Source organism: Pseudophryne corroboree, chromosome 6 (genome assembly GCF_028390025.1).
Source record: "Pseudophryne corroboree isolate aPseCor3 chromosome 6, aPseCor3.hap2, whole genome shotgun sequence".
Taxonomy (NCBI): domain Eukaryota; kingdom Metazoa; phylum Chordata; class Amphibia; order Anura; family Myobatrachidae; genus Pseudophryne; species Pseudophryne corroboree.
The window spans coordinates 456,831,742-457,408,457 of NC_086449.1; the positions used below are offsets into that span (position 1 = coordinate 456,831,742).

The 576,716-nt window shown below is 46.8% G+C and overlaps 3 protein-coding genes and 3 pseudogenes across 9 annotated transcripts; 1 reads left to right on the forward strand and 5 right to left on the reverse strand.

The window, feature by feature from the left end:
• Window positions 1–2,822: 2,822 nt before the first annotated feature.
• Window positions 2,823–243,602, reverse strand: TUBGCP6 (tubulin gamma complex component 6). Of its 2 annotated transcripts, none has more exons than XM_063927151.1 (26): window positions 243,445–243,602; window positions 228,457–229,266; window positions 221,216–221,379; window positions 159,460–159,670; window positions 158,566–158,739; window positions 126,496–126,617; window positions 125,908–125,983; window positions 120,761–120,870; window positions 118,796–118,887; window positions 118,084–118,223; window positions 117,812–117,961; window positions 115,385–115,466; window positions 115,222–115,310; window positions 114,709–114,824; window positions 113,511–113,649; window positions 111,647–111,763; window positions 94,768–95,980; window positions 88,880–88,932; window positions 39,732–39,927; window positions 39,365–39,533; window positions 31,547–31,688; window positions 30,739–30,933; window positions 22,797–22,929; window positions 4,092–4,305; window positions 3,135–3,334; window positions 2,823–2,990 (listed from the first exon to the last, which is right to left on the reverse strand). In XM_063927151.1, the coding sequence occupies exons 2-26, from the start codon at window positions 229,201–229,203 to the stop codon at window positions 2,899–2,901; spliced, it is 5,136 nt and encodes a 1,711-aa protein (XP_063783221.1). In that variant the 5' UTR covers window positions 229,204–229,266; window positions 243,445–243,602; the 3' UTR covers window positions 2,823–2,898. The 2 variants fall into 2 exon arrangements, with proteins under 2 accessions (XP_063783221.1, XP_063783222.1); XM_063927152.1 differs by having other exon boundaries at window positions 243,421–243,602.
• LOC134938153 (5S ribosomal RNA) lies at window positions 57,177–57,295 on the reverse strand (annotated as a pseudogene).
• LOC134938512 (5S ribosomal RNA) lies at window positions 64,453–64,571 on the reverse strand (annotated as a pseudogene).
• Window positions 80,334–80,452, forward strand: LOC134938524 (5S ribosomal RNA; annotated as a pseudogene).
• A 338-nt stretch (window positions 243,603–243,940) lies between the features above and the next one.
• HDAC10 (histone deacetylase 10) lies at window positions 243,941–411,233 on the reverse strand. 6 transcript variants are annotated; one of them, XR_010179419.1, is made up of 27 exons: window positions 411,182–411,222; window positions 410,843–410,985; window positions 410,538–410,736; window positions 409,010–409,101; window positions 404,020–404,154; window positions 403,741–403,837; window positions 400,767–400,864; window positions 399,795–399,899; window positions 398,972–399,040; window positions 383,237–383,363; window positions 382,499–382,564; window positions 382,130–382,189; window positions 381,868–381,957; window positions 381,342–381,448; window positions 373,710–373,777; window positions 330,476–330,710; window positions 329,016–329,106; window positions 328,757–328,842; window positions 308,298–308,354; window positions 307,678–307,762; window positions 306,953–307,141; window positions 306,634–306,796; window positions 277,058–277,178; window positions 269,273–269,389; window positions 264,633–264,713; window positions 263,394–263,572; window positions 262,721–263,224 (listed from the first exon to the last, which is right to left on the reverse strand). XR_010179419.1 is itself a non-coding variant. In XM_063927153.1 (22 exons), the coding sequence occupies exons 3-22, from the start codon at window positions 409,072–409,074 to the stop codon at window positions 277,171–277,173; spliced, it is 2,001 nt and encodes a 666-aa protein (XP_063783223.1). In that variant the 5' UTR covers window positions 409,075–409,101; window positions 410,843–410,985; window positions 411,182–411,221; the 3' UTR covers window positions 276,886–277,170. The 6 variants fall into 6 exon arrangements, 1 of the variants encoding a protein (XP_063783223.1); XR_010179418.1 differs by lacking the exon at window positions 410,538–410,736 and having other exon boundaries at window positions 411,186–411,233; XR_010179417.1 differs by lacking the exon at window positions 410,538–410,736 and having other exon boundaries at window positions 411,182–411,221.
• A 78,626-nt stretch (window positions 411,234–489,859) lies between these two features.
• LOC134935362 (secreted frizzled-related protein 2-like) lies at window positions 489,860–494,868 on the reverse strand. The gene is made up of 4 exons (XM_063930469.1): window positions 494,457–494,868; window positions 493,629–493,798; window positions 493,426–493,518; window positions 489,860–490,379 (listed from the first exon to the last, which is right to left on the reverse strand). Exons 1-4 carry the CDS (start codon window positions 494,750–494,752, stop codon window positions 490,072–490,074), a joined length of 867 nt encoding a protein of 288 aa, XP_063786539.1. The 5' UTR covers window positions 494,753–494,868; the 3' UTR covers window positions 489,860–490,071.
• Window positions 494,869–576,716: the final 81,848 nt, after the last annotated feature.

Sequence of the window (576,716 nt, forward strand, 5' to 3'; positions counted from 1 at the left end):
ACATACGATTGTACACAATTTCATACAATGTATCAGACGGGTATATCTGAATTGTATGAAATTGTGTAAAATCGTCCTAGTGTATGGGGCCCTTAAGGGACAATCAATCATGTGCTCCCAAACTCTGTAACATGGTCATTGAGATAAATTGGTTAAATCAGTTTGATTTAACCAATCTGTCTGAATGACCCTTTTTGTTAGTTTCCATTGTTTGGGAGGGAGCAAATGGTCCATTGACATTTGCTTCCAAACATTACCAGATTTTCATTGCAACCAGCCAGATTGGACAGATAATTGTAGTATATACCTAACTAGTCCAGATTTTAAAGATATCCATGGCTCAGCACACATGGTTAAATCAAAGTGACTAAGGTACTAATTAAGTCACCTGTGGCCAAGCATGGATATAATTAAAACCTGGACCATTAGTGGTCCTTAAGGACAGAGTTTGGGAACCACTGAACGAACTGCTGCAAAGTAAGCCTATTCTCTTGTTAATTTGTATTATTAAGATGTTCATGGGTCCACACTGTTTCCAGGCATTCTCTGGCAATTTCACAATAGATTCTAGATAATGTCATCTGAAGTGACCCATATAATCTGACAATGTTGTAAATATCAGAGACCTGGTTTCTCAGTCATTAGGGTCTCTGCTGAAAAGTAAGGAATAAAAAATTAAAATGTACATGTGTAAATATAGAATTAAAAGTACGAAGAAGATCTTTCAGAAATCCTTCTGCCAATAGTAGGGGTAGGGAGTGATTAATGTTCAATTCAAAAACTCACAGTATGTAATCACCTACTCTGAGTAACTGAGCAAAGAACACCCCTTGTGATAGAAGTAGGGTATATGATATGGAAACAATGACAAAATGTTAAAAACAAAAAAAAACTATTTATAATACTTTGGTTTTTAGGCCCATTCTATAATATCCTTCACATAAAACTATTTTAACCTATATAATAAAAGTTATAGCATACAAAATATACATTGAAACAAATAAGTTATTCCTCTTGTAAGCTAAAAATAATGTCTGGTCAATAAAGGCTAAGTTGCCCATAGCAACCAATCGGCTTTAAGGAAGATTGGTCGCTATGGGCAACTTCTCCACTCTTTTCACTGCTTGATCCATCAATATCTAAGTTTGTTTTAGCTGCTGATATTTCTATGGTTTTTACGTACGTAGATCCCAAGGTAATTTAGTTTACTCTTTTATATATGGAGAATTGCATAAGTCTGCACATGTAAGAAATGAATGTTATATACTGTATATTATAGCAATTTAATAAATTTTTCTATGTCCTAATCACTGTTGCTTTTTTCTCCTAAATAATTTTCAGCAATTGTTACTGTAAAAGTGAATACATAACGTGTGTAAAACCACAGTAGGTGGGCCATTTAATAATAGTACTTTTAGATTCCTTACAAATACAGATTTAGATTGTGTGTTTGTAGTACAGTGTAATCTTCATTTAAGATGCATACATGTTATGTACAGGCATCTTAAAGCAGACAAGGTCCAATCCCCTAAAGGGAAGTGTGGTAGCAATGTTTTTTAAGTGTGCTCAACCTTGTGGACAGCTGGATTTAGGGGCTTGGTTCACAGACTATACCAAAAGCTCAGGTACAAGATCAAGGGAGGAGCTATGTCTGCCATGGGCTTTGGGCAGGTCATTTTCTGAGTTGTCAAGCTGGTGACAACTTACAGGGAGGAACGGGCTCAGGGCCCCCTAGCCCCCATTGTTCCTGTATAAGTGCAAGCTATCAGCCTCCGGCAGCATCAGATTCTCCTCTGAATCTGGTTTCTGAATCTGCCTGGGCCCAGTCCAGAGTTTCAGGATTTGCAAGGGTCTCTTTCTACTTGGGGCAGTTCTTTGAGAAACAAACGCTTCAGAAGCATCTGCATTCCTCCTGACTACCTTTCAAAGTTTCGAGGAGGGGGAGCTTCTGGCTAAGCTGCTTCCACAGTATTGCGAAGGCTTTCATTTCTCTTTGCACAGGGTATAAAGGACCTCATTAATGCTGTCAGTCAGTCTTTGAACTGGTTGGTGGTGGACTTCCCGCTCAAGGCTTCGGGGCCTATTAAATGTAGGAAAAAGAGGAGTGTACATTTTTTGGCATCTAATATACTAGAGGCCTGGAAGCTCTGGATAAAAAGTTTACTATGCTTTATCCACTGCAAGCAGAATACAGTTCAGTAGTGGGAACAATACCCCAAGGTGGGGATCCTGTGAAGCGGTTGGCCAAGACAACTACGCTTTTGGTAGCAGAGTCTGCATCCTTTAGGGAGCCAGTTAATGGAAAACTGGAGAGTTGTCTCAGGACAATTTTCATAGGCACGGGGATGGCTATGGCATGACCAACTCCTCATGGAACTTCAGACAGAACCTGGCTCTGATCTTTCAAGGGCTGCATTTTCTTTGAACTGGAGGTTCAATGCAATGTATAGCTTAGATAAGTAGCTTCGACGATGCGCTGTGGATTCCAGGAGTCTAGTGCTCCCCTCACTGAAGCCGACGCGTCCCGTCTGTGCATGCGCAGGACTCTGTGCTCTCGGCAGGACGCAGTGGCTGCTAGGAGGTCGGGGCGCAGAGCCAGTGCTGGGTGCTGAGCAGAGAAGCACTGAACTTCCCTGCTGTCTCTGCACCCAAGTTCAGGTTGCGCCATCCTGAAATGGCAAACCTGAACTTCATGGAGAAGGACTTCTCCGTGAAAACCTGCTCCATGAATAGCAGGAAGCAAAGAAAACCCCACAATGAGGAGGGTGTATACATTCACAAATTAGAGCAAATCTGGCAACATAATAGAGCTTTGGTTTTTATCAAAACAATAACGTTTATTTTATTTTACATACAATTATAATGTACATATTACAGGCATATGTGTTTACACACTGTTTAGTTTTCTTTATAGTAACTATTGAAGTTAATGCGCAATAAGAAATCCTCCAGATGTGGTTGATAGCCGCGACTTACAAGCTTGGTCACTACTAGAAAAACAAAGAAAGCAAACAATGTTTCATTTTGCATGGTTATGGTAATTGCAGAATATATACTGTAGTAATGTATGATGAACTGTACAAATTACTGAGGCTTGGTCTGTTCCATAGGATAGAAAAAGAACTAAATCTTACCTTCAAAAAGAAAGTCTGAATAATACTTGAAGGTATCATAGGACTGCTGCATTAATCCGTAGTTGGGATGGCTAGCCATTTGCTTTTCTTTGTCACAAATCCATGGCTGGGAAATGAGTTGAATCCGGAATTTCAGAATAAGACTAAAGATGCTGTGAATGATGTTCATTAATGGGGCAGCTTTCTCTGTGAGAAGACCCCTGGAGAATATAAACAGCAAATCAGAAGCAGTCATAATTTGAAGAAAACTAAATATACATCAGAATGCTTGATATATAATTAAGTAAATCCTTAAAATCCACAACTTATAATAAATATTTCCAAACATTGGGCCTTATTCAGGTTTGTTAGCAAACCAAAAAAGCACATTAATGGGCAAAACCATGTTGCACTGTAGGTGGGGCAGATGTAACATGCAGGGATAGTTAGATTTGGGTGGGTTATATTGTTTCTGTGCAGGGTAGATACTGGCTGCTTTATTTTTACACTGCAATTTAGATTTCAATTTAAACACACTCCACCCAAACCTAACTCTGCACATGTTACATCTGCCCCACCTGCAACATGGTTTTGCCCATTAGTGTGCTTTTTTGGTTTGCTAACAAACCAGAATAATCCCCATTATTAGTTTTTCTGCTGAAAGCTATTTAAGCATAACACTGGTAGGGTGCAGCCACATGGTTTAAAAAACAAAACCAAACACTAAGAAGCTGATTCAAGTCGGTGTAATGTCCCCACCAAACATCACGCATATTTGCCTATTACGGCAGGCAGAACATCTCACCAGTTTTCCTGTGCACATTCAAGGAGTGCAATATTTATAGTTGCAAAGTTCTGTGGAGTTAGGATTACTAGGTTTTTAAAAGCACTTGATAAATGCTGGCAAATAAAACAAAGTACATAACAATATGACAAACAATTCGGATGAATAAAAAATGTTCCGTTTAAGCTGATTACCTAAAGAGTGCCTTATTGAGGTATTCTGTGTGCGTCTTACGAATCTCCTCAAGGTTGCTGACTGTGCGAAGTTTGTTTCTGAATTCGCTCCAAGTAACATGAAGAATCTGGTTAGCAATATAACCCTGAATAACTTTTACAAAGTGCTGCATTTCATGGCGATAAAGCTGGAGCTGCCGATACTGAACTGAGCTAGATGCCTGATTCACTAAAGCTGTAAAGGATAAAAACACACACAATTAGGTATACTACTAATAACTCCTTACTGTTATAGAAGAATGTACAATCTCACAAACCTGATATATATTTTCCAACTTCAAGCTTTTAGGATATTATGTACAATACATGCAGACTCAAAAGAAACAGAATAAGCAATCTGCCCAAGCCATGATAACTACACATCCATATTCTAGATCAGGCCTGGCCAACCTGTGGCTCTCCAGCTGTTTGGAAACTACAAGTCTCAGCATGCTTTATCAGTGGAACTGTGGGAAGGTCACAACAGCTGGCTCTCCAGGTTGGTCAGGCCTGTCCTAGATGCTGTAACATGTAGGAGAAGGTGCTGCTGCTGCCTGCCATGACAGCGCTTTCCCCTATCCTATACAATCCAGTAACTGTTAGGGCTGAAACACACACGCCGGGTTTTGCCGGCCGGGAAAAAGCCGGATGGCTTTTTCCCGTGCCGGCATTGTAATTAACAGTGTGAGGGGTAGGGTCCTTTCACACAGCATGGCCCCGGCCCGGCTGCCAGGTTGCAGCTGGAAATATCCACTGGAAGGTTCGGCTGCCGTGCCGGGGCCGTGCCGTCTTTGTAGCCAATGAACCGCGTGTGTGAATGAGAGCGTTCACACACAACAGGTTTTTTTCAAGCCGTGTCTGCTGCCGCGCATGCGCACAGCATTACACACGGAACAAAGCCGTTGTGTGTGATAGACTCTGCCGGGTGGTAAAAAGCCGGACAAAGTTTGTCCGGCTTTTTGCCATCCGGTGTACACCGAAGCGTGTGTTACAGCCCTTAAGAGTGTATAAGCAATGGAGAACAACCTCTTTAAAACTCCAACTCCTCCTTTCCCCATCACGGCTTAGGAGATGTATAAGGGTATCACAAAGCAGTTACAAGGAGAGAGAGGAGAGAAAATACACCTCCATGACAAATATAATATTTTCGCAGAGACTTACTTTAGGACCATTATAGAGTGAAATAATTATACTCTGAGTAAAACAGCATTTCATTCGTCAGCCATCCAAAATGTTTTGGCTTCTTTTATAAAATACATATTTGTCATCTGATGCATGTATTAAGTGTTTGCATGACAAATGTATATCAATAAATAGAAATAGCCACAATGTAAACTTAATAAGTTCTTAGCGTGAAGAAAGAATCTGAAACCATTAACCCTAACTTCACATTGCCATGAAAAAAAAAAATTTGTATTTAGGGGTTCTTATCTGTTAAATCCTTTTCTCGGAGTCCATAAAGGGGCAATGGAACCATGGGGGTATGGGGTGAGCTGAGGAATCTGGGCACCAGAAAGTTAAAGATTTGCATCAGCAGCACAGACTCCTCCTCCCCTATGCACCCCATCTGCCTGCAGCAGCCAGTTTATAACAAGTCCAAGACCTGCCATTGTGGAATGGGAGCGAACTAAGGGCCAGAACCAGCTTATTAGCCTCAGTCTAAGCCTGTTCGATCACCAATCGTATCCAACGCACTGGAGTTTACTTGGTAGTCGGCTAACCCCATTTGTTGACATCATAAAGGACAAACAGGGATTCCAACCGCCAAATATCTGTGGTGGTGTCCATGTAGATGCAGAGAGACCTCACTACATCTAAGGTAGCCAAAGAAGGATAAAGTGGAGTCTGGAAGAAAGGGGACCACAAGGTCCTGATTTAGATAAAATCTAGACACCACCGTCGGCAAGTAACCTAGTTTGGTCCAAAGGACAGCACAGTCAGGGTGAAAGATAAGTAAGGGGGATTTATGAGATAAAGTGCTCAAACCCTACACCCTGCAGGCTGAAGCAATAGGCAACCGTAAAAGTTTCCCACATGAGCCAGTGAAGGTCCACTGAGTCCAGAGGTTCGAAAGAATGAGACTGAAGGGCTCGCAGTACCAGCAGCAAGTTCCAATGATCCACTGGTGGAAGGAAAAGTTGTAGAATATGTGAAACCCCTGAAGAAAGGTTTGCACTGCTGGCACTGAAAAAGGACAAAAAGGGCAGACAAGGGAGGAAAGGCGAAGGCCCATATCTAGACTTGCCTGCAAAAATTATTCAACTCAGTAAAGGCAAAACTGTTGGAATAACCTTTATTTATGTTAAACCAATCAAAATAGGCTGCCACACCCGATAATAAATGCTGGCAGAATGCATGGTACAGACCACAGAATTGAAGAAACCCTTAACCCTCAAAAGGGCTGCATCAATATCCACCCTTTCAAAGCTAGCTGAGCAGAGAAACGGTGTGGCTACTAACAGCTGTTTGAGATCAGGGCACCAAGCCCATTGTAGCCAGTCTGGTGCCATGAGGATGACAAAACTGCCCTTCAGTTTGCAGAGAATGTTAAGAAGAATCGCAATCGGGGGGAAGATGTAAATGAGCGGAAACATCCAGGGAACTGAGAGTGCGTTTACCAGCAGAGCCCCCAGATCTGGGTATGGTAGTACTGGGAAAATAAGAATTTACTTACCGATAATTCTATTTCTCGGAGTCCGTAGTGGATGCTGGGGTTCCTGAAAGGACCATGGGGAATAGCGGCTCCGCAGGAGACAGGGCACAAAAAAGTAAAGCTTTTACCAGATCAGGTGGTGTGCACTGGCTCCTCCCCCTATGACCCTCCTCCAGACTCCAGTTAGGTACTGTGCCCGGACGAGCGTACACAATAAGGGAGGCAATTTGAATCCCGGGTAAGACTCATACCAGCCACACCAATCACACCGTACAACTTGTGATCTAAACCCAGTTAACAGTATGATAACAGAAAGAGCCTCTTAAAGATGGCTCCTTAACAATATAACCCGAATTTGTTAACAATAACTATGTACAGTATTGCAGATAATCCGCACTTGGGATGGGCGCCCAGCATCCACTACGGACTCCGAGAAATAGAATTATCGGTAAGTAAATTCTTATTTTCTCTATCGTCCTAAGTGGATGCTGGGGTTCCTGAAAGGACCATGGGGATTATACCAAAGCTCCCAAACGGGCGGGAGAGTGCGGATGACTCTGCAGCACCGAATGAGAGAATTCCAAGTCCTCTTTTGCCAGGGTATCAAATTTGTAGAATTTTACAAACGTGTTTTCCCCCGACCACGTAGCTGCTCGGCAGAATTGTAATGCCGAGACCCCTCGGGCAGCCGCCCAAGATGAGCCCACCTTCCTTGTGGAATGGGCCTTAACAGATTTAGGCTGTGGCAGGCCTGCCACAGAATGAGCAAGTTGAATTGTGTTACAAATCCAACGAGCAATCGTCTGCTTAGAAGCAGGGGCACCCAACTTGTTGGGTGCATATAGTATCAACAGCGAGTCAGATTTTCTGACTTCAGCCGTCCTTGAAATGTATATTTTTAAGGCTCTGACAACGTCCAACAACTTGGAGTCCTCCAAGTCGCCAGTGGCCGCAGGCACCACAATAGGTTGGTTCAGGTGAAACGCTGATACCACCTTAGGGAGAAAATGCGGACGAGTCCTCAGTTCTGCCCTATCCGAATGGAAGATTAGATAAGGGCTTTTATAAGATAAAGCCGCCAATTCAGATACTCTCCTGGCGGAAGCCAGGGCCAGTAACATAGTCACTTTCCATGTGAGATATTTAAAATCCACCTTTTTCAATGGTTCAAACCAATGGGATTTGAGGAAATCTAAAACTACATTTAGATCCCACGGTGCCACCGGAGGCACCACAGGAGGCTGTATATGCAGTACTCCTTTAACAAAAGTCTGTACCTCAGGAACTGAGGCCAATTCTTTTTGGAAGAATATTGACAGGGCCGAAATTTGAACCTTAATAGATCTCAATTTGAGACCCATAGACAATCCTGATTGTAGGAAATGTAGGAAACGACCCAGTTGAAATTCCTCCGTCGGAACACTCCGATCCTCGCACCACGCGACATATTTTCGCCAAATGCGGTGATAATGTTTCGCGGTGACTTCCTTCCTTGCCTTAATCAAGGTAGGAATGACTTCTTCTGGAATGCCTTTCCCTTTTAGGATCTGGCGTTCAACCGCCATGCCGTCAAACGCAGCCGCGGTAAGTCTTGAAAGAGACAGGGACCCTGTTGTAGCAGGTCCCTTCTCAGAAGTAGAGGGCACGGGTCGTCCGTGACCAACTCTTGAAGTTCCGGGTACCAAGTCCTTCTTGGCCAATCCGGAGCCACTAGTATTGTTCTTACTCCTCCTCACCGTATAATCTTCAATACCTTTGGTATGAGAGGCAGAGGAGGAAACACATATACTGATTTGTACACCCAAGGTGTTACCAGTGCGTCCACAGCTATTGCCTGTGGATCTCTTGACCTGGCGCAATACTTGTCCAGTTTCTTGTTGAGGCGAGACGCCATCATGTCTACCATTGGTCTTTCCCAACAGTTTATTAGCATGTGGAAGACTTCTGGATGAAGACCCCCCTCTCCCGGGTGAATATCGTGTCTGCTGAGGAAGTCTGCTTCCCAGTTGTCCACGCCCGGGAAGAACACTGCTGACAGTGCTATTACGTGATTCTCCGCCCAGCGAAGAATGTTGGCAGCTTCTGCCATTGCACTCCTGCTTCTTGTGCCGCCCTGTCTGTTTACATGGGCGACCGCCGTGATGTTGTCCGACTGAATCAACACCGGTTTTCCTTGCAGGAGTGGTTCCGCCTGGCTTAGAGCATTTTAGATTGCTCTTAGTACCAGAATGTTTATGTGAAGAGACTTTTCCAGGTTCGTCCATACCCCCTGGAAGTTTCTTCCTTGTGTGACTGCTCCCCAACCTCTCAGGCTGGCGTCCGTGGTCACCAGGATCAAATCCTGTATGCCGAATCTGCGGCCCTCCAATAGATGAGCCTTTTGCAACCACCACAGAAGATATACCCTTGTCCTTGGCGACAGGGTTATTCGCAGGTGCATCTGAGGATGCGACCCTGACCATTTGTCCAACAGATCCCTTTGGAAAATTCTTGCATGGAATCTGCCGAATGGAATTGCTTCGTAAAAAGCCACCATTTTTCCCAGGACTCTTGTGCATTGATGTACAGACACCTTTCCTGGTTTTAGGAGGTTCCTGACAGGTCGGATAACTCCTTGGCTTTTTCCTCGGGAAGAAAAACCTTTTTCTGAACCGTGTCCAGAATCATCCCTAGGAACAGCAGACGTATCGTCGGAAAACAGCTGCGATTCTTGGAATATTTAGAATCCAGTCGTGCCGTCGAAGAACTACTTTAGATAGTGCTCTTCCGACCTCCAACTGTTCTCTGGAACTTGCCCTTTTTAGGTCGTGCAAGTAAGGGATAATTTAGATGCCTTTTTTCTTTGAAGAAACATCTTTTCGGCCATTACCTTGGTAAAAAGGCCCGGGGTGCCGTGGATAATTCAAACGGCATCGTCTGAAACTGATATTGACAGTTCTGTACCACGAACCAGAGGTACCCTTGATGAGAAGGACAAAATTTGGACATGGAGGTAATCCTTGATGTCCAGGGACACCATATAGTCCCCTTTTTTCCGGTTCGCTATCACTGCTCTGAGTGACTTTATCTCGATTTGAACCTTTTATGTAAGTGTTCAAAACATTTTAGATTTAGACTATGTGTCACCAAGCCGTCTGGCTTCAGTACCACAATATAGTGTGGAAAAATAATACCCTTTTCCTTGTCGTAGGAGGGGTACTTTGATTATCACCTGCTGGATATACAGCTTGTGAATTGTTTCCAATGCTGCCTCCCTGTCGGAGGGAGCCGTTGGTAAAGCAGACTTCAGGAACCTGCGAGGAGAAGATGTCTCGACTCTCCAATCTTTACCCCTGGGATAATACTCGTACGATCTAGGGGTCAACTTGCGAGTGATCCCACTGCGCCCTGAGACTCTTGAGACTACCCCCCCACCTTGAGTCCGCTTGCACGGCCCCAGCGTCATGCTGAGGACTTGGCAGACGCGGTGGAGGGCTTCTTTTCCTGGGAAAGGGCTGCCTGCTGCAGTCTACTTCCCTTACCTCTATGTCTGGGCAGATATGACTGGCCTTTTGCCTGCATGCCCTCATGGGAAAGGAAAGATTGAGGCTGAAAAGACGGTGTCTTTTTTAGCTGAGATGTAACTTGGGGTAAAAAAGGTTGGATTTCCCAGCTGTTGCTGTGGTCCCCAGGTCCGATGGACCGACCCCCAAATAACTCCTTCCCTTTATACAGCAATACTTCCATCTGCCGTATGGGATCTGTATCACCTGACCACTGTCGTGTCCCTGACATCTTCTGGGAGATATGGACAACGCACTTATCTTGATGCCAGAGAGCAAATATCCCTCTGTGCATCTCACATACATATATATAGAATGCATCCTATTAAATGCTCTACATGAATAAAATATTTTCAGTCAGGGAATCCGACCAAGCCAACCCAGCACTGCATCTCCAGGCTGATGGCGATCGCTGGTCGCAGTATAACCACCGTAAGTGTGTATATACTTTTTAGGATATTTTTCCAGCTTCCTATCAGCTGGCTCCTTGAGGGCGGCCGTATCTGGAGACGGTAACGCCACTTGATAAGCGTGTGAGCGCCTTATCACCCTAAGGGGTGTTTCCCAACGTACCCTAATTTCTGGCGGGAAAGGGTATAACGCCAATATTTGCTATCGGGGTAACCCTACGCATCATCACACACTTCATTTTATTTTATCTGATTCAGGAAAAACTACAGGTAGTTTTTTCACTCCCACATAATACCCTTTCTTGTGGTACTTGTAGTATCAGAAACACGTAACACCTCCTTCATTGCCCTTAACGTGTGGCCCTAATGAGAAATACGTTTGTTTATTCACCGTCGACACTGTATTCAGTGTCCGTGTCTGTGTCTGTGTCGACCGACTGAGGTAAATGGGCGTTTTTAAAACCCCTGACGGTGTTTCTGAGACGCCTGGACCGGTCCTAATAGATTGTCGGCCGTCTCATGTCGTCAACCGACCTTGCAGCGTGTTGACATTCTCACGTAATTCTCTAAATAAGCCATCCATTCCGGTGTCGACTCCCTAGAGAGTGACATCACCATTACAGGCAATTTCTCCGCCTCCTCACCAACATCGTCCTCATACATGTCGACACACACGTACCGACACACAGCACACACACCGGGAATGCTCTGACAGAGGACAGGACCCACTAGCCCTTTGGGGAGACAGAGGGAGAGTCTGCCAGCACACACCAAAAACGCTATAATTATATAGGGACAACCTTATATAAGTGTTTCTCCCTTATAGCATCTTTTATATATATACAATATCGCCAAAATCAGTGCCCCCCCTCTCTGTTTTAACCCTGTTTCTGTAGTGCAGTGCAGGGGAGAGCCTGGGAGCCTTCTCTCCAGCTTTTCTGTGAGAGAAAATGGCGCTGTGTGCTGAGGAGATAGGCCCCGCCCCTTTTTCGGCGGGCTCGTCTCCCGCTATTTTTGAAGTTAGGCAGGGGTTAAATATCTCCATATAGCCTCTGTGGGCTATATGTGAGGTATTTTTTGCCTCTAATAAGGTTTTTATTTGCCTCTCAGAGCGCCCCCCCCAGCGCTCTGCACCCTCAGTGACTGTTGTGTGAAGTGTGCTGAGAGGAAAATGGCGCACAGCTGCAGTGCTGTGCGCTACCTTTATGAAGACTCAGGAGTCTTCCGCCGCCGATTTTGGACCTCTTCTCTCTTCAGCGTCTGCAAGGGGGCCGGCGGCGCGGCTCCGGTGACCATCCAGGCTGTACCTGTGATCGTCCCTCTGGAGCTAGTGTCCAGTAGCCAAGCAGCAAATCCACTCTGCACGCAGGTGAGTTCACTACTTCTCCCCTAAGTCCCTCGTTGCAGTGATCCTGTTGCCAGCAGGACTCACTGTAAAGTAAAAAACCTAAGCTAAACTTTCTCTGAGCAGCTCTTTAGGAGAGCCACCTAGATTGCACCCTTCTCGTTCGGGCACAAAATCTAACTGGAGTCTGGAGGAGGGTCATAGGGGGAGGAGCCAGTGCACACCACCTGATCTGGTAAAAGCTTTACTTTTTTGTGCCCTGTCTCCTGCGGAGCCGCTATTCCCCATGGTCCTTTCAGGAACCCCAGCATCCACTTAGGACGATAGAGAAAGCTGGTTATTGTGTAAATAGTAAAAGCTGGAACACGTCTAGGTGGAGAGATCACTTGCCCTTCATGGACGTCTTGGCCGCAGAGGACACTAGCTTTTCTGGACCCAGGGATGTAAATTACAGAAAGAGCTGGGAAAAAACATTCAGCCCACTGATGTGAGTGTGACGTACCTCTTGGGACCAGAACAACTGGAACCAAAGATGGAGAAGAGAGCAGTTCCACCTGAACAGTAGGTAACTCCATCTGACACGGTCTGGAATGAAACTGGGCGTATTTCACCATATTGAAGTTGAGAACCAACTTGCCCAGTACCCACATGCAGAAGTCGATGACACCGGATGCATCCACAGTAGAGACTAAACCATGGACACTATCTAGTCACTGGGCAGGAAGGCACTTTGGGATTCAGAATGCAACAGAGCCCCCACATACTCCCGCATGACATATGCTCTAAGACTGATTTTTTGCCAATTGTGTGATTGCAGAAAGGGCACCGTCAAAAGGATCTGATCCTACAGAACCGTAGGGGACTGAGCTACAAGAAGTTGGTCGCCCAGATACGGAAGGATCTGTATTCACTGTTGTCGGAGGGCGGCTGCTATAACGTACATCACTTTCGTGAACACGAGCTGTTGAAAGTCCAAACGGTAGAGCTCAAAATTGGGTATGATCTAAGAGAACTGCAAATGAAGAACGTATTAGTGGTCCTTCCGAATGGGGATGTGTAAAATAGATTTCCTTGATATCCATGGATGTCATGAAATCCCTCGACTCCAAGGCCTGAATGATAGACCTGTGCTACTCCATCTTGAAACATGGAACCCTGTGTAAGACATTGAGGAATTTTAAATTGAGAATAGGGCGGTATGAGACTGCCAGCTTTTGAACGAGAAAAAAGGCTGGTGTGGAAACCAATCCCTCATTGAGGTAAAGGGATGGGACCGATGACTGCGGAGGCCAGGAGAGATTGGATGGACTCCTTTAAGGCACCTGCTTTTGCTAGTTTGACTTGGCAGGCCCACCGTAAAAAAACTGGTTTGGTGGGCATGGTACGATGGTTCTAACCCAGGAGTTGGAAGTTGTACTGAGCCAGACCTTGGACAAGAATGGAAGCCGGCCTCCCACTCTGGGGACCTCTAGGTGGTGATGGGGTGTTCTTGCTATCATGCTGCAGGTTTGCCAGTGGGATTAGCCTGACTAGAATTTACCACCTCTAGACAAGGGTCCTTGCGACCTGTGTGAAGACTGGCCTCTCGATATGCCATGGGGATGAAAGGCGCAAAAGGAATAGGCCCTAGGTTTTAGGGAAAAAATCTGTCTTTGACGCCACCATTGCTGCAATAATGTTATTCAATTCTGGCCTGAACAGAATATCTCCATTAAAAGCCAGGGATTCTAGAGCCTTATAGAACTCTGCATCAGCAGGCCAGGAATGAAGCCAGTGAGCTCTCTTGGTGGATATAGCCAAAGCTGAAATCTTAGAAGAGAGAACGCCGGAATCAATTGCCACCTCTCCCAGATATGAAGATGATCCCCCTCATGTAATCAACTATGGATAATAATTTGGAGGGTTCCCGGCATGGAAACCTTCCTCCAGGGAATCTACTCACTGTTCCAAAGCCTTAGCAACCCAGGCCACAGCAAGAGCTGGCAGCAAGGCCGGGCCAGCATTGGAAAAGATGGCTTTAACAAAATTTTAAATCTTATGATCCACAGAGTCCTTAAGGATGTCACTTTAAGAATTGGGAGAGCAGTAGACTTTACTAGTATCAAAATGTGAGCATCAACAGGAGGAGGAATTCCCCATTTAGCCCTTTCTTCAGAGGATGCGGATATAAATTTTGAACGTGCTTTGAAACAAGGAAACGTTTCTTAGACTCTCTGCCAGTAGGTCCTGCAGTTGAGCAGTGGAAAGGAAGGAAATAGCTTCTTCCGTTTGAAGAAAGACATCTCCTTAAGTGGGGTACAGTCTGAATCCTTAATAAGTAATGTGGACTTGACTGCCGTGATTAACGCCTCCACATGGGTTAGACTGATTGCCACCTGAAGAAAGGAGGAATTGAGGTCTGTATCTTGTGGAAATTCTATGTCAGGTTATGAGGGCATTTTGGAATCCAACTCATCTGCAGACTGAAATGGAGTGGCATTCCGACGTCTGGATAATCGCCAAGTAGTCTGGAAATCCAAAATCCGTTGAGGGGAATTGGAAACCTTGACAAGGCCTTGAACGGATTGTAAAAATCTGTGAACCCAGGGAGGCTCCACTGGAGTGGAGGTAAACCCCTCAGTGACTGCAGGAAAGGACCTGCACAAGGGGTTGGAATCGGCAACTTTCTTAGAAGCAGCCGTTTTGCCTACTCCAACATGGTGTGAGACAGGTTTGATGCCCACGCTGGTTCCTGTCGGTGGTCCACAACTGGGGAAGGTGTTGAAGACAATGACAGATTCTCCTGACACTTTTTGCAAGCACTGGGCCTTGGCAGTATATATAGTCACAGAGCACATACAAGGGACTGTGTGCATTGGGGAGCACTAAGTAAAAAGATAACCAAGGGAAATATACAAGGCGTACACTGAGCCAGCTCTGACGATGGGGGATGGCAGCTGAGAACTGGATTCCCGTGCCACTGGAAGCTTCTTACCTGGACCACGCTGTTCCTGCCACGGTTGTCCCTGCTGTGTGTCCGGGGACTGGCTGGTATCACTAACTCCGTTGCCAGTGTGCCAGCCACCAGAATGGGGTCTCTTCTGGCGCGGTCGGCGGGAGACATTATAAGCTGCACAGTTGCCCAACCAATACAGTAGTAAAAAATTAATTAGAGCGACAGAAATAGGGGTCCTGAAGGCAGACAAAAAATGTTCCCAGATCCTGGGGCAACAAGAAAAACTGGTTGTTGCAGGCAGAGGCATGGGGATAGGGGAGGGAAAATCTTTGCTACTGATACAAAGCTGTAACTATTTAGTGCCCAGACTCCCCAGATCACTCAATACCCTTGTGGTTCCAGTGTCCTCCATGGATGACAGATGTGACAAATATGATTTAGAAGTACAGTGCATCCGGAAAGTATTCACAGCGCTTCACTTTTTCCACATTTTGTTATATTACTGTCTATTTCCAAAATGGAATAAATTCATGTTTCCCTCCAAATTGTACACACAATATCCCATAATTACGTGAAAAACGTTTTTTCAAATTTTTGTACATTTATTACAAATAAAAAAACTAAGAAATCACATGTACATAAGTATTCACAGCGTTTGCCATGAAGCTCAAAATTGAGCTAAGGTGCATACTGTTTCCACTGATCATCCTTGTGATGTTCCTACAACTGAATTGGAGTCCACCTGTGGTAAATTCAGTTGATTGGACATGATTTGGAAAGGGACATACCTGTCTATATAAGGTCCCACACTTGACAGGGCATGTCTGAGCACAAACCAAGCATGAAGTCAAATGAATGTCTGTAGACCTCTGAGACAGGATTGTCTCGAGGCACAAATCTGGGGAAGGGTACAGAAAAATATCTTCTGCTTTGAAGGTCCCAATGAGCACAGTGGCCTCCATCATCTGAAAATGGAAGAAGCGTGAAACCACCAGGACTCTTCCTAGAGCTGGCCGGCCATCTAAACTGAGCGATCGGGGGAGAAGGGTCCTAGTCAGGAGAACCTGATGGTCACTCTGTCAGAGCTACAGCATTCCTCTGTGGAGAGAGGAGAACCTTCTAGAAGGACAACCATCTCTGCAGCAATACACCAATAGGCCTGTATGGTAGAGTGGCCAGACGGAAGCCACTCCTTAGTAAAAAGCACATGGCAGCCTGCCTGGAGTTTGCCAAATGCACCTGAAGGACTCTCAGACCATGAGAAACAAAATTCTCTGGTCTGATGAGACAAAGATTGAACTCTTTGGCGTGAATGCCAGGTGTCATGTTTGGAGGAAAGGCACCGCTCATTACCAGGCCAATACCATCCCTACAGTCAAGCATGATGGTGGCAGCATCATGCTGTGGGGATGTTTTTCTGCAGCAGGAACTGGGAGACTAGTCAGGATAGAGTTAAAGATGAATGCAGCAATGTACAGAGACATCCTGGATGACAACCTGCTCCAGAGCGTTCTTGACCTCAGACTGGGGCAACTGTTCATCTTTCAGCAGGACAACTACCCTAAGCACACAGCCAATATATCAAAGGAGTGGCTTCAGGACAAGTCTGTGAATGTCCTTGAGTGGTCCAGCCAGAGCTCAGACTTGAATCCGATTGAACATCTCTGGAGAGATCTGAAAATGGCTGTGCACCAACGCTTCCCATCCAACCTAATGGAGTTTGAGAGGTGTGGCAAAGAAGAATGGGTGACACTGCCCAAAGATAGGTGTGCCAAGCTTGTGGCATCATATTCAAAAAGACTTGAGGCTTTAAAAGTATTGGATAAAGGCTGTGAATACTTATGTACTGTGATTTCTTAGTTTATTTTTAATAACATTTGCAAAAGTGTCCAAAAAAAGATTTTCACGTTGTCATTATGGGGTATTGTGTGTAGAATTTGGAGGGAAAAATAGGAATTTAATACCTACCGGTAATTCCTTTTCTCGTAGTCCGTAGTGGATACTGGGGAATACTAGATTACCATGGGGTATAGATCGGGTCCATTGGAGCCTGGCACTTTAAGAAATTAATAGTGTGTGCTGGCTCCTCCCCCCTATGCCCCTCGTAGCAGACTCAGTCTAGGAAACTGTGCCCGAGGAGATGGACATACTTTGAGAGAACGGTATAACACAAAAGCGGTGAGGTAACGAACCAACACACAAACAATAAGATAGCAGAGCTAACCAGAACAGAGGAAAGCAATGCTAACTATAGAAGGATAGCAACGCTAATCAAACATGGAACAGGGAAAGCAACAGCAAACCCAACCATAACACTTACAACCAGGTAAGCAGAAATGAAGCACTGAGGCGGGCGGCCAGTATCCACTACGGACAACGAGAAAAGGAATTACCGGTAGGTATTAAATTCCTATTTTCTCTTACATCCTAATGGATACTGAGGAATACTAGATTGCCATGGAGATGTCCCAAAGCTCCCAGAACGGGTGGGAGGGTGCTGAGACCACTGCAAAACTGCCTGACCAAACTAAAGGTCATCTTTGGCCAAAGTGTCAAACCTGTAGAATTTAACAAAGGTGTTCACAAAAGACCAAGGGGGTCATTCCGAGTTGTTCGCTCACAAGCTGCTTTTAGCAGCTTTGCACATGCTAAGCCGCCGCCTACTGGGAGTGAATCTTAGCTTATCAAAATTGCGAACAAAAGGTTAGCAGAATTGCGAATAGACACTTCTTAGCAGTTTCTGAGTAGCTCCACACTACCTCGGCATCTGCGATCAGTTCAGTCAGTTTCGTTCCTGGCTTGACGTCACAAACACACCCAGCGTTCGCCCAGACACTCCTCCGTTTCTCCAGCCACTCCCGCGTTTTTCCCAGAAACGGTAGCGTTTTTTCGCACACACCCAAAAAACGGCCAGTTTCCGCCCAGAAACACCCATTTCCTGTCAATCACATTACGATCACCAGAACGAAGAAAAAACCTCGTAATGCCGTGAGTAAAATACCTAACTGCATAGCAAATTTACTTGGCGCAGTCGCACTGCGGACATTGCGCATGCGCATTAGCGACTAATCGCTCCGTTGCGAGAAAAAAATAACGAGCGAACAACTCGGAATGACCCCCCCAAGTTGCTGCACGGCACAACTGTAATGCCAAGACGCCCAGGCAGCCGCCCAGGAAAAATCCACCGACCTTGTTGAGTGGGCCTGAACAGAACTCGGCAGCGGCAGAGCCGCCAAAGTATAGGCTTGTCAATTTGAGCCAATGAGCAATGGACTGTTTGGAGGCAGGACGACCAATTTTCTTAGCATCATAAAGTACGAAAAGCGAGTCCGACTTCCTGTGACGAGCCGTCCTTTTGATGTAAATCCTCAAAGCCCGTACTACATCCAGGGACTTTGGAGCAACTGAAGTGTCGGTTAAGACTTGAACCACAATAGGTTGATTCACATGAAAGGCCGATACCACTTTCGACAAAAACTGTGGGCAAGTTCTGAGCTCCGCCCTATCCTCGTGAAACACCAAGTAAGAGCTCTTACAGGACAAGGCCCCCAATTCCGACACACGCCTGGCCGAAGCCAAGGCCAGTAACAAAACAGTCTTCCACATCAGGTATTTCAAGTCAACCCTCTGCAAGGGTTCAAACCAATCCGACTGGAGAAAGGTCAACACCACATTGAGGTCCCACTGAGCAGTGGGAGGAACAAAGGGTGGCTGAATGTGCAACACCCTTTAAGAAAGGTCTGTACTTCAGGAAGTACTGTCAGTTGTTTCTGAAAGATAGAGAAACGAGATCTGAAACTTGATGGAGCCTAATCGTAGGCCCTTATCCACTCCTGCTTGCAGGAACAGTAGAAACCGGCCCGGACGGAATTCCACAGGAGAACAATTTCGACCCTCACACCAAGAAACATAATTCTTCCAGATATGGTGGTAATGTTTGGAGGTAACCATCTTACTGGCCTGAACCATAGTGGAAAGAAACTACCTTGGATGGAAGACCCTTCCTGGTTAAAATATCCCTCTCAACCTCCAGGCCGTCAAATGTAGCCGCTGTAAGTCTGGATAGACAAAGGGTCCTTGTTGAAGAAGGTCCTCGAGAAGAGCAAGAGGCCAGAGTTCCTCCAACGACAGGGTCAGGAGGTCCGCATACCAGACCCGCCGAGGCAATCAGAACTGCCCGAACCCTTTCCTTTTGAAGTCTTTTCAGAACTCTTGGGATTAGAGGAATCAGAGGAAACAAGTAAACGAGGTGGTAATTCCATGGCGTCGTCAGAGCGTCCATCGCAACCGCCTGCGGGTCCCTCGTTCTGGAGTAGTAACGATGGAGCTTCTTATTGAGACGAGAAGCCATCAGATCTATCTGTGAACAACCCCACCGGTGAACGAGTTGTTGAAACACCTGAGGGTGGAGGCCCCATTCCCCCGGATGGAGGTCGTGCCTGCTTAGGAAGTCCGCTTTCCAGTTATCCACTCCTGGAATGTAAACAGCCGAGATGGCTCTTGCGTTGGCTTCCGCCCAGAGGAGTATTCTTGACACCTCTCGCATTGCGGCCCTGCTTCTGGATCCTCCCTGCCGGTTGATGTACGCCGCCACCACCACCTGGATGGTCTGATTCCGAAGGAGGGATGAGGCCTGTATGAGAGCAATATGTAAATCGCCCCGAGTTCCAGGATGTTGATTGGAAGAGCAGATTCCTGAAAGGAACACGTCCCCTGGAACTGCACTCCTTGAATCACAGCCCCCCCAACCCCGGAGGCTGGCATCCGTTGTCAACAGAGTCCATGATAGGGTGTTGAAACTCCAACCCTCCATCAGATGGGAAACTTGTAGCCACCATAGTAGGGATATATGTGCTTTTGGTGACAGGGTTATATGCTGATGCGTGTGCAGGTGAGATATGGACCATTTGTCCAACAAATCCAGTTGCCCAGCAAGCAGATAAAAGGGTGAATCGAGACCAAGCAAAGTTTCAAGCACCATCCGGACCATAGACTGAATAGCCAAGACCTTGTCCCTGGGAAGGTAAACCTTCTGAGACACTGTATCCAGGATCATCCCCAGGAACTGAATTCTCTGAGACGGTTCCAAGTGAGATTTCTGGAAATTGAGTATCCATCCGTGCTCCGTAAGCAAACGAGTAGTCAAGTCGATGCTTTGCAGAAACTGTTCCCTGGACACCGCCTTTATCAGGAGATCGTTCAGGTATGGAATTATTTGTACACCCCTCATGCGCAGTTGAAGCTGGTAAGCCTGACCTGAAGAATCTGAGAGGGGGGAGTTCCTGGAATTCCAACCGGTACCCTTGGGATATGAGGTCCCTCACCCAAGGATCCCGGCAGGACTCCTTGGGTGAAGGCGAGCACCTACCTGAAAGTCGCCTTGCTGCTTGGGCCAACCGTCACGCGGAGGTCTTCGTGGAAGAAAATCCTGAGGCCTGGTCTGCAGGTCCAGCAGAAGCTGGTTTACGGGAATTACCGCGAGATCCTCTAGAAGCATTGGAGGCATCTCTGGCCCTGCCTCTGAATCTGGCCACCCGAAAGGACTGCAGGGAGGGTCCAGTATAGGGACGTTGGGCAGGTGGCAGAGCAGACAGCAGATATGTGGATTTACCTGCAGTTGCCTGAGATATCCACTTGTTCAGTTCTTCTCCTAACAAGGTATCACCTGTAAAAGGAAGGTTTTCAGCTCCTTTTTTGGAATCAGCATCCGCTGACCATTGACGCAGCAACAAAGGTCTACGAGTCGATACTGCCATAGCAGTGGTACGGCCATTAATGATACTAAGTTCATTACCAGCCTCACTCAAAGTTTGCAGTATCCTGGATGTGTTGTAGTAATGTAACTATCTCTTCTTGAGGTAGTGTAAGCAACCCTTTCAAAATTTCATCAGACCATTTTACCATGGCTCTAGAAATCCAGACGCATACTATGGTAGGGCGTTGGGCTACACCTGCTGCAGTATAAATTGATTTAAGAGTGGTTCCAATTTTGCAATCAACTGAGTCTTTAAGGGAAACAACCCCAGGTACAGGTAAAACTATCTTACGTGGCATCCTGGACAGAGAGGTATCCACTGTCGGTGGGGTTTCACAGACTTTCCTATCCTCTGTAGGGAATGGGAATGAATTTAACACCCGTTTAGGGGTAATAAATTTCTTTTTCAGGATTAATCCATGCTGCCCTAGCCAGGGAATCTAGTTCTTTAGAAACCGGGAAGGTTGCAGAGGACTTTGGCTTCACATTAGAATACACTTCCTCTGCCTGCTCTTCCTCCTTATTAGGGGTATTAAGCACCTCTCTAATGGCATAAATGAGGGCTTCAACACCCAGGAACAGGGAATCATCCTCGTCCACCTCAGCCTCTTCCTCATCAAGCTCTGGTAGTTCAGAATCAGAGTCAGATTGTAACAATTGAGGGAGAGTGCATATGTGAGAGACCAACAGGGGGGCTGAAGAGCCTGTCTGTGGTCAGCAGCAGTTACCATAAATGAGTCCATAGTTAGTTTCAGGGTTTGCCTTTCTTGTTTAGCCGTAGCTAACACTGAATTAATATTGGAAACCATAGTTTTAAATGATTCCTTCCACTCTGGTGCTTGCACATTCCTACCTTGTGAAGGAATTGAGCATTGGGTATAAGTGAACCCTGTGAGGAAGCTGTAGACCTAGCCTTGCATAAAGTACACACAGGCTTATTTGCAGACATGCTTGAGTAGAAACACACAGATAAGTATGAAAACACAGTGCAGTATTAGTGAAATATGCACACCAACCCAGACTACTCTGAAAGGAGAGACACAGAGAGAATATAAAACCAGCACACTACACCACAGACCGAGCAGCGCCCCGCTGGGCGATCTTTGAGTGTATTTTTCCACACATCGGTAGAACCGCAGATAATGAGCTCCCCCCTTCTCTATAACCCCCTGGTACCAGTGTACAATGGTGAATCAGTGGGTCCTGGAGAAGCAGTCTCCGCGTGCAGCAGCAGGAAAATGGCGCCGTTTGGCATCTGGTCCCGCTCTCCAGGAAGCCCCTCCCCCACAATGGCGCACGGCCCCTGCATTATTTTTATACTGGCTTTCTCTATAATGTGTGTAAAAGGAGAGTATACAGCCCCGTTTACGATTGCCAGTCTGGGTACTCAGTGTGCACTGCGGCCCGGAGCCGGGTGAACACTGTCCCTCATGCCGCCATCATGCACCAGGGACCTGCTAACCTGGTCCACAGTGTAACACCGCACCGCGTCTGTCTTCGGCATCTGTTAAGGGGTGGCTGCATGCTGCCGGCGTGGGCTCACTCTCTGGGAGTGTGAGAACATCACCTCAGGAGCTCAGTGTCCTGTCAGCTGGAATGACGAACCATTAACCCTAAGGAAGTTGGTTGGGTTCCCCCCTTAAGTCCCATGACGCAGGCAGACTGGTTGCCAACCAGTGTGCCTGAAAATAATAAACTAAAATTAATTTCTGAAAACAACTCTCTGGAGAGCAACAGAATGCACCCGACTCCTTGGGCACATTTTCTAAACTGAGTCTGCTAGGAGGGGCATAGGGGGGAGGAGCCAGCACACATTATTAGTTTCTTAAAGTGGCAGGCTCCAGTGGACCTGACCTATACCCCATGGTAATCTAGTATTCCCCAGTATCCACTAGGACGTAAGAGAAAAATGAATTTATTCCATTGTGAAATAAGGCTGTAACATAACAAAATGTGGAAAAATTGAAGCGCTGTGAATACTTTCCGGTTGCACTGTAAATGTTATCAACAAATCATGTTTTAGCGTATTCACAAGACACAGCTTTACCTGTCCGTTTTAAATGAAACCAAACGTCTCTTAGTGTCCAAACCATGTGCTTCAGTTGCAGCAGAAAAGAGAAAATCTTGTTGTATTTATTTATGCAAGTATCCGTTATGACGATGTTCAAAGGCCAATCAACCTTGAGCAGACCAAAGACATAAGTTAATACATATTTTAAAGATACCTAATACCAATATATAGAACAGTGGTTATCAATTATATATATTTATTATATATCAGAGAAATCAAAGTATTCATTGAGCTTAAAGAAATGGGAGTTACAGATGTACATGCAGTGGCACAGAGCTGCACAGGGAGTAAAAATAGGATTTTAATTACCTACCGGTAAATCCTTTTCTCATAGTCCGTAGAGGATACTGGGGTTCCATTTAGTACCATGGGGTATAGATGGGTCCACTAGGAGCCATGGGCACTTTAAGAACTTGATAGTGTGGGCTGGCTCCTCCCTCTATGCCCCTCCTACCAGACTCAGTCTAGGAAACTGTGCCCGAGGAGACGGACATACTTTGAGAGAAGGATAGATAAAGATAGTGGTGAGATTCCGAACCAGCACACACAAAACAGAGGAAAGCCATGCTAACCCAACATTAAACAGGAACAGCAACAGCTGAACCAACAATACTTAACCAAGTAACAGTGCAGGAGTAACGAAGCACTGGGCGGGCAACCCAGTATCCTCTACGGACTACGAGTAAAGGATTTACCGGTAGGTAATTAAAATCCTATTTTCTCTTACGTCCTAGAGGATACTGGGGTTCCATTTAGTACCATGGGGATGTACCAAAGCTCCCAAACCGGGTGGGAGAGTGCTAAGGCTCCTGCAGAACTGATCGACCAAACCGAAGGTCCCCAGAGGCCAAAGCATCGGACTTGTAGAACTTAGCAAACGTGCTCCAACCTGACCAAGTAGCTGCTCGGCAGAGCTGTAAAGCCGAGACACCCCGGGGCAGCCGCCCAGGAAGAACCCACCAACCTAGTACAGTGGGCCTGTACAGATTTTGGAACTGGCAAGCCTGCTATGGAATAAGCATGCTGGATAGTGAGCCTGATCCAGCGTGCAATTGTCTGCTTTGAAGGAGGACACCCAATTTTATTGGGATCATATAGAATGAACAGCGAGTCGGATTTCCTGTGACGAGCTGTCCTCTTTACATATACCTTCAAAGCCCTTACAACATCCAAAGAGTTTGAAGTAGTGGAAGTGTCGGTGATAACCGGAACCACAATAGGTTGGTTGATGTGAAATGCAGACACCACTTTCAGAAGAAATTGCTGATGAGTTCTGAGTTCAGCTCTCTCCTCATGGAAAATTAAATAGGGGCTCTTGTGAGACAAAGCCCCCAGCTCCGAGACACGTCTTGCTGAAGCCAAGGCCAACAGTGTGACAGTCTTCCACGTAAGATATTTTACATCCACCTCCTGTAATGGTTCAAACCAGTCCGATTGGAGGAACTGCAGCACCAAATTGAGATCCCAAGATGCTGTGGGAGGCACAAAGGGAGGTTGGATGCGCAGAACACCTTTCAAAAACGTCTGGACCTCAGGGAGAGAAGCCAATTGTGTTTGAAAGAAAATGGACAAGGCCGAAATCTGGACTTTTATGGAGCCCAGACTTAGGCCCGCATCCAGAAAAAGCAGGAAATGTCCCAGGTGAAATTCCACCACGGAATAAATTCTGCTCTCACACCAAGAGACGTATTTCTTCCAAATACGGTGGTAATGTTTAGACGTTACCCCCTTCCTGGCTTGGATCATAGTCGGAATAACCTTAGTAGGGACCCCTCTTCTGGTTAGAATCAGCTGTTCAACTTCAATGCTGTCAAACGTAGCCACGGTAAGTCCTGATAGACGAACAGGCCCTGTTGCAAAAGATCCTCGCGAAGAGGTAGAGGCCACGTATCTTTGAGGAGCATCTCCAGAAGGTCCGTGTACCAGGCCCTACTTGGCCAGTCCGGAGCAATGGGTATTGCTTGAACCTTTTCCCTTTTTATTCTTTTGAGAATTCTTGGGATCAGAGGAAGTGGAGGAAACACATACACCATCTGATAGACCCATGGAGTCGTCAGAGCGTCTACCGCCACTGCCTGTGGGTCTCTCAACCTGGAACAATACCGCTTGAGCTTCTTGTTGAGACAAGAGGCCATCATGCCGATTTGTGGATATCCCCACCAACGTGTCAAGCACCTGATCACTTCTGGGTAGAGGCCCCACTCCCCCGGGTCGTGTCTGCTGAGAAAGTCTGCTTCCCAGTTGTCTACTCCTGGAATGAACACCGCTGACAACGCCACAGCGTTTTTTTTCTGCCCACAAAAGAATTCTTGACACCTCTGACATTACTGCTCTGCTTTTCGTTCCGCCCTGTCGGTTTATGTACGTCACTGCCGTCACGTTGTCCGACTGGACTTGAATGGCCTGATTCTGAAGAAGATAAGAGGTCTGCAGAAGGGCGTTGTATATGGCCCTGAGTTCCAGAATGTTGATTGGAAGGAAGACTTCCTGACTTGACCATCTTCCTTGAAACTGCACCCCTGGGGGACTTCTCCCCAACCTCAGAGGCTTGCGTCCGTGGTTAACAGGATCCAGTCCTGAATTCCGAACCTCCGACCCTCGACGAAGTGAGAGGTCTGTAGCCACCACAGAAGAGAGATCCTTGCTTTTGGAGACAGACGAATCCTCTGGTGCATGTGAAGATGCGATCCAGACCATTTGTCCAACAGATCCAGCTGGAAGGGTCTTGCGTGAAACTGTCCGTATTGAAGTGCCTCGTAAGAGGCCACCATTTTCCCCAGAAGGCGAATGCATAGACGTACCGATATCCGGGTTGGCTTCAGGACATCCCGAACCATCGACTGGATTACCAATGCCTTTTCCAACGGAAGGAACACTTTCAGCGACTCCGTGTCCAGTATCATTCCCAGGAATGGGAGCCTCCGTGTTGGCTCTAGGTGAGATTTTGGAAGGTTCAGAATCCAGATTTTGGAGAAGTTTGGTTGAGAAGCCAATGCTGTCCAGCAACCTGTCCCTGGACGGCGCCTTTATCAGAAGGTTGTCCAGGTACGGAATTATGTTCACTCCCTGATTGCGGAGTATAAACATCATCTCCGCCATCACCTTTGTGAACACCATCGGTGCCGTGGAGAGACCATATGGCAGGGACTGGAACTGGTAGTGACAGTCCTGCAGTGCAAACCGTAGATAAGCCTGATGAGGCAGCCAGATCGGAATGTGAAGGTACGTATCCTTGATATCCAGAGACACTAGGAATTCCCCTTCCTCCAGACCTGAGATCACTGCTCTCAAAGACTCCATCTTGAACTTGAACACTCTTAAGAATGGGTTCAAGGACTTGAGGTTCAGAATCGGTTGTTACGAACAGTCTGGTTTCGGTATTACAAACAAGTTGGAATAGTACCCCTTGTTGTGTAGATGATGTGGAACAATGATTTGAGTCTGTAACAGTTTTTGGATGGCTTGCTGCAAAGTTAAACTTGCCTCTTGTGAAGCTGGTAAGCCTGATTTGAAGAATCTGTGAGGTGGGAGCTCTTGGAACTCCAGTCTGTAACCCTGGGAAATAAGATCTATTACCCAGGGATCTCGGCACGAACTTGACCAGATTTGACTGAAGAATTTTAGTCGGGCTCCCACCTGACAGTCCTCCAGGCCTTGCAGACCACCATCATGCTGAAGGCTTTGAGGAAACAGAGCCTGAGCTCTGTTCCTGAGCACCTGCAGTTGCTAATTTGCGTGGTTTACATCTTGAGCCTCCGGAGGCCTTAGAATAGGGGTGGGCAAAATACGGCCCGCGGGCCGGATGCGGCCCGCAAACCGATCCTGTCCGGCCCACTGCCTCCCACCAGCGAGCAATGACAAGCGGCCCGAACGGCTGAGCTGCTTGTCATTGCTCTGAGCTGCAGTACCTCCCAGCGGCGCCTCTCTCCCCTGCTGCTGCGTTGTAGCAGCCTCCTCCCTCCTCCAGAGTCCCCAGTGACAACGGCTGGGTTCAGTCGAAAAGGGGCGGAGCTACGTGCCAAGGAGGGGGCGGGGCTACACGGGACCTCAGGGGGCGGAGCTACACGGGACAAGAGCCAGACTTGTACAGAATAGATCCATCCTTCCTGCCACTGCCAGATCAGTAAAGTTAATGGGAAAAGTGAGTGAGAGAAAGAAAGGGGTGTGTGTGTGTGTGATAGTGTGCGTATATTTGTGTGTGCGGGCAGTGGCGTCAGTTTGTTTTTAGGTTTGGGGGAGAGATCTTTAGCTCTCGCTGTATAAACCCCTCCCGTGTTCTGTCACCATGTCACCCCCGTGTTCTGTCACGTATAACCCCCCCGTATTCTGTCACTGTCACCCCCCGTGTTCTGTCACTGTGTCACACCCCCCGTGTTCCGTCACCGTGTCACCCCCACTGTGTTCTGTCACCGTGTCACACCCACCGTGTTCTGTCACCGTGTCACCCCCCCCCGTGTTCTGTCACTGTGTCACATCCCCCGTGTTCTGTCACCCCCACCGTGTTCTGTCACCGTGTCACACCCACCGTGTTCTGTCACCGTGTCACACCCCCCGTGTTCTGTCACTGTGTCACACCCCCGGGGTTCTGTCACAGTGTCACCCCCCCCCATGTTCTGTCACCATGTCACCCCCCCATGTTCTGTCACCGTGTCACACACCCCGTGTTCTGTCACCCCCACCGTGTTCTGTCACCGTGTCACACACCCCGTGTTCTGTCACTGTCACCCCTCCTCCCCGTGTTCTGTCACTGTGTCACCCCCCCATGTTCTGTCACCGTGTCACATACCCCGTGTTCTGTCACCCCCACCGTGTTCTGTCACCGTGTCACACCCACCGTGTTCTGTCACCGTGTCACACCCCCCGTGTTCTGTCACTGTGTCACACCCCCGGGGTTCTGTCACAGTGTCACCCCCCCCATGTTCTGTCACCGTGTCACCCCCCCATGTTCTGTCACCGTGTCACACACCCCGTGTTCTGTCACCCCCACCGTGTTCTGTCACCGTGTCACACACCCCGTGTTCTGTCACTGTCACCCCTCCTCCCCGTGTTCTGTCACTGTGTCACACCTTTCCCCAGGGGCCATAAGACACTGGATAATTTGCTTGCTGCACAATAATTATCCTAAATAAAATGTTAATGTGTAAAAGGGGGCTCTACCTCCTGTAATGTGTAAAAGGGGCTCTACCTTCCATACTGTGTAAAAGGGGCTCTATCTGGTGTAATGTGTGTAAGTGGCGCTGTGTGGCGCAATTTGAATAATGGAGACTATTGTGCAGCCTAATATGAATCTGTATTATTTTTTGCCCACACCCCTTCCACATGAAGCACGTCCCTATATTTTTGGCAAGTGTGGGGAGCTGCTATTTTGTATGTGGCCCTCGGATACTGACAGGAAATGTCAAGTGGCCCCTCAGCTGAAATAATTGCCCACCCCTGCCTTAGAAGCACCTCTGGATTTTCCCTTAAACTTGACTGTCCGAAAGGACTGTAAATTTGAAGCTGAATAAGCTTTCCTGGCAGGGGGAGCTGCGGAAGGAAGATACGTAGACTTACCCGCAGTAGCTTTGGAGATCCATTTGTCCAATTCGTCTCCAAACAAGGCCCCTCCTGTGAATGGTAGGCCTTCCACAAATTTCCTGGAGTCCGCATCAGCAGTCCACTGCCAGGAAAGCCCCGGTGGGGCGTGCATTAAGCAAACCAATCTCCTTTATGGCTTCCACCATAAAGTTCTGTATATGCTGCAGGAGTACCCCCCCCCCCCCCCCAGACAAGGAATCTAACCCCTCAACTAGGTTACCTGACCATTTTGCAATGGCTTTAGTGATCCACGCACATGCGATAGTGGGTCTCTGGGCCACCCCTGCAGCTGTGTACAATGATTTAAGTGTAGTCTCAATTTTACAATCAGCCGTATCTTTTAGGGAGGCTGCACCAGGGACAGGCAATACAATTTTTCTTGACAGCCTAGAGACTGATGCGTCCACTATCGGTAGATTTTCTGATTTTTTTCCTATCCTCCAGAGGAAAAGATGAGAGCAACCTTTTAGGGATTTAAAATTTCTTATCAGGATTAACCCACGGTACTTCAAACAGGGTATTCAATACCTTTGACGCAGGAAAAGGACTTCTTTACAGTAAAATAAGATTCTTCACACTCCTCTGACACCTTATCAGGAGTTTGCAGAACATCTCTGATAGCCTCTATAAGAGCCTCTATTCCCTGTGACAGAGTGGAACCACCCCCCCTCCAAATCCACCTCACCCTCCTCCATGTCTGACCCGTCAGCGTCAGAGTCAGACTGCAGGATATGGGCCAGAGATCGTTTCTGCTGACAAATGGGAGGGGATTGAGACACTGGTTTGGGGACTGAGTTTCTATTCATCAACTCATCCACAGTCTGTCTTAAGTATTGCGTCTTTCTCATTGCGGAATAGCTTTGTAGAAATCTTTGAGATCATTCCCTTAATGGAATTAACCCATTCCGGTTCAGCCCCACTATTTTGGGAAGGTGCACTGCCCTGAGTACCCAGTTGTGAGTCCCCTGGTGAAGAGGAACACTCCGCTGTACAAGAAACACACTCTTTGCCTGACATAATGTAATGTGACAGCACACACACAGGAGAAGGTTAAGCACAATTAACCCACAAAGAGCCCTTCAGGGAGACACAGAGTAATATGGAGCCAGCCCCCACCACGCCCTAATCGCTAATGCCAAGCTTAGCCGGGTCGCAGACAAAGTACCCTAATAGGGGACTTAGTACACTAACAATCGCTCCCCCCCTGTTATGACCCCCTGGTACCCCTGAGGTAATCTGGAGTCACACTGGAGGAGCTGCGCGTCCCTGTCAGTCAGCGTCTGTGTCCACTGCAGCAGAAAATGGCACTGGTGAGCTGCTGGATCCTCTCATAATGAAGCCCCGCCCCTTCAATGGCGCACGGTCTTCCCGCTTTTTTTTATACTGGCTGAGGTAATCTGTTGCTTAAAATGAAGAGAAAACCGTTTTAGGGCTGTTTTTGCCAGTGTGGTTACTGTGTACAGTGTACTGAGACGCAGCGGTGTCCTGTGTCTGGAGATGCATTCCGCCCCGGTTAGAAGCCGTGCGTCTCCGTATCCTCATGCTGCCATAACGGCCGGCGACCCACTAGTCGGGATGCCGGCTTAGTACTCACCACTCTTCTTTCTTCTGGCTCTGTTAGGGGTGGCGTGGTGCTGCGGGAATGTACGCTCGCTGTGGTGTGGCTTGCGAATAGTTCCCTCAGGAGCTCAGTGTCCTGTCAGCGGGGAACAGGACCATTAACCCTTCAAGAGTTTGGGCCGTTCCACCCCCCCAAGTCCCACAAAGCTGTCTGCTTTGGTGCCAACCAGCCCTGCCGGAAAATAACAAACATGTAAAATAAATACAGAATACTCTTCAGGAGCTTCCATAAGCGTGACCGGCTCCCCTGGGCACATTTTCTAAACTGAGTCTGGTAAGAGGGGCATAGAGGGAGGAGCCAGCCCGCACTACCAAGTTCTTAAAGTGCCCATTTGTGTCTAGTGGACCCGTCTATACCCCATGGTACTAAATGGAACCCCAGTATCCTTTAGGACGTAAGAAAAAAATAAATAAGGGGGCTAGTGTACCATTCACATTTTGTGTGCGTTTATGATATCCATGTAAAAGGAATCTATGTTATATAGATAAAACTGTTTCACTAGGCAGAAGCAATAACTATTTCTGAAGTAAAATATAATTATTAGTTTTGTATTACCATATCAAGGGATCTATAACTGATAACGTATATAGCAGTAGAATGCAGCTCCCCTGCCCCAATGTGGCTTTCCACTAGGGAAAGCTGGTAATGTCACATAGTAACATACTGTACAGGGCAAACTAGAACAGAACTTGTTAATCCCCTTTAGTACTGTTATATTACCTTATATTTTAACTCCAAGCAGCTTAGTGTATCAGGGGCTGTTGGTGGGACCATTTCTGGGATATATTTTAGTGCAAAAGAAAGATTGGAGGCAAGATGAGAGTCACCGTGTAGACTGTACTGCAGCGCTTTGTTCAATATGGAATTCAGAACCAGGGGAGTGAATAACTCACCGGGCGGCTGCCCCGACACAAGCTGTAAAACAAAAACAAAAAAGAAGGTAACTGAGTTGCTTAAAAGGTATGCTGCGTTATACAGGTTTATTTCATCCTCAACAACGTCCCTTTTTACATGTCCTTAATACAATGTCATTTATCTATGTTTGACCTGTCAGGACAGTGATCCATAGATGTAGCTGTTCCAGATGAGTGGTAACCATATGTCTCTATTCATCTTCCCTCTGTACTCATTAAAAGTAAAATAAACCGTTATAAGGATAATAGCTGCAGCACCACACAGCTGGGATCCAAGTACGGCTGCAAAATTACATTTCAAGTGTAGCAATAATGTGCGCTCAACACAAAGGCCTACGTATGTCACGTCCTGGTGTTAACCTTGATCAATAAAACACACAGAAACCAATTTACACTTGGCTAAAGCGGAAAAGATACTTATTGTTTATAAAAGATGTCACAGTTTCCATTATTATTATTATTATATTGTGTGTAGAATTACAGAGATGCAATTCCACATAATGAGATACTGCATGTAGGACAACTTAGCTATCAATTCTGTTGAGTGAATAACAAAAGTAGATCTCCTATCATCATGCTTTCACGCTGAAAACCGAAACAGAAAGATGAAATACCTTTTCAAAGATGAGGTCACTAAGTGATTGTGCAAACTCCCCATCTTCCATCAGAAGGAAATGTCTTATTGCATCAAAATGTTTCTCCATATTCAGCTCCACAAAATAGTAATCCACCACAGCTTTGTTCACAAGAGAGACGCTGCAAAAAGGCTCAAGGTGATATTTCACATAATATTCAGATCCAGGATTATCAAAAAATAGGATTTTGGTTACCTACCGGTAAATCCTTTTCTCGTAGTCCGTAGAGGAAGCTGGGGTCCATATTAGTACCATGGGGTATAGACGGGTCCACCAGGAGCCATTGGCACTTTAAGAGTTTAATAGTGTGGGCTGGCTCCTCCCTCTATGCCCCTCCTACCAGACTCAGTCTAGAAACTGTGCCCGAGGAGACGACAAACTTCGAGAGAAGGAATTACACAGATAGTGACGAGATTCATATCAGCTCACACAACATGCAAATCCGGCCAACATGCCGGAAAAATCATCAACAGCTGAAAACCGTAAATAACGCAGAACTTACCTAGGAACCAGGCAGAACTGAACTATAAAACCAAAACAGGAAAACGCAGCGCTGGGCGGGCGTCCAGTATTCTCTACGGACTGCGAGAAAAGAATTTACCGGTAGGTAACCAAAATCCTATTTTCTCTTACGTCCTAGAGGATGCTGGGGTCCACATTAGTACCATGGGGATGTACCAAAGCTCCCAGAACAGGAGGGAGAGCACGAAGGCTCCTGCAGAACTGATTGACTGAACTTCAGATCCTCAGAGGCCAAAGTATCGAACCTGTAGAACTTTGCAAGCGTGTTCGACCCCGACCAAGTTGCAGCTCAGCAAAGTTGTACTGCCGAGACACCCCGGGCAGCCGCCCAGGAAGAGCCCACTTTACGAGTAGAGTGGGCCTTTACAGATTTTGGACACGGCAATCCTGCCGTGGAATAGGCATGCTGGATAGTGAACCTGATCCAGCGTGTAATCGACTGCTTAGAAGAGGACAAACAGAGAGTCACTTCCTATGACGAGCCGTCCTCTTCACGTAAATCTTCAAAGTCCTCACTACATCCAAGGCCTTTGAAGTAATTGAGGAGTCAGTAGCCACTGGCACCACAATAGGTTGGTTGATATAGAAAGCCGACACAACCTTAGGTAGGAACTGTGGACGAGTCCTAAGTTCCGCCCTGTCCTCATGGAAGATCAGATAGGGGCTTTTACAAGATAAAGCCCCCAAATCCGACACGCGTCGTGCAGAAGCCAAGGCCAACAAGGTGACCGCCTTCCACGTGAGAAACTTGAGATCAGCCTTCTGTAGAGACTCAAACCAAGCAGATTGCAGCAACTGCAACGCCACATCAAGATCCCATGGTGCCGTAGGCACCACAAAGGGAGGCTGGATGTGCAGAACCCCTTTCAAAAAGGTCTGAACCTCAGGAAGAACAGCCAATTGGTTTTGGAAGAAGATGGACAAAGCAGAGATCTGGACCTTGATGGAGCACAATCTCAGTCCCATATCCACCCCTGCTTGCAGGAAAAGGAGAAAACGTCCAAGTTGAAACTCCACCGCCGGAAATTTCTTGGCCTCACACCAAGAAACATATTTCTTCCAAATGCGATGGTAATGTTTAGACGTTACCCCCTTCCTGTCCTGTATGAGGGTAGGAATGACCTCACTCGGGATACCTTTCCGAGCTAAGATCTGGCATTCAACCGCTATGCCGTCAAATGTAGCCGCCGTAAGTCTTGATAAGCAAACGGCCCCTGCAGGAGCAGATCCTCCCGAAAAGGTAAAGGCCGTGGATCTTCCAGCAGAAGATCCAGTAGATCCGCGTACCAAGCCCACCTTGGCCAGTCCGGAGCAATGAGGATTGCCAGAACCTTTGTTCTTCTCACGAGCTGAAGAACCTTTGGTATCAGAGGAAGTGGAGGGAACACATACACTGACTTGAACCCCCACGGTGTTACCAGTGCGTCCACCGCCACTGTCTGTGGGTCTCTTGACCTGGAACTAGGGAGGCCAATCCCGGGATCGGCGGGATCCCGGGATTTGGGCCCAAAAATGCCGGGATTTGAATCCCGGGATTGGAGCCTCCAATCCCGGGATTCAAGGGATTACAGTGCGCATGTGCGGGAGGGTTGGAAGCGGCGCGGGAGGGCGGGTGGGTGTAAGTAATAACACTTACTATCAGGTGGCCGCGGCAGCCATGGACACCCTGAACGCAGCGGCAATTCAAATGAAGCGCCGGCCGCCAGCCAATCAGAGCTGGCGGACCGGCAGCCAATCAGGGAAGCTGCCGCAGCAGCGGCAGCCAATCAGGAGCGACTGCTGCGGCAGCTTCCCTGATTGGCTGCCGGGCCGCCAGCTCTGGTTGGCTGGCGGCCGGCGCTTCATTTGAAATGCCGCCACGATCAGTAAGTGTTATTACTTACAGCCTCCCTCCCTCCCGCGCCGCTACCAACCCTCCCGCACCACTACCTACATCCACCCTCCCGCACCGCTACCTACCCCCATAGGTGTGCGCAGACACTGACAGGCGGGTGCCGCTCCGGACTCCTCCCCCCCTCCACGGCATTATAGTGTTCTATCACCTCCCCTGTCCTGGACATAGACTGCTTACCTGGGCCGCCCAGGTGAGCAGTCTATATCCAGGACAGGGGAGGTGAGAGAACACTATAATGCCATGCCGTGGAGGGGGGGGGGGGGGGGGGGGGGGGGGGGGAGTCCGGAGCGGCACCCGCCTGTTAGTGTCTGCGCACACCTATGCCTACCCCCTCCCTACCTCCCGCACCGCTACCTAAGCCCCTCCCTACCTCCCGCACCGCTACCTACACCCTCCCTCCAGCGCTGCTCCCTACATCTTTCACTGGTCCCTACTGCAATCCCGGGATCCCGGGAATCCCGGGATTGACCGTTTTTCAATCCCGAATCCCGGGATTGAAAAAACGGCCCGGGATTGGCCTCCCTACCTGGAACAGTACCTCCGTAGCCCGAAAGGCGTTGTACACAGCCCTGAGTTCCAGGATGTTTATTGGGAGAAGTGATTCTTGATCCGACCATCGTCCCTGAAAGGTTTCCCCCAGAGCGACTGCTCCCCAACCTCTTAGACTTGCATCTGTGGTTAAAAGGATCCAGTCTTGAATTCCAAACCTTCGCCCTTCCAGAAGGTGCGGAAGTTGCAGCCACCAGAGGAGTGAAATCCTGGCTTTCGGAGACTGGCTTATCCTCTTGTGCATGTGTATGTGAGAGCCCGACCACTGGTCCAAGAGGTCCAGCTGAAAAGGTCAAGCATGAAACCTGCCGTACTGCAGAGCCTCGTAGGCGGCAACCATCTTCCCCAGAAGGCGTATGCATTGATGAACCGATACCAAGGTAGGCTTTAGGACATCCCGGACCATTGTTTGAATAACCAACGCTTTCTCCGACGGGAGAAATACCCTCTGCACTTCCGTGTCGAGGATCATTCCCAGGAAAGACAGCCGCCTTGTCGGCTCCAGATGAGACTTTGGAAGGTTCAGGATCCAACCGTGCTTCCTGAGCAGCTGTGTCGTGAGCACGATGGACCGCAACAACCTCTCCCTGGACGACGCCTTGATCAGGAGGACGTCCAGATATGGAATTATGATCACCCCCTGTTTGCGGAGGAGAACCATCATCTCCGCCATCACCTTGGTGAAGATCCTCGGTGCTGTGGAGAGGCCAAACGGCAGCGCCTAGAACTGATAGTGATCGTCCAACAGCGCAAACCTGAGATATGCTTGATGCGGCGCCCAAATGGGAATGTGGAGGTAAGCATCCTTGATGTCCAGAGACACCAGGAACTCCCCCCTCCGTCCGTCCTGAGATGACAGCTCTCAGAGATTCCATCTTGAATTTGAACTCCCCGAGATAAAGGTTCAAAGACTTTAAGTTTAGAATAGGCCGTACCGAACCATCCGGTTTTGGTACCACAAAAAGGTTCGAATAATAACCCTTGTTCCACTGCTGAAGTGGGACCGGAACAATGACCTCTGACACCACCAATTTTCTGATGGCCTCCAGAAGAATTGTCCTGTCTGCCAGCAGGGCTGGCAAGCCTGACTTGAAGAAACGGTGAGGCGGGGGATCTTGAAACTCCAGTCTGTACCCTCTGGACACTATATCCAGGACCCAGGGGTCCAGTCCCGATGACACCCAGACGTTGCTGAACTGCCGGAGTCTTGCCCCCACCTGACCCTCCTCCAGGCCTAGCTGTCCACCGTCATGCGGAGGACTTAGGGGTATCAGAAGCGGGCTTCTGGGTCTGGGAACCTGCGGGAGCAGGTTTCTTTCCTTTGGCACGACCACCTCTCAAGAAGGTGTTCGAAGGCTTGTTCTTTCTATACCTCGCGGGCCGAAAGGACTGTGACGTGGCTGATGAAAAAGGCTTCTTCGTAGCCGGTGCAGCTGAGGGGAGAAAAGGAGACTTATCCACGGTAGCCGTGGCAATGCACGCATCCAGCGCCTCCCCAAAGAGAGCCTGACCTTTGTATGGTAGGCCCTCCACACACTTCCTGGATTCCGCGTCCACAGACCAGTTGCACAGCCAGAGACCCCTGCGAGCCGAGACGGACATGGAGGAGATCCCCGCAGCCATGGAACCCAGGTCCTTCATGGAATCCACCAGGAACCCTGCAGAATCCTGAATATTACGTAAAAATAAATCAACGTCACCTTTATCCAGCGTAGTCGATTCCTCCTGCAGAGTGATTGACCACCTGGCAATAGCTTTAGCAATCCAAGCACAGGCTATAGTAGGCTGCAATATAGCCCCTGAAGCCGTGTAAATGGATTTCAGAGTAGCATCCACCTTGCGATCTGCCGGGTCCTTTAACGCAGTAGACCCCGGGACCGGTAACATTACCTGTTTGGACAGCCTGGAGACAGAGGCGTCGACTATTGGTGGGGACTGCCATTTCTTCCCATCTTCCTCAGGGAAGGGAAAAGCAACCAAGACTCTCTTGGGAATCTGGAATTTCTTTTCCGGAGTTTCCCATGCCTTTTCAAAGATAGCATTTAATTCTTTGGATGCCGAGAAGGTGAGGGGGGGCTTCTGATTATCTGTAAAGAAGGCCTCCTCCACCTGTTCCGGAGCTGTGTCCGAATTGTGTAAAACATCCCTAACAGCATCAATCATCAACTGCACCCCCTTGGCAAGTGATGCTGACCCCCTCAACACATCCCCGTCACCGTCTGCAGCGTCAGAGTCGGTGTCCGTGTCACCCTGCAGAATTGCAAGTGCACGTTTGTGAGAATGTACTGCAGGGGACCCTGAGGAGGCAGTATCAGACCATACAACCATAGAGGACTGGAGGACCTGAGTGGCATGCTCAGTCCTAGCAACTCTATCAGAAATCTGAGAAATAGTCCCCCTCAGAGAGACTAACCATTCTGGCTAAACCATCTGGCTAAGCTTCTGGCTAACCATCTGTGCTAAAACAGTGCAATCCTGATTACATGGAATGGAGTCTTCCTGGGAAAACAAATCCTCTGCAGCATATGAAACAGTGTCCCTAGATATGTTGTCACACACCCACCAAACACCCCACAAACACATAGGGTACTGGGCAGACAGAGTCCCCCCCCCCAAGAATGGCAGAGAGACACAGAGATTGGAGCCAACACACAGCGCTATTAGAGTATACGGATACCCTAAACCCGCGCTGACTGTGTCCCTTAATAGGTGACACAGTCTTCACACTGCCTCCCCTCTCTTCTACAACCCCCTGGTACCGTACAGATAGCTGGAGTCGCTCTGGAGGGACCTGTGTATCCACTGGCAGTGAGCTGCAGGCAGGAAAATGTCGCTGAACGCTGCTGGGTCCGCTCTGAGGAGAAGCTCCGCCCCCTCAATGGCGCTGTCTTCCCGCTCTTTGAAAGATTATACTGGCCGGAGGATTTTGTGCTGGCCTTGATCCACAGATCCCGACAGGCTTGTTGTGGTCAGTGTAGGGTCCGGAGCTGGCCCAGGGCGCCCCTCCCAGCACCGCACCGCAGTACCGCTGAGCCTTACAGGAGCGCGGTTAAGACCACGCTCCTACCCTCTAGCCGCCCTCTTCACACTGTCCCCCTGCTTGCAAGGAGGGACAGTGACTCACTCGCCCCACTTCAGCTCCCTGAGGGGGTGACGGCTGGCTGCCGGGGCGAGCGTTCCCCTGTAGCGGGGCGTGATCGGACCCCTCTGGAGCTCAATGTCCAGTCAGCGGGGGCAGTGACTCAAGACCCCACAGGGCGGACATTGCTCCCCCCCCCCTTTCAGTCCCTCGCTGCAGGGAGGCTGTCGCCAGCAGCCTCCCTGTAAAATAACAAACTCTGAAAAAAGAAAGAAAAAACTTTTTCTAAGAGAACTCTGTAGGGCTCCCCTAGCTGTGACCGGCTACACTGGGCACATTTTCTAAACTGAGTCTGGTAGGAGGAGCATAGAGGGAGGAGGCAGCCCACACTATTAAACTCTTAAAGTGCCAATGGCTCCTGGTGGACCCGTCTATACCCCATGGTACTAATATGGACCCCAGCATCCTCTAGGACGTAAGAGAAATATATTTTAACAAGCATGAATGTATTGATACTGATAGTACACATTAACCCCATCATACCATAAGTTTATGAGATGTTGTCTACTCGTGGTAATGTAACCGATGATGTTTCTCAGTATTAGTAACAAACTAAGGCAGAATCTGGAATCCCACAACTGCTACTTCATTTAACTGGGACTTAACACAAACGGCGGGATGTAATGCAGTCCAAGGTTGCCGGAGGTGCAGGTTGTAAGCTGATCTGGGAAGTTTTTTTAACCACTTGCCTGGTATGGTTGAATCAGATGCGACCACACCAGCAAATGCTTTACCTGACCTGGTCCCACAGGATGTGAACAGTCAGGTAAATAGTGTTTGCAGCTGCAGGTAAAAGAAAATTCCAGCTACTGCAGCTCTGAGGGACGGAAGGTCCCTCTGCCTCCCCGCACCCTCCCCCAGTGTATGCAATGCTGCAGATCATTGCTGATAGGTCAACACGACAGGACTCCCCCACCCAGCAGCTGCAGACAAGTATTAATTAACTCCCCCAAGCCCATCCTATGTACCTGGTGGCCGTCCCGGATTTTAAAATGAAAGCCGCCATGGTCGAGATGTTCCAATTGTGATGACCCATGTTTGGTGGAAATTTTTTTTTTACCAAATATCAAAACAAAAGGTTAAATATATGTTTTTCAACTAATTCACTCTTTAAAAAAAAAAACATTTCTGAGGGGTTTAAAATTTATTTATTTTAAATTGTGTATTAAGTATTCCTTGTAATACCCCTTTTCCACTGTGTAGCACGGGTCGCAGCCGTGTCGCCTGACACGGCTGCGACCCGTACTAGAGCCCCCTTTCACACAACGCTCACAACCCGGCTAGTGATCTCCCAGCGCCGCCCTCCCATACACTGTGAACGGGAGCCGCTTCGCCTCGGTGTTTACATTTCCCCAGCGGGTGCTATTGTCTGCAGCCGCGAAGGGGGAGGGGTGTCCTGCTGTGCTGACCGATGCAATGATCGGCAACATGGCAAACACTGGGGGATGGTGCTCTGAGAGCTGCAGCAGTGGGAAGTTTCCCTTCCCAGTAACTGCAAACACTGTTTATCTGACTGGTCACATCCTGTGGGACCAGGTCAGATAAAGTACTTGCTGGTGTGGTCACATCTGATGCGACCATACTAGGCAAGTGGTTAAAAAAACATCCGAGATCGGCTGGCAAACCGTTCCTCTGGCGATCTTGGATTGCATTACATTCCGCCAAAAATATGAAAGGTGCATTCAACACTTACTGCGATACAATGGGCGCGGTGACAGAATATTTCAGAAGCACTGGTAGAGAGAGAAGTTCAATGAGCTGCACTGCAGTTTCATCTGTGGACGATTCTATGTCAGGGTCCAGAGGAAGAGAGAACTCCTTTGGTAACACATGGCCAAGCATATGGAGAACTGGTGGCTCTGCTGCATGAAACAAAATAAATGAGGGATTACAGATTGTGTTTACAAATTTTATAACATTAATGCAGCTTTAAAACTAACCTATCAGCAATGCCTAAAGAGTCACAGCAAGTTCAGATGAAACCTGAATTCTAAAAAGAAAAGTTACTGTTTGTAATTGCATTACACATACTAACACTTATTTGTACTGCTGATACTCACACATCATCTCATAGTGGTCTTGATATTTTTCAAGGCAATACTTGTCTGATAATGCCTGCAGATAATCCTGCATCTTTTGCGAGAAGTTGTCATTCACTGTGTTTTCTTTGGGCGCAAGAAATTGCTCATCAGATATACAACCTGCACTGTGTGTGTCGGCACCGGATTCCCCATTTTTACACACAGAATCTCCAATCTGCTGACAAAGAACATTCATTGTTACAGTGCTCAAGTGCTTATGCCAATTTCTCTCTCTCTCTCTCTCTCTCTCTCTCTCTATATATATATATATATATATATATGTGTAGTGTTTTTTGTTATCATCTTATATATATACATACATACATATATATACTGTGTATATATATATATATATATATATATATATATACACACGTACACATTTTATTTATATATACACATATATACAGAAGCACGTGGGTGCGGCACTCCATTTCCAATAGATTACAGCACAGCCATATCATTTCAGTATCATTTTACAGTTTTCAGGTCATACACACACACTTGACAAAGAGGCTGTATTAGCCTCGAAATGTTGGTACTTGTTCTTTTACCGATACACTTCATTATGTGATTAAGACCACTGGAGTGCCGCTATCTTTTGTTTATTGTACTTCCAACTACAGAAGGCACCCGTGGTAGTTGACTTTTCAGTATGGTGTGCCGGGCCATCAAGCGAGACAGACAGACAGACAGACAGACAGACACACACACACACACACACACACACACACACACACACACACACACAATACAGGGAACACTAAAATAACACATCCTAGATCTGAATGAATGAAATATTCTTATTAAATACTTTGTTCTTTACATAGTTGAATGTGCTGACAACAAAATCACACAAAAATTATCAATGGAAATCACATTTATTAACCCATGGAGGTCTGGATTCGGAGTCACACTCAAAATTAAAGTGGAAAAACACACTACAGGCTGATCCAACTTTGATGTAATGTCCTTAAAACAATTCAAAATGAGGCTCAGTAGTGTGTGTGGCCTCCCTACAATGCCTAGGCATGCTCCTGATGAGGTGGCGGATGGTCTCCTGAGGGATCTCCTCCCAGACCTGGACTAAAGCATCCGCCAACTCCTGGACAGTCTGTGGTGCAACGTGGCGTTTGGTGGATGGAGCGAGACATGATGTCCCAGATGTGCTCAATTGGATTCAGGTCTGGGGAACGGGCGGGCCAGTCCATAGCATCAATGCCTTCGTCTTGCAGGAACTGCTGACACACTCCAGCCACATGAGGTCTAGCATTGTCTTGCATTAGGAGGAACCCAGGGCCAACCGCACCAGCATATGGTCTCACAAGGGGTCTGAGGATCTCATCTCGGTACCTAATGGCAGTCAGGCTACCTCTGGCGAGCACATGGAGGGCTGTGCGGCCCCCCCAAAGAAATGCCACCCCACACCATTACTGACCCACTGCCAAACCGGTCATGCTGGAGGATGTTGCAGGCAGCAGAACGTTCTCCTTGGCGTCTCCAGACTCTGTCACGTCTGTCACATGTGCTCAGTGAGAACCTGCTTTCATCTGTGAAGAGCACAGGGCGCCAGTGGCGAATTTGCCAATCTTGGTGTTCTCTGGCAAATGCCAAATGTCCTGCACGGTGTTGGGCTGTAAGCACAACCCCCACCTGTGGACGTTGGGCCCTCATACCACCCTCATGGAGTCTGTTTCTGATCGTTTGAGTAGACACATGCACATTTGTGTCTTGCTGGAGGTCATTTTTGCAGCATCCCGATGGTGTAAACCCTGATAGGGGGGGGATGTAAGACTGACCCCCCCTCTCCCCTAACTCTCCATTTCTGCAGCCTAACTTTATCATTCCCCAGTGGTGCCTAAACCTAACCTTCCCTGCAGCCTAATCCAAGGTATTGCCTAAACTTAAATAACCCCCCCCACCCCCAGCCTATACCGAAGCAGCCAGCTAGACTTATGGTCGGGAAATCGTCTGTCGGTTGCTTGGGAGCTTTAGTTTTGTCCAACAAAGCCCAGAAGGAGACCAGGAGTACAAAAAGAGGGAGACAGCGGGAAAAACAACAATTCTCCAATGGGAACAATTTTAACAAGGATATTAAGAAAAGATAACTTGAACAAAAACGGCACAAAAACAGTGAAACAGGAGAGTGCCCACTGTCCACCCACTGCACTATCACAAAACGAATTAACACAAGTACAAAAATACAAACTTTTCTCGAACACCATTAGGGGTACAATGGAGTAGTATCAAAGCTGCTCCTAAAGGAGGGTACACTGCAAAAATATTAAACTTCTAATATTTAGTAAATGTGTGCACCTTCTGGCACTACTGCTTAGCTTCTAGTACCCTATCTCTTCAGCACATATATCAGGGGGATTCAGTCAAAGGGGAATTCAGTCAGGATTCCCAGAATCTCAATTGATCACCAAGGTAAGTACGGGAGTTGGGGTTAGGGATAGGCACTAAGGGGAGGGTTAAGGGTTAGGCTGCAGGAGACAGTTTGGGTTAGGCTGGGGTGAATTAGGGTTAAGATTAGGGGTAGGGTTGAAATACTTAACACAATCTGTTGGGATTCTGACCATCGAGATGCTGCTGTCAGCATTGTGAACATCAGGATCCTGACTGCCTGGATTTTGTACGCAACCCTTATCAGGAGCTCCTCTGAAGGTCAAAGACCCTGGAAACCTAAACTGAAGACAAACAGCTCCCCAGCCATGAAGGCTAGTGTCTGTTATCACTATCATCAAGTCCCAAATGGAGAACAGGCAAGCGCTTTAACCACTAGTAGAAAGAGATGCACCCATTGGTTCAACCTGCAAAGCTGACTTGGCCACGCTTCAGTGAGATTTGAGGCATTTTAAAATCATTTGGAAAGCTTGCACTGAAACTGTAAATTGCATTGTCTCAAAACGTTGACACCATCTTTCCCAGGACATTCTATGGCCCTGTAGTGAGAGGATCTTGTCCTCCAGTTAGAACATCCAATGAAGATCTAAGAGATGCTCCAGTAAATTATCCACTAGGAAGTGTTGTTAGGACCTCTTAAAATTTGAGGACCCACCCAAAGCCTCCACAGTCTGAAATTTCTACAAGACATGAGTCTGCAACAAAGCCAAAATAATTGCCTTGATCAGCAGATCGTCCAGATCAGAGGTTCTCAAACTCGGTCCTCGGGAGCCCACACAGTGCATGTTTTGCAGGTAACCCAGCAGGTGCACAGGTGTATTAATTACTCACTGACACATTTTAAAAGGTCCACAGGTGGAGCTAATTATTTCACTTGCGATTCTGTGAGGAGACCTGCAAAACATGCACTGTGTGGGCCCCCGAGGACCGAGTTTGAGAACCTCTGGTCCAGATAATGGATGATTGATACCCCCAAGATCTGAGGAGGGCAATCATAACGGTCATGGTCTTTATGAAAACCTTCAGTGCTGTGCCCAGAACTAAGGATATGGCCTGAAATGGAACTGAACAACAAACCTAAGGAGGCATCAATTTCCCTCCCAGATTGGAACATGCAAATATGCTTCTTGGCTGTCCATGAACAATATGAACTTATCCCGTTCCATGCTGTTAATGTCTGTCCAGGATGATTCCTTTATAACTATGATGTTTTAGAAATTAAGGTTCACAACAGGCTGAAGAGAACCAACCAGAGTCTGGACAAGAAACAGATTTGAGCAAAAACATTCTACAGTTCTGATACTGAAGATACCATGCCTCTACAGAGAGAAAAAATCAATGGCTTCCACAGTGGAAAAAATAGGATTTTATATACCTACCGGTAAATCCTTTTCTCGTAGTCCGTAGAGGATGCTGGGGTCCAATTAGTACCATGGGTATAGACGGGTCCCCAGGAGCCTTCGGCACTTTAAGACTTTTTCCACAGTGTGAACTGGCTCCTCCCTCTATGCCCCTCCTCCAGACCTCAGTATAGGAACTGTGCCCGAGGAGACGGACAAACTTCGAGAGAAGGATTTACTTTAAGCTAGTTGTGAGACTCACACCAGCTCACACACCCTCAACCATGCCGCACAACATGGCATACAACTCAAACACATGCCAACAAGCATGAATAACTTTACAGCAACTGCTGAACAACAACTTAACACATGATAACTTGTGCAAGAAGAAAAGATAATATGCAGGAAAAAGGAGCACTGGGAGGGCGCCCAGCATCCTCTACTGACTACGTTAAAAGGATTTACCGGTAGGTATATAAAATCATATTTTCTCTAACGTCCTAGAGGATGCTGGGGTCCAATTAGTACCATGGGGATGTACCAAAGCTCCCAGTATGGGCGGGAGAGTGCGGATGTTCCTGCAAAACTGATTGACCGAATTTAACGTCCTCAGCGGCCAAGGTGTCAAACTTGTAGAACTTAGCAAACGTGTTTGCCCCTGACCAAGTAGCTGCTCGGCAAAGCTGTAGAGCCGAGACATCCCGGGCAGCCGCCCAGGAAGAACCCACTTTCCTAGTGGAGTGGGCCTTAACTGAATTCAGTACCGGCAATCCTGCCGTGGAATAAGCATGCTGAATCGTACATCTGATCAATCGTGCAATTTTCTGCTTAGAAGCAGGACACCCAATCTTGTTGGGATCATACAGGATAAACAATGCTTCTGTTTTCCTAATACAAGCTGTCCTCGTAATGTAAATCTTCAAAGCTCTGACCACGTCTAAGAACTTTGAAGGAGCAGAGGTGTCAGTAGCCACTGACACCACAATAGGTTGGTTAATATGGAATGAAGGCACAACCTTTAGAAGAAAGTGCAGACGAGTTCTCAGTTCAGCCCTATCTTCATGAAAGATCAAATAGGGGCTCTTGTGAGACAAGGCCCCCAACTCAGACACAAGCCTTGCGGATGCCAAGGCCAACAGCATGACCACTTTCCAAGTGAGAAACTTTAACTCAACCTCCTGCAAAGGCTCAAACCAATCCGATTGAAGGAACTGCAACACGTTAAGGTCCCATGGTGCCGTAGGAGGCACGAATGGTGGTTGGATGTGCAGAACCCCCTTCAGGAACGTCTGAACTTCAGGAAGGGAAGCCAATTATTTCTGAAAGAAAATGGACAAGGCCGAAATTTGGACCTTGACAGACCCCAATCTTAAGCCTGCATCCACACCAGCCTGTAGAAATAGGAGAAGACGTCCTAATTGAAACTCCACCGTTGGAGAATTCCTGGATTCACACCAAGATACATATTTTCTCCAAATACGATGGTAATGTCTAGACGTTACTCCTTTCCTGGCCTGAATAAGTGTGGGAATGACATTGTTGGGAATGCCCTTTCGGGCTAGGATCTGGCGCTCAACAGCCATGCCGTCAAACGTAGCCGCGGTAAGTCTTGATAAACAAACGGCCCCTGCAGAAGCAGGTCCTCGCGAAGAGGAAGAGGCCGAGGATCTTCTAATCAGTAACTCCTGAAGATCTGGATACCAAGCCCTCCTTGGCCAGTCTGGGGCAACGAGGATCGCCCGAACCCTTGTTCTCCTTATGATCTTGAGAATCTTTGGTATTAGCGGAAGTGGAGGGAACACATACACTGACTGGAACACCCACTGGGTTACCAGTGCATCCACTGCTATTGCTTGTGGGTCTCTCTACCTGGAACAATATTTCTGAAGCTTCTTGTTGAGACACGATCATGTCTAGTTGAGGAACGCCCCAACGATTTGCTACCTCCGCAAAGACCTCTTTGTGGAGGCCCCATTCCCCTGGGTGGAAATCGTGTCTGCTGAGGAAGTCCGCTTCCCAGTTGTCCACTCCCGGAATGAAGATTGCTGACAGAGCTTGAGCGTGTCTTTCTGCCCAGAGGAGTATTATTGTTACCTCTGCCATTGCCGCTCTGCTTTTCGTTCCGCCCTGACAGTTTATGTAAGCCACTGCTGTTACATTGTCTGACTGGATCTGTATGGGACGATCTTGAAGAAGATGCACCGCTTGTAGAAGACCGTTGTAAATGGCTCTCAACTCCATAATGTTTATGTGAAGAAGTGTTTCTTGACTTGACCATCTTCCTTGGAACCTTTCCCCTTGCGTGACTGCTCCCCAACCTCGGAGACTTGCATCCGTGGTCACTAGGATCCAGGCTTGAATCCCGAACCTGCATCCCTCTAGGAGGGGAGAACTGTGTAGCCACCACAGGAGCGAAATTCTGCCTTTCGTCGACAGGATTATTCTCTGGTGCATGTGTAGATGCGATCCGGACCATTTGTCCAGTAGATCCCACTGGAACACCCTTGCATGGAATCGGCCATACTGTAGAGCCTCGTAAGACGCTACCATCTTCCCCAGCAGGCGGATGCACTGAAGACTCGACACCCGTGCTGGTTTCAAAATTTGTTTGACCATTGTCTGGATTTCCAGAACCTTTTCCACCGGTAGAAATACTTTCTGTACCTCGGTGTCCAGTATCATTCCCAGAAATGACAATCTCATCATCTGTTCCAACTGTGATTTTGGAAAGTTTATGATCCAACCATGTTTCTGAAGTACTGTCAGGGATAGTGCAATGCTCTGCACTAACTTTTCCCTGGATCTCTCTTTTATGAGGAGATCGTCCAGAATTATGTTGACTCCTTTCTTGCGAAGGAGAACCATCATCTCTGCAATCACCTTGGTGAACACTCTCGGTGCTGTGGAGAGCCCGAATGGCAATGTCTGGAACTGATAGCGACAGTCCTGAAACGCAAACCTCAGGTATGCTTGATGTGGAGGGTAAATGGGAACATGCAGATAAGCATCCTTGATGTTCACGGACACCATGAATTCCTTCTCCTCCAAACTGGACATCACTGCTCTTAGAGACTCCATCTTGAATTTTAATCTTTTTAGATAAAGATTCAACGACTGTAGGTTTAAAAACGGTCTGACCGAGCTATCCGGCTTCGGTACTACAAACAGGCTTGAATAAAATCCCTTTTCCCGTTGTAGCAATGGGACTAAGGTGATTACCTCGTCCTGACGTAATTTTTTTATTGCTTCAGTTATATTTTCTGTCTGTCTTTTTTTTTTCCATCAATAGTTTTTATTGAATTTTTTGTGTTGCAAACAGGGGTACAGAAGGAAGAAAAAAGGGGGTAGGGGAAGTAGGTACATAAACACATGAGACAACACTATAACAGACATGTGCAAACAGTTCAAAGTCGATCAAACAGGTACATCATAAGGACAACAAATAAGTAATGGAGATGGAAGGGCGGCAATGGGCTTAATATAAATACACCACAGAGAGAAGGTCATCGCAGTGCTGGGGGGGGGGGGCCTTATCAGCCGATGGGGCTGGGAGGGAGCGTAACATCAGTGTAGCACCCTCACCCTCCGAGGTAAACAGATGCCAAGGCATCCAGCGCACAAAGGGAGATTTAGCAGTGAAGGAGTATGGGATGTGTTCAGTCTCCATCAAGAAGTGCAGCTGTATTTTGTGTATCACCTTCAACAAAGGAGGCGTTGTGGGCTGTTTCCAGTTTTGGCCTAAAGCCGCACGTGCGGCGAGACAGATGTGGCCTAAAACATAGTGTAGATGTACACCCACGCCTCGCGGGTACATATTCAATAAAGCTATAAGAGGGAGGGGGACAAGTCAAGATTCAAAACTTTGTTGATAAGGCCAAATACCTCCATCCAGTACCCTTGAATATGGGAACATGACCAAAAAATATGGAAGAGGTGGCCTACCTCTCCGCATAGACGCCAACAAAACTTCGAACATGCAGGCCAAATCGTATGCAGCCTTTCCGGTGTGAGGTATAATCTATGGAGTAGCTTGACATGCATTTCGGAGTGATTCAGGCATTTAGACATAGTAAAAGATGAATAAAAATGCGTTGCCATTGAGAATCATGGAGAACACATCCCACATCCGCCTCCCACCTGATTTGGGCTCTAGATTTAGAAACGGGGAGTAGTGAGAGTAATGTTTTATACCAGAAGGAGATCTCCCCTCTAGAAGTAGCGCTAGAAAATCGGCCTATGGCTTGTAGAATACCAGGGGGTGGCGGGGAGGGGGAAAGGTGGAGGCTAGTCCACCAGTGCTGTATTTGATAATATCGAAGCCTCTCAGAGTCAGGCAGAGAGAAGCGTCCCTGAATATCGGAAAAGGAGGCGAGCACAGACCCATTAAACAAGTCTCCCAGGACCTCCATCCCCCTGGACCTCCAGCCCGCCAGGTTAAGATTAGGGACTAGGGCGGCCACCGTTCGTAGTGATAACAGAGACAAATTATGATAATAAGGGGATATGGCCGCAGTCAATGTGTCCCAAACCTGGAGCGTGGCTCGGGTAGAGGGGAGGAGGTTTAAGCTCTGTGGGCGAAAGGGTTTAGGGATCCAAAAAAGATCTTTCAGGGGAAAACGGGGGCAGGTCGCCTCCTCCAGACACGTCCACCCTGGACATACATCTTTGTAGAATTCTTTAATCTGGGCCAGAAGGGAGGCCTCTTGGTACAGTGATAAATTGGGCATATCCAGGACTCTCCTCGGTAGAGACATCCTCGCGCGAGCAAGTTTAGGCGGGCGCGAAGACCATATATAATTAGTGAGGATTGTAGTGGCCTTATCTAGATACTTCTTGTGGAAAATAAAAGGGATAGTTCGGAACAGGAACATTAATTTAGGGAGCAGCGACATCTTAAAAGCGGCCAGACGGCCTAACCAAGAAACTTCATAGTTGAGCCATGATTTGGTGAACATCTGAAGGGAGGACAGCAGAGGAGGAAGATTAACATCAAATACAGAAGAGGTAGATGGGGGGATGTAGATACCCAGATATCGTATCGAGGATGTTAGCCAGTTATATGGATACTTAGCGCGTAATGGGGGCAAGGAGTTAGAGAGATCAATGGGCAAAGCATCAGTCTTAGAGGCATTTAATTTAAAATAGGATGCTGCAGAGTACATATCTAAAACATTGTGCAAATGGGGAAGTGTCGTGACTGGATCCGTTACAAATAAAAGAACATCGTCTGCGAACAAACATAGTTTGTGCGACGAGGCGCCTAATCGCAGTCCAGGGTACTGCGGGTCCGCTCGAAGCCTAGCTGCCAGTGGTTCAATGGCCAGTACAAATATGAGAGGGGAGAGAGGGCAGCCCTGGCGGGTGCCATTATAGATTGGAAAAGAGCAAGATAAAAAACCATTACTGAAGACCCGGGCCGTCGGGGAGCTATACAGAGCTAATATCGAAGAGAGGATGCGATCGCGCAGGCCAAATTTTAGTAGGACTTCCCGCATATAAGACCAGTTTAAACGATCAAAGGCCTTCTCTGCATCCAAAGATAGCAGAAGGAGACCTTTGCTTGGGGGTTAGGGAATCGACAAGGTTAAAGACCCTGCGTGTATTATCAGACGCTTGTCTTCCCGGGATAAAGCTAACTTGGTCTGGATGTATCAGGGAGGGGAAGAGGGCGTTCAATCGAGAGGCTATTAATTTAGCGTATATTTTAATATCCCCATTCAGTAACGCAATGGGACGGTAATTTTGACAAAAGGTCACATCCTTCCCCGGTTTAGGGATCGTGACAATACGCGCCTCGAGCATCTCCTCAGGGAGGGTGCCCTGAGAGGTAATATCGGTGTAGACTGCCACCAAAGAGGGAGCTAGAAGGTCTTGGAACGAAACCTAAAAGTCATTAATAAAGCCATCGGGGCCCGGCGCCTTACCCCGAGGGAGGGACTTGATCACTTGAAGGGTTTCCGATAAGGACCATGGGGCATTCAGTAATGCTAATTGATCGTCTGAGATATTTGGGAGGTTTATATTAGCTAAGAAAAAGTTGATAGAGGAAGGGGTAGGCTGGGGGGTGGCAGGATCAGTCGAGAGGTTATAGAGTTGGGAGTAGAAGTTGGCAAACTGGTTCGCTATCTCTCTTGGGTTAGAAATTTTGGTGCCTGTGGGGGATACAATGAGCTTGATTCTATTCCAAGCCTGCTGAGCCCTAAGCTTCCGGGCAAGCATTTTTCCCGGCCTGTTCCCTGCTAGATAAAACTTCTGACGTATCCTATTTAGTGAAGCCTGGGTGCGCGCCATTAGCAATGTCTGGAGTTGGGATCTAATGTCAGCTAACTGCCTCTGTAAGGATTTCGTAGGTTTAGATTGATTTTTGTCCTCTAATTCCTTCAGTTTGAGCTCCAAATCGGCCTGACGTTGTAAGTTAAGTTTCTTAAGCTGTGCTCCTGTCTGGATCGCTGCCCCCCGGATGACAGCTTTAAGGGCGCACCAGAAGTTCAGGGTGGACATGTCCGAGGGGGAATTAAAATAAGAATTTACTTACCGATAATTCTATTTCTCATAGTCCGTAGTGGATGCTGGGGACTCCGAAAGGACCATGGGGAATAGCGGCTCCGCAGGAGACTGGGCACAAAGTAAAAGCTTTAGGACTAGCTGGTGTGCACTGGCTCCTCCCCCTATGACCCTCCTCCAAGCCTCAGTTAGGATACTGTGCCCGGACGAGCGTACACAATAAGGAAGGATTTTGAATCCCGGGTAAGACTCATTACCAGCCACACCAATCACACCGTACAACTTGTGATCTGAACCCAGTTAACAGCATGATAACAGAAGGAGCCTCTGAAAAGATGGCTCACAACAACAATAACCCGATTTTTGTAACAATAACTATGTACAAGTAATGCAGACAATCCGCACTTGGGATGGGCGCCCAGCATCCACTACGGACTATGAGAAATAGAATTATCGGTAAGTAAATTCTTATTTTCTCTAACGTCCTAGTGGATGCTGGGGACTCCGAAAGGACCATGGGGATTATACCAAAGCTCCCAAACGGGCGGGAGAGTGCGGATGACTCTGCAGCACCGAATGAGAGAACTCCAGGTCCTCCTCAGCCAGGGTATCAAATTTGTAGAATTTAGCAAACGTGTTTGCCCCTGACCAAGTAGCTGCTCGGCAAAGTTGTAAAGCCGAGACCCCTCGGGCAGCCGCCCAAGATGAGCCCACTTTCCGTGTGGAATGGGCTTTTACAGATTTTGGCTGTGGCAGGCCTGCCACAGAATGTGCAAGCTGAATTGTACTACAAATCCAACGAGCAATCGTCTGCTTAGAAGCAGGAGCACCCAGCTTGTTGGGTGCATACAGGATAAACAGCGAGTCAGATTTTCTGACTCCAGCCGTCCTGGAAACATATATTTTCAGGGCCCTGACTACGTCCAGCAACTTGGAATCCTCCAAGTCCCTAGTAGCCGCAGGCACCATGATAGGTTGGTTTAAGTGAAATGCTGAAACCCCCTTAGGGAGAAATTGAGGACGAGTCCTCAATTCTGCCCCGTCCGTATGAAAAATTAGGTAAGGGCTTTTATAGGATAAAGCCGCCAATTCTGATACACGCCTGGCTGAAGCCAGGGCTAACAGCATTACCACTTTCCAAGTGAGATATTTCAAGTCCACAGTGGTGAGTGGTTCAAACCAATGTGATTTTAGGAATCCCAACACTACATTGAGATCCCAAGGTGCCACTGGAGGCACAAAAGGAGGCTGTATATGCAGTACTCCCTTGACAAACGTCTGAACTTCAGGTACAGAAGCTAGTTCTTTTTGGAAGAATATCGACAGGGCCGAAATTTGAACCTTAATGGACCCTAATTTGAGGCCCATAGACAGTCCTGTTTGCAGGAAATGCAGGAATCGACCCAGTTGAAATTCCTCCGTAGGGGCCTTCCTGGCCTCGCACCACGCAACATATTTACGCCAAATACGGTGATAATGTTGTACGGTTACATCCTTCCTGGCTTTGACCAGGGTAGGGATGACTTCATCCGGAATGCCTTTTTCCTTCAGGATCCGGAGTTCAACCGCCATGCCGTCAAACGCAGCCGCGGTAAGACTTGGAACAGACATGGTCCCTGCTGGAGCAGGTCCTGTCTTAGAGGTAGAGGCCACGGGTCTTCCGTGAGCATCTCTTGAATTTCCGGGTACCAAGTCCTTCTTGGCCAATCCGGAGCCACGAATATAGTGCTTACTCCTCTCCATCTTATCAATCTCAGTACCTTGGGTATGAGAGGCAGAGGAGGGAACACATACACTGACTGGTACACCCACAGTGTTACCAGAGCGTCTACAGCTATTGCCTGAGGGTCCCTTGACCTGGCGCAATACCTGTCGAGTTTTTTCCCAACGGTTTATAATCATGTGGAAGACTTCTGGGTGAAGTCCCCACTCTCCCGGGTGGAGGTCGTGCTGAGGAAGTCTGCTTCCCAGTTGTCCACTCCCGGAATGAATACTGCTGACAGTGCTATCCCATGATTTTCCGCCCAGCGAAGAATCCTTGCAGCTTCTGTCATTGCCCTTCTGCTTCTTGTGCCACCCTGTCTGTTTACGTGGGTGACTGCCGTGATGTTGTCCGACTGGATCAACACCGGCTGTCCTTGAAGCAGAGGTCTTGCTAAGCTTAGAGCATTGTAAATGTCCCTTAGCTTCAGGATATTTATGTGAAGTGATGTCTCCAGGCTTGACCATAAGTCCTGGATATTCCTTCCCTGTGTGACTGCTCCCCAGCCTCGCAGGCTGGCATCCGTGGTTACCAGGACCCAGTCCTGAATGCCGAATCTGCGGCCCTCTAGAAGATGAGCACTCTGCAACCACCACAGGAGGGACACCCTTGTCCTTGGTGACAGGGTTATCCGCTGATGCATCTGAAGATGCGACCCGGACCATTTGTCCAGCAGGTCCCACTGGAAAGTTCTTGCGTGGACTCTGCCGAATGGGATTGCTTCGTAGGAAGCCACCATTTTACCCAGAACCCTTGTGCATTGATGCACTGAGACTTGGCTCGGTTTGAGGAGGTTCCTGACTAGCTCGGATAACTCCCTGGCTTTCTCCTCCGGGAGAAACACCTTTTTCTGGACTGTGTCCAGGATCATCCCTAGGAACAGAAGACACGTCGTCGGAACCAGCTGCGATTTTGGAATATTGAGAATCCAATCGTGCTGCCGCAACACTACCTGAGATAGTGCTACACCGACCTCCAACTGTTCCCTGGATCTTACCCTTATCAGGGAATCGTCCAAGTAAGGGATAACTAAAATTCCCTTCCTTCGAAGGAATATCATCATTTCGGCCATTACCTTGGTAAAGACCCGGGGTGCCGTGGACCATCCCTACGGCAGCGTCTGAACTGATAGTGACAGTTCTGTACCATAAACCTGAGGTACCCTTGGTGAGAAGGGTAAATTTTGACATGAAGGTAAGCATCCTTGATGTCCCGAGACATCATGTAGTCCCCTTCTTCCAGGTTCGCAATCACTGCTCTGAGTGACTCAATCTTGAATTTGAACCTCTGTATGTAAGTGTTCAAAGATTTTAGATTTTAGAATCGGTCTCACCGAGCCGTCTGGCATCGGTACCACAATAGTGTGGAATAATACCCCGTTCCCTGTTGCAGGAGGGGTACCTTGATTATCACCTGCTGGGAATACAGCTTGTGAATGGCTTCCAAAACTGCCTCCCTGTCAGAGGGAGACGTCGGTAAAGTCGACTTTTGGAAACGGCGAGGGGGAGACGTCTCGAATTCCAATATGTACCCCTGAGATATTACCTGAAGGATCCAGGTGTCTACTTGCGAGTGAGCCCACTGCGCACTGAAATTCATTGAGAACGGGCCCCCACCGTGCCTGAGCTTGTAAAGCCCTAGCGTCATACTGAGGGCTTGGCAGAGGCGGGAAAGGGTTTCTGTTCCTGGGAACTGGCTGATCTCTGCAGCCTTTTTCCTCTCCCTCTGTCACGAGCAGAAAAGAGGAACCTTTTGTCCGCTTGCCAACAAAGGACTGCGCCTGATAATACGGCGTCTTATTTTGAGAGGCGACCTGGGGTACAAACGTGGATTTCCCAGCTGTTGCCGTGGCCGCCAGGTCTAAAAGACCGACCCCAAATGTCCCCTTTCATAGGCAATACTTCCAAATGCCGTTTGGAATCCGCATCACCTGATCATTTTACTGGTAGAATTGGACAACGCACTTATACTTGATGCCAGTCGGCAATTATTCCGCTGTGCATCATGCATATATAGAAATGCATCTTTTAAATGCTCTATAGGCAATAATATACTATCCTTATCTAGGATATCAATATTTCCAGTCAGGGAATCCGACCAAGCCAACCCAGCACTGCACCTCCAGGCTGAGGCGATAGCTGGTCGCAGTATAACACCAGTATGTGTGTAAATACCTTTTTTGGATACCCTCTCCTGCTTTCTATCAGCAGGATCCTTAAGGGCGGCCATCTCATGAGAGGGTAGAGCCCTTGTTCTTACAAGCGTGTGAGCGCCTTATCCCCCCTAGGGGGTGTTTCCAAATGCATCCTAACCTCTGGCGGGAAAGGGTATGCAGCCAATACTTTTTAAGAAATTATTAATTGTTATCGGGGGGAAACCCACGCATCATCACACACCTCATTTTATTTCTCAGATTCAGGAAAACTACAGGTAGTTTTTCCCTCACCGAACATAATACCCCTTTTTTTGGTGGTACTCGTATTATCAGAAATGTATAAAACATTTTCCATTGTCTCAATCATGTAACGTGTGGCCCTACTGGAAATCACGGTTGTCTCTTCACCGTCGACACAGGAGTCAGTATCCGTGTCGGCGTCTGTATCTGCCATCTGCCTGACGGCCTATGAGACGTCTGGACAGGCACAAGCTGAGTAGCCGGCTGTCTCATGTCAACCACTGTTTTTTTATATAGAGCTGACACTGTCACGTAATTTTCAACAGTACATCCACTCAGGTGTCGACCCCCTAGGGGGTGACATCACTGTTACAGACACTCTGCTCCGTCTCCACATCATTTTTCTCCTCATACATGTCGACACAAACGTACCGACACACAGCACACACACAGGGAATGCTCTGATAGAGGACAGGACCCACTTAGCCCCTTGGGGAGACAGAGGGAGAGTTTGCCAGCACACACCAGAGCGCTATATATGTATAGGGACAACCTTACAATAAGTGTCTATCCCTTATAGCTGCTTATATCTGTTATTTTGCCAAATAAGTGCCCCCCTCTCTTTTTTACCCTGTTTCTGTAGTTTGCAGGGGAGATTCTGGGAGCCTTCCTACCAGCGGAGCTGTGTGGGAAAAATGGCGCTGTGTGCTGAGGAGATAGGCCCCGCCCCCTTCACGGCGGGCTCTTCTCCCGCTTTTTTCTGGAAAACTGGCAGGGGTTAAATACATCCATATAGCCCAGGAGCTATATGTGATGTATTTTTCGCCAACTAAGGTAAATTCATTGCTTCCCAGGACGCCCCCCCCCAGCGTCCTGCACCCTCAGTGACCGGAGTGTGAAGTGTACTGAGAGCAATGGCGCACAGCTGCAGTGCTGTGCGCTACCTTATGAAGACAGGAAAGTCTTCTGCCGCCGATTTATGGACCTCTTCTTGCTTCAGCATCTGTAAGGGGGCCGGCGGCGCGGCTCCGGGACCCATCCATGGCTGGGCCTGTGATCGTCCCTCTGGAGCTAATGTCCAGTAGCCTAAGAAACCCAATCCACTCTGCACGCAGGTGAGTTCGTTTCTCTCCCCTAAGTCCCTCGATGCAGTGAGCCCGTTGCCAGCAGGTCTCACTGAAAATAAAAAACCTATTTAAACTTTTACTCTAAGCAGCTCAGGAGAGCCACCTAGATTGCACCCTTCTCGTTCGGGCACAAAATCTTAACTGAGGCTTGGAGGAGGGTCATAGGGGGAGGAGCCAGTGCACACCAGCTAGTCCTAAAGCTTTTACTTTGTGCCCAGTCTCCTGCGGAGACGCTATTCCCCATGGTCCTTTCGGAGTCCCCAGCATCCACTAGGACGTTAGAGAAATTCCATATAGGACGAGATACTGTCAACTATGATTTTTTTTGAGACTGGGTTGGACAGCAAATGAGGAGAGAGTCTCCAAGGGCGGGGGGGGGGGGGGGGGGGGGGGGGAGGGGAGAGTGTTGACTAGCCACATCCCATTTAAGAATCAGCGGGGCATGGTCTGACCAAGTTATAGGGAGATTGTCCAAGGATCTGGCCAACTGGAGGGTCCATTTGTCCGAAAACATAAAATCAATACGGGAGTAAGAGTTGTGGACGGGGGAATAATAGGTGTACTCCCGACCTGTAGGGTTTTGCACTCACCAGATGTCATAGAGGTCGAATTCAGCTAAGAGGTTACGAAAGGCTAAGGAGGGGGCGTTGGGGGGAGCTGAAGAGGGGGGAGAGGTCCTAGGAGACCTGTCCAGTTTAGGGTCAAGGACTAAATTAAAATCCTCCGTGAGCAAAAGGGGGCCCGTACGAATCTTCTGGATAGCTACGCATAACTTTCGGATAAAAGCAACTTGGTTTGAATTCGGGGCATATGCGGAGACCAGAGTGACCGGCTTGTCGTTTAAAAGGCCGCTCAGTATAAGATACCGGCCGTTTTTATCAGCTATCTGGGAGTGCAAATTAAAGGAGGTGGAGTCCCTAAACAATATGGCCACACCGTTACTCTTAAAAGGGCCATTAGCAAAATAACCTAGAGGGAATCTACGATCTTTAAAAATAGGGGGTGCTACAGATGAAGTGTGTCTCCTGCAGCATGACAATATCTGCTTTATGCCTAGCAAAATAACCCAAAGCCAGCCTTCGCTTATTAGGGGAGTTCAACCCCTTGACATTCATAGATAATTTATACTGGGTGGGTTTTTCTTGGAGTCTGCACTGGACCAGATTGTACATTATTTGATAGAAAATTATAATAACAATGAAATTTCAAATTACAATTTAGACCAACATAGAGCTGCCAATTCCGCCTAAAGAGGCTTTTGGGGCAGAACAGAGTTGGTGGTGCTCCCGGACATTATTTCAGAAAGAACTGTTAAAGGTTGTTTTGCAAAGAAGCAAAAGAAAGACTGTTTGATATGTCTCTCTGGGGCACACTTTATTTAAATTAACTAGATGACAAAGTTATGAAACCGTGGAATATATATGAAGCATTAAAACGTAACTTTTAATTTATTCTACAGACGATAAAAATATACTCAAGTATTATAAGGAAAAAATTAGTTAGTTAAATTAATTAGCCATATGAGAAAAAACATTGCTGTATAAAACAGCGAAATAGGTTAAAACAAGTATTAAATAGCATATATAGAAGACGATATAGTGATATGTCACTCGCCTGTTAAAAGTGGGTGACAGAAAGTTTGTCTGTAAACCCGCTGGATTTTAGGCGAGTATTACTGTTAGACATTTGTCCAATGCGAAAATAGAAATTCTTGTTATCTCTATAAATTTATGATTAGATATACACATGTATATTTCATATAAGAGATACAAGAAAGAACCGGCTTTTATATTACCGGACTCCTTTTTGAGTGGTCAGCTATACTGCGTATTCTGCAATGTTAGCTTGCAAATTAGTTTTGCTGGTCAATGAAAGGCATGTACCTTAATGGAACTACAGTACCCAGTATTCCCAGAGGGTCACCCTTTCTGGTACTGACCAGGCCCAGTGCTGCTTGGCTTCCAAGATCAGACGAGATCGGGCAGATCCAGCATGGTATGACTGTAGAAGATATGGTAAATACCTCTCAGCATAGAGAGTGGCTGCTAATCTTAGCAAACTGTGGTTCCGTGATCAGAAATGTTGAGTTAACAATAGCCAATTATTGGCCCTAAAGGAAAACTCCCGTGGTTTTCAGGGGAACCAAAATGTGGAGAGATTGTTCACTGATGAAATCCTCCACGTGAATTATAATTGGAAACACATACAAGAATCACCTCGAACGAATTAAGGTGTGGCAATTAGAATACTGACATGACAAAAATTAATTGATGTGATAGAATTATAATAAACAATCTTGCGAATTACCATATGTTGAATCTTGTATAAGGATTGACATACATTGTTGTGTGAAGCTGTCTAAGTAGCGCCTTATCTCATTGTTAAGAGATGCAGTTATTTTAAATGGTTTCCACGATAAAGAATTACTATGTATAGAGTGACTAATGATTAGTGTAACTATGTAACAATACCCTTAGGATACACCACTAGGGCTGCAAGGCAGCTAACTGTTCAATCACATACACAACTTGACATGGGATGTTGCAAAAAAAAAGAGGGGTCTAGGCAGCACTGTGTCTAAATGAAGACAGATACAATTGTTTTTAAATATACCACATAAGTTGCAAGGAGCAGCTGACTTCTATCACTGCAAGATGCAAATATTTGTATATAGTTGTCACAGTAACTCAATGCAGACAGATACATTTGTTTTTAGATAGATCACATAGGCTGCAAGAAGCAGCTGACTTATATCGCTGAAAGATACAAATATTTGTATATAGTTGTCACAATAACAAATTGCTAAGAATATTGCAGAAATGCTGACTCAAATCTCAACATAAGATTTTTTGAGAAATTCAATATTAGAACCAGCAAAAACACTGCAAATAATCACAGTTAATGAGAACAGAGTATTTGTAAATAGGCACTGCTCTAATAATAAATGGGTGAAAGCTCTCCTATCAAAGGAATGCCTGAGGTCAAAAATAATAATAATAATTGCTGATAATAATAATTGCCTGACTGTATTGGTGGAGTTAGTGATAATGGGATAATTATACACTTAATTGTTGCACCAATAGAGTGACAGCTGACAATGCAGTTCCCTGCATTAGATAGGTGCCATGTATCTGTGCACCGTATCCAAGGGTTTGATATTTGCACTTATTGACAGCTGAAAAAAAATGGTTACCATGCAAAGGGTGAATACCCTGCATGGGTGTAAATTAGTCAGGGAGCGTCAGGCAATTGGTGTTACCGGCTTATGTGTTGCCAGGGAAACGGTCCGTGCTTCATGCACAGAATGGGGGCAGCTTCTCCCTTGTAATTGCACTGGGCACACAGGGAGAGAGCTGACCAGGAGAGCTTAAGTCCGCTGCAGGGAGCGGTGTAATACTTGCGGCGTGTGCTGGCAGGAGTCCGCCCGTCGGAGCCCCGTTGCCGAGGTCCCGGAAGTCGGGTGCCGGACCGGAAGTGACGCGCGTTTCGCTGGGAGGAGCTTGTTCACAGGATCGTCTGATCTGTGAGCCCTCCGTGTGTGTCTCTTAACGGACACTGCAGCCAATCTCCTTGCTGATCGACTTGATTGACTTGTAAATGAACCTATGGATAGCCAGAATCAGAGCCACTATTATGATGGCATGCTGAGGTTCTAATTACTGAAGGTGCAGAGACAATGAAACTAATGGATGTAATTATACTGAACCGCAAGCTGGTTTAAGTTATCTTAAGCATTACAATGGAATGATTCAGTTAGAAAGGTAAACAATAAAGAGAATATAAGAAAGATAAGAGAATTGGTGTTGCAATTGTAATATGATGAAATTACTAATGGACATCAAGCTTATTCTATGTAAGGCATGGTTTAGTGGGACTTCCCTGTGAGGTATACAGAATGATAATGAAGGATGGACAATAATTAATAATAAATAATGAATAATAAATGGTGATAATTAATGAATAATGAAAAAATTAAAAAATGAGAAAAATGATGAAAAAAATGAATGATGAATAAGGAAATGTGAAAATAAAGAATAAAAATATAAAAATATATAAAAAAAATACAAAAATATAAAATATAAAATAAAAATAAGAAAATAAAAAATTAAAATGAAAACTTATAGAAAATTTACACATTGTGAAAACTGTATGAAAAAATAAGTGAGGAGTAAAAAAATTTGTGAAATATTAAGTGAGAAATTGGTGGCTATAGGGAAGAGAAAGGACAAAATTGTTGCTGGGTGCTGTTATTGTGTGATAATAAAGAGAGTTGGTGGGGAGAAAGAAAAAATTATTAAAAATTATTTTATTATATTCTTGTTTAATATACCCGGACCGTGTAAAGGTGGTGCTGCTGTGCAATAGAAAGAGGAGGGGGTAAATAGAGGGGAGAGAGAAGGGGAGGGGGGGGGAGAGCCGGGACAGGGGGGGGTAGGGGGGTGGGCACTAGTGAACGTGGTGTGAAGCATGTGGTGTAGTTAAAGGATGGTGATGAAAAAAGGGGGGGGGGCCTGGGAAAGAGGGGTGGGGAGGGTGAAGGGGAAAAAAGAGGGAGGGGAAAAGGGGAAAGAGGGGGGGAGGGGAAAGGTGAATAGGGGGGAAAAAAGAGATGATGAAAAGTGTTAAAGGAGAAGGTGACTGTTGGGTGGGATTATGAATATATGATAGGTTGGTGCAAGGTGAGTGGAAACGATGTGAGTGAATGAATGACTAATGAAAGGAAAGCAATGTGTAGGGTATTGGCTAAAAATAGGCTTGAGGTAGTGTAAGATAATGGGAATGAGGTGTTGAATTGAGGAAAATAGTGAAATGTTGAAAGTGAAGTGTTGTATTGCCATGGGCCGTGATTTAAAAATTGGATGAAGGAAGTGGGGGGATGGGGGGGGGGAGTGAGTAATGAAAACAGAATGGCAGAGAGAAAGGGGGAAGAGAGGCTGGATTGACAATTGATTGCAAAATTGTTACTCAAGAAAAACACTGTAATTGATATGTTCATTCAGACCATTGGGAGCTACTGTTCCGAGTTTAAATGTCCATTCACTTTCCTTCTTTAACAAGGTTTTTGTTACATTGCCACCTCTGATGCCTAATTTGATCTGTTGTAGACCAAATATTTTAAGGTCCTTGGGTGAGCCTGCATGATGTTGAAGGAAGTGTTTGGCCACTGTAGTCAGTTGTTTAAATTTTTGTGAGTCTGTTTTGGCATTTCTAACTGATCCAATGTGCTCAAGAGCCCTTTGCTTGAGCATGCGGGTAGTCATGCCCACATATTTTTTATCACAGGGACAAGTGAGACAATAGACCACATTGGTGCTTTTACAATTGAAATAATTCATGATTTTTATTCTGTTGTTGAATTTGTCGACTATATCTGGACTTCTGGAAATGTGAGGACAAACCTTGCAATCTCCACAGGGATAGGTCCCCGTGATGGAGGGATTTCTTATCGGTTGTGATGTATAGTGGCTTTGAACCAACTGATCTGACAAGTTGGGCGAGCGTTTCCAGCTCATATCGACTGTGTTGTTTAATCGCGTCGTTAGGTCGCTATCAGAAAGTAGTACTGGCCAATGTCTTTGGATGATCCCTTTGATGTCTCTCCATTCCTCACAAAATGTACCTACAAATCTGAGAGCATTATCCTCTTTGGGGGAAGGCTTCTGATGGAATACCAGGGACTCTCTCTGAGTTTCTTGAAGGGATTTTTTAGATCTTTTGATGAGTCTTGAGCTGTATCCTCGTTCTTTGAGTCTGTTGGTGAGGTCTTTACATTTCTCCTGGTAAACCTCCTTGCTTGAGCAATTTCTTTTGAGTCGAAGAAATTCTCCTTTGGGGATGTTTTGAATGGTGGGTGGAAAATGGGAACTTTGTTGATGTAAAAGGGAATTGGTAGCTGTCTTCTTTCTGTAAAGTTCTGTGGCGAGTATGTTGTCTCTTCCCTTGTAAATTCTAAGATCCAGAAAGGAAATACTCTCCTTGCTCTGTTCGTATGTGAATCTGAGGTTGAGGGTGTTATTGTTCAGAAAAATTAAGAATTGAGAAAGTTCTTCTTGTGACCCCTCCCAAATCATGAGAATATCGTCAATATATCGAGTCCAAAGGACGATGTGCTGAGTGAAAAGATCTTGGTCTTCATGAAAGACAACTTCCTGCTCCCACCAACCCAGGAAGAGGTTAGCATATGTGGGGGCACAAGCAGCCCTCATAGCTGTACCTCTTTCCTGGGTGTAGAAGAGATTGTTGAACGTAAAATAATTTTTACGTAGGGCAAAGTCTAGAAGAATTTAGAGGAATTCATGGAAGTCATCCATTCCTTTGGTCTGTAGGAAGTATCTGACTGCTTTTATACCAAGGTCATGGTCGATGCTTGTGTAAAGAGCTTCAACATCAAGGCTTACCAGGAGATGTGTGTCTTCCAAGGATATGTTATCAATTTTTCTTAGTACATCTGTAGTGTCTCGGGTGTAAGAGGGTAGATTAGTTACAAGTTCTTTCAGATGGATCTCTAAGAATGTACAGGCCTTCTCCAATAGTCCTCCATTGCCTGAAACGATGGGGCGTCCTGGTGGTTTCAGTAGATTTTTATGTATCTTGGGTAACAAGTAGAAAGTTGGTACTCTGGGATTTTGAATTTTAAGAAAATCATATTCTGCTTGCGTTATCGTACCCTGGTGCCTGGCTTCCTCTATGATCCTCATATATTGCACCGTTAGATTTTGCGTTGGATCAAACAGGCTCTTACTGTAGCAGTTGGTATCATTAAGCTGTCTTTTAGCCTCTTTTTCATACAGATCTTTCGGCCATAGGACCACATTGCCCCCTTTATCCGACTGTTTGATTATTGTATCTTGCCAGGATTTTATTTCTTTAAGGGCATGTCTGGCTTGAGGGGACAGATTTCCTGTAGTTCTGAACCTCCTTTTCGCTATGTACAGTTTGTCTAGATCTTTGGATACCAAATTAATAAAGGTTCTTACCTCTGGACAGGTGGTGTCATTAGGGAAAAACGTTGATTTTTTTCTACAGATCTGTCGTTGAGTGTGAGTGCTCTTTGTTGTTGCTGAGTCAAGTAGTTCTTCCAGGTTATTCAGTGCTTCTAATTCCTCAGGCGATTCAATAGTCGGTATGGAGGGGGTAATTTCATTCTCTTTATGATATTCTTGGTTGGCATAGAATTTTGTAACTAAAAGTTTCCGTCCAAAGAGATTGAGGTCTGTCTGCCATTGAAACCTATCAAATTTCTTAGTTGGAGAAAAAGTAAGTCCTTTTCCCAAAACTTCTTTATGTGTGTTTGAGAGGGTGTGAGTTGAGAGGTTTATTATTTGGAGACGATCAGATTTCAGTATTGCTTCCGATTCCTCCGTACGGGGTATCTGTTTGGAGAGGGGGAGCCCCATCTTCCTCGTCCTCTTCTTCTTGCTTCTTCTGGTTTTTCTTTTCCTTGTTTCAAACTGCCCCGAGACCGGCCGGTTTGATCTAAAAAATGAGCTGATGCGGTGTGTTGAATTCTTGCAGATGAGTGATTCCTCCGATCTGTGTTGGGTTCTTCTAGTTCCTCTGTGCTGGATAATTCAACCTCTGAGGAAGAGGGGGTCCCTTGGTAGTTCAAGGGATTATCACGCCTGACGGGTCTTGTCCACTAGAATATCCTCCCTGCGTTGAAGTCTCTTTTGTCCCAGGAAAAATTATTCCTCTTCCGTTCAATGATGGTATTTTCATATATGTCCAATTCTTTTTTCAACTTTTCAAAAGATGTTTGGAAATTGATGTCCTGTTCCTACTTTTCCAATGCCTTACTAGTCTTTTCGATTTCCCTAGTGCAACCTTCCAAGATCAGATTATTGTGTTTGATAAGTATCTGCATTAGTTCCTGTGAGCACTTGAGTAGGCTATTCTCCCATTCTTGCCTGAGAGTATCTGTATGCAATTCAAAGGAGGGGAATAGTTTGGGTCTTAGACCTCGTGGTGTGATTTTCTGTTTACAGTAGTTCTCTAGACTCGTTAAGTCCCAATTGGTTCTAGTTTGTCTCTGTAGCGTGTATTTTAGCTTAATGAGATCCTCCTCCCAGGTTCGTTCTGAGTCATTAGGGGCCACCTCTGTGGGGAAGATACTGTCCAAGTCTTCAGTCCTGCGTTTTGTATTGAGTTCGTTCTTGAGGCTGAAACTCAATGAAAAAACAGACTGATGCTGTTCAAAAAAAAGGGTATGTTTTGATCTATGGAGTATCTCTATAGAGATTGCTGGCTAATTATCCAAGGTATGTTTGAATTAAATGTCTTTATAACCGGTTGGCTAGTTATCCAAAGCTGACTGCACACGTGAGGGTTTGAAGTATGTGAAAAAGACAATCATTCCGTGCTAGATTCCATTAACTGAGAGAGACCTCAGTGACACAAACTATACTGGGTGGGTTTTTCTTGGAGTCTGCACTGGACCAGATTGTACATTATTTGATAGAAAATTATAATAACAATGAAATTTTAAATTACAATTTAGACCAACATAGAGCTGCCAATTCCGCCTAAAGAGGCTTTTGGGGCAGAACAGAGTTGGTGGTGCTCCCGGACATTATTTCAGAAAGAACTGTTAAAGGTTGTTTTGCAAAGAAGCAAAAGAATGACTGTTTGATATGTCTCTCTGGGGCACACTTTATTTAAATTAACTAGATGACAAAGTTATGAAACCGTGGAATATATATGAAGCATTAAAACGTAACTTTTAATTTATTCTACAGACGATAAAAATATACTCAAGTATTATAAGGAAAAAATTAGTTAGTTAAATTAATTAGCCATATGAGAAAAAACATTGCTGTATAAAACAGCGAAATAGGTTAAAACAAGTATTAAATAGCATATATAGAAGACGATATAGTGATATGTCACTCGCCTGTTAAAAGTGGGTGACAGAAAGTTTGTCTGTAAACCCGCTGGATTTTAGGCGAGTATTACTGTTAGACATTTGTCCAATGCGAAAATAGAAATTCTTGTTATCTCTATAAATTTATGATTAGATATACACATGTATATTTCATATAAGAGATACAAGAAAGAACCGGCTTTTATATTACCGGACTCCTTTTTGAGTGGTCAGCTATACTGCGTATTCTGCAATGTTAGCTTGCAAATGAGTTTTGCAGGTCAATGAAAGGCATGTACCTTAATGGAACTACAGTACCCAGTATTCCCAGAGGGTCACCCTTTCTGGTACTGACCGGGCCCAGTGCTGCTTGGCTTCCAAGATCAGACGAGATCGGGCAGATCCAGCATGGTATGACTGTAGAAGATATGGTAAATACCTCTCAGCATAGAGAGTGGCTGCTAATCTTAGCAAACTGTGGTTCCGTGATCAGAAATGTTGAGTTAACAATAGCCAATTATTGGCCCTAAAGGAAAACTCCCGTGGTTTTCAGGGGAACCAAAATGTGGAGAGATTGTTCACTGATGAAATCCTCCACGTGAATTATAATTGGAAACACATACAAGAATCACCTCGAACGAATTAAGGTGTGGCAATTAGAATACTGACATGACAAAAATTAATTGATGTGATAGAATTATAATAAACAATCTTGCGAATTACCATATGCTGAATCTTGTATAAGGATTGACATACATTGTTGTGTGAAGCTGTCTAAGTAGCGCCTTATCTCATTGTTAAGAGATGCAGTTATTTTAAATGGTTTCCACGATAAAGAATTACTATGTATAGAGTGACTAATGATTAGTGTAACTATGTAACAATACCCTTAGGATACACCACTAGGGCTGCAAGGCAGCTAACTGTTCAATCACATACACAACTTGACATGGGATGTTGCAAAAAAAAGAGGGGTCTAGGCAGCACTGTGTCTAAATGAAGACAGATACAATTGTTTTTAAATATACCACATAAGTTGCAAGGAGCAGCTGACTTCTATCACTGCAAGATGCAAATATTTGTATATAGTTGTCACAGTAGCTCAATGCAGACAGATACATTTGTTTTTAGATAGATCACATAGGCTGCAAGAAGCAGCTGACTTATATCGCTGAAAGATACAAATATTTGTATATAGTTGTCACAATAACAAATTGCTAAGAATATTGCAGAAATGCTGACTCAAATCTCAACATAAGATTTTTTGAGAAATTCAATATTAGAACCAGCAAAAACACGGCAAATAATCACAGTTAATGAGAACAGAGTATTTGTAAATAGGCACTGCTCTAATAATAAATGGGTGAAAGCTCTCCTATCAAAGGAATGCCTGAGGTCAAAAATAATAATAATAATTGCTGATAATAATAATTGCCTGACTGTATTGGTGGAGTTAGTGATAATGGGATAATTATACACTTAATTGTTGCACCAATAGAGTGACAGCTGACAATGCAGTTCCCTGCATTAGATAGGTGCCATGTATCTGTGCACCGTATCCAAGGGTTTGATATTTGCACTTATTGACAGCTGAAAAAAAATGGTTACCATGCAAAGGGTGAATACCCTGCATGGGTGTAAATTAGTCAGGGAGCGTCAGGCAATTGGTGTTACCGGCTTATGTGTTGCCAGGGAAACGGTCCGTGCTTCATGCACAGAATGGGGGCAGCTTCTCCCTTGTAATTGCACTGGGCACACAGGGAGAGAGCTGACCAGGAGAGCTTAAGTCCGCTGCAGGGAGCGGTGTAATACTTGCGGCGTGTGCTGGCAGGAGTCCGCCCGTCGGAGCCCCGTTGCCGAGGTCCCGGAAGTTGGGTGCCGGACCGGAAGTGACGCGCGTTTCGCTGGGAGGAGCTTGTTCACAGGATCGTCTGATCTGTGAGCCCTCCGTGTGTGTCTCTTAACGGACACTGCAGCCAATCTCCTTGCTGATCGACTTGATTGACTTGTAAATGAACCTATGGATAGCCAGAATCAGAGCCACTATTATGATGGCATGCTGAGGTTCTAATTACTGAAGGTGCAGAGACAATTAAACTAATGGATGTAATTATACTGAACCGCAAGCTGGTTTAAGTTATCTTAAGCATTACAATGGAATGATTCAGTTAGAAAGGTAAACAATAAAGAGAATATAAGAAAGATAAGAGAATTGGTGTTGCAATTGTAATATGATGAAATTACTAATGGATATCAAGCTTATTCTATATAAGGCATGGTTTAGTGGGACTTCCCTGTGAGCCGGTATACAGGATGATAATGAAGGATGGACAATAATTAATAATAAATAATGAATAATAAATGGTGATAATTAATGAATAATGAAAAAATGATGAAAAAATGAATGATGAATAAGGAAATGTGAAAATAAAATTATTATTCATTATTTATTATTAATTATTGTCCATCCTTCATTATCATCCTGTATACCTCACAGGGAAGTCCCACTAAACCATGCCTTATATAGAATAAGCTTGATATCCATTAGTAATTTCATCATATTACAATTGCAACACCAATTCTCTTATTTTTCTTATATTCTCTTTATTGTTTACCTTTCTAACTGAATCATTCCATTGTAATGCTTAAGATAACTTAAACCAGCTTTGCGGTTCAGTATAATTACATCCATTAGTTTCATTGTCTCTGCACCTTCAGTAATTAGAACCTCAGCATGCCATCATAATAGTGGCTCTGATTCTGGCTTTCCATAGGTTCATTTACAAGTCAATCAAGTCGATCAGCAAGGAGATTGGCTGCAGTGTCCGTTAAGAGACACACACGGAGGGCTCACAGATCAGACGATCCTGTGAACAAGCTCCTCCCAGCGAAACGCGCGTCACTTCCGGTCCGGCACCCGACTTCCGGGACCTCGGCAACGGGGCTCCGACGGGCGGACTCCTTCCAGCCCACGCCGCAAGTATTACACCGCTCCCTGCAGCGGACTTAAGCTCTCCTGGTCAGCTCTCTCCCTGTGTGCCCAGTGCAATTACAAGGGAGAAGCTGCCCCCATTCTGTGCATGAAGCACGGACCGTTTCCCTGGCAACACATAAGCCGGTAACACCAATTGCCTGACGCTCCCTGACTAATTTACACCCATGCAGGGTATTCACCCTTTGCATGGTAACCATTTTTTTTCCAGCTGTCAATAAGTGCAAATATCAAACCCTTGGATACGGTGCACAGATACATGGCACCTATCTAATGCAGGGAACTGCATTGTCAGCTGTCACTCTATTGGTGCAACAATTAAGTGTATAATTATCCCATTATCACTAACTCCACCAATACAGTCAGGCAATTATTATTATTATTATTATTATTATTATCAGCAATTATTATTATTATTTTTGACCTCAGGCATTCCTTTGATAGGAGAGCTTTCACCCATTTATTATTAGAGCAGTGCCTATTTACAAATACTCTGTTCTCATTAACTGTGATTATTTGCCGTGTTTTTGCTGGTTCTAATATTGAATTTCTCAAAAAATCTTATGTTGAGATTTGAGTCAGCATTTCTGCAATATTCTTAGCAATTTGTTATTGTGACAACTATATACAAATATTTGTATCTTTCAGCGATATAAGTCAGCTGCTTCTTGCAGCCTATGTGATCTATCTAAAAACAAATGTATCTGTCTGCATTGAGTTACTGTGACAACTATATACAAATATTTGCATCTTGCAGTGATAGAAGTCAGTTGCTCCTTGCAACTTATGTGGTATATTTAAAAACAATTGTATCTGTCTTCATTTAGACACAGTGCTGCCTAGACCCCTCTTTTTTTTGCAACATCCCATGTCAAGTTGTGTATGTGATTGAACAGTTAGCTGCCTTGCAGCCCTAGTGGTGTATCCTAAGGGTATTGTTACATAGTTACACTAATCATTAGTCACTCTATACTTAGTAATTCTTTTTTTTTTTTTTTAAACATTTTATTGAAGAAATGCACAACATACAAAAAAATAAGATTTTACTTACCGATAAATCTATTTCTCGTAGTCCGTAGTGGATGCTGGGGACTCCGTCAGGACCATGGGGATCAGCGGCTCCGCAGGAGACAGGGCACAAAACTAAAGCTTTAGGATCAGGTGGTGTGTACTGGCTCCTCCCCCTATGACCCTCCTCCAAGCCTCAGTTAGGATACTGTGCCCGGACGAGCGTACACAATAAGGAAGGATATTGAATCCCGGGTAAGACTCATACCAGCCACACCAATCACACCGTATAACTTGTGATCTAAACCCAGTTAACAGTATGACAAACGTAGGAGCCTCTGAACAGACGGCTCACAACAATAACAACCCAATTTTTTTGTAACAATAACTATGTACAAGTATTGCAGACAATCCGCACTTGGGATGGGCGCCCAGCATCCACTACGGACTACGAGAAATAGATTTATCGGTAAGTAAAATCTTATTTTCTCTGACGTCCTAAGTGGATGCTGGGGACTCCGTCAGGACCATAGGGATTATACCAAAGCTCCCAAACGGGCGGGAGAGTGCAGATGACTCTGCAGCACCGAGTGAGAGAACTCCAGGTCCTCCTCAGCCAGGGTGTGCCCCTGACCAAGTAGCAGCTCGGCAAAGTTGTAAAGCCGAGACCCCTCGGGCAGTCGCCCAAGATGAGCCCACCTTCCTTGTGGAATGGGCATTTATATATTTTGGCTGTGGCAGTCCTGCCACAGAATGTGCAAGCTGAATTGTACTACACATTCAACTAGCAATCGTCTGCTTAGAAGCAAGAGCACCCAGTTTTTTGGGTGCATACAGGATAACAGCAAGTCAGTTTTCCTGACTCCAGCCATCCTGGAAATCTATATTTTCAGGGCCCTGACAACATCTAGCAACTTGGAGTCCTCCAAGTCTCTAGTAGCCGCAGGTACCACAATAAGCTGGTTCAGATGAAACGCTGACACCACCTTAGGGAGAAACTGGGGACGAGTCCGCAGCTCTGCCCTGTCCGAATGGACAATCAGATATGGGCTTTTGTGAGACAAAGCCGCCAATTCTGACACTCGCCTGGCCGAGGCCAGGGCCAACATCATGGTCACTTTCCATGTGAGATATTTCAAATCCACAGATTTGAGCGGTTTAAACCAACGTGATTTGAGGAATCCCAGGACTACGTTGAGATCCCACAGTGCCACTGGAGGCACAAAAGGGGTTTGTATATGCAGTACTCCCTTGTCAAATTTCTGGACTTCAGGAACTGAAGCCAATTCTTTCTGGAAGAAAATCGACAGGGCCGAAATTTGAACCTTAATGGACCCCAATTTGAGGCCCATAGACACTCCTGTTTGCAGGAAATGCAGGAATCGACCGAGTTGAAATTTCTTCGTGGGGCCTTCCTGGCCTCACACCACGCAACATATTTTCGCCACATGTGGTGATAATGTTGTGCGGTCACCTCCTTCCTGGCTTTGACCAGGGTAGGAATGACCTCTTCCGGAATGCCTTTTTTCCCTTAGGATCCGGCGTTCAACCGCCATGCCGTCAAACGCACCCGCGGTAAGTCTTGGAACAGACATGGTACTTGATGAAGCAAGTCCCTTCTTATCGGCAGAGGCCCTGAGTCCTCTGTGAGCATCTCATGAAGTTCCGGGTACCAAGTCCTTCTTGGCCCATCCGGAGCCACGAGTATAGTTCTTACTCCTCTACGTCTTATAATTCTCAGTACCTTTGGTATGAGAAGCAGAGGAGGGAACACATACACCGACTGGTACACCCATGGTGTTACCAGAACGTCCACAGCTATTTCCTGAGGGTCTCTTGACCTGGCGCAATACCTGTCCAGTTTTTTGTTCAGGCGGGACGCCATCATGTCCACCTTTGGTCTTTCCCAACGGTGCACAATCATGTGGAAACAACTTCTCGATGAAGTCCCCACTCTCCCGGGTGGAGGTCGTGCTGAGGAAGTCTGCTTCCCAGTTGTCCACTCCCGGAATGAAAACTGCTGACAGTGCTATCACATGATTTTCCGCCCAGCGAAGAATCCTTGCAGTTTCTGCCATTGTCCTCCTGCTTCTTGTGCCGCCCTGTCTGTTTACGTGGGCGACTGCCGTGATGTTGTCCCACTGGATCAATACCGGCTGACCTTGAAGCAGAGGTCTTGCTAAGCTTAGAGCATTGTAAATTGCTCTTAGCTCCAGTATATTTATGCGGAGAGAAGTCCCCAGACTTGATCACACTCCCTGGAAATTTTTTCCCTGTGTGACTGCTCCCCAGCCTTTCAAGCTGGAATCCGTGGTCACCAGGACCTAGTCCTGAATGCATAACTGTGGCACTTTAGTAGATGAGCACTCTGCAGCCACCACAGAAGAGACACCCTTGTCCTTGGAGACAGGGTTATCCGCTGATGCATCTGAAGATGCGATCCGGACCATTTGTCCAGCAGATCCCACTGAAAAGTTCTTGCGTGAAATCTGCCGAATGGAATCGCTTCGTAAGAAGCCACCTTTTTTCCCAGGACCCTTGTGCAATGATGCACTGACACTTTTCCTGGTTTTTGGAGGTTCCTGACTAGCTCGGATAACTCCCTGGCTTTCTCCTCCGGGAGAAACACCTTTTTCTGGACTGTGTCCAGAATCATCCCTAGGGACAGCAGACGTGTCGTCGGAGACAGCTGCGATTTTGGAATATTTAGAATCCACCCGTGCTGTCGTAGAACTACTTGAGATAGTGCTACTCCGACCTCCAACTGTTCTCTGGACCTTGCCCTTATCAGGAGATCGTCCAAGTAAGGGATAATTAAGACGCCTTTTCTTTGAAGAAGAATCATCATTTCGGCCATTACCTTGGTAAAGACCCGGGGTGCCGTGGACAATCCAAACGGCAGCGTCTGAAACTGATAGTGACAGTTTTGTACCACGAACCTGAGGTACCCTTTGTGAGAAGGGCAAATTTGGACATGGAGGAAAGCATCCTTGATGTCCAGGGACACCATATAGTCCCCTTCTTCCTGGTTCGCTATCACTGCTCTGAGTGACTCCATTTAGAATAGGTCTCACCGAGCCGTCTGGCTTCAGTACCACAATATAGTGTGGAATAATACCCCTTTACTTGTTGTAGGAGGGGTACTTTGATTATCACCTGCTGGGAATACAGCTTGTGAATTGTTTCCAATACTGCCTCCCTGTCGGAGGTAGACGTTGGTAAAGCAAACTTCAGGAACCTGCGAGGGGGAGACGTCTCGAATTTCCAATCTGTACCCCCCTGGGATACTACTTGTAGGATCCAGGGGTCCACTTGCGAGTGAGCCCACTGCGTGCTGAAACTCTTGAGACGACCCCCCACCGCACCTGTTTGTACGGCCCCAGCGTCATGCTGAGGACTTGGCAGAAGCGGTGGAAGGCTTCTGTTCCTGGGAATGGGCTGCCTGCTGCAGTCTTCTTCCCTTACCTCTATCCCTGGGCAGATATTATGGGGACGAAAGGACTGAGGCTGAAAAGACTATGTCTTTTTCTGCTGAGATGTGACTTGGGGTAAAAAAGGTGGATTTTCTAGCTGTTGCCGTGGCCACCAGGTCCGATGGACCGACCCCAAATAACTCCTCCCCTTTATACGGCAATACTTCCATGTGCCGTTTGGAATCTGCATCACCTGACCACTGTCGTGTCCAGAAACATCGTCTGGCAGATATGGACATCGCACTTACTCTTGATGCCAGAGTTTCGCATATATAGAAATGCATCTTTTAAATGCTCTATAGTCAATAAAATACTGTCCCTTTCAAGGGTATCAATATTTCCAGTCAGGGAATCCGACCAAGCCACCCCAGCGCTGCCCATCCAGGCTGAGGCGATCGCTGGTCGCAGTATAACACCAGTATGTGTGTATATACTTTTTAGGATATTTTCCAACCTCCTATCAGTTGGCTCCTTGAGGGCGTCCGTATCTGGAGACGGTAACGCCACTTGTTTTTATAAGCGTGTGAGCGCCTTATCCACCCTAAGGTGTGTTTCCCAACGCGCCATAACTTCTGGCGGGAAAAGGTATACCGCCAATAATTTTCTATCGGGGGAAACCCACGCATCATCACACACTTCATTTAATTTATCTGATTCAGGAAAAACCACATGTAGTTTTTTCACACTCCACATAATACCCTTTTTTGTGGTACTTGTAGTATCAGAAATATGTAACATCTCCTTCATTGCCCTTAACAAGTAACGTGTGGCCCTAAAGGAAAATACGTTTGTTTCTTCACCGTCGACACTGGAGTCTGTGTCCGTGTCTGTGTCGACCGACTGAGGTAAAAGGACGTTTTAACGCCCCTGACGGTGTTTTAGACGCCTGGACAGGTACTAATTGGTTTGCCGGCCGTCTCATGTCGTCAACCGACCTTGCAGCGTGTTGACATTATCACGTAATTCCTTAAATAAGCCATCCATTCCGGTGTCGACTCCCTAGAGAGTGACATCACCATTACCGGCAATTGCTCCGCCTCCTCACCAACATCGTCCTCATACATGTCGACACACAAGTACCGACACACAGCACACACACAGGGAATGCTCTGATAGAGGACAGGACCCCACTAGCCCTTTGGGGAGACAGAGGGAGAGTTTGCCAGCACACACCAAAAACGCTATATTATACAGGGACAACCTTTATATAAGTGTTTTTCCCTTATAGCATTTTATTATATATATACATATCGCCAAATAAGTGCCCCCCCTCTCTGTTTTAACCCTGTTTCTGTAGTGCAGTGCAGGGGAGAGCCTGGGAGCCTTCCCACCAGCCTTTCTGTGAGGGAAAATGGCGCTGTGTGCTGAGGAGAATAGGCCCCGCCCCCTTTTCGGCGGGCTTCTTCTCCCGTTTTTCTGAGACCTGGCAGGGGTTAAATACATCCATATAGCCTCCAGGGGCTATATGTGATGTATTTTTAGCCAGAATAAGGTATTATACATTGCTGCCCAGGGCGCCCCCAGCAACGCCCTGCACCCTCCGTGACCGTTGGTGTGAAGTGTGTGACAACAATGGCGCACAGCTGCAGTGCTGTGCGCTACCTTCATGAAGACTGAAAAGCCTTCTGCCGCCGGTTTCTGGACCTTCAATCTTCAGCATCTGCAAGGGGGGTCGGCGGCGCGGCTCCGGGACGAACCCCAGGGTGAGACCTGTGTTCCGACTCCCTCTGGAGCTAATGGTGTCCAGTAGCCTAAGAAGCCAATCCATCCTGCACGCAGGTGAGTTGAACTTCTCTCCCCTAAGTCCCTCGATGCAGTGAGCCTGTTGCCAGCAGGACTCACTGAAAATAAGAAACCTAAAAACTTTTTCTAAGCAGCTCCTTAAGAGAGCCACCTAGATTGCACCCTGCTCGGACGGGCACAAAAACCTAACTGAGGCTTGGAGGAGGGTCATAGGGGGAGGAGCCAGTACACACCACCTGATCCTAAAGCTTTAGTTTTGTGCCCTGTCTCCTGCGGAGCCGCTGATCCCCATGGTCCTGACGGAGTCCCCAGCATCCACTTAGGACGTCAGAGAAATATATGCATATGTAATAAGTAGATCTGCAACATCAAATGAGTTAAAGCAAACATGAAATATATCAGGTAAACAGATAAAAATGAATGTTGAGGGGGTCACACGTCCCGCACATCGCACACAAACACATGTCAAATCAAAAGGCAACAACACAATCAATTTTAAGCAGTGTCAATGAGAGCTCAAAACGGAGGACAGTTCGAGGAGAGCATCTCCAAGTTGTACCAGGAGGTAAGTAATACACCTTTCCACATTATATCTCTTTGGGCCAGAGGCAAAGTTTTTATATAAGGCAACCAGGTTTTAAAAAATTTGTCTGCCCTCGCCTCCTTATTAATGGACATTTCTAACCAATCCATATTGAATAAATGAGTGATTCTAGGCAGTAATAACGTAAGGGTCAAAGTGTCTGAGGATATCCACTGTGAGAGGATGGTCTTCCTCCCTGCGGCAGCAATTTTTGCTATTAAGTTGCGGTGTCCCATGGGCGGCCTCCCACTAGAAGTCGGATATATATCCCAAAGGGCCCATTCAGGAGAAAGGGCGAAAGATATACCCAGGGTGTTTTGAATATAATTCTCTACAAGCGACCAAAACTTGGCCACCTCAGGGCAGCTCCATAAACAATGATAGAGATCTGCATCAGGAGCTTGACACTTAAAACAGGCAGAAGTCGATGATATACCCATGAGACAGCGCAACCTAGGTGTAATATAAGATCTATGTAAGATCTGATACGTCATTTCTGCATAAGATGTTGAAATCAAAAGTTTGTTAAGCCGTACAAAGGCATCAAGTATAGATTTGAAAGGTAAAGATGGAAAATCATTTGTCCACTTAGCCATACCCGTAGACAGAGTATCAACATTCACGGATCGTTTGATATGTACATAAATAACAGATGTGGAGCAACCCCTCCCTGGGCAGCAACGTAGCGCACCATCCAGCACATTCGCCTTATCAGATATAGACAATTTAGACACCACCTTTGTAGCGTAACTGCGTATCTGAAAATAAAGAAAAAGGGGGATATACAAATGAGGGAATTTCTCCACCAAACCATCGTGGGAGAGCACTTTAAGGGAGGTTGGATCTATAATCTGGTGAAGTAAGCGCAAACCTCCAAAATACCAGTCCCTAAGCACAGTAGATGTAGTAGTGTAAGGCATTTGAAAGTCCTTGTTGTGTGATAGTGGAAGAAATAGTGTGGTATAGGTCGAGATGCCCATCCGGGAGCGAGACCGTCTCCATGCCATACAAGTACTAATTAATAATAGGTTACAGGCCACATGTGGAGGATATGTAGTGGGTTTCATATGTAGTAAACTAGGGAGGAGAATGTCTGGACAAAAGGCTTGTTCCAAATCAGTATTTGCAAAATCAGAGGATCCTTGTAACCAATCAACTGCTATTCTGTATTGCGCTGCTAAAACATAACTGCGTATACAAGGCAAGTTAATACCCCCATAGTTTTGACTTTGGCTTAATTTAAAAAGCAAAATTCTAGGCTTTTTCCCCGCCCATATGAATTTACTCATGGCCGTAGACAGTAACCGAATGTCTGAATCCTTAAGCATCAAAGGGAGCATTTGTATAGGATAAAGCAATCTGGGGAACGAGATCATTTTAATTAAATGGCATCTGCCAATTTATGAAAGCAGGAGGTGTTTCCAAGATTGAAAATCTGCCATAATGCGAGAGATTACTGTTGGGAAATTAACCTTATAAAGGTCAGACGGAAGCACCGGGATATTAAGTCCCAAATATTTCAGAGAGGAGTGTGCCCATTTAAAAGGAAATCGGCCATCCCACCCCTCCACAGCTTTTGAATGTAATGCCAAGGCCTCTGATTTAGATTCATTTACCTGGAACCCTGAAATGGACTCAAAGGTATGAAGCAGTCTTAAAAAACTGGGGAAGGCCTCATGAGGGTTAGCAAAATATAATAACAAGTCGTCAGCATAGGCCGAAACCTTAAGCTCATGAGAACCAATTTTTATGCCTAGCCAGTCAGTATTTTTGTAGAATTGCCTAATAAGGGGATCTAGGGCTAAGTCGAAAAGTAGGGGAGATAAGGGGCAACCCTGCCGAGTGCCCCTCTGGAGTGAGAAACTATCAGTGTTCAAGCCGTTTACCGTGAGAAACGCGGTCGGGCTAGAGTATAACATGCGAAAAAGTCGGACAAAAGAGGAACCAAAATTTTGTAGGTGAAAAAGCCTAAGGAGATGGTTCCAGGAAACTCGATCAAAGGCTTTATCGGCGTCACAGCTGACCAATAAAGAACTTCCCCCAGTTACTCTCGTGGATTGTGTAAGAGCAGCGACCACTTGTCTAATATTATGTACAGAGGACCTGCCTTTCACAAAACCAGATTGGGAATGGTGAAGCAACTTTGGAAGCAGTAACTGTAGACGCTGTGCCAGCAAGGTAGTGAATAGTTTTAAATCTTGGTTTAGTAAAGATATGGGGCGGTAGGACTGTATTAAAGTGGGATCCTTCCCAGGATAATGCGGGCTTGAGTAAAGGAGGGAGGTGGGGCTTGGCCAGAAAGAATTGAATTAAAAAGGACAACTAAATGAGGGACGATATGTGGAGCCAATATTTTATAATATTCTGCGGATAGGCCATCGGGGCCTGGAGCCTTACCGTTGGTTAGGCGTTTTATCACAGATAAAATTTCTAAGTCATTGGTAGGGGCAGTAAGAGATTCATGTTCCTCATCTGTCAAAGCAGGTGAACCTGCCAATCTGAGGAAGGACATACCTAAAGAAGGGTGATCTGGTGGAGCAGCATACAATGTCTTAAAATAATTCAAAAAAGAATCTGTTATTTCTGAGGGAGTAGTTAAAACCTGTCCATCTGAGAGAATACGCAAGACAGTAAATGGGGGGCGCTGACTTCTAACCACATTAGCCAGCAATTTGCCTGACCTATTACCCCATCTAAAGTATCGATGTTTTTGAAAATCGAAGACACATTGAGCACGCTCGGTACATAGAGTGTCATAAAGGTGTTTAGTGGTCAAATATGTGTGGCGAGTCTCAGCGGTGTCAGATCTCAACATATTTGCATATGCTGCGGTCAATGTCTGTCCAAGATCCGTATACCTCTGATTAAGTACTCTCCGTTTATGGGCAACATAATTAATTATATGACCACGCAGTACCGGTTTTGATGCGGCCCAGAACAGATTAATGTCGTCCATGTGTTGTAGATTGTCATCCACATAATTTAGAAAATGTCGTTCTAAATCTAATTTGAAGTCGAGGGAGTCAAACAGATACGAGGGAAATCTCCAATTAAATGAAGTCATTGAGGGATTAGAAAGAGATAAAGTGAACCAGGTAGGGGCGTGATCGGAGATGACAATATTTTCCACCTTAGATTGAGAGACCCTGGAAAGTAAATGTGTAGGCAAAAGCCAAAAGTCAATTCTAGTGGAGGTGCGGTGAGGATGAGAATAAAAGGTGTAATCCCTTTCCACAGGATGTTGATGACGCCACGGGTCTGACAGCTGCAAGGAAGAAATAAAAAATCGTAATGCAGATGGCGCGCTACCCCGCCCCCCGGTACCTGATCTGTCTAACATAGGGTCCAAAGTAGCATTAAAATCCCCACCCAAAATGACGGCCCCTTCAGCCCATTCCTGTAATTTAACATAAAGATCGGTAAAAAAGGCACCATTCGGGCCATTGGGTGCATATATAGTAGCTATCGTGTAAATTGAGTTTTTAATGCGCAGTTTAACAAATAGAAATCTGCCTTCAGAGTCACACAGTTTATCAAGGACAATATAACGTAGAGACTTATGAAGAAGCAGCATCACACCCCTTTTTTTAGTCGTAAAGGAGGCAGAGAAGAATTCCCCTATCCAAGTGTCCCGCAATTTATTATTGTCACCCTCCCTCCAATGGGTCTCCTGGAGTACCGCTACGTCCGGTTTAAGACGTTTAAGGTGTTGTAACACCTTTTTCCACTTTATAGGGGTATTTAAGCCCTCCACATTCCAGGATAGGAATTTAATGTGTTTTTCTACTCAGTGATAAAGTAGCAGGGTCTATAGGATTAGCCAATACCACCTTTAGTAAAAGAAGTAAATTTGAATACAGCAAGGAAAGGAGTCCCCCATGTCCCAGCGAGCAAGGGAACTACAAGGTGCGACCGCGTGTGACCCCCCAACCCCAACAACAGCATACAACAAAAGAAGACTAACAAAATAACATATGACATAAGTCCTGCAGTTCTTCCAGTTTGTAACATTATAAGAACCAACGCAATAGACCAGAGCAGTCTATCATGAAACAAATAGAAACCTCTGATATGAATAAGGTGGGAAAGGAGCTGGAGGAAAAAGGAAAGAATAATAAAAGGGAGAGAGGGGTGGAGAGAGGGGTGAAGAGAGCTAGAAAAGGAAGAGAAAAAGGAAAGAACAAAAAAGCAGGCAATGAGATGGAACAAGAATAAGACCCCGGGAACGGCGTCAGTCAGAAACAGCCCGGGACATAAAATAACAGTTAACCACAACATGATGAAATAAACAGCGAGAAACATCATGATGATAATTGCAATAAGAACAATTGCACAATACTAGCTGGCGTGACAGTCAATCACTCCGCGGCATTAGAGATAGCAGGAAGAGAGGCCACGAAAGTCTTGGCTGGTTCCACTGAATCAAAAAAGAATTGTTTGTCGTCATGATGTACTCGAAGTTTGGCAGGGTATAGAAGAGCGAAGCGAACTCCAGCCTCGAACAGTAACTTGCACACCGGCGAAAATTCACGGCGTTTCATCGCCACCTGATAAGAGAAGTCCTGAAACAACATCAAACGATTCCCTTGATAGGACAGATCTTGAGCTTTGCGGTATGCCTCCATGACACAAACTTTATCCGTGTAATTAAGGAACCGGAATATAACAGGCCGGGGTCTGCGCTGGTCAGTCCGACGGTCAGGTCCAACGCGATGAACTCTTTCAATCAGGAAGGAGCCGGAAGCAGGTGCGCAATTAAGTTCCTGCGGCAGCCAGGTGGAGACCATATCCATGAGATCCCTTTGGCAGACCGACTCAGGCAGACCAATCAGACGTAAGTTATTCCGACGATTTTGGTTTTCAAGGTCCTCTAACTTGTCGTGTACTGCTGCGAGGGACGCTTCATGTGTATCAATCAGTGCTTTTGCAGCGGACAAATCATCCTCAAGATCTGAGATCCGTTGTTCTGCCTCATCCAGACGTGTCTCATGTACTTTTATTTGCACCATGGTAGAGTCAATCGCCTCCTTCAAACTTGTCAATTTTTTGTCAAGCAGCGGGGAGATAATATCAGAAATTTCTTGTGCTTTAGCGACAGAGGCAGATGCATATTTGGTCGAATCCGAGACTCCTGCAAGGACGTTATCTCTAGCTGGAGAAGCTGGGGAGCCTTGGGAGACCGGAGTGGAAGCTCTGGTTTCACGACTTTTAGTAGCCTGGTTACCTTTACCACCCTTCTGTTGCTTGGCCATATATTTATCCATGACAAAACAGGTGACGTGGTACCAAAAAATTAATCACTATATAAAAGATGAAAAAAAGTAAAAAAAAAAAAAAAAAAAAAAAGCAGACACTGCAGGTGTCTGACCAGCAGGGGGAGCCAAAGTCAAAGCCAGCAAACAAACAAGAAAAAAATAAAATAAAATCCACCTCGTGTGCAGTGTGTTTAGCAGAGGGCAAAGAGATCAGGCCAGGTAGAGGAGAAGCAGCTGAGAGGTACCTGGGAGTCCCCACAGGACTGATGACTTCAGGAAGATGGTGAGTGTAGTCTCCAGGGGTGACAAACTCAGCCTTCCAGCGGGTCTGAGATGTGGGAGACAGTAGGTGACACACAGCAGGGCAGTAGCTGCAGGTCCACAGTGCCGTTTACAGCCCTCAGTACTCACACTGGCCGCCTCACAGAGTCCCAGGAGCAGGGGAAGACAGAGGGGGGAAAGAGCCCAGCCGATCCAAGATGGCGGCCGCGGGCGGGAGCGCCGACTAAAACCCTCCAGATCCGGCAGTAACAGGGCGGTGGAGAGCCGGGACCAGCGTCCACTTGTCCACCACTATCTCCAGTACCCCAGGTGACAGTATGGGGGTACAGCTCCCTGCGCCAGCAGTGTGTAATAGGCGCCCAGCGTGTGAGGAGCAGAGAGCTCACCTAAAATGCAGCCTGTTGCAGGGGCTGCCCACCGGAAGTCCCTCTTAGTAATTCTTTATCGTGGAAACCATTTAAAATAACTGCATCTCTTAACAATGAGATAAGGCGCTACTTAGACAGCTTCACACAACAATGTATGTCAATCCTTATACAAGATTCAGCATATGGTAATTCGCAAGATTGTTTATTATAATTCTATCACATCAATTAATTTTTGTCATGTCAGTATTCTAATTGCCACACCTTAATTCGTTCGAGGTGATTCTTGTATGTGTTTCCAATTATAATTAACATGGAGGATTTCATCAGTGAAAAATCTCTCCACATTTTGGTTCCCCTGAAAACCACGGGAGTTTTCCTTTAGGGCCAATAATTGGCTATTGTTAACTCAACATTTCTGATCACGGAACCACAGTTTGCTAAGATTAGCAGCCACTCTCTATGCTGAGAGGTATATACCATATCTTCTACAGTCATACCATGCTGGATCTGCCCGATCTCGTCTGATCTTGGAAGCCAAGCAGCACTGGGCCCGGTCAGTACCAGAAAGGGTGACCCTCTGGGAATACTGGGTACTGTAGTTCCATTAAGGTACATGCCTTTCATTGACCAGCAAAACTCATTTGCAAGCTAACATTGCAGAATACGCAGTATAGCTGACCACTCAAAAAGGAGTCCGGTAATATAAAAGCCGGTTCTTTCTTGTATCTCTTATATGAAATATACATGTCTATATCTAATCATAAATTTATAGAGATAACAAGAATTTCTATTTTCGCATTGGACAAATGTCTAACAGTAATACTCGCCTAAAATCCAGCGGGTTTACAGACAAACTTTCTGTCACCCACTTTTAACAGGCGAGTGACATATCACTATATCGTCTTCTATATATGCTATTTAATACTTGTTTTAACCTATTTCGCTGTTTTATACAGCAATGTTTTTTCTCATATGGCTAATTAATTTAACTAACTAATTTTTTCCTTATAATACTTGAGTATATTTTTATCGTCTGTAGAATAAATTAAAAGTTACGTTTTAATGCTTCATATATATTCCACGGTTTCATAACTTTGTCATCTAGTTAATTTAAATAAAGTGTGCCCCAGAGAGACATATCAAACAGTCTTTCTTTTGCTTCTTTGCAAAACAACCTTTAACCATTCATAGATAATACCTGAACCATCGGAGCAAACTAATACACGTTGTGGGAGGTGAAGGACCTTAACACATACAAAAATAGAGTTATCTCGAACATCGAATACCTACATCATAAAATAGGGGGTGGGAGGAGGGAGGGAGGGTACAGGGAGGTGAGAGGGAAGGAAAAAAACAAAACGACCCAGTATATCGGGTCGGCATAACTACTGCAAGGAAGGCAAAAAAATGCAGTAGTATATTACCAGGGGGGAACGTGTGGCCTAGCGCCACCACCCATGAAACTGAACATAAAAAATAAGAGTAAGCAGGAGCAAATATGCCTACCAACAATACACATGAGAACACATGAAAAAACAGATACACATAAACGCAGATATAACATGAAAGGATAGGACACCATTATCACAACAGCACGCAGGGCAACTCACGTGACCCCCACAAGGCTAATGGCTAAGTCCTTTCTGTGATAACGGTACCGGTGACAGTTCAACTTGAAAACCCAAGCTGGATGTATCAGCGTCAGGCGGTGACCCATTCCGAGCGGAGGGTGGACTGTTTCTTGGATCCAGGAGGCAGTGTAACACAGATATCCCACTCCACCAGTAGCTTGACTCAAGTCTCCAATGAAGTCACTGTGTAGGACTTATTTTCATATGAGATGACGAGCTTCACCGGAAAACCCCACCTGTACGAGATGTCTTGGTCGCGAAGTGCCAAAGTGACGGGGAGAAATGCTCGTCGTTTGGCCAAAGTCAGAGCGAAGAAGTCCGGGAACAGTTGTAAACCGCCAAGAACATCCGAGTCGGAGTCGCCCGCCTCTCTGGCCGCTTTCAGGATGCGTTCTTTGGTTGTAAAGAAATGCACCCTCGGGAGTGTATCTCTCGGGAGCGAGGGAGCAACTGAGCGTGGTTTATGCAGTCTATGGATCCTGTCTATAAGCAGCTCTCTAGCGTCGGTTCTAGGTAGAAGCTTCTGGAACAGCACAGTAGCGTAATTTTCTAACTCGGAATTCTGCACGGAGTCGGGGATGCCTCGGATCTTAATATTATTACGCCGGGATCTGTCCTCTATATCCGCAATCTTGAGTTTAAACGCCTCAAGGTCACTTTGCTGCTGGTCGTGGGCCGTTATGAGATCATTATGAGAAGAGACCAATTCCTCTACTTTCCTCTCTAAATGCTCCGTACGGTCTCCTATAGCGTGCTGCTCCGTCTTAACCTCCCGAAGAGCTGCTGTGAGGTCCTGAGTCAACTCAGATTTGAATGCTGAGAGGGCCTGATATAGAGTTTTGACCGTGAGAGGTGCATCAGAATCAGGGTCAAACCCCGGCAAAGAGGCAGGGCTGCAGGGGATATCTTGCGGAGAAGCGGCAACCGGGAACTTCCGTAGGGAAGAGGCGGCAGGGGTCGTCTTCTGAGGTGGAAAAGAAACTCTGGGGGGCAGCACCCCTTTGACCTTTTTAGGAGGCATTCCAATGGAGTGAGGTTCCGCAGACGGAATGAAGATGGTAAAGAAGCTCAGGATCTCGCAGAGTATATAGCGGAAAGTTAGGTAAGCATAAAGAACACGGGTGGTGGCGGACAGGTGGTCTGCGCTACATCAGAAGAGCGATATCACACATGACCAGGCAGAGGGTCATCTCCATTCTGCGGGACCCAGATGAAAGGCTCCCAGCCGGGAGAGAGGGGTGAGCTGTCAGGCACACAGCCAGGGTCCAGCAGCGCTGCACGGTAAATGCTATGAGACAGAGCTGGATAGATGTAGTACACTTCCCTCTAGGCACTTCTCTGTTGCAGGATCCAGGAGTCAGCAGACAGGAGAGGAGTAGGAGAGCAGTAGCTGCCACCCAGGAGAGCAGACTGGCTGGGAAGGCTAAACACAGTAATTTCAGCAGCTTGGAGCAGCTCCCTCTGTGGAATCCAAGATGGCCGCCGCGCCTCCCTGGGCGTCTGTGTCCCGGCTTTCACCCACTGCCAGGCTTCTCCACGGCCTATTGCCCCACAGGGTATCCTCCCTGGGGGTCAGGAGAAGAGTCTTGATGGGTCCTGGGGCTCCGGTGAGGTACGCGTCGCTTTCCGGCGCCGCGACTCCGCTGTGGAGCTCAGAACGCGGGCGCCGGGAGTACGCGAGTCCCCGGCTTCCGGATGGTCTTAGGCCACAACCTGCGGGAGCTGTGAAAACAGCTCCCCGGCGGTCACTGCTGGGCACAGGGGGGGGTACAGGTGGAGAGGGGAGCCCCCGGAGATGGTCTATAACGGACCAGTATAGAAATTAATAGAGTTTTTTAAAGCTGGAGAGGGGAGTGAAGCAGAAGCACGTCTGCTCTCTTCTCCAGCTAGGCCACGCCCCCATTTTCTGTCTGTCTTGTACAGAAGTTGGTAAGGCTGATTTGAAAAATCTGCATGGGGGGAGATCCTGAAACTCCAACTTGTAACCTTGAGATACTATTTGCAATATCCAGGGATCCAGCTCTGATTGGATCCAGATCTGGCTGAAGAGTTTCAGACGCACCCCCACTTGAGCGGACTCCTGCAGGGGAGCCCAGCGTCATGCTGTGGTTTTTGCAGAAGCAACGGCTGACTTCTGCTCCTGAGATCCTGATGCTGCTGAAGGTTTCTTACCTCTTCCCCGCCCTCTCCCTGCAAAGAAGAAGGTACCTAGTGTTCACTCTAGGATTTTTTTAGGGCAGGGTGCTGATCACGGGGAGGGCACATTTTTCATTCGTGAGGGCACATTTTTAAGTTAGAAGGGCAAAATTAGGTACATACTATAATGCTTGGTGCTCCCATTCCTATAGGTGAAAGCATGGACAGTGCGCGCCGGAGGCGTGCAGCAAAAATTTAGGGGAGTTGTTTCGTGGGGAAGGGGCGTGACCACATAATAGTACCAAATCACATTATACCACACAATAGTGCTGCTTATACACATTGCACCAGGTAGAACCTCCTATACACACTGCGCCAGGTGTATACATATTGCGCCAGATAGAGCACGTTCTACACATTGCACCAGGTAGAACCTCCTATACACACTGCGCCAGGTAGAGCACGTTATACATATTGCGCCAGGTAGAGCACGTTATACACATTGCACCAGGTAGAACCTCCTATACACACACTGCGCCAGGTAGAGCACGTTATACATATTGCGCCAGGTAGAGCACGTTATACATATTGCGCCAGGTAGAGCACGTTATACACATTGCACCAGATAGAACCTCCTATACACACTGCGCCAGGTAGAGCACGTTATACATATTGCGCCAGGTAGAGCACGTTATACACATTGCACCAGGTAGAACCTCCTATACACACTGCGCCAGGTAGAGCACGTTATACATATTGCGCCAGATAGAGCACGTTATACACATTGCACCAGGTAGAACCTCCTATACACACTGCGCCAGGTAGAGCACTGAGGCACACTGCACCAGGGAGAGAACACTGAGGCACACTGCACCAGGGGTAGAGCACTGAGGCACACTGCACCATGGAGAGAACACTGAGGCACATTGCACCAGGGAGAGAACACTGAGGCACACTGCACTAGGGAGAGAACACTGAGGCACACTGCACCAGGGCGAGAACACTGAGGCACACTGCACCAGGGAGAGAACACTGAGGCACACTGCACTAGGGAGAGAACACTGAGGCACACTGCACCAGGGAGAGAACACTGAGGCACACTGCACCAGGGAGAGAACACTGAGGCACATTGCACTAGGGAGAGAACACTGAGGCACATTGCACCAGGGAGAGAACACTGAGGCACACTGCACTAGGGAGAGAACACTGAGGCACACTGCACTAGGGAGAGAACACTGAGGCACACTGCACCATGGAGAGAACACTGAGGCACATTGCACCAGGGAGAGAACACTGAGGCACATTGCACCAGGGAGAGAACACTGAGGCACACTGCACTAGGGAGAGAACACTGAGGCACACTGCACCAGGGAGAGAACACTGAGGCACACTGCACCAGGGAGAGAACACTGAGGCACATTGCACTAGGGAGAGAACACTGAGGCACACTGCACCAGGGAGAGAACACTAAGGCACACTGCACCAGGGAGAGAACACTGAGGCACATTGCACTAGGGAGAGAACACTGAGGCACATTGCACCAGGGAGAGAACACTGAGGCACACTGTAACAGGGAGAGAACACTAGGAGGAAGGGGAGGACAGGCACAGGGCAGATGCAGAGCGGCACTCACCGTTGCGGAGGAAAGCGCTGTGCCGGGTCAGCGGGGCCGGTCTCTTGATGCTGACGACGGAGCCCAGGTCAGCGCGCAGCGCCATGGTGAGGGGGAATCAAACCATGCCGGAGGACTGGCGGGAGACACCGCAGGCTCTGATTGGCTGCTCCTCCCCACTGCACGCTGGCCCTGTCTCCGCCTTCAGCTGAGAGCTATCAGCGCGGCGGGGGGGAGAAGTGCCAGCGCGGCGGGGGGGAGAAGTGACAGCGCGGCAGGGGAAAGAAGTGACAGCGCGGCGGGGGGAGAAGAGCAGTCCTTAGCAGGGCGGGCACAAACGGGCAGGGCGGCATTCTGTCACTCAAAAAAGGGGCAGGGCGCAGCGCCCTGCGAAAGAAGCTTAGAGTGAACACTAGTACCCCTGGCCTTTTTGTACTTTTTGGGCCGAAAGGACTGCATCGGAGGAGCAGAGTATGTCTTCTTTGCAGGTGCTGCTGCATGAGGAAGAAAAGCTGACTTACTTGAGGTAACTGTTGAAATCCAGGTAGCCAGCTTGTCCCCAAAAAGCGTCTCACCCGTATAGGGGAGAGCTTCAATATTCTTTTTAGATTCTGCATCTGCATTCCACTGGCGAATCCACAGTGCTCAGCGAGCCGAAACCGCCATAGCTGAGGATTTTGAACAGAATAAAACAATATCCTTCATGGCTTCCACCATGTAACCTGCAGAATCCTTTATGTGACCAAGAGTTAAGACCACATTATCCCTATCAACTGTGTCTAGATTATCTAGCAAGTTTTCTGACCATTTTACTATAGCATTTCCCACCCAGGCGCATGCAATGGTGGGCCTGAGTGCTGCTCCATTAGCCATATAAAGGGATTTTAAAGTTGTCTCCATTTTACGGTCAGCCGGCTCCTTTAAGGAAGCCGACCCAGGGACAGGTAGAATAATTTTCTTAGACAACCTAGACACGGAGGTGTCTACCATGGGGGGGTGATTCCCATCTCTTCCTATCCTCTTCAGGGAAAGGATACGCCAAACGTATTCTTCTGGGAATATGAAATTTCTTTTCTGGGTTAGCCCAGGATTTTTCATAGAATGTATTCAATTCCTTTGAAGGAGGAAAAGATATATATTGAATGCTTTTTGCTAATTTGGCGTCTACCCCTCTCAAATCCCCAGTGTCGACACCTGTGTCGGAATCTGTGTCACCTTGCATAATTTGCACAAGTGACCTCTTCTGGGAACTAGAGGGGGGACGTGTGGATGATGTGGAGGGGTCTGTATACAGCACATCTTCCACAGATTTTCTCCAATATTTAATCTCTTGTTCAGACTCTGAGAACTTTCTAGAAAGCTGGGAAATCATCTGTTGTAGATTTTCCACCCACACTGGGTTCTTCCCTGTGGGAAGGGCCACCACATTACACTCCTGCGTATCTAAAATGGCTTCCTCAGGGGAAGAGCTCTTTGGAATGTCTGGCATGCTTACATTCGACATGACACTATAGTTTCACACCACAGTCACACAGGGAGCTATCGGTGACAGACCCACTAAAATATGTCAGAGAACACGCAGAGGATTTGCCAGCTCACACACCACGCCCTATGAAGTGAATTGTGTATAAAATATAGACAAAACCTTCAGCGCTGTAATATTCGATATTAGGCTCGCTCACCTAATTTACTATACACTCCCTCCCTATCTATAGCACCCTGGTACTTGTTCAGCGGCGTTATGATGAGGAAAACAGCATCTGTCAGTCTTTTCTCTGTGTATCTGCAGGAGAAAATGGCGCTGAGTGAGTGCTGGCAAGCCTGAGGAGAAGCTCCGCCCCCCTGTAATGGCACGATTCTGCCTCAGAAGCAATTAGTTTTATACTGGCTGGGGTTGTGTAAAACCAGTGGCTGTACTTGTGTCACCCTGTGCGTGAAGGGCTTATAGTGTTATGGAGATGCATGTCAGCGCAACCATCCCACCGCTGCGCTGTACCTTTTGCCGCCAATGATGACCGGAGGGCCCCTCTCTGCAGGTCTCCGGTGATATACTCACCACTCTTCTGACTTCTGGCTCTGTTAGGGGGTGGCGGACAGTGCTGTGGGAGTGAGCGTTAGCCAGGCGTGGGCTATGTTCAGTACCCTTCAGGAGCTAATGGTGTCCTGTCTATACCCTTTGTACTAATTGGACCCCAGCATCCACTAGGACGTTAGAGAAATATTTTGCTTTGTCTACATGAAGATCTGTAGCAAAAAAGCACCAGGACAGGGACTTCAGTATATCTAAATTGTATTCCTAGGACCAAAGATTCTGTGGTGCAACAGAACAAGTGGCCACGAAAGAGCAGCAAAAAGCCCTCTCATGATGGTTGTTTATGAAAGGGCTTGAGAACTACCTGACAAAGCCTGTCTACCACGTTTACCACTAGAAGACTGACACCCAACCTTCCAAGAGGAAAGAAAGGAGCAAAACCTTGGTCCCTTCTAGAGTATGGAATGGGCTTCAAAGCCTTCTTAGACTTAGCGTCCTCTTTGCAAGTACAAAGCCGGAGCACACTGGATCAGAGCTCACCACCACCTACCTCTCCTCTTCTGGGAACAATTCAGAATCAAACTAATTCAGTGCCTGTGAACGTGCAAGAAACTGCAACTTCAATACCCCGAGACCCAGTTTTTAGGTGCTGACAAAGTGCTGAAGGAAATTGTTTAGAGACTCCAGAGGGAGCAACAATGCCACTTACCTTGTTCCAGGCTGTGCTCTGGACATAGGGCCTAATTCAGACCTGATCGCAGCAGCAAAATTGTTCTCTAATGTGAAAAACCATATGCACTGTAGGTGGGGCAGATATAACATGTGCAGAGAGAGTTAGATTTGGGTGGGTTATATTGTTTCTGCGCAGGGTAAATACTGGCTGCTTTATTTTTACACTGCAATTTAGATTTCAGTTTGAACTCACCCCACCCAAATCTAACTCTCTCTGCACATTATTTCTGCTCTACCTGCAGTGCACATGGTTTTGCCCATTAGAGAACAATTTTTCTGCAACGATCAGGTCCGAATTAGGCCGATAATCCTTTTCCTGGAATTAGAAAATAAGGGAAGAGAAGGATAGTACAGATGCAGTCTGGATAACATAGGAGGAAGTAGATATGTAAACAACACAGGCCAGATACAAGGAATAGCCTGCAGAAAAACCCAGTACACCAAAATTTGCCCCCTACTCCGCCACCCAGCAACCAACACCTTTTTTCCAAGGACACAGTGCATGTACAAAGCCTCAGCTTCCAAATCGTCTTCCCTGCCACTGAAGTAAAATTCTAAAATAATAAATAATAGGAAAAGAGTTAACAGCCATCCATAAAAAGATTCCTACATCTGGGAGGCAATCACACTAAACCGAAGTTCCCCAACGTTATCAAGATACAGAAGGGAAAAGGTTTTTTGTTTTGTTTATTTATTTATTTATTTTTAAGTAGCAGGATACCTGCTCCACATACTATATACCCATGATACTATTTCAGTGTCGCACAACGGATGCTTGAGAAAAATAAAACCTCTCTTAAAATCTAAGCATGTCTTTTTGATTTAAGATACAGTATAAAGAAATAAATCATATTTTACATAACTAGAGCTATCTGAAGCTGCTTACCTGTACATCTCTAAGGGATCCTGGCCTACAATCTTCTGGTATATTTTCAACCACTGGAATAGAAAACATAACATGTAAAAGCAAAATGAAATCCTGTATTTGTAAATAAACATAAGTGAAGTCTCATGTTCCTACACTACTATATGGGAACATAAAGCGTGGTATCCGATTAGCCCAGATGCCGCTTCAGTTAATCAGAACGGACAGATATCATGATGTATGACCAGAGGCCTTTTTGATAAGCCGAAATTGTACCCGCGATCGCAGGAAAACACATGGGATCGAGGCCACACACCGTACGCCGGTCCTGACCTGATCACATGTGTTATCGCGGTTCTGGCAGCCACTTATCGCGGATTCATCCGTAATAAGTGCGGCATAGAGGCTAATAGGATCGCCCCCGGCGATCCTATTAACATTAGTAAAGCAGTAGAGTACTGCTGCTAATAAGATACTGCCCAAAGTGTAAAACACCTGCATGTGTTTAATTTGTAATCTCAGACAAGCTATTAAATACACCATTGGTAGCCCTTTCATCTTGTGTTAGCTCTGGTAAACATAGCACAAGGCCAACACAGGAAACCAACCATTCACTTATTGCAGCATTAAACCCAAAACCAATTTAAAAAAGATCTTTATGCAGTATGTCATTCTGTATTTAGAGCACACACCTATTGCTGCTACATACTGTATGATGCTAACTATCTCAATGGACCAACATAGCTCACTTTCCATGTTGACATTAGAACTGTGTATATAGGAGCACAACAAATAACTGCACTTATGTATGGCCGGACCACCTGCAGCGCACAATATGGCAAGTGCCCAAGACCAACAGTGCCAGTACAAACAGAGGAAATAGTACCGACAAGTAACACGTCGCTATGTCATTATAAGGTACTAAATACTGACTAGTTCAATTATAACAGAAGGAAGTGAACACAATAAAATGTGTAATATAAGCACTGCCAGCTGTGAAACTACAAAAATGATCTTCTAGACCACAATATTTCAGCTGAACCAGTATTCCATGTAAAAAAGCAAGGAACAGGAAGCAAAGCGGATCCTACTTACTAATACTAAAATGCCTATAGAAATGGAGCTGAAAACTGGAAACAAAAGGACAAATAGGTGCAACTTTCATTTTAGCATATAAATGCATCAGTAGCACTCTTGTGGCCGTCAGCATCATCAACTCACAAACTAGGTAAAGGACTAGAACACAAAGATGTGCATCCTAAAAAGGTGTCTTCTAAATAAATGTCCTAGTCCAGTGGTTCCCAAACTGGGTGCCTCGGGCTATGGCAGGGGTGCCCTGGGTTCATGGGTTCCAATTATTTATGCTAAAAATGTAATAGGTAAAACCAGAGCTTGTGGCATCCAAAAATATGTGGACAAGCACATGCAAATCCTGTCCCTAACCATATAAATGAACCTTAGGTTGACATATAAACACAATTTACTTAATTGAATATTTTTTTCTGAATTTCTCAATAATACCTATTTTCAGACAGAAAGCGGTCGAAGACCCGGCTTTTACCCAGCATTTGAAGCTCGGGTTGGTTTCCGATACCAGCCCTGCACTCCCTTTCAGGCAAGAAACTGCTGGGTCAAGCATTTGGACCTGGTAATTAGCGAAAGGGTCAACCCGGATCACAATTCCCGGGACTTCAACCCTGCCCACAAGTCAGGTCAAAGTCCCAGGAATTTCAACCGGGGCTGACCCTTTCACACAAAAATACCCGGGTTGACTTGGTAAATTACCTGGTCCAAATGCTTGACACAGCAATTTTTTCTGTATGAAAAGGGTATAAGAAAATTTTGGCCTAGGGGTGTTGTGAAAAAATTCTGATGCTGTAGGGTGCAGTGATTGAAAAAAAGTTTGGGAACCACTGTCCTAGTCAAAATCAGCGGCACTACTAAGAGGCAAGGCTGACTTGTGCCTCTATGCCTTTACTATAATGAAATTAACCTGTGAATGCCCAGATATGCTTCTCCAAGCAAAAAGGGCAGCAAGTGCAAGATACAGGCACTCACGGCACAGATGCCAACTGTGCAGGGCCGGCTCGCCCGTTACGCGTAAGAGTAAGGCGCCGCACTGTGGAGGGCGCCGGCAACGTAGACCACGCTCCCAGCCCATGCTGCCTGCTGTATACCGCCAGCTCATTCTAGACTAGAGCTGTCAGTGCCCTAGCCAATCCGCTGTACACAGGAGGTGACTGGCTGCTTCCCAAGCCAGTCACCTCCTGTAGTCTCCAGCGAATCATAGCCTTCCCTGCGGACGGTGTCTCCCTCGGCTCTCATTGACCGCCAGTCTGGCACGCTGCGGCTTTGAGTGAGCGCCGGTAACTGTGTGTGTGTGCGCTGTGCGGGGGGAGAGCTGGTGCTAATTATGTGCTGCGGGGAAGGGGGTAGTGAGCGCCGGTAACTGTGTGTGTGTGCGGGGTCAGAGGGGAGAGCTGGTGCTAATTATCTGCTGCGGGGAAGGGGGGAGTGAGCGCCGGTGACTGTTGTGCGCTGTGCGGGGGGAGAAGGGAGAGCTGTTTGCTTTATATGTGCTGGGTGGGGGGTTTTGTGCGGGCTCCTATATCTGTCACACTGGGCTCAGTGGCCATCACTGCAGCACCAGAGCAGGAAGAGGACCAGAGCTGCTGCAGTACATGTCAGTCATCACTCCTCCCCTCGGCACCCCCACTGACACCAGAGATGACTGTGGGCACCCCCTTCCCTTACTGACACCCGCGATCACCTCCTCCATTTACACATGCGATGACTATGGGCACCCCCTTCCTTCGCAATCACTGTGGACACCACCCTCCCCCGCTGACACCGACAATCACTGTAGACACCCCCTCCACTGACACCCGCGATCACCGTGTCTGGGGACGACAACTGGGGGTCCGAGATGGTGGCTACAATGTGTCTAAATGGTCACCTGGTGCACTGTGTATAATACGCTCTACCGGGTGCAATGTGTATAACGTGCTCTACCTGGCGCAATGTGTGTAACGTGCTCTACCTGGCGCAATGTGTGTAACGTGCTCTACCTGGCGCAATGTGTATAACGGCCTGCTCTACCTGGTGCAATGTGTATAATGTGCTCTGCCTGGCGCAATGTGTGTAACGTGCTCTACCTGGCGCAATGTGTGTAACGTGCTCTACCTGGCGCAATGTGTGTAACGTGCTCTACCTGGCGCAATGTGTGTAACGTGTTCTACCGGGCGCAATGTGTGTAACGTGCTCTACCTGGCGAAATGTGTGTAACGTGCTCTACCTGGTGCAATGTGTGTAACGTGCTCTACCTGGCGCAATGTGTGTAACGTGCTCTACCTGGTGCAATGTGTGTAACGTGCTCTACCTGGTGCAATGTGTTTAACGTGCTCTACCTGGCGCAATGTGTTTAACGTGCTCTACCTGGTGCAATGTGTATAACGTGCTCTACCTGGTGCAATGTGTATAGCGTGCTCTACCTGGTGCAATGTGTGTAACGTGCTCTACCTGGTGCAATGTGTATAACGTGCTCTACCTGGTGCAATGTGTATAGCGTGCTCTACCTGGTGCAGTGTGTGTAACGTGCTCTACCTGTGTAATCTATGTTCGCTTACCAAAAAATTTAGGCTACAATGTGTCTAAATGGTCACCTGGTGCACTGTGTATAACGCGCTCTACCGGGTGCAATGTGTATAACGTGCTCTACCTGGCGCAATGTGTGTAACGTGCTCTACCTGGCGCAATGTGTATAACGGCCTGCTCTACCTGGTGCAATGTGTATAATGTGCTCTGCCTGGCGCAATGTGTGTAACGTGCTCTACCTGGCGCAATGTGTGTAACGTGCTCTACCTGGCGCAATGTGTGTAACGTGCTCTACCTGGCGCAATGTGTGTAACGTGCTCTACCTGGCGCAATGTGTGTAACGTGCTCTACCTGGCGCAATGTGTGTAACGTGCTCTACCTGGCGCAATGTGTGTAACGTGCTCTACCTGGCGCAATGTGTGTAACGTGCTCTGCTTGGCGCAATGTGTATACCGTGCTCTACCTGGTGCAATGTGTTTAACGTGCTCTACCTGGTGCAATGTGTTTAACGTGCTCTACCTGGTGCAATGTGTATAATGTGTTCTACCTGGTGCTTTGTGTATAACGCGCTCTAACTGGCGCATTGTGTATAACGTGCTCTACCTGGTGCAATGTGTGTGACGTGCTCTAACTGGCGCAATGTGTGTAACGTGCTCTAACTGGCGCAATGTGTATAACGTGCTCTACCTGGTGCATTGTGTTTAACGTGCTCTACCTGGTGCAATGTGTTTAACGTGCTCTACCTGGTGCAATGTGTTTAACGTGCTCTACCTGGCGCAATGTGTTTAACGTGCTCTGCCTGGTGCAATGTGTTTAACGTGCTCTACCTGGTGCAATGTGTTTTACGTGCTCTACCTGGTGCAATGTGTATAATGTGTTCTACCTGGTGCTTTTGTATAACGTGCTCTACCTGGTGCATTGTGTATAACGCGCTCTAACTGGCGCATTGTGTATAACGTGCTCTACCTGGTGCAATGTGTGTAACATGCTCTAACTGGCGCAATGTGTGTAACGTGCTCTAACTGGCGCAATGTGTATAACGTGCTCTACCTGGTGCATTGTGTATAACGTGCTCTACCTGGTGCAATGTGTATAATGTGTTCTACCTGGTGCATTGTGTATAACGCGCTCTAACTGGCGCATTGTGTATAACGTGCTCTACCTGGTGCAATGTGTATAGGGTGTTCTAACTGGCGCAATATGTGTAACGTGCTCTACCTGGTGCAATGTGCTCTACCTGGTGCAATGTGTGTATAGCGTGCTCTACCTGGCGCAATGTGTGTAACGTGCTCTACCTGGTGCAATGTGTATAACGTGCTCTACCTGGTGCAATGTGTATAACGTGCTCTACCTGGTGCAATGTGTATAGCGTGCTCTACCTGGTGCAATGTGTGTAACGTGCTCTACCTGGTGCAATGTGTATAACGTGCTCTACCTGGTGCAATGTGTATAGCGTGCTCTACCTGGTGCAGTGTGTGTAACGTGCTCTACCTGTGTAATCTATGTTCGCTTACCAAAAAATTTAGGCTTGGGCCGGCCCTGCAACTGTGCATACGTGGTTCAACAAATTTTATGCAAGTAACAATGTTACATGAAGCAACTGGATTTGTGTCCGACTATTACCTTAACTTAGGTCATATTTATATACATTTCATACTAAACGGAAGACTATTCCCACAGAAAGTTCTGTCAGTATACAGAATATATTATCACTATTTACATTGAATCAACATATAAGTGTGATCGGAAAAGAGATTTCTACATGACTGGCAACTTTGATAAATATATGTATCGATCAAACAACCCTACATTATGACTTGCTATATAATAAGCCCCGGCTAACAACTATAATTATACAGGACTCCCTTCTCTTCTCACAATAGCATGAGGAGACAAAAATGCTTTTGGCATTGTATATGCAGCAATAGTGACCATTAAGTACCGGTGTATTCAGAATTGGAGGTGGGTGAAGAGGTGGGACTGTTCCTATAGTCAGTGATCTGTACATTCTGAATTGTTGCACTGATTATAAGAAACACTGGACAGAATAAGGCTGTGGGGCAGATTTATTAAGCCTGGTGAAGTGATAAAGTGGAAGGTGATAACGCACTAGCCAGTCAGCTCCTAACTGTAATTTTTCAAACCCAGCCTGTAACATGGAAGTTAAGAGCTGATTGGCTGGTGCTTTATCACCTTCCACTTATCACTTCACCAGGCTTAATAAATTTGCCCCATGTTACAGATGACAGAATACTATGTGTGTTCAGTCCTAGCTTTACGCTACACATGTAAGCATTTTATGCCTTAGTACATACCAACTTCAAGACTTTGTACAATATCATTTTCTTTAAAGCTACTGGGTGGCAATTCAGTTACAATATCAGGTGAACTTGTATGTTCTGACTGGAGGTCTTTCATTGCAGAGCTTTCACTAGCCGTACAGGATCCTGTTCTTTCCCCATACAACAAATTCTGAACTGTGGAGTCAGATGGATGGGCAAATCCTGATTTAGGGTCCACTGTCGCACTGCTGTCCACGCTTGGAGACCAGTCTCCAATTTGAATGCTTGACTGTGAGGCATGGCCATATATGCTACAGTGTGGTTTTGATAGCTCTATGTCAGAAACAAGCTCTCCAATCCGTATATGGGACTGTGAAGCATGCCCATGGATGTTCCACCTAGGACGCGAAGACACAACTTCAGAAACATTCTCTCCGACTTTGATATTGGCATCGGATGCATGTCCGTGAACGTTCCAACGTGGTCTTGCTGGTTCTACATTCGATACATTTTCACCAATCTTGATATTCCCCTGGGATACATGCCCATGAATATTCTGACTGGGTTTTGTAGGATCTATATCAGAAATGTACTCCCCTATTCTTATGTGACCTTCAGATATATGGCCATGCACATTCCCCCGAGGATGGGCAGGTTCAAAGTCAGACATGTAGTCACCAATATTTATATGAGAATCAGAACAGTGGCCATGCTGACTAGGTTGTGGTTGCGACATGGTGATGTCAGGAACATATTCTCCTACTTTAATATTGGCATCTGATGAATGTCCATGAATATTCCAACGTGGTCTTCTAGGTTTTTCATCAGACACATATCCCCCAATGTCAATGTGCCCTTGAGACACCTGTGTAAATGCCATTGGCTTCAAGACTGTGTTAAAGTCATAGTCATTTACAGGTCTAACACAGGATAGATCTGTGATTTCTTTAGTCTTTATGACTTTAGCAAGATCTGAACCAATATCTTTTAAAGCATCATCAACATGAGACTCGTCCCCAGTCAGTTCAGTATTATGTTGCTCAGTGGGTGGCGGAGGAAGAAAATCCGAAAAATTCACGTCGGGCGTGCACAAGCTTGGGTCAGTAATATCTAGGTCTTCCCCATCTGCTTGACTCAGGGAAACTGGTTCATTTTTGGATAAATTCACAGTATCATGAAGACTTTCAGTATTCTTTTCTTCTTCATTAGTATTTTCAACTGAAGAAGTGAGTTCAGCAGTGGCTGTCTACAGAAAAAAACATGAACAATCTGTATTAGAGTCCATGGAAACCATCATATTACATTTTTTTTTTCTGGGAGTAGTTTAATTTATAAGTTGCCTCTCTTCTCTCAATACATTGACAAAAAATAACCACAGGACGTCAAAGTATTAAGTGATCTGCTTAATGTGAGTATTAAGATTTCATCTTGGATGACATCTCGCCACCTCAAACTTAATATTTCCAAAACAGAATTAATTATATTTCCACCGGCCAATAGTAATTTCCAACCTGATATCTCTATCACTGTTGAGAACTCGGCAATCATCCCTACCCCACAAGCTCGCTGCCTAGGTGTCATTCTTGACTCTGAACTGTCCTTTGTTCCCGACATTCAATAGGTCTCAAGATCATGTTACATAGATCTAAGAAACATATCCAAAATACGACCATATCTTACACAAGACACAGCAAAAACTCTAATCCATGCTCTCATTATCTCCCGCATTGATTATTGTAATAGTCTCTTTAATACCTACCAGTAAATCCTTTTCTCCTAGTCCGTAGAGGATGCTGGGGTCCACTTCAGTACCATGGGGTATAGACGGTTCCGCAGGAGCCATGGGCACTTTAAGACTTTTCAAGGCTGTGAACTGGCTCCTCCCTCTATGCCCCTCCTCCAGACCTCAGTTATAGGAACTGTACCCAGGGAGACGGACATTTCAAGGAAAGGATTTACTTTTATACTAATGGTGAGACTCATACCAGCTCACACCTCAACCATGCCGCTCAACATGGCATTCAACATGACACACGCCAACAGGCATGAACCATTTACAGCAACATGCTGAAAACAAATGAAACACAACTTGTGTAACTATAAAGAACAAACTGCAGGTAAAGTACGAACTGGGTCGGGTGCCCAGCATCCTCTACGGACTAGGAGAAAAGGATTTACCGGTAGGTATTAAAATCCTATTTTCTCAGACGTCCTAGAGGATGCTGGGGTCCACATCAGTACCATGGGGTTATACCAAAGCTCCAGTACGGGCGGGAGAGTGCGGATGACCCTGCAGTACCGATTGACCGAACTTGAGGTCCTCATCGGCCAAGGTGTCAAACTTATACAATTTAGCAAATGTGTTTGACGCTGACCAAGAAGCTGCTTGTCAAAGTTGTAAAGCCAAGACGCCCCGGGCAGATGCCCAGGATGAGCCCACTTTCCTAGTAGAATGGACCTTCACCGACTTCAGTACCGGCAAGCCTGCCGTAGAATGAGCGTGCTGAATTGTCCCTCTGATCCAGCGCGCAATAGTCTGCTTAGAAGCAGGACACCCAATCTTGCTGGGAGCATACAGGACAAACAGAGCCTCTGTTTTCCATAATTGAGCTGTTCTTGCGACATAAATCTTCAAAGCTCTAACCACATCTAGACACTGTGACTCAGTGAAAGTGTCAGTAGCTACTGGCACCACAATAGGTTGGTTTATGTGGAAGAACGAAACCACCTTTGGAAGAAATTGTTGACGAGTTCTTAACTCTGCCCTATCTTCATGGAAGATTAGGTATGGGCTCTTGTGAGACAAGACCTCCAACTCAGACACCCGCCTTGCGGATGCCAAGGCCAAAAGCATCACCACTTTCCAAGTGAGAAACTTCAATTCTATCTCCTGCAGAGGTTCGAACCAATCTGATTGAAGGAACTGCAACACCACATTAAGGTCCCATGGTGCCACTGGAGGCTGGATGTGCAGAACCCCTTTCACGAACGTCTGAACCTCTGGAAAGGAGGCCAATTGTTTTTGAAAGAAAACTGATAAGGCCGAAATCTGGACCTTGATTGACCCCAATCTAAGGCCCGCATCCACACCAGCCTGCAGAAAATGGAAAAAACGTCCCAACTCAAACTCTTCCGTAGGAGCCTTCTTGGATTCACACCAAGACACATTTTCTCCAAATACGGTGGCAATGTTTAGATGTTACTCCTTTCCTGGCCTGTATAAGAGTGGGGATGACTTCCTTGGGAATACCCTTTCGGGCTAGGATCCGACGCTCAACAGCCATGCCGTCAAACGTAGCCGCGGTAAGTCTTGATACACACACGGCCCCTGCTGTAGTAGGTCCTCTCGAGGAGGAAGAGGCCAAGGATCTTCTATGAGCAACTCCTGAAGATCCGGATACCAAGCCCTCTTGGCCAGTCTGGGGCAATGAAGATTGCTCAAACTCTTGTTCTTATTATTATTTTGAGAACTTTTGGAATCAGTGGTAGTGGAGGGAAAACATATACCGACCGAAACACCCACTGGGTCACCAGTGCATCCACTGCTATTGCTTGAGGGTCTCTCGACCTGGAACAAGGGCCCTCATTCCGAGTTGATCGGTCGCAAGGCGAATTTAGCAGAGTTACACACGCTAAGCCTACGCCTACTGGGAGTGTATCTTAGCATCTTAAAATTGCGACCGATGTATTCGCAATATTGCGATCACAAACTACTTAGCAGTTTTAGAGTAGCTCCACACTTACTCTGCCTGTGCGATCAGTTCAGTGCTTGTCGTTCCTGGTTTGACGTCACAAACACACCCAGCGTTCGCCCAACCACTCCCCCGTTTCTCCGGCCACTCCTGCGTTTTTTCCGGAAACGGTAGCGTTTTCAGCCACACGCCCATAAAACGCCGTGTTTCCGCCCAGTAACACCCATTTCCTGTCAATCACATTACGATCGCCGGAGCGAGGAAAAAGCCGTGAGTAAAAATACTATCTTCATAGCAAAGATACTTGGCGCAGTCGCAGTGCGAATATTGCGCATGCGCACTAAGCGGAATTTCACTGCGATGCGATGAAAAATACCGAGCGAACGACTCGGAATGAGGGCCAATATCTCTGAAGCTTCTTGTTTAGACGAGATGCGATCATGTCTACTTGAGGAACTCCCCAAAGACTTGTCACCTCTGCGAAGACTTCTTGGTGGATGCCCCTCTCTCCTGGATGGAGATCGTGTCTGCTGAGGAAGTCTGCTTCCCAGTTGTCCACTCCCGGAATGAAAATTGCTGACAGAGCTCTAACATGTCTTTCTGCCCAGAGGAGAATCCTTGTCACCTCTGCCATTGCCGCTCTGCTTTTCGTTCCGCCTTGCCTGTTTATGTACACGACTGCTGTTACATTGTCCGACTGGATCTGCACGGGATCTTGAAGAAGATGTACCGCTTGTAGAAGGCCGTTGTAAATTGCTCTCAATTCCAGAACGTTTATGTGAAGGCAGGCTTCCTGACTTGACCTTTTTCTTTGGAAGCTTTCCCCCTGTGTGACAGCTCCCCAGCTTCGGAGACTTGCATCCGTGGTTATTAGGACCCAGTCGTGAATCCCAAACCTGCGTCCCTCTAGTAGGTGAGAACTGTGTAGCCACCACAGGAGCGAAATCCTGGCTTTGGGGGGACAGGATTATTTTCCGGTGCATGTGTAGGTGGGATCCGGACCACTTGTCCAACAGGTCCCACTGAAATACTCTGGCATGAAATCGGCCAAACTGTATGGCCTCGTAGGCCGCTACCATTTTCCCCAACAACCGAATGCATTGATAGATCGACACACATGTTGGTTTCAATATTTGTTTGACCATTTTCTGGATTTCCAGAGCCTTTTCCACTGGAAGAAATACTCTCCGTACTTCTGTGTCCAGAATCATCCCTAAAAAGGACAACCTTGTCGTCGGTTCCAACTGCGACTTTGGAAAATTCATGATCCACCGGTGTTGTTGGAGTATTGACAGGGAGAGTGCGATGTTCTGCACCAACTGTTCCCTGGATCTCGCTTTTATCAGGAGATCGTCCAGATAAGGAATTATATTGACTCCTTTTTAACGAAGGAAGACCATCATCTCCGCCATCACCTTGGTGAATACCCTCGGTGCCGTGGAGAGTCCGAACGGCAACGTCTGAAACTGGTAATGGCAATCCTGTACTGCAAATGTCAGATATACTGACACCATGAAGTCCCCCCTCTTCCAGACTGGAAATCACTACCCTCAGGCATTCCATCTTGAACTTGAACCTTTTCAGGTAGAGATTCATATTTTTCAGGTTTAAAATCGGTCTGACCGAGCCGTCCGGCTTCGGAACTACGAAGAGGCTTGAATAAAAAACCTTCTCCTTACTGTGCCAAGGGTACCAGGACAATGACCTGATCCTGACATAATTTTTGAATTGCCGTTGTTACTGCCTCTTCCCGGAAGAGAAGCTGGCAAGGTCGATTTGAAAAATCGTCACGGGGGGATGTCTTGAAACTCTAGTTTGTACCCATTGGGCACTATTTGAAGACCCATTGGTCCAGGCCAGATTGAATCCAGATTTGGCTAAAAAGTTTCAGACGTGCTCCCACCCGAGCGGACTCCCGCAAGGGAGCCCCAGCATTATGCTGCAGATTTGGCAGAAGCAGGGGTGGACTTCTGCTCCTGCGATCCGGGAGACGCTGCGGATTTCTTTCCTTTTCCCCTTCCCCTACCTGCAAAAAAAGGGGAGACCTTTGGCCTTTTTGTATTTGTTGGGCCGAAAGGACTGTATGTGAGAGTGATGTGTCTTTTTCGCCGGTGTAGGAGCATAAGGCAAGAATGTCGACTTACCTGCGGTAGCCGCCGAGACTAAGGCATCCAGCCCATCACCAATCAAGGCCTCACCTTTATACGGGAGAGCCTCCATATTTCTTTTGGAATCTGCATCAGCATTCCACTGGCGAATCCACAACGCCCTCCGAGCCGATAGGGGGCTTCGTAACTTCCAACACCTCCTTTATAGCTAAAACATGTTTTGAATGCTTTTTTGCTAACTTAGTACCTATTCCCCTGGAATCACTAGTGTTGACACAGGAATCAGAGTCCGTGTCGGTATCAGTTTGTACTAGTTGTGCAAATTTGTATGTGACCCAGTAAGGTCGGTGTAGATGAAAGGCAGAACTATTAAAAATCACATCTTCAACAGATTATTTTAATTTTCTGTATGAGATTCAGTCCAACCTCTTACTGATATGATTCACACTATCATGTAACCTTTCACCCAGTCAGGCTCTTGGTGTCATATTACACCTCTGTGTCCCTAACATGTCTCCACAGAGTTCCCTGCCACAGACATGTCACACACGTGCACAACCACACCACAGACACTCCGGGACTTATGGGGGGGACAGACCCACAGTAAAATCTGTCAGAGGGACACAGATAGGATTTGCCAGTTCACAACCCAGCGCCAGTAACACAATGTCTGTGAACACAATATGTCCACTGACATGTAGCGCTTTTATAATGTTAATCACACAATTATATAGCACCAAATTCACTGTGGCCCCCCGTTTTGCACCCTGATATTTGTTCAGTAGTGGAGGAGGACCAGCGTTGTCTCTGCAGCCTGAGGAGAGAGAGAAAATGACGCTGAGCAGTGTGCTGGCTGACTGAGGAGGAAGCTCCACTCTTCAATGGTGTGTTTCTCCTAAGCTTTTATGAGGTCACTTTTTATACTGGCAGGGGTAGGACTGTGCCTCAGCAACTTATGCCCCTTATTTATGCCAGTTTCCATAGCTTTCATGCTGCCCAGGGCGCCCATCCCCCCCACTCCTGCACCCTGCAGTGCCTGTGTATGTGTGGGCAACATGGCGCGCTGCGCTCCCGCCAGCCGCGCGGGACCTTTAGCCGTCACTTTCTTGATTGAAGATCTGTCTTCTAACACTCACCTGTCTTCTGACTTCTGGCTCTGTGAGGGGGGTGACGGCGTGCTGTGGGAGTGAGTATCTAGGCACGGCTAGCGTTCAGTTCCCTTCAGGAGCTAATGGTGTCCTGTCAGCCAGAAGCAGAGCCGTGAAACTCTTTAGGAAGTTGGTTCCTACTTCTGCCCCCTCAGTCCCATGAAGCAGGGAGACTGTTGCCAGCAGTTCTCCCTGAAAATAAAAAATCTAACATAAGTCTTTTCAGAGAAACTCAGTAGAGCTCCTCTGGAGTGCGTCCAGTCTGCCTGGGCACATTTCTAAAACTGAGGTCTAGAGGAGGGGCATAGAGGGAGGAGCCAGTTCACACCCTTGAAAAGTCTTAAAGTGCCGATGGCTCCTGCGGAACCGTCTATATCCCATGGTACTGAAGTGGACCCCAGCATCCTCTAGGACGTACGAGAAATGTACATAAGTGACACAATTTATTACAGCGGATCACTCAGGAGAACTAGAACCGTAGTGAGGATTCATTGCTATTGTGCTGAAGGCATTCCCTTACCACTACATTTCCTCCAACCAATGCTAGTCAGGACTACTAAGAACATATCATCTGCAGCTGGCATTCATCACGTTTAATCTGACTTGACTCATTAGCAGTGCCATACGCTTTATTTCATAACAGTGCTAGCTTTGCTTTGAATCTACGGTTTGTGTGATTATCACATGCACAATAAAGCAAATTTTCTTCACTACCGCATTTTGGAGAAATGTCAGTGCTTCATGATAGAATCAGACGGGTTGTGTTTAATTAGATCTAATTCTCCTACGCATTTCTGAACTGAGGCCCTTAACTGTAAGGAACAAATAGGTCACCATAGTGAACAATCAAACATATACACAAGTGTGACATTTTAAGTTCCTATCATTAAATATGTTATTGGTAGCATTGTCAACCAGTTTTTAAGATGCTATGTAATTATTTTATGTAAGATGTGTCCACATTCACTTTTACGCAAATCGCGCCAAATTGCTCCTTTTGGTGCTCCTCAGAATTTGCGACCACACCAAATGTCTTATCTCAAGTATGTGTCTTAATTGCATCACTTAAACGCAACAAAAGTACAATTCAAGGGTACACAGATACGAGCGACCGCAATATGACTCCCACCCCGTATTGTTATACTTAATCTGTGACTTTGTACGCACTACATACCAATTCCTATGTAACAAAAGTACTATTCTGGTGTCTCTGGTACACTGTGAGCATCGCATTGTGTGGCAACCATGTCACTAAGATGCAGAATTTCAGAAAAGTACACATCGCTAACCGCGCTGGAGCATCTAAGTCGCGCTATATGGCACAAAAATGCTAGGTGAATGAGGACACAGCTGTAGCAAGTCACAAGATTTATTTACTTAGTCATCTATTTCTACATTATTTGTAAATAACTCATATTACTGATCCCGTATAATGGACAGAACGCTGCTCCAGTATTACACTCCCACTGTGCACTGCTGCTGGTCTCACTGTTGTTAGAATTGAGTTAATTACACATTCACTCTAGAGCCTAAAAGGGGTGATTGATATTACATGAAAAAAAAACAGATAAAAATCCTCTGGTCATGACAAAAAATAGTTTTCCACCCACAATATATTTTATATTGTAAGGTATTAGGGGGAGGTGGCTATACGGTCATCACAGATGCGTAACATCCTGCAGGAACTTTTGTATCTCAGAAATAACTTGCAATTTCTTCAGAAAAAACAGCACGCTGAAAACTGAACCTTCAGATTACTCATTATTAACCCTTTATCAAAACCATACTGCAAAATCCAGAGCAACTGGGTTAAACAAAAAGTTTTGGCTGGATACTTTAGGCAGGATGTAATAGCGTCCGAGTTTGCCATGCCTTGTAAATGACTGGTGCTTTAAAAAAACCAAACATCCGAGTTCGGCTGACACTATTAAATTCTGCCTTGTATTCTTCCAAATCAAGAAACTTTTATGCCCTATGACAGTTCTCTTCTGAACAGAATTTCTAGCTATAAGCATGGTCTGAACCAAATTGGGGTCGGGATACCGGCGGTCAGCATGCCGACGCCGAGATCCCGGCCACCAGAATGCTGGCAGGGGGGCGAGCGCAACGAAGACCCTGGCGGGCTCGCCACGTTGAGCTACAGGGAAACTGGTTGTGACATTTTGTTTCTGGATGGAGCTCTGTTAAGATATATCCCCAACTAAATGCCTCTTACCAAGGAATCTAAAGTGGAAGTGAACCAAATCAGTAGAGAAGCAGGCTTGCTTTGACCATGGTTTGTCTTGTAAGCTTGGTTATCGGTTTCTATGCAGACCAACAGTAAAATGTAATAGCCTGCAACTTGAAGGCATAGGCAAGATACTAGCTCGTCTGGACGATGTTTTAAAGTGGCTACCATTTAAAAAGCAAAACCAATAAAGTTAAATGGTTGCCACTGATGCCTGCAAGTCGAAGGCTATTATATTTACCCCCAAGTGTCCTCTACAAGGAGCAGAGACATGCCATGCTGAAAGCTTTTAGCTTCCTGGGAGGACAAAGGACAGAGAACTCCTTGATTTAGGTACACTCATTTGTAGGAAGAAACTTCCCATCTGTCGCCTGGCTAATGATCTTATCCAATTCCAAAAAGAATGGACTGTAATGTTTTCTTAGGGGTCTATTCAATGCCTGTTGGATCCTCTCCGATGGAGAGTATCTGACAGTTCAGTATTCAATTAGCGGGCATTTGCCCGCTTCTGACAATGCTGATCTGATTTTTTTTTAAAGTCGGAACAGCATTGTCGAAAACAGGCCAAAAACCTGTTGGAATTGGCCTAATTCGCCGATCCACATGTTTTCCGACATGTCGGAAAAACGGCAACTCCATTGAATAGGTCGAATCCTGATTCGACTTAAAAAGTCGGAAACTGACGTCTTTCTGACTTGATGGCAATTCTGACAGGCATTAAATAGACCCATTAGACTTTACACCCACCTTCTAGACCTTAAACAGGAGGGTACAGTGAAGTACTGAGCACACGGACTAGGATCATTCGTTTTGACCTTTATCACTCACATTGCAATAATAAGAATTTACTTACCGATAATTCTATTTCTCGGAGTCCGTAGTGGATGCTGGGGTTCCTGAAAGGACCATGGGGAATAGCGGCTCCGCAGGAGACAGGGCACAAAAAAGTAAAGCTTTTACCAGATCAGGTGGTGTGCACTGGCTCCTCCCCCTATGACCCTCCTCCAGACTCCAGTTAGGTACTGTGCCCGGACGAGCGTACACAATAAGGGAGGCAATTTGAATCCCGGGTAAGACTCATACCAGCCACACCAATCACACCGTACAACTTGTGATCTAAACCCAGTTAACAGTATGATAACAGAAAGAGCCTCTTAAAGATGGCTCCTTAACAATATAACCCGAATTTGTTAACAATAACTATGTACAGTATTGCAGATAATCCGCACTTGGGATGGGCGCCCAGCATCCACTACGGACTCCGAGAAATAGAATTATCGGTAAGTAAATTCTTATTTTCTCTATCGTCCTAAGTGGATGCTGGGGTTCCTGAAAGGACCATGGGGATTATACCAAAGCTCCCAAACGGGCGGGAGAGTGCGGATGACTCTGCAGCACCGAATGAGAGAATTCCAAGTCCTCTTTTGCCAGGGTATCAAATTTGTAGAATTTTACAAACGTGTTTTCCCCCGACCACGTAGCTGCTCGGCAGAATTGTAATGCCGAGACCCCTCGGGCAGCCGCCCAAGATGAGCCCACCTTCCTTGTGGAATGGGCCTTAACAGATTTAGGCTGTGGCAGGCCTGCCACAGAATGAGCAAGTTGAATTGTGTTACAAATCCAACGAGCAATCGTCTGCTTAGAAGCAGGGGCACCCAACTTGTTGGGTGCATATAGTATCAACAGCGAGTCAGATTTTCTGACTTCAGCCGTCCTTGAAATGTATATTTTTAAGGCTCTGACAACGTCCAACAACTTGGAGTCCTCCAAGTCGCCAGTGGCCGCAGGCACCACAATAGGTTGGTTCAGGTGAAACGCTGATACCACCTTAGGGAGAAAATGCGGACGAGTCCTCAGTTCTGCCCTATCCGAATGGAAGATTAGATAAGGGCTTTTATAAGATAAAGCCGCCAATTCAGATACTCTCCTGGCGGAAGCCAGGGCCAGTAACATAGTCACTTTCCATGTGAGATATTTAAAATCCACCTTTTTCAATGGTTCAAACCAATGGGATTTGAGGAAATCTAAAACTACATTTAGATCCCACGGTGCCACCGGAGGCACCACAGGAGGCTGTATATGCAGTACTCCTTTAACAAAAGTCTGTACCTCAGGAACTGAGGCCAATTCTTTTTGGAAGAATATTGTCAGGGCCGAAATTTGAACCTTAATAGATCTCAATTTGAGACCCATAGACAATCCTGATTGTAGGAAATGTAGGAAACGACCCAGTTGAAATTCCTCCGTCGGAACACTCCGATCCTCGCACCACGCGACATATTTTCGCCAAATGCGGTGATAATGTTTCGCGGTGACTTCCTTCCTTGCCTTAATCAAGGTAGGAATGACTTCTTCTGGAATGCCTTTCCCTTTTAGGATCTGGCGTTCAACCGCCATGCCGTCAAACGCAGCCGCGGTAAGTCTTGAAAGAGACAGGGACCCTGTTGTAGCAGGTCCCTTCTCAGAAGTAGAGGGCACGGGTCGTCCGTGACCAACTCTTGAAGTTCCGGGTACCAAGTCCTTCTTGGCCAATCCGGAGCCACTAGTATTGTTCTTACTCCTCCTCACCGTATAATCTTCAATACCTTTGGTATGAGAGGCAGAGGAGGAAACACATATACTGATTTGTACACCCAAGGTGTTACCAGTGCGTCCACAGCTATTGCCTGTGGATCTCTTGACCTGGCGCAATACTTGTCCAGTTTCTTGTTGAGGCGAGACGCCATCATGTCTACCATTGGTCTTTCCCAACAGTTTACTAGCATGTGGAAGACTTCTGGATGAAGACCCCCCTCTCCCGGGTGAATATCGTGTCTGCTGAGGAAGTCTGCTTCCCAGTTGTCCACGCCCGGGAAGAACACTGCTGACAGTGCTATTACGTGATTCTCCGCCCAGCGAAGAATCTTGGTAGCTTCTGCCATTGCACTCCTGCTTCTTGTGCCGCCCTGTCTGTTTACATGGGCGACCGCCGTGATGTTGTCCGACTGAATCAACACCGGTTTTCCTTGCAGGAGTGGTTCCGCCTGGCTTAGAGCATTTTAGATTGCTCTTAGTACCAGAATGTTTATGTGAAGAGACTTTTCCAGGTTCGTCCATACCCCCTGGAAGTTTCTTCCTTGTGTGACTGCTCCCCAACCTCTCAGGCTGGCGTCCGTGGTCACCAGGATCAAATCCTGTATGCCGAATCTGCGGCCCTCCAATAGATGAGCCTTTTGCAACCACCACAGAAGATATACCCTTGTCCTTGGCGACAGGGTTATTCGCAGGTGCATCTGAGGATGCGACCCTGACCATTTGTCCAACAGATCCCTTTGGAAAATTCTTGCATGGAATCTGCCGAATGGAATTGCTTCGTAAAAAGCCACCATTTTTCCCAGGACTCTTGTGCATTGATGTACAGACACCTTTCCTGGTTTTAGGAGGTTCCTGACAGGTCGGATAACTCCTTGGCTTTTTCCTCGGGAAGAAAAACCTTTTTCTGAACCGTGTCCAGAATCATCCCTAGGAACAGCAGACGTATCGTCGGAAAACAGCTGCGATTCTTGGAATATTTAGAATCCAGTCGTGCCGTCGAAGAACTACTTTAGATAGTGCTCTTCCGACCTCCAACTGTTCTCTGGAACTTGCCCTTTTTAGGTCGTGCAAGTAAGGGATAATTTAGATGCCTTTTTTCTTTGAAGAAACATCTTTTCGGCCATTACCTTGGTAAAAAGGCCCGGGGTGCCGTGGATAATTCAAACGGCATCGTCTGAAACTGATATTGACAGTTCTGTACCACGAACCAGAGGTACCCTTGATGAGAAGGACAAAATTTGGACATGGAGGTAATCCTTGATGTCCAGGGACACCATATAGTCCCCTTTTTTCCGGTTCGCTATCACTGCTCTGAGTGACTTTATCTCGATTTGAACCTTTTATGTAAGTGTTCAAAACATTTTAGATTTAGACTATGTGTCACCAAGCCGTCTGGCTTCAGTACCACAATATAGTGTGGAAAAATAATACCCTTTTCCTTGTCGTAGGAGGGGTACTTTGATTATCACCTGCTGGATATACAGCTTGTGAATTGTTTCCAATGCTGCCTCCCTGTCGGAGGGAGCCGTTGGTAAAGCAGACTTCAGGAACCTGCGAGGAGAAGATGTCTCGACTCTCCAATCTTTACCCCTGGGATAATACTCGTACGATCTAGGGGTCAACTTGCGAGTGATCCCACTGCGCCTGAGACTACCCCCCCACCTTGAGTCCGCTTGCACGGCCCCAGCGTCATGCTGAGGACTTGGCAGACGCGGTGGAGGGCTTCTTTTCCTGGGAAAGGGCTGCCTGCTGCAGTCTACTTCCCTTACCTCTATGTCTGGGCAGATATGACTGGCCTTTTGCCTGCATGCCCTCATGGGAAAGGAAAGATTGAGGCTGAAAAGACGGTGTCTTTTTTAGCTGAGATGTAACTTGGGGTAAAAAAGGTTGGATTTCCCAGCTGTTGCTGTGGTCCCCAGGTCCGATGGACCGACCCCCAAATAACTCCTTCCCTTTATACAGCAATACTTCCATCTGCCGTATGGGATCTGTATCACCTGACCACTGTCGTGTCCCTGACATCTTCTGGGAGATATGGACAACGCACTTATCTTGATGCCAGAGAGCAAATATCCCTCTGTGCATCTCACATACATATATATAGAATGCATCCTATTAAATGCTGTACATGAATAAAATATTTTCAGTCAGGGAATCCGACCAAGCCAACCCAGCACTGCATCTCCAGGCTGATGGCGATCGCTGGTCGCAGTATAACCACCGTATGTGTGTATATACTTTTTAGGATATTTTTCCAGCTTCCTATCAGCTGGCTCCTTGAGGGCGGCCGTATCTGGAGACGGTAACGCCACTTGATAAGCGTGTGAGCGCCTTATCACCCTAAGGGGTGTTTCCCAACGTACCCTAATTTCTGGCGGGAAAGGGTATAACGCCAATATTTGCTATCGGGGTAACCCTACGCATCATCACACACTTCATTTTATTTTATCTGATTCAGGAAAAACTACAGGTAGTTTTTTCACTCCCACATAATACCCTTTCTTGTGGTACTTGTAGTATCAGAAACACGTAACACCTCCTTCATTGCCCTTAACGTGTGGCCCTAATGAGAAATACGTTTGTTTATTCACCGTCGACACTGTATTCAGTGTCCGTGTCTGTGTCTGTGTCGACCGACTGAGGTAAATGGGCGTTTTTTAAAAACCCCTGACGGTGTTTCTGAGACGCCTGGACCGGTCCTAATAGATTGTCGGCCGTCTCATGTCGTCAACCGACCTTGCAGCGTGTTGACATTCTCACGTAATTCTCTAAATAAGCCATCCATTCCGGTGTCGACTCCCTAGAGAGTGACATCACCATTACAGGCAATTTCTCCGCCTCCTCACCAACATCGTCCTCATACATGTCGACACACACGTACCGACACACAGCACACACACCGGGAATGCTCTGACAGAGGACAGGACCCACTAGCCCTTTGGGGAGACAGAGGGAGAGTCTGCCAGCACACACCAAAAACGCTATAATTATATAGGGACAACCTTATATAAGTGTTTCTCCCTTATAGCATCTTTTATATATATACAATATCGCCAAAATCAGTGCCCCCCCTCTCTGTTTTAACCCTGTTTCTGTAGTGCAGTGCAGGGGAGAGCCTGGGAGCCTTCTCTCCAGCTTTTCTGTGAGAGAAAATGGCGCTGTGTGCTGAGGAGATAGGCCCCGCCCCTTTTTCGGCGGGCTCGTCTCCCGCTATTTTTGAAGTTAGGCAGGGGTTAAATATCTCCATATAGCCTCTGTGGGCTATATGTGAGGTATTTTTTGCCTCTAATAAGGTTTTTATTTGCCTCTCAGAGCGCCCCCCCCAGCGCTCTGCACCCTCAGTGACTGTTGTGTGAAGTGTGCTGAGAGGAAAATGGCGCACAGCTGCAGTGCTGTGCGCTACCTTTATGAAGACTCAGGAGTCTTCAGCCGCCGATTTTGGACCTCTTCTCTCTTCAGCGTCTGCAAGGGGGCCGGCGGCGCGGCTCCGGTGACCATCCAGGCTGTACCTGTGATCGTCCCTCTGGAGCTAGTGTCCAGTAGCCAAGCAGCAAATCCACTCTGCACGCAGGTGAGTTCACTACTTCTCCCCTAAGTCCCTCGTTGCAGTGATCCTGTTGCCAGCAGGACTCACTGTAAAGTAAAAAACCTAAGCTAAACTTTCTCTAAGCAGCTCTTTAGGAGAGCCACCTAGATTGCACCCTTCTCGTTCGGGCACAAAATCTAACTGGAGTCTGGAGGAGGGTCATAGGGGGAGGAGCCAGTGCACACCACCTGATCTGGTAAAAGCTTTACTTTTTTGTGCCCTGTCTCCTGCGGAGCCGCTATTCCCCATGGTCCTTTCAGGAACCCCAGCATCCACTTAGGACGATAGAGAAATTACATGCGTATGTATATATATATATATATATATCTGAATGAGAGTGAGGACTGTTTACAGTCATTATGTTATCAGCCTCATCTAGTGGTCAGCACACAAGTACTGCAGCTCAATTGTGAACCTGACAGCCCACCATAGCAAGGTTCTCAGGGTATTCTGGATAATTCCCTGAAGGCATCCATTTTCTTACTTCCCTCATGGTCCCAGCCAGACATGACACATGTGCTCACCCTCAGTATAAAATTCGATGGTGAGTTTCTCATCTCTGAATCTGCCATCTGCTGACAGTTATGTATGCTAGCTGTATTGCTGTACACTCTTGCCAATACTTTGCATATGTTATTTCATGTTGTCTGCACAGTAGATAGTTCATGTTTCTGCATCTTACATGTTATGTTAGCATTGCATCCTATCTCTGCATATTGCAATTGCAATCTATCATTTATTTCTACAGTTTTACCTATTTCCTCTATTGCATAATAAACACCATTCTTCAGATCATCACATGTGATTGGAATTATTGAAAAGTAGAGGTGGTTACACTATCTGTCTGAATTTGGTTAAGAAACATCATAGTGAAGGCAGAACGAGGGTGCTTGGGCACCTAAGCGGTGATGGTGTATATGGTATATATAGCGGTGGTGGTATAAATGAATAATTGTGCAAATGTTTCATGCTTTCTGCACTGTGGATACATTGCTACTTTTTGTGTCCCTTTCTTGTGTAAAATACATAGATCACCTAGTTCATCACTGCTGCAGGTACAGCAGCTTTGTGTACCCATCTCCCTCCCTCCAGTTGTGCTAATCAGTGCAATTAAGGATGATGCAAAGGCTCTAGGGGATCTAATTGGAGCGACAAAAGATGCAGCAGGGTCCGGGGAGCCCGGTGTGCATCTGTGGCTGAGGGACGCTGGAGGAGACAGACCCACATGAAGCCTGTGCAGTAGCGCATCTTGCAGGACAGCTGTGAGAGCCTCGTGGGTTCTATATCTAGCCAGCTCTGGATGGAGGCAGTGCAGAGCAGACTGCTGCCTCTCAAATGTTTGGGGGGTTTCTGAGACCCCCCTTGTCCCCCATTCCGACACCTATGCCACCTTGCCATATTATGTTATGGACATGCTACAAGTTGTTGCCTTACCAATTCACAACTGGTATCAAATAATAGCAATAAGTTGACCTTCAAAAAGTACTCGGACCATAATCAAATATGCTTAACAACAAAAGCAGACACATTTATGTTTTATGGAAAAGTACAAAAAAAAAAAAAAAAGAGACACTAACCTTATCGGTTGGATCCTCTAATGGAGTACTTGAACTAGACACTGCATGAGGTATTTCTGAGTGTGGTAGGTTTATTTCATCTATGGACTGACTCGCTTGATACTGCGCCAACAATTCCTAAAATAAAACTTTCAAGAATTACCATCATTCTTAAATGTGGACAAAAATATTTTCTCTTTGGTGCTTAAAAGCAGGGCCTGACATGCATACCCATACATGTACATATATGCTAGTTCTGCAGGCAGTTTTTTTTTACTCTTCTTGTTCCATTGTGGTGCATTGAAAACATGTTCGCTCATTCGGCCGTCTCAATGGAAATGGACTAACTAAATGCCCAATAGTGGCTATAATGAGTTGTTATGCCATCTTTGTACCCCCCCTCCTCCCCACTCCCATTCATGTTAATTATGCATTCATTTGCAATTGGGTTGCAGACAATATGTACATGTAGTCTGCTACGCCACAGCAATATCAATTGGTTTGCTTCCACAGAGATTCAGATGTCTCGATAGCTATATGATCAAAGCAGGGAGCCCCTGAAATGCCCAGATCCCATGTAGTTATCATTCTGAGACACTTGTAATCAGCTTAATGACAATGGAGTATCTATAATGGGCGCAAGATGTTCAGCGCACACAGGTTCCTGGAACTAGGGAGGAAGACAATGCACACTCATTTTATTATACTTAACCCCCCCATCCACCCAATGGCTGGTGCCGAGACAGAAATCACAGGAAAAATGGTGGAGCAGCCATTTTCCCAGTGATTTTGCATGCACAGTAGAGATGTCTGCGGGAATGAGCCGCAGGCGCCATGTTTCCAAAGACCTGCACATGCACAGTAGCCCCTGGCTCAAAGACAGTCTACACAGCGCTGCGGCCGCGGCCAGAGAGGAGGGGGCCGGTAGGAGACTGAACCTGGGCCCTCTCTTAATACACCCCTGCTTCATGATTAATGGAATTCTGGCATAATCCGCTGCTGGTACTTGGGAGAGTGTTTACTTTATCCATTACCATTATAGTGTGGCTGGTAGTATCAGATTAAGCAGCCAACACCAAACCAACATGAAGCTGGTTTCTACGATCATGGGGAGATTGCAGCTCTCTATACTGGTGATAGATTTCAGGATGTAGAATTCCCCACTGCCTTTCCAATAGGTCCTGAGGATTTTTCATATCAATTCTGGCCTTAGTGTACAGTACACAGATGACACCTCTGTCCTGACCATTATACTTTTTAAACCCCTTTTGGTGTTTAGCGGTGTACATAATACATGAGCAGTTACAACATTCTTTAGAGACCTTGCCCCAGTCCCATTCTTTGGAGTCTCTTTTCTCATATCTATTGCATTGCAAATGTTGGTGTACCTAGAAAAAGATAGATAATTGTGCAACAGGATTCTAATATAAAGAAACATACAAAAATGATAAATTATTACTAAAGGGTATCACGTTTGATAAGAACCACCCCAGGGTGATTGTGTTGTTTTTTTTGAGGAATTTGAGGGATGGGAATAAAGTAATCTATCTTTTGATTATGTATTTTAGCATTCACATTCATTTTAATGGAGTTTCTACATGTATGCACATGTTTAAAACCCCATATGCAATGGTGTTTCTGTATGCATTGCACATGCTGAAACCCACGTTGAAAAGACTGTGAAAGCTCTGAACTGCTTGGTTGCATCAATGAATTAGAATGCATAAACTACAGCCCAACAGCATATAAATGGTACATGGAATGCGATCAGATGCACAAAATGCCTGTGATTTATGTGTATTCTCACCTGCAACAATTATTGATAAGGGGTCTAAAACATTCTATATTACCTTGTAATTCAATGAAAGTACAAATAAGAATATACCTGTATGTGCTTTTCATCATCGAAGAAAAACCTCAAGCGAGCAGTTTGCAGTTTATGGCGCTCAAGTTTCCAGAGAGCTCTCTGCTCTTTCCGAGTGGCTTCTTCTGACAATTGGCTGTAGTGCTCTATGAGTTCCTGTCTGTTGGAGAAAGCACAGGTACAAATGGCTGTCTCTTTTTTATGTGCATGAAGAAAATAAAAAAAAGGAATTAAGCAGTTAACTTGGTCTGTACAGATTGCATTTTAAATAAATAAAAATTAACTAATGGTATTGTTTTCTTTTATTGGAAATCGATATGTGTGGCGTGACATTACAGTGGCACAAATTCATTTGATATCAATACTTGAGAAAAAAATAAGGCTAACATAATGATGGGAGTAAAGTTCTCCTTCCTTACTCTCCACAATGGAATACGGTCCTCTCCCCATCCTAACTGGATGTGGCAATTACAGATCCCAGCCAGAGGGTTATGAAACTCTGCTGTTATTCTAGCTAGACCTGCACAGGACTCCACTATGGCAGAATTCCGGCAGTGACAGCAGCAGCACAATTTGCCATATTGTCTACAAGCCCAAATCACAACGTAACCTGTTCTAGATGTTTATGAGTGCAATCCACGATATATATGACAAATTTGTATATCATAAAGACAATTCACCCCTAGGACAGGAAACGGCATAGAATACCTGTAATGAGCATCATAAGGCGTAAAGTGGCTGATGTATTAAGCCTGGAGAAGTGATAAAGCAGTGATAAGCACAAGGTGATAATGCACCAGAAATCATTAGCATTTGAATAATGACAGTTAGGAGCTGACTGGCTGGTGCATTATCACCTCCCACTTATCACTGCTTTATCCCTCCTCTTTTCCTTCTCCAGGCTTAATACATCTGCCCCAATGTTGCATAAGGGCAACTCTGTATATCATGTGCTCAACATGTGAACATTAAGCAGATGATACATAGACAGCTGCATATGAGGATATTAATAGCACAATATTTCTATTAGTCTGAAGAGATTTCTGGTAGGAAAGCATTTCCATCTAGATTATGTAAACTGCACAAAAAAAAACCCATACACTGATCTGTAACCATATGGTTACAGTTAAAATACTGTATTAATGCACAGGACACAAATGTGAATAACCATTGCATAAAAAACAACCCAGCACATACAGTAATAACTGAAAGCGTGTACCTTGCTTTGTACTCCAGTTCCTCCTCTAATGCTTTTAAACGTTTCTCACGGTCACGCAGCTCCCGGGCATAACTGAAATCATCATCAGCTTCCTCCTGTTTGGCCGCAAGTCGCCTCTGTGTCCAAGTTGAGAAAACAGTTTAAGTGGGTGACATTATAGCTCTCTTTTACCTTCCAATCATAGTACAAGTTTCTAGATTCAAAGAGCAGTTTGTAATAAACACCAAAGCAAATGCAGAACTGCCTAACTTTCCCATGCAAGTGTAACAAATATGACAACTAAGAAGTCTGATTATCTGCTATGTTTTTCTTACGTAAAAGACAATTTTAGTGTCAACTAATGACATAAGATGGCTTTTTTTAGTCTTTTAATATGTAATGCTGAGACAATCATGTCTAGTGAAACATGGCGGATTCCTGGAAATACTATATTTCTGCTCCACTCTACTTCAGTACATAATGTATAATCAGCGCATCAAGATAGCGTATTGTATCACCAAATTCACACAATACCGCTTGTTCTTTCTCGTATTGTTCTTTTAGCTTCATAAACTGTTCCCTCTTTTTAGTGTTCATGGAGATTTTCTCTGCCAACTGCTGATCTGTATAAAGAACAGTGAAAAATGAAACATGGAATAACAAGAGCTGTGATGGTGCTTGTGGAAAAGAATCTAACCTTTAAATCTTTCTAGGAGTTTCTCTGTTGTTTCCCGAGCTTCAAGAAATAGGTCCTGTTGAGCAATTTTTGCTTGTAAATCCTAAACACAAAGCGTAAAGCATTATTGTGAAGCCGCAGCTCATCACAAGAGTACAGTTTCTTGCTGCCTCACATATAGCGCGAATTGGTGGGGGTGCATTTCTGTTTTTGTTCAGTGATGACAAAAGTTTGAAACTGTGAGAATTGTTAACTTATTTTTTATAAGACAACGTACAAAATTGTGGCTAATCTTAATGCGAAAACAAAAAGTGGCCATATACATTGTGATAAAGACTGGTTTCTTTCTTTTTCGCAGTTAGCCAGCTCTCGCGACGCCTGGGACAAAAAATGATCAAAATACTCTTTTAGATTGAAGAAAAAAGCAGATCACCATTATCTGTCAGTGTGTATTCATGGTGTACAACAGTGGTTCCCCAAGAGCGGTCCTCAAGGAACACACAGTCCAGGTTTTGAGGATATCCATGCTTAGACACAGATGGCATCGTTAGTACCTCAGTCAGTTTGATTATACCAACTGTGCACATGCAGGTTTATCCCTAACTGCTGCGTTTCCTTAAGGACCGCGTTTGGGAACCACTGGTCTACAGCACTAAGGCTTCAGTCATGCAGCAGAGACCTGGAAGCTTGTCCCATGGTCTGAACAAATCTGTACAATATGGACACTACAGTTGTTGCTGAACTGGACATCTGTCCTGTTGCCTGGTGCTCGCTTCTACAATTTGACGGATAGGCAGGGGCGTAGCCAGAAATGTGTCTACCTTTCATTTTAGAATACATTACAATGAGCAGGTCCAGGGGCATACCTAGAAATATTGCAGGCCCCAAGGCAAACGTTTATAATGGCCTCTATGCATCACCCAATGGTGAAAAATGTATATAACACATGTAACTTTGGCAGGGAAGGTGGGCCCCCCTCAGCTCTGGGCTCCATAGCAGCTGCACTCCCTGCACCTATGGTAGTTACGCCCTTGCGGATAAGATAAAGTGTGTCTAAGATTCACAAGCATGAAATGGCAAATTCTTCTTCTTTATTCACATAAACATTCAAGGCTACCAAGGACAGATTTTTCATATTACGGGGGACTCTGATACGCATATGGGAAAGAAAATCACTATGTAATGCAATCCAAACACAATAGCATAAAGCCGAAAAGCTAATCAAAATGAATCAAATTCCTTATTGAGAATTCTGGTAAATGCGGTTGAAAGGTTACTACAATATACTAAACTGGATAATAAGGAATCACTTCATCAGATTTATCATATGATATACAATAGCGTGTGGGCAGAATTAGCCAGTAAGATACAATATATAGTGCTATCTACATTGCACAAGTTATAGGGTCTTTAAATGTAAAATCAAAAGCTATTTTTTCAGTCCCAACAAAATTGTTACATCTTTTTAGATGGATTCCTATCTTTAGGGGTAAAAGTTTTCACCAGAACCTCATTTAAGGTTTACCTTACATGACAGCTAAACAGTTATGCTTTCTTACACAACATTATTTTCCCAGATCACTGAATGTATTCAGAGCAAAATATAAAATCAATAGTCAACAATTGCAACATAGTAGCAGTCTAAGTAGAAGTTAAACAAGTCAGCCTGAAAACATTGTTTTGCATTTTGAGTACAAGAGATAATGAATAAGTCAGGGGTAGTGATAGATTTTGCGTCTAGACTATTTCACTGGCTGCGGACATTGGCAATGTAATCTATGTCCAACATGCTGAGTATAATGGTGCCCATACACTTGTGAGATATTAGGTGCTATCCTTCGATTTCGACTTAATCTGAGAGAGAAATCAAAGGATTGTATGCAAATTTTAGGTACCTTGAGACGCGATGCACGGGTACGCTGTCTCAAGATAGTATGTACTGCACTTAATATTTCTTGCATCGCAGTGCGATCACTTGTGGTTTTAAAACCACATGCGATATATAGCACAGCGATGTGTGATGGGCACACGCAGGGAGCGGCCAGAGGCCGCTCCCACTCGGCGGTGACGCGCCAATCACGTGATTACCATGCAATCTCTCGCATGATCGCATGGTAATCACTTTGGCAGTTCAGGTAAACTGCCGGTGCGATGCCCCGCGATTTCGTGTTGCGGGGCATCACACAAGTGTATGGGTACCATAAGAGTGTCGTCTTGTTTGTAGTTTATTGATGTTCACATGACTCTTGCATGATATGCACTGGAGCAACACCCTGTTGTATAATTTCCAGCTATTTCATATTGTCACATATTTTATGGGACAAATTTAAACATTTCAAGACATACTAGGACCGTTAATAAGGAAAATATTTTCTATTAAATATTCCAAGTTTCTGTACAAAATGTCAGACGGCTGCAGAACAGGCATATGGACTGAATTTGGGTTACCTTCTCCTGTTTGCTGATGCTGCTATACCGTGCAATTCTATCCATTCGAGCTACATAGATGGCGCAGTCTTTTCTCATTTCTTTCAGTTCTTCTAAGGAAAATGTAACAGATATTCGTGGTACTGGGATATCAGACCAGCAAATGTAATGCTGCATAAAAAAATGAATAGAGAAAATACATAAATAGTCTAAATAATTCAATCTCTATTTGGCCTCTCCACTTGTATAAGTGCAGCTTACAGAGCCTACTGACATTTGGGCTTGGCACCTACCCTAGGGCAGCACAGCTTCATTAGGTTAATGGTCTTCCCACAGATGTATATTTCATTAGCTAAGTGCTTCAAAAACACAGGCACACAATCTTCCACTTCTTTTGAGACCAAAATATATCCATGATTCCAGTAGCGTTTATCTGATAGAAAAATGACTTGTATTATAAATTATACAGTACGACGCACAATATAGGGCCTAATTCAGACCTGATCACTAGCAGGCGATTTTTGCACTGCTGCAATCAGATAGTCGCCGCCTACAGGGGGAGTATTTTAGTTGTGCAAGTGTGCGAACACGTGTAGCAGAGCTGTACAAACAGATTTTGTGCAGTGTCTGCACAGCCCAGGACTTACTCAGCCGCTGCGATCGCTTCAGCCTGCTCAGAACCGGAATTGACGTCAGACACATGCCCTACAAATGCCTGGACATGCCTGCATTTTTCCAAACATTCCCAGAAAACGGTCAGTTGCCACCCACAAACGCCTTCTCCCTGTCAATCTCCTTGCGAACGCCGGTGCCAATGGATCCTTCGCACAAACCCATCGCTGAGCGGCGATCTGCTTTGTACCTGTGCGACGCGCCTGCGCATTGCGGTGCATAAGCATGTGCAGTTTAGACCTGATCAGCCGCTGTATGAAAATGCAGCCTAGTGATCAGGTCTGAATTAGCCCCAATATATTACATACAAAAATAAGAGGCATAGTACTGTACCTCTATACCCCAGGAAGTCTTCATTGGCCTGGATCATGAATTCTCTACAAACATCTCTTAGTACACCGCTGTAGACCCAATCATAGATAACCCTGCACAAACAAGCATGTTTTGATAACTGCAACTACAAATAAACATACAACACATATACACACACAACAAACAGATAATCAAACTGGAAGAGAGTTACTATGCAGCAACATTGTGTTCTCCTAGTTGCAAGACAAGACTTTACTTACCTTACTTTTAAATCTTCCTCTCTAAGGGCCTGATTCTGAGGTGGATGAAATGTCAAAGTATGTCCAAATCAGAGGTGGACGCAAAGCCAAAGTTTGGGGATTTGAGACTTTTTTTTGGGACCTGTGCATGCATCAGACCTAAGCGTCAAGTTTGATTACAGATGGCAGTCGCAGTGAGGATTTGAAGGTCAGTGAGAATTTGTGGAGGGGGGCGAGTCAAATGTAGACGTGTCACTAGTCTGTGACTGCATCTGTGTACGCAGTTACAATGGCTTCGGTGACTTACTTCCCACGGGCATTCTGAGCAATCGGCTGCTTTGTATGCAAGCAGCGGAATACAGACTCCATCGTGAGCACTTCTGTACAAATGTGCGCGGCTATGAGATTAGCATATTTTCACAGAACCGCTGCATATGGAATTGCAGTTATGACAGGATTTACTCTCACCTTTGAATCAGGCCCAGAGACCATTGTAAATAATATCTGTGTAAACGGAGCTTGCGGACATCAGAATACACTAATTATGCAGTAGAGATGCTTCATTGTTCTATTCCTGACAAAATGTATCACTTGAAGTCCCCCTTTGTGCTCCATTTGCAGCCGCAGCACAACCTGAGATCAAGGATGTGTCAGGAATCACATCATCACAGCCTACTCAGTCAGTTATCCTTGCAGCTCTAGCAAGAGTGCAGGTGACAGTGGAAACCACTCCAGACCTGCGTGTCATTGTCATTCTGTGCATCACTATTAGTCCCCATCAGTGTGAGACAATCATTATAAATGTGAGAATGTATGTCTGCGTGCACGTCTGTATTAAGGAATAGATTACGTTTTAAACAATAAAATGTGTATAATAAAGTATAATCTACCCCTTACTTTCAATTATTAAGGAAATAAAAATTTACCTCACAAATCTGTAAGATGTGTAAAAGCACTCTGCCTGAGGCTGTACTATGGCTGTAACTATACCCCATCCCGTTAACAAAAAGACCAGACGACAACACATTTTCTGGCGCAGACGTAACCCCAAGGAGAAAAGGAATATAATCCAGACACATAATAGTCGTGAGATTGAAGCTATTAAATAACACTAGACTTATATAAAGCCTTGTTTCACCTATTTCAGGTGAGCATATTGCCAATTATCTTTCCTTTTTTTCCGTTTTATGTGATATTTCACAGAATTATGTGTTACTCTAAGAAGTGTGCTCCCTAGTCTAAAATCTCCAACTACTTGTAGGCAGTTGTGGATTTGTTTTACTTTACAGGTACACACTACATTCTCCTCAAGACTCCTCCTGCACTGGAGAATTTCCAATCTTTGCCCCATCAGTAAAATATATGCTTCCATGGCTGAGGAAAAAAACTGCATTATTATTATTTCAAAAATATGCTGTTAATAAAACTTTCAAATAAAAACTGTTCATCTGCAATATAAAGGCTGTGCCTGCTTCTCATATGTGCTGTCCGTATCTCAGTGTGATCCATCAACACTTGGAGTAAACTATGTACAACTGTCATAAGTGATACCAGACAGACTGATCAATTGTATATTAATTATCTCCCAACATTCTAGATTGGAGAATTGTGATAAGTTAGTCCCCATAACCCATCTCCCTATATCATGGCCAAACTGCCTTCTGACACACTAATTTTGAGCAAAGCCATCTTCCTTGTCAAAAAGACCACACCCTTGTTGAATTCATACAATTGGAAGCAGCCCTACCTTGTATATGGCTCACAACTTGATTTTAACAATGATAACAAGACTGGGTAGTTTTCATTGCTGCTGTTTTCAAGAGATTCTTTGTATAAATATGATAGTAACTTCACTCCCTGAAAAACAAACAAAAAACCCATACAGGATTACATTTGGGGATGCATAAATAAAATGTACAGATGTGTCCTCTTACAACTTTGCTCCATGCGCTACAATCCGCATTACACATAACGCATGAGTACCGTGTGACTCGGTAGCGCTGAGCGTCTTTTTCCGCAAAAATGCGTCTTAGCCGCAATGCAATGCAATAGGATGCACAAGCAGCTTAAAATTATATGCAGCATGCCTATATTGAGTGTGTGACTGCGACTGTTTTTGCATACAAAATGCTATGCTACAGTGTTTTAGTGGAAAACACTGTAACGTTTCATTTCGGATGCAGATAGAGCAGCTTTTACACAGAATATAGGCATGCCGCATATCATTTTAATCAGAAGTTGTTTGTGCGTCCTATTACATTACATTGTGTCTAAGACGCATTTGCACAGGAACATATGCAAAAAAAGACGTTCGTCTCTACAGAGTCCCACCACGGCACGAAGGGTTGAAGGGCTGTTTAGCGTGACTGCAGCAAGGATGTACGGGGACACATCTGTAGGCTGAAGAGCAGTAGTCCCTTATATGATTAAGAGAAATAGATTTATTTATACCATAGATTGGTTCTCTGGACATCAGCTTGTTAACTAGCCAAGACCAGAGGAGAGTATAGGAAAGAAAAGAACTAAACATTCAAAACCAGTCAAACAAATGTTCCAAGAAAAGCTAAATATAATAGATGCTCTGGAGCAGGGGTGGCCAAAAGGTAGATTGCGATCTACCGGTAGCTCGCAGAGCACCCGCCAGTAGATTGCGACCAACTTTACTAAACGTAACCAGCTCCCAGTAATGCGGCACCCCGGTGATGTCATGATGTCACCCGCAAGCTGTGAGGAGCCCACTGTCGGTGCTTCTCTTCCTTCGACTGCCTGGCCTGCCTGTCATGGCATGCTGTCATAGGGAGCTGCTGTTCCGCCTGGCTTCCTGCTCGGAAGGTAGTGTTTGGCGGAGTTATTGAAGTGTTATATGGGATAGGGGGAGAGAGAAGGAGCGGGGTCTGAGACAATTAAATATAGATTTTTTTGTGAGAGACAATTATTTTTTACTAGTATGGGGCAATTTTACTACTGTGTAGGGGCAATGAATTTTTACTACGGTGCGGGGGCAATTTGTTTTTACTACTGTGTGGGGCCAATGTGTTTTTACTCCTGTGTTGGGACAATGTGTTTTTACTCCTGTGTGGGGGCCAATGTAATTTTACTCCTGTGTGGGGGCCAATGTGTTTTTACTCCTGTGTGGGGGCCAATGTATTTTTACGCCTGTGTGGGGGTCAGTGTGTTTTTACTACTGTGTGGGGGCCAATGTGTTTTTACTACTGTGTGGGGCCAATGTGTTTTTACTACTGTGTGGGGGCCAATGTGACTGAGGTTTTTACTTGTGGGGAGACAATTTGTGATTTCGGGTGAGACAGCCCCTACACCCTGTGCAGTGAGGTCACACATCCTTTTTGTTATGCTTCACCCCCTTTTTGGGCATGCGTATGTGGCGCACACTTTTGTCCCACCTAGGTAGATCACGAAAGCTTTTCAGCTTTCAAAGTAGATTGCCAACTCCAAAAGTCTGGCCACCCCTGCTCTGGAGCATAAGGGAGAACATCCAGCGTTCATTAAGGCATTCACACAAATTGTGACACTGGAGAAATTACGAGGTCGTCTAAAATCTGTCCTCATGGGAGGGAATATTCAAGCAGCATGCAGAAAACAGCAACCCAAAATTTTCATCAATGGATGCAAAGGTATCAAACTGATAGAACTTTGCAAAAGTGTGAACAGAGAACCAGGTAGCTGCCTTGCAGTCCTGTACCGCAGGTGTCCCATGTCTTGCCACCTACAAAGCACCCAGTGACCTAGCAGAGAGGGTACCAATATCTTGCAAAATGGAATACCAGAGTAAGCCCATCGTATTGTAGATGAGATCCATCCTTCAATCGTTTGTCTAGTAGCTAGTCAGCCTCTTAACTCAAAATCAAACAAAAAGATAATTTTGTATGCTTGCTCTCTCTTGTTCTGTGAACAAAAATCTGTAGAACTCTGATTACATCAAGAGTGTGAAGAGCAATTTCTTCAGAATCCTTAGGTAATGCTAGAACAACAATTTCTTGATTCGTGTGGAATCGTAAAACACTTTTAGCTGAAAAGACTGTTCTGTCATAAGAATAGCTATGTCAGAATGAAAAACTAAAGAGGGAGGGTTTGCAGGAAAGAGCTGCAATCTCAGACAGACACTCTCCTGTCTGAAGAAATAGCAAGCAAAAAAATTAACTGCAGTACAAAAACTTAATGTCAACTGAATGCAAAAGGTTCAAATTGAGATATCTATATTCCCTTGAGAACTAACTTTAGGTCCCAGGGAACAAAGGGAGGTTGTATGAGCATCACCCATGAAGAAAGATCTGAAGAGACTGAAGAGAAATACGTTCCTTATTGAAAAAGGCTGACTGACTCAATTCTCTGTTAGTTAAAATGTTGGGTCTGAGTTCAAAACCCTCCTGTAAAAAGGAGAGTAAACAAGAAAGATGAAAAGTGGATGTTGCAAAACTGTTTTTTTTTTTTTTTACACCAAGATATATACACTTTCCATACCCAATGATATATCCTAGCTAAAGATGGTTTCTTGGCTTTTCATCATGGTTTGGAATCTATGGGAACCAGAATGACCACTGCTTTTTATCTTATTTTTTTTTCACACCCTTGGAACTGGAGGGAAAGGATAAATTAGTGGATAGCTCCAAAACACCATCATGCATCTTTTAAGAAAGCGTTTGGCCCCCTGGATCTGGAACAATATTTGTCCACTTTGTGATTCAGCCTGGATGCCATCATATCAACATCCGGCTGACCCCACATGCTCACTAACATGTAAAAGACCTCAGGGTGTAGGGACCATTCTCCAGAATTAATGTCCTGATGACTCAAGTAGTCCGGCTCCCAACTTATCACACCCGATATAAATACTGCTGCAAAGGCCGGAATGTGCTTTTCTACTCATATCAGGATGTGACTGTCTTAGTACATTACCTGTGCACTTTCTGTGCCATCTTGAAGATTTAAGAAGGCCATGTCCGTAGCACTGTTTCATAGGACCTTTAGCAGATGGTCCTTAAGTATGGACTGGGCTGCTGTACGATGGTTCACAATAAATGGGCAATATTAAATAGTTTTTTCACTGGCAACAAGTAGATGGTGCTCAACAGAGCTATTCAATTGTTGCTCCATACAGGCGCGATCAGCTGCCGGTGCCTGCATTTCAGCTCCCACCACCAGGGGTAGCGTGCTAAAATAAGCAAAACATGACCTGTTTGGGCACTGAAATGGGGATTTTCGCATTGTACCCATTAGTTTGGTCGGGTTTAGTTGCTTTACACGGATAAACCCAAACTCTCTAGTTGTGACAACCGCAATAATTAAGCACAATTGAATATCGCCTCCCCCATCTCCTGCCACTATAGACAGGAGATCGGGTGCGATAAACAATTCAATATCGCCCAAAGAGTCCCAGCGCATTATTTGGGAGGTCTTATTCTACTGGAGACCAATGACCCTTACTTCTGGCATGCACAACCCCTACTCCCAAACCCTTGAGACTGACATAGTTGGTGACAATGATCCAATTCCAAATGTTAAATTGTCGGCCCTTGTTGAGGTTGTTGATCTTTAATCACCACAGAAGATGATGTTGTGTTGCTGTGGATGACAGACGAATAATCAGAGACTTAGTTATAAGTGTGATTTGTTCCATTTAGATAGAGGAGTATATTCAATAAGTGTTGGATCCATTCCGACATGCATTTGTCGGAATGGATCCGACAGCCCTATTCAATGAGCGGCCAAATCAGACTGTCGGATTTGGCCATTCCCTCCAATCTGTGCTGCTGCTGTCAGCAGCTACCCGTGTGTGAGATCACAGGGAGCTGCTGGAGACAGCCACACAGCCGCATTAAGTGCCGGCCGGGGAGCGCTGCCAGGAGAGAGGTGCCTGGCCGGGAGGACGTCAGAGAGGAGCCGTGTCTTCCAGCGTCCGCGGCTCCAGCTGCCCCCGCTGTTAAGCAATCTCTCTCCCTCGCCCCGGGAATTCCCGGCTTGTCGGAAAAAAACAGCTAATATTGAATAGGTCGGAACCCCTTCAGACTTAAATATTTAGGAAGCTGCCGTCTTTCCGACAAGACGGCAGCTTCCGACAGCCATTGAATACACCCCAGAATCTCCGTTTGAAAGATTCTGGTAATTGTAAATGTCTATACAATTACTTGGTAATTGTGTAAAATTGCATGACCTTAAAAGTTAATACTAACTTGCTAGCGCTATCATGCACGAGCGGATGGACACACGCACACACCTATATATATATATATATATATATATATATATATATATATAATGGGATTTTAATACCTACAGGTAAATCCTTTTCTCTTAGTCCGTAGAGGATGCTGGGGACACCATAAGAGCCATGGGGTATAGACGGGATCCGCAGGAGACATGGGCACTTTAAGACTTTGAAAGGGGTGTGATCTGGCTCCTCCCTCTATGCCCCTCCTCCAGACTCCAGTTATAGGACCTGTGCCCAGGGAGACGGACATTTCCAGGAAAGGATCACATACCAGCTCACACCTCAAACACGCCGTACAACATGGCATTTAACAGAACTCCAGTCAACGGCATGAACAACGTCAGCAACAGGCTGACTATAACATAACACAATACGTATAGCGGATCTGAGGCTTTCACACTGCCAAATGAACCGGTTCCGAACCGTGTAGGATCCTTCTTTTTACACGGGTTGAAATACCGGGTTGTTTGACACGGTAAATTCATAATGGCGCTTTCACACTGCACCTCAAACCGGGTTGACACGGCTCAAATTCGGCAATATACCGGGTTATTTTTGCGATGTGAAAGGGGTATAAGTAACTTCCAGTTACTTTGGAACAGAGGTAAGAAAAAAAAAAACAGGAAAAACCCTGCACCAGTATTTGAAATATATGAGGTTGTACTCACTGTGGGAAAAGTAGTATTGCTCCCCCTACTGACTCCTGTGGCAAATGTGCCAACACAGCAAAGTTCAGCCAAATACCTTAGGGAATTAAAAAACAAACAAATATAAACACAGATGAAAATAGAAGGAGAAATGATAGATAGATAGATAGATAGATAGATAGATAGATAGATAGATAGATAGATAGATAATTTTTTTCAGAATTAAACTCAATATGCTATGTATTTAAATAAACTGGATAGATTAGGATGAATCAAGAAATATATGAATAGGATACACGAGATAGCAAATAGATTGGATGGGACAGACGACTGCTCAAAACCATGTAAGTTGAGGAAAAAAAACAACCCATAAAACCCCAAACTGTTTCCTACTTATTTATTTATTATTTATTACCAGTTATTTATAGAGCGCACACAAATTCCACAGCGCTTTACAGAGAATATTGCCCATTCACATCAGTCCCTGCCCCAGTGGAGCTTATACTTGAAACAAATGTAGCATTTCTGTAAATTTCACTCATCTGATGTTATCAAGTGAAAATTGTATACAAAAGGTCTAATAAATATTAAAAAGGTCTATTAAATTACCTTAACTGGCGTCCTAGTTTCCTGAATAGGAAGCCGATAGTGAGGAGAGATAGTGTATTTGGAGTTGATAAAACACATGCCCGGTAATACTGCAAGTATTTTCTAAGCCCGCTTTTAAACGCCTGAAAATGGACAGAAACACACTTGTTTGCATGTTACCTGATATGATGCACCAGCTTATCAAGATATCTAAGATATACATACTCCCAGCCTCCTGATCTCTAACTAAGGCTGTGTTATTCGTAAACAGATTCTGGTAAAAATATACTGCCACCAATTGCCCGCTGTATATTCCCATGCATCGTAACTGGGCGGGCATTTAAACTTGCCTGCCCAGTTGTGGTTTTACCAGTGCTGCAAGTATGGCGGTACTGCGTACTGGTAAGAAATTGCCAACCGGTACGCAGTACCGCCAGCCCGACCGCCATACTTGCAGACGCTCCTGAGCCAGGGGAGGAGAGGAGAGCACAGCGCGGAGCTCAGTCCGACTCTGGTCTCCGATGGCGGTGTGCATGTATCGTGTAGCATGTATCGTTAGCTGCTGTTGTTGCTGCTGCGTGAGGGTAGGAGAGCGCCGTGCTCACCTCTCCTGTCTTTCAGTGCTCAATCAGACTCCCGTCTCTGGCGACGGCATGCATCTTCTCAAATAAGGTGATTGGCTAACGAATCGGTGCCTCATTTGAGAAGATACACGCCGCCACCTGAACGGAGTTGGACTGAGCACTGAAGTGCAGGAGAGGCAAGCACTGCGCTCTCCTCCCCTCACGTAGCAGCAACAGCGACAACAGCATTGGTGAGCAGTAGGGTGGGGCGGGATATGCACTGTGGGGCATTTGTGTATCTGGCACTGCTGGGGGCATATATGGCACTGCTGGGGGCATATGTGCATCTGGCACTGTGGTGCATATGTGTATCTGCCAATATTGGGGTCATATGTGTATCTGGCCCACCATATGTGTATCACACCCTCATTTTCATTGGCCACACCCATTTTTTTTGCACGCGCCAAAGGCGCAGGCACACAGTACCGCTAAGAATTTTTTTCTACTTGCACTACTGGGTGTTACTGTCGGCAGCTTCCGAGCCCGCCTATTGGGCCAGTCGGCAGGTCACTTCAGATGCAGATGAAACTAAATATCTGCTTGATATAACATCATCGGCTGTGCAGCTGGGCAGATATGTCTGAAGTCATTCACAGACATCTCTTCTGTATACACACAAATGCACTATGCAGTATATCGTTCGTCTGTGATATATTGCATAGTGTGTACCAAGCATGAGTGTCTACAACAACCTTGCAACATTGGAGATTGCAATGATGTTGATGGGCTAGGCTGTACAAGGTTCTTATAAAATAAATGAAGTCTCTACTTGAGAGGCGCCAGTCAAAGTACTAGGTCAAGGGTAGCAGTGAGGCTGCCATCTACCGTTAATATGGCCAGTGTCAGGCGGAAGATAATACCCTTTCCAGGCTGCTATACTTCCTCCCCGCAGCTCTTCTCTGCCTGCCTCTAGGGCCCTCCGCCCCTCTGCACCCAGCTCCAGCCTCTACATTATGGGTCTTCAACCTGCAGCCCTCCAGCTGTTATGGAACTAAACATCCCAGCATGCCCTGCCTCAGTTTTAGCATGCCTTAATAGCAAAACTGTGGCAGGGCATGCTGGGATGTGTATTTTCACAGCAGCTGGAGAGCCGCAGGTTGAAGACCCATGCTCTACACTGTGAGGCTAGTTACTATGGGCTGACCCCTCCTATGGGACCAGCCCTATGCCGTTCTCACTTTCCACTTCATATGTTCTTCCCCCTCCCACCTTTGTCAGCTCCCCTTGGTCCTTCTACCCCTTTCCTTCACTGCACCACCTGACCTCCCGCCACCCTTCCCCCTTTTAATATATGGTTCAGCCGAAAATGTACCCTGTAGAGTCCGCATACGTGCCAGTGGGTTGAAGTTTTGTGACCGGCGGTCAGGAGACTGCAGTGATTCAGAGGGCTGTAACACAATGGCCGGTTTCTCCCGGATGGCAAAAAGCCGGACAGACTTTGTCCGGCTTTTTGCCATCCGGGAGAAACTGGCAGAGTCTCTCACACAGGACGGCTTTGAGCCGTGTGTGATGCTGTGCACATGCGCAGCATTAGACACGGCTTGAGAAAAAAACCATTGTGTGTGATAGCTCCCCTTCACACACACGGTTTACTGGCTGCAAAGACGGCCCGGCAGCCGGACCTTCCAGTGGATAGTTCCGGCTGCAACCCGGCAGCCGGGCCGGGGCCATGCTGTCACGAACCTCGGGCAGCGGCGACCGCGCTTGTCCCTGCGGGTGGCCTGGTCTGCCCGGCGCCTCTCTTCCCCTGTCAGTCTCCGGCTTCAGCGGCGGGTCGGCGCTGCTCTCCGGCGGCTTCCCGGAAGCAAGGGCGCCGCCATCACAAGCAAGGGCAAGGAGGCGGAGCAGGTCTGACGTCACCTGCCTGCTCCGCCAATCAGGCTAGGGCGGGGAATTTAAAATCAGATACCAGGCAGAGATCCGATGCCTGAGTATCTTCGTTTCTCCTGTGAAAGCTATGATCCAGAGCTCCCTCGTCCCTGCAAGCATCCTGTGCTTCCAAGCATCCTGTCCCTGCAAGCATCCTGTGCTTCCAAGCATCCTGTCCCTGCAAGCATCCTGTGCTTCCAAGCATCCTGTCCCTGCAAGCATCCTGTGCTTCCAAGCATCCTGTCCCTGCAAGCATCCTGTGCTTCCAAGCATCCTGTCCCTGCAAGCATCCTGTGCTTCCAAGCATCCTGTGCCTACAAGCAACCTGTGCTTCCAAGCATCCTGTGCCTACAAGCAACCTGTGCTTCCAAGCATCCTGTGCCTACAAGCACCTCCGTGCCTCCAGTTACCTCCGTGTCTCCAAGCACCTCGTGCCTCCAAGCACCTCCGTGCCTCCAAGCACCTCCGTGCCTCCAAGCACCTCGTGCCTCCAAGCACCTCGTGCCTCCAAGCACCTCCGCGCCTCAAGCACCTCCGTGCCTCCAGTTACCTCCGTGCCTCCAGTTACCTCCGTGCCTCCAGTTACCTCCGTGCCTCCAAGCACCTCCGTGCCTCCAAGCACCTCGTGCCTCCAAGCACCCCGTGCCTCCAAGCACCTCCGCGCCTCAAAGCACCTCCGTGCCTCCAGTTACCTCCGTGTCTCCAAGCACCTCGTGCCTCCAAGCACCTCGTCCCTCCAAACACCTCGGTGTCTCCAAACACCTCCGTGCCTCCAAGCACCTCCGTGCCTCCAAACACCTCCGTGCCTCCAAGGGTCTCCCAGCACTCCCTGTACTCCCAGTACCTCAGTGCCTTCAATACCACAGTGTCTCCAATATCTCAGTACCCCAGCCTTCATTATTTCTACAAGTCTTGTCTTACAGGAGACCTACAAGAATTCCTCTGGGCCTCCCGCCTGCCGTCTTAGTTCTGCATGAGGAAGACCTACATCCGGCCATCTCTACTACGACCCAGTGGCGGTTCCTCTTCCCGGTCATCGGAAGAAGCCCCGAGTCCACAACACTCCCAAACCAGGTCAGTGATAGTATACTCAGGCCTCATGGACTCGGGGGATCGGAACACGGACTCTAGTGCCATCCAGAACCTGGCTTCTCGAGTGCAAAGTCAGGAAGCAGCACAAGGTCAGGTGATGCAGTACCTCCAGCAGTTGTCCGGGCGTCTGGATCAGATTCAGGCGTCTCTGGCCTCAGTAATTCCGGCTCCTGTTCCAGCAGTCGCACCAGTTGCCGTTGCCAGCAATGTTCAACCATCGGCCGGTGTCACTCCACGCCTTCAGTTGCCTACTCCGTCCCGCTATAATGGGAATCCCAAAAATTGTCGTGGTTTCTTGAACCAGTGCGAGGTACATTTCGAGCTACTTGCACACAACTTTCCTACAGACCGGTCCAAGGTAGCATATATTATTTCTCTGTTGGAAGGTTCTGCTTTGGATTGGGTGTCTCCATTATGGGAACGATCTGATCCCATGGTTTCCAACTACACCAACTTCATCTCGTCCTTTCGAAGGATTTTCGACGAGCCCGGCAGAATGACCACTGCTTCTTCCGATTTGCTCCGTGTTCGGCAGGGCGCCCGTTCCGTGGGCCAGTACGTGGTTCATTTCCAGACCATTGCTTCCGAACTACGCTGGAATAATGATGCCCTGAGAGCTGCCTTCTGGAACGGTCTTTCCGACCGGCTGAAAGACGAGCTGGTTACTAGAGATCTGCCGGATCCATTAGAAGATTTGATTTCCCTTTGCGTCAAGGTGGATCTTCGGATGCAGGAGCGTGGAAGAGAACGTAACCGTTCGGATCGTTCCAGGTTCCGGAATCCTACTCCTAGGCCGGTGGCCTCACCTAGCTCAGATGAGCCCATGCAAATTAACCGCTCCCGACTGTCTCCGGAAGAACGACAGCGTCGTCGTGAGGGTAAACTCTGCCTTTACTGTGGAGCCGCAGATCATTTTCTTAAATCTTGTAAAGTCCGTCCGGGAAACGGGCAGACCTAGCTTGTTCCGGAGGAGTCAAGCTGGGAGTTACGACAAAAGCTTCTCCAACTTCGGACTGCTTGCTTCCAGTAACTCTAGTCTCCAATTCAGTCTCCAGGTCTTGTGAAGCCCTATTGGATTCCGGAGCTGCAGGGAACTTCGTTTCTTCCTTCTGTGCCCAAAGTTTGGGTTTAAAGTTACGGCCTATCGAGCGGCCAATTTCACTGACGGCTATCAACGGGACTAGAATTTCCAAAGGTCTCATAATGTGGCGCACGGGGCCAGTTAAGCTGCGGGTCGGGGCTCTACATCAGGAAGATTTGGAACTCTTGGTAATCCCAGAAATGCCCCATGATCTGGTTCTTGGAATGCCTTGGCTGAAAAGTCATAACCCCCACATCGATTGGAAGTCGTCACAAATTCTGTCCTGGAGTTCCTTTTGTCACACTAATTGTCTTACTCCTGTTTGTCCGCTCCGTGTTACCTCCAAAACGGATGAAGAGCACATTCCGGAGGCATATCAAGGGTACAAGGACGTATTTTCGGAACAAGCTGCTGACCTGTTACCACCTCACAGGCCTTGGGACTGCCCTATTGACCTTGTCCCAGGGAAGACGCCACCTCGTGGTCGCACATATCCTCTGTCTCTTCCCGAGACTCAAGCCATGTCGGAGTATATTAAGTCCAATATGCTCAAGGGATTCATTCGCCCCTCTTCCTCCCCTGCTGGTGCAGGCTTCTTTTTCGTGAAGAAAAAGGACGGGGGGTTGAGACCATGCATCGACTACCGCGGCCTAAACGACATTACTATTAAGAATAAATACCCCTTGCCACTAATCACAGAGTTATTTGATAGGGTTCGTGGTGCCCGCATTTTTTCAAAACTCGACTTGAGAGGAGCTTATAATCTTATACGCATCCGAGAGGGGGATGAATGGAAGACTGCCTTTAATACCCGAGATGGGCATTACGAATACTTGGTGATGCCGTTTGGTCTTAGTAATGCTCCCGCGGTTTTCCAGGGATTCGTCAACGAAATCTTTCGTGATATGCTGTATCAGAGCGTTGTGGTATATCTGGACGACATACTGATTTTTTCCAAGAATCTTGTCGAACACAGGACTCAAGTCAAAGAGGTGCTACACCGTTTACAAGAGAATCATCTCTACGCCAAGCTTTCCAAATGTACCTTTGAAGTAACATCTATTCCGTTCCTCGGTTATGTCATCTCGGGGACGGAGCTTCGCATGGATCCGGAAAAGTTGTCGGCCATTCGTGATTGGACTCAGCCTCTTTCCCTGAAAGCAATACAAAGGTTCCTGGGCTTTGCGAACTACTACAGGAAATTCATTAAAGGTTTCTCCACCATTGTTGCACCCATTACTGCCCTGACGAGAAAGGGTTCTAATCCTAGTTTGTGGCCTCCGGAAGCCATTGTAGCTTTTTCTCGCTTAAAGTTAGCTTTCACGACGGCTCCAGTTCTCCAACAACCAAATTTCGAGGAACCCTTCTTCTTAGAAGTTGATGCATCTTCAGTCGGGGTGGGGGCTGTCCTCTCCCAGCATTCCTCTGATAAGAAATTACATCCGTGTGGCTTCCACTCTCGTAAATTCTCTCCAGCCGAACGAAATTACTCTATTGGAGACCAGGAACTCTTGGCAATCAAATCTGCCTTGGAAGAATGGAGATATCTTCTAGAAGGGGCTAAACATGTGTTTACCATCTACACGGATCACAAGAATTTACTGTACATCAAATCCGCACAATGTTTGAATCCTCGCCAGGCGAGATGGGCACTTTTCTTTTCCCGATTCTCGTTCATTATCAAGTACCGTGCCGGGACTCTCAATATTAAAGCAGATGCGCTTTCCCGTTCACAGGTTCCCACAGACGAGGATGAACCTCCGGAGCGGGGTTTAATTCTGAATCCAGTTTCTGTCTCTGCTGCTTTAACTACTCCAGCTCCTCCTCCTGGAAGAATGTCCGTACCAGCTAGATTCCGCCCAGGAATACTACGGTGGGTCCATAACTCCAAGTTTTCCGGTCATCCCGGCGCTCAGAAGATGTACAAGTTTCTGCAAAGGTCTTACTGGTGGAACACCATGAGGAAGGATGTACAAGATTGCGTTAATTCATGTCCCCAATGTACACAACATAAATCTCCTCGTCTGCCTCCTGCAGGGTTACTTCGTCCTCTGCCTATCCCTGTGAGACCCTGGACTCACATTTCCATGGACTTCATCACTGACTTGCCCTGTTCCAAGGGTTGCAACACCGTTTGGGTTATCGTTGACCGTTTTTCGAAGATGGCACACTTTGTGCCCTTGACTGGTCTTCCGACAGCACCGAAACTGGCTCTATTGTTTATCCGAGAACATTTTCGTTTGCATGGGTTGCCACAAGAGATTGTTTCTGACCGTGGAGTACAGTTCACCGCCAGGTTTTGGAAAGCCCTTTGTTCAACTCTACACATTAAACTTAAGTTTTCGTCGGCTTATCATCCCCAAACAAATGGACAAACGGAACGAGTCAATCAAGATCTAGAGACTTTTCTTCGGTTGTATCTCTCTCCTTCACAGGACAACTGGGTGGAGTTGTTGCCTTGGGCGGAGTTTGCCCATAACCATTTGTTTCATTCTTCCACTGGGGAATCACCATTTTTCGTCAACTACGGGTTCCATCCCCGTGTTCCGGAATTTCCAAGCCTTCCGATAATAGAGGTTCCTGCTGTAGCGTCCACTCTACGACACTTTGGACAAATTTGGAGAAAGGTTCATGCTAATCTTAAGCAGGTTTCTGTTCGGTACAAGTTCTTTGCAGATAAGAAACGGCAAGCCGCACCTCAATATAAAGTTGGGGACAGGGTATGGCTGTCCACACGGAATCTCCGGTTGAAGGTGCCCACCATGAAATTCGCTCCAAGGTTCATCGGTCCTTACCCTGTGCTACAAGTCTTAAATCCTGTGGTCTGTAAACTGGGTTTGCCTGCCCATCTTCGCATACCTAACGCCTTCCATGTTTCTCTACTCCGTCCCCTCATACTGAATCGATTCCACTCAGCACTCCCAAGGCCAACGTCCGTAGTGGCAGAAGCTGGAGCGGAGTTTGAAATCAAAGCTATTCTGGACTCTCGTTATCTTCATAAAAAATTACAGTACTTGGTGGACTGGAAGGGTTATGGACCTGAGGAGAGAAGTTGGATTGGGGCTACTGAAGTAACGGCTCCTCGTCTGATTCGGATCTTCCACTCCAGACATCCGACTAAGCCCGGGAAGTGTCCAGGGGCCACTCCTGGAGGAGGGGGTACTGTCACGAACCTCGGGCAGCGGCGACCGCGCTTGTCCCTGCGGGTGGCCTGGTCTGCCCGGCGCCTCTCTTCCCCTGTCAGTCTCCGGCTTCAGCGGCGGGTCGGCGCTGCTCTCCGGCGGCTTCCCGGAAGCAAGGGCGCCGCCATCACAAGCAAGGGCAAGGAGGCGGAGCAGGTCTGACGTCACCTGCCTGCTCCGCCAATCAGGCTAGGGCGGGGAATTTAAAATCAGATACCAGGCAGAGATCCGATGCCTGAGTATCTTCGTTTCTCCTGTGAAAGCTATGATCCAGAGCTCCCTCGTCCCTGCAAGCATCCTGTGCTTCCAAGCATCCTGTCCCTGCAAGCATCCTGTGCTTCCAAGCATCCTGTCCCTGCAAGCATCCTGTGCTTCCAAGCATCCTGTCCCTGCAAGCATCCTGTGCTTCCAAGCATCCTGTCCCTGCAAGCATCCTGTGCTTCCAAGCATCCTGTCCCTGCAAGCATCCTGTGCTTCCAAGCATCCTGTGCCTACAAGCAACCTGTGCTTCCAAGCATCCTGTGCCTACAAGCAACCTGTGCTTCCAAGCATCCTGTGCCTACAAGCACCTCCGTGCCTCCAGTTACCTCCGTGTCTCCAAGCACCTCGTGCCTCCAAGCACCTCCGTGCCTCCAAGCACCTCCGTGCCTCCAAGCACCTCGTGCCTCCAAGCACCTCGTGCCTCCAAGCACCTCCGCGCCTCAAGCACCTCCGTGCCTCCAGTTACCTCCGTGCCTCCAGTTACCTCCGTGCCTCCAGTTACCTCCGTGCCTCCAAGCACCTCCGTGCCTCCAAGCACCTCGTGCCTCCAAGCACCCCGTGCCTCCAAGCACCTCCGCGCCTCAAAGCACCTCCGTGCCTCCAGTTACCTCCGTGTCTCCAAGCACCTCGTGCCTCCAAGCACCTCGTCCCTCCAAACACCTCGGTGTCTCCAAACACCTCCGTGCCTCCAAGCACCTCCGTGCCTCCAAACACCTCCGTGCCTCCAAGGGTCTCCCAGCACTCCCTGTACTCCCAGTACCTCAGTGCCTTCAATACCACAGTGTCTCCAATATCTCAGTACCCCAGCCTTCATTATTTCTACAAGTCTTGTCTTACAGGAGACCTACAAGAATTCCTCTGGGCCTCCCGCCTGCCGTCTTAGTTCTGCATGAGGAAGACCTACATCCGGCCATCTCTACTACGACCCAGTGGCGGTTCCTCTTCCCGGTCATCGGAAGAAGCCCCGAGTCCACAACACTCCCAAACCAGGTCAGTGATACATGCAGTGTGAAAGGACCTGTAGCCTCACACTGTTCATTACAATGCCGGCACGGGAAAAAGCCGTCCGGCTTTTTCCCGGCCGGTAAATGCCGGCTCGTGTGTTTTAGCCCATAGGATTGCATGGTTGTGTACGCTCCCATTAATGCGCGTGCAGCTAGTCATAATTGTGATGTGGAGGCACGTGCGACCCATTCGCGGGTAAGCTGACGGCGGCCACATCCGTAGATAGATCTGTTTGTCATCAGGTAGAAGGTGTGGTGGCTAAGTCCAGGTGCCCCTGAGGGGGCACAAGCAGCTGTTTAGGGGTGCCTAAATTAAATTATATCTTACCCCCATAACAAAAAAGTTTGTGGCACCACTGATTACAGGCAATCACCTATCTGCTGGCTTAACTATAGCTATTGTAAGGGATATATAAAGTCTGGAAACAGAACAGACCCTACACATACAGATAGTCAGGTCCACAAATATTGGGACATCGACACAATTCTCATATTTTGGGCTCTATACACCACCACAATGGATTTGAAATGAAACAAACAACTGCAGACTTTCCGCTTTAATTTGAGGGTATTTACATCCAAATCAGGTGAACGGTGTAGGAATTACAACGGTTTCTATATGTGCCTCCCACTTTTTAAGGGACCAAAAGTAATGGGACAATCGACTCAAAAGCTATTTCATGGCCAGGAGTGGGCTATTCCCTCGTTATCTCATCATCAATTAAGCAGGTAAAAGGTCTGGAGTAGATTTCAGGTGTGACATTTGCATTTGGAATCTGTTGCTGTCGACTCTCAATATGAAATCCAAAGAGCTGCCACTATCAGTGAAGCAAGCCATGATTAGGCTGAAAAATCAAACAAACCCATCAGAGAGATAGCAAAAACATTAGGTGTGGCCAAATCAACTGTTTGGAACATTCTTAAAAAGAAAGAATGCACCCGAGAGCTCAGCAACACCAAAAGACCCGGAAAACAACTGTGGTGGATGACAGAAGAATTATTTCCCTGGTGAAGAAAAACCCCTTCACAACAGTTGCCCAGATCAAGAACACTCTCCAGGAGGAAGGTGTATGTGTGTCCAAGTCAACAATCAAGAGCAATAGTAAAAGAATATATATACTGGCGCCGGCTGTTAACACCAATGATGGACGATACTTATATTAAAAAATTCAGTACTTTTAATACACATATAAATAATACAGTTAAAATATCTCAAGAATCATCATAGTTTCTTTATCTGTTCTTAAATCAAGAACCAGGTATTGATTAAGACCATTTGGATCCCACTTATGGTATATAATAAATGTGCAGTCTCCGGTTAGGACTCACTCCTCATTATATATGGTTCACTTGAAAAGATGGTAATTACCCGGTGCTTATAGATGTTATCCCCAGGGTCTCAGTTTAGCCGATGAGAGTCCAATTAGCAGCAGGGGAATAAGTCCGGGTTCCAATATGATTTTGTTTGTGTCCAATAGAGGTATAAAGTCCAGTTGTTACCAGGAATACCAAGTGGATCCAGAAGCTGGTGGTCAGTGTCCTTTGGCTCAACGCGTTTCGCTGGTGGCTGCCAGCTACCTCAGGAGCATATGTCACACAGGCAGCCTTATAGGGTTTATATACTCCCTTCATTATGTTGGGAGTAGTGGCACCTGATTCACTCATCATACAATAAATAAAACGTCCCAAAATAACATTAAAAATCCTATCTAGAAGGCAATCTTATTGGATAACATAAACTCTAATAGTTCTGTATCCAAAAAACGAGTATTATAAATACCTGTTTAATAGTGTAAACAGCAGAATGCACAGTAACATTTCCTGGTCACATGGCTATCCCCGATCACATGACTCAGGCAGCCTATAGAATTTTGTTTGATGTTCCTTATTTGGTCCGATCACATGATCGCTTCCGGTCACGTGATCGGCACAGTCTTTCATAACAGTAGAGGGATGTTCGTTACTTAGTCCGATCACATGACCGCTCCCAGTTACGTGGTCGGCATGCTCTCTCATATTGTGCCGCATCTCAAAGTGCAATATCATGTGTTCTAATCACATGGTCCAGAACGGACCTATCGTATCTCTGTCTTAGCAATAATGGCGCTGCGTTCCACTGGCAAAGTTTGCGTTCCAAACTGGCCCTGACACCAGGAAATGTCACCCCGCATAGATAAATATCATGTGCATAGAACTCCATAATTATCTCATGGTGTTGAAATTTATATAGATAGAAAAAGGTAGACATAGTTAATAGTTACAATCATGGTCACATAGCGTCATAGATTATATAGTTAATATAACTGATCAGGCAGGGTACATCTGAATAGTATTTAAGATGTAATTACATCATTAAATTACCCGAAGAAAATATGAATATATATATAATGAGATTAAGAGTAAAACCAAGCTATACACAAAAAGTACATAGTCACATACCATAAATGTAGTATTATGCATTCAGCATGTGTCCCATCGTGGAACACATACTTTATATTCACTCCACACATGTATACATATAGCACAGCAAGCGATACTCTGCACATGTACACACGTGTGGGGTAGAATACCTCATTCTAGTTTGTCAGGCAGTACATTTATATATATTTTTATACTAGCTCTTTAACAGGTGGAGGGGCAAGATAGGAGAGAGGACAAGAAGAGGAAATAACGGGGAGGGGGAATCTGATATCCCTTATAAGGTGAGTGGGTCTTAGTCATCTAGAAGGAGGTATACCAAGATATAAGAAAGTTCTCCAAGGGGGCGTGGCCTGGCTTTCAGAGTGAGAGGAAGCAACTCTGTGCTGCTCCAGAGGGCACTTTATAATATAAATCCCTACGGATTCCTATCCCCTTCCTGAGAGCCCAGGAGAGCCTCTGACACCCTCTTACACCCTATTGCAGCCACTGAGGGGGACCTGCGGAATCGGGGAGCGCTTTTTAGCCCTCCTGCGGGTTGCGGCCTTCCCCTCGGTGTGGAACCGGGACCTGGATTTTGAGCCGTGGCCGGATGGGACATCCAGAACCATACATCCGACTCCGCGAGGCCCCCTTGGACCCCTGAAAGGCACCGGACGACTAACCTGACTGCTCCCATAGCCTTCCACCTGCCGTACCGAGTCCCGAGCCACGGGATACGGGGCGGGTGACGTGGCCTGCCGAGACGGGGACGGGGCGGCGGCCATCTTGCCTCCGGCCGCGGAGCTCGGGAAGAGACGGGACTCCGGCCGGGTAAGCTGCTTCCCCCCTCCCCTCGTCCGCTACTCCCCCTACCGCTGTGAGGACCGGGTCCCGCCGCTGCTGGGCGCACCATCGCCGCTGATCTTCGATCGCGGCGCCGGCCGCCAACTACCTCCCGCCTCCGGCCTTGTGATAATGGAGGAGGCCCCTTGAACAAGGACCCCACTGCGGCCCTCACTGCCCACTGCTAGGCAACACAGGTGGCCACAACTATCTGAGCTACGGAGCGCACCTTAGCCACACGGAGCAGCGACTCAGCGCCCCATCCCCCCCCCCTCCCCCCCAAGGCCCAGACGACTGTGACAGAGCTTTATTACACTATATAAATAAACAGTTAAACCGCACAGCTTTGTATCCAGCCCTACTACACTGCGGCCGATCACTGGCTGGTCCGTGGCTGTGCTAACGTGCTACCCCCCCTTCCCCATTGCCTAGCTGCCGTGATAGACACAAGTGGGGGCTACCTACCAACCTACCTATCTTACTATATAACGCAGGTCTTATCTCACACCTCATTGCTACTTATCCTGCCAACTACGTTGTGAGGATCATGTGATACCTGTCTTATGCTAATTCATTCTGCGACCAGATTACGTTAAGGGGCCCAATATCAATAATACTTATAAAGCCGCTGGGAACCGACATCAATCCATCTCGCAACTGTGACATCAGCTTTGCTGAACCGATAATATCAATAGATACCCGTTTACTTTCTCACTCCACTATGTCACAGAGAAACCGTAAAACCCCTGCTCAAGCTAAACCTAGTATTCTCCGGGCATGGGAAAAAGCAGGCGCTATACCGCGCGGCTCCCCCACCGTAGATCCTATGTCGGATGTCGACGATGCTCCTTCTCCGACGACAGGTCTCACGACTCAAGACGTGGTTGCAATCGTCACTAAGACCATTCAAACGGAAATGAGATCAGTCTTAGCTGAATTCAGAACTGAACTCGCTGACCTTGGCACCCGCACAGATTCCCTGGAACGAAAAGTAGACGAGGTCTGTCAATACCAGGCAGTGGTCGAACAGGAATTATTGGAGATTCGCGCGGATATGGCCCAACAGGAGGATCACTTGGAGGATATGGACAACCGGAATCGACGGAATAATGTCCGGATTCGCAATATCCCGGAGGGCGTTTCTATGGAGGGCCTCCCAACCTTCCTGGAGGGCCTACTACAGTCCATGATTCCTGAGGTCTCTAAAGATTTCCTCCTTCTCGACAGAGCACATCGAGCACTGCGCCCACGTTCACCACCCACTCAACCCCCGAGAGATGTCATCCTACGGTTCCACTATTATAAAACAAAAGAGAAATTCATGATGGCGGCCAGAGAACATCAAACGGTCCTCTACTCCGGGACCCAGCTACAGATTTTCCAGGATCTGGCCCCGTCCACACTCCGAAAACGCAAAGACCTTACCGTTATCACCAAAGTCCTTCGTGATAACTCTATCAAGTATAAGTGGGGCTTCCCGTTCCAATTACATGTCACAAAGGATGGCTCTCATCATTCGATAAAAACGCCCACCCAGGGCTACGACCTCCTCAGGTCCCTGGGTATATCAGAGTCTCTTCCGGATGAAATTCGGAATCAACCTCTTATCACCTCCCCTAAAAGGCCAGGGGCTCCTACCCCCGAATGGTCTACTAAATGAGCGAATGGAACTACCCCTTCGGATCAGTAGATATAATGGACATTGCATATTGGTCCCTCCTCATTTTACCAGCATAGCGGCTTAGTGATATATTGTTCTGCATGTTTTATTTTTCAGGTTTTGCGAATTTAGCAAATTAGGATATTTTAGACTGATTCCTACATGTCGTTACATGAAGACCCCATCTTAATGATAGCTGCCTGTGTTGGGGTGGAACGGCTGTTTTACCGCCCCACGTTGGAGAGCGATACAGCCTTCTACAACCAGCTTAACCACTCCAGATTCTAGATTCTTAACATATTGCTACTGGTTTCTTTAGATTTCAATGTATATCCACCCACCTTGACCCTCACTATAGAAGAGATGACCATTGCATATCTAAATGTTCTCTTAATACTTACACTATGTTATGCTAGATTCTCTTTTCCTCATTAATATTGTTTACCACATAGAGGTACGGTGGCTAGATGGATTCTACGCGACCGTCGCTCCCGGCGTGTCGGTTCTGGGTGGTCCCTCTTTCCTGAGTTGATCTTATGCCTTGAATTGGTAAGGCTAAACTATCCCTTGATCATGAGGGGGCCGCTCGGGTGCCGGCTCTGGGTGTGACGATTGTGACTATTTTTGTTGATGTCTACCGCCATTGATTCATCAGAGCAATGTTGCAAGTTATATTTATGTTATATTTAAGATGGCTTGTTTGAACTACATATAAAGCTACTGCTACTGTTACCATAACTACTGATAGCAATGTCTTCCCCTTTCTTCTTACTACTTCTTACTCCCTGATCTGATTTTCCCACTCCCCTTAACCTGGCTCGCAGAATGTACCTCTCTTTTTTTTTCCTTTTACTCTCCTGTATGCTCCTCACTCTCATTGTGATGTGCCACTATTGGCGCGACCCCACACCCCGAAGAGGCGACCCGCTTGGTGTCCGCCCCTTCATTTCTAGACCCAACCCGTCTTTAGGAAAGGGTCTATCCCTTAAGTTCGTATTCACGATCTTCCCTACCTGTTTCTATTATTTCTTCTGTCCCTTCTCAATGACCCATGGTCGGTCAAGTCTGAGGCCACTTTCCCTATTGAGCCGTGCTATCTTTCAACCCCCATGACTTTAAAAGTCTTATCCATTAATGTCAATGGCCTTAATTCCCCGACCAAGCGCTCCATGGCATTTCAGTTTTTTGCCAGACAAAAAGCGGATATCATATTTTTACAGGAGACCCACTTTAGGGCCCCTCACCCTTCGTTAAGCTCCAAACGCTACCCTCATGCCTTTTATTCCACAATGTCAGCCAAACGCAGAGGCACAGCCATCCTAATCCATCGTGACCTACCCCTGGCTGTCCAGGACACAGTTCTCGATGACCATGGCAGATTTGTAATCCTCTCCGGCTCCATTAATCAAACATGCAGCAGGGTTCCTTTTTTAAAACATTCTCCGACCACCTTTCTAAATTTTCAAATTCCTGGGTTATTGTGGCCGGTGATTGTAATGCTACAATGGATCCCCATGTTGACAGATCCCGCCCAGGCGGAGGACCCTCTCCCCACGTGAAACTGTCTAGACTCCTCCAGTCCTGCGTCACCGCACACAATTTATATGATGCGTGGAAAACGCTTTACCCGTCCGCTAAGGGCTATACGCACTATTCCTCACAACACGACATATACACTCGTATCGACTACGTTTTTGTAGATAGGGACTCCACCCAAACCCTTCTGGGCGCCCAGGTGGTTCCAATCACCTGGTCTGACCACTATGCGATATCACTTGATTTTACCTGCTCTCATAAACCTTTCGACTCCCCGCAAATGGCGCCTTAATGAGTCCCTACTCCTTAAAACTGCTAATGTGTCCCAAGTAGAAGCTGCAATTCACCACTTCTTAGCCGACAACGTCTCCCCCGACATATCGTCAGCAATACTATGGGAGGCACATAAGGTTACACTGCGAGGTCTCCTCATAAGCCTCTCGTCTACCCAGAGGAAAATTGAGTCTAAACGGATCGCAGACTTAGAGACTGAATTAGCCTCTTTGACTCTTCGCCATCAGCGGTTCCCCAAACGCAAACTATACAAATGTCCCAAATTCTCACAAAGAAAACAATCCAGTCACTCTTGTGGATCCGTCAAAAGTTCTACGAAAAGTCGAATAAGGCAGATACTTTATTAGCCCGTCGACTGCGCGAGAAACGCACATTCAATCGAATACTGGCTCTGAGATGCCCTGACGGATCCACAACATGCGACCCTAAGGTGATGGCTTCTCTCTTCCAGGATTATTACGCTTCCCTCTATAACCTTCCCACCGAGGCCACTGCTGACCCACACCACATATCAACTATTCAACAATATCTCTCCTCTTGTCATTTACCAAAATTATCCACAGCGGACCTGAAGACCCTTAACGATCCCATTACTCACGAGGAAATTCTTATCACAATTGGCCAGCTTCGCCGTTCTTCCGCACCAGGTCCGGATGGATATACTGCCATATATTACAAAAAATTTTCCCATGCCCTTCTTCCTATGCTACATTCATTATTCAATTCACTGATGGAAGGGAGTTCTCTAGATGCAGCTACCACCAGAGCTAATATTATAGTTATTGCCAAGCCTGATCGGGATCCCCTGGAAATGAAAAATTATAGGCCCATCTCATTATTAAACACAGATCTAAAACTATTCGCTAAAATCCTGGCAAATCGACTCGCCCCTTACCTCCCCATATTAATCCACCCAGACCAAGTGGGCTTTATTCCCAATCGGCAAGCTGCCGATAATACTCGGCGCCTTATAGATCTTATTCACCTCTCCCATCGGGACTCCACCCCAACTCTGGTGGTGGCTCTAGATGCGGAGAAGGCTTTTGATAGGGTAGCCTGGCCTTTCATGCAGCAAGCACTACAGGCTGTGGGAATTCAAGGCCCATTTTATAATGCCATCACCTCGCTTTACTCTAACCCAACAGCGTCTATCCTAGTTAATGGTCTCTCCTCCCCGCCACTATCTATTAGAAATGGCACCCGCCAGGGTTGTCCACTCTCCCCCCTACTTTTTGCCCTAGTAATGGAACCGCTGGCGGCGAAAATCCGGCTGAACCCCAATATCTCAGGTATTTCAGTGGACAACCATGAATACAAAATTGCATTATATGCAGAAGATGTCATCCTGACCCTGACCGACCCATACACTTCCCTACAACACCTTTTTGAGGAGATCCACACCTACAGCTCCATCTCAAACTATAAACTAAATTCTGACAAAACAGAGGTTTTAGATCTACATATCACTCCACGGGAGCTTAGTCTTTTACGCACCTTCTATCCTTTCAAATGGCAAAATTCTAAACTCAAATATTTAGGCATTTATCTGACCAAATCCTATTCATCGTTATATGCTGCTAACTTCCCACGGTTAATATCCTCACTCAAAGCCGATCTCACTGCCTGGAACAAATTATTTATCTCCTGGTTTGGCCGCATCGCGGCAGTCAAAATGAACCTACTACCACGAATATTGTACCTATGGCAAACCCTACCTATTCACATCCCAGTTAAAATATTGAAGAATCTCCAACGAGATATATCTAGCTTCATCTGGGCCGGGGAAAAACCCAGAGTTAAGATTCGACTGCTCCAACAACACAGCTCGGAGGGCGGTCTTGGAGTACCAGATCTCATCCGATACTACCGAGCCACACATCTGGCCTCTTGTGTTCTCTGGCACTCACCTCCAGCGCAGAGAACGTGGACCTCACTCGAGGCGCATTCTCTCCATATGTTCTCATCCTCAACTCTCCTATGGAGCCCACCCCGCTCCCGCCCCACCTCTAATCTCTTCCTACCGACAATACGCTTTTCCTTGTCAATATGGGATTTTTGTACTCGCTTCTATCAACTCCGTTCCCACAACCCCTACCTAACTCCCCTATGGAATAATACGCAATTCCCGCCAGGCAATAACCACCTTGCATTTTACCATTGGACCGCGCATAACATTCTTTTTCTACAGGACGTTGCTCCTCTTTCCTCATTCCCATCTTATGCAAATTTACAATCCCGCTTCTCGTTCCCCCACTCGGTATTCTATCAGTTTCTACAAATCAGACACTTCTACGGAACAATCCCTAAACCCATCCACCCTATCATAGCCACCCCTTTGGAAATATGCTGTCGCGGCTCACACCCAACGAAAGGACTCCTTTCGCGCATTTATCGAGTGTTACTGACACACAATGTCCCACCCAAGGAGAGTCACGAACTGGCCTGGGAAAGAGAGGTGGGAGAGACCTTAACCGTGGAGGAATGGGAGGAGATTAGACAGGAAATCACCAAAAGCTCCATCTCAGTCCGTATAGCTGAAAACTCATGTAAATTATATTACCACTGGTATCTGGTCCCTACTAGACTACATTCTATTTATCCCACGTGCTCGGATGAGTGCTGGAGATTATGTGGATGCCGGGGGACCCTGCTGCATGTTTGGTGGTCTTGTCCGTTGATCCGCCAATATTGGAGACAAGTTCACAGATTGATTCTGGAGGTTACGCACTTAGCCGTCCCTGACTCGCCCCTTTACTCACTGCTCTCCCGCCCCATTCCTAACACCCCACGCTGCCAACGAGCCCTAACTAAACATATACTGAACACGGCTAAGTGCCAAATAGCCTCTAATTGGAAATCCGCGACCCCTCCTACTCTGACCGCTACTATTAACGCAATTTGGTACACGTATAAGCTAGAGCGAATTACTGCTTCCCTCCGAGACTCCTCAGTATCCTTTACAGAGACATGGACACCTTGGACTTTACACTTTAATGCTGAACCGCCATTGACAACCATTTAATATTTATTGTTTAATGTCTAGTATTTAACGTTTAATGTCTAGTATTTAACGTTTGATCCTAAATATCTATCATTCAATCTAGATTTTACTTACACCACAAATTTACTTTATATATGGCTCAGACTAGCCGACCTCCCCCTCTTTCTCCCCCTTCTCCCCGTAACCTACAACCCCCTCCTCCCGCTGTTTTCTCTTCTCTACGTTGTAATCTTTTCTACAACGCACCCTGCTTCTCTTTCTCCCCCCTTTCTTTTATTCTCTTACTCTAATGAATAGTTGTAACAATTTAGGTAACTTGTCTATACGGAGGCATATGTGATAACTACTGACTGAAATGTCTTTTGATCGCCTCCCTTATCTGATTATAAGGCCCTATTGTTAACTGACATACCTTCTATTTGTTACAACGATGTACTTGTCTATATTTATGCTTACAAAATCAATAAAACGTTATTTAAAAAAAAAAAAGAAAGTTCTCCAAACTAATATCTTGTACCTACGTTGAATCTCTACTGGAAAAGAAAATATATCCATATATACATGCATACAAATACATACATTTACATATCCTGCACTATATTGGACCGCATGTTTATATATCGTGTCTTATGGAATGGTATGGAGTTCCATATTTTCATTCAATCCACCATGGTGGAGAGAATCGAATTTCAGCATCCAATGGATCTCTCTCCAGCACAATCTATTAAATCTATCGCCTCCCCTCTGTGTCGATGTAATATGTTCAATGCAAATTATTGATAGACTACTGGGATCACCTGCATGGACCTGACTGAAATGACGGAAAACGCTATGTTGATTATATTGTTTTAGGATGTTCCGGCGATGCTCCATAAACCTAACATGCATTGGTCTTGTAGTCCTTCCCACATAATTGAGGCCACAGCCACATGAGAGAAGATATATCACAAATTTAGTGTCACAGTTCATGAATGATCTGAGGCAGTATTGTTCCTTCGTATCTGATAATGTTAGTGTGGTGGTCTTTCTAGGCATGTGTGTGCAAGTTATACATCGTGGCTTTCCGCACCTGAAGCATCCCACTGGTTTAGTGGGTAACCATTCCAAACCTATAGGTACAGATTTTTTATTATTTTTATTATTTCAATCCCCCAGATGACTGGGCGCTAATATAGATTTTAAAGATCTATTCTTTTTATATATAATCTGTGGTTGTGACGGTAAAATCTCACTTAGAATTCGATCTTGTTTAAGGATTCTATAATTTTTAGAGATTATAGTTTTTATTTCTCTAGCACACTTATTATAATTGCATACAAATGCAAACTGTCTTTCATTATCTTTTCTGTCTTTTTGACTCTCATTGGTCCTACTTTTAGTAGATAATAATTTAGCCCTATCCATACAGCATACATCTTTAAATGCTTCTTTCAGGAGTTTATCAGGGTATTTACGTTGTCTAGGTGAATCCATTAAATCATTCGCCTGTATAGTAAATGTCTCAAAGTCCGAACAATTGCGTCTCAGTCGCATTAATTGACCTTTTGGTATATTGTGCTTCCAGGGTGCATAGTGTGCACTATCATAATGCAGATATGAATTTGTGTTAACTGGTTTAATAAAATTTGAAGCAACAATTTTATCATCATGTATTTCGAGGGTCACATCCAGGAAGTCTATCCGTTCACTGTTATGAGTGTGAGTGAAGGTTAAATTAAATGTGTTAGAATTAAGGTAGGTGACAAAAGAAAGAATAGAAGGAATATCCCCATCCCAAATAATAAATAGATCATCAATATAACGGCCATAGAAGACCAGATTCCCCTCCCAGCCGCCACCCCACACCATTGAGTCCTCAAGATGGCCCATGTATAGGTTAGCATAGCTGGGGGCGAATCTGGTCCCCATGGCCGTTCCCATCACCTGAAGAAAAAACTGCTGAAGAAACAAGAAATAGTTATGTGAAAGTATAAAAGAAATGGAATCTATAATAAAGGCCTGGTGGTCCATGCTGAGATCGCCGTCTCCGGATAATTTTTTAGTGATCACATCAATTCCAGCTGTATGTGGAATATGTGTGTACAACGCCTGTACATCTAATGTTAGAAAATAATATGACTTTTTCCACTGAATTGTCGATATTTTAGTTAAGAAATCCTTATGCGCTAAGAGTAGTAGTATTGAATCCTTTTACAGGATAACTCTGGAAGACTTTAACAATCTAGTCAACTGTCAACAAGGGAGCACTAAATTTTCCTCTAATCTGACCAGACAGGAGAAAAAAGCACTCAGGGATCTCACAAAAGACACCTCCTTTGTCATAAAAGAAGCAGACAAGGGTGGGGGCATAGTGGTGATGAACAGAACAGACTATATTAATGAAGCTAATAGACAGTTATGTGATAAGCAGTTTTATAAAAAATTGGATAAAAACCCAACAGATCGATTACTGACAGAACTCAAAACTCTTTTAGACTCAGCTGTCCAGACGGGGGTCATATCCAGGGAGGAATATAGGTTCCTGTTACCCACTTTTCCCACATCACCTACTTTTTATTTTCTTCCAAAAATACACAAATCCCTCACGTCACCTCCCGGTCGACCAATTATCTCTGGTATATGGTCACTTACTTCCAATCTCTCCTTTTATGTTGATTCTTTTCTACAATCACGTGTTTCCATGCTGAGATCGCACCTCCGGGATACAACGGATTTCTTAACTAAAATATCGACAATTCAGTGGAAAAAGTCATATTATTTTCTAACATTAGATGTACAGGCGTTGTACACACATATTCCACATACAGCTGGAATTGATGTGATCACTAAAAAATTATCCGGAGACGGCGATCTCAGCATGGACCACCAGGCCTTTATTATAGATTCCATTTCTTTTATACTTTCACATAACTATTTCTTGTTTCTTCAGCAGTTTTTTCTTCAGGTGATGGGAACGGCCATGGGGACCAGATTCGCCCCCAGCTATGCTAACCTATACATGGGCCATCTTGAGGACTCAATGGTGTGGGGTGGCGGCTGGGAGGGGAATCTGGTCTTCTATGGCCGTTATATTGATGATCTATTTATTATTTGGGATGGGGATATTCCTTCTATTCTTTCTTTTGTCACCTACCTTAATTCTAACACATTTAATATAACCTTCACTCACACTCATAACAGTGAACGGATAGACTTCCTGGATGTGACCCTCGAAATACATGATGATAAAATTGTTACTTCAAATTTTATTAAACCAGTTAACACAAATTCATATCTGCATTATGATAGTGCACACTATGTACCCTGGAAGCACAATATACCAACAGGTCAATTAATGCGACTGAGACGCAATTGTTCGGACTTTGAGACATTTACTATACAGGCGAATGATTTAATGGATTCACCTAGACAACGTAAATACCCTGATAAACTCCTGAAAGAAGCATTTAAAGATGTATGCTGTATGGATAGGGCTAAATTATTATCTACTAAAAGTAGGACCAATGAGAGTCAAAAAGACAGAAAAGATAATGAAAGACAGTTTGCATTTGTATGCAAGTATAATAAGTGTGCTAGAGAAATAAAAACTATAATCTCTAAAAAATTATAGAATCCTTAAACAAGATCGAATTCTAAGTGAGATCTTTATTTATTTATTAACAGTTTCTTATATAGCGCAGCATATTCCGTTGCGCTTTACAATTAGAACAACAGTAATAGAACAAAACTGGGTAAAAACAGACAGACATAGAGGTAGGAATCTTACCGTCACAACCACAGATTATATATAAAAAGAATAGATCTTTAAAATCTATATTAGCGCCCAGTCATCTGGGGGATGGAAATAATAAAAATAATAAAAAATCTGTACCTATAGGTTTGGAATGGTTACCCACTAAACCAGTGGGATGCTTCAGGTGCGGAAAGCCACGATGTATAACTTGCACACACATGCCTAGAAAGACCACCACACTAACATTATCAGATACGAAGGAACAATACTGCCTCAGATCATTCATGAACTGTGACACTAAATTTGTGATATATCTTCTCTCATGTGGCTGTGGCCTCAATTATGTGGGAAGGACTACAAGACCAATGCATGTTAGGTTTATGGAGCATCGCCGGAACATCCTAAAACAATATAATCAACATAGCGTTTCCCGTCATTTCACTCAGGTCCATACAGGTGATCCCAGTAGTCTATCAATAATTTGCATTGAACATATTACATCGACACAGAGGGGAGGCGATAGATTTAATAGATTGTGCTGTAGAGAGATCCATTGGATGCTGAAATTCGATTCTCTCCACCCTGGTGGATTGAATGAAAATATGGAGCTCAATACCATTCCATAAGACACGATATATAAACATGCGGTCCAATATAGTGCAGGATACATATGTAAATGTATGTATTTGTATGCATGTATATATGGATACATTTTCTTTTCCAGTAGAGATTCAACGTAGGTACAAGATATTAGTTTGGAGAACTTTCTTATATCTTGGTATACCTCCTTCTAGATGACTAAGACCCACTCACCTTATAAGGGATATCAGATTCCCCCTCCCCGTTATTTCCTCTTGTCCTCTCTCCTATCTTGCCCCTCCACCTGTTAAAGAGCTAGTATAAAAAATAAGATTTTACTTACCGATAAATCTATTTCTCATAGTCCGTAGTGGATGCTGGGGACTCCGTCAAGACCATGGGGAATAGCGGCTCCGCAGGAGACAGGGCACAAAAGCAAGCTTTTAGGATCACATGGTGTGTACTGGCTCCTCCCCCTATGACCCTCCTCCAAGCCTCAGTTAGGTACTGTGCCCGGACGAGCGTACACAATAAGGAAGGATCTTGAATCCCGGGTAAGACTCATACCAGCCACACCAATCACACCGTACAACTTGTGATCTGAACCCAGTTAACAGTATGATAACAAAGAAGTAGCCTCTAAAAAAAGATGGCTCACAACAATAATAACCCGATTTTTGTAACAATAACTATGTACAAGTAATGCAGACAATCCGCACTTGGGATGGGCGCCCAGCATCCACTACGGACTATGAGAAATAGATTTATCGGTAAGTAAAATCTTATTTTCTCTAACGTCCTAGTGGATGCTGGGGACTCCGTCAGGACCATGGGGATTATACCAAAGCTCCCAAACGGGCGGGAGAGTGCGGATGACTCTGCAGCACCGAATGAGAGAACTCCAGGTCCTCCTCAGCCAGGGTATCAAATTTGTAGAATTTTACAAACGTGTTCCCCCCTGACCACGTAGCTGCTCGGCAAAGTTGTAAAGCCGAGACCCCTCGGGCAGCCGCCCAAGATGAGCCCACCTTCCTTGTGGAATGGGCATTTACAGATTTTGGCTGTGGCAGGCCTGCCACAGAATGTGCAAGCTGAATTGTACTACAAATCCAACGAGCAATAGTCTGCTTAGAAGCAGGAGCACCCAGCTTTTTGGGTGCATACAATATAAACAGCAAGTCAGACTTTCTGACTCCAGCCGTCCTGGAATTATATATATATATATATATATATATATATATATATATATATATATATTAATATATATATTTTCAGGGCCCTGACAACGTCTAGCAACTTGGAGTCCTCCAAGTCCCTAGTAGCCGCAGGCACCACAATAGGTTGTTTCTGGTGAAACGTTGACACCACCTTAGGAAGAAACTGGGGACGAGTCCGCAGTTCTGCCCTGTCCGAATGGAAAATCAAATATGGGCTTTTTTAAGACAAAGCCGCCAATTCTAACACTCGCCTGGCCGAGGCCAGGGCCAACAGCATGGTCACTTTCCATGTGAGATATTTCAAATCCACAGATTTGAGCGGTTCAAACCAATATGATTTGAGGAATCCCAACACTACGTTGAGATCCCACGGTGCCACTGGAGGCACAAAAGGGGCTGTATATGCAATACTCCCTTGACAAATGTCTGGACTTCAGGAACTGAAGCCAATTCTTTCTGGAAGAAAATCTACAGGGCCGAAACTTGAACCTTAATGGACCCCAATTTGAGGCTCATAGACACTCCTGTTTGCAGGAAGTGCAGAAATCGACCGAGTTGAAATTTCTTCGTGGGGCCTTCCTGGCCTCACCCACGCAACATAATTTCACCACATGTGGTGATAACGTTGTGCGGTCACCTCCTTCCTGGCTTTGACCAGGGTAGGTATGACCTCTTCCGGAATGCCTTTTCCCTTAGGATCCGGCGTTCAACCGCCATGCCGTCAAACGCAGCCGCGGTAAGTCTTGGAACAGACATGGTACTTGCTGAAGCAAGTCCCTTCTTAGCACCCGAGGCCATTAGTCCTCTGTGAGCATCTCTTGAAATTCCGGGTACCAAGTCCCTCTTGGCCAATCCGGAGCCACGAGTATAGTTCTTACTCCTCTACGTCTTATAATTCTCAATACCTTGGTTATGAGAAGCAGAGGAGGGAACACATACACCGACTGTTACACCCGCGGTGTTACCAGGACATCCACAGCTATCGCCTGAAGGTCTCGTGACCTGGCGCAATATCTGTCCCGTTTTTTTGTTCGGGCGGGATGCCATCATGTCCACCTTTGGTCTTTCCCAACGGTTCACAATCATGCGGAAAACTTCCCGATGAAGTTCCCACTCTCCCGGGTGGAGGTCGTGCCTGCTGAGGAAGTCTGCTTCCCAGTCGTCCACTCCCGGAATAAACACTGCTGACAGTGCTATCACATGATTTTACGCCTAGCGAAAAATCCTTGCAGTTTTGCCACTGCCCTCCTGCTTCTTGTGCCGCCCTTTCTGTTTACGTGGGCGACTGCCGTGATGTTATCCCACTGGATCAATACCGGCTGACCTTGAAGCAGAGGTCTTGCTAAGTTTAGAGCATTATAAATTTGCTCTTAGCTCCAGTATATTTATGTGGAGAGAATTCTCCAGACTTGATCACACTCCCTGGAAATTTTTTCCCTGTGTGACTGCTCTCCAGCCTCTCAGGCTGGCCTCCGTGGTCACCAGCACCCAATCCTGAATGCCGAATCTGCGGCCCTCTAGAAGATGAGCACTCTGTAATCACCACAGGAGAGACACCCTTGTCCTTGGATATAGGGTTATCCGCTGATGCATCTGAAGATGCGATCCGGAACCATTGTTCCAGCAGATCCTACTGAAGAGTTCTTGAGTGAAATCTGCCGAATGGAACCGCTTCGTAATAAGCCACCATTTTTACCAGGACTCTTGTGCAATGATGCACTTCCTGGTTTTAGGAGGATCCCGATTAGCTCGGATAACTCCCTGGCTTTCTCCTCTGGGAGAAACACCTTTTTCTGGACTGTGTCCAGAATCATCCCTAGGACCAGCAGACGTGTCGTCGGAACAACTGCGGTTTTGGAATATTTAGAATCCACCCGTGTTGTCGTAGAACTACTTGAGATAGTGCTACTCCGACCTCCAACTGTTCTCTGGACCTTGTTCTTATCAGGAAGTCGTCCATTTTCTTTGAAGACGAATCCTCATTTCGGTCATTACCTTGGTAAGGACCCGGGGTGCCTTGGACAATCCAACGGCATCGTCTGAAACTGATAGTGACAGTTCTGTACCACGAACCTGAGGTACCCTCGGTGAGAAAGGCAAATTTTTGGGACATGGAGGTAAGCATCCCTGATGTCCCGGGACACCATATAGTCCCCTTCTTCCCGGTTCGCTATCACTGCTCTGAGTGACTCCATCTGGATTTGAACTTTTGTAAGTGTTCAAATATTTCAGATTTAGAATAGGTCTCACCTAGCCTTCTGGCTTCAGTACCACCATATAGTGTGGAATAATACCCCTTTCCTTGTTGTAGGAGGGGTACTTTGATTATCACCTGCTGGGAATACAGCTTGTGAATTGTTTTCAATACTGCCTCCCTGTCGGAGGGAGACATTGGTACAGCAGACTACAGGAACCTGCGAGGGGGAAACGTCTCGACATTCCAATCTGTACCCCTTGGATACTACTTGTAGGATCCAGGGGTCCTGTACGGTCCCAGCGTCATGCTGAGAACTTGGTAGAAGCGTTGGAGGGCTTCTGTTCCTGGGAATGGGCTGCCTGCTGCAGTCTTCTTCCCTTTCCTCTATCCCTGGGCAGATATGACTCTTATAGGGACGAAAGGACTGAGGCTGAAAAGACGGTGTCTTTTTCTGCAGAGATGTGACTTAGGGTAAAAAACGGTGGATTTTCCAGCAGTTGCCGTGACCACCAGGTCCCATGGACCGACCCCAAATAACTCCTCCCCTTTATACGGCAATACATCTTTGTGCCGTTTGGAATCTGCATCACCTGACCACTGTCGTGTCCATAAACATCTTCTTGCAGATATGGACATCGCATTTACTCTTGATGCCAGAGTGCAAATATCCCTCTGCGCATCTCGCATATATAGAAATGCATCCTTTAAATGCTCTATAGTCAATAAAATACTGTCCCTGTCAAGGGTATCAATATTTTTAGTCAGGGAATCCGACCAAGCCACCTCAGCTCTGCACATCCAGGCTGAGGCGATCGCTGGTCGCAGTATAACACCAGCATGTGTGTGTATACTTTTTAGGATATTTTCCAGCCTCCTATCAGCTGGCTCCTTAAGTACGGCCCTATCTGTAGATGGTACCGCCACTTGTTCTGATAAGCATGTGAGCGCCTTATCCACCCTAAGGGGTGTTTCCCAACGCGCCCTAACTTCTGGCGGGAAAGGGTATACCGCCAATAATTTTTTATCGGGGGAAACCCACGCATCATCACACACTTCATTTAATTTATCTGATTCAGGAAAAACTACAGGTAGTTTTTTCACATCCCACATAATACCCTTTTTTGTGGTACTTGTAGTATCAGAAATATGTAACACCTCCTTCATTGCCCTTAACGTGTGGCCCTAAAGGAAAATACGTTTGTTTCTTCACCGTCGACACTGAAATCAGTGTCCGTGTCTGGGTCTGTGTCGACCGACTGAGGTAAATGGGCGTTTTACAGCCCCTGACAGTGTTTGAGACGCCTGGGCAGGTACTAATTTGTTCGCCGGCCGTCTCATGTCGTCAACCGGCTTGCAGCGTGTTGACATTATCACGTAATTCCATAAATAAGCCATCCATTCCGGTGTCGACTCCCTAGAGAGTGACATCACCATTACAGGCAATTTGCTCCGCCTCCTCACCAACATTTTCCTCATACATGTCGACACACACGTACCGACATACAGCACACACATAGGGAATGCTCTGATAGAGGACAGGACCCACTAGCCCTTTGGGGAGACAGAGGGAGAGTTTGCCAGCACACACCAAAACGCTATAATTATATAGGGACAACCTTTATATAAGTGTTCCTCCCTTATAGCATTTAATATATATTCATATCGCCAAATCAGTGCCCCCCCTCTCTGTTTTAACCCTGTTTCTGTAGTGCAGTGCAGGGGAGAGCATGGGAGCCTTCCCACCAGCATTTCTGTGAGGGAAAATGGCGCTGTGTGCTGAGGAGAATAGGCCCCGCCCCCTTTTCGGCGGGCTTCTTCTCCGGAGTTTGTGATATCTGGCAGGGGTTAAATACATCCATATAGCCTCAAGGGCTATATGTGATGTATTTTTTGCCATACAGGTATTATACATTGCTGCCCAGGGCGCCCCCCCCCCCGCGCCCTGCACCCTCCGTGACCGCTGTGTGAAGTGTGCTGACAACAATGGCGCACAGCTGCAGTGCTGTGCGCTACCTGATGAAGACTGAAAGTCTTCTGCCGCCTGGTTCCGGACCTCTTCAATCTTCAGCATCTGCAAGGGGGGTCGGCGGCGCGGCTCCGGGACGAACCCCAGGGCGAGACCTGTGTTCCGACTCCCTCTGGAGCTAATGGTGTCCAGTAGCCTAAGAAGCCAATCCATCCTGCACGCAGGTGAGTTCACTTCTCTCCCCTAAGTCCCTCGATGCAGTGAGCCTGTTGCCAGCAGGACTCACTGAAAATGAAGAACCTAAAAACTTTTTCTAAGCAACTCTTTAAGAGAGCCACCTAGATTGCACCCTGCTCGGACGGGCACAAAAACCTAACTGAGGCTTGGAGGAGGGTCATAGGGGGAGGAGCCAGTACACACCATGTGATCCTAAAAGCTTGCTTTTGTGCCCTGTCTCCTGCGGAGCCGCTATTCCCCATGGTCCTGACGGAGTCCCCAGCATCCACTAGGACGTTAGAGAAATATATATAAATGTACTGCCTGACAAACTAGAATGAGGTATTCTACCCCACACGTGTGTACATGTGCACAGTATCGCTTGCTGTGCTATATGTATACATGTGTGGAGTGAATATAAAGTATGTGTTCCACGATGGGACACATGCTGAATGCATAATACTACATTTATGGTATGTGACTATGTACTTTTTGTGTATAGCTTGGTTTTACTCTTAATCTCATTATATATATATTCATATTTTCTCCGGGTAATTTAATGATGTAATTACATCTTAAATACTATTCAGATGTACCCTGCCTGATCAGTTATATTAACTATATAATCTATGACGCTATGTGACCATGATTTTAACTATTAACTATGTCTCTATGTCTACCTTTTTTTATCTATATAAATTTCAACACCATGAGATAATTATGGAGTTCTATGCACTTGATATTTATCTATGCGGGGTGACATTTCCTGGTGTCAGGGCCAGTTTGGAACGCAAACATTGCCAGTGGAACGCAGCGCCATTATTGCTAAGACAGAGATACGATAGGTCCGTTCTGAACCATGTAATTAGAACACATGATATTGCACTTTGAGATGCGGCACAATATGAGAGAGCATGCCAACCATGTGAACGGGAGCGGTCATGTGATCGGACTAAGTAACGAACATCCCTCTCTCTACTGTTATGAAAGACTGTGCCGATCACGTGACCGGAAGCGATCATGTGATCGGACCAAATAAGGAACATCAAACAAAATTCTATAGGCTGCCTGAGTCATGTGATCGGGGATAGCCATGTGACCAGGAAATGTTACTGTGCATTCTGCTGTTTACACTATTAAACAGGTATTTATAATACTCGTTTTTTGGATACAGAACTATTAGAGTTTATGTTATTAAATAAGATTGCCTTCTAGATAGGATTTTTAATGTTATTTTGGGACGTTTTATTTATTGTATGATGAGTGAATCAGGTGCCACTACTCCCAACATAATGAAGGGAGTATATAAACCCTATAAGGCTGCCTGTGTGACATATGCTCCTGAGGAAGCTGGCAGCCACCAGCGAAACGCGTTGAGCCAAAGGACACTGACCACCAGCTTCTGGATCCACTTGGTATTCCCGGTAACAACTGGACTTTATACCTCTATTGGACACAAACAAAATCATATTGGAACCCGGACTTATTCCCCTGCTGCTAATTGGACTCTCATCGGCTAAACTGAGACCCTGGGGATAACATCTATAAGCACCGGGTAATTACCATCTTTTCAAGTGAACCATATATAATGAGGAGTGAGTCCTAACCGGAGACTGCACATTTATTATATACCATAAGTGGGATCCAAGTGGTCTTAATCAATACCTGGTTCTTGATTTAAGAACAGATAAAGAAACTATGATGATTCTTGAGATATTTTACCTGTATTATTTATATGTGTATTAAAAGTACAGAATTTTTTAATATAAGTATCGTCCATCATTGGTGTTAACAGCCGGCGCCAGTATATATATTCTTTTACTATTGTTTATTACCTCTAGGGGCTGACCCCCCCCCTCTCCCCCCTCTACTGGCTGTCGTTGACAGCGCACTCATATCTTTTCTAACAATCAAGAGAAGACTTCACAAGAGTGAATATAGAGAGTTCACCACAAGATGTGAACCATTGTTGATCCACAAAAACAGGAAGTCCAGATTAGAGTTTGCCAAACAACATATAATAAAGACTTTACAGTTCTGGAACAACATGAGACAAAGATCAACTTGTACCAGAGTGATGGGAAGAGAAGAGAAGAGTAGGGAGAAGGAAAGGAACTGCTCATGATCCAAAACATGCCACCTCATCAGTGAAGCATGGTGGTGGTAGTGTCATGGCGTGGGCATGTATGGCTGTCAATGGAACTTCTTCCCTTGTATTTATTGATAATGTGACTGCTGACAAAAGCAGCTGGATGAATTCTGAAGTGTTTTGGGCAATATTATCTGCTCATATTCAGTCAAATGCTTCAGAACTCATTGGACGGCGCTTCACAGTGCAGATGGACAATGAACCGAAGCATACTGCAAAAGCAACCAAAGAGTTTTTTTAAGGCAAATAAGTGGAATGTTATGCAATGGCCAATTCAATCACCTGACCTGAATCCGATTGAGCATGCATTTCACTTGATGAAGACAAATCTGAAGGGAAAATGCCCCAAGAACAAGCAGGAACTGAAGACATTTGCAGTGGAGGCCTGGCAGAGCATCACCAGGGATGAAACCAAGCATCTGGTTATGTCTATGCGTTCCAGACTTCAGACTGTAATTGACTGCAAAGGATTTGCAATAAAGTATTAAAAAGTGAAAGTTTGATTTAGGATTGTTTAATTTGTCCCATTACTTTTGGTCCCTTAAAAAGTGGGAGGCACATATAAAAACCGTTGTAATTCCTACACCGTTCACATGATTTGGATGTAAATACCCTCAAATTAAAGCGGAAAGTCTGCAGTTAAAGCACAGTTTGTTTGTTTCATTTCAAATCCATTGTGGTGGTGTATAGAGCCCAAAATATGAGAATTGTGTCAATGTCCCAATATTTATGGACCTGACTGTATAAATATTTACTGTAGGTTCACCACCATCAAAAATCATACAAGGTCACATACAGGAGAAAAAGGTCACCATCAGATGTGTATGAGTCTGCGGTTAAGGATTAAATTAATTTCCATTTAGTTTCTTCCTGATGACTATTACACAAATAAAGTAGCACAAAACAAGAGGGCTGTGATTAAGGATGTTACATTTAGTAGAGAGGTCAGTGAGCCGGTATAACTCTCCTTCACCCTCACATTAACTCTACAGTTCTCCTTATTTATACGTTTTGTAAATAGTTATTACAATGTTACTAAATAAGAGAAATATAGTTGTGCAAGCTATGTACACACTTGTGCCACCATAACAATGCAGCATAGAAATCCACACATCCTTCTAAGCAGTTAGTTTTCACATATTACATTTAATAATTAATTACCAAGAGACATCTTATGGCTAGAATTACCTGAAATACAAAGCCTCTGCTTTGTGAGGAGTCCAGAATAGTCTGCAGCGAGAAATTGCTCAGTCTGGTGTAGTAAGTACCATATTCCCCCACTTGTGCCAACAAATTGCCTATATTTTCAGGGGAGGTCCCAGAAACATATATGCCCTGTTTAACTACAAAGGTCTGATTGGACTGCAATAGAGAAGACAAAGCGTTAGCAATTAATAGACATCTATCCTACCATCCCTACAAATAGTACTTAATCAAACAAAAAAACAAAAGTAAAATATATCAGGGAGTTCTCCTGGTAAATGCTATGGTCATGCTTGTTGGGAGTTACAGTGTCATGATAAAGTATAATGCCAGTTCCCTTGAACCCTAAGCTGGGTGATATGTCGGTCCGATCCAGCAGATCAGATGACATATCGCTCAAATCTGCATATCTCGGGCTGTGGGTATGCCCAGTATGTGGGTGCCTGCGGTCGCTAGCGACATCGTCAAGTTTGATGTGCTGCACATCAAACCGGACAATGGGGGTCATTCTGAGTTGTTCGCTCGCTAGCTGCTTTTAGCAGCATTGCACACACTAGGCCACGCCCTCTGGGAGTGTATCTTCGCATAGCAGAATTGCGAACGAAAGAGTAGCAGATTTGCTAATAAATAATTCTTTGCAGTTTCTAAGTAGCTCCGGACCTACTCACGAATTGCGATCAGCTCAGTCCGTTTAATGAAGTAAGGAACATGATCTTTCCGTCCTTCATTATAGTTGTCCCAGTGTGTACGGGGCAATTCTGGCTGACGGAATGTATTCCCATCGTTCTAGTGTGTACCCAGCATTAGAATTGTCAGTATAGAAATGCATAATTTACATAAGTTATTTAAAAATAAAAAAGTGACAAAATACTGATATACCTGGTTAAAAGAGAACGTAGTGGATACAACACCAATGAGCACATTGAGAACATCCTTCACCAGTTCGGATTCTTTAACCATCACATATGCTGGACACTGTACAATCGTATTACTGAGGATTTGTAGAGTTCCTTCATAAATTTTATACATCTTGTCAAATGCTTCTCGTCCTGCCTCGGTAAGGTATGGCTCTTCTCTCTTACCTGGGGGACTATATTAGAAAATTATACATTTGCACAGCAGCCAATTTCACCCACTTTCTTTTTACATGAAGGACACGGACTCGGAAACCTTACGAAAAATCAAACATGGAATTTTGCTTTACTGCCATACATATTGTAATGCCTGAAATGTACGCACATATTCATGTAGAAACTTACCACAATTTATCCATTTTAAGGGCGTATCCTAGTAGTTGTGGTGAGTTACCGCAAGGTAATAACGGGCTTTTTGGCCCCATAACGCTATCGCGCTATCCACTTACAGCCCCGTTGTTTACTGTGTGGTAACACACCCATGATAACATCGCAGACTTATGGTTCGGTTCCAATAACGGGTCTCCGGGGGCTGGTTATCGGGGATTCTGTTTCACATAGCAGAATCCCAGATAAGTGCCGGCTTACAGGGCTACTAGGATAGCCCTGAGGGAATCCTTTAGCTATAACTCACCCCAGCTAATAGGATACAGCTTTAAGACTGTCATTTTCCTTAGCTCTACTCCTACAAATAATGTTCAAAATCTCCTTGTAGGGTTGTCCAAAATGGCTGCCAATCACACAAACAGTCTAACATCCCTCAGCCATGTAAAGGCACAAAGAGCAGAAGGAGGTGGAAGATATCACAGTACACAGAGCTCAGAGAGGTGTTCCAAAGCCATTAGATCAGGCTACAGAAATAAATCAAGAAAACATGGTACTTATCAAGATTCTTGTTATAGCCTGCCACGGTGTTTTAGGCTATTTAGAGATTTTTTAGTTTACAGTTTTGTTTATTAAATGTATATGCAGCTGTAATTTCTCTTACGTCCTAGAGGATGCTGGGGACTCCAAAAGGACCATGGGGTATAGACGGGATCCGCAGGAGCTTGAGCACACTGAAAAGACTTTAACTGGGTGTGAACTGGCTCCTCCCTCCATGCCCCTCCTCCAGACCTCAGTAAGACTTTGTGCCCAGGACTGACTGGACACTCACTAGGGGAGCTCTCCTGAGTTTCTCTGGAAAAGACTTTTGTTAGGTTTTTTATTTTCAGGGAGTTCTGCTGGCTACAGGCTCCCTGCAGCGAGGGACTGAGGGGAGAGAAGTCAGACCTACTTCTACTTAGTTTAAGGGCTCTGCTTCTTTGGCTACTGGACACCATTAGCTCCAGAGGGTTCGATCACATGGTGCGCCTAGCTGCTTGTTCCCGGAGCCGCGCCGTCACCCCCCTCACAGAAGCCGGGTGAGTATGCAGAAGGCAGAAGACTTCAGGACGGCAGAAGACTTCAGTAACGAGGTACAGCGCAGTGGTAGCGCTGCGCTCCATGCTCCCACACACTTCTCCATCGGCAATCACAGGGTGCAGGGCGCTGGGGGGGCGCTTTGGGCAGCAGTTACTGAGGTCTGGGAAGCCGGCAGAAGCCTTTTCAGACCCCCGCCGGCATTTTCATTTTTCAAATTTGGCGGACTGAAGCGCGCCGGGAAGGTGGTTATATTATTGTTTTTTCAACAGCGCTTTCACATATATGCTTTGGTGGGATATATGGGCGCTGGGGTGTGAGCTGGCATACTCCCTCTGTGTTCTCCTTCCGGGCTTCCTTGTGGGCCTTTCCCCTAACTGAGACATTGTGTGTGTGTGTGTGTGTGTGTGTGTGTGTGTGTGTGTGTGTGTGTGTGTGTGTGTGTGTGTGTGTCGGTGGCTCGATACTCCGTGTCGACATGTCTGAGGCTGAATGTTATTCACCGAAGGAGGTTCTTGGGGTGCAGATACGGGTTTGGAATTGGCTCTGTCGGCCCAGCCGACACCTGATCTACTTACATTGTTGAATACAATTAATACAAATGTGGCTTCTTTGTCAAAGAGGTTAGATAAATCTGAGTCACAGACACAGGTGTGGAAAAAATCCATGGAGGATGCTTTGACTCAGGTGCAGACCCCATCGGGGTAAAAAAGCGGCCGTTTAATCAAGTGGTAGATACGGATACCGACACGGATTCTGATTCCGAGGTCGATTTCACTGAGGCTGCTTTACATCCAAGATTAGTTAAGAGTATTCAGTACATGATTGTGGCTATAAAGGATGTTTTGCGCATTTCTGATGAACCTGCGGTGCAGGAAACAAGGATTTGCTTGTTCAAAGAGAAAAAACCTGAGGTGCAGTTTCCCCCCTCTCATGAAATGAATACTCTTTGTGAAAAGGCTTGGGAGTCGCCGGACAAGAGGTGGCAGATTCCCAAGAGGATTTACATGGCGTATCCTTTCCCCTCAGTTGACAGGGAAAAATGGGAGGCGTCTCCAAATGTTGACAAAGCTCTATCTCGTTTGTCTAAGAAGGTGGTGCTTCCGTCTCCTGACACGGCAGCTCTCAAGGATCCGGCGGATCGCAAGCTGGAGACATATCTGAGGTCCATTTTCGCTAATACGGGTGCATTGCTCAGACCTGCTGTGGCGTCGGTATGGGTGAGTAGTGCTATTGCTAAATGGGCTGAGAATTTAGCTGCTTATATGGATACCCTTGATAAAGATACTGTTCTTTTGACTCTTGGTTATATCAAGGACGCTGCAGATTACCTGAAGGATGCGGTGAGGGATGTTGGTCTCTTGGGATCAAGAGCCAATGCCATGTCGATTTCGGCCAGGAGGGCGCTGTGGATCCATCAATGGAATGCTGATGCCGATTCCAAAAGAGCTATGGAAGCTTTACCCTTTAAAGGTAATGTCTTGTTTGGGGACGGCTTGGCTGACCTGGTTTCTACCAGGCGGGTAAGTCGTCTTTTCTTCCCTATGTTCCCACACAACAGAAAAAGGCACCACATCAGCAGATGCAGTCCTTTCGTCCAAATAAATACAGGCGGGGAAAAGGATTGTCCTTTCTCGCTTCAAAGGGTAGAGGAAGGGGAAGGAAGTCACCTGCAGTGTCAGGCGTCCAGGACCAGAAGTCCTCCCCCGCCTCTACCAAGTCCACCACATGACGCTGGGGCTTCCTTGGGGGAGTCCGGACCGGCGGGGGGCCGTCTGCAGATCTTCAGTCAGGTCTGGATTCAATCAGGCCTGGATCCTTGGGTCCAAGAGATTGTATCTCAGGGATACAATCTGGAGTTTCAGGAGACACCCCCCATACCGGTTTTTCATGTCGGCCTTGCCAGTGTCTCTTCCGGACAGGGAGGTGGTGCTGGCAGCAATACAAAAGTTGTGTCAACAGAGGGTCATTGTTCCCGTTCCCCCGTCCCAACGGGGGGAGGGGTTCTGCTCGAGCCGAAACCGGACGGTTCGGTCAGACCGATTCTGAACCTAAAGTCCCTCAATCCATACTTGAAGGTTTTCAAGTTCAAGATGGAATCTCTTCGAGCTGTGATTGCCAGCCTAGAAGGGGGGGACTTTATGGCGTCAGTCGACATAAAGGATGCCTACTTACACGTTCCGATATATCCTCCACACCAATCCTTCCTAAGGTTTGCGGTACAGGATTCTCATTACCAATTTCAGACATTGCCGTTTGGTGAAAATCCTCGGGGCCGTGGAAAGCCCAAAGTCATGGCAGAAATGAGGGTTCTCCTTCGCAAGCAAGGGGTTACCATTATCCCGTACTTGGACGATCTCCTGATAAAGGCGAGGTCCAGGGAACGGTTACTAAGAAATGTGGATTTGTCTCTGTCCGTTCTGCGACAACACGGTTGGCTGCTAAATTTGCCAAAGTCGCAGTTGATTCCGACCACTCGGTTGCCCTTTCTGGGCATGATTCTGGACACGGGCTTACGGAAGGTGATTCTTCCGGAAGAAAAAGCTCTGGAACTTCAGACGATGGTCAGGGAACTTCTGAGACCGAAGAGTGTGTCGGTTCATCGGGTTCTGGGGAAGATGGTTGCGGCGTACGAAGCCATTCCGTTTGGCAGGTTTCATGCTCGGGCTTTTCAGTGGGATCTGCTGAGCAAGTGGTCCGGGTCTCACCTGCACATGCACCGGCAGATACGTCTATCTCCCAGGGCCAGGATTTCTCTCCTGTGATGGCTACAAAGTTCTCACCTCCTAGGAGGCCGCCGATTCGGTATCCTGGATTGGGTCCTGTTGACAACAGATGCAAGTCTCCGAGGCTGGGGCGCAGTCACCCAGGGAAGAAATTTCCAGGGGAAATGGTCGCTCCAGGAATCTTGTCTCCACATAAATGTTCTCCAGTTAAGAGCCATTTACAACGGCCTGCTTCAAGTAAGAAACCTTCTTCAGGGTCGGCCTGTCCTGATACAATCAGACAACATAACTGCGGTGGCGCATATAAACCGTCAAGGCGGAATCAGGAGCAGGGCGGCTATGGCGGAGGCCACAAGAATCCTTCGCTGGGCGGAACAGCACGTGAGCGCCCTGTCAGCAGTCTTCCTTCCGGGAGTGGACAAGTGGGAAGCAGACTTCCTCAGCAGACACGATCTCCATCCAGGAGAGTGGGCTCTTCAGCAGGAGGTGTTTGCAGAACTGACGAAGCGTTGGGGAACTCCGATGATCGACATGATGGCGTCTCACCTCAACAAGAAGCTTCCGAGGTAATGTTCCAGGTCAAGGGACCCCCAGGCCAGTGCAGTGGACGCCCTGGTGACTCCGTGGGTCTTTCAGTCAGTGTATGTGTTCCCTACGCTTCCTCTCATTCCAAAGGTGCTGGGAATCATTCGACGGGCAAAAGTGCGAGCACTTCTTGTAGTTCCAGATTGGCCAAGAAGGGCCTGGTATCCAGGTCTTCAGGAATTACTTGTGGAAGATCCTTGGCCACTTCCTCTAAGGGAGGACCTGTTATTGCAGGGTCCATGCGTGTTTCCATACTTACCGCGGCTGCGTTTGACGGCATGGAAGTTGAGCGCCAAATCTTAGCTCGGAAAGGTATTCCCGGGGAGGTCATTCCCACTATCCTTAAGGCGGGGAAGGAAGTTACGGCGAAACATTATCACCGTATTTGGAGAAAGTATGTTTCGTGGTGTGAGACTAAAGCTGCTCCCACGGAAGAATTTCACTTGGGTCGGTTTCTCCATTTTTTGCAGGCAGGCATCGAGGCCGGCCTGAAATTGGGTTCCATCAAGGTGCAGATTTCGGCTTTATCCATCTTCTTTCAGAAGGAATTGGCGGCTCTCCCTGAGGTTCAAACTTTTGTGAAGGGAGTGATGCATATCCATCCTCCGTTTGTGCCCCCCGGTGGCACCATGGGACCTTGACGTGGTCTTACAGTTTCTTATGTCTTCCTGGTTTGAACCTTTACGTAAGGTTGAGTTAAAATTTCTCACTTGGAAGGTGGTCATGCGGTTAGCTCTAGCGTCTGCCAGGCGGGTGTCGGAGTTGGCGGCCTTGTCACACAAGAGTCCGTACTTGATCTTCCATTCTGATAGGGCGGAATTGAGGACTCGTCTACAATTTCTGCCGAAGGTGGTTTCTTCATTTCACATTAACCAACCTATTGTGGTGCCTGTGGCTACAGATGCGGTAGCAGTTCTAAAGTCTCTTGATGTTGTGAGAGCTCTGAAGATCTACGTCGCCAGAACGGCGGTGGCCAGGAAAAATAAGATTTTAAACTTACCGCAGGAGACATGGGCACTTTAAGAAAGACTTTGACTCTGGGTGTGCACTGGCTCCTCCCTCTATGCCCCTCCTCCACACCTCAGTTAGAGAAACTGTGCCCAGAGGAGACGGACAGTACGAGGAAAGGATTTTAGTTAATACAAGGGCAAGATTCACACCAGCAACACCAATCACACCGTATAACTTGTGATATACTATCTAGTTAACAGTATGAAAAAACAACATATCATCGGTCCAAAACCATGAAACTATAACATAACCCTTATGTAAGCAATAACTATATACAAGTCTTGCAGAAGTAGTCCGCACTTTGGACGGGCGCCCAGCATCCTCTACGGACTACGAGAAAAAGATTTACCGGTAGGTTTAAAATCTTATTTTCTCTAACGTCCTAGAGGATGCTGGGGACTCCGTAAGGACCATGGGGATTATACCAAAGCTCCCAAACGGGCGGGAGAGTGCGGATGACTCTGCAGCACCGATTGAGCAAACAGGAGGTCCTGTTTGCTCAATCAAATTTATAGAACTTTGCAAAGGTGTTTGACCCCGACCAAGCAGCAGCTCGGCACAGCTGTAGTGCCGAGACCCCTTGGGCAGCCGCCCAAGACGAGCCCACCTTCCTAGTGGAATGGGCCTTAACCGATTTCGGTAACGGCAATCCTGCCGTAGAATGCGCCTGCTGAATCGTGTTACAGATCCAGCGTGCAATAGTCTGCTTTGAAGCAGGGCCGCCAACCTTGTTGGCTGCATACAGGACAAACAGTGCTTCTGTTTTTCTGATCCTAGCCGTTCTGGCCACGTAAATTTTCAAAGCCCTGACCACATCCAGGGACTCGGAATCCTCCAAGTCACGTGTAGCCACAGGCACGACAATAGGTTGGTTCATATGAAAGGATGAGACCACCTTAGGTAGGAATTGAGGACGGGTCCGCAATTCCGCTCTATCCATATGGAAAACCAGATAGGGGCTTTTATGTGATAAAGCCACCAATTCCGAAACTCGCCTAGCCGAAGCCAAGGCTAACAACATGACCACCTTCCAAGTGAGATATTTCAACTCCACCGTTTTAAGTGGTTAAAACCAATGTGACTTAAGGAAACTTAACACCACGCTAAGGTCCCAAGGCGCCACCGGAGGTACAAAAGGAGGCTGAATATGCAGTACTCCCTTCACAAAAGTCTGTACTTCAGGTAAAGAGGCCAATTCCTTTTGAAAGAAAATGGATAAGGCCGAAATCTGAACTTTAATGGAGCCTAATTTTAAGCCCAAATTCACTCCAGTTTGTAGGAAGTGAAGAAAACGGCCTAGATGGAATTCTTCCGTAGTAGCATTCCTGGCCTCACACCAAGAAACATATTTACGCCATATTCGGTGATAATGTTTAGATGTCACGTCCTTCCTAGCCTTTATTAACGTAGGAATAACCTCATCCGGAATACCTTTTTCCGCTAGGATCCGGCGTTCAACCGCCATGCCGTCAAACGCAGCCGCGGTAAGTCTTGGAACAGACAGGGACCTTGTTGTAACAGGTCCTGCCTTAGAGGAAGAGGCCACGGATCTTCTGTGAGCATTTCCTGCAGATCCGGATACCAGGTCCTTCGTGGCCAATCTGGAACAATGAGTATTGTTCTCACTCCTCTTTTTCTTATTATCCTCAACACCTTGGGTATGAGAGGAAGAGGAGGAAACACATAGACCGACTGGAACACCCACGGTGTCACTAGGGCGTCCACAGCTACTGCCTGAGGGTCTCTTGACCTGGCGCAATACCTTTGTAGCTTTTTGTTGAAACGGGACGCCATCATGTCTATTTGGGGCAGTCCCCACCGACTTGCAATCTGCGCAAAGACTTCTTGATGAAGTCCCCACTCTCCCGGATGCAGGTCGTGTCTGCCGAGGAAGTCTGCTTCCCAGTTGTCCACTCCCGGAATGAACACTGCTGACAGAGCGCTTACATGATTCTCCGCCCAGCGAAGAATTCTGGTGGCTTCCGCCATTGCCACCCTGCTCCTTGTGCCGCCTTGGCGGTTTACATGAGCTACTGCAGTGACGGTGTCTGACTGGATCAGAACTGGTCGATCGCGAAGTAAGATCTCCGCTTGACATAGGGCGTTGTATATGGCCCTTAGTTCCAGGATGTTGATGTGAAGACAAGTCTCTTGACTTGACCAAAGGCCTTGGAAATTTCTTCCCTGTGTGACTGCTCCCCAACCTCGGAGGCTCGCGTCCGTGGTCACCAGTATCCAGTCCTGAATGCCGAACCTGCAGCCCTCTAGAAGGTGAGCACTTTTCAGCCACCACAGGAGAGATACTCTGGCCCTGGGGGACAGGGTGATCCGCTAATGCATTTGCAAATGTGACCCGGACCATTTGTCCAATAGGTCCCATTGGAATGTCCTTGCATGGAATCTGCCGTAGGGAATGGCTTCGTATGTCGCCACCATTTTTCCCAGGACTTAAGTGCAATGACGTATTGACACTTGTTTTGGCTTCAACAGGTTCATGACTAGAGTCATGAGGTCCTACGCTTTTTCTGTCGGAAGAAAAATCCTCTTCTGGTCTGTGTCCAGAATCATGCCCAAGAAGGGCAGACGAGTTGTAGGATTCAGCTGCGACTTTGGAATATTGATAATCCAGCCGTGTCGCTGTAACACAGTCAGTGAAAGTGAGACGCTGTTCAGCAACTTCTCCCGTGATCTCGCTTTTATGAGGAGATCGTCCAAGTACGGGATAATTGTGACACCCTGTTTGCGCAGGAGGAGCACCATAATTTCCGCCATTACCTTCTGAAATTGGTAATGACAATCCTGTACCGCAAATCTCAGGTACGCCTGATGAGGAAGATATATGGGGGCATGCAGGTATGCATCCTTTATGTCCAGAGATACCATAATATCTCCCCCTTCCAGGCTGGCGATGACCGCTCTGAGCAATTCCATCTTGAACTTGAACCGTTTTAAGTAAAGGTTCAGGGATTTTAAATTCAAAATGGGTCTGACCGAACCGTCCGGTTTCGGGACCACAAACAGAGTTGAGTAGTACCCCTTCCCTCTTTGAAGCAGGGGAACCTCTACCACCACTTGTTGAAGACACAATTTGCGAATCGCATGTAACACTATCTCCCTTTCCAGGGGGGAAGTCGGTAGGGCCGATTTGAAAAACCGGCGAGGAGGCACCTCTTCGAATTCCAGCTTGTAACCCTGGGAAACAATTTCTATTGCCCAGGGATCCACCTGTGAGTGAACCCAGATGTGGCTGAACAGTCGAAGACGTGCCCCCACTGGGGCGGACTCCCTCAGGGGAGCCCCAGCGTCATGCGGTGGATTTTGCAGAGGCCGGGGAGGACTTCTGTTCCTGGGAACTAGCTGTGTTATGCAGCTACTTCCCTCTGCCCTTACCTCTGGAAAGAAAGGACGATCCACGTACTCTCTTGCTTTTATTGGAACGAAAGGACTGCATTTGATAATGAGGTGCTTTCTTAGATTGTGAGGGAATATATGGCAAAAAATTCGATTTACCTGCCGTAGCCGTGGAGACGAGGTCCGAGAGGCCCTCTCCAAACAATTCCTCACCCTTGTAAGGCAACAACTCCATATGTTTCTTGGAGTCGGCATCACCTGACCACTGTCGGGTCCATAAGACACGCCTAGCAGAAATAGACATAGCGTTTATCCTGGAACCCAGTAAACTAATGTCTCTTTGAGCATCCCTCATATATAAGACAGCATCTTTTATATGCCCTAGGGTCATTAAATCAAGGGTCATCAAGGGTCTCAATATCCGCTGATAAGGAATCTGTCCATGCTGCTACAGCACTACAAACCCAGGCCGACGCAATAGCCGGTCTGAATAACGTACCAGAATGTGAGTAAATGGACTTCAAGGTAACCTCCTGCTTGCGGTCAGCAGGATCCTTGAGGGTAGCCGTATCTTGGGATGGAAGCGCTATCTTTTTTGATAAGCGCGTCAAAGCTTTGTCTACCCTAGGGGAGGATTCCCACCGGATTCTGTCCTGCGACGGGAAAGGATACGCTATTAGAATCCTTTTGGGAACCTGCGTTTTTTTGTCTGGAGTTTCCCACGCTTTTTCGCATAATTCGTTCAGCTCATGTGATGAGGGAAAGGTGACCTCAGGTTTCTTTCCCTTATACATGTGTACCCTCGTGTCAGGGACAGGGGGTTCCCTCAGTGATATGCAAAACATCTTTTATTGCGATAATCATATATCGAATACATTTAGCCACCTTTGGCTATAATTTTGCATCATCGTAGTCGACACTGGAGTCTGAATCCGTGTCGGTATCTGTGTCAACTATTTGGGATAGTGGGCGCTTCTGAGATCCCGAAGGTCCAGGCGACATTGGGACAGGCATGGGTTGTCCAATCAGGTGTCGGCACTGCCGACGGAGACCTAACATTCATACACTCCCCCTCCTCCTTAGGTGAGCCTTCAATCTCAGACATGTCGACACACGCGTACCGACACACCACACACACACAGGGAAGCTCTTTTCTGAAGACAGGTTCCCCACCAGGCCTTTTGGAGAGACAGAGAGAGAGTATGCCAGCACACACCCCAGCGCTATATGACCCAGGAAAAAACACAGTATGTTTACCCAGTAGCGCTTTTGTTATGTATATGCGCCAATTATGTGCCCCCCCCCCCCCCCCTCTACTTTAAAACCCTTCTTTCACCGTGTGTTAAGCAGGGGAGAGTCCGGGGAGCTTCCCCTCAGCAGTGCTGTGGAGAAAAATGGCGCTGGTGAGTGCTGAGGGAGAAGCCTCGCCCCCTCGGCGGCGGGCTTCTGTCCCGCTCAAATTTCTCAATAACATGGCGGGGGCTCTTTATATACATGTACAGTGCCCAGCTGTACATGTATATATCTATATATGCCACAGGAGAGGTTTATATTGCTGCCCCCCCCCCCCCCCCCTGCGCCCTTACAGTGACCGAGGTGTGTGAGGTGAATGGGAGCAATGGCGCACAGCTGCAGTGCTGTGCGTTACCTCTATGAAGATCAAGGTGTCTTCTGCCGCCTTTGATGTTCTTTTCCTCAATACTCACCCGGCTTCAATCTTCCGGCTCTGCGAGGAGGACGGCGGCGCGGCTCTGGGACGTACGGCTAGGGTGAGACCTGCGTACCGATCCCTCTGGAGCTAATGGTGTCCAGTAGCCTAAGAAACAGAGCCCTGAAACTCAGAGAAGTGGGTCTATTTCTCTCTCCTCAGTCCCTCGATGCAGGGAGTCTGTTGCCAGCAGGCTCCCTGAACATAAAAAACCTAACTAAAATGCTTTCTTTACAGGAAACTCAGGAAGCTCCTGAAATGCACCCAGTCTCCACTGGGCACAGTATCAAACTGAGGTCTTGAGGAGGGGCATAGAGGGAGAAGCCAGTGCACACCCAGAGTCAAAGTCTTTCTTTAAGTGCCCATGTTTCCTGCGGAGCCCGTCTATCCCCATGGTCCTTACGGAGTCCCCAGCATCCTCTAGGACGTTAGAGAAACAGAGGCGCTGTTTGTACTGTATGCTTCCAACAAGATTGGGCATCCTGCTTCGAAGCAGACTATTGCACGCTGGATTTGTAGTACGATTCAGCAAGCTCATTCTTCGGCTGGGTTACCGGTGCCGAAATCAGTAAAGGCCCATTCTTCCAGGAAAGTGGGCCCATCTTGGGCGGCTGCCCGAGGGGTCTCGGCACTTCAGCTTTGCCGAGCAGCTATGTGGTCGGGTTCAAACACCTTTGCTAAGTTTTACAAGTTTGATACCCTAGCTGAGGAGGACCCAATGTTTGCTCAATCGGTGCTGCAGAGTCGTCCGCACTCTCCCGCCCGTGTTGGAGCTTTGGTATAGACCCCATGGTCCTTTTGGAGTCCCCAGCATCCTCTAGGACGTAAGAGAAAATAGGATTTTAGTACCTACCGGTAAATCCTTTTCTCCTAGTCCGTAGAGGATGCTGGGTGCCCATCCCAGTGCGGACTGTTACTTGCAGTGTGTTCGTACTGGTTAAATTAGTTTATACACGGGTTGTGTATTTTTTGTTATCAGCTTGTTGCTGTTGTTATTTCATGCTGTTATCTTGTTTACTATTACTCCGGTGATACGGTATGTTTGTGGTGTGGGCTGGTATACTTGTAGCCCTTAGTTTAAACAAAAATCCTTTCCTCGAAAAGTCCGTCTCTCCTGGGCACAGTTCCTATAACTGAGGTCTGGAGGAGGGGCATAGAGGGAGGAGCCAGTTCACACCCAGTTAAAGTCTTTTCAGTGTGCCCAAGCTCCTGCGGATCCCGTCTATAACCCATGGTCCTTCTGGAGTCCCCAGCATCCTCTACGGACTAGGAGAAAAGGATTTACCGGTAGGTACTAAAATCCTATTTTTAAAGAGCACATTGGGGGTAATTCCAAGTTGATCGCAGCAGGAATTTAGTTAGCAATTGGGCAAAACCATGTGCACTGCAGGGGAGGCAGATTTAACATGTGTAGAGAGAGTTAGATTTGGGTGTGGTGAGTTCAAACTGAAATCTAAATTGCAGTGTAAAAATAAAGCAGCCAGTATTTACCCTGCACAGAAACAAAATAACCCACCCAAATCTAACTCTCTCTGCACATGTTAAATCTGCCTCCCCTGCAGTGCACATGGTTTTGCCCAATTGCTAACTAAATTCCTGCTGCGATCAACTTGGAATTACCCCCATACTGTAGTAATGATACACAAACCCACAGGCAACAATCACATTTCATGATTTAACACAATACAAACAACATTTACCAGACTGCAGGAATTTAAATAAGTGCTAGAAATAGTGTTTAGAGTAGGGGTGGGCAAAATACGGCCCGCGGGCCGGATGCGGCCCGCAAACCGATCCTGACCGGCCCACTGCTTCCCACCAGCATGCAATGACAAGCGGCCCGACTGACTGAGCTGCTTGTCATTGCTCAGCAGTACTCCAAGCTGCCGCCGCCTGTCTCCCCTGCTGCTGCACGGCGCCTGACACACTCATCCTCCTCCTCCCGCCTCCAGAGTCCCCATTGACAAAGGCAGCGATCAGACGAAAAGGGGGGCGGAGCTATGCTGAGACGAGGGGGCGGGGCTACACTGGACTTTAGGGGGTGGAGCTACATGGGACATAAGTCACTGCTACAGATCCATCCTTCCTGCCACTGCCAACCAGACACAGATCAGTAAGTTAATGGAAAAAGTGAGGGAAAGAAAGTGTGTGTGTGTGTGTGTGTGTGTGTGTGTGTGTGTGTGTGTGTGCGTGTGTGTGTGTGTGTATGAGAGAGTGTGTGTGTATATGAGTGTGTGTGTGTGTGTTTGTATATGTTTGTGTGTGCGGGCAGTGGCGTCAGACTGTATTTAGGTTAACGCTTGCTGTACCACCCCCCAACCCCCCCCCCCCTCCCCTGGATTCTTTCACCATGTCACCCCCCATGTTCTGTCACTAAGTCACCCCCCCGTGTTGTTACAGTGTCCTGTCACCCCCGTGTTCTGTCACCGTGACACCCCCCCACGTTCTGTTACTGTGTCACCCCCATCCCCCATGTTCTGCCACTGAGTCAGCCCCCCATGTTCTGTCATGGTGTCACCCCCCCCCCCGTGTTCTGTCACTGTGTCACCCCCGTGTTCTGTCACCGTCACCCCCCCCCCCGTGTTCTGTCACTGTCACCCCCCCGTGTTCTGTCACTGTAACCCCCCCCGTGTTCTGTCACTGTCACCCCCCCCCCTGTGTTCTGTCACTGTGTCACCCCCCCCCCCCGTGTTCTGTCACTGTGTCACCCCCCCAGTGTTCTGTCACAGTGTATCACCCCCCCCCCCCGTGTTCTGTCACCGTGTCACCCCCCCCCCCGTGTTCTGTCACCGTGTCACCCCCCTGTGTTCTGTCACTAAGTCACCCCGCCGTGTTGTTACCGTGTCCCCTCCCGTGTTCTGTCACTGTGTCACTCCCCGTGTTCTGTCACTGTGTCACCCCCCCCCCGCGTTCTGTCACCGTGTCACCCCCCCCTCCGTGTTCTGTCACCGTGTCATACCCTGTGTTCCATCACCGTGTCCCACCCCCGTGTTCTGTCACTGTGTCACACCTTTCCCCAGGGGCCATAAGACACTGGATAATTTGCTTGCTGTGCAATGATTATCCCAAATAAAATGTTAATGTGTAAAAGGGGACTCTACCTGCCATAATGTGTAAAAGGGGGCTCTACCTGCTGTAATGTGTAAAAGAGAGCTCTACCTGGCGTAATGTGTGACAGGGGCTCTACCTGGAGTAATGTGTGTAAGTGGCGCTACTGTGTGGCGTAATTTGAATAATGGAGACTATTGTGCAGCCTAAAATATATATATATATATATATATTATTTTTTTAGCCACACCCCTTCCCCCATGAAGCCACGTCCCTATATTATTGGCACATAGGGGAGCTGCTATTTTGTGTGCGGCCCTCGAAAACTGACAGGAAAGTGTCAAGTGGCCCCTCAGCTGAAATAATTGCCCACCCCTGGTTTAGAGCAACATGTTCACCATTAAAACCATGGCATGACATTTGCAACATTCATTATCGAATGTTTTGTAGCACAATAATATATCCTAAAGCTAGATTCTTTCAATAATCAGTTCATAGAAATAGACAAGCCCGATGACACATACCTCTCTCTACCTTTCCTTAAACTCCAACACCCCTTCCTGTCCCTCTCCCAAAAACTTCTCTCACCTGTTCTGTTTCCAATCCTCCATTATCTTCTGTCCTAAATTTACCTCAAACTCATCATACTGTTCCCATTTCATTGAAATTAGGGCAGTGACAAGAGGTTAAATAATGATACCGATTTAGGTCACAGTTTGGACTGATTGTTTAAAAGCCCACACTACGGTCTATTAGTATGAGCCCCCTGATAATGTTCTACTACTGTGCCAAGGAACAGGACTGGCCAACTCCACAGACTCATATACTAAGAGTCCCACTTGCATGAGCAACTAAGCCAATGGTAAACAGATTTTGTCTATGTTATGGACATAGCAATGTTGTAAAACCACTGCTACAGTACATTAGACTGCAGCTTGGAAGTACAGTATAAACCTATTGCGGGACTACTTCCCATTCACGTATACACCACATGAGGTTACAATTTACAATAGACATGGGTAGTATCAAAATAGATTCTAAATTTGTACAGCCCTTTACAGAATTGTTAATCTCCAACAAAGTTACCTTGAATGTAAATTCAAGTCCACCATTTGTAATCAGTTCCACTGAAGCCTTCTCTCATAATAAGGAATATAGGAGAGCAAGGTAACGTTTTCAGCATAACTCTGCAATATAGTAATACCAGCTCTAGACCTTATGCAAAGTAGTCTTCTTTTCTGGGCAGACAGACAGAATAACAGGCAACGGTAATTGACTAGAGTGAATGACTGCGCTTTTAAAGATAAGGATTCTGAAAACTGTACATTGAACATTACTTTGCTTGGCTTTCATGGAAGCTTTAACAGAAATCACAAAGAGAAAGGTTAAAAGAAATATTTAAGATTTACCGTAATTTTAGATACCTGTACATAATAGCAGCAGGACCCTAAATGATTATTTCTCATGCCATATGGATGACAGGAAATTGTACTGCAGTAGTAACAATACCATTCTTTTATACCGAAGTAGTCTGTTCCAGGTGAGCTTGGGAAGTATTGTGGGATTGCATCCATTGCCATAGCTCCAGTCCAGGAAAAGATAATTACCATCCATATGGCAATGTGGAAAAGAAGGGATGCACCCTAGCATTAAAAAGGTTTACTTGAGGGGGTGTGGCCTAGCTGTTTTCTGGAGCATACGTGTCCCGGCTCAGCCCCTGGAAAACAATTGTTTGAGGGCGTCCTCTGCACTTTTCTGCAGCCCACATCACCCTGCCTAGCTCTTCTCAGACTCATGCTGCATCGGGACATAACATGCAGAGATCCGGTAGCTCAGAGTCTGCAGCCTGTACCCGTGGCCTGCCACTCACCTTGTGACCACAGCCTCGAGTCTGGGGACATCACGGAGCAAACGGCGCGTCGCCCGCTCCGGCCCCATAAGACCTCCTCCCAGTGCTCCCGTCATCCAGCCGAGTTGCTGAGTCGGCACCCGGCTGCCGGACCCACCGCTAACAGCCCAGTGCCTCTACAGCAGCGGTGATCTGTCCATGCCGGAGCGGGGCGCCGCCGTTTTACCATCTGCCAAACGCAGTGTAAAAGTTTCACTTGGCAGTGGCTCTGCTGGTCCCTGGCTGCACAGCCTGAATAACCCCTCCCCCTGTATATATCAAGTACCACATGAAGTGCTGGGTCTGTTCCATGAGGTGTGGGCTGCCTATATCCATACAGTATGTAGCATAGTCTGGCTGGAGCTGGAGCTGATAGCAAGCCGCCCATATAATCACAGGGCTGAGTCTCACAGCTCCTGCTTTTTTTTTTTTTTGTAAATTATTTTTCTAGAGGCTATATATTAAATCACTGGCTGGACCGTGATTAATAGCTGATCGCTACCCGGGGTCACTTTAATAGGGGCCATGTGGGATGCTACGGAGGTGCCTCTTTGCTAATGATTATGGATGCTAAGCTCCTGATTAAACTTTATGCCTCCAGACTCACCACTAATGTACTACATGTCTTCCTAGTGGACGTCTTCTCTTTATACTACTATAGGGACTCCCAGCCAGTATTAGTGGCTAGAGTGCTCTGGAAAGATCTTCCTACAGAAACACATATATCATCATGCTCCCCAAAAAACCTAAAGGGGTGCTCCACCCTCTGGTTTCCTTTCCTACTCAGAAAATGACGAGTGCTTCCTCTCCACCTCCTGGTGTATCAGGTGTCATGCCATCTGGCGTCGCATCTTCAGGTACATCTCAAAACCCGATTTTCGCTGCAGGTCTGGATTGTGAGCCTGATGCGCCTCTCTCTGTTAAGTCACTATGTCAAATCTTGTCAGCTTTTAAAACGGACTTGACTGCTGATCTAACAGCTGCAATTCGCGAGGTTCGAACTGAGCTAGTTGCCATAGGAGATCGTACTGACCATCTAGAAAGTAAAATGGAGGCACTTGTAACCTCACATAATGATTTAATCTCTGTCCACGGTCAACATCAAATTGAGATAGAGGCACTCAAAAACAAAATGGCAGATTTGGAAGATCGCTCCAGGCGGAACAACATTAAAATTAGAGGCATTCCTGATTCGATTCCCAATTCTGAACTAGAGGAATACGTTCTTGCCCTTTTCCGCAAGTTCTTAACAAAAATGGATGAAAGGGATCTATTGATTGATCGCATACACCGACTGCCCAGACGCCGCACGGACCCATCTTAGCTTTCGAGAGTCACGCTCCTGTGAGTTCGCTTCTTTACTACTAAGGAGCGGATTCTTAGGGCGGTGAGATCTGCTGGAGACTCTGATATTATGGGCGGCCTACAGGTTTTTCTAGACTTCTCCGCTTTGACCATCGCCAAGAGAAGAGCGTTGGCTCCCATAACAACTGCCCTCCATGCACATGACATCTCATATGGTTGGGGATTTCCAGGAAAGCTCATTATCTCCTACGAAGATTCCTCATGTACCGTTTCGTGTCTGGATGCTGGGGTCAAACTATTACTGGACTAGGATATCTCAGTGAAACAACCTTCTGGTTCTAAACAGAACCCACCACTTAGCACACAATGGGCTAACACTTGAGATGACTCTCTTTATACTTTATGTTTGCCTCTCAATAGGATTTATGGCTCCTCTCGTGGATAGTCCGTAGAAGCCCACCACTGGGAATGTTAGTTAAGTGTGACAATTTGTTACTATATTTAATTCTCTATCTTGTGTCTTAAGTATTCAGAAACAAAGATATACACTGGGTTCTACAGTTAATGCATATAAGATTAGTTTTGTTTAGGTTGAAATTGTTTAGAGGTAATATACGTCCACTGTCACCTGGGTAGACATATGTTTGCACCTTACTAGTCTGACTCCGTGATATATACATGGGTGTATATATCTTTTCCCTCTCTTTTTAGATATAAATTACAAGAGTTCTTTCACTAAATGTTAGGGGATTAAATTCCCCTAACAAGTGTAGATTGGCTCTTTTCTTCTTTCATAAGCAAAAAGTCGATATAGATGCTATACAAGAGACCAATTTCTCTTCACTGGGCCCTCCAATACTTAAGGATCATAAATACCCCTTCAAACGTAATGGAGTGGCTATATTATTGAGCAGCAACAGTTCTTTTGTTTTACAGTACCAAAATGTAGATAAAAACAGCCGTATTTTAATTATAACGGGCTTGCTAGACGATAGGTTGGTTACTTTGGTTTTTCTATATGAGCTAACTCTAACCAAGTATCCTTCCTCCGCAAACTTTGCCTAACCATACAGAAGTCCAGCAAGGGATCCCATATTGTACTAGGGGATTTTAATTTAGTTCTGGATCCCAAATTAGATAAATCCCCCAAAATTGCTTCTGTATGTACATCTTGTCCCCATAGTTCTTCAACAGCATTTCGCAACCTATTAACGGAGTTTGACTTATATGATATCTGGAGAATTAAAAATCCCTCTGGACGAGAATATACCTACTACTCTCCGGTCCATAAATCTTACTATAGGATAGATTTAATTGTGTGTGATGAGTGGACCCTCCAGAACGTTAAAATCACTGGATGTTCTTCCTATCACCTGGTCAGACCATGCCCCGTTGCTACTACATTGGAATACTTCCAGTTACTTTAGCCCAACTCGTCCTTGGCGCCTATCCCCTCATTTATTGTCTAATCAGATGACAAAGAAAATTATTTTTGATGGCATGTCCTCTTATATGACTACTAATTCCCCTCTAGACACATTCACCCATAACCATTGGTGTGCGTTCAAGGCTGTGGCTAGGGGTTTCGCCACTCAGGCTGGAGCTACACTTAAGAGAAAATGTGTTAAGATTACTAGAATTAGAAACAAAACTCAAAGATCTAGAGGATAAAAATAAGCATCTACCCTCTAAAGTCTTCCGCAAAGAGCTTTCTGAGATTCATAGCCAAACACAAAAATTGTTGCTTGTCAAAACACAAGCGATATTGAATAGACTTTGCCAAAAATTGTATCTTTTAAGTAATAAATCTGGCAGGATGTTAGCTCGTAAACTAATATCACACATCGCGCTGTGTGCCGAGCAGGGGGAGAGATGTGTGCATACCGCTCAGCACACATCTCCCCGGTGTGTACGGGGCTTAAGAGTGCAACAGGCTAGAAACAGGATCAGATATGTTTTTACTCCTACAAACTCTAATGTCCCAAATCCACGAGATATCTCGAATCACTATGCTAATTACTATACTCAACTCTACAATCTTTCTCAAGATGCTTCTATCCCTCAGCCCTCTCTATCTTCTATAACCTCTTTCTTAGAACATTTGGACTTACCCTCCCTATCTGCAGATCAACTTGAGGTGTTAAACGCTCCCTGGTCCTCTCTTGAAATTGAGGAAGCTATAAAGTCTTTGCCTCGTGGTAAGGCCCCGGGGCCAGACGGTTTTATTAATGATTTTTATATATCATTCCGGGAATTGTTGACACCTCATTTGACTGTTCTTTATAATGAGATTACTAAACTGGGGGCTATCCCTAGGGAATTATTGGAAGCACAAAAAGTGACGCTACCTAAAGATGGGAAGGACCCAGCTTACTGTCAAAACTATCGTCCAATAGCCTTGCTGAATGGTTATATTAAACTATATGCTAAAATGATAGCTATTCGTATTAACACTTTCCTTCCCTCACTGATCCATCAAGATCAGGTCGGATTTGTCCCTGGAAGGCAAGCATCAGACAACACCCGTAGGGTATTTAATCTAACTGACTCATTTCCCAACAATCGGGGCCTTCTCTTGTTATCTCTAGATGCGGAGAAGGCGTTTGACCGACAAAGTTGGTCTTATTTGCGGGAAGTAGAAATTCGAATTCCAGGGACATATACTGTCATCTATCCTTGCATTATACAGTTCCCAGTCTGCTAGGGTGCTTAGCAATGGGTTCCTATCAGATGTCTTCCCCATTTTGAATGGCACAAGACAGGGCTGCCCCCTCTCCCCTTTAATTTTTGTTTTGGACATCAAACCTTTGGCAGTCAAGATTCAAAGTGCTACCTCATTCCCAGGAATTTCTATTGGCTCGACTTCCCATAAACGTCTATTTGCTAATGCTGTCCCCCTTTTCGCATCTGTATCCTGTTTCCAACCTCTCACACTTGCACACAATATTGGGTAAATATAGTGAGGCCTCATACTATAAGTTGAATACTGCAAAAACTGATGCCCTCCCTATAAATCTGACTTCTTCTCTAGCCTCTCTCTGCTCAATTTACCAGTATAATTGGCAGAGTGTCTTGATTCGGTATCTGGGCGATAATATTCCTGCAGATCCGTCTTTGGCCTTTGATGTTAAATTTACCATCCCTTATCAAATCCCTCTAAGCTTTCTCTAAATCATGGCTATTATATAATATTTCTTGGCTGGGGTGCTTGGCCACATTTAAAAGGTCTCTCCTGCCCAAACTAATGTACTTGTTCCGCAATATCCCATATTTATTCCAAAGAATTACTTAGCTAAATGTAATGCTATCTTAACTAAATACATTTGGTCCTCTCGACCCCATAAATTAGCTCGTTCTATGATGACACTGCCCAAAGCTAACGGTGGTTTGAATCTCCCAGATCTTACTCTATATCATGATGCTCGCAAATTAGCTCAACTTAAAGCCTATTCCAGTGCAGACTTGAGTTCAGGGTGGGTGTGTCTGGAAAACATAGCATGCTCATCATACTCCCTGGGGGATATCTTGTTAACACCTAAGCACATTAGACCTACCCACATGCCAATGTAACATTTAAAAGAGCATATCTCCTGATATGGGACTGCTTAGCTTCAAAATGATCTTTCCCCTCTCTTACCTTTCTAGCATCTCTTTAAGGGCCTATACCTAATTTAAATATCCCAAACTGATATGCACATGGCATGAAAGTCCTGGGACACATGCTGGAGGGCCTAACACTTGTCCCTCTTTCTACTTTACAGGAAAGATATTCTCTTCCCGATTTGGAATGACTCCATTATTTCCAAATTCAACATTGGTGGAAAAATATTCCTAGACACACAGGTTCTTTTAGACCACTAGTACCCAAGGTAGTGGTCAGACCATCACAAAAAAATTCTAGAGGAGATATATCATTTTGGTATAGAATTCTCATAGAACTAATTCCTGTTACCAAATCTAATGCCCAGAAGAAATGGGAAGAAGATCTGGCCATCACATTATCAGATAAACAATGGAGTAAAATATATCAAACGACATATAACATGTCTAGATGTCTAAATCACTTGGAGATGCACATAAAACTACTTCAAAGGATATATTTAACCCCAGACAGGCTGCATACTTTTTGGCCCTCCTGTCCTAAATTTTGTTGGTGCCAGTGTGGAGAAGTGGGCCATATATTTCATATGTTTTGGTCATGTCCAGTTCTTGCCACCTTTTGGGTAGATGTGTAGATTAATCAACAAAGTCTTTAAGTTGTCTTTAGTTCCACTTCCTACGTTGGCTCTGCAGAATATTACTTCAGACTCTATTTTGCCGTACCATAAATACGTTCTAGGCCATATCCTTATTGCAGCTCATGCTGCACTAGCTCAAGCTTAGAAAAAAAACGGCTCCCCCCACCCTATTAAAAGTTATACATAGGTGGCCTGGATACTGAAGGCAGCAAACGTGCCTTACATGAGCTCCTGCAGTTAGCAGTATATTTATTCTATTATATAGCCCTTTGCTGTCCCTATTTTCAGCAGAGTTGACTCCGGCCCCTCCCGACCACCCGGAGGTGCCCCTGAAGGAGCCGCGGAATCGGGGAGCACCTTTAGGAGCTCCCGCGGATTGCGGCCTGCGGGCGTCCTCCGGACCGGGACCTCAATTTTTCCCCAGACCGGAAGGCCTTCCGGGACCAGTGAAGTGGCGCTGTGGTTCCCCCCCCCCCATTGCCTCTTGGCGACGGAGCAGCAACTACGTGCTCCGCGAGGCAGCCACTGGAGACCGGCAGCCGTGCCCTGGCCAGCCGGAGCCGCCAGGCATGAGTCGGAGAGAAGCGGCGCCCGGCGGTCACGTGTGACGGGAGACCTGATCCGAGCTCGGAGCTTGCTCCCGCACTTGGCGCTCAGCGATACACCGCAGGCGGACCTGCGGGGACGGGTGCAGTGGAGACCTCAGAGCTGCGCTATTGAAAAGGGAGATAGTGTATCACCCCCACTCCCCTCACGAATTTAATCTGACAGGGTACCTTTACCTTTATATCACCTCCACAGTCTGAAGCCCCTGCATAACTGCTGGCCCACGCTATTCCATGCAATACGGGCCCCTCTATACTGAGATCATTCATAAGAGATAAAGTTGGCTCCTTGGACCTCAAAGGCAAACAGAACTGCCTTGCCCCAGCCACCCGGAGGATTGAGCTGTAAACTGTGTCCCCAGCACCTCACACCGACCAGCGGCCATCTTACCTCCACTGCTGCAGTCTGCTCTCAGAAGACCGGAGACGGAGGGAGACGGGAGCTGCACTGTCACTGCTGCGGATCGTCGATGGTGCGGTGAGGAACTCTCCCCTCCTGACTCCCTGTGCCCTGAACACCTTCTCCCGCTGCCTGCGGACCCGCGGGGCCATTGGTTCCCTAGCTATGTGTCTGCTTGCCTAATGTAGCCCCGAGGCCACGTGGGGGTCCTTGCACGGTGACGATCCACATGCTGCATACTGCTGAGGATATGTGAAAGTGTAATTCTATATTGCTCTACTAGAAGACCGATCTCATGGTGAGAGGGATTAAGAAAAATAAGGCCAAGACCAAGCCGGACGCGACCCCATCCCCTGCGATTCGACATTCGTCGGACCTACGTCAGTTCTTATCTACTCCAACCTCAATCCCCACTACTTCCTCAACTGTCCCGACCTCCCCGAATCTACACAGTCCGGCGGACGACATGTCATCCCCCGGGCCTCCACAGGCCCCCTCTCTGTCTGCGGAGATAAGCGAGATATTATCTCATGTGAGATCGCTCCCCACGAAGCAAGATTTCTCAGCCTTGGAGTCTCGCTTACTTTCCACCATCACTCAGGAAGTGACAGCGCTCCGACAAGATATGTCCCAAATTGCGACTCGTGTTGATGTCTTGGAACGCCATGAATCGTCTACTGTGGACTTTCTGACTAAATTTCGGGAGGCGCTATCTCAACAAAGGGACGATATTTCTTTTCTAAAATCACGCATTGAGGATATGGATAATCGCGGCCGGCGAAATAATATCAGAGTCAGGGGCTTACCTGAGAGTGTCCAACAGGCTGACCTGACAACCGCCTTAACTACGATATTTGGAGAACTTATTGACCTGGATCCGAATAAGGACATCATATTTGATAGAGCTCACCGAGCCCTCCGTCCTCGCGGCTTACCCTCCGATAGACCACGAGACGTGATTTGCAGGCTCCATTATTATGTCCAAAAAGAGGAAATAATGAGGTCGGCCCGTCAGCTGGACAGCATTGTCTTTCAAGGAGACAAGATTCAGATATTTCCTGACCTTGCCTGGTCGACCTTACAACAACGTCGAGCCCTGAAACCTCTTACAGACTGTCTCAGGAAACTCGAGCTAAAATACAGATGGGGCTTCCCTTTCTCCCTCCAGGTCTCTCATGGTGGCAAAGTCGCGAGTCTCTCCAGACCTTCGGATTCACAGGCCTTCTTCACGATCTTAGGAATTCCTCCGGTACCGTTACCAGATTGGGACGCTTTTCACCACCTACCGGAACTGCCTGTTGTGCTCCCTCCAGACGACGCGTGGCAACAAGTTCGTTCCCCACGGAGGCGGGGAGCTAATCCTGGTCCACATTCTTCAGAGCCTCCCTGAATGGGAAGTCTCGCTCCGAGTGGACGTAAACTTACTTGCTACCCATGCTACACACTGAGTTTTTGTTGTTGTTGTTTTCTCCTAAATAATGCCATGTGTCGCTCACACGTGAGATCAGTTTTTGTAACTTAGTAATAGTATGCAGTTGCCATGGTTTCAAAGATAAGCGATGTGGTATCGTCGACATGTTATTTCGGTTTAATTTTATACCGAATTCATTATCTTGTTGAAGATACTCACATACACAATTGACCAACCTTCATGAAACCTGGCCTGATAGTCTAAGGATAATATGTACACTTTTATATAAGCTTTTATATTTTTTTTTATTTTTGTGTCACTTAAGCCTCTGTACACACCTCAGTAATACCACACATTTTATTAGATTCTATCTTGTGGTCGGTCGCTGTCCTGGGCCCCCCGTAAGACCCCCACTATGCTGCATCCCCTGTCTCTTTGGACTGGGAGTCGGCAGGATTCCGCTCCTGTCCTTTTTGCAGCAGTCCTTCTTATAGTATTATCATCTCCGTCTATTGTCAAAGTATTTTATGGCGTGGATTCCCACGCTGCATCTTTTTTTTCTTCTTTTCTCTTCTTTCCCTTGCTGCTCTTCCTTTCCCTCCCCAAATGTCTGCCGTAGGAAAGACTATTGTGAAGCAATTAGATCCGACTGATAATGGGGGTGAACGATCTACATGTAACTACCCTTAACGTCAAAGGGTTGAATGTTCCTGAGAAAAGGTCTAAACTTCTTAAATGGCTTAGAGATGAGAAAGCTGACGTTGCTTTTATTCAGGAAACACATTTCAAGATGGGACATGTGCCGTCCCTAAAATGCCACTACTTTCCTCATGTTTTCCTGTCTAATAACTCTACTGGTAAGACATTGGGCGTAGCTATATTATTGGCTCGCCACCTGCCTGTTCTTAATGTGGCCTCCCATAGAATAGCTGAGGGTAGGGGGTTGTTGGTGAAATGCGACATACATGGTCAACGTTTCTCTTTTCTGAACATATACGCTCCTAACGCTAAACAGCCTTCCTTTATATCCTCAGTACTAGATAACGCGGAACCTCTCTTGGAGGGGGTGGTGGTGATGGGAGGTGATCTAAATTGGACCCTAGACCCCCGCCAGGACAATTCTAAAAAGAACTCTTGCAGGCCGGAGAGGGAGCATAGGGGAGTGAGACGCACCCTGCTTGACCACCAGCTGATTGACACATGGAGACTGACACATCCTACTGAGTTAGATTACTCCTTTTTCTCACACCCACATCAGACATACTCTAGAATTGATTACTTGTTTCTGAGCCACCGGCACCTACACCTCCTTTCTGATGCCTCTATAGGACAGATTGTGTGGTCAGATCATGCCCCAGTTAACCTCACATTACGCCTGCCTCCCAGTACACATCGCCAATGGTCCTGGCGCTTTAACGACACTTTTCTGCAGGACGCAGATTGTAGGTCCCGAATCGATAACGCTTTAGATTCTTATATTAGTACTAATGACTTAGATGATATTTCCAAAGTCTCAGTCTGGGAAGCTCACAAATGTGTCATTAGAGGGGTTTGTGTTCAGATAGGTTCCTTCCGCAAAAAGCAGAGGGAGAAACTTAGGGGTGATTTATTGTCTAAAATACAATCTCTCGAGCTCCTACACAAAAAATCCCAGACCCCACAACATTATGCCGATCTTGAAGCTGCTAGGGCAGATCTGAATAAGTTACTCTCTGATAGAATCAAGTTTTCTTATCGGAAGTGCCGTAGCAGATACTATCAATGGGGCAATAAACCTGGGAAATTACTAGCCAAAGCACTTAGGGAACAACGTGCTCTTACTTTTATTCACACGATTAAAAATAGCCACGGACAATCCCAACACCAGACACCCCACATCGCTAGGGCCTTTAGGGCATATTATTCCACCCTGTACAACCTCTCCGGCCCGACCGGAAGAATTGATAAGTTGTCTCATCAAACAGCTATAGCTGATTACTTACGGGCCTTAGACTTCCCCACACTATCCACAAAAGAAGTAGAAGATCTAGACGCCCCGTTTTCTACTGAGGAGGTTCAGAAAGCTATTGAATCCTCCCCCAACGGCAAGAGCCCCGGTCCCGATGGATACACCACTGCCTATTACAAAGCTTTTAAAGAGAAATTAGTCCCTATGCTCACGAGAGCCTTTAACACCATATCAGATCAATCGCCTTTTTCCCCACAATCTCTTGAAGCCCAAATTGCAGTTCTACCCAAAGAGGGTAAAGACCCTAGTCTTTGCTCCAGTTACCGGCCAATCTCACTGTTAAATATAGACATAAAACTTTTTGCTAAACTGATTGCAAACCGCCTCAAACTATGATTACCTGGTCTGATACATAGTGATCAAGCGGGATTTGTTTTAGGCCGAGAAGCTAGGGATAACACCTCTAAAGTGCTCAACATGATTCATTATGCCGGCCAGCTTTCATCCCCATCAATCATACTGTCGACCGATGCCGAAAAAGCATTTGACAGAGTGGACTGGGACTTTCTGGCTGGTATACTGAAGCATCTGGGACTTGGCAACGCCTGTCTTCACAGAATTTTATCTCTCTACACCTCCCCGTCCGCCAAAATTAGGATTAATGGCTCCCTTTCTGATTCCTTTCCAATCTCTAATGGCACGCGACAGGGCTGTCCACTATCCCCATTGCTCTTTGTCCTTTGCATGGAAACATTAGCTCGAAGCATTAGGGCGAACCCGAGTATTTCAGGCCTGTTGGTTAAAGGGACAGAATACAAACTGGCATTATATGCCGACGACCTACTCGCTATAATCACAAAACCGGTCACTTCTTTGCCAAACTTGATGGAAGAATTTGATAAGTTTGGAGCCCTCTCTAACTTCAAAATAAATTATTCTAAATCTATTGCCATGAATTTAACTACTCCTCCTGATACAGTAGAGGGCTTGAAACATGCCTTCCCTTTTACTTGGCATGATCACAAATTAAAATACCTGGGGGTGTTACTGACCAACGATTTATCCAAATTATTCTCCCTGAATTTTATTCCCCTATTGGCTAAGCTTCGCCTGGACTTACAGAAATGGAAGAAATTAAGACTGTCTTGGTTCGGCAGGATTAACGTAGTCAAAATGAATACCCTCCCTAGGATACTATTCTTTCTTCAGACACTTCCGATACACATCCCCCGGCTTTGGCTCCGAGACGTCCAGAATCTTATTCGTGCGTTTGTTAGGGGCTGTAAGACACCCAGGTTTAAACACGACATTTTATTTAGGAGAAAACACCACGGAGGGCAACAACTCCCACATATTCCTAACTACTACCACGCAGTACATTTGAATAGGATTTTGGAATGGACACGTGCTAAAGACCGCAAACAATGGGTCCTACTAGAGGAGGGCTGTTTCCCACACTATACTGAAATTGCACCTTGGCTCCCCACCCTTCCGAAGGCTTCACACCCCACGGTCTCCCCTACGCTCAAATTATGGGCCACGCTGAGATCCCAGAGCCACATATTCTCCAAATGGTCCCCTCTAACCTCCCTTCTCTATAACTCCGAGTTTGCTCCAGGCCTTCACGGGACAGCTTTCGCACCATGGGCGGAAGCCGGGATTTTTAGAGTCGGTCAGCTGGTGAGCTCAGGTAGGGTGCGCTCCTTCTCAGATGTTCAGTCTTCTTGGAACCTACATAGTGCTGAGTTTTGGAGGTTCCTGCAGGTTCATCATTTCATATCATCCTCTAAGAACCTCTCTGATATAACCAGGGACCTCACCGCGTTTGAAAGCCTATGCACCTCTCCCAGCTCTCCCACACATACAATCTCACAAATCTATGTGCTTATCATGGAAAACTTTTTCCCGCAACCCCCTACCTTTCTGGCTTCCTGGGAGAAGGAACTATCAGGGCTACCTTCGCAGATTAACTGGGAATCCGTATTTAAGAACGCCCAGGCGAGTTCTCTATGCTTATCGACACTTGAGACCCTCTATAAACTTATATATAGGTGGTATAGGACTCCTCGTGTTCTTAATAAAATATGTTTCCCTCTCTCTCGAACCTGTGTTGGAGATGCAAAAATGCCCCAGGAAGCTTCATACATATTTGGTGGGACTGCCCTCTCATAACCCCATTTTGGGCAGAGGTATTTAAATGCACCGAACAGATAGTGGGAGATAAGATCCCGAAAGACCCAGGTTTTTGGCTCCTCAATCACACCCCCACGGGAACACACTCCTACAAACATTCACTGTTAAGACACCTTAGCAACGCAGCAAAAGCGGTTGTTCCACTCCTTTGGAGATCCACCTCACCACCCTCGATTAAATTATGGATCTCAAAGGTCGATTACTTTTTAGATATGGAAGACTTTGTCTCCTTCTCATCCGGGAAAACCGTTAACTTTATAGCTATTTGGTTTCCCTGGTACGACTTTAAAGACACACCTCTGTATCGGTCCTATATGACGACATAACCCCCCTCATATTCATATTCATATTTCGATTATGATGTCTCTTTAATATGGCTCAAACCCTCAAATGGTGGAGATCCCCTCCCCTCCGTCCCCCAAACAACCTGTCCCCACTGTGCAGACTCTCACACCTGACTCTACCCGTCTTAATTTACCCTCTCTTTTTCTTTTTTCTTCTTCTCTTCTCTCTCTTTTTCCTCTTTCCCATTTTCCTATACTTTTTTGTTAAAATGTTTCTCATTTGTAAGTTCTGATGTTGTAAGCGAAGCAGACAAAGTATTTTTATACTCTGGGCGCTTTATGTATATTGGACTGACATATATGATATGTGATGTTTTTGTCCCCCCTTTCTTTTTGGAAAAGTATTTCTGTAATGTTTTGTCTGCTGCTTTACTTAATAAAAAACAGTTTACACAAAAAAAAAAGTTATACAGAAAGTTCAATTCCATTTCACCAAGGAAATGGAATATATACAGCTACTTCACCCCTAGTACGCCGCTGTGCACTTTGGCATGACTTTATTACAGACGGTGAGGGAGCACGGTTCTTTTCCAAAGACTCTCAACCTGACCCCCTTCAATTTAGTCTGAATGAGAACGAGAGAGAGCTTGACTATGACTCTGCTACCGACCTGTAAATGGTTTTTCTGTATTGTACTCTTCTTATGGCACCTTCTCTACAACCCAGTGACGGGACTACCAGCGGTGCAACCAGTGCATTGCACCGGGGCCCGCTGGGGTGAAGGGGCCCACAGCCACCCACATTACAATGAGTCACGTTGACTCATTGTATGCCGCGGCCAGCGCTGTGCCCCCGCCGCCAGTGTCCACAGTCACACCTCACTCATTTGTTCTAGCGGCCTGAAGTGACAGGGTCTCGGCCGGAGCAGGAGGAGGGTCCAGTCCACTCTTCTCTCTCCTCTTCTCCTCCCCCAAGTCTTGGCTGCCATCGTTATTGGAACGACCAAGCTCTCCCCTCGGCTCCTCCCCCAAGCTCTTCTAGTGTGACTCATGATGGGGCACATTTTGGTTCTCCGTATCAGCTACTGTACATGATGCTGATATCTTCCGCCCTCTCTCCTAACCGCGCTTCTCACGGCTGCCTGCCTTCTTAGAACAGCTAAAGTGTGATGCTGTAAGCAATGCAGGACGGGCCGGTGACGGGCTGGAGAGGGGTCATCTTCATTTCGCTATACCAACATTCTGCCATTAAAGCACCAGAGCCTGGAGCCCCCTCTGGACTAGGTGCGACTCCACAGGATCTGCAGGCAGCTAAGGGGCTGGGGCACATGATGAAGTGCACGCCCCATCCTCCCATCTCCTCTCCCCCAACCCTCTCTCACACGAGGAGCTGCTTGCTCTGCACTGGAGGAGGACAGAGCTGTGTGTGCAGGGCGGCACTGCACCGGAGGAGCAAACTGCTTCCAGAAAGCCAGGTTTACGTTCAGCAACAACTGGTGAGTTGTGAAGGGAGTGGGAAGTCTGGATTTTGTAAAGTATGAGGGGGGGGGAGGGGTGTTGTCGTGTATGGGAGTGTAATAGTGTATGGGAGAGAGTGTCTGGGTGCTGTAGTGTATGAGGGGGTGTCTGGGTGCTGTAGTGTATGAGGGGGTGTCTGGGTGCTGTAGTGTATGAGGGGGGTGTCTGGGTGCTGTAGTGTATGAGGGGGGTGTCTGGGTGCTGTAGTGTATGAGGGGGGTGTCTGGGTGCTGTAGTGTATGAGGGGGGTGTCTGGGTGCTGTAGTGTATGAGGGGGGTGTCTGGGTGCTGTAGTGTATGAGGGGGGTGTCTGGGTGCTGTAGTGTATGAGGGGGGTGTCTGGGTGCTGTAGTGTATGAGGGGGGTGTCTGGGTGCTGTAGTGTATGAGGGGGGTGTCTGGGTGCTGTAGTGTATGAGGGGGGTGTCTGGGTGCTGTAGTGTATGAGGGTGGTGTCTGGGTGCAGTAGTGTATGGAAGGGGGTGTCTGGGTGCAGTAGTGTATGGAAGGGGGTGTCTGGGTGCTGTAGTGTACCAGAGGGGCTGTCTGGGCGCTGTAGTGTACCAGAGGGGCTGTCTGGGTGCTGTAGTGTACCAGAGGGGCTGTCTGGGTGCTGTAGTGTACCAGAGGGGCTGTCTGGGTGCTGTAGTGTACCAGAGGGGCTGTCTGGGTGCTGTAGTGTACCAGAGGGGCTGTCTGGGTGCTGTAGTGAACCAGAGGGGCTGTCTGGGTGCTGTAGTGTACCGGAGGGGCTGTCTGGGTGCTGTAGTGTACCGGAGGGGCTGTCTGGGTGCTGTAGTATATGGGAGGGGCTGTCTGGGTGCTGTAGTGTATGGGAGGGGTTGTCTGGGTGCTGTAGTGTATGGGAGGGGGTGTCTGGGTGCTGTACTGTATGGGAGGGGCTGTCTGGGTGCAGTAGTGTATGGGAAGGAGTGTCTGGGTGCTGTAGTGTAAGAGGGGGTATCTAGGTGCTGTAGTGTATGAGGGGGGTGTCTGAGCGCTGTAGTGTATGAGGGGGGGGTGTCTGGGCGCTGTAGTGTATGAGGGGGGGGCTGTCTGGGTGCTGTAGTGTATGAGGGGGGGGGGGCTGTCTGGGTGCTGTAGTGTATGAGGAGGGGTGTCTGGGTGCTGTAGTGTATGAGGAGGGGTGTCTGGGTGCTGTAGTGTATGAGGGGTGTATGGGTGTTGTATTGTATGAGGGGTTTGTCTGGGCGTTCTAGTGTATGAGGGGGTGTATGGGTGTTGTAGTGTATGTGGGGGGCGTCTGCGTGTTGAGGAGGTGTTGTTGCTGCAGAGGTATTAGTGCTGGATATGAGAGGGAGTGTCTCGGTGCTGCTGGGGTGTTGGTAATGAATGTGTGCTTGTGTAGGTGGGGGGCACCAACCTCTATTTCTCAGGAAGGGTCCACAGGTTATCCACAGGATAACAATGGGATATGATGACGCGACAGCGGATTGGCACCAAACGATCACAAGCTTTCCGGCCTCCCAGGATGCAACGGGCCCGTCCATATATCCCGCCCACTGGCTCAGGCAAATCAGTTTTTTGTTTGGTGCGGCAGGAGTCGGACCATGGTCAGAGGGCTGCTGTTTTTTTAGCAGCCTCAAGCTTTCTTATTTTATTTTATAGTCTTACTATTTTCTTTGAGTGATCTTTCTAAAAAAGCGTCTTACACGCATATTGGAAAGAGTCGCTCCAACAACTTTCCGCCGGGTCGCGACAACGCTTACCCACGAGTACAGTGCTGTTTCGGCGGGCGTCTGTGTCGGATATACTAGCAGGTCCAGCAGACGTTACCAGGCTGTGGCCAGAGCACGGGGAGAAGGTAAGGCATCGGTTCCGCGTAGCATGCATGGAATACAGACACAGCCGCACTGTTTTGGGAGGAGACTACCAAACAGTAGCTGACGCGCCGCCACCACGGGTGCTCCAGCGCTAGGTCTTAGGGATCATAGGCACCAGGAATAGCATGAGGCCGTTATCCCTAGGGTTGATGTCAGCAGTGGGGAGTCAGACGCTCTCCTGGTCGCCCTCCCCCCGGTTCATGACCAGTTTCTGCCGAGTCTCCCGCCATGAACTGTTTCCTCGCCTCCGTCTCAGACGCTGCCAGAGGGGACTTGGTCGCAGCAGAAGACCTCTGCGTCGGGTGTTCACTGAGCGCTACCACGAGAGATCCGGTCGCAACATAGGCGGCTGTGTGACCACTGTGTCTATGTTCACTGAACGTTACCGTGAGGAGACTCGGTCGCAGCATAGGCGGCTGTGTGACTGGTGCGTCTGTGTCCACTATAGGTTCCTGGAGCGGCAGTGTATACCAGTAGCGTCTGGATCCACTCAGCGTTCGTTAACGTATTGATCGATCACTGGAAGCGGGGTGAGTCTCCCTGTATCCCACTCTACTGAGTACGGGCTATACAGCACTAAATTTCTATCTACTTTGTCAGTATGAATAGTTAAGTGCCTATTGCATATGAGTCTGTGTACATTTACTGTGGTTTTCTTCGCATTGCGTCTGAATACGTTAGATCTGTTTTACAGGATTCAGTAAATGTTCGCTAAGTGTTTGTAGTTGATGATGTGCTCACATGACTACTATATAACATGTGACTGACTGCTAGTGTGATTGCTGACTTTAATAAATGTTTGTCAGTTGTTTCTGCTGATCCTCAATGCTGGTGCATGGGTAGGGTCAGATTGATATCACTTTAGAAGGTTAAAGTGATTACAGGCACAAACTGTGTGGAACACTGAAAGTGCTGATTATTTATCATGTCTCTGAGCGGCAAAGGTGACGAAGGTACACTTAGAGCAACACTCATATCATGTTTGTCTTGCAAAACTGTATTATCCTCTCAGAATCTGGTTCAGGATAATTTATGTGCAAATGGTTTTGCTTTTCAGCAGAACACAAGGCAGATCCCTGTACACCATCAGGTACAGATAGATCCGCCTTGGGCTATGTTTGCACAGACCTTGTCCAGTATAGCTGAACGGATAATTCCTACAGTTTCTGTACCAGGAATGGGGTACCCATACATTCATCTCCCTACCTACGGTATATCATTCCCCGCAGCAGCTTCTCAAATTAAACCAGCTGATAAACCGATGGTAAGTAAATATTCACCTTCACAGGCTACACATGATGATTCATTGGATGATGAAAGCTCTATTTACTCTACTTCAGTATACAAAGAGGAGGAAGAAGGTCTCAGCTCAGTGAATATAGCTGAACTAATTAGAGCAATGAAGGTTATTCTATCCTTAGAAGATTCAGCAGAGCCTGTGTTAAAAACCAAGGCACCTGTGTTTAAACGACCCAAGACAGTTAAGACTGAGTGTCCAGGGTGAGACCAGCTGACGGAAATCATGGAAGAGGCTTGGGTAACACCCAACAAAAAATATTGAATTCCCAAACAATGGGACTCAAATTATACTTTTCCAGCCGGGGACTGTTTAAAAAGGGAGGTAGCTCCTAAAGTAGATATGCATGTGATTCGATTAGTGCGAAAATCTATATTGCCTTTGCCATCAACATCCTTAAATGATGTCACAGATAGGAGAGTGGATGGTTTTCTAAAAACCATATTTTCCCTGTCTGGAGCAGTCATAAGGCAAGCCATGGCTTCAGCCTGGATAGCAAAGGCAGTGGCTGCCTGGGCTGATGCATTGGAAAGTGATTTTTCATCAGCTTCTAGAGAGCAAAAATCTTATATAGCCCATATTAAACAGGCAGCAGTATTCTTGGAAGAAGCTGCATTAGATATGGGTACTATTGCTTCTAGGGCATCAGCCTCAAAAATAGCTGCTCGCAGAGCAGTTTGGTTACGTACGTGGAAAGCTGACTCAGAATCCAAGAAGGTTTTGGAACCTTTGCCTTTTTCTGGAAATATTCTGTTTGGTAAAGAATTGACAGATATTCTGGAGTTAGAAGCAGACTCCAAGAAGGTCATGTTTCCTTCCACATATAACCCCAAACCTAGGGGTCCGGTTTTCCGGGCCTTTCGGTCTCAAGGAAAACAAAAGGGAAAAAGTGATCGTAAGCAGCCCCAATACAATAAGTTTGGTAAATCAAATAAGCATTGGGCTACCAGAGGGACAGCTTCCAAACCAGAAGATATGCCATCAGCCTGATGGTGCGGGCCTCCACCTGGGGGATCCCAGGGTGGGGAGCCGACTTCTTCAGTTTGCACACATCTGGTGACCGTCTACTACAGCTGTCTGGGTGCAAGATGCGGTATCTCTAGGTTATGTTTTTCTCTTCAAGAAGCATCCTCCTCGAAGGTTCTTCTGCACCAGCCTATCTCGGGTAGAGACAAAGGCCAGAGCTTTGCAAGAAGCAGTTCAGAAATTGCTTCAGTCAGGAGTAGTCATTCCAGTACCCCCGGCACAACGGGGGCAGGGGTTTTACTTCTACCTGTTTTTGGTTCAGAAGCCAAATGGGTCATTTCGGCCCATTCTCTAATTCAAAATGCTAAACAAATATATTTGGGTACCGAGGTTCCACATGGAAACGTTACACTCCATAGTTTTGGCCATGGAACCAGGGGATTATATGGTATGTTCCTATAGCACTGTCCCATCAGTGTTATCTCAGGTTCGCTATCCTCCAGCAGCATTTCCAGTTGCAGGCCCTACCCTTTGGGTTAGCCACAGCCCCCAGAGTATTTACCAAGATTATGGTGGTTATGGCAGCTTATCTCCGCAAGCAGGGGATAAGAATTTTTCCATAGCTCGACGACCTTTTAATCCTGGCACAATCACAGGAATTGCTCCTGTGCCATCTCCAACAGACAATAACATGTCTGCAGAGGCACGGGTGGATCATAAATTGAGCAAAATCATCTTTGGTGCCGTCACAACGGATGACTCACTTGGGGGCTGTACTAGATTCAGGTCTGCAGAAAGTATTTTTACCTCGGAACAAGATATCCAAAGTACAGTCAAGAATTCAGGACTTGATACACAGTCAGATGGTATCCATTCACCCAGCCATGCGAGTGATGGGGTTGATGGTGTCAACATTCGACATGGTGGAATATGCACAATTCCACTCGAGGCCTCTGCAGCGTCTGATTCTGGTCAGATGGAATGGAGTACATCAGACAATAAAGAAACAGACGATGGTACTTCCAGTAAAGGTAGGAAAGTCATTAGCCTGGTGGCTACGGACATCCCCATCTAGACAAAGGGAGACCCTTTTGGATAACAGATTGGGAGATCCTGACAACAGATGCCAGTCTTCAGGGCTGGGAAGCAGTGTCCGGAAAATTATGGTTCCAGGGACAATGGACAAGAGAAGAAAGTTGCCTGCCAATAAACCTGTTAGAACTTCGGGCCATATACATAGCACTGGATCAGGCAAAGGACATTCTTCAGGGAAAACCAGTCCAGATCCCCAGATCCGCTCGGACAATGCGATGGCAGTAGCGTACCTCAACCATCAGGGAGGAACTAGCAGCCAAATAGCAATGAAGGAGGTAAGTCACATACTAAAGTGGGCAGAACTCCATCTTCCAGCCTTGTCCGCAATGTTCGTTCCGTGAGTCCTAAACTGTGAAGCGGATTTTCTCAGTCGACACACCATTCAAGCAAGTGAATGGGCTCTACACCCGAAGGTCTTTCAGACTCTAGTAGACAAATGGGGGTTGCCAGAGATAGATATCATGGCATCCCGTCTGAACAACAAGGTGCCCGCATATGGGTCAAGGACAAAGGATCCCGGAGCGATCTCTGTGGACGCCTTGTTTGTGAAATGGGATTTTCATCTGGCTTATCTGTTTCCTCCGATCACCCTGTTACCCAGGGTGGTGAGAAAAATAAAGCAAGCAAAGGGTGCCGTGATTCTAATAGCTCCGGCTTGGCCCAGAAGGCATTGGTACACAGATCTGCAGAGAATGTCGATGGATGCTCCACTTCTGCTCCCTCAACGTCCAGACCTACTGATGAAGGGTCCCTGTTATCACAGACATCTGGATCGACTGTCTTTGACGGCGTGGCTCTTGAAACCTCTATCCTGAAGTCAAGAGGTTTCTCACAACAGGTAATTCAAACAATGCTCAGAGCAAGGAAACCATCCTCAGCTCATATTTATCACCGAATATGGCAAGCCTATATTCATTGGTGCAGTGAAAGAAATGTGGACCCGAAATCTTTCAGAGTTTCCAGGGTCTTAGCATTCCTATAGGCAGGAATGGATAATGGTTTGAAAGTGGCTTCCTTGAGAGTGCAAGTATCGGCATTGACTGTATAGTTCCAAAAGAAAATTGCCAACTTACAGGATGTGCATACTTTTTTCAGGGAATGCTGCGCAATTCAACCTCCTTTTGTTCCGCCTACAGTACTGTAAGACTTATGTTTAGTCCTGAAAGATCTTCAAGTTGCCCCATTTGAACAACTTAATAAAGTGGATCTTAAGTGGTTGGCAGCTAAAGTGCTCTTTATACTGACTATGGCATCAGCTAGAAGAGTGTCAGATTTAGGGGCACTGTCATGTCATTCCCCATTTCTGATACTTTATCCAGATAAAGCAGTTCTCAGAACTAGGTCTGGGTATCTTCCTAAGGTGGTGTCAAAAATTCCACCTTAATGAAGAAATTGTAGTCCCGGCTTTTCAGGTATCGGGACTTTCTGCGGGAGATGCGTCGCTGGCCGTGGTCCGTGCATTAAGGATCTACGTGGATCGTACCAGTGTCATCAGAAAGACAGATTCTCTCTTCATTCTCTATGGATTTCACAAGAGAGGATGGCCTGCTACTAAACAGATGCTGGCAAGATGGCTTCGAATGACTATTTCAGAAGCATATTCTCAAGCTGATCTCCCTGTTCCGGCTAATGTCTCTGCTCACTCTACTCGTAAGGTAGGTCCTTCATGGGCAGCACAACATGGTGCTTCAGCAGAACAGATATGTAAGGCAGCCACATGGTCTTCCATTAACACATTCATTAGACATTATGCCTTGGATACTTTTGCCTCTCATGACGCTGAATTCGGGCCTAAGGTTCTCCTCTCCAATCAGGAGCGTCCCCACCACTAAATTGCTTTGGGAAATCCCACTGTTATCCTGTGGATAACCTGTGGACCCTGCCGGAGAAATATACGTTATGGTAAGAACTTACCGTTGATAACGGTATTTCTCCAAAGTCCACAGATTCCACAGGGATCCCACCCTGACGCAGCTGATTTGAGGATACTTCTACTCATTAAACCACTTCCTTCTTGTATGGAAGGGTGTGCATGTGTGTTCTTCTCGCCTGATTAGGGCTCTACATGATGCTCCTGCCTTGTGCTTTGGAATACAACTGATTTGTCTGAGCCAGTGGGTGGGATATATGGACGGGCCCATTGCATCCTGGGAGGCGGGAAAGCTTTCGATTGTTTGGTGCCAATCCGCTGTCGCTCCATCATATCCCATTGTTATCCTGTGGAACCTGTGGACTTAGGAGAAATACCATTATCAACGGTAAGTTCTTACCATAACGTATATTTTGCCTCCATGTTTGTAGGAGGGCACAAATCTATAGTTTGCTGGGGGCGAAGTCCCTCCACCCACTCCCTGTATCAGTTAGGCTGTGCTGCAGAAGAGGAGCAGCCAGCAAGGTAGACGGCAGACAAGCAGAAGAGTATGGGGCATTGACACCATGGTGGCAGCGGCAGGACTTAAGAGTCGGGAGCAGCAGGAGGATCTAGGCACCCCAGCCCCACTTGCCCCGAGCCAGAAGAAGGATGGAGTTCTGGGAAAGCCAAGGTACTGTGTATCAGCGTGTTGTGTCTTGTAGAATATATTCCTTTGTTGAATGTCTACTGTTTATGTTGTCATGTTTGCCTAATTTATATTATTCCATGATTCCACTGAACTGATTTTGGTTGTTATTCTGAGATATGCGTTTTTTGTTCTTCATTTTTTTTTTCCTGTTCCAGAATCCTTCCATGTTGTTTCTCTCCCCCTTATTCCCCTTTTTTGCCTTCTGTTCCCCTAACAAGCATATTTCAAAATAAATAAAAATATTGATGTGAAAAAAAAGGTTTAATTGATTTAGCAGTAAAAACCTGCAGTTAAAACTTTAAAAGCCAAAGTCAACCCGAGCCTGAAAATCTAATTTTAATCCTTAGTGTTCCTGCTAGGTTGATTTGGCAGGATGACGCCCCCTGTACTTCACACTTTTGGATCCACTACAGAAAATCAATAGAGGGGCAAAGAAAAGGCCCATGCATCCTGCCACAAATCAGCCGACAGGAGATGCACACATAAATCACACAAAAAGGAGGAAGTACCCCAGGGCTACCACACAATGGCGACGCTGGCATTGAAACAGAGGTTATCCTCCGCCTCCTATGTGTGTGGTGCTGCTGCTCTGAGCATGCCAGTAACCCTGGTCCCCTGCTAAAATGAGCACCCTGAGATGGCTGTCAGGGGGTTCCTCCAAGAGACCCCGGTACACCCAAGGGGTTCAGACCAGCTGAAGAAACCAAGATCGGCAGAGGTATGCTATTCCAGGGTGCCAAAGAGGGGCTCAAACTGCTAGTCAGTATGCGACACTGGGGCCGATGGAGCTCATCTGAGAAGGGACTCCTATCTGAAGTCTGGGCAACACTGGCATTAATATGAAGAGTTGTCTTGTCTGCAGTCTGGGGGTCACTGCCTCTAACTGAATGGAATCCTGTCTGATGTCTGGGAATCAATGGCCTTCACCAGAAGTGGGGTCTTGTCTGCAAATCGGATGCCACTGGCTTTAATTGGAGCCTTCACCAGAGATCTTGGGGCCACAGGCTCTGAACAGTGGGAAGCATGGCTAATCTAAAACTGTCTATACACCTTAAGACTATCTGTCCAACCATCCAACTAGTTGGCTATTTGGAATGAAAATCTTTTAATGTACAGTATGGGAGCAAATGACAAGTGACCATTTGCTCCCAAACCCTGGAAAACAGACATAAACCGAAGTTCAGAAAAATCTGCTAAATCAAATGGAGAATATGCTTGCAAAACTGGAGAGGAAGACACTGCAACATCTAGAAACCTGGACCTATGAACAACAATGCCTCCCAGTGAGCCCCAGTTACTAGACATACTGATGGAAAACAGCAACTGCCAAAAGGTCCAAACTGGTAAACCGGTCCAGAGAAGAATATACAGCCATACAATACAAATACAGTATTTCTAAACTTCAGGGCTAAATACTGTAACTGAGGTGGAGGGGATTATAAGATTGGTGGAAGACACTTTTACAATGCTGGTGAAAGAGGCAGCTCCCTTAAACAACACTATTTGCTGTTGCAGTAAAAACTCATGATCTAGAGAACAGAGTGATGCTTAATAACATCTGTATTGGTGAACTCAATGAAAGAGCCATGGTTCTATGCCTAAGCAGCATACCTGGAAACATGGCTTAGAAATGTAAATATCTGTGACACATGCATTTTCCTCCTGCTTTGCTATTAAAAATAAAATTAAAAAAACTTTAAATGGACTTCCCATAAGGAACCTACGACCTGGCAGTGGCACTATCTCAAACCATTTATTGCACTGCTCTGGAATTATGTACTGTACATTGGGACAGAATAATGGCTAGGGCAAGAGTTACTCAAGACTCTAACATTCCACACACCATTTTTCACAGCAGAGAATGTGGTCTCTGAATTGCTGGATGAAGGACCTACAGATGTGTCCTCATACATCTTATCACAATACACCATGCAGCGGGAGATGCCTGGCGTGAGTGAGCTGGCAAGTCCCATGCAACTCCATTAGCGTAGGGCATATTTTTTCCCTGGAAATGCACCTTATTTGCATTGCTATGTGAATGTATGTGCACAAACAGACTCTGTTGATTAGGAAGATATAAAAAAAATCATGTTTTCAATTATTTCTTATTTGTGAATCCTGCTTAATCCTATGTTTTTTTCCAACTATAAGGAAGCTGATCCCAAGGTATCAATAATAAAAACATAATCATCTCTAAACACACAGAGCGAAGATTTTCATACAGAAAAAGGATACTTTGCAAAAAAGCTCAAACAAAAGCAGAGAGGGGAGCCACTTCAGAGGTCATTTCACATGTCAAGAGAAACATACACTACCTCCACAAGTAGATCCAGTCGCAGAATTGGAAACCTCTAATGCACTTTTCACAAAAAGTCATACTTTCACCATATGCAGAACAGTTCACTTAGCCAAACATCAGATTTTCATGCAGATCTTTAAAGCTCATTTACAGCTGAATCCAAAAAGCAATATGAAATTTAGGTACCAATATCTCTGGACTGTATATTAAAAAAAAAAAAAATATGTAGAAAGCATAACAGATGCCAATTCCAAATTTTTAAATTATAAATTGCAAGCATTCGTCATTTAAAGCTATTATTTAACACTGGTGTGGATAATTAGTGTTTCCCCGCCTCTATGTGTGGAATTAATTACATTAATAAAGGTCCCCCCTACAATCAACTCTCTAAAATACCACTTCAGGGTAAAAGGATTGAGCAAACATACATGGAGGGGTATCCAATTTGTGGTGAGAAAAACTGGAATCTTATTTTGTCTCCCCGAAAAAATAAGATTTTACTTACCGGTAAATCTATTTCTCGTAGTCCGTAGTGGATGCTGGGGACTCCGTAAGGACCATGGGGAATAGACGGGCTCCGCAGGAGACATGGGCACTTTAAGAAAGAATTTAGATTCTGGTGTGCTCTGGCTCCTCCCTATATGTCCCTCCTACAGACCTCAGTTAGAGAAACTGTGCCCGGAAGAGCTGACAGTACAAGGAAAGGATTTTGGGAATCCAGGGTAAGACTCATACCAGCCACACCAATCACACCGTATAATTTGTGATAACTTTACCCAGTTAACAGTATGAACAATCACAGAGCATCAAATAATAAGAATTTACTTACCGATAATTCTATTTCTCGTAGTCCGTAGTGGATGCTGGGGACTCCGTCAGGACCATGGGGAATAGCGGCTCCGCAGGAGACAGGGCACAAAAATAAAGCTTTATGGATTAGGTGGTGTGTACTGGCTCCTCCCCCTATGACCCTCCTCCAAGCCTCAGTTAGGATACTGTGCCCGGACGAGCGTACACAATAAGGAAGGATATTGAATCCCGGGTAAGACTCATACCAGCCACACCAATCACACCGTATAACTTGTGATCTGAACCCAGTTAACAGTATGACAAACGTAGGAGCCTCTGAACAGACGGCTCACAACAATAACAACCCAAATTTGTTTGTAACAATAACTATGTACAAGTATTGCAGACAATCCGCACTTGGGATGGGCGCCCAGCATCCACTACGGACTACGAGAAATAGAATTATCGGTAAGTAAATTCTTATTTTCTCTAACGTCCTAAGTGGATGCTGGGGACTCCGTCAGGACCATGGGGATTATACCAAAGCTCCCAAACGGGCGGGAGAGTGCGGATGACTCTGCAGCACCGAATGAGAGAACTCAAGGTCCTCCTCAGCCAGGGTATCAAATTTGTAGAATTTTGCAAATGTGTTTGCCCCTGACCAAGTAGCAGCTCGGCAGAGTTGTAATGCCGAGACCCCCCGGGCAGCCGCCCAGGATGAGCCCACTTTCCTTGTGGAATGGGCCTTGACAGATTTAGGTTGTGGCAAGCCTGCCACAGAATGTGCAAGTTGAATTGTGCTACAAATCCAACGAGCAATCGTCTGCTTAGAAGCAGGAGCACCCATCTTGTTGGGTGCATACAATATAAACAGTGAGTCAGACTTTCTGACTCCCGCCGTTCTTGAAATATATATTTTCAATGCCCGGACCACGTCCAACAACTTGGAATCCTCCAAATCGTTAGTAGCTGCAGGCACCACAATAGGCTGGTTCAGGTGAAACGCTGACACCACCTTAGGCAGAAAATGAGGACGTGTCCGCAGTTCTGCCCTGTCCGTATGGAAAATCAGATATGGGCTCTTATATGATAAAGCCGCCAATTCTGATACTCTCCTGGCTGAAGCCAGGGCCAGTAGCATGGTTACTTTCCATGTAAGATACTTCAACTCCACCGATTTGAGCGGCTCAAACCAATGTGATTTGAGAAAATCCAAGACTACATTAAGATCCCACGGTGCCACTGGGGGCACAACCGGGGGCTGTATATGTAGTACTCCTTTTACAAAAGTCTGGACTTCAGGAACTGAAGCCAATTCTTTCTGGAAGAAAATCGTCAGGGCCGAAATTTGAACCTTAATGGACCCCAATTTGAGGCCCATAGACAATCCTGTTTGCAGGAAATGTAGGAATCGACCCAGTTGAAATTCCTCCGTGGGGGCCTTCCTGGCCTCACACCACGCAACATATTTTCTCCAAATGCGGTGATAATGTTGTGCAGTCACCTCCTTCCTGGCTTTTACCAGTGTAGGAATGACCTCTTCCGGAATGCCTTTTTCCCTTAGAATTCGGCGTTCAACCGCCATGCCGTCAAACGCAGCCGCGGTAAGTCTTGGAATAGACACGGTCCCTGCTGAAGCAGGTCCGGTCTTAGAGGTAGAGGCCACGGATCCTCCGTGAGCATCTCTTGAAGTTCCGGGTACCAAGTTCTTCTTGGCCAATCCGGAGCCACTAGTATCGTTCTTACTCCCTTTTGCCGTATAATTCTCAGTACCTTTGGTATGAGAGGCAGAGGAGGGAACACATACACTGACTGGAACACCCACGGTGTTACCAGAGCGTCCACAGCTATTGCCTGAGGGTCTCTTGACCTGGCGCAATACCTGTCCAGTTTTTTTGTTGAGGCGGGACGCCATCATATCCACCATTGGTTTTTCCCAACGGTTCACAATCATGTGGAAGACTTCTGGATGAAGTCCCCACTCTCCCGGGTGTAGATCATGCCCGGAATGAATACTGCTGACAGTGCTATCACATGATCTTCCGCCCAGCGAAGAATCCTTGCAGCTTCTGCCATTGCTGTCCTGCTTCTTGTGCCGGCCTGTCTGTTTACGTGGGCGACTGCCGTGATGTTGTCCGACTGGATCAACACCGGCTGACCCTGAAGCAGGGGTTTTGCCAGACTTAGAGCATTGTAAATCGCTCTTAGCTCCAGTATATTTATGTGAAGAGACATCTCCAGGCTTGACCATACTCCCTGGAAGTTTCTTCCCTGTGTGACCGCTCCCCAGCCTCTCAGACTGGCATCCGTGGTCACCAGGACCCAGTCCTGTATGCCGAATCTGCGGCCCTCTAACAGATGAGCACTCTGCAACCACCACAGAAGAGACACCCTTGTCCGTGGCGATAAGGTTATCCGCTGATGCATCTGCAGATGCGATCCGGACCATTTGTCCAGCAGATCCCACTGAAAAGTTCGTGCGTGGAATCTGCCGAATGGAATCGCTTCGTAAGAAGCCACCATCTTTCCCAGGACTCTTGTGCATTGATGCACAGACACTTTCCCTGGTTTTAGGAGGTTCCTGACAAGTTCGGATAACTCCCTGGCTTTCTCCTCCGGAAGAAACACCTTTTTCTGAACCGTGTCCAGAATCATTCCCAGGAACAGCAGACGTGTCGTCGGGGTCAACTGAGATTTTGGAAAATTCAGAATCCACCCGTGTTGTTGCAGCACTAGTTGGGTTAGTGCTACTCCGTCCTCCAGCTGTTCTCTGGACCTTGCCCTTATCAGGAGATCGTCCAAGTAAGGGATAATTAATACGCCTCTTCTTCGCAGAAGAATCATCATTTCGGCCATTACCTTGGTAAAGACCCGAGGTGCCGTGGACAATCCAAACGGCAGCATCTGAAACTGATAATGACAGTTTTGCACCACGAACCTGAGGTACCCTTGATGTGAAGGGCAAATTGGGACATGTAGGTAAGCATCCTTTATGTCCAGGGACACCATAAAGTCCCCTTTTTCCAGATTCGCTATCACTGCTCTGAGTGACTCCATCTTGAACTTGAATTTTTGTATGTACAGGTTCAAAGATTTCAGATTTAGAATAGGTCTTACCGAGCCGTCCGGCTTCAGTACCACAAATAGCGTGGAGTAATACCCCTTTCCCTGTTGTAGGAGGGGTACCTTGACTATCACCTGCTGAGAAAACAGCTTGTGAATGGCTTCCAATACCGTCGCCCTGTCTGAGAGAGACGTTGGCAAAGCAGACTTTAGGAACCGGCGAGGGGGAGACTTCTCGAATTCCAACCTGTAACCCTGAGATACTACCTGCAGAATCCAGGGGTCCACCTGTGAGCAAGCCCACTGTGCGCTGAAATTCTTGAGTCGACCCCCCACCGCTCCTGAGTCCGCTTGTAAGGCCCCAGCGTCATGCTGAGGGCTTTGCAGAACCCTGGGAGGGCTTCTGTTCCTGGGCAGGGGCTGCTTGCTGCCCTCTCTTACCCCTTCCTCTGCCCCGAGGCAGATATGACTGTCCTTTTGTCCGCTTGTTCTTATAGGACCGAAAGGACTGCGGCTGAAAAGACGGTGTCTTTTTCTGTTGGGAGGGGGTCTGAGGTAAAAAGGTGGATTTTCCGGCAGTTGCCGTGGCCACCAGATCCGATAGACCGACGCCAAATAATTCCTCCCCTTTATACGGCAATACTTCCATATGTCGTTTGGAATCCGCATCACCTGACCACTGTCACGTCCATAAACTCCTTCTGGCAGATATGGACATCGCATTTACTCTCGATGCCAGAGTGCAAATATCTCTCTGAGCATCTCGCATATAAAGGAAAGCATCCTTTAATTGCTCTATAGTCAATAAAATACTGTCCCTATCCAGGGTATCAATATTTTCAGTCAGGGAATCCAACCAGACGACCCCAGCACTGCACATCCAGGCTGAGGCGATGGCTGGTCGCAGTATAACACCAGTATGTGTGTATATACTTTTTAGGGTAGTTTCCATTCTCCTATCAGCTGGATCCCTGAGGGCGGCCGTATCAGGAGACGGTAACGCCACTTGTTTTGATAAGCGTGTGAGCGCCTTATCCACCCTAGGGGGTGTTTCCCAGCGCGCCCTAACCTCTGGCGGGAAAGGGTATAATGCTAATAACTTTTTTGAAATTAGCATTTTTCTATCTGGGTTAACCCACGCTTCATCACATACATCATTTAATTCCTCTGATTCTGGAAAAACTACAGGTAGTTTTTTCACCCCCCACATAATACCCCTTTTTGTGGTACTTGCAGTATCAGAGATATGCAAAGCCTCCTTCATTGCCGTGATCATATAACGTGTGGCCCTACTTGAAAATACGTTTGTTTCATCACCGTCGACACTAGATTCAGTGTCTGTGTCTGGGTCTGTGTCGACCGACTGAGGTAAAGGGCGCTTTACAGCCCCTGACGGTGTCTGAGACGCCTGGGCAGTTACTAACTGGTTTGCCGGCCGTCTCATGTCGTCAACTGATTTTTGTAATGTGCTGACATTATCACGTAATTCCATAAACAAAGCCATCCATTCCGGTGTCGACTCCCTGGGGGGTGACATCACCATTATCGGCAATTGCTCTGCCTCCACACCAACATCGTCCTCTACATGTCGACACACACGTACCGACACACAGCAGACACACAGGGAATGCTCTTATCGAAGACAGGACCCCACTAGCCCTTTGGGGAGACAGAGGGAGAGTTTGCCAGCACACACCCAAGCGCTATAATATATATGGGAACAACCTTATATAAGTGTTGTTCTTTATAGCAGCTTAAATATATCAAAATATCGCCAAAAAAATGCCCCCCCTCTCTGTTTTACCCTGTTTCTGTAGTGCAGTGCAGGGGAGAGTCCTGGGAGCCTTCCTCACAGCGGAGCTGAGCAGGAAAATGGCGCTGTGTGCTGAGGAGAATAAGCTCCGCCCCCTATTTCGGCGGGCTTTTCTCCCGTAGTTTTAGATAACTGGCATGGGTTAAATACATACATATAGCCTCAATGGCTATATGTGATGTATTCTTTTGCCATAAAGGTATTAAATATTGCTGCCCAGGGCGCCCCCAGCAGCGCCCTGCACCCTCCGTGACCGCTTGGTGTGAAGTGTGTGACAACAATGGCGCACAGCTGCAGTGCTGTGCGCTACCTTCATGAAGACTGAAGAGCCTTCTGCCGCCTGTTTCCGGACCTTCAATCTTCAGCATCTGTAAGGGGGGTCGGCGGCACGGCTCCGGGACGAACCCCAGGGTGAGACCTGTGTTCCGACTCCCTCTGGAGCTAATGGTGTCCAGTAGCCTAAGAATCCAATCCATCCTGCACGCAGGTGAGTTGAAATTCTCTCCCCTAAGTCCCTCGATGCAGTGAGCCTGTTGCCAGCAGGACTCACTGAAAATAAAAAACCTAAAAACTTTTTCTAAGCAGCTCTTTAGGAGAGCCACCTAGATTGCACCCTGCTCGGACGGGCACAAAAACCTAACTGAGGCTTGGAGGAGGGTCATAGGGGGAGGAGCCAGTACACACCACCTAATCCATAAAGCTTTATTTTTGTGCCCTGTCTCCTGCGGAGCCGCTATTCCCCATGGTCCTGACGGAGTCCCCAGCATCCACTACGGACTACGAGAAATAGAATTATCGGTAAGTAAATTCTTATTATTTGATGCTCTGTGATTGTTCATACTGTTAACTGGGTAAAGTTATCACAAATTATACGGTGTGATTGGTGTGGCTGGTATGAGTCTTACCCTGGATTCCCAAAATCCTTTCCTTGTACTGTCAGCTCTTCCGGGCACAGTTTCTCTAACTGAGGTCTGTAGGAGGGACATACAGGGAGGAGCCAGAGCACACCAGAATCTAAATTCTTTCTTAAAGTGCCCATGTCTCCTGCGGAGCCCGTCTATTCCCCATGGTCCTTACGGAGTCCCCAGCATCCACTACGGACTACGAGAAATAGATTTACCGGTAAGTAAATTCTTATTTTCTCTAACGTCCTAAGTGGATGCTGGGGACTCCGTCAGGACCACAGGGTGCAATCTAGGTGGCTCTCCTAAAGAGCTGCTTAGAAAAAGTTTTTAGGTTTTTTATTTTCAGTGAGTCCTGCTGGCAACAGGCTCACTGCATCGAGGGACTTAGGGGAGAGAATTTCAACTCACCTGCGTGCAGGATGGATTGGATTCTTAGGCTACTGGACACCATTAGCTCCAGAGGGAGTCGGAACACAGGTCTCACCCTGGGGTTCGTCCCGGAGCCGCGCCGCTGACCCCCCTTACAGATGCTGAAGATTGAAGGTCCGGAAACAGGCGGCAGAAGGCTCTTCAGTCTTCATGAAGGTAGCGCACAGCACTGCAGCTGTGCGCCATTGTTGTCACACACTTCACACCAAGCGGTCACGGTGTGTGCAGGGCGCTGCTGGGGGCGCCCTGGGCAGCAATATTTAATACCTTTATGGCAAAAGAATACATCACATATAGCCATTGAGGCTATATGTATGTATTTAACCCATGCCAGTTATCTAAAACTACGGGAGAAAAGCCCGCCGAAATAGGGGGCGGAGCTTATTCTCCTCAGCACACAGCGCCATTTTCCTGCTCAGCTCCGCTGTGAGGAAGGCTCCCAGGACTCTCCCCTGCACTGCACTACAGAAACAGGGTAAAACAGAGAGGGGGGGCATTTTTTTGGCGATATTTTGATATATTTAAGCTGCTATAAAGAACAACACTTATATAAGGTTGTTCCCATATATATTATAGCGCTTGGGTGTGTGCTGGCAAACTCTCCCTCTGTCTCCCCAAAGGGCTAGTGGGGTCCTGTCTTCGATAAGAGCATTCCCTGTGTGTCTGCTGTGTGTCGGTACGTGTGTGTCGACATGTATGAGGACGATGTTGGTGTGGAGGCAGAGCAATTGCCGATAATGGTGATGTCACCCCCCAGGGAGTCGACACCGGAATGGATGGCTTTGTTTATGGAATTACGTGATAATGTCAGCACATTACAAAAATCAGTTGACGACATGAGACGGCCGGCAAACCAGTTAGTACCTGCCCAGGCGTCTCAGACACCGTCAGGGGCTGTAAAGCGCCCTTTACCTCAGTCGGTCGACACAGACCCAGACACAGACACTGAATCTAGTGTCGACGGTGATGAAACAAACGTATTTTCAAGTAGGGCCACACGTTATATGATCACGGCAATGAAGGAGGCTTTGCATATCTCTGATACTGCAAGTACCACAAAAAGGGGTATTATGTGGGGGGTGAAAAAACTACTTGTAGTTTTTCCAGAATCAGAGGAATTAAATGATGTATGTGATGAAGCGTGGGTTAACCCAGATAGAAAAATGCTAATTTCAAAAAAGTTATTAGCATTATACCCTTTCCCGCCAGAGGTTAGGGCGCGCTGGGAAACACCCCCTAGGGTGGATAAGGCGCTCACACGCTTATCAAAACAAGTGGCGTTACCGTCTCCTGATACGGCCGCCCTCAGGGATCCAGCTGATAGGAGAATGGAAACTACCCTAAAAAGTATATACACACATACTGGTGTTATACTGCGACCAGCCATCGCCTCAGCCTGGATGTGCAGTGCTGGGGTCGTCTGGTTGGATTCCCTGACTGAAAATATTGATACCCTGGATAGGGACAGTATTTTATTGACTATAGAGCAATTAAAGGATGCTTTCCTTTATATGCGAGATGCTCAGAGAGATATTTGCACTCTGGCATCGAGAGTAAATGCGATGTCCATATCTGCCAGAAGGAGTTTATGGACGCGACAGTGGTCAGGTGATGCGGATTCCAAACGACATATGGAAGTATTGCCGTAGAAAGGGGAGGAATTATTTGGCGTCGGTCTATCGGATCTGGTGGCCACGGCAACTGCCGGAAAATCCACCTTTTTACCTCAGACCCCCTCCCAACAGAAAAAGACACCGTCTTTTCAGCCGCAGTCCTTTCGGTCCTATAAGAACAAGCGGACAAAAGGACAGTCATATCTGCCTCGGGGCAGAGGAAGGGGTAAGAGAGGGCAGCAAGCAGCCCCTGCCCAGGAACAGAAGCCCTCCCAGGGTTCTGCAAAGCCCTCAGCATGACGCTGGGGCCTTACAAGCGGACTCAGGAGCGGTGGGGGGTCGACTCAAGAATTTCAGCGCACAGTGGGCTTGCTCACAGGTGGACCCCTGGATTCTGCAGGTAGTATCTCAGGGTTACAGGTTGGAATTCGAGAAGTCTCCCCCTCGCCGGTTCCTAAAGTCTGCTTTGCCAACGTCTCCCTCAGACAGGGCGACGGTATTGGAAGCCATTCACAAGCTGTTTTCTCAGCAGGTGATAGTCAAGGTACCCCTCCTACAACAGGGAAAGGGGTATTACTCCACGCTATTTGTGGTACCGAAGCCGGACGGCTCGGTAAGACCTATTCTAAATCTGAAATCTTTGAACCTGTACATACAAAAATTCAAGTTCAAGATGGAGTCACTCAGAGCAGTGATAGCGAATCTGGAAGAAGGGGACTTTATGGTGTCCCTGGACATAAAGGATGCTTACCTACATGTCCCAATTTGCCCTTCACATCAAGGGTACCTCAGGTTCGTGGTGCAAAACTGTCATTATCAGTTTCAGACGCTGCCGTTTGGATTGTCCACGGCACCTCGGGTCTTTACTAAGGTAATTGCCGAAATGATGATTCTTCTGCGAAGAAGAGGCGTATTAATTATCCCTTACTTGGACGATCTCCTGATAAGGGCAAGGTCCAGAGAACAGCTGGAGGACGGAGTAGCACTAACCCAACTAGTGCTGCAACAACACGGGTGGATTCTGAATTTTCCAAAATCTCAGTTGACCCCGACGACACGTCTGCTGTTCCTGGGAATGATTCTGGACACGGTTCAGAAAAAGGTGTTTCTTCCGGAGGAGAAAGCCAGGGAGTTATCCGAACTTGTCAGGAACCTCCTAAAACCAGGGAAAGTGTCTGTGCATCAATGCACAAGAGTCCTGGGAAAGATGGTGGCTTCTTACGAAGCGATTCCATTCGGCAGATTCCACGCACGAACTTTTCAGTGGGATCTGCTGGACAAATGGTCCGGATCGCATCTGCAGATGCATCAGCGGATAACCTTATCGCCACGGACAAGGGTGTCTCTTCTGTGGTGGTTGCAGAGTGCTCATCTGTTAGAGGGCCGCAGATTCGGCATACAGGACTGGGTCCTGGTGACCACGGATGCCAGTCTGAGAGGCTGGGGAGCGGTCACACAGGGAAGAAACTTCCAGGGAGTATGGTCAAGCCTGGAGATGTCTCTTCACATAAATATACTGGAGCTAAGAGCGATTTACAATGCTCTAAGTCTGGCAAAACCCCTGCTTCATGGTCAGCCGGTGTTGATCCAGTCGGACAACATCACGGCAGTCGCCCACGTAAACAGACAGGGCGGCACAAGAAGCAGGACAGCAATGGCAGAAGCTGCAAGGATTCTTCGCTGGGCGGAAGATCATGTGATAGCACTGTCAGCAGTATTCATTCCGGGACTGGACAACTGGGAAGCAGACTTCCTCAGCAGACACGATCTACACCCGGGAGAGTGGGGACTTCATCCAGAAGTCTTCCACATGATTGTGAACCGTTGGGAAAAACCAATGGTGGATATGATGGCGTCCCGCCTCAACAAAAAACTGGCCAGGTATTGCGCCAGGTCAAGAGACCCTCAGGCAATAGCTGTGGACGCTCTGGTAACACCGTGGGTGTTCCAGTCAGTGTATGTGTTCCCTCCTCTGCCTCTCATACCAAAGGTACTGAGAATTATACGGCAAAAGGGAGTAAGAACGATACTAGTGGCTCCGGATTGGCCAAGAAGAACTTGGTACCCGGAACTTCAAGAGATGCTCACGGAGGATCCGTGGCCTCTACCTCTAAGACCGGACCTGCTTCAGCAGGGACCGTGTCTATTCCAAGATTTACCGCGGCTGCGTTTGACGGCATGGCGGTTGAACGCCGAATTCTAAGGGAAAAAGGCATTCCGGAAGAGGTCATTCCTACACTGGTAAAAGCCAGGAAGGAGGTGACTGCACAACATTATCACCGCATTTGGAGAAAATATGTTGCGTGGTGTGAGGCCAGGAAGGCCCCCACGGAGGAATTTCAACTGGGTCGATTCCTACATTTCCTGCAAACAGGATCGTCTATGGGCCTCAAATTGGGGTCCATTAAGGTTCAAATTTCGGCCCTGTCGATTTTCTTCCAGAAAGAATTGGCTTCAGTTCCTGAAGTCCAGACTTTTGTAAAAGGAGTACTACATATACAGCCCCGGTTGTGCCCCCAGTGGCACCGTGGGATCTTAATGTAGTCTTGGATTTTCTCAAATCACATTGGTTTGAGCCGCTCAAATCGGTGGAGTTGAAGTATCTTACATGGAAAGTAACCATGCTACTGGCCCTGGCTTCAGCCAGGAGAGTATCAGAATTGGCGGCTTTATCATATAAGAGCCCATATCTGATTTTCCATACGGACAGGGCAGAACTGCGGACACGTCCTCATTTTCTGCCTAAGGTGGTGTCAGCGTTTCACCTGAACCAGCCTATTGTGGTGCCTGCGGCTACTAACGATTTGGAGGATTCCAAGTTGTTGGACGTGGTCCGGGCATTGAAAATATATATTTCAAGAACGGCGGGAGTCAGAAAGTCTGACTCACTGTTTATATTGTATGCACCCAACAAGATGGGTGCTCCTGCTTCTAAGCAGACGATTGCTCGTTGGATTTGTAGCACAATTCAACTTGCACATTCTGTGGCAGGCTTGCCACAACCTAAATCTGTCAAGGCCCATTCCACAAGGAAAGTGGGCTCATCCTGGGCGGCTGCCCGGGGGGTCTCGGCATTACAACTCTGCCGAGCTGCTACTTGGTCAGGGGCAAACACATTTGCAAAATTCTACAAATTTGATACCCTGGCTGAGGAGGACCTTGAGTTCTCTCATTCGGTGCTGCAGAGTCATCCGCACTCTCCCGCCCGTTTGGGAGCTTTGGTATAATCCCCATGGTCCTGACGGAGTCCCCAGCATCCACTTAGGACGTTAGAGAAAATAAGAATTTACTTACCGATAATTCTATTTCTCGTAGTCCGTAGTGGATGCTGGGCGCCCATCTCAAGTGCGGATTGTCTGCAATACTTGTACATAGTTATTGTTACAAACAAATTCGGGTTGTTATTGTTGTGAGCCGTCTGTTCAGAGGCTCCTACGTTTGTCATACTGTTAACTGGGTTCAGATCACAAGTTATACGGTGTGATTGGTGTGGCTGGTATGAGTCTTACCCGGGATTCAATATCCTTCCTTATTGTGTACGCTCATCCGGGCACAGTATCCTAACTGAGGCTTGGAGGAGGGTCATAGGGGGAGGAGCCAGTACACACCACCTAATCCTAAAGCTTTATTTTTGTGCCCTGTCTCCTGCGGAGCCGCTATTCCCCTTTGTTAAGCAATAACTATGTACAAGTATTGCAGACAATCCGCACTTGGGATGGGCGCCCAGCATCCACTACGGACTACGAGAAATAGATTTATCGGTAAGTAAAATCTTATTTTCTCTGACGTCCTAGTGGATGCTGGGGACTCCGTCAGGACCATGGGGATTATACCAAAGCTCCCAAACGGGCGGGAGAGTGCGGATGACTCTGCAGCACCGAATGAGAGAACTCCAGGTCCTCTTTAGCCAGGGTATCAAATTTGTAGAATTTTACAAACGTGTTCTCCCCCGACCACGTAGCTGCTCGGCAGAGTTGTAATGCCGAGACCCCTCGGGCAGCCGCCCAGGATGAGCCCACCTTCCTTGTGGAATGGGCCTTGACAGATTTAGGCTGTGGCAGGCCTGCCACAGAATGTGCAAGTTGAAATGTGCTACAAATCCAACGAGCAATCGTCTGCTTAGAAGCAAGAGCACCCAGTTTGTTGGGTGCATACAGGATAACAGCGAGTCAGTTTTCCTGACTCCAGCCGTCCTGGAAACCTATATTTTCAGGGCCCTGACAACATCTAGCAACTTGGAGTCCTCCAAGTCCCTAGTAGCCGCAGGTACCACAATAAGCTGGTTCAGGTGAAACGCTGACACCACCTTAGGAAGAAACTGGGGACGAGTCCGCAGCTCTGCCCTGTCCGAATGGACAATCAGATATGGCTTTTGTGAGACAAAGCCGCCAATTCTGACACTCGCCTGGCCGAGGCCAGGGCCAACAGCATGGTCACTTTTCATGTGAGATATTTCAAATCCACAGATTTGAGCGGTTTAAAATGTGATTTGAGGAATCCCAGAACTACGTTGAGATCCCACAGTGCCACTGGAGGCACAAAAAGGGGGTTGTATATGCAATACTCCCTTGACAAACTTCTGGACTTCAGGAACTGAAGCCAATTCTTTCTGGAAGAAAATTGACAGGGCCGAAATTTGAACCTTAATGGACCCCAATTTGAGGCCCATAGACACTCCTGTTTGCAGGAAATGCAGGAATCGACCGAGTTGAAATTTCTTCGTGGGGCCTTCCTGGCCTCACACCACGCAACATATTTTCGCCACATGTGGTGATAATGTTTTGCGGTCACCTCCTTCCTGGCTTTGACCAGGGTAGGAATGACCTCTTCCGGAATGCCTTTTTCCCTTAGGATCTGGCGTTCCACCGCCATGCCGTCAAACGCAGCCGCGGTAAGTCTTGGAACAGACCTGGTACTTGCTGAAGCAAGTCCCTTCTTAGCGGCAGAGGCCATGAGTCCTCTGTGAGCATTTCTTGAAGTTCCGGGTGCCACGTCCTTCTTGGCCAATCCGGAGCCACGAGTATAGTTCTTACTCCTCTACGTCTTATAATTCTCAGTACCTTGGTTATGAGAAGCAGAGGAGGGAACACATACACCGACTGGTACACCCACGGTGTTACCAGAACGTCCACAGATATTGCTTGAGGGTCTCTTGACCTGGCGCAATACCTGTCCAGTTTTTTGTTCAGGCGGGACGCCATCATGTCCACCTTTGGTCTTTCCCAACGGTTCACAATCATGTGGAAGACTTCCCGATGAAGTCCCCACTCTCCCGGGTGGAGGTCGTGCTGAGGAAGTCTGCTTCCCAGTTGTCCACTCCCGGAATGAACACTGCTGACAGTGCTAACACATGATTTTCTGCCCAGCGAAGAATCCTTGCAGTTTCTGCCATTGCCCTCCTGCTTCTTGTGCCGCCCTGTCTGTTTACGTGGGCGACTGCCGTGATGTTGTCCCACTGGATCAATACCGGCTGACCTTGAAGCAGAGGTCTTGCTAAGCTTAGAGCATTGTAAATTGCTCTTAGCTCCAGTATATTTATGTGGAGAGAAGTCTCCAGACTTGATCACACTCCCTGGAAATTTTTTCCTTGTGTGACTGCTCCCCAGCCTTTCAGGCTGGCATCCGTGGTCACCATGACCCAGTCCTGAATGCCGAATCTGTGGCCCTTTAGTAGATGAGCACTCTGCAGCCACCACAGAAGAGACACCCTTGTCCTTGGAGACAGGGTTATCCGCTGATGCATCTGAAGATGCGATCCGGACCATTTTTCCAGCAGATCCCACTGAAAAGTTCTTGCGTGAAATCTGCCGAATGGAATCGCTTCGTAAGAAGCCACCATTTTTCCCAGGACCCTTGTGCAATGATGCACTGACACTTTTCCTGGTTTTAGGAGGTTCCTGACTAGCTCGGATAACTCCCTGGCTTTCACCTCCGGGAGAAACACCTTTTTCTGGACTGTGTCCAGAATCATCCCTAGGAACAGCAGACGTGTCGTCGGAGACAGCTGCGATTTTGGAATATTTAGAATCCACCCGTGTTGTCGTAGAACTACTTGAGATAGTGCTACTCCGACCTCCAACTGTTCTCTGGACCTTGCCCTTATCAGGAGATTGTCCAAGTAAGGGATAATTAAGACGCCTTTTCTTTGAAGAAGAATCATCATTTCGGCCATTACCTTGGTAAAGACCCGGGGTGCCGTGGACAATCCAAACGGCAGCGTCTGAAACTGATAGTGACAGTTTTGTACCACGAACCTGAGGTACCCTTGGTGAGAAGGGTAAATTGGGACATGGAGGTAAGCATCCTTGATGTCCAGGGACACCATATAGTCCCCTTCTTCCTGGTTCGCTATCACTGCTCTGAGTGACTCCATCTTGATTTGAACCTTTGTATGTAAGTGTTCAAATATTTCAGATTTAGAATAGGTCTCACCGAGCCGTCTGGCTTCAGTACCACAATATAGTGTGGAATAATACCCCTTTCCTTGTTGTAGGAGGGATACTTTGATTTTCACCTGCTGGGAATACAGCTTGTGAATTGTTTCCAATACTGCCTCCCTGTCGGAGGGAGACGTTGGTAAAGCAGACTTCAGGAACCTGCGAGGGGGAGACGTCTCGAATCTCCAATCTGTACCCCTGGGATACTACTTGTAGGATCCAGGGGTCCACTTGCGAGTGAGACCACTGCGCGCTGAAACTCTTGAGACGACCCCCCACCGCACCTGAGTCCGCTTGTACAGCCCCAGCGTCATGCTGAGGACTTGGCAAAAGCGGCGGAGGGCTTCTGTTCCTGGGAATGGGCTGCCTGCTGCAGTCTTCTTCCCTTTTCCTCTATCCCTGGGCAGATATGACTGGCCTTTTGCCTGCTTGCCCTTATGGGGACGAAAGGACTGAGGCTGAAAAGACGGTGTCTTTTTCTGCTGAGATGTCTTCTGGCAGATATGGACATCGCACTTACTCTTGATGCCAGAGTGCAAATATCCCTCTGTGCATCTCGCATATATAGAAATGCATCCTTTAAATGCTCTATAGTCAATAAAATACTGTCCCTGTCAAGGGTATCAATATTTTCAGTCAGGGAATCCGACCAAGCCACCCCAGCGCTGCACATCCAGGCTGAGGCGATCGCTGGTCGCAGTATAACACCAGTATGTGTGTATATACTTTTTAGGATATTTTCCAGCCTCCTATCAGCTGGCTCCTTGAGGGCGGCCGTATCTGGAGACGGTAACGCCACTTGTTTTGATAAGCGTGTGAGCGCCTTATCCACCCTAAGGGGTGTTTCCCAACGCGCCCTAACTTCTGGCGGGAAAGGGTATAACGCCAATAATTTTCTATCGGGGGAACCCACGCATCATCACACACTTCATTTAATTTATCTGATTCAGGAAAAACTTCAGGTAGTTTTTTCACACCCCACATAATACCCTCTTTTGTGGTACTTGTAGTATCAGAAATATGTAACACCTCCTTCATTGCCCTTAACATGTAACGTGTGGCCCAAATGGAAAATACGTTTGTTTCTTCACCGTCGACACTGGAGTCAGTGTCCGTGTCTGTGTCGACCGACTGAGGTAAATGGGCGTTTTAAAGCCCCTGACGGTGTTTGAGACGCCTGGACAGGTACTAATTGCGTCTCATGTCGTCAACCGACCTTGCAGCGTGTTGACATTATCACGTAATTCCCTAAATAAGCCATCCATTCCGGTGTCGACTCCCTAGAGAGTGACATCACCATTACAGGCAATTGCTCCGCCTCCTCACCAACATCGTCCTCATACATGTCGACACACACGTACCGACACACAGCACACACACAGGGAATGCTCTGATAGAGGACAGGACCCCACTAGCCCTTTGGGGAGACAGAGGGAGAGTTTGCCAGCACACACCAAAACGCTATATTATACAGGGACAACCTTATATAAGTGTTTTCCCTTATAGCATCTTAATATATAATAATATCGCCAAATAAGTGCCCCCCCTCTCTGTTTTAACCCTGTTTCTGTAGTGCAGTGCAGGGGAGAGCCTGGGAGCCTTCCTAGCAGCGGAGCTGTGTAGGAAAATGGCGCTGTGTGCTGAGGAGAATAGGCCCCGCCCCCTTTTCGGCGGGCTTCTTCTCCCGTTTTTCTGACAACCTGGCAGGGGTTAAATACATCCATATAGCCCCAGGGGCTATATGTGATGTATTTTTAGCCAGCATAGGTACTTTCATTGCTACCCAGGGCGCCCCCCCAAGCGCCCTGCACCCTCAGTGACCGTTGGTGTGAAGTGTGCTGAGAGCAATGGCGCACAGCTGCAGTGCTGTGCGCTACCTCATGAAGACTGAGAAGTCTTCAGCCGCCGATTTCTGGACCTCTTCTCTCTTCAGCATCTGCAAGGGGGTCGGCGGCGCGGCTCCGGTGACCCATCCAGGCTGTACCTGTGATCGTCCCTCTGGAGCTAGTGTCCAGTAGCCTAAGAAGCCAATCCATCCTGCACGCAGGTGAGTTCACTTCTTCTCCCCTAAGTCCCTCGTTGCAGTGAGCCTGTTGCCAGCAGGACTCACTGAAAATAAAAAACCTAACAAAACTTTTACTCTAAGCAGCTCTTTAGGAGAGCCACCTAGATTGCACCCTTCTCGGCCGGGCACAAAAACCTAACTGAGGCTTGGAGGAGGGTCATAGGGGGAGGAGCCAGTGCACACCACCTGATCCTAAAGCTTTTACTTTTGTGCCCTGTCTCCTGCGGAGCCGCTATTCCCCATGGTCCTGACGGAGTCCCCAGCATCCACTTAGGACGTCAGAGAAAACATGGCGCTGGTGAGTGCTGAGGAAGAAGCCCCGCCCCCTCGACGGCGGGCTTCTGTCCCGCTTTCATGTACAATTTTTGGCGGGGGCTCATACATATATACAGTGCCCAACTGTCTATATGCAAACTTTTGCCAAAGAGGTCTCTAATTGCTGCCCAGGGTGCCCCCCCTGCGCCCTTACAGTGACCGGAGTATGTGGGTGTAGTGTGGGAGCAATGGCGCACAGCTGCAGTGCTGTGCGCTACCTCAGTGAAGACTGGAGTCTTCTGCCGCCGATTTCGAAGTCTTCTTGCTTCTTTCACCCGGCTTCTGTCTTCCGGCTCTGTGAGGGGGACGGCGGCGCGGCTCCGGGATCGGACGACAAAGGGTGAGATCCTGTGTACGATCCCTCTGAGGCTAATGGTGTCCAGTAGCCTAAGAAGCAGGACCTATCTGCAGAGAGTAGGGCTGCTTCTCTACCCTCAGTCCCACGATGCAGGGAGTCTGTTGCCAGCAGAGCTCCCTGAAAATAAAAAAAACCTAACAAAATACTTTCTTTTAGCAAGCTCAGGAGAGCTCACAAAACAGCACCCAGCTCGTCCGGGCGCAGATTCAAACTGAGGTCTGGAGGAGGGACATAGAGGGAGGAGCCAGAGCACACCAGAATCTAAATTCTTTCTTAAAGTGCCCATGTCTCCTGCGGAGCCAGTCTATTCCCCATGGTCCTTATGGAGTCCCCAGCATCCACTAGGACGTTAGAGAAAAATAATTTTCTTGCGAAAACAGAGCATTTAGGTGAAACGTGTGTTTTCGAGTTTGCGTCCCTGAAAAGCCGGCGCTTATCTGGGATTTTGTTTCGCCTGCCTGAGGCAGCTGACACAAAATCCCTGAAAAGAAGCGGCTCGTGCCAGCTTTTTGAGTACAATAGGATAGCCCCCGGAGATAAAAACTACCCACGGTAAATCACCGTGGGTAATTGGATATGGAGTCTTGGGATAATGAATTGGAAGTGCCCAATATGGTTACACTGCTCAATTGCTGGGATCAGTAGATTGGGTAACATTGTGAATCCTAAACTCCTTATTCTCAAGATCATTTTTCTCACTTTTAAATATGTAAATGCAATGTGTTATTTTTAAAATTTGGAGTTATCTACGTTCTACAGTTTTTATCATGTTAGATCAGAGAAATTGGTATGTGGCCTCTCTCTCTCTCTCTCTCTCTCTCTATATATATATATATATATAGCAGCTAGGAGCATTACTGAATGCAGAGAGGTACAATTACAGTTTTCTGCCTTGTGTAAAATCCACGTTTGGATGTGATTTAGTGAAAAGCTGCTCTATGAGCTATTTTTCAACACAATTGGTTTAAATACAATTGCTCTCAGAAATCTCCAAACATTATTTGGCTCAGTGGATAAGCATAGAATGAATTACATCTAATTATCTGCTGAATTGATATCCCACGAGGTGATCTAGTTCGATATCACTTTTAAGTGTTTTTATTTATCTTTGAAGACACGCTAAGTTGCTTGTCCATACTGTGATCCTTTGATTATAAATATAACCCCTGATGAAGTCCGTAGGACGAAACGCGTTGGGTTAAGACAGCGGTTTTTGTCATTTCCTCAAGGAAGATCAATCATCATGTTGATATGTGACTGAAATGAATTGTTACCAACACAAAAAATTTGTACGAAACTTTGTTGATTGTCACTTTGGACATATTGTGATATAACTTATTTTACTGTATTTTATTAAATAAATAAGTCTATTTCTCATGATTTTTCATTATAAGTGAAAACTCTTGATATACCAAAGAATATCACTAGCTCCCTGGGGAAATTTTATCTTATATATATATATCATCACATGTCCACGCAATCACATAGACAGGACCAGCACACTGTAGTTTTGTCAAGAAATGCTGTATTATAAACGTGAATAAAGTTACAAGGCTCGTCATATACTCATCGTTTGATCAGCACAGGGAAACACAGTAGACCACCCAAACAGCCGTTTTCGGACTTAATCCTTCATCAGGGGAATAGCCTTACAAAGTGCCATAGTGCCATGTGCAAAATAAGCCTGTATAAAGTGCCAAAAAATCTGTTCACTTGTGTGCTCTATTTAAACACACTTAATGGAGCTTACCTGCTACACCTGTGACCGTCATCACTCCCTTCCGTTCAGACCCGTCACACCGCCCGGCCGGGGTGCACCGCAGCCGGAACGCACGCCAGCGAACCACCCGGCCGGAAGTCCGGACACGCGACACGTACGCGTCACCCAACCGGAAGTCCGGACCCGTGAACCGCACCGTGCGTCCCACCAGCGGCGCAGACACCAGCCGTTAAGAGCAGCAAAGTCAAAATCAAAAGTGAGCGTGTCCGGGACACATTGCAGCTGGTCGCATCCACAACAGTATACAAAAGACTTGTCATAAAAACCTAATCATATTCACCAGCAACCAACCCAGTGAATGCTCCTCGATACTGTTCTGTATCGGGTCCATATATTTATGAACCGTCCACTACAATAATTAAAGAGGGACAACGGTGATCATTTGCCCCGATGCAAGACAGTATCGACAGAGTTAACATATACACATAAAAATAAATAAAAAATAAAAAATGGAGAATGATAATGAAACAATCTGCTGATTAGACCCAAAGTACTTGCACTCTCTATACTTAATTCTACAATATTATAGGGATCTTCAATCTATCACCAGTGCCAGCATTACAAGAATGAAGCAAATGAGCATTCTTCATTAAGTCCATTAGGGACCATCGCATCAAGCATGTAGATCCATCGGCACTCTTGCTGTAATAGCAGTCTGTGTCTATCTCCTCCTCTTCTCAAAGGTGGTACATGGTCTATAGGCATAAATTTAAATTCACCTAATTTGTGTCCCATAGTCACAAAATGCCTAGCCACCGGTGGCGTGCTTCCATCCATTTTTTGATACGCCTTTTTTATGGAGGACCTGTGCATCGCTATCCTCTCCTTCAGCATACGTATCGTCTTCCCTATATAAATTTTCCCACAGGGACAGAGTATCAGGTATGTCACAAACTTAGTGTCACATGACATCCGAAATCGTAGCGGGTATGTTGTTCCTTTAGTTGGATGACTGCATGTCTTTCCTGTCATCATAAAGCTGCAGTTCACACAGCCATGGCACTTAAAGGCACCCTTTTGTAGCTGCAGCCATCTATTGCCCCTGCCAACTCTGGGGCTAATGTCAGAAAAAGTCACCTCCTCTTTCAGATTATGGCTACGGCGGTAGCCAAATAAAGGTGTCTCTTCGCAGTAATATTTCATCACCGGGTCGGTCTGCAGAATATGCCAGTGTTTCAAGATAGACTGACGAGCCTTGTTTGAAGAAATGGAGTATGTGCTGGTATATACCATCCTGTTATTCTTTTGCCTCTGTTGGGGTTTCAACAGGTCTTCTCGGGGTATTTGCAAGCAACGAGTTATCGCATCCTTCACTTCCTTCTCGTCATAACCCCTCTCAACAAATTTATCACCCATAGAGTGTAAAGCTTCAGGTAAAGCGGCTCTATCGGAAACTATCCTTGCGACCCGGACCAACTGCGACCAGGACCAACTGCGAATAAGGCAGTCCTTTTTTTTTTTTTTTTTTTTGCCTTATTCGCAGTTGGTCCTGTCTATGTGATTGCGTGGACATGTGATGATATATTTACCTGCTTGACCGGACACCTGGACTATACCTCTGAGAGTGTCAGTGCGGCTTCCCGGATTCTCATTCTGTGATAATCTTTATATATATATATATATATTATATATATATATATATATATATATATATATATATATATATATATATATATATATATAGACAAATTGTAGAATGCGGCACTCAGGAAAAAATACAGCATAGGCAAATTTCGTATCATGATACGAAATTTGCCTATGCTGTGTTTTTTCCTGAGTGCCGCATTCTACAATTTGTCTACATTCACCTTTATGAGGGCACCGGGACCAGTTATCCATTGGAATAGGAGTGTCGGTCACATGATTGCATATATGTATATGTATATATATATATATATATATATAAAAAAAAGTATTTATCTGTAGCCAATTTAATAATATGCACTTAATTACTTCTGCAAAATCTGGTTACAAAATTACATCTCACCACTTCCATGCAACACACAATAGATAAGGACTCTCAGAAAAGTTTTGCGACACTCACATAAAGTAGTCACACTAATTTTATTTTCAGAGACTTATCCTCCAAGCCCTTTCTATATACAGACTAAAAAAACAAGCAAGTTTAGTGTTCCTTTTTGTGTTAATCTGGTCTCTAGGTCTTCATAAGTTTTTGGTTAACATGCAAGGAATAAATCCAATCCTTTACCTCCTCTTGGATAGGATGAAAATGACCATAGCATTTATTCATTAAGGACTGCAATGGACCTCTGATATACAAAATGTATTTAGATTGGGTATGGGTCATTTCCATGTCGACCTAGTACATGTCGACCATTAGTGGTTGACCTAATGACTGTCGACCTAATGACCGTATCCCTTTAGACAAGTACATTTCATTTTTGCTCCTGTTTTTCTTGCTATTAGAAGTAGAGATATAATACACATTCATTTCATATTGCAGTATCACTTACCAGCCTATTCTTTCCCAGCAGCGGCGTTTATAAGGTGAATATGAGAGAACTGCTTCCCACACGTCAATGTCCGACGTGATGCTTGGCTCTGACTGAGAATCGGGTGTCATATTCGAGGATGACTGGAAGCCTTCATCTTCAGACTGATCAATACTCTGCGGAACCTGGAGAGAAGATGAATTCAGTCAAACGCTTCATACAATTCCCATTACTATCCTTAAATAATTTAAGATACAGTACGAGGGTCAAAATGTATACAACATAATGCCAATCTATGCATTTTACACTGCCCCACTAGTTCACAAGAAACTCATTCTAACATAACCTCTTAAGATCAGATGTTTTCTGGTGCAATTGTTAGGGACATGTTTCAGTTGGAAGACTGGAGTTTCTATATAGTGAAAACATTCCTAGTGGCAATTCCCTCAATGTGCGTCTGACCAAGGATTAATTGCCCAGAGCCTCCATTAACCAGTGGTTAAATGGATAACATTTTTCTTAAAGCATTACCAGTGTTTCCAATATACTACACTATGGGGCCCATTTGCCAAGAATTGCATTTGCAATGCGATCTGGGCGTGATATTAGCTACCAGATCCGTAATAGAGGATGCGATTCTTATGGAGGGATATAATATTGTACACTCGCAAGGACAGGGGATCCTGCAGATGCGCAGCGGCCATTGCTGGAGAGGATTCCAGGGGAACAATCTCTAGATGGCAAGAGCTGTGGGGGAACAATTTACCAGGGCTAAATGTGGCAGCATCTAATTCCCCATACAAAGCTACGGAGGGATCGCATCAACCTCAGTCATACATTCAGGGGAATACTTAATAAAATTTGTTTTTGGGGAATAAGACACAAATATTTATTTCTAAATGCACACCTATCAGAGCTTCGCCAGTCTCTTGTGGTTTGTTTTAAATGACTGCTTGAAATAAGCCTACTTCTATTTTAGCAGTCTTTCAACAGTTCTGCCACAAACAGATGATTCCAGTATACAGCATTATATTTTGAACAATGACATGGAGAATAAATAGTCTTGAAAGTTTGCAGGGAAAACAAGCTTCATAAAGTGTATGACCTAAATTTCATTCATAACTAAAGAGAAACATAACCTAAATAAAATGTTATGTTTATGTTGATCACTGTGCCTGGTTGCTCAAACTGTACAATGGCTGATAAAAATATGGAATCATTTATTGGTGCAGGATAAACTTGTCTCAACATACTTCGAGCTATTGATATTTACATTTATACTATATAACTGCTTTAATGACTATAATCATCCCCTAGATGGCTTTTTTTTTTTTTACTAATTTATTAACAAAACTGGTTACTTTCAGCGTTTTTTAAAATAAGAATTTACTTACCGATAATTTTATTTCTCGTAGTCCATAGTGGATACTGGGGACTCCGTCAGGACCATGGGGATTAGCGGCTCCGCAGGAGACAGGGCACAAAAGTAAAAGCTTTAGGATCAGGTGGTGTGCACTGGCTCCTCCCCCTATGACCCTCCTCCAAGCCTCAGTTAGGATACTGTGCCCGGACGAGCGTACACAATAAGGAAGGATTTTGAATCCCGGGTAAGACTCATACCAGCCACACCAATCACACTGTACAACCTGTGATCTGAACCCAGTTAACAGCATGATAACAGCGGAGCCTCTGAAAAGATGGCTCACAACAACAATAACCCGATTTTTGAACAATAACTATGTACAAGTATTGCAGACAATCCGCACTTGGGATGGGCGCCCAGCATCCACTACGGACTACGAGAAATAGAATTATCGGTAAGTAAATTCTTATTTTCTCTGACGTCCTAAGTGGATGCTGGGGACTCCGTCAGGACCATGGGGATTATACCAAAGCTCCCAAACGGGCGGGAGAGTGCGGATGACTCTGCAGCACCGAGTGAGAGAACTCCAGGTCCTCCTCAGCCAGGGTGTGCCCCTGACCAAGTAGCAGCTCGGCAAAGTTGTAAAGCCGAGACCCCTCGGGCAGCCGCCCAAGATGAGCCCACCTTCCTTGTGGAATGGGCATTTACATATTTTGGCTGTGGCAGGCCTGCCACAGAATGTGCAAGCTGAATTGTACTACACATCCAACTAGCAATCGTCTGCTTAGAAGCAAGAGCACCCAGTTTGTTGGGTGCATACAGGATAACAGCAAGTCAGTTTTCCTGACTCCAGCCGTCCTGGAAACCTATATTTTCAGGGCCCTGACAACATCTAGCAACTTGGAGTCCTCCAAGTCCCTAGTAGCCGCAGGTACCACAATAAGCTGGTTCAGGTGAAACGCTGACACCACCTTAGGGAGAAACTGGGGACGAGTCCGCAGCTCTGCCCTGTCCGAATGGACAATCAGATATGGGCTTTTGTGAGACAAAGCCGCCAATTCTGACACTCGCCTGGCCGAGGCCAGGGCCAACATCATGGTCACTTTCCATGTGAGATATTTCAAATCCACAGATTTGAGCGGTTTAAACCAATGTGATTTGAGGAATCCCAGAACTACGTTGAGATCCCACAGTGCCACTGGAGGCACAAAAGGGGGTTGTATATGCAGTACTCCCTTGACAAACTTCTGGACTTCAGGAACTGAAGCCAATTCTTTCTGGAAGAAAATCGACAGGGCCGAAATTTGAACCTTAATGGACCCCAATTTGAGGCCCATAGACACTCCTGTTTACAGGAAATGCAGGAATCGACCGAGTTGAAATTTCTTCGTGGGGCCTTCCTGGCCTCCCACCACGCAACAAATTTTCGCCACATGTGGTGATAATGTTGTGCGGTCACCTCCTTCCTGGCTTTGACCAGGGTAGGAATGACCTCTTCCGGAATGCCTTTTTCCCTTAGGATCCGGCGTTCAACCGCCATGCCGTCAAACGCAGCCGCGGTAAGTCTTGGAACAGACATGGTACTTGCTGAAGCAAGTCCCTTCTTAGCGGCAGAGGCCATGAGTCCTCTGTGAGCATCTCTTGAAGTTCCGGGTACCAAGTCCTTCTTGGCCAATCCGGAGCCACGAGTATAGTTCTTACTCCTCTACGTCTTATAATTCTCAGTACCTTAGGTATGAGAAGCAGAGGAGGGAACACATACACCGACTGGTACACCCACGGTGTTACCAGAACGTCCACAGCTATTGCCTGAGGGTCTCTTGACCTGGCGCAATACCTGTCCAGTTTTTTGTTCAGGCGGGACGCCATCATGTCCACCTTTGGTCTTTCCCAACGGTTCACAATCATGTGGAAGACTTCCCGATGAAGTCCCCACTCTCCCGGGTGGAGGTCGTGCTGAGGAAGTTTGCTTCCCAGTTTTCCACTCCCGGAATGAACACTGCTGACAGTGCTAACACATGATTTTTCGCCCAGCGAAGAATCCTTGCAGTTTCTGCCATTGCCCTCCTGCTTCTTGTGCCGCCCAGTCTGTTTACGTGGGCGACTGCCGTGATGTTGTCCCACTGGATCAATACCGGCTGACCTTGAAGCAGAGGTCTTGCTAAGCTTAGAGCATTGTAATTGCTCTTAGCTCCAGTATATTTATGTGGAGAGAAGTCTCCAGACTTGATCACACTCCCTGGAAATTTTTTCCTTGTGTGACTGCTCCCCAGCCTTTCAGGCTGGCATCCGTGGTCACCAGGACCCAGTCCTGAATGCCGAATCTGTGGCCCTTTAGTAGATGAGCACTCTGCAGCCACCACAGAAGAGACACCCTTGTCCTTGGAGACAGGGTTATCCGCTGATGCATCTGAAGATGCGATCCGGACCATTTTTCCAGCAGATCCCACTGAAAAGTTCTTGCGTGAAATCTGCCGAATGGAATCGCTTCGTAAGAAGCCACCATTTTTCCCAGGACCCTTGTGCAATGATGCACTGACACTTTTCCTGGATTTAGGAGGTTCCTGACTAGCTCGGATAACTCCCTGGCTTTCTCCTCCGGGAGAAACACCTTTTTCTGGACTGTGTCCAGAATCATCCCTAGGAACAGCAGACGTGTCGTCGGAGACAGCTGCGATTTTGGAATATTTAGAATCCACCCGTGTTGTCGTAGAACTACTTGAGATAGTGCTACTCCGACCTCCAACTGTTCTCTGGACCTTGCCCTTATCAGGAGATCGTCCAAGTAAGGGATAATTAAGACGCCTTTTCTTTGAAGAAGAATCATCATTTCGGCCATTACCTTGGTAAAGACCCGGGGTGCCGTGGACAATCCAAACGGCAGCGTCTGAAACTGATAGTGACAGTTTTTTACAACGAACCTGAGGTACCCCTGGTGTGAGGGGTAATTGGAACGTGGAGATACGCATCCTTGATGTCCAAGGATACCATAAAGTCCCCTTCTTCCAGGTTCGCTATCACTGCTCTGAGTGACTCCATCTTGAACTTGAACTTCTTTATGTACAGGTTCAAGGACTTCAGATTTAGAATAGGCCTTACCGAGCCATCCGGCTTCGGTACCACAAAAAGAGTGGAATAATACCCCTTCCCTTGTTGTAGAAGAGGTACCTTGACTATCACCTGCTGAGAATACAGCTTGTGAATGGCTTCCAAAACCGTCTCCCTTTCTGAGGGGGACGTTGGTAAAGCAGACTTCAGGAAACGGCGAGGTGGCTCTGTCTCTAATTTCAACCTGTACCCCTGAGATATTATCTGCAGGATCCAGGGATTTACCTGCGAGTGAGCCCACTGCGCGCTGTAATTCTTGAGACGACCGCCTACCGCCCCCGAGTCCGCTTGCGAAGCCCCAGCGTCATGCTGAGGCTTTTGTAGAAGCCGGGGAGGGCTTCTGTTCCTGGGAAGGAGCTGCCTGTTGCTGTCTCTTCCCTCGTCCTCTGCCTCGTGGCAGATATGAATAGCCCTTTGCTCTCTTATTTTTAAAGGAACGAAAGGGCTGCGGTTGAAAGGTCGGTGCCTTTTTCTGTTGGGGAGTGACTTGAGGTAGAAAGGTGGATTTCCCGGCCGTAGCCGTGGCCACCAAATCCGATAGACCGACCCCAAATAACTCCTCTACGCATCGCCTGTCCACTGTCGTGTCCATAAAGCTCTTCTGGCCGAAATGGACATAGCACTTACCCGTGATGCCAGTGTGCAGATATCTCTCTGTGCATCACGCATATAAAGAAATGCATCCTTTATTTGTTCTAACGACAGTAAAATATTGTCCCTGTCCAGGGTATCAATATTTTCGATCAGGGACTCTGACCAAACTACCCCAGCACTGCACATCCAGGCAGTCGCAATATCTGGTCGTAGTATAACACCTGCATGTGTGTATATACCTTTTTGGATATTTTCCATCCTCCTATCTGATGGATCTTTAAGTGCGGCCGTCTCAGGAGAGGGTAACGCCACTTGTTTTGATAAGCGTGTTAGCGCTTTGTCCACCCTAGGAGGTGTTTCCCAGCGCTCCCTAACCTCTGGCGGGAAAGGGTATAAAGCCAATAACTTCTTTGAAATTAGCAGTTTTTTTATCGGGGCACCCCACGCTTCATCACACACGTCATTTAATTCTTCTGATTCGGTAAAAACTACTGGTAGTTTTTTCACACCCCACATAATACCCTGTTTAGTGGTACCTGTAGTATCAGCTAAATGTAACATCTCCTTTATTGCCAAAATCATATAACGTGTGGCCCTACTGGAAAATACGGTTAATTCGTCACCTTCACCACCGGAATCAGTGCCTGTGTCTGGGTCTGTGTCGACCGACTGAGGCAAGGGGCGTTTTACAGCCCCTGACGGTATTTGAGGCGCCTGGACAGGCACTAATTGAGTGTCCGGCCGCCTCATGTCGGCAAACGACTGCTTAAGCGAGTTGACGCTATCCCGTAATTCCACAAATAAAGGCATCCATTCTGGTGTCGACCCCCTAGGAGGTGACATCCTCATATTTGGCAATTGCTCCGCCTCCACACCAATAACGTCCTCATACATGTCGACACACACGTACCGACACACAGCAGACACACAGGGAATGCTCTATACGAAGACAGGACCCACTAGCCCTTTGGGGAGACAGAGGGAGAGTCTGCCAGCACACACCAAAAAGCGCTATATATGACAGGGATAGCCTTATGATTAAGTGCTCCCTTATAGCTGCTTTTATATTAATATATTGCCATTTATTTTGCCCCCCCTCTCTGTTATACCCTGTTTCTGTAGTGCAGTGCAGGGGAGAGACCTGGGAGCCTTCCTGGCCAGCGGAGCTGTGACAGAAAATGGCGCCGTGTGCTGAGGAGATAGGCCCCGCCCCTTTTTCGGCGGGCTCGTCTCCCGCTATTTAGTACATTTAGGCAGGGGTAAATATCTCCATATAGCCTCTGGGGCTATATGTGAGGTATTTTTAGCCTTTTTAAAGGTTTTCATTTGCCTCCCAGGGCGCCCCCCCCCAGCGCCCTGCACCCTCAGTGACTGCCGTGTGAAGTGTGCTGAGAGGAAAATGGCGCACAGCTGCAGTGCTGTGCGCTACCTTAAGAAGACTGCAGGAGTCTTCAGCCGCCGATTCTGGACCTCTTCTTGCTTCAGCATCTGTGAGGGGGCCGGCGGCGTGGCTCCGGTGACCATCCAGGCTGTACCTGTGATCGTCCCTCTGGAGCTTCATGTCCAGTAGCCAAGAAGCCAATCCATCCTGCACGCAGGTGAGTTCACTTCTTCTCCCCTCTGTCCCTCGTTGCAGTGATCCTGTTGCCAGCAGGAATCACTGTAAAATAAAAAACCTAAGCTAAACTCTCTAAGCAGCTCTTTATGAGAGCCACCTAGAATTGCACCCTTCTCGGCCGGGCACAAAAATCTAACTGGAGTCTGGAGGAGGGTCATAGGGGGAGGAGCCAGTACACACCACCTGACCTGTAAAAGCTTTACTTTTGTGCCCTGTCTCCTGCGGAGCCGCTATTCCCCATGGTCCTTTCAGGAACCCCAGCATCCACTTAGGACGATAGAGAAATCTAACTGAGGCTTGGAGGAGGGTCATAGGGGGAGGAGCCAGTGCACACCACCTGATCCTAAAGCATTTACTTTTGTGCCCTGTCTCCTGCGGAGCCGCTAATCCCCATGGTCCTGACGGAGTCCCCAGCATCCACTTAGGACGTCAGAGAAAATATATTAATTTTGTTATGAAATAAAATTTGCATAACAAATTACTTTACTGAAAAATGCTAACTCTGCACAAATATTTAAATTAGAACATTTACAATAAATTATTCTGTTTCCTATTATACACATAAAATGATATACTTACTTTTATTGCCAAACCGGACAGATCCGCACTATCTGGCACAGGTGGCAGATCCAGTTTAATATCCATGTCATTTGTCCGAGTGTGCACAAGGGCTCCAAAGAGTGATACACGAGTCTCCTTCTCAAACTTGTCACTGGTGGAGAAATTCTGGGAGAAAAGGCCGATAGCTGGAAGCCCAGTGCCAGGTGCAGCCTCCATAATCTGAAGGGTATTGTGGACAGTGTTGCTTATGTCATACTCTTGGTAAGCCAAAAATGTCCCATGGTCAGCTTCAAATACACTAACATCATAATAGTCATACCCCTGGTAGTGTGGCTTCCTGCCTACATACTTGTTGTTCTGAAAGAGGTCCCGTTTTGGTGGAAGAACTTGGGGTGGCCCAGTGCCTGCAAGATCTACTAAAAGCTCAAACACAGCACATAGATTTGTAAACTGTTCACCAATATACTTTTCCACATGTTCCAGTAGCTCCTCTAGCCGTTCTGCTTCCGAAGTCATGCCACCAAGACGCAAATTAAAGGAAAGCATCAGCATTTTATTTTTCACTGGGAGCTTTGTAGCTTTTGGCTGCTGCTTGCGGGCCTCTTCCTGGAACAAGTGGACAAAGAGTGTGTCATAGGCCAAGCGCTTCAGCCTTTGCTTGGTTCTCTTCTTGCTTTGGTGTCTATCCCCCAGACCAATCTTCCATGGGAATCCTCTCATGTGCGATTCACACAGGTCACCAAAGAGCTGAGTGATGCTATCCATCTTAATGTGGAAACAGACTTTATCTAGCCTCTCAAGTGTTGATGGAAGTATGACTAGCTACATCTGAAACATATAATGAAATGAGAAAATATATATATATATTAGTCATTAATCAGGAAGGAGAAGATAATACCACAAAAATAGACTAGATACCTCTGCACTAATATCACAAGTGAAAGCGGGTATAGAAGAAATCACACATTCGTTCAAATGACCTAAATCGGGAAAAAAAACTTAATTTTTTTCTATATTTTAAATATATATTGACCAGTCCTCAAAAATAAATAAGAAAATATAAAATACACATATAATACTTCTATTAATAAACAAAAATGCACATTAAAATGGGAAAAATTTGTAGTAAACTCTCCATCTTAAGTATCATCTAGAGACTTGCTAAAATAATTACTAAAGGAGGTGGATCGATATAATCTCTAGTATCCTGCTGGAAACCAGATACTAGTATTGCTGTGTCCACACCTATATCAAGGTAATACCAGGAACAGTTAAATCCTGTTACTCCAGGGGGTAAATTTACTAAGCTGGGAGTTCTATTTAAAATGGGATGTTGCCCATAGCAACCAATCAGATTCCAGGTATTATCTTCTAGAAGGTGCTAGATAAATGAGAAGTACAATCTGATTGGTTGCTATGGGCAACATCCCATCTTAAATAGAACTCCCATCTTAGTAAATTTACCCCCAGGTGTTACTTCAATAATACAGATGCTTAGCATGTTTACCCCTCCATAGGGCTGAGAGCACGGGGCGTACAGATTTATTGATATGTCTCCACTGCGAGAGAACCCGATGTTCCCCTATGTGTGTGGTTGAGGGTAAAGGAAAGCTCAATCTCCACTGCCGGAGACTTCACATGCCAGGTACCTGTTAAGATGACTCAGTCCTTATCTTATAATAGCCGTGGCTTACTCTGACCCTCAACCTCGCCACTATTTCGTATTCTCATTTGCACTGTTCATTCGTCTCTCTGGAGCTCCACAGTTAAAGCAGACACATCTTATCCAGGGGTCCCAATCTCTCAAGGGCCCAAATCTCTCATGCATTTCTCTCCACTAACTGGGGCTTTATCAAAGAGAATACCACAAAAATGAAATGGTGTTTCCAGGCACACATTATTTCCACCCTTATCCCAGGTGACACATGAGATTCATATAACAAGAAAAGGAAATGGGTCTGTGCTCAATACAATCTAGATCAGAGGTTCTCAAACTCGGTCCTCGGGGGCCCACACGGTGCATGTTTTGCAGGTCTCCTCACAGAATCGCAAGTGAAATAATTAGCTCCACCTGTGGACCTTTTAAAATGTGTCAGTGAGTAATTAATACACCTGTGCACCTGCTGGGTTACCTGCAAAAATAAGAATTTACTTACCGATAATTCTATTTCTCATAGTCCGTAGTGGATGCTGGGGACTCCGTCAGGACCATGGGGAATAGCGGCTCCGCAGGAGACAGGGCACAAAAAGTAAGCTTTTAGGATCACATGGTGTGTACTGGCTCCTCCCCCTATGACCCTCCTCCAAGCCTCAGTTAGGTACTGTGCCCGGACGAGCGTACACAATAAGGAAGGATCTTGAATCCCGGGTAAGACTCATACCAGCCACACCAATCACACCGTACAACTTGTGATTTGAACCCAGTTAACAGTATGATAACAACGAAGAAGCCTCTGAAAAGATGGCTCACAACAATAATAACCCGAATTTTGTAACAATAACTATGTACAAGTATTGCAGACAATCCGCACTTGGGATGGGCGCCCAGCATCCACTACGGACTATGAGAAATAGAATTATCGGTAAGTAAATTCTTATTTTCTCTAACGTCCTAGTGGATGCTGGGGACTCCGTCAGGACCATGGGGATTATACCAAAGCTCCCAAACGGCCGGGAGAGTGCGGATGACTCTGCAGCACCGATTGAGAGAACTCCAGGTCCTCCTTAGCCAGAGTATCAAATTTGTAAAATTTTACAAACGTGTTCTCCCCTGACCACGTAGCTGCTCGGCAAAGTTGTAATGCCGAGACCCCTCGGGCAGCCGCCCAAGATGAGCCCACCTTCCTTGTGGAGTGGGCATTTACAGATTTAGGCTGTGGCAGGCCTGCCACAGAATGTGCAAGTTGGATTGTGCTACAGATCCAACGAGCAATCGTCTGCTTAGACGCAGGAGCACCCATCTTGTTGGGTGCATACAGGATAAACAGCGAGTCAGATTTTCTGACTCCAGCCGTCCTTGAAATATATATTTTCAATGCTCTGACAACGTCCAGCAACTTGGAGTCCTCCACGTCGCTAGTAGCCGCAGGCACCACAATAGGCTGGTTCAAGTGAAAAGCCGAAACCACCTTAGGCAGAAACTGAGGATGCGTCCGCAGTTCTGCCCTGTCCGAATGGAAAATCAGATATGGGCTTTTGTACGATAAAGCCGCCAACTCTGATACTCTCCTGGCTGAAGCCAGGGCCAGTAGCATGGTTACTTTCCATGTAAGATACTTCAAATCTACCGATTTGAGCGGCTCAAACCAATGGGATTTGAGAAAATCCAAAACTACGTTGAGATCCCACGGTGCCACTGGAGGCACAATCGGGGGCTGTATATGTAGTACACCTTTGACAAAGGTTTGTACTTCAGGCACTGAAGCCAATTCTTTCTGGAAGAAAATCGATAAGGCCGAAATTTGAACCTTAATAGACCCCAATTTGAGGCCCATAGACAATCCTGCCTGCAGGAAATGTAGGAATCGACCCAATTGAAATTCCTCCGTTGGGGCCTTCTTGGCCTCACACCACGCAACATATTTTCTCCAAATGCGGTGATAATGTTGTGCGGTCACTTCCTTCCTGGCTTTAATCAAGGTAGGAATAACTTCCTCTGGAATGCCCTTTTCTTTTAGAATCCGGCGTTCAACCGCCATGCCGTCAAACGCAGTCGCGGTAAGTCTTGGAACATACAAGGTCCCTGCTGAAGCAGATCCCTTCTTAACGGTAGAGGCCACGGCTCTTCCGTGAGCATCTCTTGAAGTTCCGGGTACCAAGTCCTTCTCGGCCAATCCGGAGCCACGAGTATTGTTCTTACTCCCCGTAGCCGTATAATTCTCAGTACCTTTGGTATGAGAGGCAGAGGAGGGAACACATACACCGACTGGTACACCCACGGTGTTACCAGAGCGTCCACAGCTATTGCCTGAGGGTCTCTTGACCTGGCGCAATATCTGTCCAGTTTCTTGTTGAGGCGGGACGCCATCATGTCCACCTTTGGTTTTTCCCAACGGTTCACAATCATGTGGAAGACTTCTGGATGAAGTCCCCACTCTCCCGGGTGGAGGTCGTGTCTGCTGAGGAAGTCTGCTTCCCAGTTGTCCACTCCCGGAATGAACACTGCTGACAGTGCTATGACATGATTTTCCGCCCAGCGAAGAATCCTTGCAGCTTCTGTCATTGCTCTTCTGCTTCTCGTGCCGCCCTGTCTGTTTACGTGGGCGACTGCCGTGATGTTGTCCGACTGGATCAACACCGGCTGACCCTGAAGCAGCGGTTTTGCCAGGCTTAGAGCATTGTAAATCGCTCTTAGCTCCAGTATATTTATGTGAAGAGACGTCTCCAGGTTCGACCACACGCCCTGGAAGTTTCTTCCCTGTGTGACTGCTCCCCAGCCTCGTAGGCTGGCATCCGTAGTCACCAGGACCCAGTCCTGTATGCCGAATCTGCGGCCCTCTAACAGATGGGCACTCTGCAACCACCACAGAAGAGACACCCTTGTTCTTGGCGACAGTGTTATCCGCTGATGCATGTGCAGATGCGATCCGGACCATTTGTCCAGCAGATCCCACTGAAATATTCGTGCGTGGAATCTGCCGAATGGAATTGCTTCGTAAGAAGCCACCATCTTTCCCAGGACTCTTGTGCATTGATGTACTGACACATTTCCTGGTTTTAGGAGGTTCCTGACAAGTTCGGATAACTCCCTTGCTTTCTCCTCCGGGAGAAACACCTTTTTCTGAACAGTGTCCAGAATCATTCCCAGGAACAGCAGACGTGTCGTCGGGGTCAATTGAGATTTTGGAAGATTCAGAATCCACCCGTGTTGTTGAAGCACTACTTGGGTTAGTGCTACTCCGACTTCCAGCTGTTCTCTGGACCTTGCCCTTATCAGGAGATCGTCCAAGTAAGGGATAATTAATAAGCCTTTTCTTCGTAGAAGAACCATCATTTCGGCCATTACCTTGGTAAAGATCCGAGGTGCCGTGGACAAACCAAACGGCAGCGTTTGAAACTGATAATGACAGTTTTGTATCACGAACCTGAGATACCCTTGGTGTGAAGGGTAAATTGGGACATGCAGATAAGCATCTTTTATGTCCAGGGACACCATGAAGTCCCCTTGTTCCAGATTCGCTATCACTGCTCTGAGTGACTCCATCTTGAACTTGAATTTCTGTATGTACAGGTTCAAGGATTTCAGATTTAGAATAGGTCTTACCGAACCGTCCGGCTTCGGTACCACAAATAGTGTGGAATAATACCCCTTTCCCTGTTGTAGGAGGGGTACCTTGACTATCACCTGCTGAGAATACAGCTTGTGAATGGCTTCCAATACCGTCGCCCTTTCTGAGGGAGACGTTGGTAAAGCAGACTTTAGGAACCGGCGAGGGGGAGACTTTTCGAATTCCAACTTGTAACCCTGAGATACTACCTGCAGGATCCAAGGGTCCACCTGTGAGCGCGCCCACTGTGTGCTGAAAATCTTTAGTCGACCCCCCACCCCCCCTGAGTCCGCTTGCACAGCCCCAGCGTCATGCTGAGGGCTTTGTAGAAGCCGGGGAGGGCTTCTGTTCGTGGGAAGTAGTTGCTTGCTGCACCCTCTTACCCCTTCCTTTGCCTCTGGGCAAATATGACTGTCCTTTTGCCCGCTTGTTCTTATAGGAACGAAAGGACTGCGGCTGAAAAGACGGTGTCTTTTTCTGTTGGGAGGTGACCTGAGGTAAAAAAGTGGATTTTCCGGCTGTTGCCGTGGCCACCAGATCCGATAGACCGACCCCAAATAATTCCTCTCCTTTATACGGCAATACTTCCATATGCCGTTTGGAATCCGCATCACCTGACCACTGTCGCGTCCATAAACTTCTTCTGGCAGATATGGACATCGCACTTACTCTCGATGCCAGAGTGCAAATATCCCTCTGAGCATCTCGCATATAAAGAAAAGCATCCTTTAATTGCTCTATAGTCAATAAAATACTGTCCCTATCCAGGGTATCAATATTTTCAGTCAGGGAATCCGACCACACCACCCCAGCACTGCACATCCAGGCTGAGGCTATTGCTGGTCGCAGTATAACACCAGTATGTGTGTATATACTCTTCAGGGTAGTTTCCAGCCTCCTATCAGCTGGATCCTTGAGGGCGGCCGTATCAGGAGACGGTAACGCCACTTGTTTTGATAAGCGTGTGAGCGCCTTATCCACCCTAGGGGGTGTTTCCCAGCGCGCCCTAACCTCTGGTGGGAAAGGGTATAATGCCAATAACTTCTTTGAAATTAGCAGTTTTCTATCGGGGTTAACCCACGCTTCATCACACACGTCATTCAATTCCTCTGATTCTGGAAAAGCTACAGGTAGTTTTTTCACACCCCACATAATACCCCCCTTTGAGGTACCTGCAGTATCAGAGATATGCAAAGCCTCCTTCATTGCCGTGATCATATAACGTGTGGCCCTATTGGAAAATACGTTTCTTTCTTCACCGTCGACACTAGATTCATCTGTGTCGGTACCTGTGTCGACTGACTGAGGTAAGGGACGTTTTACAGCCCCTGACGGTGCCTGAGACGCCTGGACAGGTACTAACTGGTTTTCCGGCCGTCTCATGTCGTCAACTGACTTTTGCAGCGTGCTAACATTATCACGTAATTCCATAATTAAAGCCATCCATTCCGGTGTCGACTCCCTAGGGGGTGACATCACCATTACCGGCAATTGCTCCGCCTCCACACCAACATCGTCCTCATACATGTCGACACACACGTACCGACACACAGCAGACACACAGGGAATGCTCTTATCGAAGACAGGACCCCACTAGCCCTTTGGGGAGACAGAGGGAGAGTTTGCCAGCACACACCAAAGCGCTATAAAAATGTATATAAACAACCCTAAAAGGTGTTGTTTCTGTTATATGCGCTTAATATATAAAAATATCGCCAAAATATGCCCCCCTTCTCTGTTTTACCCTGTTTCTGTAGTGCAGTGCAGGGGAGAGTCCTGGGAGCCTTCCTCACAGCGGAGCTGAGCAGGAAAATGGCGCTGTGTGCTGAGGAGAATAGGCCCCGCCCCCTAAAACGGCGGGCTCTTCTCCCGGAGTTTGCGATATATGGCAGGGGTTAAATACATCCATATAGCCTCAAGGGCTATATGTGATGTATTTTAGCCATAGAAAATAAGAATTTACTTACCGATAATTCTATTTCTCGGAGTCCGTAGTGGATGCTGGGGTTCCTGAAAGGACCATGGGGAATAGCGGCTCCGCAGGAGACAGGGCACAAAAGTAAAGCTTTCCGATCAGGTGGTGTGCACTGGCTCCTCCCCCTATGACCCTCCTCCAAGCCAGTTAGGTACTGTGCCCGGACGAGCGTACACAATAAGGGAGGAATTTTGAATCCCGGGTAAGACTCATACCAGCCACACCAATCACACCGTACAACTTGTGATCAAAACCAGTTAACAGTATGATAACAGAGGAGCCTCTGAAAGATGGCTTCTTAACAATAACCCGAATTAGTTAACAATAACTATGTACAATTATTGCAGATAATCCGCACTTGGGATGGGCGCCCAGCATCCACTACGGACTCCGAGAAATAGAATTATCGGTAAGTAAATTCTTATTTTCTCTATCGTCCTAGTGGATGCTGGGGTTCCTGAAAGGACCATGGGGATTATACCAAAGCTCCCAAACGGGCGGGAGAGTGCGGATGACTCTGCAGCACCGAATGAGAGAACTCCAGGTCCTCCTTAGCCAGAGTATCAAATTTGTAAAATTTTACAAACGTGTTCTCCCCTGACCACGTAGCTGCTCGGCAAAGTTGTAATGCCGAGACCCCTCGGGCAGCCGCCCAAGATGAGCCCACCTTCCTTGTGGAGTGGGCCTTTACAGATTTAGGCTGTGGCAGGCCTGCCACAGAATGTGCAAGTTGGATTGTGCTACAGATCCAACGAGCAATCGTCTGCTTAGACGCAGGAGCACCCATCTTGTTGGGTGCATACAATATAAACAACGAGTCAGATTTTCTGACTCCAGCTGTCCTTGCAATATATATTTTTAATGCTCTGACAACGTCCAGTAACTTGGAGTCCTCCAAGTCACTTGTAGCCGCAGGCACTACAATAGGCTGGTTCAGATGAAATGCTGACACCACCTTAGGGAGAAAATGCGGACGAGTCCGCAGTTCTGCCCTGTCCGAATGGAAAATCAGATATGGGCTTTTGTAAGATAAAGCTGCCAGTTCTGACACTCTCCTGGCCGAAGCCAGGGCTAGTAACATGGTCACTTTCCATGTGAGATATTTTAAATCCACCTTTTTTAGTGGTTCAAACCAATGAGATTTTAGAAATTCCAAAACCACATTGAGATCCCACGGTGCCACTGGAGGCACCACAGGAGGCTGTATATGCAGCACTCCCTTAACAAAAGTCTGGACTTCAGGAACTGAAGCCAATTCTTTTTGAAAGAAAATCGACAGGGCCGAAATTTGAACCTTAATAGATCCCAATTTGAGACCCATAGACAATCCTGATTGCAGGAAATGTAGGAATCGACCCAGTTGAAATTCCTCCGTCGGAGCACTCCGATCCTCGCACCACATCTTCGCCAAATGCGGTGATAGTGTTGCACGGTTACTTCCTTCCTTGCTTTAATCAAAGTAGGAATGACTTCTTCCGGCATGCCTTTTTCCTTTAGGATCCGGCGTTCAACCGCCATGCCGTCAAACGCAGCCGCGGTAAGTCTTGAAACAGACAGGGACCCTGCTGAAGCAAGTCCCTCCTTAGAGGTAGAGGCCACGGATCTTCCGTGATCATCTCTTGAAGTTCCGGGTACCAAGTCCTTCTTGGCCAATCCGGAACCACTAGTATCGTTCTTACGCCTCTTTGCCGTATAATTCTCAATACTTTTGGTATGAGAGGCAGAGGAGGAAACACATACACCGACTGGTACACCCAAGGCGTTACCAGCGCGTCCACAGCTATTGCCTGCGGATCTCTTGACCTGGCGCAATACCTGTCCAGTTTTTTGTTGAGGCGAGACGCCATCATGTCCACCATTGGTCTTTCCCAACGGGTTACCAGCATGTGGAAGACTTCCGGATGAAGTCCCCACTCTCCCGGGTGAAGGTCGTGTCTGCTGAGGAAGTCTGCTTCCCAGTTGTCCACTCCCGGGATGAACACTGCTGACAGTGCTATCACATGATTCTCTGCCCAGCGAAGAATCCTTGCAGCTTCTGCCATTGCACTCCTGCTTCTTGTGCCGCCCTGTCTGTTCACATGGGCGACTGCCGTGATGTTGTCCGACTGAATCAACACCGGTTTTCCTTGAAGCAGAGGTTCTGCCTGGCTTAGAGCATTGTAGATTGCTCTTAGTTCCAGAATGTTTATGTGAAGAGACGTTTCCAGGCTCGTCCACACTCCCTGGAAGTTTCTTCCTTGTGTGACTGCTCCCCAGCCTCTCAGGCTGGCGTCCGTGGTCACCAGGATCCAATCCTGTATGCCGAATCTGCGGCCCTCCAATAGATGAGCACTCTGCAACCACCACAGAAGAGATACCCTTGTCCTTGGAGACAGGGTTATCCGCTGGTGCATCTGAAGATGCGACCCTGACCATTTGTCTAACAGATCCCTCTGGAAAATTCGTGCATGGAATCTGCCGAATGGAATTGCTTCGTAAGAAGCCACCATTTTTCCCAGGACTCTTGTGCATTGATGTACAGACACCTTTCCTGGTTTTAGGAGGTTCCTGACAAGCTCGGACAACTCCTTGGCTTTTTCCTCCGGGAGAAAAACCTTTTTCTGAACCGTGTCCAGAATCATCCCTAGGAACAGCAGACGAGTTGTCGGCATTAACTGGGATTTTGGAATATTCAGAATCCAGCCGTGTTGTTTTAGCACTTCTTGAGACAGTGCTAATCCCCTCTCTAGCTGTTCTCTGGACCTTGCCCTTATTAGGAGATCGTCCAAGTATGGGATAATTAATACGCCTTTTCTTCGAAGAAGAATCATCATCTCGGCCATTACCTTTGTAAAGACCCGAGGTGCCGTGGACAATCCGAACGGCAGCGTCTGAAACTGATAGTGACAGTTTTGTACAACGAACCTGAGGTACCCCTGGTGTGAGGGGTAAATTGGAACGTGGAGGTACGCATCCTTGATGTCCAAGGACACCATAAAGTCCCCTTCTTCCAGGTTCGCTATCACTGCTCTGAGTGACTCCATTTTGAACTTGAACTTCTTTATGTACAGGTTCAAGGACTTCAGATTTAGAATAGGTCTTACCGAGCCGTCCGGCTTCGGTACCACAAATAGAGTGGAATAATACCCCTTTCCCTGTTGTAGAAGAGGTACCTTGACTATCACCTGCTGAGAGTACAGCTTGTGAATGGCTTCCAAAACCGTCTCCCTTTCGGAGGGGGACGTTGGTAAAGCAGACTTCAGGAAACGGCGAGGCGGATCTGTCTCTAGTTCCAACCTGTACCCCTGAGATATTATCTGCAGGATCCAGGGATCTACCTGCGAGTGAGCCCACTGCGCGCTGAAATGCTTGAGACGACCGCCCACCGCCCCCGAGTCCGCTTGAGAAGCCCCAGCGTCATGCTGAGGCTTTTGTAGAAGCGGGGGAGGGCTTCTGTTCCTGGGAAGGAGCTGCCTGTTGGTGTCTCTTCCCCCTTCCTCTGCCTCGTGGCAGATATGAATATCCCTTTGCTCTCTTGTTTTTAAAGGAACGAAAGGACTGCGGTTGAAAAGTCGGTGTCTTTTTCTGTTGGGGAGTAGCTTGAGGTAAAAAGGTGGATTTCCCGGCTGTAGCCGTGGCCACCAAATCTGACAGACCGACTCCAAATAACTCCTCCCCTTTATACGGCAAAACTTCCATATGCCGTTTTGAGTCCGCATCGCCTGACCACTGTCGCGTCCATAAACTTCTTCTGGCCGAAATGGACATAGCACTTACCCGTGATGCCAGTGTGCAGATATCCCTCTGTGCATCACGCATATAAAGAAATGCATCCTTTATTTGCTCTAAAGACAGTAAAACATTGTCCCTATCCAGGGTATCAATATTTTCAATCAGGGACTCTGACCAAACTACTCCAGCACTGCACATCCAGGCTGACGCTATAGCTGGTCGTAGTATAACACCTGTATGTGTGTATATACTTTTTTGGATATTTTCCATCCTCCTATCTGTTGGATCTTTAAGTGCGGCCGTCTCAGGAGAGGGTAACGCCACTTGTTTAGATAAGCGTGTGAGCGCCTTATCCACCCTAGGAGGTGTTTCCCAGCGCGCCCTAACCTCTGACGGGAAAGGGTATAAAGCTAATAACTTCTTTGAAATTAGCATCTTTTTATCGGGGGCAACCCACGCTTCATCACATACATCATTTAGTTCTTCTGATTCAGGAAAAACTATAGGTAGTTTTTTCACACCCCACATAATACCCTGTTTAGTGGTACCAGTAGTATCAGCTAAATGTAACGCCTCCTTCATTGCCAAAATCATATAACGTGTGGCCCTACTGGAAAATACGGTTGATTCGTCACCGTCGCCACTGGAATCAGTGCCTGTGTCTGGGTCTGTGTCGACCGACTGAGGCAAAGGGCGTTTTACAGCCCCTGACGGTGTTTGAGGCGCCTGGACAGGCACTAACTGATTGTCCGGCCGTCTCATGTCGACAAACGACTGCTTTAGCGTGTTGACACTATCCCGTAATTCCATAAATAAAGGCATCCATTCTGGTGTCGACCCCCTAGGAGGTGACATCCCCATATTTGGCAATTGCTCCGCCTCCACACCAATATCGTCCTCATACATGTCGACACACACGTACCGACACACAGCAGACACACAGGGAATGCTCTTAACGAAGACAGGACCCCACTAGCCCTTTGGGGAGACAGAGGGAGAGTTTGCCAGCACACACCAAAAGCGCTATATATGACAGGGATAGCCTTATAATAAGTGCTCCCTGTATAGCTGCTTTTATAATATAATTTTTTTGCCACTATTTTGCCCCCCCTCTCTTGTTTTACCCTGTTTCTGTAGTGCAGTGCAGGGGAGAGACCTGGGAGCCGTCCTGACCAGCGGAGCTGTGTAAGGAAAATGGCGCTGTGTGCTGAGGAGATAGGCCCCGCCCCTTTTCCGGCGGGCTCGTCTCCCGCTCTTTAGTGTATTCTGGCAGGGGTTAAATATCTCCATATAGCCCCGGAGGCTATATGTGAGGTATTTTTTAGCCAAATAGGTTTTCATTTGCCTCCCAGGGCGCTCCCCTCCCAGCGCCCTGCACCCTCAGTGACTGCCGTGTGAAGTGTGCTGAGAGGAAAATGGCGCACAGCTGCAGTGCTGTGCGCTACCTTTAGAAGACTGAGGAGTCTTCTGCCGCCGATTCTGGACCTCTTCATGTTTCAGCATCTGCAAGGGGGCCGGCGGCGAGGCTCCGGTGACCATCCAGGCTGTACCTGTGATCGTCCCTCTGGAGCTGATGTCCAGTAGCCAAGAAGCCAATCCATCCTGCACGCAGGTGAGTTCACTTCTTCTCCCCTAAGTCCCTCGTTGCAGTGATCCTGTTGCCAGCAGGACTCACTGTAAAATAAAAAACCTAAGCTAAACTTTCTCTAAGCAGCTCTTTAGGAGAGCCACCTAGATTGCACCCTTCTCGGCCGGGCACAAAAATCTAACTGGCTTGGAGGAGGGTCATAGGGGGAGGAGCCAGTGCACACCACCTGATCGGAAAGCTTTACTTTTGTGCCCTGTCTCCTGCGGAGCCGCTATTCCCCATGGTCCTTTCAGGAACCCCAGCATCCACTAGGACGATAGAGAAAAAGGTATTATACATTGCTGCCCAGGGCGCCCCCCCCAGCGCCCTGCACCCTCAGTGACCGCTGGTGTGAAGTGTGCCGACAACAATGGCGCACAGCTGCAGTGCTGTGCGCTACCTTATGAAGACTGAAAAGTCTTCTGCCGCCTGTTTCCGGACCTCTGGACCTCTTCAACTTCGGCATCTGCAAGGGGGGTCGGCGGCACGGCTCCGGGACCGGACTCCATGGCTGGGCCTGTGTTCGATCCCTCTGGAGCTAATGGTGTCCAGTAGCCTAAGAAGCAAATCCATCCTGCACGCAGGTGAGTTCACTTCTCTCCCCTAAGTCCCTCGTAGCAGTGAGCCTGTTGCCAGCAGGACTCACTGAAAATAAGAAACCTAAAAAACTTTTTCTAAGCAGCTCTTTACGAGAGCCACCTAGATTGCACCCTGCTCGGACGGGCACAAAAACCTAACTGAGGCTTGGAGGAGGGTCATAGGGGGAGGAGCCAGTACACACCATGTGATCCTAAAAGCTTACTTTTTGTGCCCTGTCTCCTGCGGAGCCGCTATTCCCCATGGTCCTGACGGAGTCCCCAGCATCCACTAGGACGTTAGAGAAACATACACTGTGTGGGGTCCTGAGGACCGAGTTTAAGAACCTCTGATCTAGATGTTGGCTGTGAAGAGGTAAGGCTTTGTGCACTCAGTGTGTTAGGAAGGAAAGGCTCTGAAGCAGCTAGGTACTCCTGACTTGCAGCATGGGACAGACATTATTTTATGTGGGATTATGGGGGCTGTTGAGAAAAAATCCTTAGTATATGTAACCACTCGAGAGTGAAAGTGCGAGTGAGACATGAAGAATGTAATCAAACATCAGTTGTTAAAAGGTCACCATCATTACCTTGCTTTCACTTTCTTATATGTCCGATATGTTCACTTACTCCCCTTTGACCTTTCGCTAGTTGGTCAATGCGGTACGAGTTTTTTCTTGTTTTATTATTTGTATCTATTTCATTATTCTTTTGGTACTATGTTTTTATTATTTGTCTTTCTAATAATTTAATAGGGATGCAGTTAATTTGCCGGCTGCCGGAATCTCGGCGGTCAGGATACTGACGTAGGAATACAGACAGCCGACAATGCCGACAGCCGGAATCCCTAGAGTAGAAATAGAACCTGTGGCGAGCGCAGTGAGCCACCGAGCCCGCAGCGTGGCGAGGGGACTCTTTGCTCTCGCCCCGCTGCCGGCATTTTGGCGGGCGAGATGCCGCTGTTGAGGCATCCCGTCCGCCAGGAATATGCATGTATTTAATTTAATGTTATTGTACTATCAATCAATACACAGTACTGGGCATGTGCGGACTTCTTAGCATCTAGGATTATCCTCTCGGATACATTTTGTGCCTAGCGTACAAGCACTCCAATAATGTATAGGTTTTTACAATTCAATGAAGATAATCATTTTATATGTGTAGTACTTTTTTTTTCCTTTAATGTCTCCTTGGGGTAAAGAGTTACATTGGTGGGCACAAAGACATGCCATTTGAAGATTTCTGATATAATGAGATAAACTGTGGGACGCTATACGTTACTAGCCATCTCTGTATCCTTAACTTTTCTGCCCCTTGTAATGTCTTCACCTACAAGGATTGATTCAATCCTTTATTCTTAGTAAAACTATGCTTCCAATACCTATACTAACAGCTCTGATACATGAGATCAGCATACAGCAGGCTATACTGTATGTTCTGCTGTCAAACTAGATACATAAAAGCCAACATGTAAAACCAAATGCCTGGGACATGTCCTTTACTGTGCAGCAGCATTTGCACAACATATGGGCATTATGTGGTGGCACCTCATTACTGTAGGACTATAATATAATAAATACATTTAAAAAAAAATGCAATACACATTAACACGTAACCACCTAAAAAATGCAAAGTACCGCACATAATAAACAGTAAGAAATTATACTGGTGACATTAAATAAACAGAGACATAGTAACGGACAACCATTCACATGAGTGGCAGGGAGCAAGAATGAACGTGTATGGCGTTACAAGTATACGTGCAACACCCCATATATTCCAAGTATAACGGCGCCAACCAGTCAGACCTGACCGTATAATACATACGTGGCACAGACACATATTCCCGACCTTATTCGCATACTGGTCCCGTATTCCGGCTTATAGCTACCGCCACCACCGTGACCCGCATCGTTCATCTACTTCCGGTATCCGTCACCGACAGCCTCACAGCCCAACAACCAGGTACTTCCGGGAGCAGTGTCCGGTTGCCTGGCAACTGAGCGGATGCCGCTCTCAGCCAATGACATATTAGAAAGAATGTAAGACTCAACAAGAAAAACTTTATAGCAGAATGGCCATTTGCTTTGAGGACAGATGCACACTAAAGGAACTTGTACAAATCCACAGAGAGAGGCTACTGATGACCCCTCTAGTGAGCCCCATTATACCGTTACGGTTACCCACTCATCCAGTGGAAAGAGACATTGAAAGAGTGCAAACTCAATTTGTATGCATTGATTTCAGTCATCAGAATAATCCCAAAAGATTAAAAAATAATAAAACCAAATTGAAGATTTTGGGACTATTGATTTTTGTGGGTATTTCATCTTTTGCTCTTTATAATTTTATTGTTTGCTTTGTTCTGATGTGGGTAACTGGGATGTTTACACTTTGAGGAGGTTGATAGTAAAGATGTGCATTGTTTTTTATCTCATAACATTTCTGCTGAAATGTGTGTGTATTTTTTGGTATAAATATGTAACTGTATTTGTTTACAAATACATTTTAAAAAATTGTCTTCTGCAGTGGGGTACACTGTGTTCCACAGGGAATACATCAGGGTGTAGAGTTGGATCTTGATCCGAAGCACCAACAGGCTAAGCTTTGACTGTTCCCAGCAGTGTTGCCAACTCTGAAATGAAAAACAAGCAACCGATGACTGAAAAATAAGCCCAAAACAAGCCCAAACCAATCCTAAAAAGCCCCCAAAAAAAGCCCAACTCAAGTTTTTTTTTTTTTTTTTATATAAAAACAAACATTATTGTTTGTCTTATTAAAATACATATAATTATTTATATAATCTGCCTTTAAGGTTTTTACAATGATATTTATCAGCACAAAACTGGCTTTTAAAGAATACTGGAATTTTTATAAATATTATAGTTAGAGTTGTGAATTTAAGATACTATACTTTCATGTTTCCTCTAAAGAAAAATCTCAAGTGAAAATTGCCAACTGTATATACTGTATCTGTGGTAATTTGTATTCACTGTGAAATATTTATTCGATGGAAAGATAAAACAAATAATCTTACAACATCCAACTTTGTGCTTCTATTAAATAAATAAAGAGGCCAAATCAAGGTAACAAAAACAAAAGATTATTAAGACAATTCAAAATAATAAATGCATATATAAATATTAAATAGTAACTCAATTCAATAAATAACAAAGGAATTACTGAGAGGTAAAGTGCATTGCAGATGGCACACTGTGAGGTAAAGTGCATGGCACACTGTGTGAAGTAAAGTGCATTGCAGATGGCATACTATGTGAGGTAAAGTGCATGGCACACTGTGTGAAGTATAGTGCATTGCAGATAGCACACTGGGGGTCATTCCGAGTTGTTCGCTCGATGCCGATTTTCGCAATGGAGCGATTAAGGCAAAAATGCGCATGCGCATGGTACGGAGTGCGCATGTGCTAAGTAATTTAGCACAAAACTTAGTAGATTTACTCATGTCCGAACGAAGAATTTTCATCGTTGAAGTGATCGGAGTGTGATTGACAGGAACTGGGTGTTTCTGGGCGGAAATTTACAGTTTTCTGGGAGTGTGCGGAAAAACGCAGGAGTGTCTGGAGAAACGGGGGAGTGGCTGGCCGAACGCAGGTCGTGTTTGTGACTTCAAACCAGGAACGAAACGGCCTGAGCTGATCGCAGTGTAGGAGTAAGTCTCGAGCTACTCAGAAACTGCTAAGAATTATTTATTCGCAATTCTGCTAATCTTTCATTCACAATTCTGATAAGCGAAGATACACTCCCAGAGGGCGGCGGCCTAGCGTGTGCAATGCTGCTAAAAGCAGCTAGCGAGCGAACAACTCGGAATGACCCCCACTGTGTGAGGTAAAGTGCATGGCACACTGTGTGAAGTAAAGTGCATTGCAGATGGCATACTGTGAGGTAAAGTACATAGCACACTGAATTACAAAGGTTTTATGTAAAATGGATATAAGCAAATTTATCTGAGCTGTCTCCATCGTCTATAGAAGCTTCCATGTTATACATTCCTGAGTTGAAGCGCTGAAGCATATTGGTAGTTGGTTTAAAATCCTTGCAACAAATACCCAAGCGTCTTAAACCATATCTGACATAAAGAATACCACATAAAGTGGTCCTAAATTGCTTCACTGTTGTGTGTCTGGTCAGTGTCTTTGTTGTTGTCATTGTTAAAAACAAATTAGCCCTACTGAATACACACAACCGGCAGTCGGCAACAATAGACATAATTAATGACTCATCATCATTTCTTTAAGACTCTATTCATCCACAACGTCTCACCTACAGTATGTCTGTGTGAGGATCTGTGTTATATGGATGAATGACTAATTATCTCTGAAAGTCGGTGTCAGTGATACCTAAAAACAAAAGAAGCCCAAAAACAAGCAGCAAAAAAAATTATAAGCCCAAAAACAAGCAACAAGCAACCACCCAAAAAAATAAGCAACCAGAAGAAAAAACAAGCCCAATTCCGCTTGTTATAAGCTGAATTGGCAACTATGGTTCCCAGGATGCATTGCACCACCTTCTCTATAACCCCGCCTCCGTACACTGGAGCTCAGTTGGTAAATTGGTGCCTGCAGAGCAGATCACTTAACAGGTGGGGCTGCGCTAGGCAGCCCTGAAAAGAGCTTTTTTAGAAGACTTCAAGGGCCGCAACACTGTATTTGTCATTGTGACATGCTGTGCTGCGGCTCCATCACCTCCCCAGCGGCGCTGCATACTCCTGCGGCCGGTTCCCGGATACTTGCAGCGGAGGCGCACTGGTCCTCAGGCACACCACGGCTGACGCCCTCTAAGATCACGTGGCTGCACATCAGGGAGGAGGTAAGAGGGTCCCCCAGGTGGGACCCGCCGGTAAATCGCGGTCCGGTCGAGGTCCCAGGAGACGGACCGCGCCGCTGGTGTGGACACTATACTGCACAAGGACCCCACTATATCCACCAGGGCAGGGAGCACAGGTCGGATTTTGAATAATCTGTTTTACATAGGCTCCACAGTACCTGGTGGTGAGGCGCAGCATAGGGGATAAGGCGCTGACCTGTAGCCCCTCCCCCAGTTCCGGGCACCATCTATTGCTGGTGTTCCCGCCCTGGAGCTGCATTTCACTCTCCCTCACTCCCTGACAGAGATTTTGGCGCCATCTTTACAAGTAGCTGATCTCCGGGACTGCAAGGCATCGTCTCCTCTGTAAATCCACCTGCCTCATCAGCGCTGTGATTTTACAGGCACTTAAGTATCCCACGTGACATTTTAGACAGTGTTAGTTAAGAACAAGTGTACTTTGACCTGAATATTTAGTACAAGTATTCTGTGATATACAATATATATATATATATATATATATATATATATATATATATATAGTTTTACTTGTCTAGTGCAGTTTTATTGTTTATCTGTAATAACTTTTGCATTGTACCTGTGACTGTAGCTGCTATGTGGATTTCATTCTAGTGTATCACACTTATTGCTATCACTATATTCTGTACCCTGGGGGGCTAGGTGCGTCAGGGTCTCATATATATAAAAAAAAAAACATGCGGGTCCGGCTCTCCCAATAGTGGGTACAATAGCGCTGGGTGCCTCCACAGATACCAGATACAACCAAAAACGGGTGCGGCACTCCATGCGACGAAATGATCAGAACACTTACAGTTGAAGTAGTGACAACGTTCCAATGCAATTTAATTATGCATTTTCATCAGGTCAAGTGACAGAAAACCAAACAGTGCTTACCTATATACTGTGTGTGCAGAACGCCATGACCGCATATATATATATATATGTTTGGTATTTTTACTGTGTATTTCAGTCACCTCATGCCGCTTTAATTCTCTTTGTGTCCTGTATTAACTGTCACATAAATCAGGGGGTTATTTGCAGGTATTGTGTGTGTCTGGCTAAATTCTACTGTTACGCTCTAAGGCTACATTCCCTATAATGTCTGCGAAACAGGGCGGGAAATCCGTGGACGCTTCTGCATCATGCAGTGCTTGCACCAAGGATTTACCTGAGGGGGAAGTTTTAGCTGATGGTTCAGGCACTGGGTGCCATACATCTCCCAGTCTGCCCGCAACACCTGTGGCCAATCAGGAACCACCTTGGGCAGCGTTCTCAAGTATACGGAATACACTTCTGACACGTCTTTCGCCCCCTGTGGGACTTTCTGTGCCACTGCAGCCACATATTGTCCCTGTAGTTAATCTGCCCTGGGTGGATACTCTGTCTACCCAGATACAACAATTAGATCAATCTTTGGTTAGACAAAAGTCTACCCCACGTCCCTCTGGGGTCAAGGGGTCATCTAAGCGGGCCGCTTCCTCCTCACAATCCACAAAAATTTCAGATAATTCTGATGAGGATGGGAGGCCGACTTCTGCAGTTCGCCCAGGCCTGGTTAAAGACCACTTCGGACGCCTGGGTGCGGGAAGTTGTCTCTCACGGGTACGCATTCTCTTTCAAGAGACGTCCCCCTCGCCAGTTCTGCTCGACTGTTATCACTTTGAATCCGTTGAAAGCGCAAGCTCTACACTTGGTTGTGCGATCCCTCCTGGCCACAGAAGTGGTAGTGCTGGTACCTCTGTCCCAGAGAGGCAGGCGATACTATTCGACCCTGTTTCTAGTTCCGAAACCAAATGGGTCCTTCCGGCCTATACTCAATCTCAAATCATTGAACAAATTTGTGAGTGTCCAAATTCCGTATGGAAACTCTGCGCTCTATTGTACTTACCATGGAAACTGAAGACTATATGGTATCCCTGGACATACAGGATGCTTATCTGCATATACCTATTGCCATATCGCATCAGCCATATCTACGGTTTGCTATTGGCAACCTCTACTATCCATTCCAGGCTCTGCCGTTTGGACTGGTCACGGCTCCTTGGATCTTCACCAAGGTTATGGCCGCGATGACGGCCCATCTCCGTTGCCAGGGAGTCAAAATCCTGCTGTATCTGGATGACTTGCTGATTCTGGCAAACTCCCACGATGTCCTCCTCAGTCATCTGCAACTGACAGTAAACTTCCTACAAGCCCACGGTAGAGCACGCTCAATTTCATTCCCGCCCTCTGCAGGGGTTAATCCTTTCCAAGTGGGACGGCATGCCCCATCAGATCAGATTTCAAATGATCTCCTTGACTCCGGAGGTTCGTCTGTCACTGAGCTGGTGGCTACAGGACCAACAGTTGAGCAGGGGCCGTCCTTTCTGGATCTCCAACTGGGTCCTACTGACAGCGGACGCCAGTATGCGGGGTTGGGGCGCGGTATTGGAGCAACACTCACTCCAGGGTTGGTGGACCAAGGAGGAATCTCTCCTCCCTATAAACACTCTGGAATTGCAAGCAGTGTTCAATGCGTTGACGCTTGCCCTGCCTCTGATACAGAACAGGCCGGTTCAATCAGACAACGCCACCACGGTCGCGTACATAAATAATCAAGGCGGCACTCGAAGCCGCATGGCAATGCTGGAAGTATCAAAAATCCTTTATTGGGCGGAACGCTATCTGCCAGCAATATCGGCAGTGTTCATTCCCGGAGTCCTCAACTAGGAAGCGGATTTCCTCAGTCGTCAGGATGTACACGCCGGAGAGTGGAGTCTTCATCCGGAGGTCTTTCAACTCCTAGTGGACAAGTGGGGTCTACCAGATGTAGATCTGATGGCGTCTCGACACAATGACATGGTTCCGGTCTTCGGATCAAGGACAAGGGATCCTCAAGCAGCGTTGGTGAACGCACTGGCTTTTCTGCAACAAGGCCTAGACTTAGGCCTTTGTCTGGACTCCCACAAGGTTCATATATCTGCCTTGTCGGTGTGGTTTTAGAGGAAAATTGCGTCTATTCCTGACATTCATGCTTTCACTCAGGGTGTTTTATGGATTCAGCCTCCCTATGTCCCTTCTGTGGCTTCATGGGATCTGTCTGTTGTTCTGAATGCCCTGCAAGAGTATCCTTTTGAGCCTCGAGTCTGTGGACCTTAAATGCCTTATGCTTAAGGTTGTGTTTCTGCTGGCTATTGCCTCTGCTAGGAGGGTGTCGGATTTAGGCGCTTTGTCCTGTCGTCCACACTTTTTGATTTTTCATTGTGACTGGGCAGTTCTTAGAACTCGCCTCGGTTATCTACCTAAGGTGGTGTCATCTTTCCATATTAACCAATAGATTGTGGTTCCGGCTTTTATCTCTTCTGATTTGTCCTCCAAAGAACGGTCTTTGGATGTGGTATGGGCTCTCCGTATTTACGTAGAGAGGACTGCTTCTATCAAGTCAGATACCCTTTTTGTACTTTTTGGTTTTCACAAACGTGGCTGGCCTGCGAATAAGCAAACCTTGGCCAGATGGATTAGAATGGTGATTGCACAAGCCTATGCGCACGCTGGACTCCCAGTCCTGCTGCTATCAAAGCCCATTCTACTTGGTCTGTTGGACCTTCTTGGGTGGTCCACCGAGGCGCATCCGCTGAACAATTGTGCAAGGCGGCAACATGGTCCTCAGTAAACACGTTCATTAGGTTCTATGCCTTTGATAGTTCCGCTTTCCAGAATGCTTCCTTTGGACGCTGGGTTCTTGTGCCCGCTACGGTGCGTCCCCTCCCTTAATGAACTGCTTTAGGACATCCCCGATGTATTCCCTGTGGTATACAGTGTACCCCGCTGCAGAAAAGGAGATTTGTGGTAGACTTACCATAGTTAAATCTCTTTCTGCGAGGTACACTGGGTTCCACAGGGCGCCCACCCTGACGCACTTAGCTTCTTTGGGTTTGTATGGCATTAGCCGCTGGTCCCTTCTCCTGTCGTGAGACTGTGGATCTATGTGACGAACATCTGCTATCTCTTTTACCTGCTATTGCAGTGGACTGGTTAACGAAACTGAGCTCCAGTGTCCGGAGGTGGGGTTATAGAGGAGGCGGTAAAATTCATCCTTGGAACAGTCAAAGCTTTAGCCTGTTGGTGCCTCGGATCAAGATCCAACTCTATACCCTGATGTATTCCCTGTCGAACCTGGTGAACAAACTGGCTCTTCATATTTTACATGCTGCTTGGGGAGCCCTGACCTCATGCTGTAAGCAACCCTCTCACCCTCCCATGCATATGGGGTTATCCAAAATACTCCTCCGCCCCCTCTCCTGGGACTTGAGACTAAGGTGCACTTCAGAAATAATTGCCTTTTTCATTGCCCTTCTTCTGATCTTGTTGTGCTTTTTTTTTCTTCACTCTACATATTAGGTTCTGTGTATTTGTTGGACTTTTTGAGCTTGGTGGTCCCTTTCTTCTTCTTTATCTCCCTCTCTTTCATTTTTTATTTCTCTTTCCTCATCTCTCATTCTTGTTCTCACTCCTTTCTCCTTTTACTTCCTCACATGTTTTTTTATTTTTCTAATTTTTCTATTACACATGAAAACTGCATTGCTCTTCATTATGTTTATGTCGTATGTTTTACAATTCCTTTGGATACCTATGTATCATAATTTTAATTTTTTATGGTTTTGTATGAAGCTTTGCAATAAAACTTATTTCTAAAAAAAAAATACATTACAGCACTGCTATCATACACAGTTGTAAATGGGGGTGGAGTGGGGGGATAGAGGAAGAACTTGGGGACAAGGGAGTAATGGAGAGATGGGGGAATGGGAAATAACACTTGGAGATAGAAGAAACAGGGTGAAGGTGCTTAGTGCTCCTACTGGCAGGACTAAGGAGCCTATTTATCATTCGATATTTGTGGCATAACCCTCAAACTCCCATTATCTGCTGACACCTGAAAATATTAAGATTCCCCTGATTTTATGTAGGCGAGGCTGAAACAAATATCACCCATGCCACTATTTCCGCCAGAAGCCTATGTGTAAGAGTACCTTTTTTTCCTCATGTGAAAGGTTCTGGCCACTGCACCCTGTGCTGGCCCTACCCCCCGAGAGCATGATGTCTGTCATAAGAGATGGGGTCACCAGCAAAAGGAAATGCAGCACTGCACAGAGTGTCCCAAGGATGCTCCAAGCAGCTGTGCAGATTGCAGAGTGCCTGTCTGAAGCATCCAATGGACACTGCAGCAGTGTTCCTGACTGCAGAGTACTACACCCTGCTAGCCAGAAGTAAGGGCAGTGGGCAGCAACTGTGCCGCCCACAGAGCCCTGCACTCACCTAGTTACGGCCCTGGTCCTGGCATTTACCTACAATAGGCTGCCAACCTGAGATATTTATACATTGAATACGTATAAACTGGAGCCATTTTTTGTCATCAGCTATGCTTGATGAAGCATTTCTATCCTGGTGATATTGTAATGTTTCAGGCTACCACTGCGCTCAAATCCCTGACAAATATTTTATTTATATATGTGCTATAGGAGCAACGTAATCTAAAAAATTAATATCCATGGGGATTTCTGGATCAGTGCCAGAAATCCTGAGAAAGCCTTTTTACCACCCAGAAGAAAAACCATCAACTGATGTTTTGATAGAATGGAGTATCAGTTTTAGAATCTATGCTGGGGTACATTGAAAATGGTATCTTGTGGTTATTCCAGCACTATTTTTAAGATATTTAATACATATTTATAATATTGTAAATTTGTAGGATGAAACTGTATTACTGAATCGCAACACGATTTAATGGTATATTCAAAAACACCTTCAGCTTACATCGATTCCTCTGCCTATTAAGAAGTGCATCACCTGGCGTGCTATTCAAGTATATTGATCCGCTGCCTATTAACAAGTGCATATCCTGGCGTGCTATTCATGTATACTTATTCTGATGTGATATTATGCACTTCCAAATAGTTATATGATGGAAAATAAATATTTAAAGAGACTTGATCATTTACTTTACAACTCACATAACCCCTCATAAATTAAAGAGAAAGTAAAAGGTTATCACTTCACATTCTCTAAGTGAGAGGTCTGCAAGAAAATACTGCAACAGAAATGTATCTTTAATGTGTTAACATATTGTTCCCAATAAACCTTAAGGATAGCACTTTGTAGCAAAAGAATAGTATTTGTAGCCTATAAAACCATATTGATAGTTTGAGTTTCTCATTTCCGATATCAAAAATATTCAGAAATCCAAAAGATTTTGAGTGTGACTGAGCTGGGGACAGCTTTGCTTTCTGATGGTTCAGTGTACACAAAATGATTAAACACATTGTATAAAATTACCTGACGCCTATTTGTATAAGGTAATAGGTGACTAAAGAACCATCTAAGGTGCCTATAATGATCCTCTACACCAAACTATATTAGTGTGTAATAATTGCACACTGACTTCCTTAACAAAACCTAAAACTACGGTGAAACGCGTGTTGGCAATGGCGGTTATGCTGAGAATGGGGTGTTTGTAAGAGCACACACAGCACCCTGACACCCATGCCAGAGAGAACTATGAATTGGTATCCAGGTATCTGAACTCTTTCTCCCTCAGTGCTCTCTCATTGACTGCAAAGTTAAATAATTAACCATATAAGACAGCCAACCGAAGCACAGTGCACTCTGTTTATGCTCTGTATTCTGAAACTCATTAACCCTCCACTGCCTAATGGTAAGAGGTCTAACAGCAGATTTCATTGTACATTTTGCTAACAGGGTTCTTCCTTCATACACTTTTTATATATACTTTTCTATCTCACAGAATTGTGTATTATTATGTAAAATATACTGTTCATGGTAATAGTGTGACAATGGATTATAATGTGCATTAAGTCATGCTGACAAAAAATTTTTTTTTACAATTGTTCAGTGATTTATTTGTATCGCAGTTTATTTAAACTAACACTGCAAATACACTGTTACACCTTCTCTTATCCCTGCAATTTCCTGTACTCTGACTGACCTAAGGTCAAGTGGCTTCCAATAGGATCTGTGCCAAAAGCAGATACAATAGTCAGGTGATGAGGGCCAAAAGTAGAAACCAGGTTTAGACCATATACACGCTTCCTTTAATTATATATATCCTTTTGCCTATTAGGATTATCTGATACCAATATATATTGTATTAACAATTACATACTTTACCTACTATTGATTTGAAATATAAAAGTATTAGAGTCTAAAGATTACCAAACCGTCAAGTTTTATATGTATAATATAAAAGAGGGTTCCTTGGCAATGTAGAGGATCATTATCTGCAACTTCGATGGGTCTTTATTCACCCATGATATAATATACATTTTCGTTCTTTGTGTTTTGTCCCTGTGTGTCTTAAAAGTCAAGTTTTCATCAAGCCATTATAAGTTACATTTTATTGTTAAGAGTGCCCCAGCCAAGAGTTTTCTTTGTTCTTGTTGCTACTACTTATATAACTCTTGGGAACACCACCGGTATCAGATCTGTCTGTATATTGATCACACTGGGCTACATCTTATTGTCACAAACTGATCTTTTCACACTAACTAGAACACTGGTTCTGTACTACTAAACCCATACCTCCCAACTGTCCCGATTTTGGCGGGACAGTCCTGTTTTTAACGGTCTGTCACGCTGTCCCACTCGCGGCTCACAGTGTCCTGCGGGTGGGGGGGCAGTTGGGAGATCCCCCCGTCACTCGCTGCTCTGAGGACAGCAGCGGTGAACAGATGCTGTGTGCATGCACACAGCGTCTATTCCTGGCAGAGAGGGACAGGGGGCATGGCCAGCAGCTCTCACAGTGCTGTTCATGCCCCCATAATGACAAAAATGGGAGTGTGGCTTACGGTCGTGGCACTTGTCTGGAGGCCACACCCCCTTTTGTAGGCCAGATCTCATAATTTCGGGCACGCACCAATGTCCCTCCTTCGCTAACAGCAAAGTTGGGAGGTATGCTAAACCCTGATCTTTCCTTGGGGTGAAATCAGTGCACCTACCAACAGTCTTTGTGTATAAGGTGTATATGAAACAATGCATTTTCTATTTAGACCTGGGTCCCATACCCAAGATCTCTCATTATAGTATGCAAATATTCCAAAATACAGAAAAATCCAAAATCCAAACTCCTTCTGGTCCCTATGAGGGACTCGACTTGTACATGATGTCAATAGCCAGTACTGTGTCTGCGATCATATACAAAACTGCTTCAGTAGTACGGTATGTTTATTCAAAGCCAGACCTGTATAGAGTGGTGTTACCATCATTACACAGCACACAAATACATAGGATTATTGATCTTCATAATAAAAGGAATGATTCACAAATATTTTCAATTCTTGGCCATGTGAGCACTGAGAATGGAAGATGACTTTTGTGCTAATTATGCTTTTCAAATCTAATTTTTGTACACACAAAAAATAAATAAAATCACTACATAACATGCATTTGTTGTTTTTTTGTGTGGGTGTTTATTGCATGAAACTTATTATTAAATTGTGTTAATTCGTAAGAAGCCACTGTGTTTGATGTACCATGTTCTCTATCTACTGCCCATTCTGGTGTTTTTCATCTGTCTAATTATGAGGGGTGTGTACATTTCCAGATGTGCAGTACATAGGTAGAGCAGACATAATCTGACTATCAGGTTGTAAACTGTAATCTCTGACATAGGAGTCTATTTACTAAGCCTTGGATGCAGATAAAGTCACTGGAGATAAAGTACCAGTCAATCAGCTCCTGTCATTTTTGAAACACAGCCTGTGGCATGACAGTTAGGAGCCGATTGGCTGGCACTTTATCTCCAGCGACTTTATCTCCATCCAAGGCTTAGTAAATAGACCCCTAAAGCTCTTGTGAACTGTCAAGGCACAGAACCATATATAAGCAGCACTGCACACTGAAGACATAAGCATGTTCACTTTCTTGACAAATTCGTTATGCAGCTTAACAGAGACCACTGGAGAGCCATGATCTTCTATGGCTACAAGCGTGGCCTGCAACAAAAACAAGATTTATGGTAAGAACTTACCTTTATAGAGTCAAATCCCCATAGAAAGGGGAAAGGAAAAAGAAACCAGGTAAGTTTTAGGTGCACTCATCCAACTGATACATTTTAATATAATTATTATTGTAAAGCATATATATCCACAGCAACAATGTCAAATAAAGGCTTAAATGCTCAATAATCTAAATCGATGTATAAGTTTCTTTTATATATTATATTTATATGGGACTCAATTGTCCTTTATTAAGAATGGAGCGAAATATTAAAATTCAGAGGGGTATATGCAATAGCGGGCGAATTGGCAAAAAAGGCGAATTCCGGGCCGTTTTCGCCTCCAAAAATCAATTCGCCTATGCAGTGCAGTCATTTTTCGCAAAAAAACGGCCCGTCAAAATTCGCCTTTTCTCAATTCGCCTTTTTCCGAATTCGCCTTTTCTGCAATGGTACAGATGCTGCAATTCGCCTCCAGCATATTCAATTCAAGTTTGGAAATTCGCCTGCAGTGCTTTTAGACAGCAAATTCGCGATTTTCACTCCGCCACACTTTGGAGGGTGAAAACAAATAAAAAAATTTTAAACATGTTTTTATTGGTGTTTTTTTTTTTAGGAATAGCAGATCTATTTATATTAGAAGGGATTAGGTACTTTTTTTTTTTTGGGGGGAGGCACAAATATTATTTATATATTTTTTAAAATAATATTTTTTTTTTATTTTTTATTTTTTATTGCTGGAACGTAAAATCAGAAAAAAAAATGGCGTGGGGTCCCCCCTCCAAAGCATAACCAGCCTCGGGCTCATTGAGCTGGTCCTGGTTCTAAAAATGCGGGGAAAAAATTGACAGGGGATCCCCCGTATTTTTAAAACCAGCACCGGGCTCTGCGCCTGATGCTGGTGCCAAAAATACGGGGGACAAAACGAGTAGGGGTCCCCCGTATTTTTAACACCAGCATCGGGCTCCACTAGCTGGACAGATAATGCCACAGCCGGGGGTCACTTTTATGCCGTGCCCTGCGGCCGTGGCATCAAATATCCAACTAGTCACCCCTGGCCGGGGTACCCTGGGGGAGTGGGGACCCCTTCAATCAAGGGGTCCCCCCCCAGCCACCCAAGGGCCAGGGGTGAAGCCCGAGGCTGTCCCCCCCCCCCATCCAATGGGCTGCGGATGGGGGGGCTGATAGCTTTTGTGTTCAAAAAAAAAGATATTGTTTTTTCCATTAGTACTACAAGTCCCAGCAAGCCTCCCCTGCAAGCTGGTACTTGGAGAACCACAAGTACCAGCATGCGGGAGAAAAACGGGCCCGCTGGTACCTGTAGTTCTAATGGAAAAAAAATACCCAAATAAAAACAGGACACAGACACCGTCGACAGTAAAACTTTATTACACACTGCCGACACACACATACTTACCTATGTTCACACGCCGACATCGGTCCTCTTCTCCATGTAGAATCCCGGGGTACCTGAAAATAAAAGATCAATATACTCACCTCAACAGGCTCCAGAGATAAATCCACGGACTTGGCAAAAAAAGAAAACGAACAACCGGACCTGCGGACCGAAAGGGGTCCCATGCTGACACATGGGACCCCTCTCCCCGAATGCCGGGACATCACGTGACTCCTGTCACTGATGTCCCTTCAGCCAATCAGGAAGCGCTACTGCCGTGGCGCTCACCTGATTGGCTGGACGCCGTCTGTACTCTGACAGCGCCTCGCAAAGCCGCTCCATTACTTTCAATGGTGGGAACTTAGCGGCTAGCGGTGGGGTCACCCGCCGGTCACCGCTGACCGGCGGGTGACCTCACCGCTAGCCGCTAAGTTCCCACCATTGAATATAATGGAGGGAGCTGTGCGATGCGCTGTCACAGCGATCAGCCAATCAGGTGAGCGCAACGAAGTTGCGCTTCCTGATTGGCTTAGAGACCTGTCAGTGACAGCTGTCACTGACAGATCTTAATCGTGGAAAGGTGTCCCATGTGTCAGCATGGGACCCCTTTCAGTCCGTTTTTGGTGCGGGTAAATGCGCTTTCTTTTTTTGCCAAGTACGTGGATTTATCTCTGGACCCTGAGGTGAGTATATTGAACTTTGCTTTTCAGGTATCCGTGGATTCTACATGGAGAAGAGGACCGATGTCGGCGTGTGAACATAGGTAAGTATGTGTGTGTCGGTAGTGTGAAATAAAGTTTTACTGTCGACGGTGTCTGTGTACTGTTTTTATTTGGGTATTTTTTTTCCAGTAGTACTACAGGTACCAGCGGGCCCGTTTTTCTCCCGCATGCTGGTACTTGTGGTTCTCCAAGTACCAGCTTGCGGGAGAGGCTTGCTGGGACTTGTAGTACTAATGGAAAAAACAATATCTTTTTTTTTGAACACAAAGGCTATCAGCCCCCCCATCCGCAGCCCATTGGATGGGGGGGGACAGCCTCGGGCTTCACCCCTGGCCCTTGGGTGGCTGGGGGGGGACCCCTTGATTGAAGGGGTCCCCACTCCCCCAGGGTACCCCGGCCAGGGGTGACTAGTTGGATATTTGATGCCACGGCCGCAGGGCACGGCATAAAAGTGACCCCCGGCTGTGGCATTATCTGTCCAGCTAGTGGAGCCCGATGCTGGTGTTAAAAATACGGGGGACCCCTACTCGTTTTGTCCCCCGTATTTTTGGCACCAGCATCAGGCGCAGAGCCCGGTGCTGGTTTTAAAAATACGGGGGATCCCCTGTCAATTTTTTCCCCGCATTTTTAGAACCAGGACCAGCTCAATGAGCCCGAGGCTGGTTATGCTTTGGAGGGGGGACCCCACGCCATTTTTTTCCCTGATTTTACCGTTCCAGCAATAAAAAATTTTTAAAAAATATATAAATTATATTTGTGCCTCCCCCCCCCCAAAAAAAAAGTACCTAATCCCTTCTATTATAAATAGATCTGCTATTCCCAAAAAAAAAAACACCAATAAAAACATGTTTAAAATTTGTCCCGGCCTTTGGGAGAAAGGGGTATGATGTGAAAACATTGGACCCCTTTCATTAGTCCGCTGGATCGGTGTGCGTTTTTTTGTTTTGCCAAGTACGTGGATTATCTCTCTGGACCTGGATGTACCTCTGGACGCTGGAAGGTGAGTATGATTTTTTGACAGGTACCTTCGGTTCGTCGGAGATCGTTGCAGTCGGCGTGTCAACACAGGTGAGATGGATTGCCCAGAACTCCCTTTGTCCAAAATCACCCTGGCATGTCCAAAATGCATCCCTCCGGCACTTGCGTCACTACACATCCAAACATTCCATGAAACAGCAATGCTGGTCAGGGAATGTTTGGATGTGTAGTGATGCAAGTGCAGGAGGGTTGCATTTGGGCCGCTGCAACCCGCTTGTGTTGTGTGGACTGTATGTACCTCTTCTTTCCATTCCCAGGGTGACACTATTACCCACATCTGGTAGCTCATACTGTTCTCTTCCACAGGTCCTGCGTTGTATCTTCCCAAGTGGCGTGGATGTGAGGAGACACGACATTTCACCCGATGTTCCATGGGCGACCTACTGGTGATGTGGACCTGACCCTCCGCCATGTAGCAGACAACCACCTCAGGTGAGATGCAATTGACCAACAAAACTCACTTGTCCTAAATCACCCTGGCATGTCCAAAGTGCAGCCCTACGGCACTTGCGTCACTACACATCCAAACATTCCCTGAAACAGCAATGCTGGATCAGGGAATGTTTGGATGTGTAGTTATGCAAGTGCAGGAGGTTTGCATTTGGGCTGCTGCAACCCGCTTGTGTTGTGTGGACTGTTGTATGTACCTCCTTTTTCAGCCCCAGAGTGACACTATCACCCATACCTGAAAGCTTAAACGGTTCTCTTCCACAGGTACTGCGGTGTATCTTCCCAAGTGGCGTGGATGTGAGGAGACACGACATTTCACCCAATGTTCCATGGGCGACCTACTGGTGATGTGGACCTGACCCTCCGCCATGTAGCAGACAACCACCTCAGGTGAGATGCAATTGACCAACAAAACTCACTTGTCCTAAATCACCCTGGCATGTCCAAAATGCATCCCTCCGGCACTTGCGTCACTACACATCCAAACATTCCATGAAACAGCAATGCTGGTCAGGGAATGTTTGGATGTGTAGTGATGCAAGTGCAGGAGGGTTGCATTTGGGCCGCTGCAACCCGCTTGTGTTGTGTGGTCTGTATTTACCTCTTCTTTCCTGTCCCAGGGTGACACTATTACCCACATCTGGTAGCTCATACTGTTCTCTTCCACAGATCTTCCGGTGTATCCTTCCTAAGTGGTGTGGACGTGAAGAGACAGATCCCCTGATGTTCCCTGGGCAATCTTACATACAATTCAACTGCATTACAAATTTTAATAAAAACCACAGGAAACTTCTATTTTTAAAAGTTTATTGAAGATAAAAAAATTTTTAATAAAGTTTGAAAGTTAATTAAAAAAAAAAAGTAGTTTGTTCTTCTTTACATTCTTTTCTTGTGTATATAGATATCTGTGGGGAAAAGAAAAAAAAAAGTATATTAAAGTAAAAACACACTTGTTCATTTTTTTCCAATGAAAATTTGTGGAACAACACAGCCCAGCATGAGCCATTGCTGGGCGGTGTTGTTCTACAAAGGCATGCGGTTCAAAGTGAAAGAGTGTCGTCAGTGGTCAGCACTTTGACATGCTAACATTTGTGGAACAACACAGCCCAGCATGAGCCATTGCTGGGCGGTGTTGTTCTACAAAGGCATGCGGTTCAAAGTGAAAGAGTGTCGTCAGTGGTCAGCACTTTGACATGCTAACATTTGTGGAACAACACAGCCCAGCATGAGACATTGCTGGGCGGTGTTGTTCTACAAAGGCATGCGGTTCAAAGTGAAAGAGTGTCGTCAGTGGTCAGCACTTTGACATGCTAACATTTGTGGAACAACACAGCCCAGCATGAGCCATTGCTGGGCGGTGTTGTTCTACAAAGGCATGCGGTTCAAAGTTTCTTGAATTAAATTTGGTTCTACTCACCTTGGTACGCTCAACACAATCTTATTCCGTCCACTTCATTTTTCCTCACAAATCCTATGAAGTCAAAAACACAGACTAGTGAATAGTAAATTCACACAATGAAAGTCTACAGTACATCATTACAAAAAGGATTTTTTGAAGAAAAAGGGGGTATCAGAATAGCTCTTTGGCCCATCATACATGTAGCCGCAAGGAGCTTTCATCCGTTACCACACGCGCCCGCATACATGCCCGCGCATGTATGCCTACACAAAGCTCCTTGGTAGTACCCGGTCACGGGTGGGGAAGCCCAACAAAGAAAAAACAATAGTAAGAAAAACAACAAACTAATGGGAGGGGAAGACAGGGATACATGAAAAACATTTAAAATAAAATAAAATAATACGACCGGGTTTATGGTGGAAGTCTGTCCGGATCCTCTTCTTCCCCCTGATAGGGCGTGGATGTCCTGGGAGGCTGGGGAGTATGTCGACTGGCCCTCGGTGCCCATGCTGCTGAAGAATGTGCGGCTGGTGGTGGAGGCATCTGGGGGGTGGGGTACATCCCTGTATATCCCTGGTACATCTGTGACTGACTGTACTGGGATGGGACTTGAGGAAGGGTACGATGCGTCCTTGTGGCTTGAGACGGCGGATATGGTGGATCACCAGCGTGTTGATGAGCTGGTTCTGGGAGCTTATCATAGATCATCTGCAGTGTGGTTGCGATGAGCTGTTGGCTGGAAGCGGAGTGTCGATGACTATCCGACATGTTCTTATTGCTTTCTGCCAAACATGTGGTTTTTTCCACAAGCTTGACCAAGGAATCGGACATGATGTTAAGTATGTTCCTATTCTCCCTACGATCTTCAATTATGATCTGTAGTATTGTGGCCGTGCTGTCGGAAATAGTCTTCTGCAGTTCATGCAGATTGTTGGACATTTTCTCCATTGTCCTCTCAATGTTGTCCAGTCTGCTTCCCACAACATTTGTGTATGTATCCTGGCGTGTCCCAATCTCTGATGCCAGGGTGTGAACCCTCTGAACAGTTGAGGGATTCTGCCCTTCCTGGATGTCTGCCACCACATTCATTTGGGCAGCTGAAAAGAAAATTAGACAATATTATCCAAATTCAACAAACATTTTTTGGAAGGTTCACAATTCAATTTACTCACGCAGGGATGTAGTAACTGGAGCCTCCTGCACTTCCACCTCGTCATCCTCTGACGACTCCTGTAGGAGATCCGGCCTGAAGTAGGAACCAATCCCCGAAGCTAGTCCGCTGCTGGTTCGTGGCACCACTGTTTGCAAAATAAATTTTGGAAAAGTTGATAAACTTTACACAACTACTGCCCCCCCCCCCCCACAAAAAAACAAACAAACCTTCTCCATCCTGTGATGCCGCTGCTCCAGGAGCTCCACTTGTCCTCGTTTCGGAAGACTTTTCAAGGGTCTGGCTGGATACATCTGCACGGCTGTCCTCAAACCCAAGAAAAGTTTCGTCAGTTAACCCTGTAGACTCAAACAGATCGAGTGATGGGTCCACAAGGGTTGTGTCTTGAGGCTCTTCAGTCACAGTCCCAGAGCTCCTGGAGAGACGACGATCTGGTGATGGCCTGCGCGCAGGAGCTGTAGTTTGGCGCCCATCTTGTGGTGTGGTCGCCGACGGTGTCTGGTGCACAGGTGATAGTCTGTGCACTGATGTCGTCTGGTGCACAGGTGACCAACTGCGCGATGACGAACTGTGGCGCACAGGTGACGATCTGTGTGCTCGCGATGCTTGCGGCGCAGTTGATGGTCCGCGCGCTGCTGCCGATGCCTGCTGCACAGGTAACGGTCCGTGCGCTGGCGATGTCCTGTGCGCAGGTGATGTCCTCTGGGCAGGTCTGTCTGAAAAAAAAAAAAAAAACACATTAGCACATACAAAAATTTTAAAGGGAAGTACAGCTCATGTGAATGTATTCTTACCATCAGACCTCCTTTTGGACGGCTGGTCTCCCGCCTGGGTGGTCTTCTGTTTGCCGGCGGTCGGGCTCCCGGCGCTCAGTATACCGGCGCCGGGAGCCCGACAGCCGGCATACCGACAATTATTTTCCCTCGTGGGGGTCCACGACCCCCATAGAGGGAGAATAAAATAGTGTGGCGCGCGTAGCGCGCCACCGTGCCCGTAGCGTGGCGAGCGCAGCGAGCCCGCAAGGGGCTCATTTGCGCTCGCCAAGCTGTCGGTAAGCCGGCGGTCGGGCTCCCGGCGCCGGGATGCTGGTCGCCGGGAGCCCGACCGCCGGCCACCCGTAGTGAACCCCTCCCGCCTTCCTCCGTCTTCTGGGCGGTTCTTCCTCCTCGAGAAAGCCAGCAGGACGGCTGGAGTCCACACCTCCGCGAACTCCTTCGACCATGACAGGGTTCAAGCGCCTTCTAATAACGTTCTCCCAGGGTAGCCACTTCAAATTGAGAGCCGGGCCACCTCCCGTAGCTGTCTCATGTCGGCGCTGAATCCCCATCTTCTTCTTGGTCTGTCTGCGGCAATCACTGTACCGCTTCAAGCAATTTTGGGTGCTCCGACGGTTTCCAGAAATTGCAGTTACTTGACTGGCGATGGATTCCCAGATGTTCCGCTTTACCTTAAATGCTGTTTTCTGTGCCCTTGATCCATACAAAACGTCGTAGGACCTGTCGACGCAATCCACTAGGACACAGTTTTCCGCCTCAGTGTATCTGGGTCCACGCGGCTTTTTCTGTCCTGCTTCTTCACCAGAGGCTTCCTCCTCCGACTGCTCCTCTGGCTGGCTTCTTGCCTTTAGGGATTAAAAAAAAATAATAAAATTTTTTATTAAGATCGGTATGTACCTGTGAGTGTCAGTATCCCTGGCATTGCGCACCTATTACAGTAGGTGTGCATGGCATTGCACAAACTACAGTGGGTAAAGTTTGATGCTATTTGTGTCTGCAGGTGTGGTTAAGTACCTTTTTACTAGGCTTTTTCTTGGACTTCTCATGGGCCCTTGACGACCGCGGCTGGTCACTAGATGCCTGGTCGGTCGCATCCGCCTCCTGGGTTGGCTCCCACTCCTCATTGCTTTGCAGGGATATATCCGAGGGGGTGGGGGAAGGGGCGGATCGGGTTTGTTTGTCCCTTGACATCTCTGTTATAAAAAAAAACACCATACATGTATAAATGGCTGACCCTCACAAAATGGCTGCCCCTTACAAAATGGCTGCCCCTTACAAAATGTCGACCAGGCTGTCGACTCAACTTGCTCCAAATCACCCCAAAATGGCCAGAAAGCATCCCTGCACACTCAGGAGGCACCCCACAGCAAAATTAGGCGGGAAAACACATGTTTGAAAAACAATCAGCAGCACATGTCAACCTGGCTGTCGACTCAACTTGCTCCAAATCACCCCAAAATGGCCAGAAAGCATCCCTGCACACTCAGGAGTCACCCCACAGCAAAATTAGGCGGGAAAACACATGTTTGCAAAACAGTCAGCAGCACATGTCGACCAGGCTGTCGACTAAACTTGCTCCAAATCACCCCAAAATGGCCAGAAAGCATCCCTGCACACTCAGGAGTCACCCCACAGCAAAATTAGGCGGGAAAACACATGTTTGCAAAACAGTCAGCAGCACATGTCGACCAGGCTGTCGACTAAACTTGCTCCAAATCACCCCAAAATTGCCAGAAAGCATCCCTGCACACTCAGGAGTCACCCCACAGCAAAATTAGGCGGGAAAACACATGTTTGCAAAACAGTCAACAGCACATGTCGACCAGGCTGTCGACTAAACTTGCTCCAAATCACCCCAAAATGGCCAGAAAGCATCCCTGCACACTCAGGAGTCACCCCACAGCAAAATTAGGCGGGAAAACACATGTTTGCAAAACAGTCAACAGCACATGTCGACCAGGCTGTCGACTAAACTTGCTCCAAATCACCCCAAAATGGCCAGAAAGCATCCCTGCACACTCAGGAGGTACACCAATGCTAATAGAAGACCCAAAAAAGTCAATTAAAGAAAAAAAAAACGTGAAAAACTACCCCAAAACCCAAGTCTCCCCCTAAAAATGCAGCAACACAAGCAAGGGGCTATACACATACCTGCACACATGCACACATACACAAACACCCCATGTACACCTCATGGCAACCCCCACTACACAAACACATACATGCAACACCAGACACACATGTGGTACTTACCTACAAATGTAGTAAAAGCTCCTAAAATGGCTCTGCTCCGGGGTAACAGGAATCCTCCTGACTGTCCTGGAATAAAGCCTGCTGGGGTGTCCAAAGATATCCACAGCAAACAACCAAATTGTTATCTCTGCACCTCCTCACACCTCTCTGCAGGTTCACAAAATGGCTGCAGAGCACATGCAACAAACAAGCCCTAATATAGTGCTGCTTTGGGCGGGATGGCGAATTCAGTACGCCCACTGATCGCCGATTGGCCGGAATCCGCCTGCGGGAGGGGCGAATCATTTTTTCATTGCATATTGCGAATCCAGGGTCCCGGCGACAGGGCTGCGGCTGGCGATAGCGGGCGAATCACACAGAGGCGGATCTAATGACGCGATTCGCCCGCTATTGCATATGCCCCATAGAGAGAAAAAAAATGTGAAGTAAGAGAAATTAAACAATATGTGAATAAAGATTTAAAGACAAAGCTATTGTGTTCTTCCCTTAGTCTGTTTTCTTGTATTTATTTCAATAGTGCATTCACATACATGTATTCATGCAGCACTGTATCAGTGCTATGTTCATATGAGACCTGCAATTTTTGTAATAGCTGGAGCCTATGTACTGTGACAGAGAAAAATATATGCTGTCTTCCTTTTGAGTCACAAACTGTTACTTCAAATTGTAACCATGTTTCAAAAATATGCAACAATAAGTCATCACTCCTGCCCTTAAGGCTGTAAATATAATAAACTTGATTCTGATGTTATAGCTAAGTAGTGAGACAATGTTGCTAAGTATGTGACTCAGGCCTGGAATCAAAGACTGTCATACAAAGTAAAAATACTTGTATAATATAGTATAAATAGCCTAGGTATTAGAGAGAACTAGTGGGGATATGCTTTGATAAAAAGTCTCACTGTACTGTGTTCAAAACTGTCTGTTTTATATATCTCAGCAATCTCCGATACCAACTACTGCTATTAATACTGCATGAAGTAGTTTACATATATAGGTTGGTATTGCATATACGTATTAGCAGCAATTGTCACTTGTGCTGCACAATATTAAATTGTGTTCATACAGGACATATTGATAGCACATTCACTGCTAACCGTATTTAACTAAGTTGCAGTTTGTGTCCGTACCGGAGGATCGTGCCCATTTATAAATTAATAGCAGTGTGTATATAATTACACTGAATTTCCGCTACATACAGAAACAGTATTACATATGAGACATTTTAAAGAAGGATCAGTTCATTTTATCCCATATCTGGCACAAACCCCACATTGTCTCTTTTATTTAATATTACTGAGATCCAGCCCGCAGCATTAGAATAAAGCCTCAATAGATATAATAAACGCTCAGAGAATTCCTCTGAAACATAAGTATATTTGGCTCCTTATCACATTCTATAGGTCTCAAATGTATGTTATATGCCATTTGCACATTTAGATATTATTAATACGGGAACACATAGCTACAGCTACAGCCTATGCGCATTTCACTCCTATTGAGCTTCCTCAGGGCACTACAGGCTGTAGCTATGTGTTCCCGTATTAATAATATCTAAATGTGAAAATGACATATAACATACATTGGAGACCTATAGAATGTGATAAGGAGCCAAATATACTTATGTTTCAGAGGAATTCTCTGAGCGTTTATTATATCTATTGAGGCTTTATTCTAATGCTGCGGGCTGGATCTCAGTAATATTAAATAAAAGAGACAATGTGGGGTTTGTGCCAGATATGGGATAAAATGAACTGATCCTTCTTTAAAATGTCTCATATGTAATACTGTTTCTGTATGTAGCGGAAATTCAGTGTAATTATATACACACTGCTATTAATTTATAAATGGGCACGATCCTCCAGTACGGACACAAACTGCAACTTAGTTAAATACGGTTAGCAGTGAATGTGCTATCAATATGTCCTGTATGAACACAATTTAATATTGTGCAGCACAAGTGACAATTGCTGCTAATACGTATATGCAATACCAACCTATATATGTAAACTACTTCATGCAGTATTAATAGCAGTAGTTGGTATCAGAAATTGCTGAGATATATAAAACAGACAGTTTTGAACACAGTACAGTGAGACTTTTTATCAAAGCATATCCCCACTAGTTCTCTCTAATACTGTCATGACTGTGGTTTTGTGAACCCGGTGTTAGTGAAGTCTGTGCGGGCGACTGGAGGATTATATGAATACTACCACTGACCTGGTTTGGGAGTGTTGTGAACTCGGGGTTTCTTCCGGTGACTGGGAAGAGGAACCGCAGCAGAGATGGACGAATCTAGGTTCTCCTCATGCAGGATTAGGTCGGCAGACAGGAGGCACGTGTGGACGCTGAAGGTCTCCTGAAAGACAGAACTGGAAAGGTGCTGATGAATCAGTTAAGATACCAGGTACAACTGTGCTAAAGTGCACTGTTGCTTGGAGACACTGAGATGCTTGGAGAAACTAAGGTGCTAGGAGGCGCGAAGGCGCTTGGAGACACTGAGGTACTAGGAGGCACGGAAGTGCTTGGACGCACTGAGGTGCTTGGAGGTACTGGGGTGCGTACAGACACTGGGGTGCGTAGAGACACGGAGGTGCTGGAGGCACGAGGTGCTGAGGCACGGGATGCTGAAAGCACAGAGGTACTGGAGGCACGGAAGTGCTTGGACGCACTGAGGTGCTTGGAGGTACTGGGGTGCGTAGAGACACTGGGGTGCTTAGAGACACTGGGGTGCGTAGAGACACTGGGGTGCGTAGAGACACAGAGGTGCTGGAGGCACGAAGATGCTGGGGGGAAACCGAGGTGCTGAAAGCACGGAGGTACTGAGTCACGGAGATGCTGGAAGCACGGAGGTGCTGAGGCACGGGATGCCGAAAGCACAGAGGTACTGGAAGCACGAGGTGCTGAGTCACGGAGATGCTGGAAGCACAGAGGTACTGAGGCACGGAGGTACTGAGTCACGGAGATGCTGGAAGCACGGAGGTACTGAGGCACGGAGGTACTGAGTCACGGAGATGCTGGAAGCACGGAGGTACTGAGGCACAGAGGTACTGAGGCACGGAGATGCTGGAAGCACGGAGGTACTGAGGTACTGAGGCACGGAGGTACTGAGTCACGGAGATGCTGGAAGCACGGAGGTACTGAGGTACTGAGTCACGGAGATGCTGGAAGCACTGAGGTACTGAGGCACGGAGGTACTGAGTCACGGAGATGCTGGCAGCACGGAGGTACTGAGGTATTGAGGCACGGAGGTATTGAGTCACGGAGATGCTGGAAGCACGGAGGTACTGAGGTATGGAGGCCACAGGGATACGGGAGCTCTGGAGATCACAACTACAACAGCAGTAAAACTGAAACACGACAGCTGTGGTTTTCAGTGGAGAATACGGAATTCAGTACTGTGCCTTTAAATTGAGACTCAAGGAAATGGTGAAATCAATGGCAACACAAAAGTAAACCAAACGGTAACAAGGGAACAGAGTTTCCACAGGAACTTAGGTACAAAGATTACCTTTAGAGAGCTCAGCTTGAAGACTCACACAAAGCTGTGTGTGACACGAGGAACTGGCCCAGTTTCTAACTCAGCCTCCTGATTTATACTTCCTGGTCCTTGGTGATTGGTGAGCAGGATTAGGTGATGCAGAGAGTCTCAGGCTGGCAGAGGATTGAACAACTCTGGGTCAGATGAACAGTCACTGTCATGTGACTACGAGGCCTAGCAGGCCGAGAGAACACTGAAGCCTGAACTTCTGCAAAACACAGGATGCTTGCTTTTAGACCTAAAGTTCAGATTACTGAATTCAGCCTCACACAGGAGATCACCACAGGTGGAGCTAATTAACTATTACCTCTCAGGCAGAGAACTCAGGAAAACTCATAGTGCTGACAAGCTGTTTAACTCCGTGAGTGAAAAGACACAGGATCCAGGACAGATGGCAGGGGTAAGTCACCAAATATAAAACCTACAGTCAGGATTGTGACAAATACCTAGGCTATTTATACTATATTATACAAGTATTTTTACTTTGTATGATAGTCTTTGATTCCAGGCCTGAGTCACATACTTAGCAACATTGTCTCACTACTTCGCTATAACATCAGAATCAAGTTTATTATATTTACAGCCTTAAGGGCAGGAGTGATGACTTATTGTTGCATATTTTTGAAACATGGTTACAATTTGAAGTAACAGTTTGTGACTCAAAAGGAAGACAGCATATATTTTTCTCTGTCACAGTACATAGGCTCCAGCTATTACAAAAATTGCAGGTCTCATATGAACATAGCACTGATACAGTGCTGCATGAATACATGTATGTGAATGCACTATTGAAATAAATACAAGAAAACAGACTAAGGGAAGAACACAATAGCTTTGTCTTTAAATCTTTATTCACATATTGTTTAATTTCTCTTACTTCACATTTTTTTTTCTCTCTCTATGAATTTTAATATTTCGCTCCATTCTTAATAAAGGACAATTGAGTCCCATATAAATATAATATATAAAAGAAACTTATACATCGATTTAGATTATTGAGCATTTAAGCCTTTATTTGACATTGTTGCTGTGGATATATATGCTTTACAATAATAATTATATTAAATGTATCAGTTGGATGAGTGCACCTAAAACTTACCTGGTTTCTTTTTCCTTTCCCCTTTCTATGGGGATTTGACTCTATATCCTCATTTAAACCAGTTGGTAGCACCTCTGTAAGCCTTCAAATTTTCTTTTCATATATATATGTGAATCCCTAAAATAGGATTAAACTAGACATGATGAAAGACATCCCAACTTTATGATTCATATATAATTTAATTATCTCGGTGCGGGTTACCCTCCAGATCTGGTAGGAGCCTCTTGCTTGACCAGTATTGGAACCTCTAAGAACTTACCTTTGTTAAATCTCTTTCTGCGAGGTACACTGGGCTCCACAAGGATTGGACAATGGGGTGTAGAGTAGGATCTTGATCCGAGGCACCAACAGGCTCAAAGCTTTGACTGTTCCCAGAATGCACAGCGCCGCCTCCTCTATAACCCCGCCTCCCTGCACAGGAGCTCAGTTTTTAGTTAACCAGCCCAATGCAGTAGCAGGAAAAGAGACGACAACGGTTAGTAGCCACATACAGCACACTCTCACGACAAGAGAAGTGTCAGCGGCTAATGCCATACCAACCCAAAGAAGCTAAGTGCGTCAGGGTGGGCGCCTTGTGGAGCCCAGTGTACCTCGCAGAAAGAGATTTAACAAAGGTAAGTTCTTACCATAAAGCTCGTTTTCTGCTGCGGGGCACACTGGACTCCACAAGGATTGGACAATGGGGATGTCCTAAAGCAGTTCCTTATGGGAGGGGACGCACTGTAGCGGGCACAAGAACCCGGCGTCCAAAGGAAGCATCCTGGGAAGCGGCAGTATCGAAGGCATAGAACCTTATGAACGTGTTCCCAGAGGACCACGTAGCTGCCTTGCACAATTGATCTAGGGTCGCACCACGTTGAGCCGCCCAAGAGGGTCCAACAGACCGAGTAGAATGGGCCGTAATGTGAGCAGGAGCTGACAGACCAGCCCTCACATAAGCATGTGCAATCACCATTCTAATCCATCTGGCCAGGGTCTGCTTGTGAGCGGGCCAGCCACGTTTGTGAAATCCAAACAAAACAAAGAGAGAATCAGATTTTCGAATAGAAGCAGTTCTCTTCACATAGATATGGAGAGCCCGTACCACATCCAAAGACCGCTCTTTGGGAGACAAAATCAGGAGAGACAAAGGGCGGAACCACAATCTCCTGGTTAAGGTGGAACGAAGAAACCACCTTAGGCAAATATCCGGGACGAGTCCTAAGAACCGCCCGGTCACGGTGAAAAATCAGATATGGGGAACTACAAGACAAGGCACCCAGGTCCGACACTCTTCTAGCAGAGGCAATAGCCAGCAAGAACACCACCTTAAGGGAAAGCCACTTAAGGTCAGCTGAACCCAGGGGTTCAAACGGAGGCTCCTGTAACGCCTCCAAAACCACCGACAAGTCCCAAGGAGCCACAGGCGGGACATAGGGAGGTTGGATACGCAACACACCCTGAGTGAAAGTATGAACATCAGGTAAAGTCGCAATTTTTCTCTGAAACCACACCGACAAGGCAGAAATATGAACCTTGAGGGAGGCCAGACGCAGGCCTAAATCTAGGCCCTGCTGCAGAAAAGCCAAAAGTTTGGCTGTACTAAACTTGGAAGCGTCATAATTATGAGATGCGCACCAAACAAAGTAGGAATGCCTATGGTAAATCCGAGCAGAAGCCGGTTTCCGGGCCCGCAACATAGTTTTAATGACCTCTTCAGAAAAACCCTTAGCCCGCAAGACGGAAGCTTCAAGAGCCACGCCGTCAAAGACAGCCGGGCTAGGTCCTGGTAGACACAGGGGCCCTGAACGAGGAGGTCTGGGCGTTGTGGAAGTAGAAGTGGACGCTCTGACGATAGGCCTTGCAGGTCTGAGAACCAGTGCCGTCTGGGCCACGCCGGAGCTATGAGAAGCAGATTCCCTTTTTCTTGCTTGAACTTCCGAATTACCCTGGGCAGGAGTGACACCGGAGGGAACACGTATGGCAGCCGAAACCTCCACGGCACCGCCAGCGCATCCACGAATGCTGCTTGATGATCCCTTGTCCTTGCTCCGAAGACCGGAACCTTGTGATTGTGTCGAGACGCCATCAGATCTACATCTGGAAGACCCCACTTTTCCACTAGGAGTTGAAACACTTCTGGATGGAGGCCCCACTTGCCGGCATGCACGTCCTGATGACTGAGAAAGTCCGCTTCCCAATTCAGGACTCCCGGAATGAATATTGCCGATATGGCCGGTAGATGGCGTTCCGCCCAACGTAGAATCCGTGAGACTTCCTTCATTGCCAAACGGCTTCGAGTGCCGCCTTGATGATTTATGTAAGCCACTGTGGTGGCGTTGTCCGACTGTACTTGAACAGGACGGTTATGAATTAAATGCTGGGCCATGTTCAACGCATTGAAGACCGCCCGCAATTCCAGAATGTTGATCGAGAGGAGAGATTCCTCCTTGGTCCACCGACCCTGAAGGGAGTGTTGCTCCAGCACCGCACCCCAACCTCTTAGACTGGCATCTGTTGTCAACAGGACTCAGTTAGGTATCCAGAAGGGGCGGCCCCTGCACAATTGTTGGTCCCGGCGCCACCAAAGTAGCGACAGACGACCTCCGGAGTCAATGAGATCATTTGAGACCTGATCCGGTGAGGCAGGCCATCCCACTTGGCTACAATCAGCCTCTGGAGGGGGCGAGAATGGAATTGAGCATACTCCACCATGTCGAATGCTGATACCATGAGGCCCAACACCTGCATTGCCGAATGTATCAACACTTGCGGACGAGAAAGGAAGCAACGAATCCTGTCCTGAAGCTTCAGGACTTTCTCCTGAGACAAGAACCACCGCTGGTTGTGAGTGTCCAATAGCGCTCCCAGGTGCACCATGCTCTGAGCAGGGACCAGGGAGGATTTCTTCCAGTTGATGAGCCACCCGTGGGCTTGTAGAAACCAGACCGTCATATCCAGATGACGTAGGAGAAGTTCTGGGGAATTTGCCAGGATTAACAAGTCATCCAGGTACGGCAGTATCCTGACCCCTTGACGGCGGAGTACCACCGTCATCACCGCCATTACTTTGGTGAAGACTCGCGGAGCCGTTGTTAAACCAAAAGGTAACGCCCGAAACTGATAATGGAGGTTGCCAATAGCAAACCTCAGGTATTGCTGATGTGACGCTGCTATAGGAATATGCAGGTTTAGCATCCTGTATGTCCAGGGAGACCATGTAGTCCCCAGGTTCCAAGGCCAGAACTATAGAGCGAAGAGTTTCCATATGGAACTTGGAAACCTTCACAAACCTGTTCAATGCCTTGAGGTTGAGAATGGGCCGGGAGGACCCATTCGGTTTCGGGACTAGAAACAGCGGAGAATAGTACCCCCGGCCCCTCTGAGCAAGAGGCACCTGTACTACAACTCCAGTATCCAGGAGAGTCTGTACCACCGAATGCAGAGTGTTTGCCTTTGTCTGGTCCAACGGGACGCCTGTCTGTCAAAATCGATGAGGGGGTCGGTTTTTGAAGGCTATGGCGTAACCTCGAGTGACGACTTCCCGTACCCAGGCATCTGAAGTGGTCTTCAACCATTCCTGGGTATACCCTAGAAGCTGGCCCCCCACCCTGGAATCCCCCAGGGGGAGGCCCGCCCCATCATGCGGCAGGCTTATCGGTCTTGGAAGCTGGCTGACGGGCAGCCCAGGCTCTTTTGGGCTTCGGCTTACCAGGTTTGGAAGTGCGGGCCTGCTTGTGGTACGCCTGACCTTTTGCTTTACCTGAAGGGCGAAAGGGGCGAAAGGACGTACCTTTAGCCTTCAACACAGAAGGAGCGGTACTTGGCAGACAGTGGCTGACTTGGCTGCTGCCAAAACTGCCTATCTTATTTAAGTCCTCCCCAAACAGAATATCTCCCTTGAAAGGGAGTACCTCCAGGGTTTTTCTAGAGTCCAGATCCACAGACCAGGATCTCAGCCACAATATCCGGTGAGCCAGGACTGACGTAGTAGAGGCCTTGGCTGCTAGGATACCGGCATCCGAAGCCGCCTCTTTAATATATCGAGAAGCTGTGACAATATATGACAAGCATTGTCTAGCATGGTCAGAGGAGATTTCAGCTTCTAACTCCAAGGCCCATGCTTCAATAGCCTCGGCAGCCCATGTAGCTGCAATAGTGGGCCTTTGCGCAGCACCCGTGAGGGTGTAAATCGCTTTCAGACAACCCTCCACACGCTTATCCGTAGGCTTTTTTAGAGACGTGACGGTAGTGACAGGCAGAGCTGAGGAAACCACCATCCTAGCCACATGCGAGTCCACTGGAGGAGGCGTTTCCCAATTATTAGACAGCTCAGGCGCGAGGGGATAGCGAGCCAGCATCTTCTTTTGAGGCACAAACTTCGTACCCGGGTTTTCCCAGGGTTCCTGACGTATATCAATTAGGTGGTCAGAGTGAAGTAAAACTTGTTTAATCACCTTCTGACGCTTGAACCTTTCTGGTTTCTTAGGAGGGACGGATGGCTCGGGATCATCCGTAATCTGTAGAATTAATTTAATAGGCTCCAAAAGATCAGGAACATCCACATGTGAACTACCCTCCCCATCAGCCGTATCTGAGTCAGAACCTGTGGGGTCAGTGTACATGCCGTCTTCATCAGACGAGGTGTCAGTGACAGCAGTGGATTGTGAGGAGATAAGAGCTCGTTTAGAGGACACCTTGGACTTAGACGAGCGATGGTCAGACTTTTTAGTAGTCAGGGACTGGTTCAACTTCTTTAATTGAGCAGATAAATCGTCCGCCCACGGCGGGTTAGCTGCAGGGACCACATACGGTTGTACCGGCATTGGGGGTCCCATAGGGGGTGTTAGTTTATGAACTAGCGTATGTAGAAGCGTGGAAAAAGCGGCCCACGGTGGGTCAGTATGTGCCTCCTTTGCCACAGTCCCACAGGGGGGCAAGGAGCCCCCAGAACCAGAGCCCACAGCTGCTATATTCTCCTCATATGGGTCTGTGGCTTCAGCAATACCGGCAGTGTGTTCAGCCCCAGAACCGTTACCCTCAAAAGCAGACATGATAAAACTGGCAGTATGAGGTAACACAGTACAATTATCAGCAGCACTATACCTCTAAACCCAAACCCCTGCGCAGTGTAGTCAGCACTAGCAGAGATAAAGGAGAGATATGGTGACTAAATCACAGAGAAAAATATTAATACAGTATATCTTTGTGAAAATCCTATATCAGATAACACCTGACGCACCAAGCCCCCTCAGGTTATAGAATATAGGGATAGCAAGTTGAGTGAAAGACACGATATGGACAACACTCAGCTATCAAATGCACACACAGAAAGTCACAGTTTGTACAATGCAGAGGTTATTATTGACAATAATACTGCACTGGACTAGCTTACACAGCTATATAGTCAATAGATATAACAGCACACAGTAAGAACTGGATGTATATCACAGGGTAATTGTACTATAAAACCCTGACTAAATGCACTCTCTTAACTATCACTGTCTATAAAGGCAGGTAGAATACTTAAGTGTCATGTAAAGTCACAGCACTGACAACCAGGCGGCTTTACATAGGAGGATTTGCCCAAGCAGTCCCAGGAACAGTGAGCTGAGGGATAATGGCGCCGCAGACACCGACAGGGAGTGAGGAAAAGACAGAGGTGCAGCTCCAGGGCGGGCACACTTGCTAGAAATGGCGCTCTGGGGCTGGGGGAGAGGCTTCAGGTCTAAGCCTTATCCCCCTGCTGGCAAAAAAAATCACCGGGTACTGTGGGCGATATAAAAATCTGACCTGACCTGCGCCCATGCCCTGGTGATCTAGCGGGATCACCTGTACTGCCACAGTCTCCACCGCCAGCGCGCGTGGCCCGCCTCCCACTGACCGCGCCAGATTGCGATAAAGACCGGGTCCCGCTGCTGCCCTTGAAGTCTTCACTTTTTCTTCACAAAAAAGCTATTTATAGGGCTGCCTGGAGCAGCCCCCCTGTTAAGTGCCTGCTTACTGCAGCACCAACTTACAAAACTGAGCTCCTGTGCTGGGAGGCGGGGTGATATAGGAGGCGGCGCTGTGCATTCTGGAAACAGTCAAAGCTTTGAGCCTGTTGGTGCCTCGGATCAAGATCCTACTCTGCACCCCATTGTCCAATCCTTGTGGAGCCTAGTGTACCCCGCAGCAGAAAGGAGAGTTTTGACCGACTGTGAGCTGATTTTGGAGAGGAAGCACTGTCCCAAACCACTGTGTTTTATGGTTTGCAGAATTTCAGAGCGGGAGACAGTCCCTGGAAGACAAGGGACACTGCGGCGGACCTGTGCCTGCCATCACAGAGGACAAGTTGCTGCTGTGCGGACCATAGTTGAGGTGGATGACAGGGTGACAGTGGCCAAGTTATAGTAGGAGTTAGGCATCTCATCGGGATCTATCTACTTCATACTCCACTAACAGCTTGGCCTGAGCAAGGTTTGTGCATGCTGGTTGTCACATGAGATGACTCAAGAGCAGGAGGAGGCTCGGGTTAGCTTGGTGCAGCAACATGCTGAACAGGTTTGATGGCAGTTGCTCAAACTCTGTCTGGGAGATCATCAGTGGCTATGAATCCTGGATCTACAGTTTCTACACTGAGACCTGTGGACCCATTGGAGGTGTGCCGCCACAGAAGTGAGTGCAGAGTGTCAAGCAGATGGTGACTGTTCTTGTGGCAAAGACTGGTCATGTAGCTACTGTACCACTTGTGCAGTGGCGCACAGTCACCTGGGACTGGTACTCCAACCAATGCCTGTCACTAGCGCTGGAAGCCCCTTCCAAGGTATATCCAAGAACTCACGCTCATGTGCCCTTCTCCATCACGACAATGCACCTGCCCACAAGTCGAGGATTTGGTCATGCGCTGTACAGTCCAGACCTGGCCCACTGCGACTTCTTAGTGCATCCACACATCAAGTGCAAGATGTGTGGGATTCAAATTGAATTACCAGAAGCTGCAGTGAAGACCTTCATCCAGAATTTAGAAGACATAACTGCTTTGGACTGGTGCAGCTGCTTCACCAAGTGGTTTGAGTGCATGCAATTTTGCATAGAGTCCTCTGGAGAATACTGGCAAATGTAATGTTCCCTTTGTTTGTATATAGAATACTTTTTGTGCATCTGGAAATTTATTGCACACCCCCTATATGTTGGTCCAACAGATCACTGGCGGTAACACTAGATTGGTATGGGAGACAATCAATTTGCCAGCTGTAGGGATCCCGGGCGGTCAGGATACAGATGCTGGAATCCCTCTAGCCAACAATACCGACAGACAGAATACCGGCTCACAGGAAGTATTCCCACTTGTGGGTGTCCACGGCACCTAAAGAGTGAGAATAGATCCTGTGGCAAGCACAACGAACCCACATCCGATCGTAGCGCTAACCCAGCTGGCGGCATTCTGGCAGGCAGGATGCCACTGTCGGGATACTGACAGCCGGCATCCCATCCGCCGGGAATACATATGTATTCCCCAGTACATGAGTCTGTGCCCCTGCTGTACAGCATGTCCTTACTTCTATACACACTGTATCTTCTCCGTTTCATAAAGCCAAAAAACAAACTGGAAATATTTGCATACATTATTGTAAAAATTATGATCAGCTCTATTATAAGGCAAACTTTTTTTTATTTTTAATAGACCCTTTAGATACAGGAATAATAAAAAAAAAAAATATTATCTGTTGGCATTATATAGTGATATGTGTAAATGTAAATGAATGCAGCATCTGCAGTTTCTTCTCAATTTTCTTACAACTGTAATCAAGTGTGATACACTACCCAGAAACAAGAGGATCACTCAGACCCAGAATGGCTTCACTTTGTTAGACATGTCATGACACATCTTATTTCCTTCCCATATGTTTTCCATCATACGTAAACATTTTGGTCTTCTACTTTGCTAAGAAGAAAAAATAAAACGATTAACAATGTATATGTATTTATTAACAAACACTTCTTAACACATACTTATATAGCGGCACCATATTCCTAAGTGACCGAAGTGCACAATCCATCATGACCCAGCTAGCTGTCTGACTGCGATATCTGAGGGCAGACCGGGAGTCGTGACAACTGGTAACAACTGGGAAACATGACAACTGGTAACATAGGCATATGAATATCCTTACAAAGAACTAAGGATAAAATAGGAATTTAATAACTACTGGTAATTCCTTTTCTCGTAGTCCGTAGTGGATACTGGGGAACTGTACTTCAGTACCATGGGGTATAGATCGTGTCCACTGGAGCCTGGCACTTTAAAACCTTTAGTGTGTGTAGGTGTGTGCTGGCTCCTCCCCTCTATGCCCCTCTTACCAGACTCAGTCTAGGAAAACTGTGCCCGAGGAGCTGTCGCTGGGCAACGACCAGAAGAGAGAAGAAAGTGATCGCTGGCGCGATCGCAAGAAGATTGACAGCGGGGAGGCATTCCAGGGCGGATACTCACCGATTTCCAGACATGAAGATCCGAACGCAGGCGTGTCCAGGCGTTTGGAGGGCGGATGTCTGACAAATTCCAGGACCTTCATCGCTGGATCCATCGCACAGGGTAAGTAACTGCAGGGCTAGTCTGGTTTTACACAAAACTTTTTTTAGCATAGCAGGGCTGCACAAGCGATCGCAGCCTTGCAATTCTAAAATACACTCCCCCATAGGCGGCGTCTAGTTGATCGCACGAGCAGCAAAAAGTTGCTACGTGCGATCAACTCAGAATGACCCCCTCCGTGCTGATTGTACGGTCTCCAAACTCAGACTTTCCAGAGGCTTTTCAGCCTGCAACTTTCAATGAGATTATTGCTGAATCCTTCCAGTAGTAAGCTCTGCTGGAGTGCCACCTTCTTCATCTGAAGGTTGGTGAAACCATATACTTCACCTGCAGTGAGCTCCACATCGTTTTCTCTAGATTGTGTACCTGCATCTTCCAGATCTGCTTGGCGGTCGTCTGGATCCTGCATTTCCGGCCTCCGGTCGCACCTTCAGCAAACAAACTATAATATCGGCTCATCAGCCGCAACATCGGCGCAATCGTCGCACCTTCAGCAACCAAACATCTGCTCACTAGCCACAACAGCAGCGCAATCGCTGCATCGTCTGCAAACAAACAAAAATATTGGCTCACTAGCCACAACATCGGTGTCACGATCTAGGTAATTCCTTATCAGTATTTACCTTCCAAATGCCTCCTGAGACTGTCCCAGTGTTCCAAGCCTGGATTCAATCTGCACTGTCTGTGTGCAGTACGCTGCATCTCATTGTCTCTAATCTCCTTACTGTGATTCTGGCAGCTTCATGGTTAAAGCTCACATTCAAGTTACAAACAATCTTTCCCTCCAAAAGCTACCATGGGCGCAGTCATGTTTTCCTAATCACATGTTACCTTTCAGCCTATCAGCTGCACTCTGCTCTCAGCCTGATTACACAGCAGCTGCACTCTGGTCTCTGGTTAATCAGCCAGCCAATCCCTGCTTCCCAGCAGGTATAAATATCCTGTTCCTGGGGTGGAAAGATGTCAGTGCTTCAATTGTCTTCAGTGATTCCAGTGTGCAGTTCTCCCATGGACTGTCTCTGCAGTACAGCCTGACTCCCTGGTGATTACACTCTGCAGTGTAACCCGACACTCCAGTGATTAACCCTCTACAGTCTACCCTGATTCACCTGTGTCTGAACTCCGGCTTTCCAGCAGCCATTCTCCAGCGATCCCCAGCATCACTTCATGCTTCACCTGTGCTTCTAAGTACAATAGTGCATTTCTATCTGTGAACCCCAGCTTCACTCAAAGCTTACCAATGATCCCAAAGTAACCATCGGTGTTCAGTCATCGATTCCAAGTCACCATCGGTGTTCCGTCATCGATCCCAAGTATTTCTCTGAACTGTGTTTCCTATTACCAGTACCAAGTCATCAGTATTCCTCTGAACTGTGTTTAATAAAACCTTTGAACTTTCCCTTGTTGTCGTGGTCACGCCTTCGGGCATTTGTTCTAAAGGTTCCCTGCATGTCCAAGAACCCTGTACTGCCTCCCAGGTACACATATACCTCAGCCCCTACAACTGAGGCTTCCCCCTGGTCAGCACCAGCCCTCAGTTGTGACAATCGGCACAATCACCACACCTTCAACTAACAGATTACAATATTGGCATTAGCCGCAACATCGGCGCAATCGTCGCGTCTTAAACTAACTACAATACCGGCTCACTAGCCACATCATCAGCACAATCGCGGCACCTTCTAGCCTACAATATCGGCTCATTAGCCGCAACATCGACGCAATCGATGCACCGTCCGTAAACTACTAGATCGGCTCACTAGCCGCAACATCGGCAGAACTGCCACACTGTTTGATTACAAACTATTATACTGGCTCCCTGGCCGTAATATAGACTCACTAACCACTTCCACAGCTTAATAGTCACTCTACGTTTCATTTATCATCACCGGCATTCAGCTGTCTCTCCTGCTTTGAACTCTGAGTGACGATTAGTCGCATCATCAGCGTTCAGCTGTCTCTCCTGCTTTGAACTCTGAGTGACGATTAGTCGCATCATCAGCGTTCAGCTGTCTCTCCTGCTTTGAACTCTGAGTGACGATTAGTCGCATCATCAGCGTTCAGCTGTCTCTCCTGCTTTGAACTCTGAGTGACGATTAGTCGCATCATCAGCGTTCAGCTGTCTCTCCTGCTTTGGACTCTGAGTGATTATTATTTGTGTCCAGGTTCTTTTAAGTCACCATTTCTTATTTTATTATCACTTTGCCCGTGTCTCTCTCCATACAGGTAACTTTGGTCATCTGGGTACTGAAAACCGTAACAGGGTCGCACCGAACCATCTGGTTTTGGAACGACAAAAACACTGGAGTAAAAACCCCTGTTGCGTAACGGAGGCGGCACTGGAACCACCACTCTCCGTCTGCAAACGTTTTTGAATAGCCTCTTGCAAGGTAACTTTGCTGCGGTTAAAACTGGTAAGCCTGTGAGCAGCAAGTGTTTGAAATTCTAGCCGGTATCCCTGGGAAATGAGGTCCCTCACCCAAGAATCCCGGCAGGACGTCGCGTTGAAGGCGAGCACCTACCTAAAAGTCGCCCTGTCATTGGGACCAACTGTCACGCGGAAGGCTTAGTGGCAGGGGATCCGGTGGTCTGGTCCAGGGATGCAGCAGTTGCAGTTTTACGGGACTTACCACGAGATCCTCGGGGAGTAGTGGAGCCCCTCTCAGCCCCTGCCTCTGAACCTTGCCACACGAAAAGACTGCAAGAAGGTTCCTGGGTAAGAATGTCTAGTAGGTGGTGCAGCCGACGGCAGATAGGCAACAGCAGGTAAGTCTACCTAAGAGATCCATTTATTTAACTCGTCTCCAAACAAGGCATCACCTGTAAAGGGAAGATTTTCTACACCTTTCTTGGAAATCAGCGTCCGCTGACCATTGACGTAACCACAGAACTCTGCGTGCCGAAACTGCCACAGCAGTAGTGCGGCCATTTATCTTATACAATTCCTTTATAGCTTCGCTCATAAAATTTGCAGTATCCTGTATGTGTTGCAGCAGAGTAATGACCTCATCCTGGGGCAGAGTATCTAATCCATTAATAATATTATCAGACCACTTGACTACTGCCCTAGAAATCCACCCACAAACTAGTGTGGAGCCCTGTGCTATGCCCGCTGCCATATATATTGCCTTGAGAGTGGTCTCAATTTTTACGGTCAGCAGGGTCTTTTAGAATATAGCCCATGGCACCGGCAGTACCAATCTCTTAAGACAGTCTGGACACAGACGTATCGACTGATAGGGAGTTTTCCCATACCTTCCTGTCATCAGCTGGGAGGGGAAATGTAGATAAAAACCTCTGAGGAGTTTTGAATTTCTTGTCAGGGTTCACCCATGCCTCCCTGGCCAGGGAGTTTAATTCCTTAGACACAGGAAACGTGGCTGAGGTCTTGGGTCTAAACATTAAAGTACAACTCCTCATCTGGTTCTGAGTCCTGATTGGGTATGTGAAGAACCTCTCTTACAGCACAATTGAGGGCCTCCACCCTGGGGGACAGAGAGCTGTCCTCATCCATATCATCATCATCATCTACATCAGGCTGGTCAGAATCAGAATCAGACTGAAGCATCTGTGGCAACCAACGGAGGGGGCTGAGAAGCCTATCTTGTATCTAATGCTTTAGCCATACAATCAAGACTGTTTTAACACCTGTCTCTCCGCCTTAGCTGCAGCTAGTTCTGAATTCACATTGTGAATCATGCTCTTAAAAGTATCTAGCCAGTCAGGTGCCTGTGAACTGTGTCCCTGTGGAGATATGGAGCACTCTTCACACATGAGGGACCCCGCAGAAGGGGTAGAGTTACAAGCAGTACACATAACCATGTCAACAGACATATTGCACACAATGATAATGCAGCGCAAACCCACTGAAAACACCTACACACAGACCCTAGAGAGCCCCTGGAGTGACACAGAGAAACGGAGATCAGCACACAAAACACAGCAGTGCAGTGTGTAAAAGTATGTGTATCACCTTACTAATGTGCAGCGGCGCTACCGCTGATGTGCTCCCTCCCTGGTACCAGTACAGAGTCTAACAACATGGGTCCATGCAGCCTGTGATCCGCAGCAGCAGGAAATGGCGCCTTCCCACCTCTGGTCCCGCTCTCTGGGAAGCACCGCCCCTATAATGGCGCACGGACACACTAAGGGGGTCATTCCGAGTTGTTCGCTCGTTGCCGATTTTCGCTATATTGCGATTAGTCGCTTACTGCGCATGCGCAAGGTTCGCAGAGCGCATGCGCTTAGTTATTTTACACAAAAGTTAGGTATTTTACTCACGGCATAACGAGGATTTTTCATCGTTCTGGTGATCGTACTGTGATTGACAGGAAGTGGGTGTTTCTGGGCGGAAACTGGCCGTTTTCTGGGCGTGTGCGAAAAACAGCTGGCGTTTCTGGGAAAAACGCGGGAGTGTCTGAAGAAACGGGGGAGTGTCTGGGCGAACGCTGGGTGTGTTTGTGACGTCAAACCAGGAACGAAACTGACTGAACTGATCGCAATGGCTGAGTAAGTCTGGAGCTACTCAGAAACTGCTAAGAAATTTCTATTCGCAATTCTGCGAATCTTTCGTTCGCAATTCTGCTATGCTAAGATACACTCCCAGAGGGCGGCGGCTTAGCGTGTGCAATGCTGCTAAAAGCAGCTAGCGAGCAAACCACTCGGAATGAGGGTCTAAGGGGGTCATTCCGAGTTGTTCGCTCGTTGCCGATTTTCGCTATATTGCGATTAGTCGCTTACTGCGCATGCGCAAGGTTCGCAGAGCGCATGCGCTTAGTTATTTTACACAAAAGTTAGGTATTTTACTCACGGCATAACAAGGTTTTTTCATCGTTCTGGTGATCGTACTGTGATTGACAGGAAGAGGGTGTTTCTGGGCGGAAACTGGCCGTTTTCTGGGCGTGGGCGAAAAAACGCTGGCGTTTCTGGGAAAAATGCGGGAGTGTCTGAAGAAACGGGGGAGTGTCTGGGCGAACGCTGGGTGTGTTTGTGACGTCAAACCGGGAACGAAACTGACTGAACTGATCGCAATGGCTGAGTAAGTCTGGAGCTACTCAGAAACTGCTAAGAAATTTCTATTCGCAATTCTGCGAATCTTTCGTTCGCAATTCTGCTATGCTAGGATACACTCCCAGAGGGCGGCGGCTTAGCCTGTGCAATGCTGCTAAAAGCAGCTAGCGAGCGAACAAGTCGGAATGAGGGCCTAAGTTGTTTATACTGGCTGAAGTAATATACACAGTACACACAATGCCTACTGACAAAGAGCACCCTGTGGAGCATAAAGCCCTGCTGAGCCAGTGTAGTCCGCGGTGGGCACCGCAGCTTGTGGCCCGTGACTGCCGCCAAACCGCACCGGGGACCCGCTAATCGGGACCCCAGTGTTAACACTCACCGCACTTGTGACTCTTTGGCATCTGTTAAGAGGGTGTCGGCTAGATGCTGGCGTGGGCACACACAGTATGGTGTGTGAAACAGCACTTCAGGAGCTAATTGTCCTGTCAATTGGGATTACGAACCATTAACCCTCAGGAGGTTGGTTCGGTCCCCCCTCTAAGTCCCACAAAGCAGGTAGACTGGTTGCCAACCAGGACTACCTGAAAATAAATAAAATAAAAAAATAAGAATTTACTTACCGATAATTCTATTTCTCGTAGTCCGTAGTGGATGCTGGGGACTCCGTAAGGACCATGGGGAATAGCGGCTCCGCAGGAGACTGGGCACATCTAAAGAAAGCTTTAGGACTATCTGGTGTGCACTGGCTCCTCCCCCTATGACCCTCCTCCAAGCCTCAGTTAGGATACTGTGCCCGGACGAGCGTACACAATAAGGAAGGATTTTGAATCCCGGGTAAGACTCATACCAACCACACCAATCACACTGTACAACCTGTGATCTGAACCCAGTTAACAGCATGATAACAGCGGAGCCTCTGAAAAGATGGCTCACAACAACAATAACCCGATTTTTGAACAATAACTATGTACAAGTATTGCAGACAATCCGCACTTGGGATGGGCGCCCAGCATCCACTACGGACTACGAGAAATAGAATTATCGGTAAGTAAATTCTTATTTTCTCTAACGTCCTAAGTGGATGCTGGGGACTCCGTAAGGACCATGGGGATTATACCAAAGCTCCCAAACGGGCGGGAGAGTGCGGATGACTCTGCAGCACCAATTGAGAGAACTCCAGGTCCTCCTCAGCCAGGGTATTAATTTTGTAGAATTTTACAAACGTATTTGCTCCTGACCAAGTAGCTGCTCGGCAAAGTTGTAAAGCCGAGATCCCTCGGGCAGCCGCCCAAGATGAGCCCACCTTCCTTGTGGAGTGGGCATTTACAGATTTTTGGCTGTGGCAGGCCTGCCACAGAATGTGCAAGCTGAATTGTACTACAAATCCAACGAGCAATAGTCTGCTTAGAAGCAGGAGCACCCAGCTTGTTGGGTGCATACAGGATAAACAGCGAGTCAGATTTTCTGACTCCAGCCGTCCTGGAAACATATTTTCAGGGCCCTGACAACGTCTAGCAACTTGGAGTCCTCCAAGTCCCTAGTAGCCGCAGGCACCACAATAGGTTGGTTCAGGTGAAACGCTGAAACCACCTTAGGGAGAAACTGAGGACGAGTCCTCAATTCCGCCCTGTCCGAATGGAAAATCAGATAAGGGCTTTTACAGGATAAAGCCGCCAATTCTGACACGCGCCTGGCCCAGGCCAGGGCCAACAGCATGACCACTTTCCATGTGAGATATTTTAACTCCACAGATTTAAGTGGTTCAAACCAATGTGACTTTTGGAACCCAAAAAACTACATTGAGATCCCAAAGTGCCACTGGAGGCACAAAAGGAGGCTGTATATACAATACCCCTTTTACAAACGTCTGAACTTCAGGGACTGAAGCTAGTTCTTTTTGGAAGAAAATTGACAGGGCCGAAATTTGAACCTTAATGGACCCCAATTTCAGGCCCATAGACACTCCTGTTTGCAGGAAATGTAGGAATCGACCCAGTTGAATTTCCTCCGTCGGGCCTTACTGGCCTCGCACCACGCAACATATTTTCGCCAAATGCGGTGATAATGTTTTGCGGTTACATCCTTCCTGGCTTTGATCAGGATAGGGATGACTTCATCCGGAATGCCTTTTTTCCTTCAGGATCCGGCGTTCAACCGCCATGCCGTCAAACGCAGCCGCGGTAAGTCTTGGAACAGACAGGGTCCTTGTTGGAGCAGGTCCCTTCTTAGAGGTAGAGGCCACGGATCCTCCGTGAGCATCTCTTGAAGTTCCGGTTACCAAGTCCTTCTTGGCCAATCCGGAGCCACGAATATAGTGCTTACTCCTCTCCATCTTATCAATCTCAGTACCTTGGGTATGAGAGGCAGAGGAGGGAACACATACACTGACTGGTACACCCACGGTGTTACCAGAGCGTCTACAGCTATTGCCTGAGGGTCCCTTGACCTGGCGCAATACCTGTCGAGTTTTTCCCAACGGTTTATAATCATGTGGAAGTCCCCACTCTCCCGGGTGGAGGTCGTGCTGAGGAAGTCTGCTTCCCAGTTGTCCACTCCCGGAATGAATACTGCTGACAGTGCTATCACATGATTTTCCGCCCAGCGAAGAATCCTTGCAGCTTCTGCCATTGCCCTCCTGCTTCTTGTGCCACCCTGTCTGTTTACGTGGGTGACTGCCGTGATGTTGTCCTACTGGATCAACACCGGCTGACCTTGAAGCAGAGGTCTTGCTAAGCTTAGAGCATTGTAAATGGCCCTTAGCTTCAGGATATTTATGTGAAGTGATGTCTCCAGGCTTGACCATAAGCCCTGGATATTCCTTCCCTGTGTGACTGCTCCCCAGCCTCGCAGGCTGGCATCCGTGGTCACCAGGACCCAGTCCTGAATGCCGAATCTGCGGCCCTCTAGAAGATGAGCACTCTGCAACCACCACAGGAGGGACACCCTTGTCCTTGGTGACAGGGTTATCCGCTGATGCATCTGAAGATGCGACCCGGACCATTTGTCCAGCAGGTCCCACTGGAAAGTTCTTGCGTGGAATCTGCCGAATGGGATTGCTTCGTAGGAAGCCACCATTTTACCCAGAACCCTTGTGCATTGATGCACTGAGACTTGGCTCGGTTTTAGGAGGTTCCTGACTAGCTCGGATAACTCCCTGGCTTTCCCCTCCGGGAGAAACACCTTTTTCTGGACTGTGTCCAGGATCATCCCTAGGAACAGAAGACAAGTCGTCGGAACCAGCTGCGATTTTGGAATATTGAGAATCCAATCGTGCTGCCGCAACACTACCTGAGATAGTGCTACACCGACCTCCAACTGTTCCCTGGATCTTACCCTTATCAGGGAATCGTCCAAGTAAGGGATAACTAAAATTCCCTTCCTTCGAAGGAATATCATCATTTCGGCCATTACCTTGGTAAAGACCCGGGGTGCCGTGGACCATCCATACGGCAGCGTCTGAACTGATAGTGACAGTTCTGTACCATAAACCTGAGGTACCCTTGGTGAGAAGGGTAAATTTTGACATGAAGGTAAGCATCCTTAATGTCCCGAGACATCATGTAGTCCCCTTCTTCCAGGTTCGCAATCACTGCTCTGAGTGACTCAATCTTGAATTTGAACCTCTGTATGTAAGTGTTCAAAGATTTTAGATTTAGAATCGGTCTCACCGAGCCGTCCGGCTTCGGTACCACAACAGTGTGGAATAATACCCCGTTCCCTGTTGCAGGAGGGGTACCTTGATTATCACCTGCTGGGAATACAGCTTGTGAATGGCTTCCAAAACTGTCTCCCTGTCAGAAGGAGACATCGGTAAAGCCGACTTTAGGAAAACGGCGAGGGGGAGACGTCTCGAATTCTAATTTGTACCCCTGAGATATCACCTGAAGGATCCAGGGGTCTACTTGCGAGTGAGCCCACTGCGCGCTGAAATTCATTGAGACGGGCCCCCCACCGTGCCTGATTCTGCTTGTAAAGCCCCAGCGTCATACTGAGGGCTTGGCAGAGGCGGGAGAGGGTTTCTGTTCCTGGGAACTGGCTGATTTCTGCAGCCTTTTTCCTCTCCCTCTGTCACGGGGCAGAAATGAGGAACATTTTGCCCGCTTGTCCACGAAAAGACTGCGCCTGATAATACGGCGTCTTCTCATGTTGAGAGGCGACCTGGGGTACAAACGTGGATTTCCCAGCTGTTGCCGTGGCCACCAGGTCTGAAAGACCGACCCCAAATAACTCCTCCCCTTATTAAGGCAATACTTCCAAATGCCGTTTGGAATACGCATCACCTGACCACTGACGTGTCCATAACCCTCTACTGGTAGAAATGGACAACGCACTTAGACTTGATGCCAGTCGGCAAATATTCCGCTGTGCATCACGCATATATAGAAATGCATCTTTTAAATGCTCTATAGGCAAAAATATACTGTCCCTATCTAGGGTATCAATATTTTCAGTCAGGGAATCCGACCACGCCAACCCAGCACTGCACATCCAGGCTGAGGCGATTGCTGGTCGCAGTATAACACCAGTAAGTGTGTAAATACATTTTAGGATACCCTCCTGCTTTCTATCAGCAGGATCCTTAAGGGCGGCCATCTCAGGAGAGGGTAGAGCCCTTACAAGCGTGTGAGCGCTTTATCCACCCTAGGGGGTGTTTCCCAACGCACCCTAACCTCTGGCGGGAAAGGATATAATGCCAATAACATTTTAGAAATTATCAGTTGTTATCGGGGGAAAACCACGCATCATCACACACCTCATTTAATTTCTCAGATTCAGGAAAACTACAGGTAGTTTTTCCTCACCGAACATAATACCCCTTTTTGGTGGTACTCGTATTATCAGAAATGTGTAAAACATTTTTCATTGCCTCAATCATGTAACGTGTGGCCCTACTGGAAGTCACATTTGTCTCTTCACCGTCGACACTGGAGTCAGTATCCGTGTCGGCGTCTATATCTGCCATCTGAGGTAACGGGCGCTTTAGAGCCCCTGACGGCCTATGAGACGTCTGGACAGGCACAAGCTGAGTAGCCGGCTGTCTCATGTCAACCACTGTCTTTTATACAGAGCTGACACTGTCACGTAATTCCTTCCAACAGTTCATCCACTCAGGTGTCGACCCCCTAGGGGGTGACATCACTATTACAGGCAATCTGCTCCGTCTCCACATCATTTTTCTCCTCATACATGTCGACACAAACGTACCGACATGCAGCACACACACAGGGAATGCTCTGATAGAGGACAGGACCCCACTAGCCCTTTGGGGAGACAGAGGGAGAGTTTGCCAGCACACACCAAAGCGCTATATATATACAGGGATAACCTTATATAAGTGTTTTTCCCCTTATAGCTGCTGTATTGTTAATACTGCGCCTAATTAGTGCCCCCCTCTCTTTTTTAACCCTTTCTGTAGTGTAGTGACTGCAGGGGAAAGCCAGGGGAGCTTCCCTCCAACGGAGCTGTGAGGGAAAATGGCGCCAGTGTGCTGAGGAGATAGGCTCCGCCCCTTTTTCGCGGACTTTTCTCCTGCTTTTTTATGGATTCTGGCAGGGGTTAAAATTCATCCATATAGCCCTGGGGGCTATATGTGATGTATTTTCGCCAGCCAAGGTGTTTTTATTGCTGCTCAGGGCGCCCCCCCCCTAGCGCCCTGCACCCTCAGTGACCGAAGTGTGAAGTGTGCTGAGGAGCAATGGCGCACAGCTGCAGTGCTGTGCGCTACCTTGGTGAAGACAGGATGTCTTCTGCCGCCGATTTTCCGGACCTCTTCTGTCTTCTGGCTCTGTAAGGGGGCCGGCGGCGCGGCTCTGGGACCCATCCATGGCTGGGCCTGTGATCGTCCCTCTGGAGCTAATGTCCAGTAGCCTAAGAAGCCCAATCCACTCTGCACGCAGGTGAGTTCGCTTCTTCTCCCCTTAGTCCCTCGATGCAGTGAGCCTGTTGCCAGCAGGTCTCACTGAAAATAAAAAACCTAAACTAAAACTTTCACTAAGAAGCTCAGGAGAGCCCCTAGTGTGCACCCTTCTCGTTCGGGCACAAAGATCTAACTGAGGCTTGGAGGAGGGTCATAGGGGGAGGAGCCAGTGCACACCAGATAGTCCTAAAGCTTTCTTTAGATGTGCCCAGTCTCCTGCGGAGCCGCTATTCCCCATGGTCCTTACGGAGTCCCCAGCATCCGCTTAGGACGTTAGAGAAATAAAGGAAACTCTCTGGAGCTCCAGAGAAATGCACTTGGCTCCTTGGGCACATTTTTCTAAACTGAGTGTGGTAGGAGGGGCATAGAGGGGAGGAGCCAGCACACACAAATACACACTAAAGGTTTTAAAGTGCCAGGCTACAGTCAGGGCCGGCTCCAGGCATGTTCCAATAGAGCGGCCGCGCAGGGCGCCACCCTTAATAGGCGGCGCGCGCTGTCACCGCCGTATTGGAGCCTGGTCCTGTGTGCCTCCGTCCCCGGGCCGCCTCCTAGTCCCGCTTCCAGCCAGCAGTCAGTGGCTGCCTCTGTGCTGTGGGCGGGACTATGTAAAACTACTCAGTGCGCGTGCGCGCGGCGTCAGGTGCTGGCGCCGCACAGCACGCGCTGCGTTTCGAGTGCTAATCTGTGGGCCCACCCTCTGGAGACAGGGGAAAGAGAGGCGCACGCTGCGCTCTCCTCCCCGTCCTCACACAGCAGGAGCAGCAGCCGCCTCTGCTTCCTCCTCCTCCCCGAACAAGCGAACCATCGGCAGCAGCAGCAGTGCGGTGAGCAGCACTGGGGGGGGCGCATGTGTATCTGGCACTGTGGGGCAGGTGTATCTGGCACTGGGGGCATATCTGGCACTGTGGGGCAGGTGTATCTGGCACTGGGGGCATATCTGGCACTGTGGGGCAGGTGTATCTGGCACTGGGGGCATATCTGGCACTGTGGGGCATGTGTATCTGGCACTGGGGGCATATCTGGCACTGTGGGGCAGGTGCATCTGGCACTGAGGGCATATCTGGCACTGGGAGCATATCTGGCACTGTTGGTGCAGGTGTATCTGGCACTGGGGGCATATCTGGCACTGTGGGGCATGTGTATCTGGCACTGGGGGCATATCTGGCACTGTGGGGCAGGTGTATCTGGCACTGGGGGCATGTGTATCTGGCACTGGGGGCATGTGTATCTGGCACTGTGGGGCATGTGTATCTGGCACTACGGGCATATCTGGTACTGTGGGGCAGGTGCATCTGGCACTGGGGGCATATCTAGCACTGTGGGGCAGGTGTATCTGGCACTGGGGGCATGTCTGGCACTGTGGGGCAGATGTATCTGACACTGGGGGCATGTGTATCTGGCACTGTGGGGCATGTGTATCTGGCACTGTGGGGCATGTGTATCTGGCACTGTGGGGCATGTGTATCTGGCACTGTGGGGCATGTGTATCTGGCACTGTGGGGCATGTGTATCTGGCACTGGGGGCATGTGTATCTGGCACTGGGGGGCATGTGTATCTGGCACTGGGGGGCATGTGTATCTGGCACTGGGGGGCATGTGTATCTGGCACTGGGGGGCATGTGTATCTGGCACTGGGGGGCTTGTGTATCTGGCACTGGGGGGCTTGTGTATCTGGCACTGGGGGGCTTGTGTATCTGGCACTGGGGGGCAGGTGTATCTGGCACTGGGGGCATATCTGGCACTATTGGGCAGGTGTATCTGGCACTGTGGGCATATATGGCACTGTGGGGCATGTGTATCTGGCACTGGGGGCATATCTGGCACTGTGGGGTAGGTGTATCTGGCACTGGGAGCATATCTGAAACTGGGGCATGTGTATCTGGCACTGTGGGGCATGTGTATTTGGCACTGGGGGCATATCTGTCACTGTGGGGCAGGTGCATCTGACACTGGGGCAGGTGTATCTGACACTGGGGCAGGTGTATCTGACACTGTGGGGCAGGTGTATATGGCACTAGTGGCATATCTGACACTGTGGGGCATGTGTATCTGGCACTGGGGGCATATCTGGCACTGTGGGGCATGTGTACCTGGCACTGCTGCGGGGCATGTCGTGTAGCTGGCATTGCTGGGGGGCATGTCATTTGTAACTGGCACTGCTGGGGGGCGTGTCATGTGTCGCTGGCACTGCCTGGGGGGCATGTCATGTGTAACTGGCACTGCTGGGGGGCATGTCATGTGTAGCTGGCACGGCTGGGGGGCATGTCATGTGTAGCTGGCACGGCTAGGGGGCATGTCATGTGTAGCTGGCACTGCTGCGGGGCATGTCATGTCTATCTGGCACTGCTGGGGGGCATGTCATGTCTATCTGGCACTGCACTAGTGTAGACATTATTGGGTATATGCAATTGCGGTCGAATTCCCGAAAATGTCGTAAAACGGGACATTTTCGCAAAAAAAAAACAATTTGACAATGCAATACAGTACTTTTCGTCAAAAAAACGGCCATTCCAAATTCGACTTTTTGAAATTCGACATTTGTCAAATTCAACATTTCTGCAATGGTACAAATGCGGCATTTCGACAAAAGTATATTCAATTGAAGATTGTAAATTCGACAACAGTGCTTTTAGACAGTAAATTCGTCATTTTCAATCCGCCACACTTTGCTGGCGGAATGTAATAAAAAAAAATTAAAACATGTTTTTTTTGTGTTTATTTATTGGTAATAGCATATCTATTTATATTACAAGGGATTAGGTACTTGGTTTGTCTATTTAGGAGGCACAAGTATTATTTATATATTTTTAAAAATATATTTTTTTTTTAATGGAAAAACGGTAAAAAACCCGAAAAAAAATTGCGTGGGGTCCCCCCTCCTAAGCATAACCAGCCTCGGACTCTTTGAGCCGGTCCTGGTTGGCAAAAAACGGGAAAAAAAATAAGAATTTACTCACTGGTAATTCTATTTCTCGTAGTCCGTAGTGGATGCTGGGTACTCCGGTAAGGACCATGGGGAATAGACGGGCTCCGCAGGAGACTGGGCACTCTTAAAAGAAAGATTAGGTACTATATCTGGTGTGCACTGGCTCCTCCCTCTATGCCCCTCCTCCAGACCTCAGTTAGGGAAACTGTGCCCGGAAGAGCTGACATTACTAGGAAAGGATTTGGAATCCAGGGTAAGACTCATACCAGCCACACCAATCACACCGTACAACTTGTGATAACTATACCCAGTTAACAGTATGAACAACAACTGAGCCTCATTCAACAGATGGCTCATAACAATAACCCTATAGTTAAGCAATAACTATATACATGTATTGCAGAAAGTCCGCACTTGGGACGGGCTCCCAGCATCCACTACGGACTACGAGAAATAGAATTACCGGTGAGTAAATTCTTATTTTCTCTGACGTCCTAGTGGATGCTGGGTACTCCGTAAGGACCATGGGGATTATACCAAAGCTCCCAAACGGGCGGGAGAGTGCGGATGACTCTGCAGCACCGAATGAGCAAACTCAAGGTCCTCCTCAGCCAGGGTATCAAACTTGTAGAATTTTGCAAAAGTGTTTGATCCCGACCAAGTAGCAGCTCGGCAAAGTTGTAAAGCCGAGACCCCTCGGGCAGCCGCCCAAGAAGAGCCCACCTTCCTCGTGGAATGGGCTTTTACTGATTTAGGATGCGGCAGTCCAGCCGCAGAATGTGCAAGTTGAATCGTGCTACAGATCCAGCGAGCAATAGTCTGCTTTGAAGCAGGAGCACCCAGCTTGTTGGGTGCATGCAGGATAAACAGCGAGTCAGTTTTTCTGACTCTAGCCGTCCTGGAAACATAAATTTTCAGGGCCCGGACTACGTCCAGCAACTTGGAATCCTCCAAGTCCCGAGTAGCCGCAGGCACCACAATTAGTTGGTTCAAATGAAACGCTGATACCACCTTTGGGAGAAATTGGGGACGAGTCCTCAATTCTGCCCTGTCCATATGGAAAATCAGATATGGGCTTTTACAGGACAAAGCCGCCAATTCTGACACACGCCTAGCTGAGGCCAAGGCCAACAGCATGACTACCTTCCACGTGAGATACTTCAACTCCACGGTCTGAAGTGGCTCAAACCAATGTGATTTTAGGAAATCCAACACAACGTTGAGATCCCAAGGTGCCACTGGAGGCACAAAAGGGGGCTGAATATGTAGCACTCCCTTAACAAACGTCTGAACTTCAGGCAGTGAAGCCAATTCTTTTTGAAAGAAAATAGACAGGGCCGAAATCTGGACTTTAATGGATCCCAATTTTAGGCCCATAGTCACTCCTGACTGTAGGAAGTGCAGAAATCGACCCAGCTGAAATTCCTCTGTTGCGGCCTTCCTGGCCTCACACCAAGCAACATATTTTCGCCATATGCGGTGATAATGTTTTGCTGTCACATCCTTCCTAGCTTTTATCAGCGTAGGAATGACTTCATCTGGAATGCCCTTTTCCATTAGGATCCGGCGTTCAACCGCCATGCCGTCAAACGCAGTCGCGGTAAGTCTTGGAACAGACAGGGCCCCTGCTGTAGCAGGTCCTGTCGGAGCGGCAGAGGCCAAGGGTCCTCTGAGATCATTTTTTGTAGTTCCGGGTACCAAGTTCTTCTTGGCCAATCCGGAACGATGAGTATAGTTCTTACTCCTCTCTTTCTTATTATCCTCAGTACCTTTGGTATGAGAGGAAGAGGAGGGAACACATAAACCGACTGGTACACCCACGGTGTCACTAGAGCGTCCACAGCTATCGCCTGAGGGTCCCTTGACCTGGCGCAATATCTTTTTAGCTTTTTGTTGAGGCGGGACGCCATCATGTCCACCTGTGGCCTTTCCCAACGATTTACAATCAGCTTGAAGAGTTCTGGATGAAGTCCCCACTCTCCCGGGTGGAGGTCGTGCCTGCTGAGGAAGTCTGCTTCCCAGTTGTCCACTCCCGGAATGAACACCGCTGACAGTGCTAGCACGTGATTCTCTGCCCATCGAAGAATCCTTGTGGCTTCTGCCATCGCCATCCTGCTTCTTGTGCCGCCCTGTCGGTTTACATGGGTGACCGCCGTGATGTTGTCTGACTGAATCAGCACCGGTTGGTTTTGAAGCAGGGGTTCTGCTCGACTCAGGGCATTGTAAATGGCCCTTAGTTCCAGAATATTTGTGTGTAGGGAAGTCTCCTGACTCGACCACTGTCCTTGGAAGTTTCTTCCCTGAGTGACTGCCCCCCAACCTCGGAGGCTTCCATCCGTGGTCACCAGGACCCAGTCCTGAAAGCCGAATCTGCGGCCCTCGAGAAGATGAGCACTCTGCAGCCACCACAGCAGAGACACCCTGGCCCTCGGGGACAGGGTGATCAGCCGATGCATCTGAAGATGCGATCCGGACCACTTGTCTAACAGATCCCACTGAAAGATCCTTGCATGGAACCTGCCTAAGGGAATTGCTTCGTAAGAAGCTACCATCTTTCCCAGGACTCGCGTGCAGTGATGCACCGACACCTGTTTTGGTTTCAGGAGGTCCCTGACCAGAGATGACAATTCCTGGGCCTTCTCCTCCGGGAGAAACACCTTCTTCTGTTCTGTGTCCAGAATCATGCCCAAGAACAGCAGACGCGTCGTAGGAATCAGCTGCGACTTTGGGATATTCAGAATCCAGCCGTGCTGTTGTAGCACTTCCCGAGATAGTGCTACTCCGACTAACAACTGCTCCTTGGACCTTGCCTTTATAAGGAGATCGTCCAAGTACGGGATAATTATAACTCCCTTCTTTCGAAGGAGTATCATCATTCGGCCATTACCTTGGTAAATACCCTCGGTGCCGTGGACAGACCAAACGGCAACGTCTGGAATTGGTAATGACAGTCCTGTACCACAAACCTGAGGTACTCCTGGTGAGGTGGGTAAATGGGGACCTGTAGGTAAGCATCCTTGATGTCCAGTGACACCATAAAATCCCCCTCTTCCAGGCTTGCAATAACCGCCCTGAGCGATTCCATTTTGAACTTGAACTTCCTTATATAAGTGTTCAAGGATTTCAAATTTAGAATGGGTCTCACCGAACCGTCTGGTTTCGGTACCACAAACATTGTGGAATAGTAACACCGTCCCTGTTGAAGGAGGGGAACTTTGATTATCACCTGCTGAAGGTACAGCTTGTGAATTGCCGCCAGTACTACCTCCCTTTCCTTGGGAGCAGCTGGCAAGGCTGATTTGAGGTAACGGCGAGGGGGAGACGCCTCTAACTCCAGCTTGTATCCCTGAGATACCACTTGTAGAACTAAGAGATCCACCTGTGAGCGAACCCACTGGTCGCTGAAGTTCCGGAGACGCGCCCCCACCGCACCTGGCTCCACCCGTGGAGCCCCAGCAGCATGCGGTGGACTTAGTGGAAGCAGGGGAGGATTTTTGTTCCTGGGAACTGGCTGTCTGGTGCAGCTTTTTCCCTCTACCCCTGCCTCTGGGCAGAAAGGACGCGCCGCTGACCCGCTTGCCTTTCTGAGGCCGAAAGGACTGTACTTGATAATACGGTGCTTTCTTAGGCTGTGAGGGAACCAGAGGTAAAAAAGTCGACTTCCCAGCTGTTGCTGTGGATACGAGGTCCGAGAGACCGTCCCCAAACAATTCCTCACCCTTATAAGGCAAAACCTCCATGTGCCTTTTAGAATCAGCATCACCTGTCCACTGCCGAGTCCATAATACTCTCCTGGCAGAAATGGACATTGCATTAATTCTAGATGCCAGCCGGCAAATGTCCCTCTGTGCATCCCTCATATATAAGACGACGTCTTTAATATGCTCTATGGTTAGCAAAATAGTATCCCTGTCAAGGGAATCAATGTTATCTGACAGGGTATCAGACAAAGCAGCTGCAGCACTACACATCCATGCTGAAGCAATTGCAGGTCTCAGTATAGTACCTGAGTGTGTATACACAGACTTCAGGATAGCCTCCTGCTTTCTATCTGCAGGCTCCTTTAAGGCGGCCGTATCCTGAGACGGCAGTGCCACCTTTTTTGATAAGCGTGTGAGCGCCTTGTCGACCCTAGGGGAAGTTTCCCAACGTAACCTGTCCGTTGGCGGGAAAGGGTACGCCATTAGTAACCTCTTAGAAATCACTAATTTCTTATCTGGGGAACACCACGCTTCTTCACACAATTCATTTAACTCATCAGATGGGGGAAAAGTCACTGGCTGCTTTTTCTCCCCAAACATAATACCCTTTTTAGTGGTAACCGGGTTAATGTCAGAAATGTGCAACACATTTTTCATTGCCGTAATCATGCATCGGATGGCCCTTGTGGACTGTACATTTGTCTCATCCTCGTCTACACTGGAGTCAGACTCCGTGTCGACATCTGTGTCTGCCATCTGAGGTAGCGGGCGTTTTTGAGCCCCTGATGGCCTCTGAGACGCCTGGGCAGGTGCGGGCTGAGATGCCGGCTGTCCCAAAGCTGTTACGTCATCGAACCTTTTATGCAAGGAGTTGACACTGTCGGTTAATACCTTCCACATATCCATCCACTCTGGTGTCGGCCCCGTAGGGGGCGACATCACACTTATCGGCTCTTGCTCCGCCTCCACGTAATCGTCCTCATCAAACATGTCGACACAGCCGTACCGACACACCGCACACACACAGGGAATGCTCTGAGTATTTTTTGGACCAGCACCGGGCTCCACTAGCTGGACAGATAATGCCACAGCCGGGGGTCACTTTTATACAGCGCCCTGCGGCCGTGGCATTAAATCCCCAACTAGTCACCCCTGGCCGGGGTACCCTGGAGGAGTGAGGACCCCTTCAATCAAGGGGTCCCCCCCCCCCAGCCACCCAAGGGCCAGGGGTGAAGCCCGAGGCTGTCCCCCCCCCCATCCATGGGCTGCGGATGGGGGGCTGATAGCCTTGTTGAAAAAGTAAGAATATTGTTTTTTGCAGAAGAACTACAAGTCCCAGCAAGCCTCCACCGCAAGCTGGTACTTGGAGAACCACAAGTACCAGCATGCAGGGGGGGGGGGGGGCCCGCTGGTACCTGTAGTTCTTCTGCAAAAAAAATACCCAAATAAAAACAGGACACACACACCGTGAAAATACAACTTTATTTCACACATGCCGACACACATACTTACCTATGTTGACACGCCGACTCTGGCCACGTCTCCAATGTCGACGTCCGGGGTACCTGAAAATAAAATTATACTCGCCTGATCCAGTGTCCAGTTCTTTTATTGTAATCCACGTACTTGGCAAAACAAAAAAACGCATTTACCCGAACCAGACGGACTGAAAGGGGTCCCATGTTTACACATGGGACTCCTTTCCCCGAATGCAGAGACCCCCCGTGACTCCTGTCCCAGAAAGGTCCCTTCAGCCAATCAGGAAGCGCCACTTCGTGGCACTCTACTGATTGGCTGTATGCGCGTCGGAGCTGTCAGACGCACATCGCACAGCCCCCTCCATTATCTTCAATGGTGGGAACATTGCGGTCAGCGGTGAGGTCACCCGCGGTCAGCGGCTGACCGCGGGTGACCCCACCGCTGACCGCAAAGCACCCACCATTGAAACTAATGGAGGGAGCTGTGCGATGCGCTGTCTGCCAGCTCAGACGCGCAAAGCCAATCAGGAGAGTGCCACGAAGTGGCGCTTCCTGATTGGCTGAAGGGACCTTTCTGTGACAGGAGTCACGGGGGGTCTCTGCATTCGGGGAAAGGAGTCCCATGTGTAAACATGGGACCCCTTTCAGTCCGTCTGGTTCGGGTAAATGCGTTTTTTTGTTTTGCCAAGTACGTGGATTACAATAAAAGAACTGGACACTGGATCAGGCGAGTATAATTTTATTTTCAGGTACCCCGGACGTCGACATTGGAGACGTGGCCAGAGTCGGCGTGTCAACATAGGTAAGTATGTGTGTCGGCATGTGTGAAATAAAGTTGTATTTTCACGGTGTGTGTGTCTCCTGTTTTTATTTGGGTATTTTTTTTGCAGAAGAACTACAGGTACCAGCGGGCCCGTTTCCCCCCGCATGCTGGTACTTGTGGTTCTCCAAGTACCAGCTTGCGGTGGAGGCTTGCTGGGACTTGTAGTTCTTCTGCAAAAAACAATATTCTTTAATTTTTACACATGGCTATCAGCCCCCCATCCGCAGCCCTTGGATGGGGGGGGGGGCAGCCTCGGGCTTCACCCCTGGCCCTTGGGTGGCTGGGGGGGGGGACCCCTTGATTGAAGGGGTCCCCACTCCTCCAGGGTACCCCGGCCAGGGGTGACTAGTTGGGGATTTAATGCCACGGCCGCAGGGCGCTGTATAAAAGTGACCCCCGGCTGTGGCATTATCTGTCCAGCTAGTGAAGCCCGGTGCTGGTCCAAAAAATACTGGGGACCCTTACTCTTTTTGTCCCCCGTATTTTTTGCACCAGGACCAGGCGCAGAGCCCGGTGCTGGTTATTAAAATACGGGGGATCCCCTGTCATTTTTTTTCCCGTATTTTGCCAACCAGGATCGGCTCAAAGAGCCCGAGGTTGGTTATGCTTAGGAGGGGGGACCCCACGCAAATTTTTTTCGGGATTTTTACCGATTTTTACAGTTTTTTAAACATTTTTACAAATCTAAATCAAAATCCGTCAAATCGGCCGTTTTTCGACAGCGGGACTGTCGAATTCGTTTTTTATTGAATATGTCGAATTCCAGCACCCACCTGCCGGAATTAGACGGTCGAATTTAAAAACGGGCGAAAAAGTGCCGCAATTCGCCCGGAATTGCATATACCCCTATGTGTATCTGACACTATACTGGAGATATTGTGTGTAAGAAACACTACTGTGTTATATGTAAGGCTGCTAATTGTGTGCATAGAGGGGGTGAGAAAATATATTTATTTATAGTGTGATAATATGCAGTTGCGAGGCCACGCCCACTTTCCCATGAGGCCACATCTACTTTCCCAGGCGCACGCATAGGGTGGTAGGGGCGCTTTGACATTTTCTTGCTCAGGGTGCTAGTAGGCCTGGAGCCGGCCCTGGCTCCAGTGGACCCGATCTATACCCCATGGAACTAAAGTACAGATCCCCATTATCCACTAGGATGTTAGAGAAAGTGCCCTTTATTTTGCACCCAGAAAGTTATCTATTTTCATGTGCAAACACATAGAATCTGCGATAAGTTCACAGATCTATGTGTTTTCGTTGCTGCAACTGCGAAAACAGGCTATTTTTTTTCGCAGATTTTTTTTCGGAGCCTGCTGAGGGTCCTGAAAAAAATAAGAATTTACTCACCGGTAATTCTATTTCTCGTAGTCCGTAGTGGATGCTGGGACTCCGTAAGGACCATGGGGAATAGACGGGCTCCGCAGGAGACTGGGCACTCTAAGAAAGAATTAGGACTACTGGTGTGCACTGGCTCCTCCCTCTATGCCCCTCCTCCAGACCTCAGTTAGGGAAACTGTGCCCGGAAGAGCTGACACAATAAGGAAAGGATTTGGAATCCCGGGTAAGACTCATACCAGCCACACCAATCACACCGTACAACTCGTGATACTATACCCAGTTAACAGTATGAACAACAACTGAGCCTCACTAACAGATGGCTCATAACAATAACCCTTTAGTTAGGCAATAACTATATACAAGTATTGCAGACAATCCGCACTTGGGATGGGCGCCCAGCATCCACTACAGACTACGAGAAATAGAATTACCGGTGAGTAAATTCTTATTTTCTCTGACGTCCTAGTGGATGCTGGGACTCCGTAAGGACCATGGGGATTATACCAAAGCTCCCAAACGGGCGGGAGAGTGCGGATGACTCTGCAGCACCGAATGAGCAAACTCAAGGTCCTCCTCAGCCAGGGTATCAAACTTGTAGAATTTTGCAAACGTGTTTGATCCCGACCAGGTAGCAGCTCGGCAAAGTTGTAAAGCCGAGACCCCTCGGGCAGCCGCCCAAGAAGAGCCCACCTTCCTCGTGGAATGGGCTTTGACTGATTTAGGATGCGGCAGTCCAGCCGCAGAATGTGCAAGTTGAATCGTGGAGCAGATCCAGCGAGCAATAGTCTGCTTAGAAGCAGGAGCACCCAGCTTGTTGGGTGCATGCAGGATAAACAGCGAGTCAGTCTTTCTGACTCTAGCCGTCCTGGAAACATAGATTTTCAGGGCCCGGACTACGTCCAGCAACTTGGAGGCCTCCAAGTCCCGAGTAGCCGCAGGCACCACAATAGGTTGGTTCAAATGAAACGCTGATACCACCTTAGGGAGGAATTGGGGACGCGTCCTCAATTCTGCTCTGTCCATATGGAAAATCAGATAGGGGCTTTTACAGGACAAAGCCGCCAATTCTGACACCCGCCTAGCCGAAGCCAAGGCCAACAGCATGACCACCTTCCACGTGAGATATTTTAATTCCACGGTCTGAAGTGGCTCAAACCAATGTGATTTTAGGAAATCAAACACAACGTTGAGATCCCAAGGTGCCACCGGGGGCACAAAAGGGGGCTGAATGTGCGGCACTCCCTTAACAAACGTCTGAACTTCAGGCAGTGAAGCCAGTTCTTTTTGAAAGAAAATAGACAGGGACGAAATCTGGACTTTAATGGACCCCAATTTTAGGCCCATAGTCACTCCTGACTGTAGGAAGTGCAGAAAACGACCCAGCTGAAATTCTTCTGTGGGGGCCTTCATAGCCTCACACCAAGCAACATATTTTCGCCATATGCGGTGATAATGACTTTGCTGTCACATCTTTCCTAGCTTTTATCAGCGTAGGAATGACTTCAACCGGAATGCCCTTTTCCATCAGGATCCGGCGTTCAACCGCCATGCCGTCAAACGCAGCCGCGGTAAGTCTTGGAACAGACAGGGCCCCTGCTGTAGCAGGTCCTGTCTGAGAGGCAGAGGCCAAGGGTCCTCTGAGATCATTTCTTGCAGTTCCGGGTACCAAGTCCGTCTTGGCCATTCCGGAACGATGAGTATAGTTCTTACTCCTCTCTTTCTTATTATCCTCAGCACCTTTGGTATGAGAGGAAGAGGAGGGAACACATAAACCGACTGGTACACCCACGGTGTCACTAGAGCGTCCACAGCTATCGCCTGAGGGTCCCTTGACCTGGCGCAATATCTTTTTAGCTTTTTGTTGAGGCGGGACGCCATCATGTCCACCTGTGGCCTTTCCCAACGGTTTACAATCAGTTGGAAGACTTCTGGATGAAGTCCCCACTCTCCCGGGTGGAGGTCGTGCCTGCTGAGGAAGTCTGCTTCCCAGTTGTCGACTCCCGGAATAAACACTGCTGACAGTGCTATCACGTGATTTTCCGCCCATCGGAGAATCCTTGTGGCTTCTGCCATCGCCATCCTGCTTCTTGTGCCGCCCTGTTGGTTTACATGGGCGACCGCCGTGATGTTGTCTGACTGAATCAGCACCGGCTGGTTTTGAAGCAGGGGTCTTGCCTGACTTAGGGCATTATAAATGGCCCTTAGTTCCAGAATATTTATGTGTAGGGACGACTCCTGACTCGACCATTGTCCTTGGAAGTTTCTTCCCTGAGTGACTGCCCCCCAACCTCGGACGCTTGCATCCGTGGTCACCAGGACCCAGTCCTGTATGCCGAATCTGCGGCCCCCTAGAAGATGAGCACTCTGCAGCGACCACAGCAGAGACACCCTGGCCCTCGGGGACAGGGTGATCAGCCGATGCATCTGAAGATGCGATCCGGACCACTTGTCTAACAGATCCCACTGAAAGATCCTTGCATGGAATCTGCCGAATGGAATTGCCTCGTAAGAAGCTACCATCTTTCCCAGGACTCGCGTGCAGTGATGCACAGACACCTGTTTTGGTTTCAGGAGGTCTCTGACCAGAGATGACAACTCCTTGGCCTTCTCCTCCGGGAGAAACACCTTCTTCTCTTCTGTGTCCAGAATCATACCCAGGAACAGCAGACGCGTCGTAGGAACCAGCTGCGACTTTGGAATATTCAGAATCCAGACGTTCTGTTGTAGCACTTCCTGAGATAGTGCTACTCCGACCAACAACTGCTCCCTGGACCTCGCCTTTATAAGGAGATCGTCCAAGTATGGGATAATTTTAACTCCCTTCTTTCGAAGGAGTATCATCATTTCGGCCATTACTTTGGTAAATACCCGCGGTGCCGTGGACAGACCAAACGGCAACGTCTGGAATTGGTAATGGCAGTCTTGTACCACAAAACGGAGGTACACCTGGTGAGGTGGGTAAATGGGGACATGCAGGTAAGCATCCTTGATGTCCAGTGATACCATGTAATAATAATAATAATAATAATAATTTTATTTATATAGCGCTCTTTCTCCAATAGGACTCAAGGCGCTTAACAGATACATAGCATAATATAGTACAGAAAATAATGAAGTACATTTTCATAAAATACAGAAGCATGAAGATACTAAAAGGGACACTATGGAAATGCTTTAGTAAACAGAAAAGTCTTGAGTCTACTTTTGAAGGATTCTATAGTTGGGGCCTCTCGCACTGTGCGGGGAAGTGAGTTCCATAGAGTCGGAGCCGCATGACTAAAAGCTCGACCCCCAGATGAATTACGGTAGATTCTAGGTACTGCTAAAAGTCCTTCATCTACAGATCGCAGTAATCGAGTGGGGCAGTATGGGGTCAGAAGCTGTTTCAGGTACCTTGGGCCTTGGTCATGTAATGCTTTGAAACTCAGTAAGCCAATCTTGAAGATGATTCGCCATCTTACAGGCAGCCAGTGAAGGGAGTAGAGGATGGGTGTTATGTGGCTAGAACGGGGCTGGTTGGTTAATAGCCTGGCAGCTGTGTTTTGCACCAGCTGTAAGCGTTGCAATTCTTTTGCTGGTAGACCAAGGTAGAGGGCATTACAGTAGTCTAAACGAGATGATACAAATGCATGTATGACTTTTGGCATGTCATCTGAGGGAATTAAGTGCTTGATTCTGGCTATGTTCCTCAGGTGAAAGAATGAGGATTTGATTGTGGCTGATATCTGATGTTTAAGTGTCAAGCCACCATCCAGGACAACACCAAGATTCCGCACACGATCACTGGTCTGTAATTCTGAATCCCCCAGTGTAAGACCAGTTGGTTGGCTATGCTGCAGTCTTGTCCTTTGATGTTGCGGTCGTATCAAAAGGACCTCTGTTTTATCCGGGTTCAGTCGCAGCCAACTGGCGCTCATCCACTCCTGTAGTTCAGCTAGACAGCCATTTAGGGTTGCTATTGGGTTATCAGTGCCCGGAGCAAAGGACAAGTACAGTTGTGTATCATCTGCATAGCAGTGGTAGACCAGGCCATGGCGCCTGATTATTTCGCCCAATGGGAGCATGTATACTGCAAAAAGCATGGGGGATAGTATAGAACCTTGTGGGACACCACATGGCAATGGCACTGGTGGTGATGAGTATAATCCAGATGATACTCTCTGTGACCTGCCTGTGAGAAATGATTTGAACCAGCTTAGGACTGTGCCATCCAGACCACAGAAATGTATCAGTCGCTCAATCAGAAGCCCATGGTCCACGGTATCAAATGCTGCCGAGAGATCCAGAAGGATTAATATTGAACAGTCACCTCTGTCTTTTGCCATCAGAAGATCATTTAACACACACACCAGGGCTGTTTCAGTGCTATGTCTTCTCCTGAATCCTGATTGAAATGGATCATAAATATTATGGGTTGTCAGGCGGGTTTCCAGTTGATTTGCAACGACTTTCTCAATAACCTTTCCTAGGAAAGGAAGGTTCGATACCGGTCTGTAGTTGGTCATGCAGTCGGGATCTAAATTAGGTTTTTTAAGAAGCGGTCTAACAATTGCTTCCTTTAGGGGTCCAGGAAAAATGCCTGTCTGCAAAGAGCATTGAACAATTTTTGTAATCCCCTTCTTCCAGGCTTGCAATAACCGCCCTGAGCGATTCCATTTTGAACTTGAACCTCCTTATATAAGTGTTCAAGGATTTCAAATTTAGAATGGGTCTCACCGAACCGTCTGGTTTCGGTACCACAAACATTGTGGAATAGTAACCCCGTCCCTGTTGAAGGAGGGGAACTTTTATTATCACCTGCTGGAGGTACAGCTTGTGAATTGCCGCCAGCACTACCTCCCTGTCCGGGGGAGTGGCTGGCAAGGCTGATTTGAGGTAACGGCGAGGGGGAGACGTCTCGAATTCCAGCTTGTATCCCTGAGATACCACTTGTAGAACCCAGGGATCCACCTGTGAGCGAACCCACCGGTCGCTGAAGTTCCGGAGACGGGCCCCCACCGCACCTGGCTCCACCAGTGGAGCCCCAGCGTCATTCGGTGGATTTAGTGGAAGCAGGGGAGGATTTTTGTTCTTGGGTACTGGCTGTATGGTGCAGCTTTTTCCCTCTACCCCTGCCTCTGGGCAGAAAGGACGCGCCTTTAACCCGCTTGCCTTTCTGGGGCCGAAAGGACTGTACCTGATAATACGGTGCTTTCTTAGGCTGTGAGGGAACCTGAGGTAAAAATGTCGACTTCCCAGCTGTTGCTGTGGAAACGAGGTCCGAGAGACCATCCCCAAACAATTCCTCACCCTTGTAAGGCAAAACCTCCATGTGCCTTTTAGAATCCGCATCACCTGTCCACTGCCGAGTCCATAATACTCTCCTGGCAGAAATGGACATTGCATTTATTCTAGATGCCAGCCGGCAAATATCCCTCTGTGCATCTCTCATAGATAAGACTACGTCTTTAATATGCTCTATGGTTAGCAATATAGTGTCCCTGTCAAGGGAATCAATGTTATCAGACAGGGAATCAGACCACGCTGCTGCAGCACTGCACATCCATGCTGAAGCAATAGCAGGTCTCAGTATAATACCCGAGTGTGTATATACAGACTTCAGGATAGCCTTCTGCTTTCTATCCGCAGGCTCCTTTAAGGCGGCCGTATCCTGAGACGGCAGTGCCAACTTTTTTGACAAGCGTGTGAGCGCTTTATCCACCCTCGGGGATGTCTCCCAGCGTAACCTGTCCTCTGGCGGGAAAGGGTACGCCATCAGTAACTTTTTAGAAATCACTAGTTTCTTATCGGGGGAAGCCCACGCTTCTTCACACACTTCATTCAACTCATCTGATGGGGGAAAAACCACTGGTTGCTTTTTCTCCCCAAACATAATACCCTTTTTAGTGGTACCTGGGTTAATGTCAGAAATGTGCAACACATTTTTTATTGCCGTAATCATGCAACGGATGCCCCTTGTGGATTGTGTATATGTCTCATCCTCGTCGACACTGGAGTCAGACTCCGTGTCGACATGTGTCTGCCATCTGAGGTAGCGGGCGTTTTTGAGCCCCTGATGGCCTTTGAGACGCCTGGGCAGGTACTGGCTGAGAAGCCGGCTGTCCCACGGCTGTTACGTCATCCAGCCTTTTATGTAAGGAGTTGACACGGTCGGTTAATACCTTCCACATATCCATCCACTCTGGTGTCGACCCCGCAGGGGGTGACATCACATTTATCGGCACCTGCTCCGCCTCCACATAAGCCTCCTCATCAAACATGTCGACACAGCCGTACCGACACACCGCACACACACACAGGGAATGCTCTGACTGAGGACAGGACCCCACAAAGTCCTTTGGGGAGACAGAGAGAGGGAATGCTCTGACTGAGGACAGGACCCCACAAAGTCCTTTGGGGAGACAGAGAGAGAGTATGCCAGCACACACCACAGCGCTATATAAACAGGGATTTACACTACACAAAGTGATTTTCCCTATAGCAGCTATAATACATAGTATTGCGCCTAAATAAAGTGCCCCCCCTCTCTTTTTTACCCTATTGAGCCTGGAAACTGCAGGGGAGAGCCTGGGGAGCGTCCTTCCAGCGGAGCCGTGAAGAGAAAATGGCGCCAGTGTGCTGAGGGAGATAGCCCCGCCCCTTTTTCAGCGGGCTTCTCCCGCTCTTTATATTAATATTATGGCAGGGGATTTTTACACATATATAGTTTATTAGACTATATTATGTGTTTTTTTTTGCCATTTTAAGGTAATCTAATTGCAGCCCAGGGCGCCCGCCCGCCCGCCCCCCCCCCCCCCCTCTAGGACGTCAGAGAAAAATCCTTGATAATAGCTGCGGCTGGGCTGACTTTGGGGCCAATTGGATAGCCCCGGGGCATTAGTCAGCGGTACATTATCATGGCTAATCGAATTCCCCACTAAGAGGCAAGAAGGACTTGCTATTAAGTCTTTAAAGCATTGGGGCATTCTAGATTAGAACCATGGATAACCGCAGTATAAAACTGGCCGAGGAATACATCCCTTAAAATCTTATACCCCAATAAATGAGGTGGGGGGGGGGGGGAGACTTATGGGTGTTCGTTTGGGACCTGAACAGCACACAGTACAAAATATATATGTTGCTTTAATTGACAACTGAGGCCTGTTACTAAAGGGGGGTACTCACGGAGAGATCCATGCTTAAAATCTAAGCAATCTGACTAGATTGCTTAGATTTTAAGAACAGATCACTCGTGTGTACCTCCTCAGCGATAGCGATGCGTGGCCCCGCACATCGCTATCGCCGGTGCTAGATTGAACCTGCATGCAGGCCAATCTAGCACGTCGCTCATTTGACCCGCTGGGTGAATTGAGCGGTCCCCCGTCCTCCCCTGCATCGCTCAGACCACATCGCGCTGTGCTGAGCGGCGGGAGAGATGTGTACTGAGCGGTTCGCTCAGCACACATCTCTCCCGTGTATAGGGCCCTTAAGGCACATTCTAATAAGTGTACATCACAGAGCAGACTTTTTAACACAATATAGATTTTCTTTTTTACAGATTGATGGTAAACTGTGTAATGTTTGACCCCATCTGTGTTCTGTATACATATCCAAAATGCAGTGACCTACCGAAACACTGAAGCATTCTCCATTCAGTCTGCGTGGCAGCGCACGTTTCTTTTAAACTTTGCATACATTCTTCAGATGGAGCTTTGTAAGGACCAAAGTCCATTGCTGAGGGGTAGCTGACCAGAACATTGGACAAAACTTCTATCATTTTCCCTTCGGTTTCCTGTTGTGTTGTAAAATCACAGCAATAAAGTAATAGTTTCTGCATGATTTGCTATTAATCCACATTGCGTGTACATTTAACCATGGTACAGTTATCACAGTTTGTCACAGGACACCCCCTCTCACCCACACACAAACTGACAGTATGTAAGCTTACCTGAACAATAGAAAGAACTGAGCCTTCGGCTAAACCCTGCAGCAGGCTAGTCAGCAGAGCAATATCCTTTGTACCAATGCTTCTGTTTCTCCCTGATGCTATAATAACAAGGTCAGGCTGGAAGCTATAAGCAAGTGGAAGTATAAATCGAAACAGAGCGTAGTAGAAGCTGCTGCCTTCATCTGGATTCTATAAAGGAAAGAAAGCAGTGCAATAGAAAACCTCAGATTACATATGATGGAAACTAGATCTTTTTCTTTACTGTCCAATCTAAATATGCAGATTTGTTTTTATCTGGTTTGTACAGACTACGCTAAATGCAGTTGACCTATATTTTATTTGCCAATATTCTTCTATATCTTCTAGGATTGTATAAAATAGATCATTGGATTTAATTACGAAGCACCCTGATGCTTCTGATCGTTTGTATATGCCTGATATTTAAAAGGGCAATGCTTTTACTAGCCGTGTCTTGCTTGTAAAAGGATTGCCCTTTCAAATATTGAGCATAATCCCCATCAGAAGTAACATGTTTTACAACCCAATACTTTGTAAAGAAACCCTCAGCTGTTTATCATTTTAAAAGATGTTTTAAATATGAATACAGTATGTATTATAAAAATTATTGACATATGTAGTCTAATCTATCATAAAATACCTTCTATACCACTTGAAATGTAAGGTATGGTAGTGTATATAAATAGTTGCTATTAGAAACAACTTACTTCTTCCCACTTAAGAAGAGTTTGATATTGTGATTGAATAGTCTGAGAGGTTTTGTCTCCAGAAATCCTTAGGAACAGAGTTTTCCTGCAAGGCGTAATGCATTTCATCCAATTTAGCAAACAAGTTTCTTCATAATTGTATTTACCTCAAGTTAATTATTTAATGCAGTTGGGAAAAAAAAGTGTTGCTGACATACATATACAGTATAATTAGTGGCAGACTTAGGGGGGAATTCAATAAGCCTCACAAAAACAAACAAAATAATTTTTTGAAATTTTTTTTTTGAAATTTTTTTTTCAGGCAATTCAATTAGAGCTCTTTTTTACACCCAAAAAATTATGTTTTGTGCGAAAACAGGACCTGGGTGTATTTGCTGCCGGCTTCCTGAAAACAGGCTAATTATTGGGGATATTTCTGGAGCTTTCTGAGGTCCCAGAAAAAAATCCCTTATAAGAGCTGCCAACAGCCGTGCTTCACGGCTAATTGCATAGGTCAATGGGTCAATTGTCCGGTCATAAATTACTGCAGATAAATTAATTCCCCCCTTAGGATGCACGATTAAATGAAACTGAAATCTGTTTGTAAGTGCCCAAATTGCTTGTTTTTCAAGTTTACTTACCCGTCATTTGTTAATTTAGGTTTAGTATCCACGTCCCCAATAATGACACAGAACATCCTATGTATAAGAGAAATACATAAATCGTATCAATATTTTAAGACTTCTCTCAGCCCATTTCAGTACAAAACCTAGATTGAAAATTGAGACATGTTTTTTTTTTTTTTTTAAAGTACCCAAAATAGTTTGTGGGTTACTGGCTATAATGGAGAGAGGAATGGCAGGAGAATATGCAGTGCGTTTGATAAACATTCCGTGACATAGGCTGCCTAATGCCAGTACACTGGATCTTAATGAGGGTGCAAGACCAGAGCTACATGCACTGCCCAAACTGCTAATTTACATCATGCCGGAGTCATTTAATGCATGGATATGGAGGGACACAGGCTTATAGGAAACTTCTCCATATTGTAGGTTTCTTAACATCTGTACCTTGCAATTAGACTGTTGAAAACTTACTATTCAGATAGATTAAGGAAATAAATAATAGTAGCTGGAGATATGCTACTATTATTCTCCCTGCAGACTTGCGGTGTACAGTATGTCTATCATGGCCCTAATGTAGATACTATATTGTTTCCCTCTCTCCTTCCTACGGGACCTTGCAGGATGCTCTATTATTGAGACTGGTTGATTTACACATAATGTATGAAACTATAGTTCGTACAATAATCTATACTACCTATGCACCCGCTATTACCCCTTTCACTCATGCAATCCGGGAAATGGCTGGGTCTATCAAGCAGGCAAATTCCCGGTCACTGGTAAAGAGCAGGGTTGGGGACCAGTTTAAGTTCACACATACCAAAGTGCTGATCCACATTCATGTGTGTGTATTTTATATATAGATATATATATATATATATATATATAGATATATATATATATATATATATATATATATATATAGATATATATATATATATATATATATAGATATATAGATATATACAGCAAATAGTATAGAACTGTATATGATTCTCTGTATGATTAATGCCTTTTCGTACTTAATACGTTATATATTTTTATTGTTGTACCAGTAAATGTTAATCATTCCTTTTTATAAGCTTCTTTAGAATATTAATTGGTTATTAATGACCCACTTTTTCACAGTGATAACTAAAGTTAAATGCTATTTACTTAATTTCTATTTTTATAGTTTAACATTTGGCACTGGATGTTACCCATATTGTCTGAATGCTGCGGGTTCATACACTCTGTTATATTTTACAAAATAATAGGTAGTAATAAGAGGATTTTGGTACTTACCGATAAATCCATTTCTCTGAATCCTCTAGGGGACACTGGAGTCCTATACAGTAGGGGTGTGAAGCCTGTAACCGGAGGTGTGGCACAATCTAAAATTAGCATTGTCTGCACAGCCAGCTCCTCCCCCTTCACATCCCTCCTCCCTCAGTTTGGAAAATTTGACTGAGAGAATAGTACACGATACTATAGCACATGGCGAGGAACCGAACCGTAAAACATATCAAACAGCATCCAAGAAACTCGTAACAGAAAAACCAACGCTGTTTGTACGAAACGTTTGAACAAGAACTTTGAACACAGCAGGTTGACAGCACCGAGGCGGGCGTCCAGTGTCCCCTAGAGGATTCAGAGAAATGGATTTATCGGTAAGTAACAAAATCATCTTTTCTCTTTCATCCACTAGTAGGGGACGTCCCAAAGTTATCCCCCAGGGAGGGAGTGCTGTCGGTGGCCTGCAAAACTAAACGTCCGAATTTAGAGTCTCCGGACGCAAAAGTATCAAACTTGTAAAATTTCGCGAACGTGTGGGCTGAGGACCACGTCGCCGCTCTGCCAAGTTAAGTAGTGGAAGCACCTCTGGCAGCCGCCCATGAGGCACCCACAGATCAGGTAGTATGAGCACCCGTCTGAACAGGAACCTGTTTGCCACAGGAAATATAAGTTTGCCGAATGGCAAGCCTAATCCATCTAGCCAAAGACTGTTTAGATGCTGGCCAACCCTTCTTGGGCCCATCATAAAAAACAAACAAATGGTCCGACTTTCTGAAGGATGACGTAACTTGTACGTATATCCGTAAAGCTCTGACAACATCCAAGGACACGTCCCCATCTGCGAGATCCTGGAAAGATGGGACCACAATTGGCTGGTTTACATGAAACCCCGAAACAACCTTAGGAAGGAAATCTGCTCTTATACGGAGTTTTGCCCTATCCTCATGAAAAATTAAAAAAGGACTCTTACACGACAACGCACCCAACTCAGAAACCCGCCTGGCCGAAGCCAAGGCAAGCAATAACGTGACCTTCCAAGAGAGATATTTCAGGCCTGTTCCTGCTAACGACTCAAAAGTTGGTGATCTCAAAAATTCCAACACCAAATTTAAGTCCCATGGTGCAGTGGGAGGACGAAAAGGAGGTTGTATCCTCAGAACCCACTGTAAAAAGGTTTGAACCTCTGGCAAGGATGCTAACCGCTGTTGAAATAGGATGGAAAGAGCCGAAATTTGAACTTTCAGAGAGCCCAGCCGCAGTCCTATATCCAGACCGGCCTGAAGGAAGAGTAGAAGTCTGGATAAGTGGAAGTTCGTCGAATTCCACCCACGTTCTTGACACCAGTCCATGTACCTCTTCCAAATCCTGTAGTAGTGCATGGATGTGACCGGCTTCCTAGCTGCAATCATTGTAGGAATAGCCGCTCTTGGTATCCCTCTGTTCCTTAAGATCTGGGTTTCAATAGCCACGCCGTTAAACGCAGCCTGTTCAGGTCTGGGTGTTGAAACGGTCCCTGAGATAGCAAGTCCTCTCTCTGAGGTAACCGCCAAAGATCTTCCGCTAGTAACCCTTGCAGGTCTGAGGGGCCAATTTGGTGCGATTAGAATCGCCCACACTTGCTCTCGTTTCAACCTTTTCAGAACCCTGGGTATGAGGGGGAAAGGTGGAAAAATGTAAACCCTCCTGTAACACCAAGGAAGTGTTAATGCGTCCACTCTTTCTGCTGCTGGATCTCTTGTTCTGGACACATATCTGGGCAGCTGATGGTTTTGTCGAGATGCCATTAGGTCGACCTGAGGTAGACCCCATCTCCTCACCACCATGTTGAAAATCCGTGGATGTAGGCACCACTCTCCTGGATGCATGTCCTGGCGACTGAGATAATCTGCTTCCCAGTTCTCCACACCTGGAATGAACACCGCCGAGAGGATGATGTTTCGCCTTTCTGCCCACAACAAGATCTTTGTGGCTTCCTGTAACACCATCCTGCTCTTTGTTCCTCCTTAACGGTTTATGTAAGGTTTCCACAGGTGTGGCTTGTGCAAAATGTGTCAAACGCATACTACACAGGTATCAAAAACTGAATACTATTATTCAGCATCTACTGGAATTAAATATGACATCAAGGAATTCATCACTTGCAACACAAAGAATTGTATATATTTGATGGAATGCAAGTGTGGTTTGCAATATATTGGACGTACTTGTAGGTCACTGAAAATAAGATGGGCGGAGCATGTTAGAAATATAGAAAAGGGGCTCATCACCCATTCTGTATCTAACCATTTTAAATCAGTTCATAGTAGTAAGTGTGAGGGATTGACCAATGTGATAGGGATTAAAACTGTGCAAAATCATTGGAGACGGAACAATGGAGAAGAAATATTAGCACAAACAGAAATGAGACTTATTTATGAAATGGGTACTCTTAATCCAAAAGGGCTAAATATGGACTTTGAACTAAAATGGTTTTTATGAGTTTGACACCCTTCCTTTATATATATAATCTCAATTGTTTTACTTGCATTATTGTTTTATTTGCATTAGTATTATATATGAAGTTGAACATTTTATGCTATTCTTTTATATAGTTCTTATATGTTATGTCTTGTTATATAGTATACCCATACCAAGATATGCTTCCGCCTTATAGGTAAATTGGGGACACACTGTGACAGGTAGTTATTTATTCCAGTACACTGAGACCTCTATCACGGACCCGCAGCGCTACACGCGACACTTCCGGTTCTAACAGGAAGCGGCGTGCGTTCCACGGACTGTGGAACGCACGCGCCCGGAAGTGAATGAAGGCGTGCGTTCCACTAGCAGTGGAACGCACGCGGAGTTAAGAAACGAATGAATAACTCGTTTCTTGTGTAAATAATGCCATTAGCCATGGAAGGGAACAGTTTTAAAGCATGCATATAACCAGTTAGTGAAACATAAGCTGTTTATAATATGTTTTTAAGTTAATTTGTACCGGTAAGGTTTCCTCCAATCAGGGCACACTGTGGGGTTTAAATAAACCGACCACACACTAACACCACACACCTTGACAAAGGCCCCCAGAGGGCAGAAACGCGTTGGTGACTGATTGGAGGGACCTGCTGGAGCCAGAGGGAACACGCTGATTGCTGCTATATACCCCGGGGAGCTACATTGCAAGCGCTGTTTGGGTGGGCCACTGTGACATCCTACAACCTCTGGTACGTGGGTCCACTAATCTGTGGTGGATTTTAAATTTGTTATTGTGATCAAGACGTTTTTATATATACTTTTAAAAAAATTATATTTACCTGCACTTTATGAATAAATAATTCCTACACCTGAACACAAGCAATACTTCACTATATTGGTATTTTTTTCCTACTCACGGAAACCTCCCACCTGGATGGAGAGGTAAAGGTGAACTAGGGAAGAACCGATATTGGAATCGACAGGATTAAAGGAAGGGATACTACAAGCGCAATTGGGTGGGCATTGCTGACACCCCACTGAGTCCGGTACGTAGGTCCGCCGCACCCAGGCGGATAAAAATTTCTTTTACGGTACACTGTATATGTGATTGAAATTTCTTTTAATCCATTTGAACCCTACGGGACTTCACTATATACCAATTCTTTCTTTGAGGATACCGTGTCATACCGGAACAAGGAAGTACTGCTGATAAACTGTCCAGTGAGGAGAACTTTGCCTTTCTACATAAAGAAATAATACCCGTAGTGACCCAGGGAGCGCACCCCAGCAAAACTATAGAACTAGGTTTATGTAAGCAGTCGTTGTTACATTGTCCGACTGTATCAGACCCATGACCAGGTGCTCGGCTAAGAGAAGCGCGTTGTAAAACGCTCTCAGCTCGAGAATGTTTATGGGGAGTCTGCTCTCCTGTAGCGTCCATCTGCCCTGAAACTGATGTTCCTCCAGGACAGCACCACAGCCTCTGAGACTGGCATCTGTTGTTAGGATCCTCCAATCCCAAATGCCGAATCTCTTGCCTGCTGTGAGATTCCTGTGCAACGACCACCAAATTAAGGAGGTTCGTATGCGCGGTGGAAGTCGAATTCTTCGATATAGAAGCCAGTGCGAACCTGCTCCCTGAGCGATGAAGTTCATCTGGAATGATCTGGAATGAAGTCTGCCGTACTGGAGAGCTTCGAACGACGCCACCATCTTCCCGAGAAGTTGCACACAGAGGTGTAGAGAAACAGTTTGTGTTCTCAGTACCTGAGCAACTAATCGCTGTAGGTCTTGGACCTTGCTTTCTGGTAGGAATACTCTTAATTGTACCGTGTCCAAGATGAGACCGAGGAATTGAATCCGTTGAGTCGGCATGAGGTTGGATTTCTGGAAATTCACAATCCACCCATGTCGAATGAGAAATTGATGAGATGTCCGAACATCCTTGATCAGTTGTTCCTGAGATGATGCCTTGATCAGCAGATCGTCGAGATAAGGTATAATCGTGACCCCCAATAGTCTCAAACCTGCAACCATGATTGCCATGATCTTCGTGAAGATTCTTGGGGCTGATGATAGACCGAACGGTAAGGCCCTGAATTGGTAGTGATCCGTCACCAGTGCGAACCTTAAATAAGCCTGGTGAGGAGTCCAGATTGGGATATGCAGATATGCATCCTTTATGTCCATGGATACCATGAATTTGCCCTGTTCTAAGCCTGCAATGACCGACTGGATTGATTCCATCTTGAATTTGTAGACCCTTAGAAACTGGTTTAAAACTTTTAAAGTGAGTATTGGTCTGACCGTCCCATCTGGCTTTGGCACGACAAAAAGACTGGAATAGAAACCCGTTCCTCTCTGAGAGGCGGGAACTGGAATAATGATGACCTCTGACTGAAGCAATTTTTGAATTGCTGTCCTTAGTGCTTTTGCTTTCTGAGGGCACCGAGGCAATCCCGTTGTAAAAAACTGACTGTGAGGTTTCTGTTGAAAATCCAGTTTGTACCCCTGTGAAATTATGTAGTTTATCCAAGGTTCTGGTGAGGTTTTGGCCCAGATGTCCTGAAAACCTTCCAGACGTGCGCCCACCAAATGGGACCCCAGGTGAGCCAGGAGGCCGTCATGCCACAGTCTTGTCAGCAGGTTTATCCTGCTTTCTGGCTGTTGCCTGTGAGCGGCCTCTACCTCTGCCCCCACGTACTTGTGTGCCGAAACCTCTTCCTCGGCTCGAAAGGACTGCGATCTAAATGATGTAAACGCTGGTCCCGAATAACCTCTCCTAACCTGTGGAGCGGCTCTCGTATAAGGTGTAGGCATAAAAGTGGATTTCCCTGCCGTAGCCTGCGAAATCCACTTGTCCAATTCTGACCCGAAAAGCATCTCACCCCCAAAGGGGATGGATTCTACCGCCTTCTTGGTGTCAGAGTCTCCTTGCCATTCTCCGAGCCATAAAATCCGTCTTGCCGATATGGCCGATGCGGAGATGCGCGATGCTATTCTGCTAATATCCTTAGAGGCTTGACACAAGTATGAAGCAGATTCTCGAATGTGTTCCGCCAGTTGGGAATCTCTTCTAAGCTATTTTCCTGCTCAATAGCCTGTACAATACGTCCAGACCATGCTCCCATGGCCTTGTTGACCCAAGCACAGACGATCGCCGGTCTCTGTGCTGCACCAGCTGCTACGAAAAATAAGATTTTACTCACCGGTAAATCTATTTCTCGTAGTCCGTAGTGGATGCTGGGAACTCCGAAAGGACCAGGGGGATAGCGGCTCCGCAGGAGACTGGGCACAACTAAAGAAAGCTTTTAGGTCACCTGGTGTGCACTGGCTCCTCCCACTATGACCCTCCTCCAAGCCTCAGTTAGGACACTGTGCCCGGACGAGCTGACATAATAAGGAAGGATTTTGAATCCCGGGTAAGACTCCTACCAGCCACACCAATCACACCGTATAACTCGTGATACTATACCCAGTTTAACAGTATGAAAACAACTGAGCCTCTCAACAGATGGCTCAACAATAACCCTTTAGTTAACAATAACTATGTACAAGTATTGCAGACAATCCGCACTTGGGATGGGCGCCCAGCATCCACTACGGACTACGAGAAATAGATTTACCGGTGAGTAAAATCTTATTTTCTCTGACGTCCTAGTGGATGCTGGGAACTCCGAAAGGACCATGGGGATTATACCAAAGCTCCCAAACGGGCGGGAGAGTGCGGATGACTCTGCAGCACCGAATGAGAGAACTCAAGGTCCTCCTCAGCCAGGGTATCAAATTTGTAGAATTTTGCAAACGTGTTTGCCCCTGACCAAGTAGCAGCTCGGCAAAGTTGTAAAGCCGAGACCCCTCGGGCAGCCGCCCAAGATGAGCCCACCTTCCTTGTGGAATGGGCTTTTACTGATTTAGGATGCGGCAGTCCAGCCGCAGAATGCGCCAGCTGAATTGTGCTACAAATCCAGCGAGCAATAGTCTGCTTAGAAGCAGGAGCACCCAGTTTGTTGGGTGCATACAGGATAAATAGCCAGTCAGTTTTCCTGACTCTAGCCGTCCTGGAAACATAAATTTTCAAGGCCCTGACTACGTCCAGTAACTTGGAATCCTCCAAGTCCCTAGTAGCTGCAGGCACCACAATAGGTTGGTTCAAGTGAAAAGCTGATACCACCTTAGGGAGAAACTGGGGACGAGTCCTCAATTCCGCCCTATCCATATGGAAAATCAGATAAGGGCTTTTACATGACAAAGCTGCCAATTCTGACACACGCCTGGCTGAAGCCAAGGCCAATAACATGACCACTTTCCACGTGAGATATTTTAGATCCACGGTTTCAAGTGGCTCAAACCAATGTGATTTTAAGAAACTCAACACCACGTTGAGATCCCAAGGTGCCACTGGAGGCACAAACGGGGGCTGAATATGCAGCACTCCTTTCACAAACGTCTGAACTTCAGGTAGTGAAGCTAGTTCTTTCTGGAAGAAAATCGACAGAGCCGAGATCTGGACCTTAATGGAGCCTAATTTCAGGCCCATAGTCACTCCTGCTTGTAGGAAATGCAGAAATCGACCTAGTTGAAATTCCTCTGTTGGGGCCTTTTTGGCCTCACACCAAGCAACATATTTCCGCCATATGCGGTGATAATGCTTTGCAGTTACATCTTTCCTGGCTTTAATCAGCGTAGGAATGACTTCCTCCGGAATGCCCTTTTCCTTCAGGATCCGGCGTTCAACCGCCATGCCGTCAAACGCAGCCGCGGTAAGTCTTGGAACAGACAGGGCCCCTGCTGCAGCAGGTCCTGTCTGAGCGGCAGAGGCCATGGGTCCTCTGAGATCATCTCTTGAAGTTCCGGGTACCACGCTCGTCTTGGCCAATCCGGAACCACGAGTATTGTTCTTACTCCTCGTTTTCTTATTATTCTCAGTACCCTTGGTATGAGAGGCAGAGGAGGGAACACATAAACTGACTGGTACACCCACGGTGTCACTAGAGCGTCCACAGCTATCGCCTGAGGGTCCCTTGACCTGGCGCAATATCTCTCTAGTTTTCATGTCCACCTGTGGCCGTTCCCATCGATTTACAACCAGCGTGAAGACTTCTGGATGAAGTCCCCACTCTCCCGGGTGGAGGTCGTGCCTGCTGAGAAAGTCTGCTTCCCAGTTGTCCACTCCCGGAATGAACACTGCTGACAGTGCTAGTACGTGATTTTCCGCCCATCGGAGAATCCTTGTGGCTTCTGCCATTGCCATCCTGCTTCTTGTGCCGCCCTGTCGATTTACATGGGCGACTGCCGTGATGTTGTCTGACTGGATCAGTACCGGCTGGTGTAGAAGCAGGGATTTTGCCTGACTTAGGGCATTGTAAATGGCCCTTAGTTCCAGAATATTTATGTGTAGGGAAGTCTCCTGACTCGACCATAGTCCTTGGAAGTTTCTTCCCTGTGTGACTGCCCCCCAGCCTCGAAGGCTGGCATCCGTGGTCACCAGGACCCAGTCCTGTATGCCGAATCTGCGGCCCTCTAGAAGATGAGCACTCTGCAGCCACCACAGCAGAGACACCCTGGTTCTTGGAGACAGGGTTATTAGGCGATGCATCTGAAGATGCGATCCGGACCATTGGTCCAACAGGTCCCACTGAAAGATTCTGGCATGGAACCTGCCGAAAGGAATTGCTTCGTAAGAAGCCACCATCTTTCCCAGGACCCGCGTGCAGTGATGCACCGATACCTGTTTTGTTTTCAGGAGGTCTCTGACTAGAGATGACAGCTCCTTGGCTTTCTCCTCCGGGAGAAACACTTTTTTCTGGACTGTATCCAGAATCATACCCAGGAACAGTAGACGTGTCGTCGGAACCAGCTGTGATTTCGGAATATTCAGAATCCAACCGTGCTGGTGTAGCACCTCCTGAGATAGTGCTACTCCCACCAACAACTGCTCCTTGGACCTCGCCTTTATTAGGAGATCGTCCAAGTACGGGATAATTAAAACTCCCTTTCTTCGAAGGAGTATCATCATTTCCGCCACTACCTTGGTAAACACCCTCGGTGCCGTGGAGAGTCCAAACGGCAGCGTCTGGAATTGGTAATGGCAATCCTGTACCACAAATCTGAGGTACTCCTGGTGAGGATAGTAAATGGGGACATGCAGGTAAGCATCCTTGATGTCCAGGGATACCATGTAATCCCCCTCGTCCAGGCTTGCAATAACCGCCCTGAGCGATTCCATCTTGAACTTGAATTTTTTTATGTATGTGTTCAAGGATTTCAAATTTAAAATGGGTCTCACCGAACCGTCCGGTTTCGGTACCACAAACAGTGTGGAATAGTAACCCCGTCCTTGTTGAAGTAGGGGCACCTTGATTATCACCTGCTGGGAATACAGCTTGTGAATTGCCGCTAGCACAGCCTCCCTGTCTGAAGGAGTAATCGGCAAGGCAGATTTTAGGAACCGGTGGGGTGGAGACGCCTCGAATTCCAGTTTGTACCCTTGAGATACTATTTGCAGGATCCAGGGATCCACCTGGGAGCAAGCCCACTGATCGCTGAAATTTTTGAGGCGGCCCCCCACCGTACCTGGCTCCGCCTGTGGAGCCCCACCGTCATGCGGCGGACTTGGAAGAAGCGGGGGAGGACTTTTGCTCCTGGGAACCTGCTGTTTGTTGCAGCCTTTTTCCCCTACCTCTGCCTCTGGACAGAAAGGACCCGCCTTTTCCACGCCTGTTTTTCTGAGTCCGAAAGGACTGTACCTGACAAAACGGCGCCTTTTTAGGCTGTGAGGGAACATGGGGTAAAAATGCTGACTTCCCAGCAGTTGCTGTGGAAACTAGGTCCGAGAGACCATCCCCAAATAACTCCTCACCCTTATAAGGCAAAACTTCCATGTGCCTTTTTGAATCTGCATCCTCTGTCCACTGGCGGGTCCATAAGCCTCTCCTAGCAGAAATGGACAATGCACTTATTTTAGATGCCAGCCGGCAGATCTCCCTCTGTGCATCTCTCATGTATAAGACTGAGTCTTTTATATGCTCTATGGTTAGCAGAATAGTGTCCCTGTCTAGGGTGTCAATATTTTCTGACAGGGAATCTGACCACGCAGCGGCAGCACTGCACATCCATGCTGACGCAATAGCTGGTCTAAGTATAATGCCTGAGTGTGTATATACAGACTTCAGGATCGCCTCCTGCTTTCTATCAGCAGGTTCCTTGAGGGCGGCCGTATCCGGAGACGGTAGTGCCACCTTTTTAGACAAACGTGTGAGCGCTTTATCCACCCTAGGGGGTGTCTCCCAACGTGACCTATCCTCTGGCGGGAAAGGGAACGCCATTAGTAACTTCTTAGAGATTACCAATCTTTTATCAGGGAAAGCCCACGCTTCTTCACACACTTCATTTAATTCTTCTGATGGGGGAAAAACTACGGGTAGTTTTTTCTCCCCAAACATAATACCCTTTTTAGTGGTACCTGGGTTTATATCAGAAATTTGTAACACCTCTTTCATTGCTTCAATCATGCAACGAATGGCCTTAGTGGACATTAGACTAGACTCATCGTCGTCGACACTGGTGTCAGTATCCGTGTCGACATCCGCGTCTGCCATCTGAGGTAGCGGGCGTTTTAGAGCCCCCGATGGCCTTTGAGACGCCTGGACAGGCACGAGCGGAGAAGCCGGCTGTCCCGCATTTGGCATGTCGTCAAATTTTTTGTGTAAGGAGTCGACACGTGCACGCAATTCCTTCCATAAGTCCATCCACTCAGGTGTCTGCCCCGCAGGGGGTGACATCTCTTCTATAGGCATCTGCTCCGCCTCCACATCATTATCCTCATCAAACATGTCGACACAGCCGTACCGACACACCGCACACACACAGGGAATGCTCTAACAGAGGACAGGACCCACAAAAGCCCTTTGGGGAGACAGAGTGAGAGTATGCCAGCACACACCAGAGCGCTATATAATGCAGGGACTAATTGAATTATGTCCCCTATAGCTGCTGTTCTATATACTGCGCCTAAATTTAGTGCCCCCCCTCTCTTTTTTACCCTTTTCTGTAGTGTAGACTGCAGGGGAGAGCCAGGGAGCTTCCTTCCAGCGGAGCTGTGAGGGAGAAATGGCGCCAGTGTGCTGAAGGAGATAGCTCCGCCCCTTTTTCGCGGACTATTCTCCCGCTTTTTTATGGATTCTGGCAGGGGTAATTATCACATATATAGCCTCTGGGGCTATATATTGTGGTATTTTTGCCAGCCAAGGTGTTTTTATTGCTGCTCAGGGCGCCCCCCCCTAGCGCCCTGCACCCTCAGTGACCGGAGTGTGAAGTGTGTATGAGGAGCAATGGCGCACAGCTGCAGTGCTGTGCGCTACCTTGGTGAAGGCTGATGTCTTCTGCCGCCGATTTTCCGGACCTCTTCTTGCTTCTGGCTCTGTAAGGGGGACGGCGGCGCGGCTCCGGGACCGAACACCAAGGCCAGTTCCATGCGGTCGATCCCTCTGGAGCTAATGGTGTCCAGTAGCCTAAGAAGCCCAAGCTAGCTGCAAGCAGGTAGGTTCGCTTCTTCTCCCCTTAGTCCCTCGCTGCAGTGAGCCTGTTGCCAGCAGGTCTCACTGTAAAATAAAAAACCTAATTATATACTTTCTTTTTAGAAGCTCAGGAGAGCCCCTAGTGTGCATCCAACCTCGGCCGGGCACAAAATCTAACTGAGGCTTGGAGGGGGGTCATAGTGGGAGGAGCCAGTGCACACCAGGTGACCTAAAAGCTTTCTTTAGTTGTGCCCAGTCTCCTGCGGAGCCGCTATCCCCCTGGTCCTTTCGGAGTTCCCAGCATCCACTAGGACGTCAGAGAAATTGACTTTAAAGCTGTGTCAACCTTACAATCTGAAGCATCCTTTAACGTCGTCACATTAGGTATTGGTAAGATTGTCTTCTTAGACCATCTTCCCAGGGAAGCATCCACTATTGGTGGATTCTCCCACTTATCCATTACACCTTTAGGTAGGGGATAAGTTACTTGAAACCTTCTTGGAAATTGAAAGCGTTTGTCAGGTTGTTTCCAAGCCTCCTCCATTTGAGATTGGAGGGATTTAGGAATGGGAAACACTGCTGAACGCGGCTTTTGGGATTCGAACAATTCGGATTCTTCTGGCTCCTTTGCTTCTTCTACCTTGAAGTTTAGGATCTCCTTTACCGCTTCAATTAAAGACTCAAGACCTGAGATTGCCGTGTCCTCTTCTGGAAAATCGGCATCTAGGTCAGATTCAATCAATTCACCTTCCTCTGTATCAATGAGAAGGCCCTCTTCCTCGGTTTCCGGTATAATAGAGAGAGGTCGTTTAACTGCCTTGCGCACATTTGTTTCTGTATGTGCGGGAGGAGTTAACTTGATGAGAAATTCCTCCATCGTCTTAGAGAATCCTGCAGCCCATTCCGATTGCTGCTTGCATGAATCTGCCATCTCCTTGGAGATTCTATGTGCAAGGTTGTCTTCCCATGACCTAGACGGAGCACTGCTCCCAGGTGTAGCGTCCTTGTCTAAGCAGGAGTCGCACACTCCGGAGCTGCCAACACGCGTGCTTTTCTTGTTACACTTCGTACAAACATAGCAGGTCTTGGAAGTCTTGGCTGCTTTAGACATGCTGTTTAAAATAAGAATTTACTTACCGATAATTCTATTTCTCATAGTCCGTAGTGGATGCTGGGAACTCCGTAAGGACCATGGGGAATAGCGGCTCCGCAGGAGACTGGGCACAAAAGTAAAGCTTTAGGACTACCTGGTGTGCACTGGCTCCTCCCCCTATGACCCTCCTCCAAGCCTCAGTTAGGATACTGTGCCCGGACGAGCGTACACAATAAGGAAGGATTTATGAATCCCGGGTAAGACTCATACCAGCCACACCGATCACACCGTACAACCTGTGATCTGAATCCAGTTAACAGCATGATAACAGAGGAGCCTCTGGAAAGATGGCTCACAACCACAATAACCCGATTTTTGTAACAATAACTATGTACAAGTATTGCAGACAATCCGCACTTGGGATGGGCGCCCAGCATCCACTACGGACTATGAGAAATAGAATTATCGGTAAGTAAATTCTTATTTTCTCTGACGTCCTAGTGGATGCTGGGAACTCCGTAAGGACCATGGGGATTATACCAAAGCTCCCAAACGGGCGGGAGAGTGCGGATGACTCTGCAGCACCGAATCAGAGAACTCCAGGTCCTCCTCAGCCAGGGTATCAAATTTGTAGAATTTGGCAAACGTGTTTGCCCCTGACCAAGTAGCTGCTCGGCAAAGTTGTAAAGCCGAGACCCCTCGGGCAGTCGCCCAAGATGAGCCCACTTTCCGTGTGGAATGGGCTTTTACAGATTTTGGCTGTGGCAGGCCTGCCACAGAATGTGCAAGCTGAATTGTGCTACAAATCCAACGAGCAATAGTCTGCTTAGAAGCAGGAGCACCCAGCTTGTTGGGTGCATACAGGATAAACAGCGAGTCAGATTTTCTGACTCCAGCCGTCCTGGAAACATATTTTCAGGGCCCTGACTACGTCCAGCAACTTGGAGTCCTCCAAGTCCCTAGTAGCCGCAGGTACCACAATAGGCTGGTTCACGTGAAACGCTGAAAACAGCTTAGGGAGAAATTGAGGATGAGTCCTCAATTCCGCCCTGTCTGGAAGATCAGATAAGGGCCTTTACAGGATAAAGCCCCCAATTCTGACACGCGCCTGGCCGAGGCCAGGGCCAACAACATGACCACTTTCCATGTGAGATATTTTAACTCCACAGATTCAAGTGGTTCAAACCAATGTGACTTTAGGAACCCCAAAACTACATTGAGATCCCAAGGTGCCACTGGAGGCACAAAAGGAGGCTGTATATGCAGTACCCCTTTTACAAAACGTCTGAACTTCAGGAACTGAAGTTAGTTCTTTCTGGAAGAAAATTGACAGGGCCGAAATTTGAACCTTAATGGACCCCAATTTTAGGCACATAGACACTCCTGTTTACAGGAAATGCAGGAATCGACCTAGTTGAAAATTCCTCCATCGGGGCCTTACTGGCCTCGCACCCCGCAACATATTTTCGCCAAATGCGGTGATAATGCTTTGCGGTTACATCCTTCCTGGCTTGATCAGGGTAGGGATGACTTCATCCGGAATGCCTTTTTCCTTCAGGATCCGGCGTTCAACCGCCCTGCCGTTAAACGCAGCCGCGGTAAGTCTTGGAATAGACAGGGTCCTTGCTGGAGCAGGTCCCTTCTTAGAGGTAGAGGCCACGGGTCCTCCGTGAGCATCTCTTGAAGTTCCGGGTACCAAGTCCTTCTTGGCCAATCCGGAGCCACGAGTATAGTTCTTACTCCCCTCCGTCTTATAATTCTCAGTACTTTTGGTATGAGAGGAAGAGGAGGGAACACATACACTGACTGGTACACCCACGGTGTTACCAGAGCGTCCACAGCTATTGCCTGAGGTTCCCTTGACCTGGCGCAATACCTGTCCAATTTTTTGTTTAGGCGGGACGCCATCATGTCCACCTTTGGTTTTTCCCAATGGTTTACAATCATGTGGAAGACTTCTGGGTGAAGTCCCCACTCTCCCGGGTGGAGGCCGTGCCTGCTGAGGAAGTCTGCTTCCCAGTTGTCCACTCCCGGAATGAATACTGCTGACAGTGCTATCCCATGATTTTCCGCCCAGCGAAGAATCCTTGCAGCTTCTGCCATTGACTGCTTCTTGTGCCACCCTGTCTGTTTACATGGGTGACTGCCGTGATGTTGTCCGACTGGATCAACACCGGCTGACCTTGAAGCAGAGGTCTTGCTAAGCTGAGAGCATTGTAAATGGCCCTTAGCTCCAGGATATTTATGTGAAATGATGTCTCCAGGCTTGACCATAAGCCCTGGAAATTTCTTCCCTGTGTGACTGCTCCCCAGCCTCGCAGGCTGGCATCCGTGGTCACCAGGACCCAGTCCTGAATGCCGACTCTGCGGCCCTCTAGAAGATGAGCACTCTGCAACCACCACAGGAGGGACACCCTTGTCCTTGGTGACCGGGTTATCCGCTGATGCATCTTAAGATGCGACCCGGACCATTTGTCCAGCAGGTCCCACTGGAAAGTTCTTGCGTGGAATCTGCCGAATGGCTTTTCTTCGTAGGAAGCTACCATTTTTCCCAGAACCCTTGTGCATTGATGCACTGAGACTTGGCTCGGTTTTAGGAGGTTCCTGACTAGCTCGGATAACTCCCTGGCTCTCTCCTCCGGGAGAAACACCTTTTTCTGAACTGTGTCCAGAATCATCCCTAGGAACAGAAGACGAGTCGTCGGAACCAGCTGCGATTTTGGAATATTGAGAATCCAATCGTGCTGTCGCAACACTACCTGAGATAGTGCTACACCGACCTCCAACTGTTCCCAGGATCTTACCCTTATCAGGAGATCGTCCAAGTAAGGGATAACTAAAACTCCCTTCCTTCGAAGGAGTATCATCATTTCGGCCATTACCTTGGTAAAGACCCGGGGTGCCGTGGACCATCCAAACGGCAGCGTCTGAAACTGATAGTGACAGTTCTGTACCACAAACCTGAGGTACCCTTGGTGAGAAGGGTAAATTTGGACATGAAGGTAAGCATCCTTGATGTCCAGAGACACCATGTAGTCCCCTTCTCTTGAATTTGAACCTCTGTATGTAAGTGTTCAAAGATTTTAGATTTAAAATCGGTCTCACCGAGCCGTCCGGCTTCGGTACCACAACAGTGTGGAGTAATACCCCTTTCCCTGTTGCAGGAGGGGTACCTTAATTATCACCTGCTGGGAATACAGCTTGTGAATGGCTTCCAACACTGCCTCCCTGTCTGCTTGTAAAGCCCCAGCGTCATGCTGAGGGCTTGGCAGAGGCGGGGGAGGGCTTCTGTTCCTGGGAACTGGCTGATTTCTGCAGCCGTTTCCCTCTCTGTCACGGGGCAGAAATGAGGAACCTTTTGCCCACGTGCCCTTATGGGAACGAAAGGACTGCGCCTGATAATACGGCGTCTTCTTATGTTGAGAGGCGACCTGGGGTAAAAACGTGGATTTCCCAGCTGTTGCCGTGGCCACCAGGTCTGAAAGACCGACCCCAAATAACTCCTCCCCTTTATAAGGCAATACTTCCATATGCCATTTGGAATCCGCATCACCTGACCACTGTCGTGTCCATAACCCTCTTTTGGCAGAAATGGACAGCGCACTTACTCTTGATGCCAGTCGGCAAATATCCCGCTGTGCATCACACATATATAGAAATGCATCTTTTAAATGCTCTACAGGTAATAATATACTGTCCCTATCTAGGGTATCAATATTTTCAGTCAGGGAATCCGACCACGCCAACCCAGCACTGCACATCCAGGCTGAGGCGATTGCTGGTCGCAGTATAACACCAGTATGTGTGTAAATACATTTTAGGATACCCTCCTGCTTTCTATCAGCAGGATCCTTAAGGGCGGCCATCTCAGGAGAGGGTAGAGCCCTTGTTTTGACAAGCGTGTGAGCGCTTTATCCCCCCTAGGGGGTGTTTCCCAACGCACCCTAACCTCTGGCGGGAAAGGATATATGCCAATAACTTTTTAGAAATTATCAGTTTTTATCGGGGGAAACCCACGCTTCATCACACACCTCATTTAATTTCTCAGATTCAGGAAAACTACAGGTAGTTTTTCCTCACTGAACATAATACCTCTATTGGTGGTACTCGTATTATCAGAAATGTGTAAAACATTTTCCATTGCCTCAATCATGTAACGTGTGGCCCTACTGGAAGTCATATTTGTCTCTTCCCCGTCGACACTGGAGTCAGTATCCGTGTCGGCGTCTGTATTTGCCATCTGAGGTAACGGGCGCTTTAGAGCCCCTGACGGCCTATGAGACGTCTGGACAGGCACAAGCTGAGTAGCCGGCTGTCTCATGTCAATCACTGTCTTTTGTAAAGAGCTGACACGGTCATGTAATTCCTTCCAGCAGTTTATCCACTCAGGTGTCGACCCCCTAGGGGGTGACATCCCTATTACAGGCAATTTGCTCCGCCTCCACATCATTTTCCTCCTCATACATGTCGACACAAACGTACCGACACACAGCACACACACAGGGAATGCTCTGATAGAGGACAGGACCCCACTAGCCCTTTGGGGAGACAGAGGGAGAGTTTGCCAGCACACACCAGAGCGCTATATATATATATATATATATATACAGGGATAACCTTATATAAGTGTTTTTCCCCTTATAGCTGCTGTATTGTTTATACTGCGCCTAATTAGTGCCCCCCTCTCTTTTTTAACCCTTTCTGTAGTGTAGTGACTGCAGGGGAGAGCCAGGGAGCTTCCCTCCAACGGAGCTGTGAGGGAAAATGGCGCCAGTGTGCTGAGGAGATAGGCTCCGCCCCTTTCTCGGCGGCCTTTTCTCCCGTTTTTCAGTGTAATCTGGCAGGGGTTAAAATTCATCCATATAGCCCTGGGGGCTATATGTGATGTATTTTCGCCAGCCAAGGTGTTTTTATTGCTGCTCAGGGCGCCCCCCCCTAGCGCCCTGCACCCTCAGTGACCGAAGTGTGAAGTGTGCTGAGGAGCAATGGCGCACAGCTGCAGTGCTGTGCGCTACCTTGGTGAAGACAGGATGTCTTCTGCCGCCGATTTTCCGGACCTCTTCTTGCTTCTGGCTCTGTAAAGGGGCCGGCGGCGCGGCTCTGGGACCGGACTCCATGGCTGGGCCTGTGTTCGATCCCTCTGGAGCTAATGGTGTCCAGTAGCCTAAGAAGCCCAATCCACTCTGCACGCAGGTGAGTTCGCTTCTTCTCTCCTTAGTCCCTCGATGCAGTGAGCCTGTTGCCAGCAGGTCTCACTGAAAATAAAAAACCTAAAACTAAAAACTTTTCACTAAGCAGCTCAGGAGAGCCCCTAGTGTGCACCCTTCTCGTTCGGGCACAAAAATCTAACTGAGGCTTGGAGGAGGGTCATAGGGGGAGGAGCCAGTGCACACCAGGTAGTCCTAAAGCTTTACTTTTGTGCCCAGTCTCCTGCGGAGCCGCTATTCCCCATGGTCCTTACGGAGTTCCCAGCATCCACTAGGACGTCAGAGAAAACCCCTTACCAGGGTATCACGCAGCGCTTTCACCCTTTAAACTAGGAAGAGAAAGATGACGAAAGCAAAGGTATCGGATCCGGCTGAAATTACTCTTCCCTTCTTAGATCGAAAAGGAGCAGGACAAAATAATAATTTACTGGGAAAAAAAAAAAAATTAAAACACCAGCCATATCGCAACCCTCACACTCCAACCGTAATCAGCTATGATGTTAGAGTTGGTATCTGCTTGCTTCTGTGTATTTTCTTCAGGATCTTTCAAACAGATTTCCTTTGAAAATATAATCAGTATAGTATAATTACTTTCAGGAGATCCTCACATACCGTAATATATATTCTTTACCAGTAGAGGGAGCTGTATGCAAAACTATCCAGTCTGAACAGCAGGGGGAGCTATTTGTGTACTAAAAAGACCTTCCCCTATGTTATTCACCGAGGGGGAGGACCCTTGTCCTCTCAGGTTGGCGCCCGAATGTTATAATTAATATGGCTGCCACTTTGATACCTGTAACATCCACCTTATACTTAAAACAATGGCCCCCATGGAAGTTCCTAACAAAGTTCCTTTACTATCTTTGCAGATGCTCTAATTCGCGGACACCGTGCGCTATTAAAAACCTGCCCCACGCTGCCGAGGGATCTCCCCAGCCGCGTGATTGCGGCGTCTCTCCTCCGCCAGCGCGCGCGCTGCGGGACCACTCTCGGTCCCACAGCGGCGCCACTACATCCAAGCCAGTGCAACCTCGTAGAAGAGAAGGGCTGCCCTGCGCTCTCCCACGCGACCAAGGTATCTCCTCAGCCGCGCGACATAACAGTCTTAGCTCCGGCCAGCGCGCGTGCCATGGGACTCATCTTCCCAGCGTCTCCCGCACAGCTTCTAGCATAGGCGAGACCCACTGTAAGTAGTATGTATATCTCCCGCACAGCTATACTAAAATAAAACAGGGGATTCTATTGCTAATGAGGCTAACAGCTCCCTATAGACCATACTAGGGCCCTTGAAACAGACCAGTACTTACTCAGAAAAAACGACAAGGAAGAAAAAAAAAAAAAAAAAAACTGACGAGGATCTACTGTGGAGAGATGCAGGCCCCTTCAAAAGGGGTCTTTGTCTCTCCAGTATAAGTGAGCTTTGTCCCCCCCTTTAATAGGTTGACGCAGCACTTTAAATGATTTTTAGTCAGGAGCTCAAGTGCTCTATGTGCTGTACCTCCAGCACAATTTTTCAAACTGAGGGAGGAGGGATGCGAAGGGGGAGGAGCCGGCTGTGCAAACAATGCTAATTTTAGATTGTGCCACACCTCCGGTTGCAAGCTTCACACCCCTACTGTATAGGACTCCAGTGTCCCCTAGTGGATGAAAAAGAAAATAATAATTAACAGGTACACGTCAGCAAAATAATGCCAGATACAGCAAAATCTACCAATGTGCAATGATTTGGCATTAAATACTGAACTACAAAGATCTACAGACAAGCACATGGTTTATAGTTACCCTACACTGCCAAATTTGTAGTATAATTGATATGGGATAAGTCCTAATTTGCAGAAAAGGCCATTCCTCACATTTAACAGTAGTGCGCAGTATAATGTTCTGAGGGGAGGTACTTGATATATCCCCAATTACTCATAGACCTACCGTTCTGCACCTAAATGTAACACGTGCTGTACTGCAACTGCAGCAGAAAGACAAACATCCGGGGATAGCGTAATACAATTCTTTGTCTAGGGAAATAGAGACAAATGGTAAATGCTGAGATCACATCATCATTATTAATCTCAAAGTGTAGAATATCAAATTAGTAGTAGAAGCTTCCTTTACAACTGGGATCAAAGCATACTGCATATAGATAGTATTTTGAAATGTAGTCAATAAAATGTTAATATACATGTTTTACCTGTCTGCTCACAAGCTTATCAAGAGCACGTAACATTTTACCCACGGAGATCAATAGGCTTTCATTGTTCATAGGTTCTTTTTTGAAAGCACTGAAAATGGGAAATGTTTTATTTTTAAGATGACAATTTTAAAGAGAATGTGTAGAACAGTTCTAGTCTTAAGCAAACATGAGGGCCAGAATATAAAGCAGGCTCTTAACAGGATTGGGCAATCATTGTTAAGGCCCATATAGACGGGCCGATGCGGGGAGAGATGTGTGCTGAGCGAACCGCTCAGCACACATCTCTCCCGCCGCTAAGCACAGCGCGATCTGTGCTGAGCGTGCGGGGGGAGACGGGGGGCCGCTCACTTCACCCAGCGGGTGAAGTGAGCGACCCGCTAGATTGGCCTGCACGGCAGGCCAATCTAGCAGCAGCGATAGCGATGCGCGGGGCTGCGCATCGCTATCGCTGTAATGGGTACACACGGAGCGATCAGGCTTATATTCTAAGCAATCTAGTCAGATTGCTTAGAATATCGCTCCGTGAGTACCCCCCTTTATGGTTTGGCTGCTTCCTTCTGGTGGAAGGAATCATATCAGACGCTGTTACAGCATAGTAACACAAGATAATGTAACTACAGATTATTTCAAATCTCCTACAGTGGAAAACTGTATAGGGTAGAAGCTGTATAATGATCCACACACGTACAACAAACCTCTAGAAAATTGCATACAGATGCGTCCTCACACATCTAGCATCAATACCTTATGCAGCGTGGGACGCCTGGCGTGAGTGAGCCGCCAGTTCCGGCGCAAGCCTGCTATTGTAAGGCATCTTTTTTTGCTGAAATTAATCAGCACAGTCTTCTTGTGCGTCTTAGTCACATTGCATTGTGACCAAGACACATTTTCTGGGAAATCAAGCAAAAAAGACGCTAGAAGATTCTCGTGTGACCTGGCATGTCTGCAGCAAAGATGTAGGAGGACATATCTGTACATTTGGTATCATTATAAATGAAAAAAAAATTACAAAATAAAATGAGTGATATTTTCTGTCTAGAAGTGTGTCAATGCAGCTAAGGGGTGAATCATGGATAAGTTTATTTTCAATCTTCTACCTGTTCTCATAGAAGCGCAATAATTATAAACGCAGAAGTCTTATAAATGCTAATGAAAGGAGGTCATTTTAATAAGACAAATACACTGAGTTACATATGAGGTGCATACAATGTGAAATAAAAAGGAGTCACTGTACAGTGCAATTTATGCATTTGTAATGTTCCTAGATAAAAAGCAACATATTTTTTAATGGCGCTTTATTTAAGTAAGAATATACTCAACATAATAGTGTCCTGGAAAAAATGCAGGTGCTTCATATAAACAAGAGTGACAAATTGTCACAGGACCCCAGTACGCAGAGCACTTGGGTTTCTGTATGACATGTCCTAATACTCATAAGCAGCATGTTCCCTACTGACCTTATTGCAGCATCTGCTTGTTCTCTGGGAGTGCTGCTCTCTTCTCCCTGCACTCCGGCCAGCAAGCCAAATGTGTGCTCCCCAGGGGATACAACACAGGTTGTAATGGAAGGGGGCAGATGTAGGATTTTCTTCATGTGGCTTTCTAGAAACTCATCCACAACTGAAGCATCAGCAGGAGAACGTCCATCTTCAGACACGCCTTTAGTACTGACATCCTGTAATGATCTTGTCTCTTTCAAAATGGAATGCAAAGAAAATAGGTCACTTTCCTTTCCATACCTAGAAATATATTAAGATCAGCCTATGCACAAGGTAAGATAGGATTTTTCTATAGTGCATGCTCCAGGTTTTTCTATACACACACACACACACACACACACACACATTTAAAAATAAATGCAGAAGGGGCGATTCATGGTGCATTAACGTTTTTATTTTAAAAGACAATCAGTGAGCATGGACATGTAAAAAAAAAAAATCTATAAAAATATCTGTACCCCTTAAAAAACAGTGTGGGCTGGTTACCACATGGTTCTATAATGGATATGCCACCATGCTAACTCAGTCACTTCTCCAGAAGTCCCGTTGGGTTCACAACCCACGCAACCGACCACCTTCCAAAGGTCGCCACGTGTCAGACCATGCCAGTTACCACCAGGAGCCAGGAAATTGGTGGGGACTACATCACAGAGCCAAGCCCTGACCGGTTTCATCAGAGACTTCGGCAGAGGGCTGCTCTCTGTAACGTGATGCATGAGCTTAAATCCATTCTTATGAGCCTGGTTTACATACCAAATTTACATAAGTAATTCTCTCCAGTTTGCAGGTGTACAGACCCATTTGCATCAATTTATACTCCCAAAAAAGTATCCCTACTAGTTTTAATACTTTTATGCTCACAGTGCCGCCTTATATCCTGCAGCAGTCATATCATCTCTAGCAATTTTCTGATGTATATTTAGGTTTATACACTTGCATCCCAGATTACATTTAAAAAAAGACATCCCGGTGACATAACACGCAGTACCCTGTCAGGCACAGATACATAGACTAGCTGCATTGCTATATAGCAATTACATGGTCAGAACTTGTTAAACTATTACAACAATGCAACATTTGTTACTTATTTGTCACCAATACCGGAGGAAATAATTAAACACATTTCTTACATATTTGTAACAAATAGCAGAGAAAATAAATAATCAGACCACTGCAGAGAAAGCAAGTATTATCCCCTAGTTTATCCATTTTTCACACTAGTAGGACAATCATTACAACATGGGAAATAAGACTATTTATATTATTACTGATACAGTGCTTCCGATTATAGGAAGGGGGTGATCTCAAATCCCTCGTTTAGACCTTAAAGGGTGAGGGTATCCAGATTGAGAATCCAGCAAAGGGCCCCATACACTAGAACGATAATGCCCGATTTCATCCAAATTCGGGCCGATATATCGGGTGAAATCGGGCATTTTGGAGGTGTTTCCGATCCGATCCGAAGCGCGTTCCTGTGAGGGTCAGATCGGCTCCCCTAGATCGTTAGTGCTGCACTCGTGATATGTCGGTTCCCACAGGCATGGCTGGGATGGATCGCATACAAAATGTACCAAATCGTATGGAATCATATGGAACCACTCCCAGGAAGCGCCCGGGAGAGTTCAAGGGAAAACGCCTCCGACTTGAGCCTCAGACATATAGTTGTAGTGTATGGGGCCCTTAAGTTTCTCTTTCCAGAAGATCTTTATCCCTATCACCACCTCTATTATTTAACCCTAAATGTTCTAGACCAGGCCTGGCCAACCTGTGGCTCTCCAGCTGTTGTGAAACTAAACATCCCAGCATGCTCTGTCACAGTTTTAGCATTTCCGAATAGCAAAAGTGTAGAAGGGCATGCCGGGACTTCTAGTTTCACAGCTGGAGAGCCACAGGTTGGCCAGGCCTGTTGGATCACAATTGCGGTGTTCTTGAAAATGTTGCGGAACACTATGGTTCATCACGTTGTTCTTATTGTTTCTCATGTGTTCGAAGATCTGGACTAGTAGAACTCTTTTTGTCTTACCTATATAGCAGAGGCTACAAGGGCATGTCAGCATATATAAAATGAAGGTACAGTTGCAATTAAAAAAGCACTTTATAGGGAATATGGGCAGCACGGACGGTGTAATGGTTAGCATTACTGCCTCACAGCACTGAGGTCATGGGTTCGATTCCCACCATGGCCCTAACTGTGTGGAGTTTGTATATTCTCCCAGTGCTTGCGTGGGTTTCCTCCAGGTACTCCGGTTTCCTCCCACAATCCAAAAATATACTAGTAGGTTAGTTGGCTCCCAACTAAATTAACCCTAATGTGAATGTGTGTGTGTGTACATGTGATAGGGAATATAGATTGTAAGCTCCACTGGGGCAGGGACTGATGTGAATGGCAAATATTCTCTGTAAAGCGCTGTGGAATATGTGTGCGCTATATAAAATAAGAATTTACTTACCGATAATTCTATTTCTCGGAGTCCGTAGTGGATGCTGGGGTTCCTGAAAGGACCATGGGGAATAGCGGCTCCGCAGGAGACAGGGCACAAAAAAGTAAAGCTTTACTAGGTCAGGTGGTGTGCACTGGCTCCTCCCCCTATGACCCTCCTCCAGACTCCAGTTAGGTACTGTGCCCGGACGAGCATACACAATAAGGGAGGCATTTTGAATCCCGGGTAAGACTCATACCAGCCACACCAATCACACCGTACAACTTGTGATCTAAACCCAGTTAACAGTATGACAACAGAAAGGGCCTCTTAAAGATGGCTCCTTAACAATAACCCGAATTAGTTAACAATAACTATGTACCAGTATTGCAGATAATCCGCACTTGGGATGGGCGCCCAGCATCCACTACGGACTCCGAGAAATAGAATTATCGGTAAGTAAATTCTTATTTTCTCTATCGTCCTAAGTGGATGCTGGGGTTCCTGAAAGGACCATGGGGATTATACCAAAGCTCCCAAACGGGCGGGAGAGTGCGGATGACTCTGCAGCACCGAATGAGAGAACTCCAGGTCCTCCTTTGCCAGGGTATCAAATTTGTAAAATTTTACAAACGTGTTCTCCCCCGACCACGTAGCTGCTCGGCAGAGTTGTAATGCCGAGACCCCTCGGGCAGCCGCCCAAGATGAGCCCACCTTCCTTGTGGAGTGGGCTTTTACAGTTTTAGGCTGTGGCAGGCCTGCCACAGAATGTGCAAGTTGAATTGTGTTACAAATCCAACGAGCAATCGACTGCTTAGAAGCAGGTGCGCCCAACTTGTTGGGTGCATACAATATAAACAGCGAGTCAGATTTTCTGACTCCAGCCGTCCTTGCAATGTATATTTTTAAGGCTCTGACAACGTCCAACAACTTGGAGTCCTCCAAGTCGCTAGTGGCCGCAGGCACCACAATAGGTTGGTTCAGATGAAATGCTGATACCACTTTAGGGAGAAAATGCGGACGAGTCCGCAGTTCTGCCCTATCCGAATGGAAGATTAGATAAGGACTTTTATAAGATAAAGCCGCCAATTCAGATACTCTCCTGGCAGAGGCCAGGGCTAGTAACATAGTCACTTTCAATGGTTCAAACCAATGGGATTTGAGGAAATCTAAAACTACATTTAGATCCCACGGTGCCACCGGAGGCACCACAGGAGGCTGTATATGCAGTACTCCCTTGACAAAAGTCTGGACCTCAGGGACAGAGGCCAATTCTTTTTGGAAGAATATTGACAGGGCCGAAATTTGAACCTTAATGGATCCCAATTTGAGACCCATAGATAATCCTGATTGCAGGAAATGTAGGAAACGACCCAGTTGGAATTCCTCCGTCGGAACCCTCCGATCCTCGCACCACGCTACATATTTTCGCCAAATGCGGTGATAATGTTTCACGGTGACTTCCTTCCGTGCCTTAATCAAGGTAGGAATGACTTCTTCTGGAATGCCTTTCCCTTTTAGGATCTGGCGTTCAACCGCCATGCCGTCAAACGCAGCCGCGGTAAGTCTTGAAAAAGACAGGGACCCTGCTGTAGCAGGTCCCTTCTCAGAGGTAGAGGCCACGGTTCGTCCGTGAGCATCTCTTGAAGTTCCGGATACCAAGTCCTTCTCGGCCAATCCGGAACCACTAGTATTGTTCTTACTCTTCTTTGCCGTATGATCTTCAATACCTTTGGTATGAGCGGCAGAGGAGGAAACACATACACTGACTGGTACACCCAAGGAGTTACCAGTGCGTCCACAGCTATTGCCTGTGGATCTCTTGACCTGGCGCAATATTTGTCCAGTTTCTTGTTGAGGCGAGACGCCATCATGTCTACAATTGGTCTTTCCCAACGGTCTATTAACATGTTGAAGACTTCTGGATGTAGACCCCACTCTCCCGGATGAAGATCGTGTCTGCTGAGGAAGTCTGCTTCCCAGTTGTCCACGCCCGGGATGAACACTGCTGACAGTGCTATCACGTGATTCTCCGCCCAGCGAAGAATCTTGGCAGCTTCTGCCATTGCACTCCTGCTTCTTGTGCCGCCCTGCCTGTTTACATGGGCGACCGCCGTGATGTTGTCCGACTGAATCAACACCGGCTTTCCTTGCAGGAGAAGTTCCGCCTGGCTTAGAGCATTGTAGATTGCTCTTAGTTCCAGAATGTTTATGTGAAGAGACTTTTCCAGACTCGTCCATACTCCCTGGAAGTTTCTTCCTTGTGTGACTGCTCCCCAGCCTCTCAGGCTGGCGTCCGTGGTCACCAGGATCCAATCCTGAATGCCGAATCTGCGGCCTTCTAATAGGTGAGCCTTCTGCAACCACCACAGAAGTGACACCCTTGTCTTTGGTGACAGGGTTATTCGCAGGTGCATCTGCAGATGCGACCCTGACCATTTGTTGCATGGAATCTGCCGAATGGAATTGCTTCGTAAGAAGCCACCATTTTTCCCAGGACTCTTGTGCATTGATGTACTGACACTTTTCCTGGTTTTAGGAGGTTCCTGACCAGATCGGATAACTCCTTGGCTTTTTCCTCTGGAAGGAAAACCTTTTTCTGAACCGTGTCCAGAATCATTCCTAGGAACAGCAGACGAGTTGTCGGGATTAAATGGGATTTTGGAATATTCAGAATCCACCCGTGTTGTCTTAGCACCTCTTGAGATAGTGCTAAAGCTGTCTCCAGCTGTTCTCTGGACCTTGCCCTTATTAGGAGATCGTCCAAGTATGGGATAACTAATACGCCTTTTCTTCGAAGAAGAATCATCATCTCGGCCATTACCTTGGTAAAGACCCGAGGCGCCGTGGACAATCCGAACGGCAGCGTCTGAAACTGATAGTGACAGTTTTGAACAATGAACCTGAGGTACCCCTGGTGTGCGGGGTAAATCGGAACGTGTAGATACGCATCCTTGATGTCCAAGGATACCATAAAGTCCCCTTCTTCCAGGTTCGCTATCACTGCTCTGAGTGACTCCATCTTGAACTTGAACTTTTTTATGTAGAGGTTCAAGGACTTCAGATTTAGAATAGGCCTTACCGAGCCATCCGGCTTCGGTACCACAAATAGAGTGGAATAATACCCCTTTCCTTGTTGTAATAGGGGTACTTTGACTATCACCTGCTGAGCGTACAGCTTGTGAATGGCTTCCAACACCCTCTCCCTTTCGGAAGAGACGGTTGGTAAGGCAGACTTCAGGAAACGATGAGGAGGATCCGTCTCTAATTCCAACCTGTACCCCTGAGATATTATCTGCAGGATCCAGGGGTCTACCTGCGAGTGAGCCCACTGCGCGCTGTAATTTTTGAGACGGCCCCCCACTGTCCCCGAGTCCGCTTGAGAGGCCCCAGCGTCATGCTGAGGTTTTTGCAGGAGCCGGGGAGGGCTTCTGTTCCTGGGAAGGAGCTGCCTGTTGGTGTCTCTTCCCTCTTCCTCTGCCTCGTGGCAGGTACGACAAGCCCTTTGCTCTCTTATTTTTGTAGGAGCGAAAAGGCTGCGGTTGAAAGGTCGGTGCCTTTCTCTGTTGGGGAGTGACTTGAGGTAAAAAAGTGGATTTCCCGGCAGTAGCCGTGGCCACCAAGTCTGATAGACCAACTCCAAATAACTCCTCCCCTTTATACGGCAAAACCTCCATGTGACGTTTTGAATCCGCATCGCCTGTCCACTGTCGTGTCCATAAGGCTCTTCTGGCTGAAATGGACATAGCACTCACCCGAGATGCCAGTGTGCAAATATCCCTCTGTGCATCACGCATATAGATAAATGCATCCTTTATTTGTTCTAACGACAGTAAAACATTGTCCCTATCTAGGGTATCAATATTTTCAATCAGGGATTCTGACCAAACTACTCCAGCACTGCACATCCAGGCAGTTGCTATAGCTGGTCGTAGTATAACACCTGCATGTGTGTATATATTCTTTTGAATAACTTCCATCTTTCTATCTGATGGATCCTTAAGTGCGGCCGTCTCAGGAGAGGGTAACGCCACTTGTTTGGATAAGCGTGTGAGCGCCTTGTCCACCTTAGGGGGTGTTTCCCAGCGCGCCCTAACCTCTGGCGGGAAAGGGTATAATGCCAATAACTTTTTTGAAATTATCAACTTTTTATCAGGAGCAACCCACGCTTCATCACACACGTCATTTAATTCTTCTGATTCAGGAAAAACTGTTTGTAGTTTTTTCACACCATACATAATACCCTGTTTTACGGTATCTGTAGTATCAGCTAAATGTAACGTCTCCTTCATTGCCAAAATCATATAACGTGTGGCCCTACTGGAAAATACGTTTGAATTTCTACCGTCGTCACTGGAATCAGTGCCCGTGTCTGGGTCTGTGTCGACCGACTGAGGCAAAGGGCGTTTTACAGCCCCTGACGGTGTTTGAGGCGCCTGGACAGGCATTAATTGATTGTCCGGCCGCCTCATGTCCTCAACTGACTGTTTAAGGGAAGATAAACCATCACGTAATTCCACAAATAAAGGCATCCATTCTGGTGTCGACCCCCTGGGGGGTGACATCTGCATATTTGGCAATTGCTCCGCCTCCACACCAATATCGTCCTCATACATGTCGACACCACGTACCGACACACACCGCAAACTCACAGGGAATGCTCTAATGAAGACAGGACCCACTAGCCCTTTTGGGGAGACAGAGGGAGAGTCTGCCAGCACACACCACAAAGCGCTATATATACAAGGGATATCCTTATATTAAGTGCTCCCTTATAGCTGCTTTAATATATATATATATAGCCATTAATGTGCCCCCCCTCTCTGTTTTACCCTGTTTCTGTAGTGCAGTGCAGGGGAGAGACCTGGGAGCCGTTCTGACCAGCGGAGCTGTGACAGAAAATGGCGCCGTGTGCTGAGGAGATAGGCCCCGCCCCTTTTTCGGCGGGTTCTTCTCCCGCTATTTTTCCAGTCAGGCAGGGGTTAAATATCTCCATATAGCCCCTATGGGCTATATGTGAGGTATTTTTAGCCTTGTATAAGGTTTATATTTGCCTCTCAGAGCGCCCCCCCCCAGCGCTCTGCACCCTCAGTGACTGCCCAGTGAAGTGTGCTGAGAGGAAAATGGCGCACAGCTGCAGTGCTGTGCGCTACCTTATGAAGACTGAGGAGTCTTCAGCCGCCGGTTTCCGGACCTCTTCACGCTTCAGCATCTGCAAGGGGGTCGGCGGCGCGGCTCCGGGACCGGACTCCACGGCTGGGCCTGTGTTCGATCCCTCTGGAGCTAATGGTGTCCAGTAGCCAAGCAGCAAATCCACTCTGCATGCAGGTGAGTTTACTACTTTCCCCCTAAGTCCCACGTTGCAGTGATCCTGTTGCCAGCAGGACTCACTGTAAAGAAAAAAAAACCTAAACTAAACTTTCTCTAAGCAGCTCTTTAGGAGAGCCACCTAGATTGCACCCTTCTCGTTCGGGCACAAAATCTAACTGGAGTCTGGAGGAGGGTCATAGGGGGAGGAGCCAGTGCACACCACCTGACCTAGTAAAGCTTTACTTTTTTGTGCCCTGTCTCCTGCGGAGCCGCTATTCCCCATGGTCCTTTCAGGAACCCCAGCATCCACTTAGGACGATAGAGAAATAACTGGTAATAAATAAGAATAAATATTTTAGTTTTATTCTTCTCACAAAAAGTTTTTGTTCCCTTTTCACCTAGTTTGCAAACCTCACGCTTTCTACACCCTTTAATTCTCCAAACATATTTCTATTCGCTATGGTGCCTGTTAGTACTAATTCTAATTTACTCTTAGACCCAAATGATTTTTAATTTTTCGCCCTCCTGTACACAACATTTGGATTATCGGGAAGAGGTTCACACAAAACAGGATCTTGTTTAAGAATATGCCAGTTTTTTCTCAAGCTTTCTTAATTTTATTTGCTTCACTATTATAGTTTGTGTAAAATGGATAAAAGGTCTGTTTCTATTGTAGTCTTCTCTTTATAGGCTAGTAGTTAATTTCTGTTTTTATTTCTTGCTCTCTCTTTCGATTGTGCAATAAGATCTTTCAGGTACCCCCATTCCTCGAAACGTTTGGTATATACTTCTGCTTGCTTATCTACTCTTTCTAGAGAAGTACAATTTTTTCCGTAATCTGGAAAATTGGGAGAATGTAATATTTTGCTTCCATGGTGGAAAATGGCAGCTCCAAGTAACTGTTAAAGTCAACCTTTTTAAAAAAAATTATATGTCTCAATTATTCCTGTATTTTCAAAATTGCTTGAATCCAATATAAAATCTGTGTGAACCTGAGATGATAGTAGTTATTATTTATCATCTTCATAAATTTATGAAATTCCGTAGTCTCCCCATTCCAAACAATAAGTATATCCTCTATAAATCTTTTCAAGAGGACAACATTGCCAAACAATACATAATCCCTAAGGGTATTCTTCCAGTCGCCCATATATAAGCCAAAATCGGGGCATAAATACTCCCTATCCCACAGGTCTGTAAGAACCAGTCAAAAATAATAATAATAATAATAATAATAATAATAATGTTTTAAAATAAACTTGAGACAGATAAATCTTGCTAATTCTGAATTTATATCTGGGTCAGCTAATAGGGTTCTTATAGTATGGCCGTGTAAAGAGATTGCACATCTACTGTGCACCACTTACACCCCACTTTCCACTCAAGGTTTTCTATTCATTGCAATGCACGGGTGGAATCTCGTATATACAGTAGGAGTCACGTTTTAAAACATACTTTATATACCTATCTACATATTCAGAAAGTCTGGCAGTTAACGACTCTATTCCCACAACTATCAGGCGACTTTAGGTTTTATATTATCCTTATGGATCTTAGGCATATGATAGAGTGTGGCTAGTCTCGGGGTTTCATTAAGCAGATATTTGTATTCCACTATGGAGACACATTGGTTGTTCAAACCATCCTGCAAAAAGGCCCTTCAATTCTACTGGAAATCTTTAATTAGGATCATTATCTAACTTCTCTTAAGACTTAGTGTCACATCTCCCCCCACCCTCCACAAATGAAATGCTTCAGCTTCATGGTCAACAGTCACAATCTAAAATTACGACTCCTCCCCCTTTTTAGCACTTACGTTTTTTTAAAGCTTGATATTCCTCATAGTTCATGCTCTTATTTTTACCCCCTTTGATCTAAACTTATTTTGAACTAGATTGTCAATGTCTCTCTTGACAGACTGGCTGAACATTTCTGTGTATGGATCCCTTGATTATAAGGGATAGTTTGTCGATTGGAGGGAGAGGAGTGCCATTTCCTTTCTGGTTGGTTTCCTGTTCTCTGTATTATGATCTGTTTAGAGGGGGTCGTTCTAAAAAAAGCCGGCCTATCTCTTTGTCCAAATCTGGAATGGTAGTTTAATTTCCCATCATCTACTGATTGTAATCTGTTGTATCTCTTGTCATGAACAAAACCTTTGTTTGATTTACCTGATTTTTAAACCTGTGGGCTGATTTCTGTCTTCTTTTAATATGAACTTGTCTATCGGGGTCATTCGGACCTGTTTACATGCTGCAGTTCATTGCAGCGGTGCAAACGGATCGGAACTGCGCATGCGCGGCGGCCGCATTGCATAGGCACATCGTTGTCCAGCGGCAGAGACACCGCGTACAAAGTGGTTGCAGCGGCGACCGCAAGAAGACTGAGAGGAGGAAGGCATTCCGGGGCGTTAACTCACCGTTTTCCGGGCGCGGAGATCCAAACACAGGCGTGTCCAGGCGTTTGGAGGGTGGATGTCTGACGTCAATTCCGGGACCTTCATCGCTGGCTCCATCGCACATGGTAAGTAACTGCAGGGCTAGTCTTGTTTTACACAAAACTTTTTTAGCATAGTAGGGCTGCACAAGCGATCGCAGCCCTGCTCTGCTGAAATACACTACCCCATAGGTGCCATCTAGTTGATCGCACAAGCAGCAAAAAGTTGCTATGTGCGATCAACTCGGAATGACCCCCTATATCCAAACTCCCTATTACGGTTACTCATTCCCTTATTTGTCTCCTAACCAGGCTTGCAATTGTGGTAATTCTCTTTATGCATACGTCTTGTGCTGTGCTCCCTAGAACATCTCTTCTCTCAATTATTTCTTACATGCGAAATCTGTGTGCAAGCTAGTTTTTCAACCCTATCTTGCCGTCGTGGGATACATTTAAGTTCAGGCAGCATATCACAGAGAGCAGCGCTCTGGCGAAGTCTCTGACAAAACGGGTCAGGGCTTGGCTGTGTGATGTGGTCCCCGCCAATTTCCTGGCTCCCGGTGGTAACTGGTATGGACTGACACGTGGCGGCCTCTGGAAGGTGGTCAGCTGCATGGGCTGTGAACCCGACAGGACTTCTGGAAAAGCGACGGAGTTAGCCTGGTGGAGTATCCATTATAGAACCATGTAGTAACTTGTCCAGACTGTCTTTTAAGGGGTACGGGCATTTTTATAGTTGTTTTACATGTCCATGCCCACTGATTGTCTTTTAAAATAAAACTTAATGCATCATGAAGTGCCCCTTCTGCATTTGTTTAAACAGATTCACTGCCCGCTGGACTTTGGGATTCATAAGAAGGGAGCAGCAGTACTGCATATTGGAACATTGGACTCTGGTGATATTATATCGGTTTTTAAAAGTGTGACTACACTTTATGTATATGGCATAAGTGAAAAAAAGCACCAAAGTATTAGCATAGCATATGTGTTTCCTTATGTATATACTATATGTTAGGGACAATGGAGGAAGTGTATCAAACCTTCTAAAAAGTGGACAAGCGGAGAAGATAGTGATAGAACCTAATAAACTTCTAGCTACCATTTATCAAGTGCATTCTATAAAATGTTTGGTAGAAGCAGATGGTCCCTGAGTCAGAGGTGGATGTAATGCTGTCCTGCGTGGCAAAGTATCATTGTTCGGTACTTTGCACATAACCCATTATTCATGTGCAAGAATGGGTACTGCGAGACAGGACACAGGGACAGCATAAGGCTGTCAGTGATTGTCTGATGCCTTTGGGGGCGGCAGAGGGGTGGAGACGGGCTCAGTTTATGAAAACGGAGGCATGTTGTCACAGTTTAGAGGAAGGGAAGAGGACAGGGATCTCAGTCAATTGGCCTAATTCAAGGTTGATTGCAAAAGCAAAATTTTCCTCTATTGGGCAAAGCCATGTTGCACTGCGGGGGGCAGATATAACATGTGAAGAGAGTTAGATTTGGGTGGGTTACATTGTTTCTGTGCAGGGTAAATAATAGCAGCTTTATTTTTACACTGCAATTTAGATTTCAGTTTGAACATACCCCACCCAAATCTAATTCTAGGCCCATTGTACGGAGATTTCCTGGCCTCTGTGTGGGGTGGATTGCTCGTCTCTATGGGTGCCGCAAGCTGACAGTACAGATCAGTAATACAGCAGAAGACATGATGCCCCCTGCTGCATTACCATATTAATGATATCGATAGCAACTCCAATAATATCTGAAACAGGCCCATTGGTTTCTATGGGCGACTTCTCCACCCTTAATGCTAATTACACACTATACAGCAACAGGATCCGGCGGGGTTCCAACATCAGCAATGCATACACACTTGCCGATGTTGGCAGCAGTGGAGAGGAGGCCGGGAGGGGAGTGGTGCCATGCTTCATTCGGCAGCACAGCCAAATGACGAGGTCAGTGGCGACGCGCGGGAGCGTGCAAAGTCAGCAACATAGTGCGTACACTCTATCGTGAATGATGTTTCGAAATCAGGCACATTGGAGGTTATTCAGAGATGGACGTGGCCACATCCACCTGGCCTGCGCATGCGCATTGACCGCAGTGTGTGACCTTACAGATTGTGGCCGCATTCAGGCAGTGTAATGGACAGTGGCAGCCATAAGAGGGGGCGTTGTCGCGGCGTTGAGGGGCAGGCCGTTCCGAACAGGTTGTGTTGGGAGCATTTTCGGGGCGTCTGCTTAAAATCACACGTAGCCGCTCCGAAAAAAATGCCCGTTGACTGCCTGAAAGCGCCCAGGGGTCAAACCTAAATCAGATGCGTTCGTAATTAGATTGCGGATGCATTGGAAGGCAGCCCCACACATGCTGGGCGACCCTCAGAATGTGCAGAAATGAACAACCCCCATTGCCCACAATATCAACTAGTGTGTACCCGGCATTAGAAGGTTTGATACAGTTTGCTCACATGGGTGAAATGTACCTAAAAACCACGTATGTTTCAAATTATTACAAACAAGTAAAACTATTTTAAAACTTTTAAAATTAGTAAAATAGTAAATTAAAAAAAAAAAAGTCAGTTTTGTGTGGATTTCTGCAAGTTAAACGAAAAATAGAATTTAGGTTTTACCTGGTTAAACTTTTTTTGATTTTCGAGTCCATAGGAGCCACAGGGATCAATGCTGCGTACAGCCTGGAGATGGGAGATAGACTGGGCACCAAATGGTTACAAGATTTTACCCAGCAGCCCTCCTGCTCACTTCTCCACTTTACCCCGCCCCCAGCCATTAGCCCATCAATTTAGTTAGCACGCCAACAGCAGGAGTGACAAGAAAATGGAGCAGGAAGACCCTCAAACAGAGACACACTCAAATGAAGCTGGTCACACAGCCGCTAATATAGGAACAAAGTTCTGCAAGCCAGGTGCGTCAGGGAAAGCGCCCTGTGTCCCCTATAGAGTTGAAGAAAAGGATTTAGGGCTTAATTCAGGTCGCATTGTAAAAGATCGAAATGTAGGCGACGGGACCTCCGTATGCATGTGCAGGTCCCGTCCCGTGTATGTGCCCGTAGTTAATGCGTCCGGTCCACATTAACTGCGAAAGCCTCTGCCTGATTGACAGGCAAAGGCGTTCGCGGGGAGAGCGGGGGGCAGTGACCAAGCCTTTTTCGCCGGCATCGAGGAACGGAGGCGTCGGTGGCATTTTCGGGGTGGATGCGTGTCATCACACTACCTGGCCAAGATCTGTTTTGAAGCCAGCCAGCCCTGCTTCAGAGAATCATACAAAATGAAGAGGGAATCCAATCTGCGGATATCCTTGTTCCTGTCCACCTAAAAGCAGGGAGCCCGCACCACATGAAGAGAAGACGGAAGCACGATCTCCCAGTTAATGTGAAACCTAGAGATCACCCTGGGTAAGTAACCCAAGCGAGGGCGAAGGACGATCCGACCTGTATGAAAAAACTAGAGCAAAAGTAAAGCGCCAGGACAAGGCGCTTTATGCCAAAACTCTTCAAGCTGATAAATGGCAAGAACGAAAACGGTCATCTATGTGAGCCATCGAACTTCCACCCTGTCCACGGATTCAAAGGGAGCAGACTGGAGGGTCTGAAGAACTAAAGACAGTTCCCATGGAGCAACCACGGGCATCAATGGAGACAGGACACCAGATCCAGCTGGTGTTGGAAAAGGTCGGACAGGTCGGAGACCTGTATCTTAAAGGACGAGAGCCGAAGGCCTAGAAAAAGGCAGGGAGTCGTGAGACTCAATGACCATGTGTTGACTCCTGAGGCAGAAAAGCATGCAAAGTAAGTCCAACAAACGCAGTGATAAATCCTGGTCAAATGCAGTTTCCTGGCTTTGAGCATGGTATTAATGTCCCTATTAGAAAACCTTTGCCCGTAAGATGGACATCACAAGAGCTGCCCCATCAAAGCAAGACGAGCCAGGACCAAATAATGGCAGGGTCCCTGAGACTGGAGATTCGGCCGTAGAGGTAGACGCAGCAGAGCAACGAAAGAATCGGTATACCACACTCGTCGTGGCCAATGCAGGTCTACCATGATCATCAGGTCCTCTACCCGCCTGAACTTCAAGAATGGAGAGACAGCATAGATGAGAGGAAATGTCCACGGAAATCAGCATAGTGTATGCCAGAAAGGCTGCAGGATCTCTGTACGGAGGCAGTATCTCGGCAGCTAGTGATTGTTGATGTCTGGGGACCAAAACGGTGAACCAGCAACTAAAGCACTTTTGGATATAGGGTCCACTCACCAGAATGCCTGTCCGGGCTACTGAGGAAAACCGATTCCCAGGAATGAACACCACAGCCAGAGCAGATAGATGACGATCCGCCCAACAGAAATATGACCCCCCCCCCCCCCTCCCCCCACGAGACCTGCTTCAGTGGTGATCTGTACCCAGTCCTGGATCCAAAAAGGGTGACCCTGGTCCAGGTTGAGCGAAAGTAGCCACCATGACAGGGAGTGGTGAACCTGCTGCGAGAGGACTCTTCTTCTTGATGCACCAATGATACCTGTTACACCTGGCCAGACCCTTCAATATTCAAAAAAAGACGGGAATAAAACTAATCCCTCATGATCAATGTAACAACCATAGAACCCCAGATTTGCATGCAGGCATGGATGGGCACCCTGCGATGACAGATGAACGCATGGATTTTGGATTGTGGGGTCAAAATCTTGTCCTGCAGGAGGAAGAGTAGTTGGAGGTAAGACGCCAGTAAAGCTTCCAAGGGCAACCTTCTCCTGCTCCAAATGATCTTCCAGCCGAAAAAACTATAGAAGATCTGCTGTCAAGTGAATGTGGTCTGTCAAGACATCCGATAACTGGTTAGGAGGAGGTGGTCGTCCCAATAAGGAAGGATCCTGATGTGGTGTAGGTGAGCTGCTATGACCACCATGAACCCCCACAGTTCCGTTGACTGACCAACAGTAATGTTCGAAACTGGCAACGATTGGATCATACGGGAAACCTGATGAAGCGGTGATGCTGGTACGTCAGCATTGCATAGATATGCATCGTGAATGCCCGGTGATGGCATAAAGTCCCCTGGTATATGTGTACAGCAAAGGACAATAACTCCTTACTGTTAGTTCCTCAGGAAAGTCAGCTTTTTTCCCAGCCAGCTGCCATTGGTATCAGCTACCCAGGCAGACACAAAGGCTGGGCGAGCAATAGCTCTCCTATTAGCATAAACCACGTGTCAGGAATTGGGAGGACAGAAGGTATGACTAGACGCATGACATATGCGTCCACCAGATGCAGGGAGTCCCATTTAGGCCGATCCCTAGGTGGTAGCGGTGAGGGGAGAGAGAGTGAGAGAAGTCTGCCTGAGGCGGGCTGTCAACAATGTTGCAAGCAGGCTCAGGTGTGGGGGAGGGACAAACAGGCTGGGTCTGGCTCCCCTCTGGGTGATAATCTCCAGCGACTGTGGCCCACACCACCTGTAAATAGCCCAGCAGTGAGCCATTCTCTTACCTGCCCAGGGTCCGGTTGGGGCTGCGGTGCTGTGCGTCAGCTTTTAGAGACCCTCGATGGAAGTCACGACCCAGTCGCCAGTGCTGCCGCCAGGTGTTGGGGCGGCTGTGAGGAGGTCCTAGAGGATTCCTTAACTGACCACTCAGTTAAGTAAAAATAGCGTAAAGATGAAAACCAAAAAAGTTAAATAAAAAGTTACCAGGGGGGCTACTTAGGGGCAGACCCCACAAAATGGTGCCCAATCCTTCTGGCACCAAACAGAAACTGGTGAGCCGACGGCTGGGGGCAGGGTATAGTGGAGAAGGGAGCAGGAGGGCTACTGGGTAAAATATTGTAACCATTTGCAGTGGCGCACGCAGGGAGGGTGTCTTGAGTACCCAGAAACCCCCAACTGACTAAGACAGAACACAGGGGGGATGACACAGTGACGGGAACAGAGCACAGAGGGGGGGGGGGTGTAGTGACTGGAACAGGACACAGAGGAGCAGAGTGACACAGTGACAGAACACAGTCACTACTAGGACAGAACATGGGGGGGGGGGGGTGACAGTGGACGGGAGAGAACACTTCATCAAGCATTTAAAATGCTTTAAAAATCCTGCGTTTGCCCCTGAATTGGTATTCAGTCTCTCTCCCATCTCCCGGTTATACCCAGCATTGATCCCTGTGCCCTCTAGTGGACGAAGAAGAACGAGGATTTTTTACTAAACGTAAAATCTTTTTCTCCGAGTCCATCTGGGGGATGCTACGTACTTACTAAGGGGTTAGAGAGAGTGTGTGGAATGGAGTTTGGCACAGACTCTATCAAAACTAAATTCTCCCCCCTCTAACTCTTGTATCTACAGTCTCTCTACAGACCCAGCCCCAGTTAATGTTTAGCCAAGCCGGGAGAGACAGAATAAACCAGTAACAAATAAACCAGACATGTAAAAAAAGGGAGGGATCGCAGCATCCCCCAGATGGACTCAGAGAAAGATTTTACTGTGAGTAAAAAAATTCTCATTTCTTCTTCATCAATCTGGCGGACGCTGCGTACTTACTAAGGGGATATCCCAAAGCAAGCCAACAAGAGGAGGGAGAAGCGTATGGCAATGCCGCCTGTAAAATTTTACGGCCAACAGAGGCAGTCTCCATACCAAAAGTATGGAAACGGTAGAATTTTGTGAAGCTATGCACAGATGACCAAGTCGTCGCTCTGCAGAGCTGCTCAACAGAAGCACCGCTGCGAACCGCACAGGAAGCACCAACAGCTCTAATCGAATGAGCCTGCAGTGGAACAGGAACAGCAGATGAAACATAAGCCTGACGAATAGCCAACGTGACCCAACGAGCCTCCGTATTCTTGGAGGCCGGCCAACCCCGCATAGGTGCGTCAACAAGAACTAACAATGTGTCCGTATGACGAATGGCTTACGTACGGGAAAGATAAAGGTGCAAAACCCTAACCACATCCAACAATGCTAACTTCCGATCCTCATTGGCTAAAGTCGAAACCAAAGGCAGGAAGGACAATGTCCTGATTGAGATGAAAAGAAGATACCACCTTTGGCATAAAAGAGGGCTTAGTACGCAAAACCACCCGATCATCATGGAAAACCAACAAGGGTGGCCCGCAAGAAAGTGCTGCCATCTCGGAAACCTGCCGAGCTGAAGTAATAGCCAAATGAAAAACCACTTTAAGCGTAAGAAAATGTAACTCAACTGAGTCTATAGGCTCAAAAGGAGGCTTCTGAAGAGCCGTAAGAACCAAAATTTCAATCCCATGGGGGAACTGGAGGAACATAAGGAAGTTGAATTCTCAAAACTTCCTGGAGAAACGTCTGGACTTCTGGTAGAGTAGCCAATCTCTTCTGAAAAAGAACGGACAAGGCCGAAACCTGTCCTTAAATGATGAAAGGCGAAGTCCCTTTGTCAAACCATCTTGATGGAAGGACAAAAGACGAAACAATAGAAAAACTCCAGGTGCAACCTTCCATTTTTCACACCAAGCTATGTAGATACGCCATACTCTGATAAATTTGAGAAGTGACTGGCTTTCTAGCCTAGAGCATAGTCTTCACCACAGCACGAGAGAAACCCTTTGCTCTTAAGATGCAGGATTCAAGAACCATGCCGTCAAAGCCATCCGAGGCAAATTGTGGTGGTGACAAGGTCTTTGAAGAAGAAGATCTAGACGCAGCGGCAGACGATAAGGGTCCTCAGTCACCATGCTGCATAGAAGAGTGTACCACTGGTGCCAAGGCCAATCCGGTGCTATGAGAATGATTGGGAGACCCTCTCGACGATCCCGCTGAAATAACCGAGGGATTAGAGGGAATGGTGGAAATACATAACCCAGACGAAACCTCCAGAGAGCTGTCATGGCATCGACCAGAAACGCCTGAGGTTCTAGGGATCAAGACCCGTACCGATGCAGTTTTTTGTTGAGACTAGATGCCATGAGGTCGATGTCAGGAGTTCCCCACCGAGACACTAGCGAAAGGAACACTTCCTGATCAAGTGCCCATTCTCCCGGATGAACTGTGTGGCGACTGAGGAAATCCGCCTCCCAGTTTTCCACTCCCGGAATGTGGGCGGCAGAAATGACCGGAAACCAGTACTCTGCCCAATTGAGGATATGACACTTCTTTCATGGCTCTCCAACTTATAGTTCCGCCCGGCTTGTTGATGTATGCCACTGCGGTGGCATTGTCCGACTGAACGCATACCAGATGGCCCTGGACAAGAAGCTGCACCTGAAGCAGTGCATATCTTATTGCTCTCAAATCCAGAATATTGATCTGAAGAGACAGCTATTAACTGGCCCAGAGGCATTGGAAATGGTGAGACTGAAACACCGCCCCCCCAACCCGTGAGGCTGGCGTCCGTGGTGACCACCATCCAGGACCAAATGTTGAAGGGAGCCACCCTGGACAGATTGGAACTCCGAAGTCACCACAGAAGAGCCGGTCTGGTCTGAACCGACAAACGAAGAAGCTGTGTGTCTAGATTTGGTCCCGTCTGTGACCAACATCTGAGAAGGTGAGGCAAAATACAATGGTAGGTATCAAAAATGTAGCTATTCAGTTGCTAACATATAAAATGTAATGACAAAAATATAACAGCATAATAACATGCATAAAATAAAAGTACAAGCAAGGAGTCCTACCAGAAGGATAGTGGGGGAGCTGCAGGTCACAAAATAGTGCAGAGCCTTTGATAAAGCTGCCAGATGACAGCGAAACGCGTAAGGAGGCCAATTCTCTGACTAGGGCAGTGTCCAGCCGTGCAATGGGGCCATTTAAAGTCACTCCAAGCCTCGGGAGATCTCAGCACCTATCTTTATGGACATTAATACAGGGAGAACCACTGCTACCTTTTGCGCAGGATAAAGAGATTAAACTGGACCCTCGCTAGGTGGAATACCCGGCCAACACCAAAAGGGAGCTGGTAAATATTTATCTCCGAACTGGATGTTACAGCAGCATCTCATTCTTAGGAGGACTATTTTTGCTGATCAGCACACATTGCACATGCCGGCATTTATATACATTCACTTGCCCTTTTCCAGACAAATTAGGAATCCGGGTCGAAGGATTGGCTATTAGGCTCGTTTTTATTGCATCAGTATTGTAATGGTTGTTATGAATTTGTCATAAAGTATGTGTTTTATTAATTAATGATTTATATGTTTTTTAAACTACACCTGGTAATAAGACATTTTTGTGAAGCACTGTTTTTTTCATATATGTTCCTGTTTTGCAGACTTACCCTGCACAAGCTCCCAGATCTAAAAGTCCTCCCTAGCAAAATCTCCTCCACGGGGTACTGCGCCAACACGTTAGGGAACTTGATGTTCCTTTTTCAAGGCATATATGCCTTGAAAAAGGACCATCAAGTTCCGAAACGCGATTGTGCAGGGTAAGTCCAGACTGCTCTGCACTACTTTGTGACCTGCAGCTCCCCCACTATCCTTCCAGTAGGACTCCTTATTTGTACTTTTATTTTATGCATGTTATTATGCTTTTATATTTTTGTCATTAAATTTTATATGTTAGCAACTGAACAGAGCGATTTTTGTTACCTACCATTGTATTCGGCCTGTGACTTTTTGGGGATTTAGGGTTACCCCTCTTTTTGGTAACAAAGACAAACTGATATTCAGAGATGCGCCCAGGGGTGTCTGTCACCTATTTTGTTGTATACAATCTGAGAAGTTGAGCCTGAAGAGGAGGAGCATGGAACCTGGCATACGGCACCGCCTCAAATGCTACCACCATCTTCCCCAACACCTGCATGCACCTGAGGACTGAGAATAGAGGTAACTGCAACAGAGATCGAATCCTGGATTGTAGATCTTGAACCTTGTCCTGGGGTAAGAACACCCTCTGATTCTTGGTGTCGAATAGGCGTCCCAGAAGGATCCTCTCCTGAGAAGGGAGGAGAGATTATTTGGGCAGATTCACTAACCACCCAAAGGACAGAAAGGCGTCTACCGTGAGGTTCAAGTGCTGGTGAAGGAGTAACTGTGATGGAGCCTTCAGCAACAGGTTGTCCAGGTCAGGAGTAATGTTGACCACCTGACATCTCAGTGCCGCAACCATGTGAGCCATGATCTTTGTGAACACCTGAGGTGCCGTGGACAGGCCGAATGGGAGAGCTTGAAATTGAAAATGCCAAGGGCCTATCGCAAACATTAAAAGGTGCTGGTGACCTTTCCAAATGGGGACGTGTAGGTATGCATCCTTTATGTCTATGGAGGCCAAAAACTCGCCCGCCTCCATGGAATGGATGATTGAACAAATGGATTCCATTTTGAACTTTTCCACCGAGAGATACGGATTTACACACTTTAGGTTGAGAATTGGGTGAAACGGTTTGTTTACGATAAAAAAAAGACTGGAGTAAAAGCCTTGACCTTGTTGGTGACTGGGAACTTGAAGAACTACATTTTTAAAAGTGAGGAAACTGCCCGAAATTAGGGCCTGTTGTCTGAAAGGATCGGAAAGAAGGGGAGTGTGAAAAATCGTCTGGGAGGTGTTTCCTCGAGGTCTAGACTATAACCTTGAGAAAGAACCCCAATCACCCAACGATCTGGGCTTGATTGAAGCCACTGCTCCCTGATTCGAAGTAGACGGGCCCCAACCACCAATGATCCCTCCAGAAGCCTCGAACCATCATGTGGCAGGCTTATTCAGTAGGTCTGACAGTAGGTCTGTGGGTTTCTTGGTTTCCTCTACCTCTGAATGCTTCTCTGCGTGGGAATCTAGAAAAATTCTGAAAGGACTGGAAACTCCCTCTGCCCTGGGTGCGAAAAGGACCGAAACCTTGTTGACTTCGGTTTTTGAGTGGCAACCGGAAGAAAAATGGACTCTTGACCCCCTTAGTATAAGAAATAATCTTGGTAAGCTTTGAACCAAATAGGAATTCCTCTTCAAAGGGAACCACTGTCAAGGTCTGCTTTGAATCAGTCTGCATTCCAAGCACAAAGCCAAAGGAATCTTCTAGCCGTTACTGCCAGAGCAAACACCAGTGACTGAAGAGAGACAGAATCCAAAAGGGCTTCGCCAGCATAAGCGATCTGCTTTGCTAACTGAATAGCCTCAAAAGGATCATCAGACTGCATTATGGTAACTACTCGTGCTAGCCAGTCATCCATGGCCTTAAGGATCCAAGCGCTTGCAAGTATAGGCCGTAAAGAAATACCTGAGAATGTAAAGATAGTTTTAAGGACCACATCAGTCTTGTAATCCGTAGCATTCTTTAACGACACTGACTGTATGGAAGGAATAACTATTGCTTTTGGAAGATGCGTAATAGGGGCATCAACCTTAGAAGGTGTCTCCCAAGATTTTGTGTCTTCTTCAGCAAAAGGAAACAGATATTTCAGATTTTTTAGGAGCCAAAAATTCTGAGTCTGGTTTAAGCCAGGCTTCCTTCAAAATATCCCCAAAGTGTAAATACGATGGAAACAGAGTGACCTGTCTCTTTTGTCGCTTAAAAAGCGAGGTCGGACTTTCCGCCACTGTCACATCCTGAAGGTTAAGTGTTTAACGTATGGCCTCGATCAACAATCGGACCCCTGAGCTGGTGGATGTCTCTTTCTCCTCCCAAGCAGACGTGTCCTCCTACTCAGGTTCTACCTCACCTACCTCCAGAGGAATTTTAGTTGAATCTAACTCCTCCCCCGGGAAGGTTAGAGTGGGTGGTGTCTGTAACAGATTAGTAGGTCTGGATCCCGAAGAGGTCACAATTTTAAGAATTGTGCCAAATCGGATAGACATCTACCCATATTTTTGGCCCAAGGAGGTTCTTCTGACTACCCAGAAGCTGTACCCGATCTGGATTGACACAGGTCAGCTATGGCATCTGCCATGTTTCTGTCCCCCTGCATGTCTGTGTAACTGATCGTAGAGGTGCTTCCTCCCCTATATTCGAAAGAATGGACAGTGCTCCAAAAAATGAAGGGGCGTGGCTTCATTGGGAAGGGGTGTGGCCACATAATAGTGCCAATTCACATTACATCACACAGTAGTGCCGCTTATACACACTGCGCCAGGTAGAACCTCCTATACACAATGCTCCAGGTAGAGCACGGTATACACTTTGTGCCAGGCAGAGCACATTATATACATTGCACCAGGTAGAGCGTATTATACACATTGCACTAGTTAAAGCACCGTATACACTTTGCGCCAGGTAGAGCACATTATACATTTTACGCCAGGTAGAGCACATTATACACTTTGCGCCAGGTAGAGCACATTATACACTTTGCGCCAGGTAGAGCCTTATACACACTGCACCAGGTAGAGCACGTTATACACTTTGCGCCAGGTAGAGCACTGGGAAAGGAAGGGAGGGGGAGTTATTACTTATATACACAGGGGTAGGAAGGGGCAGTTATACACACAGTTGAAGGGGGAGGGGGCACAGTTACTGCTCTGTGGAGCTCCAACAGGGTATCGTGGAAGAGTGGAGCGGGTGACAGGGTGGAGATTAAGAAGTGGGTGAGTCTAGTCCTTGGAATGAGAGGAGCCGCTTACAATATAGAGCGGCAGGTTAGAGGAATAAATGGGGCTGGTCTGGTCCTGCAGGAGCTTCCCCTATTCTTCTCCAGCCTGCACATATCACCCTCATGCTGTATCACCTGCAGCCGCCTCTTGTCCCGTCGCTTACCGCTGGCATCTGTCTGCTTCCTACGCAGTCTAGATCCTGTAGCTCACCGGAGGGGCACCGTGGATTTCCTCATGTCACCAGCCTGCCCGCGGAGGTCACAGCCCCAGCTACAGTACACAAAGCAGGATGATTCCTGTCATGTGCGCGCGGAGCAGACGGTGAGGGGAGGCGGGGCAGAAGAACACACTCTCCATGGTCTCCTCCCCTTCCAAGTTCCTCCCACTGCTGTCGTGGAGACTGAAACTGATAGACAGCACAGAACAACGCTGCTGGTCAGAGCGCGTCCTGAGGGACCCTGCGTTTAATTTTTGAGTCCCCACCATCAATGCTCGGGTAAAATACGCGTCAGGCGCGTTTTTGCGAACACCTACAACACTAGTTAAGGTATGCTCCCCGTCTGTGTAATAAACAGGGTGAGATAACCACTAAGTGTATACAATAAAAAAAACGGTTGATGCAGATTTCTTATCTAACCCTTAACACTTGTAATGCCTGATCTCTGCCTGTATACTTATCAGGATGAGTCAGGACTGTGTTAACATTCTACTATCTCCTCCTCAGTAAGCTGCACAGCGCTGCCCGGTCAGTCAGCGCTGATAGAGAGTGGATGACTAAAATGGCGCCCGCTGTCCAAGTCCGCCCCCACATTTAGTAATGGGTGGAACCTGAGTCCGACCCTGCTTCAAGATCCCCTTCAGGAGAAATGCCTGTCGTGGCCGTAAAAACCCCTTCAGTTAGGGGACAGACGTGGCTCCCGCTTCCCTTCTGCTGCGGTCCCGCCGGTGTCTGTATGGCAGCAGCGGGATCCACAGCAGCAGTGTGCAGCCACTGACATCCCGCCAGCGGCGCGATCCTGGCCGCTCTTAAATTACCCTGCTGCGTGCTACTCAAGGAAGACTGACAGGATGGGGACACGATCCAACACTGCAAGGGCAGGTTGCGACTGTCCCACCTGCTATAGTGCCTCCTCGGTGCTGTGTCCAGTGACCCTAACCCTTTCTAGAGGCTGCGTGAGTGAGGAATAAAGGCACACAGCCGCCTTTCTACCTCTCTAACCTCACTCACAATATGCTTGTTGCCTGTGTACAGGGACTAAGCATAAAGTCAAAACAGATATGAAACTAAAACCTAGCTAAAATCTTGCAGCAAAGGAAAACTGTGCCTATCCTCCAAGGCACAAAACTAAAACTGGGGCTGGGTCTGTGGAGAGACTGTAGATGGGAGGGGAGGATTTACTTTTGATAGATTCTGTGCCAAACTTCATTCCACACACTCTAACCCCTTAGTAAGTATGCAGCATCCCCCAGAGTGATGAAGGAGAAAATGGGATTTTAATTACCTACCGGTAAACCCTTTTCTTGTAGTCCATAAGGGATATTGGGGAGACTTAGTACGATGGGGTATAGATGGGGTCCAAAGGAGTCGGTGCACTTTAAATTTCTTCACTGGGTGTGCTGGCTCCTCCCCTCGATGCTCCCTCTCACAGGCAGGTATAGGTAAAACAGTGCTCGAAGGAGAAAGGACATACATGAGAGGGGGAACATAACAACAAGGAGTGGTAAGATTTATACACCAGCACACCACTAACAGAAAACAACTAGCAACGGCTGGTAACCAAACAGCAACAGCTGAACAGGTAACCATAGAAAAGATAACCTCCAGAAAGTCAACGCACTGAGGCGGGCGCCCAATAGCCCTTATGGACTACAAGAAAAGGATTTACCGGTAGGTAATTAAAATCCTATTTTCTCTAGCATCCATAAGGGATATTGGGGAGACTTAGGGCCTAATTCAGAGTTGATCACAGCAGCAAATTTGTTAGCAGATGGGCAAAACCAGGGCCCTCATTCCGAGTTGTTCGCTCGCAAGCTGCTTTTAACAGCATTGCACACGCTAAGCCGCCGCCTACTGGGAGTGAATCTTAGCTTAGCAAAATTGCGAACGAAAGATTCGCAATATTGCGAAAAGACTTCTCTGTGCAGTTTCTGGTTTGACGTCACAAACACACCCAGCGTTCGCCCAGACACTCCTCCGTTTCTCCAGCCACTCCCGCGTTTTTCCCAGAAACTGTAGCGTTTTTTCACACACTCCCATAAAACGACCAGTTTCCGCCCAGAAACACCCACTTCCTGTCAATCACACTCCGATCTCCAGAACGAAGAAAAAACCTTGTAATGCCGTGAGTAAAATACCAAACTTCATAGCAAATTTACTTGGCGCAGTCGCAGTGCGAACATTGCGCATGCGCAATTAGCGGAAAATCGCTGCGATGCGAAGATAATTACCGAGCGAACAACTCGGAATGACCACCCATGTGCACTGTGCAGGGGGGGGGGGCAGATATAATATGTGCAGAGAGTTAGATTTGGGTGTGGTGTGTTCAAACTGAAATCTAAATTGCAGTGTAAAAAATAAAGCAGCCAGTATTTACCCTGCACAGAAACAATATAACCCACCCAAATCTCACTCTCTCCGCAAATGTTATATCTGCTCCACCTGCAGTGCACATGGTTTTGCCCAACTGCTAACAAATTTGCTGCCGCAATCAACTCTGAATTACCCCCTTAGTACGATGGGGACGTCCCAAAGCTTCCAGAACGTGCGGAGACTGTTGCAGCACCGCCTGCCCAACTGGATATCCTCTTTGGCCACGGTATCAAACCTGTAGAACTTCACAAAGGTGTTCTTCCCCCGACCAGGTAGCAGCTTGGCATAGTTGCAAGGCCGAGACTCCACGGGCAGCCGCCCAGGAAGACCCCACCAATCTTGTAGAGTGGGCCTTCAGAGACTGTGGAACAGGTAAGGCCGCTGATACATAGGCCTGTTGGATAGTAAGCCTAAGCCAACGAGCAATAAACTGCTGTGAAGCAGGGCAACCCTTTTCCTGTGCATCATATAGCACGAACAAAGAATCTGACTTTCTGATCCGAGCCGATCTTTTCACATAGATCATCAAGGCTCGCACCGCATCCAATGCCTCCGGAGGAGCAGACGTGCCAGAACCACAATAAATTGATTCAAGTGGAACACAGACACAACCTTTGGCAGGAACTGCTGCCTAGTCCTGAGCTCCACCCTGTCCTCGTAAAAGACCAAGTAGAGACTTTTACAAGATAAGGCCCCCAATTCTGAGACACGCCTAGCAGAAGACAGGGCCAGTAACATCACCGTCTTTCACGTGAGGTACTTGTCTTCTACCGTCATCAGAGGTTCAAGCCAGGAGGACCATAGACATTCCAACACTACATTCAAATACCAGGGTGTCGTGGGCGGCACAAAAGGAGGTTGCATGTGAAGTATCCCTTGCAAGAAAGTCTGAACTTCTGGCAACACTGCCAATTTCTTCTGGAAGAAGGAAAGAGATGAAATCTGGACCTTAATGGAACCCAGACGTAAGCCCTTATCCACACCAGCTTGCAGGAAACGTCCCAATTGGAACTCCGCAGATGGATACGTACGTTCCTCGCACCAAGAGACATATCTTCTCCAGATATGATGATAGCGTTTTGACGTCATAGGCTTCCTGGCCTGGACCATGGTAGCAATGACATTTCTGGAAAGGCCCTTGTGAGCTAGGATGTTCCGCTTAACCTCCATGCCATCAAACGAAGTCGCCGTAAGTCCAGGTAGACGAACGGTCCTTGAAGATCTCTTCTTAGTGGTAGAGGCCAAGGGACTTCGACGGACATGTCCAGAAGATCCGCGTACCAAGCCCACGGAGGCCAATCCGGGGCAATCAGAATCGCTTGGACTCTTTGATTCCCGATTTACTTGAGCACCCGTGGGAGCAATGGAATCGGAGGAAACAGGTAGACCAGCCGGTAAAGCCACGGCGATGTCAAGGCATCTACTGCCCTCGCCTGAGGGTCCCTGGTTCATGAGCAATACCAACGAAGCTGCTTGTTGAGTCGAGAATCCATCATGGCTATTTGTGAGCAACCCCACAGGTCGATGATTTGCTGAAACACTTGATGGTGAAGTTCCCACTCTCCCGGGTGGAGATCGTGACTACTCAGGAAGTCCGCTTCCCAGTTGTCCACTCCCGGAATGAAGAGTGCGGAAAATGCTCTTGCATTTCTTTCCGCCCAGAGGAGTAGAGGAAAGGCCTGAAGCAGAGCATTGTAGATCTCCCGAAGTTCCAGAATGTTGATCGGAAGGAGGGCTTCGTGGGGTGACCACCTGCCCAGGAACTGAGCCCCTTGGGTGGCAGCTCCCCATCCTCTCAGACTCGCATCTGTCGTGAGGAGGATCCAATCCTGAATCCCGAAACTCCGGCCTTTCAAGAGACTGGAAGACTGCAGCCACCACAGGAGGGAAATCCTGGCCTGAGGTGACAGCCGTATCATCCGGTGCATCTGAAGCTGTGATCCGGACCACTTGCTCAGGAGATCCATTTGAAATGTTCTGGCATGGAACCTCACATATTGAATAGCCTCGTATGAGGCAACCATCTTCCCCAACAATCTTATGCAAAGATTGATGGATATTCGAGCAGGTCAGAGAACCATGCAGAACATCTCCTGAAGTGCTCTCGCCTTGTTTTCTGGGAGGAACACCTTCTGGGCCACAGTATCCAGTAACATCCTCCGGAACAGGAGCCGCTGAGTTGGCTCCAGGTGGGACTTCTGTAAATTGAGAATACACCCATGGCGCAACAGAAGTTGGATAGAGTGGTCGATATGGAGCCACAAAAGCTCCCTGGATCTTGCTTTTATCAGGAGATTGTCCAGGTAAGGGACAACCTTGACTCCCTGGACCCGGAGCTGGAACATCATCTCTGCCATTACCTTTGTGAACACCATCGGAGCTGTGGACAGGCCAAAGGGTAGCAACTGGAACTGGTAGTGATCGTCCAGCAAGGCAAAACCTCAGATAAGCCTGATAAGGTGGCCAAATCGGAATATGGAGATAGGCGTCCTTGATATCCAGGGAGACCATGAATTCCTGTTCTTCCAGGCCCGCAATCACTGCTCGTAAGGATTCCATTTTGAAATTGAAAACCTTTAGGTAAGGGTTCAAGGACTTTAGATTCAAAATGGGCCTTACCGAACCGTCCGGCTTCGGTACAACAAACTGATTGGAGTAATAACCCTTTCCTCGTTGTTGTATTGGTACTGGAACAATGACGTGGGACTGGACCAACTTTCAGATGGCCTGTTGCAATGTAACTTGAGTGTCCTTCAAAGCTGGTAAGCTGGATTGGAAAAATCGTTGGGGGAGGAGCACCGTCGAACTCCAGCTTGTAGCCTTGAGAAATGAGGTCCATGACCCAGGTATCCTGGCAGGAACTCTCCCAGATGCTGCTGAAGTGACGCAGTCGAGCTCCCACCTCAAGATTCCACTCGGGGTGGGTGGGCACAGTCATGATGAGGACTTAGTGGAAGCAGAACTGGTGTTCTGTTCCTGAGAACCGGTGTTTGCAGGTCTTCATTTACAACAACAAGCCCTGGTTCAATGCCCAGCTCATGCTACTTCGTCGAGCCAAAGAGGAGGCCTATAGCAGCGGTGACAGAGCACTATACAACCGTACTAGGAACTCTCTGACTAAAGGAATCAGACTAGCAAAAAAGCGGTTCTCGGACAAGCTGACAAACGATCTCTCCACCAATGACCCCGTATCTGTATGGAAAGGAATGCAATCCATAACCAACTATAGGAAAACATCGAAGTCCACCACCATGCACCAAGACCTAGCAGACGAGCTGAACCACTTTTATTGCAGGTTCGCAAAAGAAGTCCCCTGCAACCCAAACAATCACCTCTACGATGCCCCGAACACCGACGGCCAACCTCACTCAAGAAGAGGTGGAGGCATTGTTCAAAAGGACCAAACACAGGAAAGCTCCGGGTCCTGACGGAGTGTCACCACCTGCCCTAAGAGCATTTGCGGGTCAGCTCGCCCCCATATTCACCAAGATCTTCAATAAATCGTTGGAGCTACAGAAAGTCCCCTTCCTGCCTCAAAAGGTCTACTATCGTCCCGGTCCCCAAGAAACCCTCTATCACGAACCTGAACGACTACAGGCCGATAGCACTGACGTCTGTGGTCATGAAAACGTTCGAGTGTCTGGTTTTGAATCACCTGAAAACTGTGACTGTGACTGTGAGCCTATCGATTGAATTGGTGTGTCGAGGATGCAGTCAACCTGGGCCTGCACTACATTCTACAGCACCTAGACATTCCCGGTACCTACGCAAGGGTCCTGTTTGTCGATTTCAGCTCGGCCTTCAATACAATCGTCCACAGCATCCTCCACCCCAAATTACTTCGCCTAGGGGTCCCAGAAGCTACCTGTTCCTGGATAGTAGACTTCCTACAGAGAAATATATCAACTGCGCTGAAATGCAAGGGGTGCAGCTACTCAACAGGTTACCACAAACCTAAATACATATATGGAACAAAAAATATGAATAGCGCTCCCCAATTGGGATATATATCACCACAGCGTAATGTCCATCAGATTCTTGCAAGGAGTAGTGATGACAATAATTCACGTTCTGATATCTTCTCACATGGACATCCAAGATACCTCAAATAAGATTAGAAAAGACGCTTCTCATAGCGTAAAACAATTTTTTCCATTTATTCTAAAACATCTTTTTTTTTAAAAATCATAAGATAATGATAAACAAATTATCCACCACCATACAGAGTAACTGCGTACCAGAGTGGGCCTATACAAGGCATGTGTTGCACATGAAAGGGTTAGTCCCGGGTATAACTCCTCCACGGTCTAGATGTTCTGCCCTTCAAGGTTCCACGCTGTATCAGTCTCTGCCTTGATCCACCAACGCGTTTCAACATATAGTCTTTAGGACACAGGTGGTGAAAGCGGGGGAATTCACCTCTTAAGCGCGGTCCATTAGTACAGGGGCCCCTCTGGGCTGTGTCCTCTCACCCCTGCTCTTCTCCCTGTACACAAATGACTGTACCTCAGAGGCGCAATCAGTAAAGATCATCAAATTCGCCGATGACACCACCGTCATCGGCCTCATCAAGGACGGGGACAAATCGGCCTATAGACGGGAAGTAGACCGGATGGCCCAGTGGTGCATCCACAACAACCTTGAGCTCAACCCCCTCAAAACTGTCGAGATGATAGTTGACTTCAGGAAGAAGTCATCTAGTGCACCTCCGCTAACGATTGCTGACAGTGTGGTATCGCTAGTGGACTCCTTCAAGTTTCTAGGGAACACAATCTCCCGGGACCTTAAATGGGGGTCCAACACTGACGCCACTGTTGGGAAAGCGCAGCAGAGGTTGTTCTTCCTCAGGCAACTAAGAAAGTTCAACATCCCACAGAAGCTTCTGCTCCTCTTCTACTCCGCGATTGTGAAGTCGGTACTGTGCTCCTCGATACTCGTATGGTACAGCTCCACCAGCGCGAGGGACAGATGCAGGCTCCAAAAGGTGGTCAGAATCGCAGAGAAGATCATCGGGGCCGACCTTCCCTCAGTCCAGGACCTGTACCTGTCCAGAGCTAAAAAGCGGGCAATGAAGATAGTAAAAGACCAGCTACACCCCGGCCACAGCATGTTTAACTTGCTTCCTTCAGGCAGGCGTTACAGGGCCGTCCCCGCCAGGTCCACCAGAAGCCTCAAAAGTTTCTTTCCCCAAGCGGTCCGCCTGCTGAACTCCTGAACATTGACTGACTAGATGTACATGTAACTAACTTGTGTCCCTACGGTATACCTATCTGTGTGACTTTACTTGCGCCCCCATCTGCTTATCTGTTACCTACTTGGCTGTTGTATAGAAAACCGAAGACAAATTCCTAGTATACGCAAGTATACCTAACCAATAAAGCGGATTCTGATTCTTGCTTTACCTCTGGTGCCTCTAGCCGCAATGGAGGCACTTCTGGCCCTAGATCAAAATCTGTTAGACCGAAAGGACTGAACAGATGGCCCAGGGTAGGAACACCTAGCCGGTGGAGACTCAGAGGGGAGAAACGTGAATACCCCTGCAGTAACCTTAGAAATCCACATATTCAACTCAACCCTAAAGAGCCATTCCCAAGAAAAGGGGAGAGATTCCACACTGCGCTTGGACTCTGCGTCCGCTATCCATTGACACAACCACAAAGCCCTGCGCTCCGACACTGCCATGGCAGAAGTCCTAGGACTCTGCGTCCGCAATCCACTGACGCAACGACAAGGCCCTGCCAGCCGACACTGCCATGGCAGAGGTCCTAGCATTAATATTGCCCATCTCCTTGAGAGAGTAACACAGGACGCGTGCAGTGTCCTGAATGTGCTTCAGGAGAGTCACCGTAGTGAGTAGAGGCATATCCCTGGAGCGGCCCTTCTGAATTTGAGAAGCCCACGTGTGAATGGCATGGGTCATCCAGCAAAACCGCTATGACCGACCTTTGCGATATACATGCTGCTGTGTAGATAGACTTTAGTGTAGACTCTATTTTTCTATCCCCAGGGTCCTTTATGGTAAAGGAGCCTGGGGCAGGCAGCACTGACTTTTTAGACATTCTAGAGACTTGTATGTTAACCCCCCGGGGGAGGGGGGGGGGGTTCTTCGCAGAATTTCCTACCCTCAGGAGCAAATGGGAAAGTGTGCAAAAATCTTTTTGACACTTGGTATTTTTTGTCTGGATTTTTCCAGGCTAACTTAAACAGGTCATCTAACTGGAGTCAGGGAAAATAAGAATTTACTTACCGATAATTCTATTTCTCATAGTCCGTAGTGGATGCTGGGGACTCCGAAAGGACCATGGGGAATAGCGGCTCCGCAGGAGACTGGGCACAAAAGTAAAAGCTTTAGGACTACCTGGTGTGCACTGGCTCCTCCCCCTATGACCCTCCTCCAAGCCTCAGTTAGGATACTGTGCCCGGACGAGCGTACACAATAAGGAAGGATTTTGAATCCCGGGTAAGACTCATACCAGCCACACCGTACAACCTGTGATTTGAACCCAGTTAACAGCATGATAACAGAGGAGCCTCTGAAAAGATGGCTCACAACAATAATAACCCGATTTTTGTAACAATAACTATGTACAAGTATTGCAGACAATCCGCACTTGGGATGGGCGCCCAGCATCCACTACGGACTATGAGAAATAGAATTATCGGTAAGTAAATTCTTATTTTCTCTAACGTCCTAGTGGATGCTGGGGACTTCGAAAGGACCATGGGGATTATACCAAAGCTCCCAAACGGGCGGGAGAGTGCGGATGACTCTGCAGCACCGAATGAGAGAACTCCAGGTCCTCCTCAGCCAGGGTATCAAATTTGTAGAATTTTGCAAACGTATTTGCCCCTGACCAAGTAGCTGCTCGGCAAAGTTGTAAAGCCGAGACCCCTCGGGCAGCCGCCCAAGATGAGCCCACTTTCCGTGTGGAATGGGCTTTTACAGATTTTGGCTGTGGCAGGCCTGCCACAGAATGTGCAAGCTGAATTGTACTACAAATCCAACGAGCAATCGTCTGCTTAGAAGCAGGGGCACCCAGCTTGTTGGGTGCATACAGAATAAACAGCGAGTCAGATTTTCTGACTCCAGCCGTCCTGGAAACATATTTTCAGGGCCCTGACTACGTCCAGCAACTTGGAATCCTCCAAGTCCCTAGTAGCCGCAGGCACCACAATAGGCTGGTTTAAGTGAAATGCTGAAACCACCTTAGGGAGAAATTGAGGACGAGTCCTCAATTCTGCCCTGTCCATATGAAAAATTAGGTAAGGGCTTTTATAGGATAAAGCCGCCAATTCTGATACACGCCTGGCTGAAGCCAGGGCTAACAGCATTACCACTTTCCATGTGAGATATTTTAAGTCCAGAGTGGTGAGTGGTTCAAACCAATGTGATTTTAGGAATCCCAAAACTACATTGAGATCCCAAGGTGCCACTGGAGGCACAAAAGGAGGCTGTATATGCAGTACCCCCTTGACAAACGTCTGAACTTCAGGAACTGAAGCTAGTTCTTTTTGGAAGAATATTGACAGGGCCGAAATTTGAACCTTAATGGACCCTAATTTGAGGCCCATAGACAGTCCTGTTTGCAGGAAATGCAGGAATCGACCCAGTTGAAATTCCTCTGTAGGGGCCTTCCTGGCCTCACACCACGCAACATATTTACGCCAAATACGGTGATAATGTTGCACAGTTACATCCTTCCTGGCTTTGATCAGGGTAGGGATGACTTCATCCGGAATGCCTTTTTCCTTCAGGATCCGGCGTTCAACCGCCATGCCGTCAAACGCAGCCGCAGTAAGTCTTGGAACAGACATGGTCCCTGCTGGAGCAGGTCCTTTCTTAGAGGTAGAGGCCACGGGTCTTCCGTGAGCATCTCTTGAATTTCCGGGTACCAAGTCCTTCTTGGCCAATCCGGAGCCACGAGTATAGTCTTTACTCCTCTCCTTCTTATGATTCTCAGTACTTTTGGTATGAGAGGAAGAGGAGGGAACACATACACTGACTGGTACACCCACGGTGTTACCAGAGCGTCCACAGCTATTGCCTGAGGGTCCCTTGACCTGGCGCAATATCTGTCCAGTTTTTTGTTGAGGCGGGACGCCATCATGTCCACCTTTGGTTTTTCCCAACGGTTCACAATCATGTGGAAGACTTCTGGGTGAAGTCCCCACTCCCCCGGGTGAAGATCGTGTCTGCTGAGGAAGTCTGCTTCCCAGTTGTCCACTCCCGGAATGAACACTGCTGACAGTGCTATCACATGATTTTCCGCCCAGCGAAGAATCCTTGCCAATTCCGTCATTGCCCTCCTGCTTCTTGTGCCGCCCTGTCTGTTTACGTGGGCGACTGCCGTGATGTTGTCCGACTGGATCAACACCGGCTGACCCTGAAGCAGAGGCCTTGCCTGACTTAGGGCATTGTAAATGGCCCTTAGTTCCAGGATATTTATGTGAAGTGATGTTTCCATGCTTGACCACAAGCCCTGGAAATTTCTTCCCTGTGTGACTGCTCCCCAGCCTCTCAGGCTGGCATCCGTGGTCACCAGGACCCAATCCTGAATGCCGAATCTGCGGCCCTCTAGAAGATGAGCACTCTGTAACCACCACAGGAGAGACACCCTTGTCCTTGGAGACGGGGTTATCCGCTGATGCATTTGAAGATGCGATCCGGACCATTTGTCCAGCAGATCCCACTGAAAAGTTCTTGCGTGGAATCTGCCGAATGGAATCGCTTCGTAAGAAGCCACCATCTTTCCCAGGACCCTTGTGCATTGATGCACTGACACTTTTCCTGGTCTTAGGAGGTTCCTGACTAGGTCGGATAACTCCCTGGCTTTCTCTTCCGGGAGAAACACCTTTTTCTGTACTGTGTCCAGAATCATCCCTAGGAACAGCAGACGTTTCGTCGGAATCAGCTGCGATTTTGGAATATTTAGAATCCATCCGTGCTGTCGTAGTACTACTTGAGATAGTGCTACTCCGACCTCTAACTGTTCTCTGGACCTTGCCCTTATCAGGAGATCGTCCAAGTAAGGGATAATTAAGACGCCTTTTCTTCGAAGAAGAATCATCATTTCGGCCATTACCTTGGTAAAGACCCGGGGTGCCGTGGACAATCCAAACGGCAGCGTCTGAAACTGATAGTGACAGTTCTGTACCACAAACCTGAGGTACCCTTGGTGAGAAGGGCAAATTGGGACATGGAGGTAAGCATCCTTGATGTCCAGAGACACCATATAGTCCCCTTCTTGCAGGTTCGCTATCACTGCTCTGAGTGACTCCATCTTGAACTTGAACCTTTTTATGTAAGTGTTCAAGGATTTCAGATTTAAAATGGGTCTCACCGAGCCGTCCGGCTTCGGTACCACAAACAGCGTGGAATAATACCCCTTTCCCTGTTGTAGGAGGGGTACCTTGATTATCACCTGCTGGGAATACAGCTTGTGAATGGCTTCCAATACCGCCTCCCTGTCGGGGGGAGACGTTGGTAAAGCAGACTTCAGGAACCGGCGAGGGGGAGACGTCTCGAATTCCAATTTGTACCCCTGAGATACTACCTGCAGGATCCAGGGGTCCACTTGCGAGTGAGCCCACTGCGCGCTGAAATTCTTGAGACGGGCCCCCACCGTGCCTGAGTCCGCTTGTAAGGCCCCAGCGTCATGCTGAGGACTTGGCAGAAGCGGGGGAGGGCTTCTGTTCGTGGGAAGAGGCTGTCTGCTGCAGTCTTTTTCCCCTTCCTCTGCCCCAGGGCAGATATGAGTGGCCTTTTGCCCGCTTGCCCTTATGGGGACGAAAGGACTGAGCCTGAAAAGACGGTATCTTTTTCTGCTGAGAGGTGACCTGGGGTAAAAAGGTGGATTTCCCAGCCGTTGCCGTGGCCACCAGGTCCGATAGACCGACCCCAAATAACTCCTCCCCTTTATACGGCAATACTTCCATATGCCGTTTGGAATCCGCATCACCTGACCACTGTCGCATCCATAACCCTCTTCTGGCAGAAATGGACATCGCACTTACTCTTGATGCCAGAGTGCAAATATCCCTCTGTGCATCTCGCATATATAGAAATGCATCCTTTAAATGCTCTATAGTCAATAATGCCAGCAGGTCTCACTGAAAATAAAAAACCTACTTTAAACTTTTACTCTAAGCAGCTCAGGAGAGCCCCTTAGTATGCACCCTTCTCGTTCGGGCACAAAAATCTAACTGAGGCTTGGAGGAGGGTCATAGGGGGAGGAGCCAGTGCACACCAGGTAGTCCTAAAGCTTTTACTTTTGTGCCCAGTCTCCTGCGGAGCCGCTATTCCCCATGGTCCTTTCGGAGTCCCCAGCATCCACTAGGACGTTAGAGAAAGGAACATTAGGCTTGTTCTGTGTAAAGAAAAAATAAGAATTTACTTACCGATAATTCTATTTCTCATGGTCCGTAGTGGATGCTGGGGACTCCGAAAGGACCATGGGGAATAGCGGCTCCGCAGGAGACTGGGCACAAAAGTAAAAAGCTTTAGGACTACCTGGTGTGCACTGGCTCCTCCCCCTATGACCCTCCTCCAAGCCTCAGTTAGGATACTGTGCCCGGACGAGCGTACACAATAAGGAAGGATTTTGAATCCCGGGTAAGACTCATACCAGCCACACCAATCACACCGTACAACTTGTGATCTGAACCCAGTTAACAGCATGATAACAGAAGGAGCCTCTGAAAAGATGGCTCACAACAACAATAACCCGATTTTTGTAACAATAACTATGTACAAGTAATGCAGACAATCCGCACTTGGGATGGGCGCCCAGCATCCACTACGGACTATGAGAAATAGAATTATCGGTAAGTAAATTCTTATTTTCTCTAACGTCCTAGTGGATGCTGGGGACTCCGAAAGGACCATGGGGATTATACCAAAGCTCCCAAACGGGCGGGAGAGTGCGGATGACTCTGCAGCACCGAATGAGAGAACTCCAGGTCCTCCTCAGCCAGGGTATCAAATTTGTAGAATTTAGCAAACGTGTTTTCCCCTGACCAAGTAGCTGCTCGGCAAAGTTGTAACGCCGAGACCCCTCGGGCAGCCGCCCAAGATGAGCCCACTTTCCGTGTGGAATGGGCTTTTACAGATTTTGGCTGTGGCAGGCCTGCCACAGAATGTGCAAGCTGAATTGTACTACAAATCCAACGAGCAATCGTCTGCTTAGAAGCAGGAGCACCCAGCTTGTTGGGTGCATACAGGATAAACAGCGAGTCAGATTTTCTGACTCCAGCCGTCCTGGAAACATATATTTTCAGGGCCTTGACTACGTCCAGCAACTTGGAATCCTCCAAGTCCCTAGTAGCCGCAGGCACCACAATAGGCTGGTTTAAGTGAAATGCTGAAACCACCTTAGGGAGAAATTGAGGACGAGTCCTCAATTCTGCCCTGTCCGTATGAAAAATTAGGTAAGGGCTTTTATAGGATAAAGCCGCCAACTCTGATACACGCCTGGCTGAAGCCAGGGCTAACAGCATTACCACTTTCCATGTGAGATATTTTAAGTCCACAGTGGTGAGTGGTTCAAACCAATGTGATTTTAGGAATCCCAAAACTACATTGAGATCCCAAGGTGCCACTGGAGGCACAAAAGGAGGCTGTATATGCAGTACCCCCTTGACAAACGTCTGAACTTCAGGAACAGAAGCTAGTTCTTTTTGATATTGACAGGGCCGAAATTTGAACCTTAATGGACCCTAATTTGAGGTCCATAGACAGTCCTGTTTGCAGGAAATGCAGGAATCGGCCCAGTTGAAATTCCTCTGTAGGGGCCTTCCTGGCCTCGCACCACGCAACATATTTACGCCAAATACGGTGATAATGTTGTACGGTTACATCCTTCCTGGCTTTGATCAGGGTAGGGATGACTTCATCCGGAATGCCTTTTTCCTTCAGGATCCGGCGTTCAACCGCCATGCCGTCAAACGCAGCCGCAGTAAGTCTTGGAACAGACATGGTCCCTGCTGGAGCAGGTCCTTTCTTAGAGGTAGAGGCCACGGGTCTTCCGTGAGCATCTCTTGAATTTCCGGGTACCAAGTCCTTCTTGGCCAATCCGGAGCCACGAGTATAGTCTTTACTCCTCTCCTTCTTATGATTCTCAGTACTTTTGGTATGAGAGGAAGAGGAGGGAACACATACACTGACTGGTACACCCACGGTGTTACCAGAGCGTCCACAGCTATTGCCTGAGGGTCCCTTGACCTGGCGCAATATCTGTCCAGTTTTTTGTTGAGGCGGGACGCCATCATGTCCACCTTTGGTTTTTCCCAACGGTTCACAATCATGTGGAAGACTTCTGGGTGAAGTCCCCACTCCCCCGGGTGAAGATCGTGTCTGCTGAGGAAGTCTGCTTCCCAGTTGTCCACTCCCGGAATGAACACTGCTGACAGTGCTATCACATGATTTTCCGCCCAGCGAAGAATCCTTGCCAATTCCGTCATTGCCCTCCTGCTTCTTGTGCCGCCCTGTCTGTTTACGTGGGCGACTGCCGTGATGTTGTCCGACTGGATCAACACCGGCTGACCCTGAAGCAGAGGCCTTGCCTGACTTAGGGCATTGTAAATGGCCCTAAGTTCCAGGATATTTATGTGAAGTGATGTTTCCATGCTTGACCACAAGCCCTGGAAATTTCTTCCCTGTGTGACTGCTCCCCAGCCTCTCAGGCTGGCATCCGTGGTCACCAGGACCCAATCCTGAATGCCGAATCTGCGGCCCTCTAGAAGATGAGCACTCTGTAACCACCACAGGAGAGACACCCTTGTCCTTGGAGACGGGGTTATCCGCTGATGCATTTGAAGATGCGATCCGGACCATTTGTCCAGCAGATCCCACTGAAAAGTTCTTGCGTGGAATCTGCCGAATGGAATCGCTTCGTAAGAAGCCACCATCTTTCCCAGGACCCTTGTGCATTGATGCACTGACACTTTTCCTGGTCTTAGGAGGTTCCTGACTAGGTCGGATAACTCCCTGGCTTTCTCTTCCGGGAGAAACACCTTTTTCTGTATTTTGTCCAGAATCATCCCTAGGAACAGCAGACGTGTCGTCGGAATCAGCTGCGATTTTGGAATATTTAGAATCCATCCGTGCTGTCGTAGTACTACTTGAGATAGTGCTACTCCGACCTCTAACTGTTCTCTGGACCTTGCCCTTATCAGGAGATCGTCCAAGTAAGGGATAATTAAGACGCCTTTTCTTCGAAGAAGAATCATCATTTCGGCCATTACCTTGGTAAAGACCCGGGGTGCCGTGGACAATCCAAACGGCAGCGTCTGAAACTGATAGTGACAGTTCTGTACCACAAACCTGAGGTACCCTTGGTGAGAAGGGCAAATTGGGACATGGAGGTAAGCATCCTTGATGTCCAGAGACACCATATAGTCCCCTTCTTGCAGGTTCGCTATCACTGCTCTGAGTGACTCCATCTTGAACTTGAACCTTTTTATGTAAGTGTTCAAGGATTTCAGATTTAAAATGGGTCTCACCGAGCCGTCCGGCTTCGGTACCACAAACAGCGTGGAATAATACCCCTTTCCCTGTTGTAGGAGGGGTACCTTGATTATCACCTGCTGGGAATACAGCTTGTGAATGGCTTCCAATACCGCCTCCCTGTCGGGGGGAGACGTTGGTAAAGCAGACTTCAGGAACCGGCGAGGGGGAGACGTCTCGAATTCCAATTTGTACCCCTGAGATACTACCTGCAGGATCCAGGGGTCCACTTGCGAGTGAGCCCACTGCGCTCTGAAATTTTTGAGACGGGCCCCCACCGTGTCTGAGTCCGCTTGTAAGGCCCCAGCGTCATGCTGAGGACTTGGCAGAAGCGGGGGAGGGCTTCTGTTCGTGGGAAGAGGCTGTCTGCTGCAGTCTTTTTTCCCTTCCTCTGCCCCGGGGCAGATATGAGTGGCCTTTTGCCCGCTTGCCCTTATGGGGACGAAAGGACTGAGCCTGAAAAGACGGTATCTTTTTCTGCTGCGAGGTGACTTGGGGTAAAAAGGTGGATTTCCCAGCCGTTGCCGTGGCCACCAGGTCCGATAGACCGACCCCAAATAAGTCCTCCCCTTTATACGGCAATACTTCCATATGCCGTTTGGAATCCGCATCCCCTGACCACTGTCGCGTCCATAATCCTCTTCTGGCAGAAATGGACATCGCACTTACTCTTGATGCCAGAGTGCAAATATCCCTCTGTGCATCTCGCATATATAGAAATGCATCCTTTAAATGCTCTATAGTCAATAATATACTGTCCCTGTCCAGGGTATCAATATTTTCAGTCAGGGAATCTGACCAAGCCACCCCAGCACTGCACATCCAGGCTGAGGCGATTGCTGGTCGCAGTATAATACCAGTATGTGTGTATATACTTTTTAGGATATTTTCCAGCTTCCTATCAGCTGGTTCCTTGAGGGCGGCCGTATCAGGAGACGGTAACGCCACTTGTTTTGATAAGCGTGTGAGCGCCTTATCTACCCTAGGGGGTGTTTCCCAACGTGCCCTAACCTCTGGCGGGAAAGGGTATAATGCCAATAATTTTTTAGAAATTAGCAGTTTTTTATCGGGGGAAACCCACGCTTCATCACACACCTCATTTAATTCATCTGATTCAGGAAAAACTACGGGTAGTTTTTTCACACCCCACATAATACCCTTTTTTGTGGTACTTGTAGTATCAGAAATGTTCAAAACCTCCTTCATTGCCGTGATCATGTAACGTGTGGCCCTACTGGAAAATACGTTTGTTTCCTCACCGTCGACACTGGAGTCAGTGTCCGTGTCTGTGTCTGTATCGACCTGAGGTAACGGGCGCTTTAGAGCCCCTGACGGTGTTTGAGACGCCTGTACAGGTATTAACTGATTTGCCGGCTGTCTCATGTCGTCAACAGTCTTTTGTAAAGTGCTGACACTATCACGTAATTCTTTCCATAAGACCATCCAGTCAGGTGTCGACTCCCTAGGGGGTGACATCACTAACACAGGCAATTGCTCCGCCTCCACACCATTTTCCTCCTCATACATGTCGAGACAACGTACCGACACACAGCACACACACACAGGGAATGCTCTGATAGAGGACAGGACCCCACCAGCCCTTTGGGGAGACAGAGGGAGAGTTTGCCAGCACACACCAGAGCGCTATATATATATATATATATATATATATATATATATATATATATATATATATATATATATATATATTATATATATATTATATATATATATATATATATATATATATATAGGGATAACCTTATATAAGTGTTTTTCCCTAATATAGCTGCTGTATATATTTATATGCCAATTTAGTGCCCCCCTCTCTTGTTTTACCCTGTTTCTGTAGTGCAGGACTGCAGGGGAGAGTCAGGGAGCCTTCCTCCAACGGAGCTGTGAGGAAAAAATGGCGCCAGTGTGCTGAGGAGATAGGCTCCGCCCCTTTTTGGCGGCCTTTCTCCCGCTTTTTTATGAAAAAATTGGCAGGGGTTAAATGCATCCATATAGCCCAGGAGCTATATGTGATGTATTTTTTTGCCAAAAAAGGTGTTTTTTATTGCGTCTCAGGGCGCCCCCCCCCAGCGCCCTGCACCCTCAGTGACCGGAGTGTGAAGTGTGCTGAGAGCAATGGCGCACAGCTGCGGTGCTGTGCGCTACCTTATTGAAGACAGGACGTCTTCTGCCGCCGATTTTCCGGACCTCTTCAGTCTTCTGGCTCTGTAAGGGGGCCGGCGGCGCGGCTCTGGGACCCATCCATGGCTGGGCCTGTGATCGTCCCTCTGGAGCTAATGTCCAGTAGCCTAAGAAGCCCAATCCACTCTGCACGCAGGTGAGTTCGCTTCTTCTCCCCTTAGTCCCTCGGTGCAGTGAGCCTGTTGCCAGCAGGTCTCACTGAAAATAAAAAACCTACTTTAAACTTTTACACTAAGCAGCTCAGGAGAGCCCCTTAGCCTGCACCCGTCTCGTTCGGGCACAAAAATCTAACTGAGGCTTGGAGGAGGGTCATAGGGGGAGGAGCCAGTGCACACCAGGTAGTCCTAAAGCTTTTTACTTTTGTGCCCAGTCTCCTGCGGAGCCGCTATTCCCCATGGTCCTTTCGGAGTCCCCAGCATCCACTAAGACGTTAGAGAAATGACTGCTGTGACGCAGCTTCCCCTAAAGGGAGCTTTAAAACGTCCCATATAGCCAGAATGAGGGGTTCAATACCCTGAGCAGAAGTGGAATCCCCACTAACGGGATCCAAGTCCTCCCCATCCTCCTGTATCTCATCATCTGAATCAGAATGTAGAGCAGGTAAACCATGCTTTTGTGGTCCTGAGAGAGGGAGGGCTGTGTAACATCTGCCCTGGCAGCTAGGTCTGCAACAGCCTGCTATAGTAGCTGAGTCTTTTGAGCATTAGCAGCAAGTTGTGATGACATATCAGACATGATAGTTTTAATGGCACCTATCTAAGAAGGCTCTTGACGCTCTCCCCCAGCCCCCTCACTGAGTTGTGAAGATTGGCTGCATTGTTCTCATGATACAGAATTAGATAAGGGAAGAGACTCTGGTGTGGTATACACTGCATAGTTTGTGTTTACCCATGTTTACAGTAAAGCACAATTACATACACATACACACAGACAAGTAATAACTTAGCAAGCCTGCCTTTACTGTGTGTGAGAAGGAGATAGAGAGAAGACCAGGACACCCCAGCTACACAGCCCCAGTGAGGCTATAAGCGGTTATATCACAGTGAAACAACTATGATTACTGTCCTTTATAGAACACAGATTGTGTACAATAGCGGCTCTCCCCCTTTGTTACACCCTGTAGCAGTTTTCCAGCGTTTTCCCGAGTGTCAGGAGGAGCTGTGTGTGCCTGCTGCTGCTGTAAGCAGAGGAAGGCGCCAAAATACCACTGGTCCCCCTCTGAGGTAGCTCCGGCCCCCCAATGGCGCCGAAGCTACAGTGTTTTTTATACTGGCAATGTCTCCCAAATAGCTTAAAAACACCACACAAGTGCTAGTTTAAGCCACCGCTAGCCAGTGTACACAGGAGGCTATAACGCCCCCCCCCCAGGAGGGTCCCGTACGCCTCCCTTGCGTGTAAGCAGCACTTTGAACCGGAGGACCCCCCTAGCGGGCCCCTGGTTTGTACTCACCACTTTTGTCACTTTCAGGCTATTGTTAGGAGTGTGCGGTGTGCTGCGATTGCGCAGTGTCCAGCTGTACAAACAACCTCTCAGGACGGTGGTCCTGCAGCGGGGAAGTGGCTCTGAAACCTCGCAAGGCCAGTGCCCCCCCCCCCAAACTCCCACGGTGCAGGTATGCTGTTGCCCAAACAGCATCCCGAAAATAATAGAGATTGAAAAGTAACTGAAGAAAACTCTCTGGAGCTGCAGAGATGTGCATCCTCTCCTGAGGGCACTTTTTTCTAAACTGCCTGTGGGGGGGGGGGGGGCATAGAGGGGAGGAGCCTGCACACCCAGTTGAAGAAATTTAAAGTGCACCGGCTCCTTTGGACCCCGTCTATACCCCATCGTACTAAGTCTCCCCAATATCCCTTATGGATGCTAGAGAAAAGTAGATTATTTCTTTACCTGATGCTCAGTATGCCAGTGGGTTCTGCCCTGGTCAGGTGAGGCCGTCTGTTCTCGTACCAGGTGTAGATGGATAAAATGTAATTAAATCAAGCTGTCCAAATCAGAAGTTATGAGAACACCCTCAGTCTCTGTTGCAATCCAAGGACAGCCCACCAGTGACAGCTGAGCCACACTTCTGTCATGCATGCAGAAACGTGGAAAGTATCTACTGATCACAACAGACATTGGATAACCTGGACATACAGTATCAGGTGGATCGCTTGAACCCAGGTACAAATATTTAGCAGTGCTGTTTCATATGGCATTCAGTTTTGGGTAATAATATACTTTTATATATTTTGAAATCATAGCATAGTTACCATCATGCAATAAACATTTCCAGTAGGGAGTATGCACATGCCTTGCATTCTGTATGGATTCTAGAGCACTATAAAGTAAACAAAAAAAATTGCTCTTTCACTTGGATCCAACAAATAGCAAACTGCAGTGGGAGATGTCAGCTCAGTTAGGTCAGAGATGCTTCAGTAGGGAAACCGCTTACCAAAAACAACCTATTGGATGACAAACATGTAAAGCATGCCTGGATAGTAGGTAATACTGCCTGCATTTCTCTTTAAACTAGACACTTGATTTAAAATCAGCAGCGTTATAAACGGACACGATGGTACAAATGCAACATTCATTTTGCACGAGCGGGGAAGGGCGAGCGGAGGAGCTGAACTGTCATTTCCCACAGACCTAGTCTTGTTGCCAACTGGCTTTATGTAAGAATTAAAAATCATTTTCACCCTGAACAAACAACCCATCTGTAAAATGCACAATGAACAAAATGAAAATAAGAATTTACTTACCGATAATTCTATTTCTCGTAGTCCGTAGTGGATGCTGGGAACTCCGTAAGGACCATGGGGAATAGCGGCTCCGCAGGAGACTGGGCACAAAAGTAAAAGCTTTAGGACTACCTGGTGTGCACTGGCTCCTCCCCCTATGACCCTCCTCCAAGCCTCAGTTAGGATACTGTGCCCGGACGAGCGTACACAATAAGGAAGGATTTTGAATCCCGGATAAGACTCATACCAGCCACACCAATCACACCGTACAACCTGTGATCTGAACCCAGTTAACAGCATGATAACAGAGGAGCCTCTGAAAAGATGGCTCACAACAATAATAATCCGATTTTTGTAACAATAACTATGTACAAGTATTGCAGACAATCCGCACTTGGGATGGGCGCCCAGCATCCACTACGGACTACGAGAAATAGAATTATCGGTAAGTAAATTCTTATTTTCTCTGACGTCCTAGTGGATGCTGGGAACTCCGTAAGGACCATGGGGATTATACCAAAGCTCCCAAACGGGCGGGAGAGTGCGGATGACTCTGCAGCACCGAATGAGAGAACTCCAGGTCCTCCTCAGCCAGGGTATCAAATTTGTAGAATTTAGCAAACGTGTTTGCCCCTGACCAAGTAGCTGCTCGGCAAAGTTGTAAAGCCGAGACCCCTCGGGCAGCCGCCCAAGATGAGCCCCCTTCCTTGTGGAATGGGCTTTTACAGATTTTGGCTGTGGCAGGCCTGCCACAGAATGTGCAAGCTGAATTGTACTACAAATCCAACGAGCAATAGTCTGCTTAGAAGCAGGAGCACCCAGCTTGCTGGGTGCATACAGGATAAACAGCGAGTCAGATTTTCTGACTCCAGCCGTCCTGGAAACATATTTTCAGGGCCCTGACTACGTCCAGCAACTTGGAGTCCTCCAAGTCCCTAGTAGCCGCAGGTACCACAATAGGCTGGTTCAAGTGAAACGCTGAAACCACCTTAGGGAGAAATTGAGAATGAGTCCTCAATTCCGCCCTGTCTGAATGGAAGATCAGATAAGGGCTTTTACAGGATAAAGCCCGCCAATTCTGACACGCGCCTGGCCGAGGCCAGGGCCAACAACATGACCACTTTCCATGTGAGATATTTTAACTCCACAGATTCAAGTGGTTCAAACCAATGTGACTTTAGGAACCCCAAAACTACATTGAGATCCCAAGGTGCCACTGGAGGCACAAAAGGAGGCTGTATATGCAGTACCCCTTTTACCAACGTCTGAACTTCAGGTACTGAAGCTAGTTCTTTCTGGAAGAAAATTGACAGGGCCGAAATTTGAACCTTAATGGACCCCAATTTTAGGCCCATAGACACTCCTGTTTACAGGAAATGCAGGAATCGACCTAGTTGAAAATTCCTCCATCGGGGCCTTACTGGCCTCGCACCCCGCAACATATTTTCGCCAAATGCGGTGATAATGCTTTGCGGTTACATCCTTCCTGGCTTGATCAGGGTAGGGATGACTTCATCCGGAATGCCTTTTCCCTTCAGGATCCGGCGTTCAACCGCCCTGCCGTCAAACGCAGCCGCGGTAAGTCTTGGAATAGACAGGGTCCTTGCTGGAGCAGGTCCCTTCTTAGAGGTAGAGGCCACGGGTCCTCCGTGAGCATCTCTTGAAGTTCCGGGTACCAAGTCCTTCTTGGCCAATCCGGAGCCACGAGTATAGTTCTTACTCCCCTCCGTCTTATAATTCTCAGTACTTTTGGTATGAGAGGAAGAGGCGGGAACACATACACTGACTGGTACACCCACGGTGTTACCAGAGCGTCCACAGCTATTGCCTGAGGGTCCCTTGACCTGGCGCAATACCTGTCCAATTTTTTGTTTAGGCGGGACGCCATCATGTCCACCTTTGGTTTTTCCCAATGGTTTACAATCATGTGGAAGACTTCTGGGTGAAGTCCCCACTCTCCCGGGTGGAGGTCCTGCCTGCTGAGGAAGTCTGCTTCCCAGTTGTCCACTCCCGGAATGAACACTGCTGACAGTGCTATCACATGATTTTCCGCCCAGCGACAAAATCCTTGCAGCTTCTGCCATTGCCCTCCTGCTTCTTGTGCCGCCCGTCTGTTTACGTGGGCGACTGCCGTGATGTTGTCCGACTGGATCAGCACCGGCTGACCTTGAAGCAGAGGTCTTGCTTGGCTTAGGGCATTGTAAATGGCCCTTAGCTCCAAATATTTATGTGAAGTGATGTCTCCAGGCTTGACCACAAGCCCTGGAAATTTCTTCCCTGTGTGACTGCTCTCCAGCCTCGCAGGCTGGCATCCGTGGTCACCAGGACCCAGTCCTGAATGCCGAATCTGCGGCCCTCTAGAAGATGAGCACTCTGCAACCACCACAGGAGAGACACCCTTGTCTTTGGTGACAGGGTTATCCGCTGATGCATCTGAAGATGCGATCCGGACCATTTGTCCAGCAGGTCCCACTGTAAAGTTCTTGCGTGGAATCTGCCGAATGGAATTGCTTCGTAGGAAGCCACCATTTTTCCCAGGACCCTTGTGCACTGATGCACTGACACTTGGCCTGGTTTTAGGAGGTTTCTGACTAGTTCGGATAACTCCCTGGCTTTCTCCTCCGGGAGAAAACACCTTTTTCTGGACTGTGTCCAGGATCATCCCTAGGAAAAGAAGGCGTGTCGTCAGGATCAGCTGCGATTTTGGAATATTGAGAATCCAACCGTGCTACCGCAGCACTATCTGAGATAGTGCTACCCCGACTTCCAACTGTTCCCTGGATCTTGCCCTTATCAGGAGGTCGTCCAAGTAAGGGATAACTAAAACTCTCCCTTCTTTCGAAGGAGTATCATCATTTCGGCCATTACCTTGGTAAAGACCCGTGGTGCCGTGGACAATCCAAACGGCAGCGTCTGAAACTGATAGTGACAGTTCTGTACCACAAACCTGAGGTACCCTTGGAGAAGGGTAAATTGGGACATGTAGGTAAGCATCTTTGATGTCCAGAGAGACCATATAGTCCCCTTCTTCCAGGTTTGCAATCACTGCTCTGAGTGACTCCATCTTGAATTTGAACCTTTGTATGTAAGTGTTCAGGGATTTTAGATTTAAAATTGGTCTCACCGAGCCGTCCGGCTTCGGTACCACCAATAGTGTGGAATAGTACCCCTTTCCCTGTTGCAGGAGGGGTACCTTGATTATCACCTGCTGGGAATACAGCCTGTGAATGGCTTGCAATACTGTCTCCCTGTCTGAGGGAGACGTCGGTAAAGCAGACTTTATGAAACGGCGAGGGGAAGTCGTCTCGAATTTCTTGAGACGGGCCCCCACCGTGCCTGAGACCGCTTGTAAAGCCCCAGCGTCATGCTGAGGACTTTGCGGAGGCCGGAGAGGGCTTTTGTGGGAATTGGCTGTTTACTGCAGCCCGTTTCCTCTCCCTCTGCCACGGGGCAGAAATGAGGCGCCTTTTGCCCGCTTTATGGGGCCGAAAGGACTGCGCCTGGTAATACAGCGTCTTCTTAGGTTGAGAAGCTACCTGGGGTAAAAATGTGGATTTTCCAGTCGTTGCCGTGGCCACCAGGTCTGTTAGACCTACCCCAAATAACTCTTCCCTTTTATAAGGCGATACTTCCATATGCCTTTTGGGATCAGCATCACCTGACCACTGTCTTGTCCATAACCTTCTTCTGGCAGAAATGGACAGCGCACTTACTCTTGATGCCAGTCGGCAAATATCCCTCTGTGCATCACGCATATATAGAAATGCATCTTTTAAATGCTCTATAGTTAGTAATATACTGTCCCTATCTAGGGTATCAATATTGTCAGTCAGGGAATCCGACCAAGCCACCCCAGCACTGCACATCCAGGCTGAGGCAATTGCTGGTCGCAGTATCACACCCGTGTGAGTGTATATACATTTTAGGATATTTTACTGCTTTCTGTCAGTAGGTTCCTTAAGGGCGGCCGTATCCGGGGACGGTAGTGCCACCTGTTTAGACAAGCGTGTGAGCGCTTTATTCACCCTAAAGGGTGTTTCCCAACGTGCCCTATCCTCTGGCGGGAAGGGGTATGATGCCAATAACTTTTTTATCGGGGGAAACCCACGCATCATCACACACTTCATTTAATTCCTCAGATGCAGGAAAAACTACAGGCAGTTTTTTCTCACCCAACATAATACCCTTTTTAGTGGTACTGGTATTATCAGAAATGTGTAAAAACATTTTCCATAGCCTCAATCATGTAACGTGTGGCCCTACTGGAAGTCACATTTGTCTCTTAATCGTCGACACTGGAGTCAGTATCCGTGTCGGCGTCTGTATCTGCCATCTGCGGTAACGGCCGTTTTAGAGCCCCAGATGGCTTTTGAGACACCTGGACAGGCACAGACTGAGTCGCCGGCCGTCTCATGTCATCAATCTTTTGTAAAGAGCTGACACTGTCACATAATTCCTTCCATAAGCTTATCCACTCAGGTGTCGACTCCCTAGGGGGTGACATCTCTGTTACAGGCAAGTGCTCCGCCTCCACCTCATTTTCCTCCTCATACATGTCGACACAACGTACCGACACACAGCACACACACAGGGAATGCTCTGATAGAGGACAGGACCCCACTAGCCCTTTGGGGAGACAGAGGGAGAGTATGCCAGCACACACCAGAGCGCTATATATATATATATATATATATATATATATATACACACAGGGATAACCTTATATAAGTGTTTTTCCCCTTATAGCTGCTGTATTGTTATACTGCGCCTAATTAGTGCCCCCCTCTCTTTTTTTAACCCCTTTCTGTAGTGTAGTAACTGCAGGGGAGAGCCAGGGAGCTTCCCTCCAACGGAGCTGTGAGAGAAAATGGCGCCAGTGTGCTGAGGAGATAGGCTCCGCCCCCTTCTCGGCGGCCTTTTCTCACGTTTTTCTGTGGAATCTGGCAGGGGTTAAAATACACCCATATAGCCCTGGGGGTTATATGTGGTGTATTTATGCCAGCCAAGGTGTTTTACATTGCTGCTCAGGGCGCCCCCCCCTAGCGCCCTGCACCCTCAGTGACCGGAGTGTGAAGTGTGCCTGAGTAACAATGGCGCACAGCTGCAGTGCTGTGCGCTACCTTGTTGAAGACTGATGTCTTCTGCCGCCGATTTTTCCGGACCTTTTCTTGCTTCTGGCTCTGTAAGGGGGCCGGCGGCGCGGCTCCGGGACCGAGCTCCGAGGCTGGGCCTGTGTTCGGTCCCTCTGGAGCTAATGGTGTCCAGTAGCCTAAGAAGCCCAATCCACTCTGCACGCAGTTGAGTTCGCTTCTTCTCCCCTTAGTCCCTCGATGCAGTGAGCCTGTTGCCAGCAGGTCTCACTGAAAATAAAAAACCTAAAACTAAACTTTTCACTAAGAAGCTCAGGAGAGCCCCTAGTGTGCACCCTTCTCGGCCGGGCACAAAAATCTAACTGAGGCTTGGAGGAGGGTCATAGGGGGAGGAGCCAGTGCACACCAGGTAGTCCTAAAGCTTTTACTTTTGTGCCCAGTCTCCTGCGGAGCCGCTATTCCCCATGGTCCTTACGGAGTTCCCAGCATCCACTAGGACGTCAGAGAAACTAGGTATATGTGACGACCCTAGGACCCCCAGGCTGTTACTAGCCCTGCAGCATGTCTTGTCCCAGGGTAGGGAACAAGACAGTGTCCTTTTTACAGCCTGTGCATAAGTGCAGGGAGAAGTACCTGCACAAGCAATGGGGATGTAGTTATGTGACCCGCGTCAGGAGACCGCCGGTCACAACACCGCCGGCTACATACCGCTCTCTCTAAATCCCGACATTTGGCATGCCAACTAACAGGACTATTCTCATAGAGTGGGAATACAAACCATTGAGTCCGTTGCGCTCGTCTCGCCCCCCCCTGGCATTCTACTCCCCGGGATCCTGGCGTCGGTATGGTGACCAGCGGGATCTCAAGCACCGGTCACCCATGCCCAGTCCGAGCAATGAATGTCCTGTCTGCCCCTCATAATAAAGACTGTAGAGTACTGTGTGGCAAGGGCCTGCAGTAAGTCAGACACTACGGCGCCACCCCAGCAGGTGGCACAGGTCCCATCCCATACTACCCAGATCATATGTACTTCATGGGACTGAAAATCTATCCAATCCCTGTACTGGGTTTAGGGATAATGCTATGATCAGCCTGCCCCCTGGTGTACAAGCACGTATCTGAATGCAAGGACTGAAACGCCCATTTTGTGTTTTAAACGTGCAACTATCGGTCGCATCATGGAACGTGACCCAGACCCATGTTGGGTGCAGATTGTAAGTGGGCCTAATTCACTGTGGATCACTATTGAGGCTGAGATAGCAATTTTCACAAATCTGCTATAGCTAAAAATCGCATGAGAAGCTCCGCCCAGATAGGATAAAAGACGCCCACCGATGCATTCGCAAATCTGTGTATGCATTAGCAGATTCGCAATGAAAAAAAATTTGCACCATCAACAGTTGCAGCTGAACCCAGCATGCTCACATCAATGAGAATGCAGTCGCCATGTTTTTGTACGCAGCGTTCACAGAAGACCTCATAAAGAAGCGGGCGTGCGGGAGCTATAACTTTCTCAGGCGGTGACTCGCACTATGCAAGATATACAAAATCCTCACAGTGTACTACAGGCAAGGACTGTTATATAGTGTTATACAGAATGTGATTACATTATAATCTTTTATATACACATTACATACAGATTTGTTATGTTCAATAAATGAAAAATGAAATTAACAAAATACATAAAACAAATTTTGTACAAAACCACTTACATATTACTGCCTACCTAAAGGTTAGCGTTACATGATCAATTGTTTCTACCAGAAACTATAAAAACATATTGTAATAAATTACTGACAAACTGATCATTTGCCCAGTTTTGTGAGATTTCTTTTGTTTTATTAGAGAGCTTGCCTCACATATTCCAGAATAGAAATAATAAGATTTTTTGCTTTCATAGGAAACCGTCAACTCCTATTCCATTCCCTGGGAATGCTTCAAAATGGTGAAAACTTTTGCAATACTAAAACATGTACACAAATGTAGCCTAGACATAAAACCATTTACCCATGACAGAAAACAGGTGGAAATATCATGTACATTCATCAAGGACACGCTCTTGAAACTATACCTGTAACATGGAGTCATTTCTCCAGACAACCTGGGCACTGGATCACCAAGCAAAGTCCTCACAGTCATGGAGACAGATTCTGCCAGGGAGCGTAGGTGGTATCCACCCTGTAATAATGGTGCTTAGGACTACATGCTGTCTAATGCAATGCAATAACTGTTCAATCAATAACAGTTACCTATTGTTTATCATGAATAAATCAACTTATTTGCTAAGATCAGTATACATGCATCATCTTTGAATGATGTTAATACTGTATATGTAAATTTGCAGCGTTTACATTGATTGGTTGTAGAAAACATTAAGTAATTTTTTTTGGAAGAATAATTAATAATAGATTAAATATTGCCATAGAGTCAGAGCCTGGCTTTTGGCTTTATCAGGATGTGTATCCAATATGGCAAATGGGTGATCGGATTAGCCAAATCGACTGATCAACCCTTAAGAAAAACACATAGATCTGATGGGGCCAATTCAGTGCAATTGGCTGATGACTGATCTAATGAAAGAGCAGAAGAGTTGTTACCTCAAGGATAGCACACAGTTTCCCACCAGCAAGATGCATCAGCAGGTGGGTGAGATGGGAGAAACACTCCGGGGTAGCACTCATACGTCCCTGCAAAGACAGACATGTACATCACCACTGAAATTGGTCGACTAGATTGTGTCGTTTTATTGTCAGAATATGTAGTCCTATGAAAATCAATAACTCATTTGTTATAAAAATAAATTAAAAAAATGGTGCTGTAAGTAACATACAACATATAAACAAATAAATAACAAAGTACCTCAGGGTCTCCAATGCCTGAATCATATCCAGCGGACACCAAGACCAGTTCAGGATTAAACTGAAAATCAAAAGAAATCAGCAAAATGTTGTATTGCTTCTCCTTGCTTTCAAAGGGCACAGCATGCGCACAATTGCCTTGATTGAGGATTAGAAGCTGTAACATGCTGTATAAAGTATGTAAGCAGTCTAGAGTTAGAAGAGAAAAAGATCACATCCAATGTTCCCATGTAACACATGAACTGCATTTCCCATTAAGTGCCGAGTGTCACCATTGGAGCTTCAGTTTACCGTCAATTTCTGGCTGGAAAAGTACTGTATTCTAACATCTTTTTACACCAGTTTAAGGACTGTAATTTAATATATTTACCTCAAAGGCCAAAGGAAGGAGCACATGGAAAAAGGCTGCAATATAATCTGCATTACCCATGCCAATCTGTGAAAATATAGAAATTGTGACCTTGGTTTAATTAGACGATATTTGGTAAGCAATTTTTCAATTATTGGAATTATAATTCTCTAAATCATTTCAATAATGTACAATTATATTTATATCATTAATTTGTAATCCACACTTGACCTATTGGAGGATTCTACTCGTTCATGTTTCATGATCCAGACTCTAAGCTTACTGAGAAAGCAATACAGCTTTGTAAATTACTATTTGCTCAGTAAATTTATGGTAATTACATGACCAAGAGATCAATTGTCTAAATGTTTTTGCTTTTTGATATGATTATGTGTTATTTATGATCATCTCTATGGTAAATTAGCCACTGTTCTATTACACTCTTTGGATGAAAAGCCAGAATTCAGCATTTAACATACTAGCTCACAATCAATCAAAAGTAAACATGCAGCAAAATAAGGGCCCAACTCAAATTTGTAAAGTAAAGCGAAAAAGCAAGCAACTGGCCAAAACCATGTTGCACTGCAGGTGGGGCAGGTTTATCTTGCGCAGAGACTGAGATTTGGGTGGGGTGAACAGCAAATTGTTCTTCTATTATACTCTGATAAACCCATCTGAAGTTTGAGATGTAATGCATTTATCATATCATTTACAAAAACTATGCTATCCAATAATACTATGTGAATGTAAATGTTGTACCTTATTCCAAGGTAAATTTATATTGTAGCCAGTTCCTCTGCCTGTACCAATGCAATCATAATCTGAATCTCTGAGGTATGGCCAGTATGATCCATGTTCATAGCGATGCCAAGAGAAATAGAGAACGCTGAATGGAAAAATACAGAGAGATAAAAATGTATAGTCACACCTAATATTTTTTCTAGTTTGTAAAATACAGATGTACGGCAGTCACGCCAAACTGCCCCGCTTAGCACGCTAGGTCCAGTGCAACTCTACTAGTGACGGGTGTCTTTTTACCCAAAAATGCATCTTAGTCGCAATTCAATGCGACTGATGCACAGGGGGACTGTGCTGATTAACAGATACTGCATGTCGCTGAGGCCACAGTATACAGCTCCGATCAGCCCCGCCTGACAGCTTCTGTTCAACAGACTTACAAGACTGCAGCTCCTGCTGTCTGTTGAAAACAGCAAGCCGTAAGGCTTAAAACACAGAGCACACAAGAAGGATTTGCACACTCTCCTCTGTCACAGTTGGAACATGATCTGGTGAGCTTTTAGGGAAATACCCCTTCAAAATGGTCATGAGTATTTGTTGATATAATACATAAAAGTGCTGCTATTATACCAATGGCAGTGAGAGAGATATATACCTGGATCCAGTATAAAGCTCCTTAACAAATACTAACAATTAGGTACCATAATACCAACCTGCATGTTAATGCTGTGTGGCTTATTATTTAGGCATGCTTGATTGGATCTGGAAAGAAGAGCTATACTAACATTGCAAAAGACTTCGTTTTTAATAGTTTTAATGTACAATTTTTCCTGCTTATACTAACACATGTAGTGATGACGCATGGATATATATTTTAATACTTTTAAGTATATTGTCTTGCTTATGAGAAAAGCAACTATTATGTTGTCTTGCTTATGAGAAAAATAACTATTAGGCTGAATTGCATTATTTTGTCAATACATTTTATGTGGATTGTTATATAGATATTTTACTCAAAAGAGACTAATAAATGTGAATATAAAACACCCATATGCTTATGGACAGCGCTCCTATAGGTTCTTTTGACACGGGTTGTCCTTGTCCAGGTGGGACGGGCGCAGCCACCACAAGAGGAAGTGGCAAACCTCCAGCGAAAGGTTTATTGTCTGAGCCTTGATATGCAGATGCAACTTGTTCCACAGGACCAGAACTTCCAGTTGCAGAGTCCAGGAGAGGGCATGAGACAATTCTACCATATTGAACATGGAGACTAAAGTCCCTAGGAGACACATGTAAGCCTGCATGGACACCCTGCAAAGATCCAGGAACACACAAACCTTGATCTGGAGGGCCCGAATCTGGTCTTGAAGCCTGTAATCCAGCAGAGCACGCAAGTGCAACATCTACAAAGAAGGCGTCAACATAGACTAGCACCAATTGTTTCTCCAACCTTGTGACTGCAGAAGTCCCACCGTTAGCCGGGTGTGATTTGTCAAAAGCTCTGGTGATTGGGTCAGAAGCAGAAGGTCGTCCAGATAGGGAAGGATTCTGACACCCCTGCAAATGGTAAAGTCTGATATTGGAAACGATTGGACTGAATTGCAAACCTGACAAAGTGCTGATGGCTGGTTTGGATGGGAATGTGTAAATATGCATCCTAGATGTCCCCAGACTCCATAGCCAGAAAAATAGAACGAAGTGACTCCATGCAAAATCTGGAAATGTGGAAATACTTGAGCGCCTTCAGGCTGAGGATAGGTCAGGAGTTTCCCGGCTTCAGAACTAGAAAGACTCTGGCGTAAAATCCCATATCCCTCTGAGATGGGGGAACCAGGACAATGACTTTGAAAACAAGAAGAGAGTAAATGGACTCCCAGAGTGCTTTTGCTTTTTCCGGATCTTCCGAAAGGCAGGTGGAAAAGAATCTCGCTGGAGGTCATCGCCAAAAGGTGATGAGAGACCACGAGGGCAAATGTAATAGGGTCTGAGTTTGGCAATGTCACAGCCAGTAGAATTTGTGAAACCGTTGGATGTGTACTAGCGGTAGAAGTGCGTGCCTTTGCGAGGAGAAAACAAGGACGACGAAATGTAGTTTCTTCTCATATGCTTTTATTAACGAAAAGACATATAAGAGCTAATATTTAAAGAACAAAGATGAGGAATTCCAAAGGATTAGGATGCAGAGTATTCATGGGCAGAGTTATTGAAAGAGTCCGTATAATAAATGATTGTCTGATATGGCTAGTGAATACTGAAAGAGTTTGTACGTTGGATAGTAATTGTCGTGGCTGAAGAACACAGAAGGATTTTTGCAGAATGGATGATTATTAGACGTGGCTGAAGAGCACTGCAGAATTGCTGGGAAATCCTCTATGGATAGGACTCCAGGAGACACTGGGGCAGATGTATTAACCTGGAGAAGGCATAAGGAAGTGATAAACCAGTGATATGTGCAAGGTGATAAAGGCACCAGCCAATCAGCTCCAATATGTAAATTAACAGTTAGGATCTGATTGGCTGGTGCGTTTACCACCTTGCACATATCACTGCTTTATCACTTCCTTATGCCTTCTCCAGGTTAATACATCTGCCCCTCTGTCCGTCTCGTTACCTCTCCCTCTCTCTCCGTCTCGTTACCTCTCCCTCTCCGTCTCGTTACCTCTCCCTCTCTCTGTCCGTCTTGTTCTCTCTCCCCTTCTCTCTCTCTCTCTCTGTCCGTCTCGTTCCCTCTCTCGCTCTCTCTCGTTCCCCCTCTCTCTGCCTTGTTCCCCCTCTCTCTCTCTGCCTCGTTCCCTCTCTCTCTCTCTGTCTGTCTGTCCCGCCCCCTCTCTCTGTCCGTCTCTCTCTTTCTCTCTGTCACCCCGCTCTCTGTCCGTCTCCCCCCTCTCAGTCAGTTTCTCTCTTCCCACTACACCGTGATCGCAAAATATGCGCTATATATCGTTTTACGAACTACAAGCAGAGAGGTCTCTAAGTGACCAGTGCGTCTCTGCTAATAACACTGTTTCAGTGCCGCTTTTGCCATCAAATCACCACCGGTAGCTTCTCCCCATTCAATCGCGCTCCCCGTCCAAAGTGTACAACGTGCTCTGCCTGGCTCAGTGTGTGTATAGGTGGTTCTACCTGGCGCAATGTATATAACGTGCTCTGCCTGGTGCAATGTATATAGCGTGCTCTGCCTGTCACAATGTGTATAGGTGGTTCTGCTTGGTGCAATGTGTATAATGTGCTCTACCTGGTGCAATGTGTATAATGTGCTCTGCCTGGCGCAGTGTGTATAGGAGGTTCTACCTGGTGCAATGTGTATAAGCAGCACTACTGTGTGGTGTAATGTGAATTGGCACTATTATGTGGCCAAGCCCTTCCCCATAAAGCCAGACCCCTAAGTTTTTGGCGCACTATCCATGCTTTGGAGTATGGGAGGGGAACACCAATTCACTTTCTGCCACAAGGGCACCAAAATGTCTAGTTACAGCTCTGGTGCAGGGTGTCCTGTATGCTACACAGCCCAGCAGCATCGTCACCCCATACTCCCCCTTGCAACACTTTTGTTGTGTCCAAATCAAGTCCGTGTTTTTATATTTGAATCATTAATAAGATCCTTCGTTCTGATGAGACCCAGAAAAGGACAGTTAGGACCCCAATTTTTAAAAGTTGAGGGGTCCCTGGGACCCACTTTTTTTTCGGCTCAGCGCGATCACTGAGGACGCTTGTAAAAATTAGAGAAAATAAGATTTTACTCACCGGTAAATCTATTTCTCGTAGTCCGTAGTGGATGCTGGGACTCCGTAAGGACCATGGGGAATAGCGGCTCCGCAGGAGACTGGGCACAACTAAGAAAGCTTTAGGACTAACTGGTGTGCACTGGCTCCTCCCACTATGACCCTCCTCCAGACCTCAGTTAGGATACTGTGCCCGGAAGAGCTGACACAATAAGGAAGGATTTTGAATCCCGGGTAAGACTCATACCAGCCACACCAATCACACCGTATAACTCGTGATATTATACCCAGTTAACAGTATGAACATAACAGAGCCTCTCAACAGATGGCTCAACAATAACCCTTTAGTTAACAATAACTATATACAAGCATTGCAGACAGTCCGCACTTGGGACGGGCGCCCAGCATCCACTACGGACTACAAGAAATAGATTTACCGGTGAGTAAAATCTTATTTTCTCTAACGTCCTAAGTGGATGCTGGGACTCCGTAAGGACCATGGGGATTATACCAAAGCTCCCAAACGGGCGGGAGAGTGCGGATGACTCTGCAGCACCGAATGAGAGAACTCCAGGTCCTCCTCAGCCAGGGTATCAAATTTGTAGAATTTAGCAAACGTGTTTGCCCCTGACCAAGTAGCAGCTCGGCAAAGTTGTAAAGCCGAGACCCCTCGGGCAGCCGCCCAAGAAGAGCCCACTTTCCTCGTGGAATGGGCTTTTACAGATTTAGGCTGCGGCAGGCCAGCCGCAGAATGCACAAGCTGAATTGTGCTACAAATCCAGCGAGCAATAGTCTGCTTCGAAGCAGGAGCACCCAGTTTGTTGGGTGCATACAGGATAAATAGCGAGTCAGTCTTCCTGACTCCAGCCGTCCTGGAAACATAAATTTTCAAGGCCCTGACTACGTCCAGTAACTTGGAGTCCTCCAAGTCCCTAGTAGCCGCAGGCACAACAATAGGTTGGTTCAAGTGAAAAGCTGATACCACCTTAGGGAGAAACTGGGGACGAGTCCTCAATTCTGCCCTATCCATATGGAAAATCAAATAGGGGCTTTTACATGACAAAGCCGCCAATTCTGACACTTGCCTAGCCGAAGCCAAGGCCAAAAGCATGACCACTTTCCACGTGAGATATTTTAACTCCACGGTTTTAAGTGGCTCAAACCAATGTGACTTCAGGAAACCCAACACCACGTTGAGGTCCCACGGTGCCACTGGAGGCACAAAAGGAGGCTGAATATGCAGAACTCCCTTAACAAATGTCTGAACTTCAGGCAGTGAAGCCAGTTCTTTTTGGAAGAAAATCGACAGAGCCGAAATCTGGACCTTAATGGAACCCAGTTTTAGGCCCATAGTCACCCCTGGCTGTAGGAAGTGCAGAAATCGACCCAGCTGAAATTCCTCCGTTGGGGCCTTCCTGGCCTCACACCACGCAACATATTTTCGCCATATGCGGTGATAATGTTGTACGGTTACATCTTTTCTAGCTTTAATGAGCGTAGGAATGACTTCCTCCGGAATACCCTTTTCTTTTAGGATCCGGTGTTCAACCGCCATGCCGTCAAACGCAGCCGCGGTAAGTCTTGGAACAGACAGGGCCCCTGCAGCAGCAGGTCCTGTCTGAGCGGCAGAGGCCGTGGGTCCTCTGAGATCAATTCTTGAAGTTCCGGGTACCAAGCTCTTCTTGGCCAATCCGGAACAATGAGTATAGTTCTTACTCCTCTTTTCCTTATTATCCTCCGTACCTTGGGTATGGGAGGAAGAGGGGGGAACACATAAACCGACCGGTAAACCCACGGTGTCACTAGAGCGTCCACAGCTATCGCCTGAGGGTCCCTTGACCTGGCGCAATATTTTTCTAGCTTTTTGTTTAGGCGGGACGCCATCATGTCCACCTGTGGCCTTTCCCAACGGTTTACAATCAGTTGGAAGACTTCTGGATGAAGTCCCCACTCTCCCGGGTGGAGGTCGTGCCTGCTGAGGAAGTCTGCTTCCCAGTTGTCCACTCCCGGAATGAACACTGCTGACAGTGCTAACACGTGACTTTTCGCCCATCGGAGAATCCTTGTAGCTTCTGCCATCGCCGTCCTGCTTCTTGTGCCGCCCTGTCGGTTTACATGGGCGACTGCCGTGATGTTGTCTGACTGGATCAGAACCGGCTGGTTTTGAAGCAGGAGTTTTGCCTGACTTAGGGCATTGTAAATGGCCCTCAGTTCCAGAACATTTATGTGTAGGGAAGTCTCCTGACTTGACCAAAGTCCTTGGAAGTTTCTTCCCTGTGTGACTGCCCCCCAGCCTCGAAGGCTGGCATCCGTGGTCACCAGGACCCAGTCCTGTATGCCGAATCTGCGGCCCTCTTTGAGATGAGCACTCTGCAGCCACCACAGCAGAGACACCCTGGTCCTTGGAGACAAGGTTATCAACCGATGCATTTGAAGATGCGATCCGGACCATTGGTCCAACAGGTCCCACTGAATCTGGCATGGAACCTGCCGAATGGAATTGCTTCGTAGGAAGCTACCATCTTTCCCAGGACTCGCGTGCAGTGATGCACCGACACCTGTTTTGGTTTCAGGAGGCCTCTGACTAGAGATGACAGCTCCTTGGCTTTTTCCTCTGGGAGAAACACTTTTTTCTGGACTGTGTCCAGAATCATCCCCAGGAACAGTAGACGTGTCGCAGGAACCAGCTGTGACTTTGGAATATTTAGAATCCAACCGTGCTGGTGTAGCACCTCCTGAGATAGTGCTACGCCGAACAACAACTGCTCCCTGGACCTCGCCTTTATCAGGAGATCGTCCAAGTATGGGATAATTAAAACTCCCTTTTTTCGAAGGAGTATCATCATTTCGGCCATTACCTTGGTAAATACCCTCGGTGCCGTGGACAGGCCGAACGGCAACGTCTGGAATTGGTAATGACAATCTTGTACCACAAATCTGAGGTACTCCTGGTGAGGATAGTAAATGGGGACATGCAGGTAAGCATCCTTGATGTCCAGTGATACCATGTAATCCCCCTCTTCCAGGCTTGCAATAACCGCCCTGAGCGATTCCATCTTGAACTTGAATTTTTTTATATATGTGTTCAAGGATTTCAAATTTAAAATGGGTCTCACCGAACCGTCCGGTTTCGGTACCACAAACATTGTGGAATAGTAACCCCGGTCTTGTCGAAGTAGGGGCACCTTGACTATCACCTGCTGGGAATACAGCTTGTGAATTGCCTCTATCACAGCCTCCCTGCCTGAGGGAGTTGTTAGCAAGGCAGATTTGAGGAAACGGCGGGGGGGAAATGTCTCGAATTCCAGCCTGTACCCCTGAGATACCACTTGAAGGATCCAGGGATCTACTTGTGAGCGAGCCCACTGATTGCTGAAGTTTTTGAGACAGGCCCCCACCGTACCTGGCTCCGCCTGTTGAGCCCCAGCGTCATGCGGCGGACTTAGAAGAGGAAGCGGGGGAGGACTTTTGTTCCTGGGAACTGGCTGTATGCTGCAGCTTTTTTCCCCTACCTCTGCCTCTGGGCAGAAAGGATGCGCCTGGGGACGAAAGGACTGTACCTGATAATATGGTGCTTTCTTTGGTTGTGAGGGGACATGTGGTAAAAATGCTTACTTCCCAGCCGTTGCTGTGGACACTAGGTCTGAAAGACCATCCCCGAACAACTCCTCACCCTTATAAGGCAAAACTTCCATGTGCCTTTTAGAATCTGCATCACCTGTCCACTGCCGAGTCCATAACCCTCTCCTGGCAGAAATGGACAGTGCACTTATTTTAGATGCCAGCCGGCAAATATCCCTCTGTGCATCTCTCATGTATAAGACAGCGTCTTTAATATGCTCTATGTTTAGCAATATAGTGTCCCTGTCTAGGGTGTCAATGTTTTCTGACAGGGAATCTGACCACGCAGCTGCAGCACTGCACATCCATCCATGCTGAAGCAATAGCTGGTCTCAGTATAATACCAGTGTGTGTATATATAGCCTTCAGGAGAACCTCCTGCTTTCTATCAGCAGGTTCCTTTAGGGCGGCCGTATCTGGAGACGGTAGAGCCACCTTTTTTGATAAGCGTGTAAGCGCTTTATCCACCTTAGGGGGTGTTTCCCAACGTGACCTATCCTCTGGCGGGAAAGGGTACGCCATTAGTAACTTTTTAGAAATTACCAATTTTTTATCTGGGCAAGCCCACACTATTTCACACACTTCATTTAATTCTTCAGAAGGGGGAAAAACTACTGGGAGTTTTTTCTCTCCAAACATAATACCCTTTTTTGTGGTACCTGGGGTCACATCAGAAATGTGTAAAATAAGAATTTACTTACCGATAATTCTATTTCTCGTAGTCCGTAGTGGATGCTGGGGACTCCGTCAGGACCATGGGGAATAGCGGCTCCGCAGGAGACAGGGCACAAAAAGTAAGCTTTTAGGATCACATGGTGTGTACTGGCTCCTCCCCCTATGACCCTCCTCCAAGCCTCAGTTAGGTACTGTGCCCGGACGAGCGTACACAATAAGGAAGGATATTGAACCCCGGGTAAGACTCATACCAGCCACACCAATCACACCGTATAACTTGTGATCTGAACCCAGTTAACAGTATGACAAACGTAGGAGCCTCTGAACAGACGGCTCACAACAAATAACAACCCGATTTTTTTGTAACAATAACTATGTACAAGTATTGCAGACAATCCGCACTTGGGATGGGCGCCCAGCATCCACTACGGACTACGAGAAATAGAATTATCGGTAAGTAAATTCTTATTTTCTCTAACGTCCTAAGTGGATGCTGGGGACTCCGTCAGGACCATGGGGATTATACCAAAGCTCCCAAACGGGCGGGAGAGTGCGGATGACTCTGCAGCACCGAATGAGAGAACTCGAGGTCCTCCTCAGCCAGGGTATCAAATTTGTAGAATTTTGCAAACGTGTTTGCCCCTGACCAAGTAGCAGCTCGGCAGAGTTGTAATGCCGAGACTCCCGGGCAGCCGCCCAGGATGAGCCCACTTTCCTTGTGGAATGGGCCTTGACAGATTTAGGTTGTGGCAAGCCTGCCACAGAATGTGCAAGTTGAATTGTGCTACAAATCCAACGAGCAATCGTCTGCTTAGAAGCAAGAGCACCCATCTTGTTGGGTGCATACAATATAAGCAGTGAGTCAGACTTTCTGACTCCAGCCGTTCTTGAAATATATATTTTCAATGCCCGGACCACGTCCAACAACTTGGAATCCTCCAACTCGTTAGTAGCCGCAGGCACCACAATAGGCTGGTTCAGGTGAAACGCTGACACCACCTTAGGCAGAAAATGAGGACGCGTCCGCAGTTCTGCCCTGTCTGTATGGAAAATCAGATATGGGCTCTTATATGATAAAGCCGCCAATTCTGATACTCTCCTGGCTGAAGCCAGGGCCAGTAGCATGGTTACTTTCCATGTAAGATACTTCATCTCCACCGATTTGAGCGGCTCAAACCAATGGGATTTTAGAAAATCCAAGACTACATTAAGATCCCACGGTGCCACTGGGGGCACAACCGGGGGCTGTATATGTAGTACTCCTTTTACAAAAGTCTGGACTTCAGGAACTGAAGCCAATTCTTTCTGGAAGAAAATCGACAGGGCCGAAATTTGAACCTTAATGGACCCCAATTTGAGGCCCATAGACAATCCTGTTTGCAGGAAATGTAGGAATCGACCCAGTTGAAATTCCTCCGTGGGGGCCTTCCTGGCCTCACACCACGCAACATATTTCCTCCAAATGCGGTGATAATGTTGTGCAGTCACCTCCTTCCTGGCCTTTACCAGTGTAGGAATGACCTCTTCCGGAATGCCTTTTTCCTTTAGAATTCGGCGTTCAACCGCCATGCCGTCAAACGCAGCCGCGGTAAGTCTTGGAATAGACACGGTCCCTGCTGAAGCAGGTCCCGTCTTAGAGGTAGAGGCCACGGATCCTCCGTGAGCATCTCTTGAAGTTCCGGGTACCAAGTTCTTCTTGGCCAATCCGGAGCCACTAGTATCGTTCTTACTCCCTTTTGCCGTATAATTCTCAGTACTTTTGGTATGAGAGGCAGAGGAGGGAACACATACACTGACTGGAACACCCACGGTGTTACCAGAGCGTCCACAGCTATTGCCTGAGGATCTCTTGACCTGGCGCAATACCTGTCCAGTTTTTTGTTGAGGCGGGACGCCATCATATCCACCATTGGTTTTTCCCAACGGTTCACAATCATGTGGAAGACTTCTGGATGAAGTCCCCACTCTCCCGGGTGTAGATCGTGTCTGCTGAGGAAGTCTGCTTCCCAGTTGTCCACTCCCGGAATGAATACTGCTGACAGTGCTATCACATGATCTTCCGCCCAGCGAAGAATCCTTGCAGCTTCTGCCATTGCTGTCCTGCTTCTTGTGCCGCCCTGTTTACGTGGGCGACTGCCGTGATGTTGTCCGACTGGATCAACACCGGCTGACCCTGAAGCAGGGGCTTTGCCAGACTTAGAGCATTGTAAATCGCTCTTAGCTCCAGTATATTTATGTGAAGAGACATCTCCAGGCTTGACCATACTCCCTGGAAGTTTCTTCCTTGTGTGACCGCTCCCCAGCCTCTCAGACTGGCATCCGTGGTCACCAGGACCCAGTCCTGTATGCCGAATCTGCGGCCCTCTAACAGATGAGCACTCTGCAACCACCACAGAAGAGACACCCTTGTCCGTGGCGATAAGGTTATCCGCTGATGCATCTGCAGATGCGATCCGGACCATTTGTCCAGCAGATCCCACTGAAAAGTTCGTGCGTGGAATCTGCCGAATGGAATCGCTTCGTAAGAAGCCACCATCTTTCCCAGGACTCTTGTGCATTGATGCACAGACACTGTCCCTGGTTTTAGGAGGTTCCTGACAAGTTCGGATAACTCCCTGACTTTCTCCTCCGGAAGAAACACCTTTTTCTGAACCGTGTCCAGAATCATTCCCAGGAACAGCAGACGTGTCGTCGGGGTCAACTGAGATTTTGGAAAATTCAGAATCCACCCGTGTTGTTGCAGCACTAGTTGGGTTAGTGCTACTCCGTCTTCCAGCTGTTCTCTGGATCTTGCCCTTATCAGGAGATCGTCCAAGTAAGGGATAATTAATACGCCTCTTCTTCGTAGAAGGATCATCATTTCGGCCATTACCTTGGTAAAGACCCGAGGTGCCGTGGACAATCCAAACGGCAGCGTCTGAAACTGATAATGACAGTTTTGCACCACGAACCTGAGGTACCCTTGATGTGAAGGGCAAATTGGGACATGCAGGTAAGCGTCCTTTATGTCCAGGGACACCATAAAGTCCCCTTCTTCCAGATTCGCTATCACTGCTCTGAGTGACTCCATCTTGAACTTGAATTTTTGTATGTACAGGTTCAAAGATTTGAGATTTAGAATAGGTCTTACCGAGCCGTCCGGCTTCGGTACCACAAATAGCGTGGAGTAATACCCCTTTCCCTGTTGTAGGAGGGGTACCTTGACTATCACCTGCTGAGCAAACAGCTTGTGAATGGCTTCCAATACCGTCGCCCTGTCCGAGGGAGACGTTGGCAAAGCAGACTTTAGGAACCGGCGAGGGGGAGACTTCTCGAATTCCAACCTGTAACCCTGAGATACTACCTGTAGAATCCAGGGGTCCACCTGTGAGCAAGCCCACTGTGCGCTGAAATTCTTGAGTCGACCCCCCACCGTTCCTGAGTCCGCTTGTAAGGCCCCAGCGTCATGCTGAGGGCTTTGCAGAACCCTGGGAGGGCTTCTGTTCCTGGGCAGGGGCTGCTTGCTGCCCTCTCTTACCCCTTCCTCTGCCCCGAGGCAGATATGACTGTCCTTTTGTCCGCTTGTTCTTATAGGAACGAAAGGACTGCGGCTGAAAAGACGGTGTCTTTTTCTGTTGGGAGGGGGTCTGAGGTAAAAAAGTGGATTTTCCGGCAGTTGCCGTAGCCACCAGATCCGATAGACCGACGCCAAATAATTCCTCCCCTTTATACGGCAATACTTCCATATGTCGTTTGGAATCCGCATCACCTGACCACTGTCGCGTCCATAAACTCCTTCTGGCAGATATGGACATCGCATTTACTCTCGATGCCAGAGTGCAAATATCTCTCTGCGCATCTCGCATATAAAGGAAAGCATCCTTTAATTGCTCTATAGTCAATAAAATACTGTCCCTATCCAGGGTATCAATATTTTCAGTCAGGGAATCCAACCAGACGACCCCAGCACTGCACATCCAGGCTGAGGCGATGGCTGGTCGCAGTATAACACCAGTATGAGTGTATATACTTTTCAGGGTAGTTTCCAGCCTCCTATCAGCTGGATCCTTGAGGGCGGCCGTATCAGGAGACGGTAACGCCACTTGTTTCGATAAGCGTGTGAGCGCCTTATCCACCCTAGGGGGTGTTTCCCAGCGCGCCCTAACCTCTGGCGGGAAAGGGTATAATGCTAATAACTTTTTTGAAATTAGCATTTTTCTATCTGGGTTAACCCACGCTTCATCACATACATCATTTAATTCCTCTGATTCAGGAAAAACTACAGGTAGTTTTTTCACCCCCCACATAATACCCCTTTTTGTGGTACTTGTAGTATCAGAGATATGCAAAGCCTCCTTCATTGCCGTGATCATATAACGTGTGGCCCTACTTGAAAATACGTTTGTTTCATCACCGTCGACACTAGATTCAGTGTCTGTGTCTGTGTCGACCGACTGAGGTAAAGGGCGCTTTACAGCCCCTGACGGTGTCTGAGACGCCTGGGCAGGTACTAACTGGTTTGCCGGCCGTCTCATGTCGTCAACTGATTTTTGTAATGTGCTGACATTATCACGTAATTCCATAAACAAAGCCATCCATTCCGGTGTCGACTCCCTGGGGGGTGACATCACCATTATCGGCAATTGCTCTGCCTCCACGCCAACATCGTCCTCATACATGTCGACACACACGTACCGACACACAGCAGACACACAGGGAATGCTCTTATCGAAGACAGGACCCCACTAGCCCTTTGGGGAGACAGAGGGAGAGTTTGCCAGCACACACCCAAGCGCTATAATATATATGGGAACAACCCTATATAAGTGTTGTTCCTTATAGCCGCTTAAATATATAAAAATATCGCCAAAATATGCCCCCCCTCTCTGTTTTACCCTGTTTCTGTAGTGCAGTGCAGGGGAGAGTCCTGGGAGCCTTCCTCACAGCGGAGCTGAGCAGGAAAATGGCGCTGTGTGCTGAGGAGAATAAGCCCCGCCCCCTATTCCGGCGGGCTTTTCTCCCGGAGTTTTAGACATTTGGCATGGGTTAAATACATACATATAGCCTTAATGGCTATATGTGATGTATTCTTTTGCCATAAAAGGTATTATATATTGCTGCCCAGGGCGCCCCCAGCAGCGCCCTGCACCCTCCGTGACCGTCTGGTGTGAAGTGTGTGACAACAATGGCGCACAGCTGCAGTGCTGTGCGCTACCTTCATGAAGACTGAAGAGCCTTCTGCCGCCTGTTTCCGGACCTTCAATCTTCAGCATCTGTAAGGGGGGTCGGCGGCGCGGCTCCGGGACGAACCCCAGGGTGAGACCTGTGTTCCGACTCCCTCTGGAGCTAATGGTGTCCAGTAGCCTAAGAATCCAATCCATCCTGCACGCAGGTGAGTTGAAATTCTCTCCCCTAAGTCCCTCGATGCAGTGAGCCTGTTGCCAGCAGGACTTACTGAAAATAAAAAACCTAAAAAACTTTTTCTAAGCAGCTCTTTAGGAGAGCCACCTAGATTGCACCCTGCTCGGACGGGCACAAAAACCTAACTAAGGCTTGGAGGAGGGTCATAGGGGGAGGAGCCAGTACACACCATGTGATCCTAAAAGCTTACTTTTTGTGCCCTGTCTCCTGCGGAGCCGCTATTCCCCATGGTCCTGACGGAGTCCCCAGCATCCACTTAGGAAGTTAGAGAAAACATTTTTCATTGCCTCCATCATGTAACGAGTGGCCCTATTGGACATTACATTAGTCTCTTCGTCGTCGACACTGGTATCAGTATCCGTGTCGACATCTGTGTCTGCCATCTGAGGTAGCGGGCGTTTTAGAGCCCCTGATGGCCTTTGAGACGTCTGGGCAGGCACGAGCCGAGAAGCTGGCTGTCCCGCATTTGGCATGTCATCAAATTTTTTATGTAAGGAGTCGACACTTTCACGTAATTCCTTCCACAAGTCCATCCACTCAGGTGTCTGCCCCGCAGGGGGTGACAACACATTTATAGGCATCTGCTCCGCCTCCACATAAGCCTCCTCATCAAACATGTCAACACAGCCGTACCGACACACCGCACACACACAGGGAATGCTCCGACAGGAGACAGGACCCCACAAAGCCCTTTGGGGAGACAGAGAGAGAGTATGCCAGCACACACCAGAGCGCTATATAATACAGGGATTAACTACATTATATCCCCTTATAGCTGCTATATATGTATATTGCGCCTAAATTTAGTGCCCCCCCTCTCTTTTTTACCCTTCTGTAGTGTAGACTGCAGGGGAGAGCCAGGGAGCTTCCTTCCAGCGGAGCTGTGAGGGAGAAATGGTGCCAGTGTGCTGAGGGAGATAGCTCCGCCCCTTTTTCGGCTGACTTTTCTCCCGCTTTTTTATGGATTCTGGCAGGGGTATTTATCACATATATAGCCTCTGGGGCTATATATTGTGATGATTTTGCCAGGCAAGGTGTTTATATTGCTGCTCAGGGCACCCTCCCCCCCCCAGCGCCCTGCACCCATCAGTGACCGCAGTGTGAGGTGTGCATGAGGAGCAATGGCGCACAGCTGCTGTGCTGTGCGCTACCTTGTTGAAGACAGGAGTCTTCTGCCGCCGATTTTCCGGATCACTTCTTGCTTCTGGCTCTGTAAGGGGGCCGGCGGCGCGGCTCCGGGACCGAACATCAATGGCCGGTTCCATGCGGTCGATCCCTCTGGAGCTAATGGTGTCCAGTAGCCTAAGAAGCCCAAGCTACCACCAGTTAGGTAGGTTCGCTTCTTCTCCCCTTAGTCCCTCGCTGCAGTGAGTCTGTTGCCAGCAGATCTCACTGTAAAATAAAAAACCTAAAATATACTTTCTCTCGAGGAGCTCAGGAGAGCCCCTAGTGTGCATCCAGCTCAGCCGGGCACAAGATTCTAACTGAGGTCTGGAGGAGGGTCATTGTGGGAGGAGCCAGTGCACACCAGTTAGTCCTAAAGCTTTCTTAGTTGTGCCCAGTCTCCTGCGGAGCCGCTATTCCCCATGGTCCTTACGGAGTCCCAGCATCCACTTAGGACGTTAAGAGAAAATAAAATAAAAGTAACAGGGGGACCAGCTAAAGCGACTCCCCTAATAAAATGGTGCCCACTCCTGCCGGCACCAAACAAAAAACTGGCTTGCCGGTGGCAGGGTATACCGGAGAGAGAGTCTGGAGCTGCTGGTAACATTTTTCTAACAATTTGGTGCCCATATTCCAACCTCTCCAGGCTATACCCAGTGACCCTATGCCCCACAGTGGATGAAGAAAGAATAAGCCACGATCGCTGTATCGTAGCACTCGTATACATATTCAGACTCAGTCACACACAGATATACAAGTGTCACATATCAAGTTACTCAGTGCCGTCTCCCAAATCAGTTTTGTTGCATCTCATTGCGATTAAGACACCCATTCGAGCAAAAAAGATGCTTGGCTCAAGTCAAGTTGAAAGGGACCTGACATACCAAGAAGAGATGTTTGGCGCAACTGCAGCAATAATGTATGAGGATAAATCTGTACTTTAGTCAGATTTATATATACAGTCCCTACCTTCATTATTGTCAAAACAGTCTACTGCCTGAATAAATTCACTATGAAGCTGTATGAAGTTTGTACTATGAAACACACTCTTCCTTTAGGACAGAGCCCCTTGAACGGTCAGGCCTCTAGGATACAGATACACCCTTGCCTCTGAATGAGGTACATTTGCATAAAAGTTTCAAAATATGAAGACTGCTAAATGCTTTATAAGAACCTTGGATCATCTTCAAAAATGTACTGTATTCCTTGTCCATGGTGAATATCCCAATCAACAATGAGAATTCTGGAACATAAAAATGTGTAAATTAAAAGATGAAATAAATCAGAATAAAATGTTCAACATTTAAGAAAAAACAAACTATAATAATGTGGAAAGCAGAGGAAGGGAACACTACTTGTAGATCAGTGCTTTCTGCAAATTAAACACAAATATATCATTGAGACGTTATGGAGAAGTTATGGTCTGTATTAATTGCACATGCCAGGCTAGAAAAGTGAAGCCGCTCACACACAGAGATGCTAATAATGTAGCACATTAAAATAAATTTTAATAAACAATATAGATAAAATATGTCCTTGCATATACTAACAATGGAGCCTGTCCTGAGCTGCAGATACAATGTTTCCATTAAGTTCTCTCTCCAAAGTCAGAAAGAGCCTCTTTCTCAGACAACAGAAATAAGGCATTTGGCAGACACTTTCAAAACATAATCAATTCAGGAGGTGAACTGTACATACTTTAACATGTGCTAAACTACTCCTAAACTGGCAAGTGTATTTAAGGTAAAACAAAAAATCCTTAATTACGAATTACTTCACCATTAGTGCTCACCCCACCTTTTTTCTTTTGCAACTATCCCATAAATGGATGCGATGTGTATAAATGTTTACTTATGTCAATATTCACAATGGTTCATTAATCCTGTGATTTCCCAACCTATGCCCTTATATGTTTAAAGGCCTTTTACCCTGTTGGCAAGTCTTGATTTCTGACAATCTGTATTACAATCTGTGGGACCGGTGCTCATCTGACTCACCTTTGGAGTTTGTACTTGTTTTTGGCATATTTTGCAGCTACTGCAACATTATTGAAGACACAGAATCCATTGCTCTGGCTACGCTGACTGTGATGTCCCGGAGGTCTGAAATATATAAAAACTGACATTATTAAATACTGCGAGTGACTGTGGGGATAAACCAGCAAATTCAAGGGATTGAAAATGTTACTTGTTAATTAAACGTATTAATCAATCATGCCAAGTAACTATAAGAAATTGGGAACACTGCATATGTATTAACCTGGAGATGGCATAAGGAAGTGATAAACCAGCGATAAGTGCAAGGTGATAAACGCACCAGCCAATCAGCTCCTAGCTGTTAATTGACATATTGGAGCTGATTGGCTGGTGTGTTTATCACCTTGCATTTAACACAGGTTTATCACTTCCTTATGCCTTCTCCAGGTTAATACATCTGCCCCATTGTAATTTATGTGACGTTCTCAGCACCTCTGACCGTCCACCTACCCACTCTCCATGTTCACCCCCTCACCGATAGGGTCCTCTTCCTTCATTCTCTCCTTCTAGCACTATTACTATCACTAGTGTGCATCTGTTATCCTGTCTCCATCCTTCCCACCAGTGACTCTATTCATGTCTGTCTGACCATTGTCTGGGCACAGGCTCATTGACTGTAGTTTGCTACATACTCCTCAGAGATGAGAAGGAGACACTGTGTCTGCAATAGGCTGGTGCAAATGTCGATGGTTAGAGAGATGATGCGCTGATGGTGGAGTATTAACAGCCACCAGCAGACTTACACCATCTATGGCCATTGAAAGTGGGCTTTTTAGGGCTAGCATATTACATCACACACAAGGCGGAGGCTGAAATAATTACAATAACGACTGCGTTCCCCTCGGTATCGGGCTTAAAATGATTGTTTTTATATAATATGCCTTTTACATCTATGAAAACCAATGTTTAACAATATTTGTAGCCTTTCATTACCTAACAAGAGCCATCCCATTCTGTACCTCTCCGGACAGCACTGCGTCAACAAGCTGCAAAGTTCCACCAAGGGCCAGTTTAGCACAACGGTAAGAGTTCTAAAGAAAGATACACCTTTGAAAAATAAAACTTCAACAACATATTTACAACACAGAAATTGCATGAGGACCAATTGTATGTGCCCAACAAATCATGCCTATGCAATTTATCTCTATAACCTTACAGAGGACTGACAAAATGATGGAAACAACAAACAATGGGGCAGATGTATTAACTTGGAGAAGGCATAAGGAAGTGATAAAGCAGTGATAAGTGCAAGGTGATAAAGGCACCAGCCAACCAGCACCTAACTGATCATTTACATATTGGAGCTGATTGGCTGGTGCCTTTATCACCTTGTACTTATCACTGGTTTATCACTTCCTTATGCCTTCTCTAGGTTAATACATCTGCCCCATTGGGCCTAATTCAAACCTGATCGCAGCAGCAAAATTGTTCTCTAATGGGCAAAACCATGTGCACTGCAGGTGGAGCAGATATAACATGTGCAGAGAGTTAGATTTGGGTGGGGTGTGTTCAAACTGAAATCTAAATTGCAATGTAAAAATAAAAGCAGCCAGTATTTACCCTGCACAGAAACAAAATAACCCACCCAAATTAAAATTTCTCTGCACATGTTATATCTGCCCCACCTGCAGTGCACATGGTTTTGCCCATTAGAGAACAATTTTGCTGCTGCGATCAGGTCTGAATTAGGCCCAATGTGTGAATTCAATATTCTATTCTGAGGAAAAAATTGTAGCCTAGTTGTAAACTTACCTCTATCTTTGGTAAATTCTTATGCCAGACCATGCAGAAGATAATATATTATACAGCTGCCATGCAGTTACATAACAAGGGCCCTCATTCCGAGTTGATCGCTCGCTAGCTACTTTTAGCAGCCGTGCAAACGCATAATCGCCACCCATGCGGGAGTGTATTTTCACTTTGCAAGTGTGTGATCGCCTGTGCAGCCGAGCAGTTCGAAAAAGTTTTCTGCAGTTTCTGAGTAGCTCTAGACTTACTCAGCCCTTGCGATCACTTCAGTCTTTTTGGTCCCGGAATTGACGTCAGTCACCCGCCCTGCAAACGCTTGGACACGCCTGCGTTTTTCCAAACTCTCCCTGAAAACGGTCAGTTGACACCCACAAACGCCCTCTTCCTGTCAATCTCCTTGCGATCGGCTGGGCGAATGGATTCTTCGTTAAATCCATCGCCCACCAACAATTCGCTTTGTGCCTGTACGACGCGCCTGCGCTTTGCGGTGCATACGCATGCACAGTAGTATCCTGTTCGCTGCGCTGCAAAAAACGGCAGCGAGCGATCAACTCGGAATGACCCCCAATATGAGCTGGTCACCATGTTATACAAATACACTCTCCCCTCTTCTACTGCACCAATGCTAAGACCAGTGGCAGCAGCATAGGAGCACTATAGATTGGATGATGTGGTGACTTGACATCATATTCACTGATTGTCATCCAGTTCATACCCATCAGCTCTGATACAACAATAATCGACAAAAGAAATGTATGTGTGCGAATGTCTGTGCCAAACTATGCTTATGTGACTGCAGAACAATTTCTTATTGTGCCATTTATTATTAATCTTTATTAAGAACTTAAGTATGAAGGTTTTCATAATATGACGGTGGTGGAAATCAATACTGTTGTCATGGCTCAATAGAAGTGCTTTGTGTTAGTAATTACAAAGTAATTATCAAACCCAGAGTCTGCCACCGAATGGCTACCATACAACAGCAGGCATTACACCACCTATAAAATGATTAACAGTGTCTTATTCTTCATGTTTAATGCAGGTATCCAGCTACTTCTGAATATAGTTATAGTACACAAAATCTGAGGCAGTTATGAGGCCACTGTAGTTACGATATTCATTGGAGACTTTAGTATGTCTTCCTTACAGTTAGTACAAATAGTCAGTGCAAACTGGATCTAATAGTAATTAAAGAGATAGAGGAGTGATTCTGCACTAGTTTGGAGATTTATCAAATCTTGGAGAGAGATTAAGTGAAGAAGTTGCCGATACCAACTAAACAGCTCGTGGCATTTTGAGAACCACCGGGAGAGAATTAGGAATTCCACTTCTGTTGAAACTCTTAAAAAGAGGTGTCATCATAAGTGGAATTCATCATTCTCTAATCACAACAGGAGAACAAGCTTTGGGGTTGGGATCTCCCAATCATTCATGTTCCCAGACATCGGACCTCTAATACATGTGGAAAAAAAGGTTTTACAGTCAAATCTCTGTCATCGGTGGTCATCACTAAGCAATCTCTTTTCCGTACAAGCTCAAAATCTGAATTAGATCATAGTTATGATAAATTAGTCAACAGAATTGTAAGTGAATTAGACTGCACAATAAAATCATAGCGTGTGTACCTTTAGGGCAGTATCCAATTAGCTGCGGTAATTTACCACGGCTAACTGGCTTGCCCAGGGCTATCCTTTTAACCACGACTGCCAGCATTTATTTGGGGATTTATTCCGCCTGCCCAAGGCAGGTGAAACCAAATTCCTAATAAGTATTCTTCAAAGCCACGACCACTGCTGCGGAAACACATTGGTCTGTGGCTTTTTGCGCAATAGGGTACTTTATCGTTCGGTAAAAATGATAGTGACCATCAGGCAAAAATTTTGTTAAAAGCCCATTTTTGCCATGCGGTAAATTACCACGGGTAATAGCATACCCCTCTTAGGGGTAAATTTACTAAGATGGGAGTTCTATTTAAGATGGGATGTTGTCCTTAGCAACCAATCAGATTCTACTTCTCATTTATCATTTATCTAACACATTCTAGAAAATAATATCTGGAATCTGGGCAACATTCCATCTTAAATAGAACTCCCATCTTAGTAAATGTACCCCTTAATATTCACATTTGTTTATACATAAATTGCACTTTGTGTCACACCTGGTGAAAGTAGGCAGCAATATACTTCTGTGACGTTCTCTTCAATTCTTCTATATTCATGGTCTGAGTACTCTTCACTACGTCAAGGTATTCAGCACTGAGAATAGATTAGGAAGGTGCAGGTCAGATTATGACTAATGCGTTACCTGGTGTATATAGTGACAATTCCACAACACTGTTTGTGCCTAATTAGATCCAACCACTTGGTGCCAGTACCAAAACAAATGGGAGGGATGGGTTTTTAGTGTCTCATAATAGTGAAAATCAAATGAATCTAACCTGTGAACTAATGTTATCTCTTCCTCTGTAGCCTCTCTGACAGGTAACTGGACACATCTATTCACAAGATCATAATGCTGCAGCCTCTTGTAAGAGCAAGACAGTCTCTCTGGGACCTCAATAGAACACTCTACGCTGGAAAAAGGAACAAACATCACATTTTTCCCATGGTCACATATGCAACACAAATAAACTATATATATATATATATATATATATATATACTTTTTTTCAGCCACATTGCAAAATCACTACAATGCAGTGTGCAAGTTATTCAGATAAGAACACATTTTACTTATGCTTTGAAAACTATTTTTGTATTTGTTGATATGCCAGTCTATATGTTAGTACAGGTACACCACCGATTTTCCGGCAACCGATGATCCGGAACCTCTTTTAATCCGGACAATTTTGATTTGTCCGGATTAAAGGGGGTTAGAGACATCCTTTAATCCGGAACATTTTCTGCGCATGGGCGTAACACGCAATACGCGCAAGTGTCAGTGGGTACAGCTTCCACGGACACTGCAGGTGACACAGCAAGCATCAGTGGGGCTGTTATGGCGTCCAAGGTCACAGCAAGTACCGCACATGGGCGGAAGACACAGCGCACACAAGTGTCAGTGAGTACAGCTTCTGAGGACACTGCAGGTGACACAGCAAGCATCAGTGGGGCTGTTATGGCGTCCAAGGTCACAGCAAGTACCGCACATGGGCGGAAGACACAGCGCACACAAGTGTCAGTGAGTACAGCTTCTGAGGACACTGCAGGTGACACAGCAAGCATCAGTGGGGCTGTTATGGCGTCCAAGGTCACAGCAAGTACCGCACATGGGCGGAAGACACAGCGCACACAAGTGTCAGTGAGTACAGCTTCTGAGGACACTGCAGGTGACACAGCAAGCATCAGTGGGGCTGTTATGGCGTCCAATGTCACAGCAAGTACCGCACATGGGCGGAAGACACAGCGCACACAAGTGTCAGTGAGTACAGCTTCTGAGGGCACTGCAGGTGACACAGCAAGCAACAGTGGGGCTGTTATGGCGTCCGCAGACAGTTCAAGTGACAGTAGTGCTGCTATGCCTTCCAAGAACAGTGATGGTACAGGTATAAAGCGTAAACACAAGTCTATATCGGTGCAGGCAAAAGTTGAGATATTATGAAAACTGGACCGCGGTGTTTCAGTGAAGAAGCTGTGTGATACATACGGTCTCGGTTCCTCAACAGTGTATGACATAAAAAAACACAGGGAGAAAATATTACAGTTCTTTGCAGAAAGTCAATCTAAGAAGCAAATGAGCATTAGGAAAACTATGAAATCTGGTAAAAGCACTGAGCTTGATCGAGTGTTGTTGGAATGGTTTCGACAACGTCGGAGTGATGGTGTAGACTTGTCAGGCATCATGGTACAGGAACAAGCTAAGTTGTATCATAAAGCACTAAAACTTGACTATGAGTGTGATTACAGTGAAGGATGGCTGCATAGGTTTAAGTCACGTCATGGAATTTCGATGCGCAAAGTGTGTGGTGAAAAACGGTCTGCAAACCATGAAGCAGCTGATGACTATGTGGATGAGTTTGCAAAGCTTGTGGCTGATGAAAACCTCTCCCCCCAGCAAGTTTATAATGCCGATGAAACTGCACTGTATTGGCGATGTACCCCTAGGAAAACTTTATCAATGGAGGATGAAGAAGCCCCCACAGGGTTTAAACAATCTAAGGACAGAGTTACTGTCCTAGGTTGCTCCAATGCTGCCAGAACTCACTGATGCAAGCCACTAGTGATCGGAAAAAGTAAATGCCCTAGGGCTTTAAAAGGTGTTAAAGTGTATCCTGTCATTTATCGTGCAAATAAAAATGGATGGATTACCACCGAGTTAATGCTAGAGTGGTTTGAAAAGTATTTTGTGGCAGAAGCCAGAGCACACTGCACATCTGTAGGCCTACCAGAGGACTGCAAAATCCTTCTTATTCTGGACAACTGTTCAGCTCACCCTAGAGCTGAACTGCTGCGCAAGAATAACGTGTTTACAGCATACTTACCACCAAACTGTACATCTCTTATCCAACCACAAGATCAAGGAATATTGTGCTCTATGAAGGCCAAGTATCGTACACTTTTCATGAAACGCATGCTAGATGTGGTGAATTCAGGCAAGCCTATTGAGTCGTTTATCAAAGACTTTAACATGAAAGATGTACTTTGGTTTGTTGCTAGTGCCTGGGAGAATGTAAATTCGATAACACTAAAGAATGGTTGGCATAAGTTGTGGCCTGCCATGGTGTTTGAAAATGCACCTGATGAAGATCCCAGTATTGCCTTCACAGGATTTCGCGTAGCAAATGATGATGAATGTGTTCTTGAGTTAATTGAATATGCAAAAACTTGTACTGCAACTGCTGCCAACAACCTATCAAGTAGGCTGAATGAAGAAAATCTGGCAGAGTGGATGGAGGTTGACGTTGAAACACCTGTTGTGCGTCACTGTACTGACTCTGAAATTATAGATATGGTTTTGAATCCTGCAAAAATCACTGAAAGTGACGATGGTGACAGTGAAGACGAAAATGTTATTGAAATCCCCACTGGTATTGACAAGCTGATTGAGATGATAAGTGAGCTAATCAAAGGACTAGAACAACGTAACTTTGTGACAGAACAAGAGCTAATGCATTTTCACTTGATGAAAGAAAAACTGTACAGGGAAAGGTCAAAACTTATGAAACAACCTCGCCTTGATGTCATGTTTAAGAAGCTATGCAAGAATGTGCCTAAGAGCAGTACCTGTTCTCTAGCATCTCCAATTCCTCCAAGTTCTAGATCAGGTCCCTGTTCCCCAGACATCCCATATGCAACTGTCCCACCTGAAATACTTCTTCAAGACCACGCTGATAATTAGGTTTTAGTGGGAGTTGGACTGTGGAAGGTTTAGAGTTGGGCTGTGGAAGGTATAGGGTAGGTTGTTGGGCTGTGGAAGTTATAGGGTAGGTTGTAATAGGAGTTGGGCTGTGGAAGATTTAGAGTTGGGCTGTGGAAGGTTTAGAGTTGGGCTGTGGAAGGTATAGGGTAGGTTGTTGGGCTGTGGAAGGTTTAGAGTTGGGCTGTGGAAGGTATAGGGTAGGTTGTTGGGCTGTGGAAGGTTTAGAGTTGGGCTGTGGAAGGTATAGGGTAGGTTGTTGGGCTGTGGAAGGTTTAGAGTTGGGCTGTGGAAGGTATAGGGTAGGTTGTTGGGCTGTGGAAGTTATAGGGTAGGTTGTAATAGGAGTTGGGCTGTTAAAGGTTTAGAGTTGGGCTGTGGAAGGTTTAGAGTTGGGCTGTGGAAGGTTTAGAGTTGGGCTGTGGAAGGTTTAGAGTTGGGCTGTGGAAGGTATAGGGTAGGTTGTTGGGCTGTGGAAGTTATAGGGTAGGTTGTAATAGGAGTTGGGCTGTGGAAGGTTTAGAGTTGGGCTGTGGAAGGTATAGGGTAGGTTGTTGGGCTGTGGAAGGTTTAGAGTTGGGCTGTGGAAGGTATAGGGTAGGTTGTTGGGCTGTGGAAGTTATAGGGTAGGTTGTAATAGGAGTTGGGCTGTGGAAGGTTAAGAGTTGGGCTGTGGAAGGTTTAGAGTTGGGCTGTGGAAGGTTTAGAGTTGGGCTGTGGAAGGTTTAGAGTAGGTTGTTGGGCTGTGGAAGTTATAGGGTAGGTTGTAATAGGAGTTGGGCTGTGGAAGGTTTAGAGTTGGGCTGTGGAAGGTTTAGAGTTGGGCTGTGGAAGGTATAGGGTAGGTTGTTGGGCTGTGGAAGTTATAGGGTAGGTTGTAATAGGAGTTGGGCTGTGGAAGGTTTAGAGTTGGGCTGTGGAAGGTTTAGAGTTGGGCTGTGGAAGGTATAGGGTAGGTTGTTGGGCTGTGGAAGTTATAGGGTAGGTTGTAATAGGAGTTGGGCTGTGGAAGGTTTAGAGTTGGCTGTGGAAGGTTTAGAGTTGGGCTGTGGAAGGTATAGGGTAGGTTGTTGGGCTGTGGAAGGTTTAGAGTTGGGCTGTGGAAGGTATAGGGTAGGTTGTAGTGGGAGTTGGGCTGTGGGAGGGTAAGAGTTAGTGTCATTTTGCATGAGGTTTAGTACTTTCCTTGTAGTTACTGTTTCACTTACTGTTAATGGTTGTTCAAAACGAACCTGATACCTGTTTTGCTTATAAACAGTTTTGCATACACTACTGTGTTTATTCATTCATTAATATTATACTGTAGCATATATTTGACTATTTATTGCTTTAGAAATGTTCTGAAGGTGCAAAATTAGTTTCCACCGTTAATCCGGCAAAATCGATAATCCGGCACGGCACTGGAACCGAGGATGCCGGAAAATCGGTGGTGTACCTGTATTACAAATATAGGCCCTCATTCCGAGTTGATCGCTCGCTAGCTGCTTTTAGCAGCATTGCACACGCTGGGCCGCCGCCCTCTAGGAGTGTATCTGAGCTTAGCAGAAGTGCGAACGAAAGATTAGCAGAATTGCTACTAAAAAATGTCATGCCGTTTCTGAGTAGCTCCAGACCTACTGCTATCTTGCGATCACTGCAGTCAGTTTAGTTCCTGGTTTGACGTCACAAACACGCCCTGCGTTCGCCCAGTCACTCCCCCGTTTCTCCAGCCACTTCTGCGTTTTTACCTGGCACGCCTGCGTTTTTTAGCACACTCCCTGAAAATGCTGAGTTGCCGCCCAGAAACACCCACTTCCTGTCAATCAAACAACGAACACTCGAGCGACTGAAAAACGTCGCTCGAGCCTCTGTTAAACTACAAAGTTTTGTGTGAAAGTATTTAGCGCATGCGCGCTGCGTACCATGAGCATGTGCATAATTGCCGATTTTTCACCTGATCGCTGTGCTGCGAAAACGGCAGCGAGCGATCAACTCGGAATGACCACCATAGTTAACTGATTAGAGCCTTAAGGTGCTGTGGTATTTACAGAACATGTAACTGAAAAGAACTACTTTATCATTATGTTACTTACTCTTCCCAGAGCAGCTTATAACTCATCATCTCCTCATCATACACCAGTGCTGTGCTGGATACCATTGTTGGAAATACACCAAAGATGGTTATCTGAAAATATAACTGCGTCAACGTGACTGATCACACATGTGCTACACAAGTTACTCTATACAACTTTTATTACTCTTTTACAATTACCCATAAGATATGCTAGTTACATTATGTTATGTTACTATCACAGAGATTAAATGGAGCCTATTTGGGGAAGCCTGTTTTTCATAAAGTTATTCTTCTGCACAATTTTATATATCTTGGCTATGTAACAATAGCCTAATGAGCAAAAGGATAACTTAACGCTGCAGACCGCACTGCCCATTAATGTCAATGGGGACAGCAGTCTGACCCCTATGTCATACCTCCCAACATGACCCTCTCCAGGAGGGACAGAATGCTCTGCTCCTGGACTTTTCTCTTAATGTATGATTGCCTGCACCTGTTTTGAACAGGTTAATGGGTAAGAAATGTGTTTCAGCACAGGTGATGGCAATCATACATTAAGAGGGACGTCCAGGAGCAGAGCATTCTGTCCCTACTGGAGTGGGTCATGTTAGGAGGTATGCCAAGTACCAAACTCTGAAAAGCTTTGCCGTTAGTTTACGCCATCTTCAACTCGCTTTATGGCTATGGAGGCATATTAGTCAGAGAGGTTTCTTCCGATCCTTCTCCCACAGCTTCCAGAGGCTGACACTATGGGGGTCATTCAGAGTTGTTCGCTCGCTAGCTGCTTTTAGCAGCATTGCACACACTAGGCCGCCGCCCTCTGGGAGTGTATCTTAGCTTAGCAGAATTGCTAACGAAAGATTAGCAGAATTGCTACTAAATAATTCTTTGCAGTTTCTGAGTAGCTCCGGACCTACTCTCAGATTGCGATCAGCTCAGTTCGTTTACTTCCTGGTTTAACGTCACAAACACGCCCTGCGTTTGGCCAGCCACTCCCCCATTTCTCCAGACACTCCCGCGTTTTTCCCTGACACGCCTGCGTTTTTTTGCAAACGCCGGGAAAACGCTGAGTTACCACCCAGAAACGCCCCTTTCCTGTCAATCATTTACCGAACAGCAGTGCGACTGAAAAGCGTCGCTGAAGCCACAGCAAAACTGCTAAGTTTTGTGTTAAATAAGCGCATGCGCCCTGCGTGCCTTGCGCATGCGCAATTAGCAACAAATCGCAGCATAGTGAAAATCGGCAACAAGTGAACAACTCAGAATAACCCCTTATGCTCACGGTCAGTTTTCAGGAGTCTATCAAAAAATGTTTAAATTCCTCCGAACCCCCAGGATGTTGTAACTCAGAGAAAGTGGTTATTATTGCTACTAGTCCCTGCCAGTTACAGTTAGTATATACTATTCTTACTGCAACGTCATTTTTATACATACATTGCACCAGAGACTAACAAGCTCAAAGTAAACCATTGACATAGTTATAGTACTGTCTAGTGTTAACATATATAACTATTTTAGTGTTCTACACTTCTATTTATATTCTGTACTTCTATTTAGTTGCAATGCAACTTGTCCAGCGCGGATTTGATGCAGTAAGTGATCCTTATTCCTATAGTAGTGCTGCACTGTGGGAGTCGGGATCCGCGGCTCTTAGGGGAAAGAGGTACATCAGCCCGTGTACACAGTGCAGCCAGCCGCTGCTGAGAGCCATGCGTGAATGTAGTCCTGTCTGCAATACACAAAGCGCTGCACACAGCACTGCAACGTTATTCATAGCGAACGAGAGTGCGGGAAGTAGTGCGTTATTAATTAACGTGACTGCAATGTCTGAGAAGCGAAGTAAGCAGTGTACCTCCTTACTGTACAGGGTACACCGTCCAGTTCAAGCCCTTGGTAGTTGTCTCGTTCTTCTTTGGTTCATTTCGTTTTACAGATTACCGTTAAACAAGAGTCTGCAGTAGTCTGCTTGTCGGAGTCTGAAATCGGGGCCATTTTCTAGAAGACCAAGATTAGTTTTTCACAAACAAAATGGCTTCTAGTTGAGCATTTACAAAATTAGATTACTGTACTGTTTATAAGATATATACATATACAATTATAAAATTGCATATGTGTATGTGATATATACCAATTTATTGAAATTTTGCCTGTATATTAATTGTATTTAGATTAAGAGGCAACCTATACATACCTACCTGACCCAACCAGGCCAATTCCAGGAGGGAGAAAATGCTCTGTTCCTGGACTTGCCTTTTAATTTTTATATTGCCCTCACCTGTGCATACCTCCCAACATGACCCTCTCCGGGAGGGACAGAATGCTCTGCTCCTGGACTTTTCTCTTAATTTATGATTGCCGTCACCTGTATTGAACAGGTTAATGGATAAGAAAGGTGTTTCAGCACAGGTGATGGCAATCATACATTAAGAGAAAAGTCCAGGAGCAGAGCACTGTGTCCCTCCTGGAGAGGGTCATGTTGGGAGGTATGTCTGTGGTAAACACCTATTTTATCAGTTAAGTAGTTCAACACCGATAACGCAATCCTAAATTAAGAGGGAAGTCCAGGAACAGAGCAATTTGTCCCTCCTGGAATAGGCCATGTTGGGAGGTATGCCCATACTTGCTTACTCTCCCAGAATGGCCGGGAGGCTCCCAAAAATTGGGCGCGCTCCTGGCCACCCTGAAAAGTTAGGAAGTCTCCTGGCCAGCAGTCAAGTTCCTGCACCCCCCAGGAGCAGCACACATATCCTGCGCAGTGGTGGTGCAGATGACACAATTCGTGCTGAATCATGCCATTGTGGCCCCGCCTCCTGCTCCACTATGCTGGTAATCTCAGCATAGTGTAGCGGGAGCTCAGTCACAATGACGTGATTTCGCAGTCACGCCCCCTGCTCTGTCCCCAATACAGCATCTTTTTCCCCATTACACCCTCCTGTGCTGAGCCACACCCCTTGCTGTGCATCTCGGAGGAGGCAGCCATAATGTCGGCAAGCATGTGCTGCACTAATATGCCTTGCTAGGGTTGTTTGTTAAGTCGCCAGGAGTACCGCACACGTGGATTGTGTGTGTTTGTGTATATATATAGAGAGAGAGAGAGTGCACCTCCCTTTCCCAGGATTTAGATAGATAGGCCCCATTTATCAAAGAAAAGTTTTTCTAATGCTAATTAACGATACCGCTCGCCACGCTTTTTTACTTGTATTCAGCATTGAAGCTGTCGTTGTCGAGCGGTAACGTAAAAACACCCGTCAGCGCTGTTTGTCAAGGCCAAACAGCGCTGACGAATGCTCTTTTTCTCTGGCGTCCCTAACTACTGCACATGCGCCGTTGTATGCATACTCCTGGCACATGTGCAGTAGTGATTTTCTGGACGTGGCAGCCATTTTGGTGTTCACGCAGTGATGCATACCGGGATTGCTGCAGGAGGGGGGTGCCGGAGCGCTGAACGGACTCCACTGCAGCGGTGTCCTAACATCTGCTCGGAGCAGACGAGCCCATTATAGGTAAGCGAGTGCTATTTCAGAAATAGTGCTCGTTCTTAAATAGACTTTAGGGAATAGTATAGGGAAATAGAGTATAGGGAAAAGTTAGCAGCGCTATTAGCCTTGTTAAATAGCAATTGGTTCCATTTACCACCTAAAACGAGATAGATAGATAGATAGATAGATAGATAGATAGATAGATAGATAGATAGATAGATAGATAGATAGATAGATAGACAGACAGGTCTATTTTTGAGCTGGAACAACCCATAACACCATTCCTGAAGGTTTTATGTAAACTGACGTAATCAGGAACAGTGTTCTGGAACTACTTGCAGTCTGCCCACAGCGGCGGGATCACGGGAATACCATGCTGTGCACCAGCAACTGTGCCTTTCTACCTCACTGGGCGATCGCAGTGGGCATTACTGTGGGGACGTAATATGGTGTCAGTGGCATTACTGTAGGCACGTAATATGGTGTCAGGGCAGGGGCATATCTAGAGAGGAGGAGGCTCGTGTGCTGGCTCCGTCAGCAGTAGCAAATTTCCCATTAGGCATGAGAGGCACGTGCCCAGGGGCGGCACTTGTTTGGGGGCAGCACTTGATGCTTGTGTTTGTATTGTCAGCCCAAAAAGTACCAGTAATTAATAGCAAAATATTTCCACTGTACTGTACCATATGTTATCTTGAGTGTAGTGTAAATGGGTTGGACGTGCACATACTGGCCTTGCAAGTGGTCCTATTTAGTAAATATGTATACATAATAAAAAAAGGGAAAAAAAGAAAGGAAATCATAGTTACTTTTTTAATTATTCTATTAAATTGGCTGTCATCAAATGAGGTCTTATACTGTTGTGCCTAGGGGCGCCCTCACCCCTAAATCCGCCCCTGTCCGTCAGGGCTCCCTCCTCTCTAGTCGATGGCAGCGCTCTGACCAGTGCTTAAAGTGGTCCTAGAGAGGTGGTGGAAGTCATCCCCCGTCCCTCCGGCGCCCATGCAATAAAGGTATGGCGCCCCCCCCCACACACACACACGCACACACACACAAAAAAGGGGACGTGGTCTCAAAAAGAAAGGGGTGTGGTCACACAATAGTAATATTGCCCAAAGTAGTAGCATCCCTAATACACATAATGCCCACAGTAGTAGCACCCCGTAATGCACAAGGCCCACAGCAGTAGCGCTCCTTTTACAATGCCTATAGTAGTAGTGCTCCTTATGCAATGCCCACAGTAGTAGTGCCCCTTATATAGAGTCCATAGTAGTGGTGCCCCTTATGCAATGCCCCCAGTAGTAGTGACCCTTATGTCCCCAGGAGTGATGCCACTTATGAAGTGCCCCCTTTACAATGCCCTCATTAGTAGTGCCCCCATTAGTAATGCCCTTAATGGTAATGCTCCTGCGTAGTATTGCCCCCAGTAGTAATGTCGCCTGTAGTAATCCCCCCAGTCGTTTAGCCCCAGTAGTTATGCCCCCAGTAGTTTAACCCCCAGTGGTAATGTACCTGCAGTTATGACCCCAGTAGTTTAACCCCAATTTAAGTTTAGCCTCCCAGTGGTAATGCCCCCATTAGTTTAGCCCCTGTAGTTTAGTTCTCATGTATTTTGCCCAATGTAGTTTAAACTCCCATTAGTAATGCCACAGTAGTTTAGTCCCTGTAGTTTAGCCCAATGTAGTTTGCCCCAAGTAGTAATGCCCCCAGTAGTAATACCCCCCTGTAGTTTGCCCCCTTGTAGTTTAGCCTCCCTGTAGTAGTGCCCCCAGTAGTTTAGTCCCTCTAGTTATGCCCCCAGTAGTAATACGTCCCTGTAGTTATGTCCCCAGTAGTAATGCGCCCCTGTAGTTATGCCCCCAGTAGTAATGCGCCCCTGTAGTTATGGCCCCAATAGTAATGCGCCCCTGTAGTTTAGCCCCTCTAGTTATGCCCCCAGTAGTAATGCCCCTGTAGTTATGTCCCCAGTAGTAATGCGCCCCTGTAGTTTGCCCCCCAGTAGTTTAACCCCTGTAGTTTAGCCCCATGTATTTTGCCCCCAGTAGTTTGCCCCAAGTAGTAATGCCCCCATTATTTTGCCCCCTTGTAGTTTAGCCCCCAGTAGTAATGCGCCCCCGTAGTTTGCCCCCAGTAGTTTAACCCCTGTAGTTTGGCCCCATGTATTTTGCCCCCAGTAGTTTGCTTCAAGTAGTAAAGCCCCCATTAGTTTGCCCCTTGTAGTTTAGCCCCCAGTAGTAATGCCCCCAGTAGTTTGCCCCAAGTAGTAATGCCCCCCTGGGCCATTTTTTCAATGGACCCTATCCTGGGCCATTTTTTCAATCCCGGGTATCGGGATTGAAAAATGGCCAATCCCGGGATTCCCGGGATACCCGGGATTGGCTTTTACCTAGGTGGCCGCCCCCTCGCCCCACCGCGCCCCGCACATATAACTCACCATATACCGGGGGCGGGCGGGAGGGGAACACCGTGTGAAGGCTGCTGGCGTCTCCCAGCAGCAGCTAACAGCGCAGCGTGACCCCTCACGCTGCGCTGGGGACCCGGAAGCAGGGCAGCGTTTGAGCGTCCTGTGGACGCTCAACGCTGATCCCTCAATCCCCGGGATTGGAGCTTCCAATCCCGGGATTGAATCCCACCCATTTTTTGGCCTAAATCCCAGGATCCCGCTGATCCCGGGATTGGCCACCATAGTAGTGCGCCCCTATAGCTATGCCCCCAGTAGTAATCGCCCCTGTAGTTTGTCCCCAGTAGTTTGTCCCCTTGTAGTTTGCCCCCAGTAGCTTGCCCCCTTGAAGCTTGCCCCCAGTAGCTTGCCCCCTTGTAGTTTGCCCCCAGAAGCTTGCCCCCTTGTAGTTTTCCCCCTTGTAGTTTGCCCCCAGTAGCTTGCCCTCAGTAGTTTGCCCCCCAGTAGCTATGCCCCCAGTGGTTAGCCCCCTGTAACTTGCCCCCAGTGGTTAGGCCCTTGTAGCTTGCCCCTAGTAGTTTGCCCCCAGTAGATTGCCCCCAGTGGTTAGCCCCTTGTAGCTTGCCCCTAGTAGACGCGCTGCTAATACAGTCACACATATGTTTAAAAAAACAAAACACGTCTTTGACGACGCCATGGTCCCCAGAAGAAATTTCTGCTACGATCGATTCTCTCCCATTGAATAAATCCCCGGGCCCAGATGGGTTTACCAATAATTTGTATAAAAGCTTTAAAGAGTCCTTGATCCCTCCCTTGACCAATGTCTTTAACCACGCATCTGATTGTGGTGTGTTCCCCTCTGAGATGCTGGAGGCCCGTATAATAACATTTCCAAAACCAGGCAAAAATCCGACATTGATGCCCAACTACCGCCCAATAGCCCTTTTGAACACGGACATAAAAATTTACGCGAAACTTATAGCAAACCGACTGTGCCCCTATTTACCTTCTTTGTTGCATCAAGATCAAGTGGGCTTTGGGATCATTGATTTGATAGATATATACTCAAGTGCTAACTCTCCCCTACTGCTACTATCTTGGATACCGAAAAAGTATTTGACCGTGTTCATTGGGGCTTCATGCAGAAAGTCTTAGATAGGTTCGGGTTTTCTGGGAGAATCTTATCCTCCATAATGGCCCTTTATTCTGACCCATCTGCCACGGTGTACGTTAAAGGCAGGGGCAGATTGGGATCGAAAACTAGCCCGGGAAATTTATGGAAGCAGCCCTAATGGGGGGGAGGATCTGTTTGAGGACGTGGAGTCTGTCAAGTGGGAGGGATTACTGCTCTGAAGACCTGAACAAACGCAGGCATGGAAAGTGCGCTTGTAAAATTTTAAGGGTGTGGCTGCGTGGAGAAGGGGCATGGCCACATAATAGTGCCAATTCACATTACACCACAAAGTAGTGCCGCTTATACACATTGCACCAGATAGAACCTCCTATACACACTGCGCCAGGTATACATGGTATACACTTTGCGCCAGGCAGAGCACATTATACACATTGCACCAGGTAAAGCACATTATACACTTTCCGCCAGGCAGAGCACATTATGCACATTGCACCAGGTAAAGCACATTATGCATATTGCACCAGGTAGAGCACGTTATACACTTTGCGCCAGGCAGAGCACATTATACACATGCACCAGGTAAAGCACATTATACATATTGCACCAGGTAAAGCACATTATACATATTGCACCAGGTAGAGCACGTTATACACATTGCAGCTGGTAAAGCACATTATACACATTGCACCAGGTAGAGCACGTTATACACATTGCACCAGGCAGAGCACATTATACATATTGCACCAGGTAAAGCCCATTATACACATTGCACCAGGCAGAGCACATTATAGATATTGCACCAGGTAAAGCACATATACACATTGCACCAGGTAGAACACGTTATACACATTGCACCAGGCAGAGCACGTTATACACATTGCACCAGGCAGAGCACGTTATACACATTGCACCAGCTAGAGCACGTTATACACACTGCACCAGGTAGAGCAGGCCGTTATACACATTGCACCAGCTAGAGCACGTTATACACACTGCACCAGGTAGAGCAGGCCGTTATACACATTGCACCAGGTAGAGCAGGCCGTTATACACATTGCACCAGGTAGAACACGTTATACACATTGCACCAGGCAGAGCACGTTATACACATTGCACCAGGCAGAGCACGTTACACACATTGATTCCTGTTAATCAGTCTGCGTTCACCTAGCAATCAAAAAAGATGCTGGATTTTTTTGCAGTATGGCCTCTCACATGCATATTACGATCTGTGTGCATGCACAGTCATTCGATAATCGGCAATGTGCGATCAGGTCTGAATGAGGCCGCTAGTGCAGTGCACTCCACTGTTATTTTCCATAGATGTGAGTGCGGAACTCTGGATATATATACAGAGAGAAAGAGAGAGGCCCTCATTCCAAGTTGATCGCTCGCTAGCTGGTTTTAGCAGCAGTGCAAACGCTAAGCCGCCGCCCTCTGGGAGTGTATCTTAGCTTAGCAGAATAGCGAACGAAAGATTAGCAGTTCTGCTACTAAAAAATTTCATGCAGTTTCAGAGTGGCTCAAGACTTACTCCTAGCTTGCGATGACTGCAGTCTGTTTAGTTCCTGGTTTGACGTCACAAACACGCCCTGCGTTCGGCCAGCCACTCCCCCGTTTCTCCAGCCACTCCTGCATTTTTACCTGGCATGCCTGCGTTTTTTAGCACACTCCCTGAAAACGCTGAGTTGCCGCCCAGAAACACCCACTTCCTGTCAATCAAACAACGAACACTCGAGCGACTGAAAAGCAACGCTCGAGCTTGTGTAAAACTACAAAGTTTTGTGTGAAAGTACTTAGCGCATGAGCGCTGCGTACCATGCGCATGCGCATAAATGACGTTTTTTCATCTGATCGCTGCGCTGCGAAAATCGTCAGCGAGCGATCAACTCGGAATGAGGGCCAGAGAGCGCTACAGAAGTGTCATTCACTGTTGCCGCGATGCGTTTGCATGTATTGTGGCAATGATTACACACGCCTGGGTGAGACTATTCGCACCTACGATCGCACAATGCCTTTCCTATGGATCGCGGGTGCAAATAGTTGTACGTGCCCGTGACAGAGGATACATGTGTGTGTGTGTGTGTGTGTGTGTGTGTGTGTGTGTGTGTGTGTATGTATGTATGTATGTATGTATGTATATATATATATATAGTAGAAGAAGTCTAGCACTCTCATCTTTAGGCAGCATCAGCGGGGTGCACTACACAGAAAAGCCACTTACTTAGAGGGAATTTCCGATGAATAGAGTCCAAACATAGGCACTCTCCAGACTTTAGCAAGTTTTTAAGGTATTTTTAATATAATACTCACAACACAGAGATGCAAAGCTTTTTTAATTGCATGGCAGTGAAATAGCAGCAACGTTTCGGTCCCTCCGGACCTTTATCAAGCTTCCGCTGTAACTAACTCTGCTGATGTGGATCTTTTATGGGCATATTATGATGGAAAGCTTGATAAAGGTCCGGAGGGACCGAAACGTCGCTGCTATTTCACTGCCATGCAATTAAAAAAGCCTTGCATCTCTGTGTTGTGAGTATTGGATTAAAAATACCTTAAAAAACTTGCTAAAGTCTGGAGAGTGCCTATGTTTGGACTATATATATATATATATATATATATTAGTGATGTGCACCGGAAATTTTTCGGGTTTTGTGTTTTGGTTTTGGATTCGGGTCCGCGGCCGTGTTTTGGATTCGGACGCGTTTTGGCAAAACCTCACCGAAATTTTTTTGTCAGATTCGGGTGTGTTTTGGATTCGGGTGTTTTTTTCAAAAACCCCTAAAAAACAGCTTAAATCATAGAATTCGGGGGTCATTTTGATCCCATAGTATTATTAACCTCAATTACCATAATTTCCACTCATTTCCAGTCTATTCTGAACACCTCACAATATTATTTTTAGTCCTAAAATTTGCACCGAGGTCGCTGGATGACTAAGCCTAAGCGACCCAAGTGGCCGACACAAACACCTGGCCCATCTAGGAGTGGCACTGCAGTGTCAGACAAGATGGCTGATTTAAGAAATAGTCCCCAAACAGCACATGATGCAAAGAAAAAAAGAGGCGCACCAAGGTGGCTGTTTGACTAAGCTAAGCGACACAAGTGGCCGACACAAACACCTGGCCCATCTAGGAGTGGCACTGCAGTGTCAATCAAGACAGGATGGCACTTCAAAAAAATTGTCCCCAAACAGCACATGATGCAAAGAAAAAAAAGAGGCGCACCAAGGTGGCTGTGTGACTAAGCTAAGCGACACAAGTGGCCGACACAAACACCTGGCCCATCTAGGAGTGGCACTGCAGTGTCAATCAAGACAGGATGGCACTTCCAAAAAATTGTCCCCAAGCAGCACATGATGCAAAGAAAAAAAGAGGCGCACCAAGGTGTCTGTGTGACTAAGCTAAGCGACACAAGTGGCCGACACAAACACCTGGCCCATCTAGGAGTGGCACTGCAGTGTCAATCAAGACAGGATGGCACTTCCAAAAAATTGTCCCCAAACAGCACATGATGCAAAGAAAAAAAGAGGCGCACCAAGGTGGCTGTTTGACTAAGCTAAGCGACACAAGTGGCCGACACAAACACCTGGCCCCTCTAGGAGTGGCACTGCAGTGTCAATCAAGACAGGATAGGCACTTCCAAAAAATTGTCCCCAAACAGCACATGATGCAAAGAAAAAAAGAGGCGCACCAAGGTGGCTGTTTGACTAAGCTAAGCGACACAAGTGGCCGACACAAACACCTGGCCCATCTAGGAGTGGCACTGCAGTGTCAATCAAGACAGGATGGCACTTCCAAAAAATTGTCCCCCAAACAGCACATGATGCAAAGAAAAAAAGAGGCGCACCAAGGTGGCTGTGTGACTAAGCTAAGCGACACAAGTGGCCGACACAAACACCTGGCCCATCTAGGAGTGGCACTGCAGTGTCAATCAAGACAGGATGGCACTTCCAAAAAATTGTCCCCAAACAGCACATGATGCAAAGAAAAATTAAAGAAAAAAGAGGTGCAAGATGGAATTGTCCTTGGGCCCTCCCACCCACCCTTATGTTGTATAAACAGGACATGCACACTTTAACGAACCCATCATTTCAGCGACAGGGTCTGCCACACGACTGTGACTGAAATGACTGGTTGGTTTGTGCCCCCACCAAAAAAGAAGCAATCAATCTCTCCTTGCACAAACTGGCTCTACAGAGGCAAGATATCCAACTCATCATCATCCTCCGATTCCTCACCCCTTTAACTGTGTACATCCCCCTCCTCACAGATTATTAATTCGTCCCCACTGGAATCCACCATCTCAGGTCCCCGTGTACTTTCTGGAGGCAATTGCTGCTGGTGAATGTCTCCACGGAGGAATTGATTATAATTCATCTTGATGAACATCATCTTCTCCACATTTTCTGGAAGTAACCTCGTACGCCGATTGCTGACAAGGTGAGCGGCTGCACTAAACACTCTTTTCGGAGTACACACTGGAGGGAGGGCAACTTAGGTAGAATAAAGCCAGTTTGTGCAAGGGCCTCCAAATTGCCTCTTTTTCCTGCCAGTATACGTACGGACTGTCTGACGTGCCTACTTGGATGCGGTCACTCATATAATCCTCCACCATTCTTTCCATGGTGAGAGAATCATATGCAGTGACAGTAGACGACATGTCAGTAATCATTGGCAGGTCCTTCAGTCCGGACCAGATGTCAGCACTCGCTCCAGACTGCCCTGCATCACCGCCAGCGGGTGGGCTCGGAATTCTTAGCCTTTTCCTCGCACCCCCAGTTGCGGGAGAATGTGAAGGAGGAGATGTTGACGGGTCACGTTCCGCTTGACTTGACAATTTTCTCACCAGCAGGTCTTTGAACCTCTGCAGACTTGTGTCTGCCGGAAAGAGAGATACAACGTAGGTTTTAAATCTAGGATCGAGCACGGTGGCCAAAATGTAGTGCTCTGATTTCAACAGATTGACCACCCGTGAATCCTGGTTAAGCGAATTAAGGGCTCCATCCACAAGTCCCACATGCCTAGCGGAATCGCTCTGTTTTAGCTCCTCCTCCAATGTCTCCAGCTTCTTCTGCAAAAGCCTGATGAGGGGAATTGTCACGATCCAGGTATCTGGACGCCATTACTTACCCTTCAGATGCCTCCTAAGGCTGGCTCAGCGTTCCAGGACCGGATCCCGCTGTTCCTGAGTTTCCACATGCAGAATGTCAGAGTGGTGATTTCATCAGCCGCGGCCTCCGCTGTGCCCGCGTGGTTAAATGTGCGCTTGTCAGTCTGGCGTCTCCTGTCTCCTGTGGCCGGCGTCGCCATTACTGTTTCAATTCTCACATGGATTACAAACCAAACTTCCCTCCAAGTGTCTGCATGGGCGCAGCCATCTTGGATTTTGTCATCTGATTATTTCCACCAATCTGCTGTCTGTATTGTTGATTTGCATAATTGCCTAGCCAACCCCTTCCTTGCTGCAGGTATAAGTATGCTGTGCCTGAGCAAGGAAGGCGTCAGTGCTTTGGTTGTCTAACCTAGTTCCAGTTTGTCTCTCTCCTGTGGTTGTCTTCCAGGTTCCAGCTCCTGACTCCAGACTTCTGCTATAGAGACCCGCACCAGCATTCCATCTGCGGTGTAGCCTGACTCTCCGATCCATTCTGGACTCACCTGTTTCCAGCTACAACAATCACCTGCTTCCAGCCCAGCTTCCAGCAGTGTACAGCTTCTCTTAAAGGGCCGGTGTCCTTTCTGCAGTTTACCACTCTCCACCGGTATTATTATTTCACCGCTCTCAAACAATCACCTGCTTCCAGCCCAGCTTCCAGCAGTGTATAGCTTCTCTTAAAGGGCCGGTGTCCTTTTCTGCAGTTTACCACTCTCCACCGGTATTATTATTTCACCGCTCTCAAACTCCAAACTTCATTATTATTTCATCGCTCTCAAGTTCGTTTATTATTTAACTGGTTCCAGCCAGTATCCACTCCGTACCAACAACAGTCTGGTTCCAGCCAGTATCCACAGCAGCCGTTTTACCTTCAGCAGCCCAGCCTTTCCTGGAACATCGGCTGGTACGATCCTGGGTTCTCTCCATTGCTACAGTCAGGCCTGGTAAGGACTTTCCAACTAGAAGATTATAAGAACTGTCTCACACTACCAGTGCCTGTGGCCCTTGCCACCCTGTAGTACCCAGGAATTGTATTTATCCTCTGTTGACTTTTATGTTTCCTTTTACTGCTGCTGTGTTACGGAGTTTGTCATAATAAACATCATTGACTTTTATCCTGGTTGTCGTGGTCACGCCTTCGGGCAGTTATTCTACATGTTACTGACATGTCTAGGGGTCTGATACAACCTCCCAGGTTCCGTTACATCTCAGCCCCTACAACTGAGGCTGCCTCCCGTCAGCTCAGGCCCTCAGTTGTGACAGGAATGACCTGACTCAGGCTGGCAGTGTCTGAACTGACTTCACGTGTGGCAAGTTCAAAGGGTTGCAGAACCTTGCACAACGTTGAAATCATTCTCCACTGCGCTTGAGTCAGGTGCATTCCCCCTCCTTTGCCTATATTGTGGGCAGATGTATAGGCTTGAATGGCCTTTTGCTGCTCCTCCATCCTCTGAAGCATATAGAGGGTTGAATTCCACCTCGTTACCACCTCTTGCTTCAGATGATGGCAGGGCAGGTTCAGGAATGTTTGGTGGTGCTCCAGTCTTCTGTACGCGGTGCCTGAATGCCGAAAGTGGCCCGCAATTCTTCGGGCCACCGACAGCATCTCTTGCACGCCCCTGTCGTTTTTTAAATAATTCTGCACCACCAAATTCAATGTATGTGCAAAACATGGGACGTGCTGGAATTTGCCCAGATGTAATGCACGCACAATATTGCTGGCGTTGTCCGATGTCACAAATCCCCAGGAGAGTCTAATTGGGGTAAGCCATTCTGCGATGATCTTCCTCAGTTGCCGTAAGAGGTTGTCAGCTGTGTGCCTATTCTGGAAAGCGGTGATACAAAGCGTAGCCTGCCTAGGAACGAGTTGGCATTTGCGAGATGCTGCTACTGGTGCCGCCGCTGCTGTTCTTGCTGCGGGAGGCAATACATCTACCCAGTGGGCTGTCACAGTCATATAGTCCTGAGTCTGCCCTGCTCCACTTGTCCACATGTCCGTGGTTAAGTGGACATTGGGTACAACTGCATTTTTTAGGACACTGGTGAGTCTTTTTCTGAGGTCTGTGTACATTTTCGGTATCGCCTGCCTAGAGAAATGGAACCTAGATGGTATTTGGTACCGGGGACACAGTGCCTCAATCAAGTCTATAGTTGCCTCTGAATTAACGATGGATACCGGAACCACGTTTCTCACCGCCCAGGCTGCCAAGGCCTGAGTTATCTGCTTTGCAGCAGGATGACTGCTGTGATATTTCATCTTCCTCGCAAAGGACTGTTGGACAGTCAATTCCTTACTGGAAGTAGTACAAGTGGTCTTCCGACTTCCCCTCTTGGATGACGATCGACTCCCAGCAGCAACAACAGCAGCGCCAGCAGCAGTAGGCGTTACACTCAAGGATGCATCGGAGGAATCCCAGGCAGGAGAGGACTCGTCAGACTTGACAGTGACATGGCCTGCAGGACTATTGGCTTTCCTGGGTAAGGAGGAAATTGACACTGAGGGAGTTGGTGGTGTGGTTTGCAGGAGCTTGGTTACAAGAGGAAGGGATTTAGTGGTCAGTGGACTGCTTTCGCACTGACTTATGATGAATGCGCTGCAGGTGACGTATAAGGGAGGATGTTCCGAGGTGGTTAACGTCCTTACCCCTACTTATTACAGCTTGACAAAGGCAACACACGGCTTGACACCTGTTGTCCGCATTTGTGTGGAAATAATTCCACACCGAAGAGCTGATTTTTTTTTGTATTTTGACCAGGCATGTAAATGGCCATATTCCTCCCACGGACAACAGGTGTCTCCCCGGGTGCCTGACTTAAACAAACCACCTCACCATCAGAATCCTCCTTGTCAATTTCCTCCCCAGCGCCAGCAACACCCATATCCTCATCCTGATGTACTTCAACAGTGACATCTTTAATTTGACTATCAGGAACTGGACTGCGGGTGCTCCTTCCAGCACTTGCAGGGGGCGTGCAAATGGTGGAAGGCGCAAGCTCTTCCCGTCCAGTGTTGGGAAGGTCAGGCATCGCAACCGACACAATTGGACTCTCCTTGGGGATTTGTGATTTAGAAGAACGCACAGTTCTTTGCTGTGCTTTTGCCAGCTAAAGTCTTTTCATTTTTCTAGCGAAAGGATGAGTGCTTCCATCCTCATGTGAATCTGAACCACTAGCCATGAATATAGGCCAGGGCCTCAGCCGTTCCTTGCCACTCCGTGTCGTAAATGGCATATTGGCAAGTTTACGCTTCTCCTCGGACGCTTTTAATTTTGATTTTTGGGTAATTTTACTGAACTTTTGTGTTTTGGATTTTACATGCTCTCTACTATGACATTGGGCATCGGCCTTGGCAGACGACGTTGATGGCATTTCATCGTCTCGGCCATGACTAGTGGCAGCAGCTTCAGCACGAGGTGGAAGTGGATCTTGATCTTTCCCTATTTTAACCTCCACATTTTTGTTCTCCATTTTTTAATATGTGGAATTATATGCCAGTATCAATAGCAATGGCCTACTACTATATTTACTGCGCACAACTAAAATGCACCACAGGTATAGAATGTAGATGGATAGTATACTTAATGGATGACGAGTGACGACACAGAGGTAGGTACAGCAGTGGCCTACCGTACTGCTATATATAGTATACTGGTGGACACTGTGTCAGCAAACTGCAAAACTAAAATGCACCACAGGTATAGAATGTAGATGGATAGTATACTTAATGGATGACGAGTGACGACACAGAGGTAGGTACAGCAGTGGCCTACCGTACTGCTATATATAGTATACTGGTGGACACTGTGTCAGCAAACTGCAAAACTAAAATGCACCACAGGTATAGAATGTAGATGGATAGTATACTTAATGGATGACGAGTGACGACACAGAGGTAGGTACAGCAGTGGCCTACCGTACTGCTATATATAGTATACTGGTGGACACTGTCCGCAAACTGCAAAACTAAAATGCACCACAGGTATAGAATGTAGATGGATAGTATACTTAATGGATGACGAGTGACGACACAGAGGTAGGTACAGCAATGGCCTACCGTACTACTATATATAGTATACTGGTGGACACTGTGTCAGCAAACTGCAAAACTAAAATGCACCACAGGTATAGAATGTAGATGGATAGTATACTTAATGGATGACGACACAGAGGTAGGTACAGCAGTGGCCTACCGTACTGCTATATATAGTATACTGGTGGACACTGTGTCAGCAAACTGCAAAACTAAAATGCACCACAGGTATAGAATGTAGATGGATAGTATACTTAATGGATGACGACACAGAGGTAGGTACAGCAGTGACCTACCGTACTGCTATAAGTATATATATAGTATACTGGTGGACACTGTCAGCAAACTGCAAAACTAAAATGCACCACAGGTATAGAATGTAGATGGATAGTATACTTAATGGATGACGAGTGACGACACAGAGGTAGGTACAGCAGTGGCATACCGTACTGTTATATATAGTATACTGGTGGACACTGTGTCAGCAAACTGCAAAACTAAAATGCACCACAGGTATAGAATGTAGATGGATAGTATACTTAATGGATGACGACACAGAGGTAGGTACAGCAGTGGCCTACCGTACTGCTATAAGTATATATATAGTATACTGGTGGACACTGTCAGCAAACTGCTAAACTAAAATGCACCACAGGTATAGAATGTAGATGGATAGTATACTTAATGGATGACGACACAGAGGTAGGTACAGCAGTGGCCTACCGTACTGCTATAAGTATATATATAGTATACTGGTGGACACTGTTAGCAAACTGCAAAACTAAAATGCACCACAGGTATAGAATGTAGATGGATAGTATACTTAATGGATGACGAGTGACGACACAGAGGTAGGTCCAGCAGTGGCCTACCGTACTGCTATATATAGTATACTGGTGGACACTGTCAGCAAACTGCAAAACTAAAATGCACCACATGTATAGAATGTAGATGGATAGTATACTTAATGGATGACGAGTGACGACACAGAGGTAGGTACAGCAGTGGCCTACCGTACTGCTATAAGTATATATATAGTATACTGGTTGACACTGTCAGCAAACTGCAAAACTAAAATGCACCACAGGTATAGAATGTAGATGGATAGTATACTTAATGGATGACGAGTGACGACACAGAGGTAGGTACAGCAGTGGCCTACCGTACTGCTATAAGTATATATATAGTATACTGGTGGACACTGTCAGCAAACTGCAAAACTAAAATGCACCACAGGTATAGAATGTAGATGGATAGTATACTTAATGGATGACGACACAGAGGTAGGTACAGCAGTGGCCTACCGTACTGCTATAAGTATATATATAGTATACTGGTGGACACTGTCAGCAAACTGCAAAACTAAAATGCACCACAGGTATAGAATGTAGATGGATAGTATACTTAATGGATGATGAGTGATGACACAGAGGTAGGTACAGCAGTGGCCTACCGTACTGCTATATATAGTATACTGGTGGACACTGTCAGCAAACTGCAAAACTAAAATGCACCACAGGTATAGAATGTAGATGGAAAGTATACTTAATGGATGACGAGTGACGACACAGAGGTAGGTACAGCAGTGGCCTACCGTACTGCTATAAGTATATATATAGTATACTGGTGGACACTGTCAGCAAACTGCAAAACTAAAATGCACCACAGGTACAGAATGTAGATAGATAGTATACTTAATGGATGACGACACAGAGGTAGGTACAGCAGTGGCCTACAGTACTGCTATAAGTATATATATATATAGTATACTGGTGGACACTGTCAGCAAACTGCAAAACTAAAATGCACCATAGGTATAGAATGTAGATGGATAGTATACTTAATGGATGACGAGTGACGACACAGAGGTAGGTACAGCAGTGGCCTACCGTACTGCTATATATAGTATACTGGTGGACACTGTCAGCAAACTGCAAAACTAAAATGCACCACAGGTATAGAATGTAGATGGAAAGTATACTTAATGGATGACGACACAGAGGTAGGTACAGCAGTGGCCTACCGTACTGCTATAAGTATATATATAGTATACTGGTGGACACTGTCAGCAAACTGCAAAACTAAAATGCACCACAGGTATAGAATGTAGATGGATGGTATACTTAATGGATGACGAGTGACGACACAGAGGTAGGTACAGCAGTGGCCTACTGTACTGCTATAAGTATGTATATAGTATACTGGTGGACACTGTCAGCAAACTGCAAAACTAAAATGCACCACAGGTATAGAATGTAGATGGATAGTATACTTAATGGATGACGAGTGACGACACAGAGGTAGGTACAGCAGTGGCCTACCGTACTGCTATAAGTATATATATAGTATACTGGTGGACACTGTCAGCAAACTGCAAAACTAAAATGCACCACAGGTATAGAATGTAGATGGATAGTATATTTAATGGATGACGAGTGACGACATAGAGGTAGGTACAGCAGTGGCCTACCGTACTGCTATATATAGTATACTGGTGGACACTGTGTCAGCAAACTGCAAAACTAAAATGCACCACAGGTATAGAATGTAGATGGATAGTATACTTAATGGATGACGAGTGACGACACAGAGGTAGGTACAGCAGTGGCCTACCGTACTGCTATAAGTATATATATAGTATACTGGTGGACACTGTCAGCAAACTGCAACACTAAAATGCACCACAGGTATAGAATGTAGATGGATAGTATACTTAATGGATGACGAGTGACGACACAGAGGTAGGTACAGCAGTGGCCTACCGTACTGCTATATATAGTATACTGGTGGACACTGTCAGCAAACTGCAAAACTAAAATGCACCACAGGTATAGAATGTAGATGGATAGTATACTTAATGGATGACGAGTAACGACACAGAGGTAGGTACAGCAGTGGCCTACCGTACTGCTATAAGTATATATATAGTATACTGGTGGACACTGTCAGCAAACTGCAAAACTAAATGCACCACAGGTATAGAATGTAGATGGATAGTATACTTAATGGATGATGACACAGAGGTAGGTACAGCAGTGGCCTACCGTACTGCTATAAGTATATATATAGTATACTGGTGGACACTGTCAGCAAACTGCAAAACTAAAATGCACCACAGGTATAGAATGTAGATGGATAGTATACTTAATGGATGACGAGTGACGACACAGAGGTAGGTACAGCAGTGGCCTACCGTACTGCTATATATAGTATACTGGTGGACACTGTCCGCAAACTGCAAAACTAATATGCACCACAGGTATAGAATGTAGATGGATAGTATACTTAATGGATGACGACACAGAGGTAGGTACAGCAGTGGCCTACCGTACTGCTATAAGTATATATATATAGTATACTGGTGGACACTGTCAGCAAACTGCAAAACTAAAATGCACCACAGGTATAGAAAGTAGATGGATAGTATACTTAATGGATGACGAGTGACGACACAGAGGTAGGTACAGCAGTGGCCTACCGTACTGCTATATATAGTATACTGGTGGACACTGTCAGCAAACTGCAAAACTAAAATGCACCACAGGTATAGAATGTAGATGGATAGTATACTTAATGGATGATGACACAGAGGTAGGTACAGCAGTGGCCTACCGTACTGCTATAAGTATATATATAGTATACTGGTGGACACTGTCAGCAAACTGCAAAACTAAAATGCACCACAGGTATAGAATGTAGATGGATAGTATACTTAATGGATGACGAGTGACGACACAGAGGTAGGTACAGCAGTGGCCTACCGTACTGCTATAGTATATATATAGTATACTGGTGGACACTGTGTCAGCAAACTGCAAAACTGTCTAAAATGCACCACAGGTATAGAATGTAGATGGATAGTATACTTAATGGATGACGAGTCGACGACACAGAGGTAGGTACAGCAGTACACTCTGCACTGTACTCCTCCTATATAATATTAATTATACTGGTGGTCCCCAGTCCCCACAATAAAGCAGCACACTGAGCACAGATATGGAGTGTTTTTCAGGCAGACAACGTATACTGGTGGTCACTGTCAGCAAACCTCTGCACTGTACTCCTGCTATAGCTGCTCCCCAGTCCCCACAATTAAGCAGTGTGAGCACTCAGCACAGATATATTATGCAGCACACTGAGCACAGATATGGTATGGAGCGTTTTTTTCAGGCAGAGAACGGATAAAAACTGGTGGTCACTTATCAGCAAAACTCTACACTGTACTCCTCCTAACAGCTGCTCCCCAATCCTCCCCACAAATAAGAAATAAACCAATCAACTTCTACAATAAACGGAGAGGACGCCAGCCACGTCCTCTCCCTATCATCTCCAATGCATGAGTGAAAATGGCGGCGACGCGCGGCTGCTTATATAGAATCCGAATCTCGCGAGAATCCGACAGCGGGATGATGACGTTCGGGTGCGCTCGGGTTAGCCGAGCAAGGCGGGAAGGTACTAACCTGCCTCGGACCCATGTAAAAAAGGTGAAGTTCGGGGGGGTTCGGTTTCCGAGAAACCAAACACGCTCATCACTAATATATATATATATATATATATATATATATGTGTAATGCAATGACCGGCACTCTGTCCTCCAATGCGTTAGATGTGCTCAGGTGCTCGCCGCAGGCATGGAGAACCTCACAGACAGCAAATCATCGGTGGCACTCTCAAGACTTCCATTCAGTAAGAAATTATGGACACAAAGGCCTCACTTTAGATCAACTTTTCGGTATAATTCATACCTTCGTCAGGATCAATTGAATAAACAAAGTGAAACATATTTATAGCATAAACTCACCTCACCCCCTGCGGCGCTGCCACCGTCCCGGCCATCAGGTCCTCTGACGTCGCCACGCGGTGGGAGGGAGGTCCACGAGTGGGACACCAGGACAAGCTCCACGAAAGGGCAGTATGGAAGACTTATCCCAATTAATGGACAAACCAGAGTACCCGCCAAAGGTGTAAATAATACGCAACACGTGTGGCATGGTATTGCAGTAGTCTGATATAAACAGCAGGATATCATCCACGTATAGAGCAATTTTGGCCATAACGGGGCCCACCCGGAACCCCCCCATTTTGTGAGTCAGAACGCACCAGACATGCTAAGGGCTCCACTGCCAGGGCAAAAAGGATAGCGGATAGCGGGCAGCCCTGCCTTGCACCTCTGGCCAGAGGAAATGCAGAGGAAATTAATCCGTTTATCGAGACCCTGGCTGAGGGAGTGGAGTACAGTAGCTTGACCCATTGTATAAAGCATGGTCCAATGATGAAGCGGGCCATAGATCCCCACAAGAACGCCCACTCCACTGAATCAAAAGCTTTAGCAGCGTCAAGAGACACTATAACGGAAGTGCCGGGAGGGACCTGTAAATGCGTAAACAGACACCTGAGATTAGTTAAAGTCTACCGCCCCGGCATGAAACCAGTCTGATCTATGTGAATAATTTGGGTTATAACAGAGTTTAGCCTGAGGGCCAGGATGTTTCCTAAGATATTGAAGTCCATAGAGAGCAGCGAGATATGTCTATACGAATCCACCCTCTCTGGATACTTATCTGGTTTTAAAAGCACTATTATCAAAGCCTCTGTCATAGAATGGGGCAGTGAACCAAATTCCAATAAGTCATCGAACAGAGTAAGCCATTTGGGGTCATAAAAGTCTATATGCTTTTTATAGAGCTCAATAGGTATTCCATCTAGCCCTGGTGCCTTGCCTCCAGGAAACGTTTTGATGGCTGTATCAATTTCTGCCAATGACAAAGGGGAATCCAGGAATTCAGCCGCCTCATTAGAGAGCGAGGGCAGTGGTATACCATCGAGATAATTATTTATTTCAGTTAAATCAGCTGATAATTTCGTACTATACAGGCTTTTATAATAAGCAACAAATTGGTCCGCTATCTGAGGGGTTTTCACTAAAGATGTGCGGCAGGCACTTTTCGTGTTTTGTGTGTTGGTTTGGGCTATAATTCCACTTTCGTGTTTTGGTTTTGGCTTGGTTTTGCCAAAACCACCCTTTCGTGTTTTGGTTTTGGTTTTGGATCTGGATGATTTTTTTAAAAACCATAAAAACAGCTAAAATCACAGAATTTGGGGGTAATTTTGCTCCTACGGTATTATTAACCTCAATAACAATAATTTCCACTCATTTCCAGTCTATTCTGAACACCTCACACCTCACAATATTGCTTTTAGGCCAAAAGGTTGCACCGAGGTTGCTGGATGACTAAGCTAAGCGACACAAGTGGACAACACAAACACCTGGCCCATCTAGGAGTGGCACTGCAGTGTCAGACAGGAGGGCAGATATAAAAAAAAAGGCCCCAAACAGCACATCATGCAAAGAAGAAAAAGAATTGCAATGAGGTAGCTGTATGACTAAGCCAAGCAACACAAACAAATGGCCCATCTAGGCATGGCACTGCAGTGGCTGAATGTCTAGAGTGGGCCACAATTGTTCGGTCCACTGACAACATCTCCAGCATGCTCCAGTCACTTTAAAAAAAAATCTGCAATTGGTGGACTTATACGGCAGTATCCCAGGACTAATACAGCAGTACCCCTGGACTCATACGGCAGTGTCACACAGGATGGCACTTTTCAAAAACTAGTCCCCAAACAGCACCTCATGCAAAGATGTCGAAGAGATGCAATGAGGTAGCTGTATGACTAAGCCAAGCGGCACAAACAATTCCAACGGGAATTATACGTCCAAATCACTGTAATTAATTGGCAAGATCACTGTAATTAATAATTATAAATCACTGAAATTAATTGGCAAAATCACTGTAATTATATGTCCAAATCACTGGAATTAAATGGCAAGATCACTGTAATTAATAATTATAAATCACTGGAATTAATTTGCAAGATCACTGTAATTAATAATTATAAATCACTGAAATTAATTGGCAAAATCACTGTAATTATAAATACAAATCACTGGAATAAAATGGCAAAATCTCGCTATCGCCTGCCTAGTGAAGTGGAATCTAGATGGGATTTGGTACTGGGGACACAATACCGCCATCAATTGTCTAAATCCCACTGCACTAATGGTGGATACCGGACGCACGTCTAACACCAACATAAGTGTCAAGGCCTCAGTTATGAGGGCTTCCATCGTCATGTGAAGCTGAACCACTAGTCATGAACATAGGCCAGGGCCTCAGCCGTTCCTTGCCACTCCGTGTCGTAAATGGCATATTGGCAAGTTTACGTTTCTCCTCAGACGATTTAAATTTATTTTTTTGGTTCTTTTTACTGAACTTTGGCTTTTTGGATTTTACATGCCCTCTACTATCACATTGGGCATCAGCCTTGGCAGACGACGTTGATGGCATTTCATCGTCTATGTCATGGCTAGTGGCAGCAGCTTCAGCACTAGGAGGAAGTGGTTCTTCTTGATCTTTCCCTATTTTATCCTCAAAATTTTCCATTATTTTTTGGGAGTTATATGAGACAATATGCGGCACAGGAATGACTGGAGTGACTGATGAGACAGGACACTACCACTGGTCTGATGCAGCACAACACAACAATACTGTAAGAGACTTGTGGTTGTTGTTGTTGTTATTATTATTATACGGCAACAGTGGACATTAGCAGCAGCGTATATCGTCACTGGAATGACTGATGAGACAGGACTCTACCACTGGTCTGATGCAGCACAACACAACAATACTAGTGATGTGCACCGGAAATTTTTCGGGTTTTATGTTTTGGTTTTGGATTCGGTTCCGCGGCCGTGTTTTGGATTCGGACGCGTTTTGGCAAAACCACCCTAAAAATTTTTTGTCGGATTCGGGTGTGTTTTGGATTCGGGTGTTTTTTTACAAAAAAAACTCAAAAACAGCTTAAATCATAGAATTTGGGGGTCATTTTGATCCCATAGTATTATTAACCTCAATAACCATAATTTCCACTCATTTCCAGTCTATTCTGAACACCTCACACCTCACAATATTATTTTTAGTCCTAAAATTTGCACCGAGGTCGCTGGATGGCTAAGCTAAGCGACCCAAGTGGCTGACACAAACACCTGGCCCATCTAAGAGTGGTACTGCAGTGTCAGACAGGATGGCAGATTTAAAAAATAGTCCCCAAACAGCACATGATGCAAAGAAAAAAAAGAGGTGCACCAAAGTCGCTGGATGGCTAAGCTAAGTGACCCAAGTGGCCGACACAAATACCTGGCCCATCTAGGAGTGGCACTGCAGTGTCAGACAGGATGGCAGATTTAAAAAATAGTCCCCAAACAGCACATGATGCAAAGAAAAAAAGAGGTGCAATGAGGTAGCTGTGTGACTAAGCTAAGCGACCCAAGTGGCCGACACAAACACCTGGCCCATCAAGGAGTGGCACTGCAGTGTCCGACAGGATGGCAGATTTAAAAAATAATCCCCAAACAGCACATGATGCAAAGAAAAAAAGAGGTGCAATGAGGTAGCTGTATGACTAAGCTAAGCGACCCAAGTGGCCGACACAAACGCCTAGCCCATCTAGGAGTGGCACTGCAGTGTCAGACAGGTTGGCAGATTTAAAAAATAGTCCCCAAACAACACATGATGCAAAGAAAAAAATAGGTGCAATGAGGTAGCTGTGTGACTAAGCTAAGCGACCCAAGTGGCCGACACAAACACCTGGCCCATCTAGGAGTGGCACTGCAGTGTCAGACAGGATGGCAGATTTAAAAAATAGTCCCCAAACACATGATGCAAAGAAAAAAAGAGGTGCACCAAGGTCGCTGGATGGCTAAGCTAAGCGACCCAAGTGGCCGACACAAACACCTGGCCCATCTAGGAGTGGCACTGCAGTTTTCTAGCGAGAGGATGAGTGCTTCCATCCTCATGTGAATCTGAACCACTAGCCATGAACATAGGCCAGGGCCTCAGCCGTTCCTTGCCACTCCGTGTCGTAAATGGCATATTGGCAAGTTTACGCTTCTCAACAGACGCTTTTAATTTAGATTTTTGGATCATTTTACTGAACTTTTGTAGTATACTTGACGACACAGAGGTAGAGCAGTGGACTACTGTACCGTACTGCTATATATATACTGGTGGTCAGCAAAATTCTGCACTGTCCTCCTACTATATACTGCGCACAACTAAAATGCAGCACAGGTATGGATGGATAGTATACTTGACGACACAGAGGTAGAGCAGTGGAATACTGTACCGTACTTCTATATATATATATACTGGTGGTCAGCAAAATTCTGCACTGTCCTCCTACTATATACTGCGCACAACTAAAATGCAGCACAGGTATGGATGCATAGTATACTTGATGACACAGAGGTAGAGCAGTGGACTACTGTACCGTACTGCTATATATATACTGGTGTGCAGCAAAATTCTGCACTGTCCTCCTACTATATACTGTGCACAACTAAAATGCAGCACAGGTATGGATGCATACAGGGGCGGATTGGGAACAAAAAGCGGCCCTTGAAAAATTTGCACTAGTGGCCCCACATGGGCAGCAGCAGAGGTGTAAGGTCTACCCATGGGCCGTGGCAGCAGCACCCTCCCCCCAAGACTTTCCAGATAGTGGGCATGTCCAGCATCAAGGGGGACGTTAAAAGGAAATAAAATTAAATATTATGAGCACATTATATGATACACCTTTAGAATTTAGTAAACTATATAATTCTTTAGATATATATATTTTCTTGCTTAATTATTACTCCAACCGTACCCCAATCACTATTCACTCAATCTTATATGTCAGCCAGGCAGGCAGACAGAGCATACAGTAGATCATCTACAATCACAGGCTAAGTGGCAAAGTAATTTTCATATAAGCAAATTATTTTGCATCTTATTCATTATGTCTGTTAATAGGACCACATGTCCTCAAACAAAACAGGCCCCACGGGTGCGTTGGCCCACCGGGAATCTTCCCTGTGTACCCTATGGACAATCCGCCTCTGGATGCATAGTATACTTGACGACACAGAGGTAGAGCAGTGGACTACTGTACCGTACTGCTATATATATATACTGGTGGTCAGCAAAATTTTGCACTGTCCTCCTACTTTATACTGCGCACAACTAAAATGCAGCACAGGTATGGATGGATAGTATACTTGACGACACAGAGGTAGAGCAATGGACTACTGTACCGTACTGCTATATATATACTGGTGGTCAAAGCAAAATTCTGCACTGTCCTCCTACTATATACTACAATGCAGCACAGATATGGAGCGTTTTTCAGGCAGAGAACGTAGATATTTTCAGCACACTGAGCACAGATATTTGCAAGCACACTGAGCACAGATATTTGCAAGCACACTGAGTACAGATATTTGCAGCACACTGAGCACTGATATTTGCAGCACACTGAACACAGAAACTGAGAGAACGCAGCCATGTCCTCTCGCTATCATCTCCAAAGCACGAGTGAAAATGGCGGTGACGCGTGGCTCCTTATATAGATACGAATCTCGCGAGAATCCGACAGCGGGATGATGACGTTCGGGCGCGCTCGGGTTAACCGAGCAAGGCGGGAAGATCCGAGTCTGCCTTAGAACCGTGTAAAATGGGTGAAGTTCGGCAGGGGTTCGGATCCCGAGGAACCGAACCCGCTCATCACTAAACAATACTGTAAGAGACTTGTGGTTGTTGTTATTATTATTATACAGCAGCAGTGGACATATAGCAGCAGCATATATCGTCACTGGAATGACTGATGAGACAGGACACTACCACTGGTCTGATGCAGCACAACACAACAATACTGTAAGAGACTTGTGGTTGTTGTTGTTGTTGTTATTATTATTATACGGCAACAGTGGACATTAGCAGCAGCGTATATCGTCACTGGAATGACTGATGAGACAGGACACTACCACTGGTCTGATGCAGCACAACACAGTCAACAACACTTTATACAGCTACACTGGCAGGAGAGGTCACCAACACTGTGACTGGCTGGACTGATGCAGCACAATACACTGTGACTACACTGGACTGGACTGAGCAGCACAACACAGCACAAGACTTGCCTCCCCACTTTCCCTCCTCCACACAGACACTGGAGGACGGAGACACGTCCTCTCACTACACTCTCCGAGACTGGAGTGAAAATGGCCGCGACGCGCGGCTCCTTATATGGAATCCAAATCCCGCGAGAATCCGACAGAGGGATGATGACGTTTTGCCGCGTCCGGGTTTCCGAGTCAGGCGGGAAAACTCAAGCCTGACTCGGATCTGGGCTCGGAAGGCAAAGTCCGGTAGGGTTCGGTTCTCTGAGAACCGAACCCACTCATATCTAGTTTTCACGTATATATTACATTATCATCCCTGCGTAAGGCAAGGACAGTATTAGAGGTTTTATCTGTCGCCGCTAAATGCGCTAGATAAGTACCAGGTCTGTCGCCTGTTGCATAGTATGAATGTTGGGCATACAGTAAGCGGTATTTGGCTTTATCAGACAGATAATCCTTCCACTTGGACTGTGCAAGCAACCATGCGTCTTTAGAGGATACCAGACCATCATATTAATATTGTATTTCTAGGGACCTGCACGACGCTTCAAGCTCTAGTTCATGGCGTTTATAGCCAGCATTTAAAGTAGCAACCCGTCTAATTAAGGAACCACATATAAAGGTTTAAATGCGTCCCATAGGATTGTTGGGCCAGCAGTACCCCCATTCAGCTCCAGGAACTCCTGCCATGCGAGTTCAAGTTCCGCACTAGTGCCCATCTGTAAAAGCCTGAACAAATTACATTTCCAAAATAATTGCCCCCCGGGTTCCCCCAGTATCCAAATTCAACAGTACAGGTGAGTGGTCAGAGATACCTCTAGTTGTATACTGGACATCAAAAATTTTAGGAAGTAAACAGGGGTAGACCAGGGCCATATCAATCCTAGAAAAGGAGGAGTAAGTGGGCGAAAAGCACGAGAACTGGCGAGCAGCTGGATGCCTTGACCTCCAGACGTCCACCAAACCCATACCCTCCACTAACATTGCAAAGTTACCCGGACGTGAACGGGACACAGTAGTATTGGTGCTGAATCTATCCACACTTGGATCCATGACATTATTAAAGTCTCCAGTGCAGATATTGGGAATGTTGGGATAAAGGGCCATAAAATCAGCAGCCTTGCGCAGAATCACCGGAGAGTACGGTGGAGGAATGTAGATAGCTAACAATAATAGAGACGTGGGGGAAATTTACTAAGATGGGAGTTCTATTTAAGATGAGATGTTGCCCATAGCAACCAATCAGATTCCATGAATTATCATCTAGAAGGTGCTAGCTAAAGAAGTAAAATCTGATTGGTTGCTATGGGCAACATCCCATCTTAAATTGAACTCCCATCTTAGTAAATTTCCCCCATAGAATTTACTGACATTTGAGAACAATATATATACGCCACTGATCCACCTGAATCTGACCATAAACAAACGGGACAGATCTGCGAACCAGGATGGAGACATCTCTGGAATAGGAGGTATGTGTGGAATGGTACGACCACCCGACCCACAACTTTTTAAGAGACAAAACTTTGGCTCCCACTGGGTGCGTCTCCATAAGACAAATAATATCTGCGGAGTACTGCTTAATTTGCCTAATCACTAAGGCCCTTTTAATTTTATCATTAAGGCCCCGCACATTCCAGGATAAAATTTTAAGACTAAATTGCCCCATATACTAGAAAGATAATACCCGATTTCATCCAATTTCGGGCATTCGGGCCGATATATCGGGTGAAATCAGGCATTGTGGATGTGTTTCCGATCCGATGCGCGTTCCCGTGAGGGTCAGATCGGCTCCCCTAGATCGTTAGTGCTGCACTCGTGATATGTCAGTTCCCGCAGGCATGGCTGGGATCGCATACGATATATCGCATGCAAAATGTACCAAATCGTATGGAATCGTATGGAACCACTCCCGGGAGAGTTCAAGGAAAATCGCCTCCGACTTCAGCCTCAGACATATTGTTGTAATGTATGGGGCCCTTAAGCGATGCCATAATATACAACAGAATGGGGTGCTAAATCTGCACATAATGTTGAAGCGATGTTAAATAAATAGAAAAATAACCTACCGAAAAAGGTTACTCTAAACATGTCACAAAAGCAATAATTAAAAAACAACAAACTAGATCCTCCCCCCCCATACAACCCCGCCACCTTGTACACCCACCCAAACTGTGGCATAACTAATCCCTAAGAACCTCCCACAAACTAAAAAACTAGTAAAGAGGACAAAAACAAAGGCATGCATTCCCCCCCCCCCCCCCCCCCCCCTCCTCCGCCTTATCCTAAACCCCCCAGGGTCAAGTAAGCACCCAGCACCTGAAAATACAAGAGCCCATTATCAAGTGTAACATTTAAGCATACGAACTGCAAAATCAATATTTTACCCCTAGAAAGAAGAAATTCAATGAACATTAATGCAACAATCGTGTACATACAGTATATACTTATCGACATATACTGCAGCCCGGTCAGCGGACAGCGGTAGCAATCAGTCATTGGCCAGAGCGCACCATTCCGGGAACTGCCGGTCAAGCCACGCCGCCGCCTCCCGTGCGGTTAAAAAAAAATAGTCTCTCCTCCCGCAACCACCCGCAATTTTGAAGGAAAAAGCGTAGCATAAGGGATATTGGGGGTCATTCCGAGTTGATCGCTCGCTAGCTACTTTTAGCAGTCGTGCAAATGCTAAGCTGCCGCCCTCTGGGAGTGTATCTTAGCTTTGCAGAAGTGCGAACGAAAGGATCGCAGAGCGACTACAAAAAAAAATTGTGCAGTTTCAGAGTAGCTCAAGACCTACTCAGCGCTTGCGATCACTTCAGACTGTTCAGTTCCGGATTTGACGTCACAAACATGCCCTGCGTTCTCCCAGCCACGCCTGAGTTTTTTCGAACACTCCCTGAAAACGGTCAGTTGACACCCAGAAACGCCCCTTTCCTGTCAGTCACTCTGCGGCCAGCAGTGCGACTGAAAAGCTTCGCTAGACCTTGTGTAAAACTGCATCGGCCATTGTGAAAGTACTTTGCACATGCGCATTGCGCCGCATACGCATGCGCAGAAGTGACAGTTTTTTGCTTTATCGCTGCGCAGCGAACATTTTCAGCTAGTGATCAACTCGGAATGACCCCCATTGAGTTCCCGGAGACGTCTCTTAATTGGAAGGAATTGGTCTCTCTCCTCCTGAATATCGGGTGTAGTACGGGTGACCGGCGGTCTCCTGACCGCCGGTCACCTTACCGACGCCGGGATCCCGGCAGCATACCGACGCCGGGATCCCGGCGGGGAGGGGCGAATGCAGAAAGCCCCTTGCGGGCTCGCTGCGCTCGCCACACTGCGGGCTCGGTGGCGACCTGCGGTCTCCACGGGTTCTATTCCCACTCTATGGGTGTCGTGGACACCCACGAGTGGAAATAGTCCCTGTTGGTCGGCATGCCGACCATCGGGATAGTGAGCCATCGGGCTCACGGAGGAGGTCATGTGACTGTCGGTCAGCCGACCGGCGGTCACATGACTACCACCCCTGAATATCAACCGCAAAATCAGGGAAAACCGATATTCGGTACCATTCCATTTGAGTGGGCCTTTGGTACGTGCCAGAGTAAGAACCATGGGGGTAATTCCAAGTTGATCGCAGCAGGATTTTTGATAGCAACTGGGCAAAACCATGTGCACTGCAGGGGAGGCAGATATAACATGTGCAGAAAGAGTTAGATTTGGGTGTGGTGTGTTCAATCTGCAATCTAATTTGCAGTGTAAAAATAAAGCAGCCAGTATTTACCCTGCACAGAAACAATATAACCCACCAAAATCTAACTCTCTCTGCACATGTTATATCTGCCTCCCCTGCAGTGCACATGATTTTGCCCAGTTGCTATCAAAAATCCTGCTGCGATCAACTTGGAATTACCTCCCATATCCCGATCTTTGTAATGAAGGAATTTAGCTATAAATGTATGAGGAGGAGCCCCCAGTGGTAGTGGCCGCATAGGGACTCTATGTGCTCGTTCCACCGCATAATGTGATGGAAAAGCATCCGTTCCAAAGAAATCTGTAAGCCACTTCTCCAGAAATTGTTCAGGTGCATCACCCTCTTCCTTTTCAAGCAAGCCCACAAAACAAATGTTATTTCTCCTTAGATGCCCCTCCATATCGTTTAACTTTTTCTGCACCTCCGTTATCTGGGATTCAAGCGGAGCCACCATGTCCTCAATGGTAGAAATGCGGGTTTCCGCCTCACCCACTCGTTGTAGATCCTGATGGATAATAGATAAGATCACTTAAGTGCAATCGGAACTATCGACTAACCTGCCTTCGCTGGCATTAACTGCATCCAGTACTCTTTGGATTGCATCCTCTGAAGCCTCAAGGGGGTTGGAGTTAGCGCTTGTAGCTGGAGAGGGGGGAGAGGAACCATCTTGTGATCCCTCCGCTCTCTTATTTTGCGCAGGGGGATTTCTAGTGAATTTTTCCAGCTTGTGCGCAGCCTGATGATTCTTCCCCATAATTATTAGCATTCTATATAGTCACCCCTAGAGGGAGCTGCAGCACTAAATTAAAAAGGTATGGTGAAACAAGCAGGCAGGCCTCCAAGCACACTATGGGGGTAATTCAGTGTTGATTGCAGCAGCAAATTTGTTAGCAGTTGGGCAAAACCATGGGGGTCATTCAGAGTTGATCGCTCACTAGCTAGTTTTAGCAGCCGTGCAAACGCTATGCCGCCGCCCACTGGGGAGTGTATTTTAGCTTAGCAGAAGTGCGAACGCATGTGCAGCTCTACAAAAACAATTTGTGCAGTTTCAGAGTAGCTCTGAACCTACTCAGCTCTTGCGATCACTTCAGTCTATTTGTGTCCGGATTTGACGTCATACACCCGTCCAGTGAACTCCCAGCCACGCCTGCGTTTTTTCAGACATGCCTGCGTTTTTGCAAACACTCCCTGAAAACGGTCAGTTGACACCCAGTCTGTCAGACCCTTTCTGTCAATCTTCTTGCGGCCGCCAGTGCGAAGGAAAACTTAGCTAGAACCTGAGCACAAACACAAAGAGCTTTGTACCCGTACGTCGCGCGTGCGCATTGCGGGGCATGCGCAGAAATGCAGTTTTTTAGCCTGATCGCTGCACTGCGAACAACTGCTAACAAATTTGCTGCTTCAATCAACTCTGAATTAGGCCCTATTTTCACAAATGCAGGAGTCTGCAATACTTAGAGCAGCAGGAGTACCAAATTGAATATGTGCCATATAATAAAGAAGAGTCAGTGTTATATCAACAAAACAGGAAACACCCAAATGGTGGGCAGACAGCCTCCAACTGAATATATATAATGAAAGGAGAAAAAGTCACAGCAGTATATTCCAGTTAGATAGGATGCAGCAGGGAGCCTTTGGACAGGCAATACTTAACAGCTTGAAGAACAAGAGGGTGGAAGCTTGGTCCCCCACCTCCCAAGCCCTCCAAGTAGCACAGGAGAGAGAGGAGAGAAGAGGAAGGGGTCCTCTGTGCTGCTTGTCTTGCCGTCCAGTTGTAAGGTTACACTGGGGCCACCCTACAGAGGATCACCCCTGACTTGGAAATGTACCTGCAGGCTGTGGAGGGGAAGTCTCCACAGCCTGCAGGTACAGCTTGCTAGCGATCAGTTCTGAATTAGGCCCATGGTACGGGTTCACTCGAAGCCCCTTCATGCACACTAAATTGTTGTGATATTAAGACTTATTGCACTAGGAGACGCTGTTGTCTTCGTTTATTTTTCAGATTGGAGGAGCTGGTGCACTTAACAGACAAGGTGCTCTATCCGTCCGACAGGAGTGGCTTGATCTAGGTCTTGTTTTCTTTATATAATTGTTTGATTGTTCACAATACTGTTGTCATTTACCAACCTAAAGACGAAACTTTGGGAGAGAAGAAAATAAGACTTGCACCTGCAGTGGAGATTTATTACTGCAGCTTTTTTGAGTTGTGCAGCTGCAACTGGAGAAACATATGCCCATTAGGGACCAGCGAGTAGGCCCATTAGGGACCAGCGAGTAGGCCCATTAGGGGCCAGTGAGTAGGATGCAGTTTCATAGTGTCAGGGACTGATGACATAGGCTGTGCTGTCATCGGTTGTGCCAGGAGAGCATGGTGGATTGATGATTGAGCACAGGGAGTGCTAGGACTTTTTATGTTTGTTTGCTTATTTTTCCAGTTACAGTATGTACCTGTGTGACCAGGCCTACGCCTGAGTTTGATCTTCTACAGTGTCTGATGCATACTTGCCTACCTGACGCTCTCCATGATGGAGAAAATGCTCTGTTCCTGGACTTTCCTGGTAATGTATGATTGCCATCACCTGTGGTGAGATAGTTAATTGATAAGAAAGGTGTTTCACCACAGGCGATGGCAATCATACATTACCAGGAAAGTCCAGGAACAGAGCATTTTCTCCCTCATGGAGAGGGTCAGGTAGGCAAGTATGGTCTGATGCCAGTAAAGATCCTGGGCAAAATGTATAAGAGTCATACCTCCCAACATGACCCTCTCCAGGAGGGACAGAATGCTCTGCTCCTGCACTTCCCTATTAATTTATGATTGCCATCACCTGTGCTGAAACACCTTTCTTATCCATTAACCTGTTCAAAACAGGTGCCGACAATCATACATTTAGAGAAAAGTGCAGAAGCAGAGCATTGTGTTCCTCCTGGAGAGGGTCATGTTGGGAGGTATGTAGAGTGAGAGTTTCAGAAAGTGAGAGATTTGGTAAGGTTTTGCAGTTTTTTTTAAAGTGGCAATCATTTACACAGCAAGATCAACCTAGTTTTGCAGTGTAAGGGGCCCTACACACTCGGCGATGCGCCGCCGAGGTGCCCGACGGCCGATACGGCCGACGAGCAACCCGGCGGCCGATACGGCCGACGAGCAACCCGGCGGCGGGGGGGCAGTGACGGGGGGAGTGAAGTTTCTTCACTCCCCCCGTCACCCGGCTGCATTGAAGTGCAGGCAAATATGGACGAGATCGTCCATATTGGCCTGCATGCACAGCCGACGGGAGATCAGCGATGAACGAGCGCGGGGCCGCGCATCGTTCATCGCTGGAGTCTCCACACTGAAAGATATGAACGAGTTCTCGTTCATTTATGAACGAGATCGTTCATATCTTTCAGAATATCGCCAAGTGTGTAGGGCCTATAAATGATTGCCACTTTGAAAAAAAAAAACGAAAAACCTTCCCAAATCTCTCACTTTCTGAAACTCTCACTCTATTACATTTGGCCCCCTGTGTTGTAACTGAAAGACCTGCCTCACGAGTCCTTATTTCAAATACTTGTTTTACGTTTGGTGGCCCATGCAGGGAAAATTTGCGCTACTGAGTTGTCTCCAGCGGGGCCGAAGGATTTAAAGGCAAATATACTGGTTATGTGAGTAATGGTTGTTAAAACACAATAACCGTAGTTATATTAAATCTGATGTGTATTGTGTAAAAGGTGCCAAGGTTTGTTGAAGTACTCTGCATTCATGGGTCCACAGAAAACTTATTCCGGGTGCGAGTGGACCTCACCAGAAAAGTGGCGCACTTATAATGTGGTCGCCACGGTTGGTCCTAAGCTCCCCTATCCTCTCATATTGGCATGCAATTTCCCAGGGTTTAGTGAGCTCTTAAAGGAACCACAGAGACAAAGCGACTGTAAAGTCTCCAAGGCCCTACCTCGTAAAAGACAGAAGAATGGAAAAGCACGACCAGGCCTTTTTGGAAAGAAATACCCAGCGGGACAACGGAAAGAAGCTGTTAGGCAGTGACCATATAGCATTCCTGAGGCACAGCACCAGGCTGTCAAGCAAGAAGTGAAGGAAAGTCCGGACCCTGTACTTCTCATCAGACCATTCAGATGTCGCACTGTCCTTTTGAGGGATATGTTCAGGGGCGGATTGGGAACAAAAAGCGGCCCTGGAAAAATTTGTACTAGTGACCCCGCATGCAGAGCTGTCTTAACAGCAGTGTGGGCCCCTGGGCACAGCAATGCACTGGGGCCCCTACCCACCCATCATTGGTAGGGGTGGGGGTGCTATCAGCGGCAGCTTTGATGTCCCTGCGGGGGTTAGGGGGGTTCTATCTTTTGCTCAGCATTTAGGACCTGGAGAAATAATTTCTGCTAATTACACCTTTACTGCACAGATGGGGCGGGAAGGAGAACACTAACCTGTAGAAGGGGACATTGTGCTGAATGAAGGGGCCCCGGTACATGACTTCCAGGGTGGTAGGGGGTGTTTAATGCACAGGGGAGGGGTGGATAGTGGAGTGTGCTTAATATTCATCATTTTCCGGGGGTCAGGACAGCTTGCTCCAGTTCCTAGAAATAGATTTCTTAGCTTTAATGGGATAAAAAAAGAACCTAGGGAGTCCCACCTTTCAGGAGGTACTGGGGACTTGGGGATCAGACTTCAGGAACCAGAGCAATCCACCAACAAATATATAAAACTGCATATTAGGTGTGTGGAGCTGGAGCAGGGACCAGCTGCTTGAAGGCTGATATCTCTGGTTCTGGGCTTATTAGAGACAAGCTGCATGTGTCCACAAGATTTTGAATTATATCCTCAGAAATACTCTAAGTCAGACAGAACTTGATGTATCTGGCTGTGAAGAACAATTAACAGGCTTGGATGGGGACCACTGCTTTGAAGTCGGATATCTCCAGTTCCCCTGGGCCGATTTTCAAAAATCTGGTGCCCATGGAAAGAGGGGACCCTCAGCTATCAGCCTAGGGCCCTTTTTCTCCTGGGGCCCTTGGGCCCTTGGCAAGAGCCCATTGAGCCCATATGAAAAGACGGCCCTGCCCGCATGGGCAGCACCAGAGGTGTAAGGTCTAGCCATTGGCCATGGCAGCAGCACCCTCCCCCCAAGACTTTCCAGATAGTGGGCATGTCCAGCATCAAAGGGAAGTTAAAAAGAAATAAAATTAAATATTATGAGCACATTATATGATACACCTTCAGAATTTAGGAAACTATATCATTCTTTAGAAAGATATATTTTCTTGCTTATTACACCAACCGTATCCCAATCACTATTCACTCAATCTTATATGTCAGCCAAGCAGGCAGACAGAGCATACAGTAGATCATCTGCAATCACAGGCTAAGTGGCAAAGTCATTTTCATATATGCAAATTGTTTGGCATCTTATTCATTATGTCTATAAATAGGACCACATGTCCTCAAACAAAACAGGCCCCACGGGTGCGTCGGCCCACCGGGAATCTTTCATGTATCAGGGGTATACCGCACTGGGGAATAATAGCGTATATAATAGATAGTATCGTAACCAAAGTGTAATGAGTAAGAAGAGAAAACCAATGTTTTCTAATTAATCTTAGATTTGGTGGTGCACCCTGAGTCAGTAACAAAGCATGCAACAGGAAAAGAGAAAAGAAGACTCTTTTGTGGGCGCACTCTTGTATATGTATGTATAGACGTCTCAGAAGAAACAATAATATTAAAAATGTATAATTTTTATTAGCAAAATCAATAAAATAGTAGTAGGATATATTGTCAAAATGGAAACAGAAAAAAGGGGGGTAGGGGAACACAGACCAAATGTTAACAGTGTAAATACTAAATAACAGTTCTGGACTGCCTGGGTTAGAAAATACAGAATAATCACAACTGAAAGCCTGAAAAAAACTATATGAGTCCTGAATAGGTATATGGATCAAATTGCACCTAAATTAGGTTAAATAATTTGTCAGCTACATCTCTTGTGAGTAGTATTGAGAGGAAAATAGAACAGGCTGAATGAGCAAGATGAATCTGCTGTCAGTGTTAGACGCTGAGCATGTCCGTCCAAGGACTTCTACTGAACTGAGTATTCCTCAAGAGTCTCCCACTTGAGTACTAACCCAGCCCAACACTGCTTAGCTTCCAAGATCGGAAGGATTCAGGCGTTGCCAGTGTGGTATGAAAGTAGAAGGAATATTCAATATCGAGGGCTCGGGAATCACTGATGAGAGTTCACAAATTAGGAAGAAAGAAAGAGTAGATAGAGATTAAAGAGAAAAATAGGGGATCTGCTGCCAATGTTAGACAGGGATGAATACCCCTGAATCAATGGTGAGAGTCCTGAAAAATAGAAAAAGCCGGAAAAAGCAGAGGAGAGGAAAAAACAATGCTAGTCTATGGTTATTCGCTGAAGAGGTTTAGGGTCGATAAGCTCTAGGTACAATAGATAGTAGTCCAAAAAATGACTTATTTCAGATATACCTTCAAATAACAGGGTACTTTAAGTACCTGTGGTGTTTATAATACCAAATGTCGGGAGAAGCTGATTGTACGCGAATTGTAAGGAAGTGAATGAGATTTAAACCATTAAAGAATATCTAATTCATGCTAACAGATTGATATCATGTGTCTCCAAAGAATATCATCTAGAGAAATTGGCCAAATAGTAGCTAATTTGTGGCAACAGTTCTATAATAAGGAGAAAGATAAATAGTAGCTTTTATGTCTTAATGATATCAGAGCTGCAGAAATAGGTTAAATAACCATAATAGACAATGCTACTATGAACATTCTCTCCAAGTAGATTTAGAGAAGAATAGAAAGAAAAGAGAAGAGAAATTCTTGAAAAATACTGAACCAGTGATATGTAGTTGATATGTCAGATTTATAACTGACCAAAGCTCTAATACCCCAGTATAGCTCAACAATATTAGATATCATGAGATAGAAGCCGCTGTACGCCGGCTGCCTATAAAGACAGGTCTTTTTAGAATCAAAAGACTAGTGCTATCATAAGCCTGATATAAATCAATTTTATGAGGCAGTATATGTAGCAAGCATCGGAATGGATATAAGAGAAATAGAATATAATTGTGCAGATGTTACCCGGGATGGAGGGAGCAGTCAGTCACTGGTAAGAGGCAGAGTACAGTGTACACAGGAGATGTCCGTATCAAGATCCAGGCGTGTCGCGAATGCGGGATACAGTGCGTGCTACGGTTGCATAGTGCGATGTGACCGCAGGGCTGAACAGTCTATAGGGTCTGTATCAGAGATGAAGTCTGTATCAGACAGAGGACACAATGTCCGATACCCGTAATGAGGCGTGCTGCGGTTGCGGGATGTTACGTGATTCCATTTTGACAATATATCCTACTACTATTTTATTGATTTTGCTAATAAAAATTATACATTTTTAATATTATTGTTTCTTCTGAGACGTCTATACATACATATACAAGAGTGCGCCACCGGGAATCTTCCCTGTAGACCCTATGGCCAATTCGCCTCTGGATATGTTATACACAGAGTGGCAGACAAAAGTACAACCAAGTATCCGCAAGAAACTGGGTCAATTTGTTTCTTTGCCAGAACTCACCATATTTGGCAAGGAGGAGGAAGATAATCCTGGGAAGATGGTCAGAAGGCATCTGTCCAGTAACTGAACCAGATATAAGGACGTCTTTCCCAGCGATTTTAGAAAGGCTGAATGGTGTCGGATGACAGCTCACCCAGAGACAGCAGGAAGTCACATGTAGGGGAAGAGTTTAAAGTTCCCATTTACCCAGAGTCATACATGACTACTTTTGAAAAAGCATTTCCGGAAGATTGTGAAAGTAACACCTATCAGTGTGGACGTGTACTGCTACATCTGAGAGGCGTGTCATAAAAAGGACTTACATCCAAATGTAAATGAGCCCCAAAGTTAGTCAGATCTAATTGTTGAAGAAAAGACACTGATATTTTTCGGGATTTGTTTCTGTATTGGCCCTCATTCCGAGTCGTTCGCTCGGTAATTTTCTTCGCATCGCAGTGAAATTCCGCTTAGTACGCATGCGCAATATTCGCACTGCGACTGCGCCAAGTAATTTTACAATGAAGATAGTATTTTTACTCACGGCTTTTTCTTTGCTCTGGCGAACGTAGTGTGATTGACAGGAAATGGGTGTTACTGGGCGGAAACACGGCGTTTTCGGGGCGTGTGGATAAAAACGCTACCGTTTCCGGAAAAAACGCAGGAGTGGCCGGAGAAACGGGGGAGTGTCTGGGCGAACGCTGGGTGTGTTTATGACGTCAAACCAGGAACGACAAGCACTGAACTGAACGCAGATGCCGAGTAAGTCTGAAGCTACTCTGAAACTGCTAAGTAGTTTGTAATCGCAATATTGCGAATACATCGGTCGCAATTTTAAGAAGCTAAGATACACTCCCAGTAGGCGTAGGCTTAGCGTGAGCAACTCTGCTAAATTTGCCTTGCGAGCGATCAACTCGGAATGAGGGCCATTGTGTATTACAAGAGGTTCCATATACTGTAAGTGGCCATGAGAAACCTTATTTAGGGATGAAGTTATGTGACCGGCGGTCAGGAGACCGCCAGTCACATTACCACCCCCTACATCCAGCCCACTGAGAATCCCGATGGTCAGCATGCCGACCAGCAGTGACTCTTCCCCCTTGTGGGTGTCCACGACACCCATAAGTGGGAATCGCCACCGAGCCCGCAAGGGGCTTGCTATGCTCGCCCCCCGCCGGCTCACCACCGGGATCCCAAAGGCAGGCATCCCGATACACATCTCTTATTTAAATTGCATGTTGTTATGGGGATCATTGCGCCTTATAACCAATACAGGGAAATGACACTGATGTTCCCATTTGAATGAATGTATCTCTGAATTCTTTTATTTTTCCCCAAGAATGTAACAGCTACATAATGGGGTAAGGTGCAATCAGGTTGCTTGCTGGTCTATTCGGGAAGTCTCCTGCAGAATTAGGGAGGGTAGGCAACTATGCTCCGAGTTCTGCGCACTGATGCCTGTTAGGGGCCAGCGGGTAGGATGCTGTTTGATAGTGCCAGGGACTGATGACATAGGCTGTGCCAGGAGGGCATGGCGGACTGATGATTGAGCACAGGGATTGCTAGGACATTTTATTTTTTTTGCTTATTTTTCCAGTTATGTACCTGTGTGATCAGGCCCAAGCCTAAGTTGCTGTTCTACGTGTCTAATGCCAGTAAAGACACTGTGTTGTAACCTGAAGACCTGCCTCACGAGTCCTTATTTATATGTGAAAACAATACTACACAGACATTATAAGGGTGACGTGTCCTTATAAGGGAACGTATATTAAACAAAACATACATTTAACTTGTTTTAATACACAGTAGATCATTGCTAACAAAATTGGTCCCTTAGTGTAGTGTTGTTTAAATTATGTTCCTGCAAAGTGTTGGTGCTTTGTGGGATGCACTATTACCTCCCCCTAATATCAAAAAGGTATGTTCTGGGAATTTAGCAAATAATGCTATGTATGTTAGTAATCTCAAAATTTTATATCGGTACTGGGAACAATAGATCTTCAAAGTCTACACAATCACAAAACATTTACATTCTGCAAAGATAAATATCAGTCCTCTGTTTATTGTTACTTACCTTTTGTTATTTGTTGGATACTGCTAATAATAATTATTATGATGATGATGATGATGATGATTATTATTATTATTATTATTATTATTATTATTTTAAGTCCTAATAATATCTATGTTGCATTACAGTGTAAAAAAAAAACTGAAAAAAACTGAAAAAAATAATAATCTAGTTTGACAGCACTGCAGTGACATAAAAGCACCGTCCCGAACGATTGAAGTGTCAATAAGGACCACTAGGGGGAGAACTACTCTGCAAATTCTTCATCTTCACTGTGATATGCATACTTAAATTAATACAAACCATTTCTTTCTGGGTCTGTCCGGAAAATCCTGTATTTATTGCTACATGGAAAATGCAGCAAAATAGGAAACGTACAACACATTATCTGGCCTGGGCCCATGCCAAGCGACCACCATCATTGTACTTCTGGGAAGAGGCCAGAATTGTAGTTTCACCTACTCATCTTCTGTTTTATTGTTTGTTACATTATTGTTGAAACATTCAAATTGCTTTCCTTGACTGTACAATGCTGCAAGATACTTGGCATTATATAACTTCAGGATTCTAATATTAATAATTACATATATAATAGTAACAATTTCTTTTTATGTCAAAAGTTGGCAGTATTCAGGGCCGGTTCTAGCCCTTGTGGCACCCCAGGCGAAAATAGGGCGTGGCTTCATAAAGGGGCATGGTCAGTTATGCCCCCTGTAGAGTTGTGCCCCCGTTTGTGCCCCCAGTAGAAATAAAATAAATTTAAAAAAAATTAAAAAAAAATTAATTAATTAATACTCACCATCCCCGCTCCTGATTCCCGACCGCTGCTGACCTCCGTCTCTGGCCGCTGGCGCCACTCCTCGGATCTATGGGAGAGACACAGCACAGACACTAGAGGTCAATTATGACCCCTAGCGTCTATGTGCCGGTCCCACAATGCTGTGCAGTGGACGATGACGTCATCGCGCACCGCACAGCGGTGACAGCACAGCACCGGGGGGCACCACCAGTAGCGGATCTTGCCACGGCGGCGGCGCCCTCCAGATGGCGGCAGCGTTCTCCGGAAGGCGGTGCCCCAGGCAAAAATCCTGTGTGCCTGTAGCAAGATCCACTACTGGCAGTATTGGCTCTTCTTTCAGTAATACAAATGTTCAGTCATGTCACAGTGCAATCATATATTTGACTGGGATTATTAGGTGTAATTACTAAGATTTCAGGCAAACCGTTAGGGGGTCTGTCACTTGTCTGTCTCCCTAATTGTTTCTTGTGTCCTCATTGCAATGCTATAACAGCAGCCTTGCGGTTTCTAAGCTGCGCACATCTGACGGCTGATTTGTAGTACTAATCATCACATGGGTCAACTCTTGTGTGAAATATCCAAGTCCTGTACAATCGTAATATGGTTGTGGACTGCATCGGGCTGGTTCACCGGGTATTCACTTCCAGTCCATTTATGGCGGCACATTGCTTAGACCGACCCAGTTCTCTGCACTCGCACCTGCATTTACCTGTAAGAGCCGGGTGAATCTCAACATTGTTGCGGCATAAATGGACCGAAAGCAAATCTCTAGTCTTCCAGTCCGACGCTGGTTGGTGACTATATCTTACTATTTGAGTGATTCTGCTGCAACTGATAAAAGGGTATAAACTCCACAAAGCAGGACGATCGTTGTACAAATACATATAAATTTTAACTTTACTTTGTTTGACCCCCTGATATTGAGCAACTCTACCTCACAGCTTTATTTAAGGTTATACAGAGTCGAGTCACATTATTATCAACACCAGCTAACAACCGCTTTTGAGCCACATACGTAGCAGGGTTCGCTGAACTGTCATTTTAGACACACGTCTGGTAGCCCCCAGGTTAATTTTAACGTTCAGCTTCTCCACTGTAGTGCGTCAGTCGTCCCTCACGCACCTTCGTAGCCGACGTTCACCTCTCACATCAATGGCACGTGGTGCACCGCACTTCCCATGTCGGTTATTCAAAATGGTGCCATTTGTCCAGTCACGATACACCTTCACCAAAGCATCAAGTTATATGTGTGCAGACGGCCTATCGCACACTTTATATACCCACCAAGCCAGCACACGACACGTGATACTTCATGGGCTACTCGCTGCCAACATCAAATGTAGGAGGTATTCATGATAATGTGACTCGATCGCGTACTAATATAGGCTCCTTCATTATAGAACTACAGCAATTATAACCATAGCACTTTTCACATGAATTATGTATGTTTACCTGTTTGCTAACTAGGACACAGAAAGGTTATTGTGATTTTCTGCACAGATGTAGGCTTCTGTGGTTTCCTGGAAATTAGCTTTTGGGCTTATATGGTAAATCTATTATTACTCCCAAATCTGTGCTTACATAGGCCTTTCTGTTGTATAACAGTTGTGCAATCTCAGTGGTGCACGGAGGGGGGGGGGGGGGGGGGGGGGATTTCTGAGTACCCAAACCCCCCCCCCCCCCGCCCTCCTACCCTGATGGACCAAATTATATTTTCCAGAGACGGAGAGCTTTTTCCGGCAGAGCTCAACAGAATGTCACGGATGGGAGAGCTGGGGAGTTGCTGCGCATGTTCATCCCACAGCTGTTCCTTGTCTGACTTCTTACATTCTGAAATGCATGGGCCGGCTGCCGCCAGTCTCCTCCTCTCAGCACCAGGAATGTTTGTGTGTATATATGTACAGTGTGTGTGTGTGTGGTATGATATGTATGATTTTGCAATGTGTATGTGATTGCAGTGCTACTATGTGTGGTATGATATGTATGTTTGTGTAGTGTACTATGTATGTGTGTGCAATGTTTGTGGTGAGCTATATACTTGTGTGTGGTATGCTGTGTATGGTCGTTTTGTACTAGTATTTGTGTGCAATGTGTGTGGTGATCTATGTGTGTATTTGTGTGGGATATTATGTATATATGTATATGTTTTGTACTATGTATATGTGTGTGTGGTGTTGTATGGGTCGTTGGGTAGTCACAACTTAGGTCGACAGTCATTAGGTTAACCACTATTGGTCGACATGTATTAGGTCGACAGGGTCACTAGGTCGACAGGGTCACTAGGTCGACATGGTAATTGGGTCGACATGTACTAGGTCAACAGATCAAAAGGTCGACATGAGTCTTTTTACTGTTTTTTTTTGTGTCGTTTTCTTTGTAAGTGACGGGGAACCCAATTAGTGCACCGTGTCCCCTCGCATGCTTCAGGCAAGGTGCCTCGCTCTGCTACCGCTGCGCTTGGCGCAGGTTACTATTCTCAATTGTAGTCTACGTGGATCGTAAAGTATGAAAAAGTTCAACAGACTCATGTCGACCTTTTGAACTGTCGACCTACTACATGTCAACTTAATGACCACGTCAACCTAGTGACCCTGTCGACCTAGTGCATGTCGACATAATGACTGTTGACCTAAGTGGTGTCGACCTAATGACCGTATCCCGTGCTATGTATACTGTGTGTGTGCAATGTGTGTTTTTGTGTGGTGTGCTATGTAATGTATATGTGTGTGTACTGGGTGTAGTATGGTATGCTGGCAGTCAGGCGACCGGCATATCGGCGCCGGAATCCCGACCGCCGGCATACCATCAGCTGGGTGAGCGCAAATGAACCCCTTGCGGGCTTGCTGCGCTTGCCACGCTGCGGGAACGGTGGCGCGCTACGCGCGCCATGTTATCTATTCTCCCTCCAGGGGGGTCGTGGACCCCCAAGAGGGAGAAAAGATGTCGGTATGCCAGTAGTCGGGATTCCGGCGCGGATATAGTGGTCGCCGGGAACCCGGCCGCCGCCAATCTGGAGACCACCCGTGTGTACTATGTATGTGTATGCAATGTGTGTTGTGAGCTACAGTATGTATGTATGTATGTATGTATGTATGTATGTATATATTTAAGTATGTGTGGTGTGCTGTGCTATGTATACAGTATGTGTGTGTGTGTGTGTTATGCTATGTATGTGTATGCAATGTGAATGTGTGTGTGTGCTATGCTATGTATGTGTATGCAATGTGAATGTGTGTGTGATGTGCTACTGTATGTATATATGTACAGTATGGAAACCCCCCTCAGAAAATCCTGTGTTTGTCCCTGGGTATTACATCGGTTAAATACATGTGTTGTATTGTTACCAAATCTGACACATTACTTTAATAGGTGTACCAGATACAATAATAAATCTAGGGGTCAGTGCAGTTGCGGGTGATGCCAGTGATCTTGTATGTGCCTATGCCACATTTTACAGTAGCCCTGAGATTACTTATCTCAATCATACTTAATACTCTCCAGGAGAAGCCCAAAGAGGAAAAGCAGCTGGGGACATGGGGGGGGGGGCACCTCCAGCATGATGGCAAATCCTGAGAAGCGTGGGCCCTCAAGGAAGGGGGTGGTTCTTAAATGACGGTGATTCGCGTCCTTCTAGCTTCGCCCCCTCCGTTTTGACTCGCGATTCCCTGCATTATCTGCCTATCCTGCCCGCTTCCATAGGAAGTGAGAGGGATGTGGGTGGAGGAGTACCCACTCTTCCGTGGGTGCAGAGGACTAGCTGAAAAGTTGTGAGTCTCAGGAAACTTCCAGAAGAGCAGGTAAGTATGAGTTTAATACACATCCCGATGGGGCTGCGAATTAAGGGGAAATTTGGTATACCGTTACTGGCATTATAGTGCCGTTGCAACAGCACATCATGAGAATCACCTATAATTTGCCCCTAATTGATTTGACCCCACAGAGTCAAAAGGCATGTGGTTCCAAGTTCCCAAGGGTTTCTAGCGGCGGGCGGGCCTTGCGATCGCACGGGGTGCCCACCGCGGCACTTGCAGGCTCCTATCCCGCTCCCCCTCCTCCCAGGCATAGCACTCTGCTTGGGGGGCGGAGTTACACGAAATGATGCGGTTGCGTCGACCACGTCATTCCGCAAAACTCCACCCCCGAGTGGAGTACTATGCCCGGGAGGAGGGGGAGCAGGATATTAGCCAAGGGTAAGGCTGCACAGCACACCGTGTCCATTGCTGGTATAAATAATGTATATTCAGTTCATCTAATAAGTCTCTGTTGTTAGACTAGTTTTTTATATTTGCGCCTATAGTAATGGATGCATTAGTCCTAATGTGCTTATTAACCTCTTATTAACCATTGCTATAAATATAGTCTCTAATGCAAATGAAGCAAAAGGAGACCCATAGGCAATTATTGGTGACAAAATTAATTTTTTATTGGTAAATGTCCAAAAGAAGGGGCCTCGGGTTGCATGACAGATTATTGATTGACAGTGCTGTTTCTTGCGGCAGATGAGCCGTGCAACTGCACGGGGCATCCGCTGAGGCACTTTGTCCCCATACTGTTCCCCTCCTCCCTCCTCTTCCCAAATACTCAGCTCGGGGTGCAGAGTTTTGCGGAATGACGCGGTTGCATCGTGACATCATAACGCAACTGCGTCATTCCAATGTTGCCTTCCCCGAGCAGAGTACTTGGGAATAGGAGGAAGGAGGGGGAGCGTGATATCAGTGCTGGCGGGCTAGCGCCTGCCAGCATTCCCCTTGGCAACAAGGATTCTCCTTGGCAAGAGCATCCCCCTTGGCAACGATCATGGAACCCCTGGCAATGAGCATGACACCCAGCTCGTGCAACCCCTGGCAACGAGCATGACACCAAGCTCGTGAAACCCCTGACAACGAACATGACACCCAGCGCATGAAATACCTGGCAATGAGCATGACACACAGCGTGTAAAACTGCTGGCAATGAGCAGGTCATTTAAAAGTAATTAGAAGCTTTACTGTAGGGCATAATGTATCGCGGGCATTGTGGTATATGGCATAATATGCTGCAAGGGGCATTACTGTGTGGGGCTTAATATTGTGGAATTTTTTTTTTATTCCTGTGGTGGCCAAGGTGTGTTGCTGCAGGGTCAAAAACAGGGGTGTAAGGCAGCCTTTTCCTGCGCAGCCACGCCTATTCTAGTGAGGACATGTCCATTCTAGTGAGGACATGTCCCTTGCTTTTTTTATGTCTGGGGGGAGGGGGGTGCATTTTCAATGTCTATTTGGGGGGCACATTTTTTACTGTATGCACTGGGAGCCAAATTGTCTAGAAACAGTCCTGGAGCAGCCTCCTGGATCCCTCCAACTTCCACAGTGAAGTGGGCAGTCCAGGAGTTTGAAGATGCAGGCCCTCATTCCAAGTTGTTCGCTCGCTAGCTGCTTTTAGCAGCATTGCACACGCTAAGCCGCCGCCCTCTGGGAGTGTATCTGAGCTTAGCAGAATTGCGAACGAAAGATTTGCAAAATTGCGAATAGAAATTTCTTAGCAGTTTCTGAGTAGCTCGACACTTACTCTGCCACTGCGATCAGTTCAGTCAGTTTCGTTCCTGGTTTGACGTCACAAACATACCCAGCGTTCGCCCAGACACTCCCCCGTTTCTCCATCCACTCCCGCGTTTTTCCCAGAAACGGCAGCGTTTTTTTACACACACCCATAAAACGGCCAGTTTCCGCCCAGAAACACCCACTTCCTGTCAATCACACTCCGATCACCAGAATGAAGAAAAAACCTTGTAATGCCGTGAGTAAAATACCAAACTTCTTAGCAAATTTACTTGACGCAGCCGCAGTGCGAACATTGCGCATGCGCAGTTAGCGGAAATTCGCACCGATGCGAAGGAAAATAACGAGAGAACAACTCGGAATGAGGGCCGCAATTTGCAGCATTGTATAGCAGGGGTAAGAAAGAAGTCCAATAATGGAATATCCAAAGCAGATAAGAAGGAAGTAGCAACTGAATGTAGAAATCCGACAAGCACACTAAAGGGTGGGGGTTATATTTACTAAAGGTCGTTTTTGATTGATTTTAATCAATCTCAGATCGATGTTGGGCTTCCAGAGCTCAAACACACATTTAGTGACCTATAAAAATAAATATAAAAAAATCATCTTGTGTGCTGTAAGACCAACATCGACTAAGGTTTTTTGTTTTTGTTTTTTTTAGATCTGAAATAAATTTAAAATTGATCTTTTAGTAAATATACCCCCCTAGGCTTTGACCCGGCAGAACCCCCTCTCCAGGAAGAGTAAACAGAATACCCTTGCATGGGATGTCAGGTGTAGCTTGATTGATCAAACAGCTGCAGTTGTAAAGAAAGTGCTTTATCTCCTGGGACATTCCATGAAAATTGTCTTTTTATGTAACATGTGTTACCAGTTTTCATAACAAGCGTTGCTTCAAAATGAAAGCATATCATGTACCACACAAACAACATTTACTTTGCACAAAATATTCAGAACGCATGCTAAAAATATATTTCACATGAAATATATTTCAAAATGTAACGTTTGTTACCATGGAGTGACCCTCTTGCCATGCTGAAATGCACACCAGAGAAACTAGAGAAAGGATTACAGGATCCTGAAACTTGGACAGTGCTGAGTCTAATGGGTATCCAGCCTGTAGGTTGACAGTCAAAAGGTCGATGCACATACAGCATGGTCAACATGATTATTATTATTATTATTATTATTTATTTTTTCAATTTCTTTAGACTTTACCATCCACGTTAACTACAGTTGGGAATAGTAACTTTGCCCGAAGCATGGCAAGCATGCTTCCCCCCCCCCCCAAAAGAAAAAAAAGATAAAACTAATTGTGTTGACCGTTTGACCCTGTCATCCTTTTTTACCCTGTTGACATTTTCTACCTATTGCATGTTGATCTTTTTACACTGTTAACCATTTGGGGTCGACTTACTGACTTGTAAACCCTTTTTAGTGTAGATCTAATGAATGATCCACCTCCAGTCTAATGCTGACCACACATGGCCTGACATCAATCCAGGATCACACAAATATGTGCTCACATAGAATGAGATCTTTATTGATTAGTTTGTTATAATGGTTCTGGACATTAGAGACCACACATGCTGCAGCAACAGGCCAATTGTCCGTAAGCATTGCCATTATTGTGTGTGCATGTGTGGCCAGCTTATTTGCACTGCTGTAGGCTTTAAAGTATATGGCTCCCTTATACAGGTGTATAACGCAAATCTTTGAGGACTATTGTCAGGTTAACTATTATACAGTATAATTATAATAATCTATATATATATATATATATATATATTAATTAATTAATTTTTAAAGCTTTGTGGTAGTGTAGGACCTGCATGAAGGTGGGGTACCTTGGCGAGCGGTTTGCAGGCTTCCGTGCATTGACCAATTCACTAACTAAACCCCCATCATTTATTTATTGATGTTGTGAGGATAAGTGAGCTTGCTATGGTGAGTGCTGAATTTTCTATTTGTATGTATTTGGGTAGATGGCCATGGGCTGCATGCACCCCACCCTATGAGTGGGGAGTGCAGACACTGCACCCCGCTTCTGGGGTGGCGAGTGCTGTGGTTTTCTATATTTGTTTGTATATGTATGTGTATATATATATATATATATATATATATATATATATATATGTGGCAAAAAAGGAGATTGACACACTGATTGACTCATCACAAAGTCTCTTAAGGGGGGTACTCACGGAGAGATCCATGTTTAAAATCTAAGCAATCTGACTAGATTGCTTAGATTTTAAGAACAGATCACTTGTCTGTACCCCCCACAGCGATAGCGATGCGCGGGGCGCTATCGCCGGTGCTAGATGGGCCTGCATGCAGGCTCAATCTAGCACGTTGCTCATTTCACCCGCTGGGTAAAATGAGCGGCCCCCAGTCCTCCCCCACATCGATCAGCACACATCGCGCTGTGCTGAGCGGCAGGAGAGATGTGTGGTTCGCTCAGCACACATCTCTCCCGTGTATATGGCCCTTTACACCACAAGGCCTACAATCTTGAAACTTGGATATGCGTACATTTGTGAGGCTACTTGCAAAAGTTTAAGATGGCTATATATATATCTATATCTCATACGTCCTAAAGGATTCTGGGGATGACATCAAGACCATGGGGTATAGACGGGATCCGCAGGAGACATGGACACTCTAAAGACCTTTCAGTGGGTGTGAACTGGCTCCTCCCTCTTTGCCCCTCCTCCAGACCTCAGTTTTCGAAATGTTCCCAGGTGGACTGGATGCACTCTGAGGAGCTCTACTGAGTTTCTCTGAAAAGACTTATGTTAGGTTTTTTATTTTCACGGAGATCTGCTGGCATCAGACTCCCTGCTTCGTGGGACTGAGGGGGCAGAAGTAGGAACCAACTTCCTGAAGAGTTTCATGGCTCTGCTTCTGGCTGACAGGACACCATTAGCTCCTGAAGGGAACTGAACGCTAGCCACGTCTAGATGCTCACTCCCACAGCACGCCGTCACGCCCCTCACAGAGCCAGAAGTCAGAAGACAGGTGAGTATGAGAAGAATGATCTTCAATCAAGTAAGTGATGGCTAAAGGTACCGCGCGGCTGGCGGGAGCGCAGCGCGCCATGTTGCCCACACATACACAGGCACTGCAGGGTGCGGGGGGGGGCGCCCTGGGCAGCATGAAACCTATGGAAACTGGCATAAATAAGGGGCATAAGTTGCTGAGGCACAGTCCTACCCCGCCAGTATAAAAAATTACCTCATAAAAGCTGAGGAGAAACACACCATGGAAGAGTGGAGCTTCCTCCTCAGTCAGCCAGCACACTGCTCAGCGCCATTTTTTCTCTCTCTCCTCAGGCTGCAGAGACAAGGCTGGTCCTCCTCCACTACTGAACAAGTATCAGGGTGCAAAACAGGGGGGGGGCACAGGGAATTTGGTGCTATATAATTGTGTGATTAACATTATAAAAGCGCTGAATGTCGGTGGGCATTTTGTGTTCACAGACATTGTGTTACTGGCGCTGGGTTGTGAACTGGCAAATCCCATCTGTGTCCCTCTGACAGATTTTTTACTGTAGGTCTGTCCCCCTCGAAGTCCCGGAGTGTCTGTAGTGTGGTTCTGCAAGTGTGTGACATGTCTGTGGCAGGGAACTCTGTGGAGACATGTTAGGGACACAGAGGTGTAATATGACAACAAGAGCCTGACTGGGTGAAAGGTTAAATGATAGTGTGAATCATATCAGTAAGAGGTTGGACTGAATCTCATACAGAAAATGAAAATAATCTGTTGAAGATTTTTAATAGTTCTGCCTTTCATCCACAGGGACCTTTCTGGGTCACATACAAATTTGCACAAGTAGTACAAACTGATACCGACACGGACTCTTATTCCTGTGTCGACACTAGTGATTCCAGGGGAATAGGTCCTAAGTTAGCAAAAAAAAAAAAAAAAAGGCATTCAAAACATGTTTTAGCTATAAAGGAGGTGTTAGAAGTTACGAAGCCCCCTCTTTTACTTTAGTAATGTAATTTTCCCTCCACCTCAGGTCTGATTTAACCTGAAAAGAAATTTCAAATTCCCAAAAGGAATTCAGGCAGCTTACCTTTTTCCAAAAAAGGTGGGAGTCACCCCGCATTTTAGACAGGGCCCTGTCATAAAAGAGAAAAGGTGTTTCTCCCTGCTCCTGGAATGGCTTCACTTAAGGAGCCGACAGACCGCAAGTGAGTGAGGTGATTTATTGATGTGGCCAATGGGATACCATTGTCTGTGAGTGGGTGAGTAGTGCTATTGAAAAGTGGTCAGAAAACTTGTCATTAGACATTGACACAATAGATGGAGACAAGATACTCCTAACGTTAGGTCATATCAAAGACGCTGCTGCGTACGTACTAGAATCCATGAAATATATTGGTTTCTTGGGATCAAGAACCGCCACCATGGCAGTATCGGCTCAGAGGGCGTTGTGGATTCGCCAGTGGACTGCTGATGTAGATTCCAAAATAAAATATGGAGGCTCTCCCGTATAAAGGTGAGGCCTTGTTTGGTGATGGGCTGGATGCGTTAGTCGCGGCGGCTACCGCAGGTAAGTCGACATTCTTGCCTTATGCTCCTACACCAGCGAAAAAGACACCTCACTCTCACATACAGTCCTTTCGGCCCAACAAATACAAAAAGGCCAAAGGTCTCCCCTTTTTTTGCAGGTAGGGGAAGGGGAAAAGGAAAGAAATCCGCAGCGTCTCCCCGATTGCAGGAGCAAAAGTCCACTCCTGCTTCTGCCAAATCTGCAGCATAACGCTGGGGCTCCCTTGCGGGAGTCCGCTCGGGTGGGAGCACGTCTGAAACTTTTCAGCCAAATCTGGATTCAATCTGGCCTGGACCAATGGGTCTTACAAATAGTGTCCCATGGGTACAAACTAGAGTTTCAAGACGTCCCCCCATGCCGATTTTTCAAATCGACCTTGCCAGCTTCTCTTCCGGGAAGAGAGGCAGTAACAACGGCAATTCAAAAATTATGTCAGGATCAGGTCATTGTCCTGGTACCCTTGGCACAGTAAGGAGAAGGTTTTTTTATTCAAGCCTCTTCGTAGTCCCGAAGCCGGACAGCTCAGTCAGACCGATTTTAAACCTGAAAATCTGAATCTCTACCTGAAAAGGTTCAAATTCAAGATGGAATCCCTGAGGGTAGTGATTTCCAGTCTGGAAGAGGGGGACTTCATGGTGTCAGTAGACATAAAAGATGCTTACTTGCATGTTCCCATTTATCCTCCTCACCAAGCTTATCTGAGATTCGCAGTACAGGATTGCCATTACCAGTTTCAGTCGTTGCCGTTCGGACTCTCCACGGCACCGAGGGTATTCACCAATGTGATGGCGGAGATGATGGTCCTCCTTCATTAAAAAGGAGTCAATATAATTCCTTATCTGGACGATCTCCTGATAAAGCGAGATCCAGGGAACAGTTGGTGCAGAACATCGCACTCTCCCTGTCAATACTCCAACAACACGGTTGGATCATGAATTTTCCAAAGTCGCAGTTGGAACCGACGACAAGATTGTCCTTTTTAGGGATGATCCTGTTACCCCACTTTCATTTACCTCTGCCCCATGGTCCTGCTACCCCACAACTCAGCCCTGCTCCCTCTCTCCCTTCCCTGTCACCTCCCCATACCTCCATCCACATCACACTGACCTCCCTCCCTGCCCACCTCCTGCAGTTTCCCCTCCTAGCTCAGGCACCCGTACCATCACTACTCTCTCATCATCCCTGCCCTCAAAGTTAATCTCACCTCATCGCTACAGCAACCCTGATAATCTAATTCACATCTCTCCCACAAACTCATACCCCCTATCCTGTGCCCTCTGGAATGCCAGATCTGTTTGTAACAAACTGGTCCCCACTCATGACCTTTTCATTTCCAACTTCCTACACCTACTAGCCATTACTGAAACTTGGATTACGCCCTCTGACACTACTTCTCCTGCTGCTCTCTCTGCTGGGGGCCTCACATTCACACACACCACCCGACCTGGGGGTCACCATGGGGGTGGTGTTGGGGTCCTTTTACCTTCTAGTTACTCCTACCAACTCATACCACCAGAACCATCTCTTACATTCTCTACATTTGAGGTCCATGCCATACGCCTCTTCCAACCAGTCCATCTTAGAGTAGCTGTCATTTATCGCCTCCCTGGCACTGTTTCCAAATTCATCGACAACTTTGCTTCCGGGCTTCCTCACTTCCTCTCTTCTGACATTCCCTCCATTATCCTAGGCGATTTCAACATCCCTATTGACATCCCCACACAATCCCCTGCCTCTAAACTCCTTAACCTCACCTCTTCACTTGGTCTCTCCCAGTGGATCTCCTCACCCTCCCATGTTAATGGGAGCTCACTGGATCTGGTCTTCACTCACCGCTGTGATATTTCTGAATTTTCTAACTCCCCATTTCCCCTCTCTGACCACCACCTGCTCTCCTTTAACCTATCTCTCTCGACTTCCCCATCTCTACCTCCTAAGGCTACCATCACTAAGCGTAACATTGAAGCTATTGACACCACATTCTTTTCCTCCCTGTTTGATTCACTTCTCTCTCCTATTCTCTCTCTCTCATGCCCTGAACAAGCCACTTCCACATACAATGCATCCCTTACTTCTGCTCTTGACTCTGTTGCTCCACCAACTACTATTCACCCTCGCAAATTAACACCTCAACCCTAGCACACCAAATGCACCAGATATCTGCAAAAATGCTCACGTACTGCTGAGCGACACTGGAGGAAATCACGCTCTAAGGCAGACTTCCTCCATTTCAAACTTATGCTCTCATCCTTCAGTGCTGCCCTTTCTCTTGCTAAACAGTCATACTTCAAGAACCTCTTCTCCTCCCAGTCTTCCAACCCCCCGGCGCCTCTTTGCCACTATCAACTCACTCCTCTGCCCACCTCCACCTCGTCTCCCTTCCTCACTCTCCGCTCTTGACTTTGCCACTTACTTCACATCCAAAATTGACTCCATACGTCAGGACATCACACCACACCAGACCATCAGTAACCAGCTTTCTCCTATCCCTTACCAACCCTCCCCATCCCTCGCACCTACTCTGACATCTTTCTCCCATGCATCTGGAGAGGAAGTCATGGCCCTCATTCGTTCCTGTCCCCTCACCACCTCCCCACTTGACCCTATCCCCTCCCGCCTCCTCCGCTACCTCTCTCCTTCTGCTTGTTCCCATCTTTCCCACCTTCTCAATCTATCCCTCTCATCAGGCACTGTCCCCTCTGCCTTCAAGCATGCACTCATCTCTCCTAGTCTTAAAAAACCTACACTTGATCTAAACACTTTCTCCAACTACCGACCCATCTCTCTCCTCCTTTTTGCCTCCAAACTCCTTGAGCGTATTGTCTACAACCACCTTACTTCCTTTCTTTCCTCACACTCACTGCTTGACCCATTCCAGTCTGGCTTCCGTCCTCTCCACTCTACTGAAACTGCCCTTACAAAAGTATACAATGACCTCCATGCTGCTAAATCTAAGGGACACCACTCTATACTTGTTCTACTTGATCTCTCTGCTGCTTTTGACACTGTGGACCATCCTACTGCAAATTCTTCACTCCATTGGTCTGCGTGACACTGCCCTCTCTTGGCTGTCCTCCTACCTTTCTGACCGTTCTTTCTCTGTCTCCTCTCATGACTCCACCTCCCCCTCACTTCCACTAACTGTAGGGGTACCCCAAGGTTCTGTCCTTGGTCCTCTTCTCTCTCTATACGTCCTCACTAGGTAAGCTCATTAGTTCTTTTGGTTTCCATTATCATCTTTATGCTGATGACACCCAAATCTATCTTTCCTCTCCAGACCTCTCCCCTGCTCTCCTCACTCGTATCTCCAACTGTCTCTCTGCTACCTCTTCCTGGATGTCCCAGCACTTTCTTAAATTTAACATGTCTAAGACCGAGCTGATCATCTTCCCTCCCTCCCGCATAACCTCACCTCCTACAATCTCATTATCTATTGATGGCACTACTATCTCCTCTAGCCCCCAAGTGCGCTGTCTTGGAGTAATCCTTGACTCCTCCCTCTCCTTCAAACCACACATTCAGCACCTCTCACAAACCTGCCATTTTCATCTAAAACATATTTCCAGGATCAGACCCTTTCTGACCCAGGATGCTACTAAGACTCTTATCCACTCACTGGTCATCTCCAGACTGGACTACTGTAATCTGCTCCTGACTGGCATTCCTGACAAATACCTCTCTCCACTCCAATCTATCCTCAATGCTGCTGCCCGGCTCATCTTCCTCACTAAACGCACTACGTCCACCTCTCTTCTCTTACTAGACCTTCACTGGCTCCCCTTCCCTTTCAGAATCCATTTCAAGCTTCTCACACTCGCTTACAAAGCCCTCACCCACTACTCTCCCATCTACATCTCTGACCTTATCTCCCTTTGCACTCCCACCCGTCCTCTTCGCTCTGCTAATGCACGCCGACTCTCCTGCCTACGGATTACTTCCTCCCACTCCTACCTCCAAGATTTTTCACGTGCTGCACCACTTCTTTGGAATTCCCTACCTCTCCCCCTCAGACTCTCCACCTCTCTACAAAATTTCAAACGGGCTCTCAAGACCCACTTCTTCACCAAACCCAGCCAAATCTCATCCTAACCCTCTGTTCTACGCTCTCTATGTACCCCATCTGTGTCACCCCTGTCTGTCTACCCCTCCCCTTTAGATTGTAAGCTCTCATGAGCAGGGCCCTCTTCCCTCATGTGCTTATCCTTTCTTACTTTAATAATCTTCAACTGCACCAAATCCATCAGTCTTCTGCCACCTGATACTTATTCCAGTGTCATCTGCTGATGTAGCTATGTTTATTTACCCTGTACTTGTCCTATACTGTCATCAACTGTAAGTTGCTGTTTTCATGTTTGATTATTTGTTTATGAAATCTGTAATTGGGCGCTGCAGAACCCTTGTGGCACCATATAAATAAAGGATAATAATAATAATAATAATAATAATAAATTCTGGACACAGAAGTACAGAGAGTATTTCTTCCAGTGGAAAAGGCTCTGGAAATCCATAAAATGGTCAAACAAATATTGAAACCAACAAGCGTATTGATCCATTAATGCATTCGGTTGTTGGGAAAAATGGTAGCGGCCTACGAGGCCATACAGTTTGGCCGATTTCATGCCAGAGTATTCCAGTGGGACCTGTTGGACAAGTGGTCCGGATGCCACCTACACATACACCGGAAAATAATCCTGTCCCCCAAAGCCAGGATTTCGCTCCTGTGGTGGCTACACAGTTCTCACCTACTAGAGGGACGCAGGTTTGGGATTCATGACTGGGTCCTAATAACCACGGATGCAAGTCTCCGAGGCTGGAGAGCTGTCACACAGGGGCAAAGCTTCCAAAGAAAATGGTCAAGTCAGGAAGCCTGACTTCACATAAATGTTCTAGAATTGAGAGCCATTTACAACGGCCTTCTACAAGCGGTACATCTTCTTCAAGATCCCGTGCAGATCCAGTCGGACAATGTAACAGCAGTCGCGTACATAAACAGGCAAGGCGGAACGAAAAGCAGAGCGGCAATGGCAGAGGTGACAAGGATTCTCCTCTGGGCAGAAAGACATGTTAGAGCTCTGTCAGCAATTTTCATTCCGGGAGTGGACAACTGGGAAGAAGACTTCCTCAGCAGACACGATCTCCATCCGGGAGAGTGGGGCCTCCACCAAGAAGTCTTCGCAGAGGTGACGGATCTTTGGGGAGTTCCTCAAGTAGACATGATGGCATTTCATCTAAACAAGAAGCTTCAGAGATATTGTTCCAGGTCGAGAGACCCTCAAGCAATAGCAGTGGATACACTGGTGACCCAGTGGGTGTTTCGGTTGGTATATGTTTTCCCTCCACTTCCACTGATTCCAAAAGTTATCAAAATAATAATAAGAACAAGAGTTTAAGCAATCTTCATTGCCCCAGACTGGCCAAGGAGGGCATGGTATCCAGATCTTCAGGAGTTGCTCATAGAAGATCCTCTGCTTCTTCCTCCTTGAGAGGACCTACTACAGCAGGGGCCGTGTGTGTATCAAGACTTACCGTGGCTACTTTTGACGGCATGGTTGTTGAGCGTCGGATCCTAGCCCGAAAGGGTATTCCAAAGGAAGTCATCCCCACTCTTATTCAGGCCAGGAAAGGAGTAACGTCTAAACATTACCACCCTATTTGGAGAAAATATGTGTCTTGGTGTGAATCCAAGAAGGCTCCTACGGAAGAGTTTGAGTTGGGACGTTTTCTCCATTTTCTGCAGGCTGTTGTGGATGCGGGCCTTAGATTGGGGTCAATCAAGGTCTAGATTTCGGCCTTATAAGTTTTCTTTCAAAAAGAATTGGCCTGCTTTCCAGAAGTGCAGACGTTTGTGAAAGGGGTTCTGCACATCCAGCCTCCATTTGGGCCTCCAGTGGCACCATGGGACCTTAATGTGGTGTTGCAGTTCCTTCAATCGGGTTGGTTTGAGACTCTACAAGAAATAGAGTTGAAGTTTCTCACTTGGAAAGTGGTGATGCTTTTGGCGTTGGCATCCGCAAGGCGGGTGTCTGAATTGGGGGCCTTGTACCACAAGAGCCCTTACCTGATCTTCCATGAAGATAGAGCATAGTTGAGAACTCGTCAACATTTTCTTCCAAAGGTGGTTTCCTCTTTCCACATAAACCAACCTATTGTGGTGCCAGTTGCTACTGACACGTTCGCTGAGTCAAAGTCTCTAGATGTAGTTAGAGCTTTGAAGATTTATGTCGCTAGAACAGCTCGAATACAGAAAACAGAGGTTTTGTTTGTCCTGTATGCTCCCAACAAGATTGGGTGTCCTGCTTTCAAGCAGACTATTGCGCGCTGGATCACAGGTACGATTCAGCAAGCTCATTCTACAGCTGGATTGCCGTTACCGATGTCGGTGAAGGCCCATTCTACTAGGAAGGTGGGCTCCTCCTGGGCGGCTGCCTGGGGGGGTCTCGGCATTACAACTTTGCCAAGCAGCTACTTGGTCAGGGTCAAACACATTTGCAAAATTCTACAAGTTTGACACCTTGGCCGATGAGGACCTAAAGTTTGGTCAATCGGTGCTGCAGGGTCATCCACACTCTCCCGCCCGTACTGGAGCTTTGGTATAGACCCCATGGTCTTGATGTCGTCCCCAGCATCCTCTAGGACATATGAGAAAATAGGATTTTGATAACCTACCGGTAAATCCTTTTCTCCTAGTCCGTAGAGGATGTTGGGCGTCCGTCCCAGTGTGTACTTTACCTGCAGTTTAGTTATTACAGTTACACAAGTTGTGTTATCTTGGTTTCAGCATGTTGCTGCAATTAGTTCATGCCTGTTGGCGTGTGTTATGTTGAATGCCATGTGTGCGGCATGGTTGAGGGTGTGAGTTGGTAGATATCTCACCACTAGTTAAGTAATTCCTTTCCTCGAAATATCAGTCTCCCTGGGCACAGTTCCTACAACTGAGGTCTGGAGGAGGGGCAGAGGGAGGAGCCAGTTCACACCCAATGAAAAGTCTTTAGAGTCCCCATGTCTCCTGCGGATCCCATCTATACCCCATGGTCTTGATGTCGTCCCCAGCATCCTCTATGGACTAGGAGAAAAGGATTTACCGGTAGGTTATCAAAATCCTATTTTATATATATATATATATATATATATATATATATATATATAATAGCCCTGTGACTCTGTGCCTGGCGCTGTAACGCTGGGTGGAGTCACAGGGCTGGCCGGAGTCACAGAGCCCGCCCACCATACGTGCAGCAAGTCTCTGCTCCGAGTGCTGCTGCCTGTCCATCTCACCCCTCCGCCATCAGCAACTCCGACTCCCCCCGGCCACGGCTCCGGCCGAACATCAACAACTGCTGCCGCCATGGACACTTATGAGGGACGAGTGGCTAAGGAGAAGACTTTCATAGCCCTCCCTGCGCCACGCACACAGACCTGCCGCCTCCTCCACGCACGGCGACAGGGGGTCAGAGGGTCCCCGGTGATGAAGTATACACAATATGGGCCTACACTCTTATGACACGTATCGCCTACCGCCCGCCGCCCCACCTTAGCCTGTCACTGGGTTCAGCCTGGTCGTGCCGCTGCGCCTGCCCTTCCCACCGGAACTGCCGCAGATGCTGTGGGAAGGGCACGACACTAAACCTCTGCCCCAGCCTTCCTGCCGGCGCCGAACCCAAGGATAGTGTCAGTGGCGTCAGAAGGGGGGGGGGGGGGGACCCGCACCAAGGTGTCAGCTCTTCTGCTGTGACAGGAGCCGTGTGCTGCAGTGACACAATCTCCTGCAGCACTTGGCTCCTGTCACAGATAAGAGACGGCACACACACACTCCAGTCTCCGGGGGCAGCTAGCATCTTCAGGCAAGCTGAACACACCCCTGGAGCGAAAGAGAAAAGACCTGTGAGGTCACGCCCCTTTCACAGAAGGCCACGCCCCTTTTCAGACACCGGGTGGGAGGTTTCTTGAGAGATGTGTGTAATAGTAGTACTGACTGCGCTCTGACACCCGGTGACGCCTCTGGACACTGTACTGTTTACCAGCCTGCAGCAGCCACCCACAGCCCCAACGGTGAGTCCCTCCGGCCATCCTAACTACTGTTTCTATGTCTGGTCACCACTTTACAAATGTCTCCCCTTCTGGTTTCCACCCCCTCCACTACTTCCCCCCTTTCTTCATCAGCTTCCTCACTGGGGACCCTCCCTGCCACCCTGCGTCTCTGTATCCCCTCCCTGCCGCCCCGCCTCTCTGTATCCCCTCCCTGCCGCCCCGCATCTCTGTATCCCCTCCCTGCCGCCCCGCGTCTCTGTATCCCCTCCCTGCCGCCCCACGTCTCTGTATCCCCTCCCTACCGACCCGCATCTCTGTATCCTCTCCCTACCGCCCCGCGTCTCTGTATCCCCTCCCTGCCACCCCGCGTGTCTCTATCCCCTCCATGCTGCCCCGCGTCTCTGTATCCCCTCCCTACCAACCTGCGTCTCTGTATCTCCTCCCTATCGCCCTGCATCTCTGTATCCCCTCCCTACCGCCCCGCGTCTCTCTCTCCCCTCCCTGACGCCCCACGTCTCTGTATACCCTCCCTGCCGCCCCGCGTCTCTGTATACCCACCCAGCCGCCCCGTGTCTCTCTATCCCCTCCCAGCCGCCCGTGTCTCTCTATCCCCTCCCTGCCTCTCCCCTCCCTGCCGCCCCGCGTCTGTCTATCCCCTCCCTGCCGCCCCGCGTCTCTCTATCCCCTCCCTGCCGCCCCGCGTCTCTCTATCCCCTCCCTGCTGCCCCATGTCTCTCTATTCCCTCCCAGCCACCCCGCGTCTCTCTATCCCCTCCCTGTCACCCCGCGTCTCTCTATCTTCTCGCTGCCGCCCTGCGTCTATCTTCTCCCTGCAGCCCGCATCTCTCTATCCCCTCCCTGCCGCCCCGCTTCTCTCTATCCCCTCCCCCCTACGCCTCTGTATCCCCACCCTACCGCCCCGCGTCTCTGTATCCCCACCCTACCACCCCACGTCTCTGTATCCCCTCCCTACCGCGTCTCTGTATCCCCTCCCTACCGCCCCACGTTTCTGTATCCCCTCCCTACCGCCCTGCATCTCTGTATCCCCTCCCTACCGCCCCGCGTCTCTGTATCCCCTCCCTACTGCCCTGCGTCTCTGTATCCCCTCCCTACTGCCCTGCGTCTCTGTATCCCCTCCCTACTGCCCTGCGTCTCTGAGTGCCCTCCCGACCACCCTGCATCTCTGTGTGCCCTCCCTACCGCCCTGCATCACTGTGTCCCCTTCCTACTGCCCTGCGTCTGTGTGCCCTCCCTACCGCCCTGCATCTCTGTGTTCCCTCCATACTGCCCAGCGCCTGTGTGCTCTCCTTACCGTCCCGCGTCTCTGTGTGCCCTCCCTACTGCCCTGCGTCTCTGTGTGCCCTCCCTACCCCCCTGTGTCCCATACAGGGTCCATACCACCGGCTCCTGGATACCTTCCTTACAAAACCTCACCAGGAGGACAGGAGCCATAACCCCCTGCAGTGCCCCCCGTAGTTACCAGTATATCGGTGATGCTCTGCTCTGCCACCTCCTCGTCCCTCACACAGCAAGCGCAGTGCCCAAGCCCATGACCGCGCTGCCCATGGCCATTGGCCTCGGGAGTAGCTCCAGGCTGCGCCCCCTCCTCCTACGTCAACTGAGGGGGGCACGCACATAGCGCATGCAGAGGGGACTGGTGCACCTGAGGCCTGCGGCCGCGTGGAGGGCTCGCGTGCGCAACATGTCCGCGTTGCTACACCTGAAGGATCTACCGTGTAGAGACAGGACACAGCTGCCCCTGTTCCTCATTGTACCAGCACTCCCCTCTGTGTCTAATGACACCATATACCTCTTCATGCGGGTATGTCTATATCACATGCATACTTATCAGTGTCCTATATTTTGTTACACATAAAATCACATAGTTATAGGTCCCTCACCCGCCCCCCCCCCCTTCCCACCTGCATCCACCACCCCCTCCACCCGCAGCATCTACATACTCCCTGCCTCATCCGCGGTCCCCCCCGCACCCGCTACATTCTGTACATCGTGCCCTGCAGGCACTGTTCACGCCATCACAAGGGCCTACACCCCCTTCACCGTAGGGCGCGATGAAGTGCCTAGTATATATGTTAATATTTCTGAAAACCTTTATTCATGTAAAAAAAATCTTTATTTAATGAATATTGGGCCCTCATTCCGAGTTGTTCGCTCGGAGATTTTCATCGCATCGCAGTGAGAATTCTCTTAGTGCGCATGCGCAATGTTCGCACTGCGACTGCGCCAAGTAACTTTACTATGATGAAAGTAAGTTTACTCACGGCATTTTCATCGCTCCGACGTTCGCATTGTGATTGACAGGAAATGGGTGTTACTGGGCGGATGCACGGCGTTTTAGGGGCGTGTGGCTGGAAACGCTACCGTTTCCGGAAAAAACGCAGGAGTGGCCGGAGAAACGGTGGGAGTGCCTGGGCGAACGCTGGGTGTGTTTATGACGTCAGCCAGGAACGAAAAGCACTGAACTGATCGCACAGGCAGAGTAAGTCTGAAGCTACTCAGAAACTGCTAACTCGTTTGTAATCGCAATATTGCGCGTACGTCGGTCGCAATTTTAAGAAGCTAAGATTCACTCCCAGTAGGCGGCGGCTTAGCGTGTGTAACTCTGCTACATTCGCCTTGCGAGCGAACAACTCGGAATGAGGGCCATTGGTTTTTTTGTTTGTTAATGTTTTGATCTGTTATTGCCATTATGTGATTGTAGTATCAGTGCAGATATTAACAAGTACTTTGATTCCCTATACAAAGGCATGGTAATTCAGAGTTGATCGCAGCAGCAAATTTGTTAGCAGTTGGGCAAAACCATGGGGGTCATTCCGAGTTGATTGCTAGCTGCCGTTGTTCGCAGCGCAGCGATCAGGCTAAAAAATCAGCATTTCTGCTCATGCGTATGCACCGCAATGCGCACGCGTGATGTACGGGTACAAAGTCCTTTGTAGTTTTGCACAGGTTCTAGCAGACACAACACAAGAAGATTGACAGGAAGGGGACGTTTCTTGGTGTCAACTGACCGTTTTCAGGGAGTGTTTGGAAAAACACAGGCATGGCTGGGCGAATGCTGGGCGGGTGTGACGTCAAAAGCCAACCCTCCAACGTTAGAATCAATGCACATGAAGAGTAAGTCTAGGACTGGTCTTGTTTTGCACAAAATTTTTTGCAGGCGCTCTGCTGCACAGGCGTTTGCACTTCTGCAAACCGAAAACACACTCCCCGGTGGGCGGCGACTATGCGTTTGCACGGCTGCTAAAAACTGCTAGCGAGCAAACAACTCGGAATGACCCCCCATGTGCACTGCATGGGGGGCAGATATAACATTTGCAGAGAGAGTTAGATTTGGGTGGGTTATTTTGTTTCTGTGCAGGGTGTCGCGCTCGGTTGGAAATGAGGATCCGGCGACTGAGGTTTGCCTGAGGAAGCGGACACTTGCGAGGGAAGAAGACGAGGTGGCTGGATGTAATTCCTACTCATGGGTCAGTAGCAATGAAAGTGGAGGCTACCAAGATGAGATAGTCACTGTAAATAATGAACTGCGGGTGATAATCTGTGACTTGGAAAACTGAAGACTGTGAGCTGTGGCTTGAATAACGAGGCTGAGGAGCACTGAAGATGAAGGACTGTGAACGGTGAGCTGTGGCTTGGATAACGAGGCTGAAAAACACTTGAAGATAATGAACTGTGGTTTGAAAGACAAGGTTGAAGAACACTGAAGATGAAGGACTGTGAACGGTGGGCTGTGGCTTGGATAACGAGGCTGAAGAACACTTGAAGATAAAGGACTGTGAACGGTGAGCTGTAGCTTGGATAACGAGGCTGAAGAGCACGGTAACTGTCGACGACCAAGATCCTTGAAGAATCAAGATTACCGAGTACGCCCCTCTCAGATGGTATCAGGTTAGGGACGACGGGACTGCTGCAATCAGAAAGACTGAGGCAGAGCAAAGCTGGAGAGTAACCAAGGTACCGAAGTAACCTGGGAGCACAGGGCTGGAGATCCTACACCTAAGTAGTAACTTGAAGCACTGACACTCATAACCTGAACCAGCTCCCTTTTAAGAGGAGAGATCTCTCTGGATTGGCTGGACAGAATGAGCCTGTGCAATAGGTTCAAGCTTTGGTCTCCAACATGGCCGCCCCTGTGCAGCAGACACATTTAGTGTTTACCACCAGAACTCCCCCTAACCTCTCCGGAAGCTGCTCCCTAGTGCCAGCAAGCCCGCTGCAGCAGCCTCCGGCTACCACCGCACATGGACCCGTCGCAGTAGCCCAGCACCGCCGCTGCCCACCAGACACCTGAGCGGTAACCGCCGCTGCTCCGATCGTACGGTAAGGCTCCGGGGCGTGACACAGGGTAAATACTAGCTGCTTTATTTTTACACTGCAATTTAGATTTCAGTTTGAACACACCCCACCCAAATCTAACTCTCTCTGCACATGTTATATCTGCCCCCCCCCCCCCCCCCCCTGCAGCGCACACGGTTTTGCCCAAGTGCTAACAAATTTGCAGCTGCGATGAACTGCATTAGGCCCACAGGCCTAACTCATATTTGTACATAAATCTGATGGTTTTCATATAAATTTGATGGTTGTAGGGCTGTGCAAGCACAAGACCTTCTGCACACCCCATTGTCAGCCGCAGCATGATTGACATGCTGCTAGCGTTTGGTGGGCGGAGCAGGGGCAGACACTAGACCCGTTTTGTAGGCGTGACGGGTTCAGGGACTTCGTTGTCAGATGTAGACTTTCTGGACCTGGATGTCTGGCTCCAACAGCTTCAGCTTACACAGGCTGATCGGTGCCTAAAACATTGCAATGGTGATCCGGGGCTGCATCCTCACACGCAGCACTCGGATCTCCCAAATGCATGCAAGAGGCGTCTATCTCCTACAGATCTTATCTGCTGCATTTTAATTTTAGTTACACGGAATTGCACAGCTGCTTCCTTGAGGCTCTGCAATTCCTTACAACTAAGAATTAGGCTCTTATTCCAGGGAAACCCATGAATATTACACCCAGTAGTTTATTGCTGACTATAACAGCAATTAAGCCATCGGTAATCATTTCCACTACAACTTGCGGCCAACAAACATCATTGGCTTTCCTTCCCTGCCAATAGAGCCCATATTACTCTACAGTAATTCTAGGCAATGTGCCTGTTTGAACACATCTCTGAGAATTAAATCCTCCACTTTAGTGTAACAGTGTAAGATAACTGTTATTCGTAACGTTATAAACAAACATATGGTAAAAAATTAAAACACAATGAGGGTCATTCCGAGTTGTTCGCTCGCAAGCTGCTTTTAGCAGCTTTGCACACGCTAAGCTGCCGCCTACTGGGAGTGAATCTTAGCTTATCAAAATTGCGAACGAAAGATTCGCAATATTGCGAAAAGACTTCTCTGTGCAGTTTCTGAGTAGCTCGAGACTTTCTCTGCCAGTGCGATCAGTTCAGTGCTTGTCGTTCCTGGTTTGACGTCACAAACACACCCAGCGTTCGCCCAGACACTCCTCCGTTTCTCCAGCCACTCCCGCGTTTTTCCCAGAAACGGTAGCGTTTTTTCGCACACACCCATAAAACGGCCAGTTTCCGCCCAGAAACACCCACTTCCTGTCAATCACATTACGATCACCAGAACGAAGAAAAAACCTCGTAATGCCGTGAGTAAAATTCCTAACTGCATAGCAAATTTACTTGGCGCAGTCGCACTGCGGACATTGCACATGCGCATTAGCAACTAATCGCTCCGTTGCGAGAAAAAAATAACGAGCGAACAACTCGGAATGACCCCCAATATTTTTTTTGTAAACATAACCACTTGTATTCCATTGTGCAAAGCTCCAACCTATGGGGTATATTTACTAAGGTCCCAAATTAATTTGAATCCATTCGAGTTCCTTTTTTTTTCTAAGTGTGATCTCTGGAATTTACTAAACACAAATCTCGGCAGTGTTGGGGCTATTCGTATTGAGATACACTGCTGACCACACAAATACGAATGAATAGACCATCGGTCAAACACAGCTGTTATTTTATACAACTCAGTAATTAACTAAGAATTCGTATTCTCAATCACTGCCGACAATAGCCAAACACTGCCGGGAAAGCATAGAATTCGTAAAAAAATGGAGCTTTCATATAGACCTGCTTTTTGCTGCCGTGTTCAGATAGCCATGCACGGATCAGTGAAATCCGTGCATGCTTCTATGTGTAAAGGGGTCTGAAATAGTTGAAAATGGAGAAAACAAATTGCATGGGGTCCCCCTTCTATGTATAACCAGCTTCGGGCTCTTTGAGACGGTCCTGGTAGTTTAAATACCGGGAAAAAATTGACTGGGGTCCCTCAGTATTTAGACAACCAGCACTGGGCTCTTGGGCCGGCCCTGGTTCCAAAAATACGGGGGACAAAAGACGTAGGGGTCCCCCGTATTTTTAAAACCAGCATTGGGCTCCACTAGCCAGAGAGATAATGCCACAGCTGGGGGACACTTTTATACTGGATCCTGAGGCCGTGGCATTACCCCCCCAACTAGTCACCCCTGGCCGGGGTACCCTGGGGGGAGTGGGGAGCCCTTGAATCAAGGGGTCCCCCCTCCAGGCACCCAAGGGCCAGGGGTGAAGCCCGAGGCTGTCCCCTCCATCCCTGGGCGGTGGATGGGGGGCTGATAGCCTTTTCCAGTGTTAAAAAAAGAATACTGTCTTTTTGTTTTAGAACTACAAGTTCCAGCAAGTCTCCTCCGTTTTCTGGTACTTGAAGAACCACAAGTACCAGCATGCGGGGAAATAACAGGCCCGCTGGTACCTGTGGTTCTACAACAAAATAAATACCCAAATAAAAACAAGACACACACACCGTGACAGTAAAAATTAATTTAAACACACTTAGACACTCATACATACTTACCTACATCCCATGCCGCCCAATCACATCCCCTTCTCCAGTAGAATCCAATAGGGGTACCTGTGAAAAAAAAAAAAAATACTCACCTATTATCCGATGAAGTTCGGTCCTCTTCGTTCCAGTAGGCAATCCAGGGTTAATAAAATAACAAACCGAAAACCCGCTCCAAACGAACTAAGGGGATTCATGTTTACACATGGATCCCCTTTCCCCGAATGCCGGGACCCCCGTGACTCCTGTCACTAGAAGTCCCAGCAGCCAATCAGGGAGCGCCATGTCATAGCGCTCTCCTGATTGGCTGAGCGTTCCTGCCCTGTCAATCAGGCGGAGCGCAGCGGCTAGAATGGAGCTTAGCGCAGCTCCATTCTGCCTATGATGTGAACTTTGCGGTCTGCGGCTAACAGCGAAGTTAATTGGGGTCACCCACAAGAGTGACCCTAATTAACCTCGCGGTTAGCCACAGACCACAAAGTTCTCATCATAGGCTAGAATGGAGGAGCGCGATCCTCCATTCTATCCGGTGCGCTACTCCTGATTGGCTGTGCGCTACTAGCCTTTCAATCAGTAGAGCGCCATGACGTGGCACTCCCTGATTGGCTGCTGGGATCTCCAGTGACAGGAGTCACGGGGGGGTCCCGGCAGAGGCGTCACCAGGTGTGGGAACACCCGGTGCGCACTCTGCATTACAACACCCCCACCCCCCTCTTCCCACACTCACCCCGCCGGAGCCGCGGGTGGCCTAGAAGGGGGTGTGGCCTAATTTAAAGGGGCGTGGCCTCGCGGGTCTCCTCTTCTTCACTCCGGGGGGTGTATCAGCTTCCTCGGAAATGCTGGCTGCCCCCGGAGACTAGGCGACGTGCAGTGGCGGCTCCTTTTCTGTGACAGGAGCCGAGTGCTGCAGAGGATTATCACACTGCAGCACTCGGCTCCTGTCACTGCAGAAGAGCCAGTACTTGGTGTCACCCCTTCCGTGGGTGACACCTGGGTGCGGGCCGCACCCCCCGCACCCACCTTCTGACGCCACTGGGTCCCGGCATTCGGGGAAAGGGGTTTCATATGTAAACATAGAACCCCTTTAGTAGCATGGACCGGGACTTTGTTTTGAAAAATTTTTCAAGGCCGTCGATCACTTCAGGACAGAAGAGGACAGATCATCACTGGATTGTTTGTAAGTATATTTTTAATTTTTACAGCTACACGATTGGATTCTACTGGACAAGTGGACGTGATTGCTCGGCGTGGAATGTAGGTAAGTATGTATGAGTGTGTAAGTGTGTTTTAATAAATTTGTACTTTCACGGTGTATTGTGTTTCTTTTGTGTGGAACTACAGGTACCAGCGGGCCTGTTATTTCCCCGCATGCTGGTACTTGTGGTTCTCCAAGTACCAGCAAGCGGGTAGGGGGAGGCTTGCTGGGACTTGTAGTTCCACAACAAAAGACAATATTCTATTTTTTACACACAAAAAGGCTATCAGCCCAGCACCCACTGCCCAGGGGTGCTGGGGACCGCCTCGGGCTTGACCCTTGGCCCTTAGGGGAACCCCAGCCAGGGGTGACTAGTTGGGGGGGTAATGCCACGGCCGCAGTGACCTATATAAAAGTGTCCCCCAGCTGTGGCAATATCTCTCAGGCTAGTGGAGCCCGGTGCAGATTTTAAAAATACGGGGGACCCCTGCGTCTTTTGTCCCCAGTATTTTTGGAACCAGCACCGGACGCTGAGCCCGGAGCTGGTTCTCTATATACGGGGAACCCCTGCCCAATTTCCCCCCGGTATTTAAACAACCAGGACCGGCTCAAAGAGCCCGAGGCTGGATATACATAGGAGGGGGGACCCCACACAATTTTTTTTTTTTACTTTTAACACTTTAAATACAATACACAATGAAGCCCTGCACGGATCTCACTGATCCGGCCGGGGTTCATTGTGTTATGTCCGGCAGTGTTTTACTAATCACGCCCGTAAAACACTGCCCGACAATACAAATGGCATCGACATCGGAAAATACGAATTAGAGAAACACGGTAGCTTAGTAAATTACCGATTACAAATTAAAAAGGTTACAATTTTGGCTTTGCACGTCCGATGTCATTCGAGTTCAATTTCGACTGAAATCGGCAGAAACACGAATCTTAGTAAATATACCCCTATGTGTCATATATATAGCTGAACATGGTTCACCGGTTTTATGTGAGTTTAACCCTGAATCCATTGTTGTTTTCTACCTTTTGTTTAGCACAGTGAAGCTGTGTTGAGTAAATAAAGACATAAATAAATACCCAAACATAGATTTTGTTCTCAACAAGGGAAAGAGACATTGACAATTTGACATGCTGTTGGTACAAGCACCGGTAGTGAGATTCCTGTGATATCTCATAGACTGAGGGCTACCATGGAAAACTGGTTACATTCATTGGGGGGGGGGGGCTCCATTCTGACAAGCCACTACAGCATCTCCTTCTGATGCTCACATTGAATTGATAGGGTCACACACATATGGTGATTTAAATACATATAAATGGTTTATCTGGAAAATAACTGCTAATTGTCTGCAATAAGATATTACTTCAGCAACTTTAAGAGGTTAATATGTATACTTCATATCTCCATTTGATGGGCTTGTGTCATGTACAGGTTGATTCTCCCATGTCCGAAATGCTTGGGACCAGAAGTATTTTTGAATAATGGATTTTCCGTAATTTGGAGTATTTGCATACCATAATAGGATATCTAGGGGATGGGACCCAAGTTTAAACAGTGCATTTGTTTCATATACACATTATAAACACAGCCCATACTTGCCTACCTGACCCTCTCCATGAGGGAGAAAATGCTCTGTTTCTGGACTTTCCTGGTAATGTATGATTGCCATCACCTGTGGTGAAACACCTTTCTTATCAATTACCTAGCTCACCACAGGTGATGGCAGTCATACATTACCAGGAAAGTCTAGGAACAGAGCATTTTCTCCCTCATGGAGAGCGTCAGGTAGGCAAGTATGACACAGCCTGTGGGTCATTTTATACAATATTTGTGCATGAAACAAAGTTAGTGTACATTGAATCATCAGAAAACAAAGGTGTCATTATCTCAGTCTCGTTCCAAAAGTTAAGGGGGGTACACACGGAACAATGTTCACTTAATTTCTAAACTATAGGTTCTCAAACTCGGTCCTCAGGACCCCACACAGTGCATGTTTTGCAGGTCTCCTCACAGAATGACAAGTGAAATAATTAGCTCCACCTGTGGACCTTTTACAATGTGTCAGTGAGTACACCTGTGCACCTGCTGGGTTACCTGCAAAACATGCACTGTGTGGGGTCCTGAGGACCGAGTTTGAGAACCTGTGTTCTAAGCAACCTGACTTTTGAGATTTCTTAGAGATTAAGAACACATCGCTTCGTGTGTAGGGGTGCCGGCGACAGTGATGTGCAGCCCCGCGCATCGCTATTGCTGGCTCTAGATTGGGCATGCATGGATGCCAAATCTAGGGGGTCCAAGCGTTTGCAAGGCAGGTGTGTGACGTCAATTCCAGGACCGGACAGGCTGAAGTTATTGCAGCGGCTGAGTACGTTCATACCTACTCAAATTGCACAAACTGTTTTTGTACCGCTCGGCTGCACAAGCGTTCACACACTTGCAAAGCATACGCATGCGCAGTTTTGCCGAGTGTTGACCTGATCGCAGTGCTGCAAAAAATAGCTAGCGTGCGATCGACTCGGAATGACCCTCCTAGGCGGCGACTATCTAATCGCAGCGCTGCAAAAAATAGATAGCGAGCGATCAAATCGGAATGACCCCCCTAGTGAGATCGCTGGGTGAAATGAGCGGTTCCCCCCCTCGCTCAGCACATATCACGCTGTGTGCTGAGTAGGGGAGAGATGTGTGCTGAGCAGTCTGTGCTAGATCGCTCAGCACACATCTCCGGGAGAAATCTCCCGTGTGTATCACCCTTAAAGTATATCTGAATATTTGGTAATTTGGATATGGGAAACTTGGCTTGTACATTGTTATATCACTTTGAAAATGTAAAAAATTGTCACTGCATAAAACTCATCCAGAACTTGGGGGGTCATTCTGACCCATTCACACATTTGCTGTTTTTCGAAGCGGTGCGAACGTGTCGGTTCTGCGCTTGTGCGGTGGCCACAATGCGCAGGCGCATCGTTGCCCAGCGACGGACGTTGCTGGGCAACGACACGAAGAAAGCGATCACAAGAAGATTGACAGGAGGAAGGCGTTCCGGGGCGTCAACTGACCGTTTTCTGGGAGTGGTGCGGCGAACGCAGGTGTGTCCAGACGTTTGCAGGGCGGATGTCTGATATCAATTCCGGGACCTGACAGGCTGAAGATATCGCAACGGGTAAGTAACTCCAGAGCTACTCAGAAACTGCACAAAATGTTTTTGCATAGCTCGGCTGCACAAGTGTTCGCAACCTTGCTATGCAAAAAAACCCTCCCCCATAGGTGGCGTCTAGTTGATCGCACAGGCACCAAAAAGTTGCTACGTGCGATCAACTCGAAATGACCCCCTAGAAGCGGTTGTCATTTTTATTTAAGTCAATTATAGATAGCTGGTACTTTGAGCACCATGAAAGTCTCGTCAGAGTGGACTGAGTTATTTGCGACAGAAGTAAATATAGTCTCTTCTGCAGACCTAAAATGATCTGTGATCTATTAGTAATTGTGTAACAGTACTGCACTGTTGTCATGCACTTTATAGTCAGCAAAAATGCATGTTCCTGGTTACATTATCACAGTATTATCTGATAGGGGAGGACCCAGGGCCGGCCCAAGCTTATTTTTTTTTAGCAAGCAGAAATCAATTTTAGCGCCCTTTGATGGAATACATTTTCTAAAAGCATGCCACAAAAAGGGGTGTGGTCTTACAAGAAAAGGGTCTGGCTATACAATTGTACTCCCCGTGGTACAGGGTTCTAGTGGGTGACAGGGAGATAGTAGGTAACTAGTGAGGCAGGAGTGACAGGGAGTTGGGGGTGACTAGTGAGGCAGGGGTGACAGGGAAATAGTGGGTGACTAAGGCCGGGATGACAGGGAGATAGTGGGTGACTGAGGCAGGGGTGACAGGGACAGAATGGGAGAATGAGGCAGAGGTGACAGGGAGACAGTGGGTGACTGAGGCAGAGGTGACAGGGAGATAGTGGGTGACTGAGGCAGAGCTGACAGGGAGATAATGGGTGATTGAGACAGAGGTGACAGGGAGATAGTGGGTGACTGAGGCCGAGCTGACAGGGAGATAGTGGGTGACTGAAGCAGAAGGGACAGAGAGATAGTGGGTGACAGGCAGAGGTGACAGGGAAATAGTGGGTGACTGAGGCAGGGGTGACAGGGAGTTAGGGGGTGACTGGTGAGGCAGGGTTGACAGGGAAATAGTGTGTGACTGAGGCAGGGGTGACAGAGAGATAGTGGATGACTGAGACAGAGCTGACAGGGAGATACTGGATGACTGAGGCAGAGGTGACAGGGAGATAGTGGGTGAATGAGGCAGAGGTGACACGGAGATAGTAGGTGACTGGTGAGGCAGGGGTGACAGGGAGATAGTGGGTGACTGAGGCAGAGCTGACCGGAAGATAGTGGGTGACTGAGGCAGAGGTGACAGGGAGATAGTGGGTGATTGAAGCAGATGTGACAGGGAGATAGTGGGTGACTGAAGCAGATGTGACAGGGAAATAGTAGGTGACTGAGGCAGAGGTGACGGGGAGATAGTGGGTGACTGAGGCAGAGCTGACAGGGAGATAGTGTGTGACTGAGGCAGAGGTGACACGGAGATAGTGGGTGACTGGTGAGGCAGAGGTGACAGGGAGATAGTGTGTGACTGATGAGGCAGGGGTGACAGGGAGATAATGTGTGACTGGTGAGGCAGGTGTGACAGGGAGATAGCGGGTGAATGAGGCAGAGGTGACAGGGAGATAGTGGATGACTGAGGCAGGGGTGACAGGGAGATAGTGGGTGACTAAGGCAGTAGTTACATCACCTACCTCTAACTGCAGCTCACTCCTTGTTCTTTTTTTACCTGCTGCTTCTCCCTTGCTCTTTATAAGCTACATTAATTTCTACCCCCACCAACCTGTGTGAGGTGAAGCTTCATGTCTGTCATAGGCAGGGGAACTGATGAGGGAGGAGCAGGCTGAGGATTTAGCACATCTACGATCAGACGCCCAGCACAGGGCTAGTCCGCCCCGCATGTCAGCCCCTGCTCCCCCCCCCCCACGACCACGAGCGCATTCCCCAAAGGGCTTCAGACTGTGATCGCTTCCGATGCTGCGATCCAGTCTGAATTAGGCCCTCTGTTCTAAATTGCAATAAATAAGGCTGAATAGTTTGTTCGTTACATATAAAGAATAGAATAATGTTAATAATTATATTTATACAACGCTTTTCTCCAATAGGATTCAAGGCGCTTTATAGTGCCTGCACGCTATATATGTACATTTACACCCTTCCCTGCATGCTCTGTATATGCATTTACACCAGAGGTTCTCAAACTCGGTCCTCGGGAGCCCACACAGTGCATGTTTTGCAGGTAACCCAGCAGGTGCACAGGTGTATTAATTACTCACTGACGCATTTTAAAAGGTCCACAGGTGGAGCTAATTATTTCACTTGCGATTCTGTGAGGAGACCTGCAAAACATGCACTGTGTGGGCCCCCGAGGACCGAGTTTGAGAACCTCTGATTTACACCCCTCACACTACAATATGGCTTGTCCAGGAGCAAATATGCTCAGTCTTTGCTCCCTTTTTTGCTTTGCTCTTAAATGTGCCCCAGTCTGCTCTGGGAATGTTCTAGACCTCTTACATGTTAAACATTGCATGAAAAAGGTATTGCAAGTGACACTTTCAGCCATACTGTAGTTTACTTTGTACGTTGCCGCCTCATTAGTGTCCTAGGACTCCCTGGAAAGTCTATTGTCATGTAAAGCGGGAGCATCTAAACCAGACCTGACACTTTTATTTTGTATCACATCACTAATCTGCAGACAGGTTAAGCAGACTGATTGATGCCTTGTTCTACCCCGCCCCCTGTCTGGAGCTTTTGTCTCCTCTAGCATTAGTTCAATATCAGTGCTACAAGCCCTAGTATTGGCATAGTATTTGTCTTGTGCTCTTTATAATGGACAAAACATCTATAGCTGTTCAATCTTAGCTCCAAGAATGAGTGTAGCAGTGAACCTCGAATTTGTAAAACATATATATGCACACATATTATCTGTCATTTCTATAATACCTACATATTATGCCGCTCTAAATTACTTAACCTACCAGTGGACGGAAAGCAGCTACTATAAATATGGAATATCAATTTAAATAACTTTGTTAAAGAGGGCCTGAAGTGGAAAAATAATGATGCATTCAATTGCTTCCAGGAATGGACTAACCCACAGGGGTACAGGGGAACCCCCCCTGGTAGGCCCAACTGCTTGCGGGCCCTCCTCCTCATTTAGGGATCAGGTTCCAGACTGTGTACTTGAATGGGTGGCACTTGATATACCGGCTGTCGGGATCCTGGCGCTTAGCATACCGGCGCCGTGATCCTGACCGCCGGGATACGACAACTATTCTCCCTCTTGGGGTGTCCACAACACACCTGGAGGGAGAATAAATAGCGTGGGGCTCTTTTGTGCTCGCCCCGCTGCCGGCATTCCGGCGGTCGGGATCCTGGCGCCAGTATGCGGACGCCAGGATCCCGACAGCTGGCGACTCGTACTACACCTTGCTTGAGTTATACATTATACATATGTTCAGGGTTGGACAGGGGCACATGGGGCCCACCTCCTCTTCTAGGGATCATGTTCCAGACTGCACTAAAATTATACATATATATTACACTATAATGCACAGGGCTATGTTATATCTGCTATAGTGCATTATTGCTATTAATCTGGTACATTATCATGTATGCTTTACTATACTATTTACTCTCTAATGGTTAGCCAAATCTCTGTGGTAGCTGACCACACCCCCTCTGGAGACTGGCCACACCCCTAAACATGGGCCTGTATAACTGCATTCCCTGGTAGTCCCTTCATGCCCCAGTCCGACACTGCATATGTTACCTTATACTGCACAGGGCTATGATGTATTTTCTACGGTACATTTCTGGTACAGTATCATGCGTGCACTAGCAATATTTAATGAATATATTTATCAATGGACCCAGCCAATGCACTCTTTACTGGTTAGGCAAACCAATATGGTAGCTGGACAAGGATAGCAACTCCATTTGTTCAGTGAAACATAGCTTACATAGGAGCATATCTGTGTGTAGAACCCCAACATAGTAGGCTTCTAAAGGGGGGTACACACGGAGAGATCCGTACTTAAAATCTAAGCAATCTTGCTAGATTGCTTAGATTTTAAGCACGGATCTGCCGTGTGTATGCCCTCCAGCGATAGCGATGCGCGGCCCCGCGCATCGCTATCGCCGATGCTAGATTGAGCTGCATGCAGGCTCAATCTAGCGGGTCGCTCACTTCACCGTTGTGTGAAGTGAGCGGCCCCCCCGTCGGCTTTCCCCCTCGCTCAGCACATCGCGCTGTGCTGAGCGGGGTGAGAGATGTGTGCTGAGCGGTCTGTGTTAAGATCGCTCAGCACACATCTCTCCCGTGAGTACCCCCCTTAACTTTATGCATGCTTGAGTTATTGTAGTGTAACTATTTGCTAAGAAAACGTTTGATAACCAACTACCATCATATTAATGGCAAGTATGAAAGAATTTGTATGTTGTCACTTTAACTACAATGTACAGATAGGAAAACTTTTTTAAATCACACTTTCCGAATTTGCTTCTCTTGGTTTGCACAGTTGTCTATCCTTTATTTACAGAAGTACTGTATACTATGTTCTGGTCATAGATGTAATTTCTATAAAATATAACTTTGGTGCAGGGCTATACAGCTACTGGCCCTCACTAGCCCATAACACATTAGACGTTTCATTGATTTGCCGATTTTACATGCTTAGATCAGCGTAAGGTGGCAAGAAATATGCTTGAAAGTTTGTGAACCCTTCAGAATTTTCTGTATTTCTGCTGAAATTTGGCCTAAAACTACCTCAGATTTTCACACAAGTCCTAAAAGTAGAAGAGAACCAAATCAAACAAATAAGACAATTAAAAAAATGAGACGTGCTCATTTTTTTTAATGAGGAAAATGATCCAATTACAAATCTGTGAGTAGCAAAAGTATGTGAACCTTTAGGCTTAGCAGATATTTTGAAGGTGAAATTAGAGTCAGGTATTTTCAATCTATTGGATGACAATCAGGTGTGAGTAGACAACCTGGATCTATCAAAGTCTGAACTTATCAACACATGTTTGTGTAAATGTATCATGCCATGAAGAAAGGAGATTTCTGAGGACCACAGAAGAAGAAGTGTTGATGCTCATCAGGCTGGAAAAGGTTACAAAACCATCTATAAAGAATTTGGACTCCACCAATCAGCAATCACACAGATTGTGTACAAATGGAGGAAATTCCAGACAATAATTACCCTCCCGAGGAGTGATCGACCAACAAAGATCGCGCTAACAGCAAGGCATCAGTTTCCAAGGTCACAAAGAAACCCAAGGCAACCTCTAAGCAACTGAAGGCCTTTCTCACATTAGCTAATATTAATGTTCATGAGTTCACCATCAGAAGGACACTGAACAACAATGGTGTGCATGGCAGGATTGCAAGAAGAAAGCTGCTACTCTCCAAAAAGAACATTGGCGGTCATTCCGAGTTGATCGCACGCTACAGATTTTCGCAGCTCAGCTATCAGGTAACTACTGCGCATGCGTATCCACCGAAATGCGCACGCGCGTCGTACGGGTGCAAACAGCATCGTTGCTGTGCAATGCTTCTAGCGATGAATCCATTCGCACAACCGATCGCAAGGAGATTGACAGAAAGAGGGCATTTATGGGTGTCAACTGACCGTTTTCTGGGAGTGGTAGGGAAAATGCAGGCGTGTCCAGGCGTTTGCAGGGTGAGCGCCTGACGTCAATTCCGGATCCGGACAGGCTGAAGTGATGGCAAGGGCTGAGTAAGTTCAGACCAACTCAGAAACTGCAAAAAACTTTTTCGTCCCGCTCGGCTGCACACGCGATCACACACTTGATAAGCGAAAATACACTTCCCCGTGGGCGGCGACTAAACGTTTGCACGGCTGCAAAAAGTAGCTAGCGAGCGATCAACTCGGAATGAGGACCTTTGCTGCCAGTCTGCAGTTTGCTAAAGATCAGCTGGACAAGCCAGAAGGCTATAGGAACAATATTTTGTGGATAGATGAGTTCAAAATAGAGCTTTTTGGTTTAAATGAGAAACATTATGTTTGGAAAAAGGAGAACACTGCATCAAGCATAAAAACTACATATTAACTGTGAAACACGGTGGTGGTGGTGGTGGTGGTGATATCATGGTTTGGCCCTGTTTTGCTGCTTCTGGCCCAGGATGATTTGCCATCATTGATGGAACAATGAATTCTGAATTATACCAGAATATTCTAGAGGAAGATGGCAGGACATCTGTCCATGAGCTGCATCTCAAGAGAATGTGTGTCATGCAGCAAGACAATGACCCATTCCAAATATAGACATTTCATAGCCTTCATCATTTCCTGTCTTTCTATCTATCAAGTGGCATAAATTCATACATGTTGCCCAGAGGCAAGTTAGAATTTGATGCCCCCCCCCCCCCCCCCCCCACACACACACGCAAACAGCTGTCCTCCCAATTATGGATATCCCTTCCTCATACAGACTCCCACTGGGGGGAGAGCTCATACACACACACACACACACACACACACACACACACACACACACACACACACACACACACACACACACAGCTCTCCCCCCGTACTCGGCTCCCCTGAAACACACATACAGCACACCACCCTCGCACAGCTATCTCCTCACATACTGTAGGTCTCCTTTCCTCATACAGATCCCCACACACAGGCACAGCTCTCCCCAAATCTGCTCTCCCCTTCGAGTCGTAACTGCCGGCTTTCACTTCCACTGCTGGGGAGGATTGCCTGCTGAGCCCGAAGAATAGAATGAGATCAGTGGAGTGCCTCCATGCTAGGGACGTAGTGTGGGCGTAATGGTATCTCTTTATCTATCTCTCTATCTTGTTAACGTTTACTTATGTTAGGTTGAATTACAAATTTACATGTGTTATGTCCCATACACACTACACTATCCCCGCCGACGCCGATATTGGTGGTGGCGGGGATCCGGCAGGGTGCCGCCTTCGGCAAGTGCATACTCACTTGCGGATGCGGCGAGGAAGGGAGCGATGGTGGTGGTGGTGGGGGGGGGAAATAGCATCCATGCTGCATCTGCAGCATGGCTGTCGTTAACGAGGACCTCCCTCGTCTGTACATGTTCAGATGAGGGAGGAGGTAGTTAACAATGCGCGGGAGCGCGCATCATTAATATCATTGAGTGTTCACAGTGGATGAGAAAGTAAAAGATCTCGCTCAGATTGGCCCTTCCTTTTTTTTTTACTTTCTCGTCTAGTGTGTATGGGGCTTTAGCGTATTGTAACCTATGTTCCTAACTTTTACCAAATTATTATTTTCTTTATGAGGCATTTTTCATTTTTATTGTCCTTTCTAAAAGTTTGTCCTGTGTGTAGTGTAAAGATACCATGGGACAGCGATGGTGCCACCCCTCAGAGCCCTCCGCTCTGTGCAGCAGCACTACTCCCACATCCCTAGTTATGGTCCTGGTGGTATTTATGTTAAAATTATTTTAATTTATATTATTTTTTTCATGTGTCATATTAAATGTACAAATTGAGAATTCTTTAAAGAACATGTTCAAATGTATTTACCTTTATTGTGCTAATTTGCACTGTACAAAGGGACACAGTCCTGGTTCGGTTGGAATTGACCAATACTTTTGGCACACGTGCGCATGTCTTGTGATGGTGCAGTGGGTCTGGTCACAATGCCCTGTTAGCAGCAACCTGATAGACAGGCTGCAGGCATTTTGTAGCGATGCTGAGTTTTTCTAGGTATGACGAAGCCAGCGGCTGCACCCCTGGACGCAGTATCATTGGCTCTGGCAGCATAGTTTTGCTGGAGATCCTGAGTAAGCTGAGGGTTACTCATATGTCTTATGCTGCAACCAATGGCAGCGACTCAGAGAAGCCAGCAGTGGGTGTTTTACATATTTACGCACAACCACCGCGTACAAAGACAACATTTGTGTCCACCTTGGAAACAGACCCAAACTACACAACACTGATATACTACTTTGTTTTGTTATAACATGCCAATGTTATAACAATCGAAAGGGCATATAGGTTTACTTGTACTTATGTTGTTTGCAGAACCATAAGCCGGGTTTACATATTTTTATGGAGTCAACAAGCTGGTGTGAGCGGAAAATAGAGGTGGGGGCAACGTCTAAATTGCCTCCGGGCAACAGGGATGAAGTTATGCCACTGCTTAAATGAGCTTCTCCCACACTAAATCAAATACTAAGTGGCTATACAGCTGAAGCAAGAAGGGTTGTTAAATATATAATTAGAGTTGCTCACTGTTATTCGCATGGGTTAAACGGTCATTGACCTATGTGTGGTCTTTTAACATCCTTATAATAGAAATAAGTGTATGATTTATTTCACAAGTAGTATGTAATTTACTACACAAGCACAGATGACAAGTGGTTGGCATTACTAACTCACAGCACTGAGGATAGGAGTTAAAATCCCAGTCATGACCTCTATGTAGAGTTTGTATGTTCCCATGAATCCTAGTGTGTGTTCTTGTGATGGGGAACAAGGGGCAGATGTAAGAACTGTTGTTATGGGGGAGAAGTGGTATCAGTGCATGTTATTTATACACTGATACGGTTTCTCCCCCCATGTATGAAGGAGAGGTGTGCCCAGTAACCGGGCACGCCGATATGCAGATAGCTCGCCGATATGCAGGGCAATGTAAGAAGTCAGCAGCGCTGACCGATTCGACAGCTGCAGGTGGTGATGCCCTATCTCCACAGCAGTGACAGTGCTGTACCTGGTTGTGGCAGACGCCGGCTCTAGTCTGCAGAGGAGATCTTGTCCATGCCCGGTGAGTCGGCCGGGGAAGAGACACAGCACTAGGCTGATGTGTTGTAGCCACTGACAGGTATCGTTGGAGGGGAAGTTTTTACTCCCCCTTTCCACCAGCGAGATGTTCATACATCTCAGTACTAGTGCTTCCCATCGGTAAAGAGGGGAAGCGGGAAGAGTGATACCAGCACGGTATGTGCTGGTATCATACATCTACCCCATATATTGTAATCTCCACTGTGGCAGGGACTGACAAGTAAGTAAATACTCTCTATGTGTGTATTACATTAATCTGATAAATAGTGTCACATGGTTGTGTAAATGTGTAGCAACAACTACACAACCATGATTATTACATCCAATTCTATGGTAATTACAACCCATTTTTAATACGACATACTTTACATATACACATTATGGGGGATATTCAATTACAGTCAGATCCTCACCAACGGAGAGGATCCGACACTTCAGTATTCAATAGCGGAGCGTTTCCGCCCGTTTCCCTTCCCATTCCGTCCATTCATTTCCGCCCTCTTTTATGGGCGAAAATTAATGGTCAAAAATGGACGGTTTTCGACCGTGGCAGTCGAAAACACATAGTTGAGCGTAGATTCCGCTCATCCATGTGTTTTTCGACTTGTCGGAAAACAGCACTTACATTGAATATTAAAGTGTCAGAAAGTTCAGATTATCGTCGTAAAGTGCAGTCTTTCTGCCCTGTCGGAACTTCCGACTGTAACTGAATATCCCCCTAAGCCAGTGACCAATTTAGCTGATCTGTATGTTACTGTGATACAACATAAATATGCTGCGGAACAGGTTGGTATATTCTGCTTTCATGTCCTATGCATAAAGTGCCTATATGAACACCTGTCATGATAGTAATTTTTTATCTATACAGTGAGTCTCATATATTCTTTGAAGCAGTTTTGCTGCATGTCTCTGTATTTGCATGTAATGAGCATATTCTCACTCCTACATTATGTCATTTCATCCTGAATCATCTAGGTTTCCTCTTGTATACAGATACTACAGTGACAGAGCCCCAAGACAGCTACTGCGCAGTATGGATGTGCGAGGATGTGTCAAGATGTGCCAGGATGACTGACTAGCACAAACGTTAATTTTTCCTAACATAGGGCCTAATTCAGACCTGATAGCAGCAGCAAACTTTGTCTCTAATGGGCAAAACCATGTGCAGTGCAGGTGGGCAGATGTAACATGTGCAGAGAGAGTTAGATTTGGGTGGGGTTTGTTCAAACTGAAATCAGTTTTGCCCATTAGAGAAAGATATTTCTTTTGCGGTCAGGTGTGAATTAGGCCCATAATGTTACAAATCTACCCGTGGATTTAGAGAGACAAATGGACTGCTTGGAAGCATTCATTTTATATCATAATATATTTTCACATTCTGTACACATTTTATATAATTTTACAATGTCGCATTTTCACTTGCAGCATTACAGGGTGCTTTCGTGTCTATATAAGTCTTTATAAAATATATAAGTATCTCTATATATATAGCTATTTACATTTGTTTCTGATAGAGTGCCATGGATATTATAAATCATAGTACAATTATTGTATTAACATTTATGGTGCCTCCACTTTCTTATGGCCAGGGTCAGCTGACTGTCTCTCTTTTGCCATTGGAATACCCTGTTGATAACAACTCTTCCATGCTGTATATCACCAACAATGATGTAGACCATGGGCCTTGGGTGACGAACCATCCTGTGGGCGCAGTTTTCATTGATCCGCAGCCACTGTTCAAGCATGTTATGTGTGTCATATGGAAGCAGCAAGCCTCGCTGAATGAATTCTACTGGGCCCTCTGTCACATATTCTGGAAATCCTGTAGTAAACCTTGTCTTTGATAATGTTACTTTCACAGCTGTTAAAAAAACCCATCATTAGTACATAGAAGTCTCAGAAGTGTATAACATGCATAATAAATGTTCTTCTATAACTGAGGGGTCTATTTACTAAGCCCTGGATGGAGATAAATTACCAGCCAATCACCTCTTAACTGCCATGTCACAGACTGGGTTTGAAAAATGACAGTTAATACACTAGAACGATTATGCCCAATTTCAGCCCAATTTGGGCATTCGGCCCGATATATTGGGTGAAATTGGGCATTTTGGAGGTGTATCCGATCCGATGCGCGTTCCCGTGAGCATCGAATCGGATCCTCAAGATTGAATTTGCTGCACATTCAATCTGGTCCGACCCCGCAGGCGTGTCTGGGATCGCCCAAGATACATTGTATGCAAAAGAACAGCATACGATGTATCTTGGGCGATCCTGCCGCCCGGGAGGCTGCCGGGGTGATCGCCACCAATCGCCTGCGACATGTCAGATGGACATGTTGCAGTAGTGTATGGGGCCCTTAAGGAGCTGATTGGCTGGTACTTTATCTCCGTCCACTTTATCTCCATCTGGGGCTTAGTAAATAGACGCCTAATAAAACAATAAGCTTAAGGTATACAGATGATAGGTCAACAGTGTCTAGGTCAACAGACAATAGGTCGAAACCACATGGTCGACATTCATAAAGGTCAACAGGTTCAAAAGGTCGACATGACAATGCTCAACACAAAGTTTTTTTGCATTTTTCACGGTTTCCCAACTTGCTCATTTACTATCCACATGGACTATGTCGGGAATAGTAACATGCCACATGAGTGCAGTGGTAGTGGGCCACCTTGCCCAAAGCGTGGCGAATGAAGCGAGCCTATGAGGGTACACGTTTCCACCGACTGTGGCCACATATAAAGAAACATACAAAATGACACCCCCAAAAAAGTAAAAAATTGTGTCTACCGTTTCTGTGTCCACCATTGTCATGTCATCCTTTTGACCCTGTCAACTTTTGAACCTGTTGACCCTACCCACTGCCTACCTTTTACCTGTCGACCCTTTGACCCTGTCTACCTAGACTCTGTAGACCTTCTATACCATACCCAAACTTAGATCAGGGTGTGAATAACGGGTATTAGGTCATTTCCCTATTGTAGTTAGATGTTTCCTGCCTCTCCATCCCACAAGCACTGCTATCGGGCTGCTGACTTTATATTTTCTGAACTGACATAGTGGAATGATGACACATATAAACAAAGAGATTATCCCCATCACCTAGCTAGCGTGGTCACAGACTTCCACTGTTGTGCAATACCTAGTGAAGGACCTTGGTTATAATTGCATATTATAGAGAATTGTATTACCGTATATACTCGAGTATAAGCCGACTCTTTCAGCACATTTTTCTATGCTGAAAAAGCCCCCCTCGGCTTATACTCTTGTCAACGGCTGCAGCAGACGCCGTGGGCTGTGTGGGCGTCCGCTGCAGCCGGCTCCAGGGACAGACTCTAGAGGTCATTAGAGATCATAGAGATGATCGGGTGCCGGGAAGCGGGCGCCGGAGCGGGCGGACAGACGGAGCGGAGCAGCAGAAGAAGCGGTCGGAAAGCAGAAGCGGGGCAGTGGTAAGTATTGTTTTTGTGTGTGTTTGTGTGTTTGTAAGCGGCGACGGGGGCACAGCAACAGGGGGCAAAGAAAGGGGGCAAAACTACTGGGGGCAAAGAAAGGGGGCACAACTACTGGGGGGAAAGAAAGAGGGGTCATAACTACTGGGGGCAAAGAAGGGGCATAACTTTTGGGGGCAAAGCAACAGGGGCATGTTTTTATCTGGCACTGTGGGGGGATATCTGTCACTGGGGGTATATATGGCACTTGGGGCACAACCCTAGCAACAAGCATTACCCCCTGGCAACAAGCATAACACCTACCGCATGAAACCCATGGCAACGAGCATGACACCCTGAGCATGAAAACCCCTGGCACCGTGCATTTCCCACCCTAGGCTTATACTCGAGTCAGTAATTTTTCCCAGTTTTTTGTGGTAAAATTAGGTGCCTCGGCTTATATTCGGGTCGACTTATACTCGAGTATATATGGTAATTTTGTATTAAGTTGGATTATGTATTTACATAGTATTGAAAAAAAATAAACTTATTCACTAAACTAAAGAGTAAAACTTTGAACTTTACAAGTGTTGTAGAAACATATAGCAAAGACTTGTTTCTGAAAAAACAATTGAAATAACGTTTTACGATGTTATATTGCATTTTTATATACTGCTACATTTGAACCTTTTGACATTACACATGTGTAGAGTAAACGTTCTTCTAATAAAGGTGGGTACACACTAATAGATATATCAATTATCAATTGATCTGCAGATATATCTATGGACGGATCGAGCAGTGTGTTCAGCAGGGTTCACTACGGCTGGCCGGCGGTCGGGCTCCCGGCGCCCAGCATACCGGCGCCGGGAGCCCGACCGCCGGCTGACCGACAGTGTGGCGAGCGCAAATGAGCCCCTTGCGGGCTCGCTGCGCTCGCCACGCTACGGGCACGGTGGCGCGCTACGCGCGCCACACTATTTTATTCTCCCTCTATGGGGGTCGTGGACCCCCACGAGGGAAAATAAGTGTCGGTATGCCGGCGGTCGGGCTCCCGGCGCCGGTATACTGAGCGCCGGGAGCCCGACCGCCGGCATACAGAATGCCACCCGTTCAGCATACACACTGCCCGAATCGTCGGGGACTGACGTCATGAACTGGGCGGGCGTGTACACACGCCCGCCCTGTTCAGCTGTCAATCACCGCCGGCCGCCGCAGCATGTGTACGGGCTATATATTGTCCGTCGGCTGTGCTGCGGGGCCGACGCGATACGTCTGTGAACGACGGAGTTCACAGACGTATCGGCCGTACACACTGGCCGACGGTCCCGCGATATATCGGCCGTTCAGGAGAACGGCCGATATATCCATCAGTGTGTACGGGCCTTAAGACTGAAGAGCAATGGCTAACTGCAGCACTGGAAATTGCAATCGCACCATTTTCCCGGTAAGAATATTATATAATGCGCTTACCAAAGTCATTGTCACAGAAAGCATTCAGGACACTCTTGTATGAGTAAGACATTTCAATCAGCGGACATCCCTGGCATGATGGCTTTGGCATTTCTACAATTAAAGAAAAGAAATAATAAAGTTTATTGTAGAGTTCATCATTATAAAGAAATCACCAGAACACTCTTGTAAAGGCTAGCTCTACATTAGGGTAGCCCTGTTACCTTTGTATGTGTACTGGTACTCTTTGCTCAGGGTGTCCAGGCACATATCGTCTCCAGCTGGGAAGCGGTCACAGTCTAGGATCTCAGGCCAGGATTGATCATGACAAGCCAGCACAGGAGCACAGCTGTCTCTCACAGCCTCACACATGCTACGACAAGGTTGGATGAATCTGGAAAAGAAAGAGCCGTCATCCTTCAGTCTCACTTATGTACCAATCACAGCAGATATATGCTTCTGGCTGGTAGCATTTACTTCTTTTTGTCATTAGTCTGTGTGGTGCTCCCTAGGTGGGGAGACTACAGTGTCTAACAGATGCCATGCCCTGATGGGACCTGTAGTTCCACAAACATCAACAAATGACAGGCTGCATGTTGCATGAATCTATTTTAGTGCATATAAATCCTAGCTTTACAACAGTACAGGTGTGTGATTATCAGGTCCACAGGTAAGTTTGTTCATTACATAGTAACATAGTATCTAAGGTTGAAAAAAAAAAAATTTTGTCCATCAAGTTCTACCTATTTGTGGTCTCCTATGCAGGATTATTTTGGTCTAATGATGTGGGTACTGGGGTGATTGTATTTGTTAGATGCCACATGTGCAGCACACAGGAGCAGGCAGCAGGGTACAGGCCGCCCGCGGTAATATCCGCCAGTTTGCTGCACGCACTGTGCCAGGCGCTGAGGGTTACACGCACATATGTACCCAACCCAATGCCTGCAGCGGGGACTGAGAGCTATACTAGAGCAGGGGGTGGATTCCTGCACAGGTCTACAGTAACCTATGGGTGCATAGCGAGACACAGGGATATAAGGAGGGCAACTTACGTGTCCATGCAGACGGGAGCAAACAAGGAGCAGAGGAAGGTGCGGGCATAGGGGTGGCAGCCGGTCTGGAGCATCTTATGCCACTCTGCTGACTTGGAGACGGCGTCGGCCAGGCTGGTCTGCCCCATCAGGTTGGGGAGTCGCATCTCTGTGTAGCCGACGTTATGGCACATGCCCAGTTCTTTGGGTATGGAGACACATTTTGTGGATAATCCAAAATCAAAGGCCCCGTTTACGCCAGCGAGGACGCCCGAGAGCAGCAGGATGAGGGGGGCAGCGGGCGCCATGGTCATCATCAGTGTATGGGAGCTGTGGGTGCTCCTGCGTCAGGTATGATCTGCCCTGTCTGCTCTCCGCGCTTATATATACATAGGGGCAGCCCCCAGCCCAGTCATTATGCATGGCTTATCATAACACGCAAGACACAACTTGGACACATTGCTCACTCAGGTGATTGTTGTGATAACGAAAACGTTGGAGACACACCGGCATGGCAGACTTTCCTTGAAATTCGTATTTGCATAATACATTTCATTACCTTAATAGTGCCAGGACTGCACTTCATCGTGTAGACTGGGATATTAAAATGAGAACAAATTGGGGTTTTGTTATGTACATGCTAAGTGGCAAGGTGTAAGAGCCAGGGCAGACTGGCTGTCTCCTCTGCCTGCATTGTGCTCTACCAGTGCTGGCCTGACATATCCCAAGGATGGACTTATCATTGCACATTGCTATTACTAATTGCCCTGTATCTTTGTACAGTCTCTTCGGAAAACGTTCCTTATGTTACCAGGTGTTATCAAGTCTCTTTTTTCTTCTGGCATTAAAACAATTTTGAGCCTGGAGCCTACATACATAACAGACTGACTGTTCTAATTATCTGTCTGATCTTGTAGACAGCTGAGAAGGATATGAATTATTCCATAAAAATGGAACAACATAGAAATAATAAATGCTTATGCAATATTGTACAGTGCAATTCAAACTTTCCAAGGTGGAACTTCTATGTATCCGGTTAGATAGCCTTTAACTTTCTCCTGATGTGGTGGTGCCAGCATGTGGTTCCTAAACAGCAAGTCTTCAGCTGGGTACACACTATACGATATATTGGCCAATTTTACGATCCACGATGTATTGCAACACCCCTCGTATAATCAGTATGTAACCCCAACCAATCTTATGATCCGCAATGTATCGCAACACCCATCATATAGTCAGTATGTAACCCCAATTCATTGTTTCATTAGTTGGGTGGTTGCATTCTCCCATCTGATGGGCCAATGTGACGTACAACGCAGTGTAGTATATCACATTGTAAGGTTGATTGTGTAGTGTGTGCAGCGATGCAATATATCAATACATCAACTTGATCCAGTGCTGGATCGCCGAGTTGAGTACCCAACTTAAAATTCTAGAATTTTAATTTAGTAAAGCCCTGCTTGTATTTTATGCATTTTACTTGGCAGAGCATGCTGTGCTTTATAGTCCCATTACAGCTGAAGATCATTGGATTGCTACTTCTAATGTAAACCTTCAGAATCAGCACCATTACTGACTTTGAGCCTCATGTAGAGTTACGAGTAAATCCAACTAAAGGGTGCATATGTGGACCTGGACAAATCACGATAAAGTGGAAAGGGTACAAATTAAATTTTATGTTGCACACATGAAACCATTGTGATGTTCAGCGAAAATCAGTGATGTAGTGGCTACAGACATCTGGCTGCTCAAAATGTTCGGCCAGATGTTACAAATGGACGGGCATCTAAATGTGTTGGCGGTCCCTGCAGCCAGTGTATGGGTGGTTGGTGGGTCGCCCGTCTGTATACACATGCAGATACATGGATATATAGGATGCAATCAATTTGCTGGCTGTTGGCATCCTGGCGGTCAGGATACCAACGCCGGGATCGTGACAGCTGACAGTGCGGACAGCCGGAATCCCGCTGCACAGGGGCTATTGCCACTCCACCAAGCCCGCAAGAGGACTATTAGCGCTAAGCCTGCTGCCGGCATTCTGGCGGGCGGGATGCCGCTGTCGGATCTGGACAGAGCATCCCACCCACCAGTAAATAGTATGTAACCTGGATATATCTTTCAGATATATCAGTAGAGCCAAAGCAATATGTCTGGGAATGACAATATATTATTTGTTGCTCGATCAAGCAATAAATCTTTGTAGTGTGTACCCAGCCATTATGGGCCCTATACACTGGCCGACATGACTGCACGATATGAACGATCTCGTTCATTAATGAACGAGATAACGTTCATATCGTGCAGTGTGGAAGCTCCAGCGATGAACGATGCGCGGCCCCGCGCTCGTTCATCGCTGGTCCCCCGTCGGCTGTACATGCAGGCCAATATGGACGATCTCGTCCATATTTGCCTGCACTTCAATGCAGCCGGGTGACGGGGGGAGTGAAGAAACTTCACTCTCCCCGTCACTGCCCCCCGCCGCCGGGTCGCTCGTCGGCCGTATCCGCCGTCGGGCAGCTCGGCGGCGGATCGGCCAGTGTGTAGGGCCTAACTCTAGATGAGTCCCATAGAGCTTCAAAAGTTACAAATTTCCATTCTTACCATCACCACAGCTGCTATATATTTGGTAATGGAATGTAGATAAGACAGTAAAATGAAGATGAACAAGGCGCTGAAGCAGTGACTATTATATTACAAGGGGTCAGTGTGCCTCTTGTTATGACTAAACATAGAAGCATTGACAGAAAGAGGTAAACTAATGAGTTCCTGAGACTTTTGTTTATTTATTAAGCTTTCAGTGTTCTTTGAAAAGGTTCAACCAATTGTTACCAGTGTCAGGTCTATATATAGGATACGTCAGCATATTTTATTGTAGTACCCCGCCTTCAGCATAGTAACACCTGTGGTGCACAGCATTAGATATAACGTGCAGAATTAATTCATGCTATGTTATGAATTTGAGAAGCATGAAACATAAAATGTCACTGCCAAGAAATACATCATTTCACAAGACAGTGTATTACTGTAGCAGTCTGGCACAAACAAGCTGTTCTTGCTGGCTATACGGTTACACAAATGGTGCTATATTGATTAAAGGCGCATTAAATACTGTGTGTCTTATTCAAAGTAATCACTTGAAGATTCTATAAAAAAAACAACAACACTTGTTTAGAGCTAAAAAAAAAACCCTCCCTCTAGCTGCCGCTCTGTAGACACCTGTCCTGGCAGCAGACAGAGAGATGCCTGTCTCCCTGGCCTCATTAGGAGGAGACAAGACCAGGCTAATTACCTGTACCAGATAAACACCCATCCATTAACACTTCATTGTCAAGTTCATCAGGCAGTAGCTGATCCCACACTCACCTCTCTGCTGTCTAATGTTTTTGCATTGTAAAATAAAATTGTATTATACATCAAAGTCACCTCAATACAAAGTTATAGTGCCAAATTTAGCACAGGAAACATAAAAATGATGTTGTGCTCTACCTAACCTGCTGATTGCGAGATAAGGGCCTAATTCAGACCTGATCGCCGTGCTGCTAATTTTGCTGTCTTGCGTTCAGATAGTCGTCGCCCAAGGGAAGTGTAAATTCGCCCGTGCAAGTGTGCGTTTGCATGTGTACGCCGTGCTACAAATATCCTTCAGTCAGCGGACAGCTGCAAATCCGTTCGCACCTCACTCGCCATCAAATGTTTTTACCACTGTGTGCAGTGTGTGCGCAGCCCAGGACTTACTCCTACAGTGCGATGAGAACAGGCTGACGTCACTGATGACACACACCCTCCCTGAAAACGCTTGGGAACGGCTGCGTTTTCCCTGACACTCCCATAAAAACGGTCAGTTACCATCCACAAACAGCATGTTTCTGTCAGTCAGCCTTCGAATGGCTGTGCGATTGAAATTTTCATACCAGCTTGTCACTGTTTGGTGATGCCTGTTGTTGTTTGACGACGTGCGTGCACATTGTGGTGCATGCACAGTCTAACGATAATCGCCCGCTTTGCAAAAACGCACAGCAGCAATCAGGTATTAATCGGGCCCTAAGTCTGACACTTAGAGGTCTATTTATCAAGCTAGCATTTCATAACTGTATGTATAAACTACAGTTTCTGCATCATTTTATGTATTGTAGCTCAGTAACAGCAGCGTAATGCAGGAGATTTCTCAGAAATCTGCAACAAATTTGCTACCGCTGCAGATCGCATTCCCCATTATTATCAATGGGGACTATGGTCTGACCCCTGTGTACCAGACTGTGAAAAGGGAGTTTGGCCCCATTGGTTTACACCATCCTTAGCAGGGCTGGCTCTTCCATTAGGCAGCTGTAGGCGGCTGCCTAGGGGCGCTGGCCCTTGGAGGCCACCACTGAATTCATCAAGCAATAAAGTGAAGGATGTCTCTGTACAAGACATCCTCCTTTTACACTGCACTGGCAGCGGCTGCAGGTCTAATCAGGTACAGCTGCCGCTATCAGGCTGTACCACATAGTGCCTAGGCGCTACCTCCCTGCCGACACATTTATCATCGAGTCATGTGAAGGCACATAGGAGGCGGATGTAACTATGGATCCTGACGGGCGCCCCCACGGTCACTCATCATAGTCCTAATTCACCTCCTGGATGACTCTCCAGCAACACCTGACTACATGTCTGCACCCGCAGTGTCGCTGTAATGCTGCTGCCGACTGTAAGAGGAACCCTGCTAATGATGAGGGAAAACAACATAAGGTAAGTAACCCCTGGGGGTTTCTGTGGGACCACAGAAGGGAGGAGGGGGGTATGGGGGGGGGGGGGGGTTGCTCAGCACATTAGAGAAGACACAGGAACATAAAAATATATGTAGGTGCGTATATATGTATGTATACACATACAATTAAATATCCCCACCAGATGTGTATCATTCAGCATAAAAGTGAAACTGGCCTCAGCGTCCTATTTGATTCCTAACACATATTACAAAATATCTTTTCATTTTAAAAGTCCTTGAGTGTCATCCCTTTTCTCTGTCTATGTATAATGATAAATACTGCACAATATAGCACGTTTTTTGGAATCATCTAATAAACCAGCAGTCAGTCCATATATAGCGAGGTTCAAGTGGTAGTCCACTAGGTGCTCACAGCACACGTTGATAAACTGAAGAAAGTCTCATTAAAAGATGTGTTTCAAATGCTTTTATAATAGCTGTGAAGCTGAACTGTGGCCAAAGATAATGCGCTATGCTACCACCTCCCCATCCGCCTGAAGTTTTGTTTGCTCACCACTGGTTCCAGTGTGATCTCAGCGAGACCAACGATCAGCACACAGGGTCCGTGATTTAGATGTGGGAGAGGCGGTGTCAGTTAGATGTCAGAGGGGAGGGAGGGTACAACTGTCTGCTGGACAGCTGAATGGCTGTAGCAGGTGCCGCTGGCGAAGAGGCTCAGACTATGGCGGTGAATAGGTAACGTGCAGGAGCTTGAGACAGCAGACTTTGTGTATGCACAGTATCAAATGGAGTATTTTAAAGATGTGAAAGATTCCTCCAATGCCCGAAATGTAACTCGCAGGGACATTGGTTATTGCTACCACTGTGCTTGCAAGTTACATTTAGGAGGTCATTCCGAGTTGATAGTAGCTGTGCTAAATTTAGCATAGCTACGATCATCTTTTCTGACATGCGGGGGGACGCCCAGCGCGGGGCTAGTCCGCCACCATTGTTAGTCCGGCCCCCCTCGCAGAAGTGCAAAGGCATCGCACAGCGGCGATGACTTTGCACTTCAGGAGTAACTCCCGGCCAGCGCAGCTTTAGCGTGCTGGCCGGGAGCTACTCCTTGTTCCCTGACCCGCAGTGGCTGCGTATGACGTCACGCAGCCACTGTGGCCAGCCCCCCTTTTGGTCCGGCCACGCCTACATTGGCCAGACCCTGCCTACGAAACGGCGGCCAAACGCCACCATTTCGCCCCCTCCCGCCCATCGATCGGCAGAAGGCTGTAGCAGGACAGCGATCGACTCTGCCTGATTGACGGGCAGAGGCGCCTGTCAGTCAGGCAGAGTCGATCGCTGTTATGCTACAGCCTTCTGCCGTCCCGCATGCGCAGGCGCACTACAGCGCAGGCTCATGCGCAGCAGGGACCCGTTCGCTCTGCTGCATTAAAATGCAGCGAGCGAACGGGTCGGAATGACCACCTTAGTGCAAGCGAGTATAACCATGTAAAAACTAATGAATCCCACGGCAATGTACTTTGAATTTTTTTTTATATATATATATATACCCCTTTTTCCTTTATATCAGTTTCCCAAACTCTGCTATTACAGTCCAGGTTTTAAGACTATCCATGCTTGAGCACAGGTGACTTAATTAGTACTTCAGTCAATGTGATATAGTTTGGGAAACTCTGCTTTATATCAAAACTTTTCCAAAACATAATTTGAAATACAATTTATGCATGCAAACAATTATGAAAACATGGATTTTACAATGTCATGTGAGATACATCTCCATATACAGTATGTAATTGGTAAATGGCTGTCATACTGCCGTGTACTCCTTCTGTAACCTCAGGAGCACCCGTGATGATCTTGTTCATACACTGATAGCCCAGAACATGAAAATTGTTAGGTGCATACACATGGGAACTTCAGATTTCCTATGTGCCTATCTGCTATACATTCTACCTCACCTTATGACATAGAGATCATTGCACCTTATTGTGCGGCAGGTTCATAGCAAGCATCCATCTGTACAAGTCCTTCTGAACCCTATTCCCTGTAAGTGTAACATACAGTTGCAGATATAGGGCCTTATTCAGACCCATAGCCTGATGCCCTTTGGTGAGTGCGCATGCACACCCCACGTGCGATCGCCTCTTATTGATTGACAGGTAGAGGAGGTTGGGGGGCGGGAGGTGGGGCGCTGTCTGGACAACGCAGGCGTATCCAGACTGTTGCGGGTGGGCGCGGTGGCTGCGTGACATCACATGCAGCCGCTGCAACCCAGAACGCGGTGGGTAGCCACCTGCCAGCGCAGCTAGGCTGCGCAGGGTGGGAGCTCGTTGCCCGGTGCGAAAGCATCACCGCCGTGCGATGCTTTTGCACCCGTGCATGGAGGTCAGGGCCTGACATGTGGGGCGGACTAGCCCTGTGCTGGGCGTCCCCCCACATGTCAGAGAAGCTGATCGTAGATGTGCTAAATTTAGCACATCTACAATCAGCTCTGACTCACCCCCATCAAATACTGCTTTTTTGTACATTTCTCTGACTATGGAAACAGATACATGATGCTATATAAATGAATTAGGGGTGCTGGACTGCACACGCTAATCTTAAACATAAGAGGTACTGCCTTGCTGAGACTTGTAGTGCTACACAGGAAAAAGGAAAATTCAGGTGCACTCTAAGCACTAAGAACACTGGTTATCAAAATAATTATAATAAACTGTACAATTTAACATGGTGTAAAACTGGTTCTTAGCACAATTTTGGACAAATATATGGGCCCACCTATCACATCACGTTGCCCTTATCAGGTGTGTCCCTAACATTCCTAATATTGACCTTTTATATAAATGTATCCAGGTTTTACCTATCATAGTGCCCATTGTAATATGTAGACAGCAAACAGTGCACAAGGACCCATACTTATTACAAACACGTAAGGGCAGGTGGGTGGGGTGCTAATTGTACACATTTAGCTTTACAGTTAAACTCCTTGATATGATACTTTGTTTTATGTGATTTTTAAATTATTTTTTAGCAACACTCTAATAGCCAAATGCATGACAGTTGGTGGATTTTGATCTCTCTTTCCCCTCATACACTGCGTAACATAGTATTTTGTTAGGAATCACTAATGTGGGGCTGATGGAGATGGACGCTATAGTACAGCCACTGCAATTTTGTACGCAGCAGCTGTGTTAAAATATGTAAAAGCCCCAGGAGGCATCTTGTGTAAAAAGACACCAACTGTCAACTTTTCTGATCCGCTGCTGCATCCGAAGACCACCTGAGTAAACCTTGCCGGACCAACTGACATCTGAACTTTGTGCTCACGAACATAAGCAGTATATGAATCATGCTGTGGCTCTTTGGGCACTGCACCTGACCAGACCAGATCTGCACATGTGCTGTGCCACTTCTGCATGTGCGCAGATAATTAAAAAAAAAAAACTTTGCGTGACCATGGAATTAGTGCCCAGAAGAGAATCAGCCTGTCACATTTATATGGAATGTTTCAGCAGTTTTCATATTGTTATTGCCTAGTTCTCATTTAACAGTTTTGAAGTTCTCTACACTACTCATGCTTAACATTATCTCCTTAAAATTGATAGTGTGGTACTTCACAACAATCTTTATGCTGATTTCTTGACAGGATAATAAGGCACGCTGATTTTAGTAGTAAGCAACATCCGACTGCTGCTGTATCTATCAAGTATAAGTGGTTGGTAAGAAATCTATAACAATTGCCTATGATGCTTTTGTCAAAATATAATAATCATGCTCCCCACTCACAAAATTATTTTGGGATTGTCTGTAAAAAGATAGCTTATATTACGCATGCCATTTTGTTTTGTGCAAATGTTCTATGCAACCCATTCTATCTAAACACACCTTGTGGTCACATACTGTTACAACACAGGACATTTGGCCTAATTCAGACCTGATCACAGCAGCAAATTTGTTCTCGAATGGGCAAAACCATGTGCACTGCAGGGGGACACCATACCTCCCATCATGACCCTCTTCAGGAGGGACAGAATGCTCTGCTTCTGGACTTCTCTCTTAATTTGTGATTGCCGGCACCTGTTTTGAACAGGTTAATGGATAAGAAAGGTGTTTCAGCACAGGTGATGGCAATCATACATTAAGAGGGAAGTGCAGGAGCAGAGCATTCTGTCCCTCCTAGAGAGGGTCATTTGGGAGGTATGGGACACACAGATATAACGTGTAGAGAGAGTTAGATTTGGGTGGGTTATATTGTTTCTGTGTGGGGTAAATACTGGCTGCTTTATTTTTACATTGCAATTTAGATTTCAATTTGAACACACCCCACCCAAATCTAACTCTCTGCAAATGTTATATCTGCCCCCCACCCCTGCAGTGCACATGGTTTTGTCCATTAGAGAACAAATTTGCTGCTGCAATTAGGTCTGAATTAGGCCCATTAGTCAGTGTTGGTTGGGAGTTTTCATAAAAAAGTGTATTTCTATGAAGCCTCAAATTAGTTGCAAGTCTTCATTAACCTTTGGATTTTGTCAAAGTATTGCAAGAAAAAAATTAAATGAGAATACATCTTTTTTTAAATCAGATAAAAAAGTTTTTATTCATAAGAATACCGCTTCAACTATGAATGGAGTTTATTTATTTATTTATTTAGTTTAGATTTTGAGGCAGGTTCCGAGTTGGCAACAAAGTGCATAAAATAAATAACTAAATTGAGTGGCTGCACCTGGAAAAACCCATTTTGCAATGCAAGAGGTGGAAATATAGTAATACCTTGTTCACACTGCAATTGCCGGGTCGCACCTCGGAATTGAAAACGGGTCATTCCCGGGAGCGATCCAGCATTGGACCCTAGCAGTGTGAACATGGTGGCTTCCCGACCCTGCAAATTGCCGGGTCGGGTTGCTATCCGGGGGCGGGGACAGAGGCGGCATCTGGGGCGGGTGCGGAGGCGGCGCTGGAGATGAGATCATCTCCAGCGCCGCCTCTCCCTATACTGTCAACGGATCCCGGGTTAAATTGACCCAGGTAACCCGTTCACACTGCGCCTGACCTGGTAATAACTTGGGAATAATCCTTTATTCCCGGGTTGAATTACAGGGTCAGATGACCCAGGAATTCAGCAGTGACCCGTTCACACTGCACAGTGACCCGTGTCAACCCGGCAAAATACTGGGGGGGTTTTGTGCAGTGTGGATGGGTTATTATTGTTTTTGTATGCAGGGTAAATCCTGGCTGCTTTTGCATGTAGCCCCCAGATACTTGGCAGCTTTATTTTACAATGCAATTTTGATTTGAGCTTGGACACACCCCTCCCAAGTGTAAATCTATTTGCACATTTCATATCTGCCCCACCTGCAGTGCAATATGGTTTTGATGTTAAAGTTATAGATATCACCTTTGCCCTAGATGCACAGTTTTTCTGTAGTCCAAAATGTGTATATTTTAGTGCAAGGTAGTAGTATCCTACTGCACAAAACTCCACCCATGTATTTAATATAAACATCTTGACAGAGTTGGTTCTCTGATGACCCAAAAGCAGTTAACTGGCGTATAAACCAAGAACACCTTTAGGTCATTTAAAACACTCCTTAACTGTAGCTTTGCTAAGGGAAGATATATTTGTAACAAGTGATTTTGGAAGAGCTGAAGTAACTGAACAGGTATGCAGACAGTAGTCCATAAAAAAAAACCAAAAGTTTTGAAGCTCGGTGAAGCTACAGAGGGGAAGGAGAGACAAATGCACAGAGTGGAGTCTAATTTCCAGCAGAGGAGGTTTATCTAGGCAAAGCTCTGCTTGCTTGATGGGAACAGCAGGGTACTAAGTGCTAATGATGCTTTACCTCCTGAGGCACTTTCATGTGTACTAATGACATAACTGTTGATGTTTTCACTTCTTTGCAACATCTAGACAAACGTAAAAACCTGTCTACACCCACTAATGGTTGCTGTTTTTGATGCTAAGAGATATAAGGACACATTTATGAAGCAAAGAGTTATTTTAGATTACACAAACCATTACCAGTTTTCATGTATTCATTTTACTGTATTTCACATTCATACATGCCTCCCTTTAAACCTCAGCTATGATTATTATTATTATTATTATTATTATTATTACATTTTATTTATAAGGCGCCACATGTGTTTCGCAGCGCCATACAAAGGACAGTACAGGGGACAAAACATTGCATTACAGTAAATAAATAACAGAAATAGAGTACAGGTAACAGAGCACCACACATTCTCAAGACATAATACAGCTAAGATGTAAGTATTGAGGGAGTGATCATCGTACTACTAGAGGCTGGTGGCCATAGATGGAGATGAGCCTTTACTAGCAGGATAAAGATGGTCGTTGTGTATGTCAGATATAAATTGTATAGACGGACTCCATCACATAACAATAATAATTCCATATGAAGTATCCATAGGCGGTTATTCAGAGTCAGTAGCAGTTTTGCTAAAATAGCAAAACTGTTACAGATAAAGGGGGTCATTCCGAGTTGATCGCTAGCTGCCGTTGTTTGCAGCGCAGCGATCAGGCAACAAAATTGGCATTTCTGCGCGTGCGTATGCAGAGCAATGCGTACGCGCGGCGTATGGGTACAATGACCGATGTGGTTTTGCACAGGTTCTAGCGAAGCTTTTCTTTCGCACTGGCTGCCTGCATGAAGTGGGCGTTTCTGGGTGTCAACTGACCATTTTCAGGGAGTGTTTGGAAAAACGCAGGCGTGTCTGAAGAAACTCAGGCGTGGCTGGGTGTTTGCTGGGCGGGTGTATAACGTTAAATCCAGACACGAATAGGCTGAAGTGATTGCAAGCGCTGAGTAGGTTCAGACCTACTCTGAAAGTGCACAAACTGTTTTTGCAGAGCTTGGCTGCACAGGCATTCGCACTCTTGCAAAGTGAAAATACACTCCCCAGGGGACGGCGACAATGCGTTTGCACGGCTGCTAAAAACAGCTAGTGAGCGATCAACTAGGAATGACCCCCAAAATCGCATGTTGGGGGCTGCCCAGCACAGGGCAAGGTTGCCCCGCATGTGTAGCGCCACTCAGCAATGTGATCGCAATTCAATTTAATTCAGTCAAATAGAGGTAGACTAGACACCTGTTTACACAGCCAGGCTGCATATATAGGTGCACCGATGCCATGCTAACATAGCAAAACTGCAGCTGCTGACGATCGCACGCTGCTGGTCACCCAGCACAGGGCATGGCCGCCCAACGTGCTAATGGCCACCAGCAGTGCGATCCCAGCGCTGAGCCTGCAAAACAAGGGTAGTCCCCTGCCTACGCAGCCTAGCTGCAAAGGGAGGTGCACCGCCACCATATTTTGCTTTGCAGCGGCCACATGTGATGCCATGCGGCCGCCCTGAAAACAGCCCAGACCCACCCACATTTCTTCCAACATGCCCCTGCAATGCCGCATCGCCGCCCCGCAAATGCCTCAGCCTGTCAATTGAACAGAGGTGTTCACATTACTGAGATGCGATCGCCTTTCTCTGCCCGCACACATGCAGTGCGGTTTCCGCACATGTGTACTAGGGCAATATTCAGGGTTATGCCATCGCATCTCAGATGCGATCCATTCTGAATAAAACCCAATAATCTGTATATGTATAATTGGCATTTTAGGGGGATCAGTATGGGATCCTGGCTTATGGGATGCCGGAATCCAGACTGTCTGTATTTTAAACGTATACCATTTTAGGCATTGTTCTAGCTACAAACAGTGTATCTAGTTTACACATTTGCATCCAGAAATGTTTAATTTTTCATCGAAATTTCTGTCAGTTTGCAGCACCTCTGTAGTACAGGTGGCCTCATTATAGATACGTTCTTACCCACCTTCACTAACATAGGGCGTAATTCAGACATGATCGTAGCAGCAAATTTGTTAACAGTTGGGCAAAACCATGTGCACTGCAGGTGTGGCAGATATAACATTTGCAGAGAGAGTTAGATTTGGGTGGGTTATTTTGTTTCTGTGCAGGGTAAATACTGGCTGCTTTATTTTTACACTGCAATTTAGATTTAAGTTTGAACACACCCCACCCAAATCTCACGCTCTCTACACATGTTATATCTGCCCCCCCTGCAGTGCACATGGTTTTGCCCAACTGCTCACAAAATTCCTGTTGCGATCAACTTGGAATTACCCCCATGGTTTTATTCAACTGCTAACAAATTTGCTGCTGCGATCAACTCTGAATTAGGCCCATAATTCTCCAGGTCATTGCTTCCCTATAATCAGCACAAACATCTTCTCAAAGGCTCTGCTATACTACTGTGCACATTCTCATAATCCAGTACCTACAGTTTGTTCTATACCGACAACATCAACACGGTAGATTGACAAACAGCAGACAATATTTTAGTTGCATTTCATTATTCACATGTGTGCCGATCAAAAGGATTGTTTTAGTGACTGAAATACACTAATTAGCTATAGCCAAATCAGCTCAGTTGCTGTACCTCTGTGATTGCAGACACATTGGGGCCATAAGTGCCTACTTTCCCAGAAGTCACAGGAAACTTGCCTAGTGAGTGCAGGAAGGTGAAAAATCACCAGAATCTCGGTAATGGGCAGAGACAGTGGGGCTAAATTGCAACATTTAGCCTCGCCCCCTGCCCACGAATATGCGAATCGTGGCATTTTTCTCAGGGTGGGGACGTGGCCTGATGATGTGACAGCCGGGCCCTTGCCGCCCAAGCGGCCAGAGGTGTCTCCTCTCCAGGCTTCTGCAGAAAATGTAGGTAAGTATGATTGAGGTTGATCCTGAGTTGGGAGCAAAGCAAAAGAAAAGAAAGTAATACCCCTTTTCCACCTACGTACCGTGTCCGATCCGGGATGTTTAACACGGCTACAACCCGTGTCGGCTCCCCCGTTTCCACTACACTTCGACACGGGTTATTCTCGTGTCTGATCTGTTTCCACCTAACCCGGGTAAGCTCTGTAAAAGCCTATTGCTGTCATTACAAATGGACTTTTTACTGTCTCATCAAGATGATGTCATCAAAAGGACCAAAACGGAGGGGTGGGGCCTGCTCACAGCATTGCAGCAATGGACACCGGTGCAGTAGCTGTGTCTAGCATGGAGTCGCAGACTGTTTGCAGTTTACTGCTGCTTTCTGCTACAGACAGCTTGATGCAGCTTTTCACCTTGTGCTACCTACTGCAGAGCTGGAGAAGGAGAGCTCAATTCTTTGCAGAGAGGGCTACCTATCGACGCAAATATTTGAAAAGGAGGAGAGCGCGTATATCATCCACTGTTGTTATTTCTTTCATAACAATGAACTGTACACCAAGCCGAAGAATGTTGATGAGAGATCGCAGACATGGGGAAGCATTCATGCAGACTATTCTAGCATATCAGGAGGAGCAGTGGATGTCAAACTTCAGGATGTCTCGCGCTACATTCGAGTATGTTTTGGAACTACTGTCCCCCGCAATAACCATGCAGACCACCAGGTTCCGTAAGCCCATTGAGCCAGCCAGGAGATTAGCAATTGCTCTCTGGTGGTATGCTACCCCTGGAGAGTATCGCACAGTTTCCAGTTTATTTGGAGTAGGGATTGGCACGGTCTGCAAGATTGTATACCAGGTCACGCGGGCATTGCTGGATACCATGTACCATCGCTTTATTTCCTTGCCACAAGGACAACGGCTAGATGAGACTATAAAAGGGTTTAAGAAGCGTGGCTACCCACAGTGTGCTGGTGCCATAGATGGGACCCACATCCCCATCATCGCCCCCCATGACAACCCAGCAGACTATTACAATCGTAAGGGTTGGCATTCCATTGTTCTGCAAGCTGTAGTGGACCACAAATACTGGTAAGCACTGTTTCACTAATGTGTTTGAAATAGGCTTGGCCTGTTTTATGATAATGCATAAACCTTTATTTTTAGTTTCACAGATGTCTGCATAGGGTGGCCCGGACGGTCACATGATGCAAGGGTTCTCGCCAACTCCGATCTTTACAGTATTGCTGAGGACAAGCTTGGTGGATGGCTTTTCCCTCGAGAGGTAAGATTATTTACTACTTAAACTAATGTTCGCCCATAAACCAATAGTCAAGTTTTACCCCTGTAATAATATTAATGTTTTATTAACAGAAATCGGTGATCGTACATGGTGTGGACATCCCGGTCCATCTCATTGGTGATGCAGCATACCCATTACAGCGCTGGCTAATGAAGGGCTACACCCAGCATGTTCACTTATCCCCCGAACAGACATCATATACCCATGCCCTAAGTTCGGCCCGTATGGCAGTGGAGAATGCGTTTGGGCGTTTAAAAGGACGCTGGCGCTGCCTCATGAAGAGGAATGATGTGGACTTGAAAATAATGCCAGATATAGTAGCGGCCTGCTGCATTCTCCATAACATATGTGAGATACAAAAGGAAAACTTTATCCCCGAGTGGAATATACATGATCATGGGGCGGGGGTCGCTGTACATGATGCACCAGGCTTGGTGGGGGGGCATGACGCTGCCAGCGAGTGCATAAGGGCCACCATTGCAGCTAATCTTCAAACAATGTTGCAGTAGAGAAAACAGACAAGTTTTTGTGTGCAAACAATTTTTGTTTATTTCGTTTTTTCAGTTATAAAAATTTGGTTCAAAAGTTGTTATTATATTTTTCCTTTTAAACAGTTGGCACACATTTTCTGAGGTAACAATATAAAATATTTAAGTGCAAACATGTCACTGTAAAATTCCACATAACGCAAGGGGTCTTCAACATGTGTCCCTCCAGCTGTTGTGGAACAACATGTACCAGCATGTGTTGCTATGTGTTTCCACAACAGCTAGAGGGCCACATGGTGAAGACACCTGCCCTGAGGTAAAAGAGTAAAGTGCAAACAGGGCACTCTGTAAAAAAAAAAACCCTAATGTTTGGTTTGGCAGATATCGGGTCACCCCCAATATTTGGATCGCACTGCCGCACATTTTCTGAGGTAACATTATAAAATATTTAAGTGCAAACATGTCACTGTAAAATTCCACATAACGCAAGGGGTCTTCAACATGTGTCCCTCCAGCTGTTGTGGAACAACATGTACCAGCATGTGTTGCTATGTGTTTCCACAACAGCTAGAGGGCCACATGGTGAAGACACCTGCCCTGAGGTAAAAGAGTAAAGTGCAAACAGGGCACTCTGTAAAAAAAAAACCCTAATGTTTGGTTTGGCAGATATCGGGTCACCCCCAATATTTGGATCGCACTGCCGCACATTTTCTGAGGTAACAATATAAAAAGGTAGCCCAAATATCTGGATCCCACTGCCCATTTTCTGAGGTAACACTATAAAACTTTAAAGTGCCAACAGGGCACTCTGTAAAATAAAAATAATGTTTGCATTTGTAGGTATCAGGGTTGAGGATACAGTGCAAACATAACCTTAAAACACAAACATTGTTTTATAACCCGCTGCTCTAAGGCAGTTGTCTATATACCCGAAATTCTGAGGATTGCGGGATTTGTGTTGGGGGATTTGAGGGAGGCTCATAGTTGTATGGACCATATGGGTGCTGTGGGTAGGCTGTGTCTTGCTGTTGTGTTTGTGTGGTATTCCCTATGGTACGTGCAAACGTGCGTTCAAAAAATGTCATCTGCCTATCATGCATGGTCATTAACTGACTCATAAAAGTTTGATGCATTTCTTTTTCTGACGCAAGGAATCTCTCAAGCCGTGCATCTTCCTGGGCATTGAGCTCACTATCTGCCTCACGCAGGTGATCCACGATAATGGACTTCATTGCTTTGACCATTTGTTCTGTTTTGTTCAGTTTCTTTTTCCGCTGTGGAACGTTGTAGACTGTGAAGGAGATGAAACAGAATGTAAGCAACAATATAAAAATAGCAGTGGTAGCATATACGTGTTTGTGGCCTTCTCCCACCTGCACACTAGCTATACTCTGCAACATTACCATGATTCTATTAAAAAATAGCAGTGGTAGCATATACGTGTTTGTGGCCTTCTCCCACCTGCACACTAGCTATACTCTGCAACATTACCATGCCTTTACATATAGGGACTGCTGCAACTGTATTTGTAATGGTAATACTTACTATTTGAGCGCAAAGTCGTGGTCTTGGGGGGTTGCGACGTCTCCGCCTGAGACTGTGGTACGTCCTCAATAGTGGCACTGATGGAATCATCATTGACGGTCGAGTCTTCAAAACTGCTGTCCGATATAAGCAGCGGGGATGATGGGCTGCATTGTGAGCTGGGAAGGCTGTGCTGTGTTTCCTCACAGTCCTCGTCGACTGACATCTGGCGACTGGCAGAGCTGGATGACGATAGTGCTATGGGATTTGTTATCGCAGTTTTGCCGAAGACACTATAGCATAGGTCATAATATGGCCATTCCATACGCCCAGCACCACTTTTCTTGCGGTTATGGTCGTGTACTTTGGTGAATTGTCTGCGTAGTGCCTTCAATTTGTTAACGACTTGTTGCTGGGTTTTTTGGATGCCCCTTTCTGCCAGCATAAGGGATATGTTCTTGTAGACGATAGCATCCTTAACTGTTCCAGTCACCTGCCTTCTTATTTCTTCCTCTCCCCGAATATTAAGCAGCTCTTTGATCTCTGTGTCTGACCAGATATGGCTAGCCATGTTGCTGTGCTGGAGCTTCTGCTGCTGTATATTGTCTGTTTGTTTGGAAGCTGCTGCAATAAAAATATCTGTATGTACCCAGCGCGACTTCAGAGTGTTTTGTTTGCTGCCTCAATGCCTGCATGTGCCCAGCGTGTCTCCAAGGGATGACATCATCTTCCAGTGCCCCAGAAGCACCAATCAGCGTCTCAGAGCGTTACTCGGGTCTGAAAACACGTGTAATGACCGTTTCCACTGCACCGCTATCCGTGTCATTACCGTGTTCTACCCAGGTAAATAGCCGGGTTGGATTCCCGGGTCACTCAACCCGTGTTGACCCGTTTCCACCTACTAAAAATCCGTGTCGATGCGCGCCCCCGTGCAAAAACACGGGTAAAAACAGCTAGTGGAAAAGGGGTATTACTTTACACCTGGACAAACCATTCAAGGGGTACAACTACACTTATTTACATGGTGTTATGAGCCACCATTACGGCTCGATTCCCTGGCAGATCCCGCCATTGCTGAGTGACCAGGACGCTGCGTCATGCTGGCTGCATTGACCAATGTCCCGATGGTTTCTAGGCAACTAGATCTCTCGGCACCTCTCTGCATGCTGGTCCCAGCTGTTACTAAATAGCTTAGCCTCCCTGCCGGTTATAGCTTCTGCTAGTCAGAGATTACCTGCCTCAATGTGGTTGCTGGTGGGTTTTCTGCCAGTCTCTGCAAGCATCCTGCCCTTCTACCTGCCCCGTTGGTTTTCGCCGTATTCCAGTCTGTTCTAGCCTTGCCTGGCCCTGGTTAAGATTCCCAGTCTTTCTAGACACCAGCCTTTTCGTTTGTCCATCTCCAGACCTTGTTCCCTGCCTTGTCTCCTGTATTGTCAGCATCTATCGTACCACTTCAGCTCACTCCTGGCTCACCTAGTCCCACACTATCTCCTTGTACCTGCATTAAGTCCTGGTGGCATACTAGTCCCGGATGAACTTACTTCACCCGGGAACGGTGGCTGTGAGAGGTGATTCCCTTTTAATCTTTGTAGGGTAGCGTGGTCACTAGACAAGCGTAACAAGATTTTGCTACTGCGCATGTGCAAATCTGCCGCCATTTTATTTTCCTGATGATTTCTTCAGCACCAACGCTCGACTCTGGAAAGTCAAATATAATACATGGGTACAGGGTGTGCGGTGTGGGAGGCGCATGTGCACTGCATACCACTCATTCTAGATACGCCACTGGGTTTTGGTTTTTTTTTGCCTGCAGGGAAAATACTGGCTGCTTTTGCTTGTAGCCCTAAAGTACTAGGCAGCTTTATTTTTAGACTGCAATTTGACTTTGGACATATACCTTTCTAAATATCTCTGTACATGTTAAATCAGCCCTACCTTCAGTGCAACATGGGTTTACCAAGGTGCAAAGTTACTCTGAATAAGCCACAGTGTCTCCATGTCTTACTATACAAGAAAACCAATCACTGACAGCGGTGGCTCCTACCTTCGGGTAGGAAAGAGGCTGTCACTACCAGTGCTTCGTCCAGACAGGAGAGAGCCAGCCTGGTCCTGGCACCTGCGCAGCCAGCCCTAGGCAGTGGCACAGGCAAACTGGGTAAATCCGTAGGGCATTTGGTATGCATCAGTGGCGGATCCAGCAGGGGGGCGATGAGGGCGATCACCCCCCGTAACACACCGACCCAGCCCCACACACTTGTTGTTCCTGCGGGCAGCAGAGCCGGTTAGGGGAGCTGCGTGCGGCGGCCGGGACCTGGCCGCACTGGCAACATTCATGCAGTGCAGCTGAGGTGGAGGCGGCACTGTGTGGGACCACCCAGTGTGATGGCAGCAGCAGCGCAGCTCTTTGTGCGCCGCGGAGGAGCTGCCGCCGCCTGGCCGCCATGCCTGACTACCCCGGAGCACAGCATGGATGCCGACTCCATACCTAGGGCCTGACAGGTGATGGACTGGGAGATGAGTGGCTGGTGATGAGAGAGCGGTGGGTGTGCTGTGTTGGGGAGAGCCAGGGCAGGAGAGACAGGGGACCCGTCCCGGCAGATGGAGGAGGAGGAGGGCTGGGTGGATGGGATTGTGGGTCCAGGCTGTTCTTTCACTGCCTCAACAGTGCATACTGAAACTGCTTGATTCGGACATATCACCTCCTAACCTGATGCGGAGCTAAGGTCTGTGACTTCTGTCAAAACACAATGAGGGCTCTATTCAGTGGGACATTGAATTGCAGATGTTGCTTAATATGCATAAACTACTCTGGTTGCAGGTTGTGCTGTGCTTCTGTGTACATGCAGTGCTACTTGCTATAGGCTTCATTCTATGGTCTCTTAGACTATCATTGCTGGTGTTAATTTATGTCATAGAGGTTCTTATTCATATAGAGAGCTTCTGTTTAGTGATATTGTGCAATGTATTTTTTTTTCCATTTTTTAAAATATATTTAAAACTGTGTTTTTGTTAATGTGATATATATTTCTGTGTCTCGCTCTCTCTCACCCCCACGTGTCTCGCTCTCTCACCCCCATGTATCTTGCTCACTCACCCCCACGTGTCTCACTCACTCACCCCCACGTGTCTCTCTTTCCCCCCCTATATATCTTTCGCCCCCATCTCTTTGTCTTTCTCCCACCATTGTCTCTCTTTCCCTGTCTACTAGCCTACTGTAGCAATCATGGCCACGGCAACCTGGTCCTTCTCCAATCACACTCTCACTCTTAAGTCTGACCATGTATCATAGACCTGACCCCTCTACTAATTAAAGTTATAGGGGAAATTCAATTAGCCGCAGAGTTTATCCTGCGGTTAATTGCCACAATGGAGGTATTCAATTAGCAGGTAACACCCCGTGCATGAGCCAACGCAGTCAGACTAAACTATGAGCTGCGAGGTAAAGTCCGTGGAAAAAACACAAAACCGGATTTGCGCAGAGGAAAAAACACATTGCAGGGCCGGTTCTAAGAGTTGTAGCGCCCCGGGCAAAATATGGGGGCGTGGCTTCAATTGGGGGCGTGGTCACGACGCTGCAAGGAAATAAATAAATAAAAAGAATACTTACCATCCCCGTTCCTGATCCAGACCCCCTCCGCCGGCGGCACCGCTCTTCTCCCCTCTCTCTTCTCTTCGATCTATGGGAGAGACGTTATTAGTTTACGTCTCTCCCATAGAACAGCATAGACACTAGAGGTCAATTATGACCCCTAGTGTCTGTGCCACTATGCTGTGCGGTGCGCGATGACGTCATCGCGCATCGCACAGCAAAGGTCCTCTACACGAAGGGAAACTAGACCGTAGCGTCTAGTTTCCCTTCATGGAGAGGACCTTTGCTGTGCGGTGCGCGATGACGTCATCGCGCACCGCACAACTAAGGTCCTTTCAATTAAGGGAAACTAGACGCTACGCGTCTGGTTCCCTTCAAAGCGGGGGGGGGCACAGCAGGGCACTGCGGGGGGCACAGTGGTGGATCTTGCCCTGGTGCGGCGCCCTCCGGAAGGCGGCGCCCCGGACAAAAGTACCGCTTGCCCGTGGCAAGAACCGCCACTGTTTATGCAGAATCAGTAGGTTTCCATGCGTGAATCCTGATTTTTCGTCGCAGGAAAAAGGCTTTTCAATTGAATAGCCTTTCCAGGGATTTTTGCCAGAAATTGTTTGCGTAAACCCTGCAGCTAATTGAATACCCCCCATAGACAGACATTTCTTTTAATAATATCCTATTAGCAATAAAACAATCCTATACTATTAATAATTGATAGTATAGAAAATTCTTACAAATGTCCTCCCTGTAACTCTGACTACATCAGGTACAACACATATAAGGCGCTTTAGTTGCAATCCCCAATTTATGATTTACATTAGCATTTAAGATTGCTAGGGGCTAAAGGGCGCTAGGTTTATGCAGTATAGGGGAGGTTAGGGTTAGGCTGCAGTGGTGGGGGTTAGTGTTAGGCTGCGGAGAGGGAGGGTTAGGCCTAGCGGACTGGAAGGGGGAGGAGTCCGGATTAATTTTAAACCGCCCCCCCCTATAGGAGAAGTCTAGATCCGCCCCTGATCTGCATACAAAATGCTACGTTACAGTATATTCCTGGAAATCACTGTAACGTAGCATTTCGTAAGCAGATACAGTCACAGTTGCACACAGAATATAGGCTTGCCACATATAATTTTAATCAGCAAATGCTGCTTGTGCATCATAGCCACATAGTAATGCAAATAAGATGCATTTTCAAGAAAAGGCACCCGACCTTAGCAGAGCTGCCAGCTGACTCACGCCAGTCATCTCCTGCTGCATGGCGTATTGGGGCAAGATGTATGAGGACATATCTGTATCCAAGCAGAGGCAGAGGTCACAGTGTTAGCGGCCATGTGAGTGCTGTGGGTGGGTGAGGGGATTGTGCAGTAGTGTTCGGCATATGTGTAAGGGGCAGTATGTGTGTCATGTGTATAAATGCATTAATAATGTGCGGCAAATGTGTAAGGGGCACTATGTGTGTCATTATGTGTATAAATACACTAATAATGTGCGGCATATGTGAAAGGGACATTATGTGGGTCATTATGTGTATAAGGGCATTAATAATGTGCGGCATATATATAAGGGACATTATGTGCATTAGGACATTAATAATGTGTGTCATGTGTATGGGGCATTACTGTGTGGTATTATTTGTATAAATGCATTACTAATTTGTGGTATTATGTGTATAATGTGTATCACTGTGTGGCGTAACCTATAGAAAGGGCGCTACTGTGTAGTCTAATGTGAATAAAGAGCAATATGGTGTGGTGTAATGTGAATAAGGAGCAATTCAGTGTGATGTAATGTGAATAAAGGGCTCTACTGTGAGGAGTAACGTTTATAAGGTAAAGTGGTACTACTGTGTGATGTAACGTGAATTAGGGACACTATCGCATGATTAAATGTGAATAAAGTTGCACTACTGTGTGGTGTAATTTGAATTGGGAGTACTATTGTGTGGCCATGCCCCTTCCCAGCAAGAACGGTATCCGTTTGGATGGTCGACCATGTTATGGTCGACAGTCATTAGGTCGACCACTATTGACATGGTTGACATGGACACATGTTTGACACATGAAAGGTCGGCACATGAAAAGGTCGACATGATTTTTTCAAATTTTTTCTCTTTTGTGGAACTTTTCCATACTTTACGATCCACATGGACTACGATTGGAAACGGTAATCTGTGCCGAGCGCAGCGGTAGCGGAGCATGGCACCTTGCCCAAAGCATAACGAGTGGACACGGTGCACTAATTGGGGTTCCCCGTTTCTTTACGCAGAAAACGACACCAAAAAGAGTAAAAAAAAACTCATGTTGACCTTTTCATGTGTCAACCTTTCAGGTGTCGACCATTTCCACATGTCGACCATTTGTCCATGTCGACCATGCCAATGTCGACCAATAGTGGTCAACCTAATGGCTGTCGACCATAACATTGTCGACCATTCATACCGAAACCAGCAAGAACACACCCCTTTTTGGGCTGTGCACCAATGTGCGCACTGTTCCTATTTAAAATGTATTGGGTAGGAACACCAAAATGAGGAATGCTATGGGTGAGGGGTGATAGTGCTAGGAATGGGGTGCAGGGTCAGAGGTGGAACTAGTGGTGGTGCTAGGGGACACCAGCCAAAATCTTGCCTAGGGCATCATGTTAGTTAGGGTCGGCTCTGCCGGTCTGGCATTCCCAGAGGGAGAAAACACCTTCCAATGGGACTGCCTGTTCTGCGGGTGACTGGCAGGTAGCACTTCCAATAGGAAGTCACTGCAAGTCACAGTGTGAACTGGCTCACTGATACTGGGCTGAAGTGGTGAATTTTACCTGGGAATGCTGCAGTCCTGTAGCCCATAGGTAAAATCTGCCACTGATCACTGACATTCTATCTGAAATGTGGAAGATACTTTAAAAGACACGCGGGCTAGATGCATCATCGCTTGGAAAGTGATAAAATGGAGAGTGTAAAAGTGCCAGCCAATCAGCTCCTAACTGCCATTTTTTAAACACAGTCTGTAACATAGCAGTTAGGACCTGATTGGCTGGTACTTTTTCACTCTCCATTTTATCACTTTTCAAGCGATGATGCATCTATGTCGTAGATTTACTAAATCTTTTAAATGAGACAGGTTGAGGTGTTGCCCAATCAGATTATATAATTTTCTTGAATGCCACTGAGAAATTATGAAATATGATTGGTTGCTATAGGCAACACCTCCACTTTATATTTTTTAGAAGCTTTAGTAAATCTTCCCTCATGGGTTTGTGTATATTTTCATTTTTTTGTGCAAAAGTCCTAATTTAATACTAAGATATTACAAATCACTGAGGCAGATGTATTAACCTGTAGATGGCATAAGGAAGTGATAAACCAGTGATAAAGCAGTGTTAAGTGCAAGGTGATAATGCACCAGCCAATCGGCTCCTAACTGTTAATTTACATATGGGAGCTGATTGGCTGGTGTGTTTATCACCTTGCATTTATCACTGGTTTATCACTTCCTTATGCCTTCTCCAGGTTAATACATCTGCCCCACTGTTTAACAAAGAATAATAATGCATTGCTACTCTTTATCTTTGTGGAACAGTCCCGAGACTGTCACTGGAGGTTCAGGGTGTAATTCTGAATTAATTATACTTTACCAGAGCCAGATCACACAGTAATCAATCTGGGCTCCCATCTAGGGCCTGGTTGTCAGAGTTTGACTTGGAGAACCTAAAGGCCCGTATTCACAGGCTGATGTGGGAGAGATGTGTGCTGAGCGAACCGCTCAGCACAACGCGGGGAGATGGGGGGCCGCGCATTTCACCCAGCGGGTGAAATGAGCGTCCTGCTAGATTGACCTGCATGGCAGACCAATCTAGCACCAGCGATAGCGATGCGCGGGGCTGCTAATCTAGTCAGATTGCTTAGATTATCGCTCTGTGAGTACCCCCCCTTAACCTTTTTTTTGTATGTATTTTGGCTTTTTTTTTTAGATTATGGATTGCCATCTCCAATTAGTGCAGAAGTTGTTTTCATTACCTCCCACACCTGCTATTGTCTACTGTGTTGAACAGAGGCGTAACTTGGGTAGGGCAAGCAGGGCACGTGCCCTGGGCGCCATGACGGGCACAGCTAAGGGGGGCGCCCGCGCCACCTCCAGGACATCGCTCACGCTCACGCACCCGAAGCCGCCACCGCCTGACCACACGTAGCTGCCGCCGGCAGCCACCGCCACTGCCTGCACCTGTTTCACCGCCGAGCACCACAGCGGGACTTGCTCGGCGGTGAAACAGGTGCAGGCAGTGGCTGCGGGCGGCGGCTACGTGCGGTGTTGCGGCTGCGGGTGCGTGGACGGGATGCCAGCGTCACACTCCCTGAGCTTCTGAACTTCTGCCTGCCGCTGAGAGGTGAGGATGGGGAAGGGGGGGGGGGAGGGACACTAGACAGTGACATACAAAGAGACTACCCCCCCTCTCCCCCTATTCTATGCCTCTCTTAGGCATAGGGCAAGAGAGGCATAGAATAGGGGTAGAGGGGTATGCTATAATACTATAAACAAAGAGGCATAGAATAGGGGTAGAGGGGTATACTATAATACTATAAACAAAGAGAGGCATAGAATAGGGGGAGAGGGGGGGTATACTATACACAAAGAGGCACAGAATAGGGGGGTATACTATACATGAAGAGAGGCATAGAATGTGGGGAGGTATACAGAAAGAGAGGCATAGAATAGGGGGGGGGGATATACACAAAGCAGAGGCAAGTCGCCCCCGCTACTATTGGTGTAGTATAACTCTGCATCTACTGTATTTATAGCCGAGTGCCGCTGCAATTGTGAGTGTACATATATATATATATATATATATATATATTTATTTTGTGTGCTTTAATGTGAATTTCGTCTCATCCTGTGTGCTATAATGTGAATTTCGGATCATTCAGTGTGCTTTCATGTGAATTTCGGCTCATCCTGTGTGCTATAATGTGAATTTCGGCTCATTCAGTGTGCTTTAATGTGAATTTTGTCTTTTCCTGTGTGCTATAATGTGAATTTCGGCTCATTCTGTGTGCTATAATGTTTAATTTCGGCTCATTCAGTGTGCTTTAATGTGAATTTCGGCTCATCCTGTGTGCTATAATGTGAATTTCGGCTCATTCTGTGTGCTATAATCTGAATTTTGGCTCATTCTGTGTGCTATAATGTGAATTTCGGCTCATCCTGTGTGCTATAATGTGAATTTCGGCTCATCCTGTGTGCGATAATGTGAATTTTGGCTCATTCTGTGTGCTATAATGTGAATTTCAGCTCATTCTGTGTGCTATAATGTGAATTTCGGCTCATTCAGTGTGCTTTAATGTGAATTTCGGCTCATCCTGTGTGCTATAATGTGAATTTCGGCTCATTCTGTGTGCTATAATGTGAATTTCAGCTCATTCTGTGTGCTATAATGTGAATTTCGGCTCATTCAGTGTGCTTTAATGTGAATTTCGGCTCATCCTGTGTGCTATAATGTGAATTTCGGCTCATTCTGTGTGCTATAATGTGAATTTCACCCTTCACTTTTCCATACCCTCACTTCAAAACTTCCACTTCGACCACTGCACCTACATTTATACATACACACCCAGACATCTTTATACACAGTGACACCTATTTGTGTAGGAGATGATGATGGTAAGGTGCATGTGGAATCAGAGGTGTAGCTAGGTGCCATGGTGCCCGGAGCAAGGGTATATTTCGGCGCCCCATCCCCTGTACTGAATTGTGGGTCTAGCCAACATGTGGTGGCATGTTATATTTGAAAATAAAAAATATTTAAAAATTCTAAATTGGTCACAGGGCCAGTTCTAGACCTCGTAGTGCTCAGGGTGAAAGTTTCCCCCTGGGCAAGTTCTCCCCCCCACCCCCTTCCCAAGTATAAAACAGAGATATTGCGTTCCCAGACACGCAACAAATACATAGATAATGCAGATAAAGGTGCTGCAGCAGCAGCTGTGGCATAGTGAGGTGCTGCAGCATCAATGTAGAGAGAGATGCTGTAGCAGCCGGGGCAGAGAGGGGTGCTGCAACAGCTGGGGCAGAGAGAGGTCTGTAGCAGCCGAGGCAGAAAGAGGTGCTGCAGCAGCCGGGGCAGAGAGAGGTCCTGCAGCAGTCGGGGCAGAGAGAGGTGCTGCAGCAGCCGGGGCAGAGAGAGCTGCTGCAGCAGCCAAGGCAGAAAGAGGTGCTGCAGCAGCCGTGGCAGAGAGAGGTGCTGCAGCAGCCGGGGCAGAAAGAGGTGCTGCAGCAGTGAAGGCTGCAGGACAAAAGTAACCCGGCTGCACAGCTACAAGCAGACAGTGAGACATATAAAAAGGGTGGGCAGAGCTCCGGCATGTGCTGGATGTCCGTGTCTCCTGCTGTCACCACTGGCCTGACCTGTTCCCCACCTAGTCTCTGAGTCCAAGTCAGTGTGTGCCCCATCTGCGCCCTCTAACTTTTTTGGCGCCCGGATCTCGTGCTCCACTGGAGCCACCCTCGCTACACCCCTGTGTGAAATTACAAAGAATGTTCCCGGTATGACATGAAACAGCTGGCATGTCATGTTGGCACATCCTATTTTCAGTGTCCACGCCCCCTCATGGCCATTTTTTTCAGCATGCGCCAGTGGGTGCGCACATACTTTCCTTTGTTTTTGTTTTGTTTTCTTTGGGGGGGGGGGCGCCATTATTGATCTTGCCCTGGTGTTGAAACCCTGCCACAGTGGCTACTCTATTTCATTATGCATTAGGCAGTTAGGGGAGTGGGCATCTGTTTCCATTAGCAGTACTGCCCTGCCTTACCTCTAGCAATGCTTTTTATGTTAGGTGAACATTACTTATGCAAGAGTCAGCCCTGTGTTGCAGCTGAGTTACTAATCTAAGTAGAGCAGTTTTCTAAGAGAGATCACTAAGCAGTATCATGGTGGCTGTCAGAAGAAGGAAGAAGGAGGATTGGAAGTGAGATATGCCCAAATGAGTATCTTGCCTAGTGGGTTCAGTATGATTTACCGACGGACACAATACCGACGGTCATAATCTCCACAGCCATTGACCTACAGTCAAAATACCATCATTGTCAAAATACTGACATTCATTATGCTGACATGTTCAGAATGCCGACATAGTCAGAATACCGACATTTTAAATGTCAAAATACCGACATGAGTTTTTCTGGGGGGTTTTGTGTGTCAATGTCGACATAGGATTACATGGACACCGTCTAAGTGTACCGCGTCCCCTCGCATGGCTCGCCGCACTCGGCACACTATTATATTTCCCCTCCAGGTCCACTGGGATTGTAAAGTACTGTATGAACAAGTTTTTTGGCCAAAAATTCCTTACAAATGCAAGTCGCCATTTTGACATGTTGGCATTTCAAATGTTGGTATTCTGATTATGTTGGCATTTTGGACATGTCTGAATAATGAATGCCGGTATTTTAACTGTCGGTCAATGGTTGTCAGGATTATGACCATTGGTATTGTGTCAGTCGGTAAATCAACTGCTACCCTGCCTAGTGCCCCCCTGGAATCTTAGTCTGGATTTGCAGACCACTGTTGTTTTGTATAGGCGTGACATACAGTAGTTTAGGCAAATACTCTGTTTGACCAAGTCATGTTTTGTAAACGCAGTTCTCCTCCCATTGCAGGCAAGGGCTACTTATTTATGTCGCTAGGAAATCCGTCACTGACATCAATTTGTCATAGCACATTTAACACAGGGAAGAACCTGGGGAATGTTATTTCCTTCTGAAGTCTCAAAATATGATTATACAGGGGGCGATTTAATTGTGGTGTGCGCCCCCTGCTGTGAATCTATCGGAGCAATTCAGTTGTTTCTCCGATAAGGTGCCCATTAGGCATGGCAGTCACACTTTTTTCTCACAGCCTCCGGAGATGTGAGAAAACATGTTTGAAAAAAAAAAGTCCCTAGACTTCAGATGCCTAATCAAAATCTTTAGATGGGTTTAGCCGCTTTGCGCTCTGGGGCATGAAGGGCCCACCAGGGGAATGTAGTGATAGGGGTTCATGTTTAGGGGTGTGGCCAATCTCCAGGTCAGCTGCTACAGAGGCTTGGCTAACCATTAGAGTGCATGGTCTGGGCCACTTGCTAATTATATATAGCAAGCTGGTAGTGCATGTATAATAATGTAGCAGATTAATAACAGCAATGCACTGTAGAAAATACACCATAGTCCTGTGCAGTATAATGTAACAAGTGTACAATTCAAATGCACAGTCTGAAACCTGACTCCTAGAGTAGGAGGTGCCCCCCTCTGGCCATGTGAACCACAATTCTTCCAGCAATGGTCTGATGATGCCAGATAAATAGCATTTAGCCATTGCAGAAACAGATACCATTTTTACAAGAGCTAACCACATGGCGCAATACAGCCCTCCACTTTTAAAGACTCTAGATCCTCCTCCAGAGGTCTAATATTGATATTTTACTCTATACTTCTCAAACATGGTCAACTTAATAAAGAATTGCATGAGCATCAATGGGAGGAAGAGATAGGGGAGACGCTTGAACCAGAAGTCTGGTCTCGAATCAGACGGGCATATGTGTCCACCTTAAGAATAACTATTAGCTACAGCATTGAAAAGTGGTGAAGTTGTAAATACAGGTAAAAGGTATGGGAGTTAAAGTGGTTGCAAAGTTAAAAAAAAACTCAGGTAAATGATTTCTTGGTGTTCAATAACAAAACACCAGGGATCCATACCTGGGGGGAATGGCAGGTTATTCCACATGGGGATTATCCAACAGTAGGCCCCTATTAACGGAGAGACACGTGAGCTGGGAGGAAGAAGTGGTCTGTCTTTTGTTGCCATCCAAAGCAGAACGTATGGAGACGCCATATTTAGAATGTTGGATTCAACATCTACCCATAGTCTAGATTGAGAATCAGAGTGAGACAGCACAATCTGCGTCAAATGAGTTGCAAAATTAAATAATATTCATGTAGATATTGTAGGCCATGGCCACCATCTAGCATGTCTATATGAGAAGGACAGTCTTCTTCCAGACCAGACAAAGTATGAGATGTATTGTTGAAGAGCCTTAAAGTCATTGGAGGGGAAGGGTTTACAATTAGTAGAGGAGCCTTGGTAAGGTATTCATTTTTACTGCAGCAGCAACTCTGCTTGCCCAGGAAATGCAGTGACCATCCCATGCACAAAGGTCTTTTTTAAAGAAAGTCTGTAAGGAAGGGGAAGGGGGAGTCATTTGTGGCAAAAATTTGGTCATAAAGTTTTGTTTAGGTAGGTACATAGGTATTTCAGCTTCCAGGGTTACCATTTAAGCGTGTCAGTGTTTTATGTACCTGTTTTCCCTACTGTCTGGTGGGGCGGGGTACTTAGGCTCTGTATAGATCAAAGAAAATATTAATATTACATAAGGTTAGGATTCTTTGCATCTATAATGAATGGGCAGTTTTAACCTGAATAATTTATACATAGCCTATTACTGAAGTGATCATTTCAGGATACATCTGACCTCAGCTCCAGTAATAAAAATGTTTTGATTTCTCCTACCTTGTATTATTATTTACTCTGTTAAAGTACTGTCTATTGCTTTGCTGTGCACACTATAACAGTAATTTAACATTAATTAATAAAAGTGATACTTACAAATTGTGTGCTCAACCCTGAAAACCATAAATTAATTATTAAAAATAATAATAATAATAATAATAATAATAAAAAAAGGAAGAATCTTACCTTCAGCAACATCCTTATTTACATCTGACGAAGTGTGATGCTAATGCAGGAGGAAGTTTCAATGATAATTCTATATAGGGAAATAAAGATATTTGCTGTATTTTAACATAAGTAACCCAAATTCTACTACCCCATATCTGATATTCCTTGATTAGATCATTTCTAATTAAAAGACTATAATAAAGCAAGAAATTTAGTATGAAGTAAAAAAAATGTTTAGAACTAACTATTAACTTTATAATCAATTACATACATTTTAAATTGTTACATGCATTAATATTGCATTTTAACCGGCTCTTCACATTTTTACCAGAAGCAGGCTTGAGAAAATCGCAATTTCTGTCTCAATAGCGATCCAACCTGAAAAAAGTCCTATATGCGTTATAAAGGTGTTCTACCCTTTCAGATTTTCAACCATTCAACAATATATTATTATCAGTAACTTCAAACATGGACATCTGATCATATTAAGTCTATTGTCAGCTCCACGTTTATATTTCCTTACAGTTTAATAAAATAAATTATAGGATCTTACAATTGGAATTTTACGTCTATGACAACTCTCCTATATAATAGCCCAGATCTGTGACTCTGTACCTGTGTGTATAACGCTGGGTGAGGCTAGGCGCTCTCATTGGGTTAGCAGCAGGTCTATCACACCCAGCCTACAGCTGATTGGGCGAGAAACACCCTCCCGCACAGGTTACATCCAATGGGAGGTTCTGCCCTTTGGCTCCTGTGTGTTCCCAGAGCAGGATTAACAATGGGGCTGATGAAGCTGCAGCTCTAGGTCCACACCCCAAAATAGGCCCACTGCATCTGCAGCAACATACCCTCCAACAATTTACACAGAAAAATCGCTACAAATTCGAAAAGGGGCCGTGTCCACAGGTAGAGAGACATGACCACGCCCCTTTTCCTATACTTTCAATGGAAGTTTGGAAAGCCAAAAATCGGTACAGACCATAAAAAAACGGTAATGTACCTGCCAAAAAGGTACAGCTGGAGGGTATGCTACTGCATCTGCAGCAAGTCTCTGCGCTGTAGATAGGGGAAAAAAATAATTTTACTGCAACCTTCCTATATCCTGCTGCCAGTCCACCTGCCCGCCTCCGGCATCAACAATCCCCACTCCCTAGCCGCGGCGCAGGTGGAACAAAAGCTGCTGCGGCCACCGGCTTAGCTGTGTATGAAAGTGGCGCAGCGGAAGCCTTTCATAGTCCTCCCTGCGCCTCATACTCTCCGAGCCCCGGAGCCTCGTCTGCGCGTGATGTCACAGAAGTGCCTCCCCACCACAGCCGCGCCTAGATCCCCAGAGACTCTGACTCCGCAACACAGCACCTGGGCTGCCGGCCTGGAAGCCCCAAGATGGTTAATGTAATGGATAGAGTGGGTGATATCGCGGAGGGTAATGTCTGGCCACTGAATCAATATAAAAGGTGACAGTGCTTTGCAGTGCAGTGGGTGTGCAGTGTCACTGAAACTGCACAGCACTCTCACCTTTTACATTGATTCAGTGGGTCAGTCAGTTCTGCTAGTCAGTCACTATTGTTAGCGCCGGTGTCCCAACGTGCTGCATTACAGGGAAGTAGATGCACTAAATAAACTACTGCTCCCAGCAGCCCTTAGCGCCCAAGCATTGCAGCGCTAAGGGCTGCTGGGAGCTGTAGTTTATTGAGTGCATCTTCTTCCCTGTAATGCGGCGTGTTGGGACACCGGCGCTAATAATAGTGACTGGCTACTTGGCTGCTGTATAATTCTCCGGGAGAGCCACTGCCAAAGGGAGGACAGCAGCTTCGCTGCTTCCAGGAGGACAAGCAGGAGAAGCATTATCCACCCCTCCCCCACTCGCTGTATCTTTGACCCCCATCTGCGGCACCCCCACACCCCCCCTCCACCACATATGGTGGCTCCATACCCCCTCCCCCACCCGCAGCACCCCCACACCTGCCCCTGCACCACTGCACCCTCGCAACCACTTCTCCCCCACCCGCAGTGGCTCCGGACCCCCTCCCCAACCTGCGGCACCACCGCACCAGCACCTCCCCGACCCGTGGCACCCTCGCAACCGCCCCTCCCCAACCCATGAAGCCCCTGGACCCCCTCCCCCATCCGCGTCTTCCCCGCACTCGCCACTCCCCCAGCCACAGCACCTACTAGGTGATTCATCAGGCCCTGCTAGCGCTGTTCACGCCGTTGCAAGGGGCTACGACCCATTAACCATCGCACGCCCTTTGTCCGTGCAATATTTAACCAACGACACACAATTATGATTGCAGGTAATGCTCCATATAACAAAAATATTGCACACCACAAGGGCGTGCAAGGGTTAAGGTGGCGTAGCCCCTTACAACGGTGTGATAAGCGCCCATAGGGCGCGATGACTCACCTAGTTTTTATATATAAGCCTACATATATTATGAGTTTTTCTCACTGAACAAGTTTCCACAGGGAATTTTCCATAATAGTAATATTAAACCCTACAAAACAAAACAAAACAAAACACACAAAACAAAATATTAATGTGAGATGGATGAGGGTAAGAAATGGTATTGCAATAATGATAAAAACAAATGATAAAACAAATAGATTCAGTTATTCTATCATCATTATACATCAGAAATCATTTATAGATATTGTGAATGGCGGAATCTATAGAAGGAGCGGATGCTGTACCTATGTTTTGCTGTTTTGTATAGTGCATATACTGTATATTCATAGCTAGTTGTTTGAGCTGGTGTTTGAACATAGTAAATTTGCCAATTTGTATGGGCTGCCAACTTATTTAGGCTCTATTATTGACAAAATAATAAGTCTTTACAGGAGCAGAGAGGTTTGAAGAACATCTACTGTAAGTGGAGACAAATTGTTTGAAGAAAGTGTTACCAGGAGACTGCAAAACCCTTGTTAAGTAAAAGTAGTCACTTCTCAGGCTGAGGGATTGATGAATTCATTTGAAAGTAAATGTCAGGTACATAACAATTGCTTGTGTTGCATTAAAAACAAGCATCTTGTCTGCTTTAGTGACTCTTTGTCTGTATCTTGTAGTCGTCTACTGATTAATGCGATAAGACAAAACACTTGAGGACTGGCCCATTATGTCTGTCTTGTGGCTGTGACTACTGTCTCTGGCTGTCTGCACAGAGCCTCAATCAGTTATCTACCAGCTTATCTTGTCAGCTTTCGCTATCTCACATAGTGTTTAGTAGAAATTATACCATTACTCTACATAAACAAAACCTGCTCTATGCGGAGCTTCATAAATGGTCAGTACGATAAGTACATGAGTGGAGTTGAATGTCTGGAGTCCAAGTCATCATCTAGCCAATTAAGATAACCAGAGTCACATATGAGGTTGGAAAATGGTTTATACCTTTCCCGAAAATCTTTTATAAATAATAAGTTTCTAAACCCTTGTAGAAACAGGTTCTCAGATAAAGTACTGATCAAAGGGCCCGATTCAACATGAGTTGTAGTTTTGCTAAAGCCCAGCACAGGGTCCTGCCCAGGGGCGTTTCTACAGAATAGGGGGCCCGTGTGCACCTCCGGGTGGACCCCCTCCTCTGTACGGTGCTGTAGACTCCGGCATTGTGCCGGAGTTTACTACGCATGCACAGGTCTCCGGAAACATGGCGCCCGCCATGACCCGGAGACCAATTTGGCTACCGCACATGCGCGGCAGCCATTTTGGCGGCGATTTCCGCTGCGATTGCAGCTCCCGCCACTGGACTCCGGAAAGGTAGGTATTAAAATGAGTGCAATGAGTGCGGTGTGGGCCAGTGTGCACCACACCCATTGCACCAATTATAGAAACGCCAATGGTCCTGCCCCCCCGCTAACATGCGAGTGCTTCGCTAAACAGTGAAGCACTCGCAAGAGAAGGGTAGCCCTCTGCATGGAGGGCCTCCATCTTTTGGGTTGCAGTGGCTGCGTGTGACGTCATGCAGCCGCTGTGGCCCGCCCTGCAAACGGTCCGGACACGCCTGCATTGTCTGGACTGCGCCCCCAAACGGTGCATTGACACCCACAAAACGCAACGTCGATATCACATCACCGCCCGGTCTTAGACTGCGCACAGGTGCTGAAATAGTTAACAGAGATTTCAGCAACATTGCGTGTCATGCTGAATCGCCCCCAAAGTCTATTTGTGAATATAATATAATTTTGTAATTCGTGCAGTTTTATTGAATAACATTTGCATTAAGGGCATATGTTACTGAAATATAGTCTCCAGAGAGCATTAGGGCACAGCATTCTAGTTTATCCTGTTATGTTTGGGCCTTTCAAAAAAACGAAAAAAAAAAAACAAAAAACGATCCATCACTGAGGGCTGTATATGAGTAACACCAATAGGCAGTAGTAACCCAACCACTGCTCAGAAAGCTATGAGGAGGGATTACATCAGACATTAGTCAGCATGCATGCTTTACAATGAAACAATTTACAGCTAGGACTGTTGCTGTTCCCAAATAGTCCAAGAAATGATGGTCTCTGTGAAAAGCCAAGTACTGTCTGTTCAAGGCCTGCATTCCTAATTTGTTGGGGGTTCACTAAAACTAAGATATCTGGTATTAGATTTATTACCAGTTTTCTTACTGTATGCTATAGGGATTTCAACAAGTCATCATCATTGTCTCAACACAAAAGTATGCCAACATTAAAATGCTACTTAAAGTATTTGAACAGTGTTGCTAGTATAACGTTAAACACACTGATTTTACATGCTGCTTTAATTAGCATTTTATCCTTGTATACTGTTACCGGCAACAGGGCTTCGACATAGACAGTGTCTACATAATCATTATTGGAATGCCGTATGTATTCTTACAAGCTCATGTAGAAGAAGAAATGAAACAGGGATTGTGTACTTTATCTCTATACTGGATTGCAGAGCCGTAACTAGGTGTGTGCCGATGGTGCCTTGCCCACAACGCAAATGCACTGAGGGCGCACCATCGAGCATCACACCTGCACAGCCGCAGATTAACTGTGTAGGGCGGCGACGCCGCCTGCGTCCCTCTGACGGGGGCGCCGCCTGCATCTGGCTGAAGCCGCTGCCGCCCACAAGACTCCTGCTGCTGAAGCCGCCACCCGCCCGCCCGTGTCCCGGTGAAGCCGCCGCCACCACCCGCCCGCCTGCTTGTGTACAGCTTAAGCTGCCGCTGCTGCTGAGGTCCCGGCAGCGCTGCGGCTGAGTTCGGTGAAGTGGACAGGAGGAGTCAGGAGCCGGCAACAGCACGTAAGTGCCTACACAGACACTACACTACACTATACTACACTACACTATACTACACTACACTATACTACACTACACTATATTACACTACACTTCACTACAGTACAGTACACTACACTACACCACAGTACACTTCACTACACTACACTCTAAGGGTAGGAGGGGGGGTGTAAGGGGCAGGGCCGGTGCAAGGTTTCTCGGCACCCTAGGCAAAATTTCTGCCTACACCCCCCCGTCCTCCCGTCCCTCCCCTTCCCCTGTTGCTTGGACAGTGGAGTGATCACGTTATCTAGAGGCTGTGTTAACAGTATGTTGATCCTCCTGAAGCAGCCAAATAACAGCAAAAGATAACCTGACCAATATTATATTAAATGCACACAAGTTAGAAAGCATCCAGCCCCACATCCATATATAGTATAATACCACAGTCTGTAGTTTTATACAGTATTATAGATAGGCACCAGGGTTGTAACTAGAACTTTGTGGCAGTGACGTGCGGTGAGGTCATTGGCTGGGGAGGCACTGAGATTTTATATATATATATATATATATATATATATATGTATATATATATTAGTGATGAGCGAGGTTCGGTTTTACTCGGTTTTACTCGGTTTTACTCGGTTCTCAAAACGGCATCTTATTGGCTATCCAAAACACGTGACATCCGTGAGCCAATAAGATGCCGTTTTGAGAACCGAGTAAAACCGAGTAAAACCGAGTAAAACCGAATCCGCTCATCACTAATATATATACATATACACACACACACACATACATATACAGTGGTCGAAGTGGACATTTTGAAGTGGGGGTATGGAAAAGTGAAGGTTGCAATTATGCGCGCGCCTCCGGAAGAGGGGGTGTGGCCACTCAAATGGGGGCGTGTCCTTCAGTGTATTAGGACCCCTTATACTATCTAGAAATTCTTATACTATCTAGAAATTCACATTACAGCACACGGAATGAGCCGAAATTCACACTACAGCACATGGTATGAGCCAAAATTCACACTACAGCACATGGTATGATCCGAAATTCATATTTTACCACACAGTATGAGCTGAAATTCACATTACAGCACACTGTATGAGCCGAAATTCACATTACAGCACACAGTATGAGCCGAAATTCACATTACAGCACACGGTATGAGCCGAAATTCACATTACAGCACACGTATGAGCCGAAATTCACATTACAGCACACGGTATGAACCGAAATTCACATTACAGCACACAGTATGAGCCGAAATTCACATTACAGCACACGGTATGAGCCGAAATTCACGTTACAGAACACGCTATGACCCAAAATTTCAGATTTTACCACACTGTATGAGCCGAAATTCACATTATAGCACACGGTATGACCCGAAATTCACATTACAGCATACGGTATGAGCCAAAATTCTGATTTTACCACATGGTATGAGCCGAAATTCACATTATAGCACATGGTATGAGCCGAAATTCACATTATAGCAAACGGTATGACCCACAAATCAGGGACAGGGAGAGAGAGTGACAGCAAGGACTGAGAGAGTGACAGCAGGGACTGAGAGAGTGACAGCAGGGACTGAGAGCGTGACAGCAGGGACATAGGGTAACATTACCTGATATGTGCAGCGGAGGTGCGGAAGGGACTGTGGTTGTCGGTGGCGGATGAGCCCATGGTCTGCGGGGGATGCGGCGGTACTAAGCTGTCCTTCTTCGCTGAGGCATTGATGTCCCTCTGACCACCGCCAGTTGTGGTCTGCGGTGGTCAGCTTTCAATGGCGGTGCAGCGTGCAGAAGTGAGCGCTGGTCAGCGGTGGGAGGCGGGCAGCTGTGATATAAATATATCATTTTTTTACATTTATTTTATTTATTTTTCCCTGTCCCTGCGTCCAAGTGATCTGGGGGTGAGCTGGAGTCCAAGTGATCTTGCCCAGATCATTTGGACTGCAGCTCACCCCCAGATCACTTGGACTGCAGCTCGCCCCCAGATCACAAGTGGGGGAGCTGCAGTCCAAGTGATCTGGGGGTGAGCTGCCCAGACACTTGCTACCAAGCACAACTCCCCCCACCCCTCGCCTTAGTGGTCCTGGTTCCTCAGTCCCGGAGGAAGCAGATGCTGCCGGAGATGCTGAGGGCACGGAAATAGAGGTAACAGCGCTGCCTGTTGTCTCCGGAGCTGCCGCTGCTGTAGGCAACTCCAACATCGGGAGGCGCGGGGCGGCAGGGAGGGAGGGGATAGGGAAACGTGGGGTGGGAGGGAGGGGATAGGGAGATGCGGGGTGGGAGGGAGGGTATAGGGAGGCGCGGGGCGGCAGGGAGGGAGGGGATAGCGAGACGCGGGGCGGCAGGGAGGGGATAGTGAGACGCGGGGTGCGAGGGAGGGGATAGGGAGACGCGGGGCGGCAGGGAGGGAGGGGATAGGGAGGCGCGGGGCGGCGGGGAGGGAGGGGATAACGAGGCGCGGGGCGGCAGTGAGGGGATATTGAGACGCTGGGTGGGAGGGAGGGGATAGGGAGACGCGGGGCGGCAGGGAGGGAGGGGATAGGGAGGCGCAGGGCGGCAGGGAGGGAGGGGATAGGGAGGCGCGGGGCGGCGGGGAGGGAGGGGATAACGAGGCGCGGGGCGGCAGTGAGGGGATAGTGAGACGCGGGGTGGGAGGGAGGGGATAGGGAGACGCGGGGCGGCAGGGAGGGAGGGGATAGGGAGGCGCGGGGCGGCAGGGAGGGAGGGGATAGGGAGGCGCGGGGTGGCGGGGAGGGGATAGCGAGACGCGGGGCGGCAGTGAGGGGATAGTGAGATGCGGGGCGGCAGTGAGGGGATAGTGAGACGTGGGGTGGGAGGGAGAGGATAGGGAGACGCGGGGCGGCAGGGAGGGAGGGGATAGGGAGGCGCGGGGCGGCGGGGAGGGAGGGGATAGCGAGACGCGGGGCGGCAGTGAGGGGATAGTGAGACGCGGGGTGGGAGGGAGAGGATAGGGAGACGCAGGGCGGCAGGGAGGGAGGGGATAGGGAGGCGCGGGGCGGCGGGGAGGGAGGGGATAGCGAGACGCGGGGCGGCAGTGAGGGGATAGTGAGACGCGGGGTGGGAGGGAGAGGATAGGGAGACGCGGGGCGGCAGGGAGGGAGGGGATAGGGAGGCGCGGGGCGGCAGGGAGGGAGGGGATAGGGAGACTTCTCTTGCCTTTCAGATGCTCCAATTAAATATATTTTACAAAAAAAAAAATATTTTGATAAGTAAGCCCAGACCAGGGGCGGCCGCGGCGAGGGTCTAGCCTGCCACAGCCGTCAGTCACCTCACCTACGCCAGTGTGTTGATTTCCCTGCTCCATGTTTCTAACAGAAATAGACGGAGCTGCGCGTATGAGAGAGCAGGTCAGGAGACGGGCGCCGCACAAGCGCACGGCATGTTCGTGCTGACGGCGCCTAGGATGCGTGTTAGGCTGTCAGTGTGGGCGGCGCCCGTCTCCTGACCTGCTCTCTCATACGCGCAGCTCCGTCTATTTCTGTTAGAGACATGGAGCAGGGAAATCAATACACTGGCGCCGGTGAGGTGACTGACGGCTGTGGCAGGCTAGACCCTCGCCGCGGCCGCCCCTGGTCTGGGCTTACTTATCAAAATATTATTTTTTTTTGTAAAATATATTTAATTGGAGCATGCCGCCCTCCAGTGGCCAGCGCCCATAGGCAGCTGCCTAAAGCTGCCTAATGGTAGCGCCGGCCCTGGTAAGGGGCAATCTGCCTGCCGTACTGTGTTGAAGGGGGACTCTGCCTGCCATAATGTGTAAAAGGGGGATCTATCCTGCCGTAACATGTAAAAGGTGGACGCTGTCTGCTGTAATGTGTAAAAGGGGACGCTGTCTGCCGTAATGTGTAAAAGGTGGACGCTGTCTGCCGTAACGTGTAAAAAGAGGACGCTGTCTGCCGTAATGTGTAAAAAGGACGCTGTCTGACGTAATGTGAAAAAAGGGGCTCTACCTGGTGTAGTGGCGCTACTGTGCAGCGTCATTTGAATAATGGAGACTACTGTGCACCATTATATGAATTGGTATTATTTTGTGGCCACACCCCTTTCCCGTGAAGCCACGCCCCTATATTTTTTGCACGCGCCTACGCTGCGCACTGCTGCCGTTTTACGTTAAGGGGGGGCGCCGATGCCGTTTCTTGCACACAGCGCTAAAACGTCTAGTTACGGCACTGCTGGATTGATCATTATATACATGAACTTAAGTAAATACTGATGAAGCACAGAAGAAGAAAAGTGGTGCATTTTGCACCCCTGCTTACCAAATCAAGTACTCATGGCTGGAGTAAGGATGGGGCGACAGGGGTGGCTGTGCCAGGGCCTCCACACATTAGGCCCCCCCAGCTGCTTTTTTAATTGCAGGAGTCTCACTCCAGCGGCCAAGCTGTTCAGTAACTGCACAGTCAGTCTCGCAGGAAAGTGATGGGAAATCCTGCGAGACAGTGACTGTAAGCCGTTGGCGTGTGCTGCATGGTCTGCACTGCTCCGTAAGTGATGTCCCTGCTCCCTGCTGCTGCTCTGTGAGTCAAGTCTAGTGTGCGTGTATGTGTGTGTGTTATGTGTGTGTGTATGCTTTGCGTGCTGGGGGGGGCTTTGCCAGCAATATTAGTAGTGGGGGCCTCCACAACCTCTGCTGCCCTGGGCCTGAACCAGCCTTAATCCGGCCCTGCAAGCACTTGTATATGGACTTCACACAGAGATCAATCATTTTGGGGGTCATTCCGAGTTGTTCGCTCGATGCCGATTTTCGCTATGCTGCGATTTGTTGCTAACTGCGCATGCGCATGGTACGCAGAGCGCATGCGCTAAGTTATTTAACACAAAACTTAGTATATTTGCTGGTGTTCGAGCGACACTTTTCAGTCGCACTGCTGATCGGTGAATGATTGACAGGAAAGGGGCGTTTCTGGGTGGTAACTGAGCGTTTTCTGGGAGTGTGCTAAAAAAATGCAGGCGTGTCAGGGAAAAACGCGGGAGTGTCTGGAGAAATGGGGGAGTGGCTGGCCGAACGCAGGGCGTGTTTGTGACGTCAAACCAGGAACTAAACGGACTGAGCTGATCGCAATCTGTGAGTAGGTCTGGAGCTACTCAGAAACTGCAAGAAAATATTTAGTAGCAATTCTGCTAACCGTTCGTTCCCAGAGGGCGACGGCCTAGCGTTTGCAATGCTGCTAAAAGCAGCTAGCGAGCGAACAACTCGGAATGAGGGCCTTTATTCAGACAACAAAGTAAGAGCCTGATTGACTCAAAGTGAATAGGACAAATGTCAGATGCATGCCATGGCCATGTGTACAATTCCTAATAAGCTGCTGATATACACATACAGTTAGCTTATAGGGCCTGATTCACACAGATGGACACAGTAGTACAGCCAAAATCGAGGTGCAGGTGCGGAAACACACTAATTCCACGTAAACTGCAGAATCAATGTTTTTTTCCCCCCACGTGTGAACCCAACTTTACGAAGTTCAGGCTGACATCGGGGATTCACGCACAGGGCATTCCTCACTAATTGCATTGCCCCGGCGCGGCAGTTAGTCGCAGGGTAAACCCTGCAGCTAATTGAATACCCCCTTAAATTGTTATTGTCAGAAGACAGATAAGGAAGGTATAAGTAAAATACTCTTAAGTGACATTAATAGTTTCTATGGTTGCTATGTGCATATCAAAAGTAAAATGTAAGTGATTTGATATAAAAGCTTTACATAAAGTTGTGATATTTGAAAGTATATATATTTTTTACAGACAGCTATTTATGTCACAGCCATCAAATTCCGACCAGTGTTGTTTATGACGTTAAAAGCACACAAAAAAATCATATTGGTAAATAACAAATATTGGGGCTGATGGGAGTACTACATCAGTTGCGTATATTAAATGAAGTTGCACTGTGCATGCTCAGAAACCAGGTGCACGAATGTGCACCTATAGAGACTTTGTTTCTGGCAGCCACGCCAACCTGCCCGCGTGGTGGCGGTATGGTGGATGTGTTGGTGGATTAAGAGAGAGCCCTGCCCATATGCAGTCTCCATGCAGCGCCCCTCCTCTCTGGCAGTGGCCACAGCACTGTAGACTCTGGCTTTGTGCCAGAGTGTACTGCACATGCTCCGGGAACATGGCACCAACGCTTCATTCCCGGGGGTATCTCTAGTGCGCATGCGCAAATCACTAGGAAAAAGGCCACCACACCATTTTCCCAGTGATTTCTGACTGCAGCACTGGCCACTGCGGGACTCCAGAGGGGTAAGTATAATTAACTTGGTGCAGGGTGTGTGTGTGGGATCCTGCCCTGGACCCAGGGGCACATGTGCTCCGCACAGAGCCGGCCCTAGCCAATTTGATGCCCTAGGCAAAATTTTGTCTGATGCCCCCTAGCTCCGCCGCTAGTTCTGCATCTGTAGCTGCAACGCTCGGGTAGTGGGGCCCACCGGGGGGTTACCCTGTGGGCCAGTTCAACTCTGCACAATGCCACACAGTAATGACCATAATACATATAATTCCACACAGTAAAGGAACCTTACACATATGCCCCACATTAGTAATGCCCATAATACACATAATGCCACACAGTAATGCACCTTACACATATGCCCCACATTAGTAATGCCCATAATACACATATACTGCCACAGATACTGCCACACTTGCTGGTTATACAAAAAGATCAGTATCAAACATGTAGAAACTGTCCATTCTCTTCACTATTCAGTGTGTTTGCTGGTGTCTGTTACTCCCGTTAACTGCATGCACTTTACTTTATACTGTGGGAGCTAAATGCTCTGCCCTCCAGTTTGATGTGTCCAAAAGTCACGCTGCACTGATGTTTCATATAGAAATAGCACAACGCAACTTACTGACCACGTTACAGTGCTGGATGGCAGGGAAATTTTACGGTATGGACTGACTAGGAAATAAAGTGTGGGGAGAACACTGCCCATGTTATGTCCCTGCAGACACCTGGGGTTTGCACAGGGATAAGGGACACACACAGGATGGCAGGGTCCCCCTCCCCCATGTGCACAAGCAGTATAGGTGATGTCAGGTTTCTGTGAAGCAGTCTTCCAAAATACACATGTGTTATCATAAGAAGCCATCCAGTAATAAGCTTATATAGTCAGTAAAAATGTCACAGGTCCAGGAATTGCATTTACTGGGCTTCTGCTGTCTGTCTGAGGTCTCACAAGTCAGGGGCATTCAAGCATGTCAGAGGAAGTTTAAGGCACAGTGTGCATTTTTTTTGACAAATGTAAACAGCAGTGTATACAAGTACTGATTGAATACATTTGGAAAGTAACAGTTAGTTTGCGGACTGTCCCTCCCAGCATGAGATACTGCAGGGACATGCTTGGATGCCCCTAGACATGCTTGAATGCCCTAGGCAAATGCCTAGCCTGCCTATAGTTAAGGCCGGCTCTGGCTCCACACATCCTGCACTCATTATAGTAACACCAGTGGGTGGCCAAATGAGCGTAGGCAGTACAGTAAGGTAGTGTTTGCGGAATTGCGATTAGATGCAGGCTACCTAAAGGGGGGTACTCACGGAGCGATCGCTGCTTAAAATCTAAGCAATCTGACTAGATTGCTTAGATTTTAAGCATGATCGCTCCGTGTGTAGCCCCCACAGCGATAGCGATGCGCAGCCCAGCGCATCACTATCGCTGGTGCTACAGGCCAATCTAGTAGGTCGCCGAGCACCCCCCCACCCCCGCACGCTCAGCACACATCGCGCTGTGCTGAGCGGCGGGAGAGATGCGTGCTGAGCGGTTCGCTTAGCACACATCTCTCCCACATCGGCCCGTGAATACGGGCCTTTAGAAAGCCGTACTACTTTCAGGGGATCTGGGGCTGGTACAAATTCTAGGTGTTACCGTAGAGAGTAGCACTAGAGAAACTACTTCAGAATTACTATTTTTGAACTTGCCACCTACGCTAATACTGTAGGTGCTTTCTGTGACAAATATTATGCTTTGTGTGCATTTTCTAGGCAGAGAGTTGTTTCTGCTGTATAGGAGAGGTTTTTGATGCCTTATTGATGCCTAATATCGAATACATATTTTGCAAACAAAACAAATGTGTAAAAACATGTATCTGAGTATGCCGGGCGTAAAGCGGGCACATATGCTACTGGTATTAACCAGCATGCATCTTGTGATGCATATGCCTTAGCACCAAGCAGAGTTGATTGCATATAAAGCAATATTGTTTGATTCTAGACCCATATATAGCAATATTGTTTGATTCTAGAACCATATATAGCAATATTGTTTGATTCTAGAACATATATAGCAATATTGTTTAACTTTTTGTATTAGCAGACAGTGCAACACTTCTCCTGTGGAACAGTGGCTGCATGCATGGGGGTTTATTTACTAATATTCGTGTTTTGACCGTTTTGAAGGGTGTTTGAACTCGAATGGTATCGGGTGCATTTTACTGCAGCTTTTTGAATCCTGATACGGTCATTCACTAAGCTGCCGAGTTTTGCACAATCGTTTTTCCGATGTCGATGTGATTCGTAATATCAGGCAGTGTTTTACGGGAGTGATGAGTAAAACACTGCCTGAAAAAAACACAAGGAAACCCGGCCGGATCTGTGAGATCCATGCAGGGCTTCATTGTGTACCTTTAAAAAGTTCATTAAAGTTTTTTAAATTCTGAAAAAAATTGCGTGGGGTCCCCCCTCCTAAGCATAACCAGCCTCGGGCTCTTTGAGCCGGTCCTGGTTGAAAAAATATGGGGGGGGGAAATTACAGGGGTTCCCCCATATTTAATCAACCAGCACCGGCTCTGTGCCTGGTCCTGGTTCCAAAAATACGGGGGACAAAAAGCGTAGGGGTCCCCCGTATTTCTGAAACCAGCACCGGGCTCCACTAGCTGGGGAGATAATGCCACAGCCGGGGGACACTTTGATATCGGTCCCTGCGGCCGTGCCATTAAAACCCCAACTAGTCACCCCTGGCCGGGGTACCCTGGAGGGGGGGGACCCCTTCAATCAAGGCCCCCCCCCCCCTCCAGCCACCCAAGGGCCAGGGGTGAAGCCCGAGGCTGTCCCCCCATCCAAGGGCGGCGGATGGGGGGCTAATAGCCAAGTGTTAAAGTGTGAATATTGTTTTTAGTAGCAGTACTACAAGTCCCAGCAAGCCTCCCCCGCAAGCTGGTACTTGGAGAACCACAAGTACCAGCATGCGGTGGTAAACCGGGCCCGCTGGTACCTGTAGTACTACTACTAAAAAAATACCCCAATAAAAACAGGACACACACACCGTGACAGTACAACTTTATTACATACATGCACACCAACATACACAAATACTTACCTATGTTCCCACGAGGCTCGGTCCTCTTCTCCATGTAGAATCCTCGGGGTACCTGTGAAAAAAATTATACTCACATAATCCAGTGAAGAATCCGGCCTTTGAATAATCCACGTACTTGGCAAAAAAATAGAACGCAAACCCGACCACGCACTGAAAGGGGTCCCATGTTTACACATGGGACCCCTTTCCCCGACTGCCAGGACCCCCCCTGACTCCTGTCAAAGAGGGTCCCTTCAGCCAATCAGGGAGCGCCACGTCGTGGCACCCTCCTGATTGGCTGTGTGCTCCTGTAGTGTCTGTCAGGCAGTACACGGCAGTGATACAATTTAGCGCCTATGCGCTCCATTGTAGCCAATGGTGGGAACTTTGCGGTCAGCGGTGAGGTTACTTTCGGTCAACCGCTGACCACAAAGTATCCACCATTGGCTACAATGGAGCGCATAGGCGCTAAATTGTATCACTGCCGTGTGCTGCCTGACAGACACTACAGGAGCACACAGCCAATCAGGAGGGTGCCACGACGTGGCGCTCCATGATTGGCTGAAGGAACCCTCTTTGACAGGAGTCAGGGGGGGTCCTGGCAGTCAGGGAAAGGGGTCCCATGTGTAAACATGGGACCCCTTTCAGTGCGTGGTCGGGTTTGCGTTTTATTTTTTTGCCAAGTACGTGGATTATTCAAAGGCTGGATTCTTCACTGGATTATGTGAGTATAATTTTTTTCACAGGTACCCCGAGGATTCTACATGGAGAAGAGGACCGAGCCTCGTGGGAACATAGGTAAGTATGTGTGTATGTTGGTGTGCATGTATGTAATAAAGTTGTACTGTCACGGTGTGTGTCCTGTTTTTATTGGGGTATTTTTTTAGTACCAGCGGGCCCGGTTTACCACCGCATGCTGGTACTTGTGGTTCTCCAAGTACCAGCTTGCGGGGGAGGCTTGCTGGGACTTGTAGTACTGCTACTAAAAACAATATTCACACTTTAACACTTGGCTATCAGCCCCCCATCCCCCGCCCTTGGATGGGGGGGACAGCCTCGGGCTTCACCCCTGGCCCTTGGGTGGCTGGAGGGGGGGGGCCTTGATTGAAGGGGTCCCCACTCCTCCAGATTACCCCGGCCAGGGGTGACTAGTTGGGGTTTTAATGGCACGGCCGCAGGGACTGATATCAAAGTGTCCCCCGGCTGTGGCATTATCTCCCCAGCTAGTGGAGCCCGGTGCTGGTTTCAGAAATACGGGGGACCCCTACGCTTTTTGTCCCCCATATTTTTGGAACCAGGACCAGGCGCAGAGCCCGGTGCTGGTTGATTAAATATGGGGGAACCCCTGTCATTTCCCCCCCCATATTTTTTCAACCAGGACCGGCTCAAAGAGCCCGAGGCTGGTTATGCTTAGGAGGGGGGACCCCACGCAATTTTTTTTTTCCGATTTTACACTAAACAGACCCTTTCCCATAGATAACCATGCACAGATCTCACTGATCCGTGCATAGTTATCCAAACTCGACTGGAAAAAGCAGGTCTAGTTTTTTGCTGCTTTTTTTAACGATTCGAAAAAAAACAGACCCGCACTTGAGCACTCAGAAACTAACACCCAAATACGAATGAATAGTGAATGGCCGTATTCTATGAAATAACAGCCGCGTTTGACCGATGGTCTATTAATTCGTATTTCGGAAGGCTGTCATTCAAACCATTACGAATAGACCAGACACTGCCGAGATTGGTGCTTAGTAAATTCCCGGATTGGGATTTAGAAAAAAAAAACACAAATCGGCCAAACTCGGATTTTTTGTAAATACTGGCCCTGGAGTCTGTTCTCAGCATCTCTTGTCCAATATGTTTCTTTTGTAAACATCAAAGGCACAGACAATTGATTCCCATTATCATATCTTGCTGAGAAACACACAGATAGAGATGTCTCCACCCTAATGATTAAGCCTCATTGGTAAAACTAAGCTAATAAGAGTGTCATAGCCTCTGGGCATGCAGCTGAAAGAAGTGACTCCAATGCCCATTTGCTGGTCTGGACATCAAGAACATTATCCACACTTCTAGCAATTTGTCTGTGCGTATGGGTTGGTTTTTTTTTCAAGCCAGTCATATTTCTGTGCATCACTACATATATGTACAGATCTGACAATAATTCTAAAAATATAAAACCTAAAATTCTAAAAATATACCCCTTTTACACTGCACTAAATTAGTGATGAGCGGGTTCGGTTCCTCGGAATCCGAACCCCCCCCGAACTTCACCCTTTTTACACGGGTCCGAGGCAGACTCGGATCCTCCCGCCTTGCTCGGTTAACCCGAGCGCGCCCGAACGTCATCATCCCGCTATCGGATTCTCGCGAGATTCGGATTCTATATAAGGAACCGCACGTCGCCGCCATTTTTCACTCGTGCATTGGAAATGATAGTGAGAGGACGTGGGTGGCGTCCTCTCACTTTGTTTCAGGGGGCTGCAGTGCAAATATCTTTATTCTGGGGACCAGCAGTATTATAGGAGGAGTACAGTGCAGAGTTTTGCTGACCAGTGACCACCAGTATTATACGTTGTCTGCCTGAAAAACGCTCCATATCTGTGCTCAGTGTGCTGCATATATCTGTGCTCACACTGCTTTATTGTGGGGACTGGGGACCAGCAGTATTATATAGAAGGAGTACAGTGCAGAGTTTTGCTGACCAGTGACCACCAGTATATGTTGTCTGCCTGAAAAACGCTCCATATCTGTGCTCAGTGTGCTGCATATATCTGTGCTCACACTGCTTTATTGTGGGGACTGGGGACCAGCAGTATTATATAGCAGGAGTACAGTGCAGAGTTTTGCTGACCAGTGACCACCAGTATACGTTGTCTGCCTGAAAAACGCTCCATATCTGTGCTCAGTGTGCTGCATATATCTGTGCTCACACTGCTTTATTGTGGGGACTGGGGACCAGCAGTATTATATAGGAGGAGTACAGTGCAGAGTTTTGCTGACCAGTGACCACCAGTATTATACGTTCTCTGCCTGCAAAACGCTCCATATCTGTGCTCAGTGTGCTGCATATATCTGTGCTCACACTGTTTTATTGTGGGGACTGGGGACCAGCAGTATTATATAGGAGGAGTACAGTGCAGAGTTTTGCTGACCAGTGACCACCAGTATTATACGTTCTCTGCCTGAAAAACGCTCCATATCTGTGCTCAGTGTGCTGCATATATCTGTGCTCACACTGCTTTATTGTGGGGACTGGGGACCAGCAGTATTATATAGGAGGAGTACAGTGCAGAGTTTTGCTGACCAGTGACCACCAGTATTATACGTTCTCTGCCTGAAAAACGCTCCATATCTGTGCTGCATTGTAGTATATAGTAGGAGTACAGTGCATAATTTTGCTGACCACCAGTATATAATATATAGGAGTACGGTACAGACGGCCACTGCTCTACCTACCTCTGTGTCGTCAAGTATACTATCCATCCATACCTGTGGTGCATTTCAGTTTTGCACAGTTTGCTGACCACCAGTATATAATATATAGCAGTACGGTACAGTAGGCCACTGCTCTACCTACCTCTGTGTCGTCAAGTAAACTATCCATCCATACCTGTGGTGCATTTCAGTTTTGCACAGTTTGCTGACCACCAGTATATAATATATAGCAGTACGGTACAGTAGGCCACTGCTCTACCTACCTCTGTGTCGTCAAGTATACTATCCATCCATACCTGTGGTGCATTTCAGTTGTGCGCAGTATATATAGTAGTAGTAGGCCATTGCTATTGATACTGGCATATAATTCCACACATTAAAAAATGGAGAACAAAAATGTGGAAGGTAAAATAGGGAAAGATCAAGATCCACTTCCACCTCGTGCTGAAGCTGCTGCCACTAGTCATGGCCGAGACGATGAAATGCCATCAACGTCGTCTGCCAAGGCCGATGCCCAATGTCATAGTAGAGAGCATGTAAAATCCAAAACACAAAAGTTCAGTAAAATGACCCAAAAATCTAAATTAAAAGCGTCTGAGGATAAGCGTAAACTTGCCAATATGCCATTTACGACACGGAGTGGCAAGGAACGGCTGAGGCCCTGGCCTATGTTCATGGCTAGTGGTTCAGCTTCACATGAGGATGGAAGCACTCATCCTCTCGCTAGAAAAATGAAAAGACTTAAGCTGGCAAAAGCACAGCAAAGAACTGTGCGTTCTTCTAAACCACAAATCCCCAAGGAGAGTCCAATTGTGTCGGGTGCGATGCCTGACCTTCCCAACACTGGACGGGAAAAGGTGGCGCCTTCCACCATTTGCACGCCCCCTGCAAGTGCTGGAAGGAGCACCCGCAGTCCAGTTCCTGATAGTCAAATTGAAGATATCACTGTTGAAGTACACCAGGATGAGGATATGGGTGTTGCTGGCGCTGAGGAGGAAATTGACAAGGAGGATTCTGATGGTGAGGTGGTTTGTTTAAGTCAGGCACCCGGGGAGACACCTGTTGTCCGTGGGACGAATATGGACATTGACATGCCTGGTCAAATTGCAAAAAAAATCACCTCTTCGGTGTGGAATTATTTTAACATAAATGCGGACAACAGGTGTCAAGCCGTGTGTTGCCTTTGTCAAGCTGTAATAAGTAGGGGTAAGGACGTTAACCACCTCGGAACATCCTCCCTTATACGTCACCTGCAGCGCATTCATCATAAGTCAGTAACAAGTTCAAAAACTTTGGATGACAGCGGAAGCAGTCCACTGACCACTAATCCCTTCCTCTTGTAACCAAGCTCCTGCAAACCACACCACCAACTCCCTCAGTGTCAATTTCCTCCTTACACAGAAAAGCCAATAGTCCTGCAGGCCATGTCACTGTCAAGTCTGACGAGTCCTCTCCTGCCTGGGATTCCTCCGATGCATCCTTGAGTGTAACGCCTCCTGCTGCTGGTGCTGCTGTTGTTGCTGCTGGGAGTCGATCGTCATCCCAGAGGGGAAGTCGGAAGACCACTTGTACTACTTCCAGTAAGCAATTGACTGTCCAACAGTCCTTTGCGAGGAAGATGAAATATCACAACAGTCATCCTGCTGCAAAGCGGATAACTCAGGCCTTGGCAGCCTGGGCGGTGAGAAACGTGTTTCCGTTATCCACCGTTAATTCACAGGCAACTACAGACTTGATTGAGGTACTGTGTCCCCGGTACCAAATACCATCTAGGTTCCATTTCTCTAGGCAGGCAATACCGAAAATGTACACAGACCTCAGAAAAAGAGTCACCAGTGTCCTAAAAAATGCAGTTGTACCCAATGTCCACTTAACCACGGACATGTGGACAAGTGGAGCAGGGCAGACTCAGAACTATATGACTGTGACAGCCCACTGGGTAGATGTATTGCCTCCCGCAACAAGAACAGCAGCGGCGGCACCAGTAGCAGCATCTCGCAAACGCCAACTCGTTCCTAGGCAGGCTACACTTTGTATCACCGCTTTCCAGAGGAGGCACACAGCTGACAACCTCTTACGGAAACTGAGGAACATCATCGCTGAATGGCTTACCCCAAATGGACTCTCCTGGGGATTTGTGACATCGGACAACGCCAGCAATATTGTGCGTGCATTACATCTGGGCAAATTCCAGCACGTCCCATGTTTTGCACATACATTGAATTTGGTGGTGCAGAATTATTTAAAAAACGACAGGGGCGTGCAAGAGATGCTGTCGGTGGCCCGAAGAATTGCGGGCCACTTTCGGCATTCAGCCACCGCGTGCCGAAGACTGGAGCACCAGCAAACAGTCCTGAACCTGCCCCGCCATCATCTGAAGCAAGAGGTGATAACGAGGTGGAATTCAACCCTCTATATGCTTCAGAGGATGGAGGAGCAGCAAAAGGCCATTCAAGCCTATACATCTGCCTACGATATAGGCAAAGGAGGGGGAATGCACCTGACTCAAGCGCAGTGGAGAATGATTTCAACGTTGTGCAAGGTTCTGCAACCCTTTGAACTTGCCACACGTGAAGTCAGTTCACACACTGCCAGCCTGAGTCAGGTCATTCCCCTCATCAGGCTTTTGCAGAAGACGCTGGAGACATTGAAGGAGGAGCTAAAACAGAGCGATTCCGCTAGGCATGTGGGACTTGTGGATGGAGCCCTTAATTCGCTTAACCAGGGTTCACGGGTGGTCAATCTGTTGAAATCAGAGCACTACATTTTGGCCACCGTGCTCGATCCTAGATTTAAAACCTACGTTGGATCTCTCTTTCCGGCAGACACAAGTCTGCAGAGGTTCAAAGACCTGCTGGTGAGAAAATTGTCAAGTCAAGCGGAACGTGACCCGTCAACAGCTCCTCCTTCACATTCTCCCACAACTGGGGGAGCGAGGAAAAGGCTAAGAATTCCGAGCCCACCCGCTGGCGGTGATGCAGGGCAGTCTGGAGCGAGTGCTGACATCTGGTCCGGACTGAAGGACCTGCCAACGATTACTGACATGTCGTCTACTGTCACTGCATATGATTCTCTCACCATTGAAAGAATGGTGGAGGATTATATGAGTGACCGCATCCAAGTAGGCACGTCAGACAGTCCGTACGTATACTGGCAGGAAAAAGAGGCAATTTGGAGGCCCTTGCAGAAACTGGCTTTATTTTACCTAAGTTGCCCACCCTCCAGTGTGTACTCCGAAAGAGTGTTTAGTGCAGCCGCTCACCTTGTCAGCAATCGGCGTACGAGGTTACTTCCAGAAAATGTGGAGAAGATGATGTTTATCAAAATGAATTATAATCAATTCCTCTGTGCAGACATTCACCAGCAATTGCCTCCAGAAAGTACACAGGGACCTGAGATGGTGGATTCCAGTGGGGACGAATTAATAATCTGTGAGGAGGGGGATGTACACAGTGAAAGGGGTGAGGAATCGGACGATGAGGAGGAGGTGGACATCTTGCCTCTGTAGAGCCAGTTTGTGCAAGGAGAGATTGATTGCTTCTTTTTTGGTGGGGGCCCAAACCAACCAGTCATTTCAGTCACAGTTGTGTGGCAGACCCTGTCGCTGAAATGATGGGTTTGTTAAAGTGTGCATGTCCTGTTTATACAACATAAGGGTGGGTGGGAGGGCCCAAGGACAATTCCATCTTGCACCTCTTTTTTCTTTCATTTTTCTTTGCATCATGTGCTGTTTGGGGACTATTTTTTTGAAGTGCCATCCTGCCTGACACTGCAGTGCCACTCCTAGATGGGCCAGGTGTTTGTGTCGGCCACTTGTGTCGCTCTGCTTAGTCACACAGCGACCTTGGTGCGCCTCTTTTTTTTCTTTGCATCATGTGCTATTTGGGGACTATTTTTTTGAAGTGCCATCCTGCCTGACACTGCAGTGCCACTCCTAGATGGGCCAGGTGTTTGTGTCGGCCACTTGTGTCGCTTAGCTTAGCCATCCAGCGACCTCTGTGCAAATTTTAGGACTAAAAATAATATTGTGAGGTGTGAGGTGTTCAGAATAGGCTGAAAATGAGTGGAAATTATGGTTATTGAGGTTAATAATACTATGGGATCAAAATGACCCCCAAATTCTATGATTTAAGCTGTTTTTGAGGGGTTTTTGTAAAAAAACACCCGAATCCAAAACACACCCGAATCCGACCAAAAATTTTCAGGGAGGCTTTGCCAAAACGCGTCCGAATCCAAAACACGGCCGCGGAACCGAATCCAAAACCAAAACACAAAACCCGAAAAATGTCCGGTGCACATCACTACACTAAATATCCCGGGTTTTTGCTCGTGAACGAGCAGCAACCCGAGATATTAGTGCGGTGTAAAAGCACCCAGTTGAAATTACCCTGGTCGAGGGACCCGGTATTTCAACCGGTGTAGCGAGCAGGGTTGAACACGGGTTCAACCCGGTTCGCGGTGCAGTGTAAACGGGGTAACCTGGGTTGATGCGACCTGGCACCCATTCACACAATAGGAAGAGGTGGAGCTTGGAGATCATTTCATCTCCAAGCGCCGCCTCCGAGATGCGTCACCGCTGACATCACCAACCCAGCAATATGCAGAGTCGGGCCACTGTCTAAAAGTCTTTTGCCAGGTCGCACCAGTACAAGGCTCCAGGATGCGACTTGTCAATTTAGTATAAAAGTGGTATTAGAGTGCCTTGGGGACCGAGTATGGGAACCATACATAACTACAACACATTGAAGAAATACAGCTGTAGTAGGCATGTTTCTTTACAGAAGCAATCAGAAAGAGAATATCAGAAGTTTGTACATGGTTGTCTCTTTCTATTATAGATTGAATAAACAAGCCTACATTTCTTGCTTAGAGAAGTCTAAAGGAGATGGTTTCAGTGCTCTGACCCTTAACAGGTCATGTATTCATATTCAGTTAGTTTGAGAAAGTAAAATGGATGATTACTGACTTGATCACATTAAGTCATCTGCTCATTATTAAAGAAAACTTAAAGACATGATCTGTTACGCTGGGTACACACTGGAGCGGTGTTGGGCCGGTTTGCTGTTTCGTAATGACAAATCGTCAGTGTATACCCAGCTTAAGGGAGACGTGTGGATTTAAAAAACTGCTTTAAGCCATTCAAAAATAATATTACCTGTTCTCTTCTTTTTACTAATAGTAATTGGGACAGTTTTTAAATGAAAGTCATAGGAATGCTAATACATATCACAAACACTGGACACAGCTTCAGATGAGAGGTAATGGAATACTAAAATAACATAGTGACCACAACTTCAATATACAGGTTTGCTTGCTTGCAGAGTGGTTGATTTCCTAGAACATAGGACATCACCAAAGACCAGGATGGCCTCCAAGATTTTCGTGGCTCTTAGGGCCCAAGTTCATCAGTGATAGAGATGTCAGGAACACTTGTGACTTGTGTAGGATGCCTGTGGTATTAACTACACACTCTTTGTTAGTTGAGGTTGCAGAGTATCTAAAAATGGCAAACTTTGAATAAATGTATGGAAAATCAATATACTTACGATCCGTCAGTAGAAAATGCAGGTGTCATATCAGATACACATCACACAAGAAAAGAAGCCGTGTTATTGGAATTTGAATTGCAGCTGCCAATCATGGCAAAGAGGTGGCTGCAGCTTCTGGCCGAGCATCAGGCACATTACACTAGTATATACAATTATTATATGATGGACGGTATATGGTAAAGAAAATGCACATTTATTGAAAAACCACAAATAAATGTGTTTTTTAAATAAATGTGCATTTTCTTTACCATATACCATCCATCATATACTGTAATAATTGTGCTGTATATACTAGCACTGGTTTCACTACTTCAGGCACACAGTTATGTCTGTTCAGTTGTTAGAAAACGATGTTTGTCCAATATAACCAGTCATGGGTATCTAGTCATTCTGAGTTGATCGCTCGCTGCCGTTTTTCACAGCGCAGCGAACAGGTTACTACTGCGCATGCGTACACACCAAAATGCACAGGCGCGTCATACGGGTACAAAGCGAATCGTTGCTGGGCGATGGGTTTTACAAAGAATCCATTCGCACAGCCAATCGCAATGGAGATTGACAGGAAGAGGGCGTTTATGGGTGTCAACTGACGGTTTTCTGGGAGTGTTTGGAAAAACGTTGGCGAGTCCAGGCGTTTGCAGGGCGGGTGTCTGACGTCAATTCCGAGACCAAAAAGACTGAAGTGATCGCAAGGGCTGAGTAAGTCCAGAGCTACTCAGAAACTGCAAAAAACTTTTTTGTCCCGCTCGGCTGCACAGGCGATCGCACACTTGCAAAATGAAAAAACACTCCCCCATGGGTGGCGACTATGTGTGTGCATGGCTGATAAAAGTAGCTAGCGAGCGATCAACTCGGAATGACCCCCCTTATCATATCATCTGTGTAAAGAACAAATACTGTCTCCAGCTACTGACTGGCAGACATCTGCAGTTATCAGAGACCACCCAGGCTGGAACTTGCTCATTTATTTCTTTGCTTTATTTTATGAAGTTATTTATATACTGCCAGCATGCTCCATTGTGCTCTGTAATTGGGACTAGCCTGCTGCTAGATTGTCTTCATTTTGGAAAATGACAGTTACAATCTATACATAAAACTGAACAATATTATTGGTTTGTGAAAGAATAATAGGTAGAAATATGTCCGTGTATATTTACAGGGTTATTTTTAGGCTTATTGCTGGGGTGCATTTGTCAGCAACTTCAGTGACTAAGCTGGCTCATCTTTCATGAGCAGTGATGACTATGGTTATGGTGATGTCAGCATTGAGCTCAAAGGGGGAAACACCCTCACATAGAGCAACAGTAGTTGCAATTCAAAGCAATAATTCATTGTCACAAAACCCTGCATTTTAACAGATTGACATTTACGTTTGTTAGTGTAAAAATAAACCTGTAAATATGTACATACTTATTACACAGTACATGAACGTGTCTGCCTAATATTGGTTATACACTACAATAACATTGTCCAGTTCATTTAGCTATAGTTTTGAATAAAAATTGGAACTATTATGGCTAGCAGCCAGTTTAATTAAAACTGGCCCAGCAAGAACTCCAAAGATTGGGATATCCCAGTCGTGTTGCAGTCATCACACCTGACAATGCAGTACTGCAGAGAGCACAGGATAGAGACTTCCAAGCAGTAGAGGAAGGTGACATTGAAGGTCATTCTGACCCGATCGCACGCTGCAGTTTATCGCAATGGCGCGAACGGGTCAGAACTGCGCATGCGCCGCAGTGCGCCGGCACATGCCCGACGACCGACAGGCAGAGGCGGTCGATGGGCAGGGGGGGACAGAACGGTGGCGGTTGGCCGCCGTTTCGTGGGAGTGGTCCGGCCAACGCAGGCGTGGCCGGACCGTGGGAGGGGGCGGGCCGCAGCAGCTGCGTGACTGTACACGCAGCCGCTGCGGGCCGGGGAGTGACGAGTAGCTTCCGGCCAGCATGCTAAAGCTGCGCTGGCCGGGAGCTACTCCTGAAGGGCATAAGCATTGCCGCTGTGCAACGCTTTTGCACTTCTGCAGAGGGGGGGGGGGCACTGACATACGGGGCGGGATAGCCCTGTGCCGGGCATCCCCCAAAGGTCAATGGACATGATCGTAGCCCTGCATAATTTTGCAGGGCTACAATCAACTCGGAATGACCCCCATGGTCAGATGTGTCTTTCTCCGCCATGTTCTCAGCATAGGGATCTGTGCATGTGTGGTGCTACCCTATAGAACACTGCAGCTGTTGTGGTTGTTTTTCATTAGTAGAGAGCATAGCACATTTTATGAGGGGGTGCACAGTCGGAGGGGCGAATCTAGTGCCGCCCATCAGGCGTGTCTCGAGTCACCTATTTGCATTTACTGCAAACGAAATAATATAGGGAATTTGATTAAACAGTGTACAGCGAGGCTGGCAGTCAGGCAGATAATTATGTCATTAACAGTGCTGGACTGGTGTGTTAAGCCTGCCCAGCAGTGGTTTCATCCAGTCCAGGGCCAGTTCCAGACCTTGTGGCACCCAGGGCGAAAGTTTACTTTGGTGCCCCCCCCCCCCTCGGCAGGGGGAATAGGGGCGTGGCTTCATAGGGAAGGGGCATGGTCAAGTTATGCCCCCTGTAGCTGTACCCCCATTAGTTTTGCCCCCTGTATCTGTGCCCTCAGTAGCTGTGTCCCCAGTACTGAGCCCTCAGTAATTGTGCCCCCTTAGCTGTGCCCCCAGTATTGTGCCCTCAGTAGTTGTGCCCCCTTAGCTGTGCCCCCAGGAGTTTTGCCCCCAGTACTGTGCCCCCAGTAGTTCTGCCCCCAGTACTGTGCCCCCTGTATTTATGCCCCTAGTAGCGCCGCTTACACACACACAAAAAAAAAATACTCACCAGCCCCGTTCCAGCTTCACGACCGCTGCTGCCCTCCGTCTCCTGCCGCCGCTCCTCGGATCTATGGGAGAGACGTCATGATGTCTCTCCCATAGCACCGCACAGACACTAGAGGTCAATTATGACCTCTAGCGTATGTGGCCGCTTCCACAATGCCGTGCGGTGTGCGATGACGTCAGCGCACCGCACGTGGCAAGAGCCGCTACTGATCCAGTCATGCCTGTTCCTCTTGCAGCTGCTCTTCTTAGGTGGATGATCCTCCACATCACCTCACCCCCACCCCCCTTCGTTCCACTATATCACCTCACACCCTACCCTGATGCTACACATCATCTTACCTCACACCCTGCCCTGATCCTCCGCATCACCTCACACCCTCCCCTCATCCTTCGCATCACCTCACACCCTCCCCTGATTCTACGCATCCCCTCACACCCTCCCCTGATGCTACACATCACCTCACACCCTACCCTGATGCTGCGCATCCCCTCAGACTCTCCCCTGATCCTACAAATCTCCACACACCCTAATTCTCCAAGTTATCTCTCACCCATTTGCCTTCCTATTATCCACATTACCTAACACCTCACTGGTTTACTCCCAGGACACCTCTCCCACGACCCTCTGCTCTTCCTACTGCCGCCTGCACCTGGATCACCCCTCGTCCTTCATGTTACCCCTACTCCTGCACCTCCCCCACTTTCAGGCTTACATTGCCCTGCAGCCAGCTTGCTCAGACTTATCCCATTAGCCAATCCAGGTCTACTGCCCCCTCCGGCTCAGCTCATCCTTTGTATCTCACGGTGCCCGGCTTAGGCTCCGGCAGAAGTAAACACAGCACCGCCCGCAGCATGCACACTTCCAGGGCTGACGCTGCAGAGCACAACATTATAGGCAGAGCCGGATTAAGGCTCTGGGGGGCCCGGGGCACTTCAGAGAGCGAGGCCCCTAATTAAAAGGCAGGCAGCTGAGTTATATATATATATGAGATATATACACACACACACACACACACACACACACACACACACACACACACACACGTATACATACATATACATATAAATACATATACACACGCATATACAGTATATGTTTACATATACTGTATGTGCACACACAGATATATACACGGACACAGATATATATATATATATATATAAGCAGAAAGAAATCAGCGGCACTCCAGGGTTTAGTCAATCAAAGTGAGTGTATTCAAAGCATCACAAGATACATAAGTAAACCGACGTTTCGGGGCCCATCGCCCCTTCTTCAAGGTGTATGTGATGTGTGTGTTAGAAGCTTACCTTATAAACCGCGAAACCCCGCCAACCACACGTGAGGACGGACGCCGCCGGCCACTCTGTCTCCCTCGCGCTCCCTGGACTTCCGGGTTCCGCTCTGGGTGACGTCACGCTTCCTAGCGTCGGGTTGCTATGGCAGCAGCCGGCGCATAGGATCGCGCTGGCCGGGGCTGTCAGAATCAAAATAAGTGAGCAATGAGTAAAAAAGTGGCGCACCCGTGCACAAAATGTCTGTGTTAAAATACAGTAGTGAAATCTTTTATAAGACATAGACATAGAGGTGGTGGCATTACATGGGGGTATGATATGTATAAAACATATGAAACATATGGAACAATGGTTCTTTAATGCTAGGGGGCCGTGGTAGCCTAACTAAGGGAGGTGCTGATGGCCACAGGATCCATGTTGTGATCACCTCACCCAGGTATTAGAGGGGTGGAATCCAATATAGTATCACCATAAATATAGGGTGTCTATCAGCCTACATAGTGATTCCCTTGATCTAAGGACAAACAATAATACTCTATATTGTATAATATAGGGGTTCTGTAAACAATAATCTAAAGTCCAACATAGTACATCCATCTGTATTCGGTACCACATTAGTGCAGAGAGTTCCATGCGATGTTCTCATTTAAGCCCATGGGGCTTATGGTGTTAAGTTTAAAAATCCATCTTGCTTCAAGCGTGAGGAGTTTACCCCCTCTATCTCCTCCTCGGATGGTATCTGGTACTTGATCTATGAGGATATGTTTGAGTGAGCTTAATGGGTGTCTCTTCTCAGCGAAGTGCCTGGCTACAGGTTGGTTGATCTTCTTCCCCGACAGTGCTTGGCTAATGGCAGACCTGTGAAGGGCCATACGTTCTCTTGCTGTCCTAATGGTCTTCCCCACATAGCCTATGCCACATGGGCATGTTATGAGGTAGACTATGTATTTCGAAGTGCAAGTCAAGACTTGTTTGATTTGTCCCACTTTCTCGGACTGGGGAAACTTGAAGGAAGATCCTGTCAGCATGTGTGTGCATGTAGTGCACCCTAGGCATCTGTAGCATCCGGGTTTTTTCTTAAGGAAATTGGAGGGGGAGATGTCGCTGAATCCTGTTATGTCTGAGTGGACTATACTATCTTTGATATTTCTTCCCCTCAGAAAACACGCCATGGGTCTTTTAGACCTGAAGCATTTGAGGTATTCGTCGGTTCGCACTATGGGCCAGAGGGCTCTCACTGCTCTCTGGACAACTGGGCTGGTGGTGGTATATGTGGTTTTCCATGGGATTATCTGTTGGGTTGATTCAGCACGTTCGGCAGATGGAGTATGTCGAATGTCCATAGATAGAATCTCTTCCTTCTGTTGATCTAATAAGGACCTGTCATATCCTCTTTGAGCGAATCTATTGATTAGAGAATCAAGTTGAATCACCAGCATTGCGTTATCACTGTTAATCCTAGCTAATCTCAACATTTGAGATTTAGGTAGGCCCTTGATTAATGGTCTTGGGTGATGACTGTTGGCCCTCAAAAGGTTGTTCTTGTCAGTTGGTTTAGTGTAAACTGACGTAGACACAATTTGATTTGAGCAGGTGACATGAACGTCCAAATAGTCTGCCTCTGTGGTACTGATTTTAAAAGTGAATTTAATTGGTGAGTTGGTAGAATTGATGTGTCTCATCAATTGTGTAAACTTGTCTTCACCTCCGGTCCATAACATGAAGATGTCATCTATGAATCTGGTGTATAGTAGGATGTGCTCCGATATATTATCGTCCAGGAAGAAGAACTTCTTCTCTTCCTGGAACATGAAAATGTTAGCATATGACGGAGCGACAGAACTCCCCATAGCACACCCCGACCGTTGTTCATAGAATTTCCCGTTGAATAGGAAGTAATTTCTCCGCAGTGTCAGTTCCAGTAGTTGTAGGAACAACCCATGTCTGATGCATTGGACATCTTCCTGTATCAGGAACCTCTTCATTGCCTCCAGTCCCTCGGCATGAGGGATGCTTGTGTATAAATTACACACATCCATTACACATAATAGTGTGTCTGGAGGGATGTCTTGGAGGCTTCTTAGAGCATTAAGGAATTCTGTTGTGTCCTTGATGAAGGTAGGTTGCTTTTGGACAAGGGGTTGCAGGATGAAGTCCAGGAACTGTGAAATTGGTTGATATAAAGAATTTCTTGCGGAGATGATGGGGCGCCCAGGGGGGTTTTCCAGATCTTTATGGATTTTTGGTGTGGTGAATAGAATTGGTACAACCGGAAATTGCTGCGAGAGGGTTTTATGTAATTTGTTAGAAATTTCTAGGTCCTCTTTGGCTCTGTCCAAGATGTCATCTAGTTCCCGTTTGTATTGGACAGTGGGATCCGTTGGTAATATGGAGTAAGTGTTCGAGTCTGCTAATTGTCTGTCAATTTCTCTGATATATTCAGATAGGTTCTGGATTACGATCCCCCCACCTTTGTCCGCTGGTCTGAATACCACATCAGTATAACCACTGAGGTCTTTGAGGGCTGCTTTCTCTGCCCGTTGTCAGGTCCGGGTGTTTTTGTGAATCCGTTAACCTGGAACCAACCACAGGTGTAGGTGCTGGGGTATGAAGAAAACAGGGAGGACGAAGGAAGTTCCGTTTCATATATTTATTAAAGTAACAATTCAGTAAGGAGTTAAATGACTAGTTGTTAATCATCATTATACTGAAGTATTGCAGGAATGACAGAAATAATATGCAAGAGAAAACTCAGAAATAAATAAAAGAAATGTTCATGGAAACATATGCAAAAACAAGCTGAAGAATAAATGTTGAATTGTCCAAATATAAACAGGCTTTGATGCTGAACTGCAGATTGTGTTTAACTGGTTAATGCAGACATGGAGAATTAACTGTAAGAATTTGCAATGGAGTTTTAAGAGTTAACTGAGAGACTGTGAAGAATTATCCTTGTAATGACAACATAGAAAAAGTACTGAATTGGGTTACTTGCGGGTTCCGGAGATCACTGTGAAACTGTAGTAGATGGTGAGGTGATGAAAGGGTTAAATGCAGAGTTGAACAAACGAACAGCTGAGGGAATTGGAATCCTCCAGACTTTGTATGATAGGCAGACAGACAAGGTAACCTCATGCAGGACACTGGGAATCCAAGTATTTCCAATAGGTGTGCAATTGACTGATAGCACAATGGAGAGCCGGTAGATCTTTGGCAGTGAAGGCTGCAAAACGGACCTCTGGGAACGGAGGCGATATCTGGACCACGGGAATCACACAGGAATGCACGGAGAGAGTTCAGAGCTAGAGCACAGCTTTGATACAACAAAGCACTGGCCCAGAGTGACATAATCCCAGCCTACTTAAAGGCAGCACAAGCACGGGATTGGCTTACACCTGCCCACAGGTGTTTTCACAAGTGCTCAGTATTAGCTATTTGGTCTCCAACATGGCCACCTCCTATACAGCAGACACACCGCAGTGCCTTAGGCCATTTGGTCCCCGCACTCACAGTTCCCAGACTCTGCATTACCTGTGCCATTGATCACGCCGTGTCCCCACACGGGCGCACAGCACCGCGAGCAACCGCACTGGCAACGGATGAACCCCAGAACCCGCAAAGGTGAGAGACCGGTTCGTGACAGTACCCCCTCTTCTACGGGTGGTCTCCGAACACCTTTGAACCTTGTCAGGATTTTTGGAGAAGTATTTCTGTACCAGTCTTGGAGCATGAACATCTTCAGAGAAAACCCAGGATCTCTCCTCCGGGCCGTAACCCTTCCAGTCGACCAGAAACTGTAAACGTCCATATCGGGAACGTGAGTCCACAATCTCTTTAACTTCAAATTCCTCATTCTGCAAAGAGTGAACTTTAGGAGATTTGGACTGGGTAGTACGGAACTTATTGAGAATCAAAGGCTTCAGTAAAGATGTATGAAAGGCGTTAGGAATTCTCAAAGACGGTGGCAGCTTGACTTTGTATGACACAGGGTTGAGTACCTTTACAATGGGAAATGGACCAATAAACCTGGGAGCAAATTTCTTAGAAGGAACTTTGAACTTGAGATTGCGCGTAGAAATCCAAACTTGGTCTCCCACTTTGTAATTCGGTACAGCTTTACGTTTTTTATCTGCAAAAGATTTATAACGAGCGGAAGTTTTGACCAAGGACTTACGTACACAACTCCAGATGCTAGATAGACGTTGAAGCTCTTGATCTGCCGCTGGGACCTCTAGGGCTGGCAATGGATGAAACTCTGGCACACGAGGATGAAAGCCGAAGTTAATATAAAAGGGCGTAGATTCTGAAGATGAATGGAAGAGATTATTATGAGCAAATTCTGCCAATGGTAGGTAGTCAACCCAGTCATCCTGTGAGGACGATATATATAGCCGGAGAAATGTTTCAAGGTCTTGGTTGACTCTCTCAGTTTGTCCATCTGTCTGAGGATGATATGCAGAAGAAAAGTTCAACTTGACATTTAAAGATGAACAAAGCGACCTCCAAAACTTGGCCACAAACTGTGTTCCCCGATCAGAAACAATTTCTCGAGGAAGGCCATGCAACTTGAAGATTTCAGAGATGAACAATCTGGCTAGTAAAGGGGCTGATGGTAACCCAGTTAATGGAATGAAATGTGCCATTTTCGAAAATCGATCCACTATCACCCAAATGGTATTTCGCCCTTTTGATGGAGGTAGATCGGTCACGAAATCCATTGAGATATGAGTCCATGGTTGTTTGGGTATGGATAGTGGATGTAACAAACCTGGTGGAGAACTTCTTGGACTCTTATGTTGGGCACATTTAGGACATGCTGCTATAAACTCTTGGACATCGGCTTTGAGACGTGGCCACCAATAAGACTGTTGAATAAACTTGAGAGTCTTTAGAACCCCAGGATGACCCATGAAGGAAGAGGAGTGAGCCCAGGTAAGCAGCCGTTTTCGAAGACTTGTGGCGACAAAGGTCTTGCCAGGCGGAGGAACTGGAGAGGTTCGAGTCATTAAAAAGGACCTAGGATTCACAATGGCTTGATTCGTGGTAGCATCATTTAATTCAGAAGAAGCAAAGGACCGGGAAAGGGCATCTGCCTTTTTGTTCTGAGACCCTGGACGATAGGTGAGTTTGAAATCAAATCGTGAGAAGAAAAGCGCCCATCGAGCTTGTCGTGGATTCAAACACTGAGCTGACTGCAGATACAGAAGATTCTTATGATCAGTATAAACTGTAATGCGATGTTGAGCTCCTTCTAGAAGGTATCTCCACTCCTCAAATGCCAACTTGATGGCAAGTAACTCTTGCTCACCGATTGCATAATTACGTTCTGCCGGGAGGAACTTACGGGAGAAATATCCGCAGGGATGGACCTTTTTATCTTCAAAGACTTGTGACAACACAGCTCCTACTGCTTCTGTAGATGCATCCACCTCTAGTAGAAAGGGACGATTCAGATCAGGCTGTCGAAGAATGGGGGCTGACACAAAGGCTTGCTTTAAATCAGAGAAGGCTTTGATTGCTTCTGAAGACCAGTTCGTAGGATTTGCTCCCTTACGAGTTAGGGCTGTGATGGGAGCAGCTAACGTAGAATAATTCTTAATGAATCTCCTATAGAAATTAGCAAAGCCGAGAAATCGCTGAATCCCCTTGAGAGTTGTAGGAGTGGACCAATCTCGGATAGCTTGTACCTTACCGGGATCCATACATAGCTCTGATCCAGAAATGATGTAACCAAGGAACGGTATGGAAGATACTTCAAAAGTGCACTTCTCTAACTTACAATAAAGTTGATTTTTCCTCAGACGTGTCAGTACCTCTTTAACTTGGTGACGGTGAGACTTTATATCCCTAGAGAATATTAGGATATCATCCAGGTACACTACTAGACACTTGTAGAGAAGATCACGAAAAAGTTCATTCACATAGCTTTGAAAAACTGCAGGTGCATTACAAAGACCGAAAGGCATTACAAGGTATTCGTAATGCCCATCCCGGGTATTAAAAGCAGTCTTCCACTCGTCCCCTTCTCGGATGCGGATTAAATTGTAGGCCCCTCGGAGATCCAGTTTTGTAAACACAGTAGCTCCTTTTACCCGGTCAAATAATTCTGGAATTAAGGGTAATGGATACTTGTTTTTCACAGTGATCTCATTGAGTCCACGGTAATCTATGCATGGTCGTAACCCACCGTCCTTCTTCTTAACGAAAAAGAATCCGGCTCCTGCAGGTGAAGAAGATGGTCTGATAAATCCTTTGGTTAGATTTTCTTGTATATAATCAGACATAGCTTGCGTCTCTGGGATGGATAGCGGATAAATTCGTCCCCTAGGAGGTGTTTTACCCGGAACCAGGACAATTGGGCAGTCCCATTCGCGATGAGGAGGTAGAGAGTCCGCTGCTTGTTTACTGAAAACATCCGCAAAGGATTGATACACCGGAGGTAGGTCGGGAAGGCTGATTGACCGGAGAGGTACAATTGAGGCTAAACAGTCCTTGGTACAAGATTTACCCCATGAAAGGACTTCCATGGTTTGCCAATTAAGTTGAGGGTTATGTTTCTGCAGCCAAGGTAAACCAAGTATCACATCTTGAGAGGCTTTGGGAATCACGTAGAAGGAGAGGTATTCGGAATGGAGCACACCAACTTTCATCTTGAGACATACGGTTCGATGAGTAATTATACCATCTGGAATTCGACTTCCATCCACTGCTGTAACGGCAACTGCTGCTTCCAGAGGCATGGTTGGAACTTTAGACCGCATGACAAAGGCTGAGGAGATGAAGTTCTCGGCTGCCCCAGAATCTAGGAGAGCTGAAACTTTCACTGTAGAACTTGGAACTTCTAATTGAATAGACAAGGTCGGCTCTTTCCCAGAACGTGATTCTAGAGTAACTCCTAGCTTAACCTCTCTTGAATAAGCTAGGAGCGAGAGTTTCCCGGTCGGAGTTTGCAGAATTTAACTAAGTGTTCAGAGGACCCACAGTACATGCAGAGGTTACCCTGTCGACGACGAAGTCGTTCCTCTTCTGTGAGGCGAGAGCGCCCAATCTGCATAGGTTCGTCTGTCGTTACCGGAGACTGTGATGAAGAATCTTGTCGAGGCCTAGGATGATAACGTGGACTGGATCGCTCTGCCCTGGATTTCTCTAAACATCGCTCCCTGTAGCGTAGGTCAAGTTTGTTACAGAGAGAAATCAATTCATCCAGTTTAGTTGGCACATCCCGGATAGTTAAATCGTCCTTGATTCTCTCAGAAAGTCCATTCCAAAACGCGGCGATCAGGGCCTCCTCATTCCAGTTTAACTCTGAAGACAACGTGCGAAACTGAACAATATATTGATTGACAGGACGTAAACCTTGACGTAGACGGAGAATCTCCAAAGATGCGGAGGTGGTCCTGCCGGGTTCGTCAAAGATTCTCCGGAAAGAAGATACAAACTCTTTGTAATTAGAGAGGATAGGATCACCTCTCTCCCATAATGGTGATGCCCACTCCAGAGCCTGACCGGAGAGGAGGGCAATAATATATGCGACCTTAGAACGAGCTGATGGGAAACTGGCGGACATCAGTTCGAACTGGATCTCGCATTGATTCAGGAATCCCCTGCAAAGTTTTGGAGTTCCGTCAAACTTACTCGGAGAGGGTAACTGCAAGCGGGACGTAGGCAGCATCACAGGAGAAGCTGTAGTGGTAACTGGGACAACCGGAGTTGGAATCTGGACTTGAGACGTTTTAATTGCTGTATGAAGAGTCTCTAAACGGTCTGCCATAGTTTGCATAAACTGCACTATTTGTGTCTGTATAGACTCCTGGTTTTCCAGACGGGAAAGGATATTTGACGTAGCACCGCCTCCTGCGAATTGGTCACTTGACGGATCCATGTGGCCAGTGCTTACTGTCAGGTCCGGGTGTTTTTGTGAATCCGTTAACCTGGAACCAACCACAGGTGTAGGTGCTGGGGTATGAAGAAAACAGGGAGGACGAAGGAAGTTCCGTTTCATATATTTATTAAAGTAACAATTCAGTAAGGAGTTAAATGACTAGTTGTTAATCATCATTATACTGAAGTATTGCAGGAATGACAGAAATAATATGCAAGAGAAAACTCAGAAATAAATAAAAGAAATGTTCATGGAAACATATGCAAAAACAAGCTGAAGAATAAATGTTGAATTGTCCAAATATAAACAGGCTTTGATGCTGAACTGCAGATTGTGTTTAACTGGTTAATGCAGACATGGAGAATTAACTGTAAGAATTTGCAATGGAGTTTTAAGAGTTAACTGAGAGACTGTGAAGAATTATCCTTGTAATGACAACATAGAAAAAGTACTGAATTGGGTTACTTGCGGGTTCCGGAGATCACTGTGAAACTGTAGTAGATGGTGAGGTGATGAAAGGGTTAAATGCAGAGTTGAACAAACGAACAGCTGAGGGAATTGGAATCCTCCAGACTTTGTATGATAGGCAGACAGACAAGGTAACCTCATGCAGGACACTGGGAATCCAAGTATTTCCAATAGGTGTGCAATTGACTGATAGCACAATGGAGAGCCGGTAGATCTTTGGCAGTGAAGGCTGCAAAACGGACCTCTGGGAACGGAGGCGATATCTGGACCACGGGAATCACACAGGAATGCACGGAGAGAGTTCAGAGCTAGAGCACAGCTTTGATACAACAAAGCACTGGCCCAGAGTGACATAATCCCAGCCTACTTAAAGGCAGCACAAGCACGGGATTGGCTTACACCTGCCCACAGGTGTTTTCACAAGTGCTCAGTATTAGCTATTTGGTCTCCAACATGGCCACCTCCTATACAGCAGACACACCGCAGTGCCTTAGGCCATTTGGTCCCCGCACTCACAGTTCCCAGACTCTGCATTACCTGTGCCATTGATCACGCCGTGTCCCCACACGGGCGCACAGCACCGCGAGCAACCGCACTGGCAACGGATGAACCCCAGAACCCGCAAAGGTGAGAGACCGGTTCGTGACACCCGTGACATATTAAAGTGGATTTTATCTGATGCTTTGGAATACTTGTCGACTGAGGTGTCCAACAGTCGTATAAAGGTCTTGATGGAGGCGTTTGATGAAGGGGGGTCGAAAGTAGAACTCGATCTATTGTTGAAGAATTCAGAGAATGTGTCCGATGTGGGATCAGGTGGTTTACTTTGATAAAATTCTTGTAGGCGTAATTTCCTTGCAAAACGGTGAGATTCCAAGTTCCATCTAAAGTTGTCATGTTGGTTTGTTGGCACGAAGGAAAGTCCTTTATTCAGGACCGCCATCTCAGTGTCATTGAAGATCCTGGAGGACAAATTATAAACTAAAGTTTCTTCTTGGCAACTAGATTTCTGGTGCCTTTTGTTCTGGCCACCCCTGCGGGTGGGAGATCTTTTGGGAGGCTTGATTTCATCGCTCCTTGTGCTTTTTCTAAAGGGATGTCGGTGGTCTGTGAGGGATCTTCTGAGTCCCCCGCCGCGAATTCACTGTCGCTGGTAGTGGAAGTTTTTCTGAGCAATTGGCCTTCCCTTCGCCTCCTCCAACTGGGGTTAAACTTAGGTTGTCTCTGGCCTGGGGCAGATCTTTCACCTCCCATGATCCATTTGTAAACTTTGTTTTCCTCATAGTCGGTTTTGACTAGATCCAGTTTGTTGTGTTTAAAGCGGATCAATTCACGCTTATAATTATCACACTGGTTTTTCAATCTGGGGATCCAGTCCTGAGTTTGATCCTGTTGGAGAATGGGTAAATGTACCCGTTCAAACTCGGCTATCTTATCTTTAGTATGTTTCAGCTCCCGACTCACCTCTTCTATGACTAAGAGTATGAGGTCCATACTGCACTTGTTTAGGATACCAATCCATTTTGCGCAGAAATCTGGGTTGTGTCGACCCAATGTGGGGATGTTTTTGACTCTGAAACCCCTAGGGATCATGTGATCTCTATGATAGTCTGACAGTGATATGCCGTGCAGTAGGAAGTCGGTTTCTTTTTTCTTTAACTTTAAGAGTTGCTGGTAGATGTCCTTCGCCTCCAATATTGATTCTGTGGGAGGTAAGCACTCCTTGAATCGTAGCCGGTCAGCATCCTCCTCCGTAAAGCTGTAGGTATCCCCTTTATTAGTAATTACTCCCCTAGAGCCACTCTGGTCAATGTTCTGTTGTAAAGTGCTCGGTGCTTCCATGTTGGTAAAGTGCACTGTGCCAAACTAAAGTGCTGAGTGAAGTAGTGTCCAATGGTAAAACGAAAATCCACCTGAAGGATTTTAGTAGAATGCAAGCGGTGCCTTGGCTCGAGAGAAGCAGTAAAGCCTCAAATTTATATATTGTGGAACAGCCCGGCACTCACTGGATACAATCTGTAATGGTCCTGGGTGCCCTCCGTGTTAAATTTGATAAGCAGAAAGAAATCAGCGGCACTCCAGGGTTTAGTCAATCAAAGTGAGTGTATTCAAAGCATCACAAGATACATAAGTAAACCGACGTTTCGGGGCCCATCGCCCCTTCTTCAAGGTGTATGTGATGTGTGTGTTAGAAGCTTACCTTATAAACCGTGAAACCCCGCCAACCACACGTGAGGACGGACGCCGCCGGCCACTCTGTCTCCCTCGCGCTCCCTGGACTTCCGGGTTCCGCTCTGGGTGACGTCACGCTTCCTAGCGTCGGGTTGCTATGGCAGCAGCCGGCGCATAGGATCGCGCTGGCCGGGGCTGTCAGAATCAAAATAAGTGAACAATGAGTAAAAAAGTGGCGCACCCGTGCACAAAATGTCTGTGTTAAAATACAGTAGTGAAATCTTTTATAAGACATAGACATAGAGGTGGTGGCATTACATGGGGGTATGATATGTATAAACATATGAAACATATGGAACAATGGTTTCACTACTGTATTTTAACACAGACATTTTGTGCACGGGTGCGCCACTTTTTTACTCATTGTTCACTTATTTTGATTCTGACAGCCCCGGCCAGCGCGATCCTATGCGCCGGCTGCTGCCATAGCAACCCGACGCTAGGAAGCGTGACGTCACCCAGAGCGGAACCCGGAAGTCCAGGGAGCGCGAGGGAGACAGAGTGGCCGGCGGCGTCCGTCCTCACGTGTGGTTGGCGGGGTTTCACGGTTTATAAGGTAAGCTTCTAACACACACATCACATACACCTTGAAGAAGGGGCGATGGGCCCCGAAACGTCGGTTTACTTATGTATCTTGTGATGCTTTGAATACACTCACTTTGATTGACTAAACCCTGGAGTGCCGCTGATTTCTTTCTGCTTATCAAATTTAACACGGAGGGCACCCAGGACCATTACAGATTGTATCCAGTGAGTGCCGGGCTGTTCCACAATATATATATATATATATATATATAAAACAAACATTTATGCACATATGTATAGACACAAACGTGAGCCATAATTATACAGCCAGCCAGCCTTACTTTTGCTGGTAGGCTGCTGTAGCACAGGAGACAGGAGAGTGAGTGTTCGTTCCGTATGGTGTTTGGAGAAGAACTGCACTACATTCTCTCATACAGCCTGTGTGCTCAGACGGTGACTGAGCCGCAGGCTGTCACATTACACACTATTGGACAGCTGATCCGTCGCTCAGCTGTCCTGTACTGAAAGGCGGCGCCGGCGCCACGGCTCAAGTGTTAGGTTGCCAGGGCAACCAAACGGGAGCCGGGAATGCAGCGCAGCAGATTGCTAAGAGCTCCGATCTGTGGCGGGGGGCCCTTTTAGGAAGGGGGGCCCGGGGTACGTACACCCTGCCCCCCCCCCCCCTTAATCCGGCTCTGATTATAGGAAGAGAGGACAGCATAGGAAGTGAAGGCTGTGGCAACTTGAGAGGAGGGGTGCAACATGGGGATAATCACAGCTGCAAGCACTACCTTTTACAGTGTGAGCATTAGGGTATATGTAGGGTGTTAGCTCTCAGTGGTGTTAGGGTATAACATGGGCACCAGCAGGGTAATTATTACGGCTGCCAGCAATGGAGGGTGATCTCATCACTGAAGTGTTATAGACAATATATATAAGCCCCTTCTGTTGCTGTAATACTGCCCACCTGCCCTTCTCCCACTCCCAGTTATCTATATGCCCGCAGTGCAGCTCACACCAGAAGGCGCACACTCTGAGCACTACTTGTGTTTGAGCAGGGGAGAGAAGGAGAAGAAGCCGCCTCTGCCACTAACACAGGAGAAAAGCAGTGCGTGTAGTCTGAGTCTCTGCCTTGCACACAGACACAGGCTCTGCAGGATGAGATGGCCAATACTACCCACAACTAGAGATGGCTACTGAGTTGCTGTCTCAACACAATGACTCGAATCATTTAGAAGTTGGAATGATTCGAGTCACTCACAGTTTGGTGTGGTGAGACAGTCCCCAGTAGCCTCTCTCAGTCAGTCACAGTGATTGGGTGGCAGCACTCTTGGCTGAGGGTGTAGTATGAGTTGACGGCGGCTGGGTCCCCGGCGGCCAGCATACCGGCGCCGGGATCCCGACTGCCGGCTTGCCGACAGCGGGGCGAGCGCAAATGACCCCCTTGCGGGCTTGCTGCGCTTGTCACGCTGTGGGTACAGTGGCGCGATATGCGCGCCACGCTATTTATTCTCCCTCCAGGGGGGTTGTGGACCCCCAAAAGGAAGAGAAGGTGTCGGTATGCCAGTTGTTGGGATTCCGGCGCCGGTATACTGTGCACCGGGATCCCAACAACCGGTATACTAAATACCACCCCTGGCTGACACCCACTGGGAGGGAGCAGTGTGATGCTGTTCAGTATCAGGGCTGATGCTGCTGTGCCTGACTTCCTATGACACTGAGTTGAGACAGTGAACAACTCAGTGGAGTCTCATAGGATTCATTACTGTTTCATTCAGTGAAGCTGAATAGCTGACAAACTACTAGAGGTATGAGTCACTGAGCACTGACTGCCTGTACGACTGCTGCAGACTCAGTGGAGACAAATCAGATTCATTACTGATTCATTCAGTACAGCTGTATAGCTGTCACATTACAAGAGGTATGAGTAACTGAGCGCTTTCACTGCCTGTGAGACTGCTGCAGACTCAGTGGAGACAATCAGATTCACTGATTCATTCAGTGCAGCTGAATAGCTGACCCACTCCCAGATGTCTGAGTCGGGGGCCAATCATTGGGTCGACCCTGTCTAGGTCGACAGTCACTAGGTCGACCACAGAAGGTCGACAGTGAGTAGGTGACATGACTAGGTCGACATGGTCATTAGGTCAACACAGTTTTTTTTGTTTTTGTTTTTTGGGGGGGGGGGGGGGTCTTGACCCGAATTTCCATCTGGTTTATAACCAACTTTGTGCCCACTTGGATAGGGGAGGTATGAAAAGGTACTAAAACCACCAAAAAACCAGTGTCGATCTTTTGTGTGTCGACCTTGCCTATGTCAATCTTGCATACATGTCAACTTAGTCGTGTGTCGACCTTTTATCAGTGTCGACCTTGACAGGGTCGACCTAAAGACCGGATACAGTCTAAGTCACTCTCTCCACGAGTCCCAGCACTGCCAGCAGTCGCTGCACTCACTGCATGTGCACAGTCTGCAATGCATTACAAAAGAGCCATGTAAATACAAAGGAGATGGGGGATAGGGATATCTTCTGCACCAGACAGTTTTTAATGTTTACATATTTTATTAAGGAATTCCCCAAAATCATATGATTACAGGAAGTTTTTTCTTCTATCCTTCATAAACTGGGGGTGCTGCCATAGACAATAAAATTGAAGAACAACAAAAACAGGGAAAGATTGTCTCTTTGTTGGCGCACTTAAGAAACAATGAAAAAGAAAAATATTTATGTATTCTGAATTTTTATAAAATATAACTTTTATTAGTATTAAACTTAAAATATAGCAATTGAGAAATCTAAATGTGGTTATGTGAAAAAAGTGAAAATATTTAATAATACTCAATATTAAAAGCTGATACACTGTGCTCAATCTCTTTTAGCTCGTTTTATTATATCATATACGATATTTCATGTAGGTATTCTGTGCTTCAAGACAATAAAACCGATTTATTGTACTCAAACTGTTTTCGTTCGCTTAATTGTATTATAAACATATACAGCTCTAGAATTATTAATATATGTAATAATTATTAAACAAATGTACGTATAGACTGATGCGGACATAAACTAATGAGACTGGAAGGTAGTTAGTTACTACCACATATATCTTAACACAGACTGGAACGATCATACAACCTCATTAGGAGGAGATTCTTTCCCCCCAATAAGATCAGTACAAAGTATTATAATTATTTGGACCAAATCAACTGACAAGTGATCCCATTACCACATTGTTTAATTATTCATAAGCAATGAGACCGTAGTTATCTTATGGATCTAATTATAACATGATCCACTACTGGTCTCTGAATAATAAATTACACCAAACTTTCGTGCGTAAATGGGGTCACGTCTTTTATTATGTTCAGTACGTAGTTAAAAGCCTTAATAGCTTTATTTATCACCACTGTCAATGGTTAACTGTCACACATCTCATCAGTTATTTATCAACGTCCCATGTTGTAGGGATAGCTTCCCAATATATTTCCTTTATAATAATTTTGACTGTATAATCATAAATGAACCCTATCCATTCGTCTATACGTGCTTCAATTGCTTTCTGAACATACATTAATTTAGAAACCTACTGTATAGTTCCACTCAAGTTTGATATGCCACTGCAATTCTGTGCTAGGCTACTGTATTACTAACACACCTCGCAGATACCCACACAGGGTCTCGAAGATGTTTATTCGGTATACCATACATAAGCCGCGGCTACAACCGTGCTGCTCGCCTGGACTCCACGATCTCCAAGTCCGCAGCGGCTTTATAAAGGTGGCTTAGGGTATATTATCAATTAGTTTATAGTAAATAATTATGGTATTTCTCATCAATATTTACATAAAATTATACACTAATAAATTGATATAGAATAACCACTCCGCAACCCTGTTCACATTTGCCACCCAGAAACTGTATATGTATACACCTATAGTGTCAGACCTTCAGTGTAAAGACTATCGTTTTTAATTTGTATCGTGCTTAATGGAATACATTTTAACTCAGCCTGTATTGATTTATGGAAACCTACTATATGGTTCCACTAGTTATTTCCCAAATTAAGTATGCCAATACAATTTTGTGCTGAACTCCTATATTGTTAACACACCTCGCAAATGCCCCGTGCGCATGCCTATGGTAGAGAGCTCTAGTGGTTCTGTAATGTTCTGGTGCATATTTCCCTCGCCTGGTGTGAGTGCATTCAATGCCTTATAAGGCAAGATTAATAGTATTCACTAAGTAATGGTACTGAGCTTTAACCAATATTGCAGTATTTCTTTCCTGACAATGGTGATGTGTTCCAGGATGACAGTGCCCCCATTCACAAAAAATACAATGGTACAATGAGCATGAGCACACTGATATTATACATTTTTTTTTATAACTTTCTCAGACAGTTGTCAAATCTAAACACAATTAAGCATTTATGGAAGACACCCATCAGCAACAACATTAAAACCACTGACAGGGGGCGTGGCCTGGAGTAGATAGGTGTAGGGAGCTTTTGCCGGCTCTCCCGCTCATATCCTCGAATATATCCTGTTTTTGTAGCTCTTTCTCCCCTGGATTCGGTTCCGCAGCGGTGTATTGTCTACTGATCACCTTGAGCTCCGTGGTAGGATCCTGTGTGGTGCCTTTTGTCAGTTTTACAGAGACCTCTGCGGCCGGGCCCTCTCTCACTGCGGCTTGGTGTCTCGTCTCCAACTCCTGCTGCTGTTCTGGGACATTATACATACCTGAGAGCTGCCTCTTGGTTGTCTCCTGGCTGTGTTCTCCAATATCCTGTGTGTAACCTCTACAAGTGTCTTCTCTTCGACATACGCCTGTCTGCTGCAGTGTTTGGAGCGTGCTGGACGCGGGCTGCCGCCATCTTGTTGCTGTTCTCTTTGGCTGCAACACGGATCCCCTAGCTGCTCCGACGCCTCTTGTGGTCCTTCCAGCGTGACATTACTGCTGTGGTGGCTGTGTTTCCTTGTTATTCCCTGCTTCTGCGGTCATCTGGCTAGTGGCTCCCGCTTTAGGTCTATTGGTAAGCTCTGGTGGTGTGCTAGCCGCCGCCATCTTGCCACTGGCCTCCTGTTTGGCTGGTACTCACAACTTACCGATGGCTAATTCTGTGCAGCAAATCCTTCAAGCAATTCTTGCCTCCACGCAGAGGCTCCTTACGAAGCTCGGAGATGTGGTAGCTGTAACTTTGAATTCTGTCACTGCAGTCTGCGCTCATGACGTGCCGTCACAGCTTCTGGATTTCTCCTTCCCAAGGGATGTGATTACAACTGATATGGATATTGCCTCAGTCCGTGGGTGTCAAGACTCCAGTGTGGGCTTTCTGAAGATCCGTTCTACACTTTTGCTGCCAGTGGTGACATTTCCAGATCCTTTATTCCCATGCCTCAAGTACTTTTCCGGGTGGCCCTGCAATGGCTGAGGTTCCTGGACTTATTCTTTAAGTACTATATGCCCCGATGTGGGTATCCTTGGATAACTGGAGACGAGACTGATTCTGTAATATTGCACGCGATGGAGGCCTGGCCGGATTAATTCCCATCTTTGTTACCAGTATTTTGCTTTATTATTTGTATATATTTATTACCTGTATCCAGTGGTGCAAGTAGAAAAAATTTCTTACGGGTACTGTGTGCGCGCGCGCGCGCGCAAAAAAATGGGTGTGGCCAAATGCCACATGGGGCGTGGCCAATGAAAATGGGGGCGTGATACACATATGGGGGAGGGGCAGATACACGTATGACCCCAATAGTGCCAGATACACGTTGCCCCACAGTGCCAGATATACATTGCCCCACAGTGCCAGATACACATTGACTAACAGTGCCAGATACACATTGCCCCACAGTGCCAGATACAGAAATGCCCCCAGAGTGCCAGATATACATTGCCTCGCAGTGTCAGATACACGTTGCCCCACAGTGCCAGATATACATTGCCCCACAGTGCCAGATACACATTGCCCCACAGTGCCAGATACACAAATGCTCCCACTGTGTCAGATATACATTGCCCCCCGTGCCAGATACAGAAATGCCCCTACAGTGCCAGATATGCCCCCAGTGCCAGGTATACATGCCCCCCCAGTGCCAGATATCCCCCAGTGCCAGGTATACATGCCCCCCTGTGCCAGATATCCCCCAGTGCCAGGTATACATGCCCCCCTGTGCCAGATATCCCCCAGTGCCAGGTATATATGCCCCCCAGTGCCAGATATCCCCCAGTGCCAGATAGAAATGTCCCCCCCCAGTGCCAGATATCCCCCAGTGCCAGATAGAAATGCCCCCCCAGTGCCAGATATCCCCCAGTGCAAGATCCCCCAGTGCCAGGTATAACATGCCCTCCCCCCCCCTTCCCTGCTCACTGCTGCCGCTGGCCGTTGCCGTCCTGTGTGAGGGAAGGAGAGCGCAGCCTGTGCCTCTCCTTCCCCTCAGTCTCCGGCGGGTGTCTCACAGTTTAATTCAGCGCCGATCCGTGAGCCAATCAGAGCTCGCACCGCGAGCTCTGATTGGCTCATGGATCGGCGCTGAATTAAACTATGACACCCGCCGGAGACTGAGGGGAAGGAGAAGCACAGGCTGCGCTCCTTCCCTCACATCAGCGGCGGTGCGAGGAGCGGCGGCCCGTCGGTGTGGGTACGGCGTACCCACGGCTAAATTCTTACGGGTACCCGCCTACTTGCACCACTGCCTGTATCTTAGCCTAGCTTACGGTCCCTAGTCTATTGCTCCTGTTAGTTACGTGTTCTATTATCTTTCTGGAATGGGGGGGGGGGGGGTGTTGCTAGTTAGTGTAGTTAAGGTAGGGGATGGGGTTTTAGGGATCCAAGTATACCTAAGTCGGGGGTAGGCTATACAGGGTGGGGGGTTACAGAGGTGGTTTTGTTTTTGTGGGTTTTGTTTTATTTTATGTGGCTGTTTGGCAGATGTTTTGTATCCTATTGGATTATACTTGACAATGCTGTGTCTTTACTGTGACATATGTATGGGACTAGGTACTCCCCTCTTTATTCTGTGGATAGAATGTATGGGCTCACATGGCGCCTGTGGGCCTCTGCGTACTATGGTATGGGGAGACAATCTACTTCTACTGAGTTGTATGTCATGTGTCCTCTTGGTTTGTAATTTTTTATGTATATTCTAAAAAATCTCAATAAAAAAATATTGAATAAAAAAAAAAACACTGACAGGTGAAGTGAATAATAATCTTGTTACACCTAATAATCTTGGAACCTCTCAATTTGTAAGATCTATTAGGCAGCAAGTGAATAGTCAGTTTATGAAGTTGATGTGTTGGAAGCAGCAAAATTGGACAAGCGTATGGATCTGAGCAACTTTGACAAGGGCTAAGGTGGTCATTCCGAGTTGTTTGCTCGCTAGCAGTTTTTAGCAGCCATGCAAACGCATAATCGCCGCCCACCGGGGAGTGTATTTTCGCTTTGCAGAAGTGTGAACGCCTGTGCAGCAGAGCGCCTGCAAAAACATTTTATGCAAAACAATAACAGCCCTGTAGTTACTCTTCGTGTGCGTTGATTCTAATGACGGTGGGACGTCTTTTGACGTCACACACCCGTCCTGCATTTCCCCCGACACGCCTGCATTTTTCTAAGCACTCCCTGAAAACGGTCAGTTGACACCCAGAAACGCCCACTTCATGTCAATCTTCCTGCGTTGTGCCGTGCGACTGAAAGATTCGCTAGAACCTGTGCAAAACCACAAAGAACTTTGTACCCGTACGTCGCGAGTGCGCATTGCAGTGCATACGCATGTGCAGAAATGCCAATTTTTAGCCTGATCACTGCGTTGTGAACAACGGCAGCTAGCGATCAACTCGGAATGACCCCCTAAATTGTGATGGCTAGATGACTAGATCAGAGCATCTCCAAAACGCCAGACTTGTGGGATATTAAAATAAGAAAAGGCAACGGGAAACTGGTGACAGTTTAATGGGAGCCAAAAGCTCAATGATGAGCGTGGGGAGCAAAGGTTAGCCCACCTAGTCCTATCGCACAAAAGAGCTACTGTAGCACAAGTTGCAGAGAATGCTGGCTGTGAGAGAAAGGTGTCAGAACACACAGTGCAGCGTAGCTTGCTGCATATGGGGCTGCGTTGCCACAGACCGGTCAGAGTGCCCATCCTGATCCTTGTCCACTGCCAAAACCACCAATGTGAACGTCAGAAATGAACCATGCAATAATGGAAGAATGTGGCGTGGTCTAATGAATGACATTTTCTTTTACATCATGTGAATGGCTATGTGTGTGCGTCACTTACCTGGGGAAGAGATGGCTCCAGTGTGCATTATGGGAAGAAGACAAGCTGGCGGAGGCAGTGTGATGCTCTGGGCAATGTTCTACAGGGAAACCTTGGGTCCTGGCATTCATGTTGATGTTACTTTGACACATACCCTAACTAAACATTATTGCAGACCAAGTACACTCCTTCATGGCAACGGTATTCCCTAATGGCAGTGGCCTCTTTCAGCAGGATAATGCATCCTGCCACACTGCAAAACTTGTTCAGGAATGGTTTGAGGAACATGACAAACAGTTCAAGGTGTTTACTTGGCCTCCAAATTCCCCAGGTCTCAATCTGATTGAGCATCTATGGGATGTGCTAAAAAAACATGGAGGCTCCACCTTGCAGGACTTAAGGATCTGCTGCTAATGTCTTGTTTAACCATAGGACACCTTCAGAAGGAACGCAATTAATAAATGCCGTGGTCGAATCCCAACTGCAGCCTGGTATTCCCGCTTAGGTGGTGGGTCCACATCATCACCCGAAGGGGAATATAATAGTGTGGCAGGCCAAGCTCACCATCCTGGCATGAAGCGTGGTGAGCACAGCGAGCCTGCGAGGGGACTCACTGCCTCGATGTCGGGATTCCGGGTGTTGGGCTCTCATATCGGACCCCTTCAGAGGTCTTGTGGAGTCTATTCCTGAATGGATCTGGGCTGTTGAGAAGGACCTGCACAACAATAGGCAGGAAGTTTATGGTTATGGCTGATGGATGGATGTATACAGGAATGATGCGCTTCTACCACCATCAAACAGGCATTTCTTGAGTGAATTTTTTTAATGAAAGAGTGATGCTTCATACCTCCTATAAAATCCCATTGTTAGAATGAATGCCATTGCACATTAAAGCAGTATTTCTTGCATGTGGTTCCCAGTATCATATTAAGGGACTTTATATTTTGTCCACTAGACAAATGTACAATAAATATATGGTTTGAATGTAATGACTCTGCACCACCACCTCTTGGGTATAAGCGATATAACAGTGAAAAACATTAGGGTGACAGGTATATATCAGGCACTTGTAATGGGTGTCGTACGGTATGCCGGCGCTCGGGCTCCCGACGCCCAGCATACCGGCGCCGGGAGCCCGGCCGCCGGCATACCGACAGCGTGGCGAGCGCAAAGGAGCCCCTTGCGGGCTCGCTGCGCTCACCACGCTACGGGCACGGTGGCGAGCTACGCGCGCCACACTATTTTATTCTCCCTCCAGGGGGGTCGTGGACCCCCACGAGGGAGAATAGTTGTCGGTATGCCGGGTGTCGGGATTCCGGCGCCGGTATACTGTGCGCCGGGATCCCGACATTCGGCATACAGAAGACCACCCCTTGTAATACTTCTTTAAACATGACAATTAATAGGCAACTTATAAAAAAGGAAATAATATATTATTGTACTTGCAGAATAACTGGTTTCGTAATACTGAATAAGCAGTTTACCTCTGAGAGCATAGGGATGTTTGTTTTTCTTTTTTCAAGACGCTAATGAATCATTTATTTTCAAAAGAGGTATTAAACACTAACTCCACTTAAGTTGAGTTGTTGCAATTAGGGGATGACATTGCAAATTATTTATATAGCTGTCAACACTTGGGAACAAACACAGAAATAAAACAAAATGGGATATTAACAAGCGAAGAGTGAAGAGAACCCTCCTCGCAAGCTTATAGTTCATAGGCAAAATACGTGTTTGGTACAGTAATGCTAAGTGCCACAGACTGCATATTAGTCCAGCCACAGTGCAACTGGGAAAACCTACCCATCTATTCTATACTTATATATGTATATCCAACCTGTGTTGTCTATATCACTAACTCCAGTAGTGTGTACATAGCACTTACCTTTCCAGAAGCTCATTTTGTCTTTGAGGGGAAAACAGTTGTGAGTCCTCTGCCAAAGGCCATCCCCCACCACTAGTTATCAGATTTAAAAACAGTAGCGCAAAAAAATATATATTTCAAACGCAATGTTGCTGAGTGTGTGACATGGCAGAGGACTATGGTTGGTCCTCCAAAGATGGCAGGAGCTTCAGGCCACACATTTGTTTGCCGGGAGGCTTGCCATCTAGCAACAGCTGGTAGGTGGGTGAGCAAGCTTCCCGACTATCGCTGGAACACGGTAAAAACTAAAAAATCACTTAGCTTGGGGCCTGATTCAGACCTGATCGCAGCAGAAAATTTGTTAGCAAATGGGCAAAACCATGTGCACTGCAAGGGAAGGGGGGGGGGGGGGCAGATATAACATGTGCAGAGAGAGTTAGATTTGGGTGTGTTATATTATTTCTGTGCAGGGTAACAGGGCCGTTTCTAGACAATTTGGCTCCCAGTGCGAGATTTAAAAATGCGCCCCCCCCCACCCCCCTATAGATATAAAGAGGAAAAGCATGCGCGCGCGCTCCCGGTAATGGGGCGTGGCCTCGTTAAAATGGGCATGGCTTTGTTAAGATGGGCGTGGCCTCATCTGATGTCATCAACACGGCCACCACAGGATATATATAAAAAAAAAATTCCTCATTTTACACATTACAGCAGGCACGCTACCCCATTTTACACAGCACAGCAGGCAAGTGTCCCCATTTTACACAGTACGGCAGGCACGTGCCCCCATTTTACACATTGCGGCAGGAAAAAGTGTCCCCATTTTACACATTGCGGCAGGCACGTGCCCCCATTTTACACATTGCGGCAGGAAACAGTGTCCCCATTTTACACATTGCGGCAGGCACGTGCCCCCATTTTACACAGTACGACAGGCAAGTGTCCCCATTTTACACATTGTGGCAGACAGGTGTCCCCATTTTACACATTGCGGCAGGCAAGTGTCCCCATTTTACACAGTACGGCAGACAGGTGTCCCCATTTTACACATTGCGGCAGGCAAGTGTCCCCATTTTACACAGTACGGCAGACAGGTGTCCCCATTTTACATATTACAGCAGGCAAGTGTCCCCATTTTACACATTCCGGCAGACAGGTTCCCATTTTACACATTATGGCAGGCAAGAGTCCCCATTTTACATATTACGGCAGGTGGTGGGGAGGGGGAGGGAGGGAGGGAGAGAGAGGGAGAGGAGCTGACTTACATTTGAAGCGGTTCTCGCCGCTCTTCAGCCTCCTCTCCCTCCTCGTCTGCGCGGCTCCCCCTTCTCCCTCCTCCCGAGTGCCCAGCTCGGGGGGCGGGGTTTCGCGGAATGACGCGATTGCATCGTGACGTCACGACGCAAACGCGTCATTCCGCGAAACCCCGCCCCCCGAGCTGGGCACTCGGGAGGAGGGAGAAGGGGGTTTCAAAGTACTGAAGAAGTGCCGCGGCGGGCGCCCCGTGCGGTTGCACGGCTCGCCCGCCGCAAGAAACGGCACTGCAGGGTAAATACTGTCTGCTTTATTTTTACACTGAAATTTAGATTTCAGTTTGAACACACCCCACCCAAAATGTAACTCTCTCTGCACATGTTATAGCCTGCCCCTGCACTGCACATGGGTGGTCATTCCGAGTTGATCACAGCCAGCAACTTTTTGCTGCTGCGATCAACTAGTACACGCCTATGGGGCAGTGTATTTTAGCTTAGCAGGGCTGCGATCGCTTGTGCAGCCCTGCCAAGCTAAAAAAATTGAAAGTAAAACAAAACCAGCCCTGGACATACTTACCCTGTGCGACGATCTCTGCGATGCTGGAGCCGGCTTTGACGTCAGACATCCGCCCTCCATTCTCCTAGACATGCCTGCGTTTTCAAATCCACTCCCCGAAAATGTCTGGAAACGCTTCGGTGACACCCAGGTTCGCCTTCTTCCTGTCAGTCTTCTTGCGGTCGGCTCTGCGACCGCTTTCTTCGTTCTTCTGGACGTAACCCGGCGAACCCCTGTTGCCAGGCAAAACATTGCGCACGTGCAACGCGTCCACCGCGCATGCACATTCCAGACCCGTTCGCACAACTGCTGCGTGCAAATGGGTCAGATTGACCCCCATGCTTTTGCCCATTTGCTGACAAATTTTCTGCTGCGGTCAGATCTGAATTAGGCCTTGATCCTGCTCTCTGAACAAAAAGTCATGTGACCGCTTGGACCCACCATCAGATAGATTTTTCTACAGCGCAGACATGGGAGGAAGCTGGGGCTGTCCTCTGTTGTCCTGCAAGAATGTGACAGGAGAGACACTAAACAGTGCTGGCAGTGATTATTTATAATTTAGGCCTTCATGTATCATGCTGAAAAATTTGAATTGCAAAAAACCGGTTTCCCCCGCCGTGGTATAGTGGCATCGCGCTCTTCTATTTAAGAAGAGCCTATACCACGGCGAGCGATCAGTGGTAATGTTTACCTTACATCCGCACTGACGAATGATCTGTGTAGGGAGAGACTGCGCATGTGCCGGAATATGGTAATTTCCGGCACATGCGCAGTAGTGATATCCGGACGCAGCGGCCATTTGGGTCTTCACGTACAGACTGAGAGAACTCCTCAGGCTTCCTGCATCTATAGCAACCCGGCAGGCGTGATGCATGCCAGGATTGCTGCGGGAGGGAGGAGCCGGAGCGCAGGACGGACTCCGCAGCAGTAGTGTCCTAACATCTGCCCGGAGCAGACGAGGCCATTACAGGTAAGCGAGCGCTATTTCAGAAATAGCGCTCGTTCTTAAATACAGTTTAGAGTGCCGCAGTATGGGGAATATGAAAGGCCAATAGCGCTGCTAGTTAGCAGCGCTATTAGCCTTGTTAAATAGCGATTGGTCCCATTTAATTCCAAAAACGAGTTTCCAGAAAGTTATTACTAGTGATGAGCGGGTTCGGTTTCTCGGAAACCGAACCCCCCCGAACTTCACCCTTTTTACACGGGTCCGAGCCATACTCGGATTCTCCCATATGGCTCGGGTAACCCGAGCGCGCCCGAACGTCATCATCCCGCTGTCGGATTCTCGCGAGATTCGGATTCTATATAAGCAGCCGCGCGTCGCCGCCATTTTCACTCGTGCATTGGAAATGTTAGGGAGAGGACGTGGCTGGCGTCCTCTCCGTTATTGTTGAACTTGATTGTGCTGTGCACTATTGCTTAATTGTGGGGAGGGCTGGGGAGCAGCTGTATAATATAGGAGGAGTACAGTGCAGAGTTTTGCTGATCAGTG

What these genes read in the sequence shown, in the direction of transcription:
- TUBGCP6 (XM_063927151.1), bottom strand. Translation starts at nt 229,203, where the DNA reads ATGGATAGCATCACTCAGCTCTTTGGTGACCTGTGTGAATCGCACATG. An exon ending in GCAGAGGCTTTGTATTTCAG is followed by an intron (nt 126,618 to 158,565) that starts GTAATTCTAGCC and finishes GTCCATTTTCAG; the next exon opens with GCGTTTAAAAGCGGGCTTAG. An exon ending in ATGATGAAAAGCACATACAG is followed by an intron (nt 111,764 to 113,510) that starts GTATATTCTTAT and finishes GTTTTATTTTAG; the next exon opens with GAATTGTTGGCGCAGTATCA.
- LOC134935362 (XM_063930469.1), bottom strand. Translation starts at nt 494,752, where the DNA reads ATGATGACCATGGCGCCCGCTGCCCCCCTCATCCTGCTGCTCTCGGGC. An exon ending in GTACCAGTACACATACAAAG is followed by an intron (nt 493,519 to 493,628) that starts GTAACAGGGCTA and finishes CTTTAATTGTAG; the next exon opens with AAATGCCAAAGCCATCATGC. An exon ending in TTTCTGTGACAATGACTTTG is followed by an intron (nt 490,380 to 493,425) that starts GTAAGCGCATTA and finishes TTTTTTTAACAG; the next exon opens with CTGTGAAAGTAACATTATCA.
- HDAC10 (XM_063927153.1), bottom strand. Translation starts at nt 409,074, where the DNA reads ATGGTATCCAGCACAGCACTGGTGTATGATGAGGAGATGATGAGTTAT. An exon ending in ATTTTTGAAGATGATCCAAG is followed by an intron (nt 383,364 to 398,971) that starts GTTCTTATAAAG and finishes TTTTCCATTCAG; the next exon opens with CGTTCTCTATTTCTCTTGGC. An exon ending in GAAATGTTTATTGCATGATG is followed by an intron (nt 330,711 to 373,709) that starts GTAACTATGCTA and finishes CCATTTTGAAAG; the next exon opens with AGACAAGATCATTACAGGAT.